We start from the raw sequence: 576,716 nt of genomic DNA, 5'->3' as shown, positions 1-576,716 counted from the left end.
CCAGCTGCCCTGTTTGTAGAAGTTGACGTCTATTTTATAACACTCAACATCACTCAGAACAATGCTAGGTAAAGGCTGTCAAAATTATTCTATCCTCAGCTAATCATTCAGCCTTAAACTTGCCACTAAGTGGGAAATAGCCCTCAGAAGTTTGTTATCTTCTGTTTACATTTAATAGATGATCAGTTGAACCATCTACTTGAACAAAAATTTTGAGTCCTCGTTAAACAAAGTGTACATGCAGTGGTTGCATAAAACATACCCATTTCATTTTAGCTTTCCCATCTCTAGGCAAATTTGAGACTTCCAAGTTGCCAGCTATGTTTTACGTAAATGGCACTCAGGAAATGCAAGATCTGCTCTATTGTGTTGCAATTGCACTGTTATCCAGCTCAGATTTCTTTCTGTATTATGCTGTCAATGAATCTGCCTCGGGAAGAAGGCACCTGCTGTTTCTGTACGAAGTTTTTGTATTTACAAACAGGGACTGAAGCCAAGCTCTGATGCTCAAGTCCTTATAAGCACTTAGACACCTGGGTGAAAAAGCAATGTTTGGATTTGGGGTACTAGGAGCTTTTATGTTTGTGCAGGGAAAAAAAACACAATCAAAAAAATCATAATGGAATATTCTTCATGTAAATCCCCATTTTCCTTTGAATCCAATAGAAGCATCAAGTCTCTTTTCAGAAAGAATTTTACACAAATTCATGGTGTCCATTTGGAATGTAATACGAAAATTTACTTTTACGATTAAAGAACAAAGAGACCAGAGTCATTCCCCTACATCAGACCCATTCACTTCAGAAAGGAAGAAAGAAAAAATTCAATAAGCACTTATGAAATAACTTCTTAACTGAGTGATTTCTTTTTGACTCCACTTAGCTTTTGGCTCACATCCTGCAGCATGAATGTTTACATCATATACAAATCACCCTCACAACTTTCAAATGCTTATCTTTTTAAAGCCCGATAAGTGAAAGATATACATATATTTAAGTTTCTTTTAAAGTTAGGGATGAATGATTAATCTGTAGTACAGGAAGCAAGCCTGTTAAATCTCATTTCAACATGCTAAAATTAATGTATTTAGTTAGCTCTGTGGCTCTGCATGCAGTGGATAACCAAGATGATCATCATCAGGTGAACAGATGTGGTAAAATGAATTCCACCAGGATACCACAAACCAAATGACACTTTTCCAGTCAATGCCAGCGTGCAATTGACTGTAAAAAGAGTGAAAAGCAACAATATAGGATAAACTCCAAACTGTACAATGTTTTTATAAGCTATATCTTCACATAAGCTCAGTGCTTCTGGTATTAGTGAATGAACAGCAGATCTGACTTTGTACCACTTACACAACAAGTTTAGTTTTATGCAATTTTGTAGTTATTTGCCTTTTGAATCGCTGAGTTTCTTGCCTTCCAAGAGATAGCTGCCCTCTTTTTCTCACCTAAAATCCCAACCAGACCTGATATCTATGTGCATTTATTGCTGCAGTACTGAACTTACAAGTCAGCCCCGAAGTGCAGCAAGGGTTGTTATTAGAGACCACCTTGAATTAGACTCTTTTCATGAATATAAATGGAGAAGCCTTAAGCTGTGCCTAGAAAAGGCATGCTTTCAATAGACACAACTTTATTAATCTTCCTTGAAGAATGTCAGCTATTACAAAAACATCTAAGAATGATTCTTAGGTATTTTTTGCTGTTGTTACAAATAAAAAGGAATGCAAGGTACAGAAATACTGAATTCAGCCTATCCACCTGCCAAAGGGATTATCATTGTACTGACATTAACTGGCTTATCACTGGTTACTGCGGTTGGGAAAGAAGGGAACGGTAACTCCCTCCCACATCACCCAGTAGGTTCAAGTTCCCCCTGAAAACACACAGAACTGCTGACTTGATTGCAATCTTGCCTGGAAACCTCAGTCCTGAATCAGGCAAACATCAGATAGGTGTCCTTCCAACACAGTGCTGAAGGCTGATAGCTGTTTACAAACACTGAGTATGCTTACTCCACAAAATCTATACTCCAGTGTTAATAATCCATACAGAATATACATACAGGTCCTATTGTTATGACCAATATGATGGTTGCTTTGGCTTAGCCATCAGCTGATCTCATGACTTCTGCTCCAAGCTGCAGAACTAGCCCAGAGTGCAGATCCAGCCTGGACAGTTCCCCAGCTTGTGAACAAGAGATGCTGCTGGAAAGTAGAAAAAAGACTGAAAATAGCTGAACACAGAGCTATTTTTCACCTCCTATAGAGAAGGTACAGGTAGTTACCAAGCCACTACACAAGAGGTGAGCATCGCTTCCTTTTGCACCCTTATGCATCAGAGAAGCACAGGCAGTGTGCTGCATGTTCAGTGTGTGCCAGCAGTGCTCCAAGCATATTGAGGGGAATCAGCCCCTCCTGAGCTTCCAGCCACAAACACAACCTCACCTTTAGGTCCTAAAGGCACCCAGGTTGTCACAAGGGACCCAGCTCTCCAGGATGGGCTACCTGTGTGCATGCTTGCACATCCAGCTTTGCATGCAAGGAACTTTGGGGACAAACAAGAAGGAACTAGCTTAGATTTACACATCTTTATTTATGCAGCCACTGAGTGCAGACTGTAGCTTGCTGTCTTTGATCTAGACACCTAGATATTATAGGAATCCTGCTTTATGTGTCAAAGCAGGCATTCAGGATCTCACTCCAAGAACTTTGGAATCAATGGGGGCTTTTCCATTTCCTGTAAACTCATTTTATAGAAGCTATCACCAGAAAGGGAGCCTTTAAACCAAGGATATGCTTCTGTTAACCTGAATATCCAAAACCTCAAGTCTCCAAAGATGGAGACTCCACAACCTCTCTGAACAACCTGCTCCACTGCTTGAGCACCTTCACCATAAAAGTAGCATGATATTTTGGTTGTTTGCTTTCAATTATGTTTAAACAGGATTTCTTGTTTTTAAACTTTGCATCCACTGCATCCTGACTTCTGGATTTTCAGTTCAGGAAGTTCAGCAAATGAAAGCTTGCATCTCTAACAAAAATCCTTGCCTATTCTTCCTATGGGTCTCAGCACCAGAGGAATGGCTATCAGAAAAGCACTGGAAGCTAAGCATAACAACACTGCAGAAGGTATGATCACTTCAGAAACATGTCTTCCCTCCCAGGGCACATCTGCAGAACCGTCACCACCTGCACACAACTGCTAATTCCAGCTCCACCCCAAGAGGCTCTTCATATTTCTGAGTGCCAGCTGCCTACATGTCAACCGACAAACCACCCTTCCTTCAGCCTCTCCATAGCATAGTATGTGTGTGGCAGCGCTGCCTCCTGAACAAGATAAAGCACTTTACTCTGTGACAGTATGTCAGAACTTGAGCTTCCTAAATTCCCACAATTTGGAAATTCCACATGTAAACGGATACCAGAATTGTGAGCCCAGAATATGCCTAATATTGGTGCTACTTTAATTTTCTTGAATGTTGTAACCCCTTCTACGTTGGAGTAAGAGCTTGCATAGGGAAGGATTCGGCAGCAGGGAGAGCTTCCACGTCATTTTAGGACTGAGAATACATCAGCAGAACAGTTTTTCATCAACTAAACAAAATATCCTGCTTGCCTATGGAACTTCTACCAGATTTCCTTTGGCATTGCAGTTATAGTCCCTGAAACATATTCCAACATTTTTGTCATTTGATCAGTCCTGCACAATTTACTTGATAGCAGCTGTGTGCACTTTCTTCATACTTTCCTCCCAGTGCATTAATAGTTCTGTTCTTTGAGAGCTTTCCAGGGGGTGTGAAAAATGTCTTTTGTTTCTTCCTTTTCTTACACTCCTCCCACACTTTAACATGGTGAGCTTTGCTTCTGCCTAATGGAAACCATCCAAGATACACCTTTAAAAGACAATAAGATTCTGTAACTGTTCAAAATTTGGAAAAAGGATATTTGCTTCTGCTATGAGAGACCAGAGCTGAATGTATGCTCTGCCACAAATATACAATTTAACCTCAGCTGAGCTTACCTGGATCCTTGCCTAATTTTTCCTGGAGAAGTATTGAAAGTATACCTGAAGATTTATTGGGATGAAGCAGCTTTATATCACAAGCATTTTCCTAGTATAACTTAACACATTTTTGAGATTTCCAAACTTTACAAAAAGATAATAGAAGGTGGCAATAAAATTTGTTTTTTCAAAACAGATACAGACTTAAAATGGCAGCTGACATGTTGATTTCAGTGATGCTCATACTGGGACAAATCAGAAAAGAACAGCAGTGGAAACGAGCACATCACCTGTAGAGTTATGCTCACTAAGAGTCTTCCTCACAGAGGTTACACAGCTGGGGACTGAGATAAAGCAGAAGGAATATTGCAAGCAGCGTGCATCTTGCATGGTAGAGTCAACAGATTGTAATGTGGGCTATTCCTGCAATTGTTGTACGTGATGAGTTCTCCAAATCACGCTGCAGCTTATTAACCAGAGAGGAAGGAGAACAATGGGAAAATTGTTAATTTGTGACCCAAATTCCATACACTTCTTAAACCACCTTCCCCTCGAACGAAATATCTGAAAGCAATATCCTGGCATGAGTTTAATCAAATTTAAAGTAACACAGGCTAATCTTCTGAGGCCTGTTATGTCTGTGAAAAGTTATTTCTTTCCTTAAGGCCTGCTTCCCTTCTGGAAGTCTGTAAGTCATGAAATGAGCAAGCAGCAGGGTCTGGGGCAGTAAATACAGCATTGTCCCCCCCATCCCACCCCCGCCCAAGGTCTGCTTGCTGCCTCCCCAGAGGATACCCCACCAAATTCCACTAATAAAACAGCTCTTATTTTCCTTGGGGATAAAGGGTAATGAAAGAGAATGGTTGATATCGGTGGTAACTATCACAACAAACAGACATTATAAGGCTTTGGCAGGCATTTTCAAGTACAGGAACCAAAAGTTGAACACTATGGTTTGAGGAGTTCAGTTTACAGCACCATTTTTTTCTCTTGCTTTTTTTTTAAAATACATTTTCCTTAGCATATGGATCCAGTGCTGATCCACATCTGGATTTCTGGTTAACTGGAATTTCTGGAGAGTTCCTAAAAGCCCTTTTGTGCTTCCCCTTCCCCGCCCCCCAGCTCTCCTTACCCACAGAGCAGGATCTGCTTTCTTTCTTTACGCTCTTTTCTGTTTTTAAAACAGCCAGTATCACCAGCAGAACCTGCTTTGTGTTTGTTTCTATGCTTTTCCTTCCAGGAAAGAAGGCTGGCTCCCATTAAACCTTGCTGACACTGGAGCAGCCAGGTATCCCATTGGGTACTCACTGCATTTGCTTGAAATCCCTCCATGCACCAAGGCTCAGCAAGGCACAACAGCCAATTGCCAAATGCATCTATCTTGCTGTTTTCAAATTTAAGAAGCAATTCATACCTTAGGTCAAAGACTGCATCCAAGTACTATCAAATCTGCCCCTTCATTCTTAGCGTAGTCATCAAAAAAAATGCACCTCGAAACTCAAAAACTGGTAAAGAGGAATGGAGATGCACATGGAAGACCTGACTTTTGTCTTCTTCCATACATCTGCTTGGAGGACTCATCATTCTTCACATTAATCCAAGTGTGAAGAATGTCAAGGGTGGCATAGGTTTGCCACAACACTGTGGACAGTTTAAAACAAAATCAAACCTTCCACAATTTGGACCTATCATAGCTGCAGACTCAGCTTCTCGCTGCTTTCAGTGAGATCCCACACAGAACAGATAACCAAGGTCAGTCCCCTGTGGAACGGGGAAGGTCATTCCCAATGTCTTTGCTCAAGCTACCATCCTTGCAGTGGAACTTTCTGCATACATGGTTCTCCCTCCCATGAATCTTCCTTTTTTCTTTCAGCTCCAATTTCTGGGCTTTCTGTCCTGTTATTTCCCCCTAGGCATCATGCTATTTGAGCTTCTCCTTCCCTCTCCTGTTCCCTTGCAACCTGCTGAGAGCACTGCAAGAAGAATTATAGCCAATTCATTTGCCTGCCTGCCAATTAGAAGTATACTGTGTCAGAGGCAAGTGAGTAAATACCAATAAACAATATGACAGCTATTGACCCTCAGACAGTTTTCAGTGCTTTCCACTTTATTAAAATGAGGTATTAATAGAACAGATACGTTTCACAAGACATGGCACTGTAGTACTTTGAATCACAGAGCTGACTTTTAGAGCCAGAAAAACAGATTCTTCAACACGCTTCTTATGCCAGATACTGTTAAATCATGAAGTTTTGAGGGCATTTTTTCTAGTATTTTTAGCAATAAAATAGTCACACTTGTGAGTAGATAGTCTCTTAACTCATTCTAATATTTGATTATGAATACCTGGGACAGGAACCAGTTCATAATGTTTCCATACCATGTAGCATCACAAAGCCTCCAGGTCTAGACTCAAGTACGACGTCCTTTTGTAAAACACAATAGTTTAGCAGACACTATGTCAACAGATGCCTTTAATGTAAATAGAAGAGACAAGTCTCTCTTCTAAAGAGTTCATGATAGAAGACCCCCAGCCCCACATGGTGCACAGTGCCAAAGAAATTCTGCTTGCCCAGAAACATTTTTATTTGAAGAAGGCTCAATATCGGCACAGAGCACAACTGCACACTTCTCAGTGAGGTGCTGGAGCATAAACAGACTACAACTTGGAAAAGGCAAGCAATCAGACATATGGTCTCATGAAAAGTTATCTATCTCATGTCACGCATTGTTGGATATTTTTAATGCAAGGCAACAATTTGACATAATTCAAACTCAAGCAAGTTAAATCTGTTCAGCAAGCTCATATTTAATATGTAATATGAGTTGGTAGTTGTAGAAGCACGAATGCAGTGATTTTCTCTTGCAAAGATATGACCTTATGCTGCATCCATTTCTTTTTCTTTTGAAAAAAAAAATCGCAACAATTATTTTCACTTACTCATATTTGAAAGTTCATCCCCAAAATATGATAGCTGAATTCCTGGAGAAAATCCAAACACAGCTCTAAGCTGTGCAACCGAGCATGAAGTGAGAAAGGTATCAGCACCCCAAAGCACAAGCATTAACTCATGCTCAAACCAGGGCCATGTAACAGAGCAGTCTCTTCACAGCAGTAAAAGCAGGCAAGTTCTAATGTGTGTCAGCATGAGTAAATAACAAGTGCAAAGCCTAATGTGAACAAGGTGCTGTACTGAAGGATGCTTTGTGAGCTTCCAACAATGAAAGACTGCTCTTTTCTTCCAAAATTAAACTATAGCAAGTAATTGAGTCAGGACATCTTGCTGCTTCCTGGCTACTGCTTTTAGATAAAAGAAAATATTTTCTCTTACTACCCCCATGCTTTATGGGAAGTGCACACAATGTACATGAAAGAATGTTCCTATTAAAGGAGGATGCTAACACCAACTAACTACCAGAAGACCAAGGTTTCCCTTCAGAAATGTTGTACCTGTCCCTCCAAAACTCTCCTTTAAAGATCCCAGACCTTTTCTAAAAAACCTTGTCTTGCGCTGTGGGACACAGAAAACCATGCAGTATTTCCATGCCACCTATTCAGGAATTTTACCAAGAGCTTTCTCCCTTGCATAAACACTGCTGGACTCGCACCTTCAAACAGCCACTTCAAAGCAGCACATCCTGTAGCCCCCAAAAGTGCAGCTCATTGTTGCCCAGCAGTTAAGTGAAGCATTGCTTTATGCCCCAGCCCAGCCATACTTTCCAGTGAAACCCTAGTGTAAGCAGTAATTCTCTAGCAAGGCACAGATAATCATTTCCCCAAAATTTAAAGAAAAGCATGTGGTTAACAGAGCCCACTAATAATGCAGACGAAAGGCTGCACTCAGTGCTACCAAGCAGATTTAACTTACATGTGTGAAAAAACTTCCAAGCCATGACTCTCTCTGGAATAGCGATACATGTTGCAAAACTTCCATTGCTTCCCTGTGTACGTGCTAAACAGATTAAAGCAAGTCACACACTAGGTAAACCATGACTGCCTCACTGTGGATTAAAGCAAAGACTGCTTGCATTAGATCACTATTGCCACTGAAATACAGGAGCTTTTTCTTTTGCCCCTCTAAAAGATTGATGTTTTGTTCAGGTGAGCACTCCAAAGTATTTCTGACCATTAAAATACATACATTTTTAATAAAATATAGAATACTAGTATTGGCTGACAAATAGCTTGCAATAAATGAAGCTGAATAGTCAAGTTGATCTTGGCTGAAATCACAACCATGCATCTGAAGTGTCTTGAAGCTTGCATTTCTGATATATGTGGTTTTATTCAGAGACTTTGTTTTTAATCAATAAATTTGCAAAAGCTGTATTTCAGCTGCGATCGACTACTCTCCATTATACAACCACGTACTTGGAGATATTTTTAATACCAATACTTGCTATACCCAAGTTCACATTTCCTTCCTTTGAATTCTTATGAACTTCTCTTCCTTGGAAGCACAGTCTGGCTAAGCTCCAGCTCTGAACTTCCTGGAGGATTTGCTTAAACAAGTAATAGCTTGCATCTGATCAGATGGATAGCAACAAACCAGATTGTTTTCACAAGAGAATGGCATTCTAGCTCAGTGTGACCTTTGCACAACTTGGGACCCGCTTTGTATCTCACCTGAGTCTTTTGAGCCTAGTTCAACAACAACAACAAAATTGAGTTGCTATCACAGATTTGTTTCCAAATCTTTTACTGCAAGTTCTGTAGCATCCCACACTGTATACAGTAAAAAAAAAAAAAAAATGCTTTGACAAAGCAAGGATATCTTGTACAGGAGACACTGGTACCTTGTGGCATACTGAACACTTTATTTTATGCTGAACCATGGCATTGTAGCTGGGCTTTGTTTAGTTGCTTTAGTCATTCCATACATAATTTCAAAAGAATCAGAGTGATCTGAATTTTGCCGAGTACAGTACTATTAAACACATCCTTGGCAATCCATGCATATGCCTTCTGTATGGACACAATCTGGTTACCAGATGCAATATTTACCTAGCTAGATCAGCAGCTATAGCTGCTGGTTGTCACACTTGTATCTAGTTACTGAAAAATTACCTCTACTGATACATATATACACTATGCTGCTCAATCAAAAGAGGTTTTCATCAAGTTTTATATGCTACCTGTATTAATGGAAGTGTCTGAGGAATATGTCATTTATTCTGCTATTATACTTTATTTTCTATCAGATCTTTTGGACACAGATCCCCGAGTTAAACATCCATTTTTTTGCTCCTTCATTTGGGGAACCATTTATGTAAGCCTGCATTTTCCCTCGATTTTGGGATGTGAGAGCTCCCTATGGAAGGAAGAATCCAAAACAAGACTGCTCTGTTGCAGAACTCATCATAAAGTATTTTATTTTGAGCATTTCTGTTTAAAATTTAGAAGCCATGCCCAACCCAGGAGCCTTGGGAGGGTGCTTGGCCATGCTGGGGTCAGGAGCTGTGGCCTTCCCAGTGCAGGAGCACCTTCCTCCCCACATAGCCACCTGAAGACACCAGGCACAGTCCCCTCCAGGGCTTTGCTTGTTCTTCATCCCCACACCTCCATTTCATTGAGACATCATTCCTCAAGCAATGAAACAAGAGCTGTTTTATCAGTGAATTCCCTCCCAGTCCCATTTTATTGACTTAAGTTTCCATCCCCTTGACCTGGCCCCATGAGCTATTTAGCTGGAGCTTAAAAAACATCAATAAGTTTCAAGTTCACTTGATGCACAACTTCCAACTGCTCATTAAAAGGTCTTGTTTCAGCAAGAAAGCATATAAACAATAAAAAAAATGGTTGGATGGATGTATAATGCTTTTTCAACCCTATAACAAGGCACTAAAGGCTTAGAGAAAGGTTGTAGACAGAAGCTCTGGAGTGATGCAGAAAGCAGGGCAGAGCAGCATTAGGAATACCTTCAGTTTAAGCACTCATGGAATATTTGTCCAGAGCCAATTTCTCTTCCTCAGGCTCTTTTCCAGTGTCTGCTGCTTCTTATTAGCATTATGGAAAGACTCAAGAAGTAGCTTGTCTTGTCTTCACCCAGGACAAGCCTGAATTTTAACAGCCCCAGTGCAAAGTGATGGGATAAATAATCTCAGCTGCAGTAGCCCCTGAAACTCACAGGCTGATGATTAGCATTTCTCTCAAGCCATATGAGACAGTTGCAGCTTTATTTTGCAATTAAGGTGACTTATTTGCAGAGAACAGATGGGGGGTAGGTAACCTCTCCTCAGCAACACTCATGCAAGGAAAACTGTAAATCCAAGTCTTTGCCATGACCTTTGGTTTTGCTTCTATTTACTTCAGCCTCACTGAAGTCAGTACCCTTTTGCAAACAGGTAACATCCAGGTAGTGTGCCTCACATCATGGCTGCTTCCTCACCTTAAGTCTTCATGTTCACATGCCACTGAAACTGAGAAACAGGTTCAAAACCCTTAGGACAATGCCAATCAACAGGCAGCCAGTAAAGCCCCACCACTAAATTCTCACTCTTGTTTCTTCAGAACAAGTTTCTGGTTTCTTCAGAAACAAGAGTGAGCATTTGGTAAGAGTTGTGCCAAGTGGCCAGAACCTCAAGGTTTGATGTGGGAAGAGGAGGAGAGAGAAGTGTGCTTGAGGATCCCTTTTTGTCCTTTGATCTTGATGCTTGCATACACATTTCTTGGAGTAACTCTTACAAGCTGTGAAAATTCACTTTTAATTTTACACCTTTTCAGTCATATAAGTAGCAATCAATTCATAAGCAGCACTGCCAATAGAAAGACAATTAAAGTTTTGTACGACCAAGGTGCTCCATCCCTGAACACACACATGCCTTTCCCACATATGCAAAGCATCTGGGGCTGAAACAGCTCCTGGAGGAAGCCTGGGGAGGAAACTCTAACATTACAAGTTGAAGCCACAGAAAGAGAAGCTATTCTTCACAGCAGAAGGATACAGACATCTTTTCCTGCTCTTAAGAAAAAAGCAAATGCATAGTACAAGAACAATACTCTCTCACTGATTTTTAAATAAATCTCACTCCAAAGACATTTTGACCTGATGTGCCTTGCTCTGTCCCGTGCCTTGCTTTTCTCCCAGCCCTCAAGGCAGAGCCTGCTCTGGGAATTATAACAGAAGGATTTTCAAAGAAATTTGGTTGCTGTTGGAATTCCTACCCTGGTTTTCCAGGGAAAAGGGGTTCAGTTGCCTGTCTCCACACCTCACCCCCTTAAAAGCACAGCACATGTGGCCAGCACAGAACAGCACCATGGAGAGGATGCAGAGGTGAACCAGACGCACCTAAAAGCAGGGGAAAAAAAAAAAAAAAGAACAGAAATGCACGGGCAGTGGGGTTTCAGTGCTCCGGCTGCTTTGGGCATCCCCTGGTGGCACGGAGGGAGCCGAGCTGCAGAGAAGCGGCTGCGGGCGCGCCCTGGCGGCGGAGCGGGGCCGGGGCCGGGTTCGTGCAGCCGCCGGGCTCAGCCTGTACAGGGATCAAATACAATATGCAGACTACTTGCTAGCAGCAAGTGTCAGTTCCGCCATCCCCAAATTCAGTGACATCAGGAGTAACGCACTATTGTTGAGGCCAGAAAGAAGCCTAAAACACTTTCAGGGACAGGTAATGAGTTAGAAAGCTTCATCACAACACAGAATTTGAAGCAGGGTACAGCTGCAGGAACTCTTCCCTACCCCCGCACATCACCATATCACATCACCTGGTGAGATGGTGCAGCTGCCTTCTGGAAGAGCAGGAGTCCCACTTCCCAGACAGCAAGAAAAACCTGCAGGAGCAGTGCTGGGAGCCCACCTGGCTGAGGAGCACTCCCTTCTCCTCCATCCATCGCACTGCTCTCACTATTAAATCTGAAATGCTTTTTTCACAAGCTGGGAGAGCCCCCTGGCAGGAGTCAGAGAAAGCCCCCTCAGGAGTCCAGAGGGAAAGCCCTTGGTCCTGGCAGAGTCAGACCCGAGCACCCCAGCCCCAAGGAGTGCTTCAGTCTCCTTGCATGGCTTTTTGAGTCCAGGCAGGCTGAGAGGCACAGAGAAAAGACACCTCTCAAGTGCAGTTCATTTGGAGGAAGTCGCCCAAAGCAGAAACATTCACGTAACAGAAATTCACATTTATTGCCAGGTTTCAGGATCCAGAAGGATGGCACCAAATCCTGACTGGTGCCATCTAAGTGGCCACACTAAGTGGCCACGCTTTGCTGTGCACAAAATCCTACCCAGCTAAACACTGTCCTCTGCCCGTGGACAATCTCCACTCCTTAAAACTCCAGTCAAAAGATTTAAAAGGACAAGAGAAATATCACAAAGCAAAGTTAGATGGGATGGGGATCTCAGCAGAGCAAGCCTGGAAGTGCTGCCGCAGGGACTGTGCGAGAAGTAGCCACGGGAAGGAGCTGCAGCACTTACATCGGTACGGCAGCAAAGGCAGCCAACACAGCACCCACAGCGCCGGCGAAACCGAAGTTCGCGATCTTGCAGTTATTTATTGTACAAGCACTTTTCAAATCAAGTTTTTTCCCATCAGTATTAAAATACTAGAAAATTTACGGAGAGCTCAGATGCTAAAACGCAACATATCAACAGGAGGGGACAAAACAAAAGGCAGCAAGTGACAGCCAAACCCGAGGGGCAGCCTCCGAAGCTGTTCCCATTCCCAGCCCCGGGTTTGTCCCGGGGGCAGCAGCCCTGCGGCGCACGGCAGAGGGAGCCGCTCACCCGGGGACACGTCCCTGTCCGCCACCCCCAAAACGGGGGCAGTCCAAAGACGGGGCTACACGCAGCAGGAGGCTTCCTTCTTGGGGAACAAGGAGCAACCCCTTGATATGAAACCAGTCCAAGTGGCTTAGGCAGTACTGCAGGCTCCCCGAGTGAGCACAGCGTCGGCCAGGACTCACTCAATGTGAATCCCCACATGAAGCATGGGGGGAAGTGTTTGGGTCTCTACTGAAACCAAATTTGAAGCTTTCAGTGGAGAGCAGGTGAAGTTTGCCTTATTTAATACCTAACAGCAGAAATTTAGCAATGACCAAAAAAAAAAAAAAAAAAAAAAAAAGGAAAGACTTCCTTAATCTGGCAAATTACCAGGCTGAGAGAAGGCTGTCATCTGTGCACTTGCAAGAAGAGGCATACCAAGATTAGTTTAGCTGTGATTGCTGTCAGCGGTCAGTTTAAAAATACCAATCCAGCCTCCTGACAGGCAGTTTTCCAATTGCTACCATTTTTTTGGCAGCCAGCATGTTTGCAGAATCCCTGCTGGCATCCCCTCCCAGTGACCACCCTGCAGCTTCCAGAAGCCTCTGCTTTGAGATGAGCACCATTCCTCACCTAGGCAGAAATATGTGCCATGTCAAAAAGGCAAAGGAGAGGTGGCTGCACACCCAGCTGCACAAGCCTGTCTCTTCACACAGCCTGGAGTGGGAGGTGGCACTTGCCTTGCATTCAAATTAGGGTCCATAGGGTCCAGCTGCTGGGTGGTGTTAGTCTGCTAGAAAACAACCCTAGCCAGGATAGTCCCTATGGCTCTCGTTAATTTTGCATTAGCATCTGCAGCACAAAACCCCAGTGACGCTGCTCCAGTGCTATTTCCGTGCCAGATGGGGAGATCACCACAATTGTTACAAAGCTACTCAGAAGTAAAAAATTCTCTTTAAATGACAGATGCCAAGAAGTTATAGGGTTCATTTTCTTATGTTTCCCAGCTGGGTGCTCCCCTTCCACCTACACATCTCACCTCAGGCTTGGATTTCCCCCTTGACCTACATGGATCCCCACACTCCAGCTCCACAAGCATCCTGGCTGCAGCACCACAGAAAGGCGACACGTCTCTACTGCCAAAGGGGCCAGGAAAACATGAGACTGGCCCATGCCTATCTTGCATTGTTGTTGCAAGTTCATTTGTGTCCAGACCAAAGGAAGAGGAAGAAGCCAGAAGTTTCCACTCACCGAATGGAAAGACTTCGTTTCATCTTGTAGAGACACAGTGGCTACAGGAAATGCAAAATCCTGCTGCTGGGGCGAATGGAAATTTCTGCCTCTTCCCTCCCACCCACCAGAGTCAATTTATATCTGGGCAAAGTGGCAGATGATGGAAATTCATATGAACCATCCACATATTAATAAGAGAGAGGCTATCCTGGGTTACAGGTATTAAAATCATCTCACACAGGCCACAGGCATTGGGCATAGGTTCAGGCAGAGAATGCAGCAGGGGAAATGTCTTGGTATAACTCTGCTTCTCACATATCAAAACAGAAGCTTTCATGTGGGACATTCTCAAAATGTTTGAAGTTTCACAATTACTATCACTACTAGTGCATTGAGATGAAGGACGGCAAAGCGCATCACAAATGAAGTGTCACATACTCAATGCCTACAACCCAACTCTTTGAGTCAAACCTCTGCAAAAAGAGGCCAGTGGTTATGCAGGAGAGCTGATAGCTCCTAAATTAACACAAAAGCCACCAAGTTGAGCTCAAACTAAGGTAGCTTACAGGCCTATTACAGTTTCTCTTGGAGGAACCTCCTCCCCAAGCAGCATCCAGCTTTCTGACACTGGGACAAGCACATACAGAGCCCCCAGCTCCCTGCCACTGCCTCACCTCTGGGGGTGCCCTTTCCATCCCCAGCCCAGCCATTACTCCCCACCTACCTGCAAGCTCCAGGCTGCCTACTCCTGAGACAAGGGGCAAACTCTTGCCCACCCCTCGTACCCAGCTATATCTGGGCTTCCCTCTCTCCACCAGCGAATCACCCTCCCCTGCCATCAGGGCTCTGCCTCCTCACCTGTGCCAGCCCTGGCAGCCCCACCTGCTTCTCCTCCTTCCCCAGGAGGCCATTGCTCCTGCCCTGGGACTGTGCCACCCGTGTGTTGGCCCCACTGCCCCAGCACCAGGGCCCTGAAGCCCCTGCAGACCATCATAGACATAGATGTGTGAGCCTGTTGGCTCACACATCATCCCCTGCATTGGGATCCTGGATCACAAATATGAACAAGTGGGCAGGTCTTGGCTAGGAGCTGATGAATGTTCTGATTACCTTTCTGGATGCCCCATTAGACTTCTTCAGCCTTTTCCCCTTTCTTTTTTTTTTCAGGTTACCTGTATAAACTGCCTAATTTTCCCCATGCTCACCTACACAATTTGTGTCATGACTGGCCCTCCAAGGAGAAGTCACTTAACATTATTCAGGGAGATCAAGAGCTGCTCTGGAGCAAGAGGAAAGGGGAACCTGACAACCTTCATCTTGCTCTACTGTCTGCAGAAAAGCCCGCAGACCCTACACACTAAGAGAAGAGAGGGAGAAACAGGGTTGCTGTGCCATTAGGGCAGGGTGGAAATTAGGGATATTACAGGGCTTCTTTTCATAGTGTTCATTAGTTTGCTTCTGTTCTTAGGAAGAAAGAGGAGGTACAATGTCGGGGCTGACAGAGAAGCTAACGGGAAGCAGGGCTTGGGAATGGTCACCTCTGAAAAGCAAATGAAACTCAAGCAGGTTAGCATAGTTGAGCTCGGGGAATAAACACATCATTTCTCCTCCAACATTTTTGTACTCAGAATCATGATCCAGCAGCAAACATTTGTTCAGAGCTGGCCTGCTGTTGCACACTCAGCAAAGAGCAGACGTAGGAGGCATACTTTCAGAGGAGGTAGCAAGAAGCCACTTGACCTTACAGAGCAAACAATGTCACCACGAAGTTTGACAGAAATGAGAATTAATGATAGGGAACGGAAGGAGAAACCGGTGCAGCCTTAGCTGAAGGCATCTCCACTCCCCTCCATCCCTCTGAACGTCCCACACTACTGGCAAGGCCAGGGGTAATCCACAGTGCTTGGGGGGCTTATAGAGGTGCATCTCTCCCCCCAGCACCATTTCTCCTGATAGCCCTGCCTTCACAGGTGGCTTCAGTGGGGTGGCCGCTGTCCCCATGGGTACAGGGCTGAGATCTTTCTCCTAAATCACAGTGAGCATGCCAAAGGTCCTCTATGCCAGCTTTCTTCAATGAACAATTTTTAGGAAAAAACAGTAATTCTCAGTTGTCCAGATGCCACGGAAAGCAGTGTTACAGTGTCCCATGAGAAATTACTGGATGGAGGGACAAAAAGTTTGGCAAGTGAGTTACGGACCAGATAAGGGCATAGCTACTGGGGAAGGATCAGGGTGTTAGCAGAGGACTTGGGCCTGTCTCAGTTTAGCATTCACATTAATGATTCGGTCCAGAAATTAAGAGGTCATTGATAAAATCAGAGATGAGGCTGAGAGATGTCTTGGAGCAATGAAAGTGGAATAAAGCTAATCAGGGTAAGAGCAAAGTCACAGTCAAAAGACTCATAAGAAGACTTGATGCTCCAAGATGGGCATTCATCAGCTGGGAATAGCTAAAGAGACTTGGATGACCACCACCATCCAGTCACTGATGTAACACTAGGTGATGAAAATGTGTTTTTCAAAGGCATGGAAGTGGCTAATTTCAGTGCAGTGTGGGAAGCATCATGCCATTGCATGGGCTCTTCTGCAATCCTTCACATCATAGCCCGCAGGCTCATGCCCCCCTCCATGGAGCCCTGCTGGCAGCAGAGGGACGTGAGCAGCCCTGCACACCCCACTGAAAGAGGGGCAGAGGCATCACTGCCTACAGCACACGTCAGCTTGAATGTTGCCTGGGGGGTGAACTAATTAAGCTGGGGACAGGCTTTGGCTCAAGAACAGATGGTCATGAGACAAATTTCAGCTGGCAGTTAAAACGTGGCTCCTAAGCATGGGGAAGTGAGGGGATTAAAACAGTCTCCCAGCAAAAGATGCGGACACCACTTACCATGAGCACACATGAAACACTCCCCAAAATCTTACTGAGTGCCTTTGTGACAAATCTTGGTGCCCTCAGCCAAGGCCTCAGTGAGGGGATGGTCCATAATTAAGGAACCAGATCCAAGAGACCCCTTCCAACTCTGCAGTGTGAGTCTGATAACTGCATCTTATGGATGAATCATTGGAGTTGCTGGATGGACAGAGACAGTTAATTAGCTCACAAGCAGCAAGGAAAAGTAACCTCCTTCTGCAGCACAGCAAGACTGGCAGAGGAGAGGGAAAGGCAAGAAAAAAGCTGCAGCTTGCCCAGGGGGTGCAGGCAGTCATCCATCAGGAGGACACGAGCTCCCTGGTGCACATACCTGCTGTTCACATTTAAAAATGACTGCAAGCATAGTGCAACAGCGGGAGCAGCCAGCTCTGGCATCCCTTGCTGCTACACAGGGGTTTCCCAGGCATTTTGTGACTGCAAGATTACTGGTGGGTCCAAGAGGAGACCCCTGAGAAGAGGGAGAGCCTGCAGCTTCTATGCGTGAATATGCTGCTCCTCTAGAGAGTCACAAAATCTTGTGCTTTTAAGCCCACAATGTCCATATCATTGGTATCACAGCCATGTGTGCAGTGGGAGAACTTGGATTTGGGTTTATTCTTATTTTATCAAGGAATGCTTAAGATTGTCACAAGTAAAGATATCTTTAAGGTGCTGTTAGGTGTGAAGAGAACTACCAGACCTGCTCCATGCACCACACAGACTGGCTCTCTCACTTTCTTTATCTGAGCTTCCAAAGGCACAGAAATCCGGGAGCAGCTGAAGCCAGACTCTCTTAAAAGGAAATTATTTTCTCCATAGATCTATGCCACTGGAATGGGTCTGCACATGATTTAAATAACATATGTGTTTCTGCTTATTGTCTTCCTTATGACTGCCTAAGAATGTATCATGTATTTTCTTTTTCTTTTTCTTTTTTTCTTTTTCTTTTTCTTTTTCTTTTTCTTTTTCTTTTTCTTTTTCTTTTTCTTTTTCTTTTTCTTTTTCTTTTTCTTTTTCTTTTTCTTTTTCTTTTTCTTTTTCTTTTTCTTTTTCTTTTTCTTTTTACCGCTTGGACTACTGACACCAGTGGTGCAGGAGCATAATGTGTGTTATCCTACTTATCTCACAAATGTAATAGACATCTATGGGGAAGAAGCAGGAGGGAGAGGAGCATGGGAGTACCCAGCATCATGCTTTACTTCTGCATGTAACTGAGCATTTGCATCGCTCTTGCAGACACAGCAAGGCAAGAGGACTGTGCAAGAGGACTGTGAGGTCTACAGAGATTTTTGCAGCTGGAAATTATTTGTTACCCAAAGGGAAAAATAAATAAATAAATAAAGCATTAACATGCCAAATGGGTTTTCCTAAAACTCCTGATCACTTCCTGATGGATAGCTCCCTGAAAGCTATCAGATCCCATTCAGATCTCTCCTAGCCTGCCAGTAGTCCTGTCCCCAGAGTTTGCCTGGCATGTGGCACAGTGACAGGGGTGGCAAAGAATTGGCAGGGAAATCCTAGAGCCCCACTCACCCATGGGCAGGCTGAGGCTGGGCTCGTCATCCCCACCTTCCCTAGAGTCTGGAAATGCGGGGGACGTTTGTGCTCCCGCCTTGCAACCACCAGAAGCCACCAAGGCGCTCAGCAGGTGGGAGCACAGTGCGGCACTGGTGTCGTGGGCCCACGGGTGAGAAAACCCTCTCCAGATGAGTCACACAAGATCCACGCGGTGTTCATGACAGCTTGAGTGTTGGTAGCCTGCTGGGTCTGGTTCCCCCAGCAAATGCAACTCTAGCTGTAGATGTAAGGGAACCTTGGGTTGCCTTTGATGGATGCTGGCCATGGGAAACTGTAACTGAAAAAGCACAGTCCAGGAACGAGACAGTGGCAGAGCAGGTGTGAAAAGAGGTGTTCAAATGCTCAGGCTGCTTTAAAGATCCATGCAACTTATGCTCATTGGCTTGAAAGGTTTTGGTTTCTTTAATTCAAAAGTAAGGGAAGGAAACAAAAACCCACACCAAAAAAAGCAGATTAGGCGAGGGCTGTCTGATAAAGTACTGAGCTGCCTGGAGATGTACAGTGCTGTGCTCATGAAAGACTTGTGTGCCTGCGTGGCTATTCTCTATTCTTCATGCTCACAAATCTTGTAATGGTAATTAATTGATTTTAAGAGTAATCTGCTCTTAGTGGTAAAAGCACTTACTGCACTTGCATGAGGCCTGCTGGACGTGGCTGAAGTACTGAAACAGGCATTAGGGTTTGAGGAGCAGAGGAGTCACCCGGTGACGTTACCGAAATGAGAGCCAACGTTCGCTGCTTTTATGTGGTGCAGAATTCCCCCCCTGCATCACTGGGGGAAAAATCCGCCTTTACTTTTGAATTGCTTATTGAAAGAAAAAACACCAGCATTAAACCCAACAACCTGCAAAAAGACTTTCCTAAGGACGTCCAGAAACGCCCCCGGCCCCCAGTTTCACACTGGGTCACTGGTGCTGTGCCGCCACATCACCAGGTCATGTCGCACATGGCCTTGCTGCCCTGACCCAGACCCAGGCCCTGGCCCATGGGTCCTTCAGCTGAGGAACCCTCACCTGCAGCAAGCACAGGGCCACACAGTGTGTCTGAGCCCACAGTGAAATGTGGGGCTCACTGCAGGAGTTGCCACCAAATGAAAACACTTCTGCAGCAAAACCCTGGACAAAGGCATGGCCATGCTTCTGGGCCTCACCTACAACTTCAGTCCTAGTCAGAGAATTACCTGAGGTGTTGCACACAGGAGATCGTTAAAAATGCATAGGCATATATCCAAGTGTGCCTGGCTGCCTGGGGCTGCCTGCCCTTCCTGAAGGCGAAAAGCAGCTAGCAGCAGCATATTGCTAGCACCTCAAACATTTTAGTCTTTCATCCCAGCCACGTTAACTGATTCTGCCATGTAAACGAGTATCTGTGCATCTGGGGTCATGTACTCTGAAAGAAGCATTTCCGAAGTCTGTGGGTTTATTTCCAGACTCATGCAGACAAATTAATGCAGGAGTCATAGCACGTAGGTGTTTTCTCAACCTCATTAGTAAGGCGCTGCTTCTTCTGAAGAAAAACCGATGTTACTGCAAATAAAACCATGAGGCGTGAGCAGTGTTTTCGTTGGGTACTGTGTTGCTCAGGCTCTGCTTCTCCTCAACTAATATCCCACTGCAAGGATGAGGCAATTACATCCTTCCAAATATATGTAAACATCAACTAAAACTAATTAGAAAAGTAAGTTACAGTGCAGGTGAAAAGGGGAAAAAATCATGAGCTAGAAAGGCTGAAATTTTTATTTTGAAATTCTAAATACAGTTTTGTGAAATGGACACTTTTCTGTTAGAAAAATGACCAGCAAAAAATGACACAGATTGAATACTAACACATAATACTGATTCCTATTGCTCCCCAAAGTATATAGCAACTCCTCCACAAGTAAAGGAGTCACCTCAACTACCCACCACAGAGACATGTTCTCTTGTAGCTACATGCTGAATTCTTTCAGGGGCCAGAGGGGATGAGAAATAATTTAGCTCCTAAGTTAATTAGTATCTTATGTTCTTCCAGGCACCAGGAAGCTCCTGCTGGCCTTAAGTGCCTATCAGCACTGTCACAGAGGCCTCCAAGGCCGTGCACCAAGTTAAGGCAAGAAATGGGTAAATTGTTCCTCATCACACCAAGCAGTGCCTATTTGCAAGCAGGTGAGTTGGCAAGCTCCATCTAAATCAACAGATGGAAAAACTATTTCAGTCTGCATGGATGGCAGTTGCTTATTCAATGGAAGCTTTGCAAGAGTCTGTGAAACCATTGACCCCTGTGCTGGGCAGCAGCTGTGCAGCAGGGACATCCTGCAGCCCTGTGCTAGCACTTATTCCACACCTCTCAGGTCCCTTCCCTTCCACTGTGTGTCCCTCTTCACGTGAAGAGCCTGCTTTGAGGGCACAGGTATCCTTAGGCTGAAGGTTAAAGCGGACTCTGGGCTTTTTGACATGGGCTGGGCCTGCAACCTGACCGTACAGCAATGCCAAGCCAACACCAGCTGCAGTCCCACCCCACTCAGTCAGGGAGGGAGAAATAGAGGGAGAAGCAGATGATGAGGATGTAGCATCTCACAAAGTCTCTCTCTTAAAATGCTCACTTCCGCATTTAAGATCTTCACAACTACATAACCATTGATTTGGGTGCAAAGAACTATCAGACCCTTCGCCCACAGCCAGAAGATGTGCTGTGCAGTTTGAACCATTTGTGAAACCATACTGTGGAAGTTCAACATACTGTAGGTTCAGCGTGTCTGGTGTGCATTTGTTTCAGCTTTCCCCTTCGCCCCCCAAAAACTCAAAATTAAACACTGAGTTTATTTAAGAATCTTTATTCTTTTTTTTCCAATTTAAATTATGCTTCCAAAGAACAAGTAAAAAATTACAGTGAAATACATTGCTAACTTCTACAAAATATTCTAAATAATAATGCACTTACATCATTTACACAATTTGCTTTCACAATAAAATAGGAGAGCTTAGATCAATATTTACAGTATTGACAGAGAGCACAGTCGTGCAGCCATCTGCTTCTAGTTTGGTCTCTTGCCGGAGTACCTCCAAGAAACCGTGTCCTGCAGTTGCACACAAATCCTTCTGCAGGGAAAAAAATCCTGCCAAAATCTTTCTGGGTGCAGGGACCTGCCCGTAGGGTTCCAAAGAGACTGATGTGGTGGCTAATACTGCTTCTTCAGCTTAAAGCTGCCACCGTAGCTCTTGTGCACACATTGGTAAGTTTAAAGAATTCCCTGATTCAGATTTTTGCTTCAGTACATTAGGCACTTCATTATAAAAGTTATCTACTATGGCTTTTGCAAAACAATTCACTTTCCTTGGGATATGCACTTGCCAGTCAGTGGGAGACACAGACATCTCCAAGGGCACCCTTTGAACCAATGTATCGAGTTGGTCTGTGTAAGAAATTTAGATCTTAGTACTTAATATCAGTTCTGAAGGTAGGGTTTTATCAAGATCTGGCCTTTCCATCAAGTCAAGCAATGTATTTTAAAGCTTAGTATATCCACACTTTTTCCCTAGTTACTGGTAACTAGAGTTTTCCTCTCTTAACAATAATTTAACTACTGACACCCACGTAGTTCCATGTGCCATTGGGTGACATATCCCACATATGATTGTCTTTAAAAGTACACTGTGGATTGATGTATTATTTACATATCTTAACATGTAGACAACAAAGTTGCAACTTACCAAATAATAAATAGATCAACAGAGTACAACACTGAAATAAAATAAATTAGAATGCTTCTCCAGGTATTGAATTCCCTCCTTTAAGGCCTGAGCCAGAGACCATCAAAATCAGTGATGTTTTTTTCAGCAACCTGAGAAGGTTTTAGACAGGGCTCCTTATTAGACACTGGCTATTTGAAATGAAGATGTTTAGCAAAGCTGACAGGTGTCTGAATATGATCAAACAGCAAAACGTACCTCAAAAAGGAGTCTTTTGGGTAAAACAATTTAGACTAAACAATAATACTGCAATTAATTAGGAAGAAAAGAGTTCTTGCAGATTGTCTCAACGTTAATTCAGCAGCAAGGAAATAAGCATACAGTTAAGAACACAACGTATTTGTGAGACAAATACGCGTTAGTGCACGTGGTTTTCCAAAAGTTTCTGTCCTCAGCTACATTTGTGCAGATTTCAGAATGCTTCTAACTCGACAGTTAATAACAGTCTTCTCATGGCTATACCTAAGTTTGCCATTAAAACAGAACAAATGACAACAAAAAATAATGAAAAACAGTAACAAGTAACTTACTCAAGAAAGTTGTCCAGGTACCAAACTTCAGGTCCAAACATATTTGAACACTGAAACTTGGAATCAAAGTCAAAATCTTAAAAATTAGACCTATCAAACTAAAAAAAAAAAAAAAAAAAAAAAAAAAAAAAAAAAGATAAAAAGCAGTGAATCTGCTCTCAGAATTGCACACTCACCAGGTTTGTAAACTCTACATGACATTAACGACGCACTGCTCATTACCAGAGGCATGACTTAAATGCTCTGTGCAAAGCAGTGCAGATGCTTTATCTGTAATTTACCTCACATCTTCTTTTTCTCTTCCTTAAGGGTTAAGCATTTAAAGTAATTCAGTAGCTAAACAGTCTGTTTCGAAGGAAAAGGCCTGGGTTTACATGGAAGGTGGGGTGACAGGCGTCCACGTGGATGCCAGCCGAGCGTGCGCGGAGGCATCGTACTGGCTGTCAGGGAGGTCCGCGGGGGCCCCACCGTCGTACAGCGGGGACGCAGAAGCGGTGGCAGCAACCGGGTGCGGAAGGGCAGAGTAGTGCGCTGGGGAGCCACGTAGGAACTGCGAGCTCAGGCCGTTGGACATCCCACTCGACTGGGACACGGGCGTGATGGTGCTGTTGCTCACAGACCACAGGTTAGGGTACTGACTGGAAGACAAACATAACAGGTTATCAGTGACTGCAGGCTCTGCTGGCAGGTGCTCAGCTCACCACACAGCTCCCACAGGTTCATTTGCTGTACACAAGTACACCAGTAAATTTTAGGCCAAACTAAGGAATTAACAGGCCAGCCTAAAAAAAATGCACAGGACTGAGAGCTGATTCCTGAACCGTGCCACACCCTGGCCTCACAGAAAAGTGCTGTGACCTTGGGGTGGCTGGATACAGCAGGTGTGGGACCCAGACAGGCTTGAATCCACTGCCACGAGTCTGTCAAAGCCCTGACCCCCCCTTGGGTCCTCTATAGTCAGAGATGGACAAACACCAGAGGGTAATTCAGCCTTCCTAGTACCTTGTTTGTCATCTCATGTTCGAAGGGGAAGAGCTGAATTGATACCTATAGATTGCAGGGAAAACAGAGAAAGGGTTGCTTGAAAGGGGAAGAAAACAAACAAACAAAAAAAAACCCTTGTCAGGGTTCTGCAGCCTCCACTCTCTCACCCTCTAGGGGTGCACACACACGCACACTCACACGCACTTTCTACTTTAGATTCCAAGCAGTTTACCAAAACAAGAGAAATATTACTCTTGCTTTATACAGACAACAGCGATGGAAGAAATGCTATCAAGATCCCACAGTTACAGCTCTACACATTCTATCTACTGGACAATTCTTATTGCAGCAACCAGAACTCAGCGCACTTTGCAACTTTTGAAGTATGTACCCTGGGGGGCAGCCTTGGAAAGAAGTGCTAGGAGTACCTGTTAACATCCACTAAGGACTAAAACGTCTGTTCAGTAATACAGCTATCTTACACTGGGAATTAGTACATATTCTGATTAACAGCTACGCATCAACGTGCATGGCTCATAGAAGAACGTTTTCCACAAACCAAGTGGTAGGTATGAATTGCCAAAAAAGATGCCTGAACCTCTGTCCTCTGTGGTTAATAGCAAAGATTTTACCACTTTAACTATATTCCTTTGAATTTTCAAGTTTAGCTCCAAGAGATTGTAAGCTATATCATAGAATGCTTTGGGTTAGAAGGAACCCTAAAGATCATCTAGTTCCAACACCCTTGCCATACAGTTGTTTAGGCTGGAAAAGACTTTCAAGATCAAGTCCAACCATAATCTCTGCTAAACGACTGAAACTTTAATTGAGATAGTAAGTACAAAGAAGAGAACAGAAACATTTATGCAATTACAAAATTGTCAAGGTTTTAACCAATTACACAATTTGATGTTACACTGGCTTGTCAAACAATATCTTAAGTAGATATTTGCTACTACCCCAACCACTTGCTCCTTCTCCACACTGCAGTTCACTGCCACTTTATTTGTAGCAGAATAACGGTGTGTGAAGGCGGAGGGGAAAACAGTGACTGGCTAAAACAAGACAGCTCAAAAAGACATATTTAAATAGCATTTTGCTTGAAAGCAAAATGAGATGAAACTTAACAGACCATCCTCAAATTCAGTGGATGCCTGTCTAAATCATTTTTGATCTTTAATCTATAAAATGTTGTTGTCACAAGTAGCTACATTTCCAAAGCATCAAAACTAACTTACCTATTTCATCAATCTGTTTTCACTGTAATTAGACCTTCTCAGTGCCCCCCACATATATAATGATTTGCCTGTGGCCATACAAATTTTTTAATTTAATGGTGACTCTCTACCTCCTCTTTCAGCCTTCTCTTAATAGGGTTTCTGAAGGATGCCTACCTGGAGCCAGTAGCTGTGCCAGTGCTGTGACTCATGGGCAGCATAGTTGTGTGTGTGGGAACTCCGAGAGTAGACCAGTTGTCATGGGACTGGAGCATGGAAAGGCACGCAGAGGAATTATCGGCATAGGCTGCTGAGAAAACAAGTAATCGCTTACACTAGAATCAAACCAAGTAGTTTTGTGTTCAAATGCAATGGACTGCTTTAAACCACCCTCCTGCACTACTGCCTTGAACCCCCCCCCCAAAGAAAAACAGTCACCTACCAGTTGTGTCAAGCTTACAAGTTCACTGGCATTGCCCCTACTGAAGCAATGCTTTCCTCAACTTACAGCTGCAAAGTCTTACTTAGAAAAAGATATCTATATTCAAACTACTTGCTAATTCAGGCCATCCTTTCTTATTCAATCAATGGAAAGAGGTGGGCTCCTTACTTATGCTACTCCAGTCTCTCTTCCAAAGCACCTTTATCTCTGTCACCTACATGGGCAGTAACAATTTGGCGGCCCTGGATAATAAGCAGTCTGAATCACATATCCCAGCATTAGAATGCCACCACAGGCTCTTAAGTCTGCCTTAGGCGTCATCAAGAGTGACCAGACTGTGGCTTATTTTTTTTATTCCCACTGCTGGGACCAGACCTGTACGATTTCATTTCATTGTCTTTACTCTAACTGGCAATTAAAATCCTCACTTGCAAATTTAATTTTAAAAAAAAAAAAGAGTCTAAGAAAGTTTAACCTCAACAGTCATAGCAATTCAAGAACACACAGCAAAACCAGCACAACGCAATCCAATCAACTAGCAGCCAGCATTTCTGCACAACCACATTTCTTTCCACTGTAAAGACTACAGGACACATACCCATCATCACTATTTCTTTGCAATTCTAGCCCCAAACCCTCTGCGTCAACTGAACTAGACAGTGACCTCTGTTTCTGTCCATTTCTGTGGACATCACTCTAGATGCACACTGCTCTACGCTCGCATACCATGGCTAATTTCCCATCTTTACATAGCTGCAAAGTACAACTTACTTGGCGAGTTGTTTCTATGGGTGTAGGGATTGGGGTAAGGGGCAGAGCGGTGGTTCCTCAGCGATGAGTACCTTTCACAGCTGTGAGCAGGGGAGAGCGACAGGGGTGCTCCAAACTGAGGGTGAGGATTGGCAGGAGGGCACAGAGTCCCAGTCCCAGGAATAAGCCAACTACCTACTGTGAGAAAGCAAGAGTTTTATATGATGAGTATGTAACACAGCCAAGAGCATAGCGAAGAGATAAATAATTGATCAGAGAGGGAGTGCACACTTGTGAAAGGAAAACAAGTTTCTGTAAAGCTGAAATGTCTGAATTGTACAACACTAAGAAATGGTCTTATGAAGGAAAATTCAGAAAACAGCTTAGAAAAAGCCCCGTGTCAAGCTGAAATTTTTTAAAAGCTACCATTTAGTTACAATCACAGTAAGGAAACACTGAAATGGTTAAAGCCTCCCTTACCTGGGTAGGGTGTGATCATTTGTGTGCTCAGTAACAGTGTAATTGTCAGTTTTAAATTGCCCTTTTGGGGGTCTCAGCTTATAGCTAGGCTCTGACATTTCTCAGGCTGCTAAGAACTCTTAAAACCAAGTGCTTTCACTAAAAGGAAGTAATTCCTACTACAGCACAACTCCCCCTTTTATAGGCTGCAAACATTTTTTTGGCAATAACCCTTTAAAACACAAATCATTAAAACATTACTAGTGCTTTTTACTCATCTGGCATAACTTTTTAAGCAAATGTTCCTAGTTGTCTTCAGTAAGAACTATTTTGATAGTTATCTGCTGTATTTTAACAGAACTTTAGTCTCTGTATCCATATGACTATTGTTGTCCTCAGCTGTCTTTTCAGAAACAATGGTTGCTGCAAAATTCTGTTAAGGAATTTTGACGGTAATACCACTGTCTGAACCACACACACACACGTATATAAAATATATATAAATAATAATATATAAAAATCATCACATTTAAACAATCACAAACCTGCATGAATGCCAACCTTAAGGATCAGTAATATTATTTTCCATAAGAACTAATAGGCCAACCAGCAAACACTGCTCTCAAAGTTTTGATTAACTGGCAGTTGAGATGGAAAATTCAGAGTTACAGGCGTGATGCTGAATGAAAGGAAACATACACTGCGAATACCCAGACTGCTGGTTGTCTCCCACTTCCTCCATCATATCTTTGTGATCGCTTCTGTAAAAGAAATCATGCCAAATTATTTCAGAGCGTGTTTTCGTAAATGTGAAAAAAAAATCCAAACTTTAGAATTGAGTAAAGAGCTCTCACCTTTCCTTTGCATCAAGAAATGCCTTCGCAAATGGATTGTATTTAATTTTTAAAGCTGTGATCTAAAAGCAACAACAAACATTTTTATTTGCAAGTATTATTATTCATCATCATAAAGAAATTTAAGACTCAAATTAGTACTTTCCGTTCAAATCAGAAAAATCACATTTTTTAAAGAATATGGTTGGGCCTGTGATACCTATATACATCAATTAAAGAGCACCTTATATCTGAAATATTAACAGCAGGCTAGGAATTAGTCCCTAAATTCTACAAGACTGAATTGCCTGAGTTTATTTATTGAGTAAGGCAACAGTTAAGAAGGCACACTAAAGTTAGAAGAAGCTTTGGGTTTCAAGACAAAGCAAAAGAGGCATCAACAAATCTCAACAAGATTGGTAACTTACAAGTCCATTAAATACAGATGCACGTTTTGGCAGACAGAAAGGTCTGTTCCGAAAACAACGCTTACAGTTATTTCATGATTCAGTTGAAAATAACAACTGTGTTTCTTACCATAACAGCTTGCCCTAAGGAATCTATTAAGAATTACTCTTTGGCAATAACTTTACAGTATATATTGAGATGATGAACAGAACTTTGTGTTGTTATACATGGATAGAGTTTTTACATTTAACTTCAGACGAAGTACAGAAGGAAGGAAAAGCACAGAGAAAGGAAAGCTGTGCCAGGAGCCCCGCTATTTTGCTTTGTAACAGCGCTTTGCCACTTGAAAGGGTGCAAGCTCCGGGAGGTTTCTCCCCCGCCGCGCATACCTCCTCGTTCTGGTACGCCGTCACGGCTATAAACTGGGTCTCCGGGAAGGAATGGCTGGTGATCATCCGCTGCGGGCCGCCGACTCTCACTATGTGAATCCGAGGCTCGTACTTGTGCAGGGAGTTCAGCATGATCTGAGAAGAGCGAGACAGGGCAGGTGAGCAGGGGCAGCTCTCCACAGCCGGGGAGGGAGAGGCAGCAAACCGTACACACACGTATAGGGCTGTTTATAGGAACCCTATGCATATATGTGGGGTTGCATATAGGAACCCTATGCATATATATAGGGCTGATGAACCCTAAAAGCGAAGCTGTAGGCAGGAAGAGGCGCTGCAGGTGGGCTTTCTGCCTCATCACCACCTCACCCCTCAGCTCAGGGGCTGCACCCAGCGCCTCCTGCGCCCCCCCACCCCCCCCGTGCCGGGGCCGTGTCCCCCGCCGAGCCACCGCTTACCTGCCCGCCGCCGTTGAGCTTGTTGGTGAGCTTGACCTTGCTGAAGGAGACGGGCGCCTTCATCCAGTGCGCGCCGAAGTTGGGCGAGTCGGGGTGGATGTAGACGCAGCTGGGCGCCTGCGGCTCGGGCTTGCCGCCGGGCACCCACTCGCCGTTGACGTACTTCCAGCGGTGCCCGTCGGCCGCCACGAAGTCGAGCAGGAAGGAGTACATGGCGTGGGGGTCCAGCCCCGACACGCTCACCTTCAGCACCGGGAACATCCTCCTGCGGGGCGACACGGGTGGGACGGGGCTGCGGGCGGCACCCGCGGGCAGCCCGCCTCCCCCTCCCCCTCTCCCCCTCCCCGGGTCCGTACCTGCCGTTCTTGGTGACGATCATCTCGTTGGTGAGCTCCTTGAAGCGCAGCCACAGCTCGCCCTCCTCCAGGCTGACGCGCAGCTCGCGCTCCGTCGGGTCGCCCTTCTCGCTGCCCGCCCGCAGCTCGCTCTCCACGGCGCTCAGCAGGTGCTCCACGCGGCACGGCGCCGCCTTGCCCGCCCCCTCGGCGCCCGGAGAGCTCATGGCGGCCCTGCCCTGCCCTGCCCTGCCCGGCACAGCCCCGAGCGGCAGCGGCGGCAGCGCTGCGGTGTCCCCGCTGCCTGCCCTGAGCGCCGCGGCGGGCAGGGGGCCGCGGTTATACCGGCCATAAACGGCCCCCGCTGACATCACGCGGCCCGCGGGGGGCCCGCGCCCATTGGCGGGCCGCCGCTTTGAAGTGCCCGCCCGGGCGGCGCCATTGGCTCCCCGCGGCCATATCAGACCGCGGCCCGCACCCCCGCCTGCCCGCGCCGCCATCAAAGCGCCCGGGCGCGAGGAAATGGCCCCGGCGGGACGGGACGAGGGGGACAGGGGAAGGGACGGAGCCCACCACTTTGCCCGCCCCGTCAATGCCACCGAAAATGAGTGCTACTCGTTCTTATTTTCACATTTTTTTTCTCCCCAGAGTCTTAACGCATCCACACGTTTCCCCAAAGCACCCACTCGCTTTTCAAGCAGTCCCAGCGCAGCACATGTTGATTTGGGTTCGCTTTGCCCTCAGCAAGCGGGAGGGTGGCACCCTGCCTCTCCCCGAGGTGGCAAAACTCCTGGTGGCTCGGGGAGATGCGTGCCTGAGTACTGCTAAGTACCCTCTCCGGCTCAAGCGCTCAGATCCTGAGCCTGCCTGCATGAAAGTCAATGATCAAACTTCCCCTGGCGACAAACAACTGGCGAAAAACAACCAAATAAACCGAGGCTCCCGTGAAAGCCCTTAAGGGAGAGGTTGGCTAAAGGATGGGTTGCATCAGCGAATCTGTGTGAGGATTACTTCCAACTCAGACTCAAAATGTTTAGGTAGAATACCCTTTCAGTACCTAAAGATATCAGTTATGACACTAGAGCTACTCAAACCAAACAATCTTGTGAGAGGTGGCAGGAGCAAGCAGATGGCACAAGTCAGAGCTGCCCTCCTCACAGGCCATTTCTCTAAAAACAAAAGAGGTTCAGGAGTGATGGACCACTGGGGCTGCAAAGGGAAGCAGCAGAGCAAGAGATGCTGTTTGCCGCTTTATCCTGGCGTAAAGGATAATCTTCAAACAAACAAACAAAGCAAAGCCCGCACTGAAGATGCAGTCTACCTCGGGAGTACAATGACAGGGCTTGCCTCATCATAAGCATCCTACCAGGAGTCCTGCTGACCCTATCATAAACATGTTTTCTATGCCTGAACCCACACAGTTCCCAAAGCACACCACAGTGAATGTTTCTTGCTAAGATACGTCAAGGTGAGCTGAAAAGTCAATGTTCAAGTCACAAATGCAGAAATCTTCAGATTTCGGATATTATTGATAACCAAAACAACATATTTTAATGGAAATATTCACCTTTGCCCCGAGTACTGCCCCTCTTTATCAAAAATATGCAGTGCTAAGTATCCATACTCCTTTTACAGTTCTTTTAATACCGAAAACAGACTTAAGGGCAGTAGAGAATCCATAGTTTTTCCTTTCCCTCTCCTTTGTGCACTTCATAGAAATTACTGTAGGGCTTGAGAACTGGGTGCTTCACAGCTACAAAATAACAAGGCCTCTAGAAAAAGACAAAGATGTGAGTCCTGATTGGTCACTGCAGAATTTTAAAAAGAAATCAATTTCTTTTCCATTTTTTTCCTCTGCCCTTTTAACCATTTTCTTCCTTTCTCCCTCACCATTCCACAGACAAGGTAAACACTGTTTATTTTAAAAATAAGGCTATCATTTTTCCTATTCAGCTGGCAACTTGTACCTAAATCTTGACTCTCTATTTTGGAACTTGCAATTGCCTTGAATGCTGCCTTGGGGGCTTACAGCTTCCTCTGAGCCCTGTACGGCCAAGATTATTCCTGACTTCTGGCTCTAGGTAACTCCCTCATCTGTATGAAATAAAAGCACTTGGACGGCTTTCCAATAAGGAGCTTCTGAAATCAAATTCTCTGCCTGTCTCAGTAGGGTTGTGGCTATTAAAAAAACAGCACAGAAGCTACCTGAGTCAGACACTACTGATACCCACCAGTAACACATCTTTACAACCTCTGACCACTTTCTAGGCCCCTACACTGCCGCCTCTCACACTGCTCTAAACACAGCCAGCTCCCTTCTTCCCAGGTGTGCACCACCTAGCTCTGCTCTCCTCATCTTACTCTTAATCTTACCCACACCTGCTTCTCCAGTGAGGACTCTGCCACACCTGATAAAAATATTTTCATATTAGTATTTTTAGGAAAGTGAAAAACTCCCAGACTGATCAAGTCACTGCCATTGTTTCCTGTAAATCATGTTTTTCATTATGTATACAGCATTTATGTTGTGCATCATCCTGGGCAGGTCTGCTAAGAGGAAAACACAGAGCAGAAGACATGCAGAGGACCATGACACCAACAACTCTAAATCTGGGCAAGGTCTAAATAAGCAAGGCAGCATTCACTGCAAAGTGGCAACTGCAGAGAGAACAGAAACTATTGCTATGACAGCTCCTTGAAGAAGCTTCTGCTGGTCTCCCCAGGGAGACAATGGGCAATGCCCGCTTCTTGTCATGCAGCACTCAGACCTGGAGAGCAGCTTCTGAGACGTTCAGAGGTGCTCATGCTTCTCTGTTTCATGACCAGGAGTGTAAAATGTTTCAAAACCATCAGTCTTTCCACATTAAATGCACCCACCAAGCTCTGGCAAACAGGAATGCTTCCTTCAGTTCTCTGTGTTGAACACAGCAAAGGCTAAGCAGGTCTTGGCCATTTTTTTCTGCCTTTGTCACCTGATGAGGTGAGCTGTGGGAAGACTGTGGATTTAATCTACAGCACAAGGGGCTGGGAGCCAAGAGAGCTGCTTCTGAGAGAGTGACCCTCCATCTCGCCTTGGGCAAGCCTCCAGTATCTCTACTTTGTCAAGCTTTTCTCTTCTTAGTGAAAATATTCCATAGCAAATTTCTTTGGTAATATCTCATCCTTATTTTCTCTGGAACCATTTGCAATGAAAGTAAGTACCGGAGAAGCTAATAATGCATAATAAGATGTCATTACATGTCAAAACAAAAATTTAGTATCTTTGTTCACAGGTAATGCTAATACTCTGGTTCTCTAACAAGGGTGTATTTTATCTGCTGGATTCTTTCTGAATACTTGCACTTTTACCAAACTCCTTGTTTTAGTTCCACCTCATTCCAGCATGATGCAGAAGTTGGCTTGTTTTGCACTTCCAATTTGTTTAAAAAAATAGTCCGCATAGTAAAAAAAGAGACTATTTAAGCGGTATCTTTTTGTCTAGCAGTCCATGCTGTCAGTACCACATGCAGATACAACAGAGATGATGAATGAGCAGCAAATGATGAATGTGTCGGGACCACGTCATGTAATAACCACCAGTGCATGTGCCACAGGAGGCAGTGCTGGGAGTGCCTAGGAGACACAACAGACACCCTGGCCCCTCTTTGAAATCCGTGCATGTCAGACACTTTCCCAGGGCCAGAAAATATTTCTTGTCCTTGCTAAGAAAATGTCAGCTGTGACCTAGGAGTAGTGGTCCACGTAGCCTGATGTCCTGTCTAACAGTGGTTAGCTGCTACGCAGGAAGACATGCCCTTTCACCCCCGATTATGCAGATCATTTTGTAATGCTTCCAGTCGGTGGGGCAGTGCCTTTGTGGTTCTATTGACAAGCTTATTCCCCAAAGCATGAAGACTTACAGCTGTATTTTTTTGAAAGCCAATTTTACTTTAAATGCTTGTCTGATCCACCCTGCCTCTGACCTTTAGGCTAATTAAAACTGCTCATCCTTGTGAAACTACTTTTAATATCTAGCTCAGATCCATAGATGCTCATTGCATTCCTGAGTTTTCATAAATATTCTTGCAGGTTGCTAGGAAAATGTATGGGTCCCTTGTCTAGAAAATCTGTGCTACCTTTTCATAGTAAGCAGTAGTGGTTAACTAGTTCCAAACATTGTGGAGGCACATTTTTGATCACACTGTGCACTAAGTTTCCTATTTTCAACACTGGCTCCAACAGCCTAACAGCAAATTCTCCAAGAAGAACAACAAAACAGCAGAGAGTCTAACTGGGACAGCTATTTCTTTTTACTCCCTGGGACCTGAGAAAGATTCTTCACAAGCTTCCTCCCATACTCTCATAAAAGCTCTTACATTCCCCTGTGGATGTAAGATAATTAAAGAAGGTGAATCATTTATTTTAAAAGTTAATGACAGAAGCATAGGCTAAGATCTCTAAAAGAAAATGAAAAAGAAAAAGGAAAAAAAAAAAAAAAAGAAAAAAGAAAAAAAAAAAAAGGAAGAAGAGTTCAGGTGCACCCAACTTTTTATGGTTAGGAATTTAATTGGATAAAATCTTTCAAAAATAACATCTTTGTCCCCTCCTTTGCAAATACAAACATAATATTTGATAGCCACTTTGACAATCAACGCTGTGCTACACAGCAGTCTAGAGTACTCACATCAGTATTCTTGCTGTATACAACTCTGAATCTTCACTGAATCCTCCTGCCTTGTCTTGACCTTTTCTTTACAAATATGTGTGCCTAACTTCCGCATGGGAACAGAAAAACACATTGATCTCAACCATATCTATCCATGTTAGTACTTTTGAACTTTTGATACCTTCTAATTCAAGAGATATTTTGTCATTTGCCCTTTTTGTTGTTCTGCACTATGGTATGGGAATTTTCTACCAGTGAGTACTGGAAACTTTTGACCCAACTTCAGTGTTATTCCAGAGTACACATTCAAAAGGCCAAAAATATCCCCAGGTATATCAGTGAAAGGAGAAAAAAAATAGCCATCATGTAAGAGATGCTAAGCATTTTAAATCTGCATTACATTTCTGTTCTTTCAGAGGTACTCTCACATGTGAGAACTCAGAAATGAAATCTGCTGATGCTAACAAGTGTGCTCAGTTAAGCCAACAAGTTGCTTTCAGTCACGGACTTTCCACTTGCATCCTTGCTAATGTAATAAATTAATAATCTTCCAGGCACATTGCAAACATTTGTTTACCTTCCTCAGCTTTTTAAAATGAGTTGTTATTCTTCAGTTGAATTAAAAGAAATCTCAACTGTGTTATATTTCTTACTTTTTAAAAAAGTAAAGAAAAGTAAAGAAAAAAATAACACAAACACCACTAATGGAAGCCTTCTCAGATTCTGCCCCATAGACAGCTTATTATTGGTGTATACCACTGGCTTTGCAAAAATTTTTTCTTTAAGAAACCAGATGCCAAGGACAGGGCCAGTCTGAGCAGCAGAGAAAGAACTGCTTTACTGTCAAGGCACCTTATGTTAAGGGGAAAACAAAACTACACAAAACAAACAACAATGGCAAAAAAAAAAAAATCTTCAAGTCCCAATGCACTGGCAACTTTGATAAAAATAGAGTTTAATTCAAGACTTCATTTTCAGCAAATGTCTTGTCTCACACATTAGGTTGTCTCCTACATGTACTGTAAATAGATTTCTATTCAAATAGTAATGGCTGCGATGCACTTAATGTAGCCTTCAACAGGCACTGAGCTTTGCCCTCGAAGAAGTTTTCTCCCTTTTTCACATCTACAAATACAAGTTTATGGTGTTCGAAATAGACACAATATTAAGTAAGTCAGGTATCCTTCTCTGATAAAGAAATTAGAAAATCCACAAACATACTTTATTACTGAACCCTTATGCTAAAAAGTTATTAAACATCAGCTAGATTCTACAGTTTTCACCCAGGGGAAATTTCTGTTGAAAGCAAGGGAAGTTTTTCCACAAGTAATCCTTACAAGGATAGGACTCAACAAAAAAATGAACGCCCCCATAATTCTCTTATAAGAGTAGAAGTAAGCAGCTGAAAACCCTTAAAACCCTTGCATTTGCAAAGCTGGGTAATAATTTGTGCCTGTTTTATTTATATATTTATTTATTTATGTTTGTTTTGTACCCTGAATTACAGTGGAGAAGGGGTGTAACATGACAGATTATATACATAACAAGTCTTCCTTCCAGAAAAGATAGGATTGAACTTCAGCAAATTTCCAGAAATTCTTTGGTTCTGACTCCTCTTTAAAATCCCTGGTGTTGCCACAGGGAGGTTTTGGCAAAGCACTTCTTTTGGGAAGGGGGGAGGAAAAGGAAAAGCCGGGGGAGGAACCTGAAAATCTCCACCTTTTGGCTGTCTCAAGTACTTGTCTGCCTGGAAGCTCAATATGATGCAATTAATGAACGGCAATCTTCCACCTTCGGTGCTTCCTTCCCTTTCTCGAGACAGATGTGCTGACAGCATGGCACCTCCTTTAAAGGAACTCAGTTTTATGGAAGCCGATCTCTTGGGAAGGCACAACTACCTACAAGCTTTTGGCTGCCCCATGTATTTTCAAGCAAAATCACCATGTTTCATGCCAAATATTCAGGAACAGCATCACACAGAGAAGAAAAGCTTTTCCCTGCAGGGTCTAGCAAAGACCTCCTTTTATCCAGATCCCGAAGTTTCCTTTGCTTGTCTTAAAAAAACACTCTTGCAAACATATCTCACTTGCAAGCTACCTTTTTTTCTCGTGTGATGTACACATTTTACCCTGCCTAATTTTCAGTCAATTCCTCCTAGACATCTCTTCATAAACACCTGAAATCAGTTCTCTGCCTCCGTGCCCTTACATCTGACAAGGCAGCAACGCCACCTTCTCCTTGCTTATATCCGGGCTCAAGAACCAAACCAGCTCAGAGCGCAACACACCCAGGCGCCTGAAGTTAAATACCTGAAGGAATGAGTTACCCTTCATCGGTGGTGCTAAATGCACACAAGTCCTGCTTAAGTCCAAAACGCTTGAAAATTGGGGTACTTCAATGCCCTCCAGCCTCCGTTTCCCACCTGGCCCCAGGCACAGAGAGGTGTGCATATTTTCAGCTTTACTCTCCCTACTGATTGTATTAGCCTCAATCACACTGAGTAAAGCAATTGCAGAAATTAAGTAATTAAACTGGATTCACATGCTTACATCTACCCACAGAAGTCTGATACATTTTGGGGCTTAATCGTTAAAAGGAAAAAAGAAAAGAGGAAAAAAAAAAAAAGGAAAAAAAAAAAAAGAAAAAAAAAAGAAAAAAAAAAAAGAAGGTAGAAGAAAACAACTAGCTAGATACACAGGACACTGGTCTGTCTTTCAGCAGGAATCCCCACCCCACAAAGCGTCACAAATATTTCTTCCCTAGAATCAGCCAGCTGTCATGAGGGGTAGAGGCATGTCTTCTCCAGGCTTTAAGTGCCTTGCAAAAGCCATCTGAAGGACGGAAACAAAAGAAAATCTCTTCTGTATCACAGTATATGTAACATTAGAGATGAAAAAAAGTTTTAACTTAACCTTCTGATTCCTATGAAAACTGTGTATTCTCTTATTTGCTGGGACTTTTTACCTTCCTCAGCTTCTGCAAATAAAAGGTATTTTCCCTCTTCCACTTATCTATACAAATTTCCTGAATGTACAGGCAATTGCAAAACTGAACATTGACTAACAAGGATGGCTTTAAAATCAACAGGAGTGGGCTTGGGTTGTTACAAGGTCCCAAGACACTTCTCAGATATCTATCAAAAATCAGTACAGTTGAATTCATGCAATACAACAGTGTTGTTTTTTTTTTTTTTTTTTTTTTTTTTTTTGTTTTTTTTTTGTTTGTTTTGTTTTGTTTTGTTTTGTTTTCTTGGTATTTATTTTATTTTATTGGTATATATTTTCTATAGTTAAAACTGTAGGTAAGAGACATAAGACAGCTTGATTTTAATTATAATACAACAAAATGATTCTAGGTTGCAATAAAAAAAAATTAAAAAGGAGGGGGGAAATGCCAAATATGTACTGTAACTACATCATCTGCAAACTTAAGCACCCTTTCTATTCTAATCCACATTTTTTAAAATACATGTTCAATAATTAAATTATATTGAGAAAGGTGGAGTGCTTCTCTAAAATGTTTTGAAGAATAAATTTCTGTAAGCATGTATAGTACTCATTTGGTGCTATAGAAGCAGAACAAAACAAATTCTCTCTCTCTCTCTTTTTTTTTTTTTTTTTTTTTTTTTGGGGGGGGGTAGGGGGGACAGGGGTAATATATTTCGTTTTTTCAAATTTGACCACTTTATGAGATGATCTTTTTAAGACCCACCCCCTTTTAATTTCATATTCTACCGGGGGTCCAATACATCCTAAGCATTCAAGTGATACTCAGCCATCTTGACTGCGGATATCTACATAATCTCCTTCTAGTCTCCCTTCTGATCCTTTCCTCTTCATTCTCTACAAAAAATACACATCAGCAGACAATGACACAGCGTCGTCTGGGATATAAAATTACACCATTTAACCAATCACAAAGACTTTAACAAAATTTCCATTTCCTAGCATTGCCAATGTTCTGACTTGGACAAAGATCAGAAGAAAGGAGTGATACCCAGCATATTTGAAGTATTATCTAAGTTTTTTGTTTGTTTGTTTGTGTTCTTTTAAAAATCTGTATGAAGTTTCAATCACCATTCAAAACATGATCTGCATTTTTGAAATATTTTTTAAAAAAAAAAAAGATGAAAAATACATAAATTATCCAAGTTAACAAAGCAACATGAACTTCTACACAACAATTACTTATGGAGGATGCATCTTTTCTTGAATTAGCATCAAACTACAGAAAGTGAAGTTTCAACAGCTTTAGACCAACTCATACATCATTTGAATAGAAAAGAAACAGTAACCGTAAGGGGTAGGGAGGCGTTTTCAATTAGTGTACTTCAGATGCCTCAATTGAGAAACTCTGATACTAAATCCCCAGTGTTTCTAATCATTTCTACTTTAATGTTTTATTACTAGGTTTCAACGTAGAAATCTTGAAATGCTTGCCAAGGCACTGTCTTCCCTTCCTTGTGTACCTGAAGAGCTTTCTGCATACCACTGGAGGAATTCCTTCTGTTGCTGAAACAGTCCTGGTGAAGGGCTTCTTCAAGACATTAAACCCATGCAAACCTCAGGGAAAGAAAAGCATTTGCCCATTTCATACCTGTTTTGAAATTACTTTCTTCATTCTACATAAAGTCACAGCCTAAGAGACTTTGTAAGAAAAGGAAGTCTTTTTATGGGTTGCTGGAAGCTGTACTTTTCATGGGAAATTGACTGAAGATCTTGCATTTTAAAAAAAATGCCAGCTACTGGCTTTCAAAAGTATTTCTTTTACTAGAGGTGACTGGATTAAATATTGTTGTGTTTTTTTGTTTGTTTGTTGTTGTTTTTGGTTGTTTGCTATAAATATTCATATTAGGGAAAAAAAATTTTTTAGATTTTTGAGTGCTCTTCACCTAGGACTGAACTTCCGGCTTACACCACCATCACATGCAGTGGAGCTTCAGTTAAAATTTAGAGACTGAGTCAATTCCCATCACCGGTAACCAGCCAGCTAAAAGACTACAGTGCAGCAGAATGAAACGGGTTGTTTTCTTTCTCATTGTTCCCTTGGCTGGCTTTGATCATACACTTTGTTAGTCTAAGAAAAGAAGCACACAAACAGTAAGTGCTACTCTTTTGCTTTGCTTCATTTTTCACTGAAGAAAGAAGTTGTATTCTGAACCTCAGCCAGTTAAACCAAGCAAAATCTTAAGGACTTGACACACTGTAATTTTCAGATTTAAATCACAGACTCCCCATAATTTTCCATCCAGATGCAAATTTATGAGTAAACTATGATTAAAAAAAAAATGGAAAAAGAAAAAAAAAAAAAAAAAAAAAAAACAGTTCAAATTAGCTTTTCAGTAAGTCTTTTTCCTCCTTGCAAATTCACAATGAATGATTACTACAGTACTCATCATTTCTAAATCATTTCTACAGGGAAAAAAAATGGAATTGAAGCTTACAAATCCAGACACAGTGACACACCGTGTCCTGGTTTGCACCATGGCATTACGTTTCTTACTTTCCATCCTTCATTTCTATCCAATACCTTACAGTTGGTAAATAGCTGACTCATCTATCTTGAGGACGAGGGTAACTATGTAGAAGCTGAATATATTCTTGCACAAGTTGAGAGTATGGTTTTACATTCGTAAAGAAGTTATGTTCTCAGCTTCAATAACATCAGAAAGTAAATGCAATGATTACTAACCCTAATAGCAGTTAGCAACCAGGCTTAAAAAAATCCTTCTGCATAAAAGTAAATCACATACATGATCCAAGTATTGTGTGTATATATAATTATGTGTATATATAGTGAGATTTCACTGACCTGCAGCCAGTGCACATGCAGCCACAGCACTGTGGAAACTCAGCCGTGCTGGGGGCTGCACAGTTGCTCAGAAGTGGTTTTGGGGAACAATGCACGCCCACACAGCCTGAGCCTCTGACCACAATTTACTGCCATGAGGGCTACACTACCTCCCAGATGCTGCCCCTTCAGAAAGACACAGCAGTTTCGATCAGAAAGGACCTACTTCAGGAGCTCTGGTAAAGGAAAACGACTGCTGGGAGACCTTAGGCTACCAGCTGGCTTGCTCTTCCTCTGGCAAGAGTGGTGCTACCGCTCTTGCTTCTTACCAAAGGGCTGGAGGCTACAACGTTTCTCAGGCAATAGGAAATGGGTTTCAGTGCTTTTCAGCCTGAGGGCAGTAAAAACTGCAGCCTCAGGTGAGCTGAGGTCCTGCACCCATATTGATGCTGTGCCATGCCAGGGGATAGCAGGTGGCTTGTGCCCAGACCTTACGGATGGCCTTTGACATGTTTCGTGTGTCATCTTGCTCTCCTGGCTGAGCTCAGTGCAGCTCCTACCTTAGGCAGGCCCAGGCAGACCTCCTGGATCAGGGCTCCCTGAAGCCATAATTATAGGGTGACCCAGAGTCAAGGCAGTTGTCATACAAAGGTGACCTCGTGGTGAGTAAGGCATTTACCTACCCTAGGTGATCTGTATGAAACCATGGTCTGTCTAATATTGAAAAAGCCTAAGAGGGACAAACAAAGTCTTAGACTCTTCTTCAGTTATATTCACTCCGCTTAAACCCTTTCCCTCCCTAGAGTCTTATTTTCTCTTAATTTCAGCGCAAGAGGTGTTGTGAGCCTTGTAATGCCCTACAGTATCTCTGATATTTGCCTGGAGAATGCAACCAGACTGTTGTTAAACTTGGCTCTTTAGGGAAGAACCATCAAAACAGGAGGGGAAGGTAGGTATTCCCCAAAAGTTCTGCTAGGAGTTTACCATTCCTGTTGTTTTCTGAATGTTCTCTTAAACTTTAGAAAAAGACATTAATAAGTCTCTCAAACAATTGTCTACAGAAACTCTCTATGAAATAGTTGCATCCAGTACTGAGATAAATTGCATACATATGCTCAGAAGCAGCAGGATTGTAAGTAAACTGTTTGCTGGGTGGCTGCTATAAGAATCCTTTCTGGTCAGCAGCACTTCGATTGATGATTACTGTATGGAAAGTTTTCACAGAGTTTCCAGTTAGTTAAGCATCTTACGGGTAGGATGCTAAGATTAAAATACCCTGGGTTTGACGACTGCAATGGTGATGACAAAGCAGGTATTGATTTGAGAGGGAGCATATACAACCTAGCAGAGTTCTAGGAATTACAATATTTCAGAAGTCAGACCCAAATATATAGTTTGTTTTCTTTGTGGTACTTACCAGAGGTTGGAATGTTTTCAAACAAAGTATGAAACAATGATTTGTTTTTCACAGTTGTTGATATACCAGCACATAAATTAGGAACATCACAATCTCTTGAAGACAAGATTAATCCTTGAGGTATTTTATTGGCTTTAAATTACCTGCCTTTGCTTTCATTATGTGAACTGGGAGGCCAACAAAATTTTTTTATGTTAGAGCAATTGTTTAACAGGAAATTGACCAACAATGTCTAAAAAGAAAAAAAGAAAAAAAAAGAAAAAAAATTATTTAGGTTTTCTTCACTTTGGGAAGTTCTCTCCAAAGTTAGTCAGCTCTTTCCCAAGTTTCTAATTACATTTTTTATTTTATTTTTTTTAAATACACCTGCTAGGTCTGAGGGTTCCAGTACCAGGAAAAGCTGCCCAGCAGTTTAGTCTCTGTCTCAGGCAGAGGAAGAAAACCCCTTTTGGGGAGCAGTCTAAAACACAGCTCAGCTGAATTAAGCAATTTTAGGTTGCTCCTATAATAAAAACTGTTGCACTCCTATTGGAGACTGATGGAGCTGCTAGTGTGCATTCACAAAATCCTGTGGAAAAGCTCTCCTCATCAAAAGTTTGCATTGACTTTGGTAACCAAATAACATTAGATGCAACATCAGGGTCAGAATGTAGCTCCCAAGTGGCTTCAGGATGCCAGCGTACCTGGTGATCTCTAGGATCAGCTTAATATTGCAAAGGCAAGGGGATTGGAAGATCTGGTTATCTGGTCAGGTTTCCTCACAAAGCAAGATCTCCTCTTCTTACACTGGTATACTGTAAATTGCTGGGGAATTGCTGGGAAGGATGACAGCATTTTGTCACAGTTGTGATTAAAAGACTGAATCCTTAGGGCCCCTTTAAATTGCCTCTCCTGTTGCCCTAATTCAAGTAGAATTTCATTGTTTTCAATGCGTGGGAGGATTCAGGTGGAAATGCCAGCAAGTTTCTGTTCTGTCCCAGAGAGGTATGCAAACAGGCAGCAAAAGTGAACTTTTAGAGAAATGCTTTTAGTGCCTATTCGTGTCTGCTGGTTTTCATAGGTTCCTAAGGAAGCAAGAGAACTCTTCTATAAAGTCATTGATGTGCTGTGTCGCAGAGCAATGCTCGACCCTTTTGATCTCTGATATTAGGGATAATGAATGTGTAGGCACCTTCAGCTTCCTCGGCATTGCCAGGCAACCCAGGGGATCCTGCTCCACAGCAGACTGCAGGACTGGTGTGACTGCTGCTCATCCCATTCACACGGTGATAAGTAGCACGCTGTGATTGTCTCAAGCATAAACTGGAGGCAGGCAGGATTTTTAAAACTGCTGGAAGAATTTGAGTAGAAAGCAAAGGTGTTTCTTTTGCAATCGTAACATTATTAAAGGAGGGGAATAGATAAGAAACACCTCACTTCAAACTTTTTTTTCTTGGATGCTGAAACTTCCTTTGGTAGTTATTCTGGTAATCTTAACTTTATCGCTTATGAAAGTCTTTTATGGTTCTAATAGGAAATTTTGGTGACTGTGTTATCCTTGCAAAGCTGGGGAAGTTACAGTTGTGCTTTCTCCCTCTTGAAAGAGGCTGTACTTCATTTATGCAGGGCACCACCACACCAACAGGTTAATGCTATGCACCTGAAGCCTTTCTGTACTCTAACAGCTAGTTCCTTGCTAAAAACTCAAACATTGGTTTGAAAAGGCACTTACTATTTCTACACATAAAAGCTTTCTAAAAACCTTAAGAGGAAACTTCACCCCAAACTGACTTTTTACCTTAACTACACTTTCCTTCACAGGTATAACTGTACTTCTAAAAATGCTGTTAAGACACATTACGAAGGAAAGTCTTTAATTTTATACAGATGTCTTGAACAGCAATATGTCATAATTGCAAGTGAGTTGCATGCAGTCTTCCTTGGACTTTTGCATGTCCTGTTGGAGGAATATATGATTGTGCTTAATGCTAGTGTTTTCTTGAGGCATGTGATGGTTCCTTCTTTCCTCTGCCACCTTGTCTTCTGTCAGTGGGGCTTCAAGCCACCCAAGTTCCCCCATGAGAAAAAGAGAGCTGGGCTCTGGCTGCACAGCTCCAGAGTGCTGTGGGAACAAAGAGGCAGGCCTGCTGGCAGGGAGGGTGGGAAGGCAGCCAGCACAGGCAGGAGAAGGGCAAGAAGGTGGGGGAAGGGGCACGGGTGGCGAGGGGAAGGAGAGCAAAGAGAGGGGAAGCCTGGTAGGAGAAACTCCTTTGTTCAGAGGGAAGAACAAAGGGGATGGGGAGAAGATGGAAGTGGCGTACCTTTCAGCTTAGAAGAAATTCAGTACTCATATCCACTCCCAGTCTGCAGCCACGAAGGGATAACATAGATGCACAGAGAGGACTAGAGGACTGATTAACATATGCAAAGAAATAAGCTTCTTTTTTTCCTGGTTGTGTCAAATAAAATTGACTACTTTTTTTTTTTTTTTTTCTCCCTTCTTTTTTTTTTGCCACTTAATTCATTTTGGAAAAAAACAAGCAGTTATGAAAATGTACATCTGAAAATCTAGTGTGGTAATGGTAGAGGACTTGGTACTGACTTGGACTGATCTCATCACATTGATCCAAATATATGTTTTTTTTAGCAGTTTACAAGTACTGGTTTCTCTTAGACAAGGCTGACTGCTGCAAAGAAAACTAATCTCATCCTTGGCAATCTGAGTTTCTTGTAAAACTAAAGCTTAGATCTGTGATGTTTCCTTCTCTACTTCTCCTGAGGTACAAGAGATTTATCAGGAAGAAGCCTGCTTTAATGTCAAAGCTCTTGTACTGTTAGTAACTGCTTTGGTTTAGGTTAAAAACTTGTGGAAACCAGAAATGCTAAATGTTCACAGGAAATAAATATCTTTAGTTGTGAGGAAGAACATATAAAATATCAAAAACATACTTCCCTTTTCTGAGTTAGCTAATATTAATCCTTTACTGTAGGATTGAATGTTTTCCTCCTAGCAATATTACCACAGAGTAGTCAGCATTTCAATGTAATCTGCACTACAATGCCGTATGTTAATGCAGACAGATACTTCAAAAACAGAACAACATGTTAATGGTCCCTCCCATATAACTCTTCGGCCTAACAATTAGTAGCCACTTTTATTAGCAGTTAAGTGCAGAAATATACCATTTTAAAATGTTACAACCTTTGTTCTTGATTTTAGGTGACTTCAACAAAATGTGTCTCTACTAATCCCTTTTGAAATCTTGCATGTCTGTTGTAAACAGCATTTTTTTCTCCCAGCTTGTCACCTATAAGGCAAAGAAACAAGGCACCTTATTTTAGTAAAACTGCTGCTTTCCTTTCAAGGTTTATTTTAAGATACGAGTAAAGGCTGCAAAGTTTCTTTACGGCACGGATGTTGTTTTGGCAGTTATCTGTACTTGAAACACTGATAATGGTAGTTGGAAATAAATTTTATCTTGATGTGATTGGGTTTAAACTCTGAATTTTCAGTTTAAAAATTGGATTAAACTCTTCAACTCATTGATCAATCCTGGAAAAAAAGGGCTCAAAAGAGAGCACTACATATCAACTTCAGCAAGATTCTTCCTATGACTCATTTATCAAAATAACCAAACTTTTGCAAAGAGCACTGGCCAATCCTATTTTTGTTGTTTTGTGAAGTGTCATCACTGACTTCACCTTTGAAATATTTACCATTTTAATTGCTTCTGTTTAAAGACATGTTATTTGTATTGTGTTCTGTAGAAGATATACAAAATCAGCGGCCATTTCTGGAGGTAAGAAATTATAATTAATGGTAAATATGCTCCAAAGTCTTACTCACTTAGCTGTATCCAGTAACATGGTTTTGTAATACCTGCTGTAGGGCTTCTCTTCCAACAGTTTGAGGGGCTGGAGAGGGGTGGGGAGGGGCAGGGGAACAAGGAGGGGAGTAAAACTTGCTGGCACTTTGACTTCATCCATATTTAAACAAACTGAAAGTTGGCCAATTAGTTCTCAGGAATCAAGAAGGCAGCCTATGTATGTATATAAAAAATATGGGCAGGGGTTGAGGTACCTATATAAATCTTATGGGTTTACACATTTCCTTCTTGGTTTCATTACAACTCCTAGCTCTCAGTGAACATTTCCACTTGAAAACAATAATCATGATCCATCTATGAGTTGTTGTTTTTGTTTTGTTTTGTTTTGTTTTCCCTTCTCTGACCCTTTTATTTATTTATTTATTTATTTTTAAGTGTTCTTATCTCTTTCTTTGGAAGAGTCCTGTTCTCTCACACGGCTGAGTAGTGTCTTGCCTATGCTACATGTATCTCTGATATATTTATTTCTATAAGCAGTTATTGACAGTATAAGATAGCCCACTTATTTTGAACTACAAAGTCTTTCGTAAAATGAAACTGCAAAGAGTTTTCTTCAACATACCAAGAATACAAGCAAACTTCTGAGTTCAAATAAGCTTATTATATTGTTTCATTGGAAGCTTAATTTATTTTTTCATGTTTGATTTTGTTGCTTGTACGTAGTAGTATACGGAAGATCTTAAACTGAAAAACATTTGCAACTTAGTTGCATCACAGAATCAAGAAACTTTCTCGTTTTGTGATTTTCAGTACTTTAAGTGCATTAGCTCAAATTGAGAAATTCTTGTTTCATTATACCAGTATAAGCTTTCAGTTGCAGTAATACCGACCACTCTGAAAAGTTAATTTGCAAGTTTGTTACAGAAAAGGAAGATAAAATAGCAGCAAAAATTCTTATCTTCATGCAAAGCCAGGATGATCACTAATACTGAGACTTCTAAGTATTTATATTGTCTGTACCTGATGTAGCTTTTAGAGAATACTTTATAGACCATTTTTAGCTTCCACATCCTTTTCCAGTTTGGGAGATTTCTTCTTTAGCAGTGTAATTTGTAACTCTTGATTTAGCTTCCTGAAGTTAAAAAACAAACACAAGTTCACCATTGTATTGGAGAGTTAAGTCATGTACATTAATAGAATTAGTCCTGAACAAGAGATTTATCATTATCATCATTTTTTAGTTATATTAGCTTCTTAAAAATACTTCAGTATTTTGCTACTTATTTAAGTAGGGAGAAAAATGCCGTATTTGCAGTAAGTATTTTCATAGAAAGTAAGCATTTTCATAGAACTCAATTAATTTGAACTGGAAAATAGATTTTAAATCTGTTTCTAAGTCAAATCTGAGTCCTAATATTTCCATTTATTAAATCAGTCTAAATGTCTGGAGCCAAGTACAACACCTGCCCTGCTTGTGAGCCAGATTCCACAAGGATGGGAGCTCATTCCCAGGGGGGCTCCCTGGGCTGGACTGTGTATTTGCATAGATGCCAGGATTGTTCCCCTCTGGTAATGCTCTGGAGATTTCACGAATAGGTGCAGCATGGGAGAGTGGTTTGTTGTGGGCATCTGGCAGAGGTATTCTCTAGTAAGTGAGTTACTTTTCTGATAAATCAGAGGGGCATGGTAAGAATAAAGACTAATACCAAACTGACCCAGAACACTTTGTGTCATTCCAGCAAGCTGAAATAACACATTTTGAGCTAAGAACATCAGTGTTTTCACTGAGGGCTTCTTAAATCAAAACACATCTTTGCTATTGCCAGAATAAGTCATGGGGAGATTGCACAAATTTTGAAACATTTTCTCCTTTCTGAACAAAGGCAAAATATTATAGAACTCCTTTTGGTCCTTCCAAAGGGAGCAATCTCATTTTTAATCAGACCTAATTCTAAGCAGACACCTAACACTATCTTTGAAGGAAAAGGTATTAATTCAGTTTGAGTGAGACTATACACAGAAAATACAGTTGGGGACTCTATGTGTTGCTGTGTTTGGACCAGAGTGCAAGGTCAAACCCAAATCTCTTCTCATTTAATCAGAAATTACACAAAGCCTCCAAACCTGGTACAACAAACTGATGCTCCCAGATTTATGGAACTGAAGGTGATGATGTAGAATAAATGAGAACCATCATATCAGCACTGGATACTTCAGGGCTACCTCTTCAAGAGTTAGAGGCACAGCAATTGTTTCATATGAAATTAATGCACTGGATTTCTGATGCTCTGGACTGCAAGATACACCAAAAAACTGTTCTTAAAAATCTTACTATAAACAATGAATTTAATGGACCTAATTTTAATGTCCACTCTATAGTGCTGTGTGTACAAAACAATGATATTAGATATCTATTTTCTAATGTAACTTATTTCTGTCTCTTCATTTAACTAGCTCATTTCTTTACATTAGTACAATATCACACATTCTCTCCCTCAACTGAAGCTACTAGTAAAATGTTACTTCAGAATAACTAAACAAATTTGTCTAAAAAGGAGCTGTGAAAATCGTATTTGCATGCATTTCTGCATTCAAAGAAATCTAAACCAGTTTCTTTTATGGGTACCAAAGTTGGCACAAATGGCACACATCACTGGAAGGTAAATATGTCTGAAGAAATCTGGCTTCAAAATAACAAAGTTATGGACTTTTCAAAACATGCATCCTGGCTTGCACAGCAGGTTTTTCTCAACTTCAGAAGCAAACACCAGGATGTGATGTTCTGAATATTCACTTTCAGTATATCTGAAAGCTCACACCTACTTGTATTTGAATGTGTGATTACTTTAAGAACTACATTGTTTGTAATCACAGTTACAAAAAGGTGTTTGGATATCTTATTATTTATAATAAATCTGGTTTCTGCTTTCAGTCTGCATGAGAGAACATAGGCATTTTACTCAGAAGAACTATTATTACTCCTGTAGAAATAAACTTTAGATAGAACTTCCTGCAAGAATGACTGTGGTCTATAAAATAGGCTGATTCAAATCATTATGCAGAGAAAATGTACTCACATTTCAGTAGCTCTGTTATTCTCATTTCTCAACTCATCAAAAACTTTGCACACTTTGCAAGGAAGACTTCTTGCAATGCTGTTCCAGCTGCTTCCTTCTGGATAAAACTGGAAAAATGTTTTCCTCTGTCTCTCAGTGGCACCAGGTCATTTCTATTCTCTTGGAAATAAATAATTCACCTTGGGACAGCAGAAACACATAATTGTTTAAGATAACGAAAAACATTGCCACACTTCCACAAGAGAAGGATACTGCATATGGCTAGAAAACATCAAATAACAATTAACAATGTACTCAGAATTGAATGCATCATTACCTCCAGCTTTGGATAACATCTATTAGTTAACTAGAGCTATCCACCACCTGTGAGCCTAGGTACTGGTTTTACACTGGAATTTTTGAATGAAGAAGTACATTTCTGACAGTTACTATGGTGAGATTCATGCCTAACTCAGAATTGATTCCTCGTGAGTAACAGGGTGGGTAAGTGAGAAGACTGCAGGACTTGCCCAGCATAAATGTTCTGCTGCAATGCCTGTCCTTCCCCAGAAACTACAGGAGATGAGACACTTAATGCAGATACTTAAAAATAGGTAAGGTAATTCCTATCTAAATTAACCACTGTTCTGAGTGGGTTTGCTTTAGTAGAGTAACACTTGGAGCTAATACCTATACATTGCTTATTAAGCACACAACATAAAAGAAGTAATCAGAGGAAACATGCAGGGGAATCTTGTGAAAGACCAGTGTTTAAGGGCTTTGGTTTTTAAGAGCCATACATCCATGAATTCAGCAAGGATGTCCCATAATCTGAGATTACCAGAACCAATTCTTGGGTTTTGCTGGTTTTGATACTTTTCAGTAAAATTATATCTAACAGAGAGAAATATGTATTTAGTTATAAATTGATTTTCTTTTATTGCTTAAAATAATGGTTCCTATTTTAATCAAATGTCTATCATTCATATAGAAAAAAAAAAAAGAAAAAAACGATGTTCATTTTGAACAAAATGGGTCTTTACTTTCAGATTTTCCCTTTGGTTTTTATGCATTTCATTAGTAGTAAATAATCAGCATTTCCTTTTGTGGTAAACCATACAAATCAGAGCTTACTCCTGGTCTTACTACAGTTATAGATTCATACATGCAAGCTGGTGTTCTCTTAGGAAATTAAGCCTTACTTTAAGTTTATTATTTTTTCAAAGGCACAGCACCCACAGCTCATATCTTGCTACCCGGGATCCTGATAGCATTTGCTTGGAAGCCTTATCTCTGCACATTAGATATCAGTAGATATAAATCCCCAGCTTTAGAGCCTAGAAGATCTTAAAAAAAAAAAAAAAGTCAGTCTGATATTTTTGATATTTTTTTTCCTGGTTAATACTTGAGAATACAATATTTCTATGTAGGGTAACAAAAATGTATTACTTTGTGCTTTTGGTGGATTTCATTTAATTTTTATCTGCAAAACGGAGACAAGGATGACACTATTGAATAGTGGCACAACCTCCTGATTTGGCCATAGTTACAATGTAGAGAACAGTACTCATGCAGAACAGGGAGCTGCTGAAAACAGATGTGAACTCCTGCCCCTCCAGTATTCTGTACAGATATACCAGAAGCGCAATTTTTCAAAGAATCTTTTAAAATAAACCTTCTGGTTAGTTTTAGTTCTCAAGAGCCAGAGGACATTCAGGCTGCAGTCCTTACCTGCCCCCAAACTGCCATTCAGTATCACCAGATTTCTGCTGTGTCAGTCCTGAGCTCAACATTATGGCAATTATACCAAACTGCACAACAGATTAAAAGGATTAATTCCTGTGTGCAAACAATCTGCCTCTGATATCTAGCACCCATCTGTCTGTCTGCTACAAGCTTTCACTATGAAGCAACTTGTTTTAGTTGCCCCCACACACATACTTGCATGTGTCTCCTGTCCCCTGCCCTGAAGCAATACTTGGGAAAGGTTCTATAGTTCTTATGTCACCTTGTAAACCCTCCATTAAAAAACAAAACATAGAAGAAAACTCATCATTTGATTACTAACCAGATTGTGGACACTGACATGGAAATTATTTTCAACAGCTGCAAACTGGTTGTTTCACTTCAGCCACCTGTTCCAAATGAAATATATTTGGAGAATAACAATAAAGTTCATCAGTCTTAAAAATATAAAGAAGGCACTAGTACTATTGCCAAATCACTGTCCATTATGCAGTACAGCATCCCTAGGATCTGACTGTGGAACTATCCTGAAAAACTGCACCTCTGCACACACTGACAGGAATGGTTCTCTATCAGTGTTACAAGTGGTCTGCTGCATTTCTGGAGGACTGGGGCTCTTGTACCATGAAACCAAATACTTCATCAGAGCTCAAGTATGGAAACAGTTCCCCCTCTCCCTCTTCAGGGAATAAAACAACAATCAGGTATAAATTTTAAACAACTTAGATTCCTAAAGTTGCTCATCATCTTAAGGAGACAACAGTACTGTCAGGAAAGCCATTTGTATTTTTAAGTGTTTGTTAGAAGTTTTAGAAAGGTGTTTGCCAGGAGGTCCATCAGCTTCCTAATTACGAGTCTGGTTCCATGAGGAGAAGACTGTTTTAGTCACAATAAATGCAGGTTATCACTTGGATCCTCCAAGTTCACGGTCCTAGATCAATATGCATTACATTTCTATTGTATTGCTCTGGTAATTGAAAAAAAGGACTTTGAGATGGGAATACAATGATCTAATCAATATAACTGGGATTTTCTTTAAGTGTTAATGTGGTCTTCTCTCTCTAAGACATCTGAGTCAAACAGAAACATCTTCATTCATGCAACACAGAACATGAAACAGCAAATTTACAACACTGCTTTGCTAAAAATTGTTGTCATATGTAGGAAAATAAAGCTGAAGTTTAATCAGCTTTTTATGTACATACTGGTTTGTCTCTTTCTTCTGTTGAGTACATGGTTAACATGGGAGCAGTACAGTCAGCTTATTTAATGACCAGAGGTTTGTGAATTTATTTTTTTCCATCATTTGGGTATTCACTGATTAACAACCATGAATACAACCTTGCCATCATTTTTTCAAATGGAAAAACCACAAGAAATGCTTGCAAACAAGTGTGAATATGACATCCTCTAAAATTTGATACTCTGGCCGAGTCATCGAGTTTTTAACTTTGCTTTTATATATGAATTCAGTTGCTTTCTTGTCTCCTGAAGGAAACACATCTAGTACAAAAAATAATAACATAAAAAATCTGTTTTGTTTCTAATGAGTCATTACATGACTTGAGGACCAGCTGTAAGCTAAGGCCACAGGAGTTAGACTTTAGAGGACTTCAGGAATCTTAACGCAGGATCCATTTTTAATATGTAATTAGCTGATGTTAACACAGCACCTTCTGTTCTGTCTTCCACTAGAGCAAGCCTAATGCAACTGGCAGAATTGTGTAGTAACACAAGCAGAACTGAACCCAGACCACATGCTTGGGGGGCTGCTCAGCAGTACGCTAAAGGCAACTGATTACAGTATCATTTGCAATAGTATTTGTGTCCTGCAGGTAGTGGTAGGCAAGAGGTGATACTGAATAAAACTATTGGATTGGAATAGCAAATTAAATCAGACACAATAATGTAGCCTGATGTCATCTTTGGAAATAATCCATAAAAACAATAGGTTGGTGTATCCAAAATAATGTTGAAGAAGAACTGACTTGACATACTACAGCTCTGACCCTTCAATAAGCCTGCACCTACCAGGAGTCTTAAAGGCTTCAGTGACTTGTTTATGCAGAATTCCTTGCAAAGCCTGATAAAAATAAGCCTTTGCTACAGAGAGGGAAAGTGCTGCTTAGCTTTCATCTGGAACCTGTATCCTCAGGACTGTTTAAAGTTGCATTCCATACGTAACACAGCATAACCACATGTAGCACCTACAGATTTAAATATACACAGAACTAGTTCCATGAACAATTGTCCAGACTTCAATATGACTGCTCATAGGTACAGCATCTTTGCATGAGTGAGATTTAAATAGAAAATGCTCCCACATCTGCTTACTGAAATATTTCTCCCTTCACCTTTGAATCCAAATTAAAACAACCTTTGAAAGGGTTGCTAAAAGTCTTCCACTCTTGCCTAAATTATTTTACTTTTTGCAGTAACAGAGCGTGGCCATTGTTAGTAGAAAATCACACTTTTTCATAATTTTGTCCTTCAAGCATCTGAATAGACACCAAGGTGGGGACGATCAGGACTCGTGGGAAATATGGAGTTAATGTAACCCAGGTTTGCTGCCATGAATAGGAAATAGCTTAACCCTGCAGTCAATTTGCCTAATTGATTAGAAGCCTGATTGCATCCCTGAAGGGCTAGATGCCCTGAAGGGATATGCATGCACAGAGGCAGCAAGCTTACAAGGCAGCTTACCAGAAATGGAACCTCCAGTGCTCCCAGAACACGGGCTGCAAAATCATTTTTCACTGACCAATTTGGGAACAGAGCTCATCTCTCCCCAGGGTGTTCCCAAGCACAAAACTAGCTTGTAGACTTGGAGAGGGAGACCACAAAAGAAATCTAAGTGCTACCTCCTACACATTGCTAACAAGCCCAGCTGGCACAGAAACCAGCCAGTGTGTGAGGACACTCAGCCCCCTGTGGTGAGGCTCTCCAGCAGAAGAAATGTTGTTTTGCCCACCCAAACATCCCCATCTGTAAACAGTAAACCACAGAGCACGGTTCAGTTCTTTAGTGTTTTCTTCTCTTTCATTTCTCAAGAGTAAACCAAAATGCTTTGATTGACACAAATCCTAATGCTTGACAAGCTTCCCCTTGAGTCTGAAACAACCCTAGTGGCTCTGTAGTTCCCTAATCAGCTTAGTAAAGTTGACTTGTGAAGCCCAGTGGCAGGAAGTAGTTTATAGTACAGTAACTCAGCCCATTGTCTGGGCTTTTTCAGCTTGGCTTCATTACTATTACCATGATAAAGACCAGGGTATTTTTTTTCTACTTCCCTTTTGCCCCTTCAAGTCTCTACTTGCTCTTGACTTTTCTGAATTTCACTTTGATAGTTTGACACCTTGGTTGTTCTCCCAGACAGATATAATTACAAGAGTTCAAATAAACTTTTTTTTTTTTTTTTTCCCAGTAGTGGTGTTTTTTCTGTTTTTGAGGGAATGAGTGTGCACGTTGGTAACAGAGATGAAGATTTGCCGAGAGAACTCACTTCCTCCTGAGTTTGGTGTGGTCTTTTCTGCAATTCAGAGAGACAAGAAAGCTGCAGCTGTGGGACATAATCCAATATTTGGATTATCATGAAATAGGAAGAGTCTAAGTTAAGTGAGCCCAACAGGATAAGTAGGGATTGCAACCTGTCTACTGTGTTTCAGTGTACAGTGGGCCGCCTTCATCTAATCAAATCTTGCAGCTCTTAACTTTAGGAAGAATTTGACAATGATTTAAATTTAAAGAGGAAGAAAACCTTTGTGAAGGCTCATTCAAAGTATCACACAGTGAAAAAGCATGGTGGCTTACACTCTCTATCTACTCATTCAGTGCTGATTTGAAAGAAAACCACTTTTTTTTTTCTTTTTCGTCTTTTTTATTTTTCCCTGTCATTTGCTGGAATTCCTGTGCAGTCCCCAAACCAAACATAACTTGGTCACCTTCACTTGTAGGACTTAGTGATTCCATGTTGCTTGGGCTGAAAGGTACCAAAAGAATAATAAATGTATTTCTGTGGCCCCACACAAAAAGTAATCTCTCTGATCAGACATCACAGAATTCTGTTCCACTTTCCTGAGAGTGAAAAATGAGTCATAATATCAGTTATGCTTCACCTGAGAGTAGCTTAAAGAGATTCCCCTTTATGTCACTACAAAAAAAAGGCAGTCAGCTGGTAACAGCAACAGAGTCATCACCCAATCTCTAATTCAGAGTAAACAGGAAAACTATGGTGGGGATGAGACTTTTACTCTGGTGACATTCATAAATCCCTGGGAACTATGACACATGGGAAAGTGACCCTAGATTCAATGGAAGAATTATTTCTCTCATCTCCAACATCTAGTTCTGTTACTAGACATAATACTACATTATTAGGAAATTGGGTTGTATTTCTACAGAAAGGTGGATCTCGTTGCTTTTCATCCTATTACTTCCCAATTCCTTATTTTTTTCTAGGCCATCATTCCTTGCACATGCATACATTTCACCATTGCAGCTCCTGATTTAGTATTATAAGGATTACTAATAGGACCAGTAGACAGTTTTAGTCCTTTGACAAAGTATATTACTTTATATTCCTCATATATTAGTCTTATAGTGAGTCCATGATATATTACACAGTGACCTCAGTGAGTGAATAGCGGATGCATTTATTAAACCTGTGAATGACACCAAGTGGGAAGAGACTACCAGGAAGCTGGGCATTGAATTCAAAGTGATTCTGACAAACTGGAAGAAGTGGCAGGCTATCCCAAGACAAATGCAACATAGTGCACATGGGCAAGACTGATCCACTATATGAAGATGCAAAACAGATGACTAGATAGCGAACTCTACAGAAAAGAAAGCTGCAGAAGGCTGCAAGAATAGCAAAGCCAAACACTGGAAGAGTAACTAAAAGTCTGAGCCCAGCCTGGAAATCATGAAACATTACCCTTCTATTACATGCTGCATTACTGCTTCAAGGGGAGTACTGCGTCCAGTTGTGTGTGAGGCATTTCAAGACAGATACAGAACAGTTGAAAAGAGCAATGAAGATGAACAGAGGTCTAGAAAAGAGGGCTTAGCTTAGAAAGAGTGAAGGCAGTATGGTACTGCAATACCGCAAACCTGCAGAAATGAAGTTATAGTTTATCTATTTATTTTGTTATTCCAAGGGGAAAAATACAAAAAGAAATAGGTTTAAGCTGTAAGGAGGGAGGAAGGTTCAGATTCCAGATTAAGAACTATATTTTAATTTTAAGGAGTGGGGGCTCTAAGTCAATGTTTGACAGGAATACCAGGACCCGAAAAAGTTAGATAAACATCTGTCAGAAGTTAGTAGGTGTTATCTGGCTGCACTGGGCAGGGGAATGGACTAGATTATCTTTTCATGTACTTTCCAATTCTGATCCCAATAAACTAGTAAGCCTAAAAAAATGCTGTTAATATTTGCAGTTAATATCTTCTGAAGCCCTCATCCCTTCTATTCTACCATCCTCTACAAAAAGCTGTCGTGTGTTTATACTCTATTATATTATGATGTCAGCATTTTCTCTTTATGCTAAGTAAATAACGCATCAACCAATGAACACTAGATAGAATTTTAAAGACCATTAGTCTACAGAATTTTTCTGATTTCTGAAAACATCATGAAGTTTACTTAGTCACTGATCTTAAAATAAATTTTAAAAATAGCATCAGTCCTATGTCGTGAGATGTATCATCTAGAAGGATACATCTGTCTGCATGTTCTTTTATGCTTTTCTGTTAACTTATAAATCCAGAGACAGAAAAACAAACATAAATGAACACACAAATATTATACTCTATTAAAAATAGATTAAGTAAAAATAAATATTGTAGACTAATTTACATCTATTTAAAAAAATACTATTTTTTCTCTGATATACAGAATTATGTATTTCAACTACAGCTTAAAAACATGAGTTAAAACAGTCTCTAAAATTTTCTGTTTAAAAACATCACATGAAGAAACATTAAAAAAAAAAAAAAAAAGACTTTCAAGTATTTTTTAATTTATACCAACCAGCTGTGTATAACACAACACAGTTTGGTGCTCTCTTTCCCATTCTTCAAAGTTTTTAAAACACCCTGCTACAGCAGACCTGATTCAACTCCTGGCTAAAGCTGAAACATTTCTACTGGATGCCAATATCCAATGTGACTTTTTCCTTTCTTTCTGTTTCTTTTTTTTTTTTTTTTTTTTTTTTTTTCTCTTCCCCTCTCTTTCAAGCAGGGGAAGAGACCCAGGCAGACTACTACAGTTACAAACCACAATAAAATTTCACATCATTGACACTGCACCCTTGGACTTTACTGTGAGATCACTCTGCACTTTACAGCAGGACAGTAGCAGGACAATAGATCATTTTGTTGCCTTTTTTTTTTTTTTTCCTTTGTTCTGAAAGATTTTTTGTAACTCCAGTATCTTCCAAAATAAATTTCCCAAAGCTTGAACAACATTCACTGAATGTAATCAGGAATTGAATGCATTTTCTTTTATTCACCTCATACAACTTCTCAGCCTGGCATGTAGCTCATTCTGTTCTGAATTTTTAGAGTGTTATTTATTATTAAAATTATCAGTTAGGATATCTTTTGCATCTGCTTTTTTGGAGGACCTTTTTGGAGACACTTCAAAACACATTTGGCTTCCTTTTTTTTCTTTCTGGTTTCTGTCTTCCATTTGGAGTACTGACTACACATGTAGTAGAATGCCTTTGCCAAATTTGTAGCATACGAAACATAAGATGTTTTCAACATATAGATCTGAACACCTAGTGCAAAGCATCACTATCATTGCACAGGCAAGAACATGCAAATAATTTGAATCCTCCTTACAAGAAAATCTTGATTTAATATCAACAACTATACATCCCTATATGGGCACGTGTAGATTTTCTTATGTTTAAAGCATGTTTATTTGTAAGCATTTCAGTCCTCAGAAAGGTCCATCTTAGAAAAAACACTGTTATGTATTAGGACCTAACCCTAACGTAAAATATGAAAGTAAAATGTACTTACTCTTGATTTATTGTCTTGTAAATTAAATGCATGTAGTTCTTACATAGAAGACAACTACAGTTTGTATTTTCCCTTTATCCATTTCCCTAAACACACATTAATGTTAATAAAAAGTACTAAGAACATACTAGTTCAAAATGAACTTTTTGCCTCTTGAAGACAGGAAAGTTTGATTCCTAAGTGACTTCAATTCTTTTGCATGACCCCTCAGATTAGGCTTTCAGTTACAGTAAAGAAAAACAAAAGTGACTTTCCCAGAGATAGCATGGATATTGACCAAAAGTTAACTCTACATACATTTATAAAAAATAAAAATAAATAAAAAATAAACAAACAAACAAAAAGTTCTACGCATGTAACTAGGTGCATTATGAGTGCTATGGGCACGGGAATTACAAGTTTTCTGGCTAGAGTGTGATCAAAATCCTAACTTTTAAACACTGTGTTCATGCCATTTTTTCATACTTGAAAAATGAAGAATTTAGCTTTAGTTTACACATTCCCAAATGGAATAAGCTCTTTTCCCTGATGTTTATGCTAGCATGTTAAACTTAGCCCCCCCCCCCAAAAAAAAAAAAAAAATTAAAAAGATAAAATAATAGTCATGTACAAACGAAGCCACACATTTAGCTTACAGTATTACCATCAGCATTTCCAACAAACCCCCACCCCTTCACATTTAAGCTGGTGGCCAGTAGCTCAATGTACCTGAGACAGCTAATTAAAAAAGGAAGTGGTCAAAGTCATGCTTTTTTGTAAACTTCAAAGGTGATCCCTCTCCTTCCTCCTCTTTACATTTTACTGTCTGGCTTTCTGCCCATCCTGCAGCTGTTAGCGGAGCCTGTGTTTCATGGCGTCAAACCTGCCTCCTCACGGTCCATAAAGTTACAGCAGGGATCGTGATACGCAGGTGTGGAAAAGACAGAAGTGCAAGATGGGCCCGTTAATGATTTTTCTGGCACCCCATGCTGAGCTGCTGAAAAAAAAAAAAAAAAAAAGAGAGAGCAACTTGCAGAAGGCAAGTGACTCTTTGTTTGCAAAGGTATTCGAGATCATATTACTTCTCCCACAGCAAAGGTGTTGGGTTTTCACTTTAAGGGCTGTTTACAGAAATGATTCACCTTTTATATAGCTTTTAAAAAATGCTTTGAGGCTTTAATTGGACACACGATTTGTATCACACTAGTATGAAAATTCTTACTTTTCATTTAACCCCCCATTAAATCATTTAATGATCGTACTCAGTGATAAGCAGCCAGCTCTGGCTATGTGACCTTAGCAGAGGAAAACAGAAGTCAAATCATCAGGGGTTCAGTTATGTCATAAGCTTTAATCTGGAACTCCTGCACCATTTACAATTGAGCGATGAAGGGAGAGAGGACCAACTGCTAGGAAAAATAAAAAAATGAAAATAAAAATAAAAAAGTGACAAAGCATAACAGTTTGCCGTTCTTGTTGAAATACCTGAACAATTTAGTAAGAAATAACTAAAACTCTTAGCTTATGAAAATCACTTAAATGTCTGCTTTATTTTAAACACTGTTGTCTGAATTGTACACAGCTGATCTGCAGCCTCACTAAAGAGCAATTTTAAATAACTCAAGCACAAGATTTGGAAAAACTGTGTGTGAAAGTAACAGGCTACAGAAAACATTTCTGAGAGCGCACAAGTGAAACATGATACTCTGTGTTGTTCAGAATTGATGGGACATAACTTGCAGATCACCCAAAGACCAAAGCATCACCCAGATTTAGCAAAATATTTAGTGACCAACTTCAACTAGTGCCTCTAGCTCCCACTAGGAGTTAGAGCCTGAATAGTTGCGTTTGGGCTTCTAATTAAACTCCATCCCTGAGCCCCTAGTTAACCCTGGGACTTTCAACACTTCTGCAACCTCTAGGTCCTAGCTCCCCTAGCACCCTAATTTTTAGATCTTTAGGCTTAAAAAAATATAAAAAAAATAATAAAAAAAAATCAGTATTTTAAATCCAGGAAGTATTTCGGTGCTAACAATTAATGAGGGAATAAAGACAGTAAAGCTGCTAGCAAGGAACATATTGTGAAAGGATAGAAGTTGAAGAGGAGCTACTGAGGCAGATTAGTACAGACTGAACAATGTCATCTCTGTTGTTTATCCTTACATCATTTATTAAATAAAATAAAACTGAAAAAAAAAAAAAAAAAAAAAAAAGCAGGGATTTGTCTTCACATTATTCTGTAAGACAGCTACAATTGCTGTTGCTACAGCTCCTAAAAACAGAGCTTTGCTGGGCACTTCCCAAAGCTCAAAGATGCAAGTTCAGTTCTAGAACTGCACTGCATATCCATCTACGTCTACGTGATGGACAGGCGCCCTCTGGCAAGCAGCAGTAGATGAAGTTCAGGCTCCTGACCTGTTTGGGTATTTTTTTTCCCCTAATACACAATTTCCCTGAACAGCCTTTTCTGATGCAACAATCTCCAGAAACTCAAACAAAAGAAATCACAAACCTGAAGAGAAAAAAGAAAAAAAAAATACAGGCTGACAATAAATGAGTCGGAACCAAGAGCATTACGCCTCTGCTACCACTTCAGCATTTGGTTGTGCTACTGAGTGGCATCTGAAGCTGTGAAATAGCAGGACTTTTCTTTTTAAAAAGGCCAGAGGGAACCAGAATTGACCCTGTTGTCTGCAATTGAAGAATTTAGTGGTGGTTTTTTTTTTTTTTTTTTCCATGCTTGCAGTTAAAACTCTTACTCAGAACTAACATTGCATGACTTTGCTGACAAACACAATTTGGATCAGGTGTCTGACTAAGGACGTTAGGGAATATTGTGATAAGTTTTGTGCTGCTCCTAAGTCCAGTTCTGACAACAAAGGCTGGTATACGTCAGATGTTGTCTCTCCTCTCTTCCACTAATAGATGTGAAAAGTTCTGCATGGAAATAACACAAACTGCTCATCCCAGGTCTCCACAAAGGTGAGTCTGTATCCAAAAACAAACAAACAAAACAAAAATAAAATTCAAAACCTCAGGAACAATTGACAGAAAGCACAGGACTGACATAGAGAAAGAAATATAGTGAAGGTAACAACTCTATATGTTTTTGCTAGAAACTTGTTTCCCAGCTGCCAGAAAGAAGAGTAAGGTGAGCTCATGAATAATTGCTTTTGAAGGTTCCTTTGATGGCCAGAGTAATCTTTAGATATCCATCCTGCAGACTAATATCCTCTCCTTCTGTGTGAGCAGATACATTTTAGCAAAGTGTGAGAAACAAAATCTTTTAAACTCAACAAATCTCAATACCTTTTGCTTTACTCTTAGAAGCCATCTAAATTCCATGAACTGGCCTTCTTAATGATGTCTGCAATGCCCCCAAAGTCTTTCCAACCATAAGTCACATGGCCCAGCTCTGGAGGGCTGAGACAGTCTTTTGTGGTCTCAGAAGAAAATTTAAAAATGCATGTGAGAAACTTAAAAGTCAAGGGATTTGGGGCATGGTGGGCAGGTACTGCAGAATACCATGGTAAATCTTCTGCTCTGGGACAGGTCTTTTCAGTGTCCCAGGCATGCTCTACAGTCCTTTTGTACCACAACTCTTTTCTCTGATGGGGATAGTATATAACACCCATCTCACAACAAGGGGTTGCAATGAAACAAGCGAACAATCATCAGGACCATGAGGTGCTCAAATATTAAAATAATTGAGGCAATAGATGCATCTTAGATTAATATTTTTTTGTGTGTTCCACTTTTCTCTAGAATTCTGTGATTCTTTATTTTGAGATTCCCAATTTCTTTTCTTTTTTTTTTTTTCCTCCTCTTTCTCTGGGTTCTGCCAGCCACAGCAAGTGCCACCAGCAGCATCCTGATTTTTGCTGCATTAATCCCTTTCAAAATGCCTTGGGTCACAATTTGACAAAGCTGACTATTAGCCTCAAGGAGTAGGCATTGCACCTCCAGGCGTGCTCACCTTTTCTCCACCAGCAATTAAGGACACTGACTTCACCTGCTGAACATCCAACTGAGACCACTCTGTAGGGTTTTCCCTGCCAGCCATAGCTCTGCCTTCCCCAGCACAGCTAAGGGCAGTGGCAGCTGTAGCTCCCAGCCACGAGCTACATGGGGATGAGTTGTGTGCCACAAACAGCTGTACTGCAGCCTTACTAAATCCTATAGGCTACTTAAAACATAATATTCATCAATGCTGCATGCTGGCAGCATAACTTTTGTTCCTGTTGCCATCTCTCATCTGTATCAGGGTACTGGTGGGACACATTTTGACTTAAGTACTTTTGTGGCATCAAACTTGGATTTCTGCAAGCTGGTTCATATTATTCCAACATTAAATTCCAGTTAAATTCTCATGACATGGGACTGCTTATTTTGAAATCAAAGGCTAATCAAACCCTAAGGCTGAATGAGGCATGGCACAATGTGGTGCAAGGTTAAACTTCCTCTTTGAACCTGAACAGAGCACGAGGCTATCCAGGCTAGCCTGCTTCTTGTTCTCCATGTAAGCCAGTAGGATTGGTTAGGAGTTTCCAGTACACCCTGATTTTTATAAATGTGTTTACAAACTTTCAATTACAAATATTTGGGTTTTGCATTGTTTCCTTGCATTCTAACTGGCCAGCTTATAACCAAAACAAGTGTACAACTACAGACAAGTTTGTGCTTTTATTTTTAAATTGAAATATAATTTTCAAAACTGCAACAATTTTAAAATTAACAAAATGCTGAAAGCACGTGAAATTTAACAGCAAATCAAAACACTGTGAAAATCAGAGTTCAAATGGGGCATAAATACATCCTATTTCTTAATTTTCCCTTTTTTGTCAATTCTAATCAAAGAAATACTAAAGAACTTTAAAACTCAATAAATCTGTGATAATATGACAATGGATAAGTCTTCTCTGAGCTGGCAAACTGCAGAGAAATGCAGGAGGAATTCTGAGTGAGCGGCGGGAGTGAGAAGTGAAACTGCAAGCCTGTGAGATTGTGATCAAAGGGAACAAGGGCTCCCAGGCATGGTGAGCAAAAGTGTTACTGTCCTAGAGAGGTGAATGAAGAAAATCTGTAACAAACAGGGTCCTCTTTCTGCTACATTTCCCCCAGCACTGTTCAGAAGAGTAGATTTTTAGCTATGTCACAATATCTCAATTAAGCTTTCTTAAGCTCACCTGGTTATTTCAAATGATGTCCCAGACTCTGCAATGCATTTCACTATGTGTTGGGTTTAAATACAACACCAGATACAACATTTTATGGACTGTACAGAGGCTTGATGAGCTGATGTTTGAAAAATATTTCATTTAAGGACCTTGGAAGGCAAATAATACAGCACCACATTAGTAAGAAACAAATTAACCAGCTGAGTTTCTCTTTTTTTCCTGTTGTCAACAACTACAGTCTATACATCAAGCAGACCACTTTCAGTCTCAGATGATCATTGTGTTTTAAAGCAATAATGAAGGCTGTTCAATTTTTAACTACAAGGAAGCCAGATCTTGAGAACTCTGAAGCCAAGCTTAACCAAACCACCCACTGACACAAGTAACTCTGTATAACAATGGTTAGCAAGGGCAACTCCAGTAAGGCCACTGGAAAAAACTACCAACAAACATAGTCTTTTTTTTTTTTTTTTTCCATATACTCAGCTTAGTAACTGTACAGAATAATTCATCTGAAAGGGCCCAGCGAGGGCTGAGATTTTCACACTTACCTTAGGAAATATTTGCTCAGTTTCTTTTTGGGGCTTTGTGTGTTTACAATGACGAGGTGGATGCTGGCAGCATACTGATCCTCCTGTTTTAGCTGAGTGTTGTGAGCATAAGAAACAAACCAAAGTAAGGATGTATTTTCTAAATGAGATATTCAACTCACAATGGTGCATTTGCCTCTAGATATGCCATATTAAAGTTCATCTAAACCTGGAAGAAGGTAGCTAACAAAATACGTAGGACTGTTAGAGATTATATCAGGTCAAGCTCCGTTGCTTTGGGAAAAAAAATAAAAAATAATAATAATAAAAAAAAGAGATTCCCGAAGAGGACCACATTCTGTTTTTTCCTTACTTCTCTTCCCTTATCCTACATTTTCTTTCCATTAGGCTGGCTTCTGATCTCATTTACTCAAGTGTAAATACAGAATGAATGCTTCAGTGTCAGTGAAATGGGTGCAGATTTACATGAGCATAGCTGAAGTAGCCCTTCCACTACCTCTCTCAGCCAAAACAAGAAGTTACCAGCTAAAGTTCGTCCTGTACCCTCTTCATAGTATTTGTACAGCTGTGGTAAGCCAGATCATGAAACCAGCTCAAAACTAACCTGAAGGGGGAAAAACAAAATAAAACAAGTGGAGCAGGGAGATGATTTTCCTCCAGATCTGCACCAAGACCTGCCTCCCACATAGCAGCACAAGCAGGGGTGATCTCAGGAAGACACCTTTCCTTTACACAGCACATACTTACATCAGTCCAACATTATTGTGAAACTACAGTCTTGGCCCAGTTTGCAATTAAAGAGGGCAACACAGCAGAAAGAACAGAAACACTTTAGAAAGTGATTTTGTTGTTATTTGTATGTTTGAGCTCTCTGAACTGACTCACTTTGTTGTTAAACAAGCACTAGCAGGAGGCCAAGGATAGGAAGGGAGAGCAGGACTTGGAAGCCATAGTTACTATATCAGTTTAGCTGTAGCACCAACCCATCACTTACAGCATCAGTGGTGTGCTGGTTATTAATAGCAAAATAAATAAAAACACTCCTTAAGTGATTTTTTGATATTTTCTTACTGGCTTGTAAATTACCATGGTTCTTTCTGAGATCTTTTATGAAGGGCAGATATATGTGAAAATACAAGATCTGACTCAGAGGCCAAGAATTGAAATGCAAGGGCTTGGATTTAAAGCCTTCCCAGGCAATCTAATCCCCTTCAGTAGAGAGAACCGGGGGGGGGCGGGGAGGAAGAAAAAAAAAAAAAAAAAGAGGACACTATTACTCCAGGTGCTTATTACACTTGCATGAGACCTACAGTCATTCTATTGCATTGTTTCACTGTTCTTTCCAGACATTTGCTCCATCTGTCTCAAATCACTGCTGGTCAAGCAGCTGCTCCTTGCAGCTCTCAGAAACACTGTGCTAGTGTTCGAGAAATGCCTGGTTCTTGCCCTGCTGAAGACAGTGTAAAAGTAAGGTATTTGCACATTTTCACTTCTAGACACAGGCCAACAGTGCAAAAGTTCATGAATGAGACAACAAAAGAAACCTCAGCCATGACATAGGTTTGATTTGCATCAGTTGATGGTGAGTTTCAAGCAAAACTTTGTATCAATGCCTCTAACAATTTACAATCCCTCAGATGAAAGAGTCTAATACAATGATTTACTAAATAAAAATAATGTATGCAGTCAGCATTTTGTGAGAAATGTTAGGCTGGCTAAATAGATGCAATACACTTTGATTTTATAATGGATCTGATATAAAATTTTCCTATGAATTTCTGAGTAAAGATGCACTTGACAGCAGATTCAGAACTGCTATGTCTATGTCTAGAAAGGTGAGTTTGACTAGAAAAGATCCTGAGCAACCTGATCTAGATTTGAAGTTGGCTGGTCTTGGAGCAGAGATTGGACTAGAAACCTTCAGATGTCCCTTGCAACCAACATATTTTCAGTGACTTTGAGTGCACAAAGCAGTGGATTTGATCCAGTCACCTCAACAGAGGTGTCCTGCTTTATTTCAGGTGACATCCTGAAAGACGAATGGCATAAGGTGCAATGCAGCTACCTGGGGTACCCCTAAGCCATCTCAGAAGGAAGGAGGTGCCTATGCTCTGGTGACTGTGTGGAAGCTTGCTGCAGAAAGTCTGCCAGCCCTCTGAACAGGCCCTGTACTGAAACTGATGGTTTCTACTTCTTATGGCTCCTCAGTGCTGTATGAGGTACATGGGTACAACACCAATGTACAACACAGCTTTCAGGCAAGACCTAGGTCATATCTCAGCTACCATTGAGCATGGTGGAGATGAAAAGTGATTGTCCATTCCCATGCATGCAAACATCCCCAGAGATCACAAAAGGTGGTGTGTTTGGTTGGTTTTGCTGTTTAGTTTGATTTTGTTTTAATCAGAATAAAACCCACCATTCATCTGGCCTGTCCCAGGAAAAACACCAGCGTGCAGCAGCCCAAAACTGTTCTGTGACCCAAAAGGAAATACAGTGTTGCCTCTGCATAAGCTTTTAGGCAACACAAATTGGTGTGATGATGAAGAGGTGGAAAAGGCAGACCATGGCAGTCATCCGGGTTACTTACTTGAATGGGTCGGGCTGACAGCAGGCGCTGTGGTACAGCCCCACTCCTTGCTGGGAGACAGGAATGCAGGCTTTAGTGGCAGAGCTGGGAACAACCCTGAAAAGGAACTGGGGATCATAAAAGAGGAGAAATGCATCAAGGGCTCCTGACGAGGTCCTGAGAAAAGAAGGGCTAATGAGATCCTTAGCAGAACAGGAAAGAGGGTAACTAAGAGATGCAACAGGTTTTCCATCTCTGCACACTGGTACTCCTGGAACATATTTCTATATTTCTGACCAAAAAAAAAAAAAAAAAAAAGTTACAAAAAAAAAATGTAGAAGATTGTGTTTGGTTTCCTTCTGACTCAATTTCTGATTGGCTGAAGAAAATATTGCACAGTGAGAGATTTTTAAAGTATACTCAATTTAGCTGATTGAAACAAAATGAAAAGTGAATTGACACCAGGATGTAAATAGCTCCATTAGGGGAAGCATTACAAATACTGAACTATGCCTGAAAGTCAACAAAAATAAGAACAATTAATAGATGGCAGTATCAGGGAAAAATAAATAAATAAATAAAATAATAATTTAAAAAAAAAAAAAAAACAAAAAAAAACAGAGCATAAGCTTCAAGCATAGAGCATCATTAACCACTAATTAATTGCAAATTAGCAGCACAAACCAATAGATTTCCCATTTTTAGTGTCATCCAATCAAAACTGAATGACACTTCTGACTGTTTTGGACAAAAATGAGTCACTGAACTCCCTGTGTAAGAGCTGGCAAAATATAATGGACTCTTAAACGGGATACCAGATTCCATTCAAGGTGCTAGCCTCAAAACTTAGTAAGGACAGGATGAGGAGATCAAGGAGGAAACATGTCTGAAGTTTTAAGTCTCCCATGACTATCAGGTTAAATGTTATGTAGTTACAGATTTTTCAAAATCACAGTCCTAAACACTTGGAGTTCTTCAAATTGAAAGATTAGTATTAGTCTGGAGTAGAGTTTGTGTGCCACAAACTATCTGTCTCCTTTTTCTGACTGCTCTAATTAAAGAAGCCTACAATCAATCTTGTCTGTGTCTTTCTGACCATACAGTACAACACAAACTGCTACTGAGACAGACAGTAACTAGAAACATCCCAGTTACAGAAGGCGGATTAAGCAAGAGGCCAGCTGAGCAAAGAGAATGCCATACCAGCCTCCTGGCCTGGTGCCCCAGGTTAGCAATATATTGTACCTTGTAAACAACAAAGTCCTAGCACTACTCTCCCTGCAGAATACCAGCACAGCCCTCACACAGGAGTTAAAACAAGAAAGAGGAATTATTTCCAGAAACCTTCACAAGCATGCCCCCCCATATTTCTTTGTCAAATGTACACTGTGCTACACAGCCATTCAGTACTTTACATGTGTGCATCCATTCTGACAAAACAAAAGCTAAGGAAAGCTCAGTCTCAGAGCAAAGGTGTTAAAAAGTCCCTTAGTCTTTATTAAAGTCTTGAGCACAGGACATAAGAACTCAGCTTTTATTGCTCTCTGGTTAAAAAAAAAAAAAAAAAAAAAAAAGGGGGGGGGGAGGGAAAAAGGAAAAGGAAAATCTTACCCAAATGCTTAACTATTTTGCTTTAAAAAGGAAAATTGCTATGCACTCATAACACAAGTAACACTTGTATTTGCCGTTTGCAGGAAACAAGGAAAAAAACAAGACATTCAAAGACATCCATTTAGCCTCCATAGAAGAGAAGTATGAGCAAGAACTGATTTTTGTGCTACTTGCCTCGTGGTCCTGCAAGTCAATGCAGATCCCCACTTACTGCTTCAGATCTGTTTCATGAGAGATTTTACACTCAGCAGGCAAAGTGTGCCAGCACTGGAGTGAGCAGTGTTATCGGGTGTTAGCTGCAGCACTCTGGTACATCCTTGAGAACTAGCACATCATTAGTGATACCTTCACAATGGAATGTGTGGGGCTTTGGTCCATACGCCATTCAAAACTGAGGATGCTCTCTCTTAAGGAGAAAGAAAAAGAAAAAGTGAACAAGAATAACTTTTAATCCATAAGTGCTCGTTTTGCATTTGTTTTCAGCACTATAACTGAGGTCCTCAAAAAAAAAAAAAAAAAAAAAAAAGGTAACATGACTCTGTACATTCTTCCATCAAAGAAGGAAGACAAAGAAAAACAAGATGCATCTATTTATTTGAAAAGTGCTCTGAAAGAAAAATATGCTGGGAACATATTTTGCAGTGCTATATAGAGCATTGCAGATATGCAATACTCTATAAGGTCTGATTCTCTCATCTCTGCACGTTGGGTAGTCATTGCCACCTCCCTGAATTAGCAGCAGTTTACACCTACTTGCGCTGATATAAATGACAACACAAAGACCAAGGTGATAGAAAGCAGGCCTGCAATGTGTAGCTTCAGCCAAACACACCTGCAACCCTTCTACAGAGCACTGCGTCTAACTGTGTGTATGACAATAATGCTAATAACTTATATGGAACTACATACAGCATAGATCACATTTTATACACTGAGTTTGAGAGATCTGGCAGCATCCAATGTTTGTGTATACACAAACAGTAAAATGCCCCCTTTCATATGTTACATTCTAAACACATTTTTTAATGAATCAAGGATTTGTTCTTTGGCACAGCTGAAGCCAAACCTGCTCACCCAGCAGTCACCTCGATGAAGAAATTGGTGAGAGTTCACACTGATAAAGGTTTTGTCAACACAAGGCATCTCAGTTTCTAGAGAGCATTTTAATTCCCACAGGCAAGGACCTGTCCCAGCGACACAGCTTCAAGAGCACACCACAGACTACTACTGGGTTAAATATGGAACTCCCTGACCACACTGACATGTGATCTTAGCAGTCACTATTCATAAACTGAATGGGTGAAAAACCTCATATTTTCTAATAAAGAAGTGATATTGTGGCTTTGGTGTGTTTTTGTCATTGTTGTTTTTTCCTCTCCCCACGGTGAGGTTGCTGAAAGCATCAAGACCTTGTGGTGTTCTCCAGCCATCCTTACCCATACTCTTAAAAATGAGCTGGCAGAGTTTTCCTCTTCTCCACATCATTACATAGAGCAATCACCCCAGCTGGGATGTCAAGAGACTGCTGATAGCATACCATGGACTCCTCCACTCATGAAAACATTGGTGGTTAACAACTCTAGATTTTTTTCCTGCTTATCAAGTCTCACTCCAGAGATAACTGGAATTACTTGATTTGGAATAACTTCAGAAAGGTCTGCCTTACAGAATAACCATTTAGATTATTCCCCTGTGTTAGTTTACTTACTAATCAGTTATTAGTGCTTACTCCTTAACATTGCCTAGTCTATAAAAGGAAGCTCACTGTCAGAAAAGTCACCTGTGAATTCACAATATACCAGCTATTTTACACTGAATTCCACAGTTGCTTCCATCCATAATCCTTCTGCTTCATAACCAGCAAGTTAGTACAGTGGGGCCTTCTTTGAGAGTCTTTACCAAAAGCACATTGAGCTTCCAGTAAAGAATAAAAATTAATTTCAAAACAAAGCCCTGCCTCTGATACTGTTTTTGTTTGTTTGCTTTGGGGGGGGGAAGCACAAAAAAGCAAAAACCTATAAACTTCTGCATCCTCCCTCTAAAGTCTAATAACCCTGCTCACAACAACTCTTCCTCCCACCAGGGTATTCCTTGACTCAGCTTGGCTTCTTCCTTTTCACCTCTGTGAATCAACTGTGCTGGATATTGCATGCATTTGGTTCAGTTTTGTCCCCTCCTCAGCCCGGTGACATCTGCACTGTATTTTCTCATCCCCACTCTCCCTTGTCATCCTTTTTCTCCTTTAAAGCTTGTCTTGGTTTTGTCTCCCTAGTTATGTCTATACTGTATGGTAAAGATATCCAAAGTATTTTTAATGGGCAAGCTCAAATGCCAGTAAGACGTCTAAGGTACATGGAACAAGCTGTAGGCACTTCTAATGCCCAACAGCTCTAACAAAGCTATCTCTATGCCCAACACATACTTCTATTTCTCATCCCCCTCTAATAGTTCCTCCTTCTCCTCTGTCTCTTGTCTGAAAGAGCTCTTCAAAGCTCTATCCTGGTCTCAGCCCCTCTATCTTATCCTCAGGAAGCCTCCCCTCTTCACACCGATATAACTATTACCTTTTGGTAAATGACTCACAAATCTACATCTCAATACCAAACCAATCTCCCTCGGTTTAGGCCTATGCAACTAATGACACTTCTGATCTACTTCCCTGGAAGGATTACTGTTGGTCTAATACTAAACTTTGCAGCTCTTACCAAACAGCTTGTATTTCTCCTTTTATGTTATTTCCTTGTTTTCACTACTCCTAGCAGCAACATCCTTCCCATTTCTAAAATTTTAATTTTTGATATGTCTACCCACCAATGCTAGAATATTTTCTGTCTTTCAGGTCCTTATCCATAATAAAACAAATCCAGACATGTTTGTCCATATCTTGGTCATGTTGACCTACTACAAATATTTCCTCTTTCAGTTCCTCATTGCTCCTATCATTCAGGACCTGTGATGAACTGAATGATACATATGCAGCACGCTCCCAGGACTTGATGCCCTTTGATATAGCAAGGTAATCAAAGTGTAGCTTCAATAACAAGAAGTCGTTCCTTATACTCTATGACTTCCTTCCCTTACTGTTAAATTTCCACTTCCTGTCCATTATCCCTAAATTCTACACCAAGAGCTGGGCAAAAGGCAGCACTTGCTGGCTCCTTGCAGTGCCATGCTGAACATGCTGGCTGAACATGTTGTCAAAGTGAGACAGTAAAAAGACAAATCGAAGCTGTGCTGAAATGTCTCCTTCAGATTTGTGTCTGACTCACACCCCTGTACCTAGGTATCAATTTTCACAAACCTTTTCAGAACATTAAGATGAAAGTGGCAAACGTATTCAAAAGTCACTGGCATCAGTGGGGGGCAAAAAGAGGGACAAACAGTCAACAGAATGACAAACAAACCTCACTTCCTTAGAATAAGGGTAAGACTGAAGAAATGTTTTACTTAAACATTTAGTTCCTCTCATTAATTTTATGCCAATTGTGTATTTTCAGTCATAATGTGACAGATTTTTGTGCTGATAGCACATGCACTTTTCCATTTCAGAATGAGGATTTGACCACTGAGCAAAGAGGAACAGGGCTTCTAGTTATCAGCAGAAACTGAGTTCATCCACCTCCTAAGCCCTCCAGGAGCTTGTGTAGTTCTTTAGGACAGTGTAAACCTGAATTGAATTCTTCAAACTAAAAAAAAATCCAGTGAAAGAAGCAACAATTATTACATTTAAGCTGTTGCCTTTACATTTTAAGGCTATATTTCAAGAGTAATTAAATGAAGGCTACTGATTCAGGATATCCTGCCATTTCACAGAAAGCTAATGTACACCTGTTTCTTCTCCACATTTTCACTGCTTTCTTCACACACTGTACTACAAACATTTTAGGGGCTGCTGATCAATACCAATAAACCAAGCACACCAAGGGAAGTTTTCTAGCCCAAAAGTTACGTGGCATGGAGATGTTCGTGCTTATGCAAGGATACTCTTAACCTTCAAAGAGAAGCACACCCTGACACAGCCAAAGTGTAGCAGTTCAATGGCAAATTCCTGCATCCAGGAATGTATAGCTTATTTTTGCTGTCTATACCAAACAAAGGTTACAGGCTTCAGTTCCATGCTTGAGATGCATTTTGTTAAAACTCCAACTTTCAACAGTTGAATGTGCGCAGTTCTGCTTAGACAAATAACGTTCTGAGTGTAAGTACCATCTGAAAACAGCAACTATTTTCTTTCTATTCAGATAGAAGTCATTTACTTGGACGTTTATTACATGTAGTGGTATCAGCAAAGTTAAAAAAATCTCTTTTCCTACATTTTAATTGTGTTAATAACTGCAGTTTGGGAGAAACTTGCAAGAACAATGGTTTATTTGTAAAATATTTTGTACATGAGTTTCTTTTTTATTTTAACACTCTGAAGAAAGTAAACGTGATGCATTATATACTCTGGATCCAGCCCTCTTCTATTCTAGGGTTGTTCCCTGCAGCAAGCCATTAAAAATGCTCCAGAGTAATAAGAAGTTGGCTTTGCTGTAAACAAAAGTCAGAGCTTATTTAATTATTTTAAAGATTATTTATTTATAAGATCATGAGGCTGAGGATCTCCATTTGAGCTATAGCTGAAGCACAGAGTTGAATGAATTAAAATTGAAAGACTTGTGTGTGTTTATACAATAGGTACAGGGAAAATAAAAGAAGGGGAAGAACATTAACATCTACAGATGTTTTTACTGTGAACGTAAGCACCTAAGAACACGAGCAAGTTCTAGTATAGGGGTTGCATGTACATCTCTAACTCTGGTAGGCAGGAATACAAAACCAGGAAATGCTCTAGGCAAAGTCTTTGTAGAACCTTCATCAATTGACTGTATCAGTTACCGAACACAGATACATTTAAATTAGTGCCAGTTTGTGAGCAGACAAGGCCTTTGATTGAAAACTATTTACATTTCACGGAGAAAAACAAAAGCTTTCTGGGCTTGATTCTCCATAGACTTGTACCTGGTGGCTAGCTATGTACTGCATTGCTCAGGTACGCTCTTATCACAGTTTGCTTGCTATTGCAACTACTTGTAACTGCTTATATGTCTAGGAACATATTCCTAAAATGCAAAATACAAGGGAAAAAATAGAAGAATATAGAAGCAAATCTGCCTATGTGCTATTTTTCCCCTTTTGTTTTTCTTTCTCAATCATCACCTTGAGAATGCTTTTAAGATGTCACAGGCCGGGCACAAAAAATGAGTCAACTCATTCTAAAAAGCCTGTTTAAATTCTTAACTTTTTTTTTTTTTTTCTATTTTCCATATAATATAATTCTTCTAGAAATACCTGGACTGAAGTTTGATTTCTCTTCTCATTATTTTGTCAATATACTAAGTCTGAAATGTTGATTTTGTAAAACCCAGTTTGAAGCGGCCTTTACCCCTTTTCATACATGAAAGGCCACCCCTTCATTTCTCCGCTTTATTTTTCTCTCACATATTTGTGAACAATCACTTCTGCTTCACTCAAGCATATAGAAACAAGCACTGAGCCAAGATATATTTGTCTTGGGTCATGCAAACAGGGCCCATGTGGCCTACCTTTAGACCAGGGCAGGATGAAAGGCCAACCAGGCCTCCTCACGGTTTGGTGACATCTTAGCTAATCCTCCCTTCATTTGGAAACAATTACAAAAAGTCACCTGTAAGTGTCTACAAATAAACCTCTTTCCAAAAGCTAAGAAAGGGTGGTTTACCTCCAACACTTAATACCCGTTTTCTGCTGTCACTTGCACCGGTGGGAATCCAGAGTGCTCTCAAACAGAGAAATCATTTAGGACTTGCGCTGAGTATGTGACTTGTCTTCCTTGTTGCTAATCCAGACAGGACACTAGTTCGTGCATGATCAGTGATACAGGGATAAACAATACATTTTTTTTCCTTTAAATAATGACGCAAGTGGTAGTTCTGTTATTTCACTTTTGCTGTTTATAAGGTAAAATTCACTTCTCCTTCAAATTGATTTTTGCCAGATCTGTACACTACATTAATATTAGGCTCACTCTCCTGAAGGCCTCAACTGGTGTCTATTTTATGGATGGATAAAACTATAGTTTATAGAAGTGACATCTACCCAGACATCAAAGTAAGATGGGCACAAACATTACCTCAAAGCTACTTCCAATGGTAATGAAATAAATTGGCTTTGGCCATATATATTTGTCCAAATAAGCCTTCCTACCAGTCTACAAGAACATATGAAACAGGCTCTAACGCCACTGTTCTATGTAGGCTGTCCAGCAATCTGATCAGTTCACTGCGTATTCCTTCCATGTTCAGCTCAAAGAGTGTAGCTGTCAGATGGAAAAATTAAAAACAGAGTGAAATTTGCTTATCCAAACCTTTTACAGCTTACAGCCAAAAGATACCTTCTGGTATCTTCAAGTCTACCGTAGATCAAAAGTAAGAAGTCCATATCTGAGTCAAAGGAAAGCTCTAACAAGCCTTGTGCTCCAGTGCTAAATGTTGTTGCCCACATGGAGCAATGTCTGAGATAACCAGATATTTTTCCATCTTGTAGTAAGTTACAGTGCTACCCAGGAAAGGCAGAAATGATACTGGGGAGAGGGTGGACAATCAGAAGAGGTAAATAGTTCACTGCCCTTTCCCTCATCTGCAGACATCCACTTTCCAATAGCTCAGGCAGTGCTTAGCTCTGAAGTGCACCATTATCTCCATGGTAGCAGCTGTGCAGACAGCAGGATCCTCTATCCCAGGTGATGTGATGGGAGATCTTGCCACAAGTGACTACAGGTGGGATGGGGCTGTAAGTAAGACATAATTGTTGTGCAGTACTGACATGTCTTTCCAGCCCTGGAGGTGCTAAAGGGAGGCCCTATCAATACACTGAATGTGGTATTCAGGTAAGCTGTTGGCATCACAGCTAGAATAGCAGATAGCAGGGGGGAACTAAGAGGACGAGCTGTCTCTTTACTACCCAATGACAGGAGCTGAAAGAGACCCAGGGGAAGATAGCTGGTCTTTGGCAGAACCATTACGGTTTAGTGGAGGACTTGTTAGTGTTTGGTCAGAGGTTGGGCTCAGTGATCTTAGAGGTCTCTTCCAATCTAGATGATTCTGTGATTCTTCTCTACTGGAGAGGATGATATTGGACTAGTTTCATGGTTCTGCAGGTCTGCTTCCACTCTGTAAAGGGAGCATAACCTGGTATCTTCTCTCTTCAGTCAAAACAGAAAGTAACCGAGACTGCATTGTTGAGTGGGAGGGAGGAGAAAAGTCCTCTACAGGAACACTAATAGGGTTGATTTGCTGATTCGTAATCATCACCTAGATAACAGCAATGAATACGCTACAAGTCTGGAGATAGGGAAAAAGTTGTTCTGATGATCAGTTACTAGAGTGTTCAATTTCACTTGTTCTGAGGAGAGATCAAAATCTGTATCACGTAAGAACATCAAACGGAGGTAACATCGTGTTATGGTAATCCATAAAAATATTTTAAAATGAAAAGTAAGGCTAGTTAAAGTTCTAACTCAAAACATCCCCTACTCCCTCCCTCCTACCCCCTTTTTTTCTTTTCATGAAAAAAAATAACATCATTTGGAGAAAAAAAAAAAAAAAAAAAAAACAAAAACAAAACAAAACAAACAAAAAAAAAAAACAACACTTTCTTCCCATTTCTTTCCATATCTCATTGCTGAAATAAAGGGGAAAAAAGGAAAAAATGAGAGGGAGAGAAATAAGATGAAACTCTCAACCTCTTTTACTGTAAGATGTTTTTATCAGACCAGATATACTACTCCTCAGATTCCTCATTTACACAAGTAGTTCTTTATCTTTAAGTAACATTGCTAAAATTCAACAATGCTGATTCCTTCAAAGATGACCAAAGGTTACAAATAGCATACAAACACCTTATGCATTTAGAAATCAAACTTTGAGCAATACAATAAAATAAACAGGAAACTCCTGATTTCCTGTTCTGTAATTAAAAACCAAAAGCACACAACTGCTCTCATCTTTCAAAACTGCTTCATTGTCTAAGTTATTGTTTGGTAAATAGGCTCTATGTTTGTAAAATGCATTAAATAGAAAATTCTAGCACGGCACTGTGTACCTAATTTATGTAATAAATACAGTAATTTTTACAGCAAAATAACATGGCCAGAACAGGTAAGTTCAGACACAAAATAATCCTGTGAATATCTATATGCAATTAAAAAAATGGATTTAAGGTTAAAGTATTTAATCTGGCAGGAGACTGAAGCTCACCAGGTTTTTCATTCCTGTAGTAACAGCATTTTATTTTTGTCCCTTGCAATATCAATGAAATCAGTGTGTCCAACATGTGAAATACCTTCTGGACAGAGATGACTTTACTAAAGTAAAGGAAAGATGGATGGAACCCTTGAGTTCATAATCATATGACTACTTTTGACTTGTCTCCAGAGCGCGCAGTACTTCGGAAAAGAATGCAAACTGCAAATTAAACCCTCAGTTATCCTCAGCAACCTGACAGCCTGGCCCAAGAAATACTGCTAAGTCCAGCAGATTGGAGAAGTGATGTGTTCATTGCATGGAGGTGTGAAGAAAGAAGCCCACCCCAGCTCATCTCACAGGGCACAGCTGGTGAACTGTACACAAACAGGGGAAACAAGTGGGCTTGAGGGGAGGAGGTGAGAAGGGGCCCGAGGTAAAAATTGGAGATATTTTTGCTTTCCTTCATATTCTGCTGCTGTTTTAGCCAGTTTTAATTGGCAGCTTATTTGAAAAGTGTTTTCTACCCGGTTTTCAGACAACAAAATCAATCTCTCCAATTAATACAATTGGAACTGGAAGTGCTAGGGAGTCTCTTCATCCGTTCTTCAGTACTGTCCTTTAAATGCAAAAATTCTTTTTGCATTTTTAGTCTAGAGCACATTCACGAAGGACACATAGCAATAACGAGATAGAAAGGAAGGTTCTCTATCAAGAAAATAGGGGCATTAACCAGTAAAGCTGCTTCTAAGCATTTACACCCTCCCTATCAGTCACTCCTCTTCCTCATATGTCCTCAACTCCCCCCACCTGCAGGCCACTTCGCTTTGCACAGAGCATCAAAAACTTGGGTATGGTCACTGAGGTTCTTTTCTTTCTTTCATTTCCAGACAGTAGCAGCAGTCCCCTGAATCTGATGCAGAGCTTTCCCCACATGAAAGCACTGCCTGAATGAATAATATTTTTATCCTTTAACTTTCTATTGTCTCTTCCCACTATTAAGCACAGTGTTATTCCTGTGGTATGAAGGTGGACAGATTTTCACTCTCAAATTAAAATGGAAAGATTACCTCAGGCCCTCAGAGTAAAAGCCAGGAGCATTGATGCTCAATCTTTGCAGTTTGGAAGTTACAAAAAACTGAGGGTCAAATGCAACATACATATCCTGTTCGCCAAGCATGGCCTGGTACTACTCCCCATTGAAAAAAAGTGACTGATGTGATAACAACTTCCCACCATTGTAGGGAAGGGGTGATACAGAGTCTGAGGAGAAGGCAGATGAGCATGTTTCTAAAGCTATATCCACATTTTAAATCTTGCCAGGTAGCCATATGGCTTAATAATATTGCGGGGAAAGAGGGAAGCAATTCTACTGTTATGGGACTCAACGACTGCAGCAAAACAGCAGTGAAGATACAGCTTGACAGGCAAAAATGCTGCACTACTGGGAGAACTTACTCATTTTAGCAAACAAGCATCAGCAAAAGAATTATTTTGCTAGTATAAAACACAACTTTATTTGAAATATGAAGGCAGGTCTTGGACAAGGACTGAGCAGAGACTCTGAGGCACTGGATCACCTGCCAGAGCAGACTGGCTCACAGCAGGTGTCTCCACTATTCTCCTGTACCAAGCACAGCTTAGACACAGGGATAAATGGCTTTGGATTACTTAATTCCAGTCTGTGTAGCACTGTTTGAAAGCACAATTGTTACGCTTAACTGTAACAAAAATTGCTTGCCTTTTTCAGCTGCCCCCACCTCTGGCTTAGAGAGGCAATGGTAGGCGGCTCTACACTAGTTTGCCTTTCTGTGCATTTGTAAAACTTTTGGAAGCAACCACTGCAGAGCCAAAACAAAACCGTAACCAAAATTGTAATGCTGGTTTATAGAAAGAAGAAAGAAAATTCTGCCATAATCAATTAGTTTAACTCACCAGTACTGGGATTTTAGACTGACATTTATCAGTAATATTTTTTAATTTCTTAATATCATAGCAGTCAGGTTTCTTTAAGACAGAACATTTTGTGCTAAAATTAGAGTGTAAGCACAAAGTAATCCATGTTCCATAACTACTGGTGGAGATTGAAACATCTTCCTATAAATCAAGGGATGAGTTTTGATCAACTAATAATCTGTTCCCTTAATTCATATATCTGGCAGTTTGATTCATTGTGCAAGTTTAGATTAAAGAGAGAGCTGCAGTGAACCAAGAACATATTTGCAGGATTGTGGCAAAAAGTTAGGATACAAAACAGCATTAGGGTGTAGAATACATAGAGAAAGGTTAAGAGAAGAGCAAAGTAAAGACAGAACAAAATCTGCATGTTTCAATGAATTTTAAGATGACCAAAATGAGCAAGTAATATAGAAATTATCACAACCAAAAGTCACGGTATTTCTCATCCTAAACCAAGAAAGATTATCGTACTTGAATAATTACTTTAGTGCTATAGCAAAGTCATTGATGAAAATCACTTTTTATAAAACACTTTAGGCAAACTAATTTTTCTACATACTCTTACATATAGGCTCATTTTTTACTAAAATAATTAAAATATTACCTTGGTGTTTTGCATCTCTGTTTAAAAGGAATGTCAGTTTTTCTAGAGCTCAAAGTTGTGTTTTTTTTTTTTTTTTTTTTTTTTAAACAAGCATAAAAAATGCGTTAAGAAGTGATGATCTAAAGGGATAGTATTAAATTGCTGGGGTTGATTCTCAGGTGACACAAATATGCACAGTTGCATTGATTTTAATGACTTATACATGCCTACACCATTTAAAGGTTTAGCTTCATTTCTTGCTGTCATGTTACTGACATTTTTAAAATCAGTTTTGTTTTAAATCTAAATTGCTTAAATATTCAGATATGGTCAAGTGTGCAGGAAATCCAACTTTTTGATTTTGTATCCTCAAGTTTTTCTTGTGACAGCTGTGAGCTGTGACAGCCCTGTGGAATCAGCATCCAAAAGTCTTCACAGTCCTGTTGGTTCTTTAAGACCCTACACCTAATTTATTTATTCAATGGTCCTATAATCAGAGAGAGAATTAAAAATAAAATACTAAATAATATTCAATGACAAGAAGGTATTAGCAAATAACAGATCTGGCATTTGCTAAGATAGAGACGTACTTAGGAATGAGAAATATACTACAATATACTAAGCTTCTCCTCAAATATAGGAGAAATTAGCTACTTCTTCCTCAAATTTTCTTTTGATTACCATCCTCCTACCAAAGGGAAAGTAGGTTAGATGCCTCTTTTTTCATACAGGTCATGACCCTTTTGAAGTTGTGGTAAAGGGCTCCTGTGTTAGTTAGATGTGCTTTCCCTGAGATTGACCTGCAAATTGCCAATCTGTCTGGCTGCCTGTCAAGAGCAATTTTAGACCCATTTTCCTTAACCCTTTCTACCATGCAGATAAGAATAAATATTTTGAACTTGATATCTAAATCTCACTCTTCTACAGTGGGTGAAATTTCCTTTAGCTCTTAGTAGCTTCTAGACTCAGTGCTTGATAAAGGGGGGCTCCAATTTTTATTTTATTTTACCTGAATTGGTAACACAAAATAGCAGGCAATAACACCCTATGGACAGTGCACCTGCGAAGTGTACAATGAAAATGCATGCAGAAGTGATTTATAAGTGAAATAGATTTGAAATGACAGTCAATGGTAATCAAGAAATTAGATTAAGGTCATAGATATCTTAAGAATTCCTTCAAGAAGCTTCCTATTGCAGCAGTTCTTTGTATCACTGATCTGTCTAGCACTGCTGTATATTTGCAAATAAAAAATATATTCACTATAAGGAAAGAGAAGTTGGGGGGATGTGTTGGGCGGGATGCAGCTGTTTTCTTTTTGAAATAAGCAACAAAAGTCAAAAAACTCTTTAAATGACCATGCCTGCTTTACTCCAAAAGAACATATTATTCCTGCTTCAAACCCCAGGCCACTTCTCAGAGAAGCAGCCTGAGGTAAGGGAGTTACTTTCTACTGTCTCCAGATAAAGTACAGGTCATCAACAGATCAAGCCTTCCCAAGACAAAATGCTCTTTATTTCACTGAAACCTGCCCCCACATTATCTGGTTAGCCTCTGAGGGCATCACAAACACTGACTGAGATCTAACGTATTACTGGTACAGAAGTTGCTTTCAGACGTACCCTCATCTCTAACCAACTGATTCAGTTCTTTGCTGTTATGTTTCCATATATAAAGCTGAACAGAATGCAGATATATAGAAGTTATTCTTCAAATGCAGAGTAAGAATTAATTGCTAAATTGTGGTATAGGAATTTTTTTGAGAAGTCTGCATTGCTTTTTAGGTTTACTGAAATTAAATCTCCCCATTCACCAGACCAAAAAAAAAAAAAAAAAAAAAAAAAAAGTGTAGGAGAAACAGATGACTCAAGATTATGGGATTAGGATGTTTTCACTAGTTCTAATTCTTTCGTGATCAGTAACGAGTGTACATGGTTATTCACCACAAATTATTCAGTAGCCTTGTTAGAAATAGCAGTTTCACTCCTTTTCCCAGCAGGGAGGTGTTCACACCATAGCTAGCACTGGCAGGCAGCTTTGCTAGGGAGACCGAGGACAGAGCATGCAAGGGTCTGAAACACCAACCTAGATAGTATTGTGGATTTTTTCATCCTTTTGGATCAGAACAGAAAAAAATATCACTAAGCCAAAACACAGTTGCATCACATGTAGGAACTCTTGTAGGCAAATCCTGAACATGCAAGTTTTCATTTTTTTGTTGTCCCTTGCAGACCATTTACAAGTATACCACAAAAAAAAAAAAAAAAAAAAAAAAAAAAAAAAAAAAGAGATTTATGAGAGAAGTGAGAACAGATGTTTAAGAAAATGTTGATTTTATCTGAGTTTTTTTTTTTTTTAAAGTATCTAACCACACAAAGCTTTGTTGGAACCCCCACCCCCAAACGTTGATATTGCATAATTTTGTTAGTTAAATACTACAGATTGTAATAAACCAGATAACTTTCAAAATTGAGAACACGATATGCAAAACACCGTAACTTTTGAAGTACAGCAGATAATTACAGGACTGAGGAATAGACTTGAGGTACTTAGCATTGTAAGACAATTTGCAGTACGACACTTGATGTCCAGGGATACACTTAAAAGCAAAATAAAGTTTTGGTCAGTATTTTTTTTCTTCCAGTAGCTGGGAAACAAAGCACAAAACAAATGACAAGTAAACATTCAGCCACAGGAAGCCATTAACAACAGTGGGCACCAATTAGGACTCAGCAGGTATTCTTTACACCGCCTGGTGCTCTAGCTCCTCCTCAAATACTTTGGCATAACACTCTCAAACTCAGTCTTAGGAAACAACAGGCTGTTTCATTTACTCAGCAATTTGTAGCCACATATTCTTGCTGATAGGCCCATAAACCTGTTTGTAGTCTTCTTCTGTTTCCCTTCAAGTTTGTGTCATTAGAAACTACAATTACTGTCTGTCCAAAGAGAATACTTTTCAGGAAAGAAAATAAAATTGAGATACTGTGATCCCTTTCCTCTTTGTCTCTCTTCTTTTCAACTTCTTTTGGAAGCGAATGTAAAGCACAATGACTGGTGTCAGAAAAAGCAGCTCACAGAGAAAATATTTGTTAATTCTTTGAGGGTTTTTTTTTGTTTGTTTGTTTCAAAAAGAACATTACTTTTTTAAGCACAACTTTTTGGTAGAACGGGGGAAAGGGGTATTATTCTAAAAATTAAGCAAAAGCATTAAATAATTGATAAAGAACTGCATAAAAATACATTCTAGTTCAACCAAAAACATTCCATAAAACATAAGTAATTTTGACAAACTTATATCAGCAGCAAGGTATTTCGTATCTGCTATCCAAAGAACCTGAACAAATTATCCAATCCTTTTAAAGTTACTCATTAATTGTACCTCATTTGTTCCCTTAGCGTAAAAGTACAGAGTTTTATTAAAATGTGACACAAAATAGATTCTTACCTTTGCATCTTAAGATCGTTAAAAAACAAAACAAAAAGAAAAAAAAAACACATTTTAGAAACTCACAAACCACCATTTTGCCTTATTGCTATTGCATTGCCAAAATGACCAGGTGAGGTACGTCCTCAGCACCATACCACTGGGGGGGGGGCGGGGGGGGGGCCTAAAGACATGAGAATTCATTTTAACATGTGCCAAAATATAATGCCCTCTAAATTAACTCTATCTTTTCAATTGCCAACAGCTGTGGTCTCACATGCCACTTTTCCATCATTGCTGCTAGATGAAAGGTAACCAAAACACCATCAGCTGAGGTTTGATCATTTCTTGATACTTTTGGCATTACAAGAAAACAAGGAAAGCAGGCCATGATTACACTAATTCAGAGTTCTCTGTGTCAGGTCAGACTCCCTGATGTCTTCAAGACATGTTCATGTCCATCTGCTTTTCCTTTATTTTTTAATAATTTCTTTTGTTTCAACCTCTCTCTGCCATTTCAAAAATAAGAATAATATATATAACCTCAAAGTGAATATTAGCAGATTAGTTACTTAGCTTCCTGTAGTCTGTTATGTTAAATCCCCACTGGCTGTTCACAGAGATGTGCTGAGCTACCTATCTATCAGCTAGCTTACCCACTGCTTCTGACAGGTCTTGTTTTAGCTCCCACCTGCAGCCTGCCAGAGCTATTCATGCACAGTGTCCCATACAGCCCCCACAACCTGCACTGAAAATCCTTGGTGACAGTAGAACAAACACTGACAGTGTTCCCAGGACTCCTGCCTGACCAGCTATGTGCTTTAAGCCCTGTGACACATCTTGGTACTGCCAACAGGAATGCAGAGGTGTCCTTGTGGTCCCCAGGTATTGGCAGCCTAGAAATGGCAGCACCTCTTTCTGGCATGCTCATGGACAGGAGCTCTGCATAACTAGAGCTATCCAGGCTTTGGGGTTCCTTTGGCAATACAGAAAAACACTACAGACAGGGAAAGCTGGGTACCGAAAGCCTAACCAACTAGCTCACTGCCACAAACTTTCACAGAATTTAACAGGGCTGGGCTCTGCTGATATGCAACTCCATGAACACATGCAAGCTCAAACATCACCTTTCACAGTCAAATGGATATGGCTATGGCAGGAATTTACTCAATCTGCATAATGAAGAGTACTTATTCCATTTCAGACGAGTTCAAATTGGCCTTTACTGTGTACCAAACTGGTGGAAACTCCATTAATTCCAGCAAGAGCTACACTGTTCCTCTGTGAGAAGGGAACTACTGTGCCTGCGTAATTTTATCTGCACACAAAGGTTTCAGATTTGTCTTATTGCTTCTCAAAAATAAATCTGGGTCTAAATCACATAAAATATACACTTAACTACTGATCACTAAAGATCATTAATGCAAATCCTTGCACAAAACTCCAGTTAAGAAGAAAAGCTGTAATATTTGCATAACTGTATGTGTGTGTGAATATACACACACACACATACATATAAGCAATCCTTTCAACGCTAAGAAAATACCTTTGAAAATTACAATTTATACACCAAGATCAAAAGAGGTAGTCTCCCTGGTCTATAGCCACCAACAAATCAGGTAGCTAGTCTAAGCCAGTCATCTAGGCTCCTTCTGTAGTGAAGAAAGAGATAAGTGCCTTCAGATTGCCATTTATCCCATTCTAGGAGAGGTGAGTAAAACAGGTGAGATGAATCACCCTGGCATTGCTATCGGCCATGTGGGGGAGGGAGCTCCTTAGATGACTGGCTTGGGAATGTACTTAACTTTTAGCAGCTAACACTAAGAGAAAATCCCTCCTACGAGATGAGGGAGAATTATGTAAACTCACAGTAAATATTTCTACCCACTTTTGAAAAAAAAAAATCATGTTATACATGGGCTCATGAAGGAGGTCAAACTTCATATTCCCCGTGAAAAAGATCATCATACAGTCTCCTCATTCAAGACATAGGTCACTGGATCTATTAGTCAGTGTTGTTTGTTTTGTTTGTTTGTTTTGTTTTAATTATTATTGTTGTTGTATTTCTAAGGAAGTAAGGTTCACTGTGTTCTGCTTTCCTAAAGAAATGACATTCACATACAATGTTGAGAAATTATTTGTTGCAAACCTGTTAGTTAGTTGATTTTATTTAAGTATGACAGAGGGGTCAGAGAGGTATGAAAAAATAGCCAATTACCAAGCGAAGGACAGAGCTATCAGTGCTGACCAAAGGGGAAAGGCCAGAACATTGCATCACCCCAGAAAAGCTGCAAGAGCCATTTTGAGGCACAGACCCACAGAACAAACTTCTTTAGCTCACTGCCCCAACTCATCCAACACCACAGTGTCAATTAGAGACAATTGTGTTTTGTGGTTGTTGTTTTTTTTATAACATGAATTGATCTGCGACAGTGCAAGATGTCTGTTTAGATTTAGCATAATATTCATGCAAACAGTAGAAATAGCTTTCATTAGCAATAATGCTCAATGGCACCACTAATAAAGCATCTGTTTCTCCATTCTTGCTAAGTATATGCTAGAATTCCTACTACTTATAGATGCTAAGTAAACCCATACAAACAAAAAACTTGGAATAAACCTACTCAGATCAACTGGACACAGATTGACATCTATGCATCTTAGTTTGTATGTTGTTTTAAACTACTAATACTTACCTTAAATAGGGAACAGTATGTAATACTTTGATATGATTCACACCTGACATACTTGCAAGGCCAGCTGTCAAAGGAGTTGAAAAATTCAGGTCTGTGCCAGTATCATACATTATCTTTAGTCCCAGTTTCTCCCTGCATGGGAAAGACAATGTGCTATTTTATGAGCCCTGTAAAACTAACATATAACTTGGAAATAGGTTTAGAAAGGGACAGACAGTGCATTAATATTTTTTATCTGTGCATCTCCTGCAGTCTTCCCCCTTTAGGATTTTCTTTTCTCCTATTATTTACTTACAAAAAGGGGAGAACACGAGAAAACTGATTAAATGAACACCTGATTGAACGTAGATATAGATTTAGAAGTCAGAGCCTGATCTCACAAAGCAAGTAAAATATAGACATGAGATTTGCCTTTCTCTGCACTGCTGTGGCTGGCTGAAGATTCAGAGATACCGACCAACAACATATTGGTATTTAGATCTTAATAAGTAACTGTCACAGTCACAACCGAAACATCAGCCTACACACAGTATTTCACAGTATGTGTTCCTTTAAACACAGCTATAACCATATCACGCTAATAATCTTACTGAAAATCAAAATGGTTGAGGAGAGAAGCAAAAAGTTTCCATTTTCTTGTTGGTTCCTGACCATTTTCTTTGCCCTATTCCCAGAGCCTGGTTCTGCTCTGCAGTGCTTCAAACACTGTTCAGGCTAGTGAGGTATAGAAGGATAGCTAAATAAGCACTAAAGACACACCATGGAGATCAGCAGATCACAAGCTATGTTTTCACAGCCCCAGTTTCCAACGATGCTGGCTTACTGAGAGCCAAAGGCTGGGCATCTGCAGGCTATGAGCAGAGCAAAGCTGCACCTACACTCTGCATGCCCATGTGCTCCCACTCTCCATGCCTGGTGACATACGTACGTTCATACAGAGAGCAACTGCAATGTTTGGGTTCAGCAAAATAGTGAACTTAAAGAAACATTAAATTATGTATTTAAATGCCTTCCTCCATAGGGGAGGAACTTCAGGGAGATTTTCTTGTAATATCCACTGCAACCAACAGAGAAGCATATTCTCTGGTATTCTAGAAGAAAAATCTGCTCTCATTTTTTCCCTGTAGTTGGTTTTCCCCACTTCTTCCTCAACACTCTCCAAAGTGTACTGTTCTGAAGAAAGCAGTTGAGGAAAAGTTCCCAAATTACCCTGTCCTTTTTCCTACAAGATTTATTTCCCTCTCTCCCCCTCCCCCCTTACACACAATGGTACAACCTGGATTATTTTATTTGCTAAAAATATCTGCCAAGTCTAAAAATAAGCAATCTTTTGCTCACCTATTAGTGCATTACATACCTGAGTCAAAGATTTTAAGTCCTAACAGTTTTACAAACTTCATCAGTGCAAATGACTCAATGGATTAAGAACTTCACACCACCTAAGACACGTTACAAACACTTTAAAAGCAATTAAAATTATCAGAATCTGAGTGCACATCTCTGGCCACGCCACATCAGCAAGTAGCACAACACAGCAGAAGCTGAGCCTGCAAACTGAAAGCCAGTGCTGAGGATCCAACATCCACCTTGAGATTTTTACGTTGGGCTACTTCTGGTTTGGATGTATGGACTGAAGCATGTACTAGCAGCTGGCATGCATGAGCTGAACACATCTTCTCTCTGCCTGTCCTCTCTGGGAAGTGAGCCACAGAGTGCGAAGAGGGGACAACTGGAGGTTCACTTCAAAGCACGTTGCAGAAATCGAGTTAAATGCTGCTGTAAGTAACTTGTGCCCATCAAATCTAAAGATGGTTTTAAGTTTGTCAGTAACCACAGCAACTTATTTCAATATGCTTATTCTCATCACCACTGCTGTTTTCCTGCTGTATCCCTTACATGCCCCACTCTGGGCTTGCATGAGGAGCTGTGCCTGCCACCAAATAGGACTGCAATTCAACACATACAGGCCTTCACAGCAAGCAAGCAGCATTGATTTACTTGTTTCTACAAATGCAGTCTGCTACATACATAGATTTTGGGCAGAGAAAAAAAAAAAATCTTTTCATTTCCATATTAATGGAAATTGTTTAATTTCCATATGCTTGGCATACATCCATACATTCAATATCCTGTAGAAAATACTTTAACCAAGCTTAACATATTGGAAGAGCAGAAAACTTAGGCTGGAGTTTCTTTTTAGGCTTTGATGCCCCAGTGACACCATCCACAATATTATAAAAGTTCAATCATTTTGCGTGTGATGGCCCAGGCAGAGGAAGCCTGTGTTTTCCAGTCATCGATGTATTTGTTTGACATACAGTGGGAAACAGCCATGTGGAAACCCTGAGCAATAATGTGCAAGTAAGTCCTGTAAAAAGCAGCATTAGCATACTTTTACAAATCTGAATGACAATTTAGTAATTGGATCCAGGGGCTTTTCCACACAGGCTTCTAGACCCATTGGCACACCAGTGTGGGAAGAGCTTCCTGGAGGCTGCTTATGCTGCTTCTGTGGTGCAGTTAACAGCAGGCATCAGGCTGCAGGCAATTCAGGGGACACTTTCACTGGCAGCTACAAGTCATTAAAATAAAGGGGAAAATGTTTCCAAAAAAAAAAAAAAAATCCTAAAGAACAACATGCAAAAAAATAGACTCTAGGAAGTTTGAACAACATAAAGCTCTTGGAAGCTCTTGGAAACTGTTTTTGAACTGTTAAATTTAAATTAAAAGAATATTAAGAATATTAAATTTATTTAAAGAATCTAAGTGTCTGGTCTGATTTGAAAAACACACACATCAGCTTAGCCAAATGAAGTTCTTCCTCAACCCTCAAGCCTTAATAGAATTTCCTTTTCTTTCCTTAAAAAAAAAAAATAAATAAATAAATAAAAAAATAAAATCTCTACCAGTACATGAGACAGGCTTGGGTTTTCACTAGGCATGGCACAAAACAGTACATACAGGGGGGTCTGTCCTATTCCCTCTGCACCTGCAGCTCTCAGCTAGCTTTATAGAAACACCAGGCTGAACATGAGTCCCCTTCTGGCATCAGTTACACCCCACACACTGCATCTTTACTCTGTTCACAGGGTGCCCCAAATTCTGATAAGTCAAAGTGATTCTGGAATCCAGGCCAGGCTTTCAGGCACAACTTCTCTACTAGCTTGGATCAAGAAGAGATGTGCAGTACACTTTCCACAGCCAGTTGACATTGGATTCCCATAACACCACAAGTTAAGAAATAATAACGGTCAAGTCGTAGTCTGACTACAAGTGCAGTTGGGCATCCAGTGAAAAAAAAAAAAATATATATATATATATATATATATATATATATATATACACACACATACATACTGACCTAGGAAAAAAATATTATGAAAGAGAAAGGTGTATATGACAGAAAAAAAAAATTACATTTCCAAAAACCTATGTGAATATAAAAGAATAAGTATTTTGCTTTGAGAGCATTTTTTGTTCTGACAAAATTAGCAGTGTGTTTCTCCATCTACCTTACAAACAGGCAGTGCTTAACTACCGTCAGACTTCAGTCTACATGACTTTACAACTCCAAAAATCTGTCTGAGCACCAGGTTGTGCTGGTTTAGGAAACTTTTAAATTCTGCACTGAATTTAAACTTGTATAAACCTCATCTTTCAGTTTGTTAGTGACTTATATCAATCCAACATAAATAAAGCACTACATACACAGAAACAAGTGACTACTATTGTTCATATAAATAAAACAAAACTCGTAACACAGTTCAGCCTTTGCAGCCCTTTCTTTCTAACCATTTGATTAAATAAGTGAAAGTACTCGGTACACAACATTTCCTTTAACCAGAAAAAAAAAAGTCCCAGATGGTTGACATCTTTAAGTAATAGATATTTTATACCAGCCAAAATTAAGATTCAAATGTCATGAATAAAGTAATTCTCTCTTCAGTGACTGTGTTGCTCCAAAAATAATTCAATGCAGTATTCTTGTTAAATATGGAGAAAAGTGTTTCCTTTAGAAGAGGAAATTCCCTTAAGGAAGTTGTTTTAAGATAAATAAAAGTTCAGGATGAAGCCAGCAAAAGGTGTGAAGGATTTCTCTTTGATTTACCAGCTTGTGTATTTGGGCTCAGACACAGACTACATTTTATGCACATATTAATAGGATGCTAATAAGCCTACAACTCCACTTTAACAGGGACCTGTAGAGACAACCTGATATGTGGCACCAGATATATTGGCCCTCTTAAGCAGAAGATTTATTTCTTTCTTGTGCAGGGAGAGAATCAGATTACATATTTTTAATTACAAGTTCAGATGAAAACGCTTTGCAAAGTCAGACTATTACTTTTGTTAGGATTTTTTCTCGGTTAAGGAAACCTTCAAAAGATCAAGTTAAAAGCCAAGACTTTTAGAGTAACTATGTGCAGTTTTTACTCTTTACTGGGAATATTATACACAAAATAAGGCCACTGAACTGTAAACCTGCTTACTAAGTCATGAAAACAATTCTAGTATCAAAATCATGAAGCACAAGAATTGGCAGAATGTCTGCTACATTGAAGTGTTTGCTACATTTCATAGAAATGTTTGAAAGAGATCCTAGTTAGTTTTAAACATCAAAGGTATTTCAAAGTTATATCTTTTAGTGTTCTTTTTTTTTTTTTTTTTTTAAACTACATCTGCAAAATGTTAAAAAGGCATTAAAAGAGAAATAAAAAGCTAGATAAGGCTCATCTCATCTATGTACATATATCCTAGTTTATAGTTATCCTTAAAAAAAATCCTGAAATTTTATTGAGTAGTATCTTAATTAAACCACACATTCAAACAAATCTTCTGTACATTTTTTCCTTGCAAAGCAACTTTTCACAATTTCAACTTGCTTTTTTTTTTTTTTTTTTATTTTTTTTTAAATACAGCAAAGATAGATTTGGACAAATTTGCTTTCATTATTAGAAGAAAGAAAGGCTAAAAAAGGTTTTGCTTAAAAGTCACATACAAATCAGAATAATTTAAAAACCCAAGTGGCTTCCATTTAAATTTAAAATAAAAATTCTGGGAAACAATTATCTTGTTCTTAGCTTGTTAACACAGAAACTTATCTCTTGTATTAACTGCTGTTTTAATATAATATAAAAAAATATAGCACAGATCTTAATTTTAATTAGAAAAATCAATAAGACAACTGTTTTTTTTTTTTTTTATTCCTTTTCTTTTTCCAATCTATAGTTGTATTTCCAGACTGGTCAACATGTACATGGCTAGACACTATTAAAACAGCATACAGATACCTTCTCCTAGCCTGAGAAGGTTCTCAGCTTAAAGCTTATTTTGTCAGCTCAAGACTGCAGTGACAATATTTGGCCCATTTGATTTCAGCAGCCAATAAAAACAGGCAATTGCCAATTACCGGTTACTTTTCTTTGTCAGCTGGAAGGAAGTCTGGTGGCTTTCCTATTTTTAATGCAAAAGCCAATAGACAAGTAGAGTTCTGAAATTACAAAGCAATGCAGTAATTTGAATGTTGGCTAATATGGGATTCCCCCACCCTGTCCCACCGTTTCTACAAGGCAAGTTTCGTTTGTTTTCTTAACCTTCTTCTCAAGGAGACTGATCTCTCGACTGTGTTCAAAATGCACTTGTGCCCATGTCATTGACTTCAAATGATCCGTGTAAAAGTAACCACACATATACTGAAATGATGCTCCCAGCACTTCTCCAAAGATGCTGTTCCTCCCATACATGCCACAGCCATCATTGTCCAAGGGTTCTTTTTTTTTTTTTTTACAAAGTTGTTCATTTTTGAATCTCACCTGCCCTTCTGGCCACTGATGAGAAGTCTCTCACCCTCCTCCCACCTGAACTCCAGCTTTGAGAAGGCACACAAGAAGGTCCCATGTTTCAGGCCACAGATTCTCTTGCAGATGGGGGAGGACAGCTCCAGGGGACTGTCACAGTGTCTGGAGGGCTGTGCTGCTCTGACTGTGTGACTGGGTACAGTTGCATTCAAAGATTAGCAACAAGTCAAGTAACCACTGATATCTCCTGCACATCCTCTTCCGTTTCTTGGGTGTACGATCAAAATAGCCAGGGTGCAGGCTCAAGGGAGGAACACCTAAGAAAACAGGAGACCCATAAAGCAGAGCTCAGTGAACCACAGAGACTGCACGCAGAAGTACATACATACCAATGTAACGTACGTCCAAATGTACTGCAGGCTGCGTTCTGTACTGGAGGCAGTGAGATGTGAAGTGCACATGTGCCTGCAGCGCTTGGGCAGGTGTTCCCCTTCTTTTGGAAGCCTTTCATCCAAAGAGGCTTGTTTATGCTGCATGCCACCTCCCTCAGCATTAACCACATACACAGCCCACTCCATGGCAATAGAAAAACAGACTGTAAAGACAAGGCTGATTTATGCTCAAGTGGACTTGGTAAAGTAAGGAAACTGACCTTGGCAAAATCACCTCACAGCACCTCAGAAATGCTCATGTTTTTTTAGCTGTCCTGCCATGGAAACACATTTTTCACAAGTGAAGCTGAATCTTAGCAACCCACAAGAGCTTTAGAGGGTCTGGAAGCAGCAGTGTCCTGTCTAGAACAAGGATAAATAAATAAATAAGCAAAACCAACAGCAGCAACAACAAAACCAACTAAAAGTAAACAAACAATGAAAATTCACAAGGTTATGACAGCTTAATTTTCTTTTTGGTATGGGACTATATATGTTTACAGTAATAATCTTGCTTTCACTCCCATCATAAAAGTGTATTTTTCTCTCACCACAGAGAAAATCTATGGCTAAGTGAAAATCACAAATGTCATTTTTCTCTGTGAAGACAATTCATATTTTAGAATATAAGATCATCATGGTATAAAAAGGTATTATATATAGTTTCAATATTTTAAAACCTGGAGAACAGAAGAAGCAGCACTCTTCATTATTTATAAAATAAAGGACCTTCTGTTTGGAAAGTTTCTTCTTCCTCTGATTTTTATGTAATTTTAATTTTTGAAGAAGTTTTAAACTAATAACTAAACAGGAAAGCAAATTGCAACCATTCAATCTACACATTCATCTTACAGTGTCCCATCACTCTTTATTCACCACCGTAAGATATGCCTAAAATTTCACAACAAATGCATACTTAAATAAAATAATAAAAATAATAATAAAAAAAATAAATTAAAAAAAAAAATAAAAAGAGAGAGAGAGAGATCTGACACCTGTAGGCTTAAAAATAAAGTTCAGTTGATGCCTATGAGAAAATTACAAATGTTTGGAAGAACCTATACTTGATATGAATGTTATTTATTGAATTGTGCATTCTCTTCTTTTACTTGCCATTATATTATGGAATTAGGAATGTCTAAACTTCTTCACAGAAGGCATCTGAAACCATGTTCTACCATTTGCAATTACATTAAAAGAAGCAAAGTACAGGGGGAAAAAAAAGGAAGAACATTATTCCCAATCCTGTGGAAACCATGTAATCACATTTAAAACAATCCTAATCAATGAAACATAGGATGAAACAAACACTCAGGCTTACACACTTTCCACCACATTATGTGTTGTATACAATGCTGCAAAGAACTGTAAGAATACCGCACTAAAATAAATAAATAAATAAGTATGAGATGTTCCCAAGGGATCTGTAACATTGAAAAACCTGCTTACCCTCTGTCTTAATTTTTGGAAACAAGCCTCCTAATTTTTTGTTATGGGGTTTGACTAGACTGGTAGTGCCAGCCAGTGCACAACAGGTGGGCTTTGCTGGAGCATGGCTGGAGAGACAGGAGGGCTTTGCTAAAGCATTAATCAAAGAAGAGTCCATGGAAGCTGTGAGCAGCAGATGAACCACCTACATAAAACAATGCTAATGAGGGAAAGAGTTACATAACAAATATGACAAAGTCCTGTAAAGTAAGTGGCAGATGAAAAGGAAGATATGTATTGCACACTGGTGGTCTGTGGTAGGAATATGGAAATGGAGTGTCACCTTATACAACACTGTGATGGCTAAGGTATAAAACTAAGATCAGAAAGCATGGAAGCTTTGTATTGGTAAAACAGTGCTTTTGAGATGTGCCTTTTCACAAGCACATCTACGTTGCCTGCCAGGCCACAACTGTGCAAAGGCTGTGCTTTACTGAGACTAAAGCTGGCAGAGCCTTTGCCATAGAAGCAAGGTCAGGGTCATTTTCTGGGACACAAGTATAGCCCTGAGGTCTCTGGAGAGGAGAACCATCAGCCCAGCAGGGTCCTAGGAGGACCCTGAGGAACCCACCACCACAAAATGCAAAAGACATCACGACCTAGTGATGCCTTTGGTCCAGATCATGTGGTTGCAAGGAGGGAACTCTGATCGCTGATCTTTCTGCTGCAGACTACCAAGGACCTGGCACATGAATAATGCTGTAGATTTGCAAGCAATAGCGAAACTATACTTCTCAGTATAGGGAATGCCCCCAAGCTCTCTACCAGAATAGTTCAGCTGTTATGACTTCTTTGCAGTGCTCTGGTGCCTCTGAACCCCACAAGATTCAGTGCAAAATTATTCAGACAGAGTAATTACCTAACACAAAATGTGAGCTCCTCCCCACAGTGAGATTACAAATCGGTGTGGCCGAAGCACAGCTATGCCATCAAAATGCACGTTGCATGCTGTGCGTGCTGTTAACCCAATAAACCCCATTGCTGAATGTTGCCACAGGAAGAGTCAGCCTTCAAGGACTGCCCAACAAAGGCTGAAGGGCTTACATTGAGGTAGAATGGAAATGCTTGTGCGACAATATTATGCACTAACAGATGGTACCGTCTTCATGTTTCTTCCTCTATCCTTGTTTAATTGATTTGCATGGATTTATCAGAAACCATCAAATTCCTCATACTGCTTAGACAGCTTACATACCAGGAAAACTGTGCTAGCCTTCCAGAAACAAGTCTCCCATTCAAGTAAAAGTGCACAACATGATTGATTCATTCACTGTTCCTCTACATAGACTATGCAGATGAACTGAATTTTCAGTTTAGCAGAATTTGATAGCAGTTGCTTAAAATATAATTTCCCATGTCCAAATGGGAGTAAGTTTTGGAAGGGGAAGTTGTAAATCATGGAATGAAAAGTCCTGATGGAAGATCCTTAAAAACAAACAAAGAAACAAAAAAATCTGGCATTTGGTTTAGGTTTTCTAGTTTTCCTTTTTCATATTAAAGTTTGGGAAAAGGAAAAAAAAAATCAACATTCCACCCACCAAACTAAATGTAACAATAATAAACATAACAAACCTCAAATTTTAAGACCAGAAATAAAACAAAATACTTGGCTTGCACAGGATTGATTAATTTTTATGCTCTGATATCCAGAGGCTTTGTCTCAGGCTGTTGAGCAAAGTTGCTGCTTGCACTGTTTGAATGTTCGAACTTTTTGTTGTTGTTGTTGTTGTTGCAGGTTTCCTTAAACAGTGACCAAAGCTTTTTAAAAAAAGAGGGTTGTAATGGCTTTGGACACCTAGTTAAGCGGCCTGTTTCCCCAAAGTGCTGATGACCCAGGAGCTCCTATTCACTTCAAAGCATAGGATTTCGGAATGTTTGTTGCTTTAAGATTTATGGTCTCTCTACATCCTAACTGAGAGATTCAAGAAATTACAACTAGTAGCTCATCTCCATTAAAATTAGAAAGAAGTGCTAGACTGATTTGTGGCATCTATTCCAGAGGCCAACACGTTCATGTCTTCACAGACCCTGCAAGTGGAATAACTAGCGTGAAGAAATGAAGATGGCGCAGAGAAAGATTTGCTAAGGGTAAACAGGGCAATTCACTGCAAAACCCACGAGCTGACAGAAGCAGCCACAGCAGATGAGAGAGGAAAGGTGGGAGATGTTTCTGCCTGCAAGCTAGCGCTAAGTGAACAAAATATTGTTCAGATCACTGCTCTGACTATATTCCAGTGAGAGAACCAGCTTAACAAGATTTTGTAAATGCAGAACCACAGGCTTGGCAATAACAATCCAGGATGGCATGTGGAAATTCATATCTAAACAAAATAATACCACAAGGAGCGAAAACTTCCACACTAGATTGTTCCCCAGTTCTTACAGAAAATGAGACGAGTTTAACAGCAAACATTTCAGAGGACTTTCTCCTCTTCTGAGGAAAAAAAAAGTAGTAGCTACTGAGGAGGAAGAGTCCATAAAAGGATGCCAGTGTTAGCGACTTGAGTGACAGACAGGAAGGAGATTTCCACAATTGGCATTTGGTGAATTGCGAGCTATAAAAACTGTTTGGAGTTCGGTGGGTTGTCTGAGGTTTCTAGGCACAGCAGTTTAATTCTGTCTGTTACAAAAAGGTCTTGTTTTATTTAAAAAGATTTATTTCAGAATTTCTTCATATATTATATTAGAGGAATAAAAAAGGGAAGAAAACCAAACTTCTTGCTCTTAGTAGGCTACATTTTTCAGCGACTGCATGGTAATTAGTTTTTTTTCCATTTCACATACTCTGCATCTATCATTACAAAAAAAGTTACTTACACTTGTAGTTACCGTTGCAAACTGCCTTCCTTCCCTTTTGCCTGATTAATTTAGCTTTTATTCTACTGAGTGCTATACATGGTAATTTTTTGCTTTTAAATCTGCTTAGTGTTTACTATTATGCATAAATTGCTGAAACATGTTTGCATCTCTGCTGAAGCCTAACCTTAATAATCCAGGCCCTCAGAGTGTATTTGTCCATTTCAGCTGAACTGAAGTGAAATCCTTTCCTGTACCAAAAGAAGGACAAGTCTAAAGCTCTGTAGGCAGTCTGAACTCTGTGTCTGATTGAAAAGAGTGCATCTCTAAAATATTTAGACTAGGAAAAAGGTTTCAGAACAAAATATTTGTAAAGTCTTTTTGAAAGCAAATTCCTTCCCTAACCCAAAGTATTTCATCCACCTGATGAGGTAGAGGTAGGGGGAAGAAATTTGTCCTTTCTCTTCTTGTAGCACAAAGTCATATCATAAGAACAGACGGAAATCTCGAGAGAGACAGATAAATTTTTAAGGCTTAACATTCAGACATTAGAAGACAGGGTTAAAACAAAAACAAAAAACTGCTTTCTTTGTTGTTAATGTGACAATGTGTAGTGGTCTGATTCAGAGGAAAACTTTCGTAAGTGTCACTGCTCTGTTCTGTTGAAGGAAGCACACTGTCTGACATCAACTCTGCTGAACTAATGGCTCTAAAAAGGCACTTTTTGACATCGGCCATCAAACTGCATCTCTTAATCAGATTTCTCACTCTTTTTGACTATGTTGTTTCTCGTAACAACCAGACTTTCCAACAGTGTTCCCTAGCTTGAAAATTGTATTAATCTTCAGTAATAGAAAGAGTGTAGATCCTCCACTGAACACATCAGTCGTATTAAAAGTAATAAATATAGAGTGCAACCTTCTTGTTATGTTACCTTCCCCAACATCCTCGAATCCCCCAGCTTCACACTTTTTTTCTTTTTTCCTGTTCATGATTTTGTTTGAGCCTAAAATCAGATATTTGAATCTGAACTCTGTTTCTGAACTTCTTTACTCAGCATCTTGGTAGCATGCATACTTAACATTTCTCCACCCACAGAGACCCTTACACATTTTAAGGTGGTGCTGGGAAAAAAATGCCTCTCTCATCAAGTAATTTATGCTTGGCAGGTCTTTTGTTAAATAGTTGTGTGTTAATAAAGCATGAAATATATATATAGCTTGGACAAATGAAAGATAAAATAGAGAACTGAAGGAGTGTGACTTATTTTGCAAGCTGAAACTATTTTAAATTATAAAAGCCCTTTGAATAGTCATTCCACATATTTGTTTCATTGTCTTTAAAAGGGAATAGACAGAATAGACAGATAAAACTACTTGCTGGCTAAACTGGAAATTGGGATGAGCTGTACCCAGAATGCCCATAATAAGCAAATAGAAGCAAAAATACCTCATACAGAATCGTTTACAAAGAAACGTATAGAAGTCACGAACCAGTAATAACTTCTGGAGGGTCATGCCTCCTGAGGAAAAAAAAAGAAAAAAAAAAAAAAAAGGAAGACTCCATCAGATTTAGACCAAGAACTTTTTCCCTTCCTCAGTTTCTGGAAGTTTATTTTCTCTATTCTCAATTAGGAAGAATTAAGATGGATTTTCTTTTTCAGATGATGATATACTGCTAATCTGCACACACTATTATCTGCATATTTTCAAAATCCACAATGTTATGTAACTACAAATATCTATTTATGTAAATATATATATGTATCTATAACTACCGAATATCTATAACTATAAATATCAGAATTTATTTATTTATTTATTAAACACTTCTGGCAACTACAGCGATTCCCCAGCAGATGGCAACATTGATCTGGCTTTGATGCAGTAACTCCTGGTGCCCACTCACCTATCCAGAAAGGATACAAGGATACATCCACAGCAACAGGTCTTCCCTCCTTTGAGCTTCAAAAACCTGCATGCCTTGAAGCCCTCTTTCACTACATACACATATATTTTTTGAGCAAAGCTTACTCTTTGTTTCTACATTCTGCTCGAGTCTCCGTGAGTTTCAATTACTAACTGCCTTAATCTATGTGTTCCTTTATGTCACAAATCTCCGACGAAGGTGTACAGAGAAGTGATTATAGCTAAATATAGTGATATATGCTAAATAACAATGTGTACTCAGAGATACAGTACAAGAAGGAAAAGAAGTCACAGGACTTCGCTTTCTGGAAGAAAAGCAGATTCAAACTTTCAATAGAATGAAAGGTGGCTTTTAACTGTATACTATTACTGTCTCTGGCACTAAAAAATTGTAGCTGTCATGCTACTGCATAGAACTGTTATGCAAACTTAACAATTGTTCTTGGACTACAGGTAAATCTCTTCTAGTTATCAGCAATGCTTGAGTTGAGAGATAGGGAAGTCTGCCCCTGATTTCCCTCTGTGCTTTGTTAGAGGAAATGCTGGAGTTAAGTATTAACTGTAAGAAGGTATTAAGAGAGCATCCCACAACGCTGACTGCAAAAGGGTTTTAAAGTTCTTCTGACATTCCATGTATTTGCGTATGTCATTACGCAAATAAATACTGATGAATACGGTGCCTCTAACTTTTAGGTTAACAAAGGTCAGCTATTGTTTGATGCACAGGTGAATACACTAAAAATGGTAAAATAACTCCCTATAAGCCTTCCTCTGCCGACCGTCATCTGTCTGTTGAAAATAATGAATGCCATAGCACTGTAATAGCAAGATAGCACACGTAAAGGTCTCATCTCATTTCCCTTAGTTTTAATAAGAATGCACAATAGGAGGGGTGTTGGTTTTTTTCTGAGGACATTTAGCACTAGGCTAAATGGTCCATTTTTTCCTCTTTCCCACGCAGAGATAAAGGATAAACAAATGAATTAAAGAAATGGATAAAATAACCACAAATTTTACCACAGGTAAAATGAAGCACAACCAGTGATATCAGAATCAGTTCTTTTATCACCTAAACCAAGGAATTACTTGGGCACTCCATCAACAGAGGAACTCCCTTTGCACCAGGGTACTACACAAGGGAGTTCCAGCCTTTGGGCAACCGAGACATTTCACTGCTAATTAAATCTTTAAATCCAGCAGAATCAGTTACCTGAAAACCTATTTTAATGGTATTACCTGATCCATCAGGTCTTGTTTAATTACACCTTCTTTGTCCTCATCGCTAAATGCTGATCTGCTGTTTTTCTTCTTCTCTTTGTCATCTTTGATAGCCCCCTCCTGCCTGTGGTTGTTCTGCACAAAGAGATATCAGTGTCAGAAAAGGGAAGCTGTACAGTTGTGGCAATGGATACACACTGCTCTTCTGGTGATGCTTATCTTTGCTGATATACAGTTCTGAACTTTGATAAATACATGCAATTCATACTTCTGTTTGAGTGTACATTTTCATTCATACTTTTCATTTTGCTACTATTAAGCAATAGCACAGGCTAACAAACTATTTCAAAGTATAACAAGTAGCATCAATGCTGTTTCTAAGGCTTTTGGTAACTGACCCCAGCATGCCTGCCTGGGTTTGTAACCCTAGCTACAATTTCAATAGATAACCAGAATGATGCTAGAACTTGGCTGGGCTTTTGCATGCTAAGCAGACTTCAAAAACCAACAGCCTGCTTCTGGTTCTCAGACATCTCCAGTAAATTGGTGTTGAAATTGTACATTTTTAAGAACCAATTAACACTCAGCAGACACTCTATGCAGCTGTACAGAACAGAGTTTTACAGCCCAAACCCTGCAGGCTGCACCAGTAAACTACGAAGATTTCCTCCTATACAACCTATAAATCCTGCTGAAGTACAGGAACTGTTGCACCATGCATGATGCTATAGTATATCAGGGACATCCATACAGGTAGGCAGATATGAGACAGGACCTGCAGGACACGGGAAACAGCTGGAGCTGGAGGGATATCCTGTGGCAGTAAAACAGCACTGGTTGCTCACCTATAGGCAAAGCTTTAATTTACTTCTTAATACAAGAAGTAAACTATGTTAGTTGGTTGAGTGCACGTTGTGCATTTTGAAAAATCTAGAATTTTACTGGAATGTCAAAATTACATTTCTTAGACTACATGCAAAATTAGAAGCATGAGTTTTTAAAAATGTTTCACCAATGTCTCACTTAGACCAGACTTCTCTGAAGAGCAGCACTACCTGACTGAACAAGGTGTCTGTCAGACTTTCTCTAAGTTTTAGAAAATAGAAAGCATCCCAGGCAAGCACAATGCACAGGTTCAGGATAAGACCCTGACAAGCTTTGTTTTTTGATGTCTAGATTGGAATGAGTTGTTTAATGCCATGAACACAAGTCAGCTCTTTGTCCAGCACTGACTTATGATCTCAGCTCTGGCTTGAGGAACTAAAGTACTCAAGTACCACATAAAGGAAAATCTAATGCAATTTTATGAATTCTATCAGTGACATTATTTTTTCTTGGTTTATTTTAAACTACCAATTGCTCAGCATTCATCTCTGCCTTAGCCAGATACTCCCCAGGGCTCATTAATTTTTTAAGTGTCATTCCAAGAAGCAGACCCTTCAGAAAGCAATCCTGTTTTCCCAAACCATAAAAAGCCATAGCTTTTGTGGCAATGCTTCTGGTGGTACAAGGTCCCACACCAATCAAGAGGCAACACAAAGCAGTTAAGAACATATACATTCACTTGCTCCTAGCAAATGCTATTTGAGACTATGTCTGAACACACTTTTCCCATTTGCAGGAGATGGAAGTCTGCAAAGAAAATAGTTACCATTCTCACAGGGGTACCTGTCATTACTGAAAACATTTCTGTGCAACTTTGCTTCTTCCTTGGCCCACTGGTGCAATTTGTTGCTATGAAATCTCAAGAATGCCAGTGACTGATTTTGAAAGTTGTTGCATATCTGATGCATATCTAATAAGCAGCAAAAGGAAGCAGATGCAACAAAAGACAGCAAAATAAAAATGATAGGCATACAGAAAGAAAATTTGTTTTGTTTAGGAAAATAAAATAAATTAAAAACACCACTACTTCCTTCTCCTGCTTATTTGCAAAATCCGTCTCTTTGGCTAAACACCAAAGTAGTGCTCAATAGGCACATTGCTCACAGTGGGGAGAATCCTGCCCGTATTGTAAGCAATCCTTTGCTACCAAGGACACGAGCAAACATGCATAATCCTGGCTGTTCCCACCCTGCAGAAAGGTCTGCAGGCACCCACTGAGCTGAGAAGCCCAGAATGCAGCCTTGGCACAGAACCTCCCAGCCCTCACCCCCAAGGATTAGGCAGTAACAGTGCCTGGAGTGAAGAAACACACCAACTGTACCTTATGGCTTTGAGAGCATTTTGTTAGAGGAGAGGGCTAAGGGAAGAAACTTAAAATCAGTATTGATAATTAACCCATTCCTGTTCTAACTTCTAAAGTGCTCTGGGCAGTGAGGTGAAGCAAACCTTTACAGTCCTACCAAAAGCAGTGAGTTGAATAAGCACCAATTGCACTATTGATTCAGACAAACATTCTCCCACACTGGATTAATGTTGAATGACACAGGGATCTCCTGTCTCAAAAAGGAAGAGACTGATGGATGGTACAGGTAGTCGTATTCTTCAGAGGCAAGATGATCCTACTGAAAACCACACGGACAGATTTATGAGAGAAATGGAACAGTGCCATGGACCTTTTGTTCTTTTTGCCATAGCCCTTACTTCAGTATTTTATTACCACCTCCTACCCCTCCCCCCAAAAGATTAAACAAAGATCTTAGGTGTGCAAAATCACCTGAATCACAACACATATAAATCAGGGGCCTGAATCTACAGAAGTCAAAAGAGGCATACCCTTAAATTGAGGCAACACCTGGCACTATTCCTTCTTTCCCATCATTTAAGGCATTCAGCTCACAGTCTGGAATTCACAAGTCCAAGTCATACAGAAAAACCTACAACATTCAGTGGTGCTCCTGCCTACTCTTCTTCATGTCAGCCCTATTTTTCTATTTTCACCTTGCAGCAGTTCCCTGACACCCCATTTGCCTCTTCCCACACAGAGGTTCCCAACAGTACCATTCTGAGACAATGCTATACACTTCCTGGAGCTGAGTTCACATCTCAGTGACACTGTTAAAATAACAGACATAGATTACTTCTGATGAAGAGGGAGCATTGCAAGTCTGTGCCTATTTACCTCTTCCCTACCAACACAGTTCAGAAATTTATGTATATACTTAGTGCTGCAAAAGTGCAGAAAGCTAAACAAAAACAATTAAACCATCACGAGAAACTTTTCCGGACCAAGATAATCTAAGATTCCTTTGAAGCTTGTCCAGCACAAATCTTCACCTACAACACTTAAGATTCTGCATGCAACATGTCTTTTACTGTAAGTTTCCATACCTCCTGCAATACCAGCTGAGGGGAATTCAGTCTCAAAACAGGTGAGCAACAACTCAATAGGTGTTTGTTGTAGGAAAAGGAAGTAACATAAGCAATAGAAGACTGCCATCACATCAAGGTGAGTTATGTTGTGTAGCATCCTGTCATGGACACCAGGAAAAACAGAAAAGGTATTCAGAAGATATTCTGAGATACCTGTCCTTCTTTTACACAATCTAAACTTTGCCCTGAGTAAACACAATTGCTAAGAAGTCTCTGTAAATGTACTCTTAAATCCAAGTAGGAATCTGCTGGATGGCATGCAAATGGCCAAATTCTGATTAGTCTAGTGCTGAATTATTTACCTGCTGTACAAAAGGTACTGTGTTGAATCCACGCAAAACAACATTGCCTTGTGTCAACACTGCTTCATTCCCTTCTGTGGTAGGTGATGTTCTGGCTACCTTTTCTAAAGAATTTAAACAAAGCCCCACAGAAAGTACACATTGTAGTCCTAACCTCAGTACTTCATCATTCTCCTCCCTCCTCAACCCCCCACCCCCCCCCAAAAAAAAAAAAATATATATATATATATATATATAAAAAAATTAAACACAGAAAATTAAACACAGATCTTAGGCGTGCAAAATCACCTAAATCAAACACATATAAATCAAGGGCTTGAATCCACACGTTTAAATAGACCTACCCTTAAACTGAGGCAACACCTGGCACTGCTCCATCTAGTATTTAAGGCATTCAACTCTCAGTCTGGAATTCACAAGTCCAAGTCAGACACCAAAACCCACATCCATCATGCTTCAATGAGCCCGAGGATGAAGTCCTGGAGATATGCCCTCTCGCAGGTACACAGACATTTCCCATGCCCTGACTGCAGAGGGGAAAATAGATCCTAAGTAACAAAGTACCTAAGAAGGTTTCTCAAATCTGCACTCAGATGTTTCACTATAAATCTTGATTTAACCAAAAAGGGCCAATAAAAAGAAGCACTGCTCTGTTATCTCTGATAGTGAAAACTGTCCAAAGTTGGCAAACTTCGTATAACAGGCTAGTAGCTGTTAATTCACTCCCTCTGCATGAAAGAATTCAAGCACACATCCTTTTACCTTCCAGGAGAGCAATGTAACAACCACGCTGTTGACTAAATTGCATGAGAATATTTTGCCTCTCTTCTCTGTTAGACAAGGTGAAGATGGCACATGAGGCTATAACTTTAGCCTAAAACAAGTGCGTCAGCCAGGTAGAGAGGAATCTTGCTTTTTATTTGCTTCTTAAACTATGTGGTTTCTCTTTTAATTACAGTAATCTGACAAGAAAGAGCATTTCACAAACAAGATTTCCTCTTCCAAATCCTAGTCTCACAGATCCACACAAACACGCAGACTCCCGCATACACAAAGTTGCCCCTGAAAATAGAAGAGCCACTTTTGAAACTGGAGCTCAACAAGCCAGGCCACAGTCTCACAGAAAAAGCATTTACTGCTCACAGACAAGCAATAAAAATACCCCTTAGGCAACTGTTCAAACTGTGAAAAGAGACTGAGTCGCATGAGCTTTATTTGTTCCCTTCACACACACAGATTCCTGAGCAGATGAAATGCGAGAAAGAAGGACCCTATTAGTATGCTCAGGGAGCAGAAGCTCAGGTTTGCCAGCCTTTTACCAGGCAACATGGTCAACATCAAGCAGAACAAGTCAACATCACCAAACAGGTAATGTAATTAGATGCGGTTTGGGAATTTTCCATACATTGGTGCAAGAAAATGTTGTAAAAAACATCACAGCAAAGGGTAACAAACTCCTAGGAAGGTAACTAGGCTGCATAAGGAAGAGCAGATCCTAAACAATAAACGAAGCTGAGATCACTTAGAAAAAGCCTATACAAGTCCACAAGTAAACTGGGTGGATGAATTACTGAAGACCTAACTTTTGTGTGCTTGTCCTCTCAATATCAACATGTATGTGTATGCAACTTCCTAGGGCACTATTTTCAAAAAGGAAAAAGTGAATGCTGCCTTCCACCCAGCTTCTCAAAGAAATGACACTCCGTGTGCATCATGTTTTCCCCCCACACCAGCCACCAGCAGGATCAGGAGAGTTTGGGTGCCTGCACAGACCCAACTGAAGGAAGTGACTGTCTGTAGTGCCAGGCTGTCACTTGCTACCCGAGTCAACCCCAGAGGAGCCAGGACAACCATTTACTTCTAGGTCTTGCAGAGGTTTGCCAGCTCTCTCAACACAGTCTATTGAGTTCTGTCAGCTCCAAGGGCAGCAAAGCCTCCAGCTCTGCTCCTCCTGGCTGAACCTTTCTGTCCCTTCAGTCTGACTCTGACCCAAATCTATCATTTTCCCTTGTGCTTGAGGACAGTTTCCCTTGCCCCAGATCTGTTATCTCCAGCTCTATTTCTTGTGTTTTAATCCAAAGCCGAGGCTGGCAGAGAGTAGTGCAGTTTAGGAATGGCTGTTCCTGCTGCCATGTCCCACCTCCTCGCCCCAGGAGGCGGCTGTGGCTGCTCATGAAGTTCTGCCTCACTCCTCAGGTCCTCATTTTAAACACACTTCAGGCAAAAGAAGTCTTCAGGACAAAAAAAAAAAAAAAAAAAAAAAAAATTTCTAAATCAACAAACACTTTGAGAGAGTGTGCAAAGTAACACATCATTTGATCAAATACAGATAATTTTTTCTCACAAGAAAGGGCTGTTATCAGACACAAAGGCAAAAAGCCAATCAAATCATTGCTACAAAGTGTGGAGATGCTGCATCAAGTACACTGATATAAGTGCACTTTGTTGTTCTTCTCCAATTTTAATCGAGTGCAATTGAACATTTTTCACTGAAATTTCAAATATATGTATTTTTACCTGCTGCGCATACTTGGAATATAAACTCACCCGCTCTGGAGGTTGTTTAATGGTTAAAAAATAGCACCAGGATCTAAGAGACACGGTGAGTCCTAAACATAGAAAATAGTTTACCCACTTTATTCTTGATTAGAGCACAAGTATTCAGTGCTGCAGTACAAATATTTGGCAATAACTACAACCAACTGCCACGACAGAAATATATTAGACAGAAGAGAGCGAGCGGCTGGTCTCATGTAAATTTAATGTCAGAATATATTATCTGCGGCTGCACTTTGCAACTCTGCATGGCTTTGTGTGGAAGATAAAATGCTCTGATTGACAGCACTATAAATGTTTGCTAAATGCCTTAATTGCTCTCTCTTCTTTCAAAGTGGCACTTTATTATTAGCTTACAGAGCGTGCTATGTAGGGCAGATAGTTTTTTCCTAATTAATTATTGACATGTTAAGAATCTGTATTTTACTAATATTCCTTTGAATGAGAATAGTGTCTGCTTTACCTCTGCTTCCAGTGATGAACAGCCACATCCATCTTGTTACTATGGCAATATTACGTAGGAGGAACAGAAACAGACTGATGCTTTTATCTTCTGCCTTTGTACTTCAAATATACCCTCTTCCCCCCTCTTTATTTTTGAACAAAACAGCCACAAAGGGGGACATGAATTGTTTAGAGAATCAAAACAAGGGTTATTTTATTAACCTTGTTGTCATATTAACTGAAGATAAATTTCAAGGCTATAAATGATTATATAAACACCTCAGACCTTAAGATCTGATCTCATAAACGATGTATTTTTGTTATTTTTCATTAAAAAAATGAAGTGCTAGTGATCTGCTCAGCTTTCTTCTCAAGTAAAGCAGAACCCCTTGGCTGTCAAGCAGAACCCAGGCATGGATGAGTGCATCATTCATACAACCTGCTGTTTCCCCTGGAAACAACTAAAACAGTTCATTTAGGCACATTTGTGAATGTCAGGTGGGATGAAATCCATCTTTTCATACGACCTCATTTAAAAGGTAATGGAAATAGACTGGTTTAATGACTACTACCAAGAACACCTTTTCTGTATCCATTTGTTTCTGACTACATTTTATATATATATATATATATATATATATATATATATATATATATATATGAAAGGCAGGGAGGGGAGAAGAAAAATGTGGGATGCAAAGGACAGCTATTGGAATGCAAACACTCTGAGTCGTCAGTGCACTATGAGCAGTGTTTGGTCATGCTGGGTATAACCAAGAGATTTAGAGGAAAACATTTGCATCAACTCAGCCACTCGCAGAAACTCTCCCTAGTCATATTGGTCAAAGCAAAACAGATGAGAAAAAAAATCTCCAACTTAAACAGGCTGAGGTCATTGTGAATGCCCAAGCTGGGGAGCAGTCACATTAAGCAGCTCAGCCTGAGCTGTGGGGAGAGCTTTGCCACAGCTGGATATCAGCCAGTACTGGCACAGCCATCTTCAGACCAGGCTTGCTATGCACCTCCCATTCTGCTTAAAATCTGTATTAGTCCACCAGAGGTTACAGATAGTTATTGCTTGCAAATTTATTTCTGATTTATTGCTCTGAAATTATGAAGAAAAATAACATACTCTCCCCCCCCCCCAAAAAAAAAAAAAAAAAAAAAAAATCAACACTTCAAACTCAAGAAAGGTATGTTTTAGGACTTGTAAAAAAACTTTTTATGTTGCAAAAGAACACTAGCACAACATTTCTTTAGTCATATAGTCAGACAAGAGATTCATTTGGCAGTTGACTTCTGCAGTCCTTGATTCTACTTCATTGTCAGTACTGCATTACACAACTCATATTTCCTTCTACTTTGATCCAAGAAGTCTGTAGTTTTGAAATATATGCACTCTTAATGTGTATTCCTGTAGCCTTCAGCTTTTTTTGTTGTTGTTGTTGTTCAGGTTTTTTTGTGTGTGTGTGTTTTTTGTTCTGTTTTGTTTTTTAATAATTTTCAAGTTGAGATAGGTATTCCTGATTACCACATTTAAGCCTACAGACCACTGGTTTACTCTTCTTCCTGAAATTTCATGAAACTCTTGGAAGCAACACACAAACTGCAAGTAATACACAAATTGTAAGATTTTTAATTCCTGATGATATACAAACCAGTTTATTCCTGTAAATAAAAGAAAGGCATGGCATTTCCCATAGGAGCAGAGGGAAACACTGTAGAGAAACATGTTTTGTAAAAACAGGGGAAGGGAAGGGAAGGGAAGGGAAGGGAAGGGAAGGGAAGGGAAGGGAAGGGAAGGGAAGGGAAGGGAAGGGAAGGGAAGGGAAGGGAAGGGAAGGGAAGGGAAGGGAAGGGAAGGGAAGGGAAGGGAAGGGAAGGGAAGGGAAGGGAAGGGAAGGGAAGGGAAGGGAAGGGAAGGGAAGGGAAGGGAAGGGAAGGGAAGGGAAGGGAAGGGAAGGGAAGGGAAGGGAAGGGAAGGGAAGGGAAGGGAAGGGAAGGGAAGGGAAGGGAAGGGAAGGGAAGGGAAGGGAAGGGAAGGGAAGGGAAGGGAAGGGAAGGGAAGGGAAGGGAAGGGAAGGGAAGGGAAGGGAAGGGAAGGGAAGGGAAGGGAAGGGAAGGGAAGGGAAACCCCCTCAGCTTTCAGTATGACCCAAAGTAGGGTTAGCAGTAGGATGTGAATTCCATATTCTGCACACACACACACAAAACTTTCTCAAGCATGCCAGGGAGCAAAAACCAGTCCAAGAGGTACTATGAGCATCAATATGAATTCAGGATTTGCTGTTCCACAGTAGTTCCCTCTGCAATATTACTACCTTGATAGACACCATAGTTATCACTAATAGTAATTGGATGAGAGTGTTTCCCCTTTTGACAGAAGCCTACAGTAAGCTCAGTCAAAAAAAAAAACAAGGAAGTCCTGTGATCGAAAGCAGCAAAAAGACTAGTATTTTTTCTTCTATTTGTAATTCATAGGATTCACATGCTAAGCACACCTTGTGTATTATCAGTCAAATACATCTGCCAAGCATCTACCCTAAAGTAGCCTGTGTAAATTAATTTTCTCAATATTAAAGCAAGCTCAGTGACTACCTATGAACTAAAAGAATCATTCTGCATAGAACATATGGTTGCATACCGTAACAAATACAAAATACCATAACTTTGTATTTAATGTCAGGTTATTAGAGCATGCCTTTTCAATGTTTGTACGGGGCATTTGAGGCTGAAATGAGAAGAGGTTACAGTCATTCCCATCTGGAGGAAGCATATGCCAGCTAGTCCACTTGGTTAGAATAATGAAATTCACTCTTAAGAGCTGTTCAGTACTGCACAAAGTGGCAAATAAATAGATATTCCCAATGATGTACAGTCCCACACAACAGCCTCTGAGAAGCATTTATTCACCTGTCTACTCTGCCTTTGCTAGGAAGCTTTATACTGCATGGGAAGCAGGGATAAGAAAGGGGAAATGTCTTTAACTCACTGCCAAGAACAGTACAAAAATTACAATAGTAGTAGCCACAGAAAAAGAAATGGGGAATTGTATCATAGAAGCATTTATTAAAATGGAGAGAGCTTTGTCAAGGCCTTCAGAAACCAGACAGCAAGCAAATAAAAATAGTGATTTTTTTTTTCTTTGTTTGTTTAAATCAGTTTAAAGCCACAGCTTCTTGCTGAGAAACAAGACCTGTGCCCCACCATGAAGGGCCTGACAGCCACTGAGACGGGGCAGGCCAGCACCCTGTCGGCAGAGCTGCACAGGGGTTGCCATTGCCACTGAGCCTCGCTGCCAGCCTGCCAGGAGAAAAGGGGTGGCCAGCAAGGCCGATAGGGAAATATCCCCACATCACATCAGCTCACAGGAGCCCAGCTACACGTGCCCATACCCAGGCACACGTCACAGGCTTGTTGTTGCAGTGCCCTTCGAACAGTACCCCACTTCTACAGGGCTCCAGCCCACCAGGGCACCAAGTGGCCCCACGCAAAGCCAGGCCTGACAGGGCTGCCCGCCAGCCTACCCCTGCACCTCTGGTGGCACCTGCCTGAAGAGAATTAAATAAATGTAATGAAAGATGAAAAGAGCTTATTTCATTGTTTGTGGGCTCATCTTTCTGCTGTCACTGGGAACTAGCTGCCTTCTCTGGAAGAGGCTCCCTGCCCACACTGCATCTATTTTGCTGGCTTCCTCCTGAAGCTGTCTTGGGCATAGATCCAGATGAGAGTCCAGCAGCTGAGCAGCCCTGCTACAGGAAGGAATTCATTCAGCATCCTGATGTTTTTCCCATATTCTCAGAAGCAGCAACAGCATCTATAAATAACAAACCACCAGCACTATTTCGTGGGACTGTTGCCACAGGTAGTCCTTACTAGGAAGGGAAAAAAAAAACAACACATCTTTCTTTGGTAAGCCAGGTACTGAGCTGCTGTAACTTGGGTGCTGACTGAGCTAAGCAGAAATTACAGGTAATCAGCATCACTTGAGACTTGCCTTGTTGTACAGATGGCAGCTGGGAACTCAAACATTGCCGTAATTGGTTGTTGCAAAGTGGTGATTTCTCTTTCAGGAAGTATCAAAGCAAAACCTTTTCAAAAGCTCTTGCTCGCTCTTTACAAAACCAACACTTCGGAGAGTCTTTTCTTAAGAGAGGAAACAGAACTCGCCTTCAAGTACATCACACACACAAAAAGAAAACCCCAACACCCCGAAGCAACCCTCCTCAGCTGCCACCAGACTGGAAGGAGAGTTGCTACCTAAAAAGAAGCCATCCCACCAGTCCCCTCAGGAAGGCCACCACCAAGTGCTCCCCTGCCCCTGTGCTATCAGGGGCAGACACAACCATTGAGCACCTCACCAGGACCATGGACCAGCTGGCCTTACAAGAGCCTTCTGGTGAGGAAGCACACAAAAGCAGCTGGGCAGCAGCATGGTATGCCCTCAGTTCTCAGAAGAAGCCAGTGATTTTGTCAGTGGGGTGAGGAAGGTTAAATGCAGGCAAAAGCTAGGAGAAAACTGAGTGATGATCAAGGGTGAGTTGTTTCATTAGAGAGGGATGGGGATCACCTGCCCCTAGCTTCTCCAGGCTTGCTCACGTCAGCAGAAACCCTGATACCATTTATTAGCTAACTAAAAAAATGACCCGTTTTCTTTTTATTTTCTTTCTTTTTTTTTGTTTTCCTTTTTCTTTTTCCTTTTCTTTTTCCCTTTCCTTTTTTCTTTTCCTTTTTCTTTTTTTTTCCTTTTCCTATTCATTTTTTTTTCTTTTCCTTTTCCTTTTCTTTTTTTCTTCCACTGTAAATCACACTGATGTGTTTGGGGGAAGACAGGAAGCTATCTACCCCAAAGCAAGAATCGATTATTTTAAATACCTATGGCACCAGCTGCTCATAACTCTCTCAGCAGCTAAAAGGGTTATGAGCTGGGAGTCTCAGGCTGAGGCTCCTTGGGGATATCTAATATAGAGTAAAACCCAGCTGTATGAAACTCAAGTCTGCTTGTTGGCTCTTAGAGGAGCGCACATCTATTCTCCTGAGCACATCCAGATGTGATCCATCATATCAGATGGGAGAGGACTGAGACAGGATGAGCCAGACAACAGGCCCTGACACTTCAAAGGGCTCTCAGACTTTTAGCAAGAAAAGGAACTGTGGTTAACTTATGACATCATGCCTATTGACACCCAGAGGTACACTACATGCAAAATTAACAGTTTTTGGTGGTATGAAGGAAATAACTTTTTGTGTCTTTCCTAATTTTGCTTATAAGATTTATGGACATTTCAAATGAAAATACTTACACTTTATCATTTACCATTAAAAGAGAGCAGCAGATGTGGTAAATACTAAAACCAACAGGTGTTAATGTTCATCGAAGGAGGTACCACTCCAAGCAGGCATCAGCTGTATGACTCCAGGGACACCAGTGGCTCTCACCATCCAGACCTCTCCACAAGCCCATCTCAAGCCCACTTCCAGATATCACACACAAAGAACTATCCAGCACAAAAGATCCTGGCTGCATGATTTCTGGATATCTTTGTTCAAATCAATGCTTTAGAAAAGACCTACCCTGGCAGTTCCCCAATTCTCAAATTCTTGTTTCTAATGTACTTGTTCCTTTCTTTGTCAAACTTGGCTGCTTTTTTTTTTTTTTTTTTTCCCTCCCCAATCATGCTATTCATGCTATTAACAGCATTTTCTGCTGTTACGCATTCAAATTTCTCAAATTTTCTGCCACCCTTCATACTCTGAACAAAGCATTTTTCATCTTCACAAGTAAGCTCCTTGATACTTCAGCCTTTAACGAGTGAATCACTTTTTGATCCAGTTAGAGATCTTAGTTATATTGGATGTGAAAGCGCTCAGAAGTTTTAAGGAACTCAGTATCTGTCCGGGAGGCTCTTTATACCCTCACGTTTCCCATGGAGACACGAGGCAAACCTAGCTACAGCTCTGCTACCAATGTCCTCCTCACTGCTCAGGAGGGGAGGGAAAGCAGATCTGACATCGGTCCAGCACCAAACAAATTTGGCAGGAAGTTTGCCATTGTTAAGGCAGACCTGCTGAAAGATGGTCGATGAATACAGCAGATCCTCATGCAAACTTGGTTAAAAAATACCAAGATGCACGTGTTTCATAGCTAGGAAGCTATGCAGAGCCATTTGTATTAAGTGAGACAGAATTACTGCCCGTACGTCCGTGTTTTGTGAAGCAAAATGAAACACCTTACAAAGGTGACATGCTACCGCTTTGTGCGACCAAGCTGCAAGAAGCCTCACCCCACGGCCAGTCGCACAGGGTTACACACCCACCCTCCGACCCACCACGGCAGGAGCCGTGCCATTCCCAGCCACACCACCACCCTTCCTCCTCCTCCCCACTGTCTCCCCCTGCCCACAGCAGCCCCCCGCCCGCCCGCCCGCCCCGCGGTACAGAGCCACTGCGGCACGAAAGAGCTGTTTTATTCCAATAAATACAAACGCACCGCTCTGTACAAATATACAAAAGCGCCCCGCGCGTCTTACAAAGGAGCCGCGAGGCTTGTTAAAAGGGCAGGGGGAGGGTGCGGGAGGAGGCTCGGCTCGCCCCCGGCGCCGGTCCCGCTGCTTTGTCCCTGGCCCGGGGGCTCAGAGGGCGCCGAGGTGCGGCAGGCTGTCCAGCCGGTCCCCGCGGTCGCGGCCGGCCGCGCTCTCCACGCCGCGCAGCCACTCGGTGCATTTCCGCACCAGCCCCTCGTCCAGCGCCGCCGCCCCCTCGTCGTCCTCCTCGTACTCCTCGTCGTCGTAGCGGTGCCGCTCGTTCAGCAGGGAGATCTTCAGCAGGGCCCGCAGCTCGCTGCCACCGCCGCCCCCCGCCCGCGCCCCGCGCCGCGCCGCGCCCGCTGCCCCCCGGCCGCCGGGGGCGGCGGCTCCGGGCTGCCCCCGCTGCCGCTCCAGCCCGCGGCGCTGCAGCACCCGCACGGCCTCGGGGGGCAGGCTCAGCGACAGCCGCAGCGCCGCCGCCCCGCCGGGGCTCTTCTCGCAGGGCCGCCCGCCGGCACCCGCCGCCCCCGGCCGTGGCTGGGGCTGGAGCTGGGGCTGGAGCCGCGCCCCCCGCTCCCGCTCCGCCGCCGGCCGCCGCTCCGGGGGCGCCCCCCGCGCCTTCTTCTCCTCCGCCGGCCTCGCCGCCGCCTTCCTGGCGCTTGGGGCCGCCGCCGGCTTCTTGGGCTGCGCCCTCACGGCCGCCGGGGAGGCGGCGGCGGCGGCGGCGGCGGCGGCGGGGCCGGGCCGGGCGGGCGGCAGGGACGCGGCGCGGCCGGGCGCTGCCTCCGGCTCCTCCCCGCGGGCCCAGGCGGCCCCGGTGAGAGCCGCGGCCCGCCCCGCCCGCGGGCAGGGCCCCGCTGCGCGCCGCGGCTGCAGCCCCATGGCCCCGGCAGCGGCGCGGCTCTGGGCTCGGTGCGCGCCGCCGGCCGCCGCCCGGCCCCTCGGCAACCCGCCCCCGGCCCGCCCCGCCCCGGGCACACCCCTGCCGCCGCCCCGCCGCTGGGAAGGGCCCGGCCGCCCCCCGCGGAGGGCGCACGGCGAGACCGAGCCCCGCTCACGGGCACCGCGCACCCACCCGTGTGCGAGCCCTGGGCACAGGCACGGCGGCGAACAAAGGGAGGAGGGAGCGCGGCTGGGGGAGCGCTGCTGAGTGAGGCAGAGCGTTAGGGGGGGCTGGTAAGGGAGCAGAGGATGAACGACACCGCCACGGTGCCAATAAAAGCACAACAGTGCGCGGATCTCGCTTAATTCCTGATTCCCTTCTGTTGTGGCAGCGCAATACAAACCGCTAAGCTTTACAATGAAGTGGCAGCTTTATTTACCAGAGTGCATAAATGAGATCTGCATGACTGACACAGTGCTAATTAAAGATCGCAGCAATTATGATCCTGCACAGGAACTGGTAGGTGATGGGCAACAAACCCCACTGCAACCTGTGAAGGACAGCCCTTTCCACAACAGCATCTGTCATGCCCTAGGCACAGCCTAGCTCAGGTTCAGGGCAAGCTGCAAGCCCAAAGCAGCAGCAGCAGCACCCAGGGTCCACCAACAACCACAGCTGATAAGGGGCACCACTGGACAGGCGCTGCTCTCTGCCCCACCACCAGTCTGGCTGCCCAGCCCCTCTACCAGCAGCAGGGAAGATGCCACTGGCACTAACCCGTTAAGGTGGGGCTTAGCTGGCAGCTTAACTGCAAAATTCTGCTGTCATCTTTTATACAGCTTCCCAGAAGTTATTTTGTACGACATAGACCAAGATTTGACAGGAATGCACTGCAATTCATCTATTTTGTCTAAGCCCTGAATACTAAGTGGCAGTTCTTCCCCCTCTTCTTGACACTGCAGCTCACATCTTTTCAAATCCCTTCTGTATTTGTGGAATTTAAGTCAGAACAAGTTGTTTGTCTAAATTCGAACACAAAGAAGCTTTAAAGTAACTTCCACAAGTCTAACCAAATTTGTGTAGTCACCTATGTACTCCCCCACTTTTTATGTATTTTCATACTTATTCAACTGCAGTGGCTGAAGTTTTCAAGCCTCTATAGCTGATTCTTAAATAAAAAAAATAGTTTAAGCACCTGTAAAACTAATTTATTTCACAAAGCATTCATACATTATCCTTAAGTTTTAAGTAAAAAGTATTTAATTGGAAAGTAACAAAAATGTTTAAAACATAATTTTAATAAAATCAATTAGCTTTTAACAGAACTTTCACATACTTTCATTAAGCTTTTTCCATAAAGCACAAGTATAGACATTTCAAAGCAGCAGTTAATTATAACTTACCAGATCTTTACAATGTTTATAAAACTCTGTCTTTGGAAAAACATACCATGAATAACATATAAACATAAATGGCACATTACAAGTTTTAGACAGAACAGTAAATGAAAACTTTATGCACATTACCCAGATTCTGGAGGCCTGCCTACACTGGGGAACACTCCATGTTACTAGATGCAAGGGAGTTTTAACAATCTTAACAAAAGTTTTAACTGATCTTAACAAAGAAGTATTTCAATGTACTTTTTTTTTTTTTTTGGTTAAAAAGCCTAAAGGCTCCAGGGTAAACATATAGCTTCACCTGATTTATTTTAAAAGCTGTTTCTAGTAAAAATCACTTAATCCCCCAAAGGCAAAAGGAAAGGAAAATACTAAATTATTACTGGGTTTTTCAGGAGTGGAGAAGTATAGTTCTCCAAGTAAAGTTCACAGAGGAGTCGGAGTTGCTTTCAAAGTATACAGTGGTTCTTGTTTTCAACTTATGCTAGACAGGACGTGAAGCATTTAATCACAGCATCCCTTTAAAAAGAAAAAAAAAAGGGGGGAGGTTGGTTAAGCTATTTGTAGTTTCACTCATATATATATATCAACCATTACATGTTTAAAATTAAGAATACTACACAAATTTAAGACAAAAAGCAATAGTTTGTCAAACGCAGGCTCTTACTGGCCATCATATGTTGAATGCACATCACCCCCTAAAGCAAAGGCTCAAGCCCCTCAGATCTGCCCTTATTTTTGCACTCAGACACATGCTACAACACAGACCACGTTGTTAATTGTTCTCAGGCATGCTGGGTGGCTTAGCAAGGGTCAGGGCCCTACTTCTCAAGGGCTGGCCAGCACAGGCAGGGCTGAGGAGCGTGCCAGATCCGGACAATCACCAAAGCACAGGTGCTTTGAGTCCAAGCCACTTCTGAGTTGCATACAATTGAGCTAAAAAAAAAGGCACAGCCTGAAGGGTTTAAAGTGACAACCCTAACACTGCAGGATAAAGAGCAGGCTCAGCCCAGAAGTTTGAAATATCTTGAAGGGTCTATTTCTTTAACCAATAATTAATAAACTCTCTTTCGACTGAACTATTTATTCTCTTTATTCTTCTTTATTTTTCATTTCCTTAAAAAAATGCATCAACTTATTAAGGAGCAGAAGTTATTCTGTTGTCAATCAATTTGAAAGAAAAATGCTCTCATAACTGCTTTTTTTTTTTTTTGTCATGTCAGCAAAATAGCCAGCATTAACTGGAAAAAAAAAAACATAAGTAAATTGGTGCTAAGAGTAAAACATTAACGAATTTAAATCAAGTAAGAATAACTTGGCTGAAATCAAGATAGATAGATACTTTAAACAAAATACATAATCCTGTTCTCTAGCACCTGACAAGGCTTAAATAGCTATCTTCATATGAAAGGCAGCCTATTCAGGAAGTTTATGATGGCACTCCACGTACGTAAATAAGTTCATAGCCCTTAAAGACATTACTGTATTACTGAAAGCAGCCTGTGGAAAATTCAGTTCTTCAGTGCCCCATAAAACATAATAGCCAAAATAAAAACAAAAAAAACCCTCAAGTGATGCATATAACCTAATTGTTTTCAGAGCTCTGAGTACTGCAGGTAGAGAAGAAAAAGGCTTTTAACCAAATTCTCAGATGCATAGGCTATCTTTAAGACCTGAAAATCAACTATGGCATCAATGCATTTAAACAAAATGCAAGAATTTAAATAAAATAATTTTTTTTTAAGAAGAAAAGCATGACGACATTTAAAAGAAAGTTACCATGTACTTTACTTGTATCTGAAGTTTGTACCAATTGTTACTTCTAGTTCACCTACATCATTTTCTAAAATTAAAACCAGGAATGTTGTGTTTCCACATTCTGAATTTAAGGGCTTTCTTCCCTCTATAACAAAGATTATTGTTTAAAGTTTTTGTTAAAATAGAATTATTCACTCACCTTGCAAAAGGAATATATGACAGACTATACCTGAGGAAAAAAAAAAAAAGAACAAAACACATATTTGACAGAGTTCTCGTGTCCTTCAGACAGCCCACCTACTGCACTTTAGTGCAGCACCAATAAAAGCACTCTTCTACTGAAACTTTAAACAAGATTACCTACTCAATTCAACGCTTGCTATTAAAAAAAAGACAACAGAATTGGACAAGAACTAAACATACTGACAAGGGCTTACTGGCATACTTTTTCCTTAATTTCTCATATAGTTCATGATTTTCCTCTCACAAATTCAACTTAAAAAAAAAAAAAAAAACAACACAGAAGCAGATTTTTTTTTTAATCACCATTGAATTCAAAAGGAATGGAGATTTCTGGGCAAAATTGTATCCTTCAAGACAAGAGAGGCTACTTTTTCCAGTATACATTACGACATTTCCAGTATACATTACAATGCAAATACACATTTGTGTAACTATACAGATGTACACTGTGGTAAGAATAACATGCCATGGTTTTGACACTCAAACAGCTGACATCGTCATCCTTTGAAACTTGCTTCTCACAAACACAGCCGTGGGCTATGTTTTGTCCTCATCCCCACCAAGCTCTGAGACACTTAAATGAGAAGCTGTCTGCTGTAAACAGGTAAAACACAGAAGACTGCTAACTAATGCTGCCTAGTAGCAAATATTAATCTGGGCCCAGCAAAACACCAAATAGTCCCTGTCCTGAACAAACACAGTTATTTGTGCTCAGATTTAAGTTCTGTATAAACACTATGTATTCAGGGCAAGTTCAAACAAGAACTGTGGTCAGCTGGGATCGGCTAACTTTTAGTAGTAAGTAATTCAGCCGGGACAAGGAGACCAAGTAGGTACAGTTACATCTCCATGGAGAAGGCAATAACTTCAGAAAATTCTGCCAGGCTTGCAGGCATTCATCGAACTGTGCCCACATATTTCCAGGCCTAGCCCCTGAAAGTACCTCTATGGCCATCACACCATCACAGTACCTGCTGCACTGAATTTACCCTCTCACACCCACTCACTGAATGTTCTCAGGGACAGGACAAACCCTATAAAAATGTGATTTATATTCTTCCACTTAAAAAATGAAGATTTAGTTAGAATTCAAAAAAGAGGGAGTAATTGTAAGCAGGGCATATGAATACACAGGTACTTTTCCACCAGAGAAAAGGCACGACAATTTTTGCCTACATTTTCCATTCGTAATGCCTCAAGCATCCACACACTGCAGAATGTATTTGAAATTCCTATTTTTACAAAAAGACTGCATATAGATTTTGCTGAAGTTACACAACCCAGCTTCAAAAAATGTGTGGATGAGCATTTACATTATACCAAGTGTGTGTGTACATACATACAGGTTTATAAACATGCAGGTGTAGGGACAGAGAGAAGAAATCAAAATGAATCTTACCAGGTCATTGCCAAGAACTGCAATATGCAGAATAACAATGCCAAACCTTTTTTGTTCCACTATATCAGAAATAGAACAAATATTGCAAATTAGTTCATTTCTCATAAGTCTATACTGCGGACAAGTACAATAGCCTAGTAGCCAAAATTTTAGTTAAGTGACGATGTTTAAGATCTCATCTTAGCTTAATTAACTCCTCCTTCCCATTCTAACAACTCTTTCTACTCTCATTTATCACTTCATCAGCACTGTGCTACGAACGTAGTCTCTAGCTTTAAAAATACTTAAAAGCATCAATGCTAACACTTTCATTTTCATTCATACTACAATTCTGCAAACACAGAGTACAGCATTCACTTCTACATAATACGTTAACTATCCCATTTTTCAAAACGATCACCCGAAGCTATTTGCTCTGCCTCTCAGAACATTAAACTGATTAAGACGAATAAAGGAAGAATCTGTGGTTTCTAAAGACTGCTACACATTTTTTGACAGAAGTATATAAAATGTTTTAAGTTGCTTTTCTCAGTTCTTAGGCCAGCGGTCTGCAAATTAAACTGGATACTCTAGATTTTGCACTCTTATCCACATCACATGCAAGTGGAAAGACGCATTTGTTTTGTAATCATCAGGGTCATCACTCATCACTCCACCCAAACTCAACTGCAGCTGGAAATCGAAATCACAAACACAAGCTCATCTTTCCTCAACCACTGAGCTGAATTTTAAAGCCATAATACAATCAATAAGATAACAGTTAGATTGTTCTTTAGGGGAACAAAGTATTCTCACTTACCCAGAATACAGCACACAGAGTCAATAATAGGCAAAGCTGGAGGGAGACAAGACAAGAAAAGAATGAATATTCAAATACACACCAAGCACATACAGTCACATACAGTACTGCTTTCATGTTTTCAGTGGATAATCAGCATTTTCAAGAATTGACTCATGAAGCAAGTAGAGCCAAAGACTGCCACACAGTGACTACACCTTGAAGTTCATACAAGTCAGTGTTTTCCATGAACACAGTGCCCCATGGCCAGAAGTACTGAGACTCATCTTAGAAGAAAGGGGAGGCAGGAACTGAGATCAGAAACCAAAAGCAATATAACCAGAAAGTAGTGTAGTCGTGTGTCAGGACTATAAAGTGGTGAGCTCAGATGATAAAGCGTGTTCAAAAGCACTCAAGGAGCCTGGGAATCACTATTCTATTAATTTGGTGCACAGTATTCTTCTGAATCCACTGTTCATAGTATCAGTTTCTGACATGACAGATAGGTGCATCACAACCAACAATCCATTACTAAGCATCCATTCTTAAATATGATATTTGGCAAACACAGGCTCTGCTGCTTCTGCCAATTATTGCTATTATTATTTTAAATCTTCTGACAACAAAGAAGAAAAGGCCACCAGGGATCAGCTGCCTCATACACAGTGAAAAAGCTCACGAGGATTTTTTCAAGCTACTCATGCAGCTCCTTTTTAATCGTTTTTAGCTGGTAGTTTGTACTTAGAATTATAAATGTAATCTCTCAGGTTTTTAAAGAAACAATACTATTTTTCCTAGGGGGTGGGGTTTTTTTCCTCCTGGAAGACGAAATGATGCTCAAGGAAGTAGAGAAGCGAAGAACCTCACAACGTTGAGCTGCAAAGTTGAACATGTGGTTTCCTGGACTTTGAGGGGAGAAATTATTTTTTTGAATTGCTTTGAAAGTGTTGAACCACTAAGCTAGCTATACCAACTGAGTTACAGCCAACAAACAAATGTCCAGCTACACTTGGTGACCACTGGCTTCTCAAAGTAGCTGAAAAGTCTATCTCTAGCCTTGCTCTTGAACAAATTATTCTAGAAAACAAGTTAAAAGTAATCAACCTAACAGTAGTATTTAATAAGAAGTATTTAGTAATGAACAGTTTACTCCAAATTATTAAAAGTTTCAAACTCAACAACAAACAAGGTCATAGAAAGGAGTGAAATGATCTTTGATATAAAGGGCTAATCAGCTTGACTATAATTACTCAGTACAAACAAAATGCAGATTTAGAAATATCCCGCCTTTTGCAAAGCCTCAAAAATTTTAGCAAAAGCAGCTAGAAAGAGAAGTATATTTACCAGCATTACAATTGTAGCTACTAATCTTTTTGGCTCAAACATAGTCTTCAGTTGCTTCAGTGGCCCCATCAGAAAACACGTACTAACGGGAGGGAAGGAAACAAAGAAATGGTAAACCACAATCAAATAAATCTTTGCAAAAGACAACAGGTATTTAATCAGTTTTCCAACAGTTAGATGACCACAAAAGTTCAGAAAGGCATTTCATTGCTTATCAACAGATACCTCTTAGGATGAAAGGTGAATTAACTGGGAAATCCAGAACTTAGTTCTGGAAGTAGCTCACATCCTGGGCTATGAAATTCTTTCCAAACACATTACCACACGTAGCAGAGGGTCGTTAATTTGGACTTGATTTTGAAATTGTTTTAAGAACAGATTTGACAAAAGAATGCACAGAATTTAAAGACAAACTTCTGTAGAAAATTTGTTTAGCAGCATGTGAGTAGCTACGTTTAAGATTACAGAAAAGCTCTAAATCTTTGCCCAAACTCATTAAGAAGAGAAACCCTCCAGCCTTCTTCTCCGTGGTTAATTTGAAGAGGGAATGAAATCTATCACCAGCTCCAGGTTTATCTGTTCATCCAAAGAAATGCGATGTGAACCAACCATAGGAATAATGATCTGTCTACAAATATTGAGATGAGTCCCTTCCTTCTCTCTTGTTGAAGCCCCGCTGCTTTGCAGAAAATGTTTAATGAGAATGAGGATCTTGTCGCCTGGTGGTGGTCTGAATGCTTTACTACAGAATAAGACACCCAACCTTAACTTCTTTTCTAGTTAGTATTTATTTATATGAAGTGGAACAGTCAGTGAGCTCTCTGCCAAGATCAATCATAAGTCTGGTGAACTATGTATCTTTTAGGATAGAAATCTGGAGATATATCTCCGAAGAAGTAAATCGAACTATAATTTCCTACATCTAGATGTTACCCTGCTGTTAACTTTGTGAATACACCTCCCTTCTCTTCAACTTTTTTCTTGAAGTCACACAGATAGGCCAGACCTCAACATCTCATGTTAAATGAAAAAAAAAAATCTCAAATATGAAATATTTTAAATTCACTTCAATCCAAACCAACTTTTCTCAGTATTTCTCATCTTGGCTGCTGTGCCCCAAATTAAATTAAGATTAAATAAGAAACCTGAAAAACTAGAAGTAAGAATTAGTTCACCAGTGGAAGGATAAAGATGATGAAAATTTAGTGGAAAAAATGCAGGAGGCTCAAACATCCTAAGATAGGCAAGAAAAAAAAAAAAAACACATAAAAAGCTAAATGAATTGATGCTAGCCTGTTTAGCATTGAAGTATAGATATCACAAGAAGAACTTCTGCAGAGAAGTAAGAGAACCCAAAGGGTGCAGAAAGGCTGTAGGGAAAAGACACACAAAAAACAAACAAAAAACACCCAAAGGTCCTCCACTTTCATATGGTATTTCTCACACACAACACATTCTGTAGGAGACCTACCCATCAGCCCAGGGAAAAATCAAGTACGTATCATTGCTTTCATGGCTGTGGGTAGAAAATTACAGTAAAAACAGGCCAGAAAGGACTATTTACAAGGGGTGGTAGCTTCATTTTTGTTTGAAACGAAGTTTAAATCTCCTTGTCAAGCTGGGGTTTCCATTGTCATTTCCTAATATTCTCAGAGCGCACCTGCCTGCTGTTTGTATCTAACAGAATACCTGAAAGGGAAGGGGTCGTCTTTTTACTTCTTCAGTTAGAATCCAGACTAAAAGCATTTTCAGCGTTTTTCTAAAACAAGTACCAATCTGTAAAAGTTCTCCTCTTAGTTCACAGAGAATTAGACTTGATTAGTACAGAATTCCTAAAATGCTAATTTAATTTGAAACAGTGGAAACACAACACAAGGTTTAAAAAAAAGCAAAGAATGGAAGGGAGAGAAAGGGGAAGACTCAGTTTTGCCTAACTCCCAGTAATAACTTAGTACCTCAGAAAGACTTAAGATGTAAGAAGTGCAAGATTCAGCCAGCAATTTGTTATTCACGCTTCAGACAGGGGTTGTGCTATGTCTACAAAGCAATCACGTAAGACATTACTCCAGGGCAACAAGAAATGATTAGGTGATATTCTTTGATTTTTAGTAACTTCAAAATTGTAAGAAAGATTTTTACAATATGATGGAATATTAGTATTCCAATATCAAATTGGAAAACAATGTTGTTTATACATAACAAATATATAACACTTTAGAGTAAAACAAATGTAAATGTAGATGAAAAGGAGAACATTTTCCTATTAATAATAATTAAGAAATCATACCTGGCCAATGCAGAAATATTTCCCAGGGTATAAAACACTGCAAAAAGCTTGATTCCCTTTGGGAGCCATAGCAATCCTGTTCCCTATTAAAAAAGATTGGATTTTTATATGTTTGTAATTAGTTAACTCAATTTATTGAGATTTTATAGCCTAGAAGTTTATTTTTGGAGATTAACCATTTAACATATCCCAGCAGAGCATATTGTTCTCAAATTTGTATTAGACAATATTCAGCATGCCTCTGTTGCCACCTACTGGCAAAATAATGTATTGATTTAATATATTTTGCAATAATTTTTACAACCAAGCTATGTTTACTTATATTGTTCATAACAGTTATTTATACTGTTAACATTATTTTTATGGTATTTTCAGTTTTGTTAAGAAGCCCTGTTTTCAGTTTTGTTAAGGCAAGGCAATCTACCTGACAGTCTGCACAGAAACTGCAAGTGTTATCCGCACATGCTATTCAAAGAACATCTACATCAAAAGCCACGTTCTGTGAAGAATCAACATCCTGCTTCATAATGAGAAAGAACTTAAAGAGCACCATGCCCACAAAACCCACAGACTGGGTACTTCCCTCAGTGTTACTTTACCTGCATCTGACACTACATGCAGATAAAGAAGTGCTTTATACTGCAAGTTACCCATGTTTACCCATGTCAGATTTTGAAAGACACAATCAATTAATAAACTCTGCTTTTAACTGCAGACTTCAGCCTCCTGACAAGTTCAAGAACTGATTTTAGTCACCAAATCATTTGTCCAACAGGAGTACAAGTTTTTCAAGTATCGTCATGCTACAGCTGTCATCACCTACTGATCTGCATGACAGGTTATACTTGTAGTTTCTTCAGCTTTTTAAAAATCTTTCAAACTTCCCCTCCTTTTCGCCCTTTCATGAAAGAGTATAAAAATAAGATGAGAATATTTTAAAGAACAGCAAAACCCTCTTTCTACTGCACCATACATATCTAAGAAATATAGTACATTGTCAGTGTTCATGCCTTTTGGTAAGAAATTGTTACCCTACAATAAAAACACTCGTTGCTGTGAATGCAAGAAAGATGGCCCAAAATGTGATCTACAGACCAGCAGCCTGTGGCTGCTAGTTATATGTGGTAGTGTCCACACAATCACGTATATGAATATTAATGATATTATTCCCGAGAACATTAATAAAATACAGGGGGAAAAAAAAGCTTGACTTACGAGAATAGAACACACAACACCAGCAATAAAACATATGGCAAACCACTTGACTCGCGTACTAAAGCTGAGCGTTGAGGCATCAAGAACCTTAACAGGAAGAGAAAGAAAAAAATATTACAAAACCAGTTTCAAGCAGCCTTAAGAACATTTCTTCATTAAGTCCTTAATTTTAAACAAGTGTTTTTTTCAGCCAAAACTAATTATTTTACCTTGCTTAAACACAACTGCTTACATGTTAGTTATTTTCCAGTTTAAGAATTACATCAACAATTTGGAAACGTTCACAAAAAAGACAGAACCTGTGAAGGTACATGCTGGCACTCAAGCAACATTGCTCCACTTTCAAGCTGCACGTCCTTTCCCCAGGTAATTACAACTGAAAAATCTCATGACGGTACCAAAGCAGAACAAATGGACCTTCCAGCAGGTTGCTGATGAACACACCTATTCGTTCAGTGCTCTATGTTCCTGTCGGTGATACCACCATTTTCTGTTACCAGACAGAATCCACTGTCCATATTTCCACAAGTACCCGTTGCAAGCACTACAATTCCTTTTCAGTTACTGTTCCTTATAGGGTGAAGGTATGGGCAGATTAACACACCATGTCTCATCAGACAGCTAACTTGCCGAAAGGCATAATTTTGCTTCCTGCTTCTCCGGTGATTCCAGAACCTGTAGGGTCCCTTGATGAGCTGAGCTGAGCCAACCAACATTGCCTGAGAAGCCGGAAGAGAACTAGGGTTCCTTTCACTTTGATGACAGCCCCATGCTAGACTCATGAGCCAAACCAGCTCTGCAAGATGACAAAAAAGCAGCAGGGCTTCCTGACTGCAAGACAAGAGGCAGGGCCATAGGGCTGGCAGAACTACCCCTTTCATCAGAAGTTGACCTTGCCCACCCATGCTGTGAGATCAATGAATTCCACGTTACTCCAGGTGACTGAAGTTAACTATGGCCTCTATTCTAAACTGCTCCATTAAGAAAATTGTAGCTTCAGCTTACATAAACTGGCTGTAAATCTAACTCTCATTTTTGTTCAGATGACACAAGCAAACTTGTCTGCACTTGTCATCTGTTCTACAGATATTTTCAGTCAAACATTATTAATCAAATATACAACAGTTAGGGCTTCCTTAACCAATGAGTTTAATGCTTCTACTCTTCAGAAATTTCGCTTTCAGTAAACGAATGAATTAAATTTGTTTACTGCTTAGAACGATTTCACATCTGTATGAATACAGAACCTGTACTGAACTGAATCAAAAGGAGGCACAGACAAGCACACTGTTACGGCTGCAGTGAATGAGTCTTTGGACTTATGTCAACAGAGAATAATAGCCTGGACTACTTCCTACTTATAACCTTATTTAATCAAATCAAATACCTTCAGTATTTACTTAAGAAGAAAGATCAGAATACTAACAATGAACCTGTTACACTTGCACACTGACTGAGCAGACACACTGCTGCAATACAATATTGGTATGAATTTTTTCTTCTTTGTGTTCAACAGTCAAGACATTAGTTTCCAAAGGATGGAAGGTACAGCTTACCTTGTTTGTCCCAACTCTTTATCCTTACGTATGCATTAAAGAAACAGACAAAAACAATAACTGAAAGACGGTTAATGATTCAAAACCATTTTTGACAGTCATGTTCCTGAATGCCTCCATGGGTGAGAATTGCAGGAAGAGCTGGCAGTGCTCAGCTGAAGATGCACACTCAAAGCGCTCTTTGAAACATGTTTTTTAGTTACACCAATTCATGCAACTAACCACACTTCCACAAAAAGCAGTAAAAAACCTTTCCCTTCCTGCTCTGAAGCAAAGTCAGGACGTGCTGATACGATCAGGACGTCCAGCACACACATTGCAGATTGCCTGGATAACAAGGAAAGCTGGAAGGCAAATAATGCCAAGTGTATGAAGCAAACTGTTGCCACTTAGTGCTATTCTATTTCTAATAGCACTACTTGGTGGTCTTGAAGCATCTGTTCCTTTACACGACTATCAGGAAATTACATTTTCCACGTACATTAAAAAAAAAAAATCAACTTAAACTCGTAACAGTTATTTGGTCAAAAAGCCCACCATAAACAAACGAACCATACAAAGGCCAGGAAAAATATATTTAAAATATGATTTTAAAACTAGCTTAATACATTTTGTAGATTTAATTTTTAAAAGCTTGGATTGGCAATGTAGATGAATTGCAGGAAGATAAGCAGCAGCACAAGGGCTGCCACAGCACTGCAGCATAGCTTTCTCTGTAATAACAGAACTAAATAATTGAGTTGGCATTAAAAATGAAGCCTGGTCCTCCAACCATTCCTGACGTCATCACTTTTTATGTTATCAAGCTGAATGTCTTGGAATCATAGAGCTCCAGTTCCTCCAATGCATTTCCTCGGTTCCCGATACCTGCTACCTTCTGGGCTTAGTGGAAGCAACAGAGCTGGCTGCATTTCTACGATGCCAGTTTCACCCCACAGTAAAGCACCTTGCAGCAGAAGCTGAACAACAGGTACACAGCTAAAATACTTAAATCATTGTTTTCAGCTTGTGCAAAAATGCCAGGTTATGATCTGTAAAAAACAAGGAACTGACACAGTGCCTGTTCTACCCAATCTACTGCAAGAGCAGTAATTTCTAGAGGAGGGGCTGTGAGACACCCGGAAATAACAGCTACACATCTACGTGCAACAGAGACTGTAAACCAAACCTTAAAAAAAAAAAAACAAAAAACAATTAGGACTTCTTTTAATTGTCTGGCAAACTGCAGTGCTGATCCTAGACTTCAGATAACAAGAGCTGGCACCACACTCTACAATATTAGAAGAAACTTTTACTTAGAAGACTGACAAAATTGCCAGGTAAATTCTGCATCTGGGGAAAGATTCCTAAGTGAAGAGGCAGGAGCAAGGACACTCCTGTAAGACATACCACTTGCTGTATCTCTGGGCTGTTTGTTTCCAAATGGTAAGAAACACAACCAACCAAACAACAATAACAAACAACCAGAAACTGACAAATAACCCGCCCTCATTTTGCTAAGCTTTACCATCAAACTCCTGGGAAAGAAGCAAAGATTTTTGCTCACAGGAGACTCCAGAAGAATTAATTATTATATCAAAGAAGTGACGTGGGAAAATAACAGGAAACCTGAAGTGGAAACTGGAATCAGGAAGGCAGACTTCCTGAAACGTAAGGAACAGTCTTGCAACAGGCCAGTACACCATTTGCAAGTGACAGAAAGCAGTCTCTTTACTGGGCAGCAGACACTCAGTATGGACACGCAGTAAATCACATGAACGATAATCTGCAAGGCTGCCTTTGATCAAAAGCGTTTCTTCTGGTTTTGATCATCTGAGGCTCCACCCACATACTTAGAATCACAGAATCATAGAATCATAGAATATCCTGAGTTGGAAGGGACCCTTAAGGATCATCAAGTCCAACTCTTGACACCGCACAGGTCTACCCAAAAGTTCAGACCATGTGCCTAAGTGCACAGTCCAATCTCTTCTTAAATTCAGACAGGCTCGGTGCAGTGACCACTTCCCTGGGGAGCCTGTTCCAGTGTGCAACCACCCTCTCTGTGAAGAACCCCCTCCTGACGTCCAGCCTAAATTTCCCCTGCCTCAGCTTAACCCCGTTCCCGCGGGTCCTGTCACTAGTGTTAATGGAGAAAAGGTCTCCTGCCTCTTGACAACCCCTTACGAGGAAGTTGTAGACTGCGATGAGGTCTCCCCTCAGCCTCCTCTTCTCCAGGCTGAACAGGCCCAGTGACCTCAGCCGTTCCTCGTACGTCTTCCCCTCCAGGCCTTTCACCATCTTCGTAGCCCTCCTCTGGACACTTTCCAACAGTTTCATGTCCTTTTTATACTGTGGTGCCCAGAACTGCACACAGTACTCGAGGTGAGGCCGCACCAGCGCAGAGTAGAGCGGGACAATCACCTCCCTTGACCTACTAGCGATGCTGTGCTTGATGCACCCCAGGACACGGTTGGCCCTCCTGGCTGCCAGGGCACACTGCTGGCTCATATTCAACTTGCTGTCTACCACGACCCCCAGATCCCTCTCTTCTAGGCTGCTCTCCAGCGTCTCATCGCCCAGTCTGTACATGCAGCCAGGGTTTCCCCGTCCCAGGTGCAGGACCCGGCACTTGCTCTTATTGAACTTCATGCGGTTGGTGATCGCCCAGCTCTCCAACCTGTCCAGATCCCTCTGCAAGGCCTTTACGCCCTCATTTGAGTCCACAACTCCTCCAAGTTTGGTGTCATCAGCAAACTTGCTCAAAATACCCTCTATACTTGTGTGATCTTATAGAAGTCTTCTACATGGGCAGAAACAATAGGGTTTTCACTGATTTTAAGAAGGACTCTATTAGTTAAAAATTTCTTTCCTTGATAGGAAACTTATGAGTATGCAAGTAATGAAGAAAACCCAAATTCAAACAGATTTTTTTGCAGGATTGAATTCGTAATCAATGTTTCAAAAGTTTCAGAGATGCATTTTCATATTTCATTATATGCATTTTTATCAAAACCTTGAAGTAAAACCAGAAGTTTAAACACCTGGTCTACTCCTCCTTGCTCAACTCTTACTGAATGCCTTCAGTGTTGCCAATTGACAACCATCAGGAAACTCCAAGAAGCCAGAAAGCAAGCCACTCAAAAGTAGTGACTTCATACTATTTTGGTATTGATAAAAATAAATGGCAGCATGTTACATTGTCATCGCTACACTGGTACATTTACAATTTATTATAAGTTCCTTTTTTTGTAAGAATTATTTCTTCTTCCCCTGAGAATCATTGATCTAATTGCAGCAAGACAGGTCAGCTTTCTGAAGAGGCTGGAAAGTGCATAAAGACTTCGTTGACTCACCACACAGTCGCCTCACTACACACTTTTCCTCTATTTAACAAGAATTACTGCTGACCTCATGGTTATGGTTCTGCAAAGATCAAGAGTGAGCAGAGGACAGAGATACCTATGAACATGAAGCATATGATCGCTGTTAAACAACCAGCAGCTACTCCTCTGAGGGGGTCATTGTTTTTAACCAAACACGTGAGTCAGTTCTGGAAAGGTCATCTAAAACACTGAAACATTTCACACGCAAAATGCAGAACCTTGCATTTCCTTTCACAGTGTCACCTCGTTAAGTGTCCTTCTCTGCATGGCTGCATGTACTTTTTTGCTCTGTTACACACATCTTTAAAGCAGCCAATACCATCCAGCTGTAAAGCTGTAGCTTTGGAGAACTTCACATACAAATCCCCTCACTAAATACAAACCCAATTTCCAGTGCTCCAGAAATAGAGTTACTTTGAAAGAAACCTACAACAAATACCTCAGCTAGACACCTGAGTTTTCTCTTTTGTGGGTATTTAGTTACTTTAAAAAAAGACATTTCTGGTTCATCATCTCAGCATGAAGTCCCTTTGTGCTATGCCAAAAGGGCATTAAACTTACATTTTATTCTTCTATCATGTAATAGGTAGTTTTTAGATATGTATAGATTCTTGCTGTTTGAAGTCTTCCATAACTATAATGTGCAATAATCAAACCACGATATAGCTTAATTACTGGCCTTAATAAATGACATTCTTATCTCAGTTTCCTCCTTCTCTGGATATATCTCTCCAATTTAAAATGATTAAGCATTCAGACATTTATTGATGGATTGCTGCCTTGAAACAAACAGCACAGTATCCAGTAAAGAACTCCAAGCCACCATTTGTGTCTCATGTAAAATGTGCCTGGAGACAGTAGATTAAATAATTTTCTTGGAATTCAACTAACGCTAATAGGAATAAGCATTCGACAATCTTGAGTTCTTGACTGGGGTGAAGCACCCCAAACACTGGAAGCTAGCTGAGGTGTGAGAGGACACAGATGCTGCGGTGCTTCCAGAATCACACCAGGTCTAGAACCACTTCGGTGCCTGCCTCATTGTAACAAAAAGGCAAAGCTCGTGAGCCTCATGGGCCAGCATCAGCTTTGCACAAAGACAGCTGAAGCATGCCAGCATCAAGCTGCTTGAACTAGCGTTATACTATAGACACCAGCTGTGCTAGTTCACTAAAACCCAGACCCAGGCTACCCCACATTCCAGCTTCCTCCACCACGCTCCAGCACCCTGCAGCACACAGAGCCAAGGCCTTCCATACCTTAGAATCATTAAGGTTGGAAAGGACCTTCGAGTTCATCTGGCCCTACCACCAGTGTCACCACTAACCCATGTCCCCAAGCACCACGTCCAGCCTCTCCCTGAGCACCCCCAGGGACGGCGACTCCACCACCTCCCTGGGCAACCCGTCCCAGTGCCTGACTGCTCTTTCTGCGCAGAAATGTCTCCTCATTGCCAACCTGAACTTCCCCCGGCACAACTTGAGGCCATTCCCTCTGGTCCTGTCACTGGTTATCTGTGAGAAGAGGCCGGCCCCCAGCTCCCCACCCCTTCCCTTCAGGCAGCTGCAGAGAGCAATGAGGTCTGCCCTGAGCCCCGGCAGGCCCGGGAGTCACGGCCCGCACAGCGCGGGGAGCACAGCCCAGCCTCCCCGACCGCCTCCCCCGTGCCGGGCCGTGCCGTGCCGGTACCTGCGCCGTCAGCCCCTGCTCCTCGTCGTCCTGCCCGCTCAGCACCCGCCGCAGCTTCTCCATGGCGGGGCCGGCACCGGCAGCGGGAGCGCGACCCCTCCGCACCGCACGGCCCGCGGGCCCCACCGGAAGTGACGGCAGCCCCTCCCCTCCCTCCCTTCAGGCTCCGCCCCCGGCTGGGCGGCCGTTGGGCGCGAGGCGGGGCCGGCGCTGTGAGGGGGCTCGGGGCGGGCGGGGAGGCTGCGGGAGGGGGATGAGGGGTCCCGGGGGGGCTGTGCGGGACAGGAGCTTCCCCTCACCCGCTCCTCTCGGCTGCGGGCGTGTGTTCCTCCCCACGCAGCTCCCTGCTCCGAGGGAGGGGCTCTGTGTGGCGTTGTAACCGCATAGTGGGCTGTCACATCTCGGGAAGCCTTAAATTAAGACCAAACCAGGCAATGGGAGAAACAGCCGCAGACAGCGGTGTGTGGAAGTAGGCAAACGACAGCACCCATCAGGTGCCCCCGGAGGTGGTTGGTGAGACCTTTACGTACCGCATCCAGTGTGCTGCGTGATGGCTGCACGGTGCAGTTTGCTTCACTGCTGTTTGCTTGGGCAGAGGGATGGCAAAAATTACCGACAATTCACAGTTTCCTCTGATCCACAGAAATACTGTGTACTTGTGCTTCCATTGGCAATGGTGGCATGACAGCAAAAGTGTCAGAGCGTGGCAGTCTCTTCCCCCCCTTGTCTCAAGTGACACAACCCACAGCTGAAATCTTTGGTCTGCCCCCTAAAACCCAAACCATGCAAGTATTTGTCCCTCTGAGCCTTCCAGCCCCAGGAACCCAAGAGACTGCCCCCAGTTGACTGCTCAGGATCCCACATGTGATCTGCAACGAAGCTGTGTGTAGCCAGGGCATGTGACCTCTCTGTAGCTCCGAGCCCAATGTCACAAGCCTCCTCACACACCTTTTTTCTCCAGCTTGGTCCCTCCCCACCACTTCCCCATAGCTAGGCTCGAGTTGGACACTGCTCAACCTGGATGCTGTAGTGTTAATTGCAGGAATTCCTGATGTGTTGGGGAGCAGGCCAGAGAGCTATCTCTGGTGGTGGTTTCACAGAAGTCTTCTGTGTGGTTCATGTATGGGGATCTGTCATGTTGCCAGAGAGCATATTCTCTGGGCTCCTTTGTGGCAGCAGCAGGACTGATGCCATTATAAGATGTCCAAACAAACATTAGATCTCAGCTGATGACCTGTTCAAGACCTTCATAACTGAAGCACATCACCTATGCTACCTCCAAAGTGCAGATGTCAGTTTTCAAACACCACAGCCTTTATCTTCAAGGCTTTAATTTTCCTTTCTCTTATTAGATTTAACTAGATACAGCCAAAGAAAATAAACCTAAAATTTAGAGCAATTTTGTGGATTACTACAGTCCATTAAGACAGCCTGGCACTTTCAGGGGGCACTTCTTCCCATCTAAAGCAGCTCTTTCAGCAGGGGACAGGCTGCCTTCCACTCTCTGCTGACTGTAGAGGAAGCACAGATGACTTGGTTAGACCAGACACCTCACTTGGTCTGCTGAATTAGGGCAATGAACCTCACCATTACCTCTTTTAATTTAAATACAGACAGGACTAGACTTATCTACAATTTCTCATTACTTTTCCAAAAACATTGTGTGTAGTGAGCATGACAGGTCTGTTAACTTCAAGCACTGGGAGGAGATTAAGTCCAAAATGCCCCTCAACTGGTCCACAGAGCTGATGGCATCAAAGCATTGTCAATGATTTATTACTTACAAATGTGTCTTAATTTCAAAGCATATTTGAGAGCCAAAAAAGAAAACAGGGACTATGGGCATGTAGGCACTGGACAGAGAGCAGGCTGAAAGTGTGCTTTTGTTTCTGTGTGAACATGCAGTCTGTGCCACTGCACAGCAGAGAAGAGCAGTGCAAACAGGGCTGCTGAAGCCCCAGGCGGTGCAGGGACCTCTCGCATCCCGCTGCTGTGCCCTCCCAGTTGGCTGCCACAAGTTTCACTCCTGACTGAGATAAAATGTGGCTTTTGGCTTTGTTTAGCTTCTATGCTATTTTCTTGAGCAGAAGGTTGGCAAAAGTTACCCCAAATTTATTTTTCCTAGTTTCTTGGCTTGACAAAAATTCTTAATTCTCTGCATAATCATGAAACACTGTAAGATGGTCATCATCTTGCCATGAAAAACAGGCAACCCAGAATGGCCCATTTGCTTAATATTTCTGTGCTGATAAATCCTGCTTGATGAGGCAGGAGGATCAAAAACTTATTCTGCTTCTGTAGAAACCTCAGTTTCATTTCTTGGGACTTGCCAGTTGTACTTGATGAGAACCCACCTGAATCCTGCTCCTTGGTGCAAACATCTCACGTCAAACAAGGCAGCAGCTTCTGAAACGCACTGGAAGGAGGGGAATGTACCAGGGAGGACAAACATTCCCTGTGTCCTTTGAAACGATCCCTTGCTCCTGAAAACACAGTTATGAATCTCCTCCAACAAACCTGCATCGCTGTCAGTGACTGGTAACAGTGACCCAAAAACAAGTAGCAAACAAGCAAAGGCTGGAAAATGCATCCCCTTTGTTATGCCTCAGTTCAGGAAACCCGCAGTTTCACACACCACTCAGTCACACTAGCAGAACACACACAGCAGCTTTGTACAGCTCCACAGTAATTGTCTCTGCTGTGACCCAAACCTTTCCAGATGCAGCCACCACTTTAGTGTCAGACATTGATCTCATCCACAGGTCTCTCATGCAAGGAGCTGAGGTCTACAAAGAGCAACTGCAGAAATAACAGCTGCTTCCCGAAGTGCTTGGCACCACATCTTTGTGTTTGTGCTTCATGTGAGCTACTGGAAAGATTTGTAGGGCAAGGCAATGGCCTTCATTGTGGCTAACGCAGCAAACACAAGGCCACAACGAGCAGCCTTCTGAGCTCAGCTCTTTCTGGGGCATGGAGCACTCAGATCAGGCATCACAGAGACTCAGTTACCTGATACAACATTGGGTACCCTGCCAGACCTTTGACCCTCTCCCGAACAATAATCAGGCTGAGAGCTGATGCTAGTGTTTACCAACATACACTATGAGACACACAAGGCATTGGAAAGGTTATCACATTGCTGGTTTCATGCTGTGCTCCCAGGTGACCCGTAACAGCCAGAGTGTACAAAAATAACTTGTAATTGCTTCTTCAGAAAACTTCCCGATGAACAAAATACAGTAATTTATTGCCTTGGGATGCCAGGGGCAAGGAGGCAATGTCTTTCTGAATCTGCAAAAGAGGAATGTTTGAGAGAATCTCTCCATCCCACTGATGTTACTACAAGTTACTACAGGTTTAAATTTAGAGATATTTCTGTGCTTAAGCCACAGCCAGACTGCAGGGGGACAGGTTAGAGGAGATTAGTATCTTGTCCTGCCAGGAGAGCTTTACAGTTTCACAACACCACATGTCCTCTTCAAAGCAAGAGAGATGCTCCTAGTCTCATTTACATCACTCAGCACCACCCTGGGAAGGCATCCCCTCCGTTAATACACCTCCTAGGACAACAACATGACATACAACTATTTCAAGCACCCTAAGCACCAACTAAAGCAAGTCACAGCATGGTTCTGCCTTGGATAAGTTAGGGGTTAAATTCCATCAAAATTATACGCAGCTTGATTTGTATCATGTGTTTCTTCACAGATGGCCACACAGAACCATCACGTAAGCACTTGCAAGTGCTGCTGTAATTGGCATTGCTTTCACTTGCACCAAGGGCTGACTCCGTGCCACTTATTCCCGTGCAATAGTTTCACTTAATGAGAACGACATGACCCAGATTTCAGACTAAATGAAGAGGCTGAAAAGTCTTAGGCTTGTTGCCATAGCTACCTGAAATCTGCTGTTAGGAAAGGTAAGAATGAAAAGAGAGAAAGAGAAGAAGAGAGCAGTATCTTGGGCAGGGTTAGGCCACGTGACAAGGGGCAGGCAATGATCTGAAGGAGCGCAGCCTCAGCGACGGCACTCAGGGTGAGCTCTCCAGGCAGCCTGTGGTCCTGCAGTTTGCCATTGGGTTGGTGCTACGGACATAAGTTATTTGTAAGTGGTTACCACAGTGACAAAATGAAATGCACTGGCAGCTACTGGACCAAGAAAAATGGAAAAGGCTTGCGTGGAGAGAGGCAGACCTCCACAATTTCTTTAATAAAGAAGTTGCCTCATCTTAGAACAAAAGACTGCTTTAATTTCACTAAAGATAGTGAAGCTTGCAGCCATATCTTATTCAAACAGAATACACTTTTTAGCTTAAGATGACAGCAGAAATACATTCTGTAGAAGCAGAACTGCTGACATATTACATTAGCTAGTTACTGTTATTCCCCAAATGCAGATGGGACCAAATTGTCTTGTAAGACACAAGCTGAAGACTTAAAATAGTAACTGTATTTTTGAACCTTTCACATATTACCACTTTATATTGCTGATAGCTTGTCACATTAGCATAAAGAAACCGTTTTATTCATACAGGGTTTTGTGCTAAGTCTACCAGTGAATGTATCACTTACTATTCTCTTATGCTTTTATTCCTGCTCTTCTTTACTCCTTTCACTTTTTTTTTTTTTTTTTTTTTTTTATAACTGGCATGTCAGTTATACAAAACTATGCCAGTGTAACACAGGCTTGCCTACAACAGAAACATCCACAGCTGAAATAAACACATCTGATGCCCTAGGGAGACGATAAAACAGCTTGTATCAGGATTCACTTCCCTGAGCATGCTCAGGGAAAGCATTGCAGTAGCTGGAAGGCTTCTCTGTCACAATCCAGCATTGCATTTTCTAAAAACTATTTCAAAACCTGTCTCGGCCCCAAGGAGTTAACTCTCCTGTAACCTTGCTAAGATTTTTCTCTGTTCCTTTCCCCCCAGTTCTCTACACTGCTGTCCTTGCCCAGATTGCACCATTGTGCTTTGTATGGAGAACAAAAGATAACCCACAATACCACGGAGAACTACATTTTACTAGGAATCTGTTTTCTCTGAGAGCTAGCAGGCTGTATCAGCAGTAGCCTGGCTAAAGGGGGTTTTCTGCTGGTTTTTGAGTAGGGAGAACTCACTTATTCAAACAGAAGCCAGAGAAGCAAAGTGGGGTAAAAAAAAAAAAAAAAAAAAAAAAAGAATGCACTGAATACAGCAGCATTAGCTGAAATGACTATATAGCTTGTAGCATTTGGGGGAGGTTGAACAAAATTCACTACAAGTAGCTGTTATTACTGCCATTAAAGAAAACTTGCAGGTAATTTATTCTCTTCAAAGCCCACAATTATGGTTATTGCTTTTTTTTTTTTTTGGTCATTTATTACCATGCTACCAAATGACCTCCACATTTGAATCACAAATCAGCAAGCTTCCAGAGCAAGGACATTTAATCTTACAACTGCAGAAGAGACTGTGAGCTATTTTAATTCCATGGCAAGCTATTAGTCAGACTCCCCCGGAAGAAGATGGTCAAGAGATCTCAAGCTCAGACTGGGAGGCGAGGGGGCACAACAGAGACCGAGAACTTCGCTGGAGCTGCCGCCCACCCGAATTCCCAAGGGTGCCACATTCCTTAGCAGCAGTCTAGCAGCACTGCTCAGAAAGGTGACAAATTCTTTCCTGTCTGAAAAGATGAAAGGAGGCAGCAGCTGAGGCTGTAGCAAGATGGGAAAGGCCACACAGCTCCTGGTTGTGCTGTGGTGGAGCAGGAGACTCAGGGAGGAACAAGGATTAGTGCAGCACGGGTTTCTAGTGGCAGAACATATCTCACTGTTGAAAAGTTACTTGGATTAAAGCAAACTGTGAAATTAAAACCATTAAAACCAAATAGTTATTTCAGAATAACGGCAGGTAGAGACAAGCTCTATAATCTTATAAATCAAATGCAAATACTGAGCACTTGCTTTGGATTACTACTAAATTGGCACAGTCCCATTCTTTTATGCAACACCACCTGAGTGAAAAAAGGAAGCCCTTATCTATATTAAGATATTCAGGTTTCATATTGTAAAAACCTCTGGAGTCTAAAACATTGTTTATTTTGGGTTACTTCAGAACACCATTCTTGGAATGCTCATATACCGATGGATCACAGTATTCTGCACTAGGAGAACAGGACAGATTAACTGTACAGTTATTTATTGCAATAACTCCTCCCTTCTACCCACTATACCCTACCACCCCCCTCCTGCCCCATACATACTGCCAAGCACCATTGTTTAAACAAAAAAAGGGCAGATAAGCAGTTTGATTATGCTCTGAAAGAAGGACATGGGCCACTCCACCCATATAAACTATTTTAGCACTAGGTAGACTGACAGGCCATGTAACACCCGCCCCAGACTGGGCCCTGTCCTTTCAAGTCCCAAGAAAGATCCAGATCACTACACCTTGGAGGCTTCCTAAATAAAATCAGACTAGGATACATTGCAATTTGAACTGATGACAATGGTTACTGAACAGCAGAAGTGTTGCAGTCAACCAAAGGTTGTTTTAATTTGCCCAGAATACTACCGATCCTGGATTATAAATTAGTAAAAACTGCGAGGCAGATGCCTCCCTCAAACACCTGGAACAACACAGGCATTCAGAGCACAATTCAAACTGGCTGTTGGTCTATGAGGTCAAGCTGTGAGGGGAGACCAAGGAAACAGTTGACAAGATTTATCGAAAAAGATCACACAGTAAAAGACCACCTGCAGCTTTCTAACACCTGAAGGAAATGAATGCTGAAGAGCTCATCTGCTTTTTGTCAGCTGCACCAATTGGTCAAACAGTAAAGACTACTTCCCTACACAACTTACAATTGATCTGCCTCAGCATTTCTACCACTTGCTGATCAACACCTGTTGAACAAGCTATTTCACTCTTTTAAATGCAGCCCTCATGAAGTCATTACAGCACACTCACACAGCCAAGGCTTTTTGCATTTGATCTCACTTGTGTAAGCAGAACTGAGCCACTTTAACCATGTAAGAGTTAATTATCCAAGTTTACAAGCTCCTTGCTCTTTCCTAACCCAAGCCTCCTGAGAATATCAAGTTGCAGCAGTTACAGCCCAGCACTTTCAGCAGCCCCCAAGTGCTGCTCCAGCTGTTCAGACTTGTGCATCAGCACAGCAGCAGTATCAGCATTATCTGCTGCTGAGACTGTGGTGCTTGGGAGGGGGTGCTGCTGTAAATAGCCTGTCCTGACACCCCAAGTCATCTGTGTTACCTGAAAGGAGCTGAGGAGCCAGCATAATGCATCTCAATATTCCATTCTACCCTCCCCCCCCCCAAAAAAAAAAGGGCTAACAGCCATTTATTTATTAATTTTAGTGCACTTATTTTGTCATTCAGTTGGAAAACTGCAAAGCTCATCCTTCTTCCAAGGTCTCTACCTTACAAACTACAAATGTAAAGGCCTTGCCTGCACCGTAGCCCTCTGCCACAGGCACATCTGAAACAGTACAAGCAAAGCCTGGAATAAGCCTGGACCACATCACTGCAGGAGGCTATTTGGGTTGTCCAAGCTTGATTTTTCCCTTTGTAAAGCCATAACCACAGAACTCACCACCTTCTTATCCTTCATATATATAAAAATGGTTTCCAGGACTTTCTCCATCACCTTCCCAGTACCAAGATAAGGCCAATTAGTCTGTAGTTCCCTAGATCCTCCTTAAAACATAAGAGCTCTACTCACACTTTCAGTCTCTGGAAACCTCTTTCAGGCACCAGGAAGATTCAGAAATAATCAAGTGGCCATGTAACATCAGCCAGCTCTCTCAGCACTCATGTATGCAAGCCATCAGGCCCCAGGGACTTGCATCTAGTTTCAGTGCTCCCTGATCTGACCCTCCTCCTTGGGGGTGTGCATATGCATGTCTTCCTTGTTTGAAGCTCCCTCCTGTCTTAGTGGCCTAGGATTCATGATGGCCAGTTTTACTCATAAACAGTGAGACACTGGAAAAAAAAAGGAAAATTTTTTAGTATTCAGAGGACATTTGCCTGAACTCATTGCATACAAAGGATATTTATTTTGCCAGTCTGTTTTTGCTTCATGCCATTACTGTAATGTGCCTCTTCATACTAATCTTTCACTTAGGATCTGGTATCACAGTATGATAAACAGAATTTTTCAAAATTTTGAGATGGTTTATTGCCATTTGGAATATGTTTTATTGTTCAAAAACTGCACCAAGATAAAATCCATCATGTACATTCTTCGTCATCTATAACTTTAACATCAATGTAACATTCAGGCAAGTCATGCATGAAAAAAAATCTCTCTTCCAATGACATCAAAAAACTACTGAAAGGCACCTTGTGTCCTTCAGATCTTGGAATCCAAAAAAGCTTTTGCCTGAACAAGGATTACATACATCTAGAACTCAAACAGCAGGAAAAAAATCCATTTAGAACTTCTTGATAAGTAGTATCAGACTGTTTCTTTCCTTCATTCAGTGCTATGCTTTTGCTTTTCCACATCTTCATTAAATAATGTGCGACTTAAATTGTGTTACTGATGTCTCTACTGAGACAAGGCATGCAGTAAAGGAAGATGGAAAGCTGGTCGCTTCCAGGCTGCCTGTCTACTCATTTGTTCTTGTAGATTAGCAAGCCATTGCTTAAGTTTAAAAAAAGAGAATAGGAATGAATGCACCTAAGTTAAATGGCTTTTAAGAATATGTTTACATAGAACAATACCACCTACAGTTCTGCTGTACTGACCTCTGATCGTATTAATTTGAAAACAAGTTGACAAACCATCATGAGCCATCTATTTTTGCAGACTTAGAGTTGGTTTTAAATATTGCTGGTTATTTACATGACTAACTCTTTATTAGAAGGGTAGTTAAAGACCTGTAAGGCAACAAAACATTAAATGCAATGTTTCCCTCCCATTGCTGTGTAGTACTTTTTTTTTTTTTTTAAAGGCAAGCTAAAAAATTAGAAGGATCCTTGATGGGGTCATTCACAACAGGTGTTTTGGTTTTATCCCCATTGTAATTGTCACAGCAACTGTAGATGGCACATCTTCCTTGGTTGTGATTCGGGATGAGCATATTCCCTGGCGTATTTCAAGTTAGGTATTTAGTTCTTTTTCTCCATCCTGCCAAGAGAAGAACATGCTTTATAATAGTGAATACTGGACTTCATTCCTTGAGTTCTACTGTGCATCCAGGACTTTGCTCACAACTGAAGGACACATGGCCAGTTATTTATGCAAGGGCAGGTCCACGTATAGTTTTGTCAAGTCTTTGAGTTTACAGTTGAGGAGGCTTCATCCTCTTATTGCTCTGCATAGATTTCTTAGAGCAGAAGAGAAAAGCCACAACCTTGACTCATACGGATTGCCTAGGGGCAGTGGTTGCATTACTAGCTAGAAACTGCAGGTGTGAGACTTGCAGTATGAACCCGTTACACAGTATCAGATCTATCCCATATAGATAAGACCAGTCAGCTTAGTTTGTTCTTGATTTGTCTTTCAGACATACAAACCCTTGTTTCATGGAAGCCTCCATCTCAGGAGTTACTGAGCTGGACACATGTAGATTAATCAAAATACACAAGCAAAATCAAAAATAGCCAGCAGCTGCTAAAATACATCCACGACCATAAGGATTCAGCCTTTTCTGTGTGGACCTCTCCAAAGCTCCACAGGAGGTACAAGGCAACAAGCCACATTTCAACTTATCTCAACATTGTTCTTCACTACTTTTTGCAAACCTATTAAGTCCAGAAGCCACCACAGTTACATGTCACTGAAAGAACACAGAGAGCCAATGGTTTATGGCTTCCCATTTTTAAAGTTGAACTTGCCTGTATTTGATCAGTCGTCCTCCTTGAATAAGTTGTGCAACTTCATTAGTCAAGTGGCATGCAAAGAGAAGCCAGTTCCTTGGCTGCACTTTGTAGGCAAATCTCATGAAAGTCAAGGAGTAACAACACAGTGCTGCAAAGTAACAGATACCAGTGATTATTTTAAAATACCCGTATTTTTTTGAGAAATCATTTTCACACCAGCAGAAAGCTTCTTATTGGCATTTGAATTTTCCATTTGTTTTTATAAACTTGTCCACTTTAAGTATCCAATGCAGAAAAATGTATAACAGCACTCATTTTGCTATACAAATTGTTGGGTTGCAGCCTTCCACAAAACAAGCTTGCTTTCCCTCAGAGTGTCCCATGAGGGAACTGAAACCTTTTTAGGTTACTACCTGAACTATCTCAGCCAGAAAATAAAAGGAGTCCTGTTAATCCTAATGAGACATGGCAAAAATTATCCTGACAATTTCTAGGACAGTGTTTTTAAGATAATTTTAATATAGTTCTACTGGAAAAGTTCTAAAAATGGACTTGAAGAGAAGCAAGTCTCCCCTCCCCCAAGATACAATGAACAATCAGAAGCATAAAGTTTTGTTACCAGCTTTCCAAGAAGGCAAGAAACAGCTTTAATCTACCTTCCTACCAGAAGTGGCCTTTAAAGCTATATTGCAAGATACTTAGTATCTCTAACTGCTTCGATCACCAGTTCATAAGCAGTTAGTAGTACATTGCTTCTTGAAGTATGGAATCTGTGTTCTGCAGTCAGCTTACTGACAAGAAGTTCCCAGTACTTACCAAATGTCATTCGGCCACTGATGATTTCTGGAGATTTCTTCATGTCATTAATAGCAGCAACAGGAAGTCCCCAGTTGGCTACTGGCCCCCAAAAGTGCTATAAAGGAGGGAAAAAGGAAAATCAAGTTGGACAAAACCACAAACATCCAGCAGCATACACACAGCTTTCCTTAGCCACACAAATCTTTGGACAATGGGGTTCAGGGTAAGATTCCAAGTTAAGACATACAGATTTGAACTCCTGTTTTAACAGAATCTAGTATTCATGAAGGAGGCAGGAGGAACCCACTTCCAATCTTCTTGCAAACTTGAGAAAAGCTACTCTACGACTGCTGAAATGCAGTTCCATGTAATTCTCCTCAGATATTAATAAGCAGTCTCATTGGTTTAGCCTTACAGCAATCTCAGTTTCACAGCTCATGTCTGTGCAGAACGTTAGCATTCATCTCTCAAGTTGGAGTCTTCAAAAACATAATAACACGAGAAATAGCTTGAAAAACAAGAACTCTTTTCATGTTATGCTGAGAATCAAGAAATACTCAGCATGTGCCTTCAACTGCTTACACTGCCTCTTCCAAAGAGCGAGGCCATTAAATTAAGCTAAATTCCAGCTTCATCTGCAACTACTGAACCAACTTGGTGACAACCTAAAGGTCAGTGACTAGCTTTAAGATAAGAACAATTAAGTGCAGGTATGTTCATGTGGAGACAAAGAATCAAGTCAGAAGTCAGTTGAAAAACTGACAAGAGATCAAGTTGTACTGGCTAAATGACTCCAAACTGAGAAAGATGGTGTCAATTTAACTTCTACTCTTTTTAGGAATAACGAGATTTTCACAGACTTCTTTCTGCAGAAGATGCACATAGTACTCCCATGAGTTTCTTTTCCCATAGGAAACTAACAATGTTCAAAACTGACTTGGGCTAGATATAACAGAGATGAACCTTGCAATAAAAAGCTTTGCAGATACACACTACGTCCATTTTTTTGTCTCTCCCTATTGGTAATACCACAGATATTTCAATGATTTGGAATTACCAGGGGGCAGTTCAAGTCTCTTGCAGCTTGAATTCCAAGACACCTTTTTGTCAGGCTGAATTATAGCTTCTAACATCATAATAGGACTCTGATTAGAAGTCATACTCACTTCCTGCAAATTTGGATAATACCAGCAACTAAGTATATAGAAGACGGAGGTAATGCCGCACAGTTTTGATAGTTTAAGCTTAGTGCAATATGCAAACTCAGTATAGTACTTCTCCAAGTGTTCACAGGTTGTGCATTGGCACAAATTCAGACTTAAGAGTAATTATGGAGTGCAATTTTTTTTAAACTATATTTCTACTGATAGGAAAGGTGACACCTGCAACAGCTAAAGCCTCTTGAAGCCATTGTAGAGCACACAGCATAACAGGGAATAATTACATGGTTACACAGTATTTATACTTTACAGGTATGTATAGATAGTGTAAAGAAGTATACCTATAGTACAAAATATTTGTTGCTACAGAATGAGAACATTCACAGAAAGTCAACAGCATGCAGAACATTTTTTTAGATGCTTTAATGCAACTATTTAAATAGTTTAACTGACAGTAAGAAGGCCAGCAACAGACATACAATCACATAACCATTGTCTGCTCAGTAAGATAATCTAGGACAACTTGTGTTTGAATCACCATGCTAAAGCGGACTGCGAAAAGGTTACTGGTGAGGCAGCACACACTTCTGAACTCTTTATTGAGATGTCAGGAGTAATTTACATGATTTCAGTTCCAGAAAGCAAGTCTCTATGGTTTAACCCTGACATTTTTGGAATGTATAAAACAATTACAGCTTTGACAGTTCTAATGGTGACTTCTATTTTGGAAGTTCAGTAAAAGTGTCAAGTTGGCCATTAGAGCACAGACAAATAGCGCACACTATGCTATGGACTGCCTCAAGCTCCAGTAACACAAACTAAAGAGCCAGCAGTTCTGACTTCTGGTGCTGTAACAGTAACACTCCTCTGCTAACCAGGAAAGTAGATGCAAAGCCTTTCCCTGGAGACAGTTATCCAGCTGTAAGTGCCTGCAGGCAGGCAGCCCTTTGAAGTTCTCATACACAAGAATTAAACCACCCTTACACTGTTTGTCTTTGGCTTGCAGCAATGAGCAAGCCTTCCATAAAATTGTGATTATTGCTATTAAGAGTCAACCATAACAGTATGATTCACAGCCTAACAGGCCTGAAATATCAACTCCCAGTTTCAGGAGCAAACCAAACTCTACCTACGGAGTTTTTCTTTAACTGTTACCATTTACTGTCTTGAGTAAAGGTAGTTAAAATAAAATCAAGCAAGGTAATTCAATTAGGTTACCGCTGTATTACCAGTATTGTTGCTATATGAAAGGGTTGCTCTGGACTGATTTGATCTCCTTTGGAAAGGATATGGAAAACCTCTGATTTTCTAGTGATTACTTTAGGAGACAGCCTAAAGGAGCTAAAGGTTGGTCACATTAACAAAAGACTTGCAAGTAAGTATCACTAGTACATCATTCCTGGAGGTCAGCAGTATACTTTTCAGACATAGGCAGGTTTACTACAGTGCCGGGAGGAAACAGAATTACAAGTTACTGGAGCCAGGCAGAAAGTGAAAACACAAGTCCCCTCCCCTTCCTTACCGTGCTGTTCAAGTGGGCCATCGGTGTTTGTCAAACAGCACATGGAAGACAAAAAGAAATATTAGTTTCCTTCATAACCCACACAGAAAGAAGTTTACCACAAATAAAGAGAAGACAGTATATTTCTCTAGCATTAACCTACATTAATGTAACTGTACTAAAAGTGCATTTCCTTCAAGAACTGTTACTTTGACAAGTGTTTGCTGTTCAAGCATCTTTTTCCTAGTGAGACAAACCTCATTATGGTCTGTGGAAGACTTTCCTGCCCTGTAGACCTCAAAGCATCCAAGATCCCACCCTAAGCTAGTTTCAAAAGAGGACAAAGCTGAATAACAGCAGTTGCTCTGTGAAGGTTTTTGAAGACGCTGCTTTGAATTCTTTGTATACCTACATTTAAGTAGATCAAACAAAACACTGCCAGACATCTTGCTGTCACTAAGTTCAAGCCAACTGCAACTGGATTAAGTGATTACAAGACATTTTCAGAGATCTAACATGCTATTTAAATGAACTCCATAATTGGTGTGTAAGTGATCATATAATTACTAGATAATTTAATAACTTAGTAATCTATGCATAAATCCCAGACTACAGTTAAGATTGCTTGCTACTACATCTTTCAAAATGCTTCCAAACTTTTAAGCATCTTCTTCCTACTATCCTGATAGGGTTCAGCTGCAAATTATGACTTAACAGAAACAGGCTATTAATAGAAATCCCGCTGCTGACCAGTTACTGCTCGTGTCCTTCTGCAGAAATAGCAGAACACTTGCTAATAGGCACTTCCATCACACTGGCTTCAGTATTCACTTACCAAATGACCACAGTAAGCGAACAGTCAGGTCTACTCCAGGAGTCAAGCTGGCTGTGCACTTCAGTGCATCTTTGTTACAAGCAGAGTCTGATTCAAGAGGTTTTGTGGTTTGTCCTTGACTAGCCTAACCGCTTGTTCTTTTGTTTTTGTATTAACTGATCTTCAACAATAATTAATTGAGGTTTTCAGAGGACAAGTGCACATTTCACCTTTTTCATGAAACCTCTACCAGACAGGTTCAAGTATAGCTCTTAGCACAGGGCTTTTGTGCCAACAGAAGGCACCCTCTATTTTTCAAGGGGAAGTTGTTTTCATGTAAATAGGAGCCTAAAATAGAACCACACAGCCAGCTGCTAGCAGGGTGGCCAACTCTGGCTAAGGTCTTGCAACAGTCCCCATGCTCATATGAAACCACAACAGTTACTGTAGTCCCCGAGCAGGGCAGATCAAGGTTACTGCACTCTTCAGAAGCAGACATCCACCCCCAAAGCTCTGCAGGTAATACACTGCATTTGTTGAAGCTGTATCTGAAACAAGGACACCAGGGCACAGGCATCTGTTCCTGCCGAGATGCCATTCCAAACTAGTAGTTTCCAAGAATCACATTCAATCCCCTCACAAAGGGAACATTTTGTCCACAGTTCCAGGAACATCACTACTGCGTCTGTTGGATTTACTCACTCAGCAACTACACTTCCTGTGCAAGCATCCAGACATCATGGGAGGAACCAACAGCTGGTCAATACTTGATATTGATACTACAGGTAATACAAAAAGATGTATTTTCCCCAAATTTGTACACATCTTTATGTTGTCACATTAATAGGCCAGAGACCATTCTGCAGACAATGTCACCCACCAGGCAGAAAGGGTATTACTCCTCTGAAAAATATGCAATTTGTTCCAGTTCTCAGAGCACACTCCATGCCCTTCAATTCCTAGCACTAACCTGTAGAGGGTATTTATTTGTTTAGATACTGTGTCCTTATGCTTAAAAGTTTACTAGAGAGAAGAATTGAAGATCAGCTAATTCAAGTTATACTACTAATGTTAATTGAAATAGAGTTCTCTAAGTTGTCTAAGACTTTATTTTTACAAAACCATAAGGGCTCTTGCTTCACAAGGAATGAACTGTCTCTGTTTCAAAGCCACCTACGTTCAGTCACTCTGTTTACATTACTGCTGAGTTATCAGGAAGACATTTCAGAGGTGCCCCAAAAGATGTAGCCTCCATGCTTGCTTTTCTTTTACTAAAAAACTTTGGGATTCCTTGTTGCTAATGCCATGAGAAGATCCCACTTGCCCATAGTGGCCTTAATGTCCTTTTACACCAGAGATGGAAGAAAGCTGTTTTACTCAATTTTTTTCAGAGGACATCATCTATAAACCATTAGGATAGGAAACAGAGGACTCAGTCGCCTACTATTAGTGGCTTAAATTATACAGCTTTAGTGATAACTGACATTTTTAGGATCTTTAGAAAAATGCAACCTCAAGTTCATAGTATAGAGCTATCAGGCCTTCATATGCTAATCAGCTAGTCTGAAGTTAACATTACCACTGCATTTTACAAGCAGCACGAGAAGCTATACCTACAGCTTACGTTCTTACCACGTTTACTTTAAAGTATGAAGGCAGTTAGGCATACTATAGTTAGATGATTTACAGTCATTCAACTCCCTATTAAACACCACTTCAGAGAACTCAGAATTGAAACTGGCAGAGCACTTAATAATTAACAACAGCTTTAAAAGCAATTTATCTTGTTTCCTTGTGCACAATCCAGAAGGCAGCTGATGACATAACACAGTGCTGGCACCAGCTGTAACCACCTGAGAAAAGCAGCATGCCTTCATTACATTGCCTTTCAGGATTTCTAGTGACAAAGCTGAAACCAAAGGTGCTCATGCTGATAGGTGTCTGTAAGATTTGACTGCCCCAAGCGTGACATCAGGCACTGCCACACTGAACTCCACTGCTTTGGGTAACTGCAGTTATTCTATCTAGGGTCAAGCAGTTGAACACAGCACAGGTGTTGCAAGCAGCATCTCCAGTCATCTTTTCCCACGAGTGAGTTACACATTTCAAAGCCTTGCGTGACTGTAGTGACTAGATACTGTTTCCTAGAACAGATACCATAGCCTTGCAGCTTTGAGTAAACCCTTGCTCTGGCAGAGACAAGAAGAGAATTTTCTTTGGGATAGAAAGAGTCCTGCAGGCTGGCAAAGCAAGGGCTTTCAGGAAGGAATGCAAAGAGACACAGCTCCTAAATATACACAGCTCCTAAATATACACACTGCGTTTCTGTTACAGCACAGACTACAGCCCTTTGTTGACAGCTATCTAAATTTTAAGCTCAGCAAAGGGCACAATCAAGAACTCACACAGGCTGCAGTGGATGGCACAACTGACCTGGGCCCTTCATGACATCCTGAGTAACCAAAGTACAAATTAAGCAGGTGTCTTTGTGCATCAGGCAGATGTACAAAGCAAGAACTCTGAGGAATTTTTTTTTTTTTTTTTTTTTTTTTTTTGCATTACAGCCTTAGTTTATTTCAGGACTAGAGCAAAATACAGCTCATTTTTTCCACTGCCTTTAAGTCTCCGGTAACGAAAGAGATACCTCCAGCTGTTAACCTTGGTGGTATCAGGAAGCAGCCACCTCTGCCAGCATTTGTTTGTTCCTTTAACTAGGGCTCAGGCTGCTGTTTCACCACGACCCCAGCTGAGTTCCGGACCCCCTGGCTACCCGCTGACGCTGCCAGCCGCGCCTACGAAGCTGACCCAGGCCCGCAGAGCCCTCGGCAGGCAGACAGGCAGGGCGCTGCCCGCTCTGACCTTCACCTCCCCTCAGGGCTGTCCCTCCCCTCTCCCCTGCCGGCCACCCCCGGCGTTATCTACCCCTCCCCACTGCGGCAGCCGCCCGCCCGCACCTCATCAGGTAGTCGCGGAAGTCCTTGCTGCGCAGGTACTCCACGGCCTTGCGGCCCAGCGCCCCCGCCATGGCGGCACCGCCGGCCGGCAGCGCCCGCACCCGCCGCTCCCAGCGCCCGCCCCCGCCGCCCGCTTTATAGGCTCCCCGCCCTCCGATCTCGCTTCTCATTGGCTGAAGGGTTGAGTCCCCGCCCCCCTCCTGAGGCGAGGCCCCGCCCCCTCGCCGCCGGCCGTTGTGGCGGTTGGGCTGGGGGCGTGAGGCGGAGGTGAGGAAGGTGACGCCATGGCGGTGCCCGCGCTCTGTGAGGGGCGGCTTTCCCCCGTGCCGGGGCAGGACACACCGCCACAAGCACTTTCCATTTCCCACCCGAGCGGAGGCCGCTTGTTTAGAGTGGCAGATAAACTCTAACCCCGCTAATAGCGTCTCCATAAAGCTCAGGGCGGTCAAACAAATGCCTGCGCGCGAGCGGCTCTGTTTATCTTTGCTCCCTGCGCTGGAGATAGTGAAATGGGCGTTTATCTGCTCCCACTGCTGCCCGGAGATTTGCAGCCTGGGTTTTACAGCCTGGAGCTGCAGTGAGTGCAGCCTGGGCCATGCCTGTGCTCTGCAGGAAGCCCTGGTGACCACTGCTCCATCCCCTTCTGCTCTTCCTGGCAGCATCTTGGGGAAATATAAAAAAAAAAATAAAAGGAGTTCTTCTCCATTCTGCCCTTCCTTACTTGCTTGGAGGGCAGCAAATTTGAGGAAAGACAGGGTCTGTGCACGTCCTCTCCTTTTTACATATCCTTAACGCATGCTATGACACCACACAGTGACTGCTGTGTGGGAAGAAAAGCTTTAATCCTCCTGATACACAGCGTTACACAACGCCAAGATGTAGCCCAACATATTCCCATGGCCTATTTAGGCTCCTCATTTAGAAACAAGTGTAATTCAGAAAGAGGACTCAAGGAATCATTTGTTTGAGTTGATTTGACTTGGGCTGACACAGGAAGGGGCTGTGGAAATCAGTCCAGTGTTTGCAAACGGACCGTCACGTGCGGGGATTCCTCATATCCCACAAAGCCTCTTTCAGTCAATAGTTTCTGAGCTACAATTTTAACTGAAACAAAGCCTAATTCTTCTTTACTGAGACTTCTTTACTGAGAATACATGCACCTTTTTCTTGACTGTGTGTATAAAGAAGAAAAAAATCTTCCATCTGCTTTGGAAGATTCTTTACTGTTTCTTCCAAGAATACACAAGTTTTATCAGCCTTTTCTCACAGGGTTTTTAGTCTTCTATCATTTTCCTTACTCCATCTGGACTCTTACCTACATCTTTACATCTTTCTTAAAACAGTCCCAATGTGGTTCATAACGTTTCAATCAAACCCTTCCAAGCAGTGCAGAGTCCTTCTCTAATTTTGAGTGTTTTCAATTCTATGTGTTTTCAAAATAGTTAATGAAAAAATCATTAACTAGATATGGGCCCAGAATAAACCAGTCCCAAGTGACAGGCCATACCAGTTAAACAACAAAAGCAGCTACCAATGATTTGAAGTATGCTTTTGTTGCAGTTCTGTATGTGCTTATAGTGGTTTTATTTACATATATATATATATATACATATATATATATAGGTTTCTTGTGTCATATAGGACGGTGTTAAATGTCATTATCAAAGCTAGACCATTTGACTTGCAATTTACATGATCGTTGTTGACCCTCTCTCTTCAGACACATGCTGTTCTCTAGCGCTCCTGGACTGTCCCATCCTCTCCATGAGCTGGGCAATGATCACTGATGATCTCAAGTTGCTTCTGCTAGGGCCTGGTGGCTCTCGGAGCAAATTTCATCAGGTCCTGTTATACATTTTTGTCTAAAATATATTTCAAACATTTTTTTCCTCCTTGTCTGGACAATCATTTTATCAAACTTTCACTCTTCATTTAGATCTACTTTGAGTTACTATTGTCATGTTTTCACCTTTACTGTTTATGGGCTCTTTCTGCATTATTCAAAGGCTCTGCAATTTTCTTCATCTTATTTTATTTTTAATGCTTTTATCAAACTTCTTTACTCATATTTTATGCCCTTTGATAGCTGAAAAGGATTTCATGCCTTACCTTTTCTGATCCATTTTTCTGCAGGCTTGGCACCATTTATTTATTTTCATCTATTCATATGTCCTTTTTTCCTACCTATTGTATGTTCCCTTTAGATTTTAAGGTCACGATGTTCTTGTGAATAAGTCAATCCACTTACTTCTGAGGGTGGTTCCTATGTATCTTCCAATCAGAATAGTAATTGTAGCTTTTTGTTTTGTTTTGTTTTGTTTTCAGACAGATAGGTCCCCTGCAATTTTTATCCCTTAGATTATCCTCACAGAAGCCCTACCTGCCATTTCCTGACATTTCTTCCTGGAATTCCCATTGCTTTCATTTGTTTCTCTTTAGCCTTGTACTTCTGACCTCTCCAAGAAGACCTCTCTGGAGTTTATTAGGCTGTTCAGTTATTCTTGTTTTCCCTCAGCCTTTGGCCAGGTCACTACTTTTTAACTCCCTTGTTGACTTTTGTTACTGGTCATCTTTACTTTAAGCTCTTCCTCACTAGATTTGCACAGTGGTGTCCTTGAATTCCCTTCCTTGTTTTTAGCAGGTAGATGCTACTTTGTACAGCAGTTCTACACAGGACATTCTCCAGAAAAGAGGAAATCAGAGGCTTTTTACAGATACTGCTTGTGCAGCTCATCATTTTCTTCCTGCCAGCACACATCTGCCCTCTCCTGAACTGCTGCCTGCAGCTGGTGGGATGGGGAAGAACAACCTGGGCTCCTTCAGCTTTGCACGTGCAAATCTGAGGTGCTAGAACACCTTAGCACTCACATTTTTGCACACAGGAACACATATAATGTAGTCAGGGCTGGGTAACCCTCAGTCATTTTTCAGATTTTGGCTCTGTGAGGAGTTGAGATGTTGGCTGATGGCTCTGCTTTGCAAATGGCCAATGGTGTCTCCTTCAGAAGAGTGTTTCTATAGCTAGCTGCTGTGTAAGGGAGCCTACCATTTTTCCTCCTTTTAGGGCAGCTCTTTCTTCCTGTTGGCATGCCTTTGCAGGCACGTGCATGGTGGCATGACCTTGACAAGGAGAAAGGAATGTAATACCTGTCTGGCATTAAAAAACAGCAAAGAAAGTTGCATTATGGACATTGCAGAACTGAAGATGGTGAACTAATGTTATTTGGTAGTTATGCTTCTGGCATAACACATGAAATCAGCCCTAAAGGAAGTATCTGTTATAACTGTTATAAAACAGCCACAGGGAAAAGTGGTGGTGCTTTTTCCCAGCTGTGAAAAGAATTGCACATAATTTGCGATTTGAACCCATAATTTGGAGTGTTGCATGACAGACAAGGCAACCAGGAAACCAGGACAAGTACCTAAGCAAGCTGTTCAAGAAATTGTGGTTTCAAGACTGAGGTAGGTATTCTTTCCCTGGTGCTGTAGCTCCTAAGGTGCAGAAAAATACAAAGAAAAGATGAATTGCTATCCCAGTCTTCTTAGATACAGTCACGAAATATCCGTTCACTAAGGTAGACACAAATCAGTACTGAGCTCTCAGTAGGATCTGGAATAGGATCAAGCATCAAAATAAAAATGTTATATTTGCAGTTGGGGACCTGCAGGAAGACAATGACGTAATATCTGTAAAATCACAACAAAAAGACCCTCCATTATAAATGGCCACAGGAACACTGTGATGTAGGAGTTATAATGGTCCAGGTCAAGAAGTGAAGAGAAAAATAGATGCAAAGTAGATATGGAAAAGAGGTTGGATTGCTGGGAAATAAATTTTGGCAGATTAGCAAGTAAAGTGATGAACTAATTTAACTGAACAGCAAAGAAACAGCTGGGCAGCAGGAGCTGAAATAAGTGGTACTACTTATAACAAGGAAAAAAGAATGTATTTTGTCAGCGTGGAACACAAGCATTACTGGTAATCACTGCAATTATCATTACCTTTCCCTGCAGAAAGACCCATCTGTCAGTTATGGTCAGGCAGGTCCAAACACTTGAAACTTATTAACACAGCAATTCCTAGCCTTCTGAACTACATTCACAGAAATTGAGCCAACTGGTCCTGCCACAGTCTATAGTGCATGAGCATAGCAAACAGAGTCCTGTGCTGTGAAAACCCCATCCAAGAACCTACCCTGGTGGGGGGGGAAAAAACAACCCCAAATGAAAAAACAAAACCACAATGTCTTCCCCTAGTTAAACTTATGATATAACTCTTGTTTTGGGTAAGTTTTCTCCTGTCAACTTTTTCCCTAAAGGCCAAGTGGTTGTAGACAAAGGATTCACCACACACAGGTAGCGCTTGGCATGGGTGGAGCAGGCGGAAAGCATCAGGGCTTTGGGACAGCTGGAGGATGTGTCTTCTCTGTGATGAGGCTGCTCTGAGTCCTAAATTAGTCACATGTGATAAAACAGCCAGCTTGGATTATTTAAGCAAACTTCATGCTGAAGTATGTGTAGTGGTGATGGCTGTATTCATCTGAGCTTTCACTGTCATGAAGACTGAGCTGATATAAAATGCTTTGAGGCTTTCTGGACAAAAGATTATCTCTACACTTCAGTTATTCAACAGTGCTTCAAATAAGATCATTTTAGATTCTCTTTTTAAATACAAATGTGTATTGCTAAAGCTTTTTTAGAGTAAGTCAAGTTTTACAATATAGGGAAAGAAAAATTAACAGCTTTATTTTCAGGTTGCTTATGCTTCCAGTTGGTAATGTAGCTACAGGTATTGGGCTCCAAAGGTATAGTGATTGTTGTTTAAAAATGAACGCTTGTAACAGTATTTCTTTTTTACTTGGGTAATTTACTTCTTTTTTCTTAGGTAAAGAAATAATTTGTGGCTACTATGATAATAAATGGTTTGGTTTTGTTTTTAATGTCCACAAGAGAAGAATGACTGAACTGCTGCACTGCTGGTATCCTCCAAGCAGTTGTTGATGATTATCTTGTGTTTGGGGAGGAAGGGATGAAGCCTGCTTGTTCATCAGGTGCACTCTGTACCTTATATTGCTACATCGGGTCAGTTGGGGTAAGAGAGCTGCTTCTTGTAATACTGCATTGCAAAAATCTCCTCCTTCACTCAGTTGGGGAAACCTTATTTTACAGTTAAATGACATGTAATCACCTCATCACTATAATCATCCTCTCCAAAGGAGCAGAGCAGAAGGACTGGCGGTGCTCACCTGGCAGGCTGCACCTCCCTGCAGGGGCTGAGCTGGGCTGCAGAGCAGAAGCTGCTGGTTATTCCAGCTGAATAAAGGGGAGAGACAAAGTTTTCTGAGGAAAAAGTACTGTTGACATAGCATGAACAGCTCAAATAAGGTTGTGAGGGAGGTTTCAGCTGACACATATTTCATCTTGTGTTTTAATTTTTATGTTTGTTTGGGTTAATAATATTAAAACCGTGGAATATTGGGCTGTGTATTCTGCAGGTGCTTTGCAGAAGGGGCAAAGCCTTGCAGAGTGTCTGCTGAAACACATATTTTATGTAGAGAACTAGTCACAGGTTTCTCCCAAGTTTTGCATGACCATCCTGAAGTGTTTTATCCAATACAAATGCCCCAGGGTTGCAAGGAGGATACTGAAACTGGGGTCCTGACTGATGGTAGAGACTGAGGGGATCAAAGTTCATCTGCACTGTTAATTAGTGACAGTCGTTTTAGTTGTATAATCCTCTCCTCAGAAATCATGGGTCACTGTGGAGCTGAACAAATATAAAGCTAGATGATGATTTTTAAAAATACAGGCTCCCAGTCTGCTTTGCTACTAATAAATTCATGTCCAGCATTTAACTACGCTGCTTCACTGGACCTTGGCTTCCCCCAGTTGAGGCCAGGGGCGGCCAGGAGTGGGGATGAGTCCTGGTGGAAAAGTACAGTTCTGGGCTTCTTGCCACTGTCAGAATAACTAAAGCACAACTCCCCAGAATTGTGCTGCTGGAAAACCTTGAACACAAATAGTGATAGGCTTGATTTAGTAAAACAAGCAGATTAGCACTTTTGAGCCGGAAAGGTGAGATTACACCTGGGCACTCTTTGGGCTTACTACCGTATCCTCAGCAGTGTTAAATCTGCTTCAGTGGGAGTCATTTTTTGGCTTGGTGGGCTGAGATTTCTGTGATTTACTGGTGAAAGGTGAGAGCAAGGCAGTATCTGGGATGCTGCTGACTTACGAGAGGAAGCCAAAGGTTGTCTCTGATTGAATTGGTGATGCTCACCCAGATAGGGACCCTGACATCACCTTTGGCCTATTTCTTTAACAGGCTAAAAGGGGGGATTTCAGTAGACTACAGTGAATAAACAAACTGTAGGCATACAAGATGAGTAACTTGAAGGTAAACATACCAAAGTCCTTTCCAAAGCTGCTGGGATCAAAGTGAAATAAACAATACGTCCTGGTGGACTTCTACAAGGTCATTTGGGACTCAACAGGGAGTCATTTGGGTTTATATAGGGAGTCACTAGGGTTTATACAACATCCAGCAGAAAAAAAGGTAGTGATATAGGTGGGCATACTTTTAAGAAAATAAAGACACACAATCCAAAATGTGCATGTGCAGAAGTGAGATGGGTGGCTGTAGATAACCTAAGTCTGTGGTGTGAGTCCTCTTATCAGAAAACTTTGAAACATTGTGTCCCACTCAAGTCAGAGGACCACTTGTATATGGATATTGATCTTTCCAATAAACATAAATACTAAGTGGCAGTGCTACAGTTTCAGTTCTCTCAACGACTTAAATATATATGTATTTATTTATTACACTGAGAGCCTTACAAAGTAAATGCAAGAGCTGACATCCAAAAGCTGTGCAATACCTAGCTACTGGTACTTGGTGCGTGGAGAGGAGCGCAGGCTGTCTTGCGTGCCCAGCTTTGCCACGTGGGTGAGCAGGGAAGAATGAGCCATGCCAGAAGCAAAACCTTTCACTCAGAGCAGGAAGCCCCACAAAACCCAACCAACAGGAAATTTGGAGCAGAGGAATGCCCTTATTGTGACAGCACCCTGTGACTTTGCTGCTGCTTTCTGCTCAGGGTGTCTTTGAAGGTTGTCCAGAGGTCGGAGCAGTTCATACTTTTCTGTGAAAGCTCAGGAGGAGGCGGCGTGAACACTGACTGCATCATGTGGCAACCCTGTGATTCCAGCGCTTGCCAAGGGTGCTGCAGATCAGCAAAGGGAACCCCGTCAGCTCCTTCCTCAGGCTGGTGTTGGTTAAACCTGCACATCCCGCCTCCTGGGAAGCTGAAGCTTCCAGCTCTGCAGGCTCTTTGGGCTAAAAATGGGGACTGTCACCCCATGGCAGGGCACCCTGGCAGGGTCAAAACACATCTCTGCTATGTCACGCTTCAGGGACGCTGCTCCAGCAGTGTTTGACACAAAGGTGGAACAGCTCTCACTAGGTGTGAGCTTTATCTCACATCTCATGGATGCGCAGAATCTGCATGTAGCCTGTCAGTTCACGAGCCATCACTTGGCTCCAGGAAGTGGGAATTTAAGAACTGAAGGTTTTGTGGTCTGCTTTTCACTCTTTAAAACAGAGTAATTCTAATTGGAGAGCTTCTTCAAGATCTGTCATCATCTCTTTGTACTGGAAGGTTTCATTCATGCCTGGCATATATTTATTTAAGGCCCTCTTGTGGTTCACAGGAATTAGTGCACTACAAGTACTATTACTACTTATTTTGCTTTTAGGCTGGTAAGTCTTTTGCTTTTGGGGGGAAACACCATTGACCAGCTCTTGTTACAGGTTTTATCCATATGGTATAGGTGGTGTGAAGCATTGTTAATTCCCTGACAGAGTTTTTGCCCTCCTTATTAGTATCCAAACCCCACAGCAGTGACCACAGCCCTGGTGCAGATGGCAGCAGGCTGGTGGCTGAAATGAGACCTGAGCTCCACATGACAAAAGATCGGCAATGCCAAAAGCGTGTAACAGCTAACAGGTCAGTCTTATTGCTTCTCTGAAGAAGTGAGACATGGGTTGCTTCAGTTTGCTGTGTTTATGGCCCTAATGTAACAGCTACTGATCCTAGAAGTGAAACTGTTTCATGCCAACAGGTGACATACATTCAGGCCTTTAGGGAAAGTCTCACATGCATTAACGCAATAATGTTCTTCTTTCAGCAGCAAGGTGACTAGCGTTAGAGCTCAAGCCTGCTAGCTGCCGTGGGGCAGGCACGAGGTTTTATGGCCAGGGCTATTTTTACTGGTGAGGGCAGAACCTGAAGGACAGGAAGAATCAATTAGGCAGCAGCAGGCCAAGCCTGCCCAACCAGCAGCCTCGCCACAGACTGACTCACCAGCCTTTTATAGACTAATTTCCTCAACTAAGAGCGAGCTCAGGCCAGCTTTGCTTGTTTAGAAAACAGGGAGAGCACCACGAGTAGCTCTCCAGTCCAGAGATCCCCTTCTTCCACATTGCATCCAGAAAATGGGCGCATGGCATCTTCATCAGACAGTGCACAACAACATGATCCGTGGTTAATCCCAATAGATGGGCATAGGCTAAAATCCTTGTCTTCAGTTCTGCTCCATAGCTTTTAGCACAAAACCTGTGCTTCTCACGATCTTCAGACATGAACTGTTAATACCTGCTATTTGCTATGCTGCAGTGCCTGAGGCCCTCAGCCAGCAGTTGTGCTGCCCTTAAATGAGACGCCCTTAAAAGAGAAGTTATATAAGAGGAAATGGATGAATGGTGACTAAAAGGCAGGATTCCAAGAGGAGTTACTTGCTTTTTTTTTTTTTTTTTTTTCTGTTACAAAATGCATTCATCTCTATCCAGAAGAAAAGTTATGGTCACTTACCAATAGCTGCAGTGATCTGAGACGTTTGCTAAAGCAGATTTCCTGAAAGGTCTGTGTCCTTTATCAGATAGGGGAGCATATTCTGGCCAGCCCTCCTCTTTTGGGAGTAGCGTCAGTGCCAGCATGTGCTACACCACAGAACAGGGAAAGCCTCCAGATGTGTAATCTGTGTGTTTTCTGGGGTGAGGGGGAAAGACTTACGTCTGCCTGCCCAGGGCCTTGCACACCACAGGGCTTCTTCACCATATCTTCTGCAGAGCCACGTGTGTCAAACAGTGTCTGAGCTGGGGTTACCCTGACCATGGTCATATTAAAGGAGGAATTAGAGGAGGTGGGGGAGAGTTGCTTGCTTTTTTTTTTTTTTTTTTTTTTTTTTTCCCCTTGGTCTTCTCGTTTGGGTGTTCTTGTACATGATTGGGGTTCTTCTTTTGTTAACTTTTGGGCCTATAAAGACAAATGTGCATCAGTCATTGCCCCACCTCCCTGGAAAGGCTATGACGGTGACAAGATGGACCTCTGGGAGAAAAGCTTGGTAAGAGAAAGGATGAATAATTTGTGGCAGGCACTGGGGCACAGAGGAAGAGAGCAGCAAGGGACATACAGGTGTCCTAGCAATGGAGGACCACAATGAATGAAGGAGCAGGAAGGGTTGCTTCTGCTAGGGACACAGAAAGGAAAGAAAGGGCAGAAGTGGGAGGAGGACAGGAGCAGCTTGCAGGAGAACAGAGGCACAAGGCTACCTCTGGGCAGAGCAGAAAGCCTATGCCATGTATCTGAAGTCCAAGTTTGCTTGGTTATGCTTACTTGGACCTGAATGTGGTAGTGGGGGACCAGAACCAAGCCCTCCAGGTAGGAGAGGCTGATTGTGCTTTTGTGGTCACTGATAAGGTCAGCAATCAGAAGAGGCTATGCAGGCAGCTTGCCAGCAGTTCTCAGAAGAACCGTGCCATAGAAGGGCTCTGAGGGGTAAGGGAAATTCACGTCAGGCAGCTTGTGTGAATGCTCTCGTTGGTCTGGCAGTGAAATCCCAAATTTGCCTGGTGGGTGAACAGTCTAGCTGATGAGGGGTTAAAGGCTTACTTGTTGCTTCCCAAATCAGAGGTCTGAGTGTACCTGCATGGAGGTACCAGCTCCAGGTGTAACTTGGAAAGGTAATGGTATGCCTTTACTGTGACCAATACATAGCATTCAAACACAGCCAGTGCTTGTGAGCTGGAAAGGAGTCATGCAAAAACAAGCAGGACTTGTTTCTTTCTTTCTTCTTCTTTTTTTTTTTTAATTATTATTTTTTATTTCTTTATAAAGAAAGGAAAGGACGGGCATGCCAAGCCAGAACAGCAGAATACAGACAAAGGTGAGCACTGAGGCTTCCCCTCGGGGCCACCCACAGCCTGGTACAGCCCAGCTCCCCATCCTCCTGCCGGGATCCCAGCAGGCAGCCAGCCCTTTGGCACAGTCACAGCTCCTGGCAGTCAGCTCAGCTCGCACAGTTTCACAACACCGTCAGCCCACAGCACCGCGGGGCAGCAGCAGCTGAGGCCAGCAACAGTAGCAGCAGCAACACGGGACACAGTGCACAGAGAGAGGGGAGCAAAGAGCTTATTTGCAAACAGTTGTATGTAACAATATAGAAAGTCCAAAGGTCATCGTTCTGCTATAAAAATATTACACTTCATAAAACCATGTACTATAAAAAAAATCTATTCGGAAACGCTGGTAAACGTAATAAATATCTGTACACTGGCTGCCCTTTTCATACAGAAAACGTAAAAAGTGTGAGCCTCAGAAATCATTGTAAACATGAATATGGAGCCTGTAAACAAAGTGCTAGATCATGGTTCGTAATTTGACAGATTCATTTAATACTGCCCAAGTAAACCCCTTGCACACATCATCACCTAATGGCCAGGCTCCACCGCTGTGACACCAGGAGGACCCTGCTCTGAGCTGACCCTGGCTTGCATCAGAGCCGCGTACAGAATAAGGTACACATACAACAAGAATAAGGGAGGCAAGATTTAGCTACAAGGAACAAATCAGAAACAATCTTTTTGCAATTGGTTTTCATTTTCTCTGCTTCCAAATGCTTATGTCCAGACTCCCCCTTCAAAATTCCCCTTTATCCAAAAGGGGAATTTTCCCCCTTTGCCTTTCAGTCTATGATGTCTGAAAATTATGACTGTCACATCCATTTATGAGACAGTGGAGCACAAACTAAATCTGCAACTGCTTATACTTAGCCAAGAATGGGTGGTTGTACACTTCAACACTGAACATCATGGTTAACACAACACAGGTGGATACAACACGACAAAACTCTGTACTTTAGGCTGCAAAACCTCTACATGTGCAAGCCAGCACTTACATGCATGATCAGATGCCTGGTTAGCTGTCTGACTCGCGTGTGTGGTCACCCACTTGCACGTGGAGATGCTAGGCCGAGGCTCACAAAACTCACAAACTGGTTTTGGCTAAAATTTGGCTGTAAGAACAAACATGACTTTATTTTCTCCATACCATTCTTGTTCTCCACAGGCTTCCACCCACCCTTCACCAAAACACTGAGGATTTTTGTTATGTACATAGCGAGAGCCTTACTTTTACCTTCATTTTCTGAGTAAAAATACTCAAAGTTTTGCTCTCAGACCCTGAGGGATGTGTGATTTTTACTTGTGCCTGTTATGGGCAGCCATGGAGGGGGCAGCCAAACCCCAACACCTTGGGGCAGCACAGAGCTGTAGGAGCAAGGTCGGCTGGCATGTAAGGGTACACACTTCTGTAGTATTTTGATGTGTACTTCAAAATGGAGAAAAGAAAATAGGTATGCACATTTTCCTTTATTATGAACTATATTAAAACACCTGATTGGCATTATTTTAAACCTTTTTATGTGAATCTAAAGGATCTTTGGCCCAGTTGCGCTGTGTGTCTGTCTGTCAGGATTCAGATGCGTGACCCTGGATCTCACTTGGCTCCTGTTTAAAGGAGAAGTCTGCAGATGTTCAGAGAGGGAATTTTGCTTTGAATTGTCTGCTTTGGCAATTTTGCTACAAACATCTTAACATACAGCTTCAAAAAAAAAAAAATTGTTTTGTTGTGGAAGCTAAGATACCTCCTTTTCTGCTTCAGTAATCCGTTTTACCTTCCATGTTTATCTGCCTTCCTCTTGTGAGGGATCTAGAGTGCCATCACACTCCAGAAAATTGGTGATTTCCTCTGTAAAAATGGATTATTTATAGACAGATGCCAGGATTTTTACTATCTTCTTTATAAGCTCACCTGTGGCCAAAATACACAGTCAGCAGTGTCTCCCCATGGCATGCCATCTGTAAGTCCACACCTCCCGATTACAGGCAGTTTATGTGAACTTGTGGTGAACTTCGAGGCCTCAGTTGGCCTTCTACCTCTGTGTGCACAGCCTGGCTTAGGTAACCCATTTCCCTACAAAAAATGGTGACACCTGAGCCTAGCTCAGCATAAGGCAGAGGGAGGCGGGTGGCATCCGAGCTGCGACCCAGCAGTGTGCTGACAGCGCTGCCGTCAGAGAAGATGCTGCTGCCTTGCTGCTGTCCCCAGCCACTTGTTCAGACACATTTGCTTTGCCCCACTGTGACCTGGATAAGAGAGGTGGGAAAGCACAGAAAGCATCTAAGGTCAAGAGAGAGTAATTGGCTTTTTTTAGCCTCAGCACTGGCACACACTGGCTGCAGCTCAAGGGACAAGTGGCGTAAGAAAACCTTGTGGCATGCAAAAGTGCACACAGGAGTGGTTTAGGGGATGATCCGAGCCTGGCCATAAGTCATGTCAGACACTCAGCAACTGCCTTTACTGAGCTGTACCAGTGCCTGGTACGAGTTTTCAGTTCTTGTGCTGTGGCACAGCACTACCCAGGCAAACAGATTTGTGTCTTTTCTGTGTGCCTTAAAGATTCACGTGTTAATTCCTAATAGAGTCTGATCTACCCTTTAGGCCAACAGAATTATTATCCATTTCAAACTCAGTCCAAAACTTGTTCAGCCATAAGTCTGGCTGAAAACAGCTCTGGTGCTGCACACAAGGCTAGGTGAAGCTCAGGGACACACGATCCGTGCTTTAGAGAAGCGCGACACACTCTGATCCTCCCAGCACCCTGTGCCTGGGTCAGCCCCATGCCCGGGGAGAGGGGGTGGGGAGCTGTTCATGCTGGTTTTCTTCAGAAGCAAATGAGAATTTTTTGTCACTTTTTTTTTTTTTTTCCCCTCCTTTTTTCTTTTTCTTTCAGATGCAGGGATTGATTACAAAGTGTCTGTGGGGTTATTTGTGTTCTGATGAAAACGTCAGGCTTTATAAATTCTGTCTATCTAAACAGTCAGCTATTCAGCTGACTGTGACAGACACAGTGAGGATGCCTTGGACTGTCACTGCTTTATGCACTTTGATGGTTTGAAAATTGAACTGTACTATTAATAATAGCCTAAGGCACTAGGTCGCTTTGTGGACTAATAACTTGTAAGATGGTATTATCAAAGAGAAAAAAAAATAATTCAAAGAGATTTTTATACTTTCAGGAATTAAGCACAGCTTTTAGTAAAGTTCCTTAAGATTAAATACATATATATATATATATATATATATAGAGAGAGAGAGAGAGAGAGAGAGAGGCTAAGCCTTTTTCACTTAAGTTTTCTCCTAGAAAGAATAAATGCTTATTGCTGAGCTGTCGTGTAGCAAGGCGCCTGGAAAGGAGATGCTGGTATAAAGCAGGCAGAGCAGCAGTTAGGCCATGGTCATGCATCTTCCCCTGGATGCAGCTGGGCTGGGGGAAGTGGCAGCTGCTATCAGTCTGAAATAATGAATGCAAACCAGCAGGAGTGGCTGTGCCTTCAATTTGCTGACTGAGGCTCTTGTATTTCAGTCCAAGTGAGTTGCATCAGCCAGATCAACTATGAAAATGGATCAATTGGGTTCATTTTGACTGAAACAGATCAGAAAAACCATCACAAGAGTATCTCCAGTAGCAAGCCTGTGCGGTGGGTGATCTGCTGTGATATGCACAAGGATACATAGCTGGGGTGGAGGGGAGGTCCCACATGACAACTTCATCCATGTGCAGAGCTGCTTTCTAAGCCACGTGCCTGTCCACACCCAGAGCAACTACTACTGTTACCAGTGTCAGATTTTCAAGAAAACCACAGACCCAACTCCTCTGAGTATCACTTCAAGCACTGACTACACTGATATCCTTCTAATTTGGACAAGCTGAGATGGCATGTTTTTGTGTATTTGCATGGACACAGACACGTGCATACATCTGGATGCACTGGCAACAAAATCTTGGTAATCAAAAACCATTATATGTAATTTATGGGCCTTTAAAGGAAAATAATCAATGATCATCAAATATACCAATCAGTACACATCCCAAACCTTGTATGATTAATAGGGATATAGATGGTGAGTTTGAAGAGCTAGACCAGGAACAGATTCAAACCATCAAGTTTCTGGAAGACCCGCATCCAGTAAGCTTGGCTTACAACAATATTCAGATTAAAAATAAAAATAAAAATAAAAATGCTCAAAAACCTAAGACTGAATGTATATCAAGAGGTGATCAAACTGTTTCCAATGGCTGTGAAGAGAAAGAAAACTGAACCAATGAAAGATGACCAGGAAATCTCCAGGGGAGACAAAAACTGTACCTAATATTTACAGCACTCTTTCTGCCCACATACAATTACACATTAAAAAGACATTTTGTTGAAATAGCACAAATCAACTGGGACACCAGAACATCCAGCCCTCCCTCCAGATTGCCCTTAGCATCCTTGTGCTCATCTTGCCTTCCTCTGGGACAGAAGTCACTCCCAGGGACCTGGCCAGAGCATTTTTGCACGAGCCAGGACATCCCCTACCTGCAGACTCACCTCTCAGTGTGCTGACAACAGAAGTACATGGGACTTAATTAGCGTCCAAAGAGAGAAAAAGTGTAAAGGCAGCAAAAAGCTGATACTGAGCACAGCTTAGCCAGAGTAGCTTAGCCAGTTAAGGTATATTATTCTCTGCTGCTGTGTAGATAAACATAGACACACCTGCGCATGTTCACACACTCCAATTCAAGCCAATTCATCCTCTCTGTGAAGTTTTACAGCATTGTTTATTCTAGAAAAGAGAAGGGCTTCAAGGAGAGCTGCTTTGCAGCATTCCTGTGTGCACAGCACATAAACCTGAACATTAAATATTGGTTTAAATTATTAAGAATAATTTTAAATTTAAAAATAGACTAATGCAAACAAACAAAATTCAGTCAACACTGGAACACAGATCGTTTTAGGGAGCATATTGCTATAGCAAATGCAACTCCTCGTTCCCTTGGACACCAATGCCATGGTCTGGAAATTCCAGTTTGGCACCACAATGTACAAACTACTCAGCAAGGAAAACTGCTATCTCTAGCATACGAAGCTCCATGTTCACATTTTTTTTTCCCCTTCACAACAGAAAAAAAAAGCCAACATAGCACATTAACTTCTCCCACAAAGCATCTGAGGTGACAAATTCACTTGGAAAACAAAAGTTAACAAATGCAGTACAAAGAAGAATCCCGGTCAGCTCTTGACCACCATATGCCACAATGGATAAGAAAAACAATAAAAAAATAGCTCAGGGAATGAGAAAAAAAAAAGGTCCATTTTGCTGAGATCCTTTCAACCATGTTTTCTTTCCATGAACCTGAAAAATCCAGGTATTAGGTACAGATTTTTTTTTATATTTATATATAAATACACGTGTATATATTTATATAAATATAAAAGCACAGCATCCTCCTCTTTCTCCTCAGAATGTACTGTTATTAAAGCTTGTGACAGAGCTAGCTGGGCCCCTCAGAAGCAGACACTGCAGGAAGGGCAGGAAGCAGGGCATCGGAGGAGGCCTGGAGCAGGATCATCACTATGGGAGGGCAGCTGCACCACCCTGCCTGGCCCCTCTGCAGCCCAGGCATCCACAGAGCCTCTTCTGGACCACCCCCAGGTGGGGGACCATCCCCTTCCCTCAGAGGGAACCTCAGTCTGCCTCCAAAGCACCTGCACGCCAGCTCCCTCGGGCAGCGCTCACCACCATGCTGCCGTGGGTGGCTTTGCCTGCTGGTCTCCTCCTTGCTAGCCAAGACCAGATACCTTTGTGTCCCCTGACCCACAGGCTCCTACTCCCAGTGTTTTACATGAATGCTCTCCCACAGTCTCATGAGACCCCATAATCTCCTCAGAGGACCAAGTTTCTCAGAGACTTTCTGCTCTTGGTGGGTCAGGCCTCCAAGTAAGTCAAGCTCACGGCACGCACTCCTCCTCAACCAGTGCTGACTTTCTTCCAGAGAGATCAGGGGCAAGTGCAAAAGATTTCTTGAAATTGGACGGTATTTCCACCACTGGCAGCTCGCTCTCCTTCATGTCGTATAACACTTATTTCAAGTAAGATATCACCCATGTGTTTCTGCAGCCTTCACTCTTCCTGGAGCGAGTGGAGATCAGTAGGTGTTTAGGGGTCACCAGCCGAGCCACTTCATCATGACGCCTGCTGGAACCTCTGAGAACATTCAAACCTGACTGCGTCTTCATTACAAAAAGTGCTTTTCTTGAGAAACAAAATGAAAACTATGTTCCCACGGAACATCTTCAAGACTCAAAAATAGTATTTCCTAGGGAGGGAAGGATGGAGCACGTCTACATTATTTGGCTTTATCTCAGTAAGGAAACAGAGCTACCAGCAAAGTTGGCACATCTTCGTGAAGTTGTTGAACTCAGGATCCTGGATGGAATGTAAAAGAAATGATGGAGCAAAGGCAAACTTTGCCTTACGCTGGGCTTCTGCTAGTTCTGGTGATTTCGTATGCAAGGTGTCCAAAGAAGTTCTAACCAAGTAAAGATGAATCTGTCGAATAATAAACTGTGGGTTTCCAAAGAGGCCTCTTGGGGTACTGCTACAACCTGGTTGAGGTAAGTCTTTTCATGCCCCTCCGCTGAGCCAGATTGGAGGACAATACAGGCTCCAGCCTTGGTGCCTGAGGTGTTCGGTTTAAAGCGAAGTAAGTGGCTGCCATTGCACCCTGTGAAATAGAAAAAGAGAAAAAAATGGGCTCAAATTCAGTTCTTTCACGCTTCTCCCCTCCATTTCCCTATCCAATCCCCTTGTGTAGGGACAATTTCCACAAAATGATCACAGCGTCTGCTGGCTGGGAGACAGCTGGGGTGTCTCTGATTCAAAGCAGTGGGTAGAACGATGTGCAGACTCTCACCAGTTCATTATAATGCAGCTGGAAGTTAAAAATATCAAGCAGACAATGGGTCAAAAAGCTTTACTGTTAGCCTACTGCCATATTACATTTGGCCTCTGTGGCAAACTATTTTCCCAATTCCTCTGTCACTTTCCAGAATATTTACACAAATCCCAACTCTTTCTGGAAGAAATAAAGAAGAAAGGGTGTAGGGCATACCTTCACCAGGTGAACGTCCTGTCTGCTGAGTTGATTCTGAGACAGGTACTCCCTGTTCACTATCCACGGATGTCTTAACACCTGAACTGCTGTGAGGCGCTGATGAGGGTCTACGTGAAGCATCTTAGACACAATGTCCTGGGTTTAAAAGGAAGAAGACAGTAAAAATGAAAAAGTAATTACTGGTAGTGCAGGATTTACCAAGATCTTCCCAATGGCAGTCATCAGCATGCCGAATGGAGAGGGGGATGCATTTCAGATATGCTTTATAGTTTTTAAGTGTAAAGTCTGATCTTCAAAATTTTCAGGGCTAATGTTCAATTCTCAACTGATAATCCAAACAAAAGATAAGGTGGCAGGTATGCAGCTTTCTGAAAGACTGTTAACAATTATTAGTGACCTTGTAGGAGTGATAAATGCTACCTAGAGAGGATGCCATCTGGAGGCATCTCCTCACTGACTCTGGAGCCTGCTTACAAGGGAAGCATAGAACAGAAACCAAACATTCAAGGCAGCTAAAATTCAGTGATACCAGTTCCACCACATCTGAATATCTTAATTTCCAAACCGGATATCTGATGAAAAATTCATTGTCTGACAATGAGCCTCATAGCTGCTGTTAGCAAGATGAATAAGTTGCTAGGATTTCTTGTGGTTTTGTGGTGGAATATATCAATGTTTTTCCATTGGATACTGCCAGTTGCTAAAACTGATATCTCCTGAGGGAATATAAAAATTGTGTCAAAGTTTCTAATTGATGCCAGACAACTGCAAGCTTGCCAGCTCTCCTGCCCATCCGCCTGTCTCACTAGACTGTCTCACTGTCAGACTAGTGCATGGTTTCATGTCCAATAGTCTCAGCACCAGTTGAATTCCAGCTCCTGGGTTTTTCAGGTTTTGTAATAGATGGGCAGCCTCAACTGCAGACAGTACGAAAGTTAAAAATGCTACCTTATTTACTGCCTGCTCATGCTTAAGTTTGAGGAAGAAAAAGGTGATTCACATATAGACCACGTATTTGTGTCACTGACTACCCTACACTTCTTTTAAAAGTTCAGCTGCGTGACAAAACAGTTCTGTGCAATATTAATTTTGACAGTGCGTAATTGATGGTGCTATATTATGCCTTAGTTTAATGAAATAAACTACCAAAATTTGTAGCACTTTTTAATTTAGAGTAGTATGAACAAGTGAGCTCTTATTTCATAAGACACTGAGAAATAACCCTTCTGACTGTCTCTAAGTTTGTTACAATTGCAGACTGCCATCCCGTTCAAGAGAACAAGAAAAAAATCTGAGAAAGTGTCCACTGACCTTTGCAGTGTCAGATACTGAATCCCAGTTTCCTCCTGTAAGTGCATATTTGCCACTGCCAATCCTGGCCAGAATCTCCTCTGGGGTATCATCTGGTCCATTTGCAAAAGGAGTGAACCTATTAAAAAAAAAAAAAAAAAAAAAAAGTAATTTGCAGGTATATAATTTCTAGAATCTAATATTAAATACCATTGATTACAACGGGAATTTGCTTCCAGAATGGACCACCATAGCTACTTCATTTTCACTCAAGCTACACAGTACAATGGTTCCTCATATTAAATAAAAAAAAAGATTTTTTTAAGATATATTTCCATTTCATTCTTATTTTTAAGCAATGTAATATATATATATATTTAAATTCACAGGTTTTCACTTTTTCTTTGTTCATTTTTACTCAGTTTTATTGCTGATAGAAGAACCTTGATAATGTGAACAAAGAGTAAAAATAATAAAGGAGAAAACTTCATATCTGAAACAGAAAAAAAGAAAGGAAAAAAGAACCCTTTGTAGTCTGTTTTGCAGTTCTTTGTTAATCACAAAATCACAATGTGCAAGTCTGCTGGACAAAACAAATTATATGCAATGGGTTATTTAAAATCTTCCTGATCTAGCCAGACAGAAATTAGTAGTAACATGTACTCAGCTTTACAAAATCAGTGCCACATGTACAGGGCCTTTTTTTTTTTTTTCATAAAGTGACAAGTGGTAAAATTTTGCAACTGACTAAAATTTGCCAAGCCAAATTTTATTCTGCAATCTTGAACAGCTGTGTATATTTATAAGAGGAGGGTATCTGGGATTTTTATATCTTCCCTTCCATCTGCCTTTTCTTTTCTGGAAACCTGCCAGTTTGGTTTTTAGGTTGTTAAACAGACGTCTTGGTTTGGCCACAGCTTCCTATCCCCCCAGCACATTCAATTCCTCACACTGTATTTTCTAGCTTTCCAGATCATTTCAGATTTCACAGAAGTTCAGCCCAGAGAGATCCATGCTGTTATTCCATGCTGTAACTACTGAAAAGGATGCAGTGAATGTTCAGGACTGGCCAATACTCCAAAGCCTGTCATTCCCACTGCTGCAATACCAAATATTAATAGGATCCAGACTCGTACTCTAGCCTTCAGTGTCTGAGCTCATAGTGATGATGGGAGGAGGATAACATCCTGAGTGCAAACAACAGTCAGCTCCTGCTTCTCTCCTCTGGTAAGGAAGAACAAGAGAATCCCTAATGCAGTGGTGGCACCTAAAAAGTCAGCACTTCTGATCACATTACTCTTATTTTCTCCTTTAAGTGTAGAAAAAGGTGAGATACAATTTAGTGGCACCTGGTGGCAAATTTAGAATCTGCTGATTATGTAATATGTATTTCAGATTAAAATATATTTGGATTTTTTTTAGAGTCACATTTCAAAAAGAAACATTTTGAATATAATCAGCTAAGTAATGTGACTCTTGGTAATGGGTTGATTTTATTTACTGATTCTGGTTGTGTATCAATGCAAATCCATGACATTAGCCAAGTAGAAATGGCATTTTTGAGAGGATCACAGCAGACTGGGAGACTGCTCCAGAAAGTCCCAGTGTATTTCAGCTAACGCTGAACACAACTGTAATCAGGAACAAAATATGTGGGACAGAAACTCCTGGCACCTTTTCTGAAAGCCACAAAGCAAGTGACATGAATAACGTAACAGCAGGATCTGTTTGTTTCCTGTATGAATTTAGGAATGAATCCAAGCTTGTTGCCGTCTTGCCAGCTGAATGATCATGAAGTAGACTAAAGAGCTGTCAGAGGTCACTGAAAAGTTTCAAGCGGCACTTAGCTGGGATAAATACACACATACCACACCCTGCAGCCAGCAAAAGAAATGAAGTGCAGGGGCCTGATATCTCCAGATTGGCTTTGTACACTGTGTTTCCCATTCACCCAGCACATCTTATTCTTATCCCTCTCTGCTTATTTCAATCTTCCAGCCTTCTTGTGCCAATATTTAACTTTAGAGATTGGTAGTTCTTTAATCAAAATCATGCTGCCTGTTGCTGTTCTTACTGATCTATTCATTTACTTTCTGAAAACTGCTTTTTTTTTTTTTTTTTTTTTTTAGTTTGTTTTCTTTGTTTTAGCCTTTGAAGGAGCTGAAATACCTCATTAACAACAACCGCAGAAGAATGAAGCTGAAGAGAATACATGTATTAATAGGAGTGAATAAATTTCTTACGGGTGAGGTGACCATGACCTGCTCTCTGCATGCCACTCCTAAATTACTCTTCTGATGTAAAACTTTCATGTAACTTAAGTGGAGCGTAACCTTTTAGATGTCTCAGTGAACATTTACTGGCACAGGCTGTTAAAACCTAAGCTACTTGTAAAGTGTCAAAGATAATTATATGTTTTGGAAAAACTTATTCTAATTCTGGGTCTTGGCATCTATTTTTTTTCTGCCTCATACAATTGAGCACATCTCCCTGAGGAGGACAGCCAGTTTGCAGTCTGTGTATGACTCCTCTCTGGTTTGATCACTGCTAAAGTACGCCCTCTGGAGGAAAACCTCTCCACTTACCCTGCCAACATGGTGTACAACAGGATCCCCAGGCTCCAGATGTCACAGGCTGCATCGTAACCTTGGCGTTTAAGGACCTATGTGAAGTAAAGACAAGGGTGAAAACTGGATAATCCACATTCTTGAATTTTTGCTTTTGGTTTCGAAAAGTACTGATCAGGGATTGCTTCTGGTAACATTTTCAGGGCTTGCCCTAACGTCTGGCTTGAATAGGTGACTGCCTCAGGAGTAAGATGTTCTGTATGTTTGTGTGCAAGCCCAGCACAGCTGCCACCTCCACCATGGTGGAGCTGAAGGCAGTTTGTTGGCCTTCAACACCTCTGACCACCTACCACACAGCAGAGCAGAACAACCCTCTCTGCTTACTTCAGTTAATTTAAAACATTTCTTAAAGAAAGCTAGTTAATACTTTGAAATGTGTCCTCCTAATGTGGAGGTCACCAAGTCCACTGTGGATACAACAAGCATGGGGCTGAGTGACAGTGGTGGGCACTTCTGAGCTTTGGATCTGGCAGAGCAAACGGATGCTCACTAACTCAGGTTTAGTGTCAGAATAGTACAGATGCATGACAACTGCAAAGAAAAACAAAAGGGTTATTCTTATCTTACTTTTAGTTTAAGAAAAGTGGCCACATGTAGACTGGGCTTAACAGGTAACAGGCTGAAACTTGATCCCATTTCCATACAGGTAAACCAAACCCCACAGTACTCAGCAGAGATCTGATTAGGTTCAGTATTGGTACAGGATGGACAGTCAGACCAGTAAGGGTGTGATCTGGATTTCATTTATGCTAATGCATGCCAGAAGAAATGTCTGTTTGAGTCAGTACAGGTCCAAGTGAAAGCAAAGTCACTGACTGACAGAGCACTGCTGAGGCTAGGGGAAGAACTTTGTTTCTCTGGCTCTGAAAGGCTCAGGAGCCACCTCTGGATCTTCTACTTGCTCATAAAAGCAAACGACCATTCTGTTTACTTAACTTCAATTCTGACACACAAGGAGAGTTTTTTCCCCTTCTGCTGGATTGGTAGATAAATTATTGCTTTGCAACACACATGAAAAAGGAAGGTATAAATTCAACAAGTCTTTTTCTGTCCTTGGGGCTTAGTACCCAGTATTTATTTCAACTATTGGGAGTTTATCACAGAAGAGACCAAGAGTTGCTAGAAAAAAAGAAAAAAAATTCAGAAAATGTTGCCTTGACAGATTTTACAAATGATGAGTGGTAAAGCAACCATCTGCCAGGTATGCTGCTAAGCGAACATTTGCTACCTTGAAAAAATATGGAGAAAAAAATGCACTTTCTCCTGTTAACAAAGCTGCTAAAAATCCTACTTCTGCCTCTCTCTCCTGCACATTATGTGTACTCTGTGGCTGTTATAATTGTTTCTCTTTCTTTAGTACCTGCATTCCTTGGCCCTCTATTATGTTAGGTTTTATGAAAAAAAGATCTTTGCTATTTGTTAAGCTCAGTTGCTTTTTGCTCCATGTGTGATACTGAATGCCCAAAATTTATCTTTTGGTGTGGGCATACTTGTTCCTTCTAAAGCAGTTACATTTTCACTGCCATCACTGTCCTTCCTCAAATTACCAAGGAAAATTGAGTCAAAAGCAAATGACAGAAAGATGGAGCAGTTATGAAGTTTAGAGGAGTAGGCTATTAAGCAAGTGGTGACACAACTCCAAAATAATGGGCAGGTGTCGCTGCATGCTGTCATTCAGTTTGAAACAACTCTGCTAGCTAACATGGACATTCACTCTGTGCCATTGCCTAGGAAAGCCTTGGTGGCAATTATTTCTCATCATCAGCAATGTCACCCCACAGATAACAACAGCGGATAGCAAGAGTCACTAGTTAACGACACTGCTATTGTAAAATGTCTCCAGCAGGTTTTTGCATCTGTGGTTAAAGTGAAAATGTTAAGCTGGCAGGATCAAGTGTTGGAAACGTTGGCCAAAAAGATTAGGTTTTGCCCTAGGGGGCAGACACCTTCAAACAATAACAGACATGTGTCTTGAAACAAATCTGAGAGCAAGAAATCTAAGCTCAGTGAAAAAGCTTTGCAAAAGATGCAGTGGGTTCCCGCTCTAGTGGGTGCTGAAAGATTTACCATATAGAAGGGTTTTACATCACCCTACATCACCCCAAACATCAGAGTGTTTGGTGAGATCTGAAATGCATGCATGATCTGGTTCTTAGCTCCACACACAGCAGGGCATCGTGGTGCCAAGGACCAAAATTCTGCTGGGTTTATTCAGTTCTGATAATAGCTCAGATGCTTATCCAGACGTTTATTATTTCTATATGTTTTGATTTATTGGATTAACAGAGTTATGAATACAGGCTTTTCTCAGCTGCGGTACAAGGAAAGATGTGTATGGACATGAGAGATAATAAAAAATCTTATCATTTCAAATGCAAAAACAAAACAAAACAAAACAAAAAACAAACAAACAAACAAACAAAAACCACACACACACACAAATCTTCACGGATTTTGTAAGAAATCTGCAGAATAAAGTCCTTTTCTAAATGGCCCTGCCGCACTACAGTGACACAGTACTGTTGATTTTCCTCCTGATCAAGCCTGGCTATTCTCTCTCTGCAAAGGACACAGCCCGCACTAGGTGGCAGAGTGTTTCTTTCTCTCGCAGAGCTTTCAGCTTTCCCGATAGTCTCAAATTAAATGTTTCCACAACAAAGGGAGACTCGAGTATGCAAACATATCATAATTCCTCTGCCACTGTCCCCTTGTGTCATCAGCCTGGCTGACTTTCTGCCTTCTCGTTTGAATGCTGTAAGCACGCTGCAGAGAGGCTCGGAGAACACACGAGTCAGGTCCAGGCTGGAGGGCAGCATCATATCGCAGGTAAAACGTAAAAGCACTTAGGGCTTTATTAAGCTCTCTGCCAGTTCTGGTAACGTTTCAGCTAATCTCCAGCGTTTCCTGCATTAGCCGAACCTGTCTTACTCATCACAAACGTCTGGGACCATGATTTCTGCTTTCAGTTCAAATCGGAAGAGGCGAACCTGAAAAAACAATGTCTGGCAAGGTTTGTGATTACAGACACTGTACAAAATAGCCCATCATGAAAAATAGCTGCACCTATTTTAATCACATTAGATCCCAGAGAAAACCTCAATTCTTTAAATCTTGGAAACACAATTATTTTTCATTTTGGAAATTAAAATGCTGTGGTGCCCCAGAACTTATCTTGATAAATTTTACACAGCTCATTCCAGTATCTAAAATGAAAAAAAGAAAAACAAAACAAAACAAAACAAAACAAACAAACAACCAAAGAAAAAACAGACATCAAATAGCAAACCAATCTGTCTTGGCAATGGAATATTTTTGCTGAAAAAAATCTGCTTTGAATTTATACTGCCCCTGGCAATGGTCTCAATTTAACAAATTCTCTTTCTGATGCTGGAAGGTTCTCATTCCTGTATCTTTTGGCATCACAAAAGGAAAATGTACAGAAAGATCACCCCATTTTTCACTTTCCAATTGCAACCATACAGATGAGGTGGAGGACAGTTATGGGGCAGAAAAGATTGATGAACGATATCAACTGAGAGAAAGTGGTGTTTGACAGCAGAGGACAGATGAAGTATTGAAAGGCAATAGTTTTGCATTTTTCTTACAGAGACTGCAGCAAGGAAAAGTAGATGCTCATTTGAAGCTGTGTATTGCAAATACAAAAAATGTTGATGAGCATTGCTGCAAGAAATAGAAAATAACCCAGAAAAATAACCTCTTTGTCTTTCATTGGAAAGAAGAAGCAATGAAATACCAAGTACCCAACAGAGTGAAAGGACAAAACAACCCAACCAGCTGTGGGAACCAAACCCCACTGCAGTGGGTCTGAGTGAAAGGAGCAATGCTCACTGGTGATACAAAACCACCTTTCCCCAGGCTTGAGGCAAGCTCTTCGGCCCACCTCTATTTTCCCGTCTGCAAAAATAGGAAAGCAGCCCTCTCCTCCCTCTCACAGGTGATGTCGGGGCAGACAGGGATGAGAACCCCAAGGTATTGCAATTCATCAAAAAAGGGAAAGCCAGTTCTGGTCTGTTACTCATATCAGACAGTCTGTTATCCCATGATCAGCTCTGCAGGGTAAGGTAAAAGAAATGGGTATAGGAGGATAAGCCCAGAGATTTGACACCACAAAGAATTTCAACCATTGTTTCCAAAATGAGTGGAAAGATAGACAGGTGGGCCTGGGAGAGAGGAGTTTCAAAACCTTTACAATTTTCTTATCTTTACTATAGTTCGTACATCCCCTCTAACAGGGGGATTGGTGCTAGAAAAGCTCAAGAGGAGAGATCTTTCTCTAGCTCAATCAAATCAATGGCAAAGCTTCCACTGACTTCAGCTCTGTAAGGATTTCAACCATAGATATTTCTTTCAAGTCTTATTCCTGATATCAAGATTTCCCTTCTAAGCCTTATTCTGTTCTGATGCAATGCACTGGAGGGCAAGCACTCTGAGAAGAAGCAGCTAGAGGAAAAATGGTATTTATCCCAGTAATGAGCCCAAAGCATGCTGTACGTCAGTACGAGACAAACACCGGCTTCTGTCAGGAAAGAAACAACTGGCCTGAGAAGGCTGACATGAACAGGAGACGTATGGTAATAAAAGCTGCAAAAGTGCCTGTAGCCTGCATTCTGCCCTGCTCCTCTTTGAAAGGCAGTGAGAAAAAAGGTGAGCAGGATGGAGGACAGCTTTCTGTGCCATGCTCCTTAGTCATGGCGTTGAAACACTATCCTACCTCAGGGGCGACGAAGTTGGCGGTGTAGCAGGGAGTCATGAGCAGCCCATTCTCCGCTCTCAGTTGCTTGGCAAAGCCGAAGTCACAGATCCTGATGGAGTCTGGGTTTCCTGACTCATCCATGTAGAGGATATTACTTGGCTTCAAATCCCGGTGCACCACCTTAACGAGAAAGCAGTGAATAACAAGTGAGGGGAGGAGGTGGGGGAGCACCCAGGGTTGGCTGCCCTTTCTGCTCTGATATTTGAGGTCGGTCAAGAGCTCATGCCTAAAATATTTCAGTTTTGGAGAAAAGCTGCTTAAAAAAACTCAGGTAAAGGAAGGGGGAAAAAGTTTAAAATCTATTAAAATCAGGAAGAACAAGTCCTAAAACCTCTGCTGATACATTATGATGGAGACAACTGCTCAAAGTGGGGGGACTTTCTTCCTGAGTGAGAGCAGCGGGGGCTGTTGTACAAACACATTGCTGTCAGAGTCTCCTGGATAGCCCTAAATATTCAGCTGAAAGGTGAAAAAGAAATCCTGTCAGAGGAGGAAAATGAATAAGGGTCTTCTTGTGACTGTTCATATGAGTAGCTCACACTTGAAGGGAGGGGTTACTTTTCACACAAATCCTTTCTGTAGGTACCCAACTTCAAGTGGCTATGTGTTTTACAACAGGCACTGCATTTCTACGTTGGGAAAACAGCCTCTATATCTACACTGAAAAGCTATCATGAAAACATACAAGTCCAAGCACAAAATGCACTTGTTTTAACCATGAAAGGAAAAAGAAGCAAATATTTGACTAGTTATCCAAACTGTTTGTCCCTGAAAAGTGGAAAAGGAGAGATTTTCAAGCTGCTGTATATAGAAAGCTTAGATTTTAGAAGTCAGTTCTTTAACAGCATGTCAGAAACCTTTCTCATCAGCTGCTCAAACTGCTACTTTGCTTTGAAAACTGAGCATTTGATTTTCTACTTATCTGCTGACTCAGATACCCTATCTGAAATTCAGTTAAAAGATCAGATATGGCAATAATGACTGTGATAAGAAGCAAACTACCTCAGCAAGTTACACAGACTTGAAAATCAGTGTAGTTTGGGGACGAAAATACCACTTTGACATACTGTAGTTCAGCCAGGAAGTGGCTAAAAAGCCTGTGACCCTATTTCACAACCTAAACGCAATTCCAAACATGGGAAAAGAATGAAACATTATTTTGTCTGAACACTTTTTTTGGGGGTAAAAACATATTTATATTTCAGAGAAGTATAATCACAACTATTCACTTTTTCTAAAAGTTGGAATTTAAGAGAACAGCTGCAGAGAACCAAAAAAGCAATGCTTACACCCTGGGAGTGCAGGTAGTCCACAGTCCTGGTGATGGTGCACAGCACGGCGCTGGCCTCTCGTTCTGAGAAACACTTCTGCCGAAGAATGCGGTCCAGGAGCTCGCCTCCCCTCATCAGCTCCATCACCAGGTACACGTATTTCCCATCATCATAGACCTGGAAGAGTAATACAACAAATACATATTTTAGACCCAACTTACACTTGGTGAAGGTTGGCCTTTTAATCACAGTACTGGCTTGTTTATGTAAGATGTTGTAAGAAGAAAATATCAGCTAATGTGTGGGAAATGTGCTTATTATGCTTAACAACAGAAAAGGCAACTTTATAACAAGATTTAATCATCACTTTTTTTCTCGTGTCTGTGGCAACTTGCTGATTTGTCCACATAGACAGGCAGCTTTCCTGATCTGCTATCTTGTCAGCAGAGCAGACCAAACTGCTAAAAGCAGCACCATTTCACACAGCCTGAAATGTCTCCTGGCTCTCACCCAAGCCTCCTTCTCAGTAATGTTCTCTCTTTCCCGTTCTACAGGGTAACATTTGCCATTTTAAATATCAATATTTCCCTTTGACTCATGATCAGCTAAATGAACTGCATTATACTGTTGGCCAAGACGTGCTTCCAATGATATCATATAGTTTGTATTTGCAATTCTGGTGAATATATTGTTGACACGAGCTGCAAGATGTATTTACCATCAACGTCAATTGCAAGGGGGAAAAGACATTTTTTGTCTAGATTGGAAGATGGCCATTTTCATGTCATAATCTTTTATCTGGACTGCAATAATAGACAGTGTTATAGTCATCAATGCTAGATGTTTTGGGAAAGGAATATAAAACCTTTCTTGCACAGATTTTAAGATATTCTCTAATACTTAGGAATTAGGTGATACTTTCCCAAGGGTATGTGACTAGAAATTTTATATATATATTTCTCTAAGGTCTGAACCATATTGAACTGGCCAGTGACACAAGCAATTTTGTTCTTTAAACTCTGAATCTAACACAGTATGGACAATCCTAGCTGAGATCCCACTTCTGAGAAGTGCTTCAAAACTAGGTACATTTTGTTGTTCTCCAGCACTGCAGCCCTTTGGTTTTATCCTCAGTTGTTTAGACAGGATTTGGAGAATATAACCTGACCAGTCTTTCCAACTATTAGCCTGTAATTTGTTAAAGTTATGTTTTCCCCTTAATTTCAATGAGTCTTTTTTTTAGCTCTGACCTTAAACTGGAGAATTTTCCATATAATAAGTGAGCCTGATCATTAGGTGAAAATCATTTAGTACTGTAGTGGTCAAAGATTACTCACATCTTTAAGAGTAATGATGTTTGGATGCTGTCCATATCGCAAGAGAATCTCAATTTCTTCAGAGGGGTCTCTCTTGCTCTTGTCAATTATCTGAAATAAATGAAACACAGTGTGGTAAGGTACCAGCTGGCAGCACTAAGCACAAAACAAGCAATTTATACAGCTTAAATGAATTAATATTTAAAATTCTTCTGTTAATCATTATTCTTGTAGAGGCCAGCTCAAACCCTGCAAAAATGAGAGCCATGCTGACTGTCTGCCTCAGGCAGATGGAGCAATAATTATTTTGGATTCTGAAGGTGTAGTCACACTTTTTGATGCCTATAGCTTTGTTTGCCCATAAATAATGGCAGTGACAAGAAGTCTCATTTAGAAATCAAACAACCTGAAGAATTCGAAAATAATAATAGTTTTAGAATGACATCTTTGACAAAAAAAAATAAAAATGCATATGTTTGTAATATTGGCATATGCTTGTATGTCTGTCAATAAATTAATAGAAATTACTTGTCAGGTGGGCTTGGCAGAAACAAAATTGTGTAGATGCTAGGGAAGATCTGAGTTGAAGCCATTGGTAACTGGCTGTGCTGTTGTAATAAACAAGAGCCATGCTGTTGTAATGAACAAGAGAGCGGCCAGAGTTTGCACTTGGCCATCTAACCAAAGTCTACCTATTCCTAAGCTAGAAAGAAATCTGCTCTACACATCACATTTCTGCATTCAGCACCTTTCATAAGATCAGAGAATACAGTGAGACATGAAAACTTTTTGTTCGTCTAGCAGCAGGTCTCAGAAAAATGCTGCACCTGCTGCTTAGATAGCATCACTGCATGGGAAGCCTGCTGTTAGAATGGCACTGACTTCGCATCAGTGCTCCTAACACTTGTATTTGGGATGTCAGTCTAAGAGTCTCAATCGTTTGCCCAGTTGAGAGCACTGATTAGTGATTCTTGCTTTGCAGAGTTAAGTGATATCTACAACCCCCCAAATAGCTGCAAAATAATCCAAGAAAGATATTTGCACTTTGGAATCTCAAATGTAACTGCACAGGGAGTGGCAAAAAAAACCAACTCATTCTACTAGGAACTCATTTGGAGTAAAATATTTTGGCATTAATTTCTTATTGCTAGAAAATGGCAGCACTACATTTGAATAACAGGTTTACAGAAGAATAATGGGTGGCTTTTTCAGAAATTCATAATTCCATTACTGGCTTGGATTTGAAGGCTTCCAACCTTCAATGTGATTAGTTCTCCATAAGAACTCAGCACAGAGCTCAGATTTAAAGCAACAGTGTTTGCCTGGAAACGTGTTTTTAAAAACTTCTTTTGTTAATGGAGATAAATGCCTGGCTGCTTTTGCATGCATTTTCATGGCTTACTTATGGTGACACAAATTTAAGTACAGGTCTAGAATTTAGTGCGTCAGCCACAATAACTCATACATCAGAGGTTTTGTACTCCTCATAACTGACATGTGTTTGCACTGATAAAGGTGGTTAGTGGCTGTGGCAGGCATCTGAAACCATACCAGTGATTTGATTCTGAATGAACAACAGTGAAATGATGCAGAGAAGCAGCAGTTATCCATATTTGAATAAATGAAGGGAGAAATTCAAAAACAGATGAGTAGAAAAAAACCCTACTAGCAATTTCTCCTTAGAATAACATTGCTCTCCCAGTTTAGTAGAGACATTCTCAAAAACCCAATGAAAATCCTATTGAATGACTCCTCATAAATAAAACTGCAGTGGCCAAATGTGTCCCACTCAACCAATAAGTCTAACATATAAAAAGATATGCAGGGTCACTTTCTTGGCTGGAATAAACTAATATAGCTCTTGTCAAGTTGATGGAGCTACATAAACGTGTGCCCGCTAGGGCACTGCTTACCTACTACAAACCAGCAGAGCAGCAAGTATTACTGCTTCTGTGGTAAGTTCTGCTACCACTATGGTGCTGTAGCAAGTAATATATTCCAGATTGTTTTTCTGTTGTATTTCCCTGTGAAAGGGGATATCCAGAGTTGTGGAAAATTTTAAGCACCTATTAGTAATGCAGGAATATAACTGTATATATATCGTCTAAAAAAGAAAATCCAAACACTTAAAATAGTCTCAGCTATTAACACAAAATTCAAAACAGCATAATGTGAAGCAGTCTGCTAGTGATTTAGTAGCAGCAGCAGTAGATGTTATGTAAGGCTTCTAATTCACAGCACGCTATATAAATATACATCTCAAAACCATCCTGCTAAACACACTGAATTTTTTACTTTAACATGTGTACACGCTGCCATACAATGACTAAAGGTGACTAAAGGGGCAAGCTCCCCAGGAGCACACAGCAGATCACCACTGGAGCTCCCAGCACTGGGGGCTGGCATTTCTGGTGGGGGACATGGTGCACACAGCAGCAACAATGGTGGCCAGGCCCTCAGCTACCTCTCTGCAGCTCCGTGACACCACACAGCCAGAGTTCTCGTCCCTGCCATGTTAGGACTGTCTAGAAAGGGGAAAGCTTTAGTAGGAATGGAAAGATGTTCTGGACTCTTTGAGGTTTAACTAAAATGCACCTATACTTCATTCATGTAAGTGACATTCATGTGAGACCAGAACGTCTGTGCCATCAGCCACAGAAGAGAGGCATGTGACACTCTCACTCCAACATAAGCCAAAGTACTTATTACATTAAAAACTCAATGATTGGTACCAATCCTGCCTTCTTGGTAATGATCACTCTCATTTACCCGGACAGTAATCTGAAGGAACTTCAGTGTGAGCAGGGATAAGGCTGGGACAAGAGGTTTGCAGGAGCAGCAAACCTCTACTAGAGCAGAGAGACACAAGCCAGACACTTCACTTTCCACCTCTTTGTTACTGATTCTTCCTCTTGTTGCTGCTCTGGAGCTTAATTTACCTCTGATTTGTAAAGGCCATCTCTGTTTTTAGTCTACCCCTGTGTATGAAGAGGTTTTAGCTCTGCACATTGAATCAACCAGGGCAGATTGTGTGGACCAGAAAACAGTGCAGGTGGCACTTCACTCCCACCCAATGTGACCATTAAGTATGTTCCTCAAATGCAATCTAAGACAATATTTCTCAGAGCTATGCTTTTCATGACAACTACAGTGGAGTAGTTGTCAGCTACTCCACTCCAACGTGGGCCAAAGCCTCTGGGCTGCTGCCTACCTAGGTCTCTCTGTGTTTCCTTTGAGATATTGTGTCTTGCCTGAAGACAGCTTCTTCCCTGCTCCTCTCTGTGATGGCCCATGAACTGTTTGAAACTCTTCCTCTGTGCAAGGAATGATTTTCCTTTAAGATATTAATTCTGATTTGAACTAAATGTATACACAAACATCCTCTGTTACAGACTTCATGGAATACTTTCTCTGCTTCCAGCCCTGAGGTTCTGAGAAATATGTAATGCTGCTACTTTTCTATTTCCCTCTGTAGCTGTGTGGTGAAGAACACCAACTCAGAAAGCTCTCAAAATGTATAAATAACTTGACTGAAAGTGTAACAAGAGCTCTATTGTACCTTGGTGGGGAAGAGCTATGAAGCAGAGAAGCTTGTTATTGTCCTTAAGAAAAATAAGAAACTGAACCATAGAACAAATATACTTTATCTCTGTGTATTGGGTACCCATGGATTCAACACATGTAATAGTGTCCTTTGTCCTAGCAATGGGCTTTTTTGTCCTTCAGCTAGCACATCCTTTGTCTCTTTTACTGACTAGCTGAAAGCAAAGTTATATTTTCTTCAGGGGAATTTAGGGTAAAAACCTCATGATATTTTAAAATGAGGCAAACTCCATCAAAGGATAATACTGAACTCTTTCTCTGTCCAGGAAGAAAGGATCAGGGGAGAATATTTTCAAAATCCTATTTAACAAGTCTGGCCAGTTTTTGCAAGTCCTTTTACAAGTCTTTTGTGTAGAAAAAAATTGCCTGATTCTTCCTTATTAATGGTTATTCAATATTTTCAGCTTTCCTGGGGTGGACTGAGGAGTATAAAGGAAAGTGTTGGTACAGTTCTGTATGGGCCAAACCTTGCTGAAAATGGTACGGCATCTATACAGACAGTATGTGTTCATATTTGCTGGCTGCAGTTTTGTGAAGGTATTCATGTGGCTGTGTAGATGAATTTCTTCTTTTGGATCTAGTTATGCCATTACCAGATGTTACAGTCCCCAGCTGTCTGCTACCACCCACCAGCTGGGATTTACAGCCTTCACAGCTCTGCCAAATAAAGGGTATGTGTGAGCACTCCCTAATCTGCTTTGGGCAGAATTAGCCCCGCTAATGTAAATTGCCTTTTTAAACAGCTGAAATTAACCCAGGTGACCTTGTGTGAGGAGGATGCCTGTGTTTCTCACATGCAGCTCTCCATCGCTACAAGTTGCAAGATTGGTAAAGGGCAGGTGGTAGGAGGTGACAACTTAACTGCCTTGGCTGTCTGGAAACTGAGCAGCTTAAAAGAAACAGTGAGAGAAAAGCAATGGAGTGAGTAAGAAGATGGAAAAGGAACATGAGATGCCGTGACGAGAAAAGCTGTAACTGGCCTGAGGAGGAAGGATGGCGCTCTGGCCAGGGCAAACTGGAGCAAGGAAACAGTTCGCTGCTGCTTGAGGCTTCCTGGGCTGGGGAAAAAGGACTTCATGCATCTTTAATGTACAAACAACACTGCATTAAAACGTTTGCTTGGCTCTCACTTGATTTTTCCTCTTAAGTGAAGCAGGACACAAAAGCTCTGTCTAATTGCGTCAATAGAAATGGGCAAGACTAGTCCCCTCCCTCCACCTCCGGTCTTGGGGAAATCAAGCTAACCGTGACAATGCTGGCACTGTGCTTTAACCCTGTCTGCACCACTACCATGGAGTAAAGAAAAAAAACATATATATATATACATATCCATTTTATTTTAGTGAATTTATTCCACCGGAAAACTTCCACTTGCACTGGGATCAACCTCAAATACTGGGAAACATTAAAGATACACCCTGCGGCACTCACATGGGTATAAAGGAGGTTGTGTGGCTTTGACTGAGGAACTTTGGTGAGCTGTGCTGCAGGGGCATCAGGGGTAGCTCTCCTTGGCTGCTCTTTTTGCCCCCAATCCCAAGTGGGATGGTTGCCTGCCTTTTCTTCAACGGCCCCAAGTCACCTTTCCTTGAGCTGAAACTGAGATGTGAGAGTGAATTAGGGCAGTCCTTGTCTCCTGCTCTGTCTCCAGCAGCAGGAAGTCCAGCAGAAGACCAGGGCAGAGACCTGGGCACTGCAATACCTCAAGTGGCCACAGCTGAGGCTGCCAGTGTGTTCAAGTAAGCAGGGCAAGTGAAAGCTACTTTTGATCAGCACCAGGGAACATAGATGGCTTTGTGGAAAAAGCAAGGAGGAGAATAAGAGTTTTATACACTTCCTAAAGATGCTTTATTTCCTCCTACATGGTTTGAAGTTTTTCTAAAACCTGTCTGTAGTATAAGTATGTATTAATCACATTTAAGAAGAGATCCATATAACAGCATGATGTAATGCTCCCTGTAGGAATCTTTTTCTCTCTCTCTCTCTCTTTTTTTTTTTTTTTTTCTTCTTCTTTTTGTTCATTTTACTGGGTGGAGACATGAGGGGAGGAAGAAGAATTAACTCCATATCTCTTTACACATTGTTTCTATGCCATATTTATGCACTGAGTTTCATATCTGAAGCTGGAGGCATGACTGGTGGAACAGGCTATAGCTGGGATACATATCCCTTCTGGAAAAAAGACAGCATAACAACGCACACAGAGATTTTAAACTGACAGCTTCATCTACAATATTAATTCCTACAGAAGTATCACAGAGATAGGCTCTGCAGTTCTGTGAACTGGAAAATGTACAGGTTTCCATTTCAGTAATATTTCCTTCTAAAAATAAGTCCTATTCATGCCAAGCATCTGTTTTAATTTGGTTCCTTTTTTGATGTCAAATTACTCAAGCTGGATGAAAATCACTGCAGAAAGGCTAACATTATTTAAAAAGCCATGGTATAATTTTACATTTAAGATGTCTCCAAGGAGAACTATTCCAAGCCTAATAGTTTCTGAGGGACTATTTGCTGTGCTATTAGTTCTGATTAGCTCCAGAGATCCACTCCCCCTGTCCATGCTTAAATCTTTCAGACAAAAAAAAAATAAAAAAAAAAAAGTGAAATGAATGTTAAAAGAAACAGGACTAATTAGCACTAGTTTTTTGAAATAAGCACTGGCCATCAGGCCGAGCTGTGTGGGTGAGGCATTACGCTTTCTGCACACAGAGCATGCCCATTGCTGACTTTGCACTCCAAAGCTGTCGGTTGCAGCCGTAGCACTAATTAATTGGCACCTAAGCAATTGCACACATTTTCTAAGCACACAAATGCTACCAAAATTTGTTTTGATAGCACCTTTGAAATAGTAAACTCATTTTAGAGAGAAGTCTGCAGTTCTGGAGGCAGAATAGCTGAGTGGGAAAGGCTGTGCACTATTTTTGCCTGCTGTGCACAGCCCTAGCACACGCCTGTGGATCAGACTGATGAGTTTCCAGTCCACGAGATGACTGCAGTGCTACTCCCACCTTCTTTTACAAAAACCTTCAGGGATGAAAACCAGTGTATCATATTCAGGTATTACAAAAGGGGAAAATTATTACATCAATACAGAAGACAAATACGAGAAACAGTTTACACAGCCCCAAAAGAGAAACAGAGCCGCAAAGGAGCAAATGCTGTCCAAAACGCTTAGGTATTTGGCAAGCAAGCCAGAGAAGAGAAACATGATATTACTAAGATGTAGGAAAACTGCTGCCTGATCTTAGGTCTCAGAGAAGATCCAGTTAGGACTGAGAAATATCATCATCTCACATTCTTTAAAAGCTCAGCAATGCCAAGGAGAGAGGCACTGCAAGCTTTGTGAGCAAATGGGAAGCAGTCTGCAATAATCCTTATGCCAGAGGGAACACACAACCACTGCACATCAAAGATTCACTCTGAAGCAGAGTTTAAGAGGTGGTTTGCCCACAGTTCTGCACTTCTATCTGCCTCCTCTGCTTGTTTGCTAAGACTTAAAGAACACCTTGATCCCAGTTAGACAAATGTCACCAGTCAGCAATGGTGTTTGCTGCTACCAACAAGTGTGGTGCTTGTAAAAGTGCTCAAGGCTCTTCTGGCTCTCTGCCCTGCCTTTTTCCAAGTCTTTCAAGCAGAGACCAGTACTCTGCACTGGTCCATCCTTTCTGAAGTTGCAGCTGCAGAGTCCTGCCCATTGAAGACGTGCCCCTCTGAAGAGCTGATTTGTGGTGACACTACCTGTCAGAAATCTCAGCATGCTAAAATGAAACCAATAGGTAAGTGAGGATAAATGAAGTTTGGCAGGTATTTGACTAAACCTAAATCTTACAAAATGAGGACAGTATAAAATATGCTTCATTGCCTCTTGCTATGTTGGGTGAAATTGTACACAGCAACATCCAGCTTGTAAGCCAGACCCTTTAATAAAGTTACTCAAAGTGGGATAGCCAAGGAAGCCTTTAAAATACTCTCGCATATATAAGACCCTAACAGACAGCTTTCTCCACTGCACTTTTCTGTTATTTCAACCATTTTACTGCAATCAGTTTTCTCTCTCCATCATACCTGTAGGATGACAGGGTATGTTCTTTGTAAGCACTCTTCCTGTACCCACCATGGTTTCCCAATTATATTTAAGGGCTTTCCATGCTGTTTCTTTGACGAGTGTTAGATGAACAGCTCTCTGGAAAACAACCCTATGCAAATCCAAAGCATCACAGAAATTTGCGCCTAAATCTGTTCCAAAACCTGTATGTTCTACATGGCACCCTACATCCAGCTGAGTCTGTTGCCGCTCTACCAGCTTAAGTATCCTTCAGACACTGGAAAGAATCTTTCACTTAAGTGTTTGAATAATACGATCTCAAGAATCCTGGCTTAATAAACCAAACTTAATGGGAGAATGCGGTAAGCGTTCTCTCTAGTTTATTAAGGTAAGGAAGGGTCTTGCCATTCTGACCCTGTACGTTGTAAGGCTACATCTCCACTAATGACAGATGTGACTTTTGTGCGTGCAAGGGGGAACATGTCTTGGTCATTTTACTGAAGAGTCTGTTTTACCAACAGGTCTCATGACCAGACTTTTTCCTTAAACTCCCTTTTTTTAGCTTCAAGACATTTTGTCTTGTCTTTCCACCTTCAGCAACTGAATTGTTGTCATCCATAATTTATATCACCTTAGAGATATTTATAGATTTTGATCGCATCCTATTGGACTCAACTGTCTTACATCATATAAATTTGTAGCTGTCTTGATAGAAATTGCCTTGCAATTATTGCATATTGCCTGCTATTCATTTTTCAGATTTTATCTAATTTGTTTATCATCTATCTTAAACCAAGAACACCAAAATAGTACCATTTTTACTTGTTGTTATTGTTGTCATTCATGCTTTCTACTTTCAGCACTAATCTCCTGACATAACCATAATATAGGTTATGGGGAAATTGTTGTAGAGCCAACTATATACTACTGTGTATCTTCCTGATTTCAGAGAAGGATATCTACTCACACCAACCAACTAAAACATCAACAGAAGGGCAACATGAAGTTTAAAGAAATCATGAAACAACTCTGGTATTCATACAGCATTTGGTGACTGTCACTCACTGCTATTATCACATAAATAGATGTATATAGCAAGTGTAATTACACATGCCTGCTAAAAACAGCTCTCAGGAGTTACTGACTTCTCTTTATTGATAGCATGTTGACATCATTTCTCCACTGTTATAGCATTTTTATAGCTCATTAAAATGCACCTTCTCCCCAGTCTGTACATCCCAAAACACAGTGAGATAGATGTACTTTCACTGCACAGCAATTACCAGAATTATATACGAACTCTAGGATTTACTAGGTCTCCAGCAGAAACTAACCTGTATCCCAGAGGCAGACACAGACGGCAAAATTTAGCTTTGCTCACAGCTGGGGAACATTTGGAGCCAAATAGTTGGTTAGTACATTACAGAGATAGGAAAAAAGACATGAAATTCACACGTTTTGAAATCCAAATTCCACTGTAGTATTGGCATCTGCAAGATTGATCTTGTCATTTGAGACTATCTCTACTGTATGTTTTTCCTCCTCAGGGGGGAGAGAAGTGCATACCCTGTCCTTTTATTCACTCATTTGCCCTGTCTCTAACAGCATGTGAGAAGTAAAGATCTATAAGATTTAACCATGTAGGTAGTCTCTTGACCTGGAAAAGAAAGTACTTGGCATCAAATTGTTGAAGCTGGCCCCAGTCCACCTCTGCATTGTTTGGGGCAGACAACATACTGGGGGTAAAACAGGCCATAGCAACAGCAGTTTTTACTTTGGCTGTTATTTTCCAGTATTCTCTCCTTGTGGGGGGAGAAGTCAATCTAAATCCAGCTTGAAAGCTTCGCTATAAGTAGGGAGCTAAGCTTGAAACCAATGCAATTATTCCAAGTAAAGAAAAAAAAAATATTCTGGAATGCACTAATTGCATCAAATCTCTGGCAGATTTTGAAAAATCTGATTCACCAAAATCTCTAGCATTTCCTTTGTTTTCCAAAAGAGTGCTCTTAATCTGTTTAGGCTTCCATCACAGCCTTTTTTTTTTTTTCATCCACAGAAATCCCTCCATCTGCTCTAGCATCAGTCTCTTAATTAATTGACTTATTTTCTTTAGATACTGATGCGATTGAAATAGTTTGATCTGATTTTCCTTTGCTTCTGATCTTACTGTTACAGTTGCACCCATTTGATGCTTGCAAATGTGATCAACTCTGCCAGTTTCCTTTGTTACTAAAAATCGTTATGCCTGCTTTAGTCAGGATGATCAAAATTCTAGCAGAAGAATCTGAAACACATTAGCGGTCCATCAGAGGAGAAACACTCTTCCTCTCTCTCTCCCCAGTGTTCTCTTCTTTATACCAGAGTCTTATAAAACATTCAGAAGAATGAGCAGTATACTTACTTGTATTTCATAACTTTATACTTTCTTTCACTTGAGAATGGGATGGAAAAAAATCCTAAGAGTAAAATTTTAAAAGTGCCTCAGGGTATGTACATGCAGTAGAATATAATGGAAAGATTTCCTAAAGCCCAGTCTACCTGCACTGACCCAGACAGGTTCTTACTACTTTTAGGGTAGACTCAGTGTGCAGGAAATATATCTGTCTGTAAGCTTTTCTGTTGCATGGCATTGATATGCTCTCAGTAGTTTAGATGTGGTAAGTCTCAATTCTTAAATATTGTATTTAGAAGCCTGAGGGCAGTTCTAAAATAGACATAGATTTTATTATTAGCATTTTATTCTTACAAATTACATGAAAGAAAAGGCGAGAGCCATGAAGAAAAATCTGTTCTGAAAGTTGAGATTGGATTTACAAAGGTAGCTGGGTGCCCAAAGGTGCAGAGAAGTCTTGGGAGGGATTTCCAAAAGCCTCTCAGTGAGCAATGTGCCATGTCTCACTGAACACTGAAAAGAATTAAATTACAGTTCTGTTCAAGTGTTTTTATCATGCCAATGAAGAAGCTTCTTTGCACTGCTACACATCTAATTAGCTTTATAAGATGGCCTCCAATTAGTTGCAGATGGCCAGCAAAAGCAAAAGGGATGAAATGTTTCTGACAAATACATGCTGCTTTTAGATTAGGAAAAGTTTTGTTTGTCAGTGTGGATTTTCTGGCAGTAGCTCTGACTCAAGTTACTCTGGCTCAGTACTCTGCTGTCTCAGTGTGGCACTACACAGCGATAGTAAATAAGGCCTAGTGAGTGGCATTCTCCATGGAGGGATTATTTATCCGGTGACATTACACGCTTCTTCCTGCGGTGATGCTACCACGTCATTTCCTAAACTCCTTCATCTCTGCCAGTGTCCCCTGGGGAGAAGGGATGATGCTCTCTGACGTGTCAGCAGTCGTTGCTAACAAGGGAGCTTTTAATGAGCTGGTACCAGACAAATGGGGAAGCTGCCTATCATACAAACTATCGCTGTAGATATTTTTTCCTGTGACTGTTATATATTAGAGAGCATGGAGAAAATTATACTTACTGAAGACTCTAATTACAGTGATTTCTATAGAGAAAGTTAAAGGATGCGTGTCAAAAGGGACTGATATGTAATTATGATAATGCCAGTTGCAACTCCTGTGCTATCTAATTACTTGAAATGGGTGGCATTGAGCAGTCATTATGAAAGTGAGCTACTTTTATAACAAAATGATATAATCTTGATATCAAATAGAGACAAAAATGAAAGGATAATAAAATTAGTATATTTGTATGAATAATAATCAAACAGGCAGCAGTCAATGTGCAAACAGAAAACCACCAACTGTCTCCAAGCCCAAATCTGTGCTACACTTTTGACTCACTCTGTGTCAGAAACTGAGATGCTGTGTGTGTTGGTAGTCAAACTGATAGTCAAACTCAAAAACTACTGGCATGACAAGAAAAGAGTGGAGGGAGAAAAGAATAAAAAGAGAAAAGATTAACAGAAATGGAAAAGAGCATAAACCTAGCAGTCAAAGGGCTAACCTCTCCTGGGCCCGGCTTTGGGTTTCTCCACGTGTTGAGTTTGCTCTAGATTCTCTAATATACTCCAAACCCACAACCACTGGGTAGGTGCTGGACCCTTTTGGATTTATGCAATCAGACATCTTTGACGATAGAGGTCTTTATATTTTGGTTTTGTGCTGTATTTGTATTACATTGATAAAGCCGTCAGCAGTACTTGATATACATAAAATAGTAAAATTATTAGTTTAATTTAACTCACATTTTGTTCACCACAGATGTCATTTAATTGCACAGAATCCATACCTACTATAGTCTAATGCCATCTGTTCACAAATGAACTGGTCATTGGAAAATGAGTTTTTCCATTCATTAAAAATGAAAATCCTAGCATGTTCATACAAAAGCCCACAGACCTGCTGGTAGGTCTCTGCTCCTAATTATGGTATAGCCTAGAAAAATAATCTGTTATTTGAACGACATCAACAAATTGTCAATTATTAACAGTTCCCAGAATTTTGTGGGCACCACTTGGAGAAAACAAAACTTTCAAGGGCTTTAAAGGACAATGCACTATCTTCAGTTTTGCCATGGAAAATAAGAGTGTATAAAAAGTTTAATATTATTTTGTTGAATACCTGCAGCTCACTTATCTCATGGACTGCAATTTGGATCACTTCTTTAAACTCTCATCTTCTTATTTAAAAGCACAGACACAATTTCATTTAAAAACTAAGTTTGCATATTTTACTACAATTTTTAACATACAAAAAATAGAAAGGCAGTTGACTACAGTACTTAATTTACTGCAATACTACTAAATATATTTCTCTATGTACTGATTTCAAGGAACTACTTTTTGTCTTATACTCATTTAAGCAATCTGTTCCTACGAGATCATACAGAATGAAAGGATCTGACTTAACTGTCTGTGTCCTTCCAAATTCATTATTCTAATTCCTCATTTAATCCAATTTTGCCTCTTTTTGGTACAAGAACAAAATCACTAAATACGTTTCTAACATATGAGTGTTTTAATTAGTACTACTTTCTCCCAAAGAAAATTCAGTGTTTGGAACTTTTCCTCTGAGATTTAACCTCATGATCACTTGCTACATACACTAGACTTTTCTGCCCTCTGTAAAAGCTGCACACTATTAACCAACAGCACTTAATGGAGGTTGTAATTTAGCCCAATGACTGTGACCTTCCAAAGCAGTTCTGCTGGAGAGCCATTCTTTCCTATCAGAACAGATTTCCTCCTACATATATCCTTGCAGCTTCCTGGCTGCTGGCTGCTGTGACATATAGTATTGCTTGACCAGCTCTGAAGTTCACTGATTTGTCTTTAAGATCCAACTAATTTCCACTGAATTTACATTTTGAATCTCTACTGAAGCTTGTCTTTTGCTCCTTTGTGTAGCATGCTGGTGCTGAGTGTCAAGAAGACAAAAGGAAATCTAATTATTTGAAGGTGACTACGTTTTTCACTGGCATATCTCTCTTATTACAATAAGAACTGCAAGAACTAAACTTAAGAAGAACAAAATTGTGTTTTGCAATCAAGTGGGAATCAATTTTGCAATCATTTTATGTGTTATTTTGTTTATTTATGATGATTCAATGTAGGATCAAAATCATAATGTATTATGTAATCATTATGTAGGATAAAAATCATATGTAGAAGGCAAAGAGCATGGCTGGAATGATTATCAGAATTTCCTTGAAAGGGTTTTTTCCATTTTACTTGATGAGATTTAGGTGTGAGAAATAATGTAAGACTTACTGTTAACCCCCTCATCTTTTGAAAGAAAAAAAAAACGGGCAACACTGACAAGAAATAAACCAACTAAATATCCACTGACCACACTGCTGCCCAGGCAGACAGAGCAATGTCAAACCACATTTCTGGCACCTGCTAGAAGGATTTCTTACCTTCACCGCAAACTCTGTTTCTGTTGCTTTATGAACACATCTCTTGCACACTGAATAGGAGCCAATTCCTATGTCCTCCTTGATCTCATATCCATCTGTAAAGTGAATATTGTTCCCATGTAATTGCTATAGAGAAAGACAAAATAAGGAAATCAGGACATGGGTATGTAAACACAAGGACTAGCCTAGTCTTAAGGAAGTGCTTGATCTCACCTTCTCCACAGAATTCTCCTGTCTTAGTTGGTTTTCTAAGTCCAGATAAAAATAAAAAATCAGAAGCCCTTTACCTAAGCAAGTGTATCCCAACACTTTTTACCACTTTTCAGTCTGGAAGATGGAGTTGCTCATGTAGAAGTAATGGCAAAAAAAAGCAGTGATTTTCTAAACTATTTATGGAATGCAGACAACCACTTCCTATTAGAAATTCAGAGGGAACTGTGGGCCCAAATCTCTTGGCAAACCCATAATTCTTGACAATATAAACTTGTTTCTAATTAAAAAATACTTAAAAAACTAATTTCTAACTGAAGGGCCAGACTGCATAAACAGCTAATAGCTTCACAGGTTTTAAAACAGATACCCCACATATGGGGTGTATCTCCAGTCCAGTGGAGGTCTTGTTAAGAATATGTATTACTATGAATTCTGTGTGAGAGAAAAAATATCATGTTAAGCCAGCATAACTTAAGAAAATATGTTTCTAGTGAAAATAATATGACAGTACTTTAAAACTTCTTATTTTATTATTGAGCGGTATAAAATGAATTATGGCACCACTAGTTCATATGCCCTTTGGAATGCATTTGGGCAGGTGGATTGGTTAGGTGGTGATGGCTTTCCAAAGCCCAAATCTGAGGCCTTGCTGCAAACACCGTTTCAGGACTCAAAAAATGACCAGCAGCTCTACAAATCCTCTAGGATCTTCTCTCTGAAAATGTATGTTCCTTAGTAAAGTTCACATAGAACCTTCTAGGACATGTAACCTTGAAAGACATGCAAATGTGAAATTCAATACATTTTCACACACACACACACACACACACGCACCATCTGGGATGTAATTGCTTGGTTAATAATTCACTTAGTAGTGCATAAGAGAGTCTTTAAGAATAAACTATAAATTATTAAAGCAAGCATGAAAACTGATGCCACAGACAGAGACTCTCCTCTTGAAGCAAAGTACCTCTCACTGTGGGCAAGGGAGGAACTCTTTCGTTATGGGAAAATTTGCTGCCTTTTTGAGCACTGCAATTCCTCTCCTGCTTCACTGTTCCTCTGCTCTGTTGAGCCATTTGTAGCAATTTATTTCTGGTTTACACTAATGGGAAATTACAATAAGTGGAGAGCATGTCATAGGGGAATGTCAACAAGAAACCAAGTGTCTGGCAATTTTCTTCCCTCATCAAGACACTCTGGGTTATGTGAGTACAACCGGGCTCTTGTGCAAGCACAACAAGAGCAGAGTGGCCTTTTACATCCAAAAGCTTGGGCTCCATGTGTGTGGGAGCCTACAGGAGTCATTCATTAAGCCCCTCTGCCAGCACAGACTGTATAACACAGTTCAAGACAAAACTATTGAGAATGACATCGTTTACTGAAAAAACAGCACTCCATTACCTGCCCTGTATGCACAACTGGAATAGTGCGTCAGGTATTCGGAAGTGCATTTCATTTGAGCTGTGATAAGGCGTGATCCCTATTTCATTTACAGGAGAGTGGAGAACATGAATATAAAAATAAAAGCATTTGGAAAAAAAAAAAATCTCATTTTCCATCTCCTACATGCTGTGTAGAAACAGATGAGGGTTGGGTAGCTGTGAAATCCTGAGACAGTTTAAATACAAATTACACATTTGTATCTGCCCATCAAATGCAAAGTTTAACATCAGAATCTGTACCTGTACAATTGGATGAACAGTGATTTTGTGCACATCTTGCTGTGCAGGCTCCTGCACCAAGTTAGAGGCAACAAAGCTGAACCCTCTGAAAAGATGATGAGCATTGGCACTTGGAGGAACACCTGGGGAATCTGTAGAAGGAAGAAAATTATTTCATGAGCTGCACAAAGGATTAGAAGTAATGGCACAGTACCTGCAATAGACAAAGTCACCCCTGCCAGTCAGCAGCAGACTGCTGAACTGGTAGACACGCATGAATCCAATTCACCTCCATAATCAAAACTTTGATGTGCCTTCTCTGTCCCTTTTCTCTGGATCTGAACAATGCAGGGATATTATCTGCAAGGATCTTGGATACAGAGGTCTGTTTTTTTTTTTTCCACAGTGGCTGTCCTTTCCATTAGGAAGCACTGCCTGTGCCAGGAGTCTTCACACAGAGAGAAGGCACAGGACAGTGAGGCGAGAGGAAAGATGGACTGCTCAAGGCAGTGCACCCCTTTGGCTTAGCAGAAGTTCTTCAGAGAGTGGAAAAAAGCTATGGGATGCTTTATCTGTCCTTTGTGGCACACTGACTACAGAAATTACAAAAGCTAGGGTAATGTGGTGTGTTGTGTGGGCGACAAGAATGCAAAGACATGAAGCAGGTGTAAAAGCACGATGTTCCAGCAGTGGTGGTTTGCAATCTCACAAGAGTCTTCCTGGAGCAGCTTTAGGAGCTGGGACCTACTCCAGTGAAGAGGTTGGTTTTGTCCTCAGGTGAACAAACTATCTGGGGGTGTTTTAACTAACTTCCCCACTCAGCAGAGGAATGTCTGAAGTTCATAGAGCCCTGAATTTTTCTGCCTATGGAATGAAACAACCAGAGAACAGTCCCTCTAATCTATGCCACCACTCACTGAGAGAAACATCCCACCAAAGCAAGAAGAGAAGAGGTGTGCTTCACTTAAAATTCTGAGATGCTTTGAAGAAATCTTTCTCCCCAGTGTATGTTCTGTCCTGGGCATTTCCTTAACCAGTAAGAGCAGCACTACAAACCATTTCTGGGGAGCTGGCTGGGTGTTTTGATACATATGCTGTGCAAATTTGCTCATCTTCTAGTCATTCTTTTACCCACTCTCCTTTGTATTTCCTCCAATGCAACATGTGATTTACCATGATGAGGTTTAGTCCTTCTGAAGCCATAATATGGTAAAAATAAATTATCTGCCCAGAAATAAACAAAACTGGGACTGCAGCTAATTCTACATCTCATTACAAAGTCTCCTCAGCTTTAACCGGAGTCAGAAATAAGTACAGCAAGTCTGACCTCACTCCAAAGCATGTGAAAAATCTATGTGTTTTTTGGTAAAATGATGTGGGCTATTTGTTTATCTCAGAGTGTTGATGCATACTGCCCTTGCAAATACATGGATGAATCACACCAGAACTCTTGCATCACTGGGTACTTCTCACAATGGCAAATATACTACAGCAATTTTCTGAGAGAGATTAATTAAGGGGAAAAAAAATATTTGCTTTGAAAAGGGAATGTTCAGATCTGAACACTCCTGATTTTTAGGAAAGCTGTGATCCAGCTCCAAACCACAAATGTTAGGTCATCTTTATTTAAAATAACTGTTCCTTCATAATTCCCCACTAATCTCTTTATCAAACACTGTAAAAGAGCTACTTATTATTTGGTGTTCAATATAAAATATTCATCACCACTGACTGATATGCCCATCATATGAACTAAATGTTAAAACACTAGTGTTAAATACAAAACTGTTTTTAAATCATGTTAACTAACTGTGATAGTTATGAATTATAATTTTCACAGTCTTAATAAATCCAGAATCACTTCATATATCTGAATTAGAGCCACGTGCAAACACCAGTCTCATATAATGTTTACCTTCCTAACTGTGAAAGCCATAATGCTTTGTCCCACTTATGCATCTCACATTACACGACTTATAAAGAGTTCATAAATCTTAAGTAATTTACATCAATATGCTTCACTAGGGTTAGTAAACATTATTTTCTTATTTGCAGAAGAGGAGATTTAGATACCTGAGGTATAATCTTACACACTTTTTCTCATCAGTAAAGCCAGCTTAATATGTCTTGCTGGTTATGGAACCCCGTCACTTAAAATAACACAGCCATTTGTGGACTGAACTCTGAGTTGGATCACCACAATGTCTTGGTCTGATCCTTGTTCAAATCACCACTTCTTACCTGGATCACTTCAGTTTCCTGCTCCCTATTAGGCTCAGGGACAGATAGCTGAGTCAACATAAATGAAATTTTGGTCCACAGTGGTGGACTTCAGAAACCAGAGGCCAGAAAAAAACACCTCCAACTCAGATGAATCCCTGAGAAAAGTTAATGTGAAACCATATCTGTAGAAAGCTGTTTCAACCTCCAGGCCAAAGAAAGCTTTCTATGATAGAGCAAACAGCAAGACTGGCAAGGTACTGGATCCAGAACTTTGACATGAACCTGATGCTAGGCAGTAGAGTTTATTCATAAAGACACGCTCCTTGTAATTACTCTCTTTGGTAATATGCATGTGCTGCCAATCTGCAAGGGTTTTTCTATTGCTCTGGAACTCAAAATTGTACAGGAACTCCCATTTGGAAATTATAGGGTTTGGTTCTCAGGCCACTTTTCATAACAGCATGAACCAGAAGCCATGGCAGTCCATCCCCCTACTCTAGCTCCCACCCCAAGACAAACCTTCTCAGTCAGTGTCTTGCATGAGATACTAAACTGAATGAGGCAATAGCAACAACACATACAGTGTAAAATATAATCCTGGACATCAGCACATGCATGAAGTACAAGGGTTTTCATGGCAGCACAATGGATGATGTGTGAATTTCCAAAACAATCCAAAATCTTAGCTTTTCTTTGAGACTTTCCAGGGAAGTGGCCTACACTTTTCTCGAGATCAGACTAACTTGTACTCTTCATTATTTTAGAGAAATGGCCATGTGGGTCCTCTGAAATCTGAACTAAAGCTAAAATCAGAAATATGAAAGTGTGAAATATATTTGCCATGTTTCCAAATACCCAGAGTAAACCTTTTTTTTTTTTTTTTTTTAAATATACATTGTGTAAGACTGCACATTCTCAACAAACAAACAAACAAAAAAACACAACCCCAAACTAAAACACCCTAGGAACCAAGACTAGAATATATGTCTAGCAAGAGGCAATGTTATAACTGGGATTACCCTTCTGAGGTTACTGATATTCTTGTTTTGATGTTTTGTGCAGCAACCAAGATATATTGCACAAAATGTGATATACTTGTTAGGAAAGAGAAATTATAAGAGCAACATCCTCACTACAAGAATTTTCTAAGTATTGTAGACCAAATTCCCCTTCAGCATAGTTCCACTGATCTGAGAACCTGATGATTCTTTACTATTACTATTACTATTACTATTTACTATTACCATTACTATTAACCATCCATTACTATTAACTTCCAACAGTCCACAGTCTATGTCAGTTAATAATTAAAGAAAACACCTATGGAATATGTATTTAAATACTACCTTGCAGAGATTCAAGGTTCTTTGAAGTTGAGATAACTTAAAACAGTTGAGGTAATTTAAAACAGATAAATTCAGCTAACATAAACAACAATAATAGTAATAAAATAGCAAATCAACTATTAGTTTTACTCTAAAAAATGCAGATATTAATGTCTGCAATATGAAGATGTTATTGTGGTAATGTGAAGTTGGTGAAATGTTTTATGAACTTCTTTTCTTAGAAATGCAAACTACTCTGCTTTCTGCTGAACATTGCAAAATCCAGCAATCCTATGGGTGATCAGACTTTTTGACTCAGTTGGAATGGGGAGGGAGAGTATTGCTGAATCACTAAAAAGATCAGTCACCCATGTGCAATTGCACTAACCTGTGGGGGTCCGAGATGTGAACTCTGGATCAAAATGAAAGGTGTCTTCTGGTCGTCCCACTGCAGGCTTGAAAGGTGGCTTGATTTCTTTCCTGTATAGTTTCTACAAGAAGAACAGACCACAGTCAGCAACATAACAACAAACTCTGTACCTTCAGTACCCACATATATGCTCCCCTTTGTTTATCATGTCCTTTGTCATCTCAGTGCCAACCTTCAAGACTGACAAAGAAGATGATAAAGTTCTGGTTCTTCCCTGACTGGTAGGTTCTTCCCTGACTGGTAGGCTTAAAATCCGTGCTCTGGATGGTCCCTGCAGTTTTTACTTACTAGAACTTGGCATATAAACACAGATATTTCTGGTTGAACATGGACTGATGGAATATTCTGTCTGGGGCATCTGAAAATTCATTGATCTTATGGGCAGGGCTGGCACATGCAATGGTAGCACCAAGAAACTGCACATGGGTGAGTTCAGCATCACAGCAACGACAACGAGCACAAATAACCACTAGGAAGTGGTGACTGCTTTAGCATTTATTAGTATTTATTATTTGTGAAGAACTAGCAATATGTTGGGTGCTCTGCCAGACGGAGCTGAGCAACAGGCTTGGAGCTCACAACCTAAACAAGCGATTTGTTCTTTTGGCATATCTGGTAAAATGGAAGGGGTTTAGTAGAAGAAATTCCCATCAAAACACAGTAGGAAGAAAGCACTGCAGATGGACATGAAACCATGTTAAAGGCCTAAATGTGCTTGTGCAGAGGAGAAAAAACAAGGAAAAAGCTGAGGAAGAGCAGAGTGTATAAACAGGTAAGGACTGCAAAGTGAGTGAGGGGCATGTAGGGGAGTATGTAAGTAACAGTCACACGTATGCATGGCAATACTCTGCCTTCATTACCAGGGATTTTCTAGCCTCTTTACTCATGCTTAGCAATGGTTAAGAAATTGCTTCACTGTGCTTCTTTGTAAGCATTCATATACACACATGTGCATGCACTCTGGGAGATTAATAAACCAAAGCTCAGTATGTCTGAATCTAACCTGAAGCCTACAGAGGTTAATGGAAAGAGTCCTATTGATTTCAGCAATATTTGCATCATCTCTCCTCGAACTGGCAAAACCTGAACACCATGCTGATGGCAGCATGACAGCATGACAGAGCTCACAGTTGACTCCCTGCCCCACGTTTCCATCCCTAGGCTGTACTCTCTTTCTAGCAATGCTTTTGTTCTCAGATTTCAAAGAGCTGAATTAGTTGCCACAGACAGCCCCCAATAATTAACATGTCTAAGCAAAAATATACATTTCTTTCAAACTTTTAGGTCACAAAATTGCTAGAGAGCAATTTTATGACTGCCTGCAATATGTATTTTCAGGTTAACTCAAAAAAAATTCATAATGAGCTGATTTTTCAGAATATTTAATGGAGATTAATACATGTTTGTCCAGTTCTCAGCATACAGGAAGAGTCTTTTATCTCTGCCTTTTTTTTTTTTTTTTTTTTTTTTTTTTTTTTGTGGTGAATTAACTTCTATAATATAAAGCATGCGGTCAAACCCAAGATATATATACATCAACATAATTTAAACTTCATTTTGCATAGATTAATGGTTCTTGAGGTAGGACATTCTGCAGCATAGTATTAGCATTAGCATAAAGCAGATGTTTGTGGCTGAATTATGATTCCTTGGAAAAGTGGAATGGTGAGGCTGGAAATGACTCTGCAATAATTAATGGCCATTTCAACATAAAAAGTTCTTGCTTGCGTAAAACTGCTCCGTATCTTCTGAGAGAAAAAGAGATGAATAATTGCAGTGAGCCACAATGGAAAGCCAGTCTTCCAAATAATTAAAAGCCAGTTGCGATCTTAAGCAGGAAGTGTCAGTCATCAACTGAAAAGTATCAACCTAGTAATTAACATATATGTTTTTCTGTCTGCACAGAGCTTTAAAAGAGCACTCAGCACCTACTGAGGGTCTCTCTGTTGCTAGGATGTCACCTTGCGAAAGCTATTTGCTTCCAGCTTCCCTTTATTTGTCTTAATTCACAACTGCAGTCCTTTTACTGCAGAAAGCAATATGGTCACACACACGCTTCCTTTTTGAATCAAATGCACCCCTCATCCTGTGAGGTCCAAAAATTGGAAAACATTTTACAACTGTACATCATTCGTGAACTGCACTCGCTCTTGATTATCGTAACCATATTCTCCCTGGCCTCTCAATTCTGCACCCCCCCATCTGCAGTTTCTTAAGTGCTGCTGGATCCACATTTGTGTTTTGAATCCCTAACCCACATCCTCCACTACTAAGGAGGGATTTGAGATTCATCATGACTCACAAGCCACCTAAAGATGTGTAATCACAAATCCGCTTGTTGGGAGGGGATGGAAACAAAGAAGTTTCTTGTGTGGGAGAAAGGAACCTCCTCTGAGTGTAAACTGGACGACACCCTTTTCCATTTCCTTTTCTACATGCAATAAAAATTGTTTCTGGTCTTTCTGACCAGACGATTAGGAACAGCAAAAGGTAAACTGCCTACAACATTTTTCCCAGGCTCTTGAATCAGGTAGCTAGATGGAATCATTGAGGAACAAGAAAGAGCAAAGCAGTGTCATCTGTGGGCTTTGCCACCCCACACTGGCTGCACTGTCCTGAGAGAACCAGTACAATCAAAGCCAATTCTCTGAAGCAAACTAAACCACAATGCAGAGTTAAATGTGAAAGCTTGCTGCAGGCAGAGAACATCTTCCTTTAATGTCCTTTAAATGTCCTGTATCTTGTCTACTCCAATATACAAAGTGACAGAAACTGACCTAAGAATACAGGAAGAATCACAGCCATTGTCTTCCATGTGAGCAGAGAACAAATCTCTTGGAGGGTTTGAGATCCTTCTGGACTTTCCAAGAATATTTCTCATTTTATGTGAAATGTATTAACTTATTATCTCTTACCATGCTCCCAAAATTATTCAGGGTTGATGGACCAACCAAAGTGGCAAATGACAGAGCAAGGTAACTTTGAAATCTTTCAACAGTTTGGTGTCAGTCTGTAACAGAATTGGGTACCTCCTGCTCTGAAGATGTTTCTCATTGTAGCTTGGTTAAGCCAATGTTTGGCTGCTACCAAAAAGCCCACCTGCTTTCTCTGCTTGCATTGTGTCTGCACTGGCATTCATATGATATTGTTGTGTACCAGGATTTTCACAGAATTATCTTTCTACTGGCATAGCTTGCTGAACTTGTTAATCACAGCATCAGACAAGAACCAGAGACGGTGCAAAAACGGAGATAGGTGGCTGCTGGTGTGCACTGTGGCACGGTGCCATGCTTTTGGTGCCACTACAATTTCAGCTTAGCTGGACAGTAAAATAACATCCTCCTTCCCTTCTGTGCACTGTGACTCCTCTGAATCACCTACACCTCTGTGACAGAACTCTCATGCTGTCCTTTCTGGCTGAGCTCTCACAGTCCCCTGTGGGACCATTTCCAAGTGTGCATCAACGGAAATGTACTGCAGCCCATGGGCTGGGCTCAGAGCAGGGACCAGAGACAAGAACATGGGTTGCAATCTCCACATGGCACTCTGGCAGCTCAGCAAATGCTGAAGCAATGTGAACTTAAACATTTCTCTTTTGCTAAGTCAACATGTGAATATGTAAAATACAGGAACTTTCAAATTGAATTTATTTCCAGAACCTTGCAACCCACAATATAACACTATATTTCAACATCTTTTCTGATTTGTGGATAAAGAAAAATAAAATAAAAATAACTAATTTTCTTGCAGGTCCCAATGATCTTTTCTTAATATATATCGCCAGATCCCTGATATGAGCTTCATCTGAACACACCTCATCAGCTGGGACTCAAACAATACACCAAGGAGACCAGTAACCAAATGCTGGACATATGTCTGTCCTTTGCTATTTATAAGCAGTTAATTCACCATTATCGTAAAAAAAATGCAGAGAAACAAATGCCTGTATACGTGCCTTGAAAATGTCAAAACCCCCAAAACAATAAAAACGACTCCCATCCCCCATTAAAAAAATAAATAAAAAAGAAAAAAGTTTAATTTAGTCGAAATCTATTTAGTCATTTCCTCAATGGTTTCTTTAATGAAAATTGAATTACTACTTAGACACCTTCCAGAAACTGAAAGATGCTACCCTCCACAGTGACGCATTCATAGTGTGAGAATAAACTCCCTTGATACATACACCTGTCACGGAAAACCTAATAGGCAGACAAAAGGATGAACTACCTCCTAAAATGTTTGTCCTCCTCTAGATTAATGACACAATGTTATTGCCTACAAGCGATAGAGAAGTTAGTAGAATTCAGACCTTGGGATCAACTTTTGCTGTTTGCATAATCTGTAATTAAATGATTCGCAATTCCAGATCACTTTGATCTCTGATTAATATTAGAGGAAAAAGAACTTGTGTCTGCTTTCTTCTCACTCCTTCCCAGCAGTATTTGACAGTTCATTTTCTAGGATGTCAGTTGCTCCAGTTACAATTTAGCCTGTCATCTAAATAGAAACCACTGCTTTAGTCCAAGTCCTCTGCCTGCAGTCTGCAAAAACAGATTTCATTTTTTATTTTCAGAGAAAAGCCAGAAATTCTTTAAGCATGACCTGGAAAGAAGAAACAGAAGTACAAATACCAAGAGCCAGGCTGTGCTTTCTAAGATCCATTGACTGAAATTATCTGAGGTCAACCCAATTGGGGCCTGCTTGTCTTAGGGAGAAAAGGGGTACATATGTAGTAAGCAGGTAAAACTTGGAAGGAGCTGTGCACCTAATCTTCTTGGGAATCACAGCCTTGATCATGAAAGACAGTTCATTCATTTAACACAGTATCTATCCAGTTTGCATCATAGTGTCTACTAAATGCCTTAGAGCAGTAAGAGTGATATTTGCAGAAACCTTCATCTATTTTTCACCCTGCAAAGTGAGGACTTAGGGTTTTGTTACTGGGTGACAATAGCCATGAAAACAAGACTCATACAGAGACTAGCTCATGACACAGTTTAAATTTTGTCATAAATACTCTATATTAGATCGTCCCCAGTTCATTTAGTGCTACCTACACAACACAAACTACATCTGGACTGAAAGGCAGCACCCCAGAGTATGGGAATGGAGCAAAGATATTGTGGGAAAGGACTGGGGGAGGACATTTTTCTGTAGCCACATTCATGCTTTCCAGGCTTGTACCTATTGTTTCTGCTGTACTTGGCATGAGCATCTGCAGCATCATAACAATACTCTTCACACTGTATGTCATTTCCACTGCATTCACTGTCTTCATCCAAACCAGACGCTGCGTCTGGTTGTGTCTGTTTGAAGACAGTGAGAGACGGGAAACAAGTGGGAAATGACTGCCTCAACAGGTAAACATTTCAGTGATAGAGACAATAACCAAGCCTGAACCCAAAACCCAAGGGAACAGTTCTGACAGTAGATGAAGATTTGATTTATACATTTCTGTCTGCAATTCTAATGATTTCATCACCAAGATGTCTAGACATCACACATAACTTGGAAACAAGCAACTAACTCTCATTTCTGTTTTGAAACTTTTTTTTTTTTTAACTGAGATGAAGCAGCTTGTTCCTGGTTACCATGTCACTCCTATTGTAGGAAAAAGCTTGCTTAAAAAAAGACCTCTTTTGTGTCAGGTTTCTAGAAGACAATAACCCATTCTGACCCTTCATGATAAAGGGACTTCTGATAGAGGATCATTTTACTACAGCCTCTGAAAGTTCCTACACTGCTGATTGCAGCAGTGTTATCATACCTGTCAAGGTAGCTTAGCTCTCCATGAGAGCTTGCCTCCTTGCTCACTGAGGCCTTTATATTACCAAAGTATAAAAAAAATCAACATTCATATCCTGCCTTATCAATGTCATTGTTTATTGATTTTATATACATGATGGAAATAAAAAAAATGAGGGCACTGGGGACTCTTTTCCTGTAACAACAGAGAGATCAGCACTAAACACCTGTGCATGACCCATTTTTTCTCTATAACCATGCTCTGCTTCTTTCCACGGATGTGGAATGTGCTAACGGTTGGATCATCATCATAACACAAAATTCTGGCTTCAGCTCAAGGCTGGGGTGGCTCATGCCACTCTGAAATGCATACTTTGCTGCTGCTGTAACTAGATAAACTGCACAGGACCTCCATGAATGATAGTAAAATTAGGATTAAATAAGGAAATGGATTATAAAGATGATAGCTAATGTGTGTAATAATGATCCATCAGTCTCCAAGAGAGTGCAATAATGTTGGATTAAAATGAATCTTTACAGCTACATTTTACAGCAAAGTTACAGGGATAGATAAGTCAACACAGGGTGGTTAAATAAACCTCCATCTCTGCCTCCAAGTCATGTTTAAGCACACCTACTCTCTTGATGGTATATATTTCCCTGACCTCCCCACAAGAACTTTTCAAATGTTGAAGGACTATACAATGGACCTTGCTGAACATGTTTTCAAGATGCAGAGACTTATTTCTCCATGATGAGTTACTGAGTTGCTCCACTAGCAAACAGAAAAGGAGAAACTCTGCCACCATTTCAATGCTCCCAGATTAATTAAGATTTATGCACCTAACCTGTATTTACTTTAATTGCAAAGCTAAGGACCAGAGGAATGCAGACAATAACAACATCATCTCTGCAGGATTGTCTATATTTAAAACTACCCTTAAAGCTGATGCAACATACCCCGTAATTTTTTTTGTAAATGTAAACTCTTTAAACAGAATCTTATGATTAGTAAAAAGCAGAAGGAAAAAAAAATCTAGACTCCAGAACATATATAATAGGACTAAAAATCAGTAGGACCATAAAGAAAATTCTCAAACTCCACTTTCATTGATCATCTTGTAGCATGCTTATGAGTCATGCCAACTCTTCAACATGCAGTCCAAAGTAGATTCATGAGTTTTTCCAAAATAAGTGAGTCTGTGTGTCTTCTAAAGGCCACTTGGGCACCGCAAAATGTGCTTTCACAGAGATGCTAGCTTTATTGTAAAGCCCTGGGCAGTGTTTTGAGAATGGCCGTGGGACAGATTCATACTGTTTTACCAGAATTTATGGTAAGAATTGCATTAGTAAGAACAGCAACCTGTTACATTGGCATTCATGAGTGAATTCAAATCAAATATTAAAGAGATGTAATGACACCATAACATAGGTAAGACAAAATTAAACTAGAAAATTCTAGTGGATGTGGAAAACAGGAGCTATGATGCATTGGCAGATGCTCAGATAGAGAACAGTTTGCCTCCATGATTGACAAAAAATATTGATTTGAACAAACACGATACTGAAAAAGAGAGGTTTAACCTCACTGCAAGTCTGAATCAAGCACTTAGATAAACTCTACAGCCAGCTTTATGAGCTGTAGCTGATAGCAATAAAATAAATCCTTGTTTACCACTCTATGAATCATGTCTGACATGTCTTATTAGAACCATGTTATATTTGATAAAATGTTTGCTGTTCCTGTTTTGAGTGCCGATGTTAAATTAATGACTCACCTTAATAAAACATCAACCACTTGTAAAAGGAGTTGCTATTTCCTGTTCTGGCTGGCTGACTTGCATACCCAATGATGCAAAATCACTGTTCTGAAAATCCACCTGTGTTGTTTTCTGTTGTACCCACCACAGCAGAAGAGCCAGATCCTGTCCTACAGTTACTTAGAAGGAGCCAACAAAGCTATTTTGCTAGAGGACTTACAACACCAGCCAGTCCCAGTAGTACCATGCTGTGTTTCAGAGATGGGTACACCTTGAAGTCTTGGGGCTTCTTGGAACTACATGGGCAGATATATGCAAGAGTGGACCTGGGGCTATTCTGAATATTTTCAAGAGAGAAAAAGATTCCTGGAAGTCTCTGACACTGGGAATAATAAAACTTGCATTTAGTCTAGCTTGTCAGAGCTAATGAGAAGGACAAGTATTTCAGTATGGAACATAAAACCAGAAGGATGGAGGGACCTAAAGCATCAGACAGCTTCACTTTGGAGTACCTTTTTCAAACTCAGCCCTTTGGCTCTGTGTTCCTTTGCAATTGAAACATGAAATATTACAGGAATTCCTTTATTTACAACTGATCGTTTGCACTTCGATCCAGTGCCCACAATCAATGAATCATGCTTATTAGAGTTGAATGTGGAAACTACTCTGCAGAACACTGCAAAGAGCCTCAGGTAGTACTGTGATTAGCCAGCCCCTCAGACAGAACAGAAACAAACAGTCAGAGAAAACTGACAATTGCAGAAAACAGATTTCTATTTCTTTCACTTTGGGGTATGAGAACAAATGTTTATATGTATGACAGAGACATAGGTACCCGCTTAAAAGGCTCTAGATCCTGGTTCTTCTACGTTAGAGATTAATTAATCTCTTTTATAAACATGCTAGTTGGTCTTCAAAAATTTAGCTAAGAAAAAAATAAAAAATTAAAATGCTGCTCCACTTACATTCCAGTCTATAGTAACAAAGAATGGGTGACGTTTAATTTCTTCCACTCCATCGAATCCAGCACCTGACAAGAGAATGAAAGAATCAAAATAAAGTCATGTTTAGTAAAGTGCTACATGATATCACTTCTCCAGCTTTCCTCCCCATCCCTCTTTTCTTCTGACAAGCCAGAATCACCATCTAAAATTTTCTTCTAGACAAGAAAGCCTGAACAGTACAACTGCCACAACCATACAAACAACCATAAATGCAGACAATGGCACCTCATTAATGGATATTTGAGGACTGAAGGTTTTTTCTTTTTCTTTAAGTGAGGCTGGTGTCAAGGCTGCTCTCTTCAGGCTTCAGATGAGACGTGATTTCAGCTGCAGCAGAGCACAGGCACCAGCAAGACCAGGAGGGGTCCCAAAGCTCCAGCAAGGCTACTGCTGCTTCTTGCCACCAACAGGAGATCCCCTGCCTGCACTGATTAGCAAACCTTCTATAATCACCCATTCTCTGAAGGCAGGAAAAAATGCATTGCTAGTAAGTTCAGACTCAAATTATCAAAAGGCTCCAAATGATTTCAGGCAAGTCAGGTTTTTAGGTTCTCCCTTCTCAAACACCATCTTCAGATTTGCATGAGTACCAAAATTATCACTCTCACTGGTATCTTTCCTTCACTGGTAGTACTGTTAGACTTCTCTATTAAACTTTCTCTATTGGAAATTTAAGGAAACTCCTCTGAGATCTGGTAATGAATCTAATCTTAAAAGATTGTTTGTTTGTTTTTTTCTTCCCTTAGTTGAATTTATATGCTTCAATACCGTCGCAAAAAATAACAGGTGCTCAGTAATAATTAAACAACTGTCAGAGATGACTTAGCATTCCATTTTGGAAGAGTTGATCTGACTTTATTAATAGTAGCTTTCATTTTTTCAGAAGGAGAAATAACATCTGGAAGCAAAGGCTTCACAATGCAATTTTGGAACCAGTTCCTGAAAGGTACCCAGCGCTTCTTTGCAAGGATGCTTAACATCCTGGATTCTCAGAAGGACTCGGGATTAATAAGCATCTTGCAAAAGGCACCTTAGAGGACTCAGCTTTTTAAATGCAATAGTTGTACTTCCTGAGGATCTGCATTACAAGCAGTTTAGAAAGGTCTTGTCAACTCAAGCTTTTGTAAAATGTGACATCTGCTCTCCTTGTGTACAAGACATTACTGATGTTTGCCAAAATGCACTGATCAGGAACGGCTTCCTACAGTCTGCTTAATGTTCACTGATGAATGGATATGAAAAGCAAACATTTTGTGAACATAACATACCGGATTATGTCAGGCCTGCTGCATAATAACTCAAAAGTAATGCTGGTCTGATTACTTCCCCATCCTGGTAATCTTATAGTATAGACAAATGTAAGAGATGCACACAAGGATAAACAATCCTAGCCTGGCATACAATATTAGGTGTTCTGAGGTGACCCTCCTCCCCAGGCAGGAGTGAGGTCTTTGGGTTATAATGGACATTTCTAGGAAAACACACCATGAAATCAAATCTTAGAGAAAAGAGGACAAAAGAGAGAACATCATTATGTAGCTGTATAAATCTATTGTATATCTGCAGTGTTAGTGTGGAATCTAGTTAATTCCCTCACCTAGAAAAGGGTGTATCTTATAGAGGTAAGAAAAAATCAAAGTGTAACAGTGTAACAACAAAGGGTATGACCTGGAAACAGATGACTGAGGAGGGTATATGACAGAGATCTGAAAAGTCATGATTATTTGGAAAGGGAGGGGGAGGAGAGTTAGGGATTAAGCATTCCACATCTTTTTCTGTATGAGAATTTATGTCAATAAATGATGCTAGTAGGAATCAGGTTCAGAGCAATCTGGAGGTCCTTCTTCAGACAGCAGCCAGTTGTGTGACGTGTGGAATTACTTGAAAAAGAGGACACGGAGGCAAAATACTTATATAGGTTCAGGGGGAGACCAAAAAAGTATGTGGAAAATAAATCTGCTAAAGATTGCTTCATTGACAAACCACAAGAGGTTCAGGAAAACCCTTGCTTGACCTTAAAGCACGTGGAGACGAGGAGAGAATTTGTGTGAAGTATCACATATGCTTACCCTATTCTTGCTCTTCCCAAGATAGTTGTTTATGACTTCTAGGTATTGGACAATAAAATACTAAGACTTAGATAGCAATTAGACTTGTTTTATTCCTTTCTTAGCATAGTTTTTGCATGCACTGTCTGAAGTCTGTACTAGATACCCCTGACAGATTCATTCTAATTTCAGCAATGCCAACAGAAAAAAGAAACCAGCACAGCTACTCCGAAAAGAATCATATTAAATAACTCTTCAGAGAAGAAATATCTGTGAAAAATATCTTGTGTTCAGTGGTGGTCATTGGAAACTTTGTAATGTGCTGTGGATGTTCTTTACTAAATGAGGGTGAAACCTAAGTGCCAAACCAATTTCAGAGGACTAGGACACTCCAAGTTACTGGTAACATTCCTTAGTCTTCTCTGCTCTGCTTCCTACCCTGCTGCTTTACTTCTCTGTCTTGTAGGCTTATGGATAGATCATTGTGTGATGGGAATGACTACCCTTTTTCAGATGATATACTATTTGAAACAAACACTTTTTGCTACCATTTTTGTTCTTTCTTTTCTGCAAAAATGCAGAAATCAGAACCAAGGAAAAATCCCACCCATAGCTACTTCTATTTGTGGAGTACTAAAGTGTGCAGTAAGGAATGTAGCATGCAGTTGACATGGGTATTTGTTTGAAAAATTAGCGTTTCCCACTTGGGGCCACCTCAGAGCTCTGGCACAGAAAGAACACGTTGTTGGGAATGTCATGGCTTGACTCCATCTTTGGCTAGCTTAATGTACTAAAGAGATTTAGGATGGTAATAGCCTAATTTTGCAAAGAACGAAGGACTTCTAATTCACAACAGCTGATTTTACATCAGAGAGAAGATTCAGTCCTTCCTGCAGTTTTTATTCCCCAATTTTCCCTGCGGAGAGACCTGATTGTGTAGCCCACAGCTCCCTCATGGCCCCTGCGCTCTGGCTGCTGGCAGTGGCTTGTGACTGGGTCTCCTTCAAAAAGAGAGGAAAGATGTGGCCCGAGGGCATGTTCAGGGATAGCTCTGAGTGCCCCTAGGGGCCACCCTGACCCTGTGTAGAAATCAAAGGGAGAAGTTACAGCATTAGGTACTTATGGGGCAGCCTCTCTAGATTTGTTCTTTGTGTTTGGGCCATTCATCTACCCTCTACAAATCTAGAGTGGTATTGAAAAAGAGATGTGCTCTCACAGAGAAAAGAAGCCCAGAAGAGGTCCCATCTGGACTGTCCTACTTCATGGGGGTGGACAGTTCTCAAAATAGAGAACCATCCATAATCTGTAGTTGAGGACTGAGCATTGAAGTGCAGCTCATGGCTCCATGACTGTACACCTGCTGCCCTCCTCTAGTTTTCTACTTGCCTTTTTTTTTTTTTTTTTTTTTTTTTTTTTTTAACTTCACTTTAACTACAATTTTGTAACCAGACCTCTCTGTGAAGAATAATCTGCACAATCAAGCCTACTGCCAGCAAGTGTTCCTACATGCCATGCGGTCCCACAAGGGTCCAAGATGATAAATAGTGCTTTTGGATCTAATTGCCAGCTTAAACACATTATGGAATGCATATAGATTTATATAAAAGTAGCCTCATGTTAATAAGCGAAAACTTCATTATCTAAGATTGTTTTATGACTGTAATAAAAGTGTCTGCATGCAGTAATGAAAGAATGTTTTATTTATAATTGTTTTTGATTGTTGAATCATTATGGACAACATGAGCCCTGAAATACACTAAGGGGAAAAGAGACCTATGAAAATTTATTATTTGAATATGCAAAATGAGTAGAAGGGTTTTAAAGAATTTTAATTTCAGGGAATAAAATTTTAGTGACTCTACATTTTCATGATCTGGGCCACACATTTTAAAATTCATTCTAAGATTTACAAAAATGACACACAATCACTATGATGAAGGAGAAATTTGTTTTTGAGTTTGTTGTCTCATAAAACTGAAAAATAAAGCTTTCTATGCATCAAAGAAGAATGTTTCTTCCCCAGTAACATAGGACTAAGGAAAGAATAATCATTTCTTCAGCTTCTATGATGACCCTATCAGCACATGCTTTTATTGTATACTTTCTCGGCCAAAAATCTCAATTATGAGGACTCTAGAACTTTATGGTGCTTAGCAGTGTAAGGAGTTCCTGAAATGCTGTTTAGATTTGTTTACCTGCCTGAACAGATTGAGGACTTTGGGTATGTGAGAATTAGTCCTTTCTTTAAGTTACTAGAAATGCAATGAACTTAAACCTTTACTGTTCAGAAAAGGGCAGACAATGCCCATAACAAAAGATGCCAAAGAAAGACTTTCATTTCCTTTAAAATTTGTTAAAATTGTTAAAGAATTATCATGGGCACCAGACTTAAAAATAGAATCAGTTAAACAGTATCACTAAGTTCCTTCTCTGCCTCATTTATCTCCCTCCAATCCTAGTATATTTTCGTTTGTACCTAAAGCTTCAAAACAAAGTTTCAAACAAAATTTTATAATTCCTAGTCAATCTTTACTTCTATTTCTTAAAATATCAAAACCGAACAGCAAAAAGTGAAATGGTAGTCAGAATAAAATGATTTTTTAAGCCCAGCATCTTTTGGTTTGCCAAAGTTAGAAATATTTTAGGACTAAATACAAACACTCTCCAGATTTGCAAACTTCTGAAACAATGACTGAAAGCAAGTGTTTGATCCATAATATGGTTCACACTTTATTTTAGCATGCTTCATTAATTTTCCAAAGATTTTTCAAAACAGGATGTCTAAGGCTACTTTTCTTTTATCTTCAGACTGATTCCTTTCCCAGAAAAAAGCTAGAATCTACAAAGCTGAAGTAGTCCTTTTATCTACTGACTTCTGTTCAGCATTTAGGCCAACCATTTAAGTATTTATTCTTTCATTACCAACAAGCTTGTTTTCAACATCTTTCATGCTGATTCTCAATCAGTTGATAAATAGAATGCCTTCAGAAGCTTTCCACTGGTATCCCCCAAAAAGTTAAGGTCTATTTTTGTGTTAGTCTTTATATTTTATTTCCTTGAGTGCTTTTGTTATAAATAATCTCTTCCATTCTCCCAGCCTTCATACTATTTCAACAAATGTCAGGTTTAAAACCTTGCCCCTTAGTAATTCCCCATGTTAAAACTGAGAAAATACTGGGGCTAGAATTGTCATGGCTCATTTCTAAAGCTAAGCAACTTCATTGATTTAAGTGAGCAGCTCATTTTTTAAAGGACCAGTATACAGAAATTCCCAGTGATTTCACTGGAGCACATTTTGGATACACAGCAAACTGCAGGAAGCCACAAAATGAGCAGTGCAGAACAAAACAAGAGAGAGAAAGAGAATATAGCAGAAAGAAACAGAAGAGGTGAGTGAGGAAAAGTTTATATTTGCTGCAGTGTCTTACTTTCCTGAACGTGGATTAAACCTAGAAATGCCTTGACTCTATTTTTCTTTAACATCAACCCAACTGCTTGATGGCAACTGAAACCTGCTGAGAAATGTGTTTTTGCACTGTCACCTCTATGACATATCAGACTACAAGAGGTGCCATCAGGTTAGGAATTAAAACCCATGGGAGCACAGTGCCTCCACAGGCTATGCAGGTGTCCGCCCGCAGGGAGGAGAGGGATCACAGCAGTGTGCCAAGTGCCTGGTTCCCTATTCCTGCCATCTTCAGAAGATGGCTTTGCAGGAGGCTGGGTGGTCTCTGTTCCCTGTGTGGAGCAAGGGCTCCTGTCTCCTGCTCTCTCCTGGGGGCAGCCTATGCCATACCATCCTCTTCCATGGGAGTCGGGCTCCCTCAGAAAACAGCTGAGCCCCCATGTCAGGTCACTGCATGAGGCAGGGGCTTCAGCTGAGTTGCTGGATTCATGCAGAAAACATCCATTCACCTAAAATGTGACAGTCCAAGATGGCTCATTGTAAAGCAGAGGGCTGGAACAGCCCACACGCTGCCTCACCTGAAGCAAGGGAAAGAGATACTGGAGTAAGAATGTCAAGCAAGAGCTCAAGGGCACAGAGCACAGCATTCATCTTCCCCACGTACTCATGCACACCCACGTGTACCTATTAGGAAACGCAAGATCCATTGCTCAGGCAGATGGCGGTAGAAGTGGGCTGTCAGGCAGTTTGCTCTCTGCCGTCTGTCAGACCACTAATGCTGTGACAGTAGCACAGAGGATTAAAGGTACTACATGGCAGAGCTTCAGCAGCACCACCTCCAGCATCTGAGAAGTGAGTGTGGGTACCACAAGGAAAAGGAGAAACCTCTCTTGAACCTCTTGCTCTTTCCACACCTCAGAACAAGTGATTTCCTAATTCAGCTTTTCGCTTCTAACCTTATGTCTCCAATCTGAAATAATCTTGCAAGTGTAAACAGTTGCAAGCAATACCAGCAAATTGCTTTTCACAAGTCTCAATATTTAACCGGTCTATGCCATTCCTTAAAAGACAAGTAATTTATTAGCTGCCAAAACTCCCATGGATGACAATGAGAGCCAACTACACATTTAAATAGGACCAGCCAGCTCCCTTCTTGTGATACAGTTTAGAGAATTGAAGGATTCAGTTTCTGGTCACAAGGTCGGTCGGTCTTTTACAGAGCTTTTGAGTTTCCAGAGCAAAGCATTTCCATCTAAAAGTACTGACACAGAAAAACATGTCTAGAAATTTCTTAAGACATTGATAGCAGAAATCTATTTTCATTGATAGCTACACAGGTTGGCTGTGTGGCAGATGCATAAAGAAACTCTTGTCCCTTCAAAAATAATTCATTATTCCAATGAAAAATAATTCTTATTCTGCACTAAGAAGTTCACACAAGGAAATCAATTCATTCCAACACTATCAGGCAAAGATGCCTCTACTCCTGTGACAAATATAACTCTGACTCTTCAGAGGTCCTTCATATTTCCATTTTTTCAGGTATCCTACTGCTAGCTTTGTAAAATCTCATGCTGGGCCTGGATCACAACTGTTGTGTCACCTCAGTCAAGGGCTTCTTCTGTCAGAGCTGGCAGACATGAAGGGAGGAAGGGAACCCACTTTGTGGCACAGGCTCAGGGATAGCACGCTTTGGATGTGGCAAGAGATGAACGGAGCATTTAAAATTATTAGGGAAATTTAAAAATAGAAAGACTTGAATGAGTGGAGGATACCAGTAATCAAAAGATATTGGTAAGTGGTATATTAGAGTGTAAAAACAAACAAACACAAAACCTACAAGAGAGGTACAAAGAACCAGGAGAAATATAAAATGTGTACTTTGGAGTTATTCCCCACTGCCCTCTGGTTTGCCCTCTTCCTTTAGAAACAAGATTTTCCCTTGCTCATTCAAAACACAGCAGAATCTGAGACTATTATGGTGAAAAAAAATAATATATATATATATATATATGCATAAATACATATATGTATTTTCACAGAACGGGATATAACTTCTAAATGAAAAAGAATACAGAGCTATTATCATGGTATCATTCACTTGATATGACCATTCTTATTTTTCCATGTAATAAATGAAGACTAAATTTCCAATGAAAATTATGTGCCAGGCATGGTCCATGACCTGAACAAATGTGATGAATTTCTTAATTAAACTCCCAAAGGTAGAGACAGCATAAGATACATGATTCAATAAATTCCTCTAGTTTATCACTACTTAAATGGAATTAGTAGTAACCAAGGGTGAAAATACATCAGTAAGAAAGGAGATAATATGTCCAGGGTAACAAAGAAAGCCTACTGTTAAAATGTTCCCAGCAACCAGAATGAAACAGCATTGAAATGCATTTTAGAATGGGAGAGCTCATGAAAAATTTTACTCTCTTTTTCTCCCTACCTCAGATCTGCAGCTAACCTACACAGAATAAAAAAGATCCCTGTCATCCCAGTTCCCTATATTATCATATGCTGGAGTTGCCTTACACAGTTCATAAATGATGGTGGTTCACTCTCCCTCAACACTGAAAAAATAAAATCCAAGCTAATAACATGCTTGGGATTCCAGTGTTTTGCCTGCACTCTTTGCAAATTTCTCTAGTAATGCTGAACGTTCCCTGCACTTGGGGAAAATATGCAAAATGCACTCTAAATGAAGAGGATAACTCTCAGGGAAATGATCTCTGAAGGAAATGATCACTACTTGACAAGACGAAGCACACATAACGAATGCACTGATCAAATGCACACCCATACCTAATCTGTTGGATGGGTTCCTTTTGAAGAGGGCTCGCAGCAGGCTCTGGGCTTCTATGCTCAAGAACTGTGGCATTCCCAGCTTGGCTCTGAAAGAACACGACACTTGAAAAGAAAATAGATTTTTCAAAAATTTTCTCCATCATATTGTGGTTTACAGAGTGGAATTGCAGTAGTCAGGAGGGGGCAGGCACATGAATTTGCTGACCAAAGGCATGATTACCTAAACACATTCAAATGAAAACTGAGGGCTTGATCCTTTCTGCTGAATGATTTATCACTGGCATCACTGAAGTAAATCTAAGTAAATCTAATGAATCTCATAATATCATTTGCAGCCTAAATAGATCATTTTCCTACTTTTTTTTTTTTTTTTTTTTTTTAGGAATAGATTTGGGAATCAAGAGAAATTTAAAGATGCAAAGAAACTATTGTGTAAATAATGATAATAAATTACATTGACTAGAATGGATAAAACTTTTCCCTTGGTGTTTCAATGCTGCAGAGAAGAAACATAAATGTAAGGTGTAAATGAAAAAATGTAACAATAAGAAAGGTAAGCTTCAAACTCCGAAATAATTAGGTCTGTGCTTAACATTAAGTGAGTGGGAAAATTTCAAAGGAAAATATGTGAAACCTTGAAACAACAAAACATAAGCTATCCTGCAGAAATCTATTTCCACATCTGTATGTATAAAGACATTCTGTATTATGGAAAGTAAAATATGTTTCTTTTGTAAAGCCTGCTCAGTAATTCACTTCATTCTATATATTCTGAAGGCAATTTCAGAGCCACATGCAGGCATTAGCTGCGCGCACCTTACCAAATCTATGACTTACAAAGCTTTGAAAAACTCAATATGCACATTATTATTTGCCATCCTTCATATACATAGGACCTATAGGCTGCCCCAAGGGCACAGCTAACTCATAGTTAACGAAACGAAATAGGTTTCAGTACTCACTTGAGAATAAGAGCCATTGTCTCTTTTCTGTCTTTTCCCTGGAATGGTAACGATCCTGTCAGCATCTCAAACTGTGGAATAACAATAAAATGTCAAATCAATTAAGTGTTGAGACAGTCTGCATAGTTTATCTACACCATGACCATCTTCTATTCATTTCAAACATAACCGAAAACTTGAGGAAAAGAAATGGCTCAACAAGCTGTAGTTTGGAAAAAAATGATGCAGCAAATGTGGATTTTGCAGAACATCAGGGACTAATATGACCGTTTAGCTGAAGAGCCTTGTTACAAACTGATACTCTGGGTCAAGTTTTGGTATGTTTAGGGACAAGTATCATACTTGCTTCTTCTTCCAGCACCTGTCCTATGGCCAATATTGGAGATGAGATATTTGGCTGGATGGACCTTTAGTCTGAACAGGTATGGTTGTTCTTAGGTGTCTGGCATAGATTGTGGTGCAAGGAAAATGGGTCTACCACACCATTCCACATCTTTTCTTCATCCATCACGTCCCTTCCAATTTGGGATATTCTACGATTCTATGCTTCTCTTTACTTGAGTCCAACTACATTTGCACTACTTAGAAATGTCATTGCTATACTTTGCATGTTCAAACCCGACATCCTCAAGGCATTATTACGTGCTTTTTTCTCTTCCATTTTGGTTTCCCTGGCTGTACTCAATGATGAATTTTGCAAGTGTCACATTTAAGTGAACCCAAGTCTCAAAGCAAAACTCAGCAATCATCATCAATTATTTGCCTAACTCACTTGTGAAAACATCAATCAGTTATAGCTCCTTTGAAACAGAGCAATGCTTTCAGCAAATTTGACAGGAATTTCACATTTGTAATAAAAGCAGCCAAATAAGTCTAGCATGGATTCAACACCAGGTCTTTCATGCAGCTCTAGACTCAGGGTTTCATAGGGGTATCAGTGGTAGCTGATTCCTCTGACTAAAGGATGATGAAGGTTATGCATCAGCAAATAAAAAAAAAAAAACAAGAACGTAATTTAGCCCGGGTATAAAGGAGGACAATGTCCACTGAAGGTAAGGAGGACAATTATTTGCTTACGTCTCTGATTCAGGCTTTGGATATCTTCTACTGCAATAATACCTACTGATTACTATTAATTGCTATAAATTAAATATCAATTAAAGTAGGACAGATTGCAACCATTATGTGTTTTTTGTACCTTACCACACAAGTAATTTCACTCCTCTCAGGAAGCCAATTTGTTGCAAAAGGAACCTTTTTATTAGTAAAAACTGTCAAACTGCTTCATCGCCTGACTACTCCCTTTTTGTAGATTAGATAGGGTCATGTCATAAGAAAACTATGTGAAAACATAAGAAAATTATAACCATGAAACTGCTAGGCTAGACTTGTGAAGAGGGCAAATGAGAGGCTTAGAAGCCTAGTAATTAACTGACTATAATTAATCAAAGGATTTATCTGCATTATGAACAAAGTACCTCAAAGGGATAAAACACAAGGCAGAAGTAAGGAAAAATACTTTAAAAATATGCATATGACTGACAAATATAGACAAGATTTGGAAACATGAAGCTGTTAGCTCCTGCTTGGTCTAGGAAAGTCAATACAGCAGCTGTCTTGCAGGACTGGTGGAAAGCAGCTTGTCTGCTAGAAAGAAACGTGATGGGTTAGAATTAGTAAAACTGCCTAAATGACATAGGAGCTCAAGCCCCATTTTCAAAATAATTCTGACCTATAGGAGATTTATTCCTGACCAAAATGGTCATATATCCTAGGGATGATGGGCAGAGAATGTTGCTTCCCAGGGCAGTAACAAAAGTGGCACATATTGTATGAAACCCTCATCACAAATTCTCGAGTTTCCTTTGCATTCTGGATAAGTACCAAATGCTCACTTACACTTGCTCATGTTACTTTGTTGTAATAAATTTAATTTAACAGCACTAACAATGCCTGCTACAGCTCATTTATTTTGGCAGAAATGGGCTTGACGCTGCCGATGCAAAATGATAACAGATCTAAACCACTGCTTGGTCGGTGACTATGCAGGAAGACAACTGCAGCTCCCACCCACTAGGATATCACAGGAAGATCTACAAATGCAGTGTATGTGCAGGGCAAAGCAACCTGAGGGCAAGAAACTTGGATACAATGTCCAAGGAAGAAGAAAAGGAAAAGGAAAAAGAAATTGAAGTTGCAGGAGGGAGTGGGGGAAGTGACTGTCCTGGAGGCTGCAGGGAATATTTACTGCACTGCTTTAATGGCTAGCACTTTGTTACAACATGTCTCCAGTTACACAGGTCTAACACTGAGATTAATTCAGACTCAGAAGAAATGCACTTAACATCAACATTTAAAGTAAAATGCAGCTACTGTGAGTTAAATTTACTTGAGCTTTTGACTTCAGTGAACTCAAATGAGCAGCAGCTGGAAGAAAGCACTGGTTCCTCTAAACGCTGTCCTGATTCTAAAATTTGTTGAAGAAGATTAAAAATGAAATAACAAAACTGAAAAAAAAAAAAAAAAAAAAAAAAAAACCAATTTGAGATAGTTAGTCTTATCAGTTAAGGTTGCTGCACAGCAGCCTAATTTCCTGTTCATTAAAAAAAAAAAAAAAAATCCAGAGCTTGCTAAACCTAAACATGCAAGCAGAAGTGAGCATTTGCTGCAAACAGCCTTTCACATAACTACAGTATGGGTCACAGAAGGCTGACTAGGAGCTGAGCCTAGGTGTGAAGAAACTTTGCAGTGTTCTTGGCTATTAATGCAAATTTTTCTTTTTTTTTTTTTCTTTTCTTTTTTTTTTTTTTTTTTTTTTTTCCTGGGAAATGCAGTTTTCACTCTCCCTGTTTCCTCATCTGTATAAACCTAATTGGTTTGTTCCTTGCCTTCCTTGAGAACAGCTCACTTCTTGAGTATTCTGGGGCGCCACCTTCTCTTAGCCAACACCTCAGAAGACTTTGCCTCCCTCCAACCTTGGCTTCCTTTCTGTACCAATCAGAGAGAAAGGCAATTATTCCCTGCTACAAATCAGTTGCCTACTAATACAACCACAAAATGAGCTTCATGGGAAAGGATATGAGAAGTGATGCTGTTAGGTCATTTAGGAAGAGAATGAACAAGAAAAAATCCACAGCCTGGGGTGATTGCCAGATGAATAATCATAGCAGATGAAAGGACAGCAGACAGCACAAACCATTTCAGCCTGAGTCTGCCCAAATATTGTGGGCAATAAAAGATAAAATGTAAAAGTTACAGAAAAAAACTTGTCAATACTCTGTTCTGGAGAGTAGAGAGACACTCTTGTCAGAAAAGCTGGATTACCCTCTCAGCACTTCCAGTCATTTTCCAGGAAGCTGGGAGCAGGTCAGCCACTCAGTTTTACCATTTGTAAAATGTGTTATTTACCATTATTAGCCACCTGTGAAGCATAATGAATTTGTGTTTCCAAAGGGTTTGTATACCTTCACATAGCAGCTAGCATAGACATTCAAAATACTATTCATTAAGACCATCCTTTGCAATGAAAACAAAACAAGAATGTTATGATAGGATTTTGTACAAGAAGATAGTGTTGCTTTTTTTATCTTGTATTTTTCCAATGTCACTGCATGGTTAGGTTAAAGTGAAAATTACTACAGAGCAGAATACTTGGGCTAGCAAGGGAATCTTTTCTTTTCTTATGCAGATTTCACTTCATTGCTGAAAAATATAAATATATTTATTTTTATTTGGGATGGTCTATGGAGTCATCACACCCTTTCTTTCTCTAATTATAGTCTCCTCTCTGCTGACATGACTCTCGGTAGTGGGCAGTACTTTTTCCTGAAGTGAAAAGAGGTACAACTTCCACAATGGCTGTGGCTTCGTAAATCAGTACGATGAATTATAAACCCGCTGCTATGAGCCACCATGTTATGTTGCAGACAAGTTTATATGGACTTCAGAAATGACATAGTGGGCATCAAGGCTCTTGTGGAGCTGCTTAAAATATATCAGTCATATACACAAACAAGTTAAATCAATTGCTTTGTCCATGCAGATCTATTGATGAGAAGAATATTCTTTTGTAAAATAGTGTTAAAACAGAGCAACGCTCTATCTAAAACCTTCAATACAATAAGTAAGATGCAGGAAGGCAAAAAAAAAAAAAGTAAAAAAAATAAATAAATGTCTGAATATGATAAACCAGAACTTCTCTGTCATTTACTAAATGAGAGGCAGGTATGTTGTAGTTTAATGTGGCTGGCAGCTAAGCATCAACAGCTGTTTGCTCACCCTGCCCCATGCGATGGGGGAGAGAATGCTTGAGAAAGGTGAATTTCAAGATTCATGTAACTATATGCATTGAGACCTACTATGCTACCATAAGATAACTCAAACAGTCTGAGCAGCAAGCAAACAGCAAGTAATATTTTTGGGTTTGTGGTGACTGTCAAAGACATAGCTGGTGGTAAATGAAGTTTCACTTTCACTGTCTTTAATAAGACTAGAACCTAATCTTTGTCAGATAAATTTGTCCTGATATTAATAATCACATCTCACATTTGATGTTGCCTTCAAGGATCACTGTTTGACTGTAGACTGAGCCTGGTCAATGCATACCCCTGACTCCTCTTCATGTAGTATTAAATCTTGGTTCACAGAAAAGAACAGATGAGAGAACCAATGTTTGGTGGCTCTTCTGATGGCTAGCTTACAAGCTATTTTATCACTATTTCCTTACTGTGTTCCTTCTACTGACCAAAATTTAAACACAAAAATTACACTGTCTAATTTCTTTCCTTGCAATCTACACATATGCCAACTGGTATATTTTCTAAGTATATTTCATTCTATACTGCAAATAACTTCAAGAAATGCTAATAAATCATTTGGATTCCATTTAACTCTCTGCTCTTTTTCAGACTGGCATAAAAACAGCTTCCCTAAAAGAAGATTCAGGCGACAGACTGAGGAAAACAAGAGCACAAGACAGTATCAGAAATCTTCATGCACGTTTAGTGTTTGGAAATCCCCTTTTTTCCTGCCCTAATCAGTTAATTGTTAAAAAGGAAAAAAGCTTGAACTGATTAAAACTGTTTTTTTTTTTTTTTTTTCTTTAAGATGTCTGGTAGCACTCAAAAGCTTAAAGCATCAGCTTACAGTTAAAATGATTTTTACTGTCTGTAAAACATCTCCTTTTACATGGATTCTTATCTTTCCTAATTCTAACATACTGAATACCTGGCAGAGGGTATGGAGAAGAGAGAGATGGAGGGGAAAAAAAAAAAAAAGAAAAAAGAAAAAAAGCCTAGCCAAAAAACGAAACAAAACAAAACAAAACAAAAACAAAAACAAAAAAACAATGTGGGAAGGAACCATTAACAGGTGAAAGAAAAACAATCTATGCACCAAATACATCAATGTTTCTTTTTAACTGGAAACAGACAGTGAGAAGGCACAGCTATCCTCCAAAAATAAACATATAATAAAAAATTTAAAGGGTTGGTGTGTATTTATTTTATGAGACATAACTTATTGATTTTCCTGAACAAACATACATGATTCATAAGTGCTCAGCACCCACAAATGGATTTATGTCTGTAGGAGATAAGGATGTTCTTTTAAATTCAGGTAATAAATTGCAGTGTTTATCTAGATTAGCTGCTGTCGACCAGCTAGATCAGTGATGTAGACCCCCTCAAACATGTTCCTGGTTTGCAAATTGCTTCCTATTCTTGCTTCCTTTGGTGATGCTATTTATTTACTTAGGGCAAACAGAACTGAAACAAACTCTTTGCATTGTGGTGGGTAACATAATATACAGCTACCAGAAGTAATTCCTGTGCCACAGGAAATTTAGCTGCATTGTGGCTGCCTGTTAGTGGCTGTGCCCTGAGTGAGGGGACAGGCCTGCAGCCTGCATGCTTCAGGATGGCAACCTCATCTTTGTTACCTGAACATATCACTGCGGGAATAGTAAATGAGGCTCAAGGTACAGTGCTATGCTTGATGAAATAACACTGGGAGTAACCACATCAAAAAACCTACATGTACAGTGCTTTAACCTACAGGTTTTAAACGTATAGCAATGTCACAAAACTACTTCCCCCGACCTTCCCTTCATCCTGCTCAGCAGTAATGACACCATAGACTGAAGAGGCGGGATGGGTACAGGAGGAAGCAGGTTAGAGCTCAAAGACCTAATTTTGGAAAGGCAGGCATGAGGGGATTTAATGTTTCTCTGAGAGCCTTTTCTGGCATTGCATCCCAGCATCAAACACTGCAGCTCTCACAAGCGTGTTATCAACCCCTTGTCATCAGCCAAGCAGCTTCACTGTAGTTAGTGAAGAGATCATAGAGATCTTTTTGGAAAGTGTTTTCTAGGGACTCATCTCTTATGCAGGAGCTTCCTTCTACTTTTCAGGCTAACTGTATTTTGTGACAGGTTTATTCCTAAAGGCTCTTGGGGCAACATAATTTTTTAGCACAGATAGCTCCTTTCTCACTGTGGTATTTTTCCTTGTGATGTATTCATATATGGTAGCTCTTGGACTAATAAGCATCTTCAATCAATGACTCACCCCCACAACTCTGAGGTATCTGATCACTTCTCCAGCCACCCCCCCCAACAAACAAATACCACTTTTCCATTACCATGAGCACACCAAAAGACCACCAGTCAGCACTCTGCGTGTGTCCTCGGCGGTTGACCACCTCTGGTGCCATATACTCTATTGTCCCACAGAATGAATATGCTCTCTTGTCATGGTCGATGGCTTCTTTACTTAGACCAAAATCTATATAAATTGAAAAAAAAAATGTCAGGTCTATAAAAGGGATTATTAACACTTGTGCTCACTAAGGCTGTCCAGACCAAACATATTTGGAGAAAAACACACCAAACAACTGATGAAGCACCTTCTGGCTGCTCACATATTTTGTGTGTGGAAAGATCAAAGGCAGGTGTGCACTTATGCCCTGCCTATGTGGAGTGCCTTGCCAGCATCTGTTAAAATGTCTTGAAGGCAAGTATACTCCTTTCTCTGAGGTTCTGGCTCAAAGCAGAATAGAATGTTTAAATGAGCAGAAACACAGTTCAGGTTTGGCAAAGAATGCTGGTAAGCATTCTTGCTCAGATTACTCTGATGAATAATAACTGCAGAAGGAAAACAGTTATAAGGATGGACAGACAGCATCTCCAGAGTAGCAAAGGAATGGTTTTCTAAGGTGTCCTCTACTCAGTTATAAATTCAGAGAACTTAATCTGGAGTAAGCAGTCATACTGGGAACAACCTTCTGTCCATGGTGGTAGGCAGTTGAGATTAAAAGATTCAATTCAGTCTGGAGAATGATTTTGCCAAGAAAATACTGTATTCTCCATGTGATGTGCAGCACACAAGTGCTTGATGAATTGCCAGAGGAAAGAATGCTAATACTGAATCTCTTCTACCTTCTGAGTTTTTCATAAGCAAAATTTTTCCAGGCACAGACCAAGTTGCATGGAACGTAGTACAAAAAAATAAAAATAAAAAATCAGTTCACAGGCATTGAGTTTTCTGTTCCTCACATACCTGTTATCTTAATGTGTCCCTCTTCATCAAGAAGAATGCTGTAAAGCAAGAAGCAAAGATAAGTTCATTAGGTGGTCACAGATCACAGTTAACAAACATGAATAAAGCATGTTTAAGGCGAGTAAGGAGATATACATGATTCAAATACATTTGCAAACAAACCCTCAGTGCATTATTTTCCTCCAGAAAGAAAAATGATTCCCCAAAGGCATGACTGATCTCATACCTGAAGCAAGCAGAGCCTGTGGCAGTTGCACAGGGTGCCTCCTCTTTTCTCCAGAGCATGCTTGGGATGGGGATGTGAACTGAGCTCAGAAAGAACAGGGTGTTCAAAGTAAACAGCTGCAGAGAATTTGCTTCCAGCAGGAGAAGGAGCTATAGGTTCTCCCCTGTTCTTATAATAATAAAGGCAAGGGCACAAATAATAAAGGCTTGGACTCTCTGGACCTGAAATTAATTCCAAAGGTAGATATGTTCATGCTGAAGTAATAAAAGTGATCACAGAGCATAATGACTAGTCACAGCCTAGCTGCATGGAATTCAGCCCTTGCTAATTTATTCTGTCCGGAAGCATAAATGAAAATTCAGCCTGGCAGCCAAATCCAAGTGTTCTCACGTTTACCACCTGCCAACTTTTCTTATTCTCACAAAGGCACTTCAACATTTCTGTGAGAAAAATGACTGACTGTAGTTTGCAAAAAGCATTGCTAGTTTTTTTTACAGAAATAAGAAGGCACACTGAAACTGAAAAATAATGATCTTTGGTAATTTTTCTGTCTATTAGTACTGACATAGTAATGAAGGTGGTGTTTCTTCAGTCCTAGTCAGATTTAGTGTATTTGTCTTTTCAAACTGGTCTAGCGAGGTATCAGCTATTTTTGTATTTTCATTCTCTTAGAAAGTCACTTTAATCCATTTATTCAGGACTAAAATAAGACAGAAGAAAAACTAACACATTAGGAAAGGTTGTGTGTAACTTCTGTGAAAGGTTGTCTCTGTGCTGAAACATAATTGAAAAGAGATGATCTGCCATTCTTGTGTGCATTTGGAACAGATTGTTATTCTGTAATTCATCAAATAAAGGCCAGCAGCTGAGCCACTACTATATGTTCAATAATTAAAGCTTTTTCTTCTCAAAAAAAACCTCTTCACTTCTATTTTCTCTCCAGCTTTCCTGATCAGGCATAATTTTTAAGTACCAACCTATAACAGGTTTGCTTAAATGTATTTTTGTGGCTATAATCCATAAACAAGAGGCTTGTGCTTCAGAAAAGGACAGAATGAAACACCTGCCAGCTTGGAAGTGAGCATGAACGTCTGAACCCCACAGACCCAGCTCTGCAAGAAGGGCCAGGGCAGCACAGCTCACAGGAATCACCCCAGACTTTGTCCCATGCCCAGGGAGCCCCTGTGAGTAACAGCACAATTCAAGAGGAGTGGGATTTTCCCCAGAAATGTTAATTTTATATTCCACTGACTTCCTACAGAAAATTCACGTAGCTTTTCTATGTAGGCAATATATGGTTTTCATACCTTTCGCCTCCATTAGATATGAAGGCAGCAGTCATGCAGCTCTCAGACTGATAACACTCTCTTGGGTTAAGTGACCCAGAAGTACATGTATACTTTCTCACATTAAATGTTTGCATGAGCAACAAAATATATGGATCCTGGTTTCCTACATGTGTGTAGCCTATGTCCCCAAAAACTTAGTCTATAATTCCCTCCTGTTCCCTAAATACACCCTTATACAGAGCCCTCAGCTGCCTTCAGCTTCATGCTGCCCCTGGCAGTATGTTTTGGACAGCTGGGGGTTTCCACATTTGCCATCTGCCAGTGCATAGAAAGTTATAGTTATGAGCTAAAAAATTATATTTGATGTTAAAAGAAAATAGCATACTGCAGTGGAACAGCTTTGAGTGACATTTAGAAGCAAAGAACAACGTATCTGCTGCTAAATACCCAGCTTACAGCAACTGACAGATATTTTTTCTTTGGCTGTAGAAGCAAAGTTCCTCTCTAATCATCCTTTCTGTCTTCTCTTTTTATCTTTATCACTTTACTGTTCCTTTTTATCCCCCACTGTCAGTAGTAGAAACTCTATTGTGACAATCAAATTGTATTACCTAGGGTTTGTAGGATCAGGTAATCTGAAATAAGCTACTACTACTACTTTGGGGAAGGGAAAAAAGAACTGGAAGTTGTTAATCTGATTCAGGTTTGAGATATATTTTTTTTCCTAAACCAATGCTTTGAAATAGTAAAAACCAAAAAAAGTTGACTACTTAAATGTTAAACTAGGCTGTAATTCCAGTGAGTGATATCTTTCACTATTAGATTTTTCCATTTTATCTGTTTAGTTTTAACTTCGATTGTGTTTACAGGATACTACCATTGTCAACCTGTTCTTTATTTCAAAACAACAACATTTTAGCCTGAGGATGATCCCACAAAAATAAATAAACAAAACTGCTTTCACTGACTTCAATTTAAAAGTATGTCTTGGGATAATAAAAGCTGAAATCTGCATGTCAGAGGCCGAGAAGTTAGCCTGCTAGCAGGGGAAAGGCGTTCCCCTGGCTAGCACCAGGAGAAAGAGAAGTTTGTGTTAGAGCTAGGACTGCAACCTCATTTTATTATTTTTTTTTTTTTTCCTGCAGCTTTAACACAGAGATAAAAGACTTTGAATATTAGCTGTTCATATTATTTTATGTTGTATCTTAAATCAAGGCCACAGTAATTCTCTCTTATTTCTCTCTTTTATCTGTAGTTTTGAGTCAAGTCTTTTAGGCTTTATTTTAAAGCTCCAATATACCCAAATTAATGTGAAGTTCTGCCAAACCTATTGAAGCTGTAACTCTGGTTTTTGTTGTTGCTGTTTGTTTTGTGATGATATAAGTTTCTTTCAAAGTCAGCTCAGTTTTGCAGAGATTTTAACCCACACTTCGTGTTTTTCAGAAACCATAGCCAAAAACTCAGGTTGGAAACAAAATCTGAAACGTCACAGAGAGCATTTAATTTGGCTGCAGGCTTTGTTATGAAAGTACCGGACAGAGTGAAATATCTCCCAAATATCCAATATATCAAAATATCTCCCTGAAATGAATATTCTCCCAGGCAGTCCACCTTTTTTTAACATTCCAGTGTTTGCATGTTGCCATACTATCTCAGGTATGCTGAACAGTCTTATGCTGAACTCATCTCTGCTGTAGTTTCATTGGCACCATGAAGTCCCCAAATGGGACGGTTTGCTTTTGTGGAAGCTGATAGCAATCCTCCACCAAAAGCCTTTGACCCTTACTGATCCTAAGGTCTTCCCTATAAAGAGCTACACTCATGAATAAATTGCCATGGCTTACGGTATGCTGTATTAAATGCCTTTTTGTTTGTTTCTTTCTTTCTTTTTTTGTTTTGTTTGTTTGTTTAAATATATGTTCAACAGCTCAGGAGCTGTTACATGAGCAGTTGAGCTCTCCCTTTTACGGACAGCTGAGGGCATCACAACGTAAGCCTCTCCTTGCTAACTGAAGCCCTTACAATAGAAGCCTATCAAGATGCAGCTGGGTACCTGGAGTTAGAACAGGCAAAATAAATAAAATTCTACATTCTCAGAAGGTAGAGTTACTTCTAAGTCATCCATACTCTTAAACCACAGCATAAGCAATAACATATTTCATATACTAATTTACAAGTCCCCATTTTTCTAGCTCAACATAGCCATACTGAATAGCTTGATACTGTAGTTCTTAAACAGAAGCATGTCTCATGGTCTAAGTGAGGTTTTAATGTGACTGAACAGCACCTTGTTCCACACAGCATCCCACTGAAACCACCAAGACAACCCAAAGAGAAGAAACTAGCTTCGGTGTTTTTAGAGAAGCAGCATCTACTTGTTCCATACAAGACTTTAACCAGCAAACTCAATTGCTTGCCTTTTTGAAATAAGTACAGCTAACTTTATAACAACTCCCTGAGTATGTATATATTCTGGATGCAGTTAAAATTAAATCATAGCTTTGAATTGTTAATATGATTTTTTTTTTGCTCAGGGAATCTTAAAAAAAATGGTGAACCTGAAATTTTAATGTACTGAGGTTCTCTCAAGTGGTCTGGACAGTGCTATTTTCTAACCACTCTTCTTTGCCATAAACAATTCCAATGAGCTTCATTTTAAGATACTTGCAGAGCTGACTGAAGCAATCTCAAACCTATTAGCAGTTACTGTTGGGAGCTTCTGGAGGACAGCAAAAGCACTAAGCAATGAAGGAAGGACAAATGCAGTGCCTATCTTTTAGCAAAAGGGGAAAAAAAGAATTGGGAAATTACAAACTAATTTATCTCCATTTTGACTGACAGAGTAAACCTTTTGTGCTCTTTCAGCCTGGTAATGCTTCTCCCCAAGATGTTGTGTAGTTCATGTTGTGTACTTCAGAGGAGATATGGATCAAGAGAAATCAAAGGGGAGAAATGAGAATGACTGAATGCCTAGAAAGAATGACTTAAAAAAAAAAAAAAAAAAAAAAAAAAAAGAGTTAAAAAGAGTTTGGTAAATTTGTTGTTTAGTATACAGAAGTCAGGATTAAGGACAAGGCCATTCTTGCAATTCCCTATGACTGCTGCCGAGTGCAAACATGCCGCATGGGGAGTCTAGGAGTAGAGGCCAAGGACCAATGGTCTGCAACTACAGCACAGAAATTTCAAGTTAGATTTTAAGAGCATCTTTCTAGAGGTCTGCTATGGATGCTCTGGAGTCTTCACCAGCTATTTTAAGAACAGGTTAGCCACACACTAGCAGTGACCTTAGTATATTTGACCCTCCACAAGGACAAGTGGAGGATGAAATTATCCTGAGAGACTCCTTTTTTTTTTTTTTTTTTTTTTCTGTTATTGTCTCATTTAGAAAGCTATCCTTTCCTAGATGTAACTTAAAAATATAACATTTTTCCCCTTCAGAATGCATGTTTTTCACCTGTACATGTTTTTCTATTCTAAACTTAAAGCTCCAGTGAAACCACAGTCAATCATCCTTTGCTTTGCTAGGCATGGCTACACATAGGTTTAGTGGTTATAAAGCTATTTTTAAAGAATTTTGTGTGTGTGTGTGTGTACTTAAACAGATGCCTTGAATTATCCCCAGGTATGACCATCAATTATACCAGTCTGGGTCATTCCCATTCTTGTACAGCAATAGTAAAAGCAATATATATATATTTATATTTTAACAATACAATATATATATATTTATATATAAGTATAAAGAATTACACTTATTATAATTTTATTATTATATAAGTCAAGTTGTAAAAACATACATTCAAAGTTAGGAAACACCAGAATGAGGGCTGCCACCTTAGTTTGACCTTACTCTCTAAAGGTCTTTAATTGCATGGAGATACTTCTTGTTTTGTTCCAAAAAACTCCTGCCACAGGTAGCAGAACAGATAGATAGTATTCAGGGATTTTGGCACAGCTGAAGAATGAAGGGGATGGCTAACTTATTTTAAGACATGAAAACACAGAACTGGATTCCACTTTTGCCTTTTCTACTTATTTCTGTGTGGTAGTGGCAAATCAGTGACACCTTCCTTTTTCAGGTGAGCTCTAATTTCCCAATTCACTGATCCCTGATATGAGACACTGCAGTTTGGTCTGCAGAAAGAGTAAGTACTCTCTCACTTGCAACTGAAGTCAGAGAGAGATGTGTACTGAAATGCAAAGTGACACATAACGCTGAGAACCTGCGAAATCAGGTTCTGCGTGTCTCAAATACAGTGAATAGTTTTGACAAGCACTTAATTTTCTCCTTGGTTTCTGACTTCTCCCAAAGGAAAAAAAAAAAAGAAAAGGTGTATGCCTATAAATGTAGCAGCACCATGACTTTTATTTGAATACACAGGGTCATATTTGGATAGCTTCTAATAGCAGCTACATATATCACACGCTTACATGAAAAACAGCATCTAACACCAGAAAGAAAAATAGTACACGATTCATATTAACACTCACCAGAAACAAAGTTTAAAAGCAAAAAACTATAGTACTATAGTACTATGTCATAGATAAATAATCTCCTCTCCTTCAGCTTCTTACCTACAAAATCCAATTTCAATTAATCTTGGTATCTTTTTTTTTTTTTTTTTTTTTTTTTTTCCTGTGAACGTGACAGTAATATAATTAGCTTTTAAAGAAAGATTTGCATTTTTAAATTTTGTATCACAAAAGGAAAAGGCTTGCTCTGCTATTTTGGAATTGTAAACAGCAGCCAAGCAGACTGCTCTCAGCGGTCAACTTTTCTAAATGATCGTGACCATTACATTAAAAAGGCTGGTAACTTTGACATGTTGCAGCCTGCTTTATTAGCACTGGCACAGAAGATGCAAGCAAAGCACCATCCAAGTGGAACAGAATAAAGACAATATCACATGACTGCCAGTCAGAGCACTGTGGCTGTGATTTAGTCTATTGATGTACTGCAGTGGAAAAAAGAGAAGGAAAAAAACCTACATAGAACCACATTAGGAATAGCAAGCAATCTAGAATCATTCTGGGACAATATTTTGAATTGTTAATCAAAATTGTTAGTTGCATTAGTTTTCAGAGATTCTCATTTACTTTAAACAATGGCTATAGTAAAACTGAACAGTGCCAAGACATATTTTGTATGACCTGGAAGAGGAGTTGCTTTGAACAGTCTATACCCATCAGAGGGAAGGCCAGATTAAATGGTGTGAATCATGAATTGTTCTGCTGAAGTCAACAGCACAGGTCTGAACCCTGCGCTGAGCACATTCATAAACTTGAGGCCACATCACATTGCACTGCAGCTAAGTATTTGGCTTCATGCTTAAGTGAGATAATAGGAAGACCCTGGAGAATGGGACTGTGGAGACCAGAGCTCAATTCATGCCCCAGCCTAGTGGAATAACTGAAAATAAACACTGGTAAAGAGACTGCACTGCTTCTGTTTTAGACTGTACGGGGTCTTCCACTTATTACCACCTTAGCCACTTCTGTATTTGGTATCTCAACCACTGCTCCACCACGTGTCACCACTTCCCAAGCTTCACTTGTGAGAGGATATGGTACTTCCCTACCTTATCAACTTACATGGAGTGGACAAAACCTACTCTTGACAGTTAGGCTCTTGTGTACTGCCTCACATACAGGAAGGAAGACAGAGTCTCTGGTACCTTTTGACTTGTTAGCAAGACGAGGAGCAGAAACGACCTAAAAGCTCACGTATTTATGTTTCAGTTCACTCTTTCTCATTAACTTACTTTTCTGGTTTCAGATCCCTGTAAATAATTCCAAGCCCATGGAGGTGGTCTAAAGCCAGGGCCAGCTCAGCTAAGTAGAACTTGACATCCTCTTCTGTAAACATCACCTAGAGAGAAGGAAAAGAAGAACATGTCTATTTACTAGACAGTGGTGGGCTGGCTTGCATTAAACAGACATGGGGAAGGAATTGTCTAACTCAGGAAAGCTGGAAGGCCCATCATATCAGGTTCAATTTTCCATAATTTGTCTGAGCTCACATTAACAATTCTTACCAGATTCTCCTTATAAAACAAAACTTGATCTGATGAGTACTTCTTCTGTTCCTTAAAACATGCTGCTCTCATTCGTCTGTTTGATCTGTTTAGATGACATCATGTCGCAATAATATAAACAAGGTTCTAACTCCTTAGCCTTTGGAAGTGAATGGCAAAATTCAATGTATTCACTGCAGCCCGTATTGCTTTCACATTTCTTAATTTGCTAAGATCTTGGCATTTGGTTCCTAAATTCTCACATAATAATATGGGGAACCTCTCTGGGGAAGCATAAGGCTTCTTGTTTTAGAAACAAAAACGTATCTCATTTCCAAATATGAGCAGAATAACACAGCGCGAGGACACTCAGAGATGGATTGAAGCCTCCATGCATCGAGGGTTCAGGGAATCTGCAGGGGGTCTCTTCAGTGCCTTTAGTGGCCACCAGACTCCTAGGCCCTGGCCTCACTGCCAAAGGCATGTGCCACAGGGGAATACCCCCAGCTTCTGCACAGGAGTGGAAGGGGCTTGCAGCTACATTGCAAGGCAGTGCTTTTAGAGCCGTGTGGCCTCATTCACTCCACATAGTACTTGTGTCTCCCATACACCCAGGATAGCACTGCTGCAGTCCTGGGGCACAGCATTGTGTTTATGGTTTTCCAGGTGAAAATATCTGACATAGGGTGCCAAGCATCTTCAGTATGGTACTGCTTGAAGGTGTGCAGCCTGGGATAGCATTTGAGGTGTGTGCAAAAAAAAAAAAAAAAAGAAGACTTGGCATATCCTTGTGCATGGCAGCTAGAAGAATCTCCCCTGATGCAAAGGGGCATCTACAGAGGTGCCTGTGTTTTAGCTGTGAGAGAACAAACAGCTTCATCCTGAGCCAGAGCCAGGGACAGAGGCAGATCAAGGAGCAGGACCTTGTGCTGAGCCTTAGTTATCCGGGTGCAGATGTCCTGAGCAACAATGTGCTGGCCAGCACACAGGGCCTGATGAGGTCTAAGCTGATGTTGGTTGTTTCCTTTCAACATCTGACACAGCTACTACTAACACTGAAAGCTCTGGTTTAGGTGTGAAAAAAATTCTGCAATCAAAACCAACCAACCAAACAAGAAAACCCTACCAAACACTAAGCTCAGAGAAACAGAGTTCATATGGCAAGAAAACCCTCTGGTTCAACTTTTATTACAACTCAGATGATATTAACTTCTCTTTAATTAAAGTTCAGTACATACAGCAATAATAATGCAGAAGGAGAAGCAGATATATCGGATACACAAGTGCAAATACTACATATGACAGAAGTAAAATGACTCATCTCAACACAAATTTTCATGTCATATGTAAATGTAAATATGTCCAGTAGAAGTTGTTGAGCTTATTTTTAAAATTAAGCCTCTGCTCTTGGAAAGGGGCAGCCACAATACTTGAGTGCTTTGAGAAGCTGCAGAAGGTTGACAGCAAAACTAGAGGATTCTGAGGGCAGATGTCACACAATTTAATTAAGAGTGTCACTGTAAAGGATAGAAGGAACTCTGATATATATATAAGTTATATTAAATATAAAAAATAAATTTTGATTATTAATATGGTTTAAAACAAATAATTTAAGCATGATATGAAATCAATAGAATCAGGGAAAAACTTAATCTATAAAAATATATCCTGTTAAAGTCACAGTTCTCAGAAAGACAGACAAGAAAGAAATGAACTTTGCATGTACGCATGCTGTAATGTGATCTGACTGAAAGGCCACTAAAATCACTACAGTTGGACCAAGTCCATATTTCATAAACTGCAAGCAATACGAGTTTTCCTATAACATCCTCCCTTGTGATACATTGCCACTAAAGAGCTGCAAAGAATAGGTAGACAAGACGAGTTGCAAGCACTGAAAAGAGAAGCATATATCAGGACTGTCAAGTTAACAGGACTCATTCTTGATAGTATAAAGTGGGGTGCACTGAACTGTAAAAGCATTAGGAAAATCTGAAATTTCATTGGAGTACAAAAGCTAAGATTTGCTCTTTCACTTTCAAGTCCCCTGATTGTGCAGAATGTGCCAAGAAACACTTCTCTTTTCTCCCATGAAATCAGAGAGGTTCTTTAAGACAGCACATGTCGCTAACAAAGCCTGATTTCATGGCAAGCAGCAGGAAGATATTTTTATTTTCTTTAATCCTTTTTAACATTTTAAAAATAATTGGTACAATGTAGTAAAATACCTTTGCTCGGCACTGCAACTAACCTATTGCGAAAGTCTTCCTGCATTAGCAGACAAGCCTGGAAAGCAAACACTTCATCTCCCAGACCACAGTGGACACAACAGTCAGCCAGCCCACTCCACTGCAGCATCTCTCAAACCAGGAGCTGCTGCCACCACCATCAGGACTGCCTCGTCCTGATGAAAAAACAGCTCGGGAACTTTTGGATGAAAGTACTGTTCTCACAGCTTTTTTAGTCCACCCATAACTCCTCTAACTGAGAAGATCAAACAGAGGTCCCCCTCGAGATGTCATGTGAGACATCCTTATCTCATCTTTAAAGATTCTGGGTCAGCTGCATGCTGGCACCCCTCCCGCAGTTTGGAGAGAGACCAAGGGCTGAGGACACTACACCAGTGACAACAAACCCGAGGGCACAGACAAGACCTCAGGACCCCAAACAACCCCTGGCTCCAGTGAATGCAGTGATTCCAGTGAATCTGGAAAACTTGCTGCTGCCTCTCCCTGTGGGCATTAGTGAGACTCAGGTTTGGTTTCCTGAATTTCTTACTCTTCATCAGCAGCATGTCCCCATAGGAGGGAGCTGAAGAGGGCAGGGAACAGACTGAGCCCAGCGTGGTGATAAAAGCAGCAGCTGTCCCCAGGTAGGTATGACAGCAGGTGACAACCAAACCACAAGCCCTGGGCAGCATGTGGCCCTGACCTGCTCCCAGCAGCAGCTGCAGGAGATGGCACGCTCCTGCTGGTGACCAATGCCCTGCTCCATCTGCACACCTGCTGCAGGGGTCAGCCCACGACCGATGGCTTTTTTCTGCCAGCAGTGGTTGTGCTTCTACAACACTTCCATGCCCATGCCCCAGGCAGAACAAATTGGGGATGGGATTTTCATGCTGCTTCTAATCACAGTCAGGATGCGTCCTGTGAGCAATGAACTTGGAGCTTTTTTGCTATGGGAATGGCTTTCTAGTTTTCTGTGATGTGATACTTACAGGTTATCTGCTGTGTTTCCTATAGTATAATTCAAACATAATTATTAAGAACCCACTTAAAGATGGAACTCTGTTATACGTATACACACACACACACATACATATATATCAGGGCTATTCTCAAGGCACTCCCACCAGCTTCATTGGAGTTGTGGAAATCCAGGATAGTCTTTCATTTCTAAATTTAAAATCTATCAGCTTACCTCTTTGGAGAGTCTTGTGAAAAGGTCCCCTCCCCGCAGGAAATCTAGTATTAGATACAACTTCCCCTCTGTCTGAAATGCTGCATTAGAAAAGGATGGAGATGTTGGAAATTTGAATCAAGATAAAGTCTCTGAAGAATAAATATTGTTGACTAATGGTGTATCATTCATTATATTAGTTCTCCTGTCATTTTAGCACTTAGAGAACAGAAGAATTAACTTCTCTACAGCATTAAGCAGTCTAGCTTAGACTATGGGGAAAACGATATCAGTTGAGAGACAATGATATATTACTAATATATTCCTTTCCATTCTAAGCACCTACAAATTAATATTGGTTTCTACTGTAAAAGATACCAGGAGTCACTGAGGGGTGGGCACAGAAAGCAGCTCCCAGACCTGTGCGAGGGCAGAGCCCACACTATCCACAGCATCCTCAGAAGGCTCTGTACAGCAATAACGGGGCTGTGTGGGGGCTCAGGGAGCTGCTGAGGCTCAGGAAGGCAACTCCAGCAAGACACAGCATTCATAGACACAATTACAAATATTCTGATTATTAAAAAATAGATCCTCTGTTTTCTTAAATGATAGCTGACAGCAGGTGGGGGGGACTGGCAGATGTAACTCACCAGCTACCCTACCAGCAAAATATATCACATTAGACTTTATGTCAAATGTATTTTGATGGACGAATGACTAAGATCTGCTTATACTAAAATTCTCCTTCGATATAAATGAAGAACTTCTTAGAGTTAGTCTCTGTGATTTTCTTAGAGACAGTCGTATGTAGGCAGGGGATACTTATATGAAATTATAACACAGCTAGTTACAACTCCCCAAAAAATTTAAGAACAAACATAAATTGCATTTTATTATAGTTACCATAATGAAGCTTGACTATGAAAGGATGATTCACTTCTGCCAAAATATCTCTCTCCATTTTTGACCGTACCCGATCCCGAACTACAAAGAAAGAACAATAAGAACAGAAATACATTAAGAGGCAGCATAGTCCACTGGGTACAGTACTGGAATGAGCTTCAGGTGGTTTGGGGTCTGCTTTTCAGTCTGCTGAGGGTTTGTGGTGTGACCTTTAGCAAATCACACCATTCTCTAGTGTCCCCTTTTCCTGACTATCTTGACACTGTAAGATTTTCAGGGAGGCACTATCCCTTCCTCTGCAGAGAGCAGCCCTCACTAAAAGCATCACAGTGTTACCAGTGAGGGGGAAGTGATTATGCTTTGCAAAAAAAAAGAATGTTAATGTGAGTTAAAACTATACGGAATTAATAACTCTATCTCATTTAAGATTAAATGGAATGTATCAGTCCCAGAGCTTGCCGGGTTAACCTTGTGCAAATTAACTTTTTGTATTGTGCTGATGCTAGCAGCCTTTATTAGATATCTCTGAATAACATTCTCTGCAAGTGATTTATATGAAATATTTTAAGCTTCCATTAATACCCCCAAACAATCAGTAATAAAGAAAAAAGCTGATTAAAAATAATAATAAAAAAATATTTTCCTGTGTAGAGAGAAATTCCTATGGGATAACAGTGAGAAAAATATTTTTTGTGGTTGAGATGAACAGAGAGTAACAAAAAATAGCTACAGAGGTGAGCTGGGTTCAAATTAATCAAAAATGATGCTGAAGGTTTCATAGCAAACACATTTAACAATGTTCAGATGTTGAAGGGGATTCAAGCTCCCAGATTATCAGCTCCTGATCTGATACATTCATTTTTCAGTCAATCACTATTTTCCTAATTCTGTAATGACAGTATTACAATTTTCTTCTCCTTTCTCTGTGTTACACAATGCCAATACGCTTTGCAGCCAAAAGCATCCACGAGGAATGCTATGAGACTATTTTAGGTGGTAAAGCCTGAGATCTCAGCGAGATTCTGTCATCGCCCGCATGTGTTGTGGATCTGCCGAGTACTCTCAGCAACCAAGTAATGAACATGCCGTAATGAAAACACATACTCTGCTGCTGCACGTTGAGAACTGATGCACAGAAATAGGACCAAACCAGCTGATCTGAAAGCCTTAAATAGGAGTGGAGGAACACTTGGGTTTCTTGCTATTTTGATGCTTTACTTGGATCAATAGCTATGTAAGACTTACTAGTTCGCTCGACCTAAGTTACCTCGTAGATAAAAATCAAAACAAAGGGAATCTCAAAATTTTAGCCTTATCTCAAGAACAAAAGTGACAAAACACACACTCACAAAATGCTCAGCATATGTGAAAGTGGTGTATTTCTCATGCTGTAGATACAAACCTTTGTGATATGCTTCAATGCTCCTGGGCTCCAGGAGCTCCTGGTGGATGGGTGAGCTTTGCTGAACACACTGTGTGGGATATTTTCTATTAAGCTTGGTTAGATAGCTAAATAAAGTGCTTCTCTGTAACCACACTGATGAAATCTGAGGCCCTGCACAGTGACACATCCCACAAAATCCACAGGATGTTTTGTACACCAGCAGGGTGACTTACCATGCACAGCTGGATAACAGCATAAATCACGCTGGGCAAAGAACAGCCATCAGATGCAATTCACGCTGTCATCCATCTACCTGTGCTACCCAGCCCTGAGTGCAGCAGCGCACGGACACAGACTTTGGTAATCTCAAAGCAGGGGGAGTGCTGGCTGCAGAGAGCAGCAGTTATCTGTCCAAGTAGCAGTCCACTGTCAGCAGCGAAGCCAGCATTTGCCTGTCTGTAAGACAGACGTGTGCTTGTGCAGTACAGAGGCCTAACAATCAGCTGGCAGCATGCCCTCCCACTGCCACCATTTCAACCTCTGATCAGGTGAAGGCACAGCAAAGCACAACAAAGGCTATGTCACCACAGGAGACACCTCATTCCCCAGAGTCATGGCCTGATAGCCTTTCCTGAACCTTGACTCCTCCGAAGCTGTTCTAATCACTGCCTTTGCAGTGGCTGCCAGAAGAGATAATTGGAACTTGTAATCGGGATTACAGCTTGGCACATGAGTTGGTGACCTGCCCTACACATCTTCCAGCATCAAACACTGCCTGATTTAAATGCTCTGAGAGCAGAAGGTATGTAGGCCGAGATCTTTTCCAATCCTGCCACTATAGAAGCTATTAATTATACTCTCTAGCAGGTCAAATCCACCATCTTTCTCTCTATATCTTTTTCTTACCCTACTATTTGCATATGTCTGGTCCACGACTGATTTTATACTCACAAGTTGCCTCTATGAGGGCATCCACCTGGGAAAAATTCTTTTCTCTTATTCCTTATACACCAAGGAATTCCCCTGCTCTTCCTCAGACCTACATTTTTGGGATTGGGTCTCATATTCATCAGGAAAGGTCTTAGGAAGAGTAGGCAGTTTGATGTAACATTTCCACAACATGATGCTCCATCTCAGTCTGACTTCTCTGTCACCTTCTACATATAATGGGCAGGAAAATACCTCTCCTGAATTTCGGAGACTTTTCTAGCATCCAGTCGTCCCAGCCTGCTCCTCTGGGGGAGCCTCCTTTCTAGTTCTTACATCCTGGTAGTCAGGTAATTAGGCCAAATTGCTCATATATGATCTGAATTAGTTCTGACTGCTTATTCAACCTTCTTGATCCTGGGTAGGCAGGGACTCCAGCTGTATATATAAAGAGGGACAGGGTCTGAATAGCTGCTCCAGTGCAAGGCGTGAACATTAGCGGTATGTATTTCTACAGAGGTGATCAAGTAAATATATCTATTTTGCCTAGTCTCATTGGGGGACCAGCAAACTCACCATGAATTTCTCAGATTCCCATTTCCAAAATGACTGAATCTCTGGAAGGGACATATTTGTATGGATTCCTTTCCAGGTGAGCCTGTTTTCTCTGACAGTCATATCACAGACCTGTAAAGGCAGCGCTGGAGCTCAACAGCCTCAGAAAAGTCTGAGGCTCAGGTCCCTCTTCCTCCTTTCAGCCACTTGCAGGGGCTCAGAGCAACACACAGTGTGGGGAGTGCAGGTGGTTTAGGCAGATCCTGCCTATGCCACTTAGTTAACTATATGAGTAAAATGCCATTGGAAATGGTACAAAACTGCTAAACTCTTGCCCCTTCTACCCAGTATTCAATTTGATTTGAAAGGTGGGTTTTGCAGTTTATCCTTAAATCATACATCAGACAGAAGCAGAGCATATAACCTGAAGCAACGAGCACAAAGCCATGTTGATCATTTGCATAATCTTGGGCAAACTAGCTGTTTCTGAAATAATCCCTGGTGTTTCAGAAGAGACAAAACTGGCAGAACCTGTAACAGAGGAGGAAGCACCTACTACCCTGAAATAAAAGCAATTCCTATTTCTAGGTATTAATGTGCTATGAAAGAGAAATGGAGACAGATGAAGATGTATGCAGATAACACAGCTTATTTGCTTCTATCTACCTAGCTCTGAAAATCAAAGAGGATGTTAACACTTATTTTATTTAACACCAAATGCTTAAGGAGAGGGTTTCATTTAAAGTATGAATTATATTTCTTGGGCTGTTTTAGTTTCAATAACCATGGGAAAAGAACGGGAAAAAGGGAAAAATATATTCAGAGCATCTTCCAAGGAGAAAGAAAATATTTCTTCTCAATACTGGACTAGCAGTCTAGTTTCTGAAAATGAAAATAAAACCATAATCCTGCTTCCTTCTCTGAAGCTCTCATGATAGTAACTTGGGTTGAGTTTAAATATGAAAAGATAAATTTTCAGCCAATGAACTTCTCAAAATTTCTCACTTTAAGAGTTAGTGTCTCTCTAGCTATGTACACTTTCAAGCCGTGATAATCTAGGGACCTCCTTTGATGCACACACAATGACATTTGAAGCAGTTCAGTAGGATGTCAAGCCAACCCTATGAGAGTTTGTAATTAGAGAAACTGTGGCCTACAGGACCTGTAAAAGGGGAGCTTATAAAAGAGACACTAATTTATTCACTGTAATACTGATTAAAATTTATAGCTAATCCACCATAATGGGAAAGTAACATTATATTTCTAGTGACTGGGTAGCTGCACTGAAGTCAGAGCTCCATGAAGTTAAACACCATTTAGCTGCCAATTTCAGTGGAGACAGAACATTGCTTCTGGGAGCTCTTTGGCTAAAGAATAACCTCCAAACATTTTAATTCAATATTACCCTTCTCACTACTGCCCAGAATAATTCTTAGTTCCATCAAAAGAATTTGTTCCTGAAGCTATCACCTAAATTTGTGTTTGTTTTCTCTGTCTTCAGTCTAACCTATTTCTATTTCAAGAGAAATAATTTTCAGTTTATCTTCCAGTAAGTTTCTGTTTTCTCTGCATATAAATGCAGTCTTACAAGGTATGAGGGTTTTACTTACAGCCTTGTTTAAGTCAAGAAGTGCTGAATTTAAGTCAGTATTAATTTATGAAGATTACACTTCAGCTTTAATTTTCAAGTGAAAAAAAAAAATAAAAAGGAAAAGCTTTTGTTTATGATCTATAAGTTAGTTGTACTGTTGTTTCTTTGACAAACACTTGTTCTAGAGGGTGTTTGTGTAGGTATGCAAGTGCATACATACACCAGTATGTAAAATATGCTTCCTGCTCATAACAACCAATGCAAACAATGCTAAACTCCAAACAAGGAAGATGCTTGCTTCCAGAGTGCCTCTTCTCAACCCTGCTCCACTTGTGGCCACAGTCTTTCATGTACTCAAACTCTGTGAGCACCTCTGACTTGCTAACACAGACCGGCAAAATGCATGCAGAGAGCTAGGATGCTCCAGTAAATTCCCAGGGCAAGTTTCACAAAACTGAGGCCACTGCAAAATTCAAAACTTGAACTGAGGAACACTTCTACAAATAATTAATAGCTTCTCGCTTAAATCATATTTTAAAAAGAGGATTCAGACCACGGAATCATTTAGGTTGGGAAAGACCTTCAAGATCATCAAGTTCCAACCATCAGTCTGACCTACCAAGTCTCATCACTAAACCACGTCCCTTAGTGCCATAGATTTTATGAACTCTAAAGCTTTTTGTATCTAAAGCTGAAGTTGGTTCTATCGTGCTATAACAGCACTAGAGTGGTAAATCTTTAGTTATTTTTTATTTTTGTTTTTATTTTTAAGTGGGTGGTTAGTGCACAGTTCCCATGATAACTCTCATCCCTGTGTGAATACCTGCTGGTTGCCTTGAGGGGCAGGAGCTAGGTCCCTCCCTTCTCTCTTTTACAACCAGGAATGGGTTGTAAAATGATGGGTTAGATGCCTCGGTGGCTCATCCACATGGCCTTTTGTCCTTTCTGACAATTTCAGCCCAAGCGCTGTTTAATCCCCTGAGAAATCCCCCTCTGTGTGCAGCACCAGCAAATGCCACTTAGAGAAACACACTTACACAGAAAATGCCTGAATAATGTGAAAGATTTCATAATCTGTTCAGATGTTTGTAAAAAAAAAAAAAAAAAAAAAAAAAAAAAAAAACATAATTTATCATAAATGACTTGCCCATCCCCGACTTTTAAAATGACCTTTTGATAAGAAAAATCCCTGCTTAGGTGGGAATAGAGCCCTAATTAATTAACAAAGCAAGAACGGGGGCAGTTAGAAACTATGTTAATCATATTAGCATTTAAAAATATCAGTAGCAGGAGAAATCAGTGAATAAAAAAATGGATCTAAATTTCATCCATTACCTTTTTACTTCCCTAAAACTCATCAACGTGTCTCAGGAGGAAAAAAGGCAAAATATAACTCAGACTTGGGGACACACAACTCCATTTCAAATTCTTTACACAGCACTGGAATGCACCAATGACATAGAAAATCAAATATGTATGTAAAACTATGTGGTACGTCCTTTACATCCTTTTCAATCCTTCAGTCCTCCCCCCTGGCTCACCCATGTAGGCAAAAGCAGAGAGTTAGATTCTAATTTCAGATCCACACTGCATACGTCTGGAAGACAAAGTACTTGTCTGGTGACTAATTACACAAGATATGGAGAAATGCAGGCTTTCCAAAAGAAATCATAATCTGGCTTCAGTGTTTCTACTTGGAAATACTATTTGCTTTATCGCACTTATGTTCCACACAGCATTATACTAGAGTCTTCTAAACAGCAGCCTTTCATGTTTTATATTATCAGCAGAGCATTATTATAACACAAAATAAAAAAGTGTTCTGTTGCCACCTGAATGCAGAAGTACACCAGTAGGGACATGTAGAGATTTTACATGAATTTCTTCTGAAACGTGTATAATGTTATTAAAGCTACCCTACTGCAAGAAAGATCCCCTGTTCTCCCCCAGATTGAACCTTTTAGAGATGGGGGAAGAGCCATTGCAACCAGAGCTTTACTACTCAGTCCTACAGCTGCTGTGGCAATGGAATAAAGCAGAATTACAGGGCAAAAAATGCACCTCTGTATAAGGGCAGTCTGAAAAGTCAACAGGGACACAGACTGTTTTTAGGAGACCAGGATCTGGAGGAGATAATTTTATTCTCCCCATTTTTTTTACCTTTTTTTTTTTTTTTTTTGTATATATATATAAAACAACACATTTCGCTTTAAAACAAACAAACAAACAAAAACAGACTGCTTTTTTTTTTTTTAATTAGAGTAGCTTGAATTCTTTAGTGTTGATTTAGAATGACAGATGTATCTAAATTAACCCAAATCTTCAAATATTCAGCTTCAAAATATATTATTTATCACCTGTTCATGATATCACCTCTCAAAATATTTGGAAAAGTTGTCTAAATGTCACACTACCCCACTGCTCAATCTTCCAAAAAGAATTAAAAGACAAATTGAAGAAGTCCATCCTTCAAAACAGATCAAATGGGAAGTGTCAAGAGCAAACATAGGTTTCTAGGACATACTGACTTATTGAAACACAAGTCAATAAATGGTAAATCCCTAACTATCCCTGAAAGCCCAAAACAACAAGCCCTAACGTGCATCCTTGAAAAAGCCGCACAAAATATTTTAGTGACAGTGAAAAGGAAAAACAAGTTGTGTGAGCAGGAGACCCAAGGAAGCCTCACTCCCAAGAGTTTCATGACTTACACAGACACAGTGCTTCCCTCCCTGCAGTTACCTGAGCTCTCTCCTGCATCCTCCCAAGCCCCGGATCTTGCATGGGCTGCATCTGGCATGAGTGCTGCTTGGGGGCTCGCTCCTGCCAGGGGGACCTCTGGTACCTCTCACCTCCTCTCCGTTGGGACACAAACTGGGGTCTGGCTCCTTGACCAAAACTTCCCACAGACATTGCAGGAGCTTAAGTGTGTCTTTGGGTTTTGGTTGAAATTAGCCAGTGGGCTCAACCCTGTCATTAGTAAAGTACTGACAGACAGACCAACAGAATGATCGTATAAACCTCGTGTCCTTACACAGAGGTGAAATTTGAATTTTCATGCATTTTGAAATAGAGCTGGACTGACTAGATACACACAGATGTGAACCCCTTCCTTCCTCAGCCAAGGTCTCTTAACAGCAGATGTGCAGCAATATCCAATAAGCCAAATCCTACGGTGATGTACAACACCCATGAAGTTACACCCCTCGCAATCACACAAATCAGATCTAACTAACATTGTGAAAAAAACACTGAATAAAAGGCTTGATGAAGAGCAGAGAAAGCTGCCAGCTGCCAGTATGAAACATCCTCTAAAAAAAAAGCCAAAATGCACAGCTGGAAATACATCTGTCTGTGACTTGTGTGAAACTGAAAGTTTTCAAGCCCTCTACATAGCAACACCTTGGTTATCTTTTTCTGATATAAGGCAAATGTTTTATTTAAACTTATTTACCTTAGTGGACAGGTTATTGTGTCAAGTGAACCATGAGATATTTCTGTTTCTTGGATTCTGCTGTGGCCTATCCCTATTTTGCATTATATTTGCTTTAGTTGAATAGGTATATAATTATTATTATTATTATTGCAAGCAATAACAACTATTTCACTGACAGGCAATAATTACCTATGTTCTAGGACAAGGTATAATTTCCAAATGAGAAACCAATAAAAGGGCTGGCCTTAAAGTTCATAAATGCCCGTAAATGCCATTCATTTGTAGCTCTGGAAATGTTGTTGTCCTGAAGGGAGAAATTGGTGGCTATTTCTTAATGTTTTGCAATAAAGAAAAGTTGATTCAAACTGTTAGGAGAGAGTTGCCCTTTCCCCCCCCCCCCCTCACACAAATTTAAGACTCGGTACCAACTTACAAGAATCCAACTGAGAAAAGACACACTACAAGTGCATATAGCCCTCAACCCTCCTCTTAAATGGAGTCCAAGGAGGGATAAGTGCTCTCCATGACACTTCCCTGGCATCACTGTTTCTCCCACCAGGCTCTAGCTCCCTCTCAGCTGCTGCCACTCTGCAGTGCTGGTGCTGGCCAACTAGCACACAGCTGCAAAGGAGAGGCAGCACCAAGCTTCATGTTTCCTATCCTTGGACATTCCAGTATTAAATGAGTGTTCGCCTTGTTTTTGCTATTGCGATGTTGCTAAGTCAACAGGAGCAACAAAGAATGGTTTTTCTCTTGTCCTGCTTGAGACAGAGATGATTCAGGCGTCCAGGAGATGCTGGCTCTCTCTGGATAACCAGTTTCACTACTTCCCTTTTAAGCTTCAAGTCCAGCATGGTTTAATCAATTATTGGTGTTCTTTGCTCTTAAAACACACCTGTTTTGTGGGTTTTACAGGCAGGGCTGAATAAACTGTGCAGGTTACTTTACTCTGGAAGTGTGAAACTGTCTGTGTTTTGCCATTCACCACAAATATTTTCTGCAGAGTATCTTCAAAGGCAAAAATACAGCTTTTCTGATTGAAAACTACTGGGAGCAACCACTGACTCAGAGGTAAAAATGCAGAGGCATTCCCTCTTGTGCCAGCCCTTACAAGGGGAAAAAAATAAAATAAAAAAAATCCCTTTATTTAGACTCTCTGCACCTAAAAAGCTAGTAGTATTGGAAGGGAAGATCATTCTCCTTCAAGACCTTTGGGCAACCACTAATTCACTTGCAAGGCCTGGCAGAGCTGGAAACTGTGATTTAAAGCCCACTCAAGTCCATTCTATTTTGTTAGAGGAGACCCTAATATTTCCTCAATGACTCAGTATGGAATCTTCTGCTTGGTCCAGTTGGGATTTTTATGGAAAAGACCAACAATCTTTTATACAATATTAAGTGAGAATTCCTGGAAGGAGAAGAAATGTAGTATTATCCCTCTGTGGAGAATGCATGTACTGGGATGCTGTAATTTGCCACCAGGGCGGTTTTGCTCATAGGCTGAACTAATCCTGGTAAATGTCTGCTATAGAGCTGCTTAAAACTTGTAATTTCGGACATTTTCAAAGATGTTTTTGCTGTGGCTTTTCTTCTGAATGGAAACAAAAAGCCTAAATTCAGCAAATTTTGCCAAAATTAAGTTACAAAAAACTGTTTTTGGTACACCAAAGTAATGTTTTTTTAAAGGGTTTTAATTTCAAATTGGATCTATTATTTCTTAAATACTGGTTACAACATACAAGTATAAAATCATTTAAAAAAATAAATACAACTAAACCAGAGCATTCTGCCTGCACTGAAATGCTCACTGTCAATGATAGCTCAAATTCAACTTCCCCTAACAGTTCTGCTCTCCCTGTGAATAGACACTCTACTAGAAAAGGTATGCTGAACCTTTTATCTGCCGATTGTAATGCAAATTTGGAAGAGCTATAGGAGTTATAGAAGAGTTCAGAAGAGTCAGAGAAGTTATAAGTGCTAGTGGGAAAATAAATTCACCAAACCCACAAGGCATTTTAAAGCAAAACCATCCATTCCTGTGTCTTCCAAGTGTAGTGTAGTGACACAAAAAATAACTAATATTTTTGCGACTACCTTAATTTGAGAGCTGTTTGCTAGCTTAGTTGTGCTAGGGCTAAGGAAAGGCTGTGTCTAGCTGATGACACACATTTCTTTGGGAGGGGTGGTTGCATGGATTTGTCATGGAGCACGAGGCAATGTTAATGTTCACCCCAGCTAAGCAGCAGCCCTGCTCACAGCCACACCAAGCTGCTTTTTCACTCCAAACACTTGCTCCAGTAAGCTGTTTGGACTCAGTAAACACAGAGGCAATATTACTTGCTCTAAGGAAATGTTGTGGATGAACATTTTAGTTTCTAAATTCTGAATGTTTTGATTTGTGAAATGAGCAACTAGTATGTTTAAGACGTCACTGAAGAAGCTGGGATAGCGGCTAATCATCTAAACACAAGGAGCCTCACTTTATTTAAGAGATCTGATGCCCTGACACAGCTTCTGTTTGCAAACCCCACAGGACAAGGCCCACCACAGTCCATCCCACTCAGTTACCTGCACATGGTGGAAATGGGAATTTAGGACACAGACTTTTCAGGAAAATTGCCGTGTTTAATGTCAACATTCAGGCAAACTGAACCTTCACTTTGCCCAGGCCTCAATGTGCTACGCAGACATGCTTTATATAGCTCAGTTGATATGTTTGCCTTGCAGAAGGAAATGAGCATCTGTGAGACGGCTGTCTGTCACTGAAGAAGCCCTGAATAAACCTCCAGCCCAAGCAGCAAGTAGGGTGTGAAGTCAAGGCGAGGTCATGTCCTAAATTAGAGCATAAGGAAAAGCCTGGTCTCATGTCGTTAACGAGTCACCAACTGAAGCATCGCAACCAGCAAGACTTGGCCCTACAAATACTAAGGAAAGAAAAAAAAAAAAAAAAAAAAAAAAGGCTGGTCTAGTTTTTTTCTCCTGCAGGGAGAGAAACACAGTGCTCAAACAACTGCAAATGATTTTGCAGCCCAGACTCTACTCCCGTATAGGGAGCCCAGTGGAAGATGTGACTAAGTTCAGAGAGTCTGTGGGTGAAATCATGGCCCTAAAACAGTCAGTAGTAAAACTGGCGTTGACATTAATAGGATCTCACCATCTGCATCTCTGTCCCTGTAGTTCTGAAAATATCTGTGGCTGCTTGAACTCTAAAAGAATACCCAGCAGAAGAGGAAATCTTTCTTTTTCCTATGTCACTGGGTAACTGCCAAGAACTAAACATAAACCTTAATAAGCAATGACTAAAGGGAGACAGGAGGAGAGCAGATAAATATTTAAAGGACATAAACATGATGGAGAGAGAAGAATTATTTATCAAAATAAAAGGGAAGAAAGGAATATAAACAGGAGGAGCCTATAAACGTAGACTTTGTCAGGCAAACCCTAACAGGACAAACCCCTAGGAGCAGAGAAAAGAGCTGTGATTGCAGCCTTAACTCTTCACCCATTTTTAAAAACAGAACCAGGCACACACACAAAAAATAAATAATGATTTAGTAAGAAGCTGGCCTGCCCTGGCAGCAGCAGAAAGAGACTGAATCTTTCACTTTGTGCTACTTCACTGACTCCAACTGAATAAAGGTCCATTTCAGAAAAACATTCTAGACCTAACATACACAAGTGTTTGGGTGACTGACTTAAACAGAGCAGTCATTTGCACCAGGATTAATGCCTGTAAGGTTTGTTAGAATATTCCAGCAAAGTAAAAGAAAAATCAGGAATCAACTTGAAAACCCCATGCAGAATTGCAGTGAGCAGGTGAGCTTTCAGCTGAGCTTTAATTCCTAGATCAAAAATAGCCTTACCAAGATCCATGCATCACTATTGCTGTTACCCTACTACAAGGAGCAGCTGCAAGGCAGAGCCTCCTTCAAGCCTTTTCCATTCCCCACAGCAATAGGGCTGAATTTTGCTCCCTTTTCTCCAAGTGAAACCCCTGACCACCTGCTCTGCCAGCACTTGAGCCGAGCTGCCCTCTTCCTTTGCAGCCCCCTCTTGGGATCCCAAGCAGAAAGCAGCTGGAGGAGGGTGATGCTCTGGAGAAGCTGGCAGCCAGCTACTGCCTGCTTCCTGACATTGTAGAGGAGGCTAGACCCTGTCTTGTTCCTATCACAAACCTCAGTCTTCTCCTTGTAATGACATCTGGAAAGATTCCAATGTAGGACCAAGACAATGATGAAGGGTCTGGAGCATCCCTCCTATGAGGAGAGGTTGAGCAAGCTGTGACTGTTCAGCCCAGGGAAGAGGAGCATCAGGTGTAATCTCAACAGTACGTATAAAGAACCAATATGGCAAACACCATGTAAAAACGAAAATATAAAATAGTCTTTTTAAACTTCCACTTGACAATATTTCTTTCTTTTGATAAGATGCAAGAGCCAAATTATTACCATTTATTTACATCCTCCCTAATTATATTAATATTTTACATTGTATAGGCTTCTTGTTTTGTTTGTTTGCTTTTATTCCACAATGAGACCAAAGTAGAATTGACAAAAACTATGCAGCAGTACAATCCCATAAACCTAAAACTCCCTATGAGCACGAAGGCAGCTCTGAATTAACAGTGTTGATGCTGACAATTGCCCGCTAATTGGGAATTATGTCACAGCACAAACGAAGTCTGAAAGATGACCAGGACACAGTGTAATTATCTGAGCAATTCAGACATTGCCTAAATTTACAAAAATAATCTACCACTGCTGAGAAAATATCTGTTAAATTACTGTGCCATGGAAACCTTTTGAGTATGTCAATTACTGTTGCATGCAGATAGAAAATGCTGTAGACAAAATAGAGAGGAGAGGCTGTCGTTGACACTCAGTGATTGCTGATCTCTCTTTGAACATCATCAAAACCTCCAACTTGGAGCAAATGCCACAGCCATGAGGAAACCATAACTGACATGTGTAGCCCACATGAAAAGTATAAAGCCACAAACAATAATTTTGCTTCCGTTGAAACGAAACCCAGATGGAAGTTTCCTGCATGGTGCCATCTCACTTTTATAGGGAATCAGCTGAGTGCTAGCACACCTCCAGCAGTAGGTGCGAACAGCACGCCTGGCCAGCTGCTGGTGAAGATTTACAAGCAGTCAAACTGCAATGCTGTGGGGTGAACTGTCACCAGTACAACCTATGTCCCACCTCCTGGGGTCATTCTGATTTGAAATGCCTTCAAAGGGTAGTGCTGACCTCTCTGTTAATTTGTCGTCGTGCTTGAATGGAAGCAACATTTTCTGTTGTATTATGGGAGCCAGTAAAAGCAGTGGGATGCAGCTCCCAGGGGATGGTTATGAATTTGGTTTCCAACCAGCTATAAATGTACTGCAGTTGCAGGCAGCTGAAATTGGTTAAATGGCAATTATGTTGGATGCTCCAACTGGTACGACTTATTCAGTGAACAGAGCAAACAACAAATGCTTTTCATATAGATAATGGATTTGTACCTCAGACAAAGATTTTCAGAGTCCATCAGTGATGTTAAAAATCCCAGGGATATGTAGCTATTGTATTTCCAATTCAGCTTTCCTCTACAGCTACAATTTAATGTAGAAGTACAGGTGGTTCATAGCCCTAATTATTTCAAATAGTCAATGCATTATACAGGAGACATAACCTAACAATTTCTTGTTTTGGGTTCTTTAGCCATTAACTTCCATAATGCAGTAGATTGCACTTAAGTGAGGAGAAGTGTTAATAACATCATCACTAGTATCTGATTATTGCTTTTCATAAAGACTTTGAGCACTGTGAAGAGGAGGCTGGCACACTTAGGTTAACGTTACAGATACGGAGATTGAGAAGAGGAGCAGCAGTAACAGTAGCTGGTTGATGTTCATGTAGCAGGCTGGTGGCAGAGACCTGAGCAAAAGAGAGTCTTGAAACTCCTGAACTGAGGTACCAGCTCCTATGCTAAAAATGGCCTGCCATGAAAAAACAGACTACATGACTCAAATTCAAAGGAAATGAAGACTGAAAGCATCTGAGCCTGTACGTGCCAAAAGAGCAAATTCTCTACAACTTCCCCTAACTCATACAGCGTAGAGGTACCAACAGCAAACTCTTGGAGATAGAGCAGCATTAAAAGTGGTTCCCAGTGGTTTCTTCATGTGCTGCTCAGATGACTTGATGGCTCACAAACAGTGCCTTCTGTTTTTCAGCACTGGGTTTCTTAACAGTAAAAGAATTATAAACAGAAAGCCTAGAAGCCTCCTTAAAGGCAGTTCAAGATAAACAAGGAAAAAAAAAGTCCCAAGACCAAGACAAAAAAACATTCGATAAAGCAGACTTGAAGATTCCTGTCTGGCCAGCCAGAAAGGCAAAAGGAAAAGGGCAGCAGGCAGGAGAAAACAGTGACCAGTGTTATGTTAATACTGCTAAACCCAGACCAGCCTGGGTATGTCCTGCTCAATGATGCTATGCCTATTTCTGAAACTAAACGTATAAGAGAAGGAGAATGGAGGTTGACAGCTGTCGACAACCATACAAAACTGAAAACTGTCCAGAAATGCTATTGTCTCAAACAGCAATGCAAAGAGCAGCCATGCTACAAATCCTTCTGTTCAAGGTCTGGCTTTTCCTGAGAACTTGCTCTGAATGGGACTCCCCAAATGAGCAAATATTCAACAACTAAACAATACAACCACTCGGCTGTCATTGCTGCAGGACATTTTTATCCATTTCATTTAATAAATAAATAAATAAATATTTTTTGACAATATCTGTTGGGAGGGGCTGCTACTTCTGTGCTAGCACAGATCCACAGAGGATCTGAGACCTGAACCAGCCAGGCAGAACAGATCACATTTTGTTTAACAGTCACTGCTGACTTACCTGCTGCTAGCAAGGGTAAGTCAGGGTATAACTAAATCTTCTAACCCAGGCATCTAGAAAAAAATGAACCCTGAGGAAGGAAAGGAAGGCAAAAGAGTATTAGTCTACAGGAGATGAAGGCTGAACACATAACAGCCTTTGAGATCTGAAAGAAAACTACGGAGAGGAAACTTCTCAGCACCGAGGATGTGAACTAATGGCTTCAGTTATGGCAAGGCAGATATGGGACAGATACTGGGAAGCTTTTTATAATAGTAGGGATAGAGACAGTCTAAGAAGTTAGGTAAACATCTGTCAGGAATGACAAAAGCATAGCTATAGAATCATAAATCACAGAATGTTATAAGTTGGAAGGGACCCAGAAGAATCACTGAGCCCAACTCCTGGCTCCACACAGGACCAGTCAAAAATCAGACCCTCTCAGCTGAGCCAGCCTAGGTCAGAAAGATGGCCTAATGACTTCTTGAGGTGCCTGCCAGCCTATGCTTCAGAAGCTTGGAAAGCAGAGGATACTCCCAAAGAGTCCCACGGCATACCATGCCTTTACCTGGCATAGACCAGGGCAGGGACAGGAGCTAGAGTCTCACTGCAAAGCCACTGAGGTCCTGCAGCTGTGCTGGGTATCAGCCAGGGATTGCTCTCAGGTATGTAGCCAGAGCAGAGCCTGAGAGGGGTGAGGCTGAGAAAGTCCCCTGCACCACTCAGTACTTTCCTACTAGAAGCATGTTTTCTGCAGATGAAGTGGAATTACATCACATTTGTCACACAGGATAAACACTTCACTCATGGCTTCAGGACAACTGTCCGTGCAGTCTCCCAGCTCCTGAAACCACAATAAAAGCAACTAACAGCAATCTGCTACTTGATAATAGAAAATATCAAATGTGGTCTTTTCTGTACTGTGACAACTGATTTGGGATTAACTGCAATTGCAAATAACTGCCATTAGATATACACTGCAACAGATATGACAAAAAGAATGATCCAAGGGAAAGCAAGTAGTAATGAAATCCCTGTGATCAAGTGTACTGTGGGGACTTGGATGAATGAGTTTGGGTCTGAAAGCTATTTAGTGATGACACCTATGGGAGCTGAAGTTTGAAGTGTCTTCAATGCTACTCATTCACTGTGTCAAGCACAGCAGGACCAACTGAAACTTTAAAGAGTTACATGGCAAACTGACTGAAAATTACAAGGCTATTTTGAAAACTGCTTTTTACTATCAAAAGTGAAATAAGTATGATGGACTACTCATTCCTGAGAAAAGGGCCACCGTTACTTTCCTGGCTGGAGTAGCCAGAGGATACATTCAATGTAACCTGTTGCTTTTTTGGAAACTTTGAAAAAGCAATTTTTTCTGTATTTCATTGACAAGAGAGTATGACTTAACAAATGTTTAAAACAAACTTGTATAATTTGATCACAAGCGAAGAATATATCCTTTCTGCCGAAGTAGTAAGTGGACTTTTCTGTGCTCTCTCTTTCTGACTTCAGATTTGAATCTTCTTTGTGCACTCCAGGGAATCATCATATCAATATCTGCATATGCAACACTAAGAATAATTTAAGACAGGTCTGTGCTACACCTACTGAAAAGCACAAACACAGCTGCACTCAATGTCTTCTTAGCATATTTTGAAACTGGTTTAAACCTACGTCTACATTACTATGCAGTGTGGTATAGCTGCAGAAATCTACTGAAAGTAACTGTGGGTATTTGGACCTGAGGTCCTCTGCACTACACATCTTTTTGGGGTTGACATCACACCTTGGTCCCATGGCCAGAATGCCCACAAGAGCCTGGTGGGTACTGGGTGTGCTCCTGGTTTAATTTCATTAGGTGGGAATCCAGCTTGTGGCAAACCAAGGCACAGCAGATGGGGATGACTGGGAGAATTGCTTCAAAAGTGTGGTATGAGCAACAGCACCAATGCTGCCAGATGCTAGGGCTCTCATCACTGTTTCTGCTCTACCACTGAGCTTCTCATGGAGAAAGATGGGGCTTTCTTGTGAGTCCTGTGTTGCTGTCAGAACTTAACTGGGCTATTTTGGGCAGCAAGATATTAGGCTGCTGAAGCTGCATTCCAAACGAGCATATGAATATACAGTGAACTATATTTTCATGTTATTGTATTAGCACAGTTGTACTGGAACAAATCTGGGGACAGGAGAGGAATAGGCAGTATTGCTACATTTACCTATACTGTGTATGACAAGTGCAGAAGTGTGTGCTCCCATGTGAATGCCAGGAGAAAACACAGGGAGAATGATTATAATTTTTACCAGTATTTAGGCAAAAACTTCCTAATTCTGTCCTCCTTAGGACAATGGGAAGAACTTTCTATCTAGAAATCTGAGCAGCACTTTTAACATGGAAACTGTTACAGAACTCAACAGTCAAATTTTTCATGAACAAAACCTTGAATTTCCTTTGGCACTTAAAAAAAAGCTCTATAAGTAACAGTGTGTTTCCATTAAAAACAAACAAACAAACAAACAAAACAAACAAACAAACAAAAAAAAACAGCCCAAATGCTCTCTTGCTGGACAGCAGAAAACATTTTAAACATCCAGAGTTAATTTTCTGAACATCTAAATGGTGGTAATTTTTGCCTGATAACAGGATCTGCATCATGCACTTAGCACTGTGAAGAGGCTATAATTTAATCAGGACTTTATACAATGAGAAATCCCACATGGCTTGTATAGAAACAGACAATAAAATCTTTAAGTGATGCATGCTCGGTTTATTTTTATAGGAGAAAAGTATTCCTTTCTCATCAAAACACTGTACAGAATCACAAGAGAATATTGAGTATTTAATGGAGAAGCTACTAATTCAACGAATGCATATCATTGCTTTTTAGCAAACCCAAGGAAAATAAACTTCCAGCAATGTCTGATATATTCAGACCGGGATGCTCTATAATAGATGCTGACACAGTAAGCCAGGTTCCTGGCCACAGTTCTTTTTCCTTATAATGTATGAACACAGCCTATATAAGTGTGCTCTCTCAAACGTACTGTATCCTTCCCTCCTCATGAATGCAAGACCTAGATAAGGTGAATCCTTAAAGGAAGAAGAAATTAGATGCAAAAAGACTTGAAAACGCACAGTAAAATCAAAACCTGATTGTGACCTCTCATCACTGAAGGTTGAAGACCCTTCAGGTTTCGTTTTCAAAATTCCCATGGAAGGAAGGAAAGCTCAGCTTCCCTGGATGACAGTTAATAACTCCAGCTTGCTCCTAAATTGTGGGGGGCACAAACTTGGAGATCTCATTGACTCTTGGCCCACAGTGCTTGCATGCAAATAGGTGAGGTCCAGATGGTGGCCCAAGAGTGTTGCTGTGTGGCTGAGCACGTCAGCTAGACTGATCCTTACATTTTAGAGCCACTTGTGAAATATACAGAAAGATCAACTCTTACTGTGTTTGTGCACAGACAAGCTGTTATTTCCTCCCCCAGTTTTCCCCTCCCAACTAGAAAATTTACTGTATTCCTAAACTTCATCCTTATACAGAAGCCAGAATGCTTCCTAATTATCCACACAGGCTTGTGTATTCCTTGTCACTGCTCAAGTTCAATGATAGCCAAGGCGGTTCTGTTCTGGAAGTGGGGTGCTCAAGGACTTTCTTCACTAACTCAGCACAGCACCCCCAGGTGAGAGATTGAATTGACTGAAGTAGGCTTGGGGTGCAGTGGGCTGCAAGCCCAGGTCTGTGCAGGAAACCATGCAAATAGGCATTAGACTGCAAATAGATTTATTTTAAAAAGCAGAAAATCCAGATCCGAAGGCCCCAAATCAGAAAATGTTTTGTTGTTTCCTAATTGGTAATTGGTGACAGTGTCGTGACAAGGACAATTAAAGCAGAAGCTTCCTTGTGGGGAAACATTCAAAATGCAGAATATTTTGACAAGTCTCAGCTGGATCTTTAAGTGCACTTCCAGGCCCAGAAATGTTTTTTTTTTGTTGTTGTTGTTTTGTTTTGAGCGTGGAGTCCTGACATTTGACAAGTTACACTTTTCAGAGTAAAGAAGCAGCACACTGTGGCGGTTTCTGAGGGTACCAAGCACTTAACCTTACCTCAGATGGCAGGGCAAGGGGACTTTGCTGTGGGATCTGGATTTGAAGGAAATTGGATATGTGGTCAGAACTTCCCCAGTGAAATATTTAGAAGAGTCTAATAAGAGGTCAAGGAAGATATTAAAAAGATTGAAGAGCACTTTAGAATAATAAACCAAAATTTAAAAGTTGGAACAGGGCAAATAACAGGGCCTCTCACCAAACACAGGGGACAAATAGAATAGGATGACACCTTGAGAGCCTGAGCACTGTAGATCTATGCCTATCTGAGATGAAGGCTCTTTGTAAGTCCTGCCTCATGAAGTTAACTTGTCCTTAGATATTTATTCTGTTGCATTTTTGTTCCTTTCAAACCAGAGGGAAACCACTAGTGTTCAATGGCTTAGATCTAAACACAACAAGCAGTAGCATGAAGGGGAAAAGTGAAGAAGCCTCTTCAGCTGATGCCCAAGCAGGAAAACCACTATTACAGTTTTATCAATGGTTTGGATGGAAATCACAGTCCAGCTGGTGACATCTCAGTTAGTTGTTAAATTTAGTATATAATTATTATCAATGACCTAATGTCCCCTGAAAACACAGGGAAAGCTCTCTGTGAGTCAGCAGAACTGCTCACAGAGCTTACTGCATCTATAAACATCATACACAGTCAGCACAACTATAAACCCATAAGCCTATTGGTTTAATCTGAGGGGGATCATAAACTGCAAAGCACTCCAGAGCTTTTGACAAAACAGATTATCATTTCTAAACCCCATAAGCGGAAACAGGTAGAATCTCTCAGTTCTCATTGTCAAACAGTTCTGAGACTTACATAGCTCATTACTAACAAGATGGGCAGATGCCACTACTTCCTTGTGACCCACCACGTAACTTCTGCTAGATCGTACCTCCTCACTGTAATATTTACAAAGTTCAGAAGCATTATATCAGTGAATTATGGTTTCATGCCACTTTCTGTAAGATTACATATCTCCTGGAGGGATAGGTCTTAAATTTTCAAGCTCCAGAGGTAACACTTCTATTGCAGCCCAGCATCTGTGGGGGATTTACGAACATTTCTCGTGTGCTTAATGAGGCTTACATTGTAAGCAATGTAAACAGCTCTTGTTTATGGAATCCTGAAGCACTTCCAGTAAAGTTGATGGAGCCTGAGACACCTTGAGAGAAATACTGAGTTAATCAAAATAATAAGCCTGCCCTTTCCCTCTGTCTCAGTTTTGCTGGAGAATACAAGGCACATATATATGGACAGTCCCTGTTTTCTTCCCATTTCCTCAATTTCCCAGTACATTCAGGGCAGGCAGTCAACACTCACTTGACTCAAGTTCCATTTAATTAACTTACTTTTTTTAATCTAAAAACTCATTTTCAAGAAAAAAAAAAAAAAAAAAAAAGAGTGCAATGAAGACATGAAAACAACATTTTAAGATAACATTTAACAGTATAATCTGATGATGTTCTACCAGACAACAGTCTCACCTTGAAAGGTATCTAAGTGCTTAAATATTTTTCAGCATCTGGACTCCCCAGTAAAGGTTTATATTTGCAAATGATGGTATTAGGATATTGCATTTTAATGAAAACCATTTCAAACTGAGAAACGTTAGACTTAAACACATTCATTCAGCATTTTAATACAAGGTATTCCCCATCTGCTACCTAACAGACATAATATTCTGAAAATTTTTTGACAAGGTTTTCCTAAAATCAATATTTAGAAAGAAACTCTTATCTAGTTTCTCCAGGGAGTTCTCTTCAAAAACAAACAAACAAACAAAAAAAACTCAACCTCTTGCAAAAGGAAATGAAGTGTGAAGGAGAGAAACTTGTGTTGGTGTTTTCATTTATAACCAACAGGAGCAATGGCTTTCTCATTTTCAAGCACCCAATGCTCCTATCGGTGTTTATTCAAATATAGTTTACATTTAATATAAACTTTCATAAGGTAAAGATTAATTTTATTTTCACAAATGTTTATGACTACAGCATGTGCCTCAGCAAACTTAAACTGGAATACTTTGGATTTTAATTCTGCTTTCACAGCTGGAGTTGCTCTGCTGTTTGGCAGATCTTCTTCAAGCTTGAATCTACAAATGCCTTTTTTGTATCAAACGGCTTATTTGGGCTGCAAATGTTTGGAGAATGCTACTACAGATTGCTGTAACCTTTTTAAACTAGCCTTTTCTGTTGGTGAATTTTCATTGGTCATACTAATTAGAAAAGGACAAGTACTTTGGGGAGAGGCAGGAGGCAGCAGACCCACTGGAGGAAGCACTATTTTGTACTTCTTACACATTCTCAGCTGGTCAATGCCAGTCAGGCTACTGGGCTGGGAGACACTTTTACAAGACCCATCATGGTTGTTCTTCAGAGCAAGTACGAAGCTAATTTTAACCCTTCATTCCTGAGGGCATTTAACTTCTTCAGATTCATATTTATCTGTATTTTGGTTCTTCAGACTACTCCAGAAAAGAAAAAGCAGTTTTGTTCCCTCATCTTTTTTTCCCCCTTCCTTTCTTCTCATTTCTCCATTTTATGTTTCACAGATTTGCTTTGCTAAAGAAAAGAACAGAAATATTTGAGGCTGTTTCAGTGGCACTGGCTTCCGGAGCTTTGGCTTTCTTGCTCCATACTGTACTGTGCAGTACAGATTAGGAAGTAAAATTATTCAGAAATTTGTCTTGTAGCATGTCTTTTGTCAGTAAATAGTGAACACAACGCTAACAAGTACTTGTGGCTTTGCTCCCATTACTTGACATGGTAATAAACAGTTCACATTGGAGTGACTTCCAGACTTTTTGAGTGTAGGTAGGCAGCAACGATTCAGCACTCTCATTTAAAAGATGAAATTAAGCTGTCAGAAATATTATCTCTGTGCCAGAAGTTACAAGGAAGTTCACTGACAGCAGTTCTCATTTTTGCTCTTCTCACTTGCCCTATGCCAATGGGATTTTGCATTCATTTTTCTAGTTCAAGTTAAATAGCTGTTAAATTTAACTTATCTGTGGAAACTAGTGCAGACAAACTAGTTCCTACCAACGTGTTAGTTATTGTCAGATTATTGAGAAACTCTCAGTTATTAGTCAGAGGGGTAAGGAGTTTGAATGGGAGAGAAATGCAATCCAGAAAAGATCACAAAGCAGCCTCAGTTTTTTGATCTTGTCACTCATGTTTGAGGAAATAATTTATATATATATTTTTATATATATATATATATATATATATATATATACACATTATGCTGTAAAAGGCCAAAGGAGGAAAGAGGCACCAGCTCCATGCTATAATGAACTAAGGAACTGTAAACACAGAAGGCGTCTGGAGGTATTTATTATTCTTGATGTAACAGAGCTGAAACCACTTTGAGTGGTTTAAGATCACCATTTAAGTTTTGAAATTTCCTAAAAAACTTCCATAATACAGGCTATTTTTTCCAGTGGAATCTAACATTACAGATATAGCCATTATACATTAAGATACAATAAAGTGTTTGACAATCTATAAGAAATCCTCTCCGTATCCAAAACTGGTTTTGCTCAACACACCTCAGTTATAGAAAAGAAAAAAAAAAAAAAAACTAAAAGAGAGACACTACCCAATTTTCACCTTAGATGAAAAGTTGTGGGTTCTCAAGAGAAATAGAAACAAGTCTCTGATATGAGTTCACATCAGAGGGGTCACACAGTCCTTCTTCCTCAGATGCTGTGCTCTGCAGGAGACAGCTTTCGCTGGTGGGGAAAGCTCTGAGAGTTAAGTTCAGTGCAGTTAAAGCACTTTGTGCTTCTGCTATTGGGTGAGACATCAGAGGTTCACTCTATTACACATACTGTATACACAATCTTAACCTTTTACTTTCTACATATTAAGTCCAGAACTATTTAAGTGGCTATTTACACTCCTCTCTTCTGCCAGAGCAAACTTTCCCATCTACTTTCTAAACAAAAAGATCAGCACAACAGCATCACCTCAAGTTACTATTTCTTTGAAAAACCTTTGCTAGTGTAAACGACCTTGTAAATTCCTGGTTTGCCACTTCCCTATCTTAACTAGTGCTCAGAAGAGGTGCTGTATCTGCCTGTCACCACCTTCTGAAACTCTACCTTGCAATTATTGGTAACTTCACTGTTTTACTTCCTCAAACTGAGGCATGCTAAAGTAAGTTGGATTTATAAGTCATCAGAACTATCTCAAAATTCGCTCTCTTCACATTAGAATAGACACTTAGGCACGATTCTGCATTGTGCAAACCCTCATGGTCTCAGAGTAAGTGGAAAAGTTGCTTTGGGCAAAATGAACCCTGTCATCTTCATCTGTAAAACATTTCAGACATTTGAGGGTTAAAAACAGTACAGCGCTAGGTCAGGAAAACAGGAAGAAGAGTGGATCTTATTAACTCTCTGGAGGAACAAACAACAGGGACTTCAGCTGAGATCAAATTTTCCATGTTTGCTATTCAGTCCTCTCCCTTTACTAGACACTTCCTTTTTGTCTGAGTGAGGTGGTAGCAGCCAATGATCCCAGAAGAAGATGATCAGATTAAACTGTCAGTCATCAGGCCTCAGCCTACTGGAGGCCATACACTCTTGAGTTAGGAAAACAAGATGTCAAAACAGAATCAGAACAGCTCATCACACTTGAAAATATGTTCCCATGAATTTTCAAGCATGTAGAGAAACACCAGCAGGAGGGCCTTCCTGCCCAATAGGAGTCACGTTTTACTTCAGCAACACCCTTATTTGAAAAAAAAAATATATATATATATATATAAAATTGTTTCAGTTTACTTCAGAAACAGAGAGATACTGCCATTCTAACACAACTTAATATATGCCCCATAGACGTCCTATAAGTAATGCTAAGAAAGTAAAGAATGCAAGCAGCTAGAAAACACCAAAGCTCTGTTTTCATGCTCTCAAACTGTATAGGTAATGTTTTCTGTGTACCTTTCTCTAGAATATTCACTACAGTGAGGCAGAATTTTCAAGGATGACAGAAACATATTTTTGCACTGATATATACCATACAACAACAGCAATGTTAAAAAAAAAAAAAAAAAAAAAAAAAAAAAAAGACAAGAAAAGAAAAGCTGATGATAAATTATCACAGAAATGTGTACTGCAGCTACTGTCCCAATCCTTACCTTTCAGAGTTGCTTTCTTAAGTACTTTCATGGCATAAAGCTGACCTGCATCAGATCCTTTAATCTTCCTCACTAGAAATACCTGTAAAAAAAACAGACATCTTGTGTAAAAGGGGAACAAGCTTTTAGTTACAAGGCTTGCTGTATTTGATGGAGGAACAAATACTAAGATTCAGGAACTCCAATGAAAATTCTTAGCTAAAAGTACCTCATATTTCACTTGCAATTTGCTGAGCTAGCTCTAGAAAGCTTCAGTTTTAAGCCTTTACTCCCTCACAAAGAAAATATGTTTGACGTTATTAATAGCCCTTTCACATTCAGTTCAAGATGAGTGAATAGTTGTAAACAATGTGTGCACACTTCTTCATATTCTGAACAGCTTTACATGAAAAAAAAGCAATGGATCATTGTGCTTAGGAATGTGTAGTTAAAATTATTTTTATCAATTAAATTAAGAAGAAAAAACAAATTGGTATAATTTATGTCATAAGTCAGGAGTGATGAGTAACCAAGGATGTCACTGAAGCAAAAACTTGATACAGCTGGAAGTCTGTTCAAGCATACTTAACAAAACGTAGAACCATTTTCATTGACAAACAAGCTATTATAATAAAGGCAGCTTTCCTTGCTAGAGTCTCCCATGTTACATCTTTTGGTGTAAAATTTTTTAATTGGAATAAAATATTGTTGTAGCTAAAATTCTGATTTATTGCTGTTGTTGTTCTTGTTTTACTCCATACATCTACTACTTCTTGTCTGACTGGAGCATATTTTTGTTCTTGTTTTTTATTACTATGTATTTTAAAGGGTGTTCCAGTATTAATATTTGAAAATAAAAGAAAGAAATAATTTAGTTGATTCCTAGGGCTCACTCTGCTAAAATCAGAACCACCAAATGACAGTGGCTCAGTTGTTATTTCAGCACCTTTGCTACTGGACAGAAGCCATAAGTAAAGCCAAGCGCCAAAGAACTACAAGTCTACGTACATAGCACATACTTATAAATACATGAATCAACAAAGGCTAGCTGAAATAATTTTACTGAAGAATGTCTACTTAGATTACAAAAATCTGTGGAAATTGTTTTAATTCATCACTTGTTCAGGAGTTATGCAGCATTGTCACCACCTAAAACATAAAAGGCCCCTCCCCCTCCCCCCCCCCCAGAAAAAATAAGAAAGGAGGAAATCTGTTCTTGGCACATTATTTGCAAGTTGAAAGACACTTCCTCCTGAAAAAAAAAATAATAAGTAAATCTGTAAACAGATTACAATTTTCCCAAACACCCTTTGAGAAAAGGGTCATGGGGAGAGATAATGACTTTTAACAGCCATCTAGAGCAACTGGGGAAAAAAAAAAAAAAAAGTAAATTCTTTCCAAACACCTTGAGCAGGGCTCTTACATCTGTACAGCACCACAGCTACAACACCTCTATGATACGATCTGATACATTTTTGGTGAGTCTTTTATTCTCAAGATAATTCCTGTGCATGTGAGATATGCACAGTTCTTCAGTTGAGCTGCCCTGACTGGCTGAGATCAGGCACATGTTGCTTTTTCCCATCTCCTTTTTCCTAGTCTGATGAACATACAAGAACCTCCGGTACTCAAAACTGCAGAAACAAATTATGAAATCTGTATGCAACAGGAACACATAAGACTTTCTGAAGTGTTTTTCATTAACATTCATGATAAATTAAGCTCAGCTGCTCCAGTATTAACAGGAAGTCAACTAATTTAGAAGTTCAGCTACAGCTAGAGAGAGAAATGTTGGGACAGTCATAAAGCAAGTTTGCCCAAACACCAGATTTTAATCTTTAATAATATTGTGTAAAAATTATAATGGAACCCAACCTTCCCCCTCACCCCCAAGCAAATATTAAACTAAAACAAATCCCAAAACCTTAAGATAATGATTTTAAAATGTACAGCACATACAACAGCACAGCATGCTGCATCTGCAGAAACATTAGGCTGCAGTTCAAGAAATACATTACCTGCCATGTAAAGCTAGTTATACCCCTATTGCTGTAAAAAGCAAAATTATCAATTTATGTTACTAGTCACTAGTCAGTTGTTCTCTGCTGTATGGGATAGGGCACTTGGTCTGCATTCCCTCCGAAACAGATGAGTCAAAAAGAGTGCGTGCTGTTTCAGAGAACATTAAAATAATTATCAAACCAAAAAGGGAGCAGAACAAATTAAAATGCATTGTATTGCAAAATGAAGTTTGCCTCCCAATTATTCTTAAAGGTATAGTCTTGATAGTAATTGAAACTATTGAGTGGTCCTAGAGTACTTACCAGGCTGTTTATGTAAGCTTTGTAATACTGGTTTGCCAGAATAGCACAGGTATGTGTCTGAAAATGACTTTCAATTGTCTAGTTTTATATGCATGTAAACACCTCCGGTTATGCATAACTGAATGGACTGATAGAACTGCTAAAAGTTCCTTAGCTGGAGTAATAGGTATATCACCAAATCCCAACCCAGAAACCTAAGCAAGTGCTGTGACTTTCAACAGAGTTGGGCATACTCCCTCTGAAACCAAAGGCATGTTCTTTAATCCTGCAGGAAATGATTTAGGTGATTTTTGCTCCCTAGGTAAACAACTTGAAAAACAGCAGATCTGCATCCCCAAATAACTACAGATTTGATCAGCTGAAATACTGAAGTGATGAAAATTTAGGTGACTAAATTAGAATAAGCATAAGAAATAGCATAAGAAACACTGACCAGACTTCCTTCCTCCATGTCTTTGCTGCTCTGGTGAGTTTACTGACCTGTTTCATGTAAGATACTACAAGTGACTTGTAATCACACACAACTTCAGACAGGTATGATGTCCACACACCCACACTCTGATTCTGCAGTGATTTCAGTGGAGTATGCCCCAGAAATCAGATCTCCTTTTGGGAAGCGGTGGCAGAGAATAAACATTTTGCTGATACAACGCCTAAAACTAGAATGCCAACTTGCACAGATAATAACAAAAACACATCAACACAATCTGAGATAGCCAGTGAACCATTTCTAAAATATTTACTGCTCAGGTATGAAAACTGGCCGTACTGCTTCTTTTACTTTTGAAGAAGAGATTCTCTTGTACTTCTCCTCCTTGTATTAAATCAGAAGAAATCTAATTCTGAGTTGTTTTATTTCTCATATTTCTTTAACATTCAAAACTCAAATATCATTATAGTGCTTTCAAACAATTCTTTAGAGTAAAACTTTGTAGTTAATGCTAACTCTCCTGATTTCTCTCATCTCAGGGATCTCCTAACAGCCTTACTTATCAATACAGTTCTGGAATACTTGGAAAGCTGCTAAGTACTCCTCAAATATCTTTATTCATCAGTAAAATGAAGACCCTGATTCATTGTCATGGTGCTCAGCTTTGTGCTGGATGCCTCAGCAGATTTTAGGTAGGAGCCAGTTCTTCAAGTTGGCTGGAATGATCCACCTCTGAAGGCTGAGAAGTGTTAATTATATACATATATATAAAATAGCTAAAATGGTAAGTGCTTCCATTTCTAGTGTAAATTAGGCTCACCATTCTGCAAGTTCCAAAGTCTTATTTAGTTAATCCATAGAAAGAGTTTAACATTAAATTGAGTCCTCCCTCTTTCTCTGTCTTTCCTTCCTATTCTTAATTGCAAAGGACATATCATGTTGAAGAAGACCTTTGGGATTAAGCAAAGCCTTGGACTTAAGACAAAAAACATTGTTTCTTGATGGCTTAGCTTGTTGTCATATAAGTAGGCATTTTTACTTATTTATTTTTTCAACAAATGGTTTATATATATAGTATACATACATATACACTTACATAAACACTCAACAATTAATTACATTAGGAAACAGATATTCGTTGTGGGCAACAAAATCAAACCAAAAATGAAAACATTGTTTGCTGGTTAACAAATGAAAGCTTGCAACTATGAACTGCTTTATATCTCATAGTTAGAAAGGAATATTTCTCACAAAATCACTATGAGGTAACCAGCAGGGTAAGTGATGGGGACTTCAAAATATGCCTGGGATCCCATCTGCCCTTAGCAGAAATTGGGAAGCAGACATTTTAAGCCTTTGAATGTTCTTACCACTAAGCAGCAGTAGTATGCTCACCTCCCTAGTGGATAGGTCAGAAAGAAGGAGTCTCACTTCATAAACAGTGTTGCTCATTAATGCTCACTTGTGCTCATTAGTTTGGGTCCAAAGCTATAAACTTCTTATATATAGGAATCCAGCAAAAGACAAAAGTGCTATTAAAATGACAGAAGAGATTTGGTTTTGCTTATCTGCTTTTACAACACAATTTATATACAAACAGTGGTACCAGTGTAAATGAACTCAGAGAAAGGACATGACATTTTTTATTATTGCTCTAGGTGATTAGATGGCATTAAAAATTACCTTTCCATATGAACCTTGTCCTAATACTTTCAGTAGCTCAAACTGAGAAGGATCTGCTTTTTCAAAGCCTTCCTTCACATGATGACTGATGTCTATTTCCTTCACTATACCTTCCTCCTGCAAAAGAAAGAAAGAAACAAACAATGATAAAAAATAAAATAAAAATCCCCAAATCAGAACTTTTATCCTAAGGAAACATTTTGTTTATTAAAATCACATCTTCTCTGACGCTACAATCATATATGAAATCTTGAAAAATGGAACCAAATACTTGTCCAAACATTCCATGTGCCTGTAAGGAGCAGGAGAGGGTCACGGGTCAGATATCAGGACATCTAGGCCTGTTCCTTCTGTTTATTAAACCTTAAAATTATATCTAAATAAAGATATAGCAAATTGAAACAGAAACACACTGTAGAGATTTATGCTCATCACAGACCTTGCTAACAGTGCCATGTACCCCAATCAATACTGCATAGACTCCAGCACACTACTCTGCACATAATTCCTAACTCTTGCTCATAACATCATTTAAACCCACCTTAAAAAGTGAAGCTCATTTGAGTCTCAAGCAGCAATTCTTCTTATGAGTAGGCAATAAAGGAAAGGCATTGTTAAAAGTGGCTCTTCCTATTTAACTAGGAGAATGGAAAGTTACTACCAGTAACCTTCTAAATAAACAACAAAGATCTAGATGTGAAATTGAGGTGGTGGGAAGAAGAACATAAGAAATCAGCTGAACTAGGACTTTCATTTTTGTATATATAACACAACATATCCTTTTGAATTGTTTGCTTTATGTTATTATGGCATGTTCCTCTAAAAAGAGAATGACTGGGTCATGTGAGACCCAGAGGGACTATGCAGAGTTTGCAGTAACCCAGAAAGTCATTGAGCTGAAAATAAACCTGCAAAAAAATAACTTATCTTCAAGGATAAAGTAATGAGGGAAGATGCTACTTACATACTTTCTTAAGTGTACTGTACACCTGTTTTTTGTTTTGTCTTGTTTCCTGTTCAAACTACTTTTCCAACTTCTGAACAAATGCAACATGGGTTTTGAGTACAATTATTTGGTTTGTTTCATTTCCCAGATCTAAGTGAATTGCTCTCTTAGGAATAGGCTTGAATATTTCTGCACCTACCAGAAATTATTGAAATCTCATACATGTTACTTTTAGATGGATTTTTTTTCCTCAAGAAAATATCTTGATGAAAGCTATAAATGTATTTGTAAAGTTTTTTTTCCCCTTCTTAAACTAAATGTGGAAAAAATAGAAATAGCATCCTAAAATGAAAATGCATTCCCAAATAATTTGGCCATTGGGCTTTGAAACATATTCACAAAACACATCATTTGGCCATGAAACACATTTATTTACTAAACAAAAATAAACGTGATTTACCTCTCCCCCAAGAAAATTGTTATCACTTTCTACCAGCTGTAATAACACTTCCAATGCATGGCTATTATTACTCTAACTGCTCTGCTTACTACAGCTTCATTCTTTCTCTTCCCTTCTCTGCCTCCTTACACTCATGTGCTTTGGAACAGAGACTATATCCTCTTCTTGGTTTGGAAAACTTCTTGTACTTTGTGCATGCTCCCAGAATCATGGAAAATAATAATCATCCAACAGCAATTATTTTTTTTCTGATCCTAATTTCTCTAGTTCAAGTGATTTGCATGAAAGGAAATGCTTGAAACCAACAACCAATTTTCATAGAGAGATTTAAAGGTTTTCTAAGTATATAGTTGCCAGGATGCTCTTGTTTTTCTGGTTTTAATTACCATGGGAGACAGAGTATTTTTCTGATTTAAAAAAAAAAAATGATTGTTTCATTATTTTTTTTTTCCTGTACAAGAGAAACAATAGTGAACTAAAACAGATTCGATAACACTGTATTAGGTCTGTTTCTTAAGGAAACCAGGTATTAGAAACATGGTGTAATCAAAGCCTCTATCAAGTTCTGAAGTGAGGAGCTTTCATACTGAGGGATGTGCATTTTACATAAACTGCCTGCACCCAAGAGACTTGCACTCTGTTAAGAACATTATTTTGAGCTAAGCCTGCCCTGCCACACTACAGTTTTGGTAAAATATCTGGACTGCCTGGATCACTAGCCATTGTACTCATAAAGGCTAAAAATGACTCCCTGTATAGTCAGGCTTCTGCCCGGATTCATCACTTTTTACTCTGTATGCTTGGGAGTTTACTCTCCATTGACCAAAAACAGAATCTGGGAGGGTTGGCTTTCACAGGCCAACCTCTGCATGTGTACAACCCCCTGAAAATGATCATATTATGAAAAAAATTAAAGATTTTTTTCCCGAGTTAGTGTAGCTTGAGTACACTTGGTCATCATTTCAGGATTTTGCCCATCTCAGCCCAGAAGCACAGCACAGCAAGGGCCATCAGTCAGAACCAGAAGAAGTAATAGGTGGATCTAAATTTCACAATATATTTAGGAGACAAAGCTCTACCAAAAACAAACAAACAAACAAACAGAAGCATTTTTATGTACACTGTCTTCCTCAGATTTACTTTTCCTCTGAGGTAAAATTTTGATCTCAACAACCGTGGATGAGATCTACCACCTGAGGGAAACATTAATAACCTGTTTAATTCTGGAAGGCTGCATTTCCACCTGAACCATGGAGATATTTCAGCTACATTTACAGGTTTAAATGATGAGTCACCAAAGTCACAAGCCTTCAACCATAAGCATATTTCTCAATGTACTATTAAATTTAATATAACTTCTTTAGTTTGATGCATTTTGTTACAGGATTATATTGGGAGTATTAAAGTGATGACAATTCAGCTTCCTTGAAGGTTGCTCAAAACATTCTAGCATAATTATTTCATAACTTGCAATAAAAACAATTCTTTAATTTCATGTGCATTTAATTAAACCTCAAAATATTACTAAACAGAACAGGGCTAAATACAATCTTAACAGTGTTTTATCAGAGAAGCTCTGATTTTAAAGATTGGAAAAAGGCTGTTGATTACACGACTTAGCAGAAATACAGAAACTCTGTTTAGAAGGAACTTTTGGAGGTAATCAGGTCCAACACTCCTGCTCAGACTATCACTGACACTTGATCAAGCCAGCTGGTTTTTGTCCACTGGAGCTCTCAGTGCCTCAAACAATGAGGCCTGGGCCACTTCCTCTGAAAGGTTATTCTTCTTCGATTTGCCTGGCTCAGAAAAGCCCACAGTCATGTCAAGCTGCCTGCTCCACAGGGTCTTAGGAGGAAACTGGATATTTTTCTAGGAAGGCAGGATTTCCTGTGGTCTCCTCACTAGGAAGGGGCAACAAAGCAGCACTGAAGAAAAGCATGCCAGACTGCTCCTTTTGTCACCAATCATCACTACAGTGGCATTACTTGTGAGCTGCCCAGGGGACAGCTGGTATTTTAGCTGGTACGACAAACCCGCCTCCCACTGAAGCAAAAAGCAAAACTTTCACTACTTGAGATCCAACATGGGCACAGTCACTTTAAGGAAATATATTCCAGTGCACTGTGTTTCTGGCTCTCTGACATTGGGATGAGGTATTTTAAGTTCAAGCAGTTACAAGACTCCCACAGTGAAACAGCCAAGGCTAAAAAACTTCCATTTTCCCACAACATCCGAAGACTTACAGGTGGTGAATGCCTTTACCTCTGCCCAGAATCAATGGAGGAGCTGGTGGTTCTTACCACACTGTTAAGCATTTCCTTTAAGAGACAACCAACACCAGGCATTCTTATTTTCATAGAAGCATCAGCATGAGGGTTGTCCTGCTAGATCTGCTCAGGAAATGTAACTTGCTGGAACTATGTAGAGGGGAAGGAAAAAAGTGAATTGGAAATGCAAGACGAAGCACTGGTCTTAGAAATGCTCTTAGCTGAGCGTCCATATGGCATGCAAACATACTTCAGAAAGAGTCACAGCAATCTAAATTAGTTCTAGTTCTGGAAGGGAATCTGTTCCCAAAGAGATGCTAAAAGGACTTTTGTTTCTTGGTGTGATTAGCATTCAGATAGACAGGTATGATCTTAACAAGTAGGACACAAGGTATAAAGGCACGTGCAGGTACCCTAATTAGTCAACCAATGCTAAGCTTATTCCTGAGCTGTTCAACTTCTTTGAGTAGATTTCCATAACAAAAGTAATTGCTAGAAAATTGTCACTGATATTTGTCTAGAGTTATTCAACTAGCTTTTCTCTTTTTTTTTTTTTTCTTTTTTCCTTTCTTCTTCTCATGTCTAGAAACCAATGCTGCAAATGAAGTTCACTGAAGAAGAATCCAAGGGTTATCAGTGCCAGACCTTTAGTTACCTTTGCATGGATTTTGATATTCTTATCACTATTCCCAGGGAATAAAAAAATAATAATAAAAACAAAACAACAGCAACAAAAAACGGTATTGGTTCCCTTTTAATATTCTTACTTGGATTTTCCCCTATCATTCCAAAGATAGAACGTGGGATAACGTTTTTCAGGTACAGAATGAAAACCCAGACTATCAGAGCACAAAGTTCTGTGGTCAGATCACAGAATGGCAGAGGTCAGAAGGGACCTCCGAAGATCTCTCTGCTGTTTTTGTGCTCAGTTATATTTTTTCATTGGTCCATTAATTGTAACTTATTTGCATTTGGAACTTGTATTACAACAACCAAACAGAGGCAGGATATTCACACTGGAAATGAAGTCTGGACTCCTGTGCACAATGAAGAAGCTAGTTCAGTGAAGAGAAATTCACTCCGGGGGAAAAAAAAAAAAAAAAAAAAAAAAAAAACACACAAAAGAAAAAAACAACAAAGAAAAGCAACTCACACAAGCCAATTTCCAAAATGGTTTTGATCAGTGAGTCAAAACCGAATGTTCCATAGTTTGGTCTTGCAACAGCTGTGCACAGCAGCCCAGGCTCTTGTTCCCTGCTGACTTGTCCCGACACTGCATTAGCAGGAATGTTTGACTTGATGAGGCTTAATCTTTTGTAAACTTCTGTAAATATTTATGTTTGCACAAAAAGCATCATCCTGAGACAAAAGTGAGATGGATGTTCTTCGTGGCTCCAAGAAAGCACACAGCAGAGCAGCACAGACGATGAGAGGGAGAGCAATGACTGCAATACATGATGGAATAGGAATGGAGAGTGATTCCCTCTGCTAATACAAGACAGACCTAATCAGAGCCTGGTTATACACTGTATTATTCACTTCAGAGCCCACCCTCCATTCGGTAGAAATTTTGACAAACTAGTAACCCAGAATTGGAGTGGAAGTGCCTTTTTGATCTCCTTTTCTTTGAGACACAGGAGATCAGAGCCTCTCTTCTTGCTTTCTTGAGACTGCAGACAACATAGCTGTGTCTACTTCAGTGGTTCCCAGAGGCAGCAAGGGCAGAGCAAGAGGCAAGCTGCTCCCTCTAGCACTGCTCTCAGCTCACTTCTAAAATTTCTTCATGGAGATCTTGGAGAATGAGATTCTCTAGTGCTCCATGGCTGCCAAGGAGCAACCACAGAGAACTCTTCCAACTGCCAGAATATCTCCTGACTCACTGTCACGTGTCTGAGCAGGACCGGGAAGCGCAGGCACATAGCACTGGGATACAAAAAGGCTTGTGGAAGTACAGGCCTTCCAGAAGAGTTGCTAATTTCAGCTATACAACCGCTTACCTTGGCTGCTCAATGGCCTCGCAGCAACCCTCCCACAAGTTTCTGAAGAAGAGGAGCTAAGGTCATCCTCAAACCCAGAGACCACCTTAATTATGCACCATATATTTCTACACAAGCAAAACCTTTCTATCCCAAGACTTCCTGAAGTGGTGTGAAACAGCTGGAAATGGTGTAATTCCAGAAGGAGCTGCTTTTAGCAATGGACAATCTTATGCATTTGTATCACATAGGAGTGAAGATGTGGTGCTAATGCAAGATGATTATTGTTTTTCAAAACCAGTAAGACAGGATTATGATTTATTATCTTTGCCTGCCCACATCAACTACTTTTACAAGATCAAAACTGTCACATAGAGATGGCTGTAGAAAAGGGAAATTTTCTGATAGAAATATGTGCAATTTGATATACATGTTCTTCAGTCTTCAGGTCTGTTGACTTTGCATGCTTGAGGGCCTGAAATCAATGAAGAAATGAATGAAAATGTGGCAAGAGGAAATCATAACAATGCTAAAGAGAAGTTATTTCCATTCCAGAGAATCATTATGAGTCTATAGCATGTGCTCCAGATATGGACTTTATTTTGTTACCTGTCTTACCATTTGGCAGGTTACCACCTAATATAAAACCAAATCACAACTGTTTAATGTCCAAATATCACAGGCAACACAACATTCCAAAATACTATGGTTCTTTAGGAAAGTACATTTAAAACTCTGATGTGGGAATAGTTAGAAGAGCATACGTCCAACAATGATGAGGCCAGGTTTCCACTTTTGTTTCACAGGTTCTAATCTGGTTCAAGCCACAGGAGAGTAATTTTTGAGAAGACAAAATAGGTTATTCATAATAGTTACAGGCAAATGGGTACAGGAAATGAATTGTTGGCCTGTGTTCAGTTCTTTGAGGACAAGTATTCATGTTTAAAAAAAAAATACCATTGGAGTATTTTCATTAGCCTCCTCTCAAGCCTGTCTCCAGCAGCTGAGGTAAAAATTTTGAAAAAGTAATCTTACATTTTAAAAGGTTTGTAATCCAAGTTCTGGCTTCTGTTGTGGTCTGCTTAGATGTAAAATAAGCAATATTGTAAAAGGGTCCGTTTGTTTTACCTTCTACTGTCAAATTAACAATTGCTTTAGCAACAATGTCTTGCTTTTATTAAGTACTTAGAGAAGTATGTTGAACTCCCTGTGAATTCAGTGGAATTTGTGCCAAGTCTGTGTTTGGACATAAGGTTACCTACCTTCTCAAAAGTCATCTGGAGTTAAACAATGCACAATAGTTATTAGAGAGGTTGGGATTCTTTCAGAGACCTCTCACAAATTTGAACAGAAAGAGTTATCTTTCAAATGGAATTTCACCAAGCAGGTCAAAACCTAGTGGAAAACAAAAACCTTAGAGAAATTTCAGTGGAGTGCAACACTATCAGTCCCTACTAAATTCAGTAGACATTTTTCCAAAGAGAACATCTATTACACTCCCTTTAGCATCTCTCCAACTCTTTTTGTCCTGCCTTTTTTTTTTTTTTTTTTCCTCCCTTCTTTCTTGCTAATAAATTTCGTGACATTTGAGGTTCATCTGAAATAACACAAACTAAAAGTAAAGAAAGATTTCCAGGAGAATCACAGATATCAAAGACAGAAGCTACAATCTGCTGGATGAATTGGTGAAGGCTATGAGTTGGAGGTTTAAGTATCTGAGTGATTTGGGTTCAGTCTTTTGTGCTATTTGACACTTCCTCTGTATCTTTGGTTAATCAATTAGAGTTGGACTTCGCTAAATAAATGCATGTATTTATGGCATATATACCTGAAAAATAGAAACAGTTGCTTTCTGTTACCTCTTGGTAACACTGTGAGAATTAACACAGAAAAAAATGTGAAATTATCCCATACTGTGGTAAGGGATAGACAAACCATCTGAAATGCATCCAGTAATATGTGATATTGGGCAGCCTCTAACTGGATTCTCCTTTAGCTCAGATTAAGACACTTTAGGATTGAAGACAGGAGCTGTTTATCTGTGACTTTACAGAGTCACTTCCTGATTAGGACAAGTATGTACAAGACAATAACTGCGAAGTTGCAATATCTTCATATTCAAAATGCAAGTATACACGAAGTAGAGAAAGACACCAATTTTCAGTCCAACTTCCAATTCTCAACTCAAACCATTAGCCAGCATAAGACTAATCTTGCATTGATTTTGATGCAACCTGCAAATGTTTATGTGGAGTGGTGAGTAGGAGGAGGTCATTAAAAAAAAAAAAAAAAAAAAAAAAAACACAAAAAAAAAACTATTAAAGCAAGGGGTTAAAAAAGGCAGAACAATCTGGTCAAAAAAAAAAAAAAACAAAAAACAAAAAAAACAGTTGGCCAGACTTACTCATACAGCAGCTCTCTACAAATATCCAAATACATTTGTGAACTTAAAGAGAAACAGTCTCAAAATGAGTCATACTATTAAAGGACAAAGAACTCAGCTATATTGCTCTGAGCTACAATAAATAAGAGCAAGAACATTTTCATCAACACCCTACTTGGCATGGTTTACATCTGTGCCTTTTGGTCTTACACCTCAGAAGAGCTGTATGGTCCACTACTGACTGTTTCTGCTGGTGAACAGGGAAAAGAAAAGAACTTGCTCCTCATTCACCAAGGACCAAATAGTAATTAAGATTGGATCCAGTGCCTAGAAAGAACTCTTATTACTTCTATAATGATAAGTATTCTTATTTCCTTAGGCTGATGCTTCGTGACACTAAATAGAGTTATGAAGACTACATGCAATACTGATGGACAGACAATATGCATTATGATACTTGAAAAAAAAAAAAACAAACAAACAAACAAAAAAAACTCATTTTATACAGAAGAAGCTGGAATACCAAAAGACTTTCAAAATTTTTTACCCTCCACTACAGCTAAGGTTCTGTTTCCAGGTCAGTAACATGCCGTGCACTCCATGCTCTGGTATGAACCCCTTGGAGGCTCTTTATTTATGAATGGTTTGAGTGTCTCTTGCTGGGGATGTTCCAGGAGTGCCACCACCTTCCATCACCACAGCCCACTCTCCAGAGCTGCCTGGCAGCTGCTGCAGCACACCAACCCTTTCAGGGAAGCCCTGACTATCTTAATGTGATGGCCATCTTCTGTTAATGCACTGGTGTTACAGGATATGGACAGCCTCCATATACCTCTGTGTCCCAGTGTTCCTTCTTTAAACTACAGGTAAGGCCATCTTCCTTTTTCATGGCATTACTGGAGTAAAAGGGCCCTGGAGAGATTATGAAATGTTAAAGTACTGTGATATTAGGCTCAGAGAAGCAGGAAGGTGGACAAAAAGGTCTGTCTGTTCTGGATACTATTTTCAAGAAGCATAACTAGTTACTAAATGCCTCCAGTTCACTTACTGCTATATTCAGCTTCTTCAAAGACTAGAAAAGGAAAGAAAAAAAAAGTTGTTGTATTAGTGCATTCATTGGGAAATAAAAAATACAGCTGCACAAGATAAACTTCTTAAGCAAAATATATTTACCACCATTTCCTCACTGTTTCTCATGTGATCCCAATAAAACACTGCTCACCATAGCAGTGTAAATGGCACTGCTGCACTGTGAGTAGAAAATACTGTAAAAAAGGCCTAGTAAGTTTGTATGGTGATTTTAAAGATCAGAATAATCTCTAATAAGTGTATTCAAGGCAATATATCAGATTTTATTTTAAACTGTAAGGCAGTGGACAGAACTCTGTACAAAGAGCTAATCACATTAATAGCATTGGATTAATCAGTTCAGGAAAAAATACTAGCCTGCTGTTTAAAAATCACTTGTGGAGTTTGATAATTATCATTTTCTTTCTGTGAGAAATATAAGCCTGCTAGCACATTTTGAGCCAGCCAGTAATTACATTAAGCATCAGCTAAGGATTTAACTAGCTCGTACTTCACAAACTGGAATACTGTTGCTATTAGGTTAGGAAAAAAATGTGTTGTAATGAAGTTTGTTATCTCAGTGGCATTTAATGGGCAGTCTTAATGGGGAAACAGAGTGATGTGAAGCCATTACGGAATCAAGGCAAATACAAATTAGTTTTAATGCTACTGTTCACAGCTCAGAGCTTCAGTGAAGGCACTGAAGGAGAGAGGGAGATGGAGACAAATCAGGCATAAAGAAGATGGTATTGGCAAAATGGAAATTATACAGAGAAAATACTACAAGAATTAGCAACAACATGGATAGAGGAATAATAAGAGGAAGACATAGAGACAAGGAGGCACCTAGAAGGAAAACAATTACACAACAAGGGAAACTGTGATTTGTGCCTGCATTGACAGAAAAGTAAATTGAGAGAAGACTGGTAGAAAGTTGTTCTGCCTTTGCAAACTATCGTAACTGTAGCATGAAAGAACTTTAAATACAAAGCTAGGCAGAGAAGGCTTTTTCCAGAGCAGAAATGAGCTGTGGTACAGTTCAGATAATGACCAAGAAAGCTAATTATATGCAGGCATATGAAGGAGGAAGAGGAAGTGGCTGAGGAAGGGCAACAGAGTAGTGTGAATGGAGAGGCCACAACAGCTTGTAAAGGCGAGATCCCTGGGACCAGCGTAACTGTGCCTGCAGCCTAGATGGTTTCCACGGGACATGAGAAAGTATATTGCTCTCCCCTTTTTGCTGTGCTTTTATTTCCCATTTCCAGGAACAAGGTCAGAGATGACAACTGGAGATGTAGAGGCCTACTGCACAGGGCTCCCTCACCTACAGGCAACCTGGCAGGGCCACACTGCTTCATGCAAAAACAGCCCTGTAGAGGAGACGTGGTTTTGTGGAAAGGCAGGCCTGACAAGAAGCCATCAAAACCACCCGCCACATATGACACAGGAGTTTCAGAAGGCCAGGGGCTGCAGGCTGTTGCACTGCAGAGAGGCATGCTGGAGCTGCTTGGGTTCAGGCTACAACCACCAGTTCCAGTGCTGGCCTTGAGAGAAGGAAAGGATTGTGTGCCCTTTTTATGCAGCAGCTTAATCCTAGTTGAATACTGAGCCATTCACCTGGGTGGATGAGAGTGCAGACGTACATCATAGAATGATCCCTGCAAGAGCTATAACTTTCTGGATGGGGACGCTGCTGGTAATAGCCCTGCTACACCCGGCACTGCTCCTAGAAGAAAAGGCGACACAAAGTACCTTATGGCACCTCAGCTCATGGGTTTCAGTTTCATGCACAAACATTTATCAAGAGATACTAGATCTGTAACTCACAATTTAAGCATATTTATATCTTCACATGCGTACTTTCATTACATCCATGGGTGAAACCCAGGTCATCTTTGCGGAAGTATGTATTTCAGTGCCTAAGGACTTTTACCACACACAAGTATCTCTCTAACCACATTTTCAGCAGTCTACTGGATATCTGGCCCAGGGAAATTGCATTTTGAAGTTTTGTGAAATACTAAGAAGCATCTAGCACAGCTTAAAGATTTATATGGTAGATCTCTAAGGAATGGGTTTTTAACTGATTAGCGCAGATTGCCTCTTCTGTGAAGGCAAAAACTGTTTACCACACATGTTATACAGTGCTAAACAAATGCATATATTAGGTATATACACCACACTGAAATGATGTGTATTTTAGGGATTAGAATAAACAATGCAGAAAATCCATCTGGACATAAAGAAACACCTTTGCCACACTGTTTGGAAGACTCTCATTTCAGAAAGGTCAAACTGTTGCACCAGTCTGTCTTTTTGCAGAGGTTTCCACAATACGATGCTTTCCTATAACAAAAGTGGGGGGGGGAGGGGGGTTGTTGGTTCTCAGCTTATTCATTACAGCTTCATGGTTGCAAAAATTGAAAGCTTTTTAAATACCATCGCAATGCTAAATTCCTAACACCATCAGATAAAAATATTGAATTTTAACTATTATTTACAAAACAACTACATGTGTGTGTGTGGGGGGGGGGGGGGGGGCAGGGGTGCGGACCAGGGAGGAGAAGAAGCCATTAGATGAATATGCTCAAATAAAGAAATGGATGAACAGCTTGGCCAAGGCTGATGCAGAGTCTGGAAGGATTTTCAGGGTCAGATTCATCTAAACTTGTCTGTACCTTTTGCAAAGGCAGCAGAGAAATGGGTACTTTTAGGCTTTGATTTGTATCAGATAAAACTGCTGACTATAAAAGAAATCTAGGCTGACTAGTTCACATACAGATTAATTCTCGCTTTTTGAGTGCCTCAGTGACTCCTTCAGCTTCAGCTGGAGCATATGCACTTTTTATAAAGTGTATGATGCGTTATCATCATCCATCCCACCTTTTTCACTATAGATTTTTTACAGTCTCCAGCAGACCATTGGAGATACTCCCATCTTCTCATCTTTCTGACCTGACCTGTACAGGTATACCTGTAGCAGTCATGGTAACACCTTTCTGCAGGGAGATTCTTATCCTGCCCAATGACTACAATGATCAGCCAACACAAGTCAGTGAAATCATGGCACGTTGGTGCTCTTCTTGGGCTTGAAACTGGAAGCAAAACCATCACACTGTGGCAAACATCAGGCCAAAACTTCAAAGTGGGGGAAGTTCCAACAAATAGAAGAAAACCCTATTTTCTTCTTCAGCTTCTTAATTCAAAATGCATTTTATTCTTCAGCACAGTACTGACTGTATTTTGCCCATTAGTTCCACTGACATCAGTCATAAGACTTCCAAGACAACTTAAAACTGAGCCCAAACGTAGTGCACTATGCTAGGTGCCTGCAGAGCGTGAGACATGGCTTTTAGCTATCCTGCAGGCTTCTTACTCTGTTTCAGCCGTGTAAAGAGACCTTTACATCAAGTGCTCTCAGTTCCTGTCTTCAACTACTTTATTCACAAAAGCCCTATTGAAAGTGAAGGTACATGATGATGGAAGCAGGCAGTGGAAAGAAACTCTTTTTGTTTAATCCATTTCTGCGTATAATCCTCCAGTATTTTAAAGCATTGAGGATAACAGTTTTAGAGTAAATTCACTGCTCTAGCCTCCATTCTACGAGTATTTTTTTCTACGTATATGCAAACATGCAAAAGGTCAAACTGAGATTAACAAGATCCTGCTAGGTATTTTTCATTGATCTGTTAATATTTCAGTGTTTTCCTGTTCTGGCTGAAATGTGTTATGACAAACCCAAATAACCCTTAACAAAAAAAAAGGGTTTGTAATAAAATAAAATATGATCCAAATGGCTGTACTGAAAATAACAAGTGACCTAGACTCATACACATCTTCAGGGTAAATCATGACACAAGGAGATTTCCTGTGAAACTCAATGGTTCTGTGTTACAAGCAGCAAACCCAAAGCCCTGATCTGCTCAGGACTGCCAATCTCAGCATATACATGGGACACTTCTTCGGGCCCATCGAAGCTATCCAGTCCCAAAGCATAAGACTCTGCAGTCCCCTTTTCTGCACAGTGTAGAGTTAATGGACAAGGTGAAGAGAGGAGACCAACTCATATCTACTGTTCTACCAAGCAGATGGATTCGCTCGTAGATGATTACAAAAACTATACCTACAAAAGGAATAGAACACAAATGAAGATACTACTCTCTTTGAGCCAGCAGCAGAATAAGGCATATTGCAACCTCATGGCTTCTCTCATGAGCATATCCCCAGCCAGCTAGAACTAAAGGCTGCAATACAGAAGATTGGGCAAGAATGTTCCTGTGCTCAGGGCAGTCACAAAGCCTTTGGGGACCTGTTGAACAGTCTAACCTTCCATTCAGAGCATAGACTAAAGGCATTCTTCTTATTCCACTTTTAACTCACATTTCATATAAAACTCCAGTTAGTAACCAACAAGCACAAATGAACAGAAACAAACAAAACCCAAACCAAATCAAACCCAACAACCCCACCCCCCAAAACAAACAAACAAACAAAAAAAAAAAAACACAAAAAAAACCAACAAAACAGCCCTTCATATATACATAATCTTTTATTTATTTATTTATTTATTTAAGTCAAGCTAATGAAGGAAAAATGCTTTTTGATGCTCTCTGTGGCGAAGAATATCACATTGATAGTCTAAATCACTGGCTGGCTCCATCAGGGTGAGATGCCAGCAAAAGCTACGATGGAACTGGACAAAATTCTGAAGATGAAGACACTAAGAAACTGGTGCAACATTATCATAACCAGCTTTTTTTTTTTTTTTTTTTTTTTCCTCCTCCCCACATTAAAAATTGTACTTGACACAAAAATTGTACTTGCCCACTTGTACTCAGTAATCCTGCATGATACACAGGACACCAAGCAATATCTACCTGTGTTTCTTTATAGATAAGGCATTTATTGTGCTCCTTAGTGAATCCTAGACAATTACACATGAACTAGAGTATAGCATTTATACTGGGTCTTATTTTTATAACCCAAGTCAACCTACTGTATCTGTACCACTTGCTACTACATCAAGGTTTTATGAATAATACCTTTAAGACAACTGAATGGGTAAGAGAAATAATTCACTCAGTAACAAGAGGAAGCTGAAATTAATATTTTGGCCAAAGGACAACTAGACAATACCATCAGAGGACAAGTGAAAGCCAAAGAGGAAAGCTGAAACTATACAAAAGTTTTACTTCAAAGAAATGCTTAATCAAACACACAAATCCATTGCTTGCTTGTTTTCCCCATTTGTCCTGTCATAAACAATGAGCAATGTCACAGTTTTTCCAAGAAGCCATGGGAGGTAAAATTTCTGTAATTTAAGACAATACTTTAAGGAAAGAAAAAAAAATCTTTAATGTAAAACACTGTGAAAAACTTATTATAAATTTGTCACACATTTTGCATTGTTTGTATTTCTCAAGTTATTTGCATTTAAAATATCATTTTTTTTTTTATTACTAACTACACAGCAGGGATCTGCTGTGCCTGAGCAGAGCTTCAGTTTGCTTTGCTAAATGCTGAGAGTTTTCTCAAAACACATTATTTTGGGGCTGCTTTTTTTTTTTTTTTTTTTTCCTGTTTGTTTTTCAATATTCAAAATGTTTCTTCATGCACAAAACCTGAATAAGTGGACATTTGCTATCACTGAACTTTATCCAGGCTGTATATCATACACTTTTTGTGCAGGGCAATATCAAAACTTTTAATCCTCATAAAATTCCTTATGCTTGTGAAGATGCATATGGATGTCATCAGTGAGTTTGAATTAAGCTGTTACTGGATCCATGTGAAACCAATGTAAGAATTATGGCCCTGCACAGTTGTAATATCTAAACTTCTAGTTATATGAAGTAGTAAGTAAAGCTGAGTGACATATAATACTGCTGAGTAAATACTCTTCATTTAGAAGTAAGAGTAAAGGGAAGTAAAAATTCGCAACAGATTCTAATAACTTCTCTTTCTATAACTGCTCTTATGCCAACAAGCAGGAACTGTATGTTTTAAGGATGCTGAAGGCTGATTACGTGTGTTTGGAACTGAAATTCCCAGAACTGCATAGCAGTCTAAGCCATTTTTATCACAGTGAAGGATACTGAAAATAGAGGCATCCTTTCATACACGGTCTGTCAATTGACCAAGTCTGATGTATACCAGACGTGATAGTATTACAGGAAACACAGCATTATTTCCAGTCTTTAACAAGAAAAATATGTATTATTTAAGTATACACATACATACTATGTTTTAACTGGAGCAAAATCAGAAGGAAATTACTATTTTGTTTGTTTGTTTTGTTTTTAATGAAAGATTAGCTAAATACTTAAGGAATCCATCACGTACTAAACAGTGTCTATCAGCTAGGCTTGATACTGAACACGTCTCCCTCGATAGTCACCAAAGAAAGGCACATAGTCCCTTGCCATATTCTCCATCAACAAACAAGCAAACCAGATCCTTCCTACACTACCTATAAACTCCCCCTCTTCCTTTCTACCTATACTAATCAGATGATTATGTGAGACGGAGAGACATGCACAAAATCTAAATTATCTTATGGATAATGTAAGAAGCAGTAGGCTTAATCACAACATGAAAGATTCAGATTAGCCATCAGAGAAATCATTCCATGGCAAAGGCAGAGAAACATCAGAACAGATACCACCTAAACAGCATGTCACCTGTTCATATCTTACCTCCCTTCAACTGTCTCTTTCATCTTTCACCCTGATATTATGCTGTTTGCCAGCTGCCCTGTGTGCACTCAGCTGTAAATGTAACAAGTACTCTTAACAAATGGCGGGTATTATGAGATATATAGCAGATATGCAGGATCCACCTTATGAATATTGAGCCCAGATCTAAAAAATCATCACTTTATTAATAGGCATAGTTCTTATGCTTTTAGCTCCATTGTGGCAATGTAAGCAGATGCTTGAGAAGCAACTGATCCTGTAATAGTTTGCAGGATTGGGCCCTAAGAAAAGGCGGATACAGATGGTGAACACAAGAGGCACATTGAGTGAAAACAACTCTCACTTTCCATGGTGGCAGAATGCCAGCTGGTTGGAGTCTGTTGATGATGGTACAAGAAGAGGAGGAACTGTCATGCATATGTGCCAAATTTACTCATTTAAAAGTGAATTGGGCATCACCGTCTGTTGCAGCTAATCAACAAAATGAGATAAGTGGGGCAACAAATTATGCCCCTTTTAATCAACTAGTGCTGTCATCTTCTTTGTAAACAAGGAGAGTTTCTAAATTTGTTTTTGCTAAGTATGAAGTCATAAAAGAAGATGGAAGCATCCTGTTAACAAATTACTGTCTCAATTCAAAGACAATCAAAAGACTTTCTACAGACTTCAGAACAGGATCAAACTCTATAAATAACATCATTCCATGAAAGAAATTCAAGGATGAAGAGTACATTCCTTACTTGAGTTTTAAAAGTTATTCAAAGGAAAAAAAAATAGATCCTGGTTGTGGAAAAGCATACAAATGGTTTTAACAACAGTGTGACTACAATATGTTGGTGAAGGCATAAAGGTCTGAAGAATTAGACCTTTGTTTTACTTGCTGCTTGGATCTATCAGTCATACAACACATATATTGTATTATTTTACATCTCTTTGTAAAAGGGACTAGAAAGAAAACACTTGAATTGCACAAGTTTATCTCCCTCCAGTACATAAGCCTTCTCTGAAAGTGATCAGTACTACTGATTCTTTCCATCTTTGAAAGAAGGCACCTGGACAATGCATTCCTGATGTAAATGTCTTCAGGGGAGACTTCCTGGTGCTCCGGACCTACCATCCCAGCCAGAATAGCTCCAGCACCTCACTTATTTATATTTTGACACTCCTCAGTGTAAAAGAGCTCAGTTCCAGAACACAATACTATGCAAAGAACAACTGTAAATAAACTGGATTAAAAAATAATCCCTGGAGGTGGCCTAGGTATGTAATGAATTTTTTCCTGAAGTAATACAGGTCTGAACACACAATCAATTAAACAAACCAACAATAAAAAACACCCAAATATATAGAAAATGACTACAAATACCTATGTTTTATCCAGGTTTTAAAGATCCTTACACAAAATTCCATTAGATACTACAGTATTTACAAAAATCTTTCCATTACTTAGAGCTTAATCAAATCCAGTAATTCAAAACTAATTCAGCTGAAGGCTAAATGAGAAATTGCATGGTTCACCTGGTTTACTAAAGACTCAAAATCTTTACTAATCCAGTTAAAATAGTTTGCCAAACAAAAATACTTGACTACAGAAGGTCAATACACAACCTTTACTTATAAACACATAAGGTAATTGTTTGAGGAGCAGCAGAGCATTGCATTAGTACTGCAGCATCCCTTCATTTTTTGCTTTCCCTCTCTGTGAAATTAAATTCTCTTCAGTTTCCACTGCCATTGCAAAACATTTCAACAATCCGAATACAAGGATTACTATACTGACCACTAATGCCAAATCTGCCCCCAAACCATTTACTCTGAAAGAAGATGAGTTTTGCAATATGTAGCTGCATCTATAAAGCAACGAAAAATTGATGGCTTCCTTCTGACTGCCATAGAAAGGGCTGCTTTGTGCATTTCTTTCCTCAGGGAATACATTGGTATAATTTTCCATTGGAGAGTTTCTGTATTCCTGCATTGCTAAAGTGGCTGCAAAGCTGACCTAATTTAGGTCATCAAAAACTTAGGATTAGTCACATTGCCAAAACCAAACAAAGAAAAAATGTAATTGCTACAAATTTAGTTGCTTATCTTAACTTTTTCTATCAGAAACTATGCAGCGTTCTTCAAAATGGTAAAATTCATAACCTGTAATGTCTACATTATTTTGTCTATAAAATACATAAAAGATTAATCTATATTTCATTTTTGTCTGTGTTGTTATTATCAAAAACAGCACATGCAATGTGGACATCATCCATTACAGGATGTCAAAATAACAGAAACATTAATGTAGTCTCAGAAAACCCTGCAAGATGGGTAAGTATTAACCTCAGATGCTGCAAGGTTAAGCTGCTTGCCTGTGGTCACATAGTGAATTTGACAGGATCAGGGATAAAACACAAATTTCCTGATTCCCCAGCCCTATCACAAGACCACAGTGATGTAATTAATTGCTAAGTTTTAATTTAATGGTCTGTGCAATTTGTATTTCTAAATCTCCAGAGTTTGTAACAGCAGGTATTAATGTTTTACTTCAGGTTCAAAAGTACAAAGTACCCTAAAAGCTGTTCTCAGTTTAATGGAAATGAAATGGCCCATCTCAAAACACTGTGCTGTTAAGAGCATGCTAATGCTTATAGAACTGTATAGGAATGTTAAATACTCAACCTTCTGGTTTGATTACTCATGCCCTCAGAGCTGGCAGTCCAGTTCAGCTTGTACAGGGCTGCCTCAGATGTCTCCATGCAGCACCTCTGTCTGTAGTACAGGCATAACCTTAATACCCCCCTCTCAGGCAGAACTCTACTCAGCCACCACAACGAGAGGTCAGTTCCACGAGGTTTTGCAGATCTGCAGTGTACACTCACTAGGTGTGTGGACATGTGTCTGATGAAGGAGTGGGAGTTATCTACCCAGAACTCAAATGATATTCTAGTTTCTGAAAGATTAGACAACAGCTCATTAGAGGAAATGTTACAGGCTTCAAATGCCTGTTCCCCAATCCCAGTTCTGCTGATAGAAGTGGGCCCAAGGCCCAACACATCTATTTGGAGGAACCCCAAACTCTCCTGCCCTGCTTCCCCCCTTCAGGTCCTGGAGGGAAAAAAAAAATAAAATAAAATGAAACAAAAGTAACAAAAACAAAAACAAACAAAACTACAACCATCATTTGCACCCATCACAAAGCATGGAGAAACATACCCATTTCAGAGCACTATATGGGTGGACAACCCTTTTTGAGTTGAGAAACTATCACTAGTGCTCACGCAAACCCTGAATCTATGACTCCAGAAGTTTCTGTATATGCAAAACACAGTTTCAAACTTTATGTTTAACTTCACTATTTTCATTGTGCCTTCTCCTCTCCTCCTAGCTGATTTTTCCTTCCCCATCTTTTAACTGAAACTTTTCCTTCATCTTGCATGCTTTATTGATCTTTCAAATCTTACCAGCTATTTTGTAGGTTAAGCAACATCTGTTTGGATAATTAAGGAGATTAACAAGCCAGAGAACAGTCATTACCTGCAGACACACTGAAAATAGCCTTCTCCGCAAATCCAACAGACAGACATCAGTTACAGTAATCCTCGAGGTAGACACTATTTGAACATTTTGTATGTGGCACTGACGCTGAAATAGGTTTATCTCCTCCAAAATATATCAACTTCAGTATTTCAGGAAACAAACACTGAAACTGGTGCTTGTCATGTCAGTAAGTGTAGGCTCACACTGACAATCACATTTTCATGAACTTATCTTCTGTGTCTACTTAAATGTGCAATGTCATACATGTGTTTGACAGCAGAGCCAGAGGCATCCAGTTATTCAAGTTACTGGGATAATATTAAAATAAAGATGCTTTTGTGAAGAATTTCAACATAAGAAAGACTCATTTAACCTCTAACAGATTTCCTCGTTTCCTGTTTAATTTGAAGAATCTACTTATTGGAAAGTATATTATACTCAATTAAGAATCTCTTGGAAATTTTACTGAATTATATTGGGCTTTGTTTAAAATGTCACTTGACGTATAAAAATCAAACTACAGCTAGATTTTTTTTTTCTTTAATCAAGCATATTCTGGTAAAGTTTTTTTGTTTGTTTGTTTTCATTTTTTTGAGCTGGGTTTTACAACAAACCTTTAAAAGAAGCTATAAAAACTCATTTTTCTTCATATTTTTAAATGTTACTTTAATTTGACTTTGAAGATGTTTTAAAAAAAAATCAATATATTGTTTTCTGAGAACATCCTAAGATAAAAAATGAAAAAAAAAATTATGATACAGTTTTCAAAAAGTCTAAGGAAGTGTTTGTAAAATTAAATAAACTTTTGCAAAGCTTTTATAAACATTATGACCTTGTAACTTTAAAAAAAAAAAAAAAAAAAAGTTAAATAAACTGTGTCTACATGGAAAATCATATTGTCTGGGCCGCTGTGTCTTGAACTAGGTAATATAGCAGTAGACATACCAGAGTTACAGCTGGAGACATGTGGGTAAGGCTGAGATGGAAGGCATGTACGCAGACATGCACACAACATCTGCCAGGCCTGTTTTTACCTTGAATGGCAAAATTTCACACTAGCTTTCTTTGATTGGTAGCACAGGACAGAATAAATTGTTCCCAAATTAGAAACATAATCCTGGTCCTGAACCTGTGAGTGTGGAGCAGATCAGAGCCCATCTGGCCCTGGCCAAAGGAGATGGTCTGGGCTGTGGGATGACTGAGGGGGATGGTGGGGCCCTGCTCTTCTCCCTTCCTTTTGGTCACACAAAACCCCCATTTCCAAGCTATTTGCTCCCTCCTGGGAAGGGGCAAGCCCTGCCAGCATATCATATGGGCAGAGAGCCTTTCATGAAAACTAAGCGAGCTGTAAAGGGCATATACATACACTGGGGGCCATAAGGCAGCAGCATAAGGAACTTGACGCAGAGTGGCTTAAAGAAAAATAAATAAATAAATAAATAAAGTGGCTTATATAAACCAGTGCCATAAAACCCCTGTAAAAATGCAGCTAAGGATACTATTTCTGCCAGCCTGAGGTAAGCACTGCAAAAAGGATGAAATTAAGGTTATGTAATGCCTCCCATTCAGCCCAAAATAAGTAGTTTAAAGTCAAGATTTGCACTTTGAGAGCAACATGAGCCAAACAACCTGTGATGCTGCTTAAATGCCCCATGCTCCTTTAATAGTCATGGCAAGCTGGGCCAGCTGAGAAACAAGCAAGGACTGCTTGTGGAGCAGAATCCCCAGGAGGAAGGAATCAATACCAGTTTCTATACAATAGATCTCCTGAAGTATTAAATAAACCTTTTTTTTTTTTTTTTTTTTTTTTCCTATGAGTAACGTAATGTGTAGGAAATAATATGCAAGCTGAAAGGAAGGTATAACATCTAAAGTATATATATATGTATTTTACATTTTGCTATTGAGATAGATATACAAAGTTCATAATGCTGTGGCATATTACTTTTATTTGTTGTAGTCAATCACTAATAAACCAATCCATCTTTACTCCTAATAGAATTAAACATTTTGATAACTTTTTAGTAAGGTAACATTTAAATAACACATGAATGCCAATTCCATATAAGCTTTGTCTATAGGGAACTGAATTTAAGACCAAAAGAAAGAAAAAAAGGCTAATTAAAAAACTTCTACTGAGTTTCAAAAGCTCTGTGCATCTACTTCAGAAGATTGCTCATAAATTCAGTAAAGCCCTAAAGATTACTCATGTCTAGAAGCGTTATCATCAAGGGCAAAGTAACATTCTTTTTCCTCTTACTTAGAAAACGGACTTTTATTTTGCTGCTAATCCCACCTACACTTTGAGTACCCATCAGTGTCGGAAGCTGAAAGATATGAGCAAGTTTTATTTCTCATAACTGGAAGAAGATAATCTTTTCAGATTATTCCTTCAGACTTCAGAGATAGGGCTATGATTTTCCTAAGGGTATGTATTAGATCAATATCAAGTGCCCTTAGGATCTTGTAAAGTATCTTTTTATTTGAAATTACACCCAATCTCAAACATATATTGAATTAGAATTTCTAATTGCAACTGAAATCTCTGAAATAGAACATGCAGTATAAAATCTACACTGCTAAATTTGGACATCATTCATATGGATCATTATCATTTCTAATGAATAACTTACTGCTGAACATTTCTGCTGAACATTCCAAAAGATATTATTGAAATTAAAAGATCTATACATTCCTGATAGTATAATAAAAATGTTAACATTTGAACCTGTAATTTTCAGAGAAAAATTAAGAAGGGAATTCCTTTATTTATGTTTGTTTTTTTAAAACATATGTGATACGCCTTAATTATATGCATAATCCTTGGCTTCATATGTCACCCACAAATATTGGTATGAAACATTCTACAGTAGGCAGCTACCATTCCCAGAGGAAATTTCTCAAATATCCCCCAAATTTATTCTTAATATTTACTACCAACATTCCTTTCATGCTGTCATAAAAGCTGAGTGACTTTCAAAAGTTGCCAAGACTGAAAGAACATCGCTTGCAAAGCAGAACAGTCCTCAAGCTCTTCTGCAAATGTGGTAGCCTTTTAATTGCATCAGACATAGCCTTAACATGCTGAGCAGTATCAAAGCAAACAATTGATGAGAACCACTTTGTTAGGAAGCAGAGAGTGCAAATGAAAACATTTTTATTTTTTTTTTTATTCTTCACCATTTTGTATGTACCTGGAAAGGTCACTGGGATGGACCATCTGTCCTCCATGGAGTGCCAGAGTAGTGGACCACGGCTCATGGCCAAGGTTCATTATGGTGATGCATGCAATAAGCAATAAAAATGCTGGAAAAATCCACTCATGTTTGATGTAACAAGTGGCTATTAGTCTCCTGTGTTTATATTAACCTTCTGTCCCTAGGCAAAATCCTGCCCAAACTCCACGGTGCTACCCCTTAGAGTTCAGATGGGGGGAGCAGAGAAAGAAGAAAGTCTCCATGGAAAACATGGAATAAGCAAGTTGTTCTCCAGCCTCCCCATCAAACTCTTTGGGCAACTCATTGGTGTTTTGCCAGGCCCCGATCATAGAAATTTGACTCCCTTATTGCATTTAATGATTGGGAGCTCATAATCTGCCTATCATGTCCGATCTAAAACTGGAAAATAGCCATGCACCTTTTAAAAATAGGCTGTTTATCACACCATATATTGATTATCTTCTGGAAGCACTCCAAGACACATCATTCTGGAAGCCAATCTAAAATAAATATGACCTGAATTTATCCAGAACAGGTTGAACGAAGTCTTGTTACTAGGCATCTAGCTTTTTTTTTTCCCCCTGTCCCAAATTGAACACATTTAACTGATATGTAACTGTCTACATATTAATATCACAGCCTCCTGGCAATTATGAATCATTAAACAGAATTTTAATATGGCTTATTTCACATGTGTGCACTGATATTTAGAAAAGTTCAGTTCCCATTCTTTGAGTCTGGAATGTCTTTCAAAATACTAAAGTTATATCACTGAAATGGCCTGATACATGCACAGAACTAACCCCAGCCATCCAGCTGTGACCTGCCAGAACAAGACAATAGCTGTTCGGCCTGCAAAAAGTTCGAGCACAAAGGGAAGTATTACTGACAACCCTGTGAAAGAGAAGATGGAGATCTGCAGCCCTACTGCTAATAAAGCTTTGTTGCCAGCCCTCATAAGTGCAACTTTATCATCTGAGAGAGCAGCCACTGCAGCAGATTTTACCTGACTGGAGCTGAGACAGGGAAGACACAGACGTCTTTGGAACAAAGTTTCAGATGATTCACTGCTAAAGAAAGGCTTGCATATAATGGCAAATGATTGCTAATTACTGGGTAAATTAAGTGCTTCTCAGGGTTGATTGCTGCTGCTGTTTACTGCTACAACCTGAAAAAGTCAGGTTCTTCTGCTCGATATTTGAACATACTTAAGAGTTTCCAGAAGCTGAGAGAACAGGTTTCATTTACAGCAGTCTAGCCTCTTCCTCACTGGAATAAGCTATTGATACGTCAGATATTTCCTGTGCAAATAAAATGATGTTTTATGCCTGCTTCATTAATGCTGCTCATGAATATGGATGAAATGTCAGACAGAGAAGGGTGGATACTCTGTGTGGGGAAGGCTATGACTCTGGAATAACTCGTACCTGCAATTAATAAGTTATAACAAATTATCATAGGACAAAAATTTTATAGAACATGAAACAAGTAGCATAAAACAATGATATCTTATGGACTATTTAAATTAAAAGGCTTATATTACCTTCTTTCCTGTACAGAGAGAGTTCAGTATCAGGGGGCAACCCAGAGCTTAGGCCTTCCTAAAGGACATCTGAAGTGTGGGCATCATGCCGAGAGAGAGGCATGTCTCTGTCTCAGTTCTGCCTTGATTTACCTCTTGCCCTGAGAGAGTGGTAAAGATCAAGGTGTCAATCTATTTTATGGACTAGATGCAGGCAGCACTACTACACTGCTGGGAGAGTAGGAGGACATTGCTGTGATGTGAGAAGCTGTAATGCAGCTGTGTTGGCAGGTGCAGCTCCATCACGTCTGCATGCCGGGTTACAGCTAGAAATCCTTCAATCCTTTCAAAATATATCACAGATAACACTGCACTCAGTTGTCTTTGCCCAAGCTGTACTCCAGCACAGCAAGCAGCAGAGTCAGAAGCAAAAAGATTTGTTTGCAGCTTCCTGAGGTGCAAGGGGTTTTTAGAGATAAAGGAAAAGCAGCACCAGCAGAAGAGCATTATCCTTCCATCACGTGTTCTGTCTCATCTCATCTATACCAGGAGGAATAAAGAAGGGGATATTCTGTAGAATAGACCACTGTGGAGGTAGAGATACCCATAACAAGGAAGTTTTCCATGAGGACTTCCACTTGCCTTCAACATCACTACGTACCATGATGTATCCATCAAGGAAACTGGCTGTAGGGGAGTATTCAGCCCACTGTATTTAAAATGTTGGTAAATTGAAAATGGATCATGCCACTTCTCTCTGCTCATTCCTCCTCCTGTCCCCCCACACACCATGAATATATTTTAGAAGAAAACAATACACCTACTACTTGTGTAGCTTCTAAGCATTTTACAGATTATGCATGTGAGGAGGAAATCATACAACATTTCAGCGAATCTGCAGTGCTCTACACATGCAGAAAAAAAAAAATAAATAACAGTACAAAAAGGAGGTACTATCCTCTGTGAGGCAGAGACCAAAGTACAGCAATGGCTGAGACCTGCTGTGAATAATTAATGTAATTAATGACATTTTTTTCAAGCAGTTACTTGTGCCTGGATTCCTAAAGGAAATAGTCCTCTTAAGCTGGTTTATGAAAGCTGTATCCCAAGGAAAATCCAAACTCTGTTTAATGAAGCAATTTGACCAATTTGTGATACATTTTCCCTCTCTAGTTCCTCTCTCTGTTATTCAAAGCCATACAGCACATAATTAAATCAAGGATGGCTATAATATCGCACTTGCTAAATTACTATACATTTGCCTAATTAGCAATTACAACCCACTGTTGCCACAGACATTTGCTGAGTAATACTGCTCCACTGCAGGCTGGCACACAATGACAGAAAGCAGTACCAAAAATAAAAAAATAAAAATGCTATAGTTAGATGCCTAACAAGTACTATATATAAATCAAAAAGATGGCCAAAACCTCAAAGCAACAAAATATTTGTCTTACAGTGCAGAGATTAACAAGATACTTAATGATAATTGTAACAAAGGGAAGGGGAGAAATCACTGAAATTCTCTGACTGTGCAGCTTTGGGAAAAACAAACAAAATCCAAATCCAAAGCAACTGCTGCCTAAAATGCTTTATGGGTGCACTGTGCTTCTGATCTGTGATCCACCCCCTTCCCTCCCCACCAGTCTCCTGGTAAAAAGAAAGGAAGATTTCACACCAGTCCCACATTTTGGAACAAGGTTTCCAGGAGGCTTTCTTCTCCTATGATCTAGGGAACAAGCAATGATAGGGCCATATAAAAGCACATAATGAAATTGAGTCTCATTTAACACTCCTCTTGTGCTTCAAAGGCACTTACAACTATTAAAGTACAATGCAAACAGCACATACAGCTACAAACAGAACACTCGCATGCACAGAATCATAAAAGTTGGAGGAGACCTTCAAGATCATTTGGTCCAACCATCACCCTACTACCAATGTCACCTACTAAACCATGCTCAAGAGACCTTACACTGCAGAAACTGCATTTCTTTCTTTCCACAGAATGAAATTCAAATCAAATGACCGATTTTTTTTTCTTCTCTCTCTATATATGTAAATATATATAGAGAAGAAAATATATATAAAATAAATAAATAAATATAATATATATATATATAATATTATATATATATATATATAATAAATAAATAAAACGTATATATGCATGGATTTTATGTTCTGGATGAGGCCTGGCGATATTAGATGGGGTACTTGATACATCTTTCACAGAAAGGGTTTAAGAAGAGCTAAGCCTGAAAGACCCCCACGCTCAAAGGATTATCACCTATAACACTCTGTCCTGGTTTCAGTTAGAACAGAATTAATTTTCTTCCTAGTAGCTGGTGGAATGCTGTGTTTTGGCTTGGGATGAGAAGAGTGCTGATAACACCCCGATGTTTTAATTGTTGCAGAGCAGTGCTTATACCAAGCCAAGGACATCTCAGCTTCTTGCTCTGTCCTGCCAACAGGCAGGCTGGGGGTGCAGTAAGAGCTGGGAAGGGACAGACCCAGGACAGCTGACCCAAACTAGCCAAAGGGGTATTCCATACCATCTGACGTCATGCTAAACAATATATAGGGGTGGCTAGCCGGGGGGAGGGGGCCGGACTGCTCGAGGTTAGGCTGGGCATCGGTCAGCGGGTGGTGAGCAATTGCATTGTGCATCACTTGTTTGTACATATTATTATTACTTTCCTATTATCACCATTGTATTATTATTATTGTTATTGTTATTATTATTTTTGTTATGATTATTTTCCTGTCTTATTAAACTGTCTTTATCTCAACTCAAGGGCTTCACTTTCCATTTCTCTCCCCCGTCCCAGAGAGAGAGGGGGAGGGGGAGCGAACGGCTGCGTGGTGTTTAGCTGCCAGCCGGGTTAAACCACGACACACTCAGAGTAAGGAACTGCCTTTTTGAAAGGAGCACCTGGAACAAGAGCAGCCCAGAGCACTCAGTTGCCACGAAGTTGCCCTATAAACTCATCCTCCGCTGCAGCCACATGTTACAGAGAGTGGATTTAAGTCACAGAGCAGGCTGAGGACCTGCTGCTACCCTGAGCACGTGTGCAATGCTCACAGCTGCTATCCAGATCCCACCTGCCTGCTGCAGGCAGGTCTCAAGTGATTTATTGGGACTGGAATTTCTGGCTTTAAAACACAGAAATTACAGGAATTAAGTGCCTGACCTTTAAGAGAGAAAACTGTCTGCAAAGCTTTTGCAGGAAACCCAAAAGTGTTACCATCAAATTTGACTTCTAAAAAGAAAGAGAAATAAAAATATTTAAATAAAAATTGACTTTAATACAGGAATTACCCTGAATTCAAAGGTTAAATAATTAAGTTGAAAGAATTCAATTAACAATTATTGAAAATCAGACACAATCCTGAATAAAATTATATTAATATAGCTTTAACAGTAGCAGTGAGAAATCAGGAAACAAATTTAATAAATTCATTGCTGTATATAATTCCCAAATGAGATATGTGTACATTATTTTGCCACAAAGAAGTTCTTCTTAATTTTCTACATCTATTGCATTAGTCCTATCTTTATATTTATTTTCTTTATGAGGTATATAATTAGGTTTTTTTTATTAGAAAAAAATCTTAAATTTCCACAAAAAATACATGATGCATGTAGCTTTATTTTTGATTGAAACTTTGTACTACAAAATTCTTTAGCTAAAATCATAAAGTGATCCTCTAATGGACACTGTTCATCCTGATTCTGTGAGGATGACTGACAAAATTGCTAGAAATGAATCCTTAAGGTTCAGTGCCATACAGGTCAAATTTAGCTAGAGATTGACCCTAATCCTAAATCAGATTTTCTAGCTGGCTTCTATTCTGCCAACACAGAAAAGCCACTGATGGCAGGAACAGAACAATACTAAATAGGAACATTCAATTTTAAAGACAATTTAAAAATAAATTTATCGTAGTGACTTATATTTGCTGTTGGGTAAAATAAATACAAAACAAGATAAAACAAAAAGCTGCCTGGGATGTAATATTTCTGGAAATCCACCCTTTCCACTGAAGACAGCTCAGAGGCCAGACAGGGTTGCAGACTGGAATGGAGATGATGTTGAGGGCAGTGCCATAGGCGTGGAGTCTTTTTTTTTTTCATAAATTCTGCATTTCTTTCCCCAGTTTCAGCTTCTAATCAGCCCTACTTCATTGATTACCAGTTTTGATGGTACTGTTGTTTTTTTCTTGGGGACATAAATGTAAATGAAAACTAAATGTCTCCAGAGATGTTTCCATTTTGCAGTTAATGCTATTCCAGTGTTTCCTTCATATCACTTTTGAAACGTAAAAAGGTTTTGCAGCAGGAGTATGTTACATATATTCTCAGTATGGGTCCCTTCAGACTGTAAGAGCAACAAGTGAAGATTCACTGTCTGCACTGCAGCAATTTCGACAAAACAACATTTTACCACTGCAAAGTGTCCGTAACATTGATCTTCACAGTTTCATACATTATTTATGAGATATAGGAGCACACCATAAAAATGATCTCCTCTGACCCTAAGGATAATTAGCACATTCCTGTGGATTATATAATAATACCCTAGACCCAGGCAGATTCTTTTCAGAGCGGTTTGCAAGCAGCAATCCATGGATTTTTATCAATGTCATTATTTTAACAGAAATTCAATTCACAGTCTATACATATTCTATGCTTCATTTTTATATAGCTAAACATTATATTTGTATTTCACCTAGGTGAAAAGTTCTGCTGCCAAAACTTTCTCTAGTGACAGAGAAATAGTCCAGATGGAAATGCCACCGTCACCAGGTGTCACAAGGAAGTTCAGCTATGCTGTAGAGTCCAAAAAGGTCCCCAAAACCTTTTTCCACCAAGCCCTGGGGCATCAGTTACAATCCAACGGCACAATAACGCTAAGTCTGGCAACAGATCAAAAGCCAAAGCCACTCTGAGCATGGCATTTCTCCAAAATATTCACCCTATCACACACCTATCCCACAAACAGCATGAAACAAGCTGTGATTAGTGGACCTTCCCACACCAAATTGTCACTGTCTGGGTGTTGCAGAAAATATTTTTAGTATATTTGTGGAATCTGGTAGCAAGGCTCTGGCAGCATGACTTGGCCACCACAATTTATAACGAGGAAAATGTTCAATCCAACTTCACACAATGGCCATTTATTATAATAGCAGAGTATGTGGAAAACATACAGCCATTACTTATGTACTTGCAAATGTGTTAAGTTAGCTGCTTCTCAGATTAGGATACTAATTCACACTACAATAGAATTAAAATCCATTCAGCTATAAAAATGAGGCAATAACACATCTCTTATTAGGAACTCTCTCTTCACCCACTTAGGAAAGTCGCTCTCCCTGACAAGATTTCTATGAATGGTTTTCCAGTTTCTCTGCCTCAAGGGTTGGAAACTCAGATCACCAAAAATACCCTCAGAACAATATATATATATATATATGCACAGACAGAACTATTAAGATTTAGTGAGCCTAGCACCCTGGCACTGGGGAAGGAGTGCGTTCCATCACCAAGTACTGACCAAATCTATTTGGTCTCTGTTGGAAAACAGAAACTTCTTGCAATGGGGCACTATTCTATTTATTTTTTTTATCACAACTGGGGCATTTTCTGCTAAAACCAGCTCAGCGATAAAGCCCAGGAAGTTGTGACATTTATAATCATGTTCAGAAAAGGTAAAGCCTTCTGTGCCTGAGCTCCAGTGCTGAACGACTGCTACCATCAACATTAGTGGTGTGAAGTACTGCTAGGTGAAGCTGGCTCCAGGAGTTCTTTTCTCAGATAAAAGAAAAAACCTTTATTCAGAAAGACTCCCTTCCCTTTAAGTCAAGAGGACTACGTAGCTCTTATCCTCTCCCAGAGCTGGCTTTGCTCCATAGGTGGAAAGATAAGGCAGGAACAGAGGAGCTCAGGCTGTGCAGCTATAAACAACACCCACAAAGTGGAGAGCCCATGAGAGGCAATGTTGAGCAACCAACATAATTGGTAGACTTAAGAGCAGACTTCGAGTTATGAGGATGGGCAGCTTAGGGCAGCAGCTGTGGTGCAGGGTCCCGGTTGCAAAAAAGAGACAAACTAAGCCTGGGATGGCTGTAGACCCTCAAGAATTGAACCACCTGCTCCAGGGTCACGACTGGCCAACCAGGCAAGCTTCTTGGAGGTGGACAACAAACTGAAAGAAGAGCAAACCTCTGGGTCTTCTGCCTTGTGTTTTGTAAGATTGTGCTGCTATGGTTGGTATTTGGGCTTTTTATATCCTCACAGCAGGAGACAGGAGTTTTCTTCCAAAAAGGGAGACCAGAATGGAGATGGCCTCAGTGGCCAAAGGAAGATTGCAGCGGGGATAGGTCTGACACACAAGGCAGCAGCAAAGCAGAAGGGTTGAATTGGGGGAGTCTGATGGTCTCTGGGGACCTACAGACGAGGCTGGAGGGGAATGCCAAGAGGGATTTGGGCACAGGGAAGGGTCTGCAGGTGATAATGGATTCGGGACTGGGAGATTAGATAGGGAGTAGAAAAACCTTGGAGGGATCTAAAATGGATGAGGTGTGTTGGGGGTGCAAAATGGGGAGGGGTCAGACGTAAGGGTATTTGGGGCAGAGCTGGAACTATGGATAGCTGTGGGCTGGATCAGTGAGGAACTGCAGAGTGGGTAGGAAGGGTTGTGAGGCTCTGGGGCTGGTGTGGGTACTTCTGAACTGCACGGGGACTAGGCTGGAGGAGGGACACGAAAAACTCCATCCAGGACAAGAGGTTTGGGAACCTCATTTGAGCATAACTGCAGCCAGTACTTTCTTCAACTGCACCTGGGGCCAAGGGTGCACCCAGGACTACTTCTCTGCCAAGCTCTCCTATTTCTGTGTTTGTTTATCAGAGGGCTGTTGCAGTGAGTCCTGGGACTGTGATGCAGGCTGTCTGGCAGAAGTGCCATGTTTCCTTATTGCAGAAGTCCTGCCAAGTGATTCTGACACCACTGTCATGCCTGCATTGGCACTACCTTCAGCATTACACTGTAATGAATATAATTCATGTAGCTGAGCTAGGGAGTGTACAGAATTGCAGGCCTTAAGGAGAATGTATTGCAGAGCCTATGGGTTCTCACCTCTCTACCCACACCTACAGTGGCACCACTAATGAACAATGCTAGGTGTCTGCACCAAAACACCTGGGCTTGACTTTCTGAAATTCCGAATACTTACAGATCCTGTTCAGTCTGAGCTGTGACTGATTACCCAACTCTGCAAACTAAAACCCCTCCTCAAGAGCACCTCTAATCAGGGCCTTTTGAAAACATTAGCTCCATATCAACCTTCCCAAACTGACAGGAAGGACTGCGGCCAGAGGATATCAATCAGCCTGAGCTAAGTTGCAATGAGGACTATTGTAAGGCAGAGTAAGATTTAGAGGTAGAAAGCACATTCCTCAGGCATCAGTTAAAAAAAAAAAAAAAAAAAAAAAAAAAAAAAAAAAAGACACAAACACAAGAAAAAAACTTTAAGTAATGTGCTTTTCACTGCCTGCAATGAAAAGTAATTCATCCTGCAACCTTAGCAGCTTGTGTTAAACTGAAGCAGTCACAGCTGACCTTCCTCAGTCACTCTGACAAGTCTATATTAGTTGTCCTCATTACATAAAGACAATCAATCAGAAATTGGAGAACAATGGCCTTATGAGGGTTCATAAAAATTGAATGCAAATCCTCTATGCCATTCAGCCGGGGACAAGCTATTCCCAGAGCTACAGACACACATCTGTACTAATGTCAAAGCAAATATTTTTCTGAGCAGGGAGGGACTAGGCTCAAGATGAGAGCTTGCTGATTGCCTAAGGAGGGATAACGACCAGAAACCTACTCATGTTTTCCCATTTAGTGTGACTTCTTCATCCTCTCTTTCTCATCAGTGTAGCACAGAACAGGAAAGGTACAAGTAGCTAATGTAAATTGTTTTTATTATCCTGGAATTACTCTGATGTACATGCCCAATGCCAACAAATTTAGCTAATTTACAAATGAATGCCATCTCAGTAAGTTCTTATTACAGACCGAGATTATTAGGGTTGGGCACTGAACAAGTACCGTTCCACTTCCAGCCCTCCTGAAGCACCTTTTGTATGGCAGGCCATGCTGGATCCACATCATTGATTTCTAATGCGGAGCGTACAGTATACCACTGTCACACATGATTGAAACAAGCTAAAGCCTTCAATTTTCAAGGGAGATGCCAGGGAGAGAAACAATTATCAAGGAAGAAATGAGATCCTGGGTACTTAAGTCATACAGGTCTGCTAGAGGTCACCAGAGCTACAATTTCTCATATATCTTCAGAAGAAGAAATGTGAGGTCTTGTTCAGAATAGTAATGGGCTGCTGCATATCACATTCAGAACTCCAGATGCCTGTTAGAAAAGTCGATAGCTGATATTCGGGGATCCTGTTTGGTATACATGAAAAACAGCTGTTCCTAATATACATAGTTAACCTGACACCATCAAGCTTATTTTCAGTCATTGCTGGGTCAACTACCATTTCTTCCTCTTCCTGCAATACTACACATCTCCCTCCCATCCAAAAACACTCATGGCCCCCAAACTAAATGGACTTCATCAAACTTTATATTACATAAGTATCGTTCTATTTTTTTCCCTCTGTTTTCTCCTAGTCCCACATACATACCTAAACTGAGATCTAAATATTACTTTTAGTCCTGACTGAATGGAACAAAAACTCAGTATCTGGATTTAAAAACACGGTGTTATCCTGAATTCCCTTTAATGGGATTTCTCTCTAGTTATATTTTAAAGGTGGAAGCAGTTTTCACCACTACAAACTACAAATTTCCAGCAATTATCAGAATGTAAAACAGTCCTTATTCTTATGTTGTTCCTTCTGTTGAGTTGATCTTCACCTAAATGGTATTAAAAAGGTAGTTAGACTATATTTGGCAATTTTGTTTGCCTTTGCTGTACTGAGTAACCAAGATCCTTCACTAGACTCTAGAATCCTTCTAAGCAATATACATATCACACAAAAAAATCCCAAATTTTTGAAAACCCACACCACATCTTTTAGATTCTGAATCCTCCTCCACAATCATAGATAAATACACTTGCACATCAGTGCTTAATGCTTCTCCAAGGTAATCCAGGAGCAAGTGCAATCAGCTGACAAAACATTAATTTTGTTTTCATTCCCAAATGAGCGTGCATGCTGTTTGACAATATATTCACTGAGTCTCCAAGTTTCAAATTGCCATCCAGCCAACAGCCATGGTCCCATGACTGCCAAATAATGGTAGTCAGGAGCCCTCTGTAGCTCTGGGCAAAACTGTCTCTGCTTCAAAGAGTAAGACATCCCCTACAATATTTAGGAAATAGAATCCAAGTACCACATTTAATAGTAAGCAAAAAGTCTTCCCAGCCTTAAATGCATTGGCAGGTGTGCTCCTTTCAGGTTTCTTTTTGGGGGGAGCAGGGGGGGGGCACATGGAGCTCATGAATTCTGGACTTCCTAGAGTTAACACTGACTTGGTTCCAGGCCTCCTTCTTGGACCGGGAAATCATGCCACATACAATGCTGTCAGGCTACTTCCATTTACACACTGCAGCTGCAAATGTAACATTAAAGTAGGGTGAATAAGCCCTGTGTATAGGACTAGGTGTATGGTATGCACAGACATTTCCACGGAGTCAAAGAAAAGACAGTAACATTATCCAGACCTAACCTAGCCAGTTCCTCTGCAAGGATACGTATGCTGCCTGCCCCATGCACTTTGAAGTAAAGGGTAGTAGGATCACATCAACAAGCTAGTTTGAACTTCTAGCATGAGATAATACATGCTTGCAAACACATTTGGCAAGCCAATCCATAAAATGACCCAGTATTTTGATGACAAAGATCTCAAATATTTCATTTTGTGAAGTAGTAGTTCTATCCTCTATGAAGAAACTTTTCACAGAAATGTCATACATGTTCACAGCCTCATAGATTACTTAGCTTCCCACTTTTCATGAGTGTGAGGAGATAAGGAAACGGGAAGCAATATGTTGTGCAATGCAGCACTTCTAGTCAAGCAAATATAAAATACAGCTGACAACTAACTATGTGACTACATAGATATACTGTTGCTACTGTCAAATCTATCTTTAACCATGCACCTAAATAAGGGTTTTAGAGCCTGTTTCAAACACTCTCTTTTATTACTTGCTAGGAACACTAAAGCTCATACACAAGAGATAGAGGCAGGTACACCACACCTAAATACAACACACCTCTCTGAAGTGGTCGTTAACACATTTTCTCACTGCACCAGCATTGTTCTTATGAGAGATACAAATCACATCGAAGCATCCCAGTTCAGATGATGCACAAGCACATTCTCGTAGTCTCTTCAACAAGCCAAACAGGGACACTGTAGGTCAAGGCATAGTTGAAGCCTTGTATTTCATGACCTGTATAGTTCAACAGTTTTTGAACAATATATATGCCTATATTTATGCTTAAATTACTTATCGTATCTCAACATTCCTGCAGCTGGAAAGGTGTAAAAAGAAAAAAAAAAAAGATTTTTGAATCATGGATTTGGATTTCTGCTTCACTGAAGATTTTCAGGAGGATGTAGATACTTTAATCTAGCAGAAATAATGCTGTTGGTTGGAAAAAAAAAAAAAAAAAAAAAAAAAAAAAACCCTATAGCATATACTTTAAATATAGCCATATATATGTATTCAAAGCAGACATTTTTTGGCAGATTCTACATCTTAGAGAAAGAGGGGAAAGAATGGCAGTTGTAGGATTTGATGTTTTTTAAGACTTTGGTCTTAAAGACCATAGCCATTTTAATTCAATCTTGGAAAGACAGTCTTTGAAAAACATTTCACAGCAGGAATAGAATTATTTTAAGTAACAATAGATAATGTTATTTAAAGTCCATTTGTGCGTTTATACTTGAAGACAAACAAAAAAGCCAACCTCCTACCCCCAAGTTTGCACACAATAATTTTCTCTAAGGTTTATGCAGCAGCTGGCTATCTGCTTAACTGCCTTCATTTAGCTCACACTAATTTCTAACCTACGTTTTCTTTCTCCACCAACATTTCATTTAAAAAAAAAATCCTGAAAGTATTTCCAGACAAACTCAGACCATGAAAATAAACTGTAAAATTATACACACTGATTTATGTCTTTAAAATTTCCAAGATTTGAATAGAGTTAGAGCTGTTAATGATTTTTACCCATGCTCTCCCTGCCCTAGCTCCAGCTGAATAGTGATCGCTTTCCTCTGTCCTGATTTGAACAATTTGGTATTAACTGCATCAGTCAAAGGGATGGGAGGGTGCACAGCATGTAATTTGGGTAGGGATACGATACTTTGGCTGCAAGGATAATAGCATTCTCTGATCACACCCCCTCTGTAAACCAGACTTTCTGCCTCCAGAGGGACAAACCCTATTCTTTACCTCCTTGGCAGCTTCCTCTGTGTGTGCTCTTCTTTATGTGCGGGCTGCAGCAGCAGTTCCACCTGGGTCATCAGCTCTTTCCTTTAAGAGACTATGATCAGTACAGAAAGGAGCAAAGAGATAGCCTTCCTGAAAGTGAGCTATTGTTTCATTTTAACAGTAGGAATAAACTACCACGCAGCTTATGCATATACCTCTCACATTCTGAAGTGGAAAGCTGGAAAGAGGTATGAACCTGAATAGGTGACTTATCACACAAAGAACTTGAAGACCTTATAGAAGTTGTGTGTGCTGAGTAAGATATCTAGGTTAGAATCAAAACTGCTGGTTTTTTATCAAAAGGTTCTGCTCACAAGAGCTTTTCAGGGAAATGGAAAGAGATCAGAAAATGAGGCCGGACAGAAGACTGAGATGAAATACAAACATTTTGAAAACTGATAGTCTGAAAAGTTCTTGAAAGGTGTAGGGAAAGCAGCGTAGATTTGTGTGCATTTTTATTTATTTAATTTTATTTTTATTACTATGCATGTTCTTTCAAGTCTCCATCTGCATGGACAATAATCTCCAGGTTCAGCTCCTTTCATAGGTGAGGTCCCTTCCAACAGTGTGAGGCAGATCTCCTGGCAATGTCACCTGCAAAACAGTCTCTGGAGCTGTAACCTTCCTCAGGAATGCTGTACGATTTTAGCTGCTTTTACTACATGGCTAATTTTACTGGCCCACGTTCCACTGCAGTCCTCATGAGCAGCCTACCAAAAAGCAGAAAAAACAGTCTTGCTTCTTCTCTCTGTCAGTAATTGAAAATACTTACTGCTATCTAAAAGGAGCAAAAGGTGAAGGGTAAACAGTAGTACTAGGAAGATACCATGAGAAATATTTAGCTTGCTAGCACGTAACACAACAGAAAGTTTTTTTCTTTTTTTGCCTTCCATTGTCCCCTGTATCAGCAGAAGTCATTTACTAGATAGCCCGATTCTGGAAGTCATTTTCCAGCTGATACTGGAAATAGTTTTCATTCCTACAACTTATTTCTCTTCTGTTGTTGGCTTCCTTTTTCTCTCTCCCACTGCTTCTGCTCTCCTCCAAAGTTCATTAGATTACAGTGGAATTTGGATATATTCTTCGGCAATATTTTGATAAAGACAAATCAGAAACCAGCCCAAGTCCTCTTTCTTTTTTCTGGCCTCACATTCTTCCTTCAGATGGACTAATACCAGAAGTAAATATTGACTCATTTTCCTGCTACTCTCCTATTGGTTAAATGCTTCAAATTTTATTATTATTTTTTTTTTATAAATACTGAAACACATTTTTTCTATATATGTTTTATCCAGGAGATAGAACTTTTACTGGTCCCTGCAGTTCACCTCAGATCTTCTCTCTTCTGCAGATGGATCTGTTTATTTACATTTTTCCTCAGCTCAACCCCACACTGTCATTTTCACCCTGCAGTTCCATAGGAAAAAGTGTGTGCAATGTATTGTCTTTACTGAATTACCAAATGGACTATTTTAAGGAAGATGAGTCACAGAAGACACATTGAGGAAAAAGAAAAAATCAGATATAAAGTACAATAGCTTATATAAACAAAATGGCCAGGATTTTTAAAAGAGCTGATTCCTGTGGGTCCTCTGTAAATTCCGGGCAACATGTCTACTTACTGTAACTCATACTTTTACTGCTTCAAATCTGCTGGTTTCCATTATCTTTCAGATCTCTCTAAAGTGTTTTGTAGGGAAATAAACCACACTATTGACTTTCTCTTGAAAACCTAATAACAGAAGACCGAATATATTTTACAAATATTTGCCTGCCCATCAACTCACAAATAAAATTTAGAGGCCATTTTACACATACATATTGGATTCATACCACTAGAGCTGGTGAAATCCCATAATCACTTATGATGTAAAGGCTTAAACTACATTAATTTTCCTCAATTTACTGCAGTATGATGAAAACCTATTTAGAAGTAGACCCACTGACAATGGATGGCTAATATTTTTGACCACTTTTACTGGAAGAGGGGAGTTAATGGAATTAGCTACTTACTTCATGCAATCCTATCTATAAATCAAGTGTAGCCGTAGAACTGGAGAAACTGAGCCCTTTTTCCCTGGCATGAGACCTTGGCCAGACACTACCCTACCAAGAAGTTTGCCTGAGGCCATGCAGAAAGTGAAAGCCAGCTTCTGTGATGCCTCCTCTGTGGGCCTCATTCCTGTCTCCTCACAAAACGTTTCATTAAGCTTTCTCCATTTCCCTGAGTTTTGGCAATCCATCTCTGACTTCTCTGCTTTGCATGTAGCCTATAGCTATGTTAGTGTTCTCATACCTATGAGCTCTGTGAAGGGGATTCTTTGCTTGCATTTCCTAAATGAATGGGAAGCAAGAAACTAGCCTCAGCAAGATTTTACCCAAGCCTTCACTGAGCACACACTTGAAATCTTCGTGGCTTGGCTGCACAACTACATAGCAACATGGCAGTACATTTCCAATTCATGGGATATTTTGAGATATTATAAGAAGTCAAGGCCAGCTGAAAGTTCACATAAAACCTGAGCCAACACCCCAAAGCTCCAGCCGAATTTTGTTCACTTAGTAAAAATGCACTGAATTTTTTGTACTCCTGAGGTGGCATAATATTTCAAAGTGAATTTACTTTCTTGAGTTAAGGCGCAGTTTGGTTCCCAGTCAGTTAATTAGAAGGATTAATCCTACATGTATGTTCCAATAAATTTGAGGGGACAGCTCATCTGCATGAAGCGTCTCGTATCTCTGAAGTGTTTGTAGATTTTGACAGCTTTGCTATAAAATTCAGAAAGTACTTGCACTACACTGTTCTTATTTGAACTGCACCTGAATTCTGATTTTGATTTGACCAAATTTATTTTACTGGATAATTCTGGTATCTGCACTACTTATTCATAATTATGCAATTCCCACTGCTCTAATTTAGTTCTCTGGCTACTATGACAAATGAGAATGGACTTTTTGCACCAGAAACAGATTTTTCAAGAAGCTATAAAGTAAAGGTAATAAAATTCTATAATATGTGAAGTAAATTGACAAAAGACAACAGTTTGAAAATTTCTCCCCCCTTTGAAAATATAAACCAAAGCACTATTTGTATAAACACTTATGTACAGGATTAAATATAAGCATGCCTACTCATTGGCTACATCTGCATAAATGTCTGCAGGATATGGGCCTAAATCCCAGTTTCCTTCCAATTCACTCATGTTTCCAGTCCATACTTTAGAACAAAAATAAATAACTCCAGTTACTGACAGCACACCACACTTCCAAATCACTCTGTGAACAATTAGATGACAATTAGGGACATAAGTACCTTGTGTAACCTGGACCTAAACAGAGACTCTAGCTTGGGACCTGAAAGGCCTGAACCACATTATTGCAAACACTTTGCCAGTCATTAATCCTGCCTCTACATAGGGTTAATGAGTCCATGCGCAGCCTTGTGCTGACGATTTATAGTGTTCTGGAGACTTAGGCTAGTATATGAATGTGGCAACACGCTGTGTTTGCTTCTATATATGTCTGAAAATATTTATCACAGTCTTGCAAAAAGATTAATTCCCAACTCCTTGTCCACAGCCTTAACATAAGCAAAAATTGTAGCATAAGCATCCTTATTGAAACAAAATAAAGCCCCTGGATTTAATAAACAGCATATTCAGATGCACCCTGTTTTATTTCACCTAAATCACTTTTTCCTCTTTCACTGCAGAAAAAATATTTTTGTGTTTGTTTTGTTTTGTTTGTTGTTGTTGTTGTTGTTGTTGTTTTCATGTTATTTAGCTTTTCAAAGGTGCAGCATAAATGTTTCTGAGTGTAACTTAAGTCATAAAACCTTAAAAAATATGTTCTTCCCATAGAAGGATCTCTTCATACTCACAGGGACTGCTTTATATATCTTAAATGTGCTTGATGTGCAATTTATATTCTCTACCTGTTCAGAGGTGTTACAATGGGCTTGGTGTTGGTAGGACTGGAACTCATCATCCATCCAGGATGGTATTAACAACAGCAGTTCTGGGCCATGCTCACAGCTGTAATCCATATTCCTCCCTCCTGACTGTCAGTGCAGGATGGACTCTTCCCAATAGAGAGTCTCAACATTACACGGGTCTTATCCTTTACCCATATGGCATACGTCAGGCTGGCTTTCTTGGAAGCACATGGTTACGACACTGCATAGCTACATTTCATGTATCCAAGTTAATTTTCTAGCCTCACTGAAGAGAGCAATTGATTGCAAATCAAATGGTGGAAGGCAGTATGAGAGGATACTGTCCCAAAAAAGGAAACAGTAGGTAGCCTCAAAGTGGGACTTTAAAATACAAATTTGATAAATGGAAAGAAAATATACTGGAGAAACAGTTTCATCAGATCCACAATTCTGCTTGATTTATTATAATCTGAGAACCAGAAACATTTAGCATACCAAAATCTCATGAGCACTGCCTGGGTAAGACAGAGCTCAGCAATTCTGACAAAGACTATCCTTAGTCCTTGCAGGTTCTAAGTGAACTGCTAAAAATCACTACTAAAAACAACATTACAAAAATTAAGTAAATATAATGAGTCAAATTCTGTCATCAGTTCCGATGAGGCACCTCCCATTAATCATTCTCATTTTGGAACAGACTGTTGAAGAGCCTTTTTTCCATGACCTTTTACTATTTTACAGTAGCACTAATCAGATAAAGAGTTCCAGTGATGTCCAGTGATGTAAGAGGAAACTGAAGGCACTTTTCTCCCCAGTTTTATAAATGTTCTTGCCCAGTGGTTCACAGTTGGCTTTTTGTTTCATCTTGCTGATTTTGCCCACGTGGAAGATCTGTACTTCCACTTTTTTTTTTTTATTTCTTCCTTTTTTGTGTGTGTGGGAATGACTTATCTCCTAATGCTGAAGATAAGAATCTTATTCATCATCTAGTTTCTCTCTCTTGACAACTTTACTTAAGAGCCACTTATAAAGGCTGAAAAACAAGCCCAGATTTTGCACTCTGGCTAGCATTGCACCGTGATTGTGAACAATTGCTGCCACCTTAGATGCACTGCTGGCAATGTAGTACAAACCTTCAAAGGCCTTATTTCATTTGCAAGCTCAGGTAGCAGCTACAAAGAACAAAAGGTTTATGACAGATGTCACTATCAGCATATGACAAGCCTTCAAATGAGGACTGTTAATGAGCAGTAGCTCATATCTGTCCTGGACCCTCTGAAATAAAACTGCAATACCTTTGGATTCTCAGGAAGGAGTTTTTTTCCTTTTTTTTTTTTTTTTTTTAATATATATATATATATATATATATATATATATATATATAAAAATTACAAGCATCTGCTTCAAGGTGTGAAGTGCTCTGTTGGTATTTTTCACACAGCTTATCATAAGCAGCTGTTTTTTCACCAAACCATGGTGATGCAGACAGGAACAATATGCAAAAAGAGAAACAGAAGACACTGAGATATTGACAAAACAACTCTGAAACAGTTTTTATGCTTAAAACAGTTTTTTTCTGGCAGCAGCTGCAGACCCTTTGAGAGTTTCAAAAGAAAACCCACCCTTCAGAATACAGAAATAGTAGCATTTTGGGGAAAAGCAAGACTGAAACCTGAAGAGTTCAAGGCTACTACATAGACTGTTGAGACATTACTTCTGTCTTTCACCGAAATGCAGTGAGGTTACAGTTATCAGAAGCAAACTAAGTTGTATATATGACTTTTATACTCTGCAATGAATTCCCATAAATGTGTGTGTTAAAGACTACTGCCATATACCATATCCCCTTAATGTTATTGGCAGAAATACAATTGGGTATAAAAACTGAATTTTTGTCTTGTCTTGTTTCTATTAGATCTGAAGCACACTGGTAAAGTAGCAAAGGGATGCTTCATTCTGCTGCTCATAAAAAAAAAAAAAAAAAAAAAAAAACTTTTTTTTGTTGTTTGTTTACAAAGCTGTAAACCCATCTGTTTTCCTCCCCACACTAAATTCCCACAAGAATTGAAGGAAACACTAACTGCTGATAAGGCTTGGGTAAACCTGTGGGAACAACCGATGTGTGCTAAGGCAACCTGCAGCAGCTGAGCATCCTCCTTCTCCTGTGCTGGGCACTCAGCTCAGTTCAAAGCATTCTGATCTGGTAGTGATGGTAGTGACCCATCACTACCAGAAATCTGGGACAGCTGAAGCTGCAGTTCCACCTTAGTGCTCTTCCTGGCACAGTTCTTTGGTGCCTTTCACATGCCAGAGATTTTGCAAGGCAGGGAAAAGGTGCATAAAACATAAAGCTTGTTTTCTGAACTGCATGTTAGGTCAGCTCCTGTACAAGTAGTTATTGACTTGCACAAACTTTAACAGGCAAGGCATAGGCTGCCTCCATTTTTCACCTGGTCATGCTGTTTTCTTCAGTTAGCATATAAGATGACAATAAGATTCAGCCTGCTAGTTTGGACTAACCTGGCTAGCAGGTTACTTTGCACATTTGTACTAGGTCTCCTGTGTTCTGGAGCCACTAAAATTGATGTTCTAATGCACCTAACCTCTGCACATGCTGCAACTGTTTGTCTGAGGTGACTTTTTAACAAGCAGATGGCAACTCCAGCTGTAAAAGGCGTTACAAAGATGGGAGTAAGAGAACACATGAAGAAAAGGGTGACAAATGGAAAGGAAATTGCAAGAGTAGGAACTTCTTGCAGTTTCCAACATATTTTAATAGCTACGTTTCCACCCTGCTCCTTCAAAGAACAACAGGTGTCGTTGCCTAAAGGTTACTCCTCCATTGAAAACTGAAGTTCCTTGACTGTTTGCTCCATGGACTGCTGGCCTTTTCACATTTCCCAAGAGATATATTGAAGTGTGTCATTTTGTCATGGCAATTCTGGACTGTGTGACTGCTCACGTGTCTACTATAGCCAACATGCTGGAAGGCAGTCAGATGTGACATGTCACTCAGAAAATTCAATAAAAATTGTTTCTCCCTGCTTGTAGTTCTTCAAAAAAAAAAAAAAAAAAAAAAAAAAGGGGGGCAAGAGAGGAACGAAAAAACACGCAGATGAAAACAATGGGTCTTATTATTGGTGGAAAGACTACAAGTGCACTTTTGCCAAGCAAATCACTGTATTCAATTATTTGTGACAATTGTTGCCAAGGAAAAGTATATTTCTAATAGGAATAAGAAAGTAGAGGCTTGCAGATATCTGTCCATTTCAGAACTCATATATTCCTAAATGTATGTTTAAAGTTAGTTATTTGAACTTAGAATCTAATTTCTAATACTTGCAGTCACACATATTGGACTGGCGCACGCTTCGTTGGGTTAGAAACTGGCTGGATAGCCGGGCCCAAAGAGTCGTGGTGAATGGAGCCAAGTCCAGTTGGAGGCCAGTCACTAGTGGCATCCCCCAGGGCTCGGTGCTGGGGCCGGTCCTCTTTAATATCTTCATTGATGATCTGGACGAGGGCATTGAGTGCACCCTCAGTAAGTTCGCAGATGACACCAAGTTAGGTGCGTGTGTCGATCTGCTTGAGGGTAGGAAAGCTCTGCAGGAGGATCTGGATAGGCTGCACCGATGGGCTGAGGTCAACTGCATGAAGTTCAACAAGGACAAATGCCGGGTCCTGCACCTGGGGCGCAATAACCCCAAGCAGAGCTATAGGATGGGAGAGGAATGGTTGGAGAGCTGCCAGGCAGAGAAGGACCTGGGAGTGATGGTGGATAGTCGGCTGAATATGAGCCAGCAGTGTGCTCAGGTGGCCAAGAAGGCCAACGGCATCCTGGCTTGTATCAGGAACAGTGTGACCAGCAGGGCTAGGGAGGTGATCGTCCCCCTGTACTCAGCTCTGGTGAGGCCGCACCTCGAGTACTGTGTTCAGTTTTGGGCCCCTCGCTACCAGAAGGACATCGAGGTGCTTGAGTGGGTGCAGAGAAGGGCAACAAAGCTGGTGAAGGGCCTGGAGAACAAGTCCTACGAGGAGCGGCTGAGGGAGCTGGGCTTGTTCAGCCTGGAGAAGAGGAGGCTCAGGGGCGACCTTATCGCTCTCTATAGGTACCTCAAGGGAGGCTGTAGCGAGGTGGGGTTTGGTTTGTTCTCCCACGTGCCTGGTGACAGGACGAGGGGGAATGGGCTTAAGTTGAGCCAGGGGAGTTTTAGGTTAGATGTTAGGAAGAACTTCTTCACTGAAAGGGTTGTTAGGCATTGGAACAGGCTGCCCAGGGAAGTGGTGGAGTCACCATCCCTGAAAGTCTTCAAAAGACGTTCAGATGTAGAGCTTAGGGATATGGTTTAGTGGGGACTGCTAGCGTTAGGTCAGAGGTTGGACTCAATGATCTTGAGGTCTCTTCCAACCTAGAAATTCTGTGATGTATCTTTAAGTAGAGCATCTAGCAAAGGAAGCGTTTATAGGAATTCCTGTCATTGCAACAGTCATTGTTTTCATTGCATTTTTTGCAACTTGATTAAGGAATTGATTACTTTTTCCTAGAGTGGAAGACATGAAGTAGCCCATGACTTGCATTTCTTCCCCGTGATCACCTAGGGGAACTCCACTGTTGTGTGCCAATGGAGAGACCACAGCAAAGCACATGAGAACTGGAGATGAAGTATTCCTGGTTGAAAAGCCTGAGCTCTAAAAGAAGTTGCCAGAGGGATCAAATGGAATGAGACCATCTCTAAGTCATGCTATAAGACTCTCCCGCAGATTTTTTCATCACAGTTTGTACCCATTCCCAAGGAAAAGCCTCTCTACCTAAGGACAGCAAAAGAGTGGAATGCTTCAGGCACAGTTCCTCATAAAGGCATAATTTACCAGCCAACTGCTTAGAGACACTTTTGACACATGCTGCAGGAAACCCCCTGAATAACTAGAGAAGGAGGAGAGAAAGAACACTAGGATCCAACATCAAGATGTAAATCCCTTCTGTCAATCTCCCTTTTTTTAGCTGCTTCCAAAATTCAATCTCATTTACATTCAAATTACTGTCTTATTGCCAAAATAAATTCTTCAGCTCTAGTTTTCTACTACCTGTCCTGAAAAAAAAAAAAAAAAAAAATCTCAGGAGGTTTAAAGCCAGCCTGTGTGCCTACTGAAATCTGAGATGCATTGATCGAGGAGGGTTGCTGAAGTTTCCTTTCATCTGTAGTCCTTCAGTTGAGTGGCAAGCCATCCATCTAGGCACAGACATGGCTAGGAATAGGCTTTGGGGCAAGGATGCAGGCAGCACAATGCATTTCATTTCTTCAGCTTCATGACAGAAATGAATTTTTGCGGAATCAACAAGGGGATGGTACTAGCTTGCACTTGCTTGTGTCCCTGCAACAGCTTTTTGTTTCCTCCTCCCTGGCTACACCTTACTGGCAGTCACAGCTATAGATGATAAGAAGCTTGCAGTTCACATTTGTGACCTCCCTGGGTTAACACTGTGTGCCTCCAAGCAAGATGGAAATGTTTTTGTCCCAATAGAAAGAGAGAGTGGGGAATGCACAGGGGACCACACAGAAGGTAGTGGGGGAAGGAGACAAACCAGTCTGAGGTCAACAAAAACAACCTGGGAAGAAATAGCGGGTGGTGATGAGAAGTACGAGCTACAGGATGTGCAAACCAACAATCCTTTCCCTTCTGAGAGCCAACAAGCACTATTTAAGAGGAAGCTCATTCAGTTTGCTGAAGTAGTCAAAATTCTTGCAAGGAGTCAGTCACAACTAAAATAGACAGTGTTGTATTATTCATAAACATTTTAGCGGTCTTTGCCCGGACTTGCCTAGCAATTGTGATTCGTATGACAAACGCAGTGGTAACATTTGCATTCTTTTCCTAGTATGCAATGTGTTATATCATTAAATAATAAGCACGTAAATAGCACTACAAGGTCACATGTTGCTTTTCATAGAAAAAAAAAGTTCCCTATCTCCCAACCACTCAACAAAGAGAAAGCAGTTCAGGTGACAAATGCCAACATAGGTTATATCAAACTCTGTAAGATGAGGAAAGAAGTTGCTTTCCATTTATCATTAACTGCACGATATGCATTGCACTTTGTTCATGGTCCCAGTTCAACACCTTTGCTGCCCTGCCTGGACCCCTTCCAGCAGGTCTAGGAGGGAACTGAGCTTCAGTTCCTATTCCCTCCTGGAGCAGCTGCCCCTGCACACCTCTTGATAATGGCCTGTCACAACACACCCACGGACCTGCAGTGGTGGGAAAAGGCCAGAGACCCCAGCTGTAGCCCACAGGGGTAAGTGGAGATGTCTACATTTCTAAAGTGACCAAATCAAATAACTGTCCTATGACGCCTTTTCCTGTTTTCCACTCCCCAGCCAAATAAAAAGGTGAAGGAAGAAAGGGAGAACAAACTCTTGACACTGTGGCATAGAGGCTGCAGACCAAAACCATGCTCAGTGCAAGGAGTGGAAACACAAAGGGAATTAGCATAAATTAATTGCAGAGAGACAGGAACAGGAAATGTATTTAAGAAGGCAGAATCTCACTATCTGCCTTGGAGTAAGTGCAGATACTCATCACTATCATGCTTTATTTTATAAGATGAACCAGGGCCAACTCACCTATTTCTGAGATTACTTATTCACACCCATTAAGACTTGCAGCTTTCAATTCACCACTGTGATTGGAAACAGTTATGTTTGTCACAAGAATCACATGAAGTTTCATAAATTTCTGCATTACAGGGCTCAATAACCCATCAGGATTGCTAGACAAATTTCTGAGCTGTGTATAGATTACCATGGAAATTTAAAACAAACTGCACTTCTCAAAGGGAAAGTATATTTCTACTGTATCTCAACTATTCTCTGAAAACAAAATGAGGAAAAAATTATGTTCTAATCTCAGGAGAGATTTTTGCAAAGTTAAATGAACTGAAACTAGTTTTGCCTCCCGCTGCTGCTTAGTGGTAATAAATAGTTTCGGGGCAACACTCCCCCTCCCAAAGTTGCATCCTCGTTTCATTGTTTAGATATCTATAGGCTGGAGGTTATTTTTACTACATCCTGTCAACAGAGAGAGGACAAAACTGTCAGGAAGAGGATGCATTAAGCTTTTACATTAACCGCTGGTAAAACTAGTGCTTGAGAGCCAGACATTTACTTGTTCACACAAGCGTGCCGTGTGTTGCTCTTTGGCTTCACCACAGTAATGCTTAGTTCATGTGACACGACAGATCCTATGACCTTACAGACTTATAGCTCAAAGACAGAGAATCACATTTCACTAAAAGGACTTGGGAAAGGTTCCTAGTTTTCCAGATTCTAGTCTGGAAAAACACGGCCCATGGTGTTTATGGCAGCAAGTTCACACGCCAGCCCTGAATCATTTGCCTGGGCAGCCCAGGGAGCCACTGCACTGGAACACATAATTCCAATAGAAAATTGATCTTCTGTGTATATCTCGTGCTCACAGAAAATAATGCATTCTTGCAAGTTGTAGTTGGAAATGTTTTTAAGTACCAAGGTCGAATTTGCTATCAGATCCTCAATGATTTGCATCCAGCTAGAAACACACATGCATTACAAGCTCAGGCCTGGAAACATACATGCATCTGTAGGTTGCTATTATTATTTTATACAATTTGCATTACTACACAGACACATGACCAAAAAAAAAGTTACCTTTGAATGAAAAAATTGATTTAAGAGGCCATCAAATTAGTCCAGGAACTCAAGGTCTCAGAGTGACGTTCTAATAGCTAAACCTTAAGCCTTAGCTTTCTTTGTACTCTTAACATATTACTTTTATGTTCCCTGTAAAATGAAGTCTTGTCTCAGCTAGTAACATTGGCGTAGGTCCTGAAAACATATGTTACAATTTTAAATTCAAGTTCTAAATTTTATGTTGAAAGTCTTGCTTAAACATACCATCAGATGAAGTGATATTACAATATATTTTTAAGTGAATAGAACTGGTTTGGAAAGGAATAGCATTACTTTTTGGAGTTAGGGTAGTAATTGTAGTAAATACTATCATTATTGAAGAGTTAAATAGAGGATTATTATTATTTTTTTTTTGCACATCTTTAATGCTTTGTAGTGATAGAGCTACAGAAATGCTCCTCTCTCCAGTTCCATATACTCTAGAGTTATTAACACTGCATTTTCGGAAAAACTGACATGGGCCATGTATTCCCAATAGTTAATCAAATAAACATTTATGTCTGTGCAACCATTTCTTCCAACAAAAGCGACACAGTGGATTCTAACTGAAATAAATAAATAAATAAATAAAGTCTCTTGGCTTGGATTCATTGTCTAAGCTTTGGGAAATGCAAAGTACATGAACTGTGTGAAAAGTAATGTGCAAGTGAGATTTTAAGAATTATTAACTTTTTAATTACCAAATAATAAAAACATGATCTGAAAAAAAATATATGGATAACAACCCAGAAACGCTGGTGATATTTTCTGGCTCATGGCTGTAGCCCAGGCCCATACAGCGGACGCCATAAAGGGCAGACTCTTTTAATAATGTACTTAAATTCTTAAATGGCTATTTGCCATTGATGCTCTGCTGAGTGTGCTACAAAACAGCAAATCTAACTTAGAAAGGATGGTATTAAAATTGGGACAAGAAGTTTGCTAGGCTTATGTCACTGGTGTTTTAGGTTTGATCTAAAATGGCAAGCTTTTGCTGTCCTAGGTTTTTCATTTGTGAACACAATAAATAAAGAAATGATGCCCAGTACACAGATGTAAAGTAGAGCAGCCACAGTCCTATTCATTTTGCTTCCCTCTTTCAGGGAGATGTTTTATTGCATTCCTCTGTAACACTGCTGGTGCAAACTGCATGTTCACTGCTGGACTTTGCTAGCACAGCTACGCTAGAATAAGGGACGACCTGTGGAGTAGCTATCAGTTGCAGGATTTCCAGCCAAAACCTGGAAACACTGAAGGGTATTAGCTTTCCTCAGTTCAAACTCCACATCCACAGCAGTAGTTACTAGTTGCGATTCACCACACCGCACCTCAGGGAGGACTGAGGCGGGGGCCAAGATGTGCAAAGTACAAAACCAGCTGGTGGGAACAGCTGCTGAAACAGTCAGAATAGGGTTGTGGTGGTTTTTTGTTTTGTTTTTCTTCTTTTTATTTATTTAGTTTTTTTTCCCTAGACATCCAGCACTTGCTATGCTTCTGAGAAGAGTTTCTCAGTTCTGTATTGATTGCTTATTCACTCCAGCCCTCTCCAAACCACTGTTCCTCTGCCTTTTATTTCACTGGACCTCCTTTCCTCCTCTCTGCCATCTTCTTCTCTTCTTCCTTCTCTCATTTTAAGATATTACATACTTTTAGAATATGAGCTGACATGAAGAGCTCCAAAAATGCAAAGTTTGCAACATAGGACAATAAGATTTATCTGCCTTAGAGAAACCAGGACTCTTGACCTTTTACCTTCTTGTTAATCCTCAGTACAGATTGCCTAGTACAGATCAGACACTATCAGAAATTAATTTGGCCTTCCGTGTGGATGTTGCTGATTCCAAGACTGAAAACTTACAAAATATGAATATTAATAAGTTCCTTATGAGCACTTTCTGAAAAATCAAAGCTTGAGGTACACTAGTGAAATAGTTAAGAAGCACAAAGACCCCTGCTTCACTCCTGCAGACTTGTGTATATATGGTCTCATCAATGTGTATATATGGTCTCATCAATGATGACATGCATTTCTACAAGATAACAGACTTAAATCTCCAGTGCTCTGAATCCGACAATACTCATAAATAAATGTTCTGTTTATATATAAACAACTGTAAAATAATATTTTTTTAAAGAATTTGGTTTAAAAAAAAAAAAACGGAATTATTCCCCATTTTAGAATAGATATGAATGGTTTCTCATTATAAAATGCCATTATCTGTGCTGCCTTCCTTCTTTCCAGAAAACAATACCTCTTACAGCTTTTTTAGTTTTCTTTTTTTTCTCATGTTTGCTCATGAGAAAAATTTGCCTGAAATGAACATATGTCTAACTTTAAGAATAAAAGACAGGATGAACAATGTTACTGAACATTAAATAGGACATACGATGGATATTTTCTATCAGTGTATTTTTTCCACATGTGCTTCTAAACAAGAAATATGACTAATTGCAAACAGAGAAGAGAAGACAAAACACTAAAAAATTGCTTGGCAATAAAAAAACAAACAAACAAACAAACAAACAACAAAACCTAAGCAATATCCATAATTCCAAAAAGAGGTTACCAACAACCAGAAGTTTAGCCCATGCAGGTCTGTTGGAAGGATGCTGGAGAAGAGAAAGACAACTTATGCTCATACAGAAGCCACAGTAGGTTTTGAATCCAACCCTAATTTACACAGGATGTCCTTCCATGGATGACCTGAGACCTTGACCCTCAGGGCCTGGCAGATATAACAATGGCAATTAAATATGTTTTTGCTTGCCGCCATTTGCTCCATCTCCCTCAGAGAGTGCTGACCCTGTGCTGGAGGCAGCAGAGCAGGTAACACATCCACCTGCCTCTGCCCTGGTTTACAGCCTGGCATGTTGGTGCCAGCCCTGTTCCATCCATCACTTCAGTTGGCACACCAGGCAGTAACCTGCAGGCTGCCAAAGCACATCCACCATTTCTTCCTGCTGCTGCGAGGCAGATAGCACACCATGGGAGCACCTCATCACCCCAGGTGGCAGAGGCACACCTAGCAGCACACGCCAGCCAAGAGCTGCCATGAGCAGTACTTTGAAGCAGGGTCCTGGTGTGCATGCACAAGTACACGGCAGTGCTCCATGTGCACATCCCACCTGGCTTGGACAGAAAAGATGATGGCTGAGCGAGGGCTGTAGTGAGGAGAAGAAGAGGTGAAAGGCTCCTCTTTTCCCTCCCAAGCCAATCTGTTGACTGGGGTTTTTTGGGCTGTTCAGGGTCAGTCCTGTTAATACAGAAGAAGCCAAAGCAGGAGGCGGCTTGAAACAGTATCTTACTAAGTTTCTCTTACTCTTCAGTTAGATAACATTTATCTCCTGTGTAACATGAAGGCTAATCTCCCCTCCACCAAAGCACACCGTCTGGCAGAAGGAGGCTGCAGCACCCCAGGGCTGTTCTCCTGAGAAGCTTGTGACCAAGACGGCAGCTACTGCAAAGCAAACAAAATTTCAGCTCTGTTTTGGCCTCTTTCTCTGGTCATGCTAACCCTAGTTTATTAAAGGCTGCTCCAGGGAACAGAGGGATGTTCTGTCCACTTCCTTTCTCTCACAGACTGGCTGCACTGTGGGCAAACCTCTCCCTCCTTCCCCCACATCTCTGTTGTTCATTCTCAACCCTCTCTCTCTCTTCTCCAGATTTCCTCTAGGCCATACACCATCTGTCTAAGCACTCTTTCTCTTTATTCACCCTGTTGCATTCTATTCCTTTTCATTCTATGATCTATATTTAGTTGTTTTCCTGTTTATACACCCCTCCAGAGAAGGGTATTGTTGAATGTGACTAGTCAGGAAGACAAACAAAGCGGTTAGAGCACAAACCCTTTCACAGAAGGGTAATCAGGATGAGAAGCCATACATGATTGGGTAGGATATAAAACTTTTCCCTGGTTAATCAGAAACAGAGATCTGAATATAAATCCATAGAACTCCTTAGAGCAGCCAGATCAAAGCCAAAGAACACCTAAGCAGGAGAGGAAACAAAAGCAATGAAACACATCCAGATTTTTTCTTTTCCAACACAATATTTTTATTATTTTTTTTTCCATTAGTAAGATTAAGCAATTTGATTTTGGAAACCTTATAATATTGCTGTCTCTTTTCTCAAACTACCAGGAGTCCCTGAGTGTGAATCTTGAGCGCATACATGATGAAAACTCTGGGAAAGGCAAAAATCTTATAGGCAAGAACAATGAACAAGCTGGCTACCACAGGTCAGACATCAGGACCAATGAGAACACTCAGCCCATCATGGTGGGACAATAAATAATTAATGTGGTGTGCACCCATGAGGAGACTCTGTCTGGTCTGAGTGGCACATGCACAGCAAGTAAGCTCAGTGTTCCCCATCTTTAAGTTCCTTCCAGGAATAAGTATCTTGTGAACATGGGGTGGAGATAAGCATTGGTTGTGAAATACAACAGACACTAACACTGGCAAAGCTTGATTGCACAGCTATTCCCCTGTGAGAGCTACTTCCCACTGTGAAATGGAGCAATTTGGGTAAAAAGAAATGTCTGGAATTCTGTTTCACAGTTTAACCATTATAATCATTTAAATATTTTTTATTAGTCTTTAAGATAGTAAATGCACTGGCAGCACAAGCAGCCAAGGGAGAATGTTGGTTGCAAATCACTGGTTTCCCTGATATGACCACTTATAAAAGCAAAAGCAGAAGAACTTTATAAAACATCAGAGATCTTTGAAAAAAACTCCACAAATGTACGTGACTAGTGATTTTGCATTAAATTTTGCAGGGTCACATGTCACTACTGAATAATGTGGATTAAAGAATACCTGTGCAATGGTGATAAAATCTCTCAGTAGTTAAGTCTTAAATAAGAACAAGGTTCTGCTCTTGCTGAATAGCAGCCATCCCCTAACTAAAGGGGGTCTACAGCTTTTGCTACAACACCAGAAGAGAGGACAATGGGAAAGGCTACAGATTGGGAATGAAGGCAACAGAAGGATCACAGGAGTTTCAAGGAAAGTACACTTGCAGCATGACATGCTCTTCTGAGTTTGTTTGCTTCAATTAGTGGCAGCAATTATTGTTTACATGATATTTAAATACACGGAGGGAAGTGGCTTAATGTACAGGATGGGCTTCAACTGGCCTTTATTCATACAAGGCACAGTGGAACATAAGATGCATCTGAAGCAATGAGCAAAAAGATGATTTTATTAGCAGAGATTTTCAGGGGCAGGAAGAGCCTCTTAAAGAACAAAAGAGAAAAACCTACACCTGTGTTGAGAGAAGATGATCTAGAAAAATGGCTCCATCATGAGAACAAACAGGAAGGAACAAGGCCAGAAATTGTTTGGTCATGTCCTGAAAATCACTGTGACAAGTGCTAATCCTCAAACAGAGAAAAAAATTAGTGATACAGTACCATTTCTGAGGAGTCATCTCCATGAAAAAAAAAAAAAAAAAGTGAACTTTGCAGTAATTTTAAGTTTGAAAGGAATATCAGAAGCAAAAATCTGATTTTCTCATCTGTTTGGTGTCCAGCAGAACTAAACAAACCTCCACTCTGAGTCAATGAGAGGTTGCGCATGGTATTATGAGATCAAACTCTAATCCTCTTAGTAGCATTTTCCATGGAGAAACTGACATACTATATGTATTTACATTGTTATATGCATTATTCATATAAATTCTATGTACATCCACATAAAATATGGCTATAATTGCAGCATAGTCCTTTATATAGGGTATAATCTGAATCCTGTTCAAAAATTTCCTAAAAAGGAGTAAAAGTAGCATTAGGAATTTGCTTACATTGTCTTTGTTGTGAACAACAGAACAGACTGTCTGACAAACACATGCGTCTAATCTGCTGGTTAGCGTAAAACATTTATTGTACAAGCCCACATTACACCCTCTCTCTCCTGTATGCATTGATGCCTCAATGTCTCATTTGTAATTCAGAGGCAAAGCGCAAGGAGGCTGTACAAAGCAGGTCAGTTTTAATTCCAGGTTGTGGGGCACAGTTATATAGCCAGAGCTTGACTAAGAAATTTAGCAGCTCTGCAGTGTGACCATGCAGAAATCTTATTTTTCTATTGACATGTCCAGCAATTATTGGGAAATGTCAAAACTCTCTATATAGACACACTTGATTATTCAGCATGTAAATATAAGACATCAAAGTACCTAAGCAGTGTGGCAGTGTGTAAATATAGCCTTATCCAACAGAAGTTTGTAATAATTATAATTATTTCAAAGGTAACACAAGTGAAAAACAATATTCTTCCTAGGCTTGCTTGCTCCAAAGATTCCTTCCTGAGGACTCATCATTACACACTCCAAAGCCTCTCTTACCAGACAGTCTAAATATTCACTTGCATCCAGATAAATGAATTATTCATGTCAGCAGAAGCAACATCAGCTAGCAAAACAGGATGTTTTAAGCAAACACTGGTGCCTTATTATAATTCTGTACTAAGTATTCTTCTAAAGCCTAGTGAGCTAATGCACTATGATAATTTTTCTGATAAATTCTTGCTTTGGTAGCCTACATTTTCTATTAATATCTATAGGATGGTTAAAATAATTCTACTGATAAATCAGTCACTTGATGTTCAGTTCTGTGAGTTTTTTTCTTCACAAACTATAGTACAATGCTGCTTCCCGTCCACCACCTCCTCCCCCCCCCCCATCAGTACACCATACTATAAGTGGCTCCAAGCAAACATTTTTAATACTTCAACAAAAAGATGATCACTGGACTCAAAAGAGAAGAATGTCCAGCATTAAACTATACTGCACACTGCTTATCTCAAAAGCATCTCAGTAACCTTGACAAAATACTGCTACTAGTTACTTCTGCCTCAGCCATTAGATTAGAAGTAGGAATTGCTAAAACAAAATATCCTGCTTATTTTGGATTATAGGAAAACATTACTAAAAGGCCACATTGTTATGGTAAAGTCATGATGGGAGTATTTCTAAGCCCAAATATTTATACAGGTAATTAGAGTAACCTACTTGCTTCTGCAGCAAATCTAAATAAACACCTCACAAAAAACCCTAGCTTGCTTCCTGGCATTTAAGTGTAGAAACTGTTCTGTAAGCAGTGCAACAATGAAGCCCAGCTTATTTTAATGTTCCCCCACTTTCTCCTGCCGTCTCCCCCTCTGCTTGGCTTGTTTATTGGCCACACAGTATACTTCCACTCAAGTTCCTGGGACTAGTAAGGTTTTCTTGTCTAGCCTCTTATTTTCACAAATCTTACATGAGCATTATGTCATTAAGAACACTATTCTTCTGTCTGCATCTGTTGAATTTGACAATGGTTCAAAAGCAAATGACCAACAGGGTAGAAAGGACAACAAGAAAACTGAATCAAGTTTCATTTCTTTAGGGCACTAGGCTAAAAATGGATCTAAATCGACAATTCAGTTTTTCAGTGATTTCTTGTGCTCATGTTCATGCAATTCCTTTCAGATAAACTACAGACACACAGCATACTGACAGATCACTATTTCAGAAAAGTAAAAGAGAAACAATATGAGAATCTGACACTTCTGTCTGCATACAGTAAAATTGGTCTCTTCCTGGGTACCAGAGGATCTCCTCCTTCCCTTGGTCAGGAACTTCAGCAGCTCAAAATTCACTTACTTGCACTGTACTTAAACCAGATAGAGAGATGAAAACTTTCCATTAATATAGTCTTGTTGTAAACAAATAGCAAAGTGACTGCTACCAATAGTTTTACTGTTCTTTTCTCATATGTCTTGAAGATTATTCAATTTAAGAGGTAAGAACAAACCACTTTATATCTAAAATCCTATCTGTTGGGCAACGATTGGAATTGCACTGAGAAGAAGGGGGATTCCAGATTTAACTGTCTCAATAAAGGGCCCATATAGAACATCGTGATTTCAGACACAGATATGTTACCATCCTATACCTACAACCAACTCAACCAGATTTAATCCACCAGGTTCCCAGTCTCAGCCAGGGGATGGCTCCCCTTTAGACATCTGTTTATGAAGATACCAGTTTTGTGTTAGATCTGAAGTTGGTAATAATTTAGGATGTACATCAATCAAGTCTAAAGCCAGAAGACAACATTTATTTGGTGTAGTCCTTGTAGACAACTTGAGGTCAACAGCTAGAAGATATACTGAAGCTGAGGAGTATTTACCTAGGGTAGGTTGCCAGTGACTTCTGTTACATCTTTCATGTTGGCAGGGAGGAAAGAATATTGATGTAACAATGACAATGCCACTCTGGTAACATGTTAAATGTCACAACAAAAGCAACACATTTTCTTCTGACTCAGATCTGATTCCAGGGAGTAAAAGCAAAAACAAAACAAATAAACAACAGAGCAATTTGGATTCACTTTTCATTTTGCTTTGGACTGCGTAGGTTTGAACAGACAGGTTTAGACTTCATAGCACTTCATTTAAAAGAAGAAGTAGCCCTCAACTACCAGGGTAACGTACTTTGAATGGAAAAAATTTTTATTGTTTTTTAACCATACATGCCTAAATTAATGCAGACTCACTCAAAATTGTAATGAAATTCCCAAGATGAACTACACAAGCTTACGCCTTTTAGTTGAGATGGATGATGATGACACAATTGAGCAGAAACCATGCAAAGCCATTAGACTTCGCATGAATTCACACATCTGAAATGACAACATAACAGCTGATTTTCACTTTGAGGTTTTTCATTCAAAGTTCAAAAGAAAATTCAGAGGGTGCATACCAGAGGAAAATGGTAACATGGATAGCTTTATTTCATTCTTTTCCAAAATACTGTAAGACACTGTAGCAACAGTGCTTTAAAAACAGAGTATGGTGCTGTGAAAATGGTTCTGTATAGACCTAAAATCTCAGACAGACGTTCATGCTCAATTGGAAGCTGAGTTGAGTCAGAGGTATGAAACCCTGGTGCAACAGGGCTCACTAGGAACTTTTGCTTCTGCTCCATCTGAAAGGGAAACAATTGCAAGATGTTTGAACTATATAAAAGTCAGAACATAGAGACATCTGAAGAGAAAAAGGTAAAGACTACACGTATCAGGGGGACATTTCTGAGATATGTAGTAAGCACTGTATTACGGATTTGTTTTGGAGCTGTCTGGCCATCACGCAGCCTCCAAGCTGAGTGTCTCCTCTGAATCAGCACTTCCTAACATAAAGCTTTGTTTTTACTGTTGACTCTTGAGTCACCTCAGTAAACTGAATGTGGAAAGTCTCAAAACAGAGATAGTGCAAGAACTGCAAAATTATGGGATTCCCATTGTCTGACACTAAAGCATAAAATAAAATAAAATAAAATAAAATAAAATAAAATAAAATAAAATAAAATAAAATAAAATAAAATAAAATAAAAGCTGAGTCAGATGAATGACTGGGAGAAGGAATAAGATGGAGGTGTTACCTTACAAAGGAAGTATCTGAGAAGGCAAAATTAGAGTTTCAGTATATACTAGGATCCCAGAATCAAGGGCATGGTGTATGGAGCTCTGCATTTGTGTGGTCCAGCCATGGGAGTCTACACCCCAGTGCACAGCATATTCCAATCCTCAACCTTTATTTATGGTAGGAAAGCAAAGCTTCAAGGAAAAGCAAAGAACCATATCGCAGGAATGCAGAACAACTCGACTTCTTCTCAGAAACAGGAAAATGGGGAGTTGATGTGCCTCCTTGAAGTGATGATGTAAAGTCCCAGGCAATGACAGGTCTCTGGTCACCAGAAAGATAAATGAGTGCTTATAGACTACAGTGGTACTCCATGAATACAGCTGTATTCTTATTTCTATCTCAGTCCCATGAACATCACACTAGCAAAAGAATTTAAAAAGCACGGGGAAAAGGGCAAGCTTTCTCTTGGCTGTGGTGTGCACAGTATGTTAATTTTTTTCTAAGTACACAGTTTCCTGGGGATGGGTTATAATCACTATGGCTGTGCATATAGAAAACAACCAGGAGGAATAGATGTCCACGGAAGAGACAGAGAAAAAAAAAAAAAAATCAATAAAAATCAAGTGCTGAAGAGGGAAAGAAAAAATCCAACCCATTTTCTATAAATAAGTCTCTTCAAAAAGCTGTTTTTGAAATGACCCAGATTGTCTGCATTAGGAAAGATTACATTTTTAATCCACTCATTTGAACATACATTATGAGAAAGATGGAAATATTAAATCCAAAATTTAAGAACTTTCTTATAACCCAAGGGAAAAACTTCCCTAAAAAGAAAGATGCCCAAGAACAACTACTGTAACATTACAAATGTCTGCCTGCTATAGTATTTCTTTAAATACAAGCACAATTCAAATGAATTTTATGGCTTTTATAAGCCTATTACAAAATGAGAAAACACTTGTGAGCCAAGCAGGGTGAGAACAGGTAGTTGGCATAATGCACATGATTTTTCTAAGTAAACTTCCATCCTTTAATAGATATCAGTATCAGTTTTCAAATTAAATTGCCATGTAAACTTTATCGTGGATTTTGGAGAGAATATTTTCAAAAAGACAATGAGGATAAAATGAACACCTTTCAGCTGATAATCACTATAGGTGGTGTATGTTTTGATAGAAATGACAGTCCTCAGTAAGGTCACTTCCTTAATTAGTTGTTAATTAATAAATTAATAGCATTCCTGCAAAGGTCCTCTTTGGGATTTCCCATCTGGGAAAAAAAGAAATTTGTTAGCAACATTACAAAGCACCTGTTGTTGAGAATGCTTTTAGAAATTCACTTCATCCTATTGGGCTATAAGATGTGTTTTTCAGCACATGGTCTTTCAGAGAAAAGTAAATATAGAAAATTTCTCTGTTGTGCAAGGGTGCAGTAGCATCAATGGCAATAACAGCTGTGAGAAGGACAAAGAGAACCTCTGAATACTGCCATATTTGCACTGGTGGAACAGAGGGAAGTAGGTGAGGAAATACTGTACATCTACTGTACAGGTGTAGTAAACTCTGCTGCTCATCATCCTTACCAGCATTGCTGCTCAATGTATTATGAAGTGATATTAAGTTTTTCACAGAAGTGTGAACAAATGCACGTACCATTTGATGTACATGTTTTGTAAGGATTCTTCCATTCGGAAAATGCAAAAAAAAATCACTAGGAAAAGTTAATCCTCATGGGAAAATGGCTTCTACAGCTCTGGTAACACTGGCAATTTATATATAATATTGTACAACTGTCCTTTTTTTTTTTTTTTTTTTCCCAGCCTTGAGCAAATATTCCCAAAATGCTCATCATAACACTCAGGATTTAAGGAAGGCTTGAGTTAGGCACCAAACTAAGGCTACTGCACCTCTGTAGTTTTTAAAGGAGAAAAAGTCTCTCCTCACTCCCCCCAGTTTAGTTGGACCAAATGTCTGCTTTAGTAAGTCTGCATATTTTTTTGCTTTAAATTGTGAAGCAGTTTTATTACTTTAAACTGGCATGCATCATAAACCCGGATAACTTTGCATCAATGCAGAGACTGAGAGGGATTATCTGATACATGTTTCTGCTGGGGCTTTCCTGCTTTCACACAACACAGCATGTTTTCTGTGTAGATTCACATAACACCCACCCATCCACTTTTTGACTGTCTAAATACAGAGTCCCACCTTTGGGGAAAAAAATAAAGAAAATTTGTAAAAATGCAGAAATTAGAGCTAAGATTAACCACCATACTTTCTTTTCCTCCTTTTGTGCCTATTTTACTTGTTACCACATTCAAAGAAGATAACTCCCCAGAGTTTGAGAGTCTGGAAAACAAGGGCAGACACATCTTCAGAGAGGCATATAATCTTTCAAATTAAGGCTCTGCAAACTGTTTGAAATCAGCTAGAAAATGCCAAGATTTTCATATTCTTTTGTATTGCCACTACCTGAAAATCACGCACAATTTGAAAACGTCTTGGATTGGATATCTTGATAACACTGATTTAATGAAATGTTAAGGAGTTCATTTCAGAAGAAAGAACAGTGGTTTTACTTGCCGGAAAAAGCTTCAGGTCTTTTTAACATAGTGAAATGTTATTAAAAAAACATCTGAAGTATGTACTATATAACATCTGTGCACATTTAGTAATCAAAAATTCAAATTCAGTGATATGAAAGATCTTTAACCGTGTCATGGAAATAATCCAATATAAAGCCTTGCTTTCAGATAACAGTTTAGTTAGAACTGCAATGCATAATCATACAGGAAAAAATAGATACTGTGCAGACTAGCATATCCAGCAGTATTTAAGCTATTTAGACAGATGACTTTAAAATGGATGCAATTACAACATTCACTTGCTGTCCCAGGCATTTTCTAGTCACAGACTAAGATTGTCTCATACAGGAAAGGCGGGTGTGTAGATGTGCTGATGCAGAAGTTAAAGGCAAACATATCTGCCAGGGTCACAGAGCCTGTCCATGAGTTGCTCTCAGCAGAAATGGAGAAGACAACATTGAGCTGCTGCAGGATTTTCTTTGTTACTCACTAGCAAAACAACAGAAATTTCCACTAAATAAAATAAATAAATAAATAAATAAACTCTGAACCCAAAAAACACAAACACTCACCCAAGCGTTTTACTTATTTGTCAGGAAAATTACTTATATAGCCATGAATGTATTATGGGGGTTTTCTTTCATATCTATCAGTTCTTGCCAGTTTGCCTATAAATTATATAGCATGTTGGGCCTCTTAGGAAACAGACAAATGAGTTATTCTCTATCCAAATGTTGGACTGAAATACCAGCTCTGGGGTGGCTGGGCTGACAAATGCCAAGAACACATTCTATTTCTCCAGTGTTACCACCCCAGAAGAGCTCAACTCGGGAGCACATTCTGTAATACACAGTTCTCACCACCACCTAGCTCATTCACCGTGCATGGCACACAGAAGCCTGTGCCATACTGGTAGCTGAAGGAACTGATGGATTCCTCCTCTCTCAAAAGGAAATACAGATTATTGCTGCTTTTACATATCAATAATGAAAAAGAAGGAAAAAAAAATAGGGATAGGATAAAGCTTTGTGTCTGGAAAACATCTTTGCACCAATTTGTATATGGAGATGTCTAAGGCTCTGTCATGTTAACAATGATAGATAAGACTCACAAGTTCAACACGTAATAAGTCTTTTTCACAGCTTTTAAGACCAACCTCTAATATTTCTTTGGAACAGAAATTTAGTTTTTTATTATGCTCTACATGTTATTTCATTGCTTGTAGCAGAAACTGAAGCCGCTACTAAATCCTGTAGATTTTAAACTGATTTTCCATACAGACTTAAAAATATCTAATCATACCAGTTTATCCTTGAGTTCTACAGGATGTATGTATATTAAAAAAAAAAAAAAAAAAAAAACAAAAAAAAAAAACACAACATAAAATTCCAGGCTCTGAATATATATGATATGTGCATAAAACTTATTCTACACAGTTACCTGAATGTCAAAAAAAAAAAAAAAAAAAAAAAAAGCTCTTTTCTTGCCTACCATTGCTCCCAGCTCCCCACCACTTTATACTCACACTGTAACAGGCTCCAGCAGACTGATCTCCCGGCACCCAGATATTCTTAGGGCTGTCCCATGCTGTAGCACCGGGCCAACCTTCCAGTTGCACATGCCACAAGAGGGTACTGCAAACTTGCCTGAAGGTTGGTACTCCTGAGAGCAAGCAGACCTGTGCAGTCTCCATTGTGTAACAAGAGGTACAGGACAATGTAATAGATAAAATCACACTTGTTCCCCTTCCCTTCATGTGACCTTCAGCTTATTCATAATGATGTTGGAAGAGAACCATTTACTGCCCTGGGCTATTCATGCACACATCCAAATTTGGCCCTGTGGTAATGAGGCACAACGTGCTTTAATTACACCTGGAGTTCATATGAGCTTATTTCATAGGATATCTGTTGTTTAACTAATTATTACTCTTATTGAAAATGCCTGTCTTCTGCACATTCAATTCTTTGAGCTTCCAGTATCATTGGACTCCTAGCACTCAGCTAGAGGACAGCTCGAGGCTCTGCCAAAATTCTGATGCTGGCAGTATTTCTAGGCAGTTTAGGCAAGTTGGATACAGGCTGTTCCACTAACCTGCATCACCTTGTACTGCTGACTGAGTGCCAGACTAACAAACCCCAGTAACACAGCAACAAAGGAAGGAACTAACTCAGGGCATTTAAATGCTCTCATTCCAATTGTAGATGGCAATGCTTTCTTAGGCTAGATAAACTGTAGTGCTACACGTGCTGAGACAGTCCAAACTCTGAAACGTGTAATAGCTCCACAAAGCAATTGTAAAGACTGACTCAAGGATTACAAGCGTTGACACACCATCAGGAGCAGCACATTTCAAAGCAGCAAGAGCAATTTCACAGCTAAAGGATGGCTGCTCCCTTCAGTCTTCCAAAGCCATCCTGTGGCCGCCTCATGCTCATGCATGCACCCACTGAGGGAACCTACACCCCACACTATCTGTGAACAAGGTATTTCCCTGTGCACGAGTGGTAGCTGACTGCAAAGTCCTTGAATAGATGCATTGCTGGCCTCCTTATACATCCTCAGTCAGGAAGCTAGAAGATAGATTCGGTGGTCCAGTCATCCTTTTCCATTTCCTGAGACTTTGTTCTTCAGGAAGCAAAAACATAGCTGGTGAGAGCTGATGGTATCACAGACACACACACCCCTGAGTGCAGAACTAGCTGCTGCTTCCCCGCAGTACTGTGAATCTTTCTTAACAGGGCATACTTCTACAGAATCGTTGCAGAAGTGAGACCATAAGTCTTGTTAAGTGAACAACAGGGACTAGCAAATATTTAGGTTACAAGTATTTCTACTTCAGTAACTGGTAAGTTCTTTTGTTCAGATTTCTGTTTTACTTGAGAAATATTTCCAGTTGCCTGCAAGGACACAAATGCAAAACACATGCACAAAACTAATCCTTTCCTGACACTAGCAGGAAAAAGGTTGTTTCAAATGCTACTGATAATAAAAATAAATGCAGGAGAGCTCAGACCCCCCGAAGCAGACTTCTTGTACCACAGGGTCAGACAGCACGTAACATTAAGAGCTAAAACCTAGAATAAAACTATATATTTTCCACTTGCATGAAACCAAGTTAGTTCCAATTACTGCTAGGCGGGGTGTGCATCCACCCGGTTCACCAGGTCCAGCTCTCATCCTCCTGAACACCCACACACAAGTAACTCCAGGCTCTGGGAACCATAGCATTACCTGCCACACACAGATGCAGTGAAGAGGCGCTGGCCTTTCCTTGTCATTTGTTTCATCATTTGCTCATGGCCAGGACCCAACATGTGCTCACCATACCACTGTGTCATCACCAGTGGCATAAGGCATGCACGCGTACATCCTCTCAGCTGATCAGACCCATCCCGCAACCAAACAAAGTTATCTTCTGTTACAGGGGAGGGTCAGACTCACACAGGGTCATGATCTTGAAAGTCCCTAGCTTTCAGGAAGGAGGAAAAACATTTTTCTCACCCTACTGCAAAGACCGAGAAAGTGGACCCGGAAATCTTGTAAACACACAAAAATTCTGCTTCAAAGAAAAGGACAGAATCTGTTTTGCGGTTACAATGAGTAGGACAAGATGACACAGGCTTAAATTGCTATAAGAAAAAATTGCATTAGACATTAGAAAAGCTCTCAGACTAAGGATAGCATTGTAAAATAAACCTCCTAGGAAGGCTGTGGGGCATTTAGCATGGGAAGTGTTTAAAAAGGGACCAGACAAACATGTTTGGTGGAATAGTTGAGATATAGCTATTATTGCCTAAGGAGGAGGGAGAGTCCAGATCAAAGTTTTTTAGATCTGTCCAAGTCCCATTTTTTTATTTTTTATTTTTTTTTATTTTCTTTCTGTGGACAAGTTATCCCTACATCTGCCTGCTTAATTTCCATTTTCTCTAGCTCAGCACAGTTAATCTGAGGCTTGGGGGAAGCAGCACATAGCAAGCCTGATGCACAAGATACTGTTTATTTGGAATGAAGTCAGAAGTATTTGGAGATTTTTGGAGCAATTTCTTCATTACAAATATGTAAGTATGTGAGTAAGCTCTCTTAATGCCATAACAATATAAATAGGTAGACTTCTGTCAAATAACTTGAACAATCACATAGTTTCCATCTTAAAAACAGGGAATGTTGGACACAGAGCTCTGAACCACATGTAATGACACAGCAACTTAAAAAAATGAATCTGGAAGTTAGATTTCCTGGCTCCTCAAGTGACCTGTTTGATGGACTACATGCTCCTCCTGCTCTCCTTCCCCTGCCTTGCTTCACTTCCCCACAACCAGGCAATGCAAGATTACAAGAACTGTAGCATTTCCTCATAAAAGTCTTGCCTGCAGCTGGGGGAAGTCAGACTACAATAGCATTGGTAACTTCTGCTATAACAAGGACACACATCACAAAAATTTTAATTACCAAGGGGGAAAAAAAAAATAATACTAAAGCTGCCTCAGGACTTGCACCTTGCAGAGCTGATCTTGGACTGCTAATCTTCATCCCTCTTCTTTATCTTGCCTCTTTCTGTCTAACATTTGACTGAAAATATATTCCTCCACAAGATGATTATCTATAAAAATAAGAGAGAAGTCAGAATAAAGGACTCACTACTGATAAAGAACAGTATTGCTGGACAAGTGCAGAAGAGTTCACACACGTTTGCAAGTGAAGCATTGATCCAGCCCACTGTGCAAAAGGAGACGGCTAGCTCAGCATTTCCCAGCCTCTTTCATAAGGCTGCTGTAATTTAAACCATTAGGAAATCAGAATACAAAGTGAAGATTAAAACTGAAAAGCTCTATGAACAGAGTATCATAAAGCTAGGGCCTGTCCTTCTGCACTATTCCTTACCAGACTTGATAGTCTTATTTCAATTTCCTACACAACAGCATTGGAAGCCAAGGAGGACCACACTCTTGTCACCCCCACAGGAGGTCTAGCCTCTCACAGCTGGCTGTGTTGAGAGAGGCTAACTCAAATTTAATTTGGAAGCTGATTTGGAAAAAGTTTGGTAGGCCCCATTTATCGACGAAACAGAATTTGGATTCACCATTACCAGTAAAACAAAACAAGAATTAAAACCATTAAAGAATAAGTATAAAGATTTAAAAATGCACTAGGAGTGGAAAAGTCAAGAAAAATCTCCAAAAAGCATCAATGTCAGTGTTTTAATTGGTCATTTTATTTTAAAAAGGCTTTTGCGTCACTGGAATAAATACAATCAAATTCTTTGCATGCTTAAGTCTTTCCTAGCTTATTCGAATGGCATAGTTAACTTTTGATTTATAAATCAAGGATATTGCTCACTGCTATAAGATGCATTCCACAGGGGCTCAAAGTCTTTAACAGAGCCACACTGTGCGTACATTCTCCTAATGGTTTCACATTTATGTTCATCAACACTCAGCAAGAACCATAAACAAAGCCCGTCTCTCGGATGCACACATGCAGTTCCCATTGACTTCGTCGGATTTTCAGCTGACTTCAATAAGAACTCTGTGTGCACGCAGAAGGGCAGAACTTGGCTCTGCATGTTTAATAAAATTACATCACTAGATACCTTATAAATGAAAGGCAACACAGGCCATACTGAAAAATAACAAACTGAAAACCCAAAGTGTGGCCAAATCAGTTCAAATTTCAGCCAAGTTTTCCCAGAACAATAAAAATGGCACACGTTTTAGGCAAGATAAAATAAAAGCCCAGCGATATCTTATTCACCAGAGTGTGCTCTGCCTCCTTTAGCAGGACTAAGTGGAAAACCTATCTACATGAGGCAATGATCTTGTTGTCTCAGATGGAGCAATGATATTGGCATATGAAATGATTAAGTAAAGGTCAAGTTACAAGCTGTGATTTGCTAAGTCATTTCTGCTTCTGTATCCCTGCTCTGTAAGTTATGAAGCTCATTGCAACTGGATTTAAAGCATAGCAGAATACCACAGAAGAAAAAGTAATCAATCCTACAGCATTAACAACTAATATTCTATTATTTTGAACCTACTCCAGTAGTGGTATTTTAAAGATTTCAAACACTTGAATCCAGAAGCATCTATCTTTATAGACGCTTCACCCCTCTTCATGACCCCCAAAAAGAACAGCATAACAAAAATCCCACACAACTTAGAAACAGCATTCCTCTTCCAAATTTCAAATGACATCTAGCAACACATAATTTCTGCCAGGTATATTAGCTAAGGCACACTAAGCAAAGCAATGCCACATGTTTTCTCCAAATTTCTTCCCTTTATTTTACTTTTACTCATTCCATGATGTAATAACCTGTGCCTTTTTACCGCCTCTTTAAAAATATCTACCTATTAGGATGAAGAATATCCTGACTTCTAGAAATCTAACTACCACCAGGCTTCTTTGCACTATTTGGCTGACAAACTCTCATTAGCCTGCAATTACAAATTTATACACAAAAGTACTCAGAGATGGAAATCACAGAGGGGGCTTGATGTTCATGTTTGGTTTTTCCCCTCTAAGCAGGAACATCTCTGATGATTTTCACACTTAAATAGCAGAACAGATTTCATGAATCATTTTTTCTTCCTGGTTGGAACAACCCCTATTCCCTGTTGCATTATAATACTGAGTCACTTTGCATAAAGTTGGCTATTACTGCCAAGCCAATGGAGAGAAAAGAGAAGTGGATGCTCTGAACTTACATGTGCAACAGGATACGTACCAGGATGCTTCTTGAAGCAAATTATTTTTAAATATATTTAAAATTACTTTATAAGACAACTCTTGATCTCATGTAAGGAAAAACTATATCAGATATTGAATGTAGATGTCCAGTGTATCTAATATAATATTGGTGATCAAAATGATGCTAACCCCTCCCTGTTCCCCCCCTCAAATGAAGTAAAGGTCTGGCCAGTTACCATTTCTGAGTTGCGTTGGTTATCAGCACTATATTATTCAGTAAGTTAAATAATTATTGTGGTGAAATCTGTTTCTCCCAAACTACAGCATCATCAAATTACTAGTTATGAGGTCTGGTAGGGCTCCGCTGTCTCAAAATCATCTCCCCTTAACGTGGCACCCTGAAACTGACAGCCCGTGAAGACACTTGTCTGTCTCAGGAGAACTCCTTCATGCAACTCAGCGACTCCAGATCTATTTTCTGTTGGCTCTGATGGAGCATGAGCCTGGTGAATTTATAGTGCGTTACAAGAACATCTATTTCGGCTTAGCCTTTGCAATTTGGGGTTCACAGCATATCCCCCTCAATCCTGGAGGGTTAGGGTTGGTGGAGCAAGGGAGCACTAACAACTGATGTCAACTTTAACTTACTAGCTTTAAATTTATAACTCAATGAGTGAAACAAATTTAGGTACCTTACAGGATCGTTTTTAAGGAAACTGATTTTAAAGAGTTAAGAAAAAAAAAAACACCAGCCCCAAACTCTGCTTTTCTGCATGTCCCATTTAAGCAATGACACATGAAGAACTTTATGTCCAAACAATTACCTAGTACTTTAAATAGGACACCAAGGGAATAAGATTTTAAAACGTATTCACACAGTATGAAACTAATCGTCCTCTTGGGAATACTGGTGCAAATCAGAGTAACTCCTCGGAGGTCAGCTGAAGTACACCAGCATAAAACAAATGTGAGACAGAGGAGAATCGGGCCCCATCTACCTTTATTTTAATGCAGAGGTTGCAGATCATCTGCAATGATAAAATGAACAACATAAATAAAACTGACATTTATTCAATTGATCTCACTTCCTGCCGACTATTCACAGCTCCAAATATAGGGCTGAAGAACAATGGTTCAAGGAAGAGGCAGAAATCCTGCTTCTACCCCATTCACACATTCCTATCCGCCAATACCTCCAACTTGAACTGCTTTTAATCTCCTGATACTGCTGAACTGTTTTAGGTTTAATTTGGCATTGCTCCCCAGCTCCTGAAGAACAACTTCTCCTTAGAATAAAATAAAAAGAAAATACAGGATGCAGGGAAGAGATGTGTAAAAATCTGTGTAGCATGAGAATCTATAGAAAAACAAGCAAGAAAATCTGTCTTGCATACAATATATATGCAAGGCACTAGAAAATTGACCAATTATTTGAAAATCTAGCACTAAGAATCATATGCTTGCAGGGGAGGAAGACTGAAATATAAGGCTATTACAAGTCATGCTGCCATTTGTGCTAATTTAAGAGAATATGTAATTATTTCCTACAACTTCATGATGTCCTGAACCAGCTTCCTCCCCCTGTGCCAGGATGATAAAAGGATCCTCAGCAACACACTATATATATTATGCAATGTATTGAACGCTACCAAGGAAAAGCCCTGAATTACACTGAAACAAAGAACATCAGGTGCGAGCAGCAGCACCTCCAGGGAAAGACCACCTTTAACTATTTACTGTGTCAGCAAAGGCAGACGTTCTCTTGTATGAATCTCTGCTAGCAGCAAGTAACGGTATTTGCTACGTATAACAAAGTTACCACGGATTTTACCTCAAATCTACTTAGGCTCGAGCTCTTCGACCGAGACTTCTTGCGGAGATAGACAGAGAAGAACCGCCGCACCGTGAACTTCTTCATGTTCATTTCCATTGCCCCGTCCGAGCTCCGGTGCGGAGCACGGAGGAGCTGCAGTGCCGGAGGAAGCTAGCACATCCCAATTGCCTCCTATTTATATCCACAGGCAGGAGGAGATCCTCTGGAGCCTCCGCTTCTCTTCATCCAGCCGGGCTCGGCTAGATGGGCGAGAGGTGTGCTGCCCTGAGTGCGTGCGGTGCGCTGCTTGCTGCCAAAAGGCGTTTCACTCCGTCCGTCTGCCTTCCCACTGTTTACATTTCAGTGCTGCAAGCCTAACTCTCTCCCCACTCCCTCTCCCCCTCGCCTTAGGTCCTACTACACCCAATCAGGCTCTGCTGCTGCTGCATGCATAATCAGCTCTGGCAGATGACAGCTCCCCAGTCCCAGGCGTAGCAGGTTTGAGATAAATATTAGATGCATCTGTGGCTTTGTACTGCCCTCCTCTCTCAGCCAGGCTTTTTCGATTTCCTGGTTTCTGAATCACATGGGGAATAGGCACATGCTGCACTTCTGTTTTTAGCCCGGAATTTCGCTACTGCTATAATTACTGAGGGCTACGGTGGTCAGATCTGAGAAGAGGCGAGCTCCTGCACCAGAGCCTCTCCTGAGAGAAGGCTGAAGGACGCCATGAACCCACTGTCAGAACAGGAGGGTCTGGACCTCCTCTCATCCTGGGGACTGTGCACAGTAACGCTTCCCACACCCTTAAATCAAAAAGCTTAAAATCCTATTCATAGCTTACCCACCAGCTCCACATTAAAATACCTAACACTGGCACAGCTCTGAAAATAGAAAGCACACTCTAAATAGGAAGTATTACTATTCTTATTGTACTACAGCAGGGAGCTACAGCCCTTCTCAGAGGTTAAATATGTACATCTATTTACAGGCTGCAGTTTGAGCTGCTCGCTATACTGGAAGCATGCATATTTACAGCTGCCCCCACCTCCCCCCAGCATAAACACATTTTTCAGCTTTTCTTCAAGAACTAATGAATCTGAATGTGATCCAGAGACTGAAGAGCTTTCTCTGCCTGCTGTACACAGCTCGGGCTCCTTGTCCTTGGCAGCCTTTCCTTTCTGACTAGCAAGGAGCATCCAGACATGCCTTTCTCTCATATCCTCATATGGAAAGTGAATGTCTCTGATGACTTATTAATGACTCAGATAAATAATCCCAAAGAGAGCTGGCACCACTACAGCCTGAGAAAACTCTCGGAAGTTAAATGACAATACCTCTCCAATCGATCTGCTCTACACAGAGGGAGTCAAATTTTGCTTTAATTGCACATCTGGGCTCTGCCATGAACCACGTTGACTGGTCATGCCTGTCGCTACCTGTTTTGTTTGCAGGTTTTCTGTCCCTCTCATTTGTTTAAAGCTCGCCATAGTCTTTGTACCCGGAAAAGCAATAAATTTTTAAAAAGTAAAGGAGTATTTTGGCACTACATACTCTTTTACCACTACAGCTGTGTTGGCTTCTGGCTAAAGACCCTGGAGTGAAGGCAACAGCCCAGCAGAAACCCAGCTATTTACAGATACACCAAAACCATTTTCACAAGCAATAAAGAGGTAAAAAGCAATGTGGTGACCTGATCTCACCAGTAGTAGCCTGACCAGAGTGAGGGCCTGAGGCACTTGCCTCACCCCAACCTTGCCCCGATTGATTCCTCGGCTATTCCTTGCTGTAGCACTGCTAGTGCTTCTTTCTGCACCCTGCCCTCTGCCTGCAAAAGGGGCAACCTTAGCCTTGCTTTCCTGCTGACAAAGGCTTTTCAGGGCCACACATGTTCTCATGGTTGTAAACCACTTCAGCTTTAAATAGTAATCAGACTAATCAGGATAGATCCCTGAAACCTTCTCTTCAGGTATACAACGAAGTCCCACCTGGACACTGACATCGTGCAGAGATGATCATTTCCCTGCTCTGAATACACAAGGTATTATCCTGCCCTATGTAAGTAAAAGCAGTATATGAGAGGCTGCTGCTACTTATGCTAGCAGATTTATCACAGCCTTCACTTTCCATTAGGCAAGCCGTACTTTAACATGCAAGGACATGTGGTTACCATTAAACATACATGTTCTGCAATAAGCATCCAACATTATGCATGCTACAACTTATTACTTATCAATTACATTTATTATGTTCAGAATTTTGTTCTTTTTGTTCACACACACACAATCAGTTACAATGGATTAGCAGTGTAATGTGAACATTAGAGTATAAGCTGACCTTTGATGCTACAGGTTATACTGCAATGTTAACAGCATCTCCAGGCTAGGAGGCAAGTCTCCTCTTACATCCCTGCTAAGATGCAGGCATGGAAATAGGCATGATCTGCTTGTTTTCTTACTCTCCTCCCAACAGGTGATTAGGGATTAAATACAGAAGGATAAATAACCACCAGTGCCAGGACACTGCTCTTCACCTATGGGGCAGCAGAACAATAGAGGTACTGCTGAAAGCATCTTCCAACTGTAAACACCACAAGCAACAAAGTTACAAAAATTTACAGAAGAAAGAGTACAAGTACAGAAATCAAACAAAAGGCATGAGCATTGAAAACTAAGCACAGGGACAAATATCTGAAAAGTAAATTCTACTGCAGTTGCATTCACACAGTAAGCTTCTGGGACACGGAACTTAGCTTTACTTCAGAACAACAAATACGAGGAGGTGTAAAAAATTATCTCAAACTTTCAGCTACTGAAACAACATCCAATTTTTCCAATGATTTTTTTTATTTTTTTTTTTTTAATTTTTTATTTTTTTCTTTTAAGGTGCAAGCCAAAAACCAAATTAGATGACACTGGAACATTCATCATTATATTTATAAACTTATAACTGTCAGATCAGCTTGCAACTTGAAAATAAATAAATAAATAAATCATTGCACTTAGAAATTCATGGCTATAAAGTATTAACAGCTCCCCTCTGAGTAATTTTAACTGCTAAGGAACTGCTGGAAAAATAAATCCACTGAATGTTTCCAAGATAAAAAATAAACAACAAAACTGGTGGATGGGGCATATAATGCATTGATATCAAGTATTGATACTCTGTATTCTGAATTATACTTTTTTAAACTGTAATGATATTTGTTGCAGCACAAAATAAAGAAAGAAAAGATCATGGCTGTTCCCAGTGAAGTTAATAGCAAAATAAAGTTTATTTCAATTGGAAAAGGGTTTAAAAAAACAAGCAAACAAAAGAAAACCAAATCCAGTATTTGAAACAAACTCTCCAACAGAAACCACTTGAAATTTGATATCAGACAGCCCAGGTTCAAAATTCTAAAAGTTAAAAAGAAAATTCCCAATAATATCCAATGAAAGCTGAAGGACCTCTCCTTTTGTTTGCAGATGGACCATAACAACAGTGGTAAAAAATTGAAGGACGCAGTGTGAGGAAATTCACACAGGGCAACAAAGCAACCTGCACAGAACCAAAGCAAGAAGGATGCCAGCTGCCAATGCCACAGGAATCACCAATTTCTAAAGAAAAAAAAAGTAACTTGATTTTTTTTTTCCATGAAATAAGGCACAAATCAAAGACATCTACCACAAACCATGGCCTTGACTATGAAATTTCTTAAAGAAATTCTATACTACAATATCATACAGCATGTCAGACCTACGACCAAAATGGACTTTCTAATTTTTATGTGAATCAGCAGTTCATAAGCAAAACCAAAATGATATTGCTACTTGAGCAAATTAAAGGACCGCTGTAAAAGTAAAAATACATAAATTGATAGTATCTTCCCTGTGTATGCCATCAATATCAGCTATCCTTCCTCAATAAGTTCATGAGGAAAACAGAAAAGCATGAAAGCATCAGAGGCACAGACACTATAGACAGACCAAATAACATTAGCAGAAAACAGCATGCAGAGAAAGGGAAAAACAGAGTACTGTGATAGAGGCCACAAGAGACAATGCTACAGAAAAGGTGAATTACACAGTACTGTTTATGCTCTTATTAAAGAGGATCAGGATCAAGAGCAGATGTTTCCAAGAGACACCAACGAGCAGAACAAGGAATAATACCTCCCCTCAAGGTGATTAGATGGTACATGACTCTCAGTTATTGCTATTGCCTGATTTTGAATGCTGGGCAACTTTCCATATGGCTTTTTTTTTTTTTTTTTTTTTTTTCTTTCCTCAGTGAGCAATTGAGGTAGTTATTTTTCTTATGATGTTTCTTTTAAAAAGAAAGAAAAATAATGGGCAAGAAACACCTAATCCCATTATATCAGCATTCCAATCTGGATCCCAGCCTTTCCAGCTGCTATATCTAGTTATATACCTTGTCCAGTTTAGCATCTTGCTGACTGGACTAGAGTACTCTCATAAAAAGGATACACTGTCCAGCCAGCATTATGGAATACAGGCAACAGCTTGCATTCTCAGACACGCTTCTCACCATCAATGATAAGCAAGTGATCAGCAAGAGTGGCTGAATGGGGATGTAAGAGAAGTTTCCAGTAGAGGTAAAGGTTTCCAGGTCCCTTCAGCCATTTTGCAAATTAAAATTACTGCTCGGAAGAAAGAAGAAAGCAAAGTCATACATCTCATCTGTGTCCAACGAATGGGCAAGTTGGGAAGCAGTTGGGAATGCAGACTGCTTGCCTGCCATCTTCTCCACTCCTTGGAGCAACACAGCAGACCTACAGTATCTGCTTAATCTTGTACCTGTAATAATAAGGCCTCAAGAGATTAGGCAAAGACAGGGGACTGTTTATATATGCATACTTTTAATTCCTTAATTGCTAAAAGCATTATCCAACACTGGCAATTATATAACAGGTTATCGGTGTAAATACAACTGTAGCAATTGTAGGAGAGAATGGCTTCCTTCGAAAAGATCACTTTTGCTCAATATGCTGGTATTCCTATAAGTAGGTTCAATTCAACAGATTTGAATGTTCTTGAAACTAAGTATCAAGATAATTTCTAGGTAAATTTGAAACCAATATTTCATAGGAATGCAAGTAGCTTAGATGGAAAATCTTCCATACTTTTCTTTCTAGTAGACTCCACTTCAGCAGATGAGATCAGAAAAAATATACTTAATGGTACTGAGAGGGTAAAGTGTCTCTGCACATATCATGCTGGTGCACAAGAAATCTCCTTACTGAAGTTGCCTAAACATCTACTTCTTCAACTCCTTCTAAACACTTAATAGTCACATGATGATAGAGTAGTTCTGCTTCTGGAGATATCAGATGGGGAGCACTATAAAGACATATGGCCTGTTCTTATTTGTGCACAGAGAACTGGGACTGCTGCAGAAATAATAGCTCAAGGACAAGATTACAAGATTTGATTGAGTATTCAGCAGATGACAGATGTTTTAACTCTCACAAAAGCATCTTGTGTTAGTGCTTGAGTATCATATTGGCAAGCGTCACAAGTGCTGTATTGACTGCTCCCATATGTGTTTTACTACTTATAGACTCACACTATCATGCAACAACATCACTGGCCACATACATGTCAGTTTACTGTGGTCTGTTTCTAGGATAGAGATCAAGTCATCTAGCAGTCTGCCTTGAAAACAGGCTTGGAATAGTATCAGATTCAATTTTCTTTTTATTGAGGACTTTTACGGACTTTTACTTTCTTGGATGATACAAGTGTTGCTTGGCCTTAGACAAAAGTACAAGACAAAGAATTCAACAATCTCATTTATATAATATAAGCTTCTACTCCAATGCAGTTGAAGGAGATTGCTAAAGATACAATTCTGCTTTGGCTAATATGCAGAAAATCATACTCCTATAATGGATTAGAAGTTTCATAGATAGAAAGATGCTACTTCATATGAACAATTGTATCACATGAATATTTATGAATATTCACTTTGCCTGAACGTTGTACAATACAAAATTGGATAGCAGAATTTCATTATGTGCAGCATATGTTTACTATTTATTCAGACTAGCCGTGAACAATACTAAAAAGGAATACACTCATTCAAAATCTACTAGTAGGCAAATTTAGGTTCTGAAAAATATACACCTAACAGGAGAAAGTGCACAGAAGATTTACCACACCCCATTTTTACTTTTATTAATCATCAAAAGACTAAATGGACTAAACTGCACTAAACAGAGAAGCCAGACCATAGCTTGCTCTTGAAATCCTGACATAGAAGTGCAGAATTGGGCTTAGGAAATTTCACTCAGGAAAGTATCAACTGTAGGAAGAACTCTTCCCTTCTATTAAATAACAGAAATACTCACTGAGGTAGTAAAGCAAATGAGGTAGATATAAAGCATCATATGTAGTTGAGCTCACTGACCTGAATTAATACCCTTCATATCTGAGACCGTTTTGTATAACCTGAAAAAGAACGTTGATCTCTCTATGCCTAGTTGAAGTCCATGCGCAAAACCCAGCCACATCCTGATTCCCTATGAGAACAGGTGCATTGATTACACTGTTTTTTTCTTCTTATTCTTTCTTACTGGTATATCATGTCCTTAGTGAAGAAAAAACACAGATTTTTAACCAGAAAGAAGCCAGACTGCACTCTTGCCCGTTTCCTGATTTTGACAAATGGGTGTGTAAATTCAGGTCCTTAAATGCACGTACATGCACTGACATTTACCCACATCTTTGTTTCAGATCTCCTTCTATAAAATGGAACTGGAATGCTCTGCCACTTCACAAGACCTGTTTCAGAGTAAACACAATGATCACTATTATGTGCTCATAGTCAAAATTTCAATTTAGGCTTAGCACATATATGTTAGTTTTGCTTACAGAACCAGATTAACTGTAATGTCAAAAAAAAAAAAAAAAAAAAAAGAATAAATAGATGACACATGCAAATTTACCTTGGTAGAAATTATATCTAGCAGGGCAAATGATATATGGGATATTTTCAAAATATATGACGCATCTAATTCCTGCCAAAAATCAGTATCAAGGTTGCGTGAACACCTACCCCACGTTAAACACCACAGAAATTAGATTCATATATCAAAAATCAATAGTTACTCTTGAAATCTTGAGCATTAGCTTCCTTCTTGTTAGGATAAGTGTATTTCTTATAGGACTAATTTTGAAGGCATGCTTTAAATTTCTGTAATAGCAGTACTTAGATTACAGACACAGCTCACAGCTTGCCCCCTTCCCCCTTTTTCTTTTTTTGGAAATAGAAACTGAAGAAACAGAGCAGAGAAAAAAGTGTTGTGATACACCCCCTCTTTCTTTCTCTAATACAGTTACACAGGAAGTGTGAAATTGAAAAACAAAAATATATGCAAAATCATTTCAACCTTCGAAAATGTTGGTTAGATTCCATCTGACATTTACAAAACCCCATACTGATTTCACCTAGTACAATACCCCATTTTACAATGGGATTACAATGTCCCATTTTACAACTAGCAACTAAAGCCAGTATTAAATTTGACTTCCATCCACTTTACACAGTAAAGCTAACAAAAAATTTACATCAAGATTTCATAACAACAAAACAGAAAAGGACATGGGAACAGAACTAGCAAAAATGATTATGTTAGCATCTACTCTAAGATCTGAAGTAATCTCATGAAGAAATAAAAACTGAATTTTTAGAGCTACTTTGAAATCATCCACATGCCCTGGATGTACATGTATAACTTCAAAGTAGTGAACAATTGGAGCCACATATGTACAGACAGCTCACTTGGGATAAAGTAGCCTCCATCCAACAGTGCTCTAATCACACAAGGACAGATGACAGGACATACCCTTAGCACAAGGACTATGTGGGTCCAGAGACAGGTGCAGCAGGCCAGTGAAAGCATCTTACGTGAAGACAAGAAAGGCAAGCTATATAAACATCCCCTGGGTTAGGACTAGTTGCTGTTACAAGGTTGAAGGTTGGTTTAATTTAGATATGTTCAGTATGTTCCATGACCTCTTCCTGTAGCCTTACCTGAATTCTGCTACATAAAGTGTCTCCATCTCTAAACTGTAGTGCCACAGCTTTCATCTAAGCCACCACGTAGCAGGAAGTACATGCTCTTTTTGCATAAATGTTCCTGCCCACATTGGAGATGAGTCTTCTTAATTGATGCTTCAACAATCTGGGAGAAATTTCAACATCTTGTGTATGTCTTCCTACTCTTCTAACAAGTGTGTGAAATCTGTTGCAAAGAGCATTTACAGAATATGAAAAATTCAAATGTCTGATTAATCTAATTATAACCTAATGGACAAAGAAAAGTCACCTAAAGCCTTGGACACCTCTCAGTGAATTTATTATATCCTTTCAAATCCTTAAATAACCCTATAATTCAAAGAGGTATACATAGAAATAATCAACACTATATATATAACACAAACACATATGAAACGAGAATCTATTGCCCATATGTGCAATGCCAAATTGGCAGTTTGTTTTGTCTGTTGTTCCTCAAGTACAGATAAAAATGTACAATCAAGTCTACCATAACGTAAGCCATGCAATGAATGAACTTAATACAAGTTCAAGTGCTTATATAGGTGTGTGTGTATATATACATATATATACACACAAATATATATATGCCCTATATATATATATATACACACAACTTATATATATACCCTCAGAAACACTGATTAAAATACTGAAGAACTACCAGTGTCCTCCTTAGTATACTATGTAGTACAATGCATCAATGCATACTTGTGGTCAAGGCATCATGAAACTATCTACCTAAATACATATTTCAAGCAATGCAAAATACGTATTAACACAAAAAAAAAATCTTAAATTCATTACTTCACCAGTAATCTTTTCTTTTTAACCAATGAAAAATCCTATAGGTACCACTTATCTCCAAACTGCAAACTGAACATTAATGTCACAAAACATCTAAAATTCATAAAACATGCCATGCATAACATGTGCACACATTATACGTTCACTGAAACATGACGTTTTAATCCTAATGACATTACTGGGATTTGTTTCTGCTGTTTCCCTGAATGTCCAGTATTCAATCTTATCCTCCAAAGCAGTGTGGAACAGAATGTCTATCCATTAGGAGACTGGTTAATACTGAGACTCCCAAAAGAGAAAACAGGTATCTATCTCCAGTAGGAGGAACAAACAATGCAGTTGCTATACAGCCATGTAACAAGATTCCTTCCCCCTCCATTACAGACACCTCAAGGGCAGCTTGGGGAAGCTTGGGCAGCCTAAGAAACTGCTGCAAGCAAGGCCACCGGGCAGCCTTTCCCAAGGCAGAGTGGCACCCTCAGTAGGCACCAGGGAAAGCAGGGCATTTCAGGAATGTGATGGTCTCTGCAGTCTGGCTGCCAGGCAGCAGTGGCTGCTCCTGAAGAGTGGGTGACCTGAGAGCAGAGGTGGCCCCAGTGCAGGCCATGCCCTCACCCACGGGCACCATTCCTCAGTGCTGAACGCAGCTAGCAGAGCTGGTGCTGGTAACAAGGCCCATGGGCAGCCGCAGCCATGGCAAGTGGATGGGCTGGGACTAAGATGCAGCCAGGAGCAGCAGGAGACGTGGCAGCTGGCAAAGCTACAGTACGAGGGGCCCAGGCTGGAGGCAGAGGCCAAAGGCAGGGCTGGAGGCAGCCCACAGCGCATTTTCAAGGAACCCATACAGGGCACTGCCTCATTTTTGGCTTGCTAATTACAACATTTATTAGAGTATCAGTGTTATAATTTTTTCTCAAATAAGGGAATAATTTATTATGAAGACCCAAACTACTTCTTACAAATACTAGCTACCCTTTGAAAGCACAAACAATAACAGTTAGGTCTGGCAACATGTAGGGTCTAGTCACATTATCACACTGGTGGCGAGTAACTGCTCTCATTCTCTTGAGGCGGACCAAGGCCTACAGATCATTACAAGTGCTATATTATTTAATAGAAAATACTTCTTTCACTGCTTATCCGACTTTTGTGGTGCTCTTAACAAGTATCAGGCTAGTACATTTTGCCTGTTATTTTTAATTTGCTTTAAAACAAACCCACACAACATTCAGACAGAATTTGACCACCACACACCTATGATTCACTGGGAGCCTTGCTGTTTCGCTTATAAACAACATTTCTTCTCTAGCATTGAATTGACTCTGGCATAAGAATAGACTTAAGATCGTATCCAATTGCAGCTGAACATCTTAGGAACTGAAAACCGCTCAACTTATCACTGTGATTTTAGTACGTTCTTAACATTTATAACATCTTTTTTTTTTCCCTCTACCTTCACTCCTTCATCCTCTCCTCATCTTCTCTCTCGCTTCCCGTTACTCAGATCTTCTCTTCAAATGTGTGACTCACATCTTACCTTCATCCCTCTTGTCTTTACTCAAAAAAGCTGAAATAACAAAAAAATAACTTGAGCTTGAAGGCAGAAGGATTGCTTTCAGCTATCTGACTTTTAGGAACTACTTTATGGCACCTGTCTGGAATTCAGAAGGTCCAAAACATACAAGAAGTAAGAAGAATCAAAAGAGAAAAAAAAAAAAAAGGAGTCAGAGGACTCTATGTGCCATTTACATTCTGTTCCAGGCTGGAAACAGAGATAAATCCTTTCAGTAACATGGCTGATTTCTACAGTATTATTGCATGTCTTCTAGCACACCTAACTTTAATACCTCTTGGCTTCTAGAGAAATGGAAATACACAAGAAATATATTCTTTCACTGAAGAAAAAAAAATACAACTGGCTACCTCAGTCCAGTTAACCTACTGCAAGACAGATGTAGATGTTAGAGATGCTGGAAAACAAGAACTAAATCAAGTTCTTCATGGCAAGGAAGAGTGAAGCTAAAGCCACCTGCTTCTCATAGAGCCAGTAATGGGTTTGGAGGCTGCACAGAGTTTTGTTGCATTTTAGACAAAGATCTTGGGTTGCAACAGTGATGTCATTAGTCCTGGCATAAGCCCATCACTTGTGGCCTCACTCTGCCATCTCCAGGCCACCGTTTCTTTCTTCCTTTCTGTTGATATAATTAATTCACAGCCATGGGATGAACCTAACTAGAAAACAGGTCCAAATTAAAATTAAACCCAAACCCACCCCATAATGTTACCTTTTAAACCAGTTCAGTTCCCTGATCTGATTCACTATGTGGCTATACAAATGTCTGCGCCAACCCAATATTTGTTCCTGTGGTGTGGGCAGGAACATGTGCTTGTGAGTGGCTCTTCCTTCTTTGGCCAGGATGGGTTATGCCAACATAAACTGCTTGCTTCCCAGATATGAAAGCGGCATGCTGTTGCTGCCTGGCCCAGCAGAACTGGAGTCACTGAGTTGACCACATCAAACTACCCCTTAGATGATAATGAAAGTTAAGAGAATAGCTCTGGCATAGACAGAGCATTTTAAAATCTTACAATGTATTTCTTCTTTATAAAACCAGCAGAAGTAAATTAGATAACAACATACAATAATTGGAACCACGGACTGCCGGCCGTTATGTGTATTAAAAACTTGAATCTGTAATTGATTCTCAGCTTTTTTAAAAGGAAAAGGATTTTATAAGGGAGATAAACAGTAACCTAGAGCTGCACTGCAGAAATTCAGGAGGTTACATGAGTGTTTAATTGACTCAGAGGTGCTGATAGTAATACTTTTCTTGTCAAGCTATTCCACATTCTGCTACATCTGTATAACTGCACACACAAACACACATCTCTCACAAATCTTTGCATACAACTGTAGTATTTATGCTGGTATATGCAGAACTTGAGTACATTATGTGCTACAGGTCTGAGTGATTTACCTTAATTATTACTAGCTCTATATCATCTCTTCAGAGACTGCTACTAAAACAAGAGAATGCAATGAGACTCTCAGGAACAGAGAGCTTCAGGTTTGCTTGAGCTTGCGTCTTTGCCATCCAACAAAAAGGAGTACCTCCAAGTCAACCAGGGCTCAAGTTTGTATATATGTTCTATTTACTCATTTTACCAAGCTGTGCAATTTGGATGTGTTTGATGCACATCGCTTAGTGAATTTGAGAACCACTATCAAATTGATTATGGATGTAACCATAAGCAGTCATTCAATGTGCAAGTGCTCAAACTATCATAAACTTGGTTTAATGCCATCGTAAAGTCATCTCATGCAGTTAATTTAAGTTTCCAACTCTGCTTAAGTTTGCAGCTCCACTTGCGAGACTGTCTAGAAACTTACCTTCCTCTAATGGTGAAAATCCTTGCTGTAGTGCCTAGTACAGATGCATTACAGCCAATTTAAAATCCTTTGCTCCTATGGCAGCACCTTTCTTTAACTTAAATATTTATTTTCCCTACCTATAAATAGATTTTTTTTTTTTCCAAAGTAACCATATCCTCTCCCAGTCTTGACTTGGCTGTGCTAAATGATAATGGGCTCTTTCAAGCATCTCTCTTGTCTGTGTCACAATATACAGCCCTATCCTAGACTTGTTCCAGCCTTCCTTGTACATGCTATTAGCAGAAGGTTTTATCAGAGCCCCAGTAGTAACATTAATTAGAAATTCTTCATCACAAAAGGCACTTCAGGGTGTTTCTCAATTTTTCCAATGGCCATTTCAGACTGGAAGTTCACTCCTGCCCTGTAACTGAGCATCATACAAAGCCCATCTTTCTCTGTGGTATACTCTGAGGTTTCTATTCCTGTTGTGTACTCCATGGAGAGAGAGACATCTCTCAGATACCTTCTTGGTGTCGTCTAAGATACACAGGATGAAAAGGATTATTTATCTTCTGGAATGTCTTTGTATTAATTGCAAAAGGAGCTTAGACAATTATCTTTCATTAGAGACTTGACTTTAGCTTGCTAAAGTGAGACAAACTCCTTCCTTTGGTATGATTTAGTCCAGTAATTTACTAACTTGCATTCTACTTTTAATACTACAGAAATAAACATCAATTACTTTTTCTATACCACAATGCAATTCTTTGTATTGTTGGCACGTCCTAATTCTGTGCTATCAACAAATTCCACCTGCCTTTTTTTAGCTTTGTTTTTGATGCTACTTGCACAAATATTAAACCAGAAGAATCTCAGATCTCTCCATCAGGCCATCTGACAGAAGCGACCTTCTGATGCTGTACATATTCCTCTTGGCTGTGTCTGTTCTTTCTTGTCATTAAAAGTTATATTATTTTTAAAAGGAGGGGGCAGGGGAGAATGAGGGAAGAAGGCGGAGAGGGGGTGACAAAATGCTGAAGATTGCATGCCATACACAATAAAGGCTGAAAAGTATCTAAAATTACCACAAATTTAACTTTTTCATAGCATAATTTTAAAAGAAATTCTTACAATTTGGGTATTTTGACAAAATCTATAACACACATGGAGCTAGAAATACCATTATAACTGAAGTGTTGTTAATTACTTGCTGTGTTAATAACATGCAGCTAACTCATAGCTGGATCTAAGGCTCCTTCCTTCACCCCATGCCAGCTGGAAGGTAGAAACTAACTACAAAGACTTTTATAACTCTAAAGCAACATTTCACGCTATGAATTAGTTCACATGCATACCTGTCTTGGGAGAAAGGCATGCTTATTTCTCGGGATCTGCTCTTTCAAGGCACCTTCAACAGATAGGCAGAAATGTCAAGCAGCAGTTATAAAACAGAGGTAGGGTGAGACAAATTTTTGGAAAAAAGACTGACAATAAAAAGAAATTAGACAGTCATCAACCTTTTTGCCTACATGTTTCTCTATCAATTTACTTTATCAGGGAGTTCCAAATAATAACCTACATTCTCAGACACACAAAAGGTAAGAAGCAGTGGAAGGCAAGTAAATGTTTGTTATGCTGCCAGTTTTGAAAACATTAAGAAAAATGAAGTTGCCCGAACACTAGTTCTGTGAAGCTGTGTAACCACTCTCCCTAGCCATGCAACATTAGATCAATTGTATCCAGTGGTGAATACACAGAGTTTTCTTGTACACAAAATTCAGAGTACCACCTTCCTTTTTTTCCCCTGCAGAGAGTTGATTAGAAAGGAAAGGTTTTCAAGAAGCAGGTAGGAGATCAATTTAAAAATAAAATAAAAAAAAAGTAGGACTCCAAAAAAAAAAAAAAAAAAAATCACAAAGCAATCATTGCAGCAGATAAGTCATCTCCCTTTCTTATCCTTCAAGGCTCCCTCAGGATGGGAGCCCACTTTATAATCCCTCACTCAAGTCATTAGCTGCATTACCATACCAATGAATTACACTGACCTTTTCTATATATCTGAATTCTTCTATCAGGTCTTAAACTTTATAGAGCATTAAGAAATTACTTTTTTTTTTTTTTTTTTTTTTTAAAAAAAAAAGTGCTATTTCATATTTTTGTGCTTCTTGGAATCATCATCAATGGTCAAAATGAACCTTGGTCATTTTGTCCTAACAGTGCATTTCTTCCTTTGATATATATGAATTTCTTTTAAACACAACATGAACTTGGAATTTATTAATGTTTGCTTTGATGATAGCTTGAACATTGCTGTGAGAAATTTTCCCCTAAGAACCACTAGTGCATAATTTGAATTTTAACTTAACCTTGATTTGAGTTCTGTTTGGTTACATCTTTAGGCTTTTTATTTGAAAACGAAGGAAGTTAAGCAATCACAGAATAAATACTACCATCTAATATTTCTTAGATAAATTTACTGCTCTTAAACCACTTCTAAAACTTTTAAGTTTTGAAGTCTGTGGCTCAGTAAAAACTGATTTGTAAATGGTTAATATTCAGTAGTTCTTAAATATATGCAAAAGTAGGTATAAAAAAGATACTTAAAATTTCCTGTGAAGTTTCAGGAAAACTCTGAGAACATTTCTTAAATGGCTAGCACATTCTTTTTTGCTGTGACAGATTTTGAATTATTTCATCATAGCAGAAATAATAGCAGATAGCAGAAATAGCAGATATAGTAGAAATCATGTTAATGTGAGTGGAAAAGGGATATCTGCATATCTCTAGCCCACTTGCTTACTTAAAGCACAACCATTGTCAGCACTAGGTCACATCAGCTATGTGTTTTTCGAGCTAAGGTTCAAACATCCGCAGATGAAAACTACACAGTCTCACTGGGTGACCTAATTCATTGCTGCTCTACCCGGTATATCAAGGTGTTTGTTTGTTTGTTTGTTTGTTTTTGTTTTTGTTTTTTTATCTCCAGCCTAAGCCTCATTCAGTGGCACCTGTGGCCACTGACCACAACTGCTTTGCCTGCCATGAAGAGTTTGGCACCTTCATCTTCTGACCACCCTTCATGTAGATGGGGACTGCCTTTACATCACTCCCCCTTCACATCTTAATAAACAGTGAAAACCCAGCTTACTCAGTTTGTAAATAATGTGTTCTATGATCTGTCCCTTCATAGTTTTTCCATAACTTCTTGACACAGGTCTTACCAAAATGGATTCTATAATATAGGACATAATCATTAGTAATAGCAACCATGACTCACAGTTACATGTATTTTTAAATTAAAAACAAGTAAGTCTTCATAAAACTTGTCACTAGAAGGTATGTATGTTATGTGTTGTGACTAATATCATGAAATAACTAAATGTAATTCTTTAAATTCCAATGATAATTAGTCTAATATATACAATCCTCAAAAGTTTAAATAATTTAAATTCAAAATTTCAAAGTAAAGTCATATTTTTTCTGCCAGAACTGTCATTAAGACTGAAGCCTGAAAGTTTAAATTACTTCAGCATTTCTTATTTAAAAGTACATAAACCCATTTATTTTGCAAAATGATTTAACTAGTTGTAGTTATTACTTTCCTTTGATTACGTGCTTTTCATTTTTGCAAGAATCACTGATGAAGCAGCTCAAATATTTCTCAGCTCCATGCACCTCAGCATCAGAACTAAAAAAAAAAAAGAACAAAACCATACACAACTACTAACAATAGCAGCATTACTTTCCCAATGCTTATACAACTCTGCTGCATCAAAACAGACATAAAGCAATCAACCCTGAACCAGAATTTATTATTGCTAACCTTCATGCAAGCATGATAAGCAAAGTTGTGAAAACATTACCTATATTATTTAAAGTAGTCATCAAGGTTACATGGGATTTCTTGTACTGATCAAATTAATGTTCCTTACAGCGCAGTAAGCAGCATCTTTTATTGACTAATAATTAATGCTTCAGAAAAAGAAAACAAGCCACAGTTCACCCAGACAGTTGCATAATTGTCACCAGAGATGATGGTGAAGGATATTCTTCAAACTTAGTTTCATTCACGTATATCCTGACTGATAATGTAGGATTACCTTTATTTTGGCTTGCACAACTTGAAAACACTTCTGAAATAAATTATCCTTCAGTTCGTAATTTCTCAGCACAAAGGGTGCTGCCATAGCCTCTTCCAACAGCAAGCTTACTGTGTTACCTTCGATTAGGTCTGAATTTAACATCCCATAGTGAAAATTTTCCTGAAGTTATATAAGCATGAAAATGATAAGGTAAGATAGTCATTTTCTTCATTGTGATTTTGAAGACATTATTGATCAAGATAGACAATCTTCGCATTGTTAATCTAGTAACTAAATTTTGATATATCTCCAGACATTTGCATTACTTTTTCTGGACCTTTGCTATTTTCTGTCATTATATTTTCAGATAAAATACAGAGGATATTAGGCATCTCTCATATTACAGGTGCATGTGTGTTTTCTGCATCTTTCTACAGCTTTCCACAAACATCCTACCTTTTGAACTATTTGTGCTAATGGCACAGACACAGCCAGTGTTACTCATAGTTTCTGTTCCCATTTTCAATCTGGTCCTATCAGCTAAATGACATGGATCAAAGTGGATAACAGCAGAATATGTAATGTATGGAATGCTCCTATTTAATTTTCTGTGTTTGTAAACATACTTTTCTTTGTTTTAATTACAGTACCGCATTAGCATTGTTCTAGTTGCCTTCTTCAGCCAAAGTACTTATCCTAAGCTATCAGCACTTAGTTTCTCAAATCTCAGTGAAGTGAAGTAATGCCAATAGCTTCTGCGAATCACTCTGTTCACTCTTTCCAATGAAAAGAAAACAAGCCTCATCTCTCAGCCTGACTTTATTTTGTATAGTCATGGGAAGATACCATCAAACGCTGCACCATTTAAAAGACACAAGTAAGGAAAAGGAAGAAAAGTTGCCTGAAAAATTCATATATCCCAGGAAAAAAGAACAACTGCTGTGAACCATAGTATGAATATTAGCAACTGAAGTTTGGAAAATACAAGAACATCATACGTATGCATATTTGATGCTGGCAGCTAACAGATGGGTCGTGCTGGGCACAACGCTACCTTCAGCCCTCAAGGACCAACAAGTCATTGCCTAACCAGGTCAGATGCTTCATGGTTAGTGGGAAATGCATTCCTCACAAACACTCTCACACATATCCTTTTCATATCCTAGTATTATGTCTACAGGCAACATGTTATTTTCATAGATATTAAGTACTGAGTGTTGAATTCATACCCAGCTGTGTTTGAGCTCTGAGACACTCGGCTACTGCAGCTAATGTGCACAGGCTGTGTGGACAACTTACTGTTATTACCCCATGGTTACTATTTACAATTTCAAGGTACAGAAAATACACTTATTTTTCCTTTCTCTCTTGCCTATGATCAGATTGATAACTTCTCTTTTAGGGAGGTCACAAAGCCACATTGAATATCTTACAACTGGCATGATGAAAATTTTTGTTCTTAAATGTAGATGATTTGGCCTTCTGCATTGCTTTTACTTGTGCCTGAAACCTAGCATATTTCCTGATGATATCTTGATGGAAAATGAACAGCAGGTCTAATGCTCATACAGACAGATTACACAAACTCCATGTCAGCTCTGTTTTCCAGATGTTTCAGGGAAGCTGCATATCCTCATCAGGGATATTGAAGGCAAACTCCACACCCTTATTTTCCAATGGGAACTTTGCTTTTTGGAATCCTTTAGCAGGCAAAAACCACAAACAGGTTTTCCAGAATATTAAAAATAATTGAGGTAACGTAAAGCTAATAGATTTTAGCTTAGAGGGTTGCAAAGAATAGCCTGTCATTGTACAGACAGCTCTGTAATAGAGCACCTTGTTAATTAGAGATGATTCACAAATGCCTTGCAATAGATTCTGGTAGTTCTGAATAGCAATGATATTTTCATACCGAGCTCTTATCTACTTAGGAGTAATGAAGCTTTAACTTTAATTAAAAGGAAAGATCCTTTTTTTTTTTTTTTTTTTTTTTTTTAGGCCTGTAAGCCCCAGCAACACCAAAGTACAGAAAATTAGCATGCCTCATAATAATTTTCTGTATTTAGGGCTCTGCAGGTATGGTTTAGCTTTTGTAATATTTGCCACCAGAGGAAATCTAAGTACCTGAATAACAGCTGTTGACGAGAAGCCAATATTATTGCTGCTTTAAATGAAGGAACAGGCAATGAGGTGGAAAAACTGTTTGCTCATGGCTTCTAAGCCAGTCTGTGAAAGAGTAAGAACAGAACTGCATCCATCAGGATACAGGGTCAATTGCTTACAACTGCATGCCTCATCACATAATGCCATCTGCTTCACTTGGTGGGCATCCACAGCTTTGGGTCATGATCATTACAGTTGTGCCACCTGACAGTATAACACCTCTTTGCTACTGAACGAGGAGTTCCCACACTGTCTCCTTTCCCCTTCATCTCTCTTGCCTTGCTAGCACAGTTATTTGCACCAGGGAGCCTGCAGTGGATTAGTCCAAGGACCTAACCCTGCAGAGGAGGAAACCTACACATGCAAGCTTTCTGCTGGTTTAGCTCCCTGGAACTTGCCCCTGAGGGGCTGGATGAACTTCGGGACACGAGCAGAGATGTGCAAGAGCAGGACAGCTGGCCACAAGATGGGCTTAGCTGCAATGCCAAACAGGACTTTAAGTTGGTATTACCTGGCACTGAGACCTCATACCTTGAGCTGTCTTAGGCACTAAGGTTTTCAGATCCCAGAGCAGCCTTACATTAAAAAGGATGGGGCTCCCCAGCTTCTGCCTGGGGTTTCCAATGGTAAATGTGTATTTGTGCCTACATATCATGTGTGCATAAGGGAGCTCAGTTAATTGCACTGCTCTTGGGTTGACCTGTGCTAATGCGGTACGGAAGACTGGAGTAAGGTTGAATATATGCTTGCATATGCACGCACATGCACATTAGAATCAATGGCAAGATCCTCTATCTATCCTGTCACCATATCTGTCTACCTGTGAGCCTAGGGGACTTCCAAAATGTTTGGTTGGCCTGGGTTGCCAGGCTTTCAAACATGACACAAAGAGACTTTAATTACTGTATTCAAGAAACTTGAGGAGAAGCTTTTAATTCACTAATTGATACAAGCAATGACACATCCCCTCCCCCCTCTTTTTGAAGAGGGAGGATGTAGGATGACCTGCATCTAACATTATACTTTCTAAAAGATCACCACAAAATTCCTTAAGATTGCTTGCCAATAAACAGATTTGCAGGATTCAATACTGTGAATCATAAGGACAACAGTAATGCTATAATTGCAAAACAAAAATAAAAGAAACAAACCCCTTTGAGTCATTCAGTATCTAGAGTATGCAAAAAAAATACTGTAATCACCTGCGAATTTCCAATTACATTAAGTGGCAAAATGAGAGAGTATGTGCAACACAAATGCAAATATTTAGCCTTTCTACTTCATTTAGGACTCATGGCAAGTATTTACAAGCATGTTACTGTTTAATTCAATAAAAAGAGTTGTATTCAAGCAGGGGGTTTTGTTGTTGGTTGTCGTCATGTTTGTTTTTTTTTGTTGTTGTTTTTGTTTTTTTTTTTTAGGATTAGAAAGGGATTACTCATCTCCAAAAAAAAAACCACCTGCATAATTCAGTTTTCTCAGGATCAAGACCTTTTTCCAGTGAGCTCTTTGGAGAAACTGCATGTTCTCTATATCAGCATTAAGCATATATTAGGTGCTTTGCTAATACAAAAATAACAGTGCAAAAACCAATAACGACTGAATCTCAAGCTGAAGAACTAAAACATCTTGTAAAATATAGAACGAAGCTAATCAAAGGCATGACAGACAAGCACAAAAAGAAATCAAAACTTGTGATTATTTCAAATATAATGAACAACAGCTTATTATATAACAACATGTTCCAACAGTTTGCCTTTCATAACTGGCTTCACTGTACATCTAATAATATGATGTTAAATGTAACGGCATAAAAACTTATCTTTTTTCTTTTCACTCACCAGGCTTGGCTGTTGACTGTGGTTTCAAATGCTTTTTTTTTTTTTTTTCCTGTCATATTTACTGATCTGAGTTTTACCAGATCCCAAATTAAAGAAAATATCTCCTTAATGTAAATTAAGAGTTGGCTGAGATAAATTTAGGGAAGTCTAAGGCAAAGAAAGCATACTTGTCAGAATCTAACTTGTATTTAGCTTTCAACAAGCACCCATGCTAAGGACACTATAACTTCAATAAACAGCAAAATAATCAGGACATATATCATTTATCAAGGAAAGTTTTTGTTACACTTTCAACTGAAGTCTTTCATTTTTTTCAGGGAAAAAAATCAGGTGGCAAAAAAAACCAAACCCCTCAAATCACTATGTCTTTATGCACTGTGCTTTAAAAAGCAATTTTTCAGTAGATGCTTCCACAATAAAGTTTTTTAATAGAAAACATAACTGACAGTTCAGTTTCATTAGAAACCTTCCTCCAAAAGCACTTGATTTTCTTTAGATGCAGTAAACTTGCTTGTTAGAAAATAGCACAAACACCTACCCTCACATTATAAGTCTATAAAGCTCTTTACTAGAGCAGATCTGAAGTTTCAAATTGTTACTTTTTCTCCACAAATCTTTTTGTGTGACAAAAAAAAAAAAAAAAAAAAAAAAAGAATAACAACTCAACCATTAAAGTCTCTTTATACATAAATACTTTTATTGTCCAATATGGCACTTAGATTTCTACGGCACTACTTCTGTCACCTCATGTGGGTTTACCAAGACACATCATAGACACTGTAGTATGAAAAAGTCTCAAAATTTTTTTGTAAGGACTTTTTTTTTTGTTTGTTCTTTTTGCTATATAACTACATCCTCATATAGCACATACACGCATCTGATCTCTGTCACACAGTGGTTATCTTGGGATCCCGCAGAATCATTCTAGCTCGTGTACCAGCCTCGTGTCACCCCAGCGTACAGCTTGGGATGGTTCACAGTGAGCCTCCCAGAAAATGCAGACCCTGAATATGGAGTACACAGGAGGGTTAAGGTTTGAAAAAGGTCAACGGCTTTTATCTCGCATATTGGAAGTTATGCAGAGCTACTCTCTCATCTGGAAGACAAGATGGAATTGCAACATTTAATTTTAAAGCTCATTTTGATTATATTTTTGCTTAAAATTTCTTTTAAGAAAGCCTATTTTGTTTTATCTGTATTACCCATTCCATAGTCTTTCCCAGGTCTAGGCAGGATTCTGCTCACGTACTTTGTAATGAGCCTTCCCACAGTAATCATAAAACAACAGACAACATGACACACATCTACAACAGCTCATTACTTTCTATGCTTCTCAGCACAATTTTTCTTAACCCTTCTCAGCACCTCCTTTTTTCCCTGTGCATAATTGCACTTTTCTAAATGCAAAGCTGGATTTCAGCTGGGCCTTCCTCCTTTATCAAGTGAAATATCTTATGGCTGTTGTCTTTTTTTTTTTTTGTGAGTTCTTTTTAACATCCATGATGTTAAAGACTCCTCCTTTAACAGGATTTCTGCCCAGTGACACACACATGGCATTCTCTGAATTTCTGCAATTATATGTGGTCCAAAAGAAAAAGCTGGATACATAAAGCAGATGTGTCCAAATTAAACATCACTGAGAAAGGAGTGAAATAGAATGCAGAGTAAAGAAAGAATACTCTCTCAATTTCAGCTGAAGTAACTGGTAAGCATATGCTTAAAGGAATATGTATTCATTCAAATGTGGGTGCTTTGGGTGGTTTTTGGTTTTACACACCTGGTTTGAAAACTTTTTCAAAGATAAATTCTGAAGTGCCATCATTTCTTTCATTTTCCACTAACATTAATTGGAAATAAATTGGAAATTGGAAATAAAGAACTCAGAGTGCTACTGAAATCCATGGGTCTGAATGAATCAAAAGGATACAAGAGCAGAGTTAACCCTATACTCAGTACTAAGAGTACACTGCCAGACAGGTTTAGTTAGTTATAAGTAGATAACTTACTTTGTGAGCAGTCCACTTGAAATCAAGATCTGCAAGTGCAGTGGAGGGCCATTCAGTTGAACATGAATCAGCACACGAGAAAGGGGAGCAGAGGAGCTGCAACATTACTCATTTGGGTTCTGAATCATCTACACATTTATATGAGTTTAATATCATAACCACTTGGAAAGTCATGCACATTACACCTCTTTCCCCTGCAGCCTAAAATAGTCTGCTGTATCCAAGATTTTGGTTAAAGCCATGGGACTTCTATGTCAGGTTTTCATTGTTCTCACATTCAATCAGGCTTTCATTTAAACCAATGCTCTAATTTTGTGCCAAGAGCAGTCTCTAAAAATTTCCTCTTCTGGAACGACAATTCCCATTTGAAGCATTTTTCCCTCTCCCTTATAACCAGACAAGTCACAACAGTTGTTAACCAGTGGACTTAACCTTACCACATGACCAGGGAAAATATTAACATATCCCCAGTTCAGAAACCAAGCAAGAGCTTACAGAGTTTCTCAGAGAACCTTCTGACACATCAGGAAAACTTTCATGGGCCTCAGTTCTATGTGGAGACAGAAGCAGAATAGGCACAGGTTACAGGACAAGTTATATTTCTATGGAACTAGTTATATTTTTTCATCAGAAGGAAAAGAATCCTGCTGGAGCCAATGAAGCCAGCAGAGACCTGTGCAAAGGCTCTTGACTTAAGTTTTGGGTACTTCCATGAAAAAAAAATAAAAATCAAAATAGATCACAGAAAACAAATAGCATAAAGTCTTCCTCTGATTTATGTGGTTTACATCAACACAAAAATTATAAGCAATTTAACCATCTTCAAATATTTATCAATCTCATTTGACTAGATTGCCAATCCTAACTAGGATTAGCACAGATTGAAGAGGTCAAACTGATTTCTTCTCAAAGCCACATAGCTTTCAAGAGCTATGCAGCAGCTCAGTCAGTTGGACTTTCTGCTGGAGAAACATTCAGCAGAGTAAATTTTGCGTTAGCCACTGATAAAACGTTGCAGTTTTTAAATTTTCATTATTGATTTTATTCTCCAATTTTGGTTCAAGAATCTAGGGGAGGGGACAGTAGAATAGACAAGAGTAAAACGAGGTTGCAGAGAAATGAAGAATTAATTGAATGGACATTTAGCCTTGGAGCTACTCTGTTTAAACTTTGTGCCAGTGGTTCCTGCTGTAGTTCAAATTTCAATTTTCATTAAAAAAAAAAAAAAAAAAAAAAAAAACTAAGACAAAGTGTGAACACATTTACACAGGGTATCAGAATGTAGTACTTCATCCTCTCTTTTTTGGAAATAAAACCCAAGAATCAGCTCATAAGAAGATCTCATCACATTCCTTACTACTGCTCCTGTGATAATTTTCTAGTAAGGATAACAAATACCAGTTTTGTTCCTACATAATCACACAGACACCCTCATAACGCTTATGAAAGACAATAAAATGTTCCACATAAACCTTTGCAGGACTGAGTCGCATAATGCTATAAATTATTTTTAATTCTCTGGAACAGTATGCAGATGACATTGCAGAATTACACACACGTCATCTGGAATGACAGCTGATGCTATTATAGAGACGTTCAGAATCAACACAGAGTTAGTGCTCAGCCCCCTATCAGCAGATCTTACAGATTTATGTGCTGCCCTGCCTGCAGATTTAGGAGAGGATCCTGAATTACACTTATTCCCCTTGCACCTCAATTTTCATGCAAAAGAAATTCACATGCAAAGGCAATGAGCTGCATGATGCTTAGGGAAGCTGGTCTGCAAGTTCCTACATAAAACTCATTGACTGCATCCATTACAGAGCACTTTTTAGCACCTCCTGAGTTTAGCTGCCTCCCTACTCAAGGCTGCTTTGCAAGTAATGGCTGGGCTGTGGCTGTTTTCAAGGCAGGACAATAAATGATATCACCTACAGCTGAGCAAATTTACATTCCCACATGAAGTCTCTCCTTACTAAAATAACATAGAGCAGAACATTATAATTAATACAATCATCATCATTTAACTACAATCTGCCTGGGCCTGCCCTGTTAGTAGAAAGAGGCCTAAAAGTGGATAAAACTGTTTTCACCTCCTCCATATCACCAGAAGGAGAAAAGGGGCCACCATGCAAATAGATATAGTCCCAACACTTGCGTAGATCAAGAGGCTTTTCTTTTCTACTTCAACTCTTGGAAATGAAAATTGACCTGCATTTACAATATTTGATAAGTTTTGCTATGTTATTAATTTCCACAGCTGTGACAGAACATTTGGTCCTGTGCAGGGCCAAGAAAGACTGAATGGTTTAGCAGCCATCTGTGCCTTTGTAAATGCCATGCAGTGTCTTCATCCCAGTTATTTTTGTATGTATGCATATGAACACATACTATTTTGAATTATAACCATGGGTTAATGCCAATATCAAAGGGTTATGATTTTCAAAAAGAATTTATATTTGAAAAAAAAGTTAATTTTAATATCTTTCTTAATTATTCTGAAATCCACTAGCAGACCCTCTCTGAGAAGCAAGACAGACTGCATAATGTGCTTCTCCCAAGTTTCATCATATCATAGAAAGGAGAAGCATAAAAAATTCAGCAGAACCAAAACATAAGTTATTAATTGCAGATATTTAAAAGAGTATAGAGATATGTGGGTTCTGTGGATCAATAGATTCATATCTAAAATAGACACACCATAAAGGATGCCTTTTGATTTTGAACACAGAAGTGTGAAGACATTCCCTATTCAGCTGAGAAATACTAGTAAATACTGAAAGCATCTCTAAAGCAACACAAACGTTTTATATATTCATCCAAAATATATTTTAAAAGCTTTATATGTGAAATCATTATGATTTTATTAACTGACCTTCCCCTCCCCTCCTCCATTTTTTAATCCATGGGTGATAAATATCTTGACCTTGAAAAATTTACATGAAATTCCCAGCACTGAAAATAGTTGGCACTTTGGGCTAGTCCAGTATCTATCCAAGTAAAAGCAATATAAAATGAGTAGAACTTACTTTGCATTTGAATTAAACCTTGTGATATGTAAAAGTAGTGTGACATCATTGTTTCATCGTAATGAAACCTCACAAAGAAAGGAAATCATGTAGTACAGTTTTATCATAATTTGTGTAGGGAATGCATAATTATTTATTATGTCCATCCTAAATAATATATTCATCACAAATGGTGTTAACAAGAGCTGTTAATAACCTACTGTGTATGCAAATAGGCTCACAGGCAAAACTAAACCAAAAAAGAAAAAAAAAAAAAGAATATTTTAACCGACATTTAGTTAAACTGAGGTCAGATATTCTAGGAACACTGAACTTTCAACTAAGACAAAGCCAAAGCACAGAAAGCTTTGGCCTCACCAATGCCTTTGGCAAAATGTTCATTGCGACTGGTTGGGAAGATGATGCCTGCATTTCCCTTGTTCAGATGCACATGGTAAGATGTGACGGACAGAACCCAGCCTGTCTCTGCAGAGGTACCAAGATGTGGAAGCTACATCCCTACTTTTAAACACTGGTAGCAGATGACTAGGCTGCTGACATCCCCCCAACCACTGGTTCCAGACCCTATTTGCAGTGATGCTCAACTTCAGCAAATGCAAAACTCCAGCCCCAGAACACCTGAAATTGGGAGAGAAAGAAAGGCTCATGCCATAACCCTTCTATTACCAGATTGTAGAATACAGTATAAACATCACCTCAGTCTCAATGAACAGCATGCAACACATCATATTCCTCCTTCTGAAGGGCTATGAGAGCAGGCAGCAGCAAATACACAGAGTGGAGGCAAAGTACTGCAAATGGGCACACAGCCCCTGCAGAGCAGCAGGTGCCAGAGGAGCTCAGCACCAGGCAGGATCCCTCCCCTCCTCACCCTGAAGATGTTTCTGTGTACTGTGATTCAGTACCATATCAGTCCAAAGCAAAAAATCTACAGTGATTTCCTCTCCAACGTAGTTACAGATCAATCCTACCTGATGGCAGGAAATAAATTTCCGATACTCCTTAGGAATGTTTATTTTTCCGAACTCTGTCGTTCAATGACTGAGTCATAGGTGACACGGCTGGGAGAACAGGGAGCTCATTAACATCCATCAACACTTGGAATAAAATATGCTAACCTCAGATTTGTACCCCAACTTAGTCATGCTCTTGTAGCTCTAGTCAGCTTATAAGAAATAAAGTCACTTGGATATTCTGACAGAAAAAGGGAGAAATGAAGCAATGAATTAAATTGACATCGGCAACAAGGCAGAGACACTGACTGAAGAAGAGGAGGAAGATGGTGTCGCCCAAAACAGAAATGTTGTTTACAGGTAAAAACTGCCCAAATGCCAGCACTGGTAGGAAGTATTCTGCTTACGATTTTATAATAACAGCACCAACCCTGTCCACAAACCATGAGGTAGGGCAGAAACTGGTTCAGTTTGCTCTCTATCACTTCTCTACAACAATTTAAAGAGGATAATGCCCTTCTAATTTTAATACATAAAAGTTTCTGCTGAAAAAAGGCTGATGTTCCCAAACTTGTCTGGGTCAGACAGTAGATACATGACCCAGTAACTTTTACAAGAAATCTCCAGAAGACCAAAGTCTAGACAGAACATATTACGTACCTGGCAGAACTCCAGGAATATTTTACGGGATGGAGATGTTGGGCTCCTTGGGACTCCACATCCTCACTCTAGATAAGCCTAGCCACAGCATATAATGAGTCCCAGAGAATCGATGTTTTTGATAGTATCTATTTCAGGTCACTTCTTCTAACTATAGGGGTTTCAACTTTTTCAGCAAACCCCACATAGCCCCAGTGCTGGCCAGGTGAACCCACACCATCAGCACAAATCACCTTAGGAATATTTCCAATTGTATGGAACAGATCAAGGACCAAAGACTACAAAAGACAGAAGTGGACTTTGTAACATGTAACCAAGACCTATATTAAGATGTAGTATGTACTACACAAGAATGTCATATACGACCAGGATCTCTGTTAAATTCTTTTCAGGTGGTCAAAATGGAAAATGTGTGATGCTAACAGACAGCATCTGATGACTTTAAATTTCACTCTGAGTCACAGTCAAAGCAACTCCTCTCTAAAGCAAAAGGAAATCCGAGGACAAGCTGCAATTGGACAATTTAGGCCTGTCCACCCCTCATTGTTTCTAATAGGATGAAAATAATAGCTTCAACCAAAATTTGTCTCAAGGACTCTAAACTCTTCTTCAGAGAAATCAAACAGTGAAGGAAATAGCTCCTAAGTCCAGTCAAATATATACTGAAAAAGCATTTCAAAATCATCTCTCTCAAGAGTTTCAATCAACTTCCATATCATGCATAATGGCACGAAGAGGATTCTCTATGCATTTACCTCCTCTGACAGTGAGTCAAATTAAAAAATATAAAGATTCAGCCTACTGAGCTCAGGTTGCGAATGACAACGTGTGCTGCAGTCAAAACTAAGATTTGTTGCTCGAGAAGCGGAAGAATAATTTTCTATCTGGGTCATGTAGTGGTTCACAACAATCACCTTATCCAGAGCTACCAGCAAATGACTGCACAGCATGCATTAGGACAAGCACTAATGGAAGTAGCGGACCTGGCTGAGAGTAATGAGAGCTGACTGAGCCAATGCATTACAATTGACTTTCAGAATCCCAAAACAATTTGCAGAGCTTAGAAATAAATACAGTGTGTTGTGGTTTGATACTTAATACAAAAAATTGTGCCTGCATCACGAATACAGACCTCACCCTTTACCAGCTATATTATTCATGAAACTGTAAATGAAAACAGACACAACTACAGTAAATACTACTAAATATATAATATTGATGAAAGAAGCAGCATTTAGAGTAGATTTAAGATCTATGTTTAAAAACATGGTTCTAGAAATTTAAAGGTGACTTTGACAAGAGCACTTAAATTTTTTGCCACTGAACAGTGATTATGTTTTTCAGACTGATAGAGATTAAATGAAGTATCTTCTGAAACAGTCGCTTTGCAGTCTTAAGCAGTGCAAAATTGATCTTGCATAGCTAGTAATCTGTAATGTATACTGGGCTGAAACCTACATACATTTCATTACAATTCCTCTACCCTGCTGTGTGTAGACAAAAACAATTTATAAATCCATTGTTAAAATTAAATACATGTTAAATTGTTCTTCCTGGGTTTATCTAAGCAGCTGACTTGAAAAAATTTATACTGTAAAGCAACATAGAAGCAAAAGAACCATAATTCTCAAAATTGAACTTTAAGGATATTCATAAAGGAAACAGGTTGAAAAGAAACTCCCACTTGCCAGTTTTCTAACGTCTACAAATAATTAAAAGAAAAGGTTTTGTCAACTTTCAGAAGGCAATTATTTATTTTTTTCTTGAACAGGAGCAAAGAAAACAAACAAACAAAATCCCACTCTAAACCAACAGATCTTCAGTTTCATGGAGTTCCTCCACTCTATCAAGGTATATATTTTTCTACTGGAATATCCGCTTTTCAGTTATACAACTTTCCACTAAAAATCATTAGAATGAATAACCTCCTAGGAAGCCCAATAATTAAAGTGTCTATTAATGATTTAAATACAAAAGATGCCAACTAGAAAGTAATGGAGCTGAGTACCTAGATCAATGCAAGGCCTCAAAGTTATAGACAAGCTGTTATCTATATCAATGGAAATAAATAGCAAATGGAAATTCACACATTGCACATACCAACTTGTTAGACTGTCCTGCCCTTAAACTGACATAAAAGCAAGCCAAGCTGTCAAGATACCCCTGATTCTCTGGCATGTAGTGCCTACAGTCCAGGTGAATGCAAGATAGAGAACAGCTCAAGGCGTCTGTTGCTATTTTCTCCATCATGGATGTGGAGGCAAAGGGCTGGCTGAAATGGAGAAGTCTAGAAACATTTTATACACATTTTATGGGAAAGAAACTTTTCTCAGAATCTGCCTACACTGTGCAAAAAAGAATACAAATTGAACTGGGGTCATAATTAAACCCCCTGCCCCCTTCTGAAGGTGGGTGCTGCCTTTCATATATCTAAAATAAGAATTTTCTAATCTGTAAACTAGCACACATCTTTTGAGTGCAAGAGCACTCAAAATAATGGCTTTCTCACTCCCTGAGGCTACAGCCTCCCCCAGAAGACCCTGTGCAGCTTTCTCACACCTTAGGAAAAACAACAGGAATGTATCTTGGTGATGCAAAGGAAGTCCACAGGCCATCAGGGTGCATCTCTAAACCTGGTAGCTACAGAAAGGCCAATTCCAAATTCATATACACCACACCTAGAGGTATTGAGAACAGATAGACATGACCTCTAGGAAGGAGACTGGTGCTAGTGGACACCCATGTATGTACAACTCCATCTAAATAGCAGGAGGCAGATAGTATTTTCCTATTGGCTTTCTAAAATCATTAAGACAGCTCTTCTTGAAGACCTGTCTACCAAAAAGCCCAAGCAAAAACCACACAGTTCTGCATATTGAGCAGTCTTCCATTTCAGTAACAATTCTGAAACTACATTCCTGTAAGAAAACAGCAGCTAGATGGTCTCCTGCCAGTCTGTCATTCCCCGCTGCTGCTCTTTTCTGTTCATCTTAATTACAGATTTCAAGCAGAGGGCTTAGGTCAGGTGAAGCTGTGATGTCACCAGGAGTCAAGAGGCAGGTGAGGTAATCAGGTGAACCCAACAAGCACAAGAGGAACAGGGACCTGGGACACAGCCTTGGCAGATTAATGAATATGCATCTCACAAGGTCATTTGCCAGAAACCACATCTCAGCAGCTTGTTGCAATTTTACTGCAACACCACTTTGCTCCGGAGAGGGGACATGAAAGCGTGCAATGATATGAGTGTAATTGCATGACTCAATTTGCCAATACATTTGAATATTTATACTATTTAATGGACTTCTTGGAAAATTAAGCTGTTGATCGATTCCCATTTGGTAGATTAAGACAGAAATCTAATGCTATGCCCTAAGAAAATCTTTAGAGGTGCAAGATGCCTTTAAAACATAGAATTCTTCTAAGCATGTATCTATTATCTTATGCCACTAATGGGATAAGAAAACATGCCAGTATGTTTAATTTCTTATATTTTAGAAATAAAATAGCAAATTATTTACATTTACTCTTGAGCTTTTGCTGCTATCAAACTAAAACATTTTCAACTATGTATATAATATGCTAGCACAAAAAGCCTGAAAACTGCACAGTCTGTGGTTTGTAGATGTGCAGCAAGTTCCAGAGGTGCAGCAGGGGAAGACCCAAACATGACAGCTTAAAGAGCACCCACAAAAGGGAGACAAAAGTGAATCACTTTCAGGCCAAGCTTCAGAGCCAGCCTGGTGGGAGAGGCCCAGATAGGGTGGCCTGCCTCGGCAGATGGTGTTCTCCCAGCGCAGCCTGCATGGAAAGCCTTCCATCTGCTAACGCATTCAGCAGAGAGTAAGTCAGGAATTACAGGACTTTTATTATAAACAACATTTGTAATACTCTTTGAAAAATATTTATTTGATTCCATGCTAACATTGATGAACTCAGGCTACATAGCCCCAGAAATACTCAGGAGGGGCTGAAAGGATTAGCAGGAGCAGCAGATTGCTGCTTTCAGTGCACAAAGTCACAGCTACTACACAAGCTGCAGAAGGAATTTCATCTGTTAACAACACAAAATCGTTCTGTTGCTACTGTTTCCCTTAAACGAAATTCTGGGTACCTAGACATGCACTTATTTAACCAGTATATTTCCAATATGCATTTGTAAATACCTTTTTTTTTTTTTTCCTCCCTTCTAAAGGGAAGATACCCGTCACAGGTACCTGTTTCCTTACATTTTGCTTTATCTCTTGGTCATTGTTTCCACAGTTTCTCAGAAGCAAAGTGACTAATGAAGTTTTGCATGGATATGGGGCCACAGGCATAGCTAAAAGTCTGTGGCATAGATTTGGCATGTGAAATTTGCTGTGCATGTTTTTCAATTATAATTATTGTTCTATGCTTATGCTAACAGGGTTATTCAAAAATTGTCCAAGTCCCAGAAAGAAAAAAAAAAAAAAAAAAAAAGGTATCATTTAGTTCAATACATTTTCTGTAAGATTATGATACATGGTGATGTTGTAAGGTTGTGCTTAGCTAAGGAGGGCTGGATCACCACCTCTTGGAGAGAAGCTTGAAGGGTTATCGGAAACACAGCTGGCCAGCTACTTGTCAACATCTCAGAAGAAGAGCAAGTATCATCCTCTCTCGAGTCCTAGAAAAAGTATCTCCAAGAAAAACACAAGCTGCTGCCCTGAGTTAAATTCTCAGGGATATGCTCTAAGCTTCCTAATTTCTGACCATCCTCTGACTGTATATAACAAACAAAACTGCCACAGCATTTGAGACAACGCACCTGTCCCCATGGAAATGCACCCCACAGACCTTCCCCCTGGGCCAGGGGAGCACTGAGCTTCTAGTCCAAGAGCAAAAAAAAGTGCACAGAATCAAACAAGATGCAAGCAATTTTGCTTTTCTGCTTACTCAGATAGCTAAGAAATATCTAAAATTAATTAATTAAAAAGTATAAGAGCAAGGAGATACTAATTGGGATGGTAATAAGGGAATGTTAGGGAGGATCATGTGTATCAGAACTAGAAGCAATAGGATAAAATTAGCAGGGACTATTTAGGTTGCATACCAGAACAAGCTTTTGGACAATAAGAAAAATCTTTGACAATTATATTAATAGCATGGACATGGAAATGTTTATATCAAACTATACCTTCTTGAATCATTTAGAAAAATTCTGCTTTATAAAGATACAAACTACTGAAATAAGAGTCATTTTTCATTTCCAGTCATTGTGCATTGTGTTTTTTTTCAGGGCAGGACAGCACTTACCGTTGATAGAAATCCATTAAGTAACCATAGCCATTTCCTGAACCTCCTACCATACACTGTTTCCAAAATAATACCTTAAGGGAGTCTAAGCCTGCATCTCAATGCAATATTCATGGATTGCAGTATTTGTTCATCCTTTCCCTGTATTTGTTATTGCACTATCTCTGGTATTCAGGGAGTGGAAAATTCAGAATAAGTAAATAAACAAATAAAAGATGCTGGGGAAATCATCCATATTTTTATATATTGGTTTTAAACTTTTTTTTTTTTTTTGTAAAACCTAGAAAACTATTTTATACTTAACATCATGAACACACTCATTAAGTTACAGTTCAAACCAAGTGACAGTTGAACTTTTCCCTTGCAAAGCATTTTTCCTATGCTGCCTTGGAGTCTGAAGTATATAACACAGGGAAGTAAATGAAACACCAGTTACGTGTCAAGAAAAGAAAAAAGATACTTGATGACAAAAAGCCACCAGAGCAAGGGCACTGAAACAGAAGCAGTCCTCCCTGACATCTGGATGCCTATTCCAATGACAGCAGCAGCAAAGAGCCATTTTTTAACAAAGACCCTTGAGGAAACTAAGAATATCATGCAACCACCTGAAGCACTTCCCTAAGCTCACATTTTGCATGACATCTTCCACTTTTCACTGAATTCCACTGAAACATGGATTATTCACTGTGTAAAGCAGCAGTTGGCAGAAAAGAAGGAACAGGAGGGCCAGGGGAAAGAAAGAATCAGGTCTGTGGCAATGTAAGGATCATGAAACTCCCTTTTTAAAAATCCTCAAACAGGCTCACTTTTTCTTCATGGAAAGAGGAAAATTATCTACATGGAAAGGAAAAAAAAAAAAAAAAGAAAAAAAAAAAAAAAGGAAGAGAAAAAGAGAAAGAAAAAACTGAATGCAGTGACCTAGAACTTTTTTGCAGCTAACTGGTCTTGTTAATACCAAATAGCATTGTCTCAGCTGTGGATTAATAACAGAGGCAAATAAGCATTTCGCTTTATTAGAAAAAGGAAAGGAACCAGCCCAGTTCAGTTTTACAGACAGGATAGCAATTATCATTAGATATCATTCACTACAAACTTGTATCAGACAGATTGGTACACTTGCCCTTGTTTCAAGAAATCAGAAATAACATGGTACCTCAGACTAATTGTCAGTGATGTCAAAGAGGACAAATTACTGACATAACTATTTGGCTCCCTGCGAAAGCTGAGGAAGTGATCCCACACTCAATCCCATATATACATTACTTTCCTTTTTGCCTTCAAATTTTCTACAGGCTAAGTACAACTGAGTTTATTGAGGGTGAGCAAAAAGGAAGAAAGGCTGGGGAAAGTACTGTGATCTATGAAAAAAGTTCTGATAAATAACAGGCATGCTCAGTTAGTTATGATAAAGTTTCTGTTAGCTGTTGACAAACGTTGAAACACAGTATAAAGCTCGGTGAAGCAACAGCATTGTTCTCTCATTACATGGCCAATTCAGAGTGGAAGTTGCTTTCTGATGTAAATTGTGCTAACAGATGGCTCGTTTCAAGAGCCTAGTGATAAAATTGTATGTCTGTCCTAACTCTGGTGCAACTTGAAATGAGTAAGGGTGGTTAATTCCTTCTTAGAAAATTACTAAGAACTATAATTTAGAACTGAGACATTTTTATTTCAAATTAGTTTATATACAATGTATGAATTCCCCTAAACTTTAGTCATCGACTTTTACTTGCTTTTGCATAAATAAATTAATGGATAAAAGACTAAGTCACACCTAGACAAAAAGAAAACGTTTTTTAAATGGGTAAAGTCTTCCCAGCTGCTTTTTTCTTTTGCTTAGCCTCAGGGGACATGTCTGAAAGAGTGCACCAGCCAGGGCAGATGGCAGCCAACACATTCCTTGAGTCATACATCCTTGTTCATACCAGGTCATGAGGAGTGCCTCAAGGCAGTGACTGCAAACTACCAGCAAGTCCTATAAAACATGCCCAGAAGGAACCACTCATTCATTTCATATAAATTAACCTGCACAAAGGAATAGGAATGACTGCCTTATTCTTTTGTTCTGTGCAGTCAACAGGGACCACATAAAGCCAGCTGAGCTTGGGGGCACACTGAGCAGTCCCACTATACTCAGCAAATCAGCTGCTGTCAAGGTTTGGCACTGATGCTCTTGGGGCCTATAGAGAGCAGGCTGTAGAATAAACTCCCAGGCTCAGCAATCAACACAATATTGACATGAGATGCTGAAGTCTGGAGGTCACAGGCAGGGGTGAATTGCTCAGGGCACCTCATCAATAGTGAAGTAGGGAGGTGATCTAAAATGCTGCATGGCACAACAGAATATCATTTATTTTCTTCATTTGTCAGACACTGGACGCTTACCATGTACCTTCCATGTACCTTCCTTTGTTGCTCTAAATCATGAAATTTGTCTCTGCAGACTACAAGGACACAATGCTGTGAAAATGCTCACATTTGAATTTTGTAGCAATAAAGGCCTTGTTAACTACCACTGCGTAGTATTTTAAATGAATGTGAAATATTTACAAGGGAATGTTGATCCATCCTACCTAGACTTCAAAGGGCATCATCTCCTGAGAGATGGATTAACTGTCCATATCTAAAAAGCTCCACATGCAAAGAGGCAAACAGCACAAAGGTCTTTGCAGAAGGAGAAACACAGTATGTCCAAAAAAGAGATCAGCTGATAGCTACTGCTACTTGGAATAACAGTTTATTCCTTATACACACCATGAAAGCAAGAGGTCCAGCCCATCAGCATCTAAGGAGCATGAATGGATCAACAGAAGACCAGAACAAACGGCAGAAGTAGAGAAGTGCCATATCTCTCTATCAGAAGGCAGTGAAGTAGAAAAATACAACAGTTTTGGACAAAATAGAGGTACAGCTTAATATTTTTGACTGGTGATTGAAGACAAGGTAAAAATAGACTGATTTCACATAGTCTGTTATTAAGCTTTATGCTTTTATATTTATACATACTGTAAGGATGGAAGTTATTTTGCTATAGAGACAACAAAACCTACTGAAAACATGGCAACTGTGACAATGTCAGAGCTACCATCCATTAACTTCACTCAACAGACAATGGCCTTGAACACAGCAGATCGCAGACTCGCCTTGATGAACATCATCTCATAGGAAGTGAATCTGCACAAGAAGCAGACTAAAGTTTATTGAAAAACAATTACAGTTGTTTTGGAAACAAAGGCTCTTTCCCATTCTTGCAATTGTAAAAACTAAAGCAGATACTTGACTTGCTGAAAATTTGGAAATTAACTAATTGGCAATTAGCAAAAATCCCTGTGGAACCTACTTTTTCTGAGGGCCAGAAGTACAAGGAAGGGAGTGGAATAAAAGCAAAAAAAGTATATATATATACTTATATATATATATAATATATATAAGTGTATATATATATATACACACACGTACATATATTATATATACATTATATATATAATATTATATGTATACATATATATATACTTTATATATATATATAGTATATATAAAGTGTGTATATATATATATATATATATATATATATATATATATAAATTAGATGTGTTTAGCAAGCTGTTACTGTAATTCTTTTCCTCCCTGGTGTAAGCAACATTCTAAAAAGATTCAAACTTCAATGGTTAATTTATGGTCTTGCATTTTAATGTTAAAATATTTTGTTGTTCATCGTGCTTGTCCCTCTGCCGTATCACCTTCATTTTAACTCAAAAATATGCCCATATTCTCTATGGCCTAATAGAAATTGAGCTAATAATTCAGTGCTACATTGAAGAATATTTCCTCCCCAAATGTTTCAATATGCACTGTGTGTCACGAGAAAGAAAAAAAAAAAAAAAAAAAAAAAAAAAGGTAATGGATTGCCACACAATTCAAAATGAAGGTAATTTTAGGCAACAGGACAGCAAGTAAACAACAAAATAGAAGGTAGAGTGATTTGAAATGCAACAGGCAGAATACAGTCATCTATTGAAATAAAAGTCAGAGGAAAATTTATGTAGACAAGCATGTAATTACCTAGACTGAGAGTTGGCCAGGATACCAAGTCATTGTAGCTTTACTTCTGCAGAAACAAATGGGTTGGATGCTAAGCTAATATTTGTCTGCAAAAAAACTAGTGGATTCAGCAGCAATTAAGTGGGTCACTGATTAAGTGCAGAATGGGGAAAGAATCAAGACCAGCACAAGGATTTCCAGCATTTACTTTTTTTTTTTTTCTTCTCTAAATGTATTCTGCCTGATGAGGCTTAGAAATACTCTGTGCAAACTGACAGCAGTACAGGGAAGAAGAAAAAAAAAAAAAAAAAAAAAAAAAAAAAAAAGGAAAGAAAAAAGGAACGGTATTACACCACTGAGAACTTGTAAAGTGTTTACAGTTTTGAGATTGGTTGTAGATGAGTAAGATGGGGAAAGGTTTCCAGGGAAAAGCTCTCTTAAGTTTCCACATAAACCAAAGTAAATATTTCGTGCATGATTCTGTTCTCCTTCCTGCAAGTCAGGAGCAACTCCACCAAAGACAACCTAGTAAAACATGTGCTAGAAAGTTCACTGTTAACTGAGATTCATAATCATAACCAATCACCTATAGAAAGGTGATTACCTACAATCAGTTTACATTTTACATCACTTAAATGATGCATGATAACTGGTCTTTCAGAGAAGTGTTGAAAAACACCCAATCCATTGTTTCAGTCATTACCAACCATTTTTTTCTGGCAATAACTTTAACCGGATGCAGTCAGTTGCTACTGGTATTACCTGTCACAAGGAATATGCCATCAGCCTCTAGAGAGTGCAGCCTGGATAGCTGTGCAAAGATCATATACTCAGAGTCAGGACTTTCAGTGGCAGGTACAATAGGTGCCAAAAACTTGACTACATATTGGCAGAACTGTGGAAAATTTGACAGGGAAGAATGAGTGAAGTACAAAAATGTTCCCTTTCCTTCTTTGACCTGTAAACCCTGGTGTTTTCTCTTTTGTCTAGCTTTCCTACCTAGGCAATGGTTCAAATACTATGCTCTGATTTCCACGGGGGGGGGGGGGGGGGGGGGGGGGTGAGGGGAAACAAAAAAAAAAGTTTCTATAGAGTAACTCTGAACAGTACAGAACAGGCAGTAGATTTACTACTTCAGGGATGTTCCTCCTACAGCTGTACCGAAAGGCATCATTATGGAGATGTAAACAGACTAAAGCACGATGATGTCCACTTATGTGACAAAACACTGATGACAACAATTCACTGAATAGAGCAGAGAATAGAGTGCTGGCTACATGGGACTGCACCTCTACTTCAGCTACGGGATAACCTATAACTTACTCAGGGCAAAGGTGGCAGTGTTGTTGCCTGGTTTACCTTTCTGCTTTTCATTAGGATCCAAAATGATGAGCATCTCAAACCACTGGAGATCAGATTTGGTAGAATGTTTTCTCATGATTCAAGTTTTGTCAAAAAACATCCATTAGTTGCCTCCTAATATTTCTCAGAAATGTCTTACATTTGACAAGCTTTTGCTGCAGCCACAACAGGAACCCTGTTTGAAGCCTTCCTAGTCTGTCCTGTGATACCACGTATTAAAGCTCCCTAGTGAATGTATAGATCTAAAGGTTGATCAGGAGTCTTGGAGAGATCTCCTACATTTTTAGTAATTGATACTGACATTGAAAACAAGGGATTTATCGACCTTGTAACATAATATTGCTCAGACCAAATGTCAGTAGTCTGACAACACTCACTTCGATCCCTGCTTTCCTCTAGTAATTCATGGCAGTCTGTTGTGTATTACATGGCTACTGAGCACTGTGCTGACATTCTCCCTGAATGGTATGGAATAACATCTACATTTGTTATTATTATTATTTTTTTGAGTAGTAAGAGTCAACCCCAGGCCAATCACTATGTATATAAACTGGGATAACTTTACCCCACACACAGCCATTTAAATTTATTTGTACTGAAAGTCATCTATCTTTATTGCACATTCATTCACTGTAGCAAGGTCCTGCCATTTCTGCATATGTAGCCCTTCTCTATAACTATGCCAAAGAGACACAGTACTGCTGAAGTCATTGTTTCCCTCATCTCTCCTTGTCTTGATAATTACCAGGTCCCATGCTTTTTAAATAACTTCCCTACACTGAGAAAGATTACCACTGAATACTCTTTCCTCATCTTCCAAACAGATCCTCTCACTTGGGAAGAAACATCATATGGGTCTCCCCAGATTTCAGGATACAACAAACAATTCCTAAATCCTAAAAACAGTCTATGAATTTTTCTCTTATCCATACACTAACACAAACAGGATTCTTCCACTGCAGGACTTCCACCAAGCACACGCTTTTAAACTGTTACCTCTCTCAAGGGACAGCTTCTAGTCATGCAGTGTCTGAAGCATTAAGAGTGATTTGCAAGATTTTCAGATCATTTATCCCTGAAGCAATAATTGCATTAGTTTAATGTCTTAAAATTGCGCTACTAAAGGGAAAAAAAAAAAAAAAAAAAAAAAAAACTGCATAAAATGAACAAATGGAGCTCAGAATCAGTGTTCCATGTAATTTCTCGGTTGTTCCCAGAATCTTGTCTCATCAGAGGTTTTTTCTCCATTTAACCATCAACTGACCACAAATTGAATTGTATTAGCATTAAATTCCAGTGTGGAAAGGAAAGTTGTTATCCATACAGTTGGAATTTATCCCTGCCTGAAATGTGGATATTCTTACCTGCTTGTACTACATCATGCCAAGGAGTCCTAACCACAGATCAAAATTTCACTGTGCTCTCTGCTGTAGAACCAGCCAGTGCAGCATGCTTCACTGATTGAAACTGGGCCAAGAGCAGCTCATCCCACTTTCAGCGTGAGGCTCTTCCCAAACTTCAGAGTGCCTAGACATGAGCATTTGAACTCACAGCAACACCAACACTGCACATGCCAGACTGGTAGAACTGAAAAACAACAGTGTGCACAGGGGAGTGGAAGCAGAGAGGTGAGCCCTCCAACAGTATAACCACTGCCTCTGTGGAAGTAAACATTCATGGTCAAAACAGTTACTTATTTCCCTTGGACAACTCAGCAATGTTACAGTAACATTTGCAATTTACCTAGCATGAACTATAGGAAATGCTGCAGATACCAATGTCGTCATACCCTTTACTGAGTGCAAAACTGGGACATCTGAAGTGGCTGCAGTAATTAGCACACAGGACACTCACTAGGTAGCTTTTCTAGACAAAAACTAAATGGAAATCTGACTGCCCCTTCTATAATTGGATTCTTGATAAACCAGGTTTCTGAATCTGGCTATGAACAGTTCTAATAATAGTAAAAGAAAGAACTACTTAACTGCATATTTTATGTGAATAAGCTGAACCTTAACTTTGCTGGATCATACCAGCATTTAGCCATAGATAAGAGGAAAGCTTTCATGTAATTTTGCTGCTTCAGTTTGTCTCTGAGGGAGAAATTCCTGGAACACAAGTACCAGCAGCATCAAAGGGAATTTGAAGTAGTTTCACCAGACAAGAAAGTACTACTGGAGTACACTGTGTTACTACAGCCATTGCAAAATATGCACATTCGCCACATGGTGGACACAGATGCAGTGGGAAAATACCAAAATAAAAGTTAAATGGGCTAACAATAATGTGACTGGGGCAGTAACAACAGAATACATAGTAAGACAGGGAATATGCTTTTTTTTTTTTTTTTCTCCAGTTAGCTTCCTCCTATGTGTGTACTAAAGCTGTATTGTGACCACCTGAGCAGTTAGCAGTTTGGATAGACAAAATCATTTTTTTTTCTCCCCATATTATGGTGCCACTAATTAAGTGTGCTTTCTATAAATTGATATGCAAACAATATTGCACTGCCATAGGCTTCTGTTTGCGAGCAAGATGGACTGTTTGCTTCTGTGCTGAACAATCTCCTTCACACCTAATGCCCAGACAAACTCTTACCAACTATTTGCTTTGCAAAAATGAGATTATTTTGCCCTCAAGATAGCTGGAGGGCAAAATTAAAGCCCTCAGTCATAATCGGGTTTTAAGTACTCAAAATCAACCCACATGCAGCTTTATCTACCTGAAGGCATCTTCTCTGCAGCTAACAGCAGCTCACTGTACAGGTGTCTGGACTGTCAGGAGCAGCAGTTAAGGATCAGTACCTCTGGCAGATGCTTTCAAAAGCTGCTGAATTCCTCAGTGGGCATGAGCTGGTCCAGCATTTCATGAGACTGCTGCAAGATGCTGCTGCTCACACCTGGGATCCCACTGCCAGCACCACTGTGGGTGAACTGCAAGTCACACACACTGGTACACTCTGAATAAAATAAGTTCTACCATGGGCAAGGCTCAGGCCTAACAGAGAGGCACATAAAAATGGGAAAAAAATACTTTATTTTCCAGTAAAAAGATAGCTGTGTGTTCAGTTTTACCATTTTCATCTCAGGCAGTGAGGCAGGGGGAGTGTTGGTGGGTCAATGAGTTGGTGACAGCAGTTTACTGATTTCCAGAACAGGCCTTCTGCTGAAATAACTGTGTCCCGGCACTGACTTCAATGGGTGCTGGAGCATAAGAATGCTCTGAACTTGACCAGCCACCAAAATGGAGATGTCTATCCCTTTAAATCCCTTGCAGAGAAATTGGATACTGGGCATCAAGAAGGTGCAGAAATCAGTCACCTTAATGTGGTATTAAACTTCTTAAATCACCGGTAATGTTACCAGGATAAGTGAAGAACTGGTTATTTGTTTTTTTTTTTAATGACATACGAGCACTACGGTATGAACATGCACCATGATGCAACCATTTAAACTAATATTCAACTACATAGCACAAAAAAAGCCTTTCCAGTACACCATCAAAGAAATAGATGTTTACCTTTCAGTACTGAACAGTAGAATAGTAGAATGCTTGAGGAATTCATTTTACAAAATACTTCAGATGTGCTCAGCTGTCACCAACATATGAAGATTAATTCTTCCCTCACCTGCACTGTTATTTATCCCAGGCAGTGTAGCTTACTGAGCTATTAAAGCAGTCTCAAAGTAGTGAGAGAATTATTTTCAGAAATATGCTGCTCTGAACATACATGTGTAATGTTTTCTGAATAGCAGGAAGTCTTATTAAATGGCCCATTTGGTCCTGCCTGCCCTTAATACATGCAAGTCTTTGAAAAGCATTATTTTATCTAATCATTACAGAAAGGTAATGAGCAAAAGTTCCAAATAGCTCTCACTGAAATCAATCTGCTGATACACCTACATAACACTTGAGAGTGGCTTACAAGAAATATATACTGTAATATGCAAAGAATATTGATGTTACTTGTGGGAAAAAAACTGCTTGCACATCCAGGAAGTATTACCATTATACATGTATTTCCACAGAGCTTGTTCATTCATAGTTATTCCTATCTTTTGAAACAAATCTTGCCTTGCTGGTTTGCCCATACCAAGCAAAATGGGTGTGCACAGACATGCATGCCATTATCACTGCTCTACTAGTTCATGCAAGCTCTCCTTTAGAGCAACATACTTCCAGTCTGTATCAGACCTTGAAGAATTGACTCTGAAAATAGCATGGATATTCACAACCAGTTTTACTAAACATTTCTGTTGCCTGTGAAAGTACTATAGAAAAACAAACAAATGAACAGAGGGAACAAAAAAAAAAAAAAAAAAAAAGTCTGCAATCTCATTTTTCTTTAGAAAGAAGGGAATCATGAATCAGATTAAAAAGAAATTATATATGAGATTTCTAGGAATAAACTATTATGATTAAAATTTCCATGGGCCCCAAATGTCCTCTGTTTTTCTGATGAGCAGGGTGATCCACATATAGTTAAAAACATTGTTACTGAGGAAGTTTAAACAAAGTACAAATAATCTAAGCACCAGACCCTACTTCTCTTCAGTCTAGTTAATACCGAGACAGATTTCTACAAGATATGGGACAGTTAAACATAGGTTGTTGTGTTCAATAAAGAACTAATATTTTAAGATAAAAAGTAGATTTAGGTGATTTCAGATCCTTTCCTTCCCTTAAATTATTTCTTTGCATTTATCAAAAATAGCAACACAGCAATAAATTCTGGCTGTACTGAAAATTTTAGCTTGTGGTATCAATATTTTTATAACATTCTTTAACTTTTCAATTTCTTTATTTCGCCTTGCTCTCATATAGCTATAGCCTGTCCTCTTTGTAAAGCAGCATCCTTTCTTCCCCTCTTCTGACAGATTTGCATGTTACTTGTAGTCTATGCATCTCATGGTGGCAGAGCTGGTACCTCTGTGGTGGCGTAGATATCCTAAGTTCCAGGCGCTTTTAGATTTGTCATGTGGATTTCACAAAGAAAATCTCAATTTAGGCCCACAGTACTACAGAGTACTACTGTTTGATGTGAATTTTCCATGTCTTCTTTTAAATTAACTTTTGCAATAGTCAGAAAACAGTTACTGTCACATACTAGAAAATACAGGACATAAATTTTATATGGATAAAGTGAAAATCAAAGATAAGAATCTTAAAAATGGATTCAAGTTAACAATTGTTAATTGAAAGTTCAAAACATAAAAAATTACTTTTCACCTTGAAGACTTGGATATCTTGTGATAACCACAGTTATTCTGTAGATTAGATTAGACAGCATAGAAAGTACAGTTAGAAAGGCTTCCACAAACAGAATTAAATGAAAAAGGAAATAATAGCTTTCTGATGTTATTTTGGTACCAGTGAGAAAAAGCAAACAAAAGACTAGATAAGAAGCTAGGAGAAAAACAAGTGACAAAAAGTCTATAGTGACATAGATTGAAAAGCCAAAATGAGTTCAAAAGAGATCAGAGGACACATTTTGACATAAAGCTTCTGGAAACTGAAAATAAGAGAGAACTTTCCCTCTTTTATAAGAACTTTGTCTTAAGGCAACTAAACAGCTAATAGATTTATTTTTTTTTTAAAGCAGTATTGGAGGTCTTGTTAAGCATGCAAGCATAATATAAAGTGATAAATAAAGAATAACAAAAAAGCAAAGTTCAAGACAAGGCTATGTTGTCTTACACAGATCAAGTCTAAAAGATAGACATGTCTTCATGATCAAGACCTTCTGACAGTCACACTGATTTAAAAGGTTCAAAGCATACAAAATGACAAAAATGATTAAACACCAAAAGGGAAAGTGGTTAGAGAGCATTTGTTAAACAAGTGAAAAATAGTCCCTTAGTCACCTCTTATGCTTTTGAAGAGATTACAGAACATACAAGCGACACCAACGCAGTTGAAGACTCAGAACACGATTTTCAAATGATCATAGCATTGTCAGCCTCAACATCTAGCAAAAAAAAAAAAGTGTTATCCTCAGTATAAGGGAAAAATCAAGAGCAATTTCCTTCTGCAACCTGTCAAGAAGCAAGTAGGTTTCCAGAGCAGAAAACACCAAACAGATTTTAAATCATCATTATCAAGTGAGTGCTTTCATTTTATAGACCTAAGGTGAAACGATAAGTACCTTTCATGAAAAATATTACATTTTCAAAAATCTTTTGATAGCAGTCATGCTGTCAGAAAGTCCAGTGGTTTGTAATGGTAACTGGAGTAAGACAAGAATGTGCAATATTCCTGTTATCGTTATTACAAAATTATCTATAGAAAGCAACTAAGAAGTTTTGTGGACAAAAGATGCAATACACTTGGATGATTTTCATTTCACTCCCCAGGTGGAAGATATGAACCAGTTATTAGTAGACACAGCAAAACATTTTGGTCACTTTATTGGCAGGGAAGACAAAAAATGTGGCTTGTAATTATTCCCAACCAATCCCAGAGCAGACAGAGGAACATTAATAAATATTGATCATTTAACTTTCTTAGGAAATGGAATAGATGATGACTAAGCCACCCTTGAATTCATGCAATGAAAACCAAGTCAGGAAATGGCTTTTGTAAACTTGTAAAAGTTGGGGGGAGAGAGAAACAAGGGGGTATGTTAAAAAAATTAATAGATCAAAATTGGCATTAAATAGAAATTTTTCCTTGTGCTGTTAAGTCTCTTCTTGCTTGGAGCAGAATCAGAGCTCCATAACATTTGACAAAAGAGAGTAACTCATTTCAAAATCCTCATGGGAAACACTTGGAATCCACTAGACAGAAATACAGCATCGGGTATCATAGGCTGAGCACACAAGCATAAAACATTAAAGCCTAACAAGAGCAAGTGGCAGATGTGTTTAGTACATGTTTTGAGAATGCCACTGATATGATTCCGCTATCAAGTGATAGATAACCTGAAGACTGAGTGAGTGCAAAAAGGAGAGCTAGGAAAGTAACACAACTAGAGCCGGATCTCTGGTTAATTGCCATAAAGAGAATGGGACCATGACACCAGAGAAACTGGTTCCCTGACTGGCCCAAAAGGTGCTGGAGTAGAAACAACTCCCATCTGAAACAGCAAAACATCTCTAGGGAGGATGCAGACATACAAGGCACCAGGGAGCTCAGAGTTGGAATACAATAACAAAATCAGCTAGCTCACCGCTGAATACCAATCTAGCCATGGTAGTGGGTCTAGGCTTCACTTCAGCGTTTCCAATTACTGAGCATCAGATAGAGCAGTTAAGCAGAACAAGGCTTCTTTGGTGATGTCTGACTCTGAATGCCAAAAAGAAGAACAACCCAAAAGGAATAAAAATGGGCTGTCAGAGAAAGAATGATCTACTGCTTTCTGTTATATTGAGAGGGCTGCTCCAGTCAAGGCTGGCACAGTATCACAGTCTTGCATAGATGAGAGAAACAGTGTATTTTACAATGATTCACTGGCACCAGCACAAGGGAGTTTTCATTAAAAAACAGAGTCTCTGAAGCAGTCAAAATTTGCAGTTAAGGACAGCAACCATTCTGATTTGCAGAATCAATAAGCAGCATGTCATGTCAGAAATATAACTTGGACCCGGTATGCTCATTGCCTCCTAAAAATTATGGACCAAAACTACTTGCAGACAACCAAAACAGGTTATTGGACAGATCAGCTTTATATACAGATCTGATAATTTAGAAAAAGTTTTGCAACACTGAAGTGAGCCTTCACACAAATAGGGATATATAACCTTGTAAATGCTAAAACCAGCAACTAGTGCAGGCTCACTTACCTTCTTGTTTTTTAAGACATGACACAGATTTGTCAGTTGTATGCGATCAGTATGCCTTTACAGGAGACTAAAAGATTTTCCATTCTGCTCAAAATTCTGTAGGGAGTTAACACAATTTGTAGTTCAGATTGTTACTTGGCGTGCTTGGACACAAGTTCTCCGTTCATTTTGAGGAACAGATCTAGTCAAGAGTTTGGACAGCACAAGGTTCCCCACCACATCTCACCAACATTCCTCACAGTCCAGCCCTGGCATGCAGAGAACATCTGGCAGGGGACAGCCCCTGTTGCAGATGTCTGGGACCTGTCTGTCCTGAGTGCCAGCAGGCACGCAACCACCATGCACTGTGCAAGGAGGAAGCTTGTCATATCCTATGAACAGCAGATAGGCTGCAACTTTTCCTTGAGTTCTGTTTTCCCAAAGAAACTGCTGTGAAGTATGCAGAATCTATCATAATCAAGTGCTAAGGCTTTTCAATACTCCCAATGACAGGAAAAAGAAATATGTGTAAACAATTGGAGCAACCAAGACACACATACAGGCCAATGCAAATATCATGCTTCCCCTCATCTACTTCTCCTATTAGCAACAGGAGTGACTTTTGTTATGAATTATCATGAAGCACAATATAAACAAACTAATGATTTCAGGAGTCAGTAATTTACTGGAAAATGATTTTTTTCCTGAAGTTCCTAAAATTTCTTGTGCAGTTATCCTTAGAGCTACATGAGAGGAAATTTCTTTTATTACCAAAAATTGTAAGGATGTATTTTATCATAATTTTCATCCAGAGAAACCCCAAACCACCCAACAATTCTTATGAAAATCCAGACAAGCTTTCTATAAAACAATCCACAATCTCGGAGTCATAGCCTCACTGGGGATTTAAGATACTATAATTCAAATCCCAGCTCAGGCTAAGTTGTAGAAAGAATATGAGTGGATACCCCATAACCTAGGTGAGTGAGTGCACTAATTACCAGGCTCTTTGATATTCTCAGGTGAACTGCTCTCAATTATTCTACTGGAGTAACCTCATCTTGTATAACTAATTACATATCCACAAGGCTAACAAGGCTGTTCCTCTAAGCCCACTGGTTATGGGACTCACCTTAAGTTGTGAAAGATCCAGATTCAATTAGTATTTTAATTACTTACATAAAACAGAACTATTTTCACAAGAGAGACTGAAATTGTAACACCCAAAAAAATGCCTCAAGGTTATGACATCCATAATAGAACATGGGTGGCAATTTCAAGCTTTCAACCTGAACTACATTTATAGGACTTAAATGTGTGACTGTGTGCGTGCTCTGCTAAGGTAGGCAATTCCATCTGGATGCCAGAAACATCCTGGGTTGAGAAGTGATAACTCTTGATGTAGAGCAGCTGGCCTAGACATAGCTATTAAGTATGATAATATGCATACACACACACACACACACAGAGGTATATAGATATGAACAATAACACTCCTATTCCATGCTAGAAAATAAAGAGTAAGAAAGATTATTTTCAAAGGAAACAGCAGAACTATCCTAATGGAGAGCCTAATAATTCTTACAGGCAACACAGGCCTTGTCTGCAGTCGATATTTTGCCATTTCCAATACCTTTTATATGACTCCAATAGTCTCAGAGAGAAATGTAACAGAATTGCTTCTCTCAGAAGCACACAACCTTAGGAGTTTTCTTCTGTGCTTTCTCCCTCTTCCCCCTTTTTAAACTGGTAGTCACATACTCTAATGATTGAAAGTATAAATAACTAAATATGCTCAACAATAAAAACAACGCATTTCTTCACAGTATGAAAACTTAGAATTAGGAGGCAATACTAAAATTTTGTCAGTTATTAAGAGCTTGCTGCTACTTAACTTTTTCCGACACCCCTCAATAATGCAATGACTATTACAGATTTTAAAAGTATGTTAATTACCTGTAAATAACTAATACATTTTTAAAGGAACATTCAAAACAAACAAACAAACAAACTCCTTTACAGTCTACACTTTTAAAATGTAAGATGTTGCAGAAAAGTTTATGATTGTATATCAAATTGATAGAATGGTTATTTGATTAATATATTGCTGTAGAATCAGTCTAGCATTGGACATGATTCCAATTTGATTTGAATGTACTGAGTACTCAGCACTAAATCAGGGCTTGGATTACATAGAAGACCATTCTTCCTAGAGAATTTTGGAATAAAAGTCTGGAACTTTTCTTCAGAATCTTGGTTTCTCACTTAGGGAACAGCAATGTAAACAAACTTAGTAAATAAGTATATACACATACATATACCTATTAAGCATAATAATTAAATGAATAAATGAACACAGTATATGGTACACTCAGCCTATAAAAGTCTGTTAAACTATGTGGTTATACACAACTTTTATATATATTTATATGTAAATGCACAACCCATGCATGTTCACACACGCAGTGTTGTTCAAGCTAATTTTTCAAGCTACAACCAGCTTATGCCTTACAGAAAAATTAATTGAGCAAAATTTTAGCCATGAAATTTTTAGAATACAAAACAGTTTCAATTTGCTCTTAATATTTTTGAAATTTTGCCCTAGGAAAATAACAACCAAATATTTTGTTTCAAGAAGTTTGTACTTCAACATAATGATATTCTTCTGAAGCATATTTAATTTTTAATGTTTTATATGAAGACTTGTGATGGTTTGGGGCTTTTGGGGACAAATGCAATCAAAGCTTTGGAACCGCTCCAGAGGACAGGAGTTGCATTTGGCAACCACTTCAGTAACATCTCAAAGGGGAATTACTCTGGACAGCTTGAGCTCCACAGAACTGATCAAATCATCACAACATTTCAACCCAAAGCTTCTTAAAAATTTGCCACTCAATGGCATGTGTATCTACCTCTGTTCCTAAGGAATCTATAAATGGAAGTGGCATTGGTACTCATGACTCACATACGTTGGCTGTGCTGTGTGGGCAATTCAGCACAGCATGTTCTCACTCCAGGACTGATCTACCTGGCTGGGACCTGTTTTCACTTTCATTTGTCTTCTCAATAAATTTAATATTTGCATCCTGCCTCTTAACTAAATGAGGTCATAAAAGAAAGTAACATGGATCTGATTTTGACAGATTGTCAACATCTTATCTTTATTGAAGCTCTGTAGACATAATAATGTTTCCCTGACTCCAAAGTCCATGAAGTTTTATGAAATATCTGGTGTGGTCATGTCTTTGCTGGATCCAATAGACATAACATCAATTCAAAAAATGCTTTTCTAATCCTTTCAACAGCTCAAAGCTTTGCCCATTCTTCCAATGTTTTTCTAATATTATTTTAATAAATAAAAGTTATGTATCACACAATGTGTTGTATTTATTTTTTTTTTAATTTAGTATTTTTTCTTTGCTTCACCATCCATTTTGTCATTACACATCTAACAAGCAACTTCAAGTTTTTCTGTCCTGCATTACCTGTCCTTTACTCAGTGACAGGTTATCCTGGACAAGACAGACTCATATTACAAATTCTTCAGAAGGAAAAATATCTGTTTTGAATTGAACTTTTCTAACTTGCTTTTACTATTATTTGTCTGAGTACCTCATTCTACAGTTGGAGCTATAAGTGCCCATATTTATCCCAGAATAAGAAAAAACACATTACTTGGGTTTCTGCCGTAGTGAAACTGTGGTAAGCAGTTGTCAGATTTGTGTCACATTCCTCCTTCCTTCCAGAGTCCTCCAAGCAGTCACAGGGTAATTCACATTTCTGGCACTACCCCTCTGTCATCTTCAAACAAATCAGTTCTCCTCAAGTACAAAGAACCGCTCTGCAGCTACTGGGTGCTTACTCCAGCAGAGCTCTGAAGCACCACAAGGCAAAGGCCTTCACCTGAGCATCATCAGACCCTTAGCAAATGACTTTGGGGGAAGTTCAGGGAGGGGGAATGAGCTGTAAAGAACTGTGCAAGAACAACCCTCAAATAGAGTCTGCCAATGAAAACATCCACTCCCTGGAATGCCAACAAAGACAAGTGGGTGAGTAAGAAAGGAGGGTTTGAGGCCAGCTTTAGAACAAAATGAGCAGACACTACTCATCCTGGAGAGCTTGGATTGAGGTAGGTGATGAATGGTACTACTGTACTGGGTCCATTTCTTTTGGCTAAAGAATTTTGACATGCTTAAAAAAGCAACATAATCTAGTCAAAATTCACTAAATGAATAAAGATCAATTGATAAGACAACACAAAAATACAAGCAATAAATCTGCATTCTCTGTAGGATAGGAAAAGTCTAACAGGAATAGTGAAATGAACAAAAACCCACAGTGTGCTGTAGAAAATTGGTAAGATGTTGTACCAAAACATGAGACAAAAGTATCTCCCATGCAGAAAGGATTTTGGCTAAGCACAGTTCCTGGCCTGGAGCCTCTTCTGGTAATGATTTTCTATCCTCCCTTTTCTGAGCAGAAGAGATCCAGGAGTTCACAGAGATAGCTATAGTGCTAATTAAGAAAACAGATGTGTGAGTCTTCCCCACCTTCCATACTACTCCATTCCACTTTTGCCATAGAGAGGAAAGAGGAAGAGAAAATCTCAGTCATTGAATGAGCTGGAACACAGCAAACCTGAAATGATGTAAAACCTACCACCATTCCAACCCTGTAAAATCATTATCCAGATACCTGCAAAAAACAAGGTGTTAACACAGTCAAATTCCACTAGGAACACAGATAATGACAAAGAAAGGAAGAAAGAAAAAAAAAAAAAAAAGAAATGGTAACAAGAAAAATCACTTTTCAGCAGTCACAGGAAATTGAAAAAGAGAGGGGCTGTGGTTTAATTGAGAAGATAGAGCTCTCAGGCACAGGGGTCTCTGGAGAAATCTGAGACATCCTATTGAATGAAGCTCCAACTGTTCCATGAAAGTATTCATTTCCAACTTTAAAGATTGAGCCCCGTCTTCAATCTCAAGGGAGCAAAGCTGGTAAAAGTGAAGTTCACTGTGAACAAAATAGAGCACCAAATCTAGATGGCTGCTTGCTCTGCCTGCATCTATTGAGCCATGAGGCATGCTGGAAGAAGGCTTTGGTTGTCAAAGTGGGAGACAGATAAGCTGGCTATATGCAGGCTAAGTGGTGTACTCAGAACACACTAAGTGGGAAGGTCTGCTAAAGTCAGTGACCCTGCTGCTTACCCCAGCCTTTCTGGCTATCCAGCAACATCTTTGTAACAACAGCTGTTAAATGATGCTCTCTCATATTCCTCTCTGCTTTCTCTTCAAATCCACAGAAAGGCCACATGAAGTAATAAACATTTGTGGCAAAAAGAAAGAACAACCATTAAATAGTACCTTCTGCTTTTAATAGAGGAAAAACAGGCCCTGGATAGGAACCAGAGCTTCAATCGGTTTGAAACTCCTTTCCCTTTCAATCAATGATTTGCAGACAAGGTCTGATACATGCTGACAGCAAAAAATTGCCTTTGCTCTCACACTCTGTCTTCCAGGCACAATCTCTCTCACATCCTTTGTCATATTGAAGTCTTTTTTACGAAGAGGTTGAACAGGAGCAGATAAGGTGAGGGGAAAAGGAAAGGAAGGCAAGAAATATCTTTTAAACCTAGACTAAACTGTGATAAAAACTTCCATCTACAGTACAACAATATTTGCCTCAAGAAAGCAGTTTATTCAGCTGCTCAGGAAAGAGGCTCAAATTCTTTCTGATAAAAGGTTTTCCTAATTATGCCAGTGAGTCAGAAGCAATGCATTCCATCCAGCCACCGAATGTTTAAAAAGACTCCGTTATTGAGGGTATGTACTACTTCTTAGCATTTCTCCACAACTAACAATCAAAAATAAATACCTAGAAGGAAGCCTCCTCCAGCTCCACAGGTAAGTCTCAGGAAAAATAGGCTGTTCCTTTTGACAGGACTCCAGCCTACTTCTCAGCAAGCCCAAGTTCAGCTTGCTGCTCTGCCACAGCCTCCCTTGGAAACCATCACAAAGTCACTTGGGTATGCTACATGGACTAATTTCAATAGCTTACACTGTTCTTCCTGCAGACCCCAGTGAAACAAACCACTGCAAGTCTTTGTAAAGCACAAGAAAGATTTGCCATTCTAATGACTCATCTACAAAGGTTTGGCTGTGGCATCACTGCAAATAGCCTCTATTTCTGCAACAAGAACTGAAGAATTTGTTCTTGAGCTCTGCTGTACAAAACCCCTTGCCAGTAACACCTCCAGCCATATCTAGAAGGATTCTGGGACACAGGACAACTCTAAGATACCTCACATTCAGAAGCTCACCTTTTCCCTTTCTTGGGAAAAGTGTAAGACAAGATAACAGAACAAACAGCATCTGCTCAGACCCCTTAACATGCTTTTCTCACTACTTAACAGACCAGGAAAGTCCATGGTTTCAATGTAGCTGTGAGGACTAGTTCAGCTTTTGCACATATTACAACGCTTAAACTCATCCAGCAGAATCAATAGACTTTTTTACCTCTGCTTTTCAAACCTGAAAGAGCATAAAAAGCATCATGTCTGATGTGATCTGAGACAAAAAAAATATCTAGTAGATATTGCAAACAGCACAGTATAATGATAAAATCAATGTGTGTCCCATCTTCATGTTAAAAGGTCAGCACAGTGTACAACACCCGTCTCTCAGACTCATATTGTAAAGACATGCTATTGTAGAGAGCCTGAAACTGTCTCCTCTGCTGCATATTACATAAGGCGACACGTATGATTCATGAGTCATCATTGCCATATCCCCATATTGTCAAATGTATATTTTTTTTCTTAAATACAATTCCTATATTAGTCTAGATCTTTTCCCAGACAAAACGTACGCAGAGAACTGCTGGAAGAAAAATGTTGAATGAAATATGATCTATAATAAAGAACATCAACAACCAGTTCTGCTGCTGTTATAGGCAGGGCTACAGCACTGTTTAGTATTAAGAATTATTCCTTTATGCAATCTTGTTTTCAGCCACTTTTACCTCTAGCAGAGACTGGCAAGTGAAGTTTCCCTCTACATGGTTACACTTCTGCTGCAGAATTTTTGTAGGTACATTTATAAATTAAAACAGTTTATCTCATTTATGAAAAATTCTCCAAAACACTTTCATTTTCATATCTATGGTATAGTTTCCTCATCTTCAAGCTGCAAAACAGCCCCACTTATCTCAAAACAATATTTTTGCTACAGCACCCTTGGATTCTATTAATGCACAGCATATGAAAGCACATGAAGGAACTTACCAACACAGCCTTCAGAGCAGGTAACAATAATATGTAGTAAGTTCAATCCTTCAACCTTATGTTGAAAGAAAATGAAAGCAAACCATCAACATGCAGCAGTTAACTGAATTAACGAGGCACTAGTGGAAAAAAAAAATGTTTGTGACTGCATATGTAGATGCAGTATCAGGCCACCTCATCAGAACTATTCAGAGTCACAAGCCAGCCATTTTACTCCCAAGCCTTTTGAATGCTTTGACAACTCAAAACATTAAAATGACTTCCTCCCAATGTCTTTTTTTTTTTATTATTATTATTTTTTATTAATTAACTTCACAATTTGAAAACACGTGCAGAATATCTTCAGTCTTCTGGAAAGATTTTGCTGGGAACATGCCATTTTGATGACAACTTTCCCTACAGCTACTTTTGTAAAGCCAATTCTTCTGGAACACATAGAAGGCTGAGTCTTACAAGGACTGTGGGAGGAGCCAGGTTCTAGGTCCTTGCTCTTCATCATGCGGCAGTCTCCATCCAAGTGTTTTTCATGAATATTTGGAAGTGTTTCTGCTTCATTTCATTCTCAGCCAAAACAAAAATGTTAAAGCCTTCCTGCATGCTTGTGCAAAATATTTTCACACTAGTGAGACCACACTGCAAAACCCTTTATGCCTGCAGTCCCAGAGGGCTGCCAGACGCCCTAACAGATAAAGCTACAGCAAGCATAGGCTCTATTTACACAATGTAAACTACATATACTTAGGGCAGATCTACCCAATGCTTCAGCAGCATTCTCACTAACTCTTTCAGTGTTGCTTTATCCCTTTATCATTTAATTAAATCACCTATAATAGAATTTGTAGATGAAGCTGAACAAAAATTACTATAAAATGCCAAAAGATACTGAAAGCATATTTTACAAATCAGGAGTGTGGAAATTAAAGTCTACAAACTCTGCCTCACGACAACAAAGTTGTGTGGAGAAACATGCTACAAATGGCTTTTGGCTCAGAAAGCCTCATTCTTTCTGATGTGTACAGCAATAGGGCTGCTGAGTCGGTGTCAATAGAACATACAGAACATATATAGAACAATATATAGAATATATACATATACAATATAGAACAACAGAACATATGGATATCCTTCCACGCCACTCTTACACAGTAGGGTTATCGGCCAAACAGTAATCTGACCAAAACAAAACAAAACAAAAAAACAACAACAACAAAAAAAACACCTTTGAGAAGGTTCAAAAAGAAAGCTATTCAGGATGAAAACCCTGGTCTGCCTTCTTTTTCTGAACTCTTCTCAATAACCACAGAACTATCCCTTCTCCCTGGCATAACGGATTTGCTTACCCATAAAAAGCTGACATTATCCAAATGTACTGGTTCTAACTGAGGTAGGGTACCCAAATTCTGGCTGTCTCTATGGTTGGGCAGCTGAAATAACACTAAGACATTGTATGAGCTTCCCTAATCATAGCTGCTGCTTGTTTTATGGAAACCAACCTCAAGATGAAGTCAATTAACTGGTTAAATTTCTCACACATTTAAAAGAAACAAAACATACTATGTTGAAAGATGATCCAAAGCAAGTATTTTTATTGTGAATCTTTAACTGAGAATCCTCTGAAGTGATATATAGAACAGCAGTTACCTCTTTGAGATACTAATTAAAGTTCCAAGATCTTAAAATCCAGAAAAAAAAAAAAAAGCACTATTATTTGTTTTGACCAGATACACTGATCTCTCAAAAGGTTGAGATGATGCTTGCCTAATTCAATAAGGATGCTGCATAGCTTAATTATGGCTTTTGAAGCTCTTTGTGTCTTCAGAGAAATCAAAGAATAATTATCATTGGGATTAATACCAATATACATAGAGTCATAGAATCTAAAGAATAGAACAAAAAGCAGAACACAAGACAAAACCACGACACTTAAAATACAGGTTCTATTACAACTCAGGTTCAGTTTAAAAGAAAATATAAATCCATGTAACAAATATGAGATCTGCAGGAGTCTGTTTTTTATGGCTTTTACTAGGAAGACTGAAATAAATTAAAATTCAGGAACCAATTTCATCCTGAGTGCAAGTCTACCAACCTCAGCTGGGCTTCACTAGGGACAGATTTGACTCAGAACTATAACTGAAGCATTAAAGAGTTGAGATTGTTCAGGAATTCAAAAGAAACTTGAAAGTATTCCCAGATTACCATGCTAGACCTTCTGAGGAATAGGAGAAGCACCATGGGTTTCATTCTGTTCTCTCTGAAATAACTTCTAGTCTACGTTAAGTTTCACTGATATAAACACCACTATTTCTTCTTTCTCCTTACATAAGCAAGATCAGAATTAGGCTCCAAGTTTCTTGCCATCTGGTCAGAGACCACCCCCAATCAGTATGCTATTGCTCCTTGAAAAAATTGTAACAAATGCAGTGAAAGGCTGCTGGTGTGCTAATGTGTGAACTGAAACAGACTGCAATGAAAAAACTAAGCCGAAACAAAAGGTAACTAATGAGGCATTGTTATCCACATCCCACACATCTTTGCTTCAACAAGTATTTGCATACTGTAGACGGTCATTGACTCAAGACTTAGAAAACCTTAATCTCCTTCAGCTACCCAAGCTGAGAAACAGTTAGCTATTTTTTCCCCCGATATAAGATGCATTGAGTTACAATTCAGGTTGTACAATCACAATGAAATCATAGTCAGAACGTGGTAAAAAGTCTTCTCCCAAGTGCACAGGATATACTTATTTCAATACTTTAAATTTATTCATTTACAATACAGTAGATTAGTAAATTCTGATTCCATAATCAGAAAAACATAAAATTATAAATTCATGTATTTTCTCATATATAGATTTTCAACATGACAACCACGCAGATTGAGACAATCCAACTGAACTCCTCCAAGACATGATAGGAGATGCAAGATTTATTTTTTTTTTTTTAATCTTTAAGAGACAGATGCATTTCTTTTCTTCGTAGAGGAAAAAAATAAAAATAAAAAGCACTATTTCAAGCACTTTTTCAGAAAAGCACTTCAGCCAGCTACCTAACTCATACTCATGTCCATCATGACTGACTTGTACACTCCTAAGCACTCTCTTTGAGGAAGACTAGCTACAACTCATTTTGTCTCCTTTATACCAGGATATATTGCAATATATTGCAATACATTGCAAATATATTTATTCAGTCTTGTCAGATAACTGCTTTATCAGCCCTTAGAAGAGCATAGATAGAAGGACTCAAGCTCTCAGACAAAAATAAGATTTCACGAGTAGCAGAGATAGCACAAGTTTGCTTTCTTGTCTCATCTTTTCCAGATCTCACTACACCATAGTTACTTCCTTCCATATCCTTCTAGAGTACATTTAGTTCCCTCATTTCTAGTGTCCAACTCCATAAACATCTTCCCCATTTTCTCTTTCTACTTTTTGGCCATGCAAGCACTACTATGTGCTGTAGCTCATTTGGTACAAGCAAGCAGAACAAAAAAGGAATACAGAAGTATGGATGGAAACAGAATTAACCCTTTCAGGGACAAATACATTAGGGTGCAGCTTCACAATGGGACTAAGCCAAGACATATGTTCTAACTTTAAAGGTCAGACTGAAACATCTGAGAACTGTCCTTCTGGAAATCAGAAACATGTCATTGAAACACAGCTTCCATGAGAAGACTTCTCATTCTTTATTCCACATTGTGATGAAATATATCTTAATAAATAAGCAACAATATCCACAATGACAAGGTTTCTCTTAACAGACCTAACCAACTCACAGTTGGTTTTAATGTCCTCATCACCCCAAATTTGGCCAGCCACAGCACATAAATCTACTCGCAGGGTCCTTCCACTGCATACAGTTTGATCTGCAGAGCATGTAGAACTGCACGTATTAGAACAGACCCACACTGTCCACCACACTCAACAATGCCCACAAAAGACTAGCTATAGTTGAAGTTCAACCTCAAGAGATGCTACTAACTGTTGTATAACTATAAATGGATACCAAACGTTTCAGATTATGTTATTTATATTTTTGATTTCTTCCTAAAAGCCTAGAAATTTACTCTTGCAATTTTTTTCAGGCTTATGAAAGGTATTTCACTACGCAGTACCCTGACATAATTCTGACATCAGGAAAAACAAAACAACACAATATGAACTATAATATATTACTCTTCTATTCTGTAGCATAAATATTCACAGTAACTCATAGAAGATTTGGATTTCTTGGAGAGAAGAAAAAAAAACCACACACTTCACCTGCAACGTAATCTAAGTTCCCTCATCTATAATTCTGATTATATATCACATTTTCAAAGATTATAAATCTTCACTCATATACATACTATATTCCCCTTCTGAGAACATGAATATATGGTAATGTAGTATGTTATATGAGGGGACACATCTCCTAAGAATTATTCCAAGACTACCAACTAATTTTTCATAAACAGCATAGCTGATTTTGGAAGTAGCTATCCTGATATTTCTACTATAAATCATAAGAGTTAAATAAAGCTACATTATTATTAAAGGAAGGTCTTCATTGATGACATGAACGCTTTGTATGTCATCATTCGCAACCACGATGCAATAAGCCACAACTCAACTCTTGAATCAGACTAGTAAAAATGTAAGCAGGAACCTGGAACAGGAATGTTCTGATCTTAGGAAAAAATATTATAGGAAAACAAGTATATATTCTTGCTTTTGAACTTCAGTACTGCATGTCTAGAAGTATGCAGATATATTAAGAATAATTAAGTAGTATAGAACTTGGGACACCGGTAAAGGGGAAGGATGAAGAAACAGAACAAGGCAGGTATTTTCCTATTTGATATAAATGAAGCCCCATTTTTAGTAAAACAAATGTAGCTTCTGTTTTTCTAACTTGATGGATAATCTAAGTGATGCAGACCATCAAATCTGCTTTCTTGTTTAAGTCTTGTGACAGAATCTATTGCAAAACATAGTTTAGTGATCTTTTGAGAAAGCACTGCTACTTTCAGGCTTTATAAAATGATATAAGCAAATTTGCAAAAAAATTTTTTTATCAGTATTGGGCAGACCTATATTTAAAGCAGATGCTGGAGAGCAGATGACCACCTTGACTCTCCCATCTGAACACTTTTCCCCTTCAAAAACAGAAATTTTACCTTTTTTTTTGTTGTTGTTTGTTTGTTTTTGTCCTCCTTTTAGGCTGTTCGAAATTTAATGGCCCACCCCCAAGTAGCCTCATAGGGTTGCTCAGATGACTGAGCTTTTCTCATAAAATATTTCTCATAAAATATTTCATTTGTAGGTTTCTTCCACTTCCTCTTTACTTGAGGACTGAGTCACCTAACTTGTCCTGATAAATAAGGATTAAGATGCCATCCCCCAGACAATCAGGTTCACTCAGTGATTTCTAGTTTAAGCTACAATTTTACTAGACTTACTATTGTGATAAGTGAGAGATACTACACCAATCCCTCCTTCTAATTAGAATTACAGATAAGGATTTATTGTGTAGGAATGCATCCTTTCCCATTAGCACTCCACAGCGTGTACATGCCAGGCTAAAAAGCAAGACAGCAGTTATTCATCCAAACTGCTTGTCTTTGCCACACCATCTGCATTCAGCTGGTTGCAGCATCTAGCCCCAGCACTCTGTTTGTTATGTCTTGTAAAAGTACCTCAAAGGCAAGAGGAACAGATGTGTCAAAGATATAAGAAGTATGCCAAAGGAAATAAGTTATCCCCCTGAAGAAAATAAAAACCTGTGTGGGTTAGAAAAATGTTTTTTTTTCTAAATCCTTTATTCTCTTCTTCTGTCATCAGATGCATGCTGTATCATATACAGCACCAGGTACACTGTCAGAACTTAAAAGAAAATGCTGAGTGCAAGAAACCAGTTCCAATTTAGTTTGTTTCCCTGCACAAAGGATTTTTCTTTCCTTGTGCTTGTTTTGAAAATAAACTGATGGAATGACCTATGGTATTTTTCTTGGGAGATAATTAAATAGGTTCACAGGCACCACTATTACAGGACTGTCATCAATATTTACTTTCATGTTTTCTTAGCTTAATTTCATTTACACATTCTTTCAGAAAATCCAAGTTGTACCTCCTTCCTTTTCTAGATTCTAGAAGGAAGCCTGACAGGTTCTTCATATTTTAAGACACAAAACCATTACATCATGATTACTTTACATTATTAAAGGGGTTAACCTAAGGGGTTTTAACTCAAGAATAGTAAAAGGTTGAATAAATAATCAGATTGTTATAGAAGTAGGAGAACCATTACTTCAAGTACCCATAAAAGAACATGGTTAATGTATCAATACCTTTTTGTTAATAAAGCTTGGAACAAGAGCATTTATAGCATTCAAAGGTTAGTGTTCAGACATCACACTGTAGGTAAATGTTGGAAATAGGTAGGGAAACTGAAATGGTATTCAGAAGGTATTATTCTCGTACTAATTTCAGTATCTCTTCTACACTATATTTTTTGGGGGTATAAACAATGAGAGAAAGAGCATGTTACTCTCTTAGTAGAGAGGCTTCACAAGGTAAAACAGAAAATACAGAAGACAAGGGTCTTGTATATAGGTGTTTTATTTCTTTATGAATCTACGTTAAGTCTGAAGAGAGGATACTCATCTTTTCCCGAGTTGTACGTGTGATTGAGAAAGCAGAACTGATCGCCCTGCAAGTTTTCCAGGAGAAATAGTCTGTGATTCTTCAAAGCATTTTGAAGTTTTAAGACAAAATTTTAATAGGAATTAGCACAATATACTATTGTAAGAGATGCTCTGGAAGCACTTCAGCCATGCTGACAAAATAAACCCATCTAAATAGAAAAGACCTAGCATCCTATAGTCCCTACAAAGATATTATTAAATTTGTTCTTGTGTTGTATAGTTGGTTATACACAGAATTATTTTTTTTTTCTAGGTAAAATTAATGTTGTACTGCTCCACTTCACATACATTATTTAGCCACAATATTGGGTGATCTGAAATCTTTGACAAGCACATTTAAAATCTGATAACATCAAAACAAATAAATGTGCCTGACAAGCAGGAGAAATAGGAGATTCTCTGCACCTTCCTCCTGAATTGTTTTTAATCAGTTACAAACAGATACCTTCAGCCAGCAAAGCATCTTCTCTTCTTGATGAGTGCAGTTCTCTGAAGGAGGGCACTGTAATCAATGTGACTCAATGTATGCAAGCTACTTATGCTCTCTTAACTATGCTATCGTTTGGAACATGTGCAATTTTCAAAATCTAGACAAACTACAGATAGTAATGCAATATAGCTTCACTTCTCACTCTGTTCTCCAAATATTACATGAGTGTGTTCTTGTTAAATAAATCTATATACATATGCCATTCAGAAATTCTTAGGTGACTACCAGCCAGGAAAATGTCAAGAAGAGCTATTATAAAAATATAATAGGAACATACTGAAAGAATTTTCTCTGTTTTCCTCAGTAAATAACTGCTTTTATTTATATAAACAGGGATAAATCCCAAAATCAAACTCGACAGTGCTCAAGTACACCAGTCTGTGCTCTTACAAACTTGCAAGCCATGAGAGCAAAAGGACCAGAGGAGCCACAGGCTCAGTCAAGCTTCTCAATCCTGGCTCTCCCTGTGGCCTGCTCCAACACCTGGACAGCCAGCACAGAGGTCCTGCAACACCTGCTGTAATACCCAGTGCAAAGGATTATCTTGGAATAAAGGAAGGGGAGAAGTAACAGCTAGAACAAAGAGGGCACAGGTCCAAGGCCTAGACATCTGAATCACCAGCTTGAGTACCTGCTCCACAGCACAAGGCACATGTGTACCCAGCTCACATGGGAGGCTGCCTGCAAATCCTCACACATCTCAAAGAACCCCACTCTTACACCCAGAGTTTCTACTAGAAAAATACATAAATAAATAAATAAAATTGTTTGCAGAAACCTGTTCACTTCCCTAAGTACAACAGCTCAATTACCTGTGTATGTTTGTCCTTGCTCTTGGGCAAAAGGAACAACTTCTACTCTCAGTCATGCCAGTGCAAATCTGGAATAAATCAACAGCTTTCAGTAGGGTTATAATTTACACTAGTGTGACTGAAAGCAAAATCTCCCATTTTGTTAAGACAAAGATTAAGATCTGAGACAGTATGGATCTCTATACTGGTGCCAAATCCCAAATTTCCCAATTTTTTCATGTGTTTAAATAGAGTATCCACAAAGCTTTTTATGCAGCTTAGACAAAACCATGCTCTAAGTAAAAATGACACATTTCTACACATTGACAGGCTCTAAACTGTTCTAAATCCTCCTTCTTTGTTCTAAACCAGTAGATTTATTTCAAATATTCTTAAGGAAAGAATGAATGAAAAGAAGCTATACAAATACCATCCAACTGCCCCCAGTTTGCCTGGAAAAGATGCAGCTCTGCTCTGCATGGCAACAAAAATGTCACTGAGAGCCAGCTCTCCTAAAGATCCTATAAACCATCCACACTGAAGAAGGACTGAACTCAGATGTTCTCTACTTCTTGTAAATTTATATAAATAGAGCAACTCCAGCATGTCTCTCTGTTCTCCTGGCAGGATAGATTGAATTTACAGAGGAATTTCTCTAATATGGTAAGAGGTCTGGGCTCAATTCCTTCCCAGCCAGCAGCTCCACATGCAACACTGGGAAGCTACTATTTACATGTGCCTTGCTTGTTCCTAAAACAAGAGTAACAAGGGTTGAATAACAGTAGACAGAAGCATCTGAAATAAATGTGTTTAGCCCAATGTTGTGAGCTAAACACATTAATTTAAATATAAATTGTCATTTTATGAAATCATTTGCTATACTTTCTAAATAAAAGTATTTTTGGAAGTGTTTGACAGGAAAGAGGGGAATACTTTAAAATGACTATCCAAATGTTTACTTTTAGTTGAATCTATTCACTTAAATCTTTGAGTTAATATCCCTTGATAAATTTGAAAGTTATCACAGGTAAAGCTAGAAACTTTACTGTGAATTAAGAACCTCCTTCCCCCCCCCCAAAAAAAAAACAAGAAAATGTAACTCTTACTTGACAAGCTCACATACTATTTGGCAATTAGTTGCTTATTACAGGGACTGTGAAAGCAAAGTTGTCAGAATTAAGCTCACTGCATTTTCCAATCATGTCAAAGTTACAATTTGCTCCATAAGTTTACAGATTAAAAATGCATGCAAATATGTCCTATTAAAGAATTGCAAATATTTTTTCATGGATCAAAAGAGCGAAAAGTAGAATTTCTCTACACATCTCAAGTGCAGTGGTATTACTCATGCAACACTGAGTACTAAATACTCTGTACAATTCTTATTTTGGCAATGGTTTTAAGCCACATATTCTATCCAAAGTCTCCTGGGTAATGAGTGGTAGATAAATAGCAGCTGTTGTGTAAATCATCCAAAAGAAAGAAGTTACCTAACCGATGAAAATTCTGCCAGTTCAGCAGCAACAGGTAGCACAAGCTGCCTCTCTATACTTAAATTTCACCAAAACAGAGCAAATAGAGCAATGCCCTCTGCACATTCACCTTTGTAAGTTCTGAGATATCAGAAAGAGCTATACAGACCTTAGCAGCTGTTTAGCTTTTCTTTTTTTTTTTTTTTTCCCTTAAGAGGCCTATTAAAACTTACAAACAAACAAAAAAAAACTAGAAACTTGACTTAATTCCTTTGTTCTTTGCGTTATCACTTATTCTCCAGCTAGAAATTTTGTGTCTTCCAAACCTGATGAGCAAGTGTTTTCCAAAGGTGATGCATCTTCCATAAGGCAGTGATGATTTGCACTAGAAGAATATGCTACTTCTGGTGGCATTCATTTTCAAGAACAAATACATTTTACCAACGGTAAATGCACATAAATATTTTACCGAGAAGACACCAAGCTGTGTTTGCAGGTGACAATTCCAAAAGAATTACTTAGTTCTGCAGCTCCCAGGCTTGGGTCCAATCTCGTGACAAAAGGAATTATTTTTTTCCTTCCCTTTTCTAACAGTAGCTCTCCATCCTTTTACCTCACTGGATTTATGCATGGAGATTGTACACTGGAAGACTCAACACAAGCAGGATCAGTGTTTCTTGTTTCCCCCATTCAATCTCTGATTTTTGCAGATTCTTGAGGATAGATACCACCTGTCTGATTCTCAGGTAAATTCCCCCATATATCAGCAGGGAGTAAACATACTTTGTAAAAACACTCCAATATGCTGTAAAATACTTATCATTCTTCCAAGGCCGTGCCCTTTCTGGAAGCAGACAGTCCCATCGTGCACCTGAGGAGCCACACTCCAGGTTACTAACCTGTTACCCGCCATCCTTCGAGGTCAGTGAAGTTCTTTACACAGCTTGAGCCTATTCAAAGAAATCTATTGACTAATCACCAGGTGCTAGATTGATGGTTGACTCCCAAGCTCTAGGTTCTTCCTCCTTGCTTGTTTTTTGATGCCCAACACTTTCACAGCCCTGACAGAAGCCTCTGGCCATTACCATAGCCCAAGTGACATTTTGGTGAGTTAATTTATTTCATTTTAATAACATTTGCTTTCCTGGAGCATGCTATTTCCCAAGAAACACCTACTATAAGTTTTGTTCCAGAGGCAGGGAACAAGGGAGCTGTCACCTTGCTGTTAATACAAAGGGCAAATAGAGAAAATGAACATTTACAGAGAAATACTCTTTTATTTGATGATAAATGCACAAATCCTAGGTCAAATTTTGCATATGAAGCAGTGTGAACAGATATCAAAACCACATTGCTGTAGTAGCTAGTCTGTGATCTTAATTTTAATATGTTTGCAACCTAGATGGCCTAATAAAAGGAAAGCTTTGAATGAGCTGCAGTGACAGAAAATCCTACTCAACAGCTGTACCTGTCCAAGTACCTTCCTATGGCACCTACAAGTGATTACTTCCACATAGTTTCCACTTACACTGCAATAGAAACTATACCACTACTACCCATGGACTGGTAGTCAAATCCAGTCATGTTTTATTCAAAAATGTTAAAAAAAATATTATTTTTTGAGCAGTATTACCATATTGTATAAAAGGTCTGAACTGCTGGTTTCAACAATCAACTCAAATTAAAATAAGGTAGGATATAAACTGCTGGTACTTTGCTATGAAATACAGTCAGGCACCCTATCATGTTTAGAAACCATTACAAGCATGCATTGCACGGACAGCGCTTCTCAGCGACATCCACCAGTGGCAACACAAGTCAAACAGCCTGAACGTAAAAGTGATATATTAGAAGTCAGCATAAACGTTCCCCCCATAATTTGTTAGAGGACTCAGAAGTCTAGAAACACTTGTGAAAAGTTCTGGTTCTGATGAGGCAGTATTTTTCACTGAAACCAGCCAAAATACAGAGGGTTGGTTGGTTCTGTTTTTTTTGTTGTTGTTGTTTACCCCACAAACAGGAGTTGGAAATTTGATAAATAATTTAATTCCAGTAAAAATTGTTATTCTAAAACTGAACAATAAATGTCAACTGTTTTAAGCACAGTGAGTCATACTTTTTATCACCATTTATATAACTATTTTATTTAGATTTTTTGTTTGGTACGTTTTTTCTCTTCCTTTTTTCATTCATTACTTCATAGTTGGTTTTCAAAGCAATGAAAGAATCCACACAGAACTGCTAGTGTCCAAAGTTCAAATAGTAATAAAAAACTGTTTCTGATTTGTTTTCCCAGAAATAATCATATAGAGGAGCCTTTCTTCTAAAATCTCACAGAACTATAAAACCATTTTCAGTGCCCTTCTCAGGCAGATATGCATCTTCTCATAAATACACTGAAGCTTTAAGACATCAAACAGCCCAGTTCCATATGTAAAATAAGCGTTACTCTCCAAACCAAAGTCCTGACTCCTTTCATTACTGTGCCTACTAAACAACATCTGTCCATGACAAAGGTCTTTCAGACTTGAAACAAGCAGATTACATTTGATTTGGTATTTAAATACAAGCTGGAAACTGAATAGTTTAGGATTAAATATTAATGAAAAACCTTTCATGGTGATTAATTATCGCTCAATAAAAAACAACAACAACAAAACTACAATTAAATCTGAGTCAGGAAACAAGCACTTCTGAGTCTCCTGTGGAGATCTTTAGGAGGAATAAGCAACAACAACAACAACAATTGAGTGGATAGGGGATACTGTGGACAACAAATGACGTGAGGAATGGTTACTGCTGTAAGGGAAAGTGGTGAGTCTCAGTGGAAGGAAATTTGGTTGGGAAATCTGGAATCCCACATTGTCTCTCCTGTCATTGCACTGTAGTGCAAGTTCTACTTCTGCAAGTGGGGCTCCTCTAGGTCTGGTGTGCACATTTTTAGAAGAATAGCTAAGTCAGAAGTCACAGGAAGTACAAGCCAACAGCTAGAGAACATCCTAAGAGACACATTCACTCCCTTTGTGTTCAACTCAATAGAACAAGCTCTTTGGAGAGGTACCACAGCTATAGAAAACACTGGATCCTACTACATCCTTTTACCGGAGATGAGGAGGATACTACTAGAAACAAGAGTGGAAGCCAGTGTCCAACACTTACATAGTTTCATTACAGCAAAAAAGGTTTTGAGAATGTTATCAGTAACATGAATAAACCATTAAGGCATTTATCCCTCCCCAGGAGTCTTCCAGGGAAGCCTGCCTGCACTCTGGGCACTGTAAGCGCAAGCTACAGGCTCTGTGCAGGATAACAAGGGATAACCAGGTGACCAGTAGGATATACAGCACAGGAGTTCATTACAGGCTTACACCCCGTGAATACGTAAAATAGGAAGAAGCAGAATAAGTTAGAGAAAAGGTGTCAATTATCAGAATATGTTAAGTAGCAGAAGTATAATTTGGGATAATTTACTGAGTCACCAACACCTGTAACAAACAGGGGATTTGACAGATCTGTGGCTTTTCTGCTCTTTGTCGCTGACATACTAGCTGCTCCTGGGACTTTATGTGGGACTTATTTGTGATAATATTACTTCATGTTACTGAATAGATTGGAAAGAGAAGTCTCTGTCCTGAGACTGCCTATTGCTAGCATTCAATTCCTACTCATAGAAAAACTCCCACCTTGCAATTTAACACCAGGGGTTTAGGGCAGACTCATCAGTAACACGTTAGCCACATATTAGGACTTCTCACCAACTTGTGCAAATTTTAGCATTAAGAATATATTTGTATTGTGGTGCTGCACATGTATGTCTTTCAAGGAATACTGATATATTATTGTACTCAACTGCATTCTATGATTTACATTTTCAATAATTTTTTTTAAAACACAGGGGGAGGATGCAACTGGTGGTTTGATTGACATGAAGTTGAATGCCTTCCTTGCCCTCTGCAGTGTTGCCTGCTGAGGGCTCAACAGCAGCTCTGGGCTCAGCAGCTCTGCACAGAAGTGTAAGAAGTGGGGGCTTGGCTGCCAGAAACTGTGGTATTTGCTCAAAAATGAGATCTTCTGGAACTGATTAATGCTGAGAGCTTTTTTTTTAATTATTATTATTATTATTATTTGCCTTCCAGCTTTTCAGGCTGTGCTGCACCTGATTCACACTTTTAAGGCTTCTTCAAGAAGGACAAAGTAAGCATTTTGCTTTAAAGAGATAGAGTAAAGCTACGTTTCTAGTGATAAACACACTTCTAAAAATAATGCTAGAAATCATGATAAGAAACAATAAATACAGAGGCAAAGAAGCTTAATTCCTCAGAGTTTCTGAATCAAAATTGTAAATCTTATTTCATCCAGCTTGTTTAGGAGCTGAATAGTGGGAGCAAGCAAGAGCCCCAAACATCTGCTCAGCAATCCTGGGCTAAGCTAAGATTCAGAACAACAGTTCCAACTCTAATAAGCAGACATCACTCAGCTTAATAAGAGTGATTTTAACACCACTGCTGTTAAACACTTACCTGACAGGAAGACAACTTTCATAAAACAAAGATAGCTTATTCCCTGCACGGATTATAACATGAGATCCAGAAACAAAAGGAAGACTAGAGAATGAGAAGAAAGCAGGGGAGAAAATATAGCTGTTCACATAGCAGAAAGCAGACACAAAGCAGTCTGATCCCAGATACACAGATAGGCTTATCCAGGATCTTGCTGGCTCCAGTGTAACTATCCACTGAAGTGTTGCTGACAGCAAGAAGGGAGCCCATGAGAGCACTCAGTGACAGAACAAATGAAACAAGCCCCAAGTCTATCAACTATTGCAGCTCGAAGAGATGCAATTCTGCAGATGTGTAAACTAAGAAAGAACAGATGGTTTTAATGCTTGTTAAGACAAAACAAACACTGGCAAATCATATGCTTTATTTGTAAATAAGTTTGTCTGTGTGCACATACAACAGCCTTACTCAAACATAGATGGCTTTTCTATCTGCATGACAGACCAAACAAGTAAAGGTCATTCTAGTAATGAAGAGACCTCTGCTTCTGTGCAGCTTCCAGGTCAGTTCAGCTGGAGACAAGAATGAAGTTCCACATCAGAGCTACTCCAAGCCCAGCGCTGGCTGCCCCTCAAATGGGTGGTCATGCTCCCCTTTACCCTGGTTATGCAATGCTTCCGTTGAGCAGGCTCTAGCATCCACTTGACACCCCGTTCATTTCAGGGAGATAAACTGGAAGATTGATTTTTAATTTTGTGAATTTTTTTGCTAGATCAACATCCACATCAGTCCACACAGAGATCTGAGAAGTACTAGAACTTGTGAAATACCGAAACTAAAGCCTTTATAGGAGCATCAGGCCAGAGCAGTGAAGAATGAGACAACCTCCATCTCTCTCTGGTAGCTACCCAATAGATTGAATAAAGTAAAAATAAAATAAAATTCAATGGCCTCCTTAAGGAAGCCAGACATGCGAATGACACAGTAGTTCCATGAACTCACAGAAGACATTAGATACCTCCTGTAATGGTCTCCTCATCTCTCAGCCTGAAAATAAATGGATCAAGCATCCTCCTGTTGGGAATGGAGACTTCTTTTTAGCTGTACCTACCTCTTTCTCCACTTATTCTTACTGCTGCTTTGGTGTGATCAGGCAAAAATGAGAGTTAAAGTTTGAAAAACTGAGAAAGACTTTTTCCTGTATTTAAAATTTTAACTAACTTTATTTGCTTTCTTCTGAAAAAAAAAAAAAAAATAGAGGAAGAATAAGGTCACAACTGTATTCTTCAGAATAGCAGTATGATTTAATTGCTATCTGAAAGGCACTTAAGCACTCTGCAGGTGGGTGCCAGACAAGCACACATCTTATAAGTGACAAATATGACCTTTCTGCAATCAAGACAGCTTAGTGGGTGCAGAAAAGTTCCTTGGAAATAAAACTGCTCAAAGCATGTTTTACTTCCTCAAAAAAAGCTCCTGGTCAAAAGCAGGGCTGAGTCATGAGGTTTGGTTTTAGGCTGCCTGCTCTGGAGGCATGAGGCTGTGCTGGATTCAAGAGCAAGGCTGTACCAGCAACAAGGTTCAAACCTGACAGTGATGGATCTGATGATGCAGAACAGCAGGACTATGAATTAAAACATAACTTTAGAATAAGTCAGTGCCTCTCAAATCAATTACAGAAAAGACCTAAGAAAGCTAGAGAAAGATTAAAAGGCGAAATGCAGTAAATCAAATATGTACATATTAGCTGGAAAATGAAGCTGCATGTAATCCAAAGATTGCATACTCTTTTACACAATTTTTTGTCCTTTAGAGCCTGAAAATTCAGAACTGCCACTTTTCTAAGGAAATACACTCTAGTTCAATCAAAGGCTTTTACACCTTATGCAGGAGTTGCTCATAGAAATTCTACAGCCTCAGTTACGCAGGCACTCTAATTTCTATTTGTTCATGAAACTTAGAAACCATTATTTTCCCCTCATTTTAATCACTTCAAGTGTGGAGTGTGCACCTGAAGTTGTAATCAGTGTATTTAGATATTTACAGCACAGTGCTATTGGTTTCAGGGGGTATTTTTATACTGATTTTTTTTTTCCCCCGATGACCTTTCATACCTTTATTGAGTTTTTAAAATTGCACCTCGTTCCATCTCAGAAGCAGTCTTCATTAGTATACACTTACTTTGAGATGCCTAATCAGCACCAGCTGCTTATCTGCCTATTGGACACAGGCATTGGGGATTTGTAATGATTCCATCCCACACCTCACACTGCCACGCTGTGGAGATCCTGCTCTTAGTGCATACCGCCCCAGTTGTCAATACGTGAATTGCAGTACAGGTTAGCTACATGTAATCCTGCGGAAGTTCACTTTTTTGATTTTCCAGGGACCCAAACGGATCAGGCAACTACTGACAAGCTTCGCTACAGAGTTGTAATGATATGGCAGAAGGAGACATACAAATTAATTATAGTGGGAAATATGTGGAGATTTGATGTTCCCTTCCCTTTCCTCCTGCCAAAGGTAGTGTGTGTGATGCTGCGAGACCACAGTGTGCAGAGTGAATGGGTATGAAACAAGGCAAGAGAAAAAGTTCATTTAAAAGAAACAAGTCAGTTTTTCACAACTACGGACTGAATAGTTTGTTCTCCGTTTACAATCCAGCATAAAAGTAGAAGCTTGGATACCCATTGTCTAGATAGCTGATACATGAATTTAAGGTCATCTGACCCTGCTTCTCACAAGACCTTCATCCAGAATAAATACCTTTGGGGCACCTACAAGGTAGGTTTACATGAGGTAAACTGCTTCCATAAGAAAATGGTTTATTTCATCCAGGTCCTAAACATATAAATACCAAAGCTGCATTGAAGTCCCAGTGCCTGCAACTCTAAACCAGCATCCCCACGTATACCATGCCTGTCCTGCTCAGAGCCAGGTGGGGTGTTTTTCAGGAGAATCATCAGCCACTATATAGCCCAGCAGCACCCCCACATTTTAAGTCAAAACCTGACTGCCTGCACCCTGAAGTAAAAAGGTAAGAGCCCTAATCCTCGGCACAGCCCCCCATTAACTGTCCCCTGAGCACACACTGAAAAAACAGTATGCAAGGCCAACTCCTACCCATTAGTATTTAATCTCTGCCATGAATTCTTCTAAGAAAATGGTACCTGGCCACCATTTAAAAAAAGCTTTAAAAAAAGCTTTTTAAAATAGTTTGCCTGAAATAAAATATCAAACAACATATGGCATAAATGTCATTTACTTCTGATTCAAACTTGCAAATACTGCCAATCTCAGTATGTGGATCAATGCTAGGCTGAAAGACAACTATAACAGAGCAAATGGAAGGATTATTGTAGTAGCTAGAAGAGATTAATTTCTAGTTATCTTACAGAGGATAATATTAAAATGAAATCCATAATGGATATGATTTTATAACAGCTAAGTGAATAAAGACTCGTGCTCCCTGAAGACTGTGGGATACAGACAGCAATAGCTATGGTTTCAAACCCAGTTGTTGCAGCAAAAATAATACTAATGAAAAAAAAAAAAAAAGTTCCTTTTGAAAATAGAGGATATATGTACATCTTATATGACTGCATTTTGACCATGATAGCAGAAAATCTCATACCATTTTCAATCAGAAAGAAGCCATGTCAAAATGAGGAAAAATAGTGGAAAGAAAAAAGGAAATTTTCTGCCCTTCAGAAATAAAGTATTGAAGGTTGAGTCATAACTCAAACATTAGACCATTACAACACACATTAAACAGAGATAGTGCTTAGCAGCAATATACTTAAACAATTTCAACAGTAACTGCCTTAATGAGAAGCTATTCAAAAAGGCTGCATCAGTTCTATCTCCCCCAGGCTTATATTTAAACTATCCCAGTTAGTCAGGAGAACCTCACATGATTATGAAATATGAAGGAGGCAAGAGCAAGAGGACATCCCGGATCAGACCGGCTAGGGCAGCATTTGCCCAAGAGTTGCTGGTAGAATACGTGAGGAAACAGCACAAACAGGATGAGAACAAAGATTTCTCTCTTCCCTTTCCCACTCTTTTCCTCCCCCAGCCTCTGCAGAGCTTCCCAGCTTCTAATAACAAATGGTTGATCAATTGCCTGAACCAGCAATAGGGATAGGATACATTAATTTGCCACTGGTACCGCTAAGTTAACTTAGCACCATTATAGTTGATATCCTCAGGTACATTTGGGTCTTTCAGATTGTTCCATCTCGTAAAACACACACACACACCCTAATGGGCATAAGTCACTGAAACCTGGAATCTGTAAGCCCCAGATACCTATGTGAATGTCAAAAGCAAAAGGACTATGAAGAGAGAGGCTGTCAAGAGCACTACTGAGCCTAGATACACAGCATTCAAGAGCTGTCAGACATGTCACAGACTTTAGTAGGTGTCTGGCAGTTCCTACATCTGTACCTTTGGAAATCTCCAATTCCTAAAAGAACATTTATTGCAAATCACTGTGTAGTGCTACTGCTACTCACAGTTTAAAAACTCATCACCACCAGTTGGAATATAGATCTTGAAATTAAACACTATCAGATTTACATTTAATACATTTCAAATAAAAATTGCTAAGCAAGTGAGAAATATTTTACAGCAAAATAAACTATACTAAAACTTTTAAAGGGAAAACATGCCTCATTATCTTCAACAGTAGCCATAAATATTCTTTAGCTTGTAAAGTATGCAAACTAATAAAAATTACTGTAGTAGGTGGTTGTCAATTTTGATAGTTATGACTAATAGTTATGACTTGATAGATAAGTCTCAAAAAAGTCATTATGTAAAAATATATTGAGCTAAACTAGTTATTAACTTGGAAAAAAAAAAAAAAAGGCTATCTGAAAAGAGGGAAAAAATCTTTTTTCTTTTTTATTAACAGTGTTTCATTCTCTCCCACTTTTGTATTTTCTTTTCCACAGTACTATCAGCAGCATAGCATCTGAACTTTTCTGTGCTTCTAAAAGGATATGAAAACAATAGCCAATGTTTGACTGTAAAGTTACATCAAATCTCCCTGAAAGCTGGACAGTGATGTTCATAACAGAAACTTAAATTCCCAGCGTAGCCAATAAATTATTCCATGTAATGTTCACATTTATTTAAAGGAATATTCTTTTTTTTTTTTTCTTTTTTTTAAATGCATTTAAAAATATAATTCAAGCCTTTTGCATAACATAACATGGGAAGGAAGCCCTTTACCCCCAAACTTCATGGTTTAAAGAAAACAACTATTTCCATTTTTATGTTTTAAACCACTTCAGTCGTAACAATCTTCCAAACTGCATGAAATATTTCAGGGTACATCAGTTTCACACTAAGCAAAAGGCATATGATACTTAATAATGTAGCAGAGCAAGACTGAGTATGAAGCTAAGCATTAGTAAGGAGAAATCGTCATTGACTCCTGGCATATTATCATTGCTTTTTGGCATAACCACTCTGAACAAAGGGAAACAAAACAAAAAAATATTTTATCCAGAACACTGAGAAGTGCTGCTTAAAAAATAACGTGTTCAGGAACCACAATGCTGAAGCTGCACAACAGTAAATGGAACTATAGCAGGCTACTACAGGATTTCCACGAAGCAATACAGAATTTCCCTTGTGCTCTTGTTCTACAGGAGACAACCTTCCTCCCTGCTCCACAATGCAGTAGTATTCCTACTATTATGCCACTTTAATTCCTCTATTTTTTATTTTTTTTATTTTTGCAAGTTCTTATTTGGCCAATAAGAACTCAGTATTGTGCAAAAGCATATTTGCAATAATAAGAGCTGAGAATCAATCATTTTCAGGCAAATTGGAAAGTTTATTTACTCTTTGGAGCAGCTCCTCTGACCTGGCAAATAAGGGAAGACAAACATTAAAAAAAAAAAAAAAAAGAAAAAAACAAAGTGTTTCATTTGTTGAGAAACCAAGAAACCAGCTTTCACTTTTTCAATACACATGAAGTTGTCAGACGTCTGTTTCAAGTTAGCAAGCTTCTAAGAAGAGGGCAATCTTCTTTCCTGAATGCTTGTGACATTTGATAAAGTAAAATCCCTGTCTTGACTGTGATAAACCTTGACTCATCCCACACAGTGATATACATGGGAGAAACAGGGGCGTGCTTTTCAGTTGTGTTCATGGAGTCTCTTATGTTGGCCAGGTGGTCTCAATAACCACAGTCCAAACAGAAAACACTAACCCATGCTGAGATAAACAGCTCCAAGAGGTAAAGGCAGAGCAGAACCTGGCCTGTAATCTCCTTTGCTTCTTGTATTTGAAGAATTATCATCTTCTCTGGTTGAAAAAAGCAGCATGAATGCAAGATGTCATGCATGGTATGCATTGAAACTCTCTACAGCACCATGGAGCTAGCGTAGCTGTTTACCAGTTTATGCTCTCTGAAACCAATGGGTCCTCTAGATATCCTAAGAATATTCTCATGAAGTTGTTTCAGTGGATAATATCCAAGCCCTTCTGATAGTATTTGAATTACTGCATTATTTACGTGCTTTCTTTCTGAAAAAAAAAAAAAATATATATATATATATATATTAGAATAAAGCTATGAAAAAAAAAAAAATCCAACTATTCAAAATGTTTCTTTTACATGCTTCAAATATTGAAGAGCTTGCTGTTGCATAAAATCAAATAGCAATGCTCGAATAGCCTTGGAAGAATAAGATGTTAGATTTGTTCAACATTTGCCCTCAAAAAACTTGAACTGGAATATTTTTTAATCAAAGTGTTCCATGAAATCATTCCAAAAAAGTGCTGCCACAATCCATTTGCGGCTCTGGTTCAATAGATGTACACTAATTATAAAGCACATGGTATGGGCAGCCAGCTCAAAAATATATATATCTCTTGTTGGCTTACAGAAAATAAGGGTGAATTGAAAGCTTGTGGTTAATGAAGTCTGCAGCCAAAATGAAATTCCTCAGAATAATTATATATTAAAGGTGAGAGAAAGCCCTGCCTTATTTATGAATGACTAATAACACTGTTGTAGTGTAATTGAAAAGATGACAAAATTAACAATTATGAAATGCCAAGGTCCAGGCAACCTTAAATATAATTAAGGTGATGTTGCTACCTTGAAAATATTGTTACATCATGCACTGTGGTAGAAACTTGAGATGCCTCTGCCCTAAAATTCATTTCACCATTTTAAGGAAATAAAAAATACACAGTATGTCTACAGTCCATCAGAGTGTTAAAGAAAGTGATCGAAGAGATGCTCTTACAAAGAAACCGTGACTTTCAAATTGGAGCAAGGGATATAAACATGACCTTACTGGCCATTTTCTCAATTATCCCTTATGACTATGCTCCACCTTTTACTTGTTAATGAAGAAAAATTGTACACTCCCTATTTTAGCAGATGTATCACTACAGCTTCTATTCTAGGATCACAGAATGGCAATTCTTATTTGCTAGTGATTAGAAAATGTTAAAGACAAGTTCTGAAAACAGAAGCAACATTTAAGTCTACTACATTCAGAGCATCTAGTGAAATACAAGGAAATTAGTTCAATCCATCCACAAAGGAACTGGTTATGCTTCAACACTTTTCCAAGTTCACTCTGTGAACTTGGCAGCTGAATGGTTAAGTGACCAGATACATAACCTTTCAAAGGAATAAGGCAGAACAGAAATCAATAATTTATATTTTGGCTCTTCATAAATATTTGAAAACTTTAGTTAGCACAAAGCATTAAACTGAAGCGTACAAAGTCAAAGAAGAAATCATAGCAGAAAAAGTCTCCACATATAGGCTTTGTGCCCTTTCTTCCCCTCCACTCCCTCCCAAAGTGCACTTTTAACAGCCAAGAGCACAGCTAGAAAACGTGTTGGAAAAGGGGGTCATATAATTGACGGATTTTACTGAATACTTAAAATAAGTTTATGGCATTCCTTATTATGCATGCTTGTTTCAGTAGCATAAATCTGAGAAACAGGAAATATTTACCTTTTTCCTACAACCTCTCTACTGCTGAGACTTCAGTCCACTACTTCTTTTCTCAGCAGAAAAACCTATGTTAGCCAGATATCATATTCCTTACTGTTTACTGGGCACTCTGCTAACAAATGTTAGCAAGGAGATAGTTCTCTGAGGAAAAAAAAAAAAAAAGTTTCAAAATAAGTAACAAAGATAAGCCATTGCTTTGTTCTAGGTGCATCCTAAATAAGCAGGGACATAAAAGCAAAAGCCTCGCTGTGTACTCTGCTGACACAGAGACTGACAAATTCTTGGACGAAGAGCATGAAAACAAATCAAGTCAGACATGGATATTGTCAATCTGAAACACTACCAAAGCACCATGGTGCACACCACCTGTCCCCTCACAAAAGAAGAGTACAGCAATTCCACAAATATAAGAGCTTGATCTGATGAAGAAAAACAGGAGTGAAAAAAGGGAGAACAGTGTAAAGCTCACAGCTGGTACTCTATCCTATAAAACTGGCAAAAGAAACATTTCTGCTGGGACTTTTCATCACTTCACAGGGCTTCATTTTGATACAGGAAGTGAAAGTCCAAGTCCATTAGGTTTGGAAATAGAATTAAGCAGTCTATGAAACTTCTTTCATTCTGTTTTGTTTTTTTTTTTTTTGTTTTTTTTTGTTTGTTTTGTTTTGTTGTTGTTTTTTGAATAACATATCCACAAAGAACAATACTTCTTTTTCCACCAAAAACTGAAACAGAAACATCACTCAAGTCAAAGAGCAAACTTGTCTGTTTTATTTTTCAGCAGTAAGTTGACTATTTCTTACGGGATTTTGTGTTTGACACCCAAACTAAGTCACAGCTAAATCTTACCAACAGCTAGCAAATTAAGGTTCAGCTTTAATCACAGATCAGTAAAGGAATGTATCAGTAAACAAGCCATTTACCTGATATATAGCAAGTTATTATCTAAACAACGTTATAGGGACAAGCTGGAAGACAGTGAAAATATTACTACACCAGGAGACCACAAGCTAATAAGTTTTATTACAGCTTTATGCATCAAGGTCATACTAAATTACTTCTTTAAACACCATAATTAATTTCCTCCCACCCACCCCACAAGTTATACTTTCCTTCAGCTAGATACTAACTCAGTTTTGAAAACAGTCTGCCTACACAATACTTCCAACTCAATGCAGTTGTAGTATTACATTTTTTGTTAATAACATCTTTTACACAAATGACTCTCGCAGCACACTTCAATCAAGTTTTATTCATTGTACATTATATCTCTGATGGCCTAGATCCCCAGCTGCAATACATCAGCATCAGTCTTGATTTATGCAAGCTGAAGACTGTGTATACATGAACACTTTCACTCCAGCTGCTGCACTGCCATTTCTGAAGTGGAAAATTGTAGAGTGTTCAGCCACCTCCTGAACTACTCAGGTCAAGTAACTGAATAATGTCGTATCAAAATGAGTCCACAGAGAGAATTTAAGGAACAAACAAGTCAATCCATATCATTAGATGCATGAACAATCTAGACATCAATCCACATGCTTACTGTGCACAGTACAAATTAGCTGCTGCAAAAAGAGACCAGGGTATACATGTTTTGAGGGTACAGTCAGTTCTGCCCAAGTTAGCCATTAGAAAACAAACAATTATTTTATTGCTAAGAAAAGTAAGGATCCACCAATTATGTCATTGCATTCACTCCCTGAGATTAGAAAACACCGATTTATTTAAGAGCAGTAATGGCATTATGAAAGCAAATCCTTTCATCATCCATATTAATGCATGTTGCTTTAGATCACCTAGTAATTTTGGTGTATATACACCATATTCCTTCAGAGAAAACTAATCCGTAAACTCTTCTTCAGCTGTACACAAAACACATCTTAACTCCTAAAGGGAATGCAAGTGTTTGAACAAGCTACCCTTCTTTTGGATCACACTAAATCATTGCTTTCCTTTGATAGTTGTCTTGAACATGATGGATGTCATAGAATGACAAAAGATCCTGAGCAGGAAGGGACCCACAAGGATCATCAAGTCTGACTCCTGACTCTACACAGGCCACCCAGAAAACAGACCTTATGTCTAAGAACATTGGCCAAGCACTTCTTGAACTCCCCCAGGTGACCACTGCCATGAGGAGCCTGTTCCAGTGCCCGAACACCCTCTCAGTGAAAAAACTTTTCCTAACACCCAGTCTGAACCTCCCCATAGAATCACAGAATATCCCGAGGAGTTGGAAGGGCCAAAGATCCAGTACTGTAAAAATTTGAATACAGTTGCTTTCACAAACAGATTTAGTTGTAAGAAACCATTATCACCTGTCTGCGAAAACCTTTAGAAATATTAACTATGTAAAAGGACAATGTTTTTAACAATACTGTCTGACATTAAGCCTGAAACTAAGCGTTGTTAAATAGTGCATCATCTGCAAGACCATTTTTCATGACAATCTTCTTAAAAAGCTGGTTTGAATTAGGCCTTCTTCCAATACCTCACTAGATTCCTGGAAGTTTACTCAGCAAATATTTGATATTATTGGTCATCATTAAGTAGATCAAACAGTTACATTAACCTTTTATATCAGGTCACCAACATGCTTGGAAAGCTGCTCATCAGCTCTGATTGTTAATGCCTCAAACCCCTAATAACTTCTCCACACATCACAAGCCCAAGGTCACGGTGGTTAATGTGTTTTATCAGCATTCTCAACCAAGCAATTGAGAGAGAAGAAAAAGTATAGCAATGGAGAGCAATAGAAGGAACTAATATTCTAATAAATTAAGTAAAGGGTGAAGCACATAAATTTCTGTGATTCCTCTGTAAATTATGGTGAACCAGAACCAGTACCACTGACACGCATAACAAACATGGTTCTGTCTGAGGTATGAGGTAAATAGGTGGAATAGTGAATAGCAATCTTTGGAGTAGATTGAAGAGCTTGTAATAGTTTTTTGGAAACACATTTCCTTTCCTTTCCTTTCCTTTACCAGCCACTATTACTTTGAACATAGATTTCTAAATTCTGGATGACCAAAAGATGTAGTTATGCCTTTTTCTGATGCTGGGGCTCAGATCCTGCAACAGTATCCCTGTAGGAACTCCTATATTTTTCGCATGGCACTGTGTTTCATCATCCAATTTTTAAAGACAGCCCTTCATCCCTAGTTAAGGTATTAAGCAACCCAGAGAAAGTAGTATGACCTTTCCACTTAAATTACGAGTCTTATTCATTAAAAAAGTAGAACATAAAAGCTAAGTACTTCCTACTGTCTGTCCCATATAATGTCACTTACTTTTGATTTTTTCTTTCTTTAGTTCATACATCAATAGGTCCCCAAAAATGGTTTAGCTCAAAAAAAGAATGATGAAACTTGCAAGTTTTGTGAGCAAGAATTAACGATGACTTGTCTCATATGCAAAAGGAAATGCAGTTGAGAACCACCATTGACAGAAATAACTGACACACATTTAGATGCAAGAAGCAAATTCATTTTTGAAAGAACAATACATGCTTAAAAGCTCCTCTGCATTTGATGTTAAATCCTGTAGGTCTGTACAAGTTGAGGGGTTGCGTTTGGCTTCAAAACTGCTTCACATACTTCCACATGCTGTAGAAGGCAACAGCAATCAGTTAATAGAAAAAGGATCCTAAATCACTAATTTCCCCCCCAAAAAAAACTAGCAAACAAGTTCTCAGACTGCCAAAAGTGTAGACTAGGACTTTGTTGTTTTCATATTTGCTTGTTTTGCTCTCTCTCATTATTATGTTTGATTTAAGATCTCTTGACAAGTCTGGAGATTGCAATGATTAATAAGTCATGACTTATCAGTGCAATTTCTAATCTTTTCCAAGAGATTAGTAGATAGGAAAAAAGTCCTTGTGTCAGGTTGATTTGCAATGACTCATGCAGGTTGCTGAACATTCATATATACAGGAATAATGCTTTTTTAATTTTTTTGCTCTCTCAGTAAGACATATTATAATTGATGTCTTAAGACCTGTTTCCCCCAGTTGAATAAAAACTATTTATCTGTATTTAAATACAATTATATGATTTTTTTAATCTAGTATAATATATTAAAGCTGAAATAATCAAGAATCCAAAATGAGGCTATGAGAACACCATTTAAGTGAAAGAACCATCCAATTTCAAGAAATATTAGCAAGATTTTCAGGAGTTCCCCTTATCACTTGTTAGCATTGTTGGGAGCAAAGCTGCATCACTTCGTTCCAGTACTAATGCTGCTTTTTTGCCCACCCTAAACCCAGCTAAACCATTCATGCCTACTGTCACTGTTGATGAGGCAGTCAGGTGGATTTAACATCACACCATCTGTCTGCCTGAACAAGTTGTAGTAGTAATGCTGCTAAAGCTTAAAGAGGCTATTTGCACAGAAATGAGGGTTGCAAAGAGTAAATAAAAGCTTATGAAGCTTAGAAGTAAACAAAGATGATTTTCAATTAAATTGTCTTGGTATTGAAGCACGTGAGATTTCACCTGTAAGGACTCTTCCCCTGTATCTAATCCTTCTTCATTTTCAAGTGTCACAGATTCAAGATGACTTTGAAGTCCGTCTTTTGAAAACAGAAATTACACTATATTAAATGTAGAGATCAAAGGAATAATTAAGTGTGCATTTAACAAGACAGACTGTTTTAACAAGAGAGACTAACTTCTCTATTTACAAGAGACATCTTAATTCCTCGCTCTAAACTTGTGGTTGTTTTGTTTTGTTTTGGGGTTTTTTTTGCTTGCTTGTCTTGAAAAATATTTTAGTGTCAGGGGAAAATAGGAAAGAAGAGGAATGAGAGTAGACCAAGTAGGTCCAAAGGTCTTTTGAGGAGAAAGAACATTATCATCTTCAATTTAAAAAAAAAAAAAAAAAGGTTGAAGCCAACAGCCCCAGCAAACTACTTGTAAAGAGATGAACATGAAGATGTTAATTTGCCAGCAAACCAGAAACCTTCTCATTTTCTGTCTTCATTCTTGACTAAACATGACCTAGATAATGTGTCTTTAGATCATTCAGAAAAATGTTTACATTTTTGCACTGTCCAATGTAACAGTTTCTTGAGGAAACCTAAGGCAAGAAGGAATAGGGTAATGAGGTCATTTCTAAATTTCAAGACACTTGTACTTTGGTCAAAGAGTAGAAAATTACATGCAATACAGTTTCTGAAAGGTACCAGGGGAGTTTAAGTAATGCTACAAGGCTAAACATCGTGGTTATGGCTACACTCAGCATACTGGTTTTGGTACCGTTTCAAAGGATTATCTACAATCACATAGATTAGTGGGGTTTTAAAAGGAATTAAGGGATTTTATATGTTTTTGTACTCATCATTCTGTTCAATTCGCTTAATGTGAAACATTATCCCATTGCTGACCTCTGCTAACTGTCTACAGTTACAGGTCACTTTCAATTTGCATTTTAGTCATTTGCAAAGGTGTATAACATTTAGAGAGTCTTCTGCTCCTGATAAAAAGTGCAAAACTCAGAAGACTCTCCAAATGAAGCAAGTAGGCACAATCTGTTACTTTATCATACGCTAATTTTGGTGATATGAAGTTTGCTTTATGTAAACATACAAATTATAGTAGCTTATGTGATACATCAAATTATGCTGTTCTCAATCAAACAGCACCTTGAATACTGTGAAATTTGTTACAAGCACCTTTTCCAAAACTGTGACATTACTTAATCTTTAATTACAAGTCACCAAGTTTTTTGTTTTGGTTTGGTTTGTTTTTTATTTTTATTTTTTTCCCCCTCCCCTTTAGCCACAATCCTGTCCCAAAGAATCTAAGAAGAAAATTAAGAAGTCACTCATCTGTAAATACCGGTTCTCAAATCGGCTTGTAGGATTCCAGAATAAACTTCTTAATTGAAATGCAAGTATACAGATCCTTCCAGAGTGACGCAGATTGGGAGGACTTGGAAAACAATAGCAAGTAGAAGCATTAGCTTCCCCTCTCTGTTTGCATTTTGCCTGGGTATCTGCCTCTAAGAAAAGAGAGATCGCCAGCGGAAGGCTGCAGGAATGGCCATCACCTGAGTCATCTCCTTAGAGATGCTCCCTCCTACCTTCCTCTCCACTTACCCCAAACAGACATTCATCCCCTGTCAGGTCACCCTTTATTTTCCCAGTCCTCCAAAGGCCATTGCCAAGATTTTTAATTTCACCTGCTTCCACTTCCACATCTTCTTAAGTGGACACTTGGGGCCTGTCTTGTTCTCACTATTCTCCTAGTTTTTCCTCTCTATCAGCCTTTAAATTAATTTCCATGAGCTTTAGCTGTTTCTGTAAGAGACATTGCTGTCCAGACAGCCAGAGTGTAGAAGCTTCTCCCTCACGCTCCCTTGGCACATGTGCAAGAAAGGCATTAGCCTGATCTGAGGCCAGTTTGCTCAGCTGCATCAAGCCACTGTGCCCCATGCTGCCTTGGAAACTGTGGCCAAAAACAGGACTCCAGCATATTTTATTCAACAGGCTGTTTGCGTTTTGCACCCTTAGCTAGCTGCCATGAAGCTGGTTACTAATGCAACCTTGTTTGGGGGGAACATCTGCTATTCTGTTTCAAGCTCTCCCCTAAAGTCTGGCATTGAACTACAGAGTGGCTTTTGTAGATGAACACGTACAGCATACTGAACAACTGCTACTCATGACTGCTAATATTGAATAAGTGGTTGAATCAGATATTAACAGGTAAACAACAGACTTTTTTCCCTGACATATCAGTAATGGCATGCAGTTTCAAACACAAGGATTGCATATACACTCTTCAGAAGCAGAAACAAGTACTCTGAAATCTAATGAGAGAGCTTATAAAACATTAATGACAGGCTGCCCCTGAGCCACCTAAATAGCTCGTGTAAAGTTTCCATTGTGGACTTCTCCATTTTCTTCATGGTATTAAAAGTCTCAATTTACAAAACTGAATCCATGTTTTCCAGTCAAAAGAAGATGTTGACAACAAAAACAGAATGCTTACAACACATTTTGAAACCACTAACTTTCAACAACTTTGAGGTGTTGTCTTAATTTCATCTCCCCATCAGCTGATGGAAGGGCATTGTTTAGGACATTTTAATACAAAATATTGAGTAATCATGAATGTTGTAAAAACTAAGCTTTGAATGCTGTGCATGAGATATTGGAAATACTTTACTTTCCATTTCTTCCTAACAAAACTGTGTATATGGTAGACAGAAGAATAAAATCTGAAAAAGCTTTACTAATTTAACCATGTTCCTTGTTCAGGGTCCACTGAGACAGACAGGCATTACTTGATTCAGTAAACCCTCTCCAAGCAAGCTTTTTCCCCGAAGTGGTTTAAAGGAAAATAATTTCTTGGAAGTGTCTTACCTCCTAAGTGCATAACCCTCACATAGGTTTGTTCCCTTCTCCTTAACCTCTCCATCCTATATTGTCACCTCTTCCAGAGCAATACAAAAATCAGATTCTAAGCTTTCCAACAAACTTGGACAAGCATCAGCTGTACCTTATTGTGCACTGAAATAACAAAATCCACTAGCAAATACCGATTTTTTAAGTGGAGCACTTCGACAAGAACAGACACACACCTGTCTAGAGTAAACAACATTTTCATCTGCAACAGTTGACCATTTGCCCTTATCAAAAGATGTTCAGCATTAGGGAAGACAATAGCAGCAAGCACTCTGCTCAGAAGCCAGGGAAAATCATAGGTTTGTTAGCCTGGATTTACTGAAGTGGAATACAAGCACAGCTGCATATAACCATCTCCGTGAGCAGGGCCCATCTTTGAATCAAGTGGATTGCTTTCTGCACTTGAATTTCTCTTTTTCATTACAGTCAGAAGCTAAGTTGAAGAGTTTAGCTACAACTTGGAAGAGAACAAGGTTATTTAAAACCTTCTTCTGATGTAAAATTGGTAGCATGTATGTTAAGCCAGGAGGCCACTAAGGATGCATTATTCCAATATTAAACAGAAAAGCAAAGACCAAAATAAAGAAAAGCGCTTTCTTCTTAGGTTTACCCTCATTTTCTCCTGTATTTTTTTCTTTATTAGCAAGTCTCTTGCTAGCATCTTCAGCTATTTTACACAACTTCTTATGTCATTTGATAAATAATGGAGCCTATTTTATTATTTCAGTTTTTAGGGTAATAATAGTATCTTTTGTCAAAAATCAGAGACAGCAGAAAACCTTTGAACTTCCAGAGAAAAATAAAGGTTTAATGACAGATTTTTTTTTTCATTTTTTTTTCCTCCTGTTACTGCTGTTGCACCTTTCCTTCATCTATGGAAGGGAAGTTGTTTTCATAACTGGATATTGTCCCCCAGCCCCCCTGAGCACCTAGTTCTCTCCCAAACATCAGCATATTCTCAATTCTATGCCGTAAGGTGCTTCAGACAAATCAATACTAGACATTCAATTTCCAGTGTGCAATTCCCCCTATTCACAATATTACTTTGGAAAGAATAAATAGGTGCAAGGACATGGAAGTTCACAGTTCTTCAAAAAAAATCAATGCACTTTTACTTTTTTAATGCTCTCATGAATGGCTTATTTTTCTCTGCACAACCATACACCTTCCATCATTTTCTGTTCTAGAAAATGAAGTGCTATTCTCTGAATCAGTTTCAAAAAAGGTACTTTTAGGCATTTATTGTCAGTTTTTCTCTCCAATTACAATAGCTGCTACGTTTGTACTAAGATTAGTCTCTTCCCCACCAGACTCAAAAGTGAGACACATCTGCATGCTGTCCCATGTTAAATAGCTGTTCTTTAGGGAGGCTGCAATATCTCCTTGGTTTTCAGAGCTGAACAACACATCCTGCTAAGGCCTCCAGAGAGTTTCCCCTTGAGACGAAGTTCAAGTGTGCATTCATTTTCCTTTTTATTACAAAGATTAAGCAAAAGCCAGAATGTCTGTTATCAGTTGTCTTATCCATTTCAATCTACATAAATGCACCCTTATTTTCTAGATTTACAGGTTTCTTACATTTGAGCAAGAAGTTGAGAAGGCTTTTTTTTAATCCTTCAAGAGAAGAGATAACTTTGATTATCAAGCAAGAATAGAAGAGAATTAGATCCTATCAACATCCTGTCAAAAAAAAAAAAAAAAAAAAAAAAGCCAAAACAGAAATAATGCCTCAGCCTTCCACAGAAATAAAGTACAAACACCTTGCAGCTGATATCCAAGAACTAAACCAAATGAGTAGGCTCATAAGATCTTTCTTTTGGAAGCCTAGATTCACTTCCCATTTCTGTGACTTGAATGGCTCACAAAAAAACATTTATACAGTTTTCATGAAGAAGGCAGCCAGTTAAATTCTAAACAATTTTGGGGAATAGTAATTTTCCTTCAGAAGACACTTAAAAAAAAAAAAAAACACACCTCTACAAGCCAAGTGAGGCTCATTTCAAGTGATGTCAAATGATGGATTGAGAAAAGGCAGAAAATATTCACTTTGAACAAGAAATACATGCTGTGGGATTTTTTATATATATTTATTTTTAATGTGAGAATTTTCTATAAGGGAGAAGTGTATTGTAACATAATGGGGAAAAAAAAAAAAAAATGCACACCAAAGTAACTCCAAATTCCAGAGAAAGAGAGTAGTGAAAAGCCACATTAAAGTCTGTTCATTACTTCTATTGTAGTTATTAACTACAGCAGTCAGGAAAAAAAAAAAAAATCTAATTACACAGCTCCTACTACATTGTAATTCTTCAAGATCAGAACTGAGGAATATCTGAATCAAAAAGCTCCTAAAAGAACAAAAAAGATTTGAATAGGAAGTTTAAAAGAAACCAAACCACAGTTGAAGGAAAAAAAAAAAAAAAAAAAGTACAGTATTTCTATTAAAAAAATCCAAAATTTGATTCTAGTATTGAGACTCATTTTCTAACTATCAAAGATGTATTACGATTTGTCTTTCCTTCGAGGCAAACTTTAAAACTTAAAGGCAAGTAGCAGCGTAGCATCCTTGTTTTTAATTCAAGGAATAAAAATAAATACTTGTAACCTTCTGTGTCCTAACCCTAATCTGCACCCCAATCCAGACTTCTCAGAGATCTCAGTGAACAGATATCTACATGAAAGGGGCTGAACTGCTTCATCTGGGAATGGTCTGTATTGCAAAATCTCATTTAACTATCACCAGTAATTCAGATGAAAGACGGCACATCCTGGATTAGAGCTAATAAAGTAATAGTCTTATGTTTCTGCAGAGCACATTCTCTTTTTACATGCACCTCAGCCTTGCCCTTTTCAGGCTATTTGTCTGACACAGGTCTTCCTCAGGACTCTGCTGACTGCACGCGAGACAAAAAAGTAGCCTGTGACTCCAATGGACTATCACTTGAGATATAATGCAGACCTCATAGCCACATCTTGTCTTCCTTCACCTCAGAAGGTATCTTTCAGAAACCAGTCCAATTTTAGAAATAAAGCAGTTAAAACTACACAGAACATTCTTATCAAGTACTAAATCCTCACTTATATGCTAAGTTACAAGCAGACACGCACCTTCTTTGCATGACTCATACCTGCCTTTATATAGTAGCACCAGAAGTAATTGAGAAGACATTTGTGCCAAGATCACAGTTTTCACATCTTGAGATTCAAAACAGAAAATTTGTGTATTTCTACCTTTTGAAAGTAATTGCTGAAGGCCAGCAGTGGCTGCTGGAATAAGATCCTGTATCCCCCTGGAAAACTAGAAAAGATGGCATGTAATATTTACAAGACTGAGTAAAGCAAGCAAGTAAATATGGCTGCATGTGAACTGCAAGACCACAAAGATCATATAGGGCGTACCTACTGCACAGACGCTTGGTGCCTATATTCAAAGGAATGCAGCTAAAGAAGTGGAAGACCACATGAATTCAAATGAAAAGGGAAAGACATATGACACTGGAAAAACTGGGAGATAATATTGACTTGGCCTGAACAACACTGAAGGGTACTGGAGCAGCTACCTACAGGAAGGATGACTTGTGCCTGCAGCAGAAGGTGCACAGCATGCACACTTCATTGTCAGCTACGGTGCTGAATCCTGGATACGGACAAAAGAAATGTGAAATCACTTGAAAACAAGCTAGTAATGCAGGGATCATGCTAGAGAACAGGAGACAACCTGAGAATTTAGAACAGAAAGAAAATAAAGTCATTTAGGTGAAGAAAATTGAGTTCCATTTTCCAAGTTACATCCTTTAGATGTAAAGTAAGAAGACCTGACGGAAATCACCATGCTTAGTTAATAGTGAATCCTTAGGGGGGAAATGTGAAGAAAAAGGTAGTTTAAGATGGTGCCTTAGGTTCAGCATGGGGGACACAGAGCACAGCCTTAAATCAGCTGACCCAGGCCCTCCTTTCTAAAAGAAGGTATTTGTTACTTGAAAAGCTTTAACATTTACACCAGCACACAGAGTTCAGGGATGTATTTCATAGTACAGGGATGTATTTTTCAAGTGCCAATGGCAAGCATTACGACTTGCCTCTGGCAAAAGCAGAGATGTTTAAGTCGAATTCTTTCATGAGGTGACAGGGAACAAGTTGTGCAATCTCTTCAGACACCCTGCAGTGCCAAGTGATGTGTTAATAAAGAAGCTGAGGGGAGAAAGCTGTGATCTACCAAAGCCCACCCCCACATTTTAATCCTTGCCCACATGTTGGGAGCACCAGCTGCACAGCACAAAGACCCACAGGGCTGTGGAGGCCCTTCCATAGCAGCAAGGCTGTGCGTTTCCTGCGCCACGCCCTGCCAAGCCCTGCCATGGCACCAACATGCCATCAGCCACCTCATGCCCTGCTATGTGCTGGGGAGGGACCCGCACACAGAGAGAAAGTCTGGGGAGAACAGTTCCTGTCACTTTAACACACACCTAAACAAGACAAAGGCTAGCATGCGTCTGGTCACACATTTATATATAAGCAATTACTTCGTTGGTTTTCTTTTGTCTTATCTTACAGTGGTGTCTCATATTATCTTCTTCTTTACCTACCAATGAGGTAATAAATCACAAGACAATTAATGGATTAACTAGGCTAATGACTGAGTGAACTGGCATCAGTTTTAGAGGTGAGTGTCAAAATCTGCCAATAGTGCTTCCCACCATGGGGCCACAAGCAGCACCCCTCAGCCAGGCCCTGCTCTACCACCTTCCCAGTCTTACTGGGGTGAGAGTCTGCCAGAGCAATCACCTGCCACAGCACACACACAAGCCTCAGGAAATGGTTCAAGAGGTTGATCCTCAGAGAGGAAAAAGGACTGTCCACTGAAACAACATCCACACCCAGCACAACAGGGTCCATCTCTCCCCAGCACTCTTGAGGAGATGGTGGTTCATATGGCCAAGGAAGATGCCTTTGCCCTGCCTCACAGAGCTAGCGAGGGGTGCAGTGCAGTCATGGCAAACTGAAAGTAAAGACTTCCTGCTGGCAGTTACAACCTCCAGGGTGTTTTCTCTGCCGAAACACTAAATGCAGAGCATTACCAAGGTCTGTCTCAGAAGACAGAATTAGGCTCCACACAACAATTTTATCAAAGGTCAACAGGTATATCTAATAGGTGGGAACTTTCTGTCATGTCCACGGAACCTCCTGTGTCATTGTCAGGTTTTTTTTCTTGTTTGTTTAGAAGACATCAGAAGAAAGAAGGCTGCCAGTAAAGAACCATGAATCAGCACTACTGACCCCTTGGGCTCAGGAAAGCATAGCTGTTACTCTGTGTTCTTAACTCTTATTAGAAATTCAGGGGAGTTTTCACATTGCATGTAAATCTGTTTCACAGAACTATTACAATTCTATCCAAACCTTCTATTATGAGCATCAGAACACATTAGAAGCAATCTATTTTTATTCCCCTAAGGTACAAGTATGAGTACCTTGTTCATATGCATCCCCCTTGTTCTTAAACCTTGAAGTGATCGCCATATCATGCATGGAAAATAGAATACCAGGAACTCCACCCAGATGGCACTGACTCACATTCACCACATTCAATAAATTCCTGATTGGGCCTCATCTTCACTTGCTTGACACCTGCATTCCAGTTACACAACCCATGGATAACCATAGGTGTTCCACTGACTGCAGTAGGAGCACTGACATAGTAGAGGTGTGCACGTATGGAGGTGTTTTTGAACTGTCCTCATACATGTATAACTGGCTACAGCATTACTCAAGACACTCAAGTTGGAAAAAGAAAACACAAAAAGGACATAGCTCCTCAACATCTGACTTGTGTTCTCCTTCAGCATGGTGGCTCCCACACCACCTTCATGAACATCAGTTTCTGTGGAATTTGCTGACATCCCCACCACAGAATTATGCTTTAGTTGTTCCAATTTCTGCCAAATCAAGTCTACTTAGACTGAAATCTTCTATGTCTGCCCTAGGCTTAATTCTTTTTCAAATTTTCAAGCTTGACTGGTTCAACTGTTTCTGAGCAAGGGGCGAGGAAAAAAAAAAAATACATTGCTTAGTTCAGAAAAACTCTTTCCCACTTCCCTCAACTAAAATACTCGTTTGCAACCCTGACACCAATACAGAGGGCAGGAACTTGTACAAGTCTTCTTGCATGGAGATAGAATTGAATACAATCCTGAAAAATTGTCTCCCAGTAATCCTTTTTGGAAATAATCAAGGAATTTAAGTGCAAAAATACTTTATAAAAATAAGGTTGAGTATTGTAAGTGGATAACATTTTTGGTTACAACATGCAAAAACTGTGTAGTGTTTACATAATTACACATCAGTATTAACATACATAGCCCAGTGATAGCTATTATTAAACTCAGTATGGTTTCTCTGCTTTTAAGAGCTTGTACCTTGACCTGAAAGAAGATTCCAACTTTTGTCAGGCTCCTTCATTCCACATAGTTGCTTACAGAGAACACATTACTTAGGTTACAAAAAGAAAAATCTTCAAAAGCATATTTGTCTTCTTAATGTCTCATGAAATTTAGACTTGCATGCATTAGAAAGCTTCCCCTACAATCTTTAAAAAACGGATTACTAACAAACACACAGCTGCATTCTCTGTCAGTCATAACATGAGAGCCAAAACCTCAGAGTCCCAACTGTTGCCTGTCTACGAGATATTCCCAGTGTCACACACACAATCACAGAATGTGTCTTTTTTAAACATGCAGGAAGGAATACAAGAGTGAGAGGCCTGGGCTGCTCCTGCTTGCAACTTTTCCTTTTAAGCCCAGCCAAAAACGTGTACAATGGCTTCTGCTTTTCTTTCCTTAGAAAACAGCTGCTTCAAGAGTTAGTCCGAGAATGATTTCTCTGTATGCAATCACTTGCTCAAATAGGCATGCATAGACATTACTAGTTGTGGACTTTGGAGGATCTAAATTCTAATAAGTACATATTTCTTGGAATACAATTTTCAGCAAGGTTCCTTGCAAAGGCATCTATGGACTTGCAGTCAAATACTACATGTTCAAGGGATCACAGTCATTCCCTAACACCAATTTACAACTGGAAGACAATACAGCATTGGGGTCAAGTCTTGACATAGACAAAGCAGGTGGTTGCCTATAGAAGCAGACAGCTGTATGTAGCAGATCAGTCAGGTTTTCTTATCTTGCCTATACCAGAGCCCTGCAAAGAGCCAGCTGGATGCTGTTGCAAAGCACAGGGTATGGAGTGCAGGGGAGCACCTGGTCCTGTACATGCAGAAGAAATGAACAGAGCCCTCCCCAGCAGGGCGCATCCCTGGAGTCCCCCAGCAGCTGCAGTAGTAATGCAAGCTCATCTTTCCAGAACTCTGGCTCTGACCTGGTGTCCCAGCTCTAACCCGTTCTCCATCCCCTGCCGCACAGAGAATAAGCCAGGATTGCCTTGCTGCAGATCTTCATACTTGTACTCACCTACCATCCTCCCACCTGACCAGCAGTCTTAGTATTTAAGTCACCCCACATTTCTGAGTAGTGACTAGTGCCACCACTGAGGACAGGAACTGTGATAATATTACAAGGGGTGCATGTGGGTAGACAACTTGAAAATGCTGGTGCCAGCTCAGTTTCCCCCATTCTGAAGGGTTCCAACCCAAATTGCACAGACAGCATTAAAAAAAATAACAGTCCCTAGGCTCAACAGGCTGCCCAGATCCACCAGAAGACAGCCTGCTTTACAAGAGACAGCAAGCACACCTATGAAAAAGAAAACTATTATAGACATGTAGAAGCGTATTGCTTTGTATTAAAAAAAAAAAAAAAAAAAAAAAAATTACAAAAGATTACAAAAATACCTTGCCCATGTATATGACTTTCACATGTGTGAATGTACAGAAAGATATCTAAAAGATCTGTCCTATCTGATTCTTTTGGAGCTATGCATCCTTTCATGCTTCTCTCCTTTGTATCAGTGACTCAGTCATATGTTCCCTAAGGACAGAAACTTCTGTTGATAGTGATGGGGAAAGGCAGAGACATTTGCCACAAGCTACAAGAGATAATAATCTGCCAATACTGCAGTTGCTACCAATTCATTTTTCATAACACGGGGGGGAGATCCTCATTTTTGATGCTACAAACATGCATTTTAGTAAATCATACAATCAGCATTTACAGCATCAGATTGCTGTAACAGTGTGTCAGCTAAATCTTAATTTGTTTTGCTTAAGTGCTTCTCGCCTATTAACAGAGATTACATTTTGCTCTTAAATGGCGAAACCCAAAATTACCTATTTTTAATAAAACCTATTTTTCTGCTAGAAAGCAATTCAAATCAAAATGTTTTCCACTAGCTTATTTTCCTACTGACTTATTTACTGAACTATAGTTTGTTACTACTAGTAATGACTTTCATGTCCTTTCTATAAATCAAGCAGTTTATGTAATGTATTTTCTATGCATGCCAGTTTCATGACGTGTCCTGTTCAATGGTTTGTTTGACAGTATAGCAGGAACACCTCTCTGCCACTGCATGTTTGTTTTGGACAAAGCTCTCAGAAGAAACTCTGAACAGTACAAATAAATTTATGTGGAAGAACATTTGCCCTTGAAGGAAGAACAAAAAAAAAAAAAAAAAAGAACACATTAAATAGCTGTCCTTTCTTTGAAAAGGAGGACAACCCTTTCAGATTTGAGTAGACAACAAGGATGTTAAATGTACTGTTACCAGCCAATTTTTGCAGGTAAACAAGGTTATTATTGTTGTTTATAAAACAGACAACATACTCAACAAAATTGCCTTCTAAATTCCTGTTTATGCTCTCAGATGTTGTGGACTATGCTGGCTTTGCACAAGCGTAAAGACTCTAGGTTGAGACTTTTATATGGTAAGTACAAAAAACAGATTCACATTTCAGAAATAAACGTGAACTTTCAGACGTATTAAACAAAAGCCCTAATACCTTGTAAACTGAACATATCTGATACATAACCAATGAATAATATTGTGAGCTTAAAACACACCATACAATCTTCAGTCAAGGCATACTTTCCAAAGCAAACTCTTACACTGTAAAAGCTCTCACACACAGCTGTTGAGGGGCTTACTTCCAAAAACCCTCACAAAGAGAATCACTGACTTATGTAAGGGCTAGTGGTGCCTATATGATTAGTAAGCTAAGTCTCAACTTCTACTTCCACACATAAGGCTAAAGAGTAAGCTCTGAAGGAAGCTTTCATTGCTGTAATTAGATTTGTTATTGTTCAGTAGATATTTTTTCCAGGAAAACACAGGACTGTCCTAAGACCTATTTATTTATTTTAAGGAACTTGCCTATTTGGGGCATTCTTTTGTTTGCAATGTTACAAGTATGTTCTTTTAGTTACTTAACTGCACAAACATCTGAACAGGTAGGCAAGCATTCAGGTAACTGTTGTACAGTTATACTCATAAAAAATGGGAGCTACAGGTCCTTTCCAAAACTTTCTTCAAAGAGGGATCTCTGTGGCAGTGGCCACATAAATGAAGGAAACAATCATCAGCTGAACAATACATCTAACCAAGGGACCCAAGTTTGAAAACATCCGTTAAGAAAGTAATCATAGGTGAAAAAAGAAGCATCCGTTAATTCTTTCCAACCATCTCTCAAAGATGAGAACAGTCCATCTAGTTGATCTTCCAATTATTTGAGATTACTCCCCATGCCCTAAACATGTATACAACTCAGAGGGGAACAAAACTCTCGACACTAACTGGCTATGGTCTAATCATTTAACCTGTGATCACATCGCCTGTTGATCCCATGACTTAAACCAAAGCCCAAGACCAGAACTCATTCTGAATCACGTTTGTCTTAATATGCTAATGCACCCACTTCAGTCAAAGGTATGCACATATAGTAGAGGAAAGGATCTAGCCACTGGTTTTGTGGTACCCTCCCCCTTTCCCAACACTTATAAAAAGACCCCTACAAACTGAATCAGCTTACAACTTCGTGAAGGATCACAGATGTTTTCAACAGTTTTGTTCCAGACATTACCACAAATCAAAATATAGTTTGTTGAAAATTCCCCATCCACCTCCAGGGAAATAACATGAACCATCAACACAGGCAAGTATGTGAATCCTATTCAACATCTCTGTTGTGTGGTAACACAAACATCTTTTCACAACAGAACAAGTTGCTATAGAACTCCCAAGACTCTGGCTGCCCTACTGCTATTTGAATGTTAAATTACACTCATTTCCTTCTTGGTTAAACCCACCTTCACTTTATCACTTCAAACCACTGGCTCAGCAATGAAATCGAATTTTCAGCAACTACTCTAAATTCAAATTTAGCATAATTCATCACCATCTTTCATTGTTACCTACATTAATCAACTGGGGACTTCTAGTCCTATGTGCGAGAATATAACAGAATATCAAGTTATAGTTATATCACAGTAAAATTATGGCCATTTGATCAGGAATGGCCAGCAGCAAGAAATATATACTCTTGCAAAAGGGAAAATGATTTTCACTTGGCATAAGGAATCTCAGGAGGACAGTTCAATTGTGTGACTGTGATGTCAGTGTTTAAATGCTGGAAATCAACCTCAAAATAAGCAGTACAACCAACCATCTGTGTCTTAGAAAGTGCCAAAATCAGCGAGCTAAATGCCAGATCCTAACTTACACTAGAATGTGACCACTGTCTTCCCTTATAGCCAAATTGAATATTTTTAACTAAAACCATTTTAATGGGGTATATTCTATTACAGATATCAGTATGAAATAGCATACACATGAAATTATACTATGTGGTGAAAGTGTAGGACTCCAGTTCACTGTAATTGAGAATCCCATACTATAATCAGGATAACCCTACTGAATAAACAGACTGTTAGAGGTTTATCAGGAATGCAAACTGTGCACATAAGTAGCCAAGAGGAGAAGGGGGGGAGGTTATGACACAGTACATATGTCTTTTCATAACTAGGGGATAGTGCTTAGATAGTGTTTATGCATAGTCTTAACAGGATCCATAGATAATGGAGACATTAAAAACTACTACTTAGATTGCCGGTCACCATAGCACTTAATGCCTCACTAGGTATAGTGAGGAATAGCAAGGCATAATCTAGAAGTAGCTTTAAACTAAAGCCCAGGTAGTTCTGAACACAGCTCTGTTTGAAAGCGTAATGTGCTTTCCATAAGGTCTCTCCATATCCCTGAGCTACATGGGTATATTTGAAAACAGAATAAGTGTACAACAAATTTGAAAAATAGACATCTGCTTTCAATTTGAACTATTTCTCCCCTCCCCAACCCCCAAATAAGCACCAGTCAATAAGCAACATTCTTTTTACACTGCAAACAAAACTTGTAGAGAACACTAAAATTCAACGTGACAGATTCAGAACATATGGTGCCAGCAACAGGGCTAAAAGGCAGCACAACGCAACAGGGAGACAGAAGCTGTAAGCTACAACTGTAATCAAGTGAACCCATATAGCATGAGGTCCAAGCCTGGTTCTGACGACTTCCATCACATCCCAAACCACAAGCCAAGAAAAACATTACATTGAGAGGACAGTCTGAGACAACTCAAGATAAAGAAAATAGGAGGCTGACTGCACAAGAACAATGCAATTGTCAAACTCTGTCATCAACCTAATCAAAGCAGCAAGCAAAAAAAAAAAAAAAAAATTTTTACCTTTTTAAGGAAAAATTTGTGTAGCTTCTTGTGAGGCAGCTTTATCATCTTTTTTCAGCATTCAGGATCACAGTGCAGGTCAGACAGCACAAGCCCTTGAGCCATTCTGCAGGGGTTCAACACCTTTCCTCTTCTCTATTAACTCGCTGCAGCCAGCTTAGCTCAGCGCGTCACCAGACGCCAGCCCAGCCCAGCAGCAGATTAAAAAAGAGCTAGGCTGGATCTAATCTTTGACTCAAATCAGAAGCTGTACACAGACACCCTAGCTCCAGCAGAAACCTGGCTGTGCTGGCAGCACAAGGATGAAGGGAACAGGTACCAAGCCTGCAGATTTTCTGGGAAGAGAGGCAGAAGTTAAAAAAGATACTCATCCAATGGCAAAGATTTGCAAAAAAGCAGAAGAGGCATTGAGGAGCTTGGTACCTGGCTGATCCTTTCAGACCCTGATCTGGAGAAGAAAGGAGCTCGACATGCAGGACCGCAAACCCTACCCAGCGCTGCCGGCGCTTTGCCACTGCACACCTGCAAGTTGTGCACTGCCTGTGACTCAGCCCAGCACAGGAAGAGCCTGTCGTTTGTTTGCATTACAGCACTTGGAGATTTATTTTTTTGGAACAATTTTTAGACAAAAAACAAAAGGTACAAAGACGACAACTATGGGCAAAGGTGTTATATACAGATACATGCAGAGGTACAAATGCCAAGTCTGATTCAATGCCATAGGAACCAGAGACCATAGGCATTGCTGCTTCCCCTTTGAGAACCTGCCAGTGAAGTTCAGTTCCAGATTTGGAGGGTGTGGGCTCAGCAGCACACCAATGATGCTGCACCACCTGTGTCAGTGGTACCCTAAACCAGCAGGGTGCTGTGGGACAGCCTGATCTGAAACTGTGTCCACTTCCAGTTATGCTGATGGGACAATCCCCGTATTTAATAATTGAGAATACACTGAAACTAGTTGAGTCAGTTTAAAATAACTATTCCCATCTAGCCTAATCAAGCTGCCTCCCTGACCCATACTATCTCTTCTGAGGTACTCTATGGGGGAGTCAAGTCTTTTGAAACTGCATAACAGCATTAAAATATAATACCCTCTAGCAAGGGCCTATATCCCTGATCATCACCATCATGTAAAGCTGTGAGCCTATATAACCAAGAAGAGCAGAAGTGCATGCTGTGACACAAATATAGAAACACAGAACGGTTTGGGTTGGAAGGGGCCTTAAAGACCATCTAATTCCAACCCCCCTGCCACAGGTAGGGACAGCTTCCACTACAGCAGGTAGCTCAAAACCCCATCCAATCAGACCTTAAACAACTGTTCATAAGAAAACATGCAGACCCAGAATAATCACCAAGATAAGCCAACAGCTGAAGGTGAGTGAGCACAACCTGATGAATGCAGTACTCAGGAAACAGCATGGCTATCAATACTTCGCCTGCTGTTGGAGAGCCACGCAAATAAGTTTTGAGTAGCACCCTGCACCAGGACCACACCCATAAAGAGAAAGCCAAGGGGAAGAATCCGGATTTCTCTTTAAGAAATAGAGCTGAGCAGTAAAAGTGTCTGTTTTTCTGCTGTGTTATATGCATTGGGTTTAATTTTGATAAAAAGATAAAGGGAACATTTCTTAGGACAACCTCATTATGCATTGCATAAAGCAGAGAAAAGTCCAAGATGCCTGTAGAAACAATGCAGTGAAAACGCCATATAAACTGTCCACACGCAAAGAGCAGGAATATAAATTGGTACTAAACTTCCAATTTAAAATAGAATTGAATTCCAAATTAAATTGGAAGTCTAGTACCTTTCTCCATAATTTCTCCTATAAAATGCTACTTTTGTTTTGAAATTTGGAGCCCTTCAACATTATATACATACATATATATATATATTTATTTATTTATTTTTAAGTTTGCAACCTCTGGGTTTGTATAACCAAGAATGTTACTTTTAGTTTCAAACATATACAATTCTCCAGAGTTTACATCAATTCTTAATATCTTGGGTTTTACCTAAAAGCTTACTACAGTCAAATATCATTGGCTTAAAATTCCAGTTCTCCATAGTGCAACTATTTAACTGTATTTTTATTTTTGCATTCATGTCCATAAAGGTTTTGAGGTTTTCCTCAATATATATACACATGCATTGAAGTACTTTAGACTTCATAGAAATAATTAAACAAAAAAAAAAAAACAGGCTACTGCCTTCCTTTGAGACAAGGTGTCATCACCTCAGCTCCTAGAATTAGCCAGTTCTTTAAAGAGTGCATCTCAAACTAAATAATTAGGTTTAAGCTGGAAGTACTGTAACAACAGTATTTTGTACCTAATGCATAATCAGATTTCAGAAAGTAGATGTATTAGAGAGACAGTAAAGGTAGAATCTCATCTGTAATTCTGAATTTCTCGCTTCTTGAAGAAAAAAGTCACAGTGAGGTGCACAGATACATACAAATTAAACTAAACAGCAATGCTAAGTTATATCTAAATATGTTCTGAATTTTCCTGTAGTTACTATGGTAGATAATTTCTTTTTATTAATTGTGGTGGTCAGATCCAACACATAGAGTCTCAGCTTATCCACAATCATTTCAGCTAGATGTATCACTTAATAAACAAACAAGATCTCCAAACCCCATGTGCATAACATCTTTACATGCAGGCACTGCCATGTGCCCTTTTGAGTCTGTGTGCTCTTTTATGCTACGGAGGCTTTATACAGGCAGGTTAAATGAAAGATGCTTCATTCACTGATGAAAGCTTACCTCATCTTTCTGAAATAACTATTGTAAGAAACACCTTTCAGTAAAGTGCTTTTTCATCTTTGTTGACAAACTATGCAGCTCTTAGCAGCCCTGCTCCCATCTGATCCTAGCTCTGATTAGAAAGACAGCATTTAGCACCCCAACAGAAGCCAGCTAGCTATAAGTAAATTTTGCAAGACTGAGGAAGAAAAAAAAATGTATTCCGCAGTTCCGTTTAGTTTGGAATATATAACATCCAGTACAGTTTTTAATATAAGCAACAAATATAGCTCAGATTTTACTGAAAGTGTAGTATTACTCTGGACTGGAACCGAAGGTAGAGAAGTAGATGGTGCTAAAGATATTTTCTGTCCCTATTTTTAAAGTTACCCTTCTACATACCTTTGTAACTCAAACCTGAAAAGACAAAACATCTTACTGCTTTAGCTCACAGTGGTACAAATGAAGTGTGAGGAAAGCACAAATTGAGAAAAAAAAAAAGTATGCAAATTATTTTATCAATATTTCTAACTGAATGTCTACCCCTGTAGTGGAAAGTCATCAGTTTTTAACCTTGTCCTGGTTTTGATTCAAATTCACAAAATGTCAGGAGAATTGGTTAATACAAGCCCATTTCTTCCCTGGCTTACTCATCCCTTTACAAAAATCAATTAATAAACATTGGATTGAGTTCCAAAATATTTGTGTTTAGAAATGGGTAGCATGACAGCTATGGCCATACATCCTGCCCCGGTATCAAAATGTCTTCACTCATGGTGCTATAGATCCACATGTTCAAAACAACAGAACTAGAACTTTTGTCCCATTTTCCCCCATTAATTTTTAGAGGTCAATACACAGAAAGAGGTGAATTCTTTCCTCTATGGTGAAAAAAAATATCTTACCCTCAGGACAACTGGCTAGTATAAATCTGTTGAAGATAATGGAAGTTGCACAGCAAAGGAACTGATGTTCTTATCAGTGATTGCTAGATTAGAGCAAGTAAGATGCCAGCATGACTGTTTTCAGGCTTTTTGAAATAGGCATTTAAAAACAGACTGACTACATTTGATCTGGAAGATTTTATTGCAGGAAATTTTTTCACATCCCACTTCTCAAAAAAATCTGGAAGTATAAGACATCCTTCCTTTTTCCTTCCTCTGCTCTGAGGCATCAATTCCAGCTCCTCTAGAGCCACCCTGAGGGAACAATGAGAAAGCAGAAGCAGTAGACACCACCTGTGTTCTGGGTAGCATTACACACCTGGTAGCAAATCAAGTGTTAACCTTGAAAAACAGAACTCCTCTCCTCCACAAAAAAATAATTGATGCTAGATCCACAGTGGCTTGGCAGTGCCCATTAAAGGCAAAAGCATTGAGATGTGATTTCCCCCCCTTGTTCTAACCAGCAAGCATCACTGCCTGACAGATCCTGCTCAAGTCTCTGAAACAGCTCTCAAGCAAGCCACCTTCCCCTTGTACCTTCCCAGTTTTCTGAGTGTCCAATATGGACTGCAGAGTTGTACACAGTAAAAGAAATGAGGTAAGAGTGCGTCCCGTGAAGGAGCTCCAGTTTCTCTACTGCCCTAAGGATCCAGGGGTAATGCTTTGGCATGTTCTCAATCAAGAAATAGCTGCATGATCTTCACACCCAGAAGAGTTAATTTTGCGAGTAAAAAAGGAAAAGCAAAATCTGCATAGCCTGTAGAACTTCTAAGGTGAAGTTTTGTGCAGGGAAATTAAAACAATTTCTTAAAAAGGAGAAGCATATATTTCTTGAAATTTCTTATACTCGAAAGCTTATGAAATCACGGCCAAGGTTTTAAGGGTTTTATTCTGCCTTCAAAAGAGAAAAAAAAAAAAAAAATAATGACAGTAATTTAGCCCCAAATGAGTTGTGTTGAAAGCACCTGGTGCAAGGGGACACCACAAAAACATTCAAATACAAGGTCAAACCACAACCTTACCATAGGCACGCTGGTTCTGATTTCAGACACAAAGCTTGGCACAAATTCAAATCTTCAAAATTCTCCTTTCAAATTCAAGTTTTAGGTATAAATTGTTCCATGTCATCCTGAAGGGATTGCTGGGGGGGGGGGGGGGGGGGCGATGGGGAAAAGGGAAGCCTTCAAAAATGTTTTTCATTAAGTCCTTCTGAATGCAAATCAATGCAAAAAAAAAATAAAAAGACAAACTTCCACAGGTGTAACTGATCATTCATTCAGTTCTGGCTGCAAACTGGAACTGCACAGGGGTTTTGTGCTCTGAGCTGTTTTTTCATGTCTTTGTGGTAGACGTAATATAGAGAGACAAATCTGGAATATGCTATGTCAGTAAGTTGTTGTTGGGCTACAAACTCTAACACTTCCAGCAGCTGTAGAAAGACAGATTTTGACCACATTTTTCAGCTTCTCCTGACTTTGACAGTAGGCAGAATAGATCCAAGTGAATAATCCAAGTGCTTAAACTGGTATGAGACTACGTTAGCTTTTATACCATATACTGTTCTTACTACAATAATCACTATAGGGATGAATTCACACTGTAAATTAATTCCTTATTGTGAAATAGGAAAGCCTATTGCCAAAAGTAAATGCCTTATATGCTCTGACTTGCATCTCAGCACGTATTTAGTGTGCTCTAACAAGCATTTACTTCTTGTACATCTTTTTAGACAGCTTAGTTACTCTAAGAATATAGATGATCTAAGAATGCAGACTTCATCAGAGCTACAGTAACAATTTATTCTATCCATGACCTTTATGCCTTGCTCATAGCTATAGAGCACATCAAAACAGATAATTAATGCATCGTCTTGGCCATAGACTTCAGAGAAGAGTAAGAGAGCCCACAACTGGAAATGTGTCACATCTTCCCTTCAAGGGAGAGGAAAAAAAAAAAAAAAAAGCATAATTCTATTCTCTTCATTTATTAGATTCCATCTGAGTCTAATATTCAATGTTACAAGCAATTTTTGCACACTTCAGATGCCTGTCTAGAAAACAAGAAAGTTTTAAACTGCCTCTAATTTGATTTTCATTGATCAGTACATACTCAACAGAACAAAGCAAAACCAAACTGTATCTTATTTTTTTCTCACCTTTAACAAAAGGGATCTAATATTCTTCCCACCTTCTCATACAAATTCCTGTCCATTCCTCTAATCATATTCACCACCTGTTTAGTCTCAAAAATCACGTTCCACTAGGTTTTTCAAAGGTGAAATTAAGGGAACTGAGCACAGGATTTCAAATGAGGAGAAACCAGCACAATGACACAGCTCCACTGTTGTAGCCTCTTCGCTTACCTCTGTCCCCAGTGCCTCCCATATGCTGTGCAAGCAGGAGGAGGGCTGCAAGGGGAATACCATTGTGCTCCAGTCTGCGTTTTGCACCTCCCAAAGGCACACACACTGGCACAAAACCTGGCACGACAAGGCTGTACCTGCATACTGTTAAACATTTTAGAAGGAATTTCTAGAACTAATTAAGCAGCTGATGTTTTAAAAGCTTCTTCTATTCACCCTCAGCACTCTTTCCTCTCCTGATTTAAAAAATCCTTATTCTTTTGTTGTGACATAACCTCAAAGTACTGGAAATAGGAATGCAGCATATCATGTTGCAATGACGCTGTGCAAGTTTTTTGGCCAGATAAAAAGGCCCCATAGCCTTTGTTATCTTCTCATTGTCTCATGTAGGGTAGCACAATTATACTCTGTTATAAGGGATTTCAGCAGTGGATCACATCCTACAGCAAAACAAACCTTACTATGTAAACAAAGTTACCTGAAGAAAATGGGAGTTTCTTATATATTAACCTGTTTCACATCTTCTCCTATTTTGTATCATTCCTCCTCTCCCCCTAAAGAGGAACAAATCTCTAAAGTTATAAAGGCAACAAGGACAAGGCAGCAGAAATGCCATCCATACTGGATGTTTCTGAAGTTATATTTAAAACATACAGTTAATACAAAAATTTGGAATAGAACAATACAATAAGATGCAGTTTGATTTAGGCAACTTCAAGATCTGCTTGACTACAGATCAACTAATACAGCATTGTATTCACACTACACAGCAAGAACCAGTCACATTCAGCTGAAAGTGATAATTTTCAGATACACGTTTTTTTTTTAAATATATTTTTGCTCTGTCTTTGCTTTTCAAAATTTTTGAGCTAACATGTATCCAAAGAACTGCCATTGCAGAGCAAACAGAGCAAACGGGAGAGACCCATCCATCTGCAACCTATGGCCTTACATAAGAAATCCTGCCCCTCCACAAACATTTTTGCAAAATTAAGAATGGATTTGAAAACAGGATTTTGAAATCAATATTGATCAGGAGCAAAACACATGTTAGGTTTGGATAGAGAGAACAGGAGAACCATCTGTACATTGTATTGCTAGCCAAGCTGTAGGATGCTTTACTTGCAAGACTATTAGCAGGAGCTATCATAACTTTGAGTCAAATGACAGATTGTGTGTTTGGGCTGAGGTCACTCAGATTCAACAAAACCAAAAATAAACCTTTGATGGCTCAGTGCAACACAGCATCACACCTTAAAGGGAAATAGTCATACTACAATAGTATAAATAAATGGCTAAAAAATGAAAAAAATGTATTTTAATAGATAACAATGCCAGAACTAGAGAAGGTATGAGCCATAAGTAACAGGAAAGGAGGAAAGGAGGAAGGGGGGGAGGAGGAAAAACACATCGGAGTCCTATGCTTTTTAGCAGCTTCTGGAAAATATTCTAAACTGCCCAGAGTTCCTCCACTTACAGACATAACAGATCAACCAAATACAAAGAATACTTAGAGCTGATGTGGGTTGAATTAAAAATATCTGCCATCATTTTTATTATTTTTTTTATGTTAGAAGAAATAGATGTGATCTGCCTTATAAATTCATGTCTAAGGTGAGCCATTCACTTTCATCCACTTGCACCTACCTGAAGCCCTGGCTAAGAGCTGCCTGTCCTGGCTCCTTGCACCATCTGGCAGTGTTTCCCAAACTACTGACTAATATGATTCATTAAACAACAGGCAGCACTTTCAGGTCAGCCCGTATCATCATCATAGAAGTTTTTAAATCAGCATTCAAAGAAATGAAATGAGAAAAGACTGAAGAGCTACTTTGATTTTCCCAATGCTGATCTATTCTTAACTGATAAAATTGCATGTTTTCTAAACAAGGCAGACCTCTACTGTTGGATGAAGTTACTGCAAGCTCAACAATTATACTCATTTACCCCTGAATGATTTCATTGCTCTAGCTAAAGGTCACAGCTACACATTCAAGGCACTTGCAATTAAAGAGCAAGATAAACGCATATACCACAAATACCAAAACATGTCATTACAGCCCTGCTTTAGATTGGCCCAAACTGAGCTCTGTGACACCATTATTAATGTATGCCACCCAGAAAGGTACAGTAACCCAAACAGCACTGAAACCCTGACAGATTTAAACTGATCACTGTATCCAAGCTGCCCAGTGCCAGCCTCCTACTGCACCAGTTGCCATGGCCTGCAGCACTGCTGTATCCCTGCAACTGCTTCCAGCACAGTCCTAGAGTTGGTGTGCTGTTTATTTTGTTAGCAAACAACAAGCACTTCTGCACCTTCCATTAAAATGGCAGACTGGGATTGAGAAAGAAACACAGAATGGATCTTTCCTTATCTATAATGACAACAGGAGGGGAAATAATATAATAAAGCTAAAATCCTGATCCTTAGAATAATTTAGGCTGGAAGAGACCTCTAGAGGTCACCTAGACCAACATCCTGACACGAGCAGAAACCACTTCCAAGTTAGACTGGGCTCAGACTGTATCCAGAAGTGATTATGGTCCAGGGAGCAGGATTTGGTAGATTTTCAATGGGAGAGTTTGTTTTTATTTTGTGTTTTACACTTAGCTTGGATATGGCTGTGCAGAGAATTATGATGGAGTCTTGTAGCTATGTTATTTACTGTCTAAGAAGCACTCAATGTTATCTCCCACACTTATACCACATGGAGTTCCTCAGGGTATAAGGATACATGATGCATATCACACAAAGCAGTTTAAAATGTGTTCATACAAAATATACTTGGGAGCTCTGCTACAATCCGTGCTGTAGCTTAACTTCAAGGTCAGAAATACTTACTTGCCATACTGAAGTTTCACCCTGCTTCAGTGGTTTGTTTCAGCTCCCCAGAACCTGCTTTCCTATGTCAAGGACATAAGGCATCCCAGCAAGCACTAACCAAAAGGCACAGAACCGCATTACTGTCAGCAGCACAAGCATCATATCAATAACCAAAGGGTGACAATAATGTTACTGAGGCTGTGCCAACACAAGAAGACACTAGAGGGATGGCTGCCTGTCTAGCATGATGTGGAAATATGTCCTTGATCACCGTAACCCCACCATCCAGAGAAGGAAGTCACCACAAGCAGCAAGGGACCACGCTTCCCAAAACATCAGGCTCCTGAGGACACACCACTCACTACAGCAACAGTTCTGCCAGAGGCCAGAAAGAGGAGTGAGGCACATGTGAGCTGCCCAGTGTCTGAACTGAAAAATTCCCAAGCACCAGAGGCACTGTGATATATTAAAATTAAAGAAACTGAACTCGATAGGAGGAGCTTCGGAAGCCGACTGTAAGGGCTGTGCAGCTACAGCGCAGCTTGAGTTGAGCCTCACTAGATGTCAGCATTGCTTTCAGGATAGCACGGCTGAAGCCAGCCAAGCACACGCTGAAGATGGGTATTTAGGAAGTGCTGCACAGTGTTTCACTCCCAGACAAATGGGGTTCATGTTTGTATAGCACTAACAAGAATAAAATCTGCTCTTTGCTCTCACAGACACGTGCTGAGAAATAGCATGCTTTGTCCTTAAAGTGCATTCTCCCTCAAAGCTGATCTAGTCTCATAACTAGATGAAATCAAGGTTTAAAACCAAGTCAGTGTGTGGCCACAAAACAGTACAGTCCAGTTTCTGTAGGGAAACAAAGAAGCTGGCACACTTTCAATACCTATTTTGGGGGGAACAACATTCCCAGAAAGAACAGTAAATCAGAGGTGTTCACTAAGAAGCAGAGCTGGCAGAGCCTGGTTTTGCACAGATTGATGGCTGCTGTCCCTTAGGCTCCTGTCTGCCCCTTCCCCTGTTTGGACAAGGACAGAGGCAGGCTAGGAAGCCTGCTTGCTAACTCATCAGATAGCCCTCTGCTGTTTCTTCCCTTGGAAGGGTGCCATTCTCAGTCTCATCTCTACTCATCTGCTGACTTAGCCAAAACTTCTGAGAACACAAATCCATCTAAGGTGTGACCCCCTTTTTCAGGTCTGACTGAAGCTGGCCCCAATTACTGTTGGGACTGTATTATCAGTGCAATCCTAAGCATTGTCTCCCCAGGAATATGCTGAAGATTTATCAAGTGAAAACTTAGTGTTTAGCACAGATTAAATTCAGAATCTATCAGCTGCAGCCTTCAAGAGAAAACTGCTGCATAATTGCTTGCTCACAGGCCATGCCATCTCAGCGTACAGGAGCTTCCAGTACAAGTCTGCAAATCAGAATTATTTTTGTCCCCATGGCAACAGACCGCATATGGTCACACTGCAGTCAGAAGATGCGTCTGCCATTTATTTGCTTGATTCAGCCTAGCTAGTCCAGCACAATATAACAATGCAGCCAAAACAGCATGGGTCAGGCTCTTCAGACACTGACAATACATTTAGTAGCTAAAGCTCATGCTGCCATCCCCTACCTGGTACTGCACCTACCGTCTCACAAATGCAGAGACACCACAGCCTGCTACTGAGTGGCACCTGGTAAAGAGATGCACATTGTGTTCTCTGAAATAATTTTGGCACTCATTTTTCAAAAGTGTGATATATTAAATCAACTTTAAGAGACACAGGGCATAGATCATATCGTGTCTCTGCCACCCAAACAGCATCACCTGAATTAATAGACACAGGACTGGATAAGCAACACTTTCCACACCACAGATGGAGGTACCCAACAGGCTTATTGGTTCAGTTGGCACTTTGTCTATGGACGCTTCCAGGTTTGACATGATAAAATCCTCGTTGGTTTTAGTAAGAACGTCTGAATCCCTCTAATCAACCTTATATTAAAATAAATACATTTGCTTAAAACAAAACAGATTTAAAAGTCCCATCTACCGATCAAAACAAGGAAGTGTAGCCCAGTGAAACTATTACATCACAGCAATACATGATGAAAGTGGTTTTAAAGCCAGTATCTCCCATGAGCACAGAAACCTGAGTCCCAGAGTACTGTCGCCTTTGAGCTGCCTCAGACTTATTCTTCAAATTAGCCAAAAAATTAGAAAAAAAACAAAAAAAAAAAAAAAAACAGATGCTTTAATACTATTGTATGCAGTTGGTACCATTTTCTGTCGTTGAATACTTATATTAACCTGAACAGGCTAAACAGTGTCTCTTGCAGCAGAGAGCACTCAGCCCCTGAAATACACACATCTGGGGAGTAAGTTATTCCCTTTCTTCATGCAGAGAATAAAGCTGATCCTGACCTCCCACATCCTTTTTTTTTTTTTTTTTTAAATAACTATTAGAGAAGTCACACAGGAAGCTCTCCTGCTTCCGCTTTAACAAATTTAGTCCACTATTTATTTTGCACTATATGAGATCAAAATATCTCAGCAACAAGGAGAAACAATTGTTTCAGTCTTGAAGATCTGTTTATGACAATAACTTTGCATATACAATGCACAGAGAGACTTGGATGCCCAGATCAGTCACCTGACTCTGCAGTACTCCTCCCTTGACTTCTAAGCTCATAAGGACAATTATTTTTGATCTGATGGGAAGAAAAAACTTGTTCCTCAAATCTACCTGGTAAAACCCTAGCCTCTCAAGCAGGCCTGTTGTCTTCACACAGAGGACAGTAGTATCTCTCCCTTTAAGCTGCAGAACAGTGTTCAGCCACGTTCATTGTAAGGAAGTCAGCTGTTCAGGCCCAGAGAAACTCCCCTGTCCAGCTACTAAAAAGCTAAAGCATTTTTGTTTTCCTTCTCTCTCCTGCCAGACTATAAGCAAGGAGATCCACCCTGCAATGCCACAGGAGGCATCCGGTGCCTGTATTCTCCACTGCAAAGTGAACAGGATTTGCAGGTGCTCACCATACTCCAGAAAGCCTTTAATTAACACAAAGGAACACCCTAATCTGGGTTAGATTTACTCTTCAAAATGGCACAAATCATTATACCCAGACAGCTAGGGAAACAGCCTACACTGCTGCTCCTGCAGTCAGCATCTGCCTTGTGCAGCATTTATGGTGTCATTAAATGCTCCCAAGCTGTCAGCTGGAGACACAAGACCACGCTGCATTGCTCGCAGAGAAGTTCCTCCAACTGTTCATGTGTGGAGCATGTCTACATTAAAGGAGAATGAAAGGGGCAGGAGGGTAAGCTAGGGAAAGCAGTACTTTAATGGCCCATTCCTCCTACAGAACCAGGCCCTGATCTCGCTCCAGCTATACCACTGGGATACTGTGCCTCTGCTCAGCAGAAAGGATCAGAAGTTCTGCTTAAGTTAACCTGCATAAGTATCCTGTAAACATTTGTTCTGCATGTTTCCTGCTGGCCAGTCTGATTTAGAAAAGCCAGCTATGCCTTTACTTATATCAGCAAAGCTGAGGGCTAAAACCTTCAGCAAGAATGAGGATTATTGTGCCAGGAATAAATTATCACATTTAAGGAGGTTCAGTAGATTGTCATAGCTGAACAACCTCTCCCACCCCCCCCACCCTTAATAACAACAGCTAAAAAAAATTGACTTGGTACTCCAGAAGTACCTTGACTTCGCATTCATAACTGTGTCATAAGCGAAACCTGTTAGAAAGGAGGTTCACAAGTGTTCACTAATATTTACAGCTGTTTAGATCACCAAATAGTAACATTCTTGTCTTCCTTTTGCTGTCAGAAGTATGCTTGCAATGCACTTTTAAAGGCCACCAAGACAGCAATCTAAATACCATGATGTAGTTGTAATGTCTTGAAGGCAAACAAACAAACAAAAAAAGTAGAAATATTTATAGAACAGATACTAGATATAGGCCTTCACAGGCAAACAACAACACAGAAGAAATACAGAAAACGTTTCTGTTTAAGCCTACTTCAATTCATTCTGCAGCAGCCAGAAGGATCTTCAGCTCCAGACAGAGGGGATGGATGGATAGATGGATGGATGGATTTCTCAAGAAAACATCCTGTGGCTGTCCTCTTAACACCACCATGCAAGACCCACCATAGTACCAGCATCAGACCTGGCAAACTAATCCATGTTACAGTCCAAGTCAAATCCATGTCATTTTACACACATAGCAAGCACTACCCATGGCTCCAAGTTTTCTGAAAAGCGAATACTGTGAAGATGAAACATTCCACAGGCAAGAGAAGCAATGCAAATGCCATGCCTATCTATTCTGTACTTATAGCCATAGCACAGCGTACAAAACTTAACTGGCAGATATAACTAAATATAACTAAAGTACCAGAAAAGGTAAAAACTAAAAATCTCAGGTCCCTACAGCATACTTCCAGTCCACAAAAATTGGAATTGAATGCAAGTGTCAGGTTTGTTGAAGAGCCTTGGTCAAATTGTCTCGTTTTCTCCCGAAGCTGATATGACAAATTATAGTGCTTTAAAGACAACCATTAGAAGAAAGAATAGAAGAAACTGGTAAAAGCATGGAAGAACAAGAATAATTTCCTATTGCCTTATGCAGTCACAACAGTGATTCATCAGCCAGTTAAACAGTTAGTCTATATGGAAGCTGAACTTAAATTTCTTCTTTTCCAATTCAGATATTCTAGCTGGTTTTCACCACAGTTACAGCTTAAAATATTCAATTTTGTTTTAAATGCTACATTTGCAAAAGTATTCACTGCAGAACTGAAGTATCAGGGAAGTCGAAGTGAGGATCCAGGAGTCACACAGTATTTGAGTGACTCCCAGCTGATCTCCATGAGGACACCTGCTTGTCTGCCTAAAATGCAGATAGTTTTCAAATTTCTGCTTCAAACCTAGAGAGACTGCATAGCTCCAGGAAGGGCAGCTGGATTCTGCCTGGTTTCTTCATCAACAGGATTACATCAGCTTTAGCTAGACAACGCAGCCTCCAGGGTTTTCAAATTCTGTGATGAGCATGAAGGAAACAAAAAAGCACACATTTTTCACTTGCAAACTGAGTATATACCCATTAGTCTTAGGCATTTTTTTGTTATTAAATATTCTTTTTAATGCAGTTACTTCAAGGTTGACTATAAACAGTACGTACACCAACCCTCCCAGCACCAGTTATTTATTCAAAGGCTGGCTCTGAGGACCAAAGAGGTGTGCAAGTCTGCCAGCTTACACACAGCATGACAAACCATATTTCAGGAAAAATGACTCAGTAAGTTCAAAACGTTTTACACATTTAATTAAGCCTTACACTAACTCCAGTTGGCAAGCATGAGTATGAATCATGGAAGCTAGATCACAGGAGCAGCTCAGAGCAACACATGAACTTAAATGCTTACTCTGGGAGCTGAATAATTACTACAGCAGGAATCCAAGAGGAAACATTCTGCTTCCTAGGCAATACACTGTGGATAGGAAGAAAGGGGGGGGGGGGGGAAATAACTAAGCACAGATGCTGACCAACCAATACTAGTATGGGCATTAACATCAACCCCTCTTACAATCCTCAGCATGTCATCAACTGAAGCTGGAGCACTCATCCTCTATTCTCGTTTTAATGTCTTCTACAAAAACTGCGTCCAAAAATGGATGGCATATCTGGCCCAAATACTAATAGGAAGAGACAGTGGTAATGCCATTAGCATGAAGTTGTTCATAGTTGTGCATGTCATTTAATTTACTCAATAGTTAACACATTTATTTTGTGACACACTTTTGAATAATGCAAGACACTGCAGTATCCTGAGCTTCTTGACTTAAGTATATATCCTATGATGCAATATTGATCTGAAAAAGAGAACTGCTGCTGCTAGCAGAAAAGATCAAGCTTATAAAACGTAACCCTGGTGCTAAAATGAAATGCATTATACAGATACCTATGTATGTTCCTGTTGTTCACAGATTATCCATCCACAAGACTTGCGACAATTCACTGAAGATGACTGAGAAGAAACTTTTAGTATCTGGAGACCCAGAAGACCGTGTAAAACTGTACAACAGGTGTCTAGTTTAGAAGGATCCACAACATGCCCATAACAGAGCTATAAATCACTTCCCATCAAGACGTAAAATTTGAGACTAACAGCAACTTTAAAAGATATATAATATACCACTAGATCATTGCAGAGAAGTGGAAGCGAGGTGTTAAGTCATTGTCCTTTGCTCCCTTCCACCATTTGAAGTTTTATAAGTAGATTGCAATGAAGTAATAAGTTATCATATGATATTAGTACTACTTATGTCTCCCTCTCTATCGTCATTGTGCTGACCTGCACAACAGTTTCCCCAACCAATACAGGGCCCACAAGATCAAGGGCACTTGGACTAAATGTCAAAGAGGCAAACTGAAACACCTCCACTTGCTTCTTGCTCACACTCAAGTTATGAGGTTAGCACAGCAAAGGCAGTGTTAACATCCTGCAAGTCCTGAAGAAGACAGCACTAAACATTTGATGCTTTGTTCCTATTTCTTTTCCATCACACTGGTAATAGGACTGCTACACAAAATATCAAAAACAGTGATGGAAGCAACAGGAAGGCTACAGCAATGCTGTGTCCTTCCTCCCACTGTAACAACAACAAAACAATCGGTGATTGGGAAAGAGGTGAGCAGCTTTACATAACTTTGCCTTAGCAAACAGGCCTTACATCAGCAAAAATCATCAAGGTCTTTTACTCGCTTCAGGGAACAATGGTGTGCATTGCTGCTAGCACTGACCAGAGCCGCCCAGTTTAGGAGATTACTGTCTTCTTTCATGGCCTTCCACAAAAATGGCTTAAAAATTCACCATGTTCAAGACCTGCTGCTGCTCACTACCTTCCGCACTGCTTGCAATGTGTCCAGCCATTGCTATAGCATATTTTCACTGTTTCCATCACTCATCTGGATCAAAGCTCCATTTTACACAGCTGTCCTGATGTTGACATCACAGCCCACTCAAAAGAGCTTAGTTTACTCCAGAGACCAGATATTTCTGATCTATTTGATAATATCTCCAGAGCAAAGGCTTATCTCCTCCTCTCTTGAAATACTTCATTCCCTATGTAAGATGTGCTCTGTGCCTCTAGTGTAGGTCTACAGCAACCCTACCAAATTTAAAGAAAATGGGTACTCTCAGTTTTCAACTAGAAGTTTTACATAGCATTACACATACCATGCCTAATTATTTGGCTTTGATCTCTTGCACTGTGAGGGACAGAGTAATTAGAGCAGACAATGTCACTTGTGCGCCTATGGAGAACCTAGACAGGGAGTTCCTTCTTGTACCACCAAACACATCTCAGGGTGACTCAGCTTACCCAGCACCTACCTGCTGGGGTGACATTCCCAGCACCAAGGAACAAAGGCCACTTTTAGACCAAGCTGCATGTTGACAAGCAGGCCAGACCAAGGAAGCTGCCCTAGGGAAGCTTCTCTTCAGACTCCTTCAGCCCACCTCTGCCATCAACTCCCTCTGCAGGGCTGTGGCAGGACAGGCTCTGGGCAAAAATCAGGCCACAGAGGCCCACTGTGTCCAGCCTAGCCAGCAACGCCACCACTAGGAGTATGAGGAGTGTTAAGCTTTGTTTTTAGGAACAGAAAATAGCCTTCCTTCTCCCATTGCTCTCCTTCTAAGGAGCTTTCCAGGATGATTTGAAAGGAGATGAAGAGACCAAGCGTTTCAAATAGATTGTTTTTAGTTAAAAGCATGTAAAACCACTCTTAGCATTACCTCCCTATTCAGCTAGACAGGGTGCTCGAGGTAAGCTTCAAGACCACAGCTGCAGCACATCAAGCAGGGCACTCTGCACCTTTAACGACCTGTGCTGTAACAGCCCTCAGACACCCTGTAGGGTGGGGAAATTAACAGGTACACTCTTCCAATATAAGGCAGAAACAATTTTCAGGTGACAGCCAGAGAGGGCTCAGTGACCTAACCAAGGCACTTTTGCTTTTTAATTTCTGTGTATCAGCACCTGTTGTAGGAAGGATGATTCACATCCTTCAGTCTCCTTAAAAAGGAAAAACAGAAAATCATATTAAAAAGCTGCTGTAATAGATACCTGCACAAGAGGTCTCTCAAAATTTATTTATTTTCTTTTTTTGTAGAAGAGATACGTGAGACAATATACGTTAAACAAGCATATTAGTGCTTAACAGGAAGCATTCCAGACACATTAAATAAGGCACATTCCTGGAAATAAGATTTATTTTTTTTTAAACAGTAATGTATTACTCCTTCTGTTTTTATATTTTCTTCTGTAAGAGGTACTATTAAGTATTTCAGGTTTATCTCCTCACTGCAGATGAGAACTGAGAAACAAACTAAAAAGAATAAAAAGAAGAAAGTTTTACCTTGGCAAATGTTGAGGATTCCCTCGACTTCCAGATCACGAGAAGTGAGGGGTGTGATTGCTGCAGCATATGAAAGGAGCGGGCTATCTATTCAGGTTTTTAAACATGAATAAGCATACGTTAATATCATGTTTAAACCTCAAGGCACCACAAATGACAAAAGACATCAATAAAAAGGTAGAATATTTTAATCATCCATCAAACATGCAACTGCTCATTAGTACACAGAATGCTCTGCTTCCACCCCCCACCTCTTTCTTTTCAGATTGGTGACAGAAAGAATCCTACACCAGACTAAAAGAACCCAGTAATCAGTCTGCTAATTACTGACTTCACACAAACAGCAATTAAAAAGGGAAGAAAGCAGCTACAAAACAGAAACAATAATAGTGAAATAACCATGAAGAAATCCAAGCCCACTCCAAATGACACAGATCTGAACACAGTTAGAATTTGCAATTTACTAAGCTCCTTCCACACATCCAGAAGGAAGGTAATTATAAAGCTTTAGGGTTTAACTTCACGTAACTACTAAGAGGTCATTTGATCATTTTACCTACTTTAAGCAACTTAGGTATGAAAACCTATGTACAGATACTGAATCAGTTTTGAATACCTGGGAATTTGCAGTTAACTTCACACAGGCAGTGCTGTAAAAACACCCACCTGCAACCCTAGACATCAAAATTTTATATTCCAGCTCCACACTTCTCTGGGGTGGATGTAACCCTCCATCCTCTGTAGAGGTGTTTATACAAGGTGAATTTCCTGACACCTGTTACAAATAACTGGCTAAATTATATAAAACATCTGCTTAAGTATCCAGGTGATCAAAGAACACCTTTTTCCCTTAATTTCCAAACATGTTCAGAGCAACCACACAGTACAGATTTCACTTGCCACTAACACCCAACATGATATAACTCATGTGAAATTCTAGGAGTAACATACATGTGCAAGTACTGACTACAAGCCCTTTAAACTTGTACAAGTTCTGGGTTTGACTCATTTGATCAAATGTAGCCAGACAAGTTAATTACCCATGATTCCCCTTCTAGTCAACAAGGAAAACTAGGCAGGTCCTTGAATAAAATAAACTGTACCCTAAAGCATGTAAGTACTTGGAAACAGAAGCTTGACACCTACAATGACAACAGGATAACTCTGTGTCTAGCACACACATTTGAGAATAGACTTTAGTCAAAGTTGGTGGAGCTACCTTCCCCATCTTATATCTGAAATTAAGCAGCTAGAGAAAAACTTTTCTTCCAGATCAGCAATGTTTGTCTTCCTTCGTTCATTCTTTGCCATATCACTTTTTCTTTGGGGAAAGTTATTCATAAACCTTGGAAATAGCTAAAAGAATATACAGGTAGTGAGTGGAGGTAAAGAAGAGAAGAAGATTCAGGGGAAGAAGGGGTATTTCAACACAAAATTGGTATTTCAACATGCTTTTAATGAGAGCAAACAGGAGTCAGCAGGAACTTTAGAGGAAAATATAAACAATTGACTTTTTCAGTTCACTGTAATGAGGAATAATGGACTTCACCCTACAGCTGCAGCCATCTATGTGTAAAATTGTAGTTTGTTTCCCCTTAAAAAAAAAAAAAAAAAAAAAAAAAAAAAAAAAAAAAAGCACCACAGCTCTCTAGGAGGTACCATACACATCACAGAAACAGTTTATCCTTGATTCCAGGGATTTCCAAGTGACTCAGCATTCTTGATGACACAAGGAGCTCACAGCTAACACACATTCTTGGGCAGGTAGCTGCCATTGTGGGACAGGTTCATTTTCACGAGGGAATAGTTTTCCCACAGTTTTTTTGTTTGTTTGTTTGTTTTTAATCCTTGTTCAAAATCAAGCATTCTAACTCTTTGACAACTTTCATACAGTTGTAGGATTTCTTTTCCCCATTCAGCATGACATTTGCTCAGTGATGACTACTATGGTCCAGTCTGTGAAAATTATTATAAGAGCTTTAGAATGCAAATATTGCTACATACTGAGTGCCTGTCTGATTAATTGAATCAGAGTTGAGATTACTTTGATGTTCACTTTGGAGTAAAAAAAAAAAAAAATGTGGGGGAGAACCTCACGCACAAAATTTCCCTGAACTATGTGAGTTGCACCATCCCACTGCAGCAATACTTTTTGTATCATCAAGAAGAGAGGTGAGATCACTCCCACAACAAAGTCGTGATTCATTAAACACTTGAGATGACCATGGCCAGCACACATATAAGTCACACTTCAGCAGGAGTGACCATCAGCTGTAATCTGAGGCAAGGAAAATTCTGACACCAATTGTAATTACCAGCTATGTTGTTTCATAGCTAGGAACCCATCACATTTCCTCATTAGCGTCTCAGTGCATATTCACCCTGAATTCATTTTTGGCTCTCCAAGACCAAGGCTTTTGAGAAACTGGATGTGTCAGCCATCAAGGATTCTCTAGGTGTTTTAACACAGGTTGTCACTCACCGTATGTCACCAGCATCTTCACAATAGCTGCAGAAAGTACAAAGTCAGTTGTGAAATAACCCTTCACCTCCACCAGGATATTTTCTACATAACTAGATACAAAACGGAGCATAAACTGAGTTCAGTATTCATCCCAGAACAAATAGCAGTTTAGCTTAAAAAAAAAAATTAGACACTGCGGATGAATCCCCCAAAATATTTAAAAAAAAAAAAAAAAAAAAGTGATTTAAGATCAATTCAAAATTATTACATATCAAACCCTCCATAAAAAATAAGTCTTGGAGATCCAAAAACCCCTTCAACACAAGAGTTAAACAACTTATATTGCCTTTATAGTATATTCTTAAGGAAACAAAAATGAGAAGGAGAACAGTGCCCATAATTTGCTTCTTAAATATGTCACTAGTGTAATTTTGTAACGATGTATGCAAGGTCATCATTTCTCAGTAATCAGATGAGGATCTGCATTTGAGCTCACTCAGTATCTACATTTAGATAAAGAATCACATGATCCCTGGAAGACTTGTATGGGTCTCTGTTTCAGATCAGCATGCAGCATAAAATCTGGACTCACAGTTAAAGTCATTCATTGACTAGCAGTCCTGGTGAACAAGTTGAAAATAAGCCATAAATGCACCCTTTCAGCAACATAAGTCAACAGCAGACCAGGACTGCACTGGAAAAAGGCATTGCCAACAGGTTGTGGGGGATGATCCTTCCCTTCTACTCAGGGCTAGTGAGACATCTTCAGTGCTGTGTCCAGTTCTGGGCTCTCCAGTCCATGAGATACTGAAGCAAGCCCAAGGTGGACCACCACAAAAGCGATAAGGAATGAGAGCATCTGAAAAAATGGGGGGGCTGAGAAAACTGGGGTTGTTTCACTATGGACATCATCATCATGGTAGCAGCACTAGAGCAATGAACATCAAGTCTTCACTGTTATGGGAGGTTTTATGCTGTCTTCAGTATGATCACAACACGTTTCTTCAGCTAAGAAATAATGCCATCACTTCTATGTGTAACTTTAATAAAATTGTTAGTGTCATTAGAGCTTGGTCTTTCATTAAGATTCAATAAATTAATCTCCCCTGTGGACAGAGGCAGAGAGCCTGCAGTGCATGCTCTCCATGAGACAACTCTGGACACCCATCTTTGCTCCCTCTGATTTTATTGTTCACACTTACATGACAGCATGCAGCGTCAGCAGAAAGTTGTGTGTGTTTTTGGAAACTCAGCCCAGGAGTTGACAGTAAATCCAGGCCCTGACATTTCCAGTTTTGCCTTGCAGATTTCATAGGGTAAAATCTAGAAGTTTTACACAGTTCTGTTTCTGCTTGGCTATCAGCACTTCTACTGCATCTCCCCTCTACTTTCCTGAAACTCCCCTACAAGCTTTCAGCTAGAGCATGCACCCTCCCCCCTCCCCCCCCCATAAGGGTGAAGCAAGTTGAAGCAAAGTAATACTAGCTTCAAATGCAGCAATTTCAGAGTGCTATGAGCCATCTTGCACATATGCTCACTGTCTAAGAAGGATGTGACAAAGAACATTGCTGCCAACTGCAACTTCAAGGAAGAATTTAGATAGAATATAAATGCTTAACTTGGACCTAGACCAGACCACAAAGCACAGTGCCTTTAAGTATGTGTTTGTGCGTCTAATATGTGGTCAAGCTTATTATTTCCTATTTTATATTTATATATATATATATATATATAAATAAAATATGTTTATATATATTTAAATATTTTAATTTATATATATATATATATATATATATATATAAAGTATATTTCTCTTTGACCAGTTTGTCAAAAAGAATCACCTTATGGAAAAACTGGATCCCACAAGTCTAAACAAAGACTTCTCCACAAGCTAGAAGTTCCCTCTCAAGGAAATTCTCATCAGCCAACTTGCTTGCCTTTGTGACAGGACAAGCAGTCCATGGTTTTAGGAGGGCCTGCTTGAGGAATACCTTGATGAGAGCAACCCTAAGTAGCCCAGGTACACAGCTCTAGAGCAGCCCTGTCACATGCTGCTCTGGAAATGAAATGTGCCTCAAACACTTGCTGTTTCCAAAAATCCCATTAATCAACTATGCCCTCCAAGACATTAAAGAACTTCTCCAACAGAAAGATCAGCCCTCAGAAGAATATGAAGTACTGTTTCTATAATTCATTTGTCATCATCTCATCTGTCTGTACCATACATTTGATAAGAGAAACAGCAGGAAGCCTACGTAGCCTAAAGCAAGCTCATGACAAACGTCCTTTGAGCAAATGTCACCTATTGCATTACATGATTTCAATTCACCCCTTAAGTCATACTTCAATGGTTTACGGAAAAACTCTTTGAGATTGGGCACAGTCAGGATCTCAGTAAGACAGTAAGAGTCACCTCAGCTGCAGTCAGTTCTCTTCAAGAGCACTACAGTAAGATACAAGCTTCATAGAAATAAAATGGGCTTACAGACTAAGCCAGACAAAGTTTGGAATAACATGACAGCAGCAGAGGAAGGGGAGAAGAAAACAAAAAGATTCTTATTATATTCTCTGTAGAACTATATAACAAAACCACACGGAGTGAAGTTCAGTGAATAGTGAGGGCACTTCTACATTTCACTCATATTTCGCTGCCAAGGATTTGTTAGTAGTCATCGTGTGCATGTTTTCTAATGCATAATTACAGCAGGTTTTTCAGTCAGGCATAAGGACCTAATTCCCATTTGAAACACAGACACAGCAATTACTGAAGTGGGAGCAGACATACAGGAGATAAACACAATTACAGATACCAAATAGCAAATTGTAGTACTTAAAGCAGTAAACATATTAAAAAGAAAAAAAAAAAAAAGAGAGAGAGAGAGAGAGAGAGAGAGAGAGAAACCTCAGTCCTGTTTTCTCTAAGTAATCATTAAACACTTTTTTTCCAAAGTTAAAACTTAAGAATCATAAGATGCATCCCTAATGAAAATTAACTAGGTTTAAATTCATTTAGGAAATGAAGCAAAAATAATCCTCCTAAAGCTCAAGAGTCCACTACCCAGAATTTTAATCCTCAGCAATATTCTGAAAAGATAATGTGACAAGGCCAGTTACCTGCAATTAATTTCAGCCCCAAGCTTTTTGAAAATAATTTTTGTCCTTTTTAAAATGGAAAAAGTGGAGAAATATACACTTCGAAGTTATATCTATTTCACAGAGCTCAAAACTGAGACTTTATTTCACTTTCTAACATTATCAGGTTGAAACTTTTCCTTTGGCATAGTAGAAAGCAAGAAAAACTTATCCTCTACCAAAACCCAAGCATCACAAAGGTAAAATGTCAAATTCCAAGGAGTAAGAGAAGCTTGCTGGAAGTTAGGAAACAGGAGCTTAGTGTTTTTAGAAGTGGTAATTCAGGGAAACATATTTGTAATCTCCCTTCGGCCCCGGAGAGATTTTAAGTCTCCTTTACTTTTTGAAATAAGGAAGTTTCTAATAATCTTTCAAGCACCCTTTGTTTACTCTACTCAGACCTGCAGAAGTACTTTTTACTGACACCAGTGTTCAGCAGCAGCCCCTTTTATAGTCAAGTTTTATAGTCAAGTTTTGCACTTGGCTCATCATAATAATGAATATTGATTTGTTCTCACCTGCTTTGTATCTTCTTATCACATTCTATTTGGCATTTAAGATCTTTAAGACAATAATCGTTTTCCTGCAATTCTTTGTAGAGAAATAGCACAATAGTACAATGCTACAATAACGCAAATAATAAACTCATTAAAAGGTTAACTTAATCTTGTGCTAGAGGAAGTGCCAGCCTAGTAGATGAACAGGAATGAATTCAAAGCTTAATAGCATATAGAGCTGATTAAGCAGGTACAATTCACAATACAGAAGCAGTGTTATGATGATGGCTACTCTTCCTGAAGCCATTACACAATTTTCTCTGTAAGAAAGATATAGATCTAGGGAAGTTGTGTGCCCTTCATTGGAAAGCTAGTAGAAAAACAATATCTGTGAAATAAAACTCTCTAGCCTCCAGTTAGATGACTATGACTAAAAACAGGTTGTTTCTTGCATCTTCAGGGCTTGAAGCATGCAGATATGAGATAGAGACCTTTTATTTCCATGAAGGCAAAGAGATGATATAACAGTTTACTAATATATGGGAGACAAAGAGACTTACCTCTTTTACGGGTTCTTCATCCAGGGTAACATCTTCCACCACAGGCTAATGAAAAGATAAAAAAAAAAAAAAAAAAAAAGAAAGGGAAAATCATCTTGTAAATATACATTATTGCATATATAATATTGCATTATTGCATAGGTACAGCTCTAAGCCAAGATTTAGTGCAAAATGTAGTCAGTTTACATTTAGTCTGTTAAATCACTCCAAATTTGTACTACCACACCAGGCATGTTATTCACACTTAACACTGACAAATTAACCTTTGAATCTAAGAGGATCTGCTTTCTCTCAGAGAGATACGTAAACTAAGATAAAACTACGTACTATTTGCTGAGTCTACACATTACTTATTCAGGTGTCAGCACCTTTAGAGGTATGTATTTACTCTATATTTACTATATTTATCTCTCTGAGAGAAAGCACATAGAACACTGATACTAAAATTACTGATGAATTATCAAAGCTGGGTTTGTCATAGAAATACACAAGAATGAATGAAGAATTAAACCAGATTATTCATTAATAAGCTAAACTGGAGAACAAGAAGAGTATTTCTTGCTGAGGAGAAGAAAGAATATATGTATGCTTGGAAAAGATTTTCCAAGCACTCAAATTCCATGTGAATATTAACATTTAACTTTTCATGCTCAGCTCAAGTCTAAGTGACAAACCCTTTAGGAAACAAGTAGAAAGATTAGAGCTTGAGAATGCATCCCCTCCTTGGGAAAACATTTCCAAGGCTGTAACTTGCTACCCCATCCATCCAGCTTGAGAGGGATCAATAACTTTGAATAAGCACAAAGAAATTCCAGAGCCAGCAAATATCAGTGTTCTTGCTTACTTGTCAGACAATTAATGACCTCCTGAGTCAACAGGTAAAAGAAACAGGACTTTGTTCCAATCTTCCCTTGCAAAACATAATACAGAATATGCCGTCAACGCATTCCTCCTTATGAAACAATTGATTTACAATAAATGTTGTCTTTAATATCTGCAAGTCATTCACCCAAGTCATGCACAGGCACTCTTAAATGCATCTATTTTAAAAGGTTTTCTGGCATCAAGAGAGGGACGAGAAGCAGGTCCATATGTATAAGACAGCGGAACTGTCTCCCTCCTTGTCTACCAACTGTGAAAAGCTTCCGTGAAAAAGAACAACTTGCAGACAGTCATGAAAACATTTTATCCCACACAGACTCAAAGCCCTTGACAGCTCCCTAGAAGGGGTTCAATCACAAATGTTTAAGCTGCAGCCAACTCATTAAAGAGTCATTGCCATAACCGATCGAAAAGATGACTGGTCTTCAAGGACAATAGCCCATGAGAGACAAAATTAATTTTTACGCACCGTAACTAGATTTGAGCAAATGATTCTTTAGGAATTCTATCCACAATATGACTTAAGAGGATTATAAGCTCTAGCATGAATTTAACGTGCTTAAAAGATACCAATAAATTCAAGAGACCAAGTGGTGCTTTATCTGTTCTTCTTATCTAAGCCACAAAAAGTTTACTCCTGTAATTCCTTAACCATCTGTAAACTTCTTATAGCTGAAGTCTCACAAGGATTGATCATCTCAACATAGCTCATAACTACAGTATTCCTGAAAGCAGGAAACACTAAACAAAAAGCATCTGATTAACTAGCTTTATAAAGGGTTAGTTACACTTGACAAGGAGACCCTTATAGTTTCATCCCTTTTACTGGAAGAAGGACAAAAATGCTCCCCAAGCAAGGGAGATGAAAGTGGAAAGCTGTTGTCTCAAGCAACAGTCACCGGGACTTAGTGCAGAGCTGAGAGCTCATCCTACTATCCAGGGATGTTCTTCCCAGGGGCTGATACAGATAAAGCAATCTGGGCAACAGTTGAAGTGTTTTCTGTCTAGGGCATAAAGAAAAATGCTGGAGGAACCCACACAAAGATTAGTTTTAGGATGGAGGAAGAGAACAACTTTGCACGTGGACTTTGAATGCTGTGGTTAATGGGGAGGCAGACCTGGTTTTGAAAAAGAAGAGTGCAATTTCTCTGATGTCCAGTAGAGAACTGTTCATAACAAATACAGCTATACAAGTCTCCTCACTGAGAAAGTGGCTCAACAAGGTGCCAGCTGACTACTTTAAATTGGGAAAAATATGCAATACCCAGATCTTGTCTGTTGGCACTCAGACTTCTTGCACAGCACAGATTGGAGCAAGAGGCAACACTTATTCAAGGGAGTGAACTACAGAGTGCAAATCTATCTGAGCCCCCAAACTATTTCTGAACCTAAGGATTCCACTGTATTACACACTATCGCTGTACCAGTATTACACACTATCGATTCTACTGTACTGCTCAGGTATTTAAGCTAACACTTCATACAAAAACCTTCTCCAGAGTTCAGCAACTCAGCTTTTAAGACAAGTGCTGTACCTTCCCTGTAGCCTGGAAATTTAATTTACCTCTCCCTCCCACCCCCCAACCAAAATCCATTTCAGAGCTCTGGCCAAAGAGCTTGGGAAATCTGCAAGAGTAAATGAAACTCAGTGGTACAAGACAAACCCATCCACGCACCTCCCAAGTTTTACTGGTCTGTTTACATCACCTAGTACAGCCACATACCCTGCGCAGGAAACAGTTGACTAAAAACACATCACTTTTATTGCTCTACTAAAGAGCAACAGAAGTGCTGGAGAACTCAGTGTGCCTGTGACTGCACAAATGACGATCCCTTCCTAGACACAAGTAAGAGTCCTAAAGCACAGGTAGCAAACATGCTACAGGATAAATCATGAGCATGTGTACCACAGCAGCCAGGCAGCTATCACAGTGTTACACGACCCTGGAAGCACAGCCTGGTGCTTCGAGGGGACGGCCGAGGGTCTGACTTCCCCCGAAGTTGTGCCGATGCCTACCCAGGCGCGGGGATGCTCGGAACCCAAAACAGACACAAGGACCCCGGACTCACCCCGGCCTCAAGTCAGAGGCCACGCAGGCTGCCCTTTCACCACGAACCCAAGTCCCCTCAGTTTCCCACCCCGGCACAGGCGGGCTGCTACCCTCGCACCGTGCCCATCACCGCGCCTTGGGACTGCTCCGACAGCCCCCGGTCCCCTCCTGGTTTGGGGCACCAAAGAGGTTTCCGAGCCGGGAGCGGCGGGGGGTGCACGATGCTCGGGGGGCTCGGAAGGGAGGGTGGGGGTCCCCGCAGCCCCCCTGCTCACCTCCGTCTCCATGGGCTCCACCTCGATGCCTTTCCATAGCTCCAGCAAGTGGGCGATCGGCATGCTGGGCGATGCCTGCCGCGAGCCGGGAAGGGAGAAAAAAGATAAAATAAAACAGAAAAAGCCGGAGGAGAGCGCAGCAGGAGGAGAGGATGGGGACGGTGCGAGGCGGCGCCGGGACCCTCTGGCTGCTCGTAAGGAGGCTCGGAGCCCAGCCAGCCCCGGGGAGCACGGGGGAGCCCCGCTGCGCTGCGCTCCGCTCCCCGCCGGTGCCGGGGATGCCGAGGATGCTGCGGCGCTGCTATGGAGACCGAGCGCCCCCGCCCCCGGGCCGGGCCGGGCCCCCCCAGCACCGGGCGGCCCCTCCGAGGGGCGGGGGGAAATTTGGGGCCAGCCCGGGGGGGCTCTGCCCACCGCTCGGCTCACTGCCAGGGAGCGCTGCTGGCAGAAGGACACGTGAAGTTTCCCCAGCTCCGCGTTCTGGTCTTAAAACATGTAAGCCAGGAGCTAAGTGCTTGTTTTCCCTTACTACGCCGCCTGTAGTAAGCCTCTTCCTCCTCCAGCTCTCGCAGCTTATTGCAAGCTTACTACAACTGCCATGACACACCGCGCCAGCAGCAGGCACCAAGGCCCCTGCAGGTGCTCGGCCAAACCCAGGGTGAAACGGGCAGGTTACCTCCTTCTGGCAACTTAATTATCATTTCTGAAAGGCACTGGTGCTAAATAAGACACTGTTCAAAAGAACTGTTTCAGAGCAAATAGTGTGCGAAGTACATTTCTCTTCTGTTCCACGCTCCAAAAGCCACGGTTTATTTCCATAGCAGCAGTGCTCTTCACTAAGATTTGCACAGAGGAATGGTCAAGCAGTGTTCTTTCCCGGATTCTGTTTCAACTCCCTCTGTGTTCAACAGTAAGCTGCTGAACCCAAGATACCACACAGGGTTTCGGGAGAATCAACACCTCACTGACCGCAATAGTAGGAGGCGCATCAAACAGGACCATGAAGAGAGCTGTGCATTCAGATCCTCAAGAATTGGTCTTTTAATTCTCTAATGAAATACAAATGCCTCTCCTGGCATGTGCCAACACTGAACTAACAACTTGTAACACCAATTAAGCAGCTTCATCTGGTTTACAGATTGAACAATTTGATACCTATATTACTAGCTTTACTCACCACTTCCAAAAAAAAAAGGGGGAGTGCAGTCACATCCCAGACCCATACCTGAAATCAGAAGCTGCAGCACCTGGCTGCTGCACAGCCCCTGGCTCTCGTGCTCTGCCCATGCTTCTCCTCCAGCAGCACGTGGCAGAGGGGGACACAATTACTACCTGGAACATGACGCACAGGTGCCCCTGAACTGCCTCCTAGTGCCCAAACTGAGAGATCAGAGCCAAGATCAAGTGTAAAATGCATTCAGAGCGCAAACCATGCTTGCTTTCTAAAGCCCAGAGGCCTTCATTGATCAAATGGACACATTCCCAAAGACATACAGAGGTTGTACATGATACCGTGCCATCTTGATATTTATAGAATCACAGAATAGTTTGGGTGGGAAGGGACGTTAGAGACCACCTAGTTCCAACCCCCTGCCCCCAGACCCCATTGCACAAAGCCCCATCCAGCCTGGCCTTGAACATGGATGCCTTCCAGAGTTTAGGCATACACACCTCTGGGCAACTTCTGTGCCTCACCATGCCCATATTCAATAATTGCTTCCTTTATACCTAACCTGAATTTACCTTCTTTCAGCTTAACTTTATTACCCCTTGCCCTATCACTACAGGACATGATAAACAGACTCTCTCCAGCTGTCTTGTGGGATTCCTATAGGCACTGGAAGACCACTCTTCTCCAGGCCAAACTACCCCAATTCCTTCAGCCTGTCTTCATAGGAGAGGTGCTCCATCCCTCTGATCATTCTCATGGCCCTCCTCTGGACCAAAGCTTTGTTTTAAAAAGTTTTGTATTTAGGTCTGACTTACAAGATTACATTTTAGTCTTTGTGACACAAGGCTCAGGTGCCAGAGGCTGACAGCAGCAGTAAAGTGTCCACAGTCAATGTGGAACAGCTGAAATTGGACATGCCCAGATAATCCTAGGGGACAACAATCAAGGAAACAAGCTGGGGATCACTGACACCTGCATTCAATTTACACAACAGGTGCAAGCACATCTAATATACAACTTCCTCACAAGGGGGAGTGCAGAGGCAGGTGACCTATTCTTTGTAAACACCAGTGATAGGATCTGTGGGAATGGTGTTAAGATGAGGCAGGGGAAGTTTAGGCAAGACATCAGGAAGAGGTTCTTCACTGAGAGGGTGCTCGCACACTGGAACAGGCTGCTCAGGGAAGCAGTCACTGCACCAAGCCTGTCGGAGTTTAAGAAGTTTGGACTGTGCACTTAGTCACATGGTCTAAACTTTTGGGTAGACTTGTGCGGTGCCAGGAGTTGGACCTGATAATCCTTACGGGTCCCTTCCAACTCTGGATATTCTATGATAATATTTTAAAAGTCTTTTCTAACAGATTAAAATGCATATCTCACGATACCAATGTTTCCTTAAATATCTATCACTAAATCTTGGAGTAATATTAAAAAATTAATTTAAAAAGTATTTTCATATTTGTTTGGACAGTCTGAACATGCATGAGGTAAAAACAAAGGGAAGGCCAAGTGAAGTCTTTCTATTCCTTTAGCATTTATGTTTTTGTTTCAAGTGTGATGCATGTATCCTGGAGTAGTCTCACTGCACTCTTTCAGCACTGGAAGTTGAATTGGACCTAAATCAAGTATTCAAGTTTATGAAACTAACTGAAAAACGTATTTCATATTCCACCCCTTACCACACCTGAAAAGAAAAAAAAAAAATATATGTCTTCAGTTAAAAAACTCAGATAATGCAATTTTCACTCATTTCTTTCTGTTTTACTGCCTTTATGAACCACAGTAACCCCACTGAAGTCTATGACATATTTTTTTACTAGAAATTCTGCAAGAACCAAGCCTCCTTCACTAACAAGGATACCATTTTTCTTCTTGATGATATAAGTATTGCTCTAGGACCTTTATTCATAAGGAAAAAGCATCTTTGCACATTCACAGCCTCAAATTCCTAAATATTTGGCAAATTAAGTTCATAATAGGAATGGGTATATTTGATCTACTTAAGAATCTGAAACAAAGGTTAATCATGTAGCACTAGAAATAATCATGTCAATGCAAAGCAATCAGTAACATTTACAGTAACACCTAATGGACAGCCAGAACTGCTATTCTTTTAGATGAATAGAGTAGCAGAAAAAAATCATGCTCCCCTCCCCAGATCTCTGGGGTCTACTTATTGGTAGTAAACTTATTGGGTCAAAAAAGGGATGGAATTTTACAAAATCAGGAACAGTCCTCTTCCAAAAATATCACCTATGGGTTGGGATAAACAAATAGGAGGGGATGGCATAGGTGGAATATCACAGAGGCAGAATATGTGAGAGGGAGGAGATGAAAGTCCAAAGCAATTTGTCTCCAAGGACACACAATAAATCTGGTCAGAGCAAGAAGTCATTGCTAGAAATAGTTATGTTTTTTATTATTATTATTATTATTATTATTTTAACCTACACACACACACACCCCAGAGAAGTTAGTTAACCACAGTCAGTTTAGTAGCAGAAGTAATAGTTGCAGATATGCTAACTAGGTCAAGAATTGCACAAAGATTACTTAACTTGTTTCAAGAGTATAAAAGCATTTTTATCTTCTGTGTAACAGAGCACTGGACTACTTATATGGTGGTTTTAATCTATTTTTACCTGTCTCCTGAGTACTAGCTAATGGCTACTGCCAGATGCAGAGTGGGGGATTAGATACATCAATATCCTGCGGTGTTATGGTAACTCCTACATGGGCAGGAGATGCACAAATGCAGAAGAAAATTTCTGCAGTGTTATCTACAAATTGTATCAAGACACTTGACACTTAGAATTTATACCTTCACTGCTTTCAGAAGATGACAAGTACTATTTCCCATTTGAAACACAGAAGGGAAGACATGCAGGCAAAGCATTACTTTCTGTTGGTAGCTTAACATCTTTTCTAGGCTCTTAAAACCACACACATGCACGACTCCTCTTCACTCAAAGCTTGAACTATACAGCCTGGCCAGAAGTGTTATCCGAACATACAGTATGGCTGGAACGTACTAGTAAAGCCAGTGGAAATCCTCCCTGCTTCAAAGGATTCCCAAGTCCTGCTCCACAATCAAATACCTATTCCTGCTTGCCACAGCATGAACATCACCTATTATTAGGCAGGCCACACTGACACCAGCAGCATCTGCCCAACTTTTCAAAATGTTTTCTGTCAGCCCTCTGGCCAAGCCAAGCCTCCTTTGCTGCACACAGCTTTCTACAGCAAAGCTGATACTCACCCAGTCTGTTTCATGCCATGCCAGCAAAGCTTCAGCTCCAGGTTTAGCACCTCCCAGGTGTGCAACAGGCACAGGGAACATTTGTTTAGAGGAAGGATTACTGTGAGTGCTAGCACTGAGGTCAGTTCTCCCAAGTGTCAATATCACTAGACACTAGTCATTTATTTTATTTTTTTTTTGGTGGGGGCTGAGAAGCAATAACAGCAGCAACAAAAACCCATGCCAGACTGCTAGAGACAAAGAAAAAAAATTAAAAAAAGAAACAAACAAACAAACAACAACAAAAAAACACTCCCTTCCCTTATCCACTTCAGCTATTTCACTAGAGAACATCCAGCCATTTAAGTGCACCTCGTGCCATTTTGGCTGCCTAAAGGCTCCAAGACAGCCTTGAATGCTCAACTTTGAGATGCTCAAACATAGACAATTACTGTAATCTCTTAAGCAGATAGATTGCATACTGAAACACGTGCTGAAGTTTCCCCAAAGGATACCTAGCAGTTAAGAAGGGAGCCACACAGGAGCACAGCATTAGCAATATCTCCTGCAGATTACTTAAGATTCTTGAGGAATGAAAATAAGATTTTATTTTGTCCTTTACAATGACTCCTGCCACATACAGCAACCAAGAAGGATGAACACCCCCCTTTCAGGAAAAATTCTGCCCTGCGGCACGTACACAGAGACTTCAAGCAAGAAGCCAACTTATTCTGCAGAATATTTTTACCTATGGGTTACACACATGTACTGTCCTCTCCAAAACACAAGCACAGATTTGAGAGCAGCACAGGAAGACTAAGGTGCACTTGAACACTTTGAAATATATCAGTTGACAGTAAATGACTGACATGAACTGGAGGAACAGAACACAGAAGTTCATCAGAACATCTTCTGGTGGAGACCCATCAGTAAAGGATCAGTCATGCTGCAGTCACTGCACAGTTGCCTAAAGCAATGCATACAGAGACCACACATGAGCAGAACCACAACAGCAAGTGGAGATGTCCGAGCACATCACAGTAGACCAGCACAGCCCAGTGCCCATAACTTGCGGGCAGGGGTATAGTAAGGAAGACCATAGTCCTGTATTATCTATCTGTACACTCTGGGAAGCAAATGGATGAAACTTGCTGTGTGTGACCAGTTTCCTATACTCTATGCAACTCACCTCTGCTCATATCCAGTTAGGCCAGTATTAGGGGGATGAAATCTAGCAGTGGATGGATAGATGTCAAATGCCAGAAGTAAGCTGGTAAAAGTAGGGCAGTTTAAAAACTACACAGGAACCATGCATCACTATGATGGATGAGTGTCTGTTGCCTATGCCCTTTTTATGAGACTGATATAAAAACAAAATGATTCTTCCTGATTGAAAGCAGGCAAACAAACAAGATCCCCCACACTACTTTTTTTTTCCCTGAGAGAAGATGTTGAAATGCTTTGAACTCATTACTAAAACACGATGACTACAGTTTCTCAGCAGAAGGTGTCTTGATTCAGTGCTACAACATTAACTGCTTCAGGTTCAGCATTTGAATGTTCACCATCACTTGTGTGGAACATACAGAGGAGCACACAACACTTACACATTGCTAAGTGAGCAAGGTACAGGGGAAAACATTGCTTACTCCAATGTAAGGGGTGTCCCTCATGCTATTTAATTGTGAATTACAGACCTGACATTACTGAGAAACCCATAGCAAACTGGTGGCAGATAAGGCATTCAACAAAGTAGCAGATATCTGTTCCCTGCAAAGCTCAGAGCTAAACATATGCAAACTAATATGGTATTCACTGTCTCTCCTGAAATATGAAGTGCTAAACACCTGTGAGAAGGCCTGCTTGATTGGTGCCCTTTACAGCACTCTGGCTTGACCACGTGTACTAAATGAGGAGGTCTAAACTAAACAGCAAAATCAATGCTTAGAGAGCAACAGTGGTAATCAAGCGTCTTCAGTTTAAAGGGTGACAGATTGGTATTACCAACAAACAAGCTCCTGTGAAGCACCACTGGCTTAGGTTAGGTGCAGTGCAAGGACTGGCCTCAGTCTGGGTGCCTCTGAGTTTGAGAGCCAACACAGAAACCAGAACAGCACAAAGCAGCCTCACATGGGATCTGCCAAGGCCAGTCTCCGCTGCCCACTCTACTTGAGTGCCACTTACACTAAGCCAAGTGGTAACTGTTTTCTCCAAGGTCAATTAGGAGATCTGCGTCGTGCTAGCTCTGATGGGCCCACAGGGTAGGAAAGCCAGGGCTTATTTGCTGCCAGTTTACCCAACAGCCAGAGATTGTTGGCCTCCTTGCTGAAAGAGAAGCAAATCACTGGCAAAGCTGAGCTGCCAAGCACAGGGCAGTCTTTTCAGCTGCCTCCTATGCCTAATATGAGATTAAGGGACTCCTGTGGCAGAGATGCTGACTTCTGGAAGCTTTCAGTCAAGTGATCTCTTACACAGAAAGCCCACAAGCAAGCTCCTAGGAGATTCCCCATTGAAGCAGTACTTCTTGTCACATTGAAAAAACACCAGTTAAACAAGTGGCTGTATTGGCAGTAGAGAAAATTTTCCTTCTTTAAGAGCTTACAGTAGGTTTTGTGACTTGATGCTTTCAGGTCACGAGTACAGAACAGACCATTTTCCCCCAAATACGTTGCATAAATCCTCAAGGAGGAGCTCAAAGTGCAGTAGGGTAAAGACTTGAGGGGCACACACAGTCACTATCGCAGCAGTGACACCTTAGCTGATCAAATGGGCTCCAGCCAGCAATACATGGACCCTTTCGGAAGGGGACTGTAGGACAGCTCCAGCATTGTTCTCATGACAGAATGCTCAGGAACTAGGATTTTCCATGCAAACTTTCACAGTTTCCCATTCCCCAAAAATATTCAGCGCCAACCCCCTCCCAAAAAGCCACCTGGAGATGACGTCTAAAACCTAGAATTATAGAAAAACTGGGTAAGCAGCCCAGGAGACACTAAGATAGCAGAGAAAGTTAAAAAATTTAAAAAAATATATATATATATATATATATATATATATATATATATATATATATATATGCCTGGGCATATATGTAGAGAAATATCTGGAGACTTGCTAGCAGTACTTCTCAGAAATAAAAGCCAACAAGGGTAATGTTTATGTAACACAATAGATTACATACAAGTCATAGAAATCCAAAGTAATTTCCCCAATAACTCTGACACAGATGTTTTAGGTAAATGAGGACAGGAATCCCAGCTCTGGGCACACTTGCATTTAGAGTGTTTTAAAAGACTGAAGAAGAGATGCACTCCACTTAAACAGCATCAAGATAAAATAACCATAGATTAAAGCCTTTACAAAAGGAAAATTCAACTTCAACACCAAGGAAAGCAGCAAAGCACGAGGCAAAGAACATTATATATGATGCTAAGTGACACTTAAATAGAACACGCTATATTCACCAGTTGCCCACTTCTCCTTCAGTGTGCCTATCCAGGCAGATAAAACAAATTCCCTCTGCATTTAACGGAAGCATGAGCTTCTCAGCAGCTGCAGAGATATTTGTAGGAGCAACAAAGTAACAAAAAAACAGGCATTGTGAATATTTGTGTGGAGGCCTCCTGGCTTCAGCAAAGCTCAGGACACCACTCAAGTTACTTCAAGACCTGCTCACATTGCTCAGCTCTCAGGCAGTAAATCGTGAGCTCACCCACACAGAAGAAGAGTAAATGCAGCAGTGATGGGAATCATTGTGGCTGGCTGGGGCTGTACAAATTCCCCTATGAGGGATCTAATCTACAGGCAAGAAACTAATAGTCTGCTCAAAATAAACAGAACCAGCCCGCCAATATTACAGAAGCTTTGCTGCATCAAGTGTCCTTAGCTCTGAAGGGGGACTGCTATCTCTCAAACAGAAGCAACAAAGAATGAAGAAAGCATAGAAATAAAATAAATATGAAATCAAGGATTTCTTGCCAAAAAAAAAAAAAAAAGTATGGTTAGTATGATTTCTATGCCTTCAAACAGCTCACACTTTCATCTTTTTGAAGATGACCTTAGCCTGAAAATGAGAACATATCTAATAGAATTATCCCATCCCTTGCAGTACCGAATGTAGCTTCTACCAGTTTTCATAAACATTGCAGGTGCTAAGCATCTGATTCTGGCAGAGTAAAAAAATTACTCGGAACAGCTATTTTTGAGTGAATTTCTTCAGTGTTTTCAAGTTTAAACATGCAAAACACAGTAACGGGTTGTTGTTTTGTTTGTTTTTGTTTTTGTGTTTTTTTTTTTTTTTTCTTTAAAATGTGTCATGCTATATATTTTGATTGCTTTTCTTAGTTAATGCCTCTATTCCTAGTGAACACCACCAGTTATTTTTCCAGGCATGAGTGTAAGATCACTGAGGTACAGCCTTCAATACTTGAACTCAATAAATGAAGTAATTTACAGAGGATAAGTGAAAGTTTTTTTTTAGACTGTAGTCCAACCTGCATCTATTAACTGCACAATTCCAGGAAGATTTCCCCCCTCATCACTGCAGTTGCTGTTCACAAAGGTGGCAGTAGGAGGAGATTGCTAGGGACAGCAAGCTACAGCCCAGAGCTATATCCTGTCATGCTGCAAAAGCAAATGGAAAAGCCAGGCTTCTTCCCCTACCTCAAAAGCAGTAAGGAAATAAGGTTGTTCAAAGCCAGTTTCTCACCTTCACAGGTCACAGCTCAGCAGTACAAAGTCTCCAGAAGCCAATGGTGGTACACATCCACATGTACCTCACAGAAAAGGTTGCAGCCCCATACAGCAGCAGTACAAACTACAAAAGAAGACCCAATCAGTGGAGTGCTCAGTCTGCACTAATTTACAGCTCCTTGTTAGCACAGTGAGGGCCACCTGGGTGAGGACCACCTGCCATCAGGCCTCCACCTGATTCTGGGTTCTAGTGGGGAAGGCAAGTATTAAGTCTTTAGTACTAAGAGTGTTTTCTAGGGGTTTCTGGGCTGGAGTTTTCCAGAATAAAAGTTTCCTGGGATGGCTGAAGTAGTCGCTTCTTTGCTGCATCAGCAGCACTTTACTTCTTATGGAGCTATTTGCCATTGGTTAGCTACAGGTCCTGGAGCAAAAAATTTTAGTAATAGTGACTTATAGTAATGTTAGTCCTATTGCTAACAGTGGTTATTGAAAGAAAGAGGATGTAATAGAAAAAAATCGCATCTAGCAAAACAATCTGAGTTATTGATTTCCTATGTTTTCCTTTGTATTTTGCTATCTGATGATGCCAAGATCTGGTAGAATTCGTAAGCTTCAGTTCCAAGTTCTTCACCTACAGAAAACACACTAGCAAAAACTTGGAAAAGATTTGAGCACTTGACTTACTGAAGCCACTGAACTGAATGAAAACACTAAAAATTTGTGTTGGTCTTGTAAGTTTCTTGTTCCAATTTTGTCTGTTTTCTTAATTCTAAATAAAATTAAGTTTACAGTAGAATTTTATATTTGACTTATGTTTGTTGTCCCCTTCTAAATTATGATTTCTTTGCTCTGCTTCAAGAAACATTATATCACTAGCTTGCTTTTGTATTTCTCAAAAAAAAAAAAAAAAAAAAAAAAAAAAAAAAAGTAATTTGAGAACTACAGCATGAAAAGCAAAAGCCTGACAAATTGCTGTACGAATAGCAATCAATAAAAACTTACTCGTATTGGAAAAGAAACCCAGTTGTTCTACAAGAATAGAATAACTTATTATCTTATGTAATTTTTAAGTCAGCCTTCAAGAAAATGTCAATGTCTTATGCACAGGAGAGCAAGTGGACCTGACTATCATCTGACCAAAGGCTTAACAAAATGAGACAATGTTGTGGTTTAACCCAGCTGGCAGCCATTCACTCACCCTCCACCCTCCCTCTCTGGGATGGGGGAGAGAAATGGGAAAGTGAAGCCTGTGGGTTGAGATAAAGACAGTTTATTAAGACAGGAAAATAATAATAACAACAATAAAAATAATGATAATAGTACTACTAATAATAATGTGTACAAACAAGTGATGTACAATGCAATTGCTCACCACCCGCTGACCGATGCCCAACCTATCCCTGAGCAGACGGCCCCCCACCCCAGCTAGCTGCCCCTATCTATTGTTCAGCATGATGTCAGATGGTATGGAATACCCCTTTGGCTAGTTTGTGTCAGCTGCTCTGGGTCTGTCCCTTCCCAGCTCTTGCTGCACCCAGCCTGCCCGTTGGCAGGACAGAGTGAGAAGCTGAAATGTCCTTGGCTTGGTGTAAGCACTGCTCTGCAACAATTAAAACATCAGCCTGTTATCAGCACTGTTCTCATCCTAAGCCAAAACATAACACTCTACCAGCTACTATTTAGAAAATTAACTCTGTCCTAACTGAAATCAGGACAGACAAGAATTAGACTGGTGAGGATTTAAGACTGTTTGTAGCACTTCTATAGCAGCACTCAACCAGGGAATGGAGGGTGACAGCAATCAAAGCCAAACCAAACATCTTAGCTTTGACTGTGCAAATGAAGGACGATTTTCTTTGCAAAGAACAGAATTCTGCAAGAGCAGTTATGCTTCTGGATTTCAAAACAAAGCTCCCTTATCCTTATCAGAGCCACTCAAACAGACACATGGAGTATATTGCAGGCTCTGAGATGCTCTTACCCACTAGACCTGCAATTTGCTTTTCAAGGCTTGGCAAGCTCATATAAAACCAAGGTAACTGCAGAAAGAATAAGAACAAAAGGTTTAAGTTTAACTGGGTTGCAGTTTCATTCAGTCCTTGAACAGCTGGTAGAAGTCCCTCGCAGTGTTTCCATCTATCTTCCATAAACAGTAAAACAGTGCAAGGAATAATTCCTCTCTCCTTCCCCAACATAATTTAATGTACCCACACCCATGTTCATTCTCTCACAGGTGTAGTGTATCCCCATGTGAGTTTCATTACACTCAGATGTGTCTTCAGCGTTTAACTCCCTAATCAAACTAACATCTAATTAACAAAATGGTTGCCTTCAGCTGATTTTTGAGTCTAAGGCTGGGAATTAACCCTACAGGTCCAGCCATTCAGGTTGGAAACCAGGAAACATTTCTTCTCAGAAAGAGCAGTCAGGCGCTAGAACGGGTTGCCCGGGGAGGTGGTGGAGTCACTGTCCCTGGTGCTTAGGGACATAGTGGGTGACATTGGTGGTAGGGGGATGGTGGGACCAGGTGATCTTGGAGGTCATTTCCAACCATAATAATTCTATCATTTTTATGGTTCTTTTCAGCTAACCTGGACCATCTATAAGAACGTCACTGGTAAGAACTTCAGGGCCTTCATAATGCTGTCAGGAGCCTTGTGCTCCTCACCCTAGGAAGTCCAAGTTCCCCACAGTGCCTGTCCCCTTGACGTTCTCCAGCAGCAGGCTGCACTCACCCATTTGCACCCAGCTTTTGACCTGAGTGAGCTCCTACTTCCACCTCTTCAAGCTCTGAACGTTGATGTGGCATTTTCAAGGGACACCAGATGAATCTGCTTTTACCTTCTGATTCCCAGGTGGCTGCCAGGTGTGGACTGTCTGGTACCTCCTGTAACAAGTTCACGTTCATAAGCCAACAGAACCTATGAAATGTTTCAATAAGAGATGTGTTCATATATAAGTAAGATGCTCAGTCTCTTCCATCCTTAAAAAAAAAAAAAAAAAAAAAAAAGGCACTTTCAAATTTCCTGGAGGTGTTGAGCTCAATGAAGGGGAACTGGGTTCTAACTTATTTGCAATGCAGAACGATATTCCTCATAAAATTAAAAAAGTAATAACAGTAATAAAAAACCACAGGAGGACAGAAAAGATAATGTATAATAAAATAATTATAGAATAATGAGTCTCCAGATTGGCTGACACATACCTATTATTGTATCTACAGTAGGTAGGAGCTTACTCCTACCATTTTTTTTTTTTTTTTTTTTTTTACTCATACCTCATTTTACGAATATGTCTTCTAGAAAAAGAGGTGCATTGCAGAAATTACCTTTCCTTTTCACAACTGCAGATCTGCTGTCAACTTTTTGCCCTGGAGATACTTTAACCCACACTTCCTACTCTCCACACTCAACAGTGCCCTTAATTATTTGAGTGGAGGAACACCTTGGTCTTCTTGAAAAAGCTGCTGAACCTTTCATAAAACAACTAAAAGTTCTCTGAGAAGTAGGAAAGAGGCAATTAATATTCCATGTCCTGAACATTCAGCAGATGGATGGGAGTCCCAAGACCCAAAAAGTCAATGTTGTGCAAAGGGAAACAGTGATACTAATAGTTGAAACAACCCAAACCAGATGGGTCTGCCAGGCCAGGATTCCCAGGAGCATAAGAAAATGCAGATCCTCTGGAGCAAAAAAGGGAGCTAAAAGAAGGATCCCTACACCCTGAGTATTTCATCCCCTGAGCTAAACCAAAATGTTGTCCTGTAGGGAAATTCTTATTTGTGCTGCCTTTTTACATATCATTTCTTTGCATTCATCTTTACAAAGCTATTTTTATCTTCCCAAACCATCAGGATCTCATGCTTTATTTAGCATTAATTGAAATATTTTTCCACCTTTATGCATCGCATGTATTGCTCTATCTCACAGATCCTCAGACTGTGACAGACCAAAGCTGTCCTAATTTCAGTCTTTGATTAACTTTCCTAAGTAGTCTTTAGACAGTAATGTGTCTCTGCGGTAAAAGTATGATTAGTCTATTTTAGCCTTTAAAATGAATTTTAAATCCAGGTAACGTCATGGGATCAGAGCGTCTTGCACCTAAATGGTTGTACAACATTTAGGTTAGCTGCACGGACAATGAGCAAGAATTCCTGCCAAGTACAGAAGGACCCTTAAATCCACAGTTCAACCACAAACAAGTGAATTTGCTATGAGATCAGTGTCAATGTTCTTAGGTCTTGGAACAGTTTTATATAAGCACAAACTTTCTTTGAATTTTCCTAGTAGCTCTAAGGCACAATAAAGGAAAATTATGCTTAGAATTCCTCAAAAGATTTTAAATTTAACAATTTGTCAGAAGACTATACAAACAGGACTTGAAACTGAAGGAAAAATTTCCTCTGTCAGGTAATTTAACATTTTCAGTGTCAGCCACATATACAGCGAGGAAAATGCAGTAAGTTTTAACAACTTGCTTGATTTCATATTTATATATATTTGTACATATTTATGGGCAGCGTTATATCCAGCATTTTTTTTTAATTATTTAAGTAGAATTTTTATGACAGTTTGAACCCCCTGCCTGATTTACAACTATATGTCATCCATATTGAACTGAAATACTGTGATAATTTGTTATTAAAATAAGAGATATCGGGGAACCACTCAGCCACAGATATGAATGTGTAATAGAATTATTGGTCCACCTAAGAGAAAATGTAGCATTTAGCTACAGATTCATATTGTCTTGAAGACCTTTTCTGATAATTAAGTTTTGGCTTGAAAAGAACAAAATGCTATTAGTGCAATGAGAAGCTCATGCTTTATTTCTTTCCTGTTGGAAGAATATTCTGCACCAACCACTGAAAAGGTAGAAAGCTGTGTGTATTTGCTCAGGGGCTTCAAGATATTATTTTTGCTGAAATAATGACCAGACCTCATGGATAATCTCCTAAATATGAAGGTCTCACGTTGAATACAAGTGACCTCGGGGGCCACCTGTGCAGCCCGGACCATATGAGTTTTACCTCTCACTTTTAAGAGCAGATGAAGAGAAATCAAAGCTCTCTAACAAGTTAGACTTGTGCAGTGAGCAAAGAATTGTAGCTTTGCATCTGAACAAAACTGGTTAATAACTTTTGAGTGTTTCAGCAGCTCGTGTACTTCTATGAAACTTTGCAATGCTTAATATTCAGATATGTGTTCTTTGGCGTCTTGATTAATGAAGTCGGTATGCATGTGGTTATCTAAGTACCTAAGTATCTCTATTTTTAACACCATAATGATGGCTGACCTATGTGTTGTCTACTGTGAATAAAGTTCCATTTGTTTTTAGCTACTTTAGTTGTGAATATAAATTTCAGCTTGTAAACTGTTCTTAAAACCTAGCTTTACCTTATAATTTGCTGTTTTTCAAATGCTTCTACTGAAAATACTTCCAATGCTTAAATGCTTAAAGTAATGGCTGGCTTAAATGTTCTAGAAATAATTACACACCTATCATTTCTATAGGTCACCAGTACTGAGTCGTGTCTTTAAATCTCTGTTCAACCTAGTTAATTGGAGTTTGGAAAATATTCATTTCTCATGTCAGGATATTCTGACTTCAGTAATAACTGATAAAGTTTTCACTGCAGTATAACCAGCTTCATTAATAAACCCTCACAGTAGCATGTTTAATATATATATATATAAAATTGTTGGGCAGCATGTGAGACAGTATTCTTCTCCATGTTTTAACCACTTGTCTGTTATCACTTGAGACGAGAAGGCTTACACAAATAAGTATATCTCAGTGTCACTAAAAACAGACAAATATTGTTTATGACATCCTAAATAACTTGTATGACATTTTAATAAATTTTGCTGTGATTTTCCTTATGACATTACTGTGACATGATTGACTAGAGGTTTCTTACATAAAGCGATTTAAACCATTTCTGTGACTGTATTATCATGCAAAAACATGACTGAGTAGCTAAAAATCATGCAGCAGGAAAATAAAACAACAACAACAAAAAGTATAACAGGCAAACAGCTGCCCTGACTTAGATGTATATCTAATTAAAAGATCTCTCAGACAGCACCCTCCAAATGATTTTAACAGGGACAACTTTCCTCTGTTAGCCCCTGCTCTGCTTGGTGCCAGCTGGAGGAATCTGCTGGGATCAGAACATATGAGCTCCACCACAGATTGCCAATGGAGTGGAGAGGCTACTTTAGGTTGGCTGAGCCTATTCATGGGGCTGGTGTTTATTCCACAAAGTAATCATACTGCTATTTCAAAGTTCTTCTATTCGTTTACTTCTTTATTTCTGAGTGTAACTGATTAGATTAATCCAAGTCCTACGAGGAGCGGCTGAGGGAGCTGGGCTTGTTCAGCCTGGAGAAGAGGAGGCTCAGGGGCGACCTTATCGCTCTCTATAGGTACCTCAAGGGAGGCTGTAGCGAGGTGGGGGTTGGTCTGTTCTCCCACGTGCCTGGTGACAGGACGAGGGGGAATGGGCTTAAGTTGAGCCAGGGGAGTTTTAGGTTAGATGTTAGGAAGAACTTCTTTACCAAAAGGGTTGTGAGGCATTGGAACAGGCTGCCCAGGGAAGTGGTGGAGTCACCATCCCTGGAAGTCTTCAAAAGACGTTTAGATGTAGAGCTTAGGGATATGGTTTAGTGGGGACTGTTAGTGTTAGGTCAGAGGTTGGACTCGATGATCTTGAGGTCTCTTCCAACCTAGAAATTCTGTGATTCTGTTAATCCACTACCCATTGTCAAACCTCTGACACTCAGAGACTTAAACGTGAAATACCCAAGAGGAAGATTGACCCTTGCTGCATGCTGTCCCTTTGCTCCCAGTTGCAAAACAATCTCCTGCCTCACAGCAACTTTCAAGGTGCAGAATTTATCTCAAAGAAACCCCCAAACCACTGGCAAAGACCTAGAGCAAACAGCGATGTTGAAACCACCTTGATAACAGTGGTGCCACCCCTCCTGGCACATGGTGGAGGACAACTGCCCACATCTGGCTTTGCAGCATCTAGGCACGATCTTAGGTTTGGGGAAATCCTGATACAAGACTTTTTTCTGCTTGTGAAATAGGAAAGCTTTTCACACCTGGATATCCCAAATACAGCATGTTTGTAGGGGGCAGCACCCTTCGTGAAGTTCAGGAAAGCTCTCTCAGGCCCCCATGTTCTCAGCTGGTGGGTACATCATTGAAACACACTCTTCAGGCACAGCACAGCTTTCCACCCACTCCGGTTTTCCAAGTTTTCAAGGGCAGTAAAAATGCATCTCCATGTGGGCCGTGCATATTGCCTAGGTGAAATGAAAGTTGTCTTAAAAGTGCTTTAAAATGGATGTTCACTTGCCTTAATGCTCTAAATAAGTACATTTTGAACTCAGATATATGGCATTTAGCTTTCAGACTGTTTTGCTCCTGCAGTCATTTTATTTGTAAAGCAGCACCTGTAGGCACAAAATAACATTATTTATAACTCAGATCTATGTCACACAAACCAACCTTCTGCCAAATCCATTACAGAACAGAGCAACTAATGGTGCAAATCCAGTTTTGCCTAATATATGCAGGACCAAACAAGGGTCTGGCCATGGCTTTTGTTATTTCTCTGTGTGAGCTGCAGCAAGTCACTTGGTCCTTCAGTTTCTTCCCTTCTTCTGTACAAACCAGAATAGGAAGGCTCATGTAAGCTCTGCAGAGGTTCAGAAGTATTAGTACCAGAATTTCAGAAGTGAATTGTCTGACATACTGCTGATACTTTGAGCCAACTACAAAGCACAGCCCCACATCGCAATGCTCTTGGAATTGCAAGTGTCTTTGCTGCATTGGTATTTTCTAATGGATGTTGAAGTCCTATTTTTAGGAAAGGCTCACTGGGAAATAAAATTCTGACTAGCAAAAAAAGGTTGTCTTGGGAAGCTGTTCTTCCCAGTTATGAAAATGTGGCCAATAACCACAACATCAGCAACTGGGAGTCAGAAATGTTCTGGCTAAGTTCAGGAACAAATTGGCTCTTTGTCTCATATGGACATGGTTGGTGTGTCAGCTGGTTTGACTGTCCGTAGTTATGACAAAATCCCACTTTTTACCCAGAAAACTGGAAAATGTTTCCCAGAACTGAATTGTTTCCAAAAAAAATGATAACTAGCAGAATCTAAAATGACAAGAAAATGAACTGCTTATTGTCATATAAATTACACCAACCATACAAATTTAATCTATTTTAAGCTACCCTGGAATGCTTCTGAGAGCAGTGTACTTGGTTGTTAATTCCAATAATACATAAAGCACAGAAGAAAATTTGGTAATAAACCTTCTCGTGCAGTCAGGCTGCATCAAGGATTGCTCCCTATCTCAGTCTAAGAAAATGAAGACAAAACTGCCCCCTTCTTCTTATGAAAATGTAACTCCTTTTCTCAGGCAAAACTATCTAATTGATATGCTTTTATCTGAAAACCTTTCTGCTCTCTTACTTAAATGCAAATTGTGGTTGTCTTGGAATAGCAGCTTCTCTTAACGAGGCTGAAGGTGGCTGTGAGAATCCAGAGGATGACCATGTAAATTATATCTTCACAAAGAGTGAATACAAAACACAGCCTCTTGGTGTAGATACAAACAATGCCTAATAACCTAGAAGAGAAGCACACTGTTACTGCAAATAGGCAGTTAAAACAGGAGTTTTACTGTAAGCCATTTCTGATGCAAAGGTTATTTATTAATTAGCAGTGCCTGACTGTGATTTGTTCTACCAATAATAAATCTTTGTCTTGAATCAATAGGAGCTCCAAATGCTGTTATCTGGAGTCAACAGGATAGGTCTGCTGTGCTGCAGAGAATTTCAGGGAGAAAAATGCTAAGCAAGTTTCTGAAAAGCAGCCTCAGTCTATGGCTTTCTTTCTCTAAATTTAGTCCTGATTATACTTAATATTTTACTTTGCAATCCCTAGCTAAATGGAAATAATTTTATTCCAGTTCCTCAGCTACAAAGTATTACTCTAATATTGTTAATTGGCTTTTGGCAGCCTTATCACAGCTTAGGCAATCTTATTAAAAAGAGATAAATATAGTAAAAAAAAAACTTACAGAGATAGGTAGAATAGAAATCATACAAATTTTGAATCATAACAAGAATGAATATGTATTTTGAACTGAATTCTGTATTTCTGTAAAACTTTGTATTTTTTATGTCATTAAACTCTAAATTACTGCAAATTCCTAACATTTTTCACATTAAGCAAACATAACAAACTAAGCATGTCAAATATTACTTTTTCTTTCTGCCTTTTTTTTTTTTTTCCCCATGGATAGTGTACTGGAAGTCACTGATGGCTGATTCAGTTCCTGTTGCATTAGCTAAAGTAAAGCTTTCATTCTAGTCATCACAAAGGCAAAAGCTTAAAATAGATTGGTAAAAAAATTGCCGATAGGACATCCATTGTCACACTCACTATTTCACTGCACAATGACGTAAAATGACATAGTACAATCAGATTACCATAAAACATCAGGACTGGAAAAAGATCTCATTAGTTCTTTATGAAGAAGGCAGTACTTTTACAGAATAACAAAGCAGCAACTTTTTCTTACAAAATATCTACTAAAATATTCTTTTGAGAAACTGTGATAAATACCTGCAATTTAAGTTCGTGTAATTCTTCTCTGATTGACTCTAATGAGTCTCCATTTGTCTTGTAAACTGAATACTTAATCACTGTGTTCAAAACGACATCAGGTTATTACAGCATTCAGTGTGTCTAACACTAAAAGCTATTAAGTGACTGATTTGCAAGCCTTCAGGGACTTCAGAATCTGTATTAAATAATGCATTATTTATAGTTCAGGATTATGGAATTGGCTCCATCTGGCTCCCCGTGGCTTACAAAACGACCTGCCTGCTATGAAAATTTCCACCACTGACCGCTGGTGGCTTCCAGCAGAATTCTTCTGGAGATGTGAAATACTCAGAAATGCCACTTACCAAATTCTCAGAGACAGACTGAAAACCCACGTGTGCTTCTTGTGACATTCGGGGGACTTAGACATGCAAATCATCAGCTCTGATTCTGAGAAACTCAGGTTTACCTGGTTTCTCCCAAAAGGCTTAGGAAGGGAGGTCCCAGACTGCTACCTGGTGTAGTGAATATTCATTTTTGCCATCTTTTTAAATGATCTTTTCAGGCATTGTTCTCAGTCAGGTGTATTCATCAGGTGTGTGCAAGCCTGATCATTGTTCAGACATGCCACAAAGCAAGTGCCAAAGGGATAATGAATAAGGGATTAAAAGCTATCCATCAATATGCCTCCTCTCCTCTGGACCCCCAGTGATCCTCACAGCCAGCATCTCTCAAAACAAAAGGCTGATAGAAGGGTTTCCAGGAAGAAAAGAAGAGCAGAAGAATGTAGGTATCTCTTTTCCAATTATTTTGTCTGTGAGAGGTAAGAAATTTTTCTTTTCTACTACATCTGTGCCTTCATGAAAGATTTGGTTACTCTGTGAGATCAAAGAGCATGGTCTGTCCTTCCCTGATGATAAAGAAGGGAATCTAAGAGAAAAAAAATGAGGCACTGGAGATGAGAGAGCCACTTGTGTCCCAGAGCTATTTTGTAATGGTGATTCCCCAGTAGATTTTACAAGTAACAAGCTGTTCTCTGGATCCCCCAGAAATGGTGAGGATGAAATCTCCTAAAATACAGAGGGGATGAAGGATAAATGATGCAGGAGCAGCTGTGGCTAGTAAGATGAGTGCCCCCAAAGCAGGGTACCTGCATGTCAGCCCCTGACACCCAAGGGCCCAGGAGACAAAAGTCCTTCCCACTTCACCCATCAGTCAGCCAGCCTCCTGGCTAGTAAGTCTTTCTGAAATGCATGCCTCAGGAATTTGGCAAATACCTGAGAAACAGGGTCTAGGAGTCCCTTCACAACATTATTTTGAAAAGGAACGTGCAGTAGCTGGCATTGGGAACTGATAGCACAAGACATCTGCATTGTGATTTTCATGATCACAGCTGAACCTAAGCAATAAGGTCTGTGGAAGGTTGATGGGCTAAAATGAGAGCACTTGTGTGATGTGACAGCTCTTCCTGCCCCAGCAAGCATCGTGCCTCCCCTGGGAGTGTGCATGGCTCCTCTGCCTGCAGCTGAGGACCTGTCAAGAGGGCAGCCTGTCCTCAAGGCTGGCAACAGCAAGTTTTACTCAGCCGTAATAAGCAGAAGTTAGTAATCTGGTGGCAGGTGCCTACTGGGATGCATCAGGCTTGTTTATGGAGATGGTAACTATTACAGGGTAACTGCTGTTCTTTTGGTTCTTGCTAATTTTGTTTTGACTTCTCTTCTCTGATGTACATGCTCAGCACAGGTTCCTAATGAAAATGATTGTGTGACTTACAGAAAAGTCTTAGGTGAACAGCCTACTTTCTGGTAACTGAGGTTGTTCTCAGAAAAGTATTTCTTACGAACAGCACCATGGGATTCTTCAATAATTTTCTTATTAAATATGATAATTTTAGCTTTTTTGTTGTTGTTGTTAATAAAAGACAACTAAAACGTCAGTCCTTCAAATTGCACGCTGTATCTGAATGTCAGTGCTGTGATTTTCATGCTGAAGATACACAGGGGATTCATACCACCCATCTGGAGGCACTCCTGGCCATAGCTGCTCTTGGGGTCTAACAAATCCCTGCCCAATCTATGTCCATCCAGTCAGGTTTTTGGGTAAAGGAGTAACAAAGATCATAGTATACAAGCATATAATAAATTGCTCATCTCCCACATAAGGTCTCAATTAGCCTGTATACCAGAACTCTTTATCTCCAAAGCACAAGAATTTGGAATTCCTTCAAAAATGCATGATTTATATCAGGTTTGGGTGACCTAAGGCAATTTTATATAGCAGGGAATCCTAACCCACGGGAAGGGAAGGTGTGACTTGAGCCTTGTGAAAGAAGCTGCCTGAGCAGCAAGACAGTCTGAATTTAGGATAAATATACCATTCCTCATCATGGATTGCTCCATTATTAGGAAAGTGACTTGCAAATGCCTGACATTTTCCCTTTGTGTTCTCAGTACCATCATCAGGCAGCAATAACATGGTTAGTGGCGCCGCTAACCTACTATGGCCTTGGCTACGCGGTGCTCACAGCTAGATCTAACAGAGCACAACTGCCTGAAGCGCAACTGCACCAGAGCTGCAGTGGACAAATATAGAGAGACATCCCTCTGAAAATCCCCTGTCCACACCATCAGAGCCAGCAGCTACTGCTTTGCTGCTGTAGGTATTTAGACTGTCTGCACTTATGTGACTTGGCTCACCTGCAGAGGTTCTTGGTGCATCAGCTGGGCAGTGGTGACTGGTTGCTGCTCCTGCTAAGGCCAGGAGCACTGGGGAGAGCTCTGCTCTGCTCCTCACATCTTCTGCTCCTGTTCAGTGCTGCCAACCAGCTGTCTGCTGGCAGGGAAGCCTGCTCCCACTTACTTTGTATGCAGTCCCACGTCATAACTCAGCCCCCAGGCCTTCTGGCTTAACTGAGTTATGAAGGTGTTTGCAGACCAGGGCCTGGATGTGGCCTTAAGCACAAATAGACACGCACTTGGAGAGCTAACTGAAGAGCACAACTCTGTGTGCCTGCGCGTGTTACACTTTGGATGAGTTGAATGCCTCAACACCCATTTCATGCTTGTGTTTTAGGATTCACAGCCTACAGGCACACGCAGTTACCTCAGGGTGCCAACCAGAGGAATGGACCCAGAGGTCACAGAGCAGGGCACCCCATTCTGAGCTACTGGGACTCAGGACCACGCTAACATGCTTAACAAAGAAAATGAATAGAGGCTGCTTTTCGCAATCTCATATTCATGCCAAATTTGTCTGAAATTGGACTACTATGTGGCCAAAAGAAGCCTAGTACATAGAATCACAGAATCATTAAGGTTGGAAAAGACCTCCAAGATCACCTGGCCCAGGAATCCCCCTACCACCAATGTCAGCCACTAAACCATATTCCTAAGCACCACGTCCAACCTTCCCTTAAACACCCCCAGGGACGGTGACTCCACCACCTCCCTGGGCAACCTGTCCCAGTGCCTGACTGCTCTTTCTGAGAAGAAATGTCTCCTAATTTCCAATCTCAACCTCCCCTGGCGCAACTTGAGGCCATTCCCTCTAGTCCTATTACTAGTTACCTGTGAGAAGAGACTGATCCCCAGCTCCCCACACCTTCCTTTCAGGTACCAGTAGAGAGCAATAAGGCCTCCCCAAACCTGCTATGGGCACGCTCCAGGGCCTCAACGTCCTTCTTGTAGTGAGGGGCCCAAAGCTGAACACAGTGCTCAAGGTGCAGCCTCACCAGAGCAGAATAGAGGGGGACAATTACCTCGCTGCTCCTGCTGGCTACACTATTCATGACACCAGCCAGGATGCTGTTGGCCTTCTTGGCCACCTGCACACAGGCCAGGTAGAGGGTGAGGGAACAAGAGAGAAGAAAAGAATAATCGGTGTGTGGTCTAGGAAGAGGGGATGTCCATGGAAATGGAACAGCCTGTGCTCTAACCTATGCACCAAGGGATACTTAGGCATTTTGCATGAGAGAGCAGACAGACAAAGGATATAAACAAGCTTAATCCCTTTGTGGAATTGACTAGAGTTTTAAAGCACTGAAACTGCACAAACAACTCCCCTGGTGGGATTTAGTTAATTTATTTAATGATGCAGAAAAAAATAAAACTCTCATCTTCCCCAGGCAGTGTTGGTTCTTCAAGGCTGATAGATTTTATTTTGCTTAAGGAAGTAAGTGACACTTTTCAGAACTGAAGTGATTTTTAAGGCTTCCAATATACTTTTGTTTACCTCTTGTATTTAAATTGTGTTAATCAAACTCCTAAAATTATATACATTCTAATGAAAAGCAATCGCCAAGGTTGGTATCCAGCTGTGGGCCATTGCTAGAGATAGCACAAAGGCTGGACATGATCTTTGATCTGAACTGGTGCTACCATTCATTCATCTGCTCTTTTGGTTGTCCACATCCAGACAAAGCCCTTAAAGCATCTCTTGTACACATCACTAATGTTTTATAATGTCTTGCACTTCTCTGCATAAAAATCTGTCAGTTGTTTTTAAAAAGCTTTCATAAAAAGCTTTTAAGAAGCTTCCTAGAAGCTACGCAGGTGGGATTGTCAAACAACAAACAAGGGCAGTTGTGTGTAGCGCTGCAAATACATTAATCACAGCAAATTGAAATACTAAATGTGTAATAGCATTGCCAAAATAAAAAGAATTTGAGTGTTTGTTTCTTTTTTTTTTTCTTCAGGCAAACACAATACCTCAGATTTGTCCCTTAAACAGTACTTGAGCGTACTTAGTATGGAGCCAGGCTCTTTCCAGTGGTGCCCAGTGCCACGACAAGAGGCAGTGGGTGCAAACTGGAACACAGGAGGTTCTGGCTAACCATCAGGAAGCTGTTGTCACAGGTTGCCCAGAGAGTTGTGGAGTCTCCTCCTTGGAGAACTTCACAACCCTGGACACGGCCCTGGGCAGCCTGCTCTGGGTGACCCTGCTGGAGCAGGCTTTGGACCAGGGGACCTCCATAGCTTCCTGCCAACCTCAACCATTTGAATCTGTCTGTAAGGTTACTTTTAGCCCACCTTGAATTAGCCTTCATCAATCAATCATTTTTTTTATTCAGTAGCAGGATGTTGCTTAGCATGCTGCTGACTTTGCAGTCTCCCTCTCCCTCTCCTGTTTCAGATAACACAATTTCTCCTCAATGTTTTAAAACCTGGTAACTCCCTTACATTTCTTGCATTTGAAAATGAGACTGAAAAGTGCATGGAAGCTACACTGTCTACTCTGCTGCAGAGGCTGGTAGTTTCTGACTCTTGTTTGTATCTGCTGACTCTATTTGATAAGATTAAGCTTTACCCTTGAGCATCACACCATGAAGGCTGTTAGTGTCCATGTTAGTTCCTTCTGAAGCAGGTATTTGCAGCTGTTGGCTTTACTTAAACTAACGCATTATGATTGAACTGCAGAGAACTCTTATACTGTAAATTTTGTCTCCCTAAGCATTATTTGGCAATATAGAAGAAAATATAATTCATACTGCAATTAAAAAGAAAAAACAAAAAAACAAACAAACAAAAAAAAACAGGCTTATCGATTCAAGCTTCCATTAAGCAAATGCCTGTACAGGAACCAATAATGCTACCGTTGCTTCTAAGTTCGGGCTTTCCTTGCAACTGTGGAGAGGAAGAAGGAATTGAAACAACTGGCAAACTTTTTCATGCCACACCTGCTCCCAGGATGACAATATTTCTAGTAAGATTTTGAGAAGTCTATTGTTCTAATTGAGAATTGTGTTCACAACCTAACTAGTGACTGAAAACTGTTGAACAAGATGTTCTTGCAATGGTCTGATGGTTTCTGCTTCCCTTATAGATCAGATTAAATAACCAAGGACGTGGCACTGTACTCTGTGAACTTGGAATGGAAAAAGAGAGCACAGGACTTCACCAAAGGAAATAAATAAATAAATAAATAAATACCATTAACAAAAACAAACAAGCAAACAAAAACCTTGTTTCTTTTAAAAGCTTATGACGGTAATTATAACTTATCATTCATTCTAACTGGTTTTCATGCTATAGTCCACCCAAAACCTATGTACCATTTAAGTACTATTTAAAAGAATTCAAGATTTTGGAAGTATACAAGCCTTGGGCTGGTCCTTTTCAGAGGAATGCATTTTCACAAGCCTCTGCTTTCTTTAGGCAAAGATAATTTTTGTAAGTGAAAGGAAATAATGTTAGTCATCTTAAAAAGATTCCATAGAAACCAAGTACACTCTTGTCTTTCCAAGCACTTTGTTTCCTTGCCTTTTCTCATACAGAAGATGGCAGAAATGCAGGAATGAGGAATGGTGATTCTTCTGTTCACGCCTCTGTTCACATTCACATGGCTAGCATAAAACCACAACATCCCATTAACATTGCTTGATTTTGACAGCTTCCACCTGCCTAACTTCTGGGAAGATACAAAAGCTTTTTAAAAACAACTGACTTTTACACAAAGAAGTGCCAAGCATCTAAATAATCTAAAATGTACATACGTGAGCATTCTGCACACAGCTTCTGCTGTGAAAAGGAGTAGAAGATGGCGTCCTGAAGTGCCCCCCAGCCATTGCACTAGATACGATCCTGGGCAAAACTGCTTCAGGTATTCCCACTTAAGGGGCAGAACAGCATGGCTTGCCTCCCATTTCCCCTTTCCTACTGCTGTGTGGAGAGGTTTTGCAAGGATACCACTGCTCCTTGGAGGAGACTGGCATAAGGGAACAACACAATGGAGCTGGATTGCACAGGTAGGGGAACAAGGCTGCCATCACAAGAGTCACTACAGTACTCACATTCAGCAATCCTAGTACCATTTGTTACTGTGGGTATTTAAAATTGTAGCATCAATACCACCCATACTCATGTTATTCAGTACTGACTGCAATCAGTAGTACACACAGACAGCTGACTACCAGTTTCAGAGACAGGAACTAAGCAGAGCAATCCCAGCTTTCGAGGGCTAACACCCTATGTAGTGCCCCAATAATGTCCTCGGCTTTAGTGTGTTATGTTAGATCAGTACCATAACACATGGCAGTATCAATAACATAAAAGTAAAGTCCTGCATAGAATCACAAATGCAGCAATGGGGAAACTTGGTAATGCTGAAACAGAAATGGAAGAATTTAATTTAACTGAACTCATTGTGATTTTGTATTCATCTTTTATTAGCTTTTGAACATTAACAATTTCTTAAACACAACTCATGAATAAAGCAACCCTCTAGCAATGTCCTTAGTTGCTGTACTGGGTCTGTACTGCTATAAAAAGCAATAAAAGGTGGAAAAAGGGAAGGCGCATGACAAAAAAATGCTGAGTGTGACACCATATGGTATGGAATATGCCTTTGGTTTGTTTAGGTCAGCTGCCGGACGTTCCTTCCTCACCTAATGCTCACCCCCAGCCTGCTGGCTCCTGGGGGATTACACAAAGTCCTGATGCGGTGCCAATATTGCTCAGCAGCAGACACAGCACCGGTGTGATACCACTGCTGTTCTAGCTGCAAGTGCAGAGCACAGCACTGTATGGGCTGCCACAGGGAAAGTTAACATCCCAGCCAGAGCCAGTACAGTTACAAACATGTTACCATACACAATACACACAAAAATATACATACATATGGGAATTTTAGAAAGTGCTGTCTGCTGTTCCTAGTATCAGAATATTACACATAATTATTAAAGTCAATCCCTGAGAAACTATTGAATCACCATAGTATTTCCAGACAATAACATACCTTTTCTGACTGTTTCAGGGAATGTCAGTGAAATGTCCAAAAATTACTGATAAGCAGTAGATTATTTCTGGTCTTTGAGTAACCTTTTGCACTCTGAATGCATGCAAAGTTCTCACTGAATTCAGTATGAACTGTGCAGACACAGTCAACAGCAAGATTCATCCTGTTATACACTGCTGAAAAATGATGTCTGAAAAAGGATGTAAATATCAATCTTAGCCTTACCATCCAAAAATCACTGGAAAAAACACTTCTATCTCAGATTTAATACAATCAAACAGCATTTGAAACCAATTCACCCGAGAATACTAACATATTTAAAACAGCAGTAAATTTATTGCTTTATATAGCAAATACCATGTTGCATCATTAGTCTTTTCCCTTCAGAATTCCACAGTTTTGATGACAAAGGTCTATTTCTAGTACTTCCAGTAAAACCCTAGGGGTGGAAGGGGAAAGAGTAACTTTAAAGGCTGTATAGCATGCTTCATATAGGTTACAGTAGTTATGCTCCTGCTCTCAGGAAGGAAGACATTCTGAAAGAGACACCCTCACTTTACTGAAATGTAGACATAAAAGAGTGCAAATGATACTTATTACTTGGGTATTAAAAATAATTAAAAAAAAAAAAATCCAAGTTTCTAAAGTGAGAATTTGAAAAAAAAAATGACAGCATTCTGGAAGGGCAAATTGAGCCTTAAATGAAAGGGACAGGGGCAGTCAAAATGGGAGTAAATGTAAATGGTTTCTAAACCCAAAATACATGATAAATATGTTCTTAACACTGCATTTGATGTTTTTACAGTTCTATTTTTTCTAACAGGTGTTTCTTTGAGCCACAATTGTCTTTTGAGAGACAACTTAAGACACTTGCATCAACACAGCACTGTGTAGAGGATATTAGCCAAATTTGGTTTTATTTGGAAACATCCAACTTTGTGGATTGTTATCAACTGTTAATCGACAGAAAAACACTACTGCTAACATTTGTACTTTTCACTGAAATTCCTGCAGTGTTTACTGCTTACCTATAAAAAGCAGTTTCTTGGAGCCAAGTGATTTTGCAACAATCTCATTTTTAAATAAATATTTGGGCTCACACTTCTGTGGAAACGTTAAATATTCAAATACTATGAAATATTAAGAATAATGTGTTTCTAAGGTCTAACACTATTTTACTATGCCAGCAGGTAACTTAAGATCTGTCATTCTTCATGATTGTATGAAGTCACTGTAATAAAGTCAATCTGAGAATAGGCAAGGCTGCAACTACAGGTTTCTGGGGGTCCTTTTGGCAGAGAAGCCAAGACCCAGTGCATGCTATTTCATTCACTAAGGAGTTATGTAAAGGTTGTCAGCTTTGGTTCTTTCTGATCTCTGGGTGAGGAAAGGTTTAATGCTTCAAAGGACGTGGTCTTTGCTCAGAACTTCTGGAAAGCAAATTTACACAAGGCAGCGGGTATTATCTGGAAAAGGATCTCCAGATAGGTCTCAAGTTATTCTGATTTACAATATTTTCTTCTCAAGAAATTGTCATCTCATCTCAAGCTGATAAACATCCTTTCAAAACAAAGAATGACTTAATTTCTCTGAATCACTGGCACAAAACAGAAGTGGCTAAAGTGGCAGACTGAACTGCATAGGAAACTAAGAAGTCACATCTCTAGTTTGAACACTTATTCAAATTAAAAATGAGCCAAGAAGTCCAGGCAGAGCTATAAATCAGATAAAGATCCAGCAATATCAGAGCTGGATCTTTATATTCAAGACTTCAGCCTAAGTAACCAATTCTAGAATACGGACCTTCCTTCTTTAATGGCAAAAGACTTTTTTTTTCACCAGCAAAAATCCACACAGCATCCTGAAATAGACAGGGTTTTGTAATATTGCTGAGTCAAGACTGTTTTCCAAGGTATACTGTTTAAGGGATTTGTTGTTGTTGATTTGTTTTGTTTAAACAGTTTTTCAAATTCTTGTGGCTTCATTTGCGATGTTGGACCTGTGAAGGATAATAGACTGGAAGAGTGTCATTGCAGACAGACAGCTCCCGAGTTCCAAGCTGCAAGTCAGTCTGCAATCTGCTGGATTCACCCTTCGGCTCTGTGCAGTTTCTCAGCTGCAATTCCTTGGTGAAGCAGAATTCAATCTGACCAATTGTTTGTGCTTTTTCACCCTAGAAACATGAGGAATGAGCTCAGTTTATCGTGGAGAAGATAATAAACCAATTCTTCAGATATACTACCTGTCTATTGAATACAGTAGTGCTTGTCTGTACAGTTGCCTCATGAAAAATATGAAGGGGGCAGATATTAGAGGTATACACTTCAAACAGTTCATAGCACACACTTGCCTTTAAGGAGCAAGCAGACAAGAAAACATATTCCATCGCCATAATTCAGTAACAGTTTGGGGAATCTGCTTAACTAGTAAGTCTCATTATGAAATGCTGTGACAGATTATCATAGAATGGCTCAGGTTGGAAGGGACGTTAAATATCATCTAGTTCCAACACCCTTGCCATGGGCCCACTAGATCAGGTTGCTCAGGACTTCATCCAACCCAGCCTTGAACACCTCCAGGGATAGGGCATTATTTTAGCATTTGCCAAAGTTGTCCAGTACACAGAAGCTGTTCATCTTAGAGAGGAGCTCTGTTTGAACTCTGTGAATATTAAAGGATACGTTTGACCCAAAACTCATCTTTCATCAATTTTTTCAAAAGAATGGGAATTGAAGCAAAGAAAGTTCACCAAAGAAAATCGTTTTTGTAATAGTTTTTTTACTGAAAAGAACACAGAAGTAGGCTGCTAAAATTAGCAGAAATGTAGTTTCTGGATTTCAGAACAGACTAGTGAAAAAATATTGACTGGAAAGAAGGAAGAAAGGCATGAAAATCTTTCATATAGGAAAGGAGATTACAGGAAAAATCCCAGAGAATGCACACACATAATAAAATGCATATGGAAAAAAATAACTCATTTTGAATCCACTAAGAATATAAGAAATAATAAAAAATTTACTCTCTTAAAAATTATTTTAGTTTTGGCTTTTTGTTTTAAGAAGCCTCAGAACACTGCAATGGAGGGGGTAACATGTTTTAAGCATCAGTCTCCAAATATGGCCCTTCAGGCATTCATAATATTAGGTCCCTGAAAGGGGCTACCTTTAAATACCTGAGGTGTCCTCTGTCTTTTCTACTACCCATTAGCTTTAGCTGTTAACCACAGGAGATTCAAGCTGTAAATTACTGTCACATAACATGAGCAGTATCCCTATTGTACTAAAAACAATGGCAGAACTACAGTGAACAGAGATAGAAACTGGGGGTTGTGTTAGCTCTGTATTTCAACATCACGATGTGGGTGAGAGTTCAAACTACATTCAACTCATTATTTTTGCTGCTTAGAGCAACTTAAAAATACATTTAAAAATAATTTTATCCTTGAATTCTTTTTCATGTGAAGTGACATCTGAGTACAAAAACCTCAGAGCACTACTAAAGCAAATGAGCTGACAACACAAGAGCTATTAAACTCCAACAGCAACTGTATCTTGGCAAGTTTTTGTAAAATTGCCGTCTGTGTATGGGCTCCTTTCAGCTCATTCTTGTTGGTTCTAGCAATTTGCTATATGGCAATTAAGCTTTAGCAGGAGCAGAAAGTACTCAACTACAGTTCACTTCTAGCATGATGGCTACAGCATTCATGCAAGAGATGAGGGTTCAAATCTTTTAAGGCAAATAGGTCTCTAAAACCCAAAGCTCCTACTTTATAGGTACCTAACAGCAAAGCTGCTACATACAGAACGGATAGTTAACATTACCAATAACGGATAGTTAACATTAACAATATTTCTATGTTAAGAAACAGCTACAGATTAACATAAGCTTAAATTTGTGGTGCCACCATGTAGGCAATGCTTTTGTGAACTCATTTCTAAGAATTGAGCAATATCTGATCACTAAGGAGCTGCACCCAAAAGGAACACCCAGACCATGCTGCAGATTTTTCACTATTTTTTTTTTTTTTTTTGACAGAAAGTGTTTATTTGTTTGAAAGTGGCAAAGTGGTTGTGTGTGTGTGTTTGTTTTTACCTCTTCTGGAGGAAGACATTGGATCTTTGGTGTTACACCATAAAATTTTGTAAGACCTTCTTTTATGGCAGTCATCTGAAAAATTAAAAAGCTTGTATAATTTATTAAGTCACTAGCACATCTTCCAACAGGTCTCACATTTCTAATTTTGCAAAAAGTTTTAGAAAAGCACTACTTTAAAAAAAAAATAAAAAAATAAGATCATTTACTCTCTAGAAATTAATGAACTTATGCTGAAAGAAGTACACATTATTTTGTTTCATATAAAAGATTGCTTCTTACCTGGTAATATGTACTGCTTGGCTTTATCCCAGCCTTCTGGAGATAACTGAAACAAAGATAGAACACATTTTCATGGTTCCTGTATGCAAATATAACTTCATAACCATAAGGTAAATGAATAATCTTAATGAGAACCTGGCAAGCATTACAATGAGAGGGAGCAAAAGAAAATTGTCCTCCATACTCTGCCAGGCCAAGGGAAGGTTTCCTTTTCTGAAAGGCCACTGCCCACCCAGCTTAGCAGGGTCAGCACAAACCCTCTCCCCTAGCTTAGCTGGAGGAGCTGGGAGAGTTGAGTCTTCAGAGGCAGCTAGAGGAAAGAACTATGCTACTGTCATTTGCTGGATCTCCATATGCTCTGTTGAGTGCCAGGCAGGGCATATAGTTTAACCGTCTCCTTTCCCCTGCCCCAAGCCATACCCCTGTACTCTGACCCCTGTGAAGGAACTGAGGCAGATTTGTGAGGCCTCTTGACACACCCTCGTGTTCTAATGCAGGGAGGGCTTGGCTGGGACAACCAGTGCACAGCACACACAGAGAGGGATGAGGCACGAGGATCAACATCAAGGTCAGAGCAGAAACATTTCCAAAATCACTTTGTAAGGATGTTTTTTTAATACAATGGTTGTTCACAAAATAGAAACAAGGCAACTCTCAATATGCTGTAGCTTATATACACCCCTTCCTTTAGATTCAGTCCTGAGAACAACTTAAAGTGTGGACTTCTAACAAAACTCAGGACCCAACAGGTTCTGAGTATTCAAGTCCTGGCTTCTTCAGTAATAACTGGGAATGTTCAGCATATCTCATGATTTAAACCGTAAGTGCTAATAATGCTCAGCCCTTCCAAGATCAAGTTCTGCACTGAGGAAATTTAACCCAATTGTCTAAAGGTCTCCCTGTTTATGAAAGTCATTTGACACTGCATATGAGCAGACCAATAAAAGAGGTGATGTTCTGTCATTCTTACAGGAGCCTGTATGACATCCTCTTTTTAATAACTTCTCATTTGGAAAGTTTTAATCACTCTAACACTACTTTTTCTCATAAAAGTATAAATGAAGCACAATGAGAACATTAGCAGTCTTTACTCTTTTCAGTGAAGATTAAATTATGTTCATTTTTACAATGCAGAATATGCTATGAGCAATTAGCTTCAAGATGTTTCAGTCTCTATTATTTTTCATTACACATGCTGATACAGAGTCACATAATCGGTCACTGTGCCATCTGTAAAATGTTTTAATCACACCATCACCACTACTTAGGCAATTGACTTATCAGACATTATTAATTTTAACACTACATATGACATGCTCTTAAGCACTGTGTCTAGAAAAATATGATTAAGTTTTACAAGACACCTGCAAAAACAGGAGGGGGATGGAATAAAGACATTTTCTTTGTGCATACGAATGAGACACTGTTAAAGAGACTGCCTGGACAAGACACTGACAGAACATGAACTGTTTTTTTAATTTTATTTTTTTTAAATATACATTTCTAGATACAAAAGGACAACTTTTCTCCTCTCTCAGATACTGTCTTTTTACACACACGCACCAAAAAAAAAAAAATTCCTGGTCAACAAATCTGAGTCAAACCCTTTCCCACTCACACCAAGCATTTCTCAGGAAAGGACTCTGCATGTTTGACATTCATTGGCACCCATGTTGTGCATATAGAGTGCTTGAACACACTGCCCTTTGGGACACCCTCTCTTGCTGCTAGCTCTCAACCCCTTCCCAAGATGTTCTGCACAATTTTGCCTGCAGCTTGTCCTTCCCTCCGAGCAGAACGTTGTTTTTCTAAACACGGTTGAGTGTTTAGGCATGACTCAGAGGTCTGAGAGGTTCAATGCCTGGTTTATAAGTCTACAGTTACCATACCTTTTGGTAGTGAGATATATCTGATACAGCTGCTCAAAATGTTCTGGCTTACATTGTCTAAAAGGTTTCTGTGAAGCATGCACCTGCCTTAACAGACTCTGAAGTGACCAGAGACATTCTTCAAAGTAGACAACTCCTCTGAATTCCAGTACCAGAAATAATTTACACTAATACTGATTTTCCCTCTGCCATGAGATGTTTATACTAATTTCTTAAAGTTAGATTTTAAACGTTTAGAAACTATTTGAAATAAGAGCAGAACATAGAGTTCACTAACATACCCATTAAGATTAACATGCTGGTAGAGCTCCAGGGTTTTACCAAAGTATTTCTTCTGAGAATTGAGGACCTCAAGTGTGGCTGCACAAGTCCCATGTTTCTCCCATTCATGTTTCCTACAGGAGGTAAGCAAAATTCAAGTTTCAGAAAACATTATTTGCAAATATCAAGAACCTTGATAAATCTTAAATCTTAAAGTCAAGAATCTTAAAGGGTCTAAGTAAGAAGCGTGATATTGCACACAAAAAATACTGCTCATACAAAAAACAAACAAACAAACAAACAAAAAAACATCACTCCTACCACTTGAATTACAGCATGGAATAGAATGCAAAAGAAAACAATTCCTGTAATTTGAAGGAAGACAAACTCAAACAGGACAAAAAATGTTAAATTCAAAATACATTTGTATCAAGTCTTAAGTTTATTGAACCAGTATATTTTTTAGTAAGACCACCACAGTTTTTATTTTGTTTTTCAAGTTTTCATAAGCCACTTGTATTAAATAAATATGCACAAATAATTACCATCTAATCACAAATCCCTATCACTACCAGAGCATTCCCTGACTTTATGATGTCTTAGTATCTCATGGAATGGCAGAGGAGCACAAGGACAATTTTGTTTTCACATGAAAATCTGCCTTTGAATTGTCCATTTATAATAATTAGATTTTTTTTAAGGAATGAAAACACTTTGACTAAATTACGCTTGGATCTAGAGAAATTTGTATGCTACTTCTAAACAGAGAATGAATAAATAAATTTGTAGTGTCAAGAGGTTTGAGGCAGGAGAGAAGATTTTAACTCTAAGTTCCCAAATTCAGCCTAGTTAAGTGTTCTCATCGTGGTTGTAACACTTGACTGCACATTAAGCAAATTTCTTACCACCTGCAGAAGTCCACTTCACATGGGTCAAAGAGCAGGTTTCCCAACAAGGGACTTGAAATTACTGATGACAGAAGAGACTATATTTTTAAAGGAAATTGAAACTATTTCAGGTAAATTTGGCAAGAGATACTCACTGAGCAGTTGGTTTGGACCAGAGGCAGACAACAATCAAATGCAAATAGCTACTGGAGCAGCAATAAGCTGGAGGCAAGGATTTGCATGTAGGATGCCTATTTTTCTTCAGAAAAATGTGTATTTATGCATGTGTGAAAACCTTATGGTAAAGTGTTGTGACTGTCTTTTACAGTCTGTCAGTGGTATGTGAATTTAAACGTCCTGCTGTTTCCAGAAAGAAGGCAGAAATAGAGGGCCAAAGATCTGATGGTGCTCAAGAAGCATATTGCTGCTAACATGAAGCTGCTGTTGGACTGGTTTGGGCCAGTTTGCACTGGTCACAGTGGTCAGGCCACAGGGCTGTGAGGATGCTGAATGGAAAGGCACAGAGCTACCCGCAGACAGTGCCCATGCTTCATCAGCTGCAGCAAGCCAAGGACACGCTGGGTCCAAGTTTTTGAACCTGTCTTGTGAGCGCTCCAGACTGGAAAGACAGTTTAGAGTCACTATAAAACAATTACAGCAACTTTAAGATAACATTGTTACTTGATTTTTTGCAGTACAACAATGTGGAAAAACAAAGTGACGCAAATATAGCTAATTCTGACCGCTCGAGCACAGGCATACGAAATTTCACCTTCACCTCTTCCACTTAAATACAAACTGAAGCAGGTAGGAAATGAAGGAATTGTGGGTAAAAGGGAATAATAAACAGTTTGTTTAGAAATTGAAAGAATTAACATCTCCATGCTATTCACTGAGACATTATCCTTCACGTAGGCTGCAACTGACAAGGTCATTTTACTTGAGCCTTAACTCATATGCAGAACATAGCCTCTTGTATTCCCGAAGACCAGCCTCCCTTCTGTAACTCTTCATAATTATAAGCTAGGCAGTAACACAGAGTGTATATGTTACAAGAACTTCGTGACATTTTTTCCTCCTCATAGGACACAAGTACTTTGGCAAGCACACAGGAGTGAAGGTTGCAGCGTTAAATTGGGTGCCACTATATAATTCGTCCTTCTCCATAATTTTCTTGATAATGCTCTTAAGAATCAATGCTACACTTGCATATCTGGAAGCTAAATCCTCCAAATGACATCTTAAGGGGCTGCAGAAGTACAAAGGAATCAAATAGTAGAACTCATTTGTATGGAAAAAATGTTGAACATCAGAAGAGATTTTGCTTCTTCTTACGTACAAGGACAGAGTTCCCCCAAGCTCAAAGTCACGGAGATATTGCAGACAAAGTTGGAAGCACATCAGATGGATCCAAGGACTGTAGAAACAACCCAGCCTGAAAATTGGTTCCTTGGGATAGGAACTAAGGTCTGCAAGTGCTGCCCACAAAATATTTAAGATGAATGTATAACAGTTTACAACCAATTTCCGTTACTAAATTTTGAGATCCAAAGCACCCATACCCCTCTATCCTGTTATAAGCAATTCAACACTGTCCAGTTCAAATTCTTTAAGACAGAACTACAGTTAGAGATAGACACATGAAGAAACATACTATGAAATCACAGCAGTCATGGAAAAATCCTGATGTGATACACTGAGATATCCAACAATCATTTTGCTTGTCACTGCTTATGTTGTTTACTTAACTGAGGTGCCTTCAGTGTACAACAATGAAAACCAGATTTACTTTCAGATTCTCTTTTCTGCCATATTGGTCCTTTCTTTTTTTTTTTCTTTTTTTTTTTTGGAGGGGGTGTTGTTTAACACTAGAGATAAACATGTTTTTAAAAAAAATCGAAGTAAATATTTTAACTGAATTAAGATGTACAACAGGATTTTATTGGCTTTCAATTAGCTTAAAAACTTAAAAACTTGCATTTACAAAATCTGCAATTAGAACCGCCAGTTATAGTGCACTTGTCACCATACTGAAAAGGAGTGAATTACTCTGTCAATCAAAATATTGGTTATGGTGTTCTAACCTAACTTTTCTATCACTTGTATACTAGTGACATTTCCAGATATTAAAATAAGTTCTGTTTGCTAGCCTTGAACTGAAACTAAAAAGACTTTGTATCTGTTTATATCTACTGTCTACCAAAGTATCTCTGTTAGTAAAACAAGGACTGGTATGCACTTGTTTTCATGAACAGGTAGGTGTTCGGGGCATGGGAGGTGCTAGATTTAGGACACGTTTTCTTGTTCTTATTCCAGGAATGGTTTAAGTTGGTATAAACCTGTGATACCACTGAAAGAGGCAGTTGTGCTCTCCTTGGAATAGTGCAAGGAGAAAGAGAGATTACCACTTTTGACATTTACAAGTTCAGACTACCATGAGACACTTGTAAGACCAGTGTAGGACTTGGAGGACACAGATCTTCTGTAGAACAAGGACAAGACTAAAATTAACACCCATTCCCTTCAAGGTTCTCCCCTAGTGACACAGGGAGGAAATAGTCCTCCAATCCAAAGGAAAGCCCCAAAGGCACTTAGAGCTGAGACAGCTAGAGGCACCAGCATTTAAAGCTACACACTCTACATCTTATCTGATGTTACTGCTTTCACAGTAGATCTGGAAGAACAGATTACATTGACTGCATTATTTTAAACTGAAGTCACAGGCAACTCAAACTGAAGCCCCTGCAAACTCAGATAATACTCATACTGCTCTTCAGTCCAAGCATCTGATGATTTAGAAGTAAAAAGAAACATAGAAAAGAAGGAAAACTGTTGTCAGGAGAGGTCTAAGTCTTTTCCTTTCCTATAAGCCAAGCAGGTTGATCACTAAACAAATTCCCATTTGGTCTGATTTACGCTGCTAAGAAAGTAAATAGGAAAGTCTGTAGGGAAATGGCTAGGACCATACAAGGAATCCTATTTGTCCATTCCCTCCACTGTGTGAAAGTCCAAAAGGAAAGGTCTCTCAAAGCCAGCAATACAGTGAAGCCAGCTTGGAAGAGGCCTGAGAGCTGTTCTTGCAGCAGGTTTTCACATCCCTAGAGCACAACTGCTATGTAGATTTAAATGTGTCAGCAGCAGCTGCTTCTCCTCCCTGGGGACAAAGAAAACAAACGCATTCTCTCTCTCTCTTTCACTAAGTTCCACTTCTCCAAAATTGCTGCCATAGTCCCTTCTTCAACAGTATGCATTTTGCAGGTGCTCTAGCAAGAAAACTTTAAGAGAAAAAACAAACAAACAAACAAACAAAAAAAAACAGGTGAAGATGTATCACTTTCAGTGGATTCCTGGATGCTGCTTCTCATGCATAACATCTTACCTGAAGAGTTACTAATTCAGATTGACTTTTTTGTAAAATAATATCCAAAATACTTTTTAATTTTGTTCATACTCACCAGAAATGGGTGCGATTCAAAGATGAATGAATTACATCTGGCCAATAGCGTCTCATGTCTGACATAAGATCCTAAAAACAACACAAGTAATTTATCAGTAAAAACTTACCTGCAGCTAAAAAAGTATTTCATACACAATTTATATATATTGATAAATTTTCTAAAACTGAAGCCTTTTCTTTCAATAGGCCCAAAATAAACATTTACTTGCAGAAAAATAAGAGAAGTCCTTTTCCCCATTATTTTGAAAATGCTGTTGGTGGTAGTGACAGGTAGATGTGACTATCTGAGTATATTAACACTGACACACTGCCTTGAAGTTAGATTTTCCTTCTACAGTCCCTGCAGAAATTGTTCAATCATGGAGCTTTTCACAGATGTAGACTCACGTCTCCCATCCCCACTTATGTGAGGGGGTTGGACCTCACGGCCTCCAGAGTCCCCCTCCAGCCTCAACCGTTCTGTGCAATTCTGCAAATTAAACATGGGTATTTTTAATAAATATATAAATAAACTTTTTTTCTTTTTTTCTTTTCTTTTTTTTTTTTTTCTTTGTGAGAGGACTATTCCCACTGGAGAAGACACATAGAAACTCTGTCTTATTTTCTGTGTTCTGGCTTTTCAGTGGAAAGTGGAACACGGAACAGGGAACACAAAATGGCTCTGCATTTTTTCACAGGTACTTATTACCAGTGGAGATCTGTGCCTATGTTCTCTAGATTTTTTTGGTAAGGAAGAAGTACCTGAAAAAGACAAATCACATGTCTGCAAAGCTGAGTTTGAATAGATGAATAGCCACTAATGAACACAAGCACTGCAATTTCAATTCATACCAGAAGCACCTAATGAATTTTTTGACTCCTTAAAAGAACATACCTCTCAGCAAACTACACTAACAGTGATATACTATGAGCTACAGATTTTGCACATAGGAAGTGCAAAAGTAATGGCACTCAGCTCTGCTTGGTATGACTTTTTTTTAATTTCATGTTTTAAAATAAATACCTTAATCTCTGTGACATTAAAATGCCATGTCCTATTACATTCTTCACTTTTGTCAGGCCTAGAAAAGCAAAACAGAAGTCAGAAAAGATAGTCTTCCAAGTCACTTCCAAGTAAGAGCAACCTATTACTAGCCTGAATCTTAAATATGCAAGATTATAGCTATAAATTTGATTTAAATATGCAAGTAATCCATCAGCATCTACAGTGTTTTATAAGTAAAAAATTATTAATCATTATATAAGTTATGGCTAAAACTTTTCCCATGTAGAGGCTCTGAGGCCTTTCAATGGGTCACCCTCTGTAAATAGTGCATAGGGTGAATAATGATATGGAGGAGTCTTGCACATCATGTCACTGATGACACTGACCTTCCCAACCATTGCACCAAGTGACAATTTTGCAAGTACCACTAGAAAGTCACTGGAAATCTATACATAATGCTGTTCACCTTTCCAGGACATATAGCTTACCAACCTCCTGTCCTGAATTCTTCCCTATGTTTGTCATGAAAACCTTCAAATTGCTGCCATGGACAATGATTACAGGTAGTTGATTCCTTTGAAACAAATTAGTTTTTCATGTACTTTTACAATATTTGTGCTGAGTTAAGGTACTTAAAGGCACAGGCAGTCATGAGACATTAACAAATCCTGTGTACTCAGGAAGAAAAAGAAAGAGAGGAAACCATACTTCCCTTTCTGTTTGAGAACATCAGTGATGCTGTAAAGAGTTGTATAAACAAAATGCTCATGTGACAAGAAGATTTTAGTAGCTCAGAGAATCATGGGATATACAAGAGTGCATAGTAGTTTTATATCAAAACATAGATTTCCAACAAAACAAAGGCTTTTGTTTGAAGCAATTATAAGATTAAACAGATAGATCGTGCACTTCAAAAACATCACTAAACATCCTAATATGAAACTTAAATTTCATCCTTTCCAGGTTGAAATAAAAACAATCTACAGTCATACCACAGTCCATGAATTGTCCAGTACTCCGGAGGGTCTTGACAATCATTAGCAGCAGTCTGCTGTGGGGAAAAAAAAAAAAAAAAAAGTAGAATATTTGTTATGTGTACCCAGGAATAATGGTTTAGAGGGAAAATTAAAGCTCATTCACTGGTTGCCCAAAGCACTATTAAGACATGATAGTTTTTGCTTGCCCATACCAGTTCAAGTGACCTCCAGTTACTTGAACCTGTTATGAATTGTGAGCTTAGCTGACAACAGCAGGCATTAAAGTTTTGAAGCAGATTAAGTGAACATCGGGGGGATCCTGAATGGGCAGTATGAAAAGAAGACACAGGTCATGAATAGAGTTAATTCTACATTTATCTTATATTCTAGGTGGCAAGTATTTTTCTCATGATTGGATCTTTTGAAGGAGTGCAGAACCATTAAAATAAAATTTAAAAAAATATATCAAAATAAGCTATAATATTGGACAAGCACACTTTAAGTGTCCAAGAGTACTTTTGGTCTTATATTAAAAATAGGAAAAAAAAAAAAAGCACTTATTCCAAGTAAAATTATTAGAATGTGTTTCTAAGTGTTTTGGCTTGAGGGACAAGGAAAGGGATAAAGAGGAGGAAAGAACATATATATTCCTACCAACAACACCCCCAGCCAAAACTTCTGATAATACAGGAGAAATAGCCTAAATGTTAACTCTTGTTTAGAGCAGAATATATATTCCTCAACAGACAAAAATTTCTACACTCAAACATCACAGAATAACATTACTGCGTTTTCCTTGATTACCCCACTTAATAATTAGAGATCTTTTGAGTAAACACTTTTCTCCATTAAATAACAGCCTCTTGAGACTTTCCTTCCCCAAAATAATTGCTTTCCTTTTTAGCTTGCATCCCATACCCTGCCTTAATTATGCTACAATGCCTTTTATGCAATGCTGGAACAAGAACAGTGTAGACAAGTGCAGGGAGACCTGTAATCTCACTAATTGCCTTCTGCATGCCACAAACCAGTGGCTGCAAAACTGCAGGATCTGCAAGACTTTCTTGTTATGTGCCAATTTCCTTCCTCTTCTCTCCTGCCACCAACAAACAGAAGCAATTAAACCCAGCAATGGCGTTTATTCCTGACAGGTTTTCAGCAAACACATTTTGAAAGCATCTAAATGACACTGCTTTTGTAATGACACAAGCTTTGTGGAGCTGAAAGACTGCAGCTATCCAGCCCAAAATACAGTAAATCAATAGCCAGTGGGTAATCACCCCATGAAAAACAGCCTGCCAGATAATCAGCTTGTGCAACCAGGGTGGGAACAAGAACTGTGCCGTTGTGCTTCTTACCCAATCTTTTACCGCAGTTCCCATTCAAGCTAAAGGAAACCCCACAGCATTTAAAATTCAAGGCAGCTTACTCAATCAGGGTTTAGACTGAGACCCAGGACCCATTTTGTTTCCAATCCAAAACAATATATTCTGTAGCCAGATGGAAAGCTAAATGGTCAAAATGTGATTAGACTGCCAACATCTTGAAGTCTCCCTAAAGACCAGATAGGACCCCACACTGACTCTGAAAAGCTCAATGGCATGGCACTAAAAGTCACCAGTTTGTTTTCTGTGGATAAAAGCCCCCTCAAGCCAGTTAGCACCTAAACACTTTGGATAGAAGTGAATGAAAATTTAGTCTGTTTTTAGCTTTAGGTTTGTGGGACGCCAGGAATCAGCTCTACCCTATTGCAGCACTAACCCGGTTAGCTATTTTTTTCTACACATTTCATGATGTTGGTGGTGTTATGCTGCAGGCTGGCAGCACCATACAGTCAGTGCCACCTGTGACACAGAAGGTCATACGGCATTTTGGCCAGCTTCATTCACCTTTCCTTTCTACTAGCCACGGTATTTTTCCAACATTTCCCTTAAACCAATATTGTAAAATACGTAAGCATGAGAAGCTGGGTAACCCTGCTACTTCTGCAAAACACTTTGTGTTAGCCTTCCTGTTTACCCTATACTGACTGCTGAGGGATTGATTCAAACACAGGCAGCTGCCAACTTGAAATGGAGTTACAAACGTGTATTTACAAGTAGGCACTGGACCTCAGAAACTCTTCCAGATCAGGTTAATTGGAAAAAGGAACATTGTCTTCTCCTGTTTTAAAATAATCTGACAACCAGACCCACCCAAGCTAACTATGTGGCCGGTAACACCAAGAAAAGCAGCAGTGGGCTTCTGTGGCACCTATACATAGTAAATCAGCACATATACGTAGTAAAAAGATCACAACAGGGTTTAGTACCCATTTCTTCATAATCCTTCCCATTCTTACCACAGCAGAAACTGAATAGCATACACACTTGCATCAGATTTGCACCATTTCACAAGGGAACACCCAGAAAAGATCTTCCCTTTTTACAATCTCCAAGAAACAAAAGCTGTAATCATAACATTTCTCTAACTTCAAGAATTAAAGATCTTCATAACCCCATAACAGGGGAGGAAAAAGTCCCTCTGGCTGCCCTTGAGTTTCTCCTACTTCCACCTAACAGGATTCACACTCATTTGAGACTGAAAAGTACAAGTTTGAACTTACCACATTTTTTTTTTTCTAAAACATGTACTTTCCAGTTTAATTGTACAGATCATACTCAGTATTAAAAAAAAACACCAGTCGAACACAATTGCATACAGCTTAAAGCACAGGAAGAGACGAAAGATGTACAGTCTCAAATTTCTAGAATGATGAAATGTGTCTACTACATTTTAAGAAAAGGCCTTTCAGGACTCTGAAAACCTTAAAACTTTTTGTAAACAGAAGTAATATAATGCATTATGCAGTTCCCTTCACCCAGATACTGTTTTTCCTTTTGATATCATGTCAACAGTTTAAAACTGAAGAATGATTTAAAAATACGTCCTCACTGAAATAAAATAGCAATCATACATAAATACACTGCAGATGCTGAATAAACTATATACTTTTCTTAAAAGAAAAAAAAAAAAAAGAAAGAAACATCAGGATTTGGGAACGCCTCTAAGTTAATACATAGCTTAACAAAAAGAAAGCTGTTAGAAGAGTGGAATTGGAACTCCATTTCTTCATATGACTCAGGGAAGTGAAACTGGTCAAAAAGTCATTTCACACGATTTTAATTTCATTTTTTCTTCCCTCCTTTGGGATGCTTCTGTCAGAAAATCATAAGGAATTAACATAATGTGTAAGAAAGCCTACATTTTCTGAAGCTTCGTATCCTCAATTATTCACTGCAATTTCACTGTAAGTACATATAGGTTATTTGCCAATTTACCAACAACAGTATCCTAGAATTAAGAGTAGCAGCCCACACATAGTGCCCAAAGTGATTGTTTTTCTCACTCTTCATGACTCTGCATCTCATTCACTTATGCACAGGCTTTGAACTTCTACTGAGTCTGAATGCCCACTCAAGCCAGGTGCTACGTATTCCAATAGACCAACACCTCTGCCTGAAGTTAGTTACAGTGATGTTTGTTAAGCAAAAGAAAAAAAGAAAAAAAAAATCAGACACAAAGTGCATCAGGTCTCCCCCTGACCCACCTCAAAAAAAAAAAGAGCAAACAAACATAAACCAGAACAATGGCTACTCCTTGGTCTCAGTTAAATACAGAGCTTTCATATTGGTATCTTCCTTATACATTTAACTAATGTAAAGCGCATCGTTTTCTCCACAGAAGTTTCTGTCATTATATGAGTTTTGCTGCTACTGTTTTTATATGTAGTTCTAAAAATAGGAATGAGAAATTAAAAAGTACCTAGAGCATTAAAAAAAAAAAAAAAAAAGAAAAAGACTATACTATTATAATAAATAAACCTAAATGTCCCCGAAGTGGGACCTCTTTAGCTCCAAAACCATTTGACTGAGACTAAACCTTTTGTATTACCCTCTGAGTATTTAATCCTTGTGTCAGTAAATCTGATCACATCTTCCACTTTGAAGTACAGCATATTTTAATTCAACTATATAAGAAGAGGCCTTCAAAGGTTTCCCGCATTAAAAAAAAGTTCTACTTACCAGATGGTAATAGGTATTTAATAGCAAAAGGTGCATAAAATTACAATTCTTATTTATGTTCTTGAAAGACATATATTGGGAGGTTAGGTTCATTTTTCATTCCTACCCCCAAACACAGAAATGCTCCAAGACACCCACAGCTTTGCAGCACTGTCTTTTTCCAGACCAAATCCATATTTGATCCGTTATCATTAAAACTTTAAAGCCAACATTATAAAACTAAACCTTGTTGTGCAGCAAACAGTTTAATACTAATCTGCTGTCTTCAGTCAAACGAGGCATGCAAGTCTGCTTACAGAGTCTGGTAAAAGTCTAGGACTAATGAGAGATGAAAAAACATGTAACAATTAAGACAGAGTATAGTATGTCCCACATTGACTATTATAGTTGTAGCATGCCATGGTTCTCTCGTTTACAGCTACACTAGAGAAAACTCAAGAAGTTACAAAAGCTGCACCAAGATCAGTCAAACCTTTTATAAAGATACAGGTGTATAAACAAGATTAAATGCTTAAGGGGCTTTATTTACTCTCTTTTCAAACATTTATTGTCCAAGGCTCTCTTTGACAGAATAAAGAACGAAACACAAAAATCTCACCTTACATACAGTCACGGGCCAATGATGAGCAAGATAAAGCTTCTTCCAGGTATGAGGGTGGCTGTCACTGGAGAAAGAAAATATATATTTTTTTCTCAAGTATTTTAAAAAGAACAACACCTCCAGTTAGCAGCACAACGTCTACTATATATATATAAGACAACACATTGCCTTTATAGCTGGCTGGTTCTGTTTACAGCTTCTATTGCAATAGAACTCCAAACACTGCAGGACCAAACTATAACAGATCACTTAGAAACAGCATATTTAGAAACCTGCTAATACCCCCTCATTGTTAAACAAATTCCATGTCTGGCTCCATATGCTTCCTGTTTCTTAAGATATGGAAAAAATGTGGTATTCTGTTTTATATTTAGGAAGGTGCCTACTGGCAAGCTTTAACAACAACAACAACATATACTTGCTTAGGATATTAAGAATCTTCTAATTCTGCTTGATGGGTGCATTAGCTAAAAAGAAAGTATACAGCATTCTTGGAACTGTAAGTACTCTTCTGAAATAAAAGACTACAGACAACCACAAACAACGCAGTTGACACTACAGGAGATGTAATTTGATCTGGCAAGTGTCACCAACCTTTCAGACAAAAAAAAAAAAAAATTGAATAAAAAATCAGAATAAAAAAGGAACAACCATAAACCTCAGAAATGCTTAATTCATCATTTTCTAGACAAACATTGCATTTTTAAATGCTTTACATAAATTAACTAATTTTTGAGTATCAAACTTGCAAAAAGTTATCAAAAAATTATCAAACTGTGACACAGCCTGTAAGACCGTACCTAAGAACTAAAGAAGGAATATCCCATATTTTACCAAAGCACTTGTGCTTCAAAGCCTTTTAGGACAAAGACATCTATAATTCACAGAGTCGAAAGTACTATCTTATTCCTACTCAAGAAAAAATAATAAAAAGTTTACAAATTGTTTAAAAATGATGCATGATTTGTTTAAAATGACACTTTAAAAAGTATCTTCAACACTTCTACAGAAGCATCTTCATTTTCCAACAATTCCAAGAAGCCATTCTGGATAAACTGGATGTGGATAAAAACCGGTTGCTTCAGACACTGCAACAGACACATTAAGCTATAAAGCAACCATATTAAGTAACTATATTAAACAACAGGTGAAAAAAAAAAAAAAAAAAAAAAAAAAAAGAACAGCAAAACTTTGACTTGTTCAAACTGACAGCACTATGTGCAGAAGTGTTAAAATAATTATTTTCTGGAAGCCAGTAGCCATGTCTCCATATTTTTGCCTGCTGGAGTTTGTATTTAAAAAAAAAAAAAAAAAAAAAAAAGTTATGTGAGAAAGCTATTTCTCAACTTGAAGGAGTAGGGATATTCTCATGTTACATCAGTTCCCTTTTTTTTCCCTTCTGGTTTTGCTAGTCTGTAATGGTCATATTTATTCTTAAGTATTCACATGCATATGTGTTTTCTAAATAATTTAATCAAATAGGTCTAGAACAAATCAGGCATAGTCACAATGAAAGCTATTAATGCTTCTAACTATTTTTTACTGTGGAAACCTGAATACAAGAGTTCCCTAATATTATAGAGCACTTAATTTCCTTGCTTAGAAAAATATAATCTTTCACCTGTATTTGAAATAGTAGGTGAATTTCCACAATGACAACCAACAAGTTCTCCTAAAATACAGATTTTGGCTAATGACAGGTCAGAAAGTTAATCTGGGTTATTCAAAAATGTAAGTTTTAGAAACTTAAACTCAGTACTAGAATCCAAGGAAAGACATTTTCAATACATCAGGAATGTCTCCCTTTGTTTTCAACAGAAGTTACCCTGCTCCATGCAGTTCAGCACTGTGCCTCTATTCAGAGGTGCTATTACTGTTGCCACCATGGCCAAGCTATAGCTCAAGTCCCATGAATTTGAGAAACCTCAGGACAGTGTCTAAGTCACCAACAAGTCGACATCTGAGCCCAGAGTTTGCCAAGTGCAGCAACAACCAAAAGGCTGAACACCTAGCCCCAGATGGGATGCTGTATAAAAAGAATTTAAAATTAATGGAACTGAGAAAATAGCATGCAAAAAGAAAAAAAGAAAAAAAAGAAAAAAAAAAGCCAAACAAACAAGCAGAAGTATACAGTTGGTGCAATTCATCCCATAGGAGTAATTGCAGTTTTTATTGGTTTTTATTTTTAATAAAGCTCTCCTTCTAGGCATGCACTCCACTCCCCCAGCTAACGTATGTGAATCACTTCACCAATCTACGAAAAGCATAACACATCAAAAATAGCACATAGTAAAGCAAGAAAATTTACACTCATTAGAAGTTAAACTATAATGTTCTGCCTTTAAGAAGTAACTATTAGGAGTATCATTTTTAATCATATCTTACCTCTGATGGAATTTATCTGAAGTACACCAACAACATAACGCCATAGAAAAACAACCCAAAATCCAATAGTGCAACTTAGCAGGCTTCATTTTGTTAATCAGATAGCTGTAAAAAATAAATAATTAAATAAATAAATAAATAAATAAAAATAAAGTTGTTAAAGGAAATCTTTTACTTATCCAATTACAAGTGTAGAAACACAGAAAAACAGAAGTACTTCAGAAAAAGCAGGCAATATCAACTCTACATTTACAATGACTAAAATGAGGATCTCTTTCAAGGCTATGCCTGATTTTCCAGTTTTTATATTCTAACTTTCATAAACTAATGGGTGATATCAGCTTTGAGGGTTTTTCTTTGGTTGGTTTGTTTTTTGGACTCAAAAGAACCCCTCTCCAATAAACAAAGATGCATACACTTCCCATGCAACTATACTTTAGGAAATGTAAGACTATGCTTGTGGTCAGCTCATGTGCTAGGAGTGACTCATTAAAGAAACTTTGAAGTTCACATTGGACATTCATGTTGGATTGACCAAGGCTGATATTAGAAACCCACTCCAAGTAAAGTATGATGTCTAAGGATGAAATTCCATCCAAATGCAAGTCTGCTACTAAAAGGATGTTTAAAAAAAATGCTGCTAAAAACAAATTGGTGCCAGTTCTTGTTATAAACCTGTAAGAGCCTCTACAAAAACAGGCATTTGACTGGTCTACCTATCACCTTGTGAACCCTGGAAATCAGGGGAAAAAGACAAACAAACAGAAAACCACCTTAACTTTCACCAACAGGCAACTTTCACTCAGCACAATTCTAAAAACCACAAATGCTTACTGTACAAATACAGCACAGCATTTCAAATGCTGCCTCTTAGATGCCAGAAATAGGAGCACAAGTACATATTTACATGCAATTTTTAACGCCTTACCAAACCTACTTTCCAACTTCCTCATTTTGACAGCCCCACAGACTGCAGCACACGCATATACCCTGTGTATAGTCTATGTCCCCCTTCCAAGAACACTCACTACGCAACTGATACTCCTTTTTTTTCATGAAGGCTTTAAAATTAATCCTCTCTTATAATGGCCAAAAAAGCGCCCATTTTGACGGCTGTAAAGACTGCTGATTCAGCCATAACAGCTAACTTTAGGAAATTCATTGCAATTCTAATCCACAGCTGTTTATACGCAAGAGTCCATTTCTCCACTGTTATCATGCGACTGGACCAAGTTACAAGCCTGACACCTGCAATTCTGCAAAACATCTGTGGCAGAGCTCATCTACACAGGAGATGGACTCCCAGCTTGCAAAATGTGTCAAAACTTCAGTACAGGTGTGGGGTTGGGGCAGTAACTGTCTAAGTTAACCAGATAGATTTATTACAAGTTTTTGCCAAATTGTAAAGGAATTGCAGCCATTAAGCTATTTATTTATTTCAAATGTTAATGCTTCTATAATTTGTGATGGATATATATATATTATCAAGGTAAACAGCGTGGCCTACTTTAAGATACAATGTCACTAAACAAACCTTACCTGGCAACTTTTTCTGATCTAGTTTCAGAAAGAGACAGAGAGAGAGATGCAGGATTTTCACTAACGAGGTGAAAATGAGCACACAAAAAAAAATCATGAAACTTACTGTGTGCTATGTCATATACAAAAGTGACTAATAATGTAGAACTAAACTTTTGATAAAGATAGCCAAAACAAAACAATTTCTGTCATATAAGATGTGTTATATTCATGTACTGTACACACACACACCAAAAAAAAAAAACAAAAACAAAACAAAAAAAAAAAAAAAAAAACAAAAACAAGTAAACAATTAACTGCAGGGTATTCAATTTCCTTAGGAGTTCTGCATTTAAAGTGAATTTGAGTCTTTTCACTTGAACAGCAGGAATTAATAAAGTGATACTGAGCTTTATAGACCTATTTATGATTTTACCTACTGATATTTTCATTCGACAACCAAGCAAGCAAGACTTAGCTTTCTGCATGATAAACCACCTAGCCAAGTTAAAATACTGAGAGACATAAGGAGCCTTCACATAAGATTCTGCCCTGCCTCCAAAATCACATTTCTTCAGATAGATGAAAGTACCAAGTAAAGACAATAATGTTACACAGAGTAATCAGAAAGGCTACACTGTAGAAGAGTCTGGGAGAAAAAACAAACATCTTCAGGAAGTAGACTGTGAAAGAAAGATAAACTAGCAAACATTATGACACTTCTTTTGCAAACTGGTATGACTGACTTAACAGGACAAGCAGGCACAAAGAAATGGCTTTTTCCAGAGACAAAGTTGCAAAAAAGCATAAAGACAATAATCTCCTTTTTCATTTGAGCCCTACATTTGGTCAAATAACAGCTTGATTGGGGGCTTCAGAAAATGCTGTTATCTAATCAGTGGAATAATATTTATTCTGCATATTTCTTTGCCCCCTGAAACTGGAGCATAAGGACAACAGGGACAGCAAATAGCTCTAATAGCCCCTAAACTTTTATATAAGAAGGACACTTTCCACTGATAAGCAATACATGCTGAGGTTTTAGTTCAGAAGACCCTAGCGGAAACCAGCAAGAAAACAGTGCAGCTATGATGACATCATCATGACTGACTGATTACTAGAGTTTGTCTTTTATCAGTCTGTGACATTGATGTTGGGAGAGGAAAATTGTCAGTCTCACCTGAAAAGCACCCAAAGGTCTGAGGAAATACATATCCAAATTAAAACTGTATTAACAACTAAGATGTATGAAGCATGTTCATGTTTTAATGGAAATTTGCTTTGTTTAGTAAATTACACTGGATTTCTAATTCCACACATACAAGGAAAAAAAAAAAAGACGTGTGTAATTAGCATATAATATGTTAATAAGAGGAAACAAATTTTGTATTATGAAAGTTAGTTATAAAAAGTCATAATATTCCTAAAGATTGTAATTAGGAAAACCTACAACTTAAAAATGAAACATGCACAGAAGCACAAAGTCACTGCTTGAAACTTTAGTCTATTGACTCATTTTCCCTATAGATAAAAGCCCAAGTCATAAGAACAGCTTCAGGATGATTCTTGGTTTACTGTGTCTGGATGCTAATGCAGAGCACTACTACGTGTGTCTGTAACTGTATCAGGACAAGCCCACTTTCAGCTATACAAACACTGCTCTGTGCTGTCAAAATTACCTGCCCAGACTTAACAAGGACTGGACAGAACTTGCTCTTGTAATAAATAGTGACAGGATCTTTAACATGTTTACTGCTGTTTGAATTCTGACACAGCATATTGAAGAGACTGTTGACATAGCACACGCTTCTTTTGGACGTCAGCAATTAACTTTATTCTACTCCCTTAGTTTCGTTTTGGCTTTTAACAACTAGCTTGACCAATAAAGGTCACGTAAAGTTTTCTGGTTTACACTTAGTTCAGGCGTATAGACTGAGAGAATAGAGAAGAGGCTGCAGAGGAGCACTTAACACATCTGTGAGAGGACTTGCATCGCTAACAGCATAGCTCACAGCCTGCTTGATGCCGGCAGCAGTGGCTAGAGAGCACAGGGCACCTCAGCTACCCGGCAGCTAGCAGTGCGAAAAGGTGCACCCAGGTTTGGTGCCATCTCAAGCAGGGGCACACACACTACCTCTGCCACAACAAGGCAGACAGCCATGTTATTTCTTTCTAGCAATGTTCTCAGCTCTAGCAGTTTTCACCTCCATAGCGCTCTCCCTGCTACCCACTCTTTCCCAGCCTGACTGCTGAGTAACTAGAGACAGCACTTTAAAGATTTCCACACGCAGTACTCACGTCCACCGCCACTGCAGCCCTTTAGCAGGAGTTTCTCAGGCAGCACAGCTGGGGCAGGAGGGCTGGAAGGAGCCTGGGACCGCCCGGTGCTGCGCTCAGCAGCCGCGCTGACTTCCTGGGGAAGTCCCGAGCAAGGCTGCACGCGTGCCCTCCTCGCACATTAACCCGCACACCGCTCCGCTCTGGGCGCGGCGTTAGAGATTTTTTTTTTTCTTTTTTTTTCTTTTTTTTTGAGGGGAAAAAATAAAAAATAAAAATCACATTTTAATACAGAGACATTTCTGTACAGAGCGCAGCACGGCCAAGACCTCAGAGAGATGACTGCAAGTGACAAGAGGATACCAAAACTGTCCGTGTCCTCCTCCTCCTCCTCCTCCTCCTCCTCCTGGTCCCGGAGGCTGAGGGCGGAGCGCACCCGGGCCGCCCGCCCCGAGGAGGCCGAGGCCGCGGCCATGCCGGGCCGTGCCCGCCTCCCCGCCGCTATGGCGGCCCCGCAGCCCCCCGGCCTGCAGGCGGCCGAGGCAGGGCTGTGCCCCGGGGAGAGGGGCTCAGGCCCGGCGAGGCCGCTGCGTGCCCTAAGCGTGCTCAGCCCGCGGGTGAGGGGAGCCAAGGGGCGGCTGATGAGCGAATCGTAAATGCCATGTGGGATTGTTAATCCCCATTGTCTACTTCGGAGCTATGTCGCAACCGCCCTCCGTGAATACGCTTGAGAAATATGTGGGCAGATCTACTTCCACAAGCAAAACAGCAGTTGTTTTGAACAAAATAATGACAGCCTTTGTGGTGAAGTCTTTGTTTAAAGTTGCCTTATTACTCCCTGGTAACATATTCTCGTTATGTTTACACAGTAACAAGGAGGATGAGGCAAAACTAATCTTTGCCTACCTTTCTATGGAAACATGAAAATGTCATGCTGAAAGGAGCCAGTGAGCCATCTGCTGTTGTCCCTGACGGTGTCTGAGGTATCAGAAGTTACAGAAATTTTGTTGAGAGTTAAAAACAATGAAGTTTGCCAAAGTCTTGTATTCATCATTGCTTCTCCTCCCCCTGTTGCTGAGGGCATCCACCGCTCCATCTGGCACAGAAATCTTCACTGCCCATGAGGAGTCAGCAGCAGACACAGACACTGGGTTATTCTCTCATCCTCAGACTTAATCTTTGCAGAGTAGGGATGAAAAGAGTGAGCTGTGCTGCATGTACAGTACAGCTTGCGAGGTTTTGTGCACCAATGCTGATCCTGTTTTGAGGCACAAGAGGGATTTACATTCTGAGGCTGCAGACGAACACTTTGCGTTTTGAGGAAACTAAGCCCAAAAACAAGTTTCCCCTTTAAGGTGGTTTTAAAGGGAGGTTCAAAGCTGATCTGAAATTACGTAGTATGCAAGTTATTAGAACAATGAAGCCATGCTTTTATGTCACGGTATCATTACAAAATAGTGTATGTTAATGGAGGCTATTATTAAAATAAGTGTTTTTGGTAAATATGAGAAACGTAGACAAGGGATAGTGAGTGACTTTGGATAGATATCACCCTAAGAATTTCCATTTAATATTTATCTATGTACTTGAAACAAGAAATTTGTTAATAAATCAAAAATCTTAAATCAATCATTGTATCAGATGCAGATGCTGACACCTTTAATGAGGAAGAAAGCCAGGTTCTATTTTCAGTGTTTTCAACCTTTTTATATCATGAATATATGACTACAAATTGGTGGAAGATGGAGGATGCATCAAAACATTTGAATAATGTCATCTAAATTTTTCATGGAAAGATCACTTTCCTCAAAAAAAATCAAACAAACTTAATTGTATCTTATACTAGTAATGAATGCTGAAATGTTTTGTTTGGAAAACAATAACAACAACAACAAGAGTTTGGCATGATTCATCTTCTTTAAAGATCTTATATAAAACTCTTCAAAACAACACATTTTTCCAGCTTCCAGCAATTTTCATTCATATTGGGATTTAAGAGTCAAGATAGACTATTATGAGATGGTGGAGTTCAGGATCCTAAGGGCAGAGAGGAATTTGAAAACCTCGCTCATAACCCTGGACTCTACAAAGATCTGCTTGGAAGAATCCTATAGGATAAGCTCTTGGAGGTAGGAGGGGTCCAAGAAAGCTAGTTAGTATTCAACAATTACCTCATCCAAGCAGAAAAACTGTGCATCCCAATAAATAGGAAGCCAGATAAAAATGTCAGCAGGCTTGTATGGATGAACATGAGCTCCTGACACAAAAAGGAAGCATACAGTTGGTGGAAGCAAGCAGGGGTAACCTGGGAGGAATGCACACATGGAGACCACAAACTAGCAGTGTAGCCCAGAGGTGAATACCGGTTTCACTCCTGTTTAACGTAGAATCACAGAATCATAGAATGGCCTGGGTTGGAAAGAAACTGAAAGACCATCTAGTTCCAACCCCCTGCTGTGGGCAGGGACACCTCCCACCAGACCAAGCTGCTCAAAGCCCCATCCAGCCTGGCCTTGAACACCTCCAGGGATGGGGCATCCACAGCTTCTCTCTGGGCACCTGTTCTAGTGCCTCACCATCCACATGATGAATAATTTCTTCCTAATATCTAATCTAAAGCTACCTTATTTAAGTTTAAAACTGTTACCCCTTGTCCTGTCACTACACCCTGAAAAAGAGTCCCTCCTCGTCTTTCCTATACGCCCCCTTTAAGTACTAGAAGGCCTTACTCCTCTCCCTGAAGCCTTCTCTTCTCCAGGATGAACACCCTCTCAGCCTGCCTTCATAGGAAAGGTGCTCCAGCCCTCTGATCATCCTTGTGGCTCTCCTCTGGACCTGCTCCAACAGGTCCATGTCCTTCTTATGCCGGGGGTCCCACAGCTGAGCACAGTACTCCAGGTGGGGTCTCACGAAAGCAGAGTAGGGAGGGTGAATGACCTCCTTCAACCTGCTAGCTGTGCTTCTTTTGATGCAGCCCAGGTTACGACTGGCTTTCTGGGCTGCAAGCACACATTGCCAGCTTATGTTGAGCTTCTCATCCACCAGTACCCCCAAGTCCTTCTCTGCAGGGCTGCTCTCAATCCTCTCATTGCCCAGCCTGTCTTCACACACGGGATTGCCCCAACCCACATGCAGGACCTTACACTTGGCCTTTTTGAACTGCATGAGGTGGGCACAGCCCTTGAGCCTTTCAAGATCCTTCTGGATGGCATCCCTGTGTCTACAGTGTGCACCACACAGCTTTGCTTCAGCAACAAACTTGATGAGAGTGCACTCTTCTCCCTGGTGACCAGCAATAGGACCTGAGGGAATGGCATGAAACTCCAGCAGGGGAGGGTCAGGCTGGGTGTTAGGGAAAGGTTCTGCCCCCAAAAGGTGGTTGGGCACTGGGACAGGCTCCCCAGGGCAGTGGTCATGGCACTGAGCCTGCTGGAGTTCAAGAAGCGCTTGCACAACACTCTCAGAAATGTGGTTTGTTTTTTGGGTGGTCCTGTGTGAAGCCAGGAGTTGGTCTCAATGATCCTTCTCAGTCCCTGACAACTCAGGATATTCTGTGATTCTAAAGGGTCACCAAGAAGGTGACTGGAGCACCTCTCCTATGAGGACAGGCTGAGAGCAGAGACTGTTAGGCCTAGAGAAAAGGAGGATCAGGTGGGATCTTATACCTGTACATAGATACCTGTAGGGAGGGTGCAGAGAGAATAGAGCCAGGCTATTTTCAGTGGTGCCCAGTGCCAGGACAAAAGGCAATGGGCATGAACTGAAACACAGGAGGTGTCATCTGAACATCATCAGGAAGCACTTTATTCTGTGCAGGTGACTGAGGCCTGAAACAGGTCCAGAGCAACCTGCTCTACATGTCCCTTTCTGAGCAGAGGGATTGGACCAGATGACCTCCAGAGGTCTCTTCCAACCTCAACCATTCTGTGATTCTGTGGTAGGGGCTTTTGTATTTTGTTTCCTTAACACAACACTTTGATTATTCCCATTGCACAAACAGAACAAACGAATCTTGCTAGACTTTATTCTTGATTGTGCGATCTTAATTGTACAATCATTTGCAATACTTTGATCAGATAAACACATTTTAGAATGTACGTATATTACCATGTCCTAATTTTAAGATAATGGAATTCATCCATGCATATTTTAGAGAGCGTAAGTTTTATTTAAATTGTGTTAAAATCTGTAGTAATGCCACCACTTTTTTTTTTTTTTTTAATTTTTTTTTTTTTTAATAATGCAGTGTTCGTTTTATAGAATCTTTTTAAGCCTATATTGGGTTTCCCATGAAAAAAATGCTTTCTCTTCCTTCTGTGGTAATGTGTTAGTCACATTTACACTGCTGCACAAACAGTAGGAATAATTTTTGTGTCTCTTGCAATGCAGTTTTATGATTTCCATAAAGGTAGACTTGGGAATTATATAGATTTAAGACAGCATCATTTTTTTCATAATGGCATGTGAGACTGTCTGAGACAGTATGTTGTGTGCTGGATAGGAAGTTGGACAAATAGAATGTTTTGCTGCCCTCTACGTGATGAATATTTAGCAAAGTAATGTTCTGGTATTTTGCAGAGCTCAGAAGGATGGTCTGTAGGCAGGATTTTAAATATTCTACATGCTTTTGAGCTGGAAGCCAGTGTTACTGAAATGCTGAAGTGAATGTTACAAACCACAAATATTCTTCCACTGATAAACTGTCTTCTAAATCTAGTGATTTTTTTTTCCTTTGCTTTGCAAACTCTATCGAGTATTTTGTCAAGAGGGTTTTGTCAGGATAACAAAACATAAAGCCAATACCTACATCACATTCATATTTTGAATGCTGGTGCATTCATAATAATTTGGGGAGGAGGGGGAGGGAGGAATGATATATGTCTGTCAAATATATACCAGAAAGAATAGACCTACTGCCAGATTCCACAGTACGGACTGCTGGCTTAAACAGACATGTCTTGTAACTTTGGGCAATATGTGTATTTGTTTTAATTTAGAAGTGAGTGAGTGCTGCTGTGCCTCCATCTCACCATCCATAGTACTACCAAAAGCATCCCCACTCATGCCACCCTTGATGTGGTTCTCTAAGACTGGATTTCATTAAGATATTATAGAATGATATTTCTGTGAAGATATCAGAACTGAAAGAGTTGATGAACTTGTAGTGGAAAAGGAAGGCCGGTCATAGGATTTCAGTCAGAAGTACTGGGTAAAGCAGGACTGGTTGTAGCAGGTAACAGAGCTGAGCCATGGAAGATCTTGGAAGAATGGAAGAAAAGGAAAAACATACATAGTGAAGGAACACAAATCAGAGAGGTCAATTATAGTGGAGGAAGGAAAAGGACAGGAGGAGAAAGCAGTCTCAGAAAAAAACAAGTATTGAGAGCTCTGTGGGAAACAGATCAATGTGCAGTACAGAGGGAGGCCAAATGCTTGTCTCAAAAGGAAAGGTCAGCAAAGAGAGACATTTTAAGTGTTATTTGTTGCTGAACTGTGGTGGTTTCACACTGATCACCAGCTAAAATCCACTAAACCACTCTCTCACTTCCCCTTTTTAGAGGAAAAGAGGGAGAAAATACAATGAAAAGAGGCTAAGAAACTGAGAGATAAGGACAGGGAGATCACTCACCAATTATTGTCATGGGCAAGACAGGTTCAATGGGAGATTAATATAATTTATTGTCTGTTACTAACAGACCAGAGCAGTGAGACTCTAAAAGCCAACTAAAAGCCAACTAAAACCACCTTTCTCCCATCTACCCACTTCTACCCCTGGGAAGTGCAGGGGAACAAGGAATAGTGGATGTCAGTCTGTAACATTTTATCATCTGCCACTCCCTCACAGTCACTCTCATCCCCTGCTCCAGTGTGGGGTCCCTCCCATGGGATGCCATCCTTCCTGAGGTGACCCTACGTGGGCTTCCCACAGGCTGCAGTTCTTGAAGAACTGCTCCAACACCGGTCCGTCACTCACTGACCCAGCTCTGGCCAGTGGTGGGTGTACAGTGTGGGAGGGTGTCTGAGGTTCCAGTAACACCTCTCTAAAACCGCTGGAGAAAGTGCAAATAATGGAGCAGACCTTTGACTCCAGGTTGTGCTGGTCAGCTTGGACGGGTAAGTAGTATCTGTCAGCTGTAGAACTGGCACAAAATAGATTTCCTCTGGACAACTGACAAAAATTGACCATTTTTGATTACTGCAACAGGACCCAAATCCATTCCTGTAGCAGTGATTCCATGTGCTGGCCGTTTCTTAAGGCTTGTATGACTGATAGAAGAATGTCACCGTTATTTTGGTGGCTTTTTTTTTTTTTTTTTTGGTCTGTACTCTTCCCTTCTGATCCCTAGACAGAAACTCATTTGCCAGCTTAGACTCTTAGCATGCTGATCCCTTTGATTGGGCAGTACTGTGTGGATCACACTAGATGCTTTCATGGTTTCATTGAACCAAATAAACTTTCATTATGCCTTTTGGAAGACCTATGATACCACATACAGCAGAGATTTATAGCCTGAGATAGCATGGTTCTTTTGATCATAACATCATGAGAAAGTTCATGTGATAACTGAAAATAAGTTAATTGTATTTTATAAACACATCATTTGAATTGCAACTGGGAATTAAGAATGAAGCTTAGTTACTCATGGTCTTGTTTCAAGCCTGACATTGAATCTTATAGACTCTTGCCATTTAAATCAATAACAGTACATATTTATTACTGAAGTAGAGCCACTCAAAGAACCTTTTCATGTGTTTTTTTTTTTTTTTTTTTTTTTTTTTTTGATTCCATGTTTCTAAAGTCACACCTATAGACATAAAAGGACAACTAAAAAAGCCCAGTCTATTAAAAAAAAAAAAAAAAAAAAGTAATTTCTCCATTTACATTTATTTTGCAGCACATGATACGGTAAGATAGTCATTTTGTTTTTGTATGTAACTTACAAACAGAAAAACTCTGAGTCCCTTCTAAACTTTTCTATTCAATTTGAAGGTTTAATGGAGGAGTAAAAACGGTAAGTGTTGGCTTTATGTTTCCACACTTGTCTTGCTTCTGACAGGGTTTGAGAAATTAGATCTAAACTACTACTATTCTGCTTTAAAAAGCAGTGGTTTGGGTTTATTTTAACACATTTTTGCACTGCAACTCAAGACTGCCGAGACTGGCGCTGCTGAAGTCAGTCAATGTGAACAGGACAGTTGTAGGGGCACCTGTCCCCGGGGCTGTCTGCTATTTTTAGGGCACCACTGAGGAATTGGACAGAGTGAAGAGCATGCAGTGCCACCTACTGCACGTTTTCTGAAATTGTATCAGCTTCCAATGGTATTTTACTCCATCCACGAGGCAAATTTATTTACACTTTGGGTATAAGAAGCTTATGAAACTCTTTATTATGCATTTGAGTTCTTTTGAAGAAGATTCAGAGGAAGCTCAGCCTGGAAAAATTATAATAAAAAGGCAACACGCAGAGCTACGAATTAAACGTTACGACTCACAGACTTTATTTGTACACATAAAATCGCCTTGAAACCCCCACCGCCTCTGACGCTACCCTACACCTGCAGCATACCGCTGATAAAATTAGCGCCCTAGGCTGGCTTTTAACACTTGCGTGCCGGCTCCGAGAGGGAGCTGAGGGCGGGGGTGAGGGGCAGCCGCAGCGTGTGGGAAGCGCCGCGCTCAGCCCGCCTGGGTCCCGGCACCTCCTGAGGGAGCAGCCGTTACGGGGGCAGCCGTTACCGCCCCAGCCGTTACCGCCGCCCGCTTTGAACTTCCCGCCCGCCCCTCGCCGGCCGCGCTGCCCGTTCGCCGCCGCAGTTTCCGAGGCGCTGCGGCCGGAGGGGCTCGGGGCGGCCGCGGCCCCGCTGCGTCCCCCTTGGGGCTGCCGCCGAGGGCGGCCCCGTCCCGCCGCGCCTCCTTCCCCCCCGGGCCGGCCGCCGGCTCCAGCACCACCCCCGCGGCGGCGGAGGCGAATCTGCGGGCCGCGGGCCGCCGCTAGCGCGGTTTGGGCGGTTGTCAGGGAGAAGCAAGATGGCGGCGGCGGCGGAGGAGGACACGGAGCTGCGGGACCTGCTGGTGCAGACGCTGGAGAGCAGCGGGGTGCTCAACAAAATCAAGGTGGGAGCGGGGGGCGCCCCCGCCGCCCTGCTGATGGGGGCATGGGGGGGCTGCGGCCGGCTCTCGGCTCTACGGCCCCGCGGTGCCGCCGGCTCCCGCCGCGGAGCTCCCCGGCCGCTCGGCCCGCAGCCGGGGCCGGCCGGGAGGGGAGGCCCGGGGCCGCAGGAGCCTGCCCGGCCGCAGCAGGAGCCCGGCTCGGGAGGGGAGCTCACGGCCGCCGCCGCCGCGCGGAGCCGGGAGCCTGTGCCCTGTCGCGCTCGTGGTTACGGCGTGGCCGCAGGAGCTCTCTGGCTGATCTCCTGCTGCTGCCAAACCCGCTGGGAATCATCTGCCGCCGAGTTGTGTGGGATGGGGTCCAGAGGGTTTCTCTCAGCTTCATAGATCATAGAATCGTTAGGGTTGGAAAATACATCCAAGATCATCTGGTCCAAGCATCCCCCTACTACCAATGCCACCCACTAAACCATGTCCCTAAGCACCACATCCAACTTTTCCTTGAACGCCCCCAGGGATGGTGACTCCACCACCTACCTGGGCAACCCATTCCAATGCCTAACCACTCTTTCTGAGCAGCAATGTCTCTTCATTTCCAACCTAAATCTCTCCTAGCACAACTTGAGACCATTCCCTCTGGTTCTATAGCTAGTTATCTGTGAGAAGGGACCAAACCCTAGCTCCCCACAATTTTCTTTCTGGTACTTGTAGCAAAAAGCCACCATGGATAGCTTTAAGTGAGGGTCCTTGATGAGGGTCCTGTTTAAAGATAGCTCCCCCAACCCGTGCTCAAAAGGAACCATGGTAGCTGTGTCTTGGAGGTTTTCTAAAACTGGGAAGTGTCTGGGAGTGCTGTCTGCATATAGGGCATCAGTAACACTATGTTAAGAAACTTTGTTGAAGAACATTGTAGTGGGGTGTAGTGGGTTTCCAAGCCTGTAGCCTGGGCTTGCGTCAGTAACAATATGAAAACTGGTTCTTTGGATTCTTCTTCAAGTTAAAAGCTTCCATTAATAACTGGTGTATGCAGGTACTGAAGAATAAGAACTATTGAATCTCCTGCAAGCTCGAGGAGAGAAAAAGTTCAGGTATCAAATCAAAGGTCGTAGCATGTACCCTCAGAACTCTACTTCAAGCATTTCAAAAGGTGAAAGATCATTACAGGTATATCAGAAACATTTGAACAACTGAAATAGTTGATGGCAATGAGAGTATTGTTAGGTGTGTGTATGTGGTCCACTGAGTATTTGGCTAGTTGTCATACTTTTCAATACTTGATTATTAATTTTTTTTGCTCCTGCATTTCCAATGCATAATCACAGAACCACGGAATGATTTGGGTTGGAAGGGACCTTACAGATTGTCTAGCTCCAACCCCCTGCCACGTACAGGGACACCTCCCACCAGGCCAGGCTGCCCAAAGCCCCCTCCAGCCTAGCCTTGAACATTTCCAGGGATGGGGCATCCACAGCTTCTCTCTGGGCAACCTGTTCCCGTGCCTCACCACCCTCTTAGTGAAGGATTTCTTCCTAATTTCTAAACTAAACCTACCCCCTTTTAGTTTAAAGTCACCCTTTGGCCTATCACTATACTCCTGTAATGAGGTCCCTCCAATTTTACCATAGTCTCCCTTTAGGTACTGAAAGTCCTCCCTGGAGCTTTCTCTTCTCCAGGCTGAACAACCCCAATTCCCTCAACCTGTTGTTGTAGCCAGCCTTCTGATCATCCTCATGGCCCTCCTCTGGAGTCATCCTAATGCAACCATGTCCTTCTTGTTCTGGGGGCTCCAGAGCTGAATGTGGGGCTCCAGGTGGGGTCTCAGAAGAGCGAAGTAGAAGGGGACAATAACCTCCCTCAACTTGCTAGCTCATGTAACTCTGTTTTGAGTAGGGAGGGTTTTTTTGTCTAGATAGGTGCCAAAACAGGCCTGTTGGGCCACCTGTTAAATCTTTTGCATGGTGTTAATCAAATATAGCAATAATAAAATGCCAGTAACAACTTTTTATTTTTTTTAAAAAAGCATAAAAGCTTTTTTTTTTTTTTTTTTTAAAGCATAAGCCCATTAAGAAACTACAGCTCACATGCTCAGTATGACCTAATTCCTGCCTTTGTGCAGTATGCATGTTTTTGAACTGCTGGTGACAGCTTGAGTTTCATGTCAATATTTTATTATTGTAGTCTTCACTATTCTCTAATATTAAAAGTGTGTAGTATCCAATATGGTGTATGTTATCCTCCAGGCAAACTAGCAAATGATTTACAAAAATACAATCTGCCTCCTATTTGCCAGATTATCTCTCTCTTTAATACTGAGAGTTACTGTTTAATAATTGGTAGGCTTATGGTTAATGCTACTCATTGAGTGAATTTCTCTTCTTTTCTTAATTGTAAACCTTAATTGACATACTAGTTTGTTGGCTGTCTGTTGATTGATAGCATTAATGATTTAGAGAAGTTGTTCTGCTGGTACATGACAAAGAGCCCTTTGTCTTCCAGAAGAACTTACGGTGAACGAGTCTCCTGAAATGGTTAGTTTTTAGTTTAGGTTATACCATGCATTAAAAAAAAAAAAAAAGCCTTTTGTTAAACTAAATTAAACATAGTTGTTCTCTGTGGTATTTCTTTATCTACTGTATATATGTCAGTATGTTTTATTAGGTTGTAGAACTGAGAGACATCTAAATATTATTGAAACAATTGTTTATTTTAATACTTCAGGATGAGCACTGGCCATTTTTTCAAAACGGATGAGGCTAGAAAGCTAACTAAAAAATTTGAGCTCCACTGAAATAGATATATTAAACAGAAAGTTACATGACCGAAGTATAGCTGTGAGGTGTGAGGTACTACAGGTATAGGCAGCTTTGGAAGGATTAGAATAAAAATGGAGTGATTTCAGTGGGTAAAATGTATCAGGCTGTCAGTGTATTATACATTTGGGAACACATAATTACTGGGTAATTTTTAGCAAAGAACTGATGGTGCATTTGTTCTCTCATAAAACATGATTTTGTAATGAATTACAATCGATCAGTTTCCTATTTTGAATTAATTTGGGTACACATTGGTAAAGATGTAAAATATTTAGCTGGAAAAGAAAAAAAAAAAAACAAAACAGTTGTACGACCACTTGTGAAACTGTTCAGGGCTTGTCTATTTACATTAGGCTTTAAGCATTGGAGTATTTAATGAAGTCATATTGTGAAAACTGGGAAATGTGTAAATATGTTTGCCACTTGCAGTTGAGAATTTCCAGCCTTTTCTCTAAGCTGCAGTGTGTGTGCGTATATACACACAAACTGTGTACATATATATGCTGCCTATATACATGTATATAGCACTTAATGGACTGAATCTGATGAATAAGACTGCTTCCTAATGAATTCTGTAAACATATAAAATATAATTCTGGATATTTGTATTTCTGTGAAAATAATCACTGATACTGTAAACGTGATGCATGCTGTACAAATACAAATGATCATCTGTCTTGAGGAGCATGTGATTGTTCTTACAGAGAAGTTGTCATGAAATCACAGAGTCATAAACGGTTTGGGTTGGAAGGGGTCTGAAAGATCCTCTGTTTCCACTCCCCTTGCCATGGGTAGGGACACCTCTCACTAGGTCATAAGCTAAGGAAGAAAAGCCTTTATGCTGCTTATTGTATTGTTTTGTTATTTTGTTTTGGTGTGTACCTTTCAATCTCTTTCCTTCTGGAAAATTAAGTTTATGTCACCCGAGTTTTATAGCATCTCGGGAACTTGCTATTGCTAGAAATATGAGGGGAAAAAGCAATACAAATGTCATATGTTTGGTAATGCTTTGTTTTGCCAACTGACACTCTTCTTGCTATTTTGGTTCAAACCCTAGACAGTTGAGGTGCTGGCAGATACTGTGTTGTAAGATAGAATAAAAATACTTTTTTTTTTTTTTTTTAACGAGCTGTTGGGTAGGTCAGTTAAATTGTCATATTTGTTTTCTCATCTTCCTTCTAGTATTTTAAAAATACATTCCATGTGTTTTAAAAGCATAATGCTTTTAAATGTCTTTGAATTATTAACTGTCGTGGTCAGTACACTGCACACTACCATACACCTGTTTTGTGCCTGTTTTTCTTAAAGCAATTCATATCCAAAAATCACTTCATTTCTTTGACTCAATGGGTTTGTTTTTTTTTTTATGTAACATCTATTTCTTGTTTTTAGAGGTTAAATAAAATATGACCATTTATAATGATTTCAGATGAAATGAAATTCAACTTTTAAATATCAGTATGGTCCTCGTAACCTTGGGGATGTATCCTGCCTTCAGGAATATGAGAATGAGGACTGCATGTGACATCCAGAGTAAGCGCATGATAAACACAGGTTCACGTATTTAGGGTTTATGGCTCATAAGCTTTTACTGCTTCCTCTGTGGTATGGATTCTCCATCTTTCTTTTTCTACCATTCTTCATCTTTTCAGTTACACTGCCAGCAAGTTTATCTGGCTTAGCCAGGGAGGGCTGCTGTGTTGAAGGGTTTGCCACTTAAGCAGACAAAGAATAGTCATGGAAATTACTGGTCCCGCTTAGGGGTGAGGACCTCACAGACTTTGCAGCTGGGAAGTGACAGGACAGAGGTAATAAAGTTGCTTTTTCCAGTCTGGTCCCAGCTTTGGATATGGGCTGGTACAGGCTTTTAGCCTGGGGTGATCACTTCAGACAGCTTGATGTTTTGCCTGCTCTACAGAGGCAGATAACACTGTTTCTCCCAAGGTATGTGACAGCTATTTTGGAGTTAGGAAGTGGCGACAGTGAAAGTGAGGCAGGAGGGTGCTCACAGCAGCTAAATTTCATGTGTGCAAAAGGTTGTTTGAGCCTGTGCATCTGTGGAGTGATTTCACAGCACTGGAGCAGATGGCAGCAACACAGCACTGCACTTTGTCTGGAAGATCCATAAACAGTTATCTCAGTAGTAGTGCGTTCTTTTACCATGTGAAATCTTACGCTACAGTTATTCATTGCCCTAAGCATGTACTGAACTGTACCATGTTCTCATGAGTGCATTATTGTTAACAATGTTGAATGCAACCTTGCAGAAGGAGAGTTTTACACCTCCAGCAGGCTATTTGCAGACCTCTGAGGTGAATTTATTTATTTATTTATTTTTAATTAAAGCATAACATTAAATAAACATCTTTTTTTAGCAGTTGGTAAGAATGTAAAATGTAAAGTGATTTTGTAAGAATAGTATTAAATTTAATAGCTTCTAAGATTATTTGCTGATTGGATGCTGTACCTCAGCACATGGAAAAAAAAATGAATTGCTGTATATGACCATTGCATACAACTGATGAGCATTTTACTCTTCTTCTAATGAGAAATCTTTCACATTTTTTTTGCATGACTCTTTCCTTTAGAAAGGTGTCCAAAGGGAGTTACTTCTAAGTTGACTTTCCTTTCCTAATAAACATGAGAAAAACTAGGCACTCTTCAAAATGTTCTTAATTTTAGTTATGGAAATTGGTCTTTCTTTGCAAATCTTTCTTCTTTGCTCTTGACCAAAATGACATACAGAGTAACTCAGTCCTTTATATTTGATGCAGTGTAATCTACTGTCTGCTTAAAAATGTCTAATTAAGGGTTGATTAAAGTGGTAAACTACTTCATCAAATGTAATAATATATGTGTTTGTTTAGTATGTTTAGTGAAAGAAGCAGAGAAACTGCAGTGTTTAAAAAATAGACTTAAGCTTAAACATTCAAAGCCTTCTTTAGAAGAATTGTGATCCTTGACATCGCCTCAAAGTCAGGCAAAACCTCAGTACAGAAGTATTTGAATGGCTGGAATCATGTTCTTTTCCTTGAGAAATGTTGGTTATTTGTGTGTGATCTGACGAGAAATAATAGGAATTTGTATATTTTAACATTAACTTTTTAAAATGTATTATCATAAGCTATTTGTTTGTCTTTCCTGAAAGAATTGTAAATTAAGGGTAGGTGTTTCAAAGCTGCATGAAAAAGCTGGATTTCTAACTCTCAGATAAAGGTAACAGGAGGTAATACAGGTAATCTGGAATCTTTTTGAGCACAAAGAAATAATTCAGGAAGTCTTGTATCGAATCCTCCCCTCACATACACACACCCCATTGCTTCTCTGGAAACTTTCTCAAACTTTCTCACCCTCGAGTCACATTGCCTGCAATCTTAAGTGTCTTAATTGCACTGATGTAGAGTACAATCAATGCCAAGTTGCTTGAGGAGAAACAAATAGATGTTAAGATACTTGCCAGCTCTTTGCATTCTATTTGCATAGGGAAAACAGTGCTTGTGGAAATGCCATTCCTTTTTTTCTTTTATTTGGCAGGCAGAGTTGCGAGCAGCTGTTTTTTTGGCACTAGAAGAACAAGAGAAAGTGGAGGTAAGAGAATTTAAAAAAGTGTTTTCAGTTCAGCCTTCCTGACAGTTCTTAATGTAGTTCTGAATTAAAAATAATAGCTTTAATACATTATGTTTGCGAAATGTGTCAAGAGAAAATTATATATTATTGCATAAGAGCATAAAGGAAACAAAGCAGGGACCGTCAGGGTGTTTCCCAATATTTAGAAATAGGAATCGTCATATAGACTTTACTGTAAAACTATAGCTTTAAGTAATCGTCTCTGCTGCTTTTATATTGCTTCTGTCTAGTTGATCAGAATAACTTATAGATAGTAAAATCAAGAGATAGTAGAATCAACAGAAAGGTAGATTTTGGTACAGTGTATTACATGTGACAGGCATTACATGGAGTAGTATACACCAAAACAACCACTTGCTGTGATTTTTAAAACTTCTTAGAAGTACAAGGGTATTGTTAATTACCATTTGGTTTTTGCTTTTTGACAGAACAAAACACCTTTGGTAAATGAAAGCTTGAAAAATTTTTTGAGTACAAAAGATGGTAAGTTCTTTGATTACTATGCCTCTCAAAATAATAAAATAGTAAACAAAGGATTAAATCTTTTATTAGCAGTGCTATCTTGATGCTTTAAAGTATGTGTTTATTCCTGTGAGATAAATGTATTACTACTCCAAAATAGAATACAGTCTAGAATTTTTAATGTTGCTGAAGCTGTATTTTTAACTGAGGTGACCAAAGTTAATATTTCATGTTGAGTTGTGATTTTGCTATCTCAATAAAGCCCTTCTAGACAGTAAGCAATGAACACAGACTGTAGAGGTACAGTAGTGAATACATATAGGAGTGTTGAGGGATTTTTGAAACAGCAAGGAGGCCATGACTTGCTGCAGCTGAGCAAACCAAGCTACCAGGACGACTATGAGAAGTTCCCATGACAATGTTCCCACATCACCCGATTGAGGAATTTAAAAAATATTGTTGCCAGCAGCTGGCTTCAAGGACAAGATCTACATGACTGCTAATCACGAGGGGGTTGTTTTCTTGCAGGTGGGGTTGTTTTCTTGCAGTTGTTTGTCTGAGTGCTTTTTACCAATAATCTTGTGTGAGATACTATCCGCCCCTGTTAAGTTTGCTACAAAAGTCAGGCTATTCAGGTAATAAAGGGAGAGCGTGATCTGACCATACCGGTGTCTGTCGTGTTTTTGGCTGTTCTTCCTGCAACATAGGAGAGGAGCCAAAACAACGTTTTTAAAGCCACTGAACAGTTAAAAAAACAAAAAATAATCATTAAGGCTGAGTTTTGTAAGCTATCTCTATTTATGCTCCTGCAGTATTGCTGACTTCAAATAATTCAGATACAACGGCTGAGATAGAGATTAGGTAATTAGCACACAAATTATGAAGTGGATGCGATGTGAGTTTGTGTAGTCAACTGTGGGATGGTAGCTTGCTGAATGTCTAAATGATACCTGTAGAAGTGTTGATTCAACATAGATGTTCATCCTGAAGCCATATACGTGCTATATTTTTGAAGTAATAATTGTTGCTGTCTGGTGTATTTTTACCTTTCTCATTTACTTTTTAGGTCGCTTGGTTGCAGGTCTTGTTGCAGAATTTCTACGTTTTTTCAATCTTGATTTTACGCTGGCTGTTTTTCAGCCTGAATCAAGCACAGTAAGATATACTGTTTTTACTTGTACGATATGCTGATTGTTTGGAGTGCATGGCACTGAATGCAGAAGCTACGGTAGATTTGTTTAAGCCAATCGCTTGTGTTTAGTCTAAGAAATTTTTCATATTTAGTCTACAAAAGGTATGCGTTGCCATAGATTTCCCAGGAAAACATGCCAATAAGAATGATCCTTGCCTTTCAAAAGTCAATGCTTGGCAATATGTTAAGTTTAAGTTAAAAAAAAAAACAAAAACAAAAACTTTTGTGAAACCCTAGAAGAGTATATATGACAGAATACTGCAACATTTTTTGTCGGTAATCTCACAGTGTCATATTATTGACTTAATATTGTTACATGAAGGTTTAAGTAAAGTAAGTAATCTACTCTGAAAGAAATTTCACTGAAACAATGAACTTTTATGAAGTGATTGTTTTTAGGTTTTTGATATTGAGGTAGTTTTTCTGTTATGTTTATTTTGTTGTCTCTTCGTGATACAAACATTTTTGTAGTAAATTTTGGGTTTGAAACAGTTTGACTTAACTGAAGAATTTCTCTTTACATTTCAAATGCTTGTTTTTATTGTTATTTTCACTTTAAATAGTTAATTTATTTTTAAAAAATAAAATCCATTCATTGACTTCTTATTTGAACAGTGATTTTCTTTTTTTGTCATTTGAATTGGATACTGATTTAATTGTTTTAGGAAAAAAATACTGCGGAAATGCACTGAGTACAGTTTAAATCAACTGGTGTTATAATAAAAAATAATTTTGCTGTTTCTCAGAAGTCCATGTGTCTTCTTAGGGGCTTAACCATATAAAATCCTATACACTCTTGTTCTTTGCCAAATAATCTTTAGCTGTATTTATTACATTAGGACACATCTGTGCCAAGATTCAGATTCATGCTACCAAACAGAAACAGTCATGCTTTCTCTCATGCTGCTACTTGCTGTTGGGAGGAGTGCTTTGTTTGCAGCATGAAGGCATCTTATGCTCTTTGAAATGCTTTCTTTTTCTAACAAAAGCATCGTCTTCAGCTGTTGCAATGTTTTCTGAAACTTGGCCAAAGTTAAGCAAATTGGCCAAGACTGCTGTGTATAATGCTGAAAGGTTTTACTTTGCCTTCATGTACTAGTCCCTGTCTCTGAGCAGTGTATTGCATTGTCTTATACTCTGTGTTTCAGTGTGTTTCTGTATTTAAAACAACTTCAGATGGTCAGTGATAAATTCACATACAGATCAGAAGTAAATGATTTAAATAGGCTATCACTTTATTCTATGTGTAACAGGAAGTCTTAAATAATGACTGATTATTCAGATTATTGCTATTTTTTAAATAAGACCAACAAGCTTTAGGAGTTAATAGAAAATATATGTAGTGTTTTCAGACAGTTATTTCTGTGTTGTGAGTTACTTTTATTTTTTTTTCCCTAGTTAAATGGCCTGGATGGTCGAGAAAACTTAGCTCGAGATCTGGGAATTACAGAAGCAGAAGGTACTGTGGGTGGTCCCCTGTTGCTGGAGGTTGTTAAAAAATGTCAGCAGAAAAAGATTTCAGGCAGTGGAGAAGTAAGTAGTTATATGTAATTTCTTTTTTCATAATCCTTTATTTTCATTTCAGTTAAAAAAAAAAAAAAAAAGAAAAAAAAATTAAGAGCGCTTGGCTACCGTGAATTGTTTCAAGTCTTTACTATATGGTTAGTATAGAATGAGAAGCTTTCAACATAGCTTATTGCAGAAACACGACTACCACTATTCTGTTACTTCTAAACCACCCCTTAACTAATATTCCACAGCAACATACTAGCACAGAGCGAATCTGGAAAAATGATGCAAAACATTTTGCCACTTTTTTTCCTATTTCTTTTGTGGTTAGATAACATCTTTAGCTGTTATGTTTTTTTATTCTTGGTGTACTTCTAGACTTTTCAGGTCTTATTAAAATAAAAATTGGTTTTGCCAAAGCTTTATAGCTCTTTTTAAGACAAATACATAATTTTAAAAATAAATATATGGAAGTACTGAATTAGCTGATAGCAGTGAGAGTAATATTTTAATATAGTATAATAATAAGTTGTTAATTAAATGAATGAAATCCAACAAATAGCATTTTATTAGTGTCTGTAGTGATTGTGGTTTGAAAGAAAATCCTGTGTACCTGAGATGCAGTTGATACATTAACCAAAGCTTAAATTTAGAAGCAGTTGTCATAGACTTCCTAACATATCAGCGTAGTGTCACAACATGCTTACGATATGATGGTATTATGGCATGAACCAATATATTTGAGTAAGTATTTGTGTGAAACGTTTTAGATTGCTCCAGTTCTAAGTGACAGCCTGTGCTCCACATCAAAATCATCAGATGGAAGATCAAATACACACCCCATACCAAGTAAGGTAAGATTATTTAAATAGAATGACAAAGCTATACAGCATACAGGAGATGTGGAAGTTAGGACTCATGGAACTCCAGGTACAATTTCATTCACTTAAATGATCAGTGGATTTTTCTCCATTTCTCTCTACCACTAGTATTTTATTTCTGTGCTCAGATGCGTAAGATTTTGTAAATGGAAAGATTTTGGATTAGGTGGCTGAGCCGGTAAAATGCCCGAAAAGAGAGTATGTTAGCTAATGTTTTAGACATTTCTTTAGAGGAAGAAATAATATACAAGTTGTTTCTGAGCAGCAAGAAGAATGGATCAAGGCTTCTTACAGAGTAGGCCCTATATTTTGGCATGCAGCAGCAGCTGAGGTGGTGATCAGAACATTTTAATTTACATGCTTTTTCTAATGTGATGAGTTTCCAAGTAGAATATTAGTTCCAACAAGTTGGTATTTATGATTCTGCTTTTTATACCCATCTTCTTTTGCAAGTGCATCATAATTCCATTGAAGTGGGAGACAGACAAATGTGCTCAAAATGCTTTTCATATGTTCCAAAATCCTCGGTGAAAATATCTTCTCTCAGAAAGAGGCAACAGTTAGTTTCTGTATCAATATCTGGTTTAAAAACAAACAAACAAACAAAAAAACAGCAACAGCTCTTGTTTGGACAAGTTAACCTCTAAGAATAAGTAGTAGATATCTTAATGGGACTACAGTTCTTCAGTTTTCCTGGTTCTCTCACTCTTTGGCAGCGTAATGGAAGAATATTATGCCTGTGCACCATACTTGGGGTAAAAGTAATGCAGGAGGAAGAAATGTTAGCAAGTCCTGGCTGTAACAAGGTGAAAGTTAGCTGAACAATGTAGGTTTCCTGTTGGAAAATTGAAAATTTCTGGTGGATTTTCGGCAAATCTGAGCTGAATTGGCTCTGGTTGTGACTCAGCAGCCAATAGGTGTCATAGAAGGGATCGTGTAAGAAGAAACCAAGACCACAGCTCCTGGCAGCAGAAAGAATGACATTTGTTTAAGTGCAAGTGTGAAACCACATTCTGATTTATCTTATTAACAACATTAGACTGAAACCCAAAGTAGGCACGTTGCTCATTGAACCATTAGTCATGCTTAGCTTACCGCTACAATTTGAAAGTAGTTATTTCCCTTTAATAAAGCTTTAGGATATATGAATTCAAGCAAAGATCAACTGTTGTGCTCCCAGTTTTTCAGGTAAGATAGACGCAGCTCACTCCCTCAGGGCCCAAAAGAGAAAAGTGGCTGTAACTTCCCTTGTACTCTGATCAGGGTATTGCTAAACTCTTAATTTTCAGCAATTCCGTGTCTCAGGGACAGGGAATTAGAAAATTGTAACTACCACTTGCAGGTGTAAGTACTACTTCTTGTCCTGGAAGAACTGAGCTGCTGCCAGCAATCAAATGTGGTTCTGTGACTGAGGTAATATGATCTTGGTAGGCCTTTTTAAACTTCCATGGCCTGCGTTTTGAATTGACTACTTTAGCCATCTACATTTACTTATTTATTTTTAAGATGATATAATTTGCTTGAGTTTAATTTATTTTGAAGATGATAGCTTTAATTCAATGCATTTTTTATAAAGAAGTTGGAAAATAACACTAAGAAAGCTTCACTTAACTTTCACACTTCAAAAAAAAAAAAAAAGTATTCAAAGCTGGAACTTAAGAAGCAGCATGCGTGTAGATTGCCTTTTGTGATGAGTGACATCTTTCAAAATAAGTTGCTCTTATAATAGAGCTCATCTAGATAGAAAAGCTATGCAGAGGGTGGAACAAATTTTTTTAAAGGCAGCAATATTAAAAAAAAAAAAAAAAAGCACCACTGTCTAAAGTGGTAGAAACAGCTTTTTTCTGTTGTATGATTTCTGATGATTGCAGGGGAGTACTAATAAAATCAAAATAACCAATGTCGGTTGGTATATATTATGCAACTGCTTACAATATTTTAAGAAATAAGTTAGTATGTTTTTTTTTCAAGAGAAATTACTTTTCCTTTCTGTGAAGTCTGTTTTCTTTATCTTTCAAGGTTGCTGAAAGCACTCAAAGTGATACAAGTGTCTCATCAGGGGAAGCAAGCAAAAGAAGCATTCATTTCCTACCTAACGAAACAAAACTAGATCCTCAGTTGCAAAACAAAGACTTAAATACCAAAGAAAAAAGTGACCCAGGTATGGATGAAGATGATGTAGAGGGAGATTCTTTTTTTGACGATCCTATACCCAAACCAGAAAGAACTTACGGCTGGTAAGTGACTTGGACTCTCTACTTGATTTAGGTTTCTTGTGCTCAATATTCTTGAAGACCTTCAAGAGCTAGATGACGTTTGATTATTCATACTTTGTAAGTGCAAGTGTTCAGATCTGTTCTGAAGTATTTTTTTCTGAAATGCACAGTGTCAAGTGTGATCTCTTGAATGTACCTGAGAGAGAAACCTCTATCATTTTAAGGTGCATCAGTTAAGTTGTGTAATGTCCCCAGGCTATTACTTTGGTGGAATGAACACATGAGGTACAGACACCAGTGTTTCTTTCTGCAGCAGAGCTGCAGTTGTGACCAGCACTAAAAGACATCAACAATGAGAGGGATGGTGTTTTGGATATCTGTACAACTTCGCAAGGAGTACAAAAAATCTGGGGAATGTGTAAACAGTAAGCATAAGGAAAGCTTTTTCACAGCTGAGGATTTCCTCTTCACACTGCAGCACCTTTTGCGTGCAGATCTGTTTTCAGCAAATTGTTATTCTTCCTGCATATGTCAATTTTGCAGACCTTTATGAAGGGCATTTTTAATTGGTCTACCGTGGCTGTCTGATTACTGAAAAATACCTTTTGAAAGAATAGCTAGTGATTGAACTGTGCAACTGTTTTTTTTTGCTTGTTTTTTAATAAAACTACAGTTTATCTTTGCATTATCGCTGCAGAGTTGTGATTCTTTTGGAGCTTAGTTTAGCTAACTGTATTGAGAAGTGCTAAAGATTGTTTTATGGGGTTCTTTTGATGTGCTTCAGTAATTGGACAATTTTTCTAACAATTGGAGGATTGTCCTAGCATGGTAGGGGCTACCAGAAGAGGCTGTAGTAACATTTGCAAGTCTGTTTCACAGTAGCTCTCCTCAAGTTCACTTTTTCCCAGGCTACACTGATAGTGGGCAGAACAGTATAAACCTTTTTGTATTAGTGACACAGTGGATACTTACCCTTGAAACAGGATTGTTTGGGTACATCACAAAGTAATCATGCTAGGTAAGCTAGGTTTCTTTCCAAAAGATGAATGGACTGTTTGAGAAAGATTATTGATAATTCATTTTTAGTTAGAATAATAGAATATCCTGAGCAGAAAGGGCCCTGCAAGAATCATAAAGTCCAACTCCCATCTCCACACAGGACCACCCAAAAATAAGACCAGATGTCTGAGAGCATTGCCCAAACACTTCCTGAACTCCAGCAGGCTCGGTGCCATGCCCACTGCCGTGGGAAGCTTGTACCAGTGCCTGACCACCCTCTGGGGGCAGAACCTTTTCCTAACACCCAGCCTAACCCTCCCCTGTTGCATCCTTCTGCCATTCCCTTGGGCTGTGGATAATTGGATGTCTACAAAGAGCAGAATTGCTTTTTCTCAAAAAGCAGTGATTTTTTCTGTGGATAATACTGTGTGTTACAAATAACCCTATGATAGTAGTTCTTTTCTTATTGGAAATAGCAGGATTAAAATTGCATCTTTAGTGCATTTACTGTTCCATATTCAATAACATGGTTAAGTAGCTGTTAACCAAAACCTAACCTTTGTAGCATGTGGTTGCATTGCCATTAAACATGTTTAAATGATAATTTGTAATATTAAAAATCTAATAATTGAACTTAATCTTTAAACTGAACTATTAAAGGAATTCAGTCCTTCAGATATTGAACCAGAGATTGTTATTGAACTAAAAATAAAATAGGAATTACTGCAAATTATTATATTTGCAGGTCATGGTAGAAGTGTTTCTTAGGTTATTTGTTGATGCAGTGGCCAGGTGGTAGAAGCACAACAGACTGAACATCTTCTGGGTAATACCCATTTCTCATTCAAGCATTTTCATATCACAGGGCAAATTAACTCTGTGGGTATCTTTCTTTAATGCCTACTAAAAAGAACCATACAAGAAAAAAGACTCTTAATTATTGATTAAAATAAGTATTTTCTTAGTGGAGAAACTTCCTACAGAAAAAACGATTTTCAAATTACATCTGTAGTAGAGTCACGGTCTACTGACTAATTTTCACTCACCCTCAGTCCCTGACCTGTTGTTCAAAATTTAAGTGGTAAAATATATGGTATTTTGGTTGTCTAGGTATAATGAACAATTTAAATGATGTTCATTCTTAATAGGAATACAGTCAGAATAAGAGTTCCGGTAATATTAAATGTGAAAATATTGATCTCATTTTTAATAATAGTCTTTCTTTATTTGTAAGAACTATTTGAACTTTGCACTTCGAATATATGAATGGAATGTGTAATAACCAAGTAAGCTTTAACTGACGGTGATGAGATCCATCATGCCGTAACAGAGGGTTTTCATTCTGTGGACTGATTGCTGTTGGGATTAATAGTTTTATTAGACCTAATCTTTTAATTGTAAAACAAGCTGATTTAAATACTGATTTACATTTGAATCTTTCTTCTTTTGGCTGTGTTTGTCCATGGGGATAATAAAAGGCTCCTTGATAAAAAAAAAAAAAAATATATATAAATGATGATGCTGATATAGGTGCAGGAGGTCTGTCTGTGATGAAAGAAATCAGAAGTCTTTGCATGGAGAATGTCTCCGTAGGCATTTTGCAGCACTCCGGAATACTTGTTTATTTGGTTTGTTTTAGGAAAACTGAATCCAATAAAGCAGGAGGTCTAGCATCCCTTTCTGATGCACCGCCTCTGAAAAGTGGGTTAAGTTCCCTGACTGGTGCACCTTTGCTAAAGGAGCCTGATGGTAAGCGTATGTGGTTTTGTGTTTTGTTGAATGTAGGAGATATTTCCCATAACACAATGAAGGTCTGTACATTCAGATACAAATATGATGTAAGTTGACTTTGTGGCCCCCTGCTGGCTGTAACATGCTTTACAGTCATGCTTATTTCACTGAGTGATGGCATACTGTTTATGTAATGCACCCCAGTGGTAGCATAATAGAGCAAAATTTTTCCTACAGTCCTTTTTTTTTTGTGTGTAAAACAGTTTTCAGGAGTATAAAATCCTATGGTTCGTTTTTAACTGAAACTACTTGGGTCCTTTCTACTGCTGTTATTTGCGCAAGTTCCTTGGAGACACTTAAGGATATTTGTAAAACCTGCTCCTGAATATTGGGATATTGTCTGTGTTTCTTGCTCATGTCTTTAAATGTTAGCACAGTTCAAACCTGAAAATTGAATGCAATATTGTCATGCTATATATATTTTTATATATACATATACATATATATATATATATAAAAATTATATAAGGTTATTATAAAAGACCACTTTCTATAAATGGTTGATGGGTATGTTTAAGTGGGAATTTATTAGAGTCACAAGCCAAATTTCTGTTATAAATGGTTTGGTTTTCTTACAGATTTGAATAGAAATTCCGTTTTGAAAGACCTGCGGTTGGTGAATGCAAAACTGGGATCTTTAGAATTAGGCAAGTAGAAGCAACACGAGCTCTGATATTTCAAACCCTAAGTTCTGGCACAGCTTTATAGAGGAATCTGAGAAGCTGAAAAATACATATTGAACTACGATTTTCAGCTTCTGTTATTCTGTTGAACACCATTGTGAGACTTGCTGGAATTAGGAGCAAGATCCCATATGAAGGAATACAGAGAAGTGAGAACCTGAGTTTTGTGTGCAAATCAGTGTTTCACCCATGCAGCAAAAATTTGATTCATTCCACGCATACATTTTCTAATATCAAGTGTCTCTGTTTCTAATAAAATAAGGATTTTACATCTGTTTAAAAAAAAAAAAAAAAATAACCAGACAAGTCTTGCTGTTTTTCAGTGGCATATTTACTTGCCCTCCACACCTTTTGAAAATTGTCCTGAAGGCTTTAGCAGCAGCAATTAGATGTGATGCGAGAAATATCAGTTGTCTCCAAATACAGCTGCTAAGTGTTTAAATTTTGTCTTCAGCAACACTGACAATATTCTGGAAGTTTGTATCTGATTTCAAAGCATTATTTCAGTGTGAAAGAGATTGAGATTAATCACAAACATAAACTCGGCTTCTCGTCCTAATCTGCCTAAGTAGTTTGATCTGTTCCCACTATTGCTGTCCATAAAAGTATGTGTCTCAGTGCAGGAATAGATTCTTCTCTTGCATTTTATGAAAAAAAAACTCATTTGATTAATACCATTTAAAAATTCTATAGGAAACGGAGATGACGATGAGTATGCTGATGACTTCAACAGGTAAGAAATGTTATTGCAGTAACTTAATATTTCAAACATTATAAACATATATATATCTATTGATATATTTACATTATTTCCATAATATTTCAGCCAGTCATGATTGCTGGACTCTGCTAGTATCTCTGAACTCCTTTAAATTTCAATTAAAAATAAACTTAAAAGCCAGATGCTAACTTTAAGATGCTCTCTAACTTCAAGTTGCTTTTTTAATGGAAGTTCTTTTCTTGAACTGTGTACTTGACAATGTTTTAACATTTTAACTAATGATATTAGGGAATTAATAGGGTCAATGCTGAATTATTCCAGTATAAAATAAAGCTTTATGAATAGTCAGTAATAAATATTTAAGAGCTTCATCCTTCTAATGCAAAGATATTAGTGTTGTAAACTGCAGGATTACAGGCTTAAGCCAGTATTTATCATGGCTTCATCTAGGTAGAAGGACTCTGATTATTACTTTTTTTTTTTTAATAATTTCATATTTAACTTGCTAAGGAGTGAAATCAAAATCAAATGTCAAGTATAAATTATATGAAGATGAATGTAATGCTTGGATGTTTGAAAAGAAAGTTTTAATTATGGTTTTCTTTCTAGTACTAGCCATCGCTCAGAGAAAAGTGATATCAGTATTGGCGAAGAAATAGATGAAATTTCTGTTGAAACAGAAGACTTGAATGCCAGTGATAAAGTATGATTCTTTTAAATTTTTTCTTCTTTATACTCTTCTCATCTTGTGTTTTTAATTTTTAATCCCTTGTGAAAGAATGTACTGTTACATATTCCAAAGTTATGTGTTGAAGTTGTATAATCTATTATACTCTGTATTTTTATACCTAGTATCATGTTATATATACCTAGTATCATGTTAGATACTATACTGATTTAAAAACAAACAAACCAAAAAAAAAAAAAAGCAACAACAAAATTGTTCAGTAGTACAACCCACTCTATTTCAAGGCAAGTAAAATGGATTTGAGACTGAGTTAGTATCCAGCAAAGGAATGCATTATCCCTTTATCTCAGGATCTATCTAAGCACCTCCTGGTGTTAAAGTCCCAGTGAAAGAGCTTGAGGCCAAGAGGATGGGGTGAAATATGAAGGACTATATGAAATAATGCTTGTTTTTTTCTGTGCTTTCTGAGTTTGTGATTTCATTGATTTTTCTAGCTTGAAGACATCACACAAGACCACACCATTTCTCAGTTAAGTGATGTTGCAGATTATCTAGAAGATGTGGCATAGAACTGAACAGCAAAAACGTTTCATTGTGCTGGACTAGAAGACTGCTGTGGACTGTTAATTTCAGACAATCACTTTTGCTGGAATGTCCACTCCCTATTTGTGCCTTGTTTCAAAAAAACTGTAGGTGGAGAGGGCTTTTAAATATTCTTAACCAGAACTAAATGAAACTGTGTTCCTGTTTGAGTCTGATATTAGAATTATTTTCTTCATTTGGTTCAGCCAAATCTATTACAACAGGAGTTGGATTTTCCAAGCAGAATGTCCATTGCTGGCAATGGGCATAATAAAAAGCAATGCATCAGAGAACATCTACACAGAGGCATATGGCTTTATAATGAATTTTTTTTTTAGAGATAACCAAAGCAAGAACCTTCAGAGGTAGTGCTTCAAACTTCTCGTAGTTTTTAACACAGTTTTTTCGAGTCAGCATGTCATATACTTACAGTAAATCTAGCCACAATACCTAGTTGCTCCAGACTTACTTGAAACTACAGTTTTTCAGACTTCTCTGAAAGTCAGACTTCTTTTTAAAGTCATATCAAGTTAAGCATATCTGAACTCTCAAATCTAAATTTAGCTAAATTTAGTACTAATCTGAACTCCAAATATTCTTGTTTAGATACGTTTGTCAGACCATTGATGGCAAGACCTAAGCTGTTATGTATGATAATTTCATTGATGTTACTGGTTGTTAAATCATGAAAAGTAATTCTGGAAGGATCCACAAATCATTAACTAAATCTTCCTGATTTTTTTTTTTTTGTTGTGTTTTTAATAGTGTGGTAATGATTTGTGGAGCTTTTGTTATTGAGGGCTCTTCCTTTGCTGTAAGCACACTTTCATTCTTGAAAATCCTTGTACGAAAACGAGCGAGCGCCAAAAAGTGAAACCACTAACTGTCTGTTTTTCAGATTCTAACTGCTGTACGGAAGTAAATCCAAAAAATTAAAAATACGATACCGAAGATGTTATTGACACTAAGTTCTAGCTAAGAGCAAATTTCTGTATTTTCATTGTAGTTTTGCAAAACAGGGTCAGTAATGGAAACATTGACAGTTCCTTAATGATACTATTGTGCACGGCGCTGCTATAATATATAGGTCATGGACATTTAAAATACTGAAACTAGACTTCGAAATGTGCACTTTCTGAACATTGTGAACACGTTTGGAAAATATACATGTACATGAATATAAATAACTTAATCATTTTTTTTAGACTTTATAATTTTTTTTTAATTTTTTATTTTTCAGGAAAACCATTGGCCTCTCATCAATGGCCACCTCAGAAGTAGCATGCTAAACTAAAGCCATTGGTTAAGCATATAGAGCTGCTACTAGCTTTGGATGCTGACTTGGATCTTTCTTGCACTGGGCCAGCAGGCATGGAGCAGTGCTGGAAAGTTAGGCTTGTACAGTACATAAATAATGAGAGGAGGGGGAAAAAGTGTGCCTTTTATTTATGTGCACCCCAAAATAAGCCAGCAAAAAGCATCAGAATATTTAGTCACCATGTTAACTTCTAACTTTGTGCCATGTTGTAGCAGCTGAAGAGAATTTTTTTTTAACCCCAAAAAATCGATGTGCCATAGACTCATAGACTTCAAATTAAAGCGATGTTGTAAAAAATGATACACCCTGTGTAAAATTTACTTAAACTTTGGGGGAACCTGTGCCTCAAGATACTACATGTAAAAAGGTCGTTTCTGTTTGATCTTTTTTTAAGGGAAGTAACAGCATGTCTGAAGGATGTAAAATTCCACTTGAACACTTGGGAACAATTGATTTCTGGCATTCATTTTTAAGGTATATGAAATAATGTAGAGACAGTGCTATTTGTGTTTTAACATGTCTTGGGAAACCATGATACTGTTGCCTGTTAGCTGTAGGATATCTAGCAGTTTGTCATACCAAAAGAAGCTAAAATTTTATTAAATGATTTCTAATTGCAATTGAAGATGTGGCCTTTAAATAACTGATTAATATTTTAAATGTTAACATGACTTTTGTTAACAGTGTGGTGTTCTCTTACCTTGGGAGCTAATTGGAGACCTTGCACTTTGGCTCTCAATTAGGGAATGCCAAAAGGTGGTACGTCTCTGTGCTGTTCCTCCTGTGGGATTTTACTGAATTGTGTATAATACTTCAAGTTGCAAAATAAAGCTGTTGTGCTGGCTAAGTTGTATTTTTGAGACTTCCTGAATCAAAAATGTTAATGTTTAGGAAATTTGGGAAGCCCTGTGATTTTGGATGTTTTCTGGAAGATTTTTTCTTCTTCTCAGAGTCAGTGTAGACTGCAGTTGAGAATGTATATGTGTGCTGGGGTTTCAAGCCCAAACTATCCTGCAAATCCCTCATGGTGATTCATAAAGTCTGATTAACACCAGACTGCATAGGGTTATTGGGTATCAGTCTGAATTGTCAGATGGTTTATGATTCAGCGGGGGACAGGGGAGCAGAAAATACAATCTAGATCAACAACATTTCATATTATTTACCATTATTAGTTCAACTAAGTTTCTTAATAGTAACTGACAAACTACATCTGTTCAGAAGCGCACACTCTAAAACACTCATACCTGGTAATTTCTGTAACTAATCCTAGGATTTCCAGGAGTATAAAAAAAAAAAAACTCAGGCCTAAGCTATAGTTGACAGTCCCATATCATTTATATGACTGTGCTGTTGCTGACAGAATATTAAATAAAAAAAAAAAAGAGAGAGAGAACCTATGTCTGCTGTGCCTGTCTCAGTTTTTTGCAGTGCAGTAATGTGTTCCACTTCATTTTTTTATTATTATTATTTTTAAGCAAATTAAAAACTGCAGTGCATCTGACCAAATATTTCCTCATAAATGACTGTTTCCCCTTAGCTGTGGGCTGTTTGGGCAATATAGTTCTTATTTAGGCTATATATATAGCTGTTCAGAAAACATTATTGGGATCATACTTCTGTTACTGACAGGTGAATTGGGTGCTGATGATAAATGAGGTTTTTCTTCTTTGTTTGCATTTTAGCAAAGCCCAGCCTTCTCTCCAGGAAAGAATGCATTCTTGGATGATTTGGTTTGGTTATAGATAAGACCCAGCTTCAACTAGTTTTTAGTACTGACTGGGCTGCAGGAGTTGAATCTCAACTACAGAGCTTGCTTTATGATGACAAAGCTTACTGTTTGTTTCAGAAATGCCAAATGCATTTTTTATTTTTTTTTTGATAGGTGTTTTTGGTTTGGTGTTTTTTGTAAGCTAAGGACAAATAGGAATTTTATCTCAAGAGATGCAGTTTTGGTAGACTTGAGATTTCACTCATCCTAAAGCAAAATCTTCTACAGACTAATTGTAATGGCATATTGCAAAACATGACTTGCAACATGACTATATTTATTTCTACCCAAGAAAAAAGAAAAAAAAGGAACTTGGCTATTCAAGACCATTGAGTCACCATAGGTTGAACCTCCAAGAGAACTGCGGTGAACACTGAAAGTGTCAGTTCCTTTGTTCATACATCATGAACAATACTAAATTCTAATAAAAATGAAGAAAAGAAAAAGACATCATCCATACATATTCTGTTTTGGGAACTACTGAGGTGCTAAAAGCTGTTGCAGCTGTGATTTTAAAATACAGAATAATAGGAAAAATACATAGCTGTTCTTGAGTGTACAACGTGTCACTTTCCAATAAGTCCATAAAGACTTAGTTCCAAACTTTATGTGCAACTTTTCCAAATCATTTACTCTTTTTTTTTTTTTTTTTTTTTTTTTTAGCATTTTAGAGGGCAAAATTTATATATTTTTGTTCAAAAAAGGGCCACAGTCTATCTCCAGGGCCTTGAAATAAATCATCAGTCAGCTAGGTCTGTCGTGGCAGTTGAATGTGTACCTTTCAGGGGAAAAATGCTCCATAAATAAGTAAGTTGAAAGAGGGTGGAACTTCGTTCACTTGCACACAACTGTCTTCAAGCGCTGTCTTCATACAGTAGCTGAGGAACAGTAGAGAGATCATAACAAGGCTGAACATATAATTAAAAGGTTACTTTGGAAAACATTTGTTTTGTGCATTGAGCTGTACGTTTGCTTTTAGTGTTGCGGTTTTTTGACAAAGTGTGTCACTCAACCGAGGGGAACAGAGTGCTTTGTAAGCTCCTCGGAAAAGCTTTTCAAAGCCTTGTAAGCACACTGCAAGAGAAAAGACGCAGACAGACCTGATGCTCATGAACTAGTGAACCACAGCTGAGAACCAAAAAGCAGTATGAGGAGTTGAGCAAAGAGCAGGAAATCTAATGGGGACGAAGCAGGTGTGCATCAGTGCATGATGCCTGGGAAGCAGCCTGCCTGCTGGTCACAGGTGGGAGATACACAGCCATGACCTGAGGCTGAGAAGCTGAGCAGTGGGTAGTAGTGCAGGCTCGTCTTCGGCTTCCTGCTTAACACCTAGGGCCCGCTGTGACCAGCATGTGCAAACAGCAGTAAAAGAGATGGCGAAAGGGTGAACGGTGAGGCCACAGGCAGTGCTCAAGACCACTACAGCTGACACAGTGATGATGGTGACAAGCCACACACCACGGTGCCTAGTGCTATCCAGAGCAACTTCCCCAGCGTACTGGAGGCCTCAGCGCAGACACAGCCCTGTGGAGGGTGTAGCTGTCTTGGGGAAGGCTGCACAAAGTGGCTGCAGCTCTTCCTCAAGGCTGGGGCTGTTTTTGAGGCTGCAGCCTCACCTGCAGGAGCTGTGCCCTGGACAGGCCCCTGAGCTGCTGGGTGAGCAGGCTGGGTGGCATCTGGAAAGGCCAACAGGAACCAAAGGTACTTTGTGGCCATCAGAGAAGCAAGGACACACAATCCCCCAATGCATGTAAGGAGGGGAGGATCAGAGGTAATGCTTAAGCAGGGGGAGGACTGATTTGTGCGAAATTAAACAAGAAATCTTTTTCTCCAACTGCAGATATTTACTTGGAGAACCGTAGTGCCTTTGCAAAAAGTTGGAGTGAGTTATTGAGGGATACACCTATCTGTGCCACTGGAGCCACTGATGCTAGAGAAAGTGACAGGTAGCAGTAGTCAGCAACTTGCTTCTGCAAAGGGCTTGATGGTACCCCCTGCCAGTCGGATCTGTTGTTTTGGGAATTTTTCCCTGCCTCATCCTATCTCTAGTACAGTGTTGAGAGGCTGAGGCTGTGAGGCTACTAGTTGTTGTTTCTCACCTGTGCAGACCTGGAGACATTGGAGGGGATCTAGAGTGACTGCAGGACTTGGGTGTCAGCTGAAGGATGTGGGAGTGACTGGGCCTCATCTCAAGTTCTTTTTCATGACCAAATGTGCAACAATAAACACAAGGAAAGGGAAGTCTGCAGTCACAAAGCTATGAGATCACTGCATGGCAGGAAATTGGTGGGGTTGCACTACTGGAATGATACAAGGGATGAACACAAGTTTGGCCAGCAGGTGGGAAAGAGAAACAGAGGATTTCATAAATGGGTAGTTTGAACATACAGAGCCTAAATGGAATAGGAGACAGAATCACAGAATCACAGAATCACAGAATTTCCTAGGTTGGAAGAGACCTCAAGGTCATCGAGTCCAACCTCCAACCTAACGCTAACAGCCCTCCACTAAACCATATCCCTAAGCTCTACATCTAAACATCTTTTGAAGACTTCCAGGGATGGTGACTCCACCACTTCCCTGGGCAGCCTGTTCCAGTGCCTCACAACCCTTTCAGTGAAGAAGTTCTTCCTAACATCTAACCTAAAACTCCCCTGGCTCAACTTAAACCCATTCCCCCTCGTCCTGTCACCAGGCACGTGGGAGAACAGGCCAACCCCCACCTCGCTACAGCCTCCCTTGAGGTACCTAAAAAGAGCGATAAGGTCACCCCTGAGCCTCCTCTTCTCCAGGCTGAACAAGCCCAGCTCCCTCAGCCGCTCCTCGTAGGACTTGTTCTCCAGGCCCCTCACCAGCTTCGTCGCCCTTCTCTGCACCCACTCAAGCACCTCGATGTCCTTCTTGTAGTGAGGGGCCCAAAACTGAACACAGTACTCGAGGTGCGGCCTCACCAGAGCTGAGTACAGGGGGACGATCACCTCCCTAGCCCTGCTGGTCACACTGTTCCTAATACAAGCCAGGATGCCGTTGGCCTTCTTGGCCACCTGAGCACACTGCTGGCTCATATTCAGCCGACTATCCACCATCACTCCCAGGTCCTTCTCTGCCTGGCAGCTCTCCAACCATTCCTCTCCCAGTCTGTAGCTCTGCTTGGGGTTATTGCGCCCCAGGTGCAGGACCCGGCACTTGGCCTTGTTAAACTTCATGCAGTTGACCTCAGCCCATCGGTGCAGCCTATCCAGATCCTCCTGCAGAGCTTTCCTACCCTCAAGCAGATCGACACACGCACCTAACTTGGTGTCATCTGCGAACTTACTGAGGGTGCACTCGATGCCCTCGTCCAGATCATTGATGAAGATATTAAAGAGGACCGGCCCCAGCACCGAGCCCTGGGGGATGCCACTAGTGACTGGCCTCCAACTGGACTTGGCTCCATTCACCACGACTCTTTGGGCCCGGCTATCCAGCCAGTTTCTAACCCAACGAAGCGTGCGCCAGTCCAAGCCAAGAGCAGCCAGATGTGACAGACGTGACAGACCTGTTGAGAGCTTATTGTCAGGGATAAAGGGGAGGTCAACAAAGGGGATATTGTGGTAGGCACCTGCTACAGACCGCTTGATCAAGAAAAGGAAGAGAATGAAGCCTTCCTTAAATAATTTGAAGAAGTGCCCTGACTGCATGCTGTGGTTTTCATGGGGATTTTTTAACAACCTCAAAATTGCCAGAAGAGCAACAAAACAAGAAACAAGCAAGCCAGGAGACTCCTGGGTGGTGTCAAGGACAATTTTTACTTTAGTGCTGGACAGGATTTTGGGGGGATGTGTGCATGCTAGGGGGGGCACGCTAAATCTGTTGCCCAGGAATAGGAACTGCTCAGATGTCATACCCAACACTAACCCTGGCTACAGTGACTATGCGATGAGCAAGTTAAAGATTTGAGGGCAGAGAAGTAGCTGAGTAATAACCTTGCACTTTGGGAAAGTGAACTGAAGCTTGTTCAGAGATCTGTTTGGCAAGATCCTATGGGAGGCTGTCCTGTGCCATAGAGAGGTCAGGAGAGCTGTCTGCTTTTCAAAAGCGTTTTTCCCACTGTGCAAGAAAATGAGTAGGCATGGCAGGAGGATAGACTGTTGGGAATGCCTGGCTGAACTCAAATGTGAAAAAGTTCATGGAAGATGGGAGTGAGGATGGGCTGCGGAGGATTGCTTAAGGAAGGTGCACAGACATACGGGAACAGCATAAGGAACATCAAATTTTGGTTGACACTGAAAATAGCAAGGGATGTGAAGGTAGTGAGCAGTTTGGTTTTTTTTTTGCAAGTGGGACATCAGCAAAAGGACGATCAAAGAAAATGTGGGCCTGCTACTGAATGGAGTAGGTGACTTAGTGATAAAGGTTAAAAAAACAAATGAGGTACTGTTTATTTTTCACTTCTGACTTTACTGACAAAGTCTTGCTCAGGCTTCTTTGAAAGGTCATGGTGATTAAAGGTTATTCCTGATGACTTGAAAAAGGAAAACATTACATCTAGCTTTTAAAAAGGTGAAAAAGAAATTACAGACCAGTTGGCCTCACCTCAGTCCCTGGGAAATTTGATAGAAGTCCTAATGGCAGCCATTTCTAAGTACACAAAAGGTGACTGATTTCAGAACAACCGAGATGGGTTTATGAAGGACAAATTGTGCCTGACCAATGTGATCACTTTCTGTCATTAGGTGATTGGTTTGAATAACAGGGGATGTTATTTTCCTTGACTTTAGCCAAAGACTCCCATAGCAAATATGTAGCCAAATTGTGGAGAGGTGCAATACAGAGGTGCGAGAAAATTACTTTCATATGGTTCAAAGGGTTGTGAAAGTTGGTGGTGGGTTTAAATCCAGGTGGTGACCAGTTAGAAGTGACATTCCTCAGTGCTGAATACCAGCAAAGCAGATACTGTTTTATGTCTTCAACGGCAAATAGGATGTTAGGCAGGACTGCATCCACATCACATTCACAGATGGTGTCAAATAGTTGGTAGCAGGTGATTTGTATGTGTGCTGTTCAGACGGACCAGTAGGATGATGATGGGTCTGACCTGTGGAGGGCTGAGGCTGTTCAGCCTGTAGAAGTGAAGGCAGAAGTGTGGGGTTAAACTGTGGTCTTCTGCAGTTATTGGGATCATCTGGAAAACAATCCTGGACTCTTTTTGAGGCGCTCAGTGAAAGGACAACAGGCAACAGTCAAATTACATTAGGAGAAATTCCAGCTGCATGGATACAATAAAAAAATCACCAGGAGAATGTTCCAGGAATGGAGCAGGTGCCCAGGGAGATTGCACGTTCTCCGTCCTTGGAGATTTTCAAAATTCAATCTGACAGGCCATGAGCAGCTTGATCTAGCTTTGAAGTTAGGTCTGTTTTGAACGGGAGGCTGGACCTCTAGAGGGCTCTTTCAACCTAAATAATTTCGTGATTCTACCCAAATGGGCCTTTACATGGAAGATTAGTTACTATGGGGATAGATAGACTCAATCTGGCTGCCACTGTGCATGCAAACTGCCTTGTTTGCATGTAGAAACAGTTTTGTTACACTATTTATCTATGCAGAAGTTCATGTACATGCTAACTATCCAGCAGAAAAAAGGCCATCATTTGCAAATATGGTAGCTTAATGACGACCCTAGCTTAAGGTTTTTAACCCTAGGTGCTTGAAAGAATCTCATGGAAAATATGAATTTATAACCTAACTGGATTGTGAACTGCGTAGGTAACTGCAGCTGACCCTTATACTGGATCTATCTAAGTTTAAAAACAAGCCATACAGTTGTTTTTCAGTTTCTTAGCAGCTTTAATTCTGTGTTAGTGTGCTTTCTTTTTTTTTTTTTTTTTTTCTTTTTTTCTTTTTTTCTTTTTTTCTTTTCTCAATTGCTGAAATGCTATGGGGAAACCACAACAGATACAAGGTACTAAAATCAGGTCATTTGCACAGTTCCCCTGTAGAAGTATCACATGCCTTCATAGCAAGAAGAGGTGCTTCAGCTCTTTTTGCTCTGAAGTGGAAAAATTTCCACCTCATGCTTGCAAGATTGCTATTTCAGCTACCAAATGTCCTTCAGGGAGGGCATGCTGCAAGTGCACCACTAGGAAAGTCACCGTGTGTGGCAGAGCTGTGTTTCCAGTTGGATTTGTGGCTAGGTGGTTGTGGCAGAATCACTTTGAAGTCATGTTCTTGTTATGTTTTGGGCATACAATTCTGGTGCTTGGTGCTAGGCTATGTGATGAAGGGTTCATCTCCACAGCCAGAGGTTACGGTAATCCTCCACCTGGGCCGCTCTCATCCTGCAGCTCCTTTCTCAGGAGCAGGCCTGTAGGGCTCAGCACCCTGCAGCCACAAACTCCTGCAGACCCCTTAGAAGAGGCCTTGCAGCCACATGAATTCTCCTGCTTGGGGTGTGCAGCCCTCCCAGGAGGTGAAACATGGCTAGGAAATGCTGAGGGAGGAGAGAGGGTGGTGAAGTCCCTTCAGGTTTTCCTTTTATGTCGGTGACTGTTAGGTTATGGGATTAAGGCTCAGCTCTGTGAGCAACGATATTGAACTGGAGCCCCCCAAGCCCCCTGCCACATCTCTTATCCTCAGGGCTGATGCTGGAGAGTCACCATCCCACGGTCCCCCAGCTGAGCCGATGGGAGAGGCTCTTCCTTGGGCCACCTCAGAGGCTGGGAGACCTACAGGGCTGTGGGCTCAGGCAGGAGAATCTGAGGAGTGCACAAGGACCTAAAGGGGCAACGGGGAGAGATCATGATGGTTTGGGGGAGCAAGGAACACCTGCGGCCTGCAGCTGGAGAGGCCCACACATGGCTGTGTTGGGCCCAACTCCGTGCTCAGCTGCTGCAGGCCTTGAGCCAGAGCAGATGGACAGCAGGGCTGGGTCTGCTGAGAGACCAGGCTGAACAAACTTGGAGGGAAAAGGCACCTGTATGGTGCCAAGTGGCTCGAATGAGTGACTGATGTGTAGCGATTCATGTTTTCTTCATCTCCTTCCAACTGCAAAGTGGGAGAGCTGCGCTCTGTTTGTTAAAAGGAAACTGATAACCTTGAAAAACAAAGGAAAAAGTTTTGAAAAATTCTGAGCAAACCAAGGAAAAATTACAGTATTCTGGTTTTCAGAAAAATAAATAAATAAATAAAAATCCTAGAGCTTTGAATTACGTACACTTATACTTCATAGTTTAACACATATTAGTGGGAGAAATAGGAAATTTAGAAAAAATCATTAAGGAATAAATTGTAGATTTAAGAAACATCTTGCAAATAAAAGCAAGACATGCCCCCACTCAGTTATTGCAAGCGTAGCACTGTGAAAGTAGTATTCCTCAGTTACACCCAGTCAATATGCTGAATTAATGGTCTTTAAGGAAATTTTAAGTTAGGCACCTGAATGTGAACCTGGTAGACAAATCTGGGAAAATCTGGATTTTGAGCTGGTTTTAGCACTGCAGGTCCCTTTAAGGAGTGTTTACAGCTGTAGGATGGTGCTGGCATCAGAAATCCAAGGTTCCTGGAGAGAAGTAAAACCAACTTTCATGGGTCTCTTCCAGGAAATAATTTCAAATTCTCAAATACATTATCTTCCCCTAGTTTCTGGTTTTAATAAATGTGTGCTAATTTGATGGTATGTATTTTGATGGATGTTAAAGTACCAGTCAAAAAAATAAATGCACTGGGGCCATAGGGCTCATCTAAGTTGAGAAGTTAGTGTAGAATAAATTAATGTTATGTTAGCTTACAGTAGCTGTTCCGCTCTGAGTACAATGTGTGCATGCTCATTTTGTATTAAATATCAGAATGCATTAAGCTAAACTGTGGAAAGATACAAAGGAGACCAGAGAAGTATTAAGAATATGTGCAGAAATGAATACCAAGTATCATTTTGAAAGAACTCAAGCTAATCTGGTTTACACAAAGAAAAAGAAATCAAGCACATACCTAAGAACTGAGAGACCAGTACAAGGAACAATGAAGGTGAGAGGGTAATTGGTGGTAGCAGAGAGCAAGTAAAATGGTTTGAACCAAATGAGTGCTGACAGCCAGCATGAGAGACATGGCTTGGTGCAGGAAACTCCCTTTATGCTGCTGAAGCTGTGTTCCCTTCCATGCAGGACATGACCATGTTTATGATAGTTAAGCAGATATTGACTTGGGTGATTTAGAGTGGTGAGCTGCAGGTGTAGGGATTAACCCGAGTTAAAAATTATAAAGTCTGAAGAAATAACAACAGTGGGTTAGAGATTGACTGCAAAGAGCATTCTGTTTTTAAAGTAGAAAGTCAGAATCCCTTCCGTAAACAAAAATTTAGGAGGTGGACTTAGGTTTTGACTCTAGCCTGTTATTGTAGGGGATGTGATGGAAAATATGTTTGTTGGGAAAAGATGAAGAATTACGTGTCTGTAGAAGCCCATGTAGACTATATGATCATAGCTCATGCCAATTGGTGTTTGTTTTTGTTTTGTTTTGTTTTGTTTTTGTTTTTGTTGTTTTGTTTTGTTTTTTGTTTTTTGTTTTTTCATAACAGAAATGCCTTGTGACCCAACAGCTTTGCGGGCTGAAGGTGCACAAAGCAGGCACAGCTTATTTGCTGTGCCAACCATGCAGACAGCTGCTCTGCTCTTGAAAAGCACGATCTTTGGGGGCAGCAACACAAACATCACTGACTCCCCTCTCCTTGTCAATGGAGGGAGTAGAGCTGCAGAGGGCCTCTTCCTGTGCCGCAGCACCTTCACCAACACCGTCAGCAGCGAACAGTTCCACCCTGCCTTGAGCTTTATCTTTGCCGAGCAGCTGAAGCTTGGGAGCACTTCAGAGAGTAGAGCCTGAGACAGGGGCTGTTTTCTCTTTCTGTGTCTGCTTTTCTCCCTTTGTTTAAGACTAGCGTTGAAGCTTCATTTCAGATTTAGATCTAAGTGAAAGTTAGAAAGCATGACAGAACACCATGTGCCTCATTCAACATTCTCTCTGTATCGAGTGGTGACCATTACCACTCCTTCACAGCGCCAGCTTTGTACCAAAGGCTTGCATCTCTGCAGTACAGCTACAGACCTGAAAGAAAAATGGGGTCACAAATATAGGCCAATTACCCATACATCACGGAACAGGAAATCTTGCAGAACTGCCTTTTTCTTTTTCGTTTGCTCATCTCCCAGTGTGGTGTGCTCTTGTGGTCTTTGAATTAAAAAAAAAAAAAAATTAAAAAAAGGATGCATCCTGACTCATGCTTTTGTATAACCATACTGTTACTGATCACTGAGGATCTGTTGGTTCTGGGAAGCAAACTGAAGACTGTCCTGTTGCGTGGTTGTTTGCAAGAAATAGTATCTATATATTTTGTGACCACTGCTGTGCTTTTAATCAGGTTAGCTATCTTTTTTTCTGCACAATAGAACTGAAGTCTGCTAAGGAGTTAATACTGTTAATTGATTCTCAATTTGTATTGTCTTAAGGGGTTGGGAAAGTGAAATAAAACAAACAGCATCAACAGGTAGGAACATGATAGAGATCATCCAGATCAAGCATGCCTAATCAGTTGGAGCTTTCTTTCTCCCTTCTTGATTCCAAACGTATAGGAATTGAGAAGCTGAGCTGTGGTAAGCTGACCACACAACAAAAGACAAAGTGCTTTCTTGAGTAACAGTTGTCCCCTTCCTCCCCCTGATTTTGTTTGTAACCAGAGGGTATAATCTAAAACCGCAGAAGTCTATTTTTTGCTACCAGACAGGGCATGCAGTTATCTGGAATGCTCCTTAGCAAACTGCAGCCATTATTGTAACAAATACGGTATTTCACAGAGTGTGATTCTCCCACTCAAAGCTGTGGAAGTGCAGAGAAATCACACAATGGAGAATTAGTTGGGGCTTTTGGGAAATCAGTTTTGTCACTCGGAGTATTGCCCATCAATGTGAAGTGCTGGGGGGGGGGGGGCGGAATGTCCCCACCATGCACTTTGGACACAAGGTTGCACCGGGTGAGGGGAATTTAATGGCATGGTGTTAAACTTGCCTAAGTGACTGAGTGCAGGAACACTGACATCTCTGAGAATCTTATGCTAACCTGTACCTGTGGAAAACTGTAAGACTAGATGAAATTAAACAAGGACAAATTTGTATCCAGTCTCAGTTAAAACCATAACAGAGGGATAATGGACAGTGGAGGATTTTCTGCTATATATTTGGAGCCTGGAGGGTCAGTGTTGAGGCAGTGCTGAAGTCTCTGTGGAACAATGATGAGACACATTTGGGCTGCATGGTTCAGAGCCTTCCTTGCTCTCAGGTTTGTACAGTGGTGTTAGCAAGAGATTGGGATGTTCTTTCTTCCCCTTCGTTTGATGGGTCACAAGAAGGTGAACAACACTGTTCTCAGAAATGCCATCTGTATTCATCAGTCCTGAGGCCTCAGACAGACTGGGAACTCAACCATGATAAGCGCACCATAGGTAGCCACAAGATGGTGGCTTAAAAAGTCCCTTGACTGTTTCAAGCTCCTTCCCATTGCATACTGTCTCTTTCCTTTCTTATTTTTTTTTTGCCAACTTTGTTGCCTTCATTCTCCTCTGTTTCCTACTGGATCCCTCTCTCTCCGTTGTTGTCCCTGCATTGTCCCTGCTCATCTCACCTCCTCCTCAGCTTCCAGTTGGTTTCTGCAGAGCAGCACACCCCCACCAGCTCCTCTGCTCCTAGCACTAGGAAAAACCACTTCTGTCCAAAGATGGTATGAGGAAGGCCCTTAGGCATCAACCTGCATCTCCAGCGTTGCAAGGTACATTCACAGCTCTTCCACAGCCTTCTTGGGTGACTGGCTAAGCTGTGTCATGTTTCTGTGTGTCAAGTCCTTGACTGTTGAACATGGATGGATGGTGCAAGCTGGCAGCTTGTCAGACCATATAACTTGTGAAATATGATACATCCCCGAGCAGTGCTCATGCTTCCTTCCATGTGGGCAGAATCACCATCTTCCTATCCAGTCTGGGTCTATGACCTGTCAATAACACTCAACAACTCTCTGGAAGTGAGACAGGTTGAAGCTGGCCCACTTGTTCACTCTGGAGTAGAGAATGCTTGGTTTTCCCCTAAAAAAAATCCTTCCCCTCTAAAATCCCTTGAGACAAAGACAAGCTAAAAGAAGAGGCATTTTTATAGAGTCTGCTTTTAAAGTACTGCTTTTGGAGTCTCAACTCTGAGCAAAACCTGTAGGTATATGCTAGGTCATACTCAGAGTGTAGTTCATGAAGTGAGCAAGGAGCCCTGCATTTCTGGTGGTACATTAAAGCTTTGGGGAGGGAGAAGAGTCAGGAATCAGTCAGCCTGAGAGGTTAAGCTTTCAGGAGCATCAGCTAGGCAGGACTAGACACCCCAAAGACATGCTTAGAGATCCTAGTGCAGGGGCAGTGCTTCAGACTAGTCTGAAGTTCAAAGCATTTGGGTGGGATGGGAGCAGAAGAGATCTGCCCTGAGCGAGGAGGCTGGTAAATGGCCCAGGAAGGAGCTGCTGCCTCCAAGAGCTTCAAAGCCTTGTCAAGAGTACTGTGAGGGGGAGCAGAGCAAGACAAAGTGAGGGTCTTGGAGGCTAGGTACTCTTACACAGACTGAAAACCATTCTGGGCCTTGTAGCAAGGAGAGCAGACAGAGAGAAGATGAAAGATATTTAGTGTAGGATGTTACCGCCTCAGATATAACAAGATAACAAGGGAGGCAGTGAGCAATCTCTGCACTTATGCCTATTAAAAGAAACAAGTCTGATTCTAGTCTTTTCCGATTATTAGAAAAATGAGATTTGAACTTTAACAAAAATCATCTGAAGCCCTCTCCAAAACAAAGCAGCCTGAGTACATGGCTTCTAACGAACTGTACTCTTACAAAGACTCTTTCTTCTTTTTTCAAATAGCAATTTCTTCTTTAACATGCGAAGAGGGGAGCTTTTAAGACCAAAACCTTGTGCTGCCCTCAGTGAGGTGGCATCTTCTGCATTAGGAGCTCAAAATAACTTCTAACCACACACCTCCTGTTGCTTCTACAAATCTTTCAGTCTAACATTCCGTCTTGCCTTTTACAGTCTTTGTTGCACTCAGCTATGATGGAAAATGAAAATTAGTGAATACAGAAGTTACTTCAAAGTCATAAGAAAACCTACGGGGAGAACTGCAGAAATACTGGCTTTCCTACACACCTTTTGCTGCAAGCTGGAAAGGCCTCCCACTTACTCCCCACATTCTCCCCACAATACTTCATCTGTGCCTAATCAAAATGCTCTATAATCCAACCAAAATTGGAATAGGAAGTATCAGGAGGCCAGGAAGACATCAGCTCTCATGATATTTCATGCACAGCTTACCAGATGTCAGATCCCCCATCTAGGATTGTTCTGAAATCCTTTGATCCTTTGTACCAACTCACCTCAGCTGAAGATCTGGCCCTTGGCTCCCAAAGTGCTTAATGAGGCAAAATCTACTTTACATGTCTGACAGTTTCTCTCCAGCTGTTTTTTGGCATGGCCTCCTGCTCACCCTCAGCACACACGGTTACACAGCTGAGGGGAGGGGGCAGCCCTGAAATTCAACCTTTCCCTTACCTGGTAATGTCTTGCCCTGAAAAGTGTCTACCTGAATAATGAAACATTGCTGCTGATGAGCTACCAGCAAGGAGATAAATTACTATTGCAATATCGTACCATAACGAGAATTTGTTTTTGAGTAATTAACCCTGCCACTGGTTCCACTTCCATAAGGTCAAGGGAACTTCTGATTTGTGAGGTGTAGTTCACAATTGTTATCAGACAATTGCATCTGAGTGACACAAGACATGAATCTAGTAATTACAGTATAGCTCCTTTCATAGTTACTCTTCAGTAATACCATTAACTAGGGCAATGCAGTTTGTTCTTTTTCATCATATTTATTTGGATTATTTTTTAAGCATTCCCCTATTATCTCTTCAGGACTTCCAGGTAACTTCTGGCTGAGCTGGCAGCAAGCCACCCCTCTCTTGTACTGCTGAGGTATGGTATTTATCACATAAAACTACTGGGAAAATTGCAGCAAAAATCTTTGATTAGTGGGAGCTCTTTGTCTGTTTTAAACATACTAAAGCATTAACAGCAAAGGTTCTTGACTAAGGGTGCAAGCCAGGGTGTGCTAGAAGTGGCATGGGTTAAGTTGGTCGGACAGCTCTGGCAGCATCTGAAGGGAAACAAACCTCTCTAGTCCTGCTGCCTAGGACTGGAGGGTTGGGAGGTGGTATGACACTTTTCTCTTTTTCAACCAGGTAGAATAAGACCTAGAAGTCTCCGTACTGCTTGTGTTGGACCATTGATGACAAGGAAGCAGGTTTTCCCCCCACTCACAAAAAAAACAGTAGATAAACCTTGAGACACGTAACGCCTGTGTATATCAAATCGGAAGAAGGAAAACAACCCCCTGGACAAATCCTGGCTGAGCTGCATGAATTCAAACATGAAGAGTGCATCCCGTGATGGAGCCAGGTGGTGGAGATGTACTCAGAGATCTGGCTTGACAGTGGTGCCAATCTTGCTGCCAACATGTCAGAAACCTCTCACTGTTGGATGGGGAGAAGGGGGCTCCTGAAGCATGGTCTCCTCTGCTCTCTGTGTGCCCAGGTGTGACCAGCACACACCACATGCTGTGCTGTGTGAAGAAGAACCAGACCAGGGTGAGGCCAAGGGACCATCTCCAGACTTCATGCATCTCTGGGTTAGTGTGGATGGCCCTCAGCTACCTGGATGAGACCTCTGCTCTTGGCTGCAGAAGGAGTGGCAGTGGGAAGGACAATTCCCAGCAAGGAGGACCTCTTATTCACAAGCAGAGGAAGGGGAGGCAAGGCAGACCCACTTCTGTTTAAGGTCAAGGTCTGGGTCTTTCTGTTGGCTTTTGCCTGACCCCTAAAGGAGTTGGGTCCATTTATTAAACAAGGGCAAAATTCTCACTTAAAAGAGAGACAGAAATCAAGGAACCATTTACAAGTTTGCATTCTGTTTTTTTTTTTTTTTTTTTTTGTTTTGTTTTGTTTTGTTTTTAATTATTATTATTATTATTATTTTATTTTTAGTTTTTTGGTATGATAAGTCAGTCTGCAAGATAGTTCTTGTGACTTGTTTGCCTTACTGGTTAGGGCACTTAGACTTGGCACCAGAGACTGAACAAGGAGCTGCCATGTGCCATACAATAGGACAAAAGGTGCAAAGCAGCAGCAGCTCTGACTTGATGCCTGCGAGCAGGTAGAAGGAAACAAACACCAGGACCAGGTCTCATTTCAGCACACAATGATCAGAGGTATCTGAGGAGAAAGTGAGAATTGAAAGGGGGAAAGGAATACAGTTTAGGGAGGTGATCATCCCCCTGTACTCAGCTCTGGTGAGGCCGCACCTCGAGTACTGTGTTCAGTTTTGGGCCCCTCACTACAAGAAGGACATCGAGGTGCTTGAGTGGGTGCAGAGAAGGGCGACGAAGCTGGTGAGGGGCCTGGAGAACAAGTCCTACGAGGAGCGGCTGAGGGAGCTGGGCTTGTTCAGCCTGGAGAAGAGGAGGCTCAGGGGCGACCTTATCGCTCTCTATAGGTACCTCAAGGGAGGCTGTAGCGAGGTGGGGGTTGGTTTGTTCTCCCACGTGCCTGGTGACAGGACGAGGGGGAATGGGCTTAAGTTGAGCCAGGGGAGTTTTAGGTTAGATGTTAGGAAGAACTTCTTTACTGAGAGGGTTGTGAGGCATTGGAACAGGCTGCCCAGGGAAGTGGTGGAGTCACCATCCCTGGAAGTCTTCAAAAGACGTTTAGATGTAGAGCTTAGGGATATGGTTTAGTGGGGACTGTTAGTGTTAGGTCAGAGGTTGGACTCAATGATCTTGAGGTCTCTTCCAACCTAGAAATTCTGTGATTCTGTGATTCTGTGATTCAGTGCTGTGATGTGTGTATATTGTGCCTGTAAAATAATGAAAGAACAAGGTTGCTGGCCCAAATATTCCCAGCTGAGACCTGATCCTGAATTGAAATCCAAGGCAGGGGAAATATGCTGGGGCATGGGAAGATCAGTTCCTCCCTGTCCCTCTTTGCAGGAGGAAGCAGACAGAGCCACAACTGCTTTGCATGAGGACACAAAGACCAGCCACAGAGACCAGCCACAGGAAGCAGCTGCAGATCGTGGTGAGGGCATCCTGGCTAGTACCTTGGTGGTGATTCCTAGGATGGGCATGAAAGCTTCAGGGCAGTGAGAGCCCACTAGAGATGAATGATAGACCAGTGAAAATGTTGGTGTCTGCCAGCCCTGGTCAACTAACGGTGAGGAAGCTGCAGTGAAACAGGAAGTGGTTAATATTAGCACACTTTCCCAATTCTCAATGGTGGAGACAACCAAAACATCCTGGGGAGGAGGGAGCATGCACAGCCAGCAGTTGTCAGCTGTCTCAAGTGTGTTCTCACAGACACCCTTCCTTTATCCCTTCAGTAAAGAAAAACATGTCTCTACTGCACAAAATATTGTGAAGAAATAAGTAAGGTGGCTGGATGGGCATCTAAAGCAGTCCATCTGCCAACATGGGATGGTGAGTTTTTGACTAACACAAGCATGTGCTTTTCCCAAGAAACAAGTCACTTTCTGACTTGTCAGCTGGCTGACAGAGGGCTTACCTTCTTGAAGTGGCCAACCAACCCCTCCAATTTGTCTTTATGATTGGGAAAATCACAGTCCATGGGCTGAAAAACATGCACTGCATCTTGGTCCACTGAAGGACTGAAAGAAACCTTGTTTGAGCTGTACCCACCCCACCCAGGGTCTGCATATTGTGCAGGCACGATTTCATATGTCATTCTTCCATTTTAGCATTTGTAGCTTTGGGTGGGAGTCAGGATCACGGATGCCTTAAAATTTCCATAGTAAGGAACCAGTTACATCATTAGATATATAAGCACCTTTTAAATGCTAGCTTTTAGCTCTTAGACAAGCTATGAAGGCTACAGCTGTGGAAACAGAGGTGACTGGGGCATTCCATGGTGTGGGGCTCTTGTAAAAACAGTCATATAAAGAAAGTACAGCTCTAAAAGAAATCAGGTCAATGAATTCAACACACTCAGGTTGAAATGTCAGTGCTTGGGAGTATAGACTGATGACATGCTTTGAGAAACTACTTTGGTAGTTTTTTCAATGAGACATGAAACAGAGAGTGCGCGAGTAAGCGAGCAAGAAAAAAAAACATACCGCAAAGGTATCATCTAGCTACAGCATCAAAAACATAGAAATTATGTCAGTGACTGCATATGTAGCTCTTCTTTTCTCTTTGCCTGTTTTTTTGCAGCATTTCTGATATGGAAACTCACTCATTCTCCACAGCCTAATGTAAATTAGTCATACGTTGGCAGACAATTCAGCAGAATGTTTTTCAGGGGACCATTTACCTCAAATGACAGCAATTATTTGGAAATGTTTTGTGATATTTTGTGTTTTGTAGCAAAATACTTCATTAAAAAATTCAGATCCATTTTTGCAAGAAACCAGCTTTAAGAGCCAGTTTCTTAAACCGGCTTTTAACCATGCTAAAGAGTTGTTGCTGTGTGAAGTGTGGTGGTGTAATGGCATATTTTGTAAGTGTTGCTGTAACATGTGCTAGGTTTCACAGTTTCATTGACTCATTTAGGGTCAAAGAGTAGTGTAATAGGTACTTCTGATATGCACATCTCCAATGGGGAGACATGACCACAGAAAAGGGCATTTACAATGAAAGCAACTGAGAAAATCTCTGGGTGATGTACAGGTGTATGCAAAGCATTGCAGAGGTGGTGGAGGAGAATAAGGGACTGGGACTGCTGCTACTCTCTTCCTTGGGATTTCAGGAACAAACATGTAATTTCCAATCAACATAATAGTTTATCATGGGCAGACAAAGTAGATGACTCAGATTATGAGTTCCTGGCTTCTTCAGTCAATTGTCCCTTGTCTGTTCATCACTGTGTAGCTTCCTTACCTCTATGGAAGCACAGGGGATGCTTTCAGCAGAAATGGTTCTAAAACCTCTAAGATAAACAGCTGAAAGGCTATACTAGGAAACAGGCCAACACAACATAATTCAGGTAAAACTGAATGAGTAAAAACTTAAATGAGTAAAACTGATACAAAATGCTCTGCTCAAGATGATTCTTAATGGAAAGAAGCATTATTTGAATAAACCATATATATATATATATTTCAATTAGTATGCCTTTAATTATCTCAGAAACGTTTTGTTAATAAAATGAAACATATTGATGCTGCTCTTACGCCTGATGTAAGTTGTTGTTCTCTGTGAATTCTGGTCCTTTTCATGAGACTTTGGACCATGGAATGACATTACTCATTGCCTACTTTCTCTACCCTAAACTAGGACATGTAATCAGGTAAATAACCTCACCCTACAAAAGAGAATAAAAGAATGAGCAACCATATATTAACTCACCTGTGCCTCTTGGTGCTTTTTCTAAACTGGTATTTTTGTCATCCAAGCTTCCATCAAAAGAAACACCATTTTTTGATTAAAACTTTCATTTCCATCAGAAAATAAAATATTTTTTAACCAGCTTTTCTGAATCCAGTGATTATCCATGAGAGGACACACTCCTTATGCTTCTTCCTAGCAGCCACAGCAGCTCAGCTAGGAGATGGGCGGGCTGCAACAAGCAATGCTGCAGTGAAGCAGAGGAGCACTCTGAGTATGACTGTGCTCCTCCTTCAGAAAATTCCCATTTCATTATAAGAAGAAATCACCTGTGATTCTTTACCATCTTCACATGAACCACAAACTGGTTCCCATCATTTATTTTAGTCCCTCTACTTCCCAAGTGCTCTGTTTACCCTTGTAACACATTTTTATCTCCTGAGCCATATTTGCTCATTTGACTAAACCCTGCAGAAGACCTTGGCAGAGCTCTGTCTTCTCTGACTGGTTTGACAGACGTCCAAGTAACGAAACTCTTGATGGATGCCTGTGCTGGGATCATGTTAGTTCAGTGCCTGACACGCCATTGTATGTGAGGAGGGCTGCTTCAGACATGAGGGGGTGAATGGAATCAGGTGGTAGTGAGGCTGAAAATATTAACAAAAAAGATTAAAGGGAAATTGAGTTGAGTCGTGCTACAAAAAGTAATGCTGGAGAGAAATGAAGAGGATGGAAACAAGAAATGGAAATAAGAGAAAACTAGAAAAGCCAAAATGCAGAAGAGGAAGAAATAGGGGCACACACACACACAAACCACACATAGAAATACCAAATATAGAGAAATATCAGAGGGAGAAAAAAGCCAGGGGCAAACAGAAGAAGGAAAGTTTGAAGAAAGTAATGAGAAGAAAAAAAAAAAAAAGAAAAAAAAAAAAAGATATATTGACAACATGGGATTGTAATGTTAAAAAAAATTAAACAGGTCATAGATTATCCGAGTTGGAAGGGACCCACAAGGATCATCGAGTCCAACTCCTAATATAATACTTAATCGGGTAATATAAACAACCTGAATGTAAAAATATAGTTTACATTTTGTGGTCTGAAAGAATGATGGAGAGACCAGAACCTCAGCTGGTTGCTAGTATTTTTAATCAGATTACACTGATATAAATTTAACTGAATGAACGTGAAAGCAAGGAGGAACAGAGTACAATATATGTGCTGCATCTCTTTTAGAATCATAAAAACATCCTGAGTCATTCCAGAAGAAACACGTGGATCCTGGAATAAATCATAGAGTGGTTTTGTTTTCCTTATCTTTTCTTTCTTTAATTAGTGGTGGCAGAAAACTAACATGTGGTGAGATTTGAAAAACCACAGTAACCATACTAGCTAAACGAGAGTAAATTTCCTTTCAGGGCTCTAACATGTACAAAAGCAAACTACATGTGGGGGCTTCATTTGCATAGCATGCAGATTTTCAAATAGGTGTCTTAAAAAGAAAAAAACCCTTTCCATTCACCACAGTGTGAAGGTGAAGCACAAAGTGTCTGCAAGGAAGGCTGTCTGGGCTTTGTAACTGGGTCAAAAGAAAATGCACTAAGGAGGTAAGTTGCACCAGCTATCTTTTATTAATTGTGGCATTAACTTAAGTGGATTTAATTTTTCTCTTTCTGAAAGACTGTTATTCCTGCTGAATTTTGACTATATTGCAGATTAAACATAAGATACATTGAAATTGGAAAGAACATGAGTATGGAAAAAAATGAGCAAAGTTTTTGTAGTGGGTAATCTAAAATTTTGATTTATCTTTTAATGAAACAAGCCATCCCATTAGATTGAGTCACATTCCATGAAACAGAGTTGATAATATTTAGTTGCTTCTGAGGCTACGCTGTTAGTTTTCAAAATGTGGGCTGGTGTTTGGAAGAGATGCTGTTTACTATTATTAGTAGAAAACGTGCGTGTTTGAATATGGATTACAATCATCATGGATTTGGTTGGTGATTGGAAGTCACATCCATTTTTATAATACAGAGGGAATTTCTACTTATATCCCTGTACCAACACAGAAAGTGTTCCTACTCTCAATGTGCTTTTTTTAACAGGATTGGGGCCCGTGTTTCAAAATGTCAAATATGGTGAGCAGGAATCAGTGCTTTGCTTCAGATAGCGTTTAGACGGAAAGTTATCTGTAACCAGGATCTAGGCTGACATATATATCTGTTATTACAAAAAGTATATGCACCTTATCTTATCAAAAGTAGATTCCTCACAGCACTTCAAGGACAGGAAAATTAGAAATGAAACTTATATTTCATTTTCAAGAAAGTACAGAATATGCTTTATGAGCCTCATCTGTAGCCCAAATCAGAGGTAACATAGGCAATCTCTGTTACTGCATTTTGAAATGTAAATAACTTAGCGAAACAATACAAAATTATTTTATATATATATATATTTTTTAAAGTAAAATCTCTTCTTAGCAAAGATTAACAGAGTGTCCTGAGGTCCTGAAAACTCATGAGGCTTTGATGGTGAAAATTATTATGAATTATGAAATAAATAGTACAATCAGGAATACTTCATTATTGTGACTGAGGATGTCTCGAAAGAGTTACAGGATCTGGGCATGCTGCCAGTCATCTCAATGCACAAAACCAAAACGCCGTGCGATAGTTTTACACCTTCCCCGACATCACTCATGCATCCTCTCCACTCACACTGCGCTGCTCTCTCATGCTAACCAGTGTCTTGGCTCTACCTGCTGCTGGTCCTCCCAGGTTGCTGAAAAGATGGGTGTCCTGCGTGTGCTGTGAGTCACTGAACCTGGGTGCCTTCAGAACAATGGGGCAGCTGCCAAGGATACACAAACTGTCCCACAGCGGGCCAAAGGTCCACTCAGTGCCGTGTCTTGCTTGTGAAAGCAGCCAGAGGCCGACACCTAGGGTGAAGAAACACCTGCCTTGTGGTGCTTGTCCAGGGATCCGTGTGCAGTTCTCAGGAACCCCCCTTTAGCCAATTTCCTGGGCTGGGGGCTTCCCGCAGCCTGTTAGGAATAACAGCCTCCATGGACCTATCAGATCTGTGCCTGCCTAATCCCTCTTTGAACTCATGTATGTTTTTCCTCTGTGATATCCAGAAGCAAAAAAATCCCCCAATTTTATCAGTGCAGTGTGATGATATCTTACTTTACGTGGTAGCTTCACAGGCAGAGATCTGTGTGCTTTCATTGTGTGACTCAGTAAATAATTATTTTGCATTCATACCCTCCCCAGACTCATGTTTTTAAAAAACTATCATGTCTAAGTAGTCTCTTTTCCAGGTTGACTTTTTCATCTTTCTTCAGCTAGTTGAAACACACTCCTGATTACTATATAGTATTAATCTTGCCTTGCCATATGCCTCCCGAGAGCAAATGAGCAGAACAACATTATAGTTGTGCTGTGGGGGCCTGACAGATTTCTACGGAAGTATTATGTTGATTTCCATTTTCTTATTTCCTGCTTTTCTAATTATTCTTAACAAAAATATCACCCTTTTATGCTGAGTTTTGTGGAGATTGAGATAAAGTAGAACAGCCTCCAGACCATTTAGGACATTATAATATAATACCAATGCATTTGAAAAGAAATGGAAGGTCGTAGGCAACTAGAGAAGGACAGATCTCTAAAAGATGTCCTAGGTACCTAGAGAGAAACGGAGTCACTTGTGGTACTCAGACTCCAAAACTTCATGCCCATCCCATTGCCATAGATCAGCAAATTTTTGACTGTTGCTGCAACCCAGTTCTGTAACTGCAGCTGCTGGCTTGATTTATCAGAATCAGAAAACTGAAAACAGAAATTTAAAATGGAAACAATCTTAGTCATCTGCTACAGTTGTTTCTCTTTGCCTTCTATTTTAACACATCTCTGAAATTTAACAAGATCCATGATGACAGGCAATGATTTAGTCTGAACAACAATAAGAAAGCAGTGAAGATTTTTTTTTCTCAGCAATAACAGTCAAAGCGTTCATGGGTGTGTCAACATACACACACCTAGAGAGGGAAAAAACGAAATCCTCATTTCAGGGTTTTTAAGGATCTATGTCAAATCACATTTTGACATGATGCAACATTTCTGTTTCATTCCCTGTGTATGGTTTGTGGAAAGCAGTACCATCCCCGCCGAGAGGCGCCGTGCCGGCGTCGGGCGGTGCCCCGGGGCGCGGCTACCTGGTTGATCCTGCCAGTAGCATATGCTTGTCTCAAAGATTAAGCCATGCATGTGTAAGTACACACGGGCGGTACAGTGAAACTGAGAATGGCTCATTAAATCAGTTATGGTTCCTTTGGTCGCTCCCCTCCCGCTCCTTGGATAACTGTGATACTTCCGTGGCTAGGGAATCACTGGCATTGTGAAATACACTGTTTTGAAAGAAAATATGAGCATGACATCTCTCATCCTGTATTTCTTTATGTTCATCTTTCTGTTAAGCTAGGCATAGCTTACAAGGCTATCCAGTGTCTCTAATGACAAAACAAGACTCAACTAAATGCTCACAGACAATTTATGAAATAAGAAATTATAATGTAATTTTTACTTTATTTTTTTTTTTCCTCTGCTAACATGAACATCTAAATTGCATTCAAATACTAAGGATTGAGGTGGGGGAAAGAACATTTATAGGTTTTTAATTTCAGGAATCATAAAATGAAGTATTTTCATGTCTAGTTACAGCTAACTTTAACAACAGACCTGAACAAATCACAGAACCATAGAATGGTTTGGGTTGGAAAAAACCTTTAAAGATAATCTGGTATGAATTCCCCCATACCTTCCTCCAGATCAGGTTGCTCAAGACCCCATCCAGCCTGACCCTGAATACTTTCAGGAGTTGGACATGTTTGTACCAAGCAGACAAATACAATTATATTTTCCATCTTTATCTGGGTATTTGCATATTTTATTAGTGGCTCAGGCAAAAGACTTGAATAATGTGCACCTTGATGTATGCCAGTTTCTTATTTTTTCTTCAGAAAACAGTTCTTAGTCAGTTTTGTAGTTAATGCTTGCTCTAATTTTGCAGTTCTTCATGACTTTCAGTGCAACCTTTGCGGAAATAGGCCATCATTCAGGAAGTGTTCTGAGGACAGTGACAATTGACACCATATCTCTTATGATTCTACTGCTAGCAGCTTGTCTATTTAAAAACAATATCACATTATATAGGTAATTGAATTAGTAAATGACTTGCCTCCAGCTTGCATGTCTCCAGCACAGATAAGGTTAAGTATTTTCCTTTACGTAAGAAAGCAGGTTATTGTTATTTCTTGACAGGAGGAAGTGGTGATAATTTCAATTGAACTCTGTATCTTTGACTAATGCTGTCTATTGAGGCTGGTTGTAAATGTTCTTGAGACAGCCACAAAAGAATGTAACAGAATCACACACCCTCTTCGATCTGTTCTTCTGACCATTTTCAAATCTGGTAAGTACTAACATAAGATAGTTTATCTATAATGTGTACTAAATGTACTAAATCACATGAATTTCTAGGAGTATGCTTACAATGGTAGGTAATGCTTAAAAAATAATTATTGTTTTCCTCCAAGTGCTGAGAATTTTTTTCCTTATAGAAATCTGTCTTTTTCCTGAGGTTTTTCTTTGGTTTGTCTTTTGCTTGTATAATTCCAAACACTTTGTACTGAAGAATGCATTTTAGTCTTCTTTTTGAGTTCTTACATACTGCTTTTATAGTGAAAAGAAATGTTAATGTAGGATAGAATGGAAAATATTAGGGTAAAAAATACAAGGCTTATATGACATTTAATATGCAGAACCTGAGTATGTTTGTGTTCATGTGCATAGACGTGCCAATACGCAATATACAAAGAATATTAGAACATACCCAACACTTACACATGTGGAAATTTATTTTTTATAATTGCCTAATACATTAGTGCTAAATAAAGCCATAAATATGCAGATTATAAATTATAAAGCTGCCTATTGTAAGACTGTTGGAGAGATTTAATTTATGGTGGGGTAAGGTGCTTAAAGAGGTTCTGATTCACCCTACTTTGCAGCCGGTGCACCTTCCTAATAACTCCAGTGAATGCTGTTTCAAAATCATAAAAGGAAATCAGCTCAAGAGATTTAAATCAGGTCCTAAATCCGATCTTTGCTGTTCTGGTTTCAGTTTGAATCTTTATCTACTGCTCTTGTAGCAATCAGCCTCGGGAAGCTTTTGCTGGGCAGTGGAAGTACTTTTGTGAAGAAATGTGTGATTGCTGGTGTCCTTGTGAATTTCTGTATCACTAAAGAGAGCATGCAGCTCTCCTGTGCTCAGTAGCTTTCTGCTGAGCACTTCTGAGGAGCAGTGAGCCCTTCTTCAGTGCTATTCTGAAGAGGTGTCCTTACAGACTCTAAGAAACACTTGTACTTCCCTTCTTCAATTGTGTTCACCCTGCCTTCTTCTCTGTACACTTTATACTAATGTTTAAGAGTTACTTTCGCAACATGGAATACGGAGCACATTTTTTTTAGAGAGGATATATACCATTAGGCTTTTTGTATGCTACAACCATGTACATCCTAGAAAGATATTTGTCATTCCTTTTTTTTTTTTTTTTTTTTTTTTTTTTTTTTTTTTTTCCCAACAATAAAATAGCAGTTCCTAAAATAATAACCTAGACAGGTATCCATTTAGTGCTGACTGAAGAGTTACTGTGCTGACAGCCTGGTGCAAAGGGTAACAGGGACACCGAGAAGGGGGGTGTGTGTCTGCCTGGTGGGGGGCAGAGGAGGGTAAAGCAGCAGATGGAGACTAGGGGTGCTCAGAGAACACAGGTCAGGAACCATAGCCCTAGGTGAACTGTACAGCATCACTGCTTGCCTTATACACCTTTGCACTTCAGAGAGACACTTTAAATGGTTAAAGTTTGCTTCAGAAAGCATTCAAGACTTTCAGGCTGTCGTACACCAGCAGCTTTTAAAAATCAGCTTTGAAACGGTGGCAGAGGAAGCTGGAGTGGTGGGTGAAGGTTTCTTTAAAGGAAAGGAAAGCCAGAGAAGCTGTGATGCTTAGATAACATCTGAAGACCTGCAATGTGAGCCAGCCTCCTCACATGAGTCACACAGAGTCTGATCCTCCTTACGCCTTTGGACAGTGAGGAGTGTTTAGTTCCTTCCCTCCCCCAGCTTCCTTCTAATATCTGTACTGCATCTGCCCCACTTTTACAGATTATCAGTCTCTCCCTTTTTCAAAACTCAGGTAATTCCCAAACAGGAAGGGTTTGTAAATATAGACTTAAGATTGACCCATGTATACTTCCTAATTAGCAACGCAACTAGTAAAAAGCAGAGAAACTCTGAATTAAACTGACATTCACACTCTTGGCAAATAAAGGGCCAGTCCTTGCTGGTATGGGCAGTTCTCATAGAGCAGGTAAGGGAAAGGAGGGGAAGACTGATTTCATGCAGGGGAATGCCGAGGAGCTAAATCTCCTGCCCTTGGGCTCCTGTGTGAGGTTAAGCGAGTCATTTAAACCCAGCTTTGTGCATGTGGCCATCAATGGCATGTTCCCCATTTTATCCACCTGTGACTTCAGACCCTGTGGTCTGATTTGCGGAAGTCTGAGCCTCCCTGCAACCAGAGTCAATGGATTTAGTAATTTACGTAACTGAAGTACTGTACTGCATAATACTAGGCACTCCTAAAAGTGATGTTGGGGTGAGGGACAAGTGCCTCGAACTGAACATCCCAAGTGAATACTTACAGTAATGACTCAGTGCTCTAGTTCCTTCTCTGTAAAACAAAGATAATCACACCAAAAAAAAAAAAAAAAAAAAAAAAAAGTTTAAATGGTGCATTATTATTACAGAATATAGTAAGGTGCTGCTGTTTTACTGTTCCATATACATCTCAATACACTAATTTACATTGTCATACAAAGTTTTTGAAAGTAAAATGTCATTTATTCATATTTCTTGTGGTGCAAGGTCAATGTGAACTGAGAATCACATATTCTCATGTATCACTTATTAGCTCTCTGAATAAACAATCCATATGTAAGACTGTACTCATAATCATACCCATACAAACCATCCACCCTCCCAGCTGCACAAAGTGCTGCAGTGATGTGTGATTTGTTGAGATGCTATCTTGTTGATATAGCTAAAGTGAGATGATTCTTCTTTGAATAACTTGTATTTCTAGTTGTTTTCCTACTTCTCCACATTTCCTGTGCTGCTTTCCCCATCAAACTCTTTCTTTTTTTTTTTTTTTCTTTTTTTTTTTTTTTTCATTTTCAGAAGTCCTCGGAAAGCATTCTGTACTTCTTCTCCACACATACATATATATAACTTTTTCAGAAGTGTACTGGCAAAATGAATATCGTAAGTACTCGATTAACACACTACATCAGTAGATAATAAAGCAAAGAACCTGACAGTCCCAGCTCTTTGAGGCTGCTGGTCCAACTGCCATAATTTCAGGAGTGACTGGGTGATGAGAAGTTTCTTACTCAGCAGATTTCACTGAAAATGCATGCCGTTTCTTAGGTTTGTTACCTCCTCATTTAACAACCAGTCTGGTGTCTGCATTGCAAGGAACTGCATCTCAGGCTAGCTATCCCAGAATTTAGATTCTTCTGTGATGGCAAATTATTTCTTTCTGCATAATGTGTTTAGGGATAGAATCCTTCGGGCCATCCCAAAAGATTATCTCCATGTTTATAGTTTAATTAAGATTTTGTGAACTTCACTAGTTAGTTCTTTTATGTGTGCTCTGCAGTGTTAAACACATTTGTAATTTGGGCGGGTGGAAACTGTAAAACAGGTAGTACTGGAGGAAACAATGCTACTATGGACTGCCTTAAGAGAAACTTGATATGGGCTTGAAGCTGAGGGGTAGGAAGTGCAGGACAGAAATGTTACAGTTACTATAAAGGAAATGTCACTTCCATTTCAAATCAGCAAGCCTTGCAATACTATTTTTTCCAAAGCCATTACTGTATTGTATTTGTATAATGTTGTTACCTATCATCTTTCAATTATATAGAAATTGAGGAGATTTAAAGTGTGAGTTAACTTGTGATCTTCTTTTTTTACAGACAGAGTCTAGTGTCACAGAGTATATGTATGATTCAGACTATCTTTCTCTAATTGCACAACCCTGCTCTAAGGGGGAAGTGAGGATCTTCACAAAAGCATTTCTACCAGTTGCATACTCGTTGATTTGTATCATCGGCCTAGTTGGTAACATCTTTGTAGTGATGACCTTTGCTTTATATGAAAGAACCAAGTCCATGACAGATGTTTACCTCTTCAACATGGCCATCGCGGACATACTGTTTGTTCTCACCCTCCCACTGTGGGCAGTGAACTATGCTGCTGACAAATGGATTTTCGGTAATTTCATTTGCAAAATGGCCAGAGGTATCTATGCGATCAACTTCAGCTGTGGCATGCTGCTTTTGGCCTTTATCAGTGTGGACCGGTACATTGCAATCGTACAGGCAACAAAGTCATTTAAACTAAGGGCAAGAACACTTGCATACAGTAAACTGATTTGTTTGGCTGTGTGGGTATCATCAATTTTAATTTCCAGTTCCTCTTTTCTGTACAGTGAAAGTTACAACATCTCCATCAATGAAACCAAAAAGATTTGTGATCACAGATTTGACAAAATGGCTGAAAGCACTATGCTGAAATCACTGCTGTTGTGTCTACAAGTTGGATTTGGATTTTTTTTACCTTTCATATTTATGTTTTTTTGCTATACATTCATAATCAAATCCTTGCAACAAGCTCAGAATTCCAAGAGAAACAAAGCAATTCGTGTGATTGTATTAATTGTAGCTGTTTTCCTAGTTTGCCAGGTACCCTATAACATTGTTCTTCTTGTGGCAGCTGTAAATATGGGTAAGATGGACAAATCTTGTGACTCTGAAAAGGCAATGGCCTATGCAAAATACACCACTGAAGCCATAGCATTTTTACACTGTTGCCTGAACCCTGTGCTCTATGCATTTATCGGAGTGAAGTTTAGAAGTTACTTTGTGAAGATAATGAAGGACCTATGGTGCATGAGACACAAGAAATACAATAAACGTGGTTCAAGGACAAATTCTGATATTTATCATTCAAGACAGACTAGTGAAATTCTGACTGACAATGCATCTTCTTTTACTATATAATACAATTTGAAAAACATTATTACTGAAGGACTCTGCTCACCAAGCAACCCAAACCAGCCTCACTATGCCTGTGGTAGCCAGTCTTTTGGGCTTCTCTGCACCTCAAATGGAGCTCTCATGACCTACAACTCCTTTCAGGAAAACAATTAAGATAAAATAACAACACCGTCCTGTGGAAAACTGAAGTCTTGTTCACCTCTCTTAACATTCACGTTCTCCTAAAGTGCACTCTTGTGAATTTTACAGAGGAATATTTCTTGTTTTTAATAATAATAATTAATAAAAAACAAGTGTCTTCTCTGTTGTACATCACTGAAATATCTCAGAAGTACTAAGTAAATGAATCAGTCTATGTCTGGCTCATTCTACTTACATTTACGTTGTTGCTGTTAACTGTTTTTACCTGGAAATCTTATTTAAGTGTAGGTCTCCATGGTGCTTGTGCTGCAGACAGCTCATTTTATAATACCAACCTAAAATATGGCATTTTGAGCAAAGTATGGCAAGCAGAGCTAACATAGAAATGAATAAACAGGCTCAAGGATTCTGGAATAGGTGGGCTTAGGTGTCAGGTCTCATAAATCTTTGCACAGTTCTATGCTCCACCTGCTCATCGGGAATTGCAGAAGGTTACACCAAAGCTGAGACTGGTTAAAGCCAACAAAGACATGCCTACTAGAAACAAAGTTACAATAAATAAATAACGCAAAATAAAGAGAGCTTTGCAACATGCACAGAAAGGTTTTCTGAAATCTCCTTAGACTATTTTCTGAACAGAGAAAGCAGCTTTATCTGAGAGATTCTTCCCTTCATTTGGCACTAGATTCCAGTTCTGCCTTCAGTTGAAGCTGATCAGCTTGTAAACATTTTTCTGTGTTGTTGTTTCTTTATGTTGTTATTTTTTTCTTTTTAGCTGAAATTCACACTCTACTTTCTAGAAGCTAGAAAACATAAAGAAGCAGAAATGTAATTATTCAAATTCCAACTCTTTTTTTTTTTTTTTTTTGACTAGATTTGTCAAAAAACATGCATTTCTTTGTATTTCGCTATTGTTCGCAAAGTTTCCTTAGGAAGAAATTTACTCTTCCTAAGTACGTATGTATGAAATTTATTCTGTTAGCTCCAAAATTATTAAGGTCTATGCTTAGAAATAAAACCAGAATCTGACTTAATTCAGCCAAAATTTTTACTGCGTCAACATTTATCTCACTCTGTATATAATGGTATTTCTAATAAATTCAATTAGTTTTACGCAGTAAACCCTCGGTGGAACTTGTGTTCACCACCTTGTAACTGTGCGGGGTGTGGAAAGGTAGAGAGGAACAGGATCTGATGCATTTCAAAGAGCTGGAGGGCAGAGGGGCAGAGCAGGACGTAGGAGAGAACAAGAACACACGTGCTACCTGCTTGCAGTCTGCTGAAGTTCCTACCACAAATTAATGCAATGGGCAGATCACAGTTTGCCTTTGACGTCTTCTTTTATACTCACGGCTGAGGAGACAGAGAAAGAAGTAACCACATCTTTCAGTGGCAATCCAAAGGGCCAAGAGGGGCAGTGCTGGAGCTGAAGAAGATTTGAGGAAGGGTGTTGATATGGTACGACTTGAAATTGGTACTGCTTGTGCTGGTGTAATCCGTCCTTGTTTACAGTACACTGTGAGGTTCTTAATATCAGTGTCAGATGTGATAAAGATTGTATGCATTTATCATCACTGAATAGTAACTTAGGCAAGAATATAATGCAAATTATGTAAATGCGTATGTGTGCATTTGCTGTATGATTTTCTGCATGAGAATTCAGAAATAAAAAATGTTACCGAAAAGGAAAGAAAAGCCTCATCTCTAAATTTCTTGCTACACTTATTACCTTGAAAATTCTCTTAATCAGTGCAAAATCTCTCATGCCTGAGGACAGCATGTCACCCTCAGGATCTGGATCAAGGACCTATGCCCTGCTGCATTGACTTAAACCCACCCGGCACCACAACAGCTCTCAGACAGACCCCTGTGAGGCTTGAGCAAAGCCTGCAGCCTCCTGCAGTCCCTGCAGCCACGCCTGCAGGGCTTGTCATCAGCCCCTGACAACCTTGGTAAAAAAAATCACTTGAGGTACATCTGAAACCGTGAATGATCTCCCCATCTCTGGGACAAATGGGGTGAGAGGGTGGAAGGAGCTCACAAGAGGCTGCTGAGCAGGTAGAAATGGGGCTCCAACCAGTGGGGAACAGGCTTGGTGTCCTTACAGTTTTTACTTGGATTTGGTAGGCAACTACAGAAGTGTGGGTTGTTAAACATTTAATTTACACATAATATCTCCTTAATTTGTGTGTGCGAGAAAGAAATCTACTCTCAGATAAAAGAGTGAGACCAGTTCAGAGTGAAAGCACGGGAATGGCAGAACCCAACTGCTAGGCATTGGGTAGCTGATGGTCAGCAGATGTCACTGGTGATCCTCCACCTCCAGACATTCAGTGTCTTTTGTTCAATGAGCACATCAGCAGAACTGGCAGGTAAGCTCAGGTTGGTGCTGGGAGTTTAAGGAATGAAAAGGGCATAGATTTATAGGAAAGTGGGTGGTATTCTCACTGCAGAATAACTTTTCAGAGCTTGCTATGGATGCTGGTTTTTACTAAAATAACTTTGTGGTAGCTGTGCAGTACACTGCATCGTCAATACATGGTGAAAATTTATCTTGTGTTGCATATATTTTGGCTGTTACTTTTGAAGAAAAAATAATAGTTTTTAGATGGATCTTCATTTTCTATTATGTTTAAAGACAGAAGAATACATACTGTGTTGTGTCAAGGCATAGACGCAGAAAATGCAGCTAAGTTTTGACAAGGCAATTCATATCCTCCTTCAGCTGGAGGCCGGGGTTGGGCTGTGGTATTGGTTGCATGTACAAATTCTTTACTTGTGAGTGGATTTCATTCTGCTTTTGGTTGCTACATGGGGGCTTTGCCTGACAGTTCCCATTCAAGTGGTTCAGAAGGAGGTAGGTCATCTGTGCGTAAAATAAATCTTTAACATTTCAGTGTAGACAGCCTAAATAAATCTGTTTTCTGACACATATCTTGAAAACTGACCTGACTTACTGACCAGCTTCCCATAAAGAGTGTCAGTTTTCTTCCCATGATATTTAAATTCTGTTTGCTAATTTTTCTGTTGATATATTCATTTTCTTAGAAGAGTGATCACTATAAGCTAGTGAACCTGCAAAAGAGTCATACTGAACAGAGGAGATGAAAGTCATTTGGGCCTCACTACTTGGAAGGACAGGCAGAAGGTGAAAATTTTGTGCAAAGAGATCTAATGGTTAGAGATTATGGGTAGAAACTGAAGAGAAACAGGACAAAACAATCTGGAGAGGAACTTTTTTTTTTTTTTTATAGAAGGTTATTGGTAACTGATGATTAAGTAAATAATAGGTGTAACTGATAACTCTACTTTTAATCTTTGTAGGGCAATCTTACTGTGTAGAATTGGGAAAATTTTGGGAATTGCCAGTTTTACTGATGAAAATTGTATTTGAAAATTGTACTATGAAAATTGTATTTGAGGCTTTGAGAATTTGGAATTAATTTAAAAAATAGATTTTGATTCAGTGAAAATCATAAAGTTTTCAAAATGTCAAAACAGTATATCTCATGAAACATCTAAAATGTGTTGACATTTCCGGTTAGTTTTCAGATACTGTAATTAAAACCAAGGAAATGATTTCACAAAACCACTGAAAGAATCTCATAATCTGTTTTTTAGGCTGTTGCTGAGCAACCAGGATATTCCCACCACCACCCACCTGTGGGTTTGGAGCTCATACCCTCTTGAAAGGAGCCCATGCAAAATACAGATCCCCTTCCTTCTCCTACACCCCCCCAAAAAAATAAAAAGAGGATGCTTCACCCTTAAAGTGTGCTACACGTATATCTCTAATTCTCTTCTGGGTGGTGTAGTCGCAGGCTGAAGAAGGAATTAAATAACATCTCCTCCTGTGGACAAATGACATAACCTGATGGTAAAGATGTGACCACTAAGCAAGTAGTTGGTCTCTGGCAGCTTTGAACAGAGCTAAGTTCCTTTTATTACAAATTCCTTAAAACAAATTCTCCATTTTTTGTTGAATGAACTACAATATCTACTACATTAAAAGCTATTTTAATGGTGAAAGTTTTTACTGACCAATCAAGATCCTTTCCCTATCAAACTGAAAAACTTATTGCTTGTGCAATTTCATAACTGAAGTCTGTAGTTGTTTTTTTTTGTTTGTTTGTTTTTTATTTATTGTATTATGTAACTCAATTGTATATCCTGATGCATGACTCATATTTTTAAAGAAATCATTCTCTTCCATTTATTTTCATTGTTTTTTAATGAGAAATATGTGATGAATTACTGTTATCAATTTGATCTATATATAAAGACAAGTTAAAACAATTAAATCAATATTCTTCTATCAAAATGTTTTAAAGCTCTTATTCAGTTGTTATAGTTTTGCCATTCCTAAACAATTATTATAGTTCATACAAAATAATTTAATTAATATATATTTAATCTGTAGTAACTGGAATTTATTTATAAACCTACATGTATATTTCACTGAGAATTAGGGGAAATAGAGAATATTCAGCTCCTTTCATAAGAAACAAGGGAGTAAGAGATGAAGATTGGAGAATGAGCTTTTCTTCAAAATAGAAAATATTTGTGCTCTTGATTTATATGAACGATAGATAGCCCTGTTGTTTTAGCACAGAACATGGTAGATTTAGTTATGATGTGTTTGTGCTTAATTTTATTTGGTAAGTAGGAATTATATAGAAAAAAAGCTACCTAATTACCAGAAATTTGTTGTGGGTTTTGTTGATTATTTGTTTATTTGTTTGATGTTGTTTGTTTCTTAGCCTGGGTTGGATTATCCAGATATGGCTTGGTTGTGATCTCTGGTCCCATTTCTGAAAAAAATTTACAGACATACGGAGCTGTTAAAGTAGTTATAACTGTAACTCAACTTGCTGTCCTTGATTTTATTTGTTCATCTTTTGTTAGTATTCTGTTTTTAATCTATGGACATCTTGTAGTTATCAGATCAAGTTGTGCTTCTATTCCAGGTAATTTGTTAATATTTTTTACTAGGATGAAGCTCTTAGCAAAATATTATTATTAAAACATTTCTAGGTTCTGTCTTCCATTAAAAATTACAGGATGGTAGAGAAAAAAGGAGCACTAAGATATAGAAAAATTAGAGTTTGTTAGAAAGCATAAATGAAAGATGTGTATACTATAATTATATAATGAAGAATATATGCACATATATTCTTTACCTTATGGCTTTCCTCAAACCTAAGTTTTGTCATTGAGCTGTAATTGTGTGATATTTTTAAATATTCTTTCAACCAGTACACCCCTCCCTAGAGAGTAGCTGCTGATGAGATTTTGTTTTATCATCTCTGTTTTGTTTTGTTTTGTTTTTCCCATTATAAAGACATCAAATGAATTGTTGCTTCATTCTGTAAGGGTGTTTATGGACAAATACTTCCTGGCAAAGCAACTGTGGAAGAAACTTCTTGCCCTGAATGTCTTTTTACAAGTTTAAGAGTCCTAGGTGAGACTCAATAACTCACTCTGAATTCTGCTAACACATTTTAGCAGTGTTTTACCTGGGTTTTCAGTTAATTGTGACATGGCTGAGAGACACAAGTGACCAAAGGGAGGGGGCCACTTTTAAAACCCTTGCTATGCCCCAAAATAATCCCAGAAAATAGTACAAAATGTACAGGCTTTAGGAAGAGAATCATGTAAACAACTGGAATAAATCCTGAAGCTTCTCATCAGTTCTGTAAGTTCTGCAGCCTTTTGTTTTTGTTTTTGTTTGTAGAAAGGTCCATGAATAATTTTTGTCAGATTTTCAAAACTAGGTGATAGTAGTGCTTAATTGATCTTGGTGCTGAACACCAAGAAGTGTTCCTCCATTATGATCTCAGTAAGAAAGGCACTCAGACACTATAAGGTGTTATTTAAATGCTATTTTATTAGAGCTATCAACATTTATCCTTAGCCAAAATGTTTTCCTTTGGAGTTAACTGCCATGTAACATGTAGCAGTGTTAAAGTTTTTTATTCCAAATAGTCTACAGATTTCAAGGTTAGTGTGAAATGTTGCACACTGTTCCCCCATAAAATTAGAAATAATGCTTCCAGGAAAACCACTGGTATATTTTATCTGCACAACAGAAAAACAACAAACCAAACTGTTTAAAGAGTGAATTGAAGGATAAAATTAATGGAGATTAAGAAGGATGCATTTTACAAATGACAAAGCCTGAAAATTTTGCCAGTGGCTTTTGAAGCACAGGTTTAGCATGAACTGTCTAAAATTATTTCAAATAAGAAATCCCTAGCTGCACCTAAAAAAAAAGATCTTCAAAAATTATTTGTTATAAAGGGATCTATGTGATATATTTACAAATGAGAACTCTGAATGACTTACACAATTCAGTGGATAATGCAGCAAACGTTATGGCACACATTTACCCTGCTTTGAAGGGAGAGCTGTACTAGGCAGCTCAACAAACGTAACCATCTATTCCTGACTTTACTGTGGAGAACAAAATGAGCAATTTGTTTAGCTGTCTTATGTTTGGAAAAACACATAACATGAATGACACCAATGATTTTACATTAACTGGGCATTGGGATTTTCTTAGTGAGTCAGGTCCTTTTTAATATAGTGTTTATTTTTGATGGCTTATGTAGTTTTTGCATCTTTCTGTTGGTTTCACAGTGTTTCCCTACGCATTTAGTCAATTCTTCTCTGCATTATTCTAGTTTTATACTGTTGCAATTCTGAAATTCTTTATCACCAGATTGTCACATGTATTGCTTCAGATTCTGTAATTATGTTGCTTAGAAGAGAATGTTACTGAAATTAAAGGGGATTTGTCTACCAATTTTTTCCCTTCTCAGGTTGTGAAAGTTAATTCCTAGTCTAAATCTATATATTTTCAATTCACAAATTTGATTTAATAATAAGTACAGTCCCAGAAGGAGGGAAAGTAAGCATGTATCATGCTACATGTACTACATATTTCCTGTCTGAAACCTCTGGCTTCCCACTTGATTGCATTATAGGAGAATATTGAAGGATGATTTCATTTTCAGCACTACAGAGTCTGGAAGTCAGTGCAATTTGTACTATTCACTAAGAGTGAAAATACTAAAGAGATGTAAGTGAAGACTGAGTTTTGACATTGAACAGATAGAATGAAATTATTGGCAGAAAATATTAAAAGTTCTGTGTTTGCTGCTCTAGTATATAGTGTGTAATCTCTGGTAAGGTACTGACTTTGGTGGAGAATGCAGTGAATTAAGGTGGTTTTTTGTTTTGTTTTGTTTTTGTTTGTTTGTTTGTTTGTTTATTTGTTTCTTTGTTTCTTTGTTTTGGTTGTTTTTGTGTGTGTCTGGCTTTTAAGTAAAAAGTTACAGTTATGTATAGAAATTTCTGCCAAATATTGCTTCATTAAAGAAATGTTCACAGCAGTTTTATGTATTTTTTATGCATTCATAACAAAAGCTAAAATAACTGGTTTTATTTAAAAAAAAAGGGGGGGAAGGGAGGGAAAAGGGGAAAATAAGAGCAAATAAAGGACTAAATCTGTACTGAAGAAAAAATCCCAAAAAGACAGACATTTGTAAAGACCCTTGTAGCAGACCCCAAATGCAACAGTTCTTTGAAGGATTCTGCCTTGATGCTGTGTATGTAAACAATCTACAAGCTTTCTGTCTCTAACTTTAATCACCTCAGAAAAATGGTAATTTATTGTTAAGACTATATAAACTGTACATAGGAAACTTTCTTCTCTCTAGTTTATCTGCTGACTTCTACCCCACAAAAGAATTTTTGGGAATGCATTTATCAGAAATGAATAATCCTTGAAATCTACTTCCTCCTGTAGCTTCCTATAGGTAACATGCCTAAGATATGGGAAACTGTTGGATACTCCAGAGTTCCTGAACATCTCCAGCAAACAATTGGAGCATATAGGAATCCTGTTAGACATGGACTTGTTCATATATTTCTTGCCTCAGGATAGGAACCAAAGTATCCTAGTGGACTGAAAAGATAAAAAGAAGCTACCCACGACAGTGCAGGATATGGGATCTGACAACTACAAGCATACAGGTTAATGTTTTTAGTATATGTTTATATATGACTCTTTCCACAGACATTACTATCCCATAGAACTAGGCAGTGGAATATCCTTATGGGGAAAAAAATAAAGAAAATAGCATCTGTTATATGATATGATATCAACTGCGATAGACCTGTATTTACAGAATTCTCTCTACAGAGAGGTTTATGCTGCCCATTCCCCAGGCAGTGAGTGCCACTGTCAGATGCATCTTGTCTGGGTGGTGAAGCATAGACAGAAACGTTGTGCACTAAAGGAACTTACAGTGTGATTTAAAAAACACTAAATTAATGAACAGCTGAAGACCCAGCTGTCAAAATTATACTATCCACAGAAGTCTGTCTTGGAAAGGAAGCAGGGTTTATTGCTAAGTGACAGAAAGTCAGTTTTGTTGCTGTAAGCTGTATCCACTTTATTGCTTTCATATTTATTGTAGACTTTGTACCTCTAATTAGCAAAGTGTACCTGTTGTGGATTTGGTTCAAGGTTGGCTGATGACAGCAGCTGGCGAAGTAGATGTCTTGTTATAAGCAGACTGAGCCAATTGTGTAGGATCACACAGTTCAGAAACAGAGTAGTGCTCCATTTTAAAAACTGTCTGCAAATCATTGATACGGTCTTACTGACCCAAGTTTGGATTCCTGAGTGTATCTGAAAATTGTTACAGCTTTTCATCATAGTTCAGGAGCTGGTAAGGTATACCAAAACACAACTGTTCATAGATTAAGACTTATTAAATGTGAAATTTTAATATCATGACATGTTCTGAGAAACTAATACTATGCCAAGAATGCCTTAAAATTACTTTAAAGAGCATGCATTTATTTTAGGCATAAAAGTATTTTCTTGGTTATTTTTCAAAAAAATCAGTATACTTAGATTTGGTCTATTTGCTCATTCAGAATAGTGCAAGGTTTCCTTCTAGCGGTTAAAAGCCATATAAATTGTGTGAAAACAATGCAGTATCTAGTTTCTTTTTTTTCTTCTTTTTTTTTTTTTTTTTTTTTAAATTATTATTCTTATTTAATGACTTCATATTAATATTCACATAATGACTTCAAAGATTCACAGGAATGTCAGTTCTTAAATAAATATTATTAATTTGTAGATTTAATCAAAGTTTCTTAGCAGACTAAATGAACAGAGAAATACTACAGAGCACACTACAGTTGCACAGTTTAATTTTTTTTCCAAAATCCATGGTTTTTTTTCAATGTTGTTGGCTTGAGTTGTCGTAGTGCAACGTAGGATATATATCCATCCATATCAGAGAATCACAGAATCATCGAGGTTGGAAGAGACCTCCAAGATCATCGAGTCCAACCTCTGACCTAACGCTAACAAGTCCTCCACTAAGCCATACAACTAAGCTCTACATCTAAGCGTCTTTTAAAGACACCCAGGGATGGTGACTCAACCACTTCCCTGGGCAGCCTATTCCAATGCCTAGCAGCCCTTTCAGTAAAGTTCTTCCTAATATCCAACCTAAACGTCCCATGGCACAACTTTAGCCCATTCCCCCTTGTCCTGTCACCAGGCATGTGGGAGAACAGTCCAACCCCCACCTCGCTACAGCCTCCTTTAAGGTATCTGTAGAGTGCGATAAGGTCGCCCCTAAGCGTTCTCTTTTCCAGGCTGAACAATCCCAGCTCCCTCAGCCGCTCCTCATAAGACTTGTTCTACAGACGCCTCACCAGCTTCACTGCCCTCCTCTGGACTCTAGAACCTCGATGTCCTTCTTGTAGCAAGGGGCCCAAAACTGAACACAGTACTCAAGGTGCAGCCTCACCAGAGCCGAGTACAGGGAGACAATCACTTCCCTAGACCTGCTAGCCACACTGTTCCTTATGCAAGCCAGGATGCTGTTGGCCTTCTTGGCCACCTGAGCACACTGCTGCCTCATATTCAGCCGACTAGCTACCAATACTCCCAGGTCCTTCTCTGCCAGGCAGCTTTCTAACAACTCAGACCACTCAGATAGCTTTTCCAACCATTTTCAAATTTCCAGATCTAGAGGAACACTGGCTGCAGCCTAAAAGCCACATGTACATAAGTTCCTCCAAGCCAGCCAATCTTCTTCCCATATCCTGCCAGGAAACATCAATGTAGGCATGTAACCAAATCAAAGCCCAAACCTTCAGCCCAGTCCTTGACCCAAATAGTGAGTGAGGTACCGGATCCTGGCATTTACACATGATAGCTTATACACAGCCAAAGTAAATAGTGTAGTCAGAGGTCATGGGGCTAGATCTTGAAAAGTCCTATATAAAGAAGAGATCTCAGAAAAGCAGATTTAAATAGCATTAATGTCAAGAAAAGGAATTTTGATTGCTATATTTTTTATCTGTCATAACTAGACAGATGAAAATCTATGGTGGCAAGTTTGCCTTTAAGGCCATTTTCTTTTTTCTTTCTTTTATTTATTTATCTATTTATTTATTTATTTTAATAGGCTCTGTACTCATTTTTCTCACAGAATGACTAACAGACATACGACCCTTGGGCACCTTTTGTAGTTAATTCATTAGGTCAACTCTAACCACTAAGCCCCTTGTCAGGTCATTTTTATTAGTGATAAGGAACAGTTGACCTTAAAATACTGAAGCCAGGTAGATGAGCCTATTCCACAAGGTCTCTTGACTCCAGCCTTGTGAAGTGAAATCTGCCAGGTGGGGGATCGTTTGACCTTTGCTATATAGGAAGCCTGAGGACTTGTGGGAGGAATTGCCTCCCCAGGGGAGTTTGAGGCTCAGGTTATCAAGGGTGTTTTTCTATTGTGGTGAAATGGACTTAGTGTTCCGCAGTAGGCTGCTTTTTCTTCATGTTTTCTACCATCCCTGTGACTGTTGTTTTAGGGACACTATGAGCTAATTACGTTGGTGGTGCCTTCTCAGTACAGTAAAACCCTGGTGGTATGACATCACTGCGAAGCAGTTTGGAAGCTGGCAGATAAGTGTTCCTGGGTTCTACGGTTGCTTAAAGCTGAGGAGTCTGAGTACTTCCCTCACCTTGTCTGTTTTCAGTGAAATTACTTACGTGGATTCTAAGCTCCCTTTCCAGCCCTTAAAAAGAAAATAATAATAATAAAAAGAAAAAACCACCAGCAACAACTCAGAAGTTCAAGTGCTTACAGGTAAGCTTGACTTTGAAAAATGACCTAAAGTATTTGTTAAGATTGAACAAGAGTCTGTTATTCAAAAGGTGACTTAATGTGAACTCAGATTATGTCTTGTGCTAAATAGAAACAGATTTGGATAGATACTGGTGGCAAGATTGTTACTCTCACTGAGTGGATATTGTGAGACTGCTGTTTGCAAAAGAAATGCTGTATTCACAACATGTAAGTCAAAAGCAGTACAAAGAAAGTCTCATCTTCCCTATGGTCTTGCATCTCGTCAGTAGAGAAACTTTTGGAAGAGGTTCACCAACTGAGAGAATTTATCTTCCTTCCCACCTGTACAAACCAGTGTCTGAGGTTTCAGGGGAAAGCATCCTCTTGTGCAAGGCAGATGGCAGAGCGGGTACACAGGCTGTGGTTTTACTAAGGGGACAACTCAGAGGACATCAGAAACAGGTAAAATTGAAATCGATGCTTGAGGCATGAGTACATGAGTTATAAATAAAAAAACAATAGGGGGAAAAAGGAATCTGTGAGAAACTTGCTACACCAAATTGCAAAGGGCAGTCCTCAGCGTGGGCTGGTCCTCAGACTTTTTTTTTGCCAGGAACACCTTTTGACAGACAAGTCAGCACTTTCTTTAGATTGGAGGCTGCTGAAATGGTCCCTGGCTTGTGAAGGACCTCTTCCCAGCCTGTCTCTAGAATCAGTTGCTTAGGGCTAAGATCTGAGTTTCCTTTCTGTTACGTGAACCTCCAGAGAGACTCAGCCTCCCTTCTCAGTTGACTTTGGTGCTGCCTAGTCTTAAGATTTTCAGCACTCAGTCGCGTACCCTAGACTCCCATATTTTGAGAGGGATTGCACTCCCTTTACACTATGTGGGAATCCCGTTTTTCTGACTCAAGGGGGAATGGTGTAAGGCACTTATAAATCATTGCAGATTGTGGTTGTCAATTGCTATGTAAATCAAGGCCATGCAAGTACCTTCTACTCTTTCATGTTCCCTCTTGTTTGTTGTTTACTTAATACTCAATATTACATATTCGGTGAAATGTCCTAAGAAAACATCACTTTTTAGTTTTAACAACTTTTGTTTTTTCTTTCTCTAGGTCTGCCAGTAGCTGACAAGCTAGAAAGATGTGCTTTTCTCTTTTGTCCTTGTGAAGTTAGAGGCAGTGCCAATTTAAACTGTGAGGCTCTGCACTGGTGCAAGTCTATCTTACTGCTTCAAATTCAGTGATGCAACCTGAATTTACGTTAATTAACTTTCAAGGATTCAACCAAATTAAAGATTTTGGACAATGGCAATTACTTGAAAACATTCCTATGGTTTTATTTTCTTCATTTTATCTTGTTTGCTGTCTCCATCTCATTCAAAGCAGACAGCACTGGTTTGCTTCCCTTTTCTCTAGAAATTTGCACTAGGAACCATTGTTAGAATCAGAACCATAACACTTTTTCCTCATTTCGTGATGAAAAATGTTGCACTCCAAGTGGAAAATGGAAGAGGAAAATGTTCATGTATATGTAAGCATTGTACTCAAACAGCTGCTTACACTTCTTCTTACACTTTAACAAATGCTTACAGGTTTTAACTTTAAACCTGAGAAGCAATGGGAAGGTTCTTTGTTTCCCTTGGGGGTAGTGTACTCTTCTGTATTTTGCTTCTATACAAACAGTTCAAAATTTTAAAGTCATGTTGTCAGTCATACAACCAAACAACCTTGCACGGCGTTACATGTTCCCCACCAGATAGATCCAGCCCTGAATGCAAGACCAGGCAAGTAAATAATGCCAACGTGTAAAACTAACTTGTAAATACATTACTTTTTGGCACTTTTATGGGGCTTAACTGTACTTCAGTGAGAAGAATGTCTTTTGGTATGAACTGAAATTATACCTCTATGCCTCAACATTTTTTTATTTTTATTTTTTGTGGGGTGTGGGGCAGGGTCAAAAGCAGTATGAAGAAGGTCTGCCATCTTCCCTACAGGCCTGGGTCTCAGCTGTGGAGAACTTTCTGAACAGCCCCACCAACTTAAAGAGAATTGATTTTCCTCCCCACCTGTACAAACCGGTGTCTCAGCTATCAGGGGTAAGCGTCCTTCTGTGCAAGGAAGGTAATAGAGTGGGTATACACACCGTGCCACCATATGGTTTTACCTATGTGACCATGGAGAGAGAGGACAGGAGAAAAAGGGAAGAAAAATCTGCCAGGACACTAGATGCACAGGGACATGAGTTGAGAGAGAATAGGAAAAAGGCGTTTTCTGCGATACTTGGTGCTCCAACTTGTAGTGGGTGGTGCTCATACCTTGGATCTTGTCCCCCTTCAGTGGTGTCTAGTTAATCTCACAAGATCCAAAAGGAGAGAGTATGAATCAGAATCAAAGAATGAGAATAGGGCCAAGGATATTAGAACCCTTGATCTGCTATCCTCATCAGTGGCTGACTAAATTCCTACTTCTGAGATTAAAGAATTGTTGCAGTGTAGCATCTACGGAATAAGCAGTTTACAGACATGTTAGGTAAGATCTACCGGAGTTTTGGATTCAATTCCTTTTTTGTAAGGAATTCTGTCTGTGTTCCCTAGGTATATGCCTACCTCTCTTGGTACTTCTGAGTTCTAGAATCTTAAAAACAGAAAGGAGGGGAGAAGTGTACCTTACCCCTCTGCAAGCTCCTAGTTATGCTTGGGCCTCAGTCATTACTGGTCTTTTATTTCTAATTGTGTTGCTAGAGGTGCACTTTCAGGTGTAGACTTCATCACATGAAACTGGCGGGAGTTTCAGTAAGCCCCTGGAGTCTATGCTAGAGTTTGTGGTTGCTTAGGTGTATTCTTCCCCCTGGACCCTTGGCAATGAGAGGTTTGCATTTTCGATTTACCTTCCTCAAAGACAATGTAACCCACAGGCAGGGCAAAACAATTTCTCTTGTTTGCCTGTTTTCTTAGTAAGACACTGTCTAGTATCAGTGGGAAACCATGATTTCCTACAAACACCTTCCCTCAGTTTGTCCTGGATGGTTTTGTAGGTTTTTTTGCCAACATCTTTTTAACCTTTTTTTGGCCTGTTTATCTTACTCTGGTAATGAAACTGTATCCTGCTTAGGTAGGATTTAGTCCTTTTTATTAAATTGTCTCTTACACTTTTTATTTTTCTAAGTTTCTGCTGAAGGTCTATTCCCCACTTCAAATTGACTCCTCATCTCAAACACACTGGTTTTTGCTTTGTTTAGGGTCAGCCAAAATCAGTTGTCCTGGCAATCAGTGATGCAGAAATATTCACTGCTGATGGCTCTCAATTACTCTGTCACAGCTTGCTAAGCACAATCTATGCCATGTCAGGCTGCTGTTACTAAGAGTGCCCTCTGAAAGTTACTTTCAAAAGAAGGTTGAGCAAGAAGGTTGAGGCTCTACCACCACACTGCTGAGGTGTGGTTGGCTCTTGGTGTCAGCCAGATGTAATGGTCTTTTCCTTCAACAAGGACAGCTTGTTTGTTGTTTTTAATATCTAATTCCCTTGTATTGAATCTGCACTGTTTTTGATAGCCAACAGTTTTTTATTGTTGGTTGTTTGGGTTTGGTTTGGTGTGTTTATTTTTTTCTTGGAAAAAGACTTTTGCTCCATGTATGTTTCTTGCCTCGCAGCCAATCCGCTGCAATGTGCCTCAGGCAGAGGTATGCTTGGGTCTCACGCAAGAATTTGAGTTGATGCTAAGTGCTTAGCCTTTTTTTGTTTTATATCTCTGCAGCTAGCTTCTATTTGTAACTTATAGCTGAGGTATGCACAGGTTGCCTGAGGCTCCAAAGAAGCATTTTGTGTGTGCCCCAGGTGTTTTCAGTTAATAGATTCCTTAAAGCCAGGGGCTGCTTTCTAGTCTGTAGGCACAGAAGCATGCTATAACACCTCCATATGGCTAACCTGTCTTACCCTGCAGACCAGGGAGCTGTGTGTGTCCAAGCCACTGGCCAGACATGACCCCTGGCCTGCACTGACCTCCAAATCTTGCCCATGCAGTGCAGGTTGGTGTATCCCAAGACTCAATGTCATGCTAGCAGTATGGCACTGTGAATGACTGTACTCCTGGGTTCAAGTTCTAGCTCTGATTAGTTTATTTGTACAGGTGCAACTCTCATGGCAAGAGGTTGACATCAGCCGAGATTTTGGCGATACTAGCTTGCTGGCTTTTATTTTTCAGAAACTTAAGAGAGTATTGTTCAGTCTTCAGTGGAATGTATTATATACAGGTTGTGCATCTTGCTTTTGTTCTAGCACATTGTATTTCAGGGCAACTGGTCTGGATTTAGAGCAGTGGCTACACATAATCACAGCAAATATATATATTTGTTAATTTAATCAGATTCATGTGAGAAGAACTAATACTTCCATTGAATATTGCTGAAATATTTTTAGGATGCATTTAATATTAATAGAATATTAATAGAATATTAAATAGGCTTATAGAACACAACCAAAAATAGAAATTAAGTAATGAATTGTAAAGAGCAGCAGGATATGGGGAGGTTATTTTTATCTTACTGCTGTTGTGAGCTTTCATATTTTGCTGTTGAAGTGCTGAACTCCATTACAGAGGGAAAAACTTGAGGTCATGGCTGCCTCCTATAGCTCCTGTTGCCTTTCAAGTGATGGCCAGATGGTGACTGTAGGTCATGAAATGAACTGAAGCAAGAAACTATCAAATAATATGTCATTAGTTCAAAAATGAACTAAACAGCTGGATCATGGTCATATAAGTATGCTCTGTTTGGGGCTACATAAAGATTTATGTAGCTCTTTAACTTTTACTGACTTCTTAAGTGCACTTCATACATTAGGTGTGAAGAAAAACGCCTGGGTGCTGACCTCTCACATTTAACTCTTGTAGTTCACTTACCTGTAAATATAGTACTTATCCCCCCCCCCATGGCTGTTCTCATTTGTGGGAATGCCTGGGCTGCTGGAAGTACAGCGCAGTGCCCAGCCTTGCATGATGGAGCGCTTCATAGGTACAGTGCCAGGGAACAGTCTGTGCCTTCTGTAGGTCAGGCTTAATTTAGCTTTTCCTGTACACAGAAAATGTGTTTGAAAGCCTTTAAGTTCACAGTAATTGAGTTGTAAGAAAATTTCCATTATAATTTCTTCTGTCTGTGCAATAGAAACTTGCAGCTGGATGTATACATGAGTGCTCCAAGTGATGAAGGACCTGAGTTTTGTGAAGTGCTCATTCATAATATAATATTGCCACTCTCAGCAATATGGGTTTATTTGTGTCATGCCTAAGCCCTCCAAAGTTCATGCCCAAAGAAAGAGCATCTAGAGACAGTCCTTTATTACCGTCTTTATGACAGCTTCATACTCTGTTTACCCTCTGACAGAACACGAATGGACCAGCTGAAGACTGTTGGGAGCCAGGACCTGACTCACCCTTTGGAATACAATAAGAAGCAAGTTCACACACTGCAGAAGGAAAAAGTTATGCATAGCAAATTCAAAGGAACAGCTAGAGTCACTGGAGAAAGCATGAAATCAGAAGAAATACAAGTAAGCTGCCTTCTATGGAATAAAGATGCTGTTCTGTTCAATGAATGTCTTTATGTGCAGGCATCTTATGGTAATACCTGAATCCTTCCATTTATCACAGGTGGATGATTATTCATGCTACTTCTGGAAGATGGCTGTGTGTACAGTAAAGATATTTTTGTGATAATAGGACATTGCTTTGGTTTGTGTTTTAAATGTACATCCTGTTGTCTTTATATAAGAGAAAAAAATGTGTTGAAGTGCACAATCTATTTTGTGAAGAGGAGAAGAACGAGGTCCCTCTATTCCTTTCACTTCTTTACACTGGCTTTTCCAGCTCTGAGTTGACTCTTAAAATTTTTCTGTTTTCTGCCATAGCGTGCTTTACATCTTTTTGATATCAAATGCCATAGTGGTGGTGGCAATTACTCTCCATTCTCACCCCAAGCTGGATTTTTTCATTAAAAAATATATTTGATATATATATTTTTATATCTGTATTTTATATATATATATATATATATATAAATCCCGACCTTTGGTTTTGAGGTTCTTTGATACCTCATAGGGTATCTAACAATCTAATCTATGTAATCACGTACCTGATTCATTTATCGTAGTTCCTTCTAAATTCCCTTAGGAGAATTCCATCTGCTTCAATCCTTTATTTCATCTTCCTAAGTGAAAAGTAACCTCTGAATATCTGTGGCTATTGGCCCTAGCAAAAACAGCTATATGTAGTACGACTTTAAGTCATTTTCTAGAAGAATCACTGATAAAGAGAAGAAAAAGATGGTGAGCCCTGTGAGACAGTGATTAAGGGGGTGGAGGCCTCTAAAAGCAATAGAAGACTCCTTATAGAATAAAGCAGTAGGCAATGATCATGCTCAGAAATGTCTGGAACAATATTCTGCTGCAAAAAGATATCTAAACCAAAATGAAGGATATCTAAACAATCTGATGCACTTGACAGGAAAAAAAAAAAAGTGATTTTCTTGACCAGGAAAGTTTCTAAACATCAAGAAATCCACCCCAAAATGCATCAAATTTCATCACTTCCATGTGTCTGAACTCAGCTGAATATCCCCTGCTGTTTATAAGGACCATTTAACTAATCGTGTGCCCTTGCCATAACATGAAGTTCTGATGAACTGTTATTCTTACCATTAAAACACACTTTATGTCTTTGCATTTTGGGGGGGAATATAGACATTAAATGGTGTTTCTTTGCATCATTAATTTGCATCTCCTGATTTTCCTTCACACAACAAGGACCTCTCACTGTTACTTTTGTAAAAGTTTGTGTTTTTTTCCTAAATATAGGAGTTCACAATTTTTTAAGATTTTTTTTTTTTCAAATGTGTTGTTTTTGTATTGTAAACCTTTAAACAGAACAGCAGACTTCATGGTTCCTTCTGCATGTGTAATGTGGGAATGCTTAGTCCCGAGCAGGCAATGACATGATACACTTTTTTTCTTCTGGTAGATATTAAAGCAGCAGATTTTGGGACTGCAGGAGGAGTTCAGGAGAAATGAGACCTGCTGGCGCGCTGCCTATGGCAAGCTAAGAGACCAGGTTGAGAGGCAGACTAGACAGAACATGGCTTTGAGATGAGCACAGTTTCAGAACATCAGAGGCTGAAAGCAGAAACAAAATGAGGAGCTGTGAATCTCATGGACAGAAAATCGGAAAGTCTCTGGTACTGGAAGACACTATGTGTTTAAACTGTCTGAATAATTTAGGTATAACTTTTCTTTTGGCCAGGTATGCATGAATACTGTGACTTCATTCCTGCCGTGCTTAGCCTGAAGGGGGAGAAAAATCACGTCTGCATTAAGCCATGTTTAAACACATTATTTGCATGGTCCTCTTCCATTTAGCCTTAGCCATGAGGAGGGTACCTCTACAAGGCAATTCCAGCAGCCTGTCTGACACTTACATAAGGGCATTAGTTACCTAGATTCCCTCCCTAGTTAGAGGGAACACGTACATTCAGCACCTAACTCAGACAACTAACGTCTCCTAAAATTAATTCTAGTTTTCACGTATGTCACTTATCTTTTTATAAAAACATTTTTTTTTAACCAGATGCAGGCTGGTTTCTAGCAATAAATATGGTGGGAACTTCTAGTAAACCTCATTTCAGTTCTTACTTAGTGCAGTAAACTTTCCGGGAAGTGAACACTGTCAGTGGCCTGCCTCACAAAAGCACAAACTCTGTGCTTTTGATTGGACTCTTGATTGGAAGTTACACTGGGCTGGAGCAGGAAAGACAATCAAGGTAGAAAATGTGACTGGTTAGTGTAAATGTCTGTGCTCATCTCCTGAAATCAAAAATATTTAATCATAGTTTAACAGATTCTGTTGTCCTTTCTTGTTAATATCTCATTTGTTTGATATACTTGTAGGGTTACTTGTTACCTTACTATGTACCTACATAACTTCATTTCAGGGATTTAAAAGAAGAGAGAACAATACCATTACCCCCCTTCCTACACAGGAGACAGCAAGTCCTGGGGAAATTAAAAGGTTCAAACTAGAATCCAGGTTTGAGTGGACCATTTCATTTCCCTGTTGTATTCAAGGGAGACAAAATATGTGCCTTTAAAGAGGGATTAAGTTCATCCTACGTGAGTTGAGGTGACTGGAACAGATACTTATCTTCTAAATAGTGCAGTGGTAAGATGAAACCTACTTTTCCACAGAAAGCCTGCATCTAGGAGAAAATCAAATTTAGCCCTTTTAATCCTAGGTGTTTCCCTAATTTGCAAATCTTATTTCTAGTAATGTATCTTTAAAAGATGTTAGACACAGCAATTAATCTGTCCCTTGCTTTATGGAGTGAAGACATTTTGGTCTCTATTTTTATTTGATTTTAATATACTCATTAATGAGATTTTTCACCTAACACTATTAAGTTCCTTTAAAAATGCCATTTCAAGTCATGTTTCACTTTATTTTTAATTTTCTCAATCATGCATGTTAGTATGACTCATCTTTTTTATAGTTTTTGAGAGTCAGAAAAAAAAATCAGTTGTGCAGAATGAAAAGATTTAAAAATTGAAATAAAAGTAAGGGTAAGAAAAAGATAATTCACTTCTGTTGCAAGCCATATTTCTATATCATTTCTGCTTTGGAGTATTTGATATTGTAGAACTACTGCTCAAACCTCTGAAGATTTTTATTTTATGAGAACAATATTAGGATGCTGTACATAAAGATGCTAGGATGCTATATATAAAGATTGTTGTATCCAATGTGGGGGATTTTCAGTCCTTAGCAGAATGAGATGTGGAATTTCATTGATTGTGCTTAAATATGTAGGGCTTAGCTATCAATCCTGAGCCATGCTGGTCCTGGCATTTTCATACTGAGAGACTAACACTCTGCATTAGTAAGTTACCTACTGCTCAAGGATAGCTGAGTAATGGCTACTATTGAACATAGATTACATCATTTTTATTAATTAAAACAGAAAACCTGTTGGTTTGAGAGTTATTTGATTGTACTAGCTGTGACTTGAACTTATAACTATATATGTATAACAAATTCTCTGTTAGGTTGCAGAAGCTATTCTGTGGGAGACAGCACCTTTGTCCAAACAAGAACAAAAATCATGGAGAGATAAACACAAGAGCCCCATCACCTCACGTGTGGGGACAAAGGTAGCTTTGCAGAAACACTTGTTCAGAGATGTGAATAGCGAAGTATTTCTACTGCCAGTAGGCATATTTCCAGAGCTTCAAGTATTTATTTAAGGCAATGTTCTTTGGAATTGAAATTTGAAATTGTCTGTATATGCATGTTTGGGTTTTCTTGCAATGGTCTTGTGCTGTGATTCAGCATGATTTTGCTTATGGTTTTGCAGTAGCAAAGCAGCAAGACGCAAATCTTGTTTTTCCTTTTCCAGATCTACTTGAATTGCCTGTTGTTCATGGATATGCTTTGAATTCATTGTACCTGCTACTTCAGAGATTGCTTTTACAGAGAACTGCCATACCTTGCCTCGACAAAGCATAACTCCAGTATTTTGCCAGTTAAGTCCTTGACAATGAGGACCAGTGGCATTCTGCCTGATAAAATCAGTGGGAAAATCACTTAGATTTTTCAAGCTGTGACAAGTTAACTCAGTATGTGAAGTGAAATGTTTGTTTTGTGGCTGATATTTATGAGTACTCTTCCATAGACAGCTTGCAACATTGCTTAACACATCACAATGTTTAGAGTATACAGATACCTACATATCATGTTTTTCTTTTTCTTGGTTTCATATTTCATGCATTTCATTATGGACATCTTGATTATTACAAGTCTTTCTTTTGTTAAAATTCAGCTGAAATCTGTGCTTTGTTCAAGTGAACACTTTCTCTGACTTCCCTCATATTTATTGGAAACTAATCTTCTGCTTCCATTGGATAGAGCAAAAATTAGCTCAGATTAGCTGATGCACTGCTCTCTCTACCTATTTATGGACAGAAATGAAATTTAAAATGTCAGGTGAGAAAGGAGGCAAATATTCCACTCTAGTGATAATGACAGTGTGTGGCTTGAAAGTCACCAGATAGTGACTTTAGTGAATCCTGTGTGGTGCCAGACATCAAAAGATTCATGAATCATGAGAAGACTTCTGAACTGAGTATGCTTAAGTGGGCAGAATCAGTTGTGTGACATAGTAACTTCAAATATGACACAGACATTGTGTCTGCATTTAAGGCTGGCCCTATTTCTAAATAATATATGCTACTTATAAGTCACAAGTTGGAGAGTTTAACTGTAGGAAAATGTTTTATTTTTTTTTCTGTACTGATGTTGGATCTTCCCCAGTCTCTTCTACAGCCAGGATCTCTCCATTGCCTAGTACTGCAGTGGGCACTTATAAACCAGCCAAGTGCTGTAGGATAGACTATCTGCAGTTATGGTGGGCAGTAAAGTCAAAAAGCTTTGGTAGCTTTCCCTAGAAGCTTTCAAAGTATGAAAGCATATTTTAACTGAACATCTCAAGTGCTCTTGCAAAATGAGTTAAATTCTGAAATGTTTATTTTATACAGGGATTCACTGTGGTCTATTGAGTTTGTTTCTCTCCTGTTTGTTTCTTTCCTTTTTGCACACTCAGCCATGTGCAAAAAGAAAATGGGGCTTCAAATGGGGAGAATGGGGAAGCTGACGACAGCAGACTCCTAGGCTTGTCATTATCTGAGCTTTCACCATCCAGCTAACATTGGATCCTATCCAACTGGAATCCAGCACGAGCATGAGCTAGACTGGTGGGCATACTGCCCAGACTTCCTGAGTGAGCTCTGAAATTTCTGACAGACACATGTTCTTTTTCTGATCTGATGGCAGAAGACCTTGCAGTGAACTATGTGAATGAAGAATTGAAGGCTCAGGGAAATGGATGGAGTATTAAACGGAAGCCCCAAATCTGTGGCATAGTGATAGATCTGAATATGGTGACTGCTGTCTTTTTAGCAGATGGATGTTTTCAGTGAGAGATCCTGTGAATTTGGACAGCTCTAAATTTT

The 576,716-nt window shown here is 39.6% G+C and overlaps 8 protein-coding genes and 1 pseudogene across 12 annotated transcripts in view; 3 read left to right on the top strand and 6 right to left on the bottom strand.

Annotated features, from left to right (window-relative positions):
- Positions 1-22,824: 22,824 nt before the first annotated feature.
- Positions 22,825-29,182, bottom strand: TBXT (T-box transcription factor T; the record flags this gene model as incomplete). The annotated part of the gene is made up of 8 exons (XM_082755702.1): positions 22,825-23,321; positions 25,062-25,194; positions 26,098-26,274; positions 27,235-27,296; positions 27,390-27,451; positions 28,166-28,300; positions 28,621-28,885; positions 28,977-29,182. 8 exons carry the CDS (start codon positions 29,180-29,182, stop codon positions 23,054-23,056), a joined length of 1,308 nt encoding a protein of 435 aa, XP_082611828.1. The 3' UTR covers positions 22,825-23,053.
- An 80,829-nt stretch (positions 29,183-110,011) lies between these two features.
- PRR18 (proline rich 18) lies at positions 110,012-111,989 on the bottom strand. The gene has a single exon (XM_082756430.1). It carries the CDS (start codon positions 110,937-110,939, stop codon positions 110,163-110,165), a length of 777 nt encoding a protein of 258 aa, XP_082612556.1. The 5' UTR covers positions 110,940-111,989; the 3' UTR covers positions 110,012-110,162.
- Positions 111,990-112,165: 176 nt separating this feature from the next.
- Positions 112,166-128,090, bottom strand: SFT2D1 (SFT2 domain containing 1). Its single transcript, XM_082756431.1, has 8 exons — positions 127,975-128,090; positions 121,365-121,451; positions 120,150-120,232; positions 117,863-117,944; positions 116,540-116,575; positions 115,741-115,799; positions 114,298-114,327; positions 112,166-112,859 (listed from the first exon to the last, which is right to left on the bottom strand). Exons 1-8 carry the CDS (start codon positions 128,035-128,037, stop codon positions 112,820-112,822), a joined length of 480 nt encoding a protein of 159 aa, XP_082612557.1. The 5' UTR covers positions 128,038-128,090; the 3' UTR covers positions 112,166-112,819.
- Positions 128,091-131,053: 2,963 nt separating this feature from the next.
- Positions 131,054-138,777, bottom strand: MPC1 (mitochondrial pyruvate carrier 1). The gene is made up of 3 exons (XM_082755573.1): positions 138,622-138,777; positions 137,821-137,953; positions 131,054-137,110 (listed from the first exon to the last, which is right to left on the bottom strand). The coding sequence occupies exons 1-3, from the start codon at positions 138,662-138,664 to the stop codon at positions 137,092-137,094; spliced, it is 195 nt and encodes a 64-aa protein (XP_082611699.1). The 5' UTR covers positions 138,665-138,777; the 3' UTR covers positions 131,054-137,091.
- Positions 138,778-159,528: 20,751 nt separating this feature from the next.
- RPS6KA2 (ribosomal protein S6 kinase A2) lies at positions 159,529-379,039 on the bottom strand. 2 transcript variants are annotated; one of them, XM_082755701.1, is made up of 21 exons: positions 379,029-379,039; positions 258,596-258,712; positions 254,180-254,261; positions 230,164-230,244; positions 229,282-229,361; positions 225,610-225,716; positions 218,333-218,370; positions 217,416-217,558; positions 210,777-210,847; positions 209,812-209,900; positions 201,505-201,569; positions 192,993-193,095; positions 189,078-189,208; positions 187,180-187,305; positions 173,669-173,758; positions 172,350-172,508; positions 171,019-171,180; positions 166,245-166,321; positions 163,681-163,798; positions 162,367-162,504; positions 159,529-161,979 (listed from the first exon to the last, which is right to left on the bottom strand). In XM_082755701.1, the coding sequence occupies exons 3-21, from the start codon at positions 254,208-254,210 to the stop codon at positions 161,854-161,856; spliced, it is 1,935 nt and encodes a 644-aa protein (XP_082611827.1). In that variant the 5' UTR covers positions 254,211-254,261; positions 258,596-258,712; positions 379,029-379,039; the 3' UTR covers positions 159,529-161,853. The 2 variants fall into 2 exon arrangements, with proteins under 2 accessions (XP_082611827.1, XP_082611826.1); XM_082755700.1 differs by lacking the exon at positions 379,029-379,039 and adding an exon at positions 326,350-326,781.
- Positions 379,040-473,111: 94,072 nt separating this feature from the next.
- RNASET2 (ribonuclease T2) lies at positions 473,112-498,467 on the bottom strand. Of its 3 annotated transcripts, none has more exons than XM_082757394.1 (10): positions 498,280-498,467; positions 493,579-493,683; positions 491,191-491,257; positions 486,544-486,602; positions 485,570-485,627; positions 484,565-484,635; positions 480,243-480,356; positions 478,073-478,118; positions 477,791-477,865; positions 473,112-475,871 (listed from the first exon to the last, which is right to left on the bottom strand). In XM_082757394.1, exons 2-10 carry the CDS (start codon positions 493,665-493,667, stop codon positions 475,680-475,682), a joined length of 771 nt encoding a protein of 256 aa, XP_082613520.1. In that variant the 5' UTR covers positions 493,668-493,683; positions 498,280-498,467; the 3' UTR covers positions 473,112-475,679. The 3 variants fall into 3 exon arrangements, with proteins under 3 accessions (XP_082613520.1, XP_082613521.1, XP_082613519.1); XM_082757395.1 differs by lacking the exon at positions 498,280-498,467 and adding an exon at positions 497,395-497,773 and having other exon boundaries at positions 486,544-486,599; XM_082757393.1 differs by lacking the exon at positions 498,280-498,467 and adding an exon at positions 497,395-497,765.
- Positions 498,468-505,196: 6,729 nt separating this feature from the next.
- CEP43 (centrosomal protein 43) lies at positions 505,197-523,977 on the top strand. Its single transcript, XM_082757313.1, has 12 exons — positions 505,197-505,489; positions 511,831-511,884; positions 512,352-512,406; positions 513,452-513,540; positions 514,976-515,110; positions 515,857-515,940; positions 517,987-518,204; positions 520,822-520,931; positions 521,552-521,620; positions 522,350-522,389; positions 522,987-523,080; positions 523,560-523,977. The coding sequence occupies exons 1-12, from the start codon at positions 505,403-505,405 to the stop codon at positions 523,632-523,634; spliced, it is 1,110 nt and encodes a 369-aa protein (XP_082613439.1). The 5' UTR covers positions 505,197-505,402; the 3' UTR covers positions 523,635-523,977.
- Positions 523,978-552,325: 28,348 nt separating this feature from the next.
- On the top strand, positions 552,326-556,030 carry CCR6 (C-C motif chemokine receptor 6). The gene is made up of 2 exons (XM_082756268.1): positions 552,326-552,566; positions 553,283-556,030. The coding sequence occupies exons 1-2, from the start codon at positions 552,558-552,560 to the stop codon at positions 554,366-554,368; spliced, it is 1,095 nt and encodes a 364-aa protein (XP_082612394.1). The 5' UTR covers positions 552,326-552,557; the 3' UTR covers positions 554,369-556,030.
- A 15,025-nt stretch (positions 556,031-571,055) lies between these two features.
- LOC309876162 (centrosomal P4.1-associated protein-like) overlaps positions 571,056-576,716 on the top strand; it is a 16,835-nt pseudogene continuing 11,174 nt past the window's right edge. The window contains exon 1 of the transcript in view: positions 571,056-571,214. The product of the transcript in view is annotated as a centrosomal P4.1-associated protein-like (transcript). The remainder of the gene's footprint in view (positions 571,215-576,716) is intronic.

The sequence above is a fragment of the Aythya marila genome, assembly GCF_965140915.1.
Source record: "Aythya marila genome assembly, chromosome: 3".
Lineage (NCBI taxonomy): Eukaryota > Metazoa > Chordata > Aves > Anseriformes > Anatidae > Aythya > Aythya marila.
This window is presented reverse-complemented; position numbering and strand designations above follow the sequence as displayed.

What these genes read in the sequence shown, in the direction of transcription:
- RNASET2 (XM_082757394.1), bottom strand. Translation starts at nt 493,667, where the DNA reads ATGAAGCCTGCTAAGTTGCACTATTGGATTTTGGGTTGTTTTTCTATG. An exon ending in GGCCCGTGACTGTATGTAAG is followed by an intron (nt 486,603 to 491,190) that starts GTGAGATTTTTG and finishes TTTTCCCCACAG; the next exon opens with CAGACTGCTGCTAATGATTG. An exon ending in TTAATGTCACAGAGATTAAG is followed by an intron (nt 484,636 to 485,569) that starts GTATTTATTTTA and finishes TGTTGTTTTTAG; the next exon opens with GATCTTATGTCAGACATGAG.
- MPC1 (XM_082755573.1), bottom strand. Translation starts at nt 138,664, where the DNA reads ATGAAGAAATCTCCAGAAATCATCAGTGGCCGAATGACATTTG. An exon ending in CAGTGGCCGAATGACATTTG is followed by an intron (nt 137,954 to 138,621) that starts GTAAGTACTGGG and finishes GTTACTTTGCAG; the next exon opens with CACTGTGTTGTTACTCCTTG.
- SFT2D1 (XM_082756431.1), bottom strand. Translation starts at nt 128,037, where the DNA reads ATGGAGAAGCTGCGGCGGGTGCTGAGCGGGCAGGACGACGAGGAGCAG. An exon ending in GTGTTGTGTGTTCTATTCTC is followed by an intron (nt 120,233 to 121,364) that starts GTAAGTCAAGCT and finishes CTTTTTTAATAG; the next exon opens with GGAACAGGATTGCTATGGCT. An exon ending in TCATATATTCCTTTTGCAAG is followed by an intron (nt 112,860 to 114,297) that starts GTGAGTGAATAA and finishes TTCTTTTTAAAG; the next exon opens with GGATGCTGTGATTAAATGCT.
- RPS6KA2 (XM_082755700.1), bottom strand. Translation starts at nt 326,448, where the DNA reads ATGGAAATGAACATGAAGAAGTTCACGGTGCGGCGGTTCTTCTCTGTC. An exon ending in CCAACTTCGTCGCCCCTGAG is followed by an intron (nt 166,322 to 171,018) that starts GTAGGATAGTGT and finishes TACTTCACATAG; the next exon opens with GTCCTTAAACGCCAAGGTTA. An exon ending in AGGACGTTCACCTGGTGAAG is followed by an intron (nt 161,980 to 162,366) that starts GTATGCCCTACA and finishes TCTATTTCACAG; the next exon opens with GGTGCAATGGCAGCCACTTA.
- PRR18 (XM_082756430.1), bottom strand. Translation starts at nt 110,939, where the DNA reads ATGGGGCTGCAGCCGCGGCGCGCAGCGGGGCCCTGCCCGCGGGCGGGG.
- CEP43 (XM_082757313.1), top strand. Translation starts at nt 505,403, where the DNA reads ATGGCGGCGGCGGCGGAGGAGGACACGGAGCTGCGGGACCTGCTGGTG. An exon ending in AGATTTCAGGCAGTGGAGAA is followed by an intron (nt 515,111 to 515,856) that starts GTAAGTAGTTAT and finishes GAAACGTTTTAG; the next exon opens with ATTGCTCCAGTTCTAAGTGA. An exon ending in CCAGAAAGAACTTACGGCTG is followed by an intron (nt 518,205 to 520,821) that starts GTAAGTGACTTG and finishes GGTTTGTTTTAG; the next exon opens with GAAAACTGAATCCAATAAAG.